This window comes from Bufo gargarizans, chromosome 4 (genome assembly GCF_014858855.1).
Source record: "Bufo gargarizans isolate SCDJY-AF-19 chromosome 4, ASM1485885v1, whole genome shotgun sequence".
Lineage (NCBI taxonomy): Eukaryota > Metazoa > Chordata > Amphibia > Anura > Bufonidae > Bufo > Bufo gargarizans.
Window position 1 is genome coordinate 422,414,879 of NC_058083.1, and position 487,587 is coordinate 422,902,465.

Genomic DNA, 487,587 nt, shown 5'->3' on the forward strand with positions numbered 1-487,587 from the left:
GCTCAGGTTTTCAGGCAGTGGGTGTAAAATAGATCTAATTTACAGTCAGCAAATCCCTGTCTTTAAAATGGTGAAATTACATTTAAGGTAGATTAGAAAGTTGTATAACAATATATGCATACACAAACCGAAATCCTTTGCCATTTTACATACCCAGCATGAATCCACAGGAGCTTAAGGACCATCCAACACGTACTTCATGCACATCAATGTCTTTAGAGTACAAATGCTTCACAGGCACCTTTTCCGTCACCTGAAAGCATAACCATTTAGTCTGGTAGCCGAACAAACTTAATTTACCAGACATGCTTTGTAACAACTTACCTTCATCTCAAAACAAACTTTGTCTTTTGTGACACCATATGAGGCTCTGCCACCAGCCCACAGGAAAGCGAAACTCTCCATAGTGAGGGAAGTGGCGCTTAACCGATCCCGGGAGATTTTGAAGTGAAGATCACAGTTATCTGTAGAAATAGATTACATTTTTTTTAAAATCGTTTTTAAATTTATAACATCAACTTATACCGATCTTTAGCGTACAAGTTTTCATCGAATTTACTACATTATACACCACATTGCTGCTTTACATACTATAGAATCAGAAGGGAACAAGAGTTTAAGGCTGAAATCTTCATTCATTTCAGAACCCTCAATAGTTTGCAACTGGGTCATAGTTTCAGACTTTTCACATGTGGGTATGTCCCTACCGGTAATATATGGTGGACAAGAGGTCTGTCTCCAGGGTGCTGCTGCATTCTAGCTCTTAAAGGGGTTCGCTGGGTTTTTAATATTGATGACTCGATATCAGATTGGCAGGTCCAACACCCCGGACAATCAGCTGTATGAATTGAAGATGCACGCGCAGTCTCCCTTCCTGCTGCTATGTCTATGGCAAAGCAGCATGAAGAGAGAAAGGACACAGCATGTACACACTGCACATGCTGTCTTCCCATACAGCTGATCTGATATTGATGACCTATTAAAAGTCTGGAGAACCCTTTTAAGTATCAGCAAAGCTTCAGTCCTGTGCCAGTTCCCCCTTCTATAGATACTGATACAGCAACTCCCAAATGGGTAGACTGATCCGGAGGAGGGCCTGACCCACCAACTCTGACCTGCAGGCTATGCTGCATGAGGACTGCACTCTCGTGTGATACCCAACCCTCAGGGCTGTGAGAAAGGGAGGCGTACAGCAGACCTGAGCTACCGCTGTGAGCATAAGGACAGTCACAATGTTAAGGAGTCCATTACAAAATAGGAAGATATTTATAAAGACAACCATTGAGTAAGGTTGCATCATTTACAAACCATAAAATAATAATTTAGTCCAAAAGGAATCTCCAAGTTAAAGAGAACCCGTCACCACAAAATGCAAGCAGTGCGTTAGAGCAGGAGGAGCTCTGAGCCCACTGAGTTTTGTGGGTAAAGATTCAGTAACACTTGCAATTTAAATATTTAAATCTCTGCTTTTCCCAGTTTGTTGTACATGGGCGAGGTGTTATCAGTAACTGGTAGCACTCCCTGTGCAGAGATCTCCTGCTCACAATGATTTTTTACATAGAAAGCTGTTGAAAAGCTGAGCTATTGGCAGTTTTCCGTGCAAGTATACAGGGTGACCTTCCCCTCTAGAATTCTATATTCACTTTGAGACAGGACGTGCTACTTACAAGTGTCAAGAAGAACGTTGGTTTCATCCAGTTGTTCATCTTCCTCTTCAACTGGTGGTTGTGGGGACTTGGACCTACAGAATATTATACCAGTTATAAAACCGCCGATCTTAAGGAGACAGATGTCATATGAACAGATGTACTGTACAAACCTGCTGTACTTATTTTCTTCAATATACTCAAAGTAGCCCCGACCATGATCCTCTCGTGGTCTTTTCACACCACGTTTTTTATCCTTTTGATCTTTCCCGTCTACAAAAAAATAAATAAAAAAAATCATATTACACAAATAAAATATATGCATATTTCAAATCTAAAATGATCTCCAGAATCTAGGCAATCAGATTTAAAGCTGGGTACTTAGTCACTTCGTAGTGAAGATACTAATAATGGTCTAGGTCAGTGATGGCGAACCTTTTAGAGACTGAGTGCCCAAACTGTAATCCAAAACCCACTTGGTTATCGTGAAGTGCCAACACGGCAATTTAACCTGAATCCTACAGTCCAGTGTAGTATATCTTCCATGTACTTGATCATTTAGCTATAATATCCTGCCTACATTCAGTGCGGTGCCTGTGCTGTTCATAGTGCGCCCTGTGCTGATGAATGGCAGGAAAAGGCATATTGGTACACCACACTATAGACTTTTTCAAGGGTGCAGGTGCCCACAGAGAGGGCTCTGAGTGCCACCTCTGGCACCCGTGCCATAGGTTCGCCATCACTGGTCTAGGTGCACCAGATTTATCACAGCTTTACACCTAGTCTACCTTTAAACCATCTATTAGTTGGCTTGCTTTGCACCCAAATTTTGTAGTGTAACATCTTAAAGGATTATACCCATCTCAGACATTGGTGGCATATCATTAGGATTTGTCAGATAGAAGTGGGTCCCAGAGGGGAGACCCACACTTCTCTCCAGAATTGCTCCCCCAAAGTGAATGAGAGAACAGCACATTCACTTCTATGGGACTGCCAGATATAGCTGAAAATGGAGGGTGGCCATGCTTGTGCTCTGCTCACCTTCACTTTGGGGCACCCATTCAAGAGATAGGAGCAGGTTCCAAGTGTGACCAGCACCTGATATCCTAGTAATATGCCACCAATGCCAGAGATGAGACAATCCCTTTAGAGTAGCTGTCCAGTTTCTTTCACCCCTTTCATGTACTTGAAAACGTGCCTTTCACTTGCAGTTACCCGAATGCACGCCATTGTCCGATCCAGGATGCAGTCACATGACCCTGTCCGTTCTTCTACAACTTGCTGTAATGCTACTAGGGTTGTTTCAGGTTTCGAATTTGATACTTTTGCCTGGTATCAACCTCGATATCGGGATTTGCCTATTGTGCAGTCTAGTATCAGAGAACATGGAGCGTGCTCCTTGTTCGCCTCAGCAGCACAGGGGAGAAGGAATCACTCCCTCCACCAATGAGGAGAGAGAGAGGAGCTGGCACACTGCGCCACCAATGAAAGTAAACGTTTAATACAAATCCAGGAGGCGGGGAGCTGCGATTAGCGTCAGCTAACCCCTCAGGTGCCGCACCCACCTTCTGTATTGTGTCAATTACCATAGGTGGCACAGTGTGCCCCCTCCCCGCCTCATTTGTGGCAGCTTCTGATCGGAGCCCCAGCAGTGCAATCCTGGGGCTCCGATCGGTTTCCATGGCAGCCAGGACGCTACTGAAACCCTGGCTGCCATAGTCAGCTCCCTGCTGCTGTGTGTACTATGCACAGGGCAGCAGGGAGAGTGTGAAGTCCTATTCGCCCTAATAGAGCTCTATCAGGCTGAATAGGACAAGGGATTAAAAGATACCAGGTTCTGGCCCCTAAAAGGGGCAAAAAAATAAATAAAAAAAATTAAAAAAGTATCACTGTTTACCGCTGGCCCACTGACGTCACGACTGGTATCTACTAGCGTGGGCGGGGCTAAGCTCCATTCAAGTGAACAGAGCTTAGCCCCGCCCACGCTAGTAGATACTAGTCTGGACGTCAGTGGGCCAGTGGTAAACAGTGAGAAGGCCGTGGCGCTGCTGGAGCGCCGATGCCTTCTCAAACAGCTGATCGGCGGGGGGTCCCGGGTGTCGGTAGATCATCAGTTAAATGAAAGTGCAGAACCCCTTTAAAGAGAAAATTTTACCCCTGTAAAAACAATGAACTAAGTATGCAGACATGTAGAGCAGCGCCCAGGAATCTCACTGCACTTATCCGCAGGCGCCGCTCCGTTCTCCCGTTATGCCCTCCGGTATCTTCCCTCTGTAAGTTATAGTAGGCGGTGTCTGCACTTGTCCTGTGGGCGTCTCCTTCTCCTAGGCTGCATCGCTGGCCAATCGCAGCGCACAGCTCACAGCCTGGAAGTTTGTTTTCTCCCAGGCTGTGAGCTCTGCGCTGCGAAGGAGACGCCCACAGGACAAGTGCAGACACCGCCTACTATAACTTAGAGGGAAGATACCGGAGGGCATAACGGGAGAACAGAGCGGTGCCCGGAGATAATAGTAAGTGCAGTGAGATCCCCTGGCGCCTCTCTACATGTCAACATACTTAGTTCACATTGTTTTTACACGTGAAAGGTCCTCCAAGTATAAATTACCCCCTCTCCCAATTTTACATATAAAAATATATAGCGGTAAAACATATTACATATCGCCACGCCCAAAAAGTCCAAACTATTAAAATATATATCTTTTTAAATGTCCTATGCGGTGAATGCCGTAACAGATAGGGTCGGACTGTTCTATTATTGGCTGCACGTTTCATAAAATGCAGAATACTTTTTTTCGTGTGGTATCAAGTATCGCAACCAAATCAAAATTTTGGTATTGAAACAACCCTTAATGCTACAGCATTTGTTTCCACTTTGGTCTCCCACTGGGGTGTGTCCTGTAGTACGATGGCTGGAAGGGGATAGGGTAGGGCCCTACAATCCTCTGCGCCCTCAGTCAGCAGTGAAGCTTCCGGCACATGCACTGTTGGTACCAACAGGTTAACAGCACAGGCGCTAGCTGCTTCCATACAATGTCTTCTAGTGAAGCACATAAGCCGCTTCATTACTGAGAATGTGGAGGATTCCCAGCTTTTCTCCACCTACGCCACAGCAGAGGGGAAAACCAGGCTGGAAACTTAACGGACGTGACAAGAGGCTGCAGCAGAAGAGCAGACAGGGTCATGGGACTATTTTGGAGTTAAAGATGGGCGCACATTGAATGAAAGAGGGATGAGAGAGGCTGGAAAATGTTGTCAGGTACAACAAAAAGTGCTTAAAACCCTCAAAGAGGACCTTCCATGGGTGCAGACATTATGAAATAACTAGCAGCTTGTGTAGGACATAGTGCAGGGATGTAATATCGCTTACTAGTTTGTCTGGGTGCCGCTCCATTCGCCCACTGTGCCCCCAGTATATTCTCCCGCTCCGTATGCTATGAGCGCCTCCTTCTCCCTGGCTGTGTATTGTCCAATCGCAGTGCAGAACGTCACAGCCAGGGAGAAGGCGAGTTGTTTTATCTCCATTGAGAGACAGAGTTTCCTCCCATTTGCTAGCAATTGGCATACAGAGTGGGAGAATATACCAGGGACCACAGCGGGCGAACAGAGCGACACCCAGGAATAATAGTAAATGCAGCGAGATCTCTGGGAACCGCTGAACATGTCCTGATAGTGCTGGCTGTACTCACCGCTCCCTGGTCTTCTACTGACACCACACCACCTAAGGGTCCATTCACACGTCCGGGGTGTGTTGCGGACCTGCAAATTGTGGATCCGCAACATGGCCGGCACCCCCTGTAGAAATGCCGCAGCTGCGGACCGGAAGTTCGAGGCCGTGCTCCGCAAATGCCGAAGCGGAGAGCACATAGTGCACTCTCCGCTTCACATCCGGGCCCATAGAGAATGAATGGATCCGCACCCGTTCCGCAAAATTGAGCAACGGGTGCGGACCCTTTTGCAGACGCGTGAATGGACTCTAAGGAGGTAGGCGCACTGATAGTGCGGCAGGGAGAGCGTTAGATCTCTGGAGTGGCGGCGGCATCCGGAACAGGGGAGGGGAGCCGTTTATTTTTGTGTATGACCTGAGGCCTGAGCAGAGTACTAATTAACATTGGGGGGGGGGGGGGGGGGGCATGGGTTTGATTAATTCCCTCCCCCCCTTATTTTACTACTCAAACTTTGGTAGGTCTCATAAGGCAAAAATACGAGATATCAATCTGCTCAGCTCCTCCTGCTCTATAAAATGCTGCCTGTAGCTCACATTGCATTTTCAGAGTGAAAGGTTCCCTTAAAAAAAAAAAAAAAAAAAAAGTAAAATTTTAGGAAAACCCCTATAAAAGAAATGGCCAATCAACACTATGCAATCTCTGTAAAACGTGCCCAGTGTTTAATTCAGAAAGTTAGCAGTGGTAAGGGTCCATTCACACGTCCGTTTTTTCTTTCCTGATCTGTTCCGTTTTTTCAGGACCCATTGAAAATAAATGGGTCCAGATCTGGTCCAGATCTGTTCCTGAAAAAACGGAACAGATCAGGAAAGAAAAAACGGACGTGTGAATGGACCCTAAACCTGGAGGTGGGGGGGGGGGGGAAACCACCACCCAGATTTTGTGGAGGATTTCACCCCTCTATCAAATGGACGCTCTGCAGAGCACGAGTCCTGGCTGCTTCTGTTATACACCGCAGATGTGTCCTAGGAGTTACCCTATATGTACGGAGGTCACACAAGATATGGCCACCGCACAGCTAGGCAAAGTCCCCAATATAGCCAGACCGTCTAAAGAGGCACCCAAGATCTGCAGATGTGCACACTGGGAGCCATTAGACGCTGCCTTACATAAGCCGATAACACGGGCCGGTGGTCGGCCAGATATGGCCAATTTTTACACTAGCATTCTTGCTTGATCCGACAGGGCTTAGCAAAAACGCTTCCGTTACTGATAATACAACCATCTGCGTCAGTCATGAACTCCACTGAAATTCAATGGGGGACGGATCCGTTTTCTATTGGTGCAGAGAAAACGGATCCGTCCATATTGACTAGCATTGGGGGTCATGACGGATCCGTCTTACTCCACATCCCATGAAGGAAAGCAATGGTGTGCTGGTGTGAGAACACAACGCATTTTGGAGCATTCCGTTCTGTTACGTTTTGTCCCCACTGACAATGAATTGGGACAAAACGGATGAGTTTTTTTTCCGGTATTGAGACCCTGTGACGAATCTCAATACCAGAAAATATTAACGCTAGTGTGAAAGTAGCCCAATTGTGATCTGGCAGTGTAATACTGCCGCATTTACCAGATGAACGCACAGTCGTTCATCAGGCAATCAGGATTTTTAAGTAGGTTTATAAAACCATTGCTGGAGGCAGATAGCGCCGTCTAATCCCCACCTGCTGCCAGCAAGCGATAGTTCAACGTGGGGACGAGCGATGGCATCATGATCGCATGCAATAGCAGCGAGCAGGCGACTGATGGGAAGGAACACCCCCCTCCCCACAACAGCCCTAAGACAGATCGGCTTGTACATCAAGAATGCAAGTCAAACAAATCCCAGAAGCCGAGGACCAGGGGGCCTACAAAACGTTCACTCAGAGGTCGGACATCATGGGCGGTTTGGCTGCCACAAGTGGTCAAACAGGTTCTTAGGGCAATTTCACACCAGCGTCTTCAGTCCATGAATCCAGCTCCCGTTAACACGGGTATTTACTGGACTCCTGTTACCCCCACATTATTAATGATGAGCCAGTGCCACCTTATACCAGGGGGCACTACAAACCTCAGTGACAGATTACACCAGACATGCATTACAGCCTAACGGTGGGATCTGTGCCAGGAAATAACTGCTACATACACACAGCGCCAGAGGCCGCGGGTTCTGCCGCCACCTAATAAGATGGGGCTGATCCGGCAGCACTTATGGTGAAGGGACGACTAGAGGGTCTCTCTTCCATAGGAACAATAGGCCCCCCTCCCCCACCACACAGGACAATACGCAGATGGGGAATATAATGGCTGCTTCCTAATAAGGGAGGGGGAGCAGGTGCGAGGACAGTCGCTTCTCAGCGTGGGGCCCCCGGAAGTGACGTCACACAATAGCGGCCGTTACAGGACGTGCCCGGCATGTACTCACCGCCCCGGGCGGACGCTCCCGCCTCCTCGCACTTGATGGCCATGAGAGGCTGCGGGCCGCTAGGCGCCGCTCCTTCCTCCTCCTTCGCCGCCTCCTCGCCCTGCTCATCATCGTCATCCTCCTCCTCCTCTTCTAGGCCTACGGGGATGCCCTCATCCTCCTCGTCTTCCTCCTCCTCCCCCTCCTGGAAGCCCTGGTCGTCTCCATTCTCGTCTTCCTGGCTGGCGCCCGCGGCTTCAGCTTCCTCGCCGTGGGCCGCCTCGCCTCCATTCTCTCCGCCGACCTCCATGCCTTCCTCGTCCTCCTCTTCTTCCTCGTCCTCTCCTGTGCCCTGCTCCGCTTCCTCCCCAGCGTCCATCCCTTCTCCAGACACTGCCCCGACCACACCGCCGCCGGAGGTGCTCTCCTCGTCCAGTGCGGCCTGCAGCCTCTCCATGAGGTCGGCCTTCAGACCCTTATCGCTCAGCCGCCTCTTCTTCAGCTCCTCCTTCAGTTCCGACACCTTCAGCTTTTTCACGTTCACCGGGGAGCTCATATTCGCGGCGGCGATAGATTGTTGTGCTGTGACTGCGCAGGCCAATTAACGGTGCTGGGGTAGACTGCTCCTTCTCCCTGCGTCGCGACTCCTTCAAAATGGCGGAGAAAACAAGGACGGAGCGCGCTGCCCTCTGAGGGAGGATGAGAAAAGAATGAACCTTCCAGTGTGGGGAGCGCCAAGGCTTCACTGGCCCCGCCCCTTAGCCGGGAGGGGTTTAGTGTGGCCTGCTGCAGCAGCCCCGCCCTCATCGCTCTAGCGCCATCTAGCTCACGTTCTGACTGAAACCTTTATGGCGCGGGGAAACCCTACACGGTACCACGCGATGGTTGCATAATGCGGCTGTAGCGAGATACACGGCGCCGCCATTACCGGTAAACCGGACAGACTCGTGCCTGGTCATGCGTTACCACAGCCGTAGAGAGGCGCGAAGACCAAGCCTGGACTCCAATTGTGGGGGGAATGTCTCACCAAAATGATGAAAGTACACCGTCTGCTGTTTACAGAGATTTTTGTCTGGAACAAAACCCCAAAAAATAAAGTTTTCATCATTTGATATGGAAAGCATTGCACTCATTGTGTAAAAGTCCATTTTCCCAGCATATTTATACATTTTAAAGGGGTATTATCATCACAGATAGGGGCATACCAGTAGGCTATGCTCTCATTGATAGGGACCTGCACCTGCGGGGAGAGTGGTCACTGGAGGACCCCGTGGTCCGGCACCCACCGATCGATCTCTCCATACTAGTGAATGGAGTTGCACGGCCACCGCACCCATTCATTTCTATGGGGCTGACGGAAATAGCCGAGCCAGCGCTTGGCTATTTTCCCTTAGAAATGAATGGAGGGCGGCTGCGCAGTGCGCCTTCCACCACCTTTACCCGCTCCGTTCTCGGTGTAGGTGCAGGTCCCAGGCAGTGCGCCCTCCACCACCTTTACCCGCTCCATTCTCGGTGGAGGTCCCAGGCAGTGCGCCCTCCACCACCTTTCTCCGCTCTCAGTGTAGGTGCAGGTCCCAGGTTGTTTGTGATGGGAATACCCCTTTTAATAGTTTTCTTAGGGCAAAAATTATCTGAATATCGAAATTTCTAAAATCCAAATTGCATCAAATAATGGAATAATATACAAGGTGGGGTCAAATATACAGAGAGGAACCAGACACTTTCTGGATCAGTATTGTAAATGTAGCAATGCAAATCTATACCTCAGATCAAAAAGAGGGACTTAGGTCCAAAACAGGGACACTTGAGAGGTCTGGGAAAGTGTATGAGAAAGACTCCCGGTTTTAATTCACTGCACACTCATTCCTACAAAGCACTTCTAGGGGCACATTTACTAAGACTGGCTTTTTTACGTCGCCCTTAGTTTTCCCCTCTGCGCTGCCATTAGATCCATCTAATTCAGGGATGCCCAGCCTACCGCCCTCCAGCTGTTGCCAAACTACAACTCCCAGCATGCCCAGACCGCCTAAAGCTATTAAGGCATGCTGGGAGATGTAGTTTTGAAGCAGCTGGAGGGCCACAGGTTGGGCATCGCTGAATTTATGGCGAGGCGTGTGCCTTATAAATTAGGCGCATCTGTGGCAGTCCTTGTGCCTGGTGTAAAAACTACGATAGCCCCTGGCTGGCGTTGTTTTTTGCTAACATGCCTATTTCCAGGCATAAATGTTAGTAAATTTGCCAGTGCTGTTTCCCAACTGGAGAACATGGCATAAAACTGGCCCATCTGGTTAAAAAAAAAGGGACTTGAGACTATTTTACACTTAAAATAATTGCAAGTGCATTAGTAATCAGGGGCGAAGCTAAAGGCTCATGGGCCCTGGTGCAAGAGTTCAGCTTGGGCCCCCCATTCCCTCGGTGCTTTGTGGCCAGGGGCAGGGAAGCACATAGCCTTCATGTTGCCTGAGGCAAAAATTGTAACGGCACCCTCCCATGCCAAATTCTTGACCTAACCCCTTCCCTCCAGCCAGAGGTGTAACTTGACCATCAAGCACTTTCTATAATGCCAGTGTCTTATGCGGCACAAGGGTCTTTGGCCCCCTCAGGCTCCTGGGCCTAGTAGCAACTGCTACCTCTGCACCCCCTATAGCTACGCACCTGCCAGTAATGCTCTGTGGCTATAGCCCCCACAAAGATACTTCTGTCAGAGACTCGCATGTGAATGGTACAGATTGCAGGTCTTCGGGATTTCTAGACTTTACCATAAACAATTTGCTGCGTACAATCCCCGATGGTTTGACACATAAAATGGCTGTTGCCATTGATGATTTCCATACTGGTAACTGTCATCATGGAGATTGGAGATGTACACTAGCGGTAAAAAACAACACCTGGAAATTGTAGAGGGTAGCTAAACCTTCACACAAAACACGGACGGTGGAGCGGAGGGATTTGCACCTTCCACATTCAAGTGACTAGGGCTGAGCTGCGCCTAGGCAATGTGACCGATGGTCGCGATGTCACTGGCCTAAGGTAAGCAGCAAGGAGGCTGGGGCCTTCTCAAACAGCTGATTGGCAGGGGTCCTGGGTGTCGGACCCCCACCCATTAGAAGCTGATGTCCTAATCAGAGGATAGGTCATCATTTACAAAGAGTTGCATAACCCCTTTAACTGATACAGTTCTTGCCCCCCAAACAGGAGGTCCTTCCTTCAAGAGCTGGAAACAATCTGAGAAAGAACAGTACTAAAACTTAAATGGGGTTGTTCTATCTTGGTGTTTCCACAGCGAGATGGGACTAATCCCAGGTGGTTGGGCTTATGGAAGCTGGGAGCTACTTAAACAGCATAACACAGGGGCCAGCAACCCCCAGCGCTCCAGATGTTGTGAAACTACAACTCCCTGCATGCTCACCCACTTCCGTGAGAGTTCCAAGAGCAGCCATGCAAGTGCGCATGCAGGGAGTTGTAGTTTCACAACAATGGAGATTGCTGACCTCTGGCGTAGCAGAACAAGATACTTTGCTTTCATAACTCCCGAGTTATGGAAATAGCATAGCTTGTAGCTGCCAGTCACTGCAATGAGAGTTAGGCCTCATTCACACAACCGTATGGCTTTTTCAGTGTTTTGCGGGCCGTTTTTTCCAGATCCGTTGTTCCGTTCTTTGTTTCCGTTGTGTTTCTGTTTCGGTTCCGTTTTTCCATATGGCATATACAGTATACAGTAATTACATAGAAAAAATTGGGCTGGGCATAACATTTTTAATAGATGGTTCCGCCAAAAACGGAACGGATACGGAAGACATACGGATGCATTTCCGTATGTGTTCGTTTTTTTTGCGTACCCATTGACTTGAATGAAGCCACGGAACGTGATTTGCGGGCAATAATAAGACATGTTCTATCTTTCAACGGAACGGAAATACGGAAAGGGAATGCATACAGAGTACATTCCATTTTTTGGGGCGGAACCATTGAAATGAATGGTTCCGTATACAGACCGTAAAAAACGGCCCATAAATGGAAAAAAAAAACGGTCGTGTGAAAGAGGCCTTATGGAAATAGCATAGCTTGTAGCTCCCAGTCACTGCAATGAGAGTTAGGGCTCGTGCACACATACAGGGGGTCTGCAATATACGGGCATCAGCTGTGTGCACCCCGCACCACGGATCGCGGACCCATTCACGGAGATGCAGAACGGAGGCACGGATCGTAACCCCACGGAAGCACTACGGAGTGCTTCCGTGGTGTTTCTGGCCGTGCCTCCGCACCGCAAAAAAGTAGTGCATGCACTACTTTTTGTGGTATGGACTGTCGGATGCGGATCGCAGACCCTATTCAAGTGAATGGGTCCGCATGCGGCTGCCCCAAGGTCGTGCCCATGCATTGCGGACCGCAATTTGCATATGGCCGTGGGCATGAGCCCTTACAGACACAGCAGAGCACAAGACTGGCAGTTTCTGTCAGCCCCGCCATATTGCTGCAGAAACTGAGTCATGGGAGAATCCCTTTAGATACATAGGGGTATCCTAAAGGCCTAGTCAAGTCAGAGTGCCAGGACTCCATAGTTTATATTAGGGACTCCTTAGAGCAGCCTCAGAAATGGGACAAGAGCAGGGATTCCATACAGTGTCCCAGCCAGGCCTCAAAGTAACCCCGTGGTCTACCACCATTGGTGGTAAGCCACAGCACTTCTTTTTCTAGTGGAATAGGTCATCACTAAAAACATCCATGACGGATCCGCACCAAACTCGAGTGTGAAAGTAGCCTCAGAAAAAAACCTTTTTATCTTGGGAGGACTCCTTTAATAAATTAGTATTTCATCCACTAATCAAAACTACTAAATATGGTTCCAGGCCAGTAAAGGGTTCTTGGTAGTACAGTGTTGTATGTTAAGGGTCTATTCACACGTCTGCAATTTCGTTCCAATTGCGGACAAGAATAGGCATATTCTATTAGTCCCCTCAATGTGAGGTCTGCAAAATGCGGAGCGCACATTGCCGTTGTCCGTGTTTTGTGGATCCGCAAAACACGTTACGGACGTGTGATTCTTACAATTTTCCCTAAAAAAAGACCTACAAATTCACTAAATATATATATATATATATCCACTCCAATTTTAATAATAAAAATGTTTGACTAAGAAAATCAAATTGATGTCACATTGAAGTTCATTAAAGAAGTAATCCATGAACATAGTCTTAAGAAGGCCACATACATTAGGGGGCATTCACATGACCGTATCCGTGATGCGATCTGCAAATTGCGAATCCACAAAACATGGACACTGGCCTTGAGCATTCCGCATTTTGCAGATCAGCACTAATAAAAGCCTCTTCTTGTCCACAAAACGGACAGGAATAGAACATGTCCTATTTTTCGCAGGACTGCGGAGTGGACATACAGACCGGAAATATGGTTGTGTGACTGTGTCAGCCTCCCTGCTCTCCCCCAATATCTACTGTAAGTATCGGGCTGTTGGATTTCAGTTTCCGCAACCTCCTGAGCTATTCCCTTTGAAGTGAATCCTGCAGGTTCCGTTATGGGACTGGGTTCTCTTTGGCCCATTTGATGAGATGTCTTTATCCCTCATGTATTTGAGATTTTGTTGCCTTTGTTTAAAGGATTTATAGCACTTGCGCATTTGAATATGATTTCAGGATTTACGCTTTACCTTTTACATGACTGTACTGTGAAGTGATGTTTTGGAGACCCACTTATTACAGTGTCATCATTTTATTTGTATGTGGCTGTTTGACCACTCTTTAGCCTTCTTATGGGTAGTCCCTGCACTTGTGGTCGGCACTATAGTTTAGTTTTTGTTTTTTTCCATTCAGCTCTTTTGTATGCTTGAATAATAAAGTTGTATATATATATATATTTTTATTATTATTATTATTATTATTATTGTTGTTTTCTGGGTGTGCACAGTTTTTTGGTGCATTTCTGGAAGTGTGTTTTGTAAATGGTTATTGATACCCTTACCCCAGGTATATTCATTGGTGCCCATCCTGTATGTATGTGAAGTCTATGTAAAATGGATGCCCTTCCATTGGCTTTCGTTTGTATATGTTTTTAATGTATATGTTAAAGGTCTCTGGTACGTGGATGATAGAAATGTGATATGAACCTACCCTTAGATATTTGCAGATCCACTGATAATCTATTACACATAGCGGCAGTCCTACTGGTCCATGATTTCTGTCATTGCAGAAAAAGGGCTCGTCAAGAATGGATATTTCATTGTCCAATTCTTAAAAGGGTCGTCTTAGCTACGGACTGATTGGCTGCCTCGGTGAGGTACCGAATCCAGGCACGTCACTGTACACATCACACTAGGCGGTACCGGAGGAGCGCCACAGAAAATGGCGCAGGAGAAACCCGATGCCTCCAGATCTTCCATACTGAGGCCGTGAACAAGGTCCTATTGGACCCAAACGTTGGCCATTTGCAAAAAAGATCCTACTTGGGATGGACAATAAATGAATTCTCTTTGAATATTTGAAATCGAGTGCCGTGGTTTCTTCCTATTTCATATTGACCTCTTCCACTGAGCACCGACAGCCACATATCAGGAGTGCCTTCCACTATATCTGTGATTTAAGATGGATCCGTCATGGCTATAAAAGACATAATACATGATACGTTTTTGCTGGTCCATGACGGATCCCCCAAAAACGCTAATGTGAAAGTAGCCTAATATGTATGAACTCTACTACAGTCTGAGAGAATAAACCTTTGTGTGAAAATGAGCTTCAGCAGAGGACCATTGAATACAATGGGCAGCATACTCCATACAGTACACATGTGGCGATATTATAGTCTTGTGAAACCGGGCGGCCACACTGAGCATCCCTGACTGTCTGAATGAGATGGTTGGGGTGCTGGGTGTGCATTGGCACATAGGGCGTGTTCCTAATCGGCACTGGTGGGAGACTAGTTAGTAGGTGCCCACTAATATTACCATTTCAGGGTGGTTTAATGAATAAAATGTTACAGACCGCATGTAGGTGGAATCATATGGTGCTAACGTCATTGGTAGGTGCATAATTAGGCGCAAAACATTGATAAAGTGAACAAAAAAAACGGTATTTTCTTCACGGTATAATAGGAGTATTTGTATATACAATGAGACGGGATTTAGATTTCATGCTGTCGTGTGATTATCGGCTTCTAGTTAAAAAGTATATGCAAATATTCCTTGTCACTACTATGACAGTTGCTAAGCAACAGAGCCTTGGATTTTCTAGTACAAAAATAATGCACATTAATCTTCAAATAGAAAGACACGCAGAATGGAAGTGCGTAATGTCCTGCTATAGTTTATACTTGGCACTACAGCGAAAGAAACAGTACGTTCTGACCGCCGGGAGGACTGACACTCCTGGTCAGCATGCTTCCGGGTATCAAGTGGTGACATTTTCTGTTGGAATTATTTAAGTGGGTTTGTGTGAAATATAATAAAATTACTGACTGAGGTGTTTGGTATTGTCTAAAAATGTTTTTTTAAATGCTTGGCTCTGATCACACTGCGTCCTGAGTACATAGTACATCGCATGTTTGAAGTGCTGAATCGGAATAATGTAAAAAAACAATAATAAAATCTAGGATAAGCACAACACGTAGTGCACGGTACACCTTATTTTGATCCCCATGTATTTAGTTTACTGTACGTTCACATCAGAATTTTGAAATCTTGCAGGACCAGCCGGAGTTCACCACATCCGGTAGAGCCAGATAATGCCGGGAGCCACCGGATCCTTATTGTTGACCGCGTTTGCGGATCCTTAATACACGGGTGCCGTTCCGTGAGCATTCCGCATCACGGATGCAGACCCATTCACTTGAATGGGTCCCCAAATTTCAGAGATGCGGAATGGTGCGGAACGGAAGCACGGAACGGAACCCTACGGAATGCTTCCGTGGTGTTTCGTCCCGTACTTCCGTTCCGCAAAAAGATAGAACATGTGCTCTTTTTGCGGAACGGCCGGATCGCGGACCCATTAAAGTTAAAGGGCCCGCGATCCGCTGCGGCTGCCCCACGGACGGTGTTCGTGCATTGCGGCCCGCATTTCACGACCACGGGGCACACACAGTGTACTGTGGCACAGATAGCTATGTAATAATTGAACTGCTAAAGCTTTCTTTATGTGGCTAGTAACATTGCAACATGACTAGCCATAATAATATTACTATTTGAACAGTACACTGGACAATACATTAGTAAGTGCCTTGTAGTAACTCTCTTTACATGATGAATGCCCTTGGCTGACGTGAGACAGCCCCTTTGAGCGGGATTTCTCTCATGCTGAGGATATTGATATGCAAAGCAGTTTTTATCTGAGGTCTGTATACGGTGTGTGTCCATATGGATAGGCCCAGGTTCAGCATGACAATGTTCTGTGTCTTCTGTCTGAATCAAGGCTTTCTTATGCGTCTTGTTTACTAACCTACCAAACAGGCCGCGCAGAGCGGCCCATAGACAGCGCGTAAAATGGCTCCTCACACAGGAAAACGGATATAAGTATTCAGCATTTATTCCAGCGCTTTCATTTATCAGGGTATGTCCACAAATATTAGCGGTACCATTATTGCTGGTGAAAAAGCATCACTACAGGGGACATTTATCATTCCGCTATGTAACTGCTGTCAAATAGTCACACATTTTGGTGTGCATCACACTTGCGCAAAAATGTGTGACCTTTTGGGGGCTAATACCTAAAATCTATACCATCCCTCTTGCTAACCACAAATATTAAAAGGTGTACCACAGAACGCTGCTGCCCCACTCGTACAATCTCACTTCATGGGCAAGAGATTGAACTACATAGGAAAATCACACAAGTGTACCATAGTAAAGCGGCAGATAATCAGTAGGTGAAAGGATAGGAAAGGCTACTTTCACACTTACGTTATTGTCCGGTATTAAGATCCAGCAGAGGATCTCAATACCAGGAAATAAACGTTTCCGTTTAGTCCTCATGCATTCTGAATGGAAAGAGATCAGGATGTCTTCTGTTCCAGCAGCGTTCTGTTTTGTGACTGGATACCTAACCGCTGCAAGCTGCGGCTTTGTGTCCGGTCACAAAAACGGATCCGGCACTGAAATCAATCTAAGTCAATTGTGACGGATCAGTTTATTTAGGAGCCTAAAAAAACGGACCCGTCACCCATTGACTTTTAACGTATTTAGCGACGGATCCGCTTTTTTCAGTTTTGATTTGATTTTACACATCCGCATCCTAACAGAACGGATGCATCCTGATGTGCAAATCAAAAGATCCATTTAATTCCGGTATTGAGATCCTCTGCCGGATCTCAATACCGGAATTACCAATGCAAGCGTGAAAGTAGCCTAATGCGCTTATCTGTAGTATATTTCCTGTGGTTTTTGCAATGTGTCTTTTTCCATGCAGTTTCTTTTTACATGAGAAATACTTTTTCACACGTGTAAATTTGTGGTAAAATGCATGCAGTTTAGGCGCCCCAAAATCCTTCTTAAACGGGCTCAAGCAAAACGGCATTTATCATGTAGATAAAGTTAATGCAAGGCACTTACTAATGTATTGGGATTGTCCATATTGCCTCCATTGTTGGCTGGATTTATTTTTCCATCACATTATACACTGCTCATATCCAGGGGTTATGACCACCCTGCAATCCATTAGTGGTGGTCGTCTTTGCAAACTACAGAAAAAAGTGCCAGCCTCTCTGGTGTCTGGAACCGTGGGGGCACGCATGCGCAGCATCTCCTGTCCTGGACACCTTGTATCTGCACTGCCCCTGGAAATGGGCAAAGTATAATGAAGATGGAAAAATGAATCCAGCCAGCAAAGGACACAATATGGACAATCACAATACATTAGTAAGTGCCTTGTATTAACTCTCTCTACATGATAAGTGCCATTTAAGGTCCTTTTACACGGTTAGATAATCAGGCTAATTATCGGGCATAAGCATTTGTAGACACAGCCGTTCCTGATAGGTCTGTGCAAAAGGTGCCAGAGTTCACCCAATGAATGAGCAAACACTTTTTTCAAATTCTTTTATTTAGGACATGTTTCATGAAGACTCCTCCATCAGGTCTGGTGCAGTGGCGTACTGCCACTATAGGCAGAGCTCGCCGTTGCTATGGGGCCCGCGACACAGGGGGGCCCTGAGCACATGGAAGGCCCCACCCCCTACCTCTTTTCTGCACAAGACACAGAGACAGTTTATTCATTCATATATGGGGCAGTGAGGCGGCCCACCCACTTGTGTTCTACCTCCTCCGGCTGCCACTATAGGCAGAGCTCGCCGTTGCTATGGGGCCCGCGGCACAGGGGGGCCCGGAGCACATGGAAGGCCCCACCCCCTACCTCTTTTCTGCACAAGACACAGAGACAGTTTATTCATTCATATATGGGGCAGTGAGGCGGCCCACCCACTTGTGTTCTACCTCCTCCGGCTCCAACAACCCCCCCCCCCCCCCCCCCGTGACCCCTCCCTGTCTGATCCAGTGTATTGCTGGCATGAGCAGAGCAGGCTCACACAGGGGCGTGCACCCCGCGACTGGCAGTTATCCTCTGCGTCTGCGCTCACGTGCTGCCCGCCATCTGCCTCATCAGCCAGTGAGAGCAGCCCTCCGGCCCAGACTGATGGACCTCTCTGGACCGGAACACAGAACCCGGCTGCGGCTAGAACACAGTAGTGGCAGACTTAATAGAAAGTTCATATTAGGTTGGAATGGATATGGGTATTCTTGATGGGGGAGGGCAGCAGCAAGCAGTGTTTTTTTTGGGGGGCGGGGGGGCAGAAGGCTCATAGAGGACTTAGGAGGATAGTGTACTTTCCTCCTACTCCTCCACACTGTACTCCTGAGTCCTCTATGAGTCTACAGGGCTCTCTCCAGCACATCAGTCACCTTGCGGGGGGAGGGGGGGATATGATTGCTGGCTGTGTGCACACTCAGCATGAAGGAGTTAAAGGGGTTATCCAACCCCTATAATGCCCCCCAAAATCCCCAGGATGGAATTTGAAAAAAAAAACGAAACTATTTTTCCACCGTTTTACGGGTTTTGTTCCTACGGCATTCCCTTTGCGGAAAAACTGACCTGTGCCCTTTATTCTCTGGGTAGTTTTTATTAATACCATTTTGGAGTGTGTGTGACTTTTTGATCACATTGTATTACTTTTTGGGGGTAAGAGAAGTGATGAAAAAATGGTGCTGGTATCAAAGGGATTAGGATGTGGGGGATGGGCTATGTCAGTGGACACAGACAGGAGGAACGATATGCCCTGCACTCCTTCAGCGGTGCTCGCATACATATCGCGCCCTGTGCCCACTCTGCTAAAGCCTGACATAGCCCATCTATGCCCGGCTTTACCAAAGCAGACAGGCAGGAGCAGTGATGTGTGCTGTACATCACTCACTGCAGCCCCAGTGAGATCCTTACTCCCATATCAGCGGTGTATGAGAGTACGGATGTATACATCTCTTTATTGGCAAATGGGGGTGTGGCAGGGGAGGAGACAGGAGGTGGGATGGGCCAGGGGTGGGTAGTGGGCGGGGTTAGCGGGCCCAATTCAGATTCTTGCTATGGGGCCTAGTGATTTCTATGTACATTAAACTGTTATATACAATACAGGGTACCTGACCTGAGTTTAAAACATAGATGGCTTATATACAGTGCTGCCCATAATTATTCATACCCCTGGCAAATTTTGACTTAAAGTGACTTTTATTCAACCAGCAAGTATTTTTTGACGGGAAATGACATAGGTGTCTCCTAAAAGATAATAAGACGATGTACAAGAGGCATTATTGTGGAAAAAAACATTTCTCAGTTTTTATTTACATTTGAGCAGAAAATACAAGATGTTCCGCACTGTGGAAAATCTCATTGGACGTGGTCGGGTGCCAAAAGTGACACCTGTGCTGGCCAGGAGGATAGTTAGAGAGGTGAAAAAGAATCCAAGGATCACCACCAAGGCCATCCTGGTGAATCTGGGGTCTGCTGGTGGCAATGTCTCAAGGCAGACAATCCAACGACACTGCACAATGAGGACCAAGAAGGACGCCACTTCTCCAGATACGGCACACAAAAGCTGGCTTGGCCTATGCAAAAGCTTATCTGGACAAAGAAGAAGACTTCTGGTCTTCTGTGTTATGGTCAAATGAAACAAAAATTGAATTGTTTGGTCACTATGATGTTTCCTTCATTTGGCGTAAAAAAGGAGAAGCCTTCAACCCAAAGAACACTGTCAAACATGTTGGTGGAAACCTAATGCTTTGGGGGTGTTTTTCAGCCAATGGACCAGGGAACCTGATCACAGTAAACGGCACCATGAAAAAAGAGCAATACATGAGGATTCTCAACAACAACATCAGGCAGTCTGCAGAGAAACTTGGTCTTGGGCACCAGTGGACATTTCAGCATGACAATGACCCAAAACACGCAGGAAAAGTGGTGAAGAAATGGTTAGCAGACAACATTAGCGCTTTTGAGTGGCCCAGCCAGAGTCCAGACTTCAATCCAATTGAGAATCTGTGGAGGGAGCTAAAGATCAGGGTGATGGCAAGAAGACCCTCCAACCTGAAAGATTTGGAGCTCATTGCTAAAGATGAATGTGCAAAAATACCTGTGGAGAAATGCAAAAAGATGGTCTGCAATTATAGGAAGCGTTTGATTGCTGTAATAGCCAATAAAGGCTTTTCTATTGATTATTGAGAAGGGTATGAATAATTTTGGACTGGACACTTTTTGCTCAAATGAATATAATAAAAGCTGAGAAATGTATATTTTTTTTCACAATAATGCCTCTTGTACATCCTCTTAATATCTTTGGGAGACACCTATGTCATTTCCCATCAAAAAATTACTTGCTGGTTGAATAAAAGTATGAATAATTATGGGCAGCACTGCACATATTCCAATTGTCAATTCCCTGATACTATCTGTAGATACAGACTTTTATATACAGATTTGTATATACAGACTTTGGGGGTCATTTACTATACTGAAATACCCCTAAATTAGGTGTATCTGGGGCAGTACTTTGGGATGCACAGTGGTATTTGGCTCTGTTGGGGTGGTATAATGTGCTGCAATATGGTATTGTTGGGCCTATTGTGTTGGCCCTGCCTTCTGTCAATTTCGACCTGACTACAAAATGTGGCCACTTTTAGGTTTTTTTCCAGGACCAAATATGAGGGAGAGAAAAGCAAACCATGGTAACATATGAGAGGAGAGATGTCCAAAAAAAACCACATGATTATCGTTACATATGAATGCAACTAAATGTGGTGATCAGATTGTTATCTGCTCAAGTAAAAAACGTGTAAATGTATGGCTATTGTGAAACACTTAAATAGGGCCTGTTACCTCTCCTGACATGTCTGTTTTAGTAAGGCCTCATGCACATGGCTGTTGTGAGGCCGTTCCGTGCATTGGGGACCACAATTTGCGGTCCCCAATGCACGAGCAAATCCGTGTGGCGGCCGGATCGAGACCCATTCAACTTGAATGGGTCCGTGATCCGTCCACACGGCAAAAAAATAGAACATGTTTTTTAAGTGAATGGGTCCACATCCGTGATGCGGGGACCACACGGCCGGTGCCCTCATATTGCGGACCTGCTGTTTGCGGGCCGCAGTACGGCAACGGCTATGTGCATGAGGCCTAACTTCTTGAATTCCTTGTGTACTAACAATTCTGGAGCATCTATTATGTCTCTACAATGTGCCATCCCTTTATTATTCCTTCTAGAAGTTATGAATGAATTACCAGCAGTTTACAGTGAAGGTCCAGATGGGTGTTACTAGTTGGTCTGACACTGGTAACACTGGCTGGATAGTGTCACACTGTGCAGGGACACCCCCCCAATTGGTAACATCCATCTGAACTTTCATAGCAAACGGCTACAAATTCATTCATAGTCTTCTAGCAGGAATAGTAAAGGAATAGCACAACATAGTCGTAAGAATAGATGCTGCCGGAATCGTCATTACATGGGGGACGCAAGTAGTTACTAAAACAGACATGTCAGGGGAAGTGACAGGTTCCCTTCAATTTCCATTGCCAGCTCTTTTACAAATGAGTCAGTTTGTACGTAATAATTGTCATTTCACTTTCCACAAATGCTTCGGATTAAAATGCCAGCAGTATAAATACACAAGATGATAAAAGGCTTGTTTATTGCTTATGACAATTGCTTCATACAAACCAATTATGGCCGCCCTTCGAGTTTTGCTATAGAATGCTAGCAAGACCAAATGTACATGTCCACAGTACACTATGGGAGATTTATCAGAACTGGTGTGAAGGAACACTGGTTAGACAGCCGTCCAAGCAGCCAATTCAGAACCCTAGTTCCCCTCTCACAACAGGCGTTGTCAACTGCAACCAATCAGATCCCACCTTCCATTTTCCAAAGGTTCTCTGAAAAATGAATGATGGAGTCTGATTGGTTGCTATGGGCAACTAATCCCGTGGTAACCACACTAGATAACCATGCTCTTAGGCCTCTTTCACACGAACAGGTTTTCCGCGCGGGTGCAATGCGTGACGTGAACGTATAGCACCCGCACTGAATCCTGACCCATTCGTTTAAATGAGTCTGTGTACATTTTTTTTTTTTTTCACGCATCAGTTCTGCATTGTATGAAAAACACAGGTTGTTTTATATTCTGTGTTTTTTACGCAGCCCTGGCCCCATAGAAGTGAATGGGGGTTCAGTGAAAAACGTATTGCATCTGGAAGCAAGTGTGAATGCAATGTGTTTTTCACGGATGGTTGCTAGGAGATGTTGTTTGTAAACCTTCAGGTTTTTTATCACGCGCGTGAAAAACACATCAAAACGCATTGCACCGGCTCGGAAAACACTGAACCACTGAACGCAATCGCAGACAAAACTGACTGAACTTGCTTGCAAAATGGTGCGAGTTTCACTGAACTCACCCTGAACGCATCCGGACCTAATCCGTCACACTTGTGTAAAAGAGGCCTTAGGCCTCTTGCACAAGACCGTATGGCTTTTTCAGTATTTTGTGGTCAGCAGAAAACGGATCCGCAAAAAATACCGATGACGTCTGTGTGCATTCCATTTTTTGCTGAATGGAACAGCTGGCCCCTGATAGAACAGTACTATCCTTGTCCATTATGCGGACAATAATAGGACATGTTCTATCTTTGAACGGAACCGAAAAACAAAAATACGGCACTGGAAGACATACGGAGTACCTTCCGTTTTTTCCCGGCTCCATTGAAATGAATAGGTCCGTATATGGAACGCAAAAAACGGAACGGAAACGGAAAGCAAACTGCAACATGTTGCCGTTTGCTCTCCGGTATGAGAATGCAACTAAACGGAACGGAATGCCTTTTGGAGCATTCCGTTCAGTTTTGTCCCCGTTGACAATGAATGGGGACAAAACTGAAGCGTTTTTTTTTCAGGTATTGAGCCCCTATGACAGATCTCAATAACGGAAAACAAAAAGGCTAGTGTGAAAGTAGCCTTACATGCATTTATGGACGCTGCTGGGGGTTTACTAATGTATCATATAGGGAAATACAACATATAAGCGTGTTCTGTATAGATCCTTCTTCCTCTATTATTTACCAAAATACACAGCCAGAGAAATAGTTGGCTAATTAAGGCTGAGTTCCGTTTAGGAGCAGGAGAACGAAAAAGGACGGATTCGGCACATAACTGAGCCGAACGGAACCTAAGGACCCCATAGACTATAATGGTGTCCGTTAAGTTTCTGCTCTCCTGTGCGCACAACTTTTGCCTCCGCTTCAAAAATCTTCCTCTGAGCGGAAACCTAATGGACCCCATTATAGTCTATGTGATACGTAGGTTCCGTTTGGCTCAGTTATGTGCCGAATCCATCCTTTCCGTTCTCCTGTTTCTAAACGGAGCAGGAGAATGGAGAGGCTGAACGCTGATGTGAACCAAGCCTACGGCCTCATGCACACGACTGTATGTATTTTGCGGTCTGTATTTTTCAGAACGGAACAGCTGGCCCCTAATAGAACAGTCCTATCCTTGTCTGTAATGCGGACAATAAGGCTCCATTCAGACGTCCGTAGTACTTTGCGGATCCGGTACCCCCATAGAAATGCCTATTCTTGTCCGCAATTGGGGACAAGAATAGGACATGCTCTATTTTTTTCCGGAGCTGCGGACTGGAAGATCGGGGCTGTGCTCCCGAATTGTGGATGCGGAGAGCACACTGTGTGCTGTCCGCATCTTTTATGGCCCCATAGAGAATGAATGGGTCCGCACCCGTTCCGCATAATTGGACATGCGGACCCATTCTACGGACGTCTGAATGAAGCCTTATAGGACATGTTCTATTTTTTTGCAGAACAGAAATACGGACATACGGAAACGGATTGCGCACGGAGTAACTTTAGTTTTTTTTGTGGAACCATTGAAATAAATGGTTCCGTATACAGCCAGCATAAAAAAAACCAGAATGGACACGGAAAGAAAATACGTTCATGTGCATGAGCCCTAAGATGTACATACAGGTACTTAGTAATCTGATAAGGAAAACACAGAAGTTGCCTATATCTTAAAACATAACTTTTAATAGTTTCATTAAAATGCTCAAAAAATATGAAGGATAACAAAAATGAGTTATTTGTGGTAAGACCGTTCTTTTGTTATGTGCACCGGTATATCCTTTTGCACTTAATTCAGTTTGTCTTATTTTTTGTTATCCTTAATATTTTATGAGTATCTTAATGAAACTATTAAAGTTTATGTTTTAAGATATTATAGTACTTCTATAGGCTACTGCTGTGTTTTCCTCTAATAATGAAAAAATGATATACAGTCTCACAGTAATTATTACCAAAAACACAGGATCCAAAATGAAATGCATATATTTCTCTCTCTTTTACTTTAAACTAAATTGGCATTTCCTGAAGGAAATACACAGGGGGAGAGTTATCAAACTGGTGTAAAGTAGAACTGGCTTAGTTGTCCATAGCAACCAATCAGGTTCCACCTTTCATTTATCACAGCTTCTTTGGAAAATGAAAGGAGGAATCTGATTGGTTGCTATGGGCAACTAAGCCAGTTCTACTTTATACCAGTTTGATAAATGACCCCCATAGTGCTTGAAAAGTGCTGACTGTGTGTGTGTGTATATGTGAGCGAGAGAGAAGTGTGTTGTGTCTGTGAGACTGGGTGGTAGCTGGGACTGTGCTTGGGACATCAACCATGGCAGGTAGAATTTAATTCTTTGGTTCTGTCATTCATTTCTGTGGGGGATAAAAAAAAATAAATGTAAACGTACATTTATTAAAAATGAGAAATCTGACCAACTTAAAAAATACATAGCACTCTTCTCATCACGATAGCTTTGAAATGCAGTTTGAAAGGAGTCTCTATGTTGAGTGGTTCGGGCTGTATTAATCACAGAATTCTGCCATTCATTTCTATTGGGGATTTTTATTTTTTTTACTTAAATTTATTAAAAATGAAAAATCTGATCAACTCTAAAAATACATTTCACACCTCTCACCTGCTATTCAGGATAGGCCATCAATATTGATCAGTGGGGGTCCAACACCCCCAGAGATCAGTTGTTTGAAGAGGAGAGCGGTGGCGTAGTGTAATTACAAGTATTCACTCCATTACCTGTCATTACACCGCACCACTGTAACTTCTGAGATGACGGGCAATGTAATAAAGAGGAACTAACACTCTGAGTTTGGATCCAAGTTTTAAAAAAAATTTTTATTTTTTATTTAAAAATCAAATACCGAAGTTATTCACCGAAGTCTCAAGACTTCGCCTCATTGGAGGCCGTACAGATCCGTCTCCATACAGCTTTAAACCAAACTTTTGAGCTAAGTGACTTTGGATCTAGGATCTGAAGCTCGCTTCGCTCATCCCTAATAGTAATCTTTGCATAAGGGCCGCTTCACACGAGCGGATGCCGTGCGTGGCATCCGCTCCGTGAAAGAGTGCCAAGACCCGCTGCAGACTGCAGAGGCACGGAGCGGTAACATGACTGTTAATGCTCCGTGCCTCTCTGTGATCTCTTTACTACGAAATCACAGTTGTCACTGTGATTTCGTAGTAAAGAGATCACAGAGAGGCACGGAGCATTAACAGTCATGTTACCGCTCCGTGCCTCTGCAGCGGGTCTTGGCATTCTTTCACGGAGCGGATGCCACGCACGGCATCCGCTCGTGTGAAGCGGCCCTAAGGGCTCGTTCACACGACCGTGCCGTTTTTTGCGGTCTGCAATTTACGGAACAGGAGGCCCATTATAGAAATGCCTGTTCTTGTCTGCAAAACGGACAAGAATAGGACAGGATTTATAATTTTGGCGGGCCCACGGAACAGAGCAACGGATGCGGACAGCACATAGAGTGCTGTCCGCATCTTTTACGGACCCATTGAAATGAATGGTTCCATATACGGACCATATGCAGAACGCAGAAAACGGCCCGTATACTGAACACAAAATACGTTCATGTGAACAAGCCCTAATACTTTTGTTGCTGTGTGTTTTTTTTTAATATAATTAATATAATACTAGTGCTTCAGTGCATACTGACACCGTGTATTTAAATCATAGTATACAAACTATTGAATTGTAGTGAATATTGGCACAGTTCAAAGTATACAGTATCATTGCACAGTTGAAAAAAACAATCAATTTGTATTATTTTAAATGGCATGCAAAAAAAGCACGGTATATACTGACACTAAAATGTGTCTGAATTATAGTATGCAGAATTGTAACATGGAATAGGCCAGTTCAAAATATGTAGTAAGTGTATCTGAATCATGATATAAGGAATATTAAATTGCAGTGAATACTGGAACACGTTAAAGGGCTGGACATCCTATAGATATGTCTGATAGGTGCAGGTCCCACCTCTGGAACCAGCACCTAAACTTAGAAGAGAACCTGCACAGTACTGGAGATAGCACTGTGCATGCGCAGCTGCCCTCCATTCATTTATATGGGAGTGCCGAAAATAGCTGAGCGCTGGCTATTTCCATAAGCCCCATAGAAGTAAATGGAGCAGTGGCCTCGCTTGCGTGGAGCACTTCCCTTTCATTTCAAGAGGGCTTCCGAAAATAGTCGAGCCTACACACAGTCCAATAGAAATGAATGGAAGGTGGCAGTGTATGCGTAGTGCACCCTCTGGCACTTTGCGGGCTCCGTTCTAAGTATAGGTGCGGGTCGAGAGGTGAGACCTGCACCTATTAGACATTGGGGTTGTATAAATTGAAAAATTCTGCTATTCATTTCTATGGGGGATTATTTATTTTTTAAATTATTAAAAACAATAAATCCGCTTGATGCCAAAAATACATAACATATATCTCAGCGCTGAAAACTTTTTTTTTTTATAATTGTATGTTTATTATGGTATAAAACAGAAACGTGAATACACTTTTACAGTAGCATAATGCACAGAAGTACAAGGTGAGGACAATACACAAAATATATCACATGCATATTGGATGGGCATATGTAACACTTGATAATATTCAGTGATAAAGCATTGAAGACCGAACAAAAATAAAGCATTGAATTGAACTAACTGAGACTGCGTCTATCTGTAACCAGCCCGAGGAAGGACTGCTGTGCACTATGTCTTAAACAAAGAAACATTAGGTAGAAGCGAGAGAGCCATAAAGACCCTAAGGCCCAAAGTTTCTCAACCAGTTATACCCAACCCAACAAATACCCAACAGACATGACAAATGACATGGACAAAGACATAGAAAAAAAAAGGGGGGGGGACATTCCTTTCACCAGAGATCTTCAAAGTTGCCTATTGGCCCAATAATTATCCCATACTGTATGTCCCATATGGCATTAAAGAGTGCCATTTTGTCCTGAGACATAGCAGTGGAGTACTTCATTGTTCGGACCTCCATCACCCTGGCACACAAATCAGAGACCTGTGGTGGTTCGGAGCTTTTCCAGGCTCGGGAGACTAGACAACGAGCTGCTGTTAGTATCAATAGCAGCAGCTTGAGTGCATGTTTTTTAACTTGTGTGGGGACCACATTAAGCAGGAAGGACACAGGTTCCGGTCGGATTTCAATTCCAAAAACATCACTTAGGAGGGCGTCTACTTCAGTCCAGTAAGGGCCTATCTTGGGACAGTCCCAAAAAATGTGAGGCAATGTACCCCAATGTAAGCCACATCTCCAACAATCACCTGGAACTACTGGATTCATTCTATGGAGGAGGTCAGGAGTGTGATACCAGAACATTAAGATCTTATATTGGTTCTCCTGATGAAAAGGCCCTCCCCAGATATTCCTCCCACCGCACCATATAGGAATGCCTTTGGACCCGATCAGGGAAGGGAGTCAGCAAATAACTAAATATATAAGAATAAAAGGAATTTCAATACAGGGCTTTTCAAGCACTATAATAATAGGCTCATCTAAACGTCTCATTCCTACCGCTCTCCACAGTGCTGCACCGTCCTACATCTCATCTCTGTCTACCACCCTAACCGTGCTATGAGTTATGACAATCATCTTCCATAATCCAAGCCAAGATGTAACCCAACCTCACACGGATGTTTTGAATCTACCTCAGGACGTGGTCACAACAGGAACAGTTGAAGGCTTAGATGTATTCTTAAAGGGGTCCTGCTGTTTTTTTAAACTGATGATCTATTCTCTGCATAGATCATCAGCATCTGATCGTCGGAGGTCCGACACCTGGGACCCCTGCTGATCAGCTGTTTGAGAAGGCAGAGGTGCTGGCAGTAGTTCCGCGGCCTTCTCGCTGTTTACCACAGGCCCAGTGACATCATGACTAGTATCAATGGCCTGGGCGGGGCTAAGCTCCATTCAAGTGATTCAAGAGTTTAGCCCCGCCCAGGCCATTGATACTAGTCGTGACGTCACTGGGCCTGTGGTAAACAGCGAGAAGGCCGCGGCGCTACTGCCAGCACCTCTGCCTTCTCAAACAGCTGATCGGCTGATGATCTATCCAGAGAATAGATCATCAGTTTAAAAAACACAGCAGGACCCCTTTAAGAATACATCTAAGCCTTCAACTGTTCCTGTTGTGACCACGTCCTGAGGTAGACTCAAAACATCCGTGTGAGGCTGGGTTACATCTTGGAAACGGGAGTAAAAGGTTTGGATTATGGAAGATGATTGTCGGGACCCCCGCCGATCAGCTGTTTGAGAAGGCAGCGGTGCTCCAACTGCACAATTATCGGCCAGTGTAGATTTCTCGTTGGTTCGATCATTTGTAAACAGGAATCGTTCACTGCACGCACGATTTTACCGTGGGTGTGTTTAAGCACGCCACTCAGGTTATCGCTTTTTTAAATGCAACTGTCTGATTTACAAACAATGGAATATGCAATTGAAATTACGATTTTGTGACCGATAATCGGCGCGTCTAAAGGGTCATTGTTGAGATGTTCACTACATGAAGAAACGACTCGTTCATCGCTTGTGTAGATGGTCTAGTACCTTTACAGGATACTCTGCGCATCTAAGGAGTTGACATTCGAATGATAGCATCTCGAATAACAACACGTTCGTTGCTTGATCAAATCAATTATCTACTGGTGTGAAGGAGCGTTAGCACAGTCTAAAGGGATCTTCTGGCAGAGACGCCTTGTTGTCGGTTACATTTATCCTACTTATCTGGGAGATAATGAGCTCAGGCCTCTCAGGACAATACACTCAAAATTATTTTAGGAAAATCAATTAATTCTGTGCAGAACTATAACACGATTGAGATGCAAAAATGTTATAGGGAATCTGTCTTCAACTGTACACATTAAAGATAACCTGTCACCGCGAAATGCAGCACAATCTGCGGACACCATGTTATAGAGCAGGAGGAACTCTAAAAAACGTAAAGGGAGTCTGTCATCTGCTTTGAGAGATTTAGAACAGTTGCCAAACATAAAAATAGTACCTGTATTGTGTCTTTCACATGTCCAAAAACGGGAAAAAAAACCTTTATAACGATATGCAAATTACGGCCTGTATGTGCCGGGGCGGCGTTATGGCGAAAAGCGCCCAAGCCCCTCTCTGATGTGCTCAGATAACCGCTCCCATTGGATTCCTTTGGCTTATCCATCCTCCTCCTCTGGTTTAGATCTCACACGAGCGCCGGGCCCACGCATGCGCACTCTAAGAGCTCGTTCACACAAACATGTGCTGCCCATTGTGGATCCGCAATACACGGGCATTGTTCCGTGTGCATTCCACATCACGGATACGGACCCATTCACTTCAATGGGGCCGCAAATCCGGAGATGCGTAACGGAAGCACGGGAACGGAACACTTCCTGGGGTTCCGTTCCATGCCTCCGCACCGCAGAAACATAGAACATGTTCTATCTTTTTGCGGAACGGAGGGATGCGGCCCACAGCATGGGCTTCAAACGGTCGTGTGAACGAGCCCTAAACATCAGTGCCTCTGCCCATAGCGGGCAGAGCAGTGCGCATCATGCACGGGCAACTAATAGCAGGCTGCGACAGGGACGAGCCTCCCTAGCATCAACCACGATGCTAGGGAGGCTCGTGGGGAGATACAGCGGCGGCCGTGCGGAGATCAGGAGCAACACAGGTGCGGGTAAGTATAATCTATATGAGGGACCTGGGCATTTGGGGGCGTGTTTTGTAGTTTGGATATGAACCATCCAACACATATATAATAATAAAGTAGGTAGTTTGTCAAATAATGTACCCAGTGTTTATATGAACTAGGCTGCCTATCTATATGTAGTGCAGTCAGTCTACTGTGTTATGTGCCACTTGTGCGGGAGGGTGGACTAGGGGCCCACCTTAAAGGGAACCTGTCACCGGGATTTTGTGTATAGATCTGAGGACATGGGTTGCTAGATGGACGTTAGCACATCCGCAATACCCAGTCCCCATAGCTCTGTGTGCTTTTATTGTGTAAATAAAACAATTTAAAACATATGCAAATTACCCTGAGATGAGTCCTGCACGTGAGATGAGTCAGGGACAGGACTCATCTCAGGTTAATTTGCATATGTATCAAATCGTTTTTTTTTTTACACAATAAAAGCACCCAGAGCTATGGGGACTGGGTATTGCGGATGTGCTAACGTCCATCTAGCAACCCATGTCCTCAGATCTATACACAAAATCCCGGTGACAGGTTCCCTTTAAGCCTCATTCACACGTCCGTGCTCAAATCCATGAGAAGGTGGTCAATGAGGCATTCGTGAAGCTGTCCGTTTTTTTTTTATGTCCGTGTGCCATCCGTGTTTCACTGACAATGGGCAGGATAGATCAGTGAACACGGACAAAATAGAGCAAGCCTCCGTGCTAAAAAAAAAACAGACCCACGGACTGTGCTAAAACACTGATGTGTGAATACACACATTAAAATGAATGGGAACGTGTGCTGTCCGTGGAGAACACGTACAGTACACATCCGTGAAACACTGACATTTGACTAAGGCTTTACTCAGGGGTCCACCAGTGGATTCCCCTATTGGCCAGTCTGAGCCTGACGTAGCCTAAGGGTATGTTCACATGGAGTTTTTTCTGTGATAAAAAAAAAAACTGATGCAGAATCTTGATCCGTTTTATTTGGATGCGTTTTTTCCTGAGGTGTCTTTTGGAGTCTTTGGTGAGGATTTTCATTTTTGGCCATTTTTTTATGGGAAATCTAGAAGCGGAATCTGCGTCAAGAATCTACAGACACTTATTTTTTTTTTCCCTGCAGTAACAGTTTTTTTTAAAAAGAACGATGTTTGACATGGATTCCCCATTGAAATCGCATTGCTTGCCAGCGTTGCGTGAAAATCGCAGAATATAGAACATCAACGCACAAGTGATGCGGGAAAACCAAGCCACATGTACACAGACCCATTGAAATGAATGGGTCTGGATTCCATGCAGGTGCAATTTTTATTCTTAGAAAGCACTGAAGAAAAACTGAAGGAAAACATTGCCCTGAGTTCAGTAAGGGCTCATGCACACAAACGGAATTTTCTTTCCGTGTCCGTTCTGGGTTTTTTGGCGGACCGCATGCGGAACCATTCACTTCAATGGGTACGCAAAAAAAAGCTGCATACATTCCGTTTCCGTATCGCAAAAAAATAGAACATCTCCTATTATTGTCCGCATTACGGACAAGGATAGTGCAGTTCTATTAGGGGCCAGCTGTTCCGTTCTGCAAAATACAAAATGCACAGAGATGTCATCCGTATTTTTTGCAGATCTGTTTTTTGCGGACTGCTAAATACATACGGTCGTGTGCATGAGTCCTAACGCTCATCTGAAAGAGGCTTCAGTGTTCAGCCCAGATCCTGCCCGTTGTCTACACTGACCGTGTCCGAACAGAACGTCTAAAGAGCGAGCCCTGAGGTCCTGTCCTGCTGTGCTCCTGATAGTTGGGTGTGAATCCCACATATTTTACAAGTGCAAAGTAGATCATAGCATCACAGGAACTGGGCTGTGTATTTATGCAATTACATCCAAGTTCCTGGGATATAATCTAATTTGCACTTTTTAAAGGAAATGTGTCTTCAGAAAATGACCTTTATTTATAGGGAATCTTTCACCGTTTGCATACAGTGTATTTGGAAAGTCTTTACACCCTTTTACTTTTGTTATGTTACATTTTTATTCTGCACTCAATACCCCATGATAAAGTAAAAATGGAATGTTTGGAATCTTTGCTAATTTATTGAAAAAGAAAAACTAAAATCTTGCATTGACATAAGTATTCAGAGCCCTTAGTTGAAGCCCCTTTGGCAGCGATCACAGCCCCCAGTCTTCTTGGGTGTGATGTCACAAGATTTACACCCCTGGATTTAGGGGTTTTCTGCCATTCTTCTCTGCAGATCCTCTCAGCTCTGTCAGGTTGGATGGGGCCCATCGGTGGACAGCCATTTTCAGGTCTCATCAGAGAAGTTCAATTGGGTTCAAGTTAGGACTTTGTTTGGGTCACTCAAGGACATTCACATAGTTGTCCCCTTAAGGTCCCTTTACATGAGACGACAGAGCAGCAGATTAGTGGGAAGGAAGTGTTCCTTCCAGACAATCTGCTGCTGGCTGGTTGGTGGAGGAGACCACGGCATTGACATGCAGCGATCTCCTCCAGAGTATGGGGAGGAGCGATCACTAATGCCATCACTCTTGCCCATACTGACTCGTTGTTTGCCGACAGTAGTGATGGGAAGTTCGGATCTTTCAGATGAAACAGATCTTCGGTTCACTTCCTGAGCCGGCAGAAGCAAGTGAACTGAAGATCAATGTGCATGCTCAGCTCATCGGATCTTCGGTTCACTTCCTGAGCCGGCAGAAGCAAGTGAACTGAAGATCAATGCGCATGCTCAGCTCATCGGATCTTCGGTTCACTTCCTGAGCCGGCAGAAGCAAGTGAACTGAAGATCAATGCGCATGCTCAGCTCATCGAATCTTCGGTTCACTTGCTGAGTCGGCTCTCAAGTGAACCGAGGGTCAGGAGGGACTGGCTCCTGGCAAACACAGCTCTGCTGCAGTGAAGCAGACTGTGATGTAGTGGCTATAGTTATTGCAGGGACTCAGATAATTGTCTGAGAGTTTTAGTTAAAAGAATCGTGTCACCGAGTCCCTACCAGACTTCCTGCTCTGCTACAGCATGTAGCAGAGCTGTGTGTGTACAAGGTGCATGTAGCAGTGTAGCACGATGCTACACTGCTGCATGCACCCTGTACACACACAGCTCTGCTACATGCTAGATTAATGCCCCCCCTTCCCCCCGGACGGACTTACAGGGAGCCGCAGAGCAGGGAGCCTGGCAGGGACTCGGTGACTCACGGTTCTTTTAACTCAAAGAATCAAATGAGTCTCTGACTCATTCGATTCTTTTAACTAATAGACTCAGACGATTCTCTGAGTCCCTGCGACTCCCCCTGTGCTGTGGTAGGCAGTGCTGGCTGCCTCTGATTGGTTGGAGGGCAGGGAGGGGCGGGGCTAGCGTCCACTGGAGGCTCCTATTACACTGCCTGCTGCTGATCTGACTGAGCCGTTTCATTCGGATCAGCTCAGTCAGAGGAACCGACTCTTCCGGATCAGTGAACTGAATCGGTTCAAAAGAACGATTCGTTCATGATCCGGACATCACTAGCCGACAGCAGATCGTGCTTACACCAGCAAACTATGATTTTTGTGTATGCACAAACAATTGGATTACCCGATGAACGAGCGCTTTGCTCGTTCATTGGGTAATCGGTGGTACATTTACACCGCCAGATAAATGCTAACGAGTGCTACTATGAGTCTTGGCCCGTGTAAGGTAAAAATTTGACCCAGTCTGAGTGTACTTTGCTCCATTCCGTTTTTTCTCAAGTCTGACCAGTCCCCCTGTCCCAGCTGCTGAAAAACACCGCCACAGCATGATGTTGCCGCCACCATGCCTCGCTGTATTGGGCAGTGCCTGGTTTCCTCCACACATGACACTTAGAACTGAGGCCAAAAAGTTCAATCTTGGTTTCATCCAACCAGAGAATTTAGTTTCTCACAGAGAGTCCTTTTAAGGATTTTCCGAGATTTTTTGAACTGACGACCTTTCCTCTGGATAGTTTGAAAACCCTTAACCGCTTTACGTCCGCCCATAGGATATAAACGTCCTATGGGTGGACCTCTATTTCTGAAAGCACGTTTTAAAACGTCCTTTCAGAAATAGCAGCTGCACGCTAATCGTGCAGCTGCTGATCGGGTTGCCCGCTGTCAGTGACAGCAGGGCAACCCGGAGATAAGGCAGGGACAGTGCCCAAGTGTCCCTGCCTTCTAGATCGCTGCAGACACAGCGTTCACCGCTCATGTGACCGCCGGGACCGGAGCGTGCAGGAGCTGTGTGAGGTCTCTCAGAGACCTCGATCAGCCCTGCTATGAGGCTGTACAGCGCAGAATCATGCTGTACAGCCTCTCTGGGGGGTGCATTTCTTCTGTAACTGGGGCTACTATGTCAGCCCCAGTTACAGGAGAAATCAACAGTGAAAAAAAGAAGAAAAAGTGAAGCAAATGTCCCCCAGAGGTCTTGTATGACCTTATGGGGGACGAAAAGTGTAAAAAAAAAAATAAAGGGTTGAAAAAAATAAAATAAAAAAAAGTTTCACATGTGAAAAAAAAAGGTCCCCAAGTAAGGAATAAAAAATAAAATTAAAAATAGAAAAAATAAAATAAAATAGACATATTTGGTATTGCCACGTCCGTAAAAACCAGCTCTATAAAAATATCACATGAGCTAACCCCTCGGGTGAACCCCGTAAAAAAAAAAAAAAAAAACTGTGTCAAAACAAGCAATTTTTGTCACCTTGCATCACAAAAGGTGCAACACCAAGTGATCAAAAATGCGTATGTCCCACAAAATGGTACCAATAAAACCGTCACCTCATCCCGCAAAAAATGAGCCCCTACATAAGAAAATCTCTCAAAAAATAAAAAAACTATAGCTCTTAGAACATGGAGACACTAAAACATAATTTTTTGGTTTCAAAAATGCTATTATTGTGTTAAAGTGAAACAAATAAAAAAAAGTATACATATTAGGTATTGCCGCGTCCGTAAAAACCAGCTCTATAAAAATATCACATGAGTTAACCCCTCAGATGAACACCGTAAAAAATAAAAACTGTCAAAACAAGCAATTTTTGTCACCTTGCATCACAAAAGGTGCAACACCAAGTGATCAAAAACGCGTATGTCCCATAAAATGGTACCAATAAAACCGTCACCTCATCCCGCAAAAAATGAGCCCCTACATAAGAAAATCTCTCAAAAAATAAAAAAACTATAGCTCTCAGAACATGGACACATTAAAACATAATTTTTTTGTTTCAAAAATGCGATTATTGTGTAAAACTTTAATAAATGAGAAAAAGTATACATATTAGGTATCGCCACGTCCGTAACAATCTGCTCTATAAAAATGTCACTTGACCGAACCCCTCAGGTGAACGCTGTAAAAATAAATAAATAGAAACTGTGCTAAAACAACCAATTTTTTGGTCACCTTGCCCCATAAAGTGTTATAATGAATGATCAAAAAATCATATGTACCCAAAAATAGTACTAATAAAACTGGCACCTTATCCCCTAATTTCCAAAATGGGGTCACTTCTTGGGAGTTTCTACTGTAAGGGTGCATCAGGGGGCTTCAAATGGGACATGGCATCTAAAAACCATGTGGAGTTCCTTTTCTTCTGCGCCCTGCCGTGTGGCCATACAGCAGTTTATGACCACATGTGGGGTGTTTCTGTAAACCGCAGAATCTGGGTAATAAATATTGAGTTTTGTTTGGCTGTTAACCATCGATGTGTTAAAGAAAAAATTTGATTAAAATGGAAAAGCTGCCCAAAAAGTGAAATTTAAAAATTTGATCTCCATTTTCCTTTAATTCTTGTGGAACGCATAAAGGGTTAACAAAGTTTGTAAAATCAGTTTTGAGTAACTTGAGGGGTGTAGTTTCTACAATGGGGTCATTTATGGGGGTATCCACTATGTAGGCCCCACAAAGTGACTTCAGACCTGAACTGGTCCTTATAAAGTGGGTTTTGGCAATTTTCTTAAAAATTTGAAGAATTTCTTCTAAACTTCTAAGCCTTCTAACGTCCTAAAAAAATAAAATGACATTTCCAAAATGATGCCAACATAAAGTAGACATATGGGGAATGTTAAGTAATAAATATTTTATGAGGTATCACTTTCTGTTTTAAAAGCAGAGAAATTGAAATTTAGAAAATTGCAAATATTTCACATTTTTGGGTAAATTTGGGATGTTTTCATAAATAAAGGTGAAATATTTTAACTCAAATTTATGACGATCATGAAGTACAATGTGTCACGAGAAAACAATCTCTGAATGACTTGGATAAATAAAGGCGTTCCAAAGTTATTACCACATAAAGTGAGATATGTCAGTTTTGCAAAATTAGGCCTGGTCAGGAAGGGGGCAAATGGCCCAGATGGGAAGTGGTTAATCTATTCTTTTGAAGCAACTTGCTGTAAAAAATATGGCTAAAAACTATAATAAGGCCCCTTTCAGATGAGCGCTACGGATTAGGTCCAGATGCGTTCAGTTAAAAATGTGCGATTTCGCAAACAAGTTCATTCAGTTTGTGATTGCGTTCCATTGTTCAGTTTTTATCACGCGGGTGAAATGCGCATTGATGCGTTTTTCACGCGTGTGATAAAAAACGGAAGGTTTACAAACATCTCTTAGCAACCATCCGTGAAAAACACATTGCTTCCACACTTGCTTGCGGATGCGATTTTCACGCAGCCCTATTCACTTCTATGGGTTCAGCGTTACGCAAAAAATACAGAATATAGAACACCCTGCAATTTTTTTACGCAATGCACAAGTGATGCGTGAAAAACAAAGCTCATGTGCACAGACCCATTGAAATGATTGGGTCCGGATTCAGTGCGGGCACAATGCGTTCGCATCACGTATTGCACCCGCGCTGAATACTCGCTCGTGTGAAACGGGCCTAACATATATACAGTGTAGAGATTGTAGAAAGCTCTGCAGTGAAATGAAAGCGTATTGTGTGGGGCTGCTAAAGGCCAGAAGGACAGCGTACAATGACAGATGGCCCAGCAATGAGGTGGGGAAAGAAGTGGAGGAGGCAGATGGGAACAATGGAATAAGTGTCGGCAATTTCACATACTGTCCCTAGCATAGAAAAGCAGCCAAACAGCGACACAGCACAAAATGTGTATTTGCTGCCAATAGCTTATTATGATATGGGGGTATTATCATGTGCTGCTATATCATTACATTTCATCTCGATCAGATTTGGATTCGCAATGATCCCTCCTTTCATATAGCGTGCGTCGTGCTGGCAGGGGATATCTAGTAATTGCTCTGGACTGTATGTTATTAGGCCTCATCATAGGATAGGCAGAACAAAAACAATCTACATGCATTGAATAAGGAATAATATCTAATGAACAATAGTGGTTACCGGTACCTTATGTAGCTTGTAAAAATAAGTAATACACAAGATACATATAAAGGCATACATTAACCCCTTCTACCCCGGGCCTGTTTTCGCCCTTCTGCCCAGGTCATTTTTTGCAAATCTGACATATCTCATTTTATGTGGTAATAACTTTGGAACACTTTGGCCTCTTTCACACGAGCGTTGCGGGAAAAGGTGCGTGTGCGTTGCGGGCTTGGGATCGGTGTTCTGTAGATTGTATTATTTTCCATTTTATAACATGGTTATAAGGGAAAATAATAGCATTCTGAATACAGAACGCATAGTACAATAGCGCTCGCGCAGCCGGCATCTCTTCTGTGCTGTGTACAGGAAAAGGACCTGTGGTGATGTCACTCCGGTCATCACATGGTCCATCACATGATCCATCACCATGGTAAGCAATCATGTGATGACCGGAGTGACGTCACCACAGGTCCTTTTCCTGTACAGAGCACAGAAGAGAAGCCGTGCTGCGCGAGCAAGTGGATTAAGGTGAGTAAAAAAAAATAAAAAATTAACCCCTCCAGCGCTATTGTACTATGCATTCTGTATTCAGAATGCTATTATTTTCCCTTATAACCATGTTATAAGGGAAAATAATAAAGATCGGGTCCCCATCCCGATCGTCTCATAGCAACCGTGCGTGAAAATCGCACCGTATCCACACTTGCTTGCGGATGCTTGTGATTTTCACGCAGCCGCATTCACTTCTATGGGGCCTGTGTTGCATGAAAAACGCACAAAATAGAGCTTGCTGCGATTTTCACGCAACGCACAAGTGATGTGTGAAAATCACCGCTCATGTGAACAGCCCCATAGAAATGAATGGGTCCTGATTCAGTGCGGGTGCAATGCATTCAACTTACGCATTGCACCCGCATGGAAAACTCGCCCGTGTGAAAGGGGCCTTTTACTTATCCAAGACATTCTGAGATTGTTTTCTCACATATTGTACTTCACGATAGTCATAAATTTGAGTCAACATATTTTACCTTTATTTATGAAAAAATCCCAAATTTACCCAAAAATTTTAAAAATTTGCAATTTTCAAAATTTCTATTTCTCTACTTTTAAAATAGAAAACGATACCTCATAAAATATTTATTACTTAATATTTCCCATATGTCTACTTTATGCTGGCATCATTTTGTAAATGTCATTTTATTTTTTTAGGACGTTAGAAGGCTTAGAAGTTTAGAAGCAAATCTTGAAATTTTTAAGAAAATTTCCAAAACCTACTTTTTAAGGACCATTTCAGATCTGAAGTCACTTTGTGGGGCTTACATAGTGGATACCCGCCATAAATGACCCTATTGTAGAAACTACAACCCTCAAGTTACTAAACACAGATTTTACAAACTTTGTTAACCTTTTAGGCGTTCCACAAGAATTAAAGGAAAATGGCTTTCACTTTTTTAGCAGATTTTCCATTTTAATCCATTTTTTTTCTTTAACACATCAAGGGTCACCAGCCAAACAAAACTCAATATTTATTATCCTGATTCTGCGGTTTACAGAAACACTCCACATGTGGTCGTAAACTGATGTAAGGGCACACGGCAGTTTGCAGCAGAAAAGGAACGCCATATTGTTTTTGGAAGGCAGATTTTGCTGGACTGGTTTTTAGATGCCATGTCCCATTTGAAGCTCCCCTGATGCACCCTTACAGTACAAACTCCCAAAAAGTGACCCCATTTTGGAAACTAGGGGAGAAGGTGCCAGTTTTATTGGTACCATTTTTGGGTACATATGATTTTTTGATCATTCATTATTACACTTTAAGGGGCAAGGTGACCAAATTTTTTTCAATTTTGGCACAGTTTGTATTTATTTATTTATTCAGCGTTCACCTGAGGGGTTAGGTCATGTGATATTTTTATAGAGCAGATCATTATGGACGTGGCAATACCTAATATGTATACTTTTTCTTATTTATTTAAGTTTTACACAATAACAGCATTTTTTTTAACCAAAAAATTTTTAGTTTCTCCATAGAGAGCCATAGCTTTTTTTATTTTATGACCGATTGTCTTAGGTAGGGTCTCATTTTTTGTGGGATGAGGGGATGGTTTGATTGGTACTATTTTGGGGGACATATGCCTTTTTGATCGCTTGGTGTTGCAATTTTTGTGATATTAGGTGAAAAAAAATTGCTTTTTTGGCACCGTTTTTTTGTAATTTTTTTTACGGTGTTCACCTGAGCGGTTAGGTCATGTGATATTTTTATAGAGCAGGTTGTTACGGACGCAGCGATACCTAATATGTATACTTTTTTATTTTTTTCACTTTAGCAGAATAATAGCAGTTTTGAAGCAAAAAAAAAAATCATATTTTAGTGTCTCCATTGTCTGAGAGTCATACTTTTTTATTTGTCTACTAATTGTCTTAGGTATGGTCTCATTTTTTGCGGGATGAGGTGACGGTTTTATTGGTACCATTATGTTGGACTTACGCCTTTTTGATCGCTTGGTGTTTTATGATGTAAGGTGACAAAAATGGCTTTTTTTGACAGTTTTTTATTTATTAATTTTTTATGGTGTTCACCTGAGGGGTTAGGTCAAGTGACATTTTTATAGAGCTGGTTGTTACGGACGCGGCGATACCTAATATGTATACTTTTTTAAATTAATTTCACTTTAACACAATAATAGCATATTTGTAAATAGCGATGCCGGCCAATACAGCAGGGGCCCGTCTACTAGGGACTGCTGGACCCCTGCAGTGATCGGGCGCACTGCTCAGCTGCCTACCCGATCAACATGACGTACTATTACGTCAAAATGCGGGAAGTCACTGACTTCCATGACATAATAGTATGTCACATGTAGGGAAGGGGTTAATAAAAACATATCTGCCCTTTTTGTCTTCATTTTTTGTACTGAGTGCATCCTGACTAAGGCCTCTTGAGCCGCACGGACGGTAAGTATGCTGCTCCCCCGCTCCCCACTACACTTTACCATGGCAAACAGGACTTTAGCATCCTGGCAGCCATGGTAACCATTCAGAAAAAGCAAATTGTCGGATCCGGTAATGCGCCAAAACGACGTTTAGCTTAAGGCCGAATCCGGATCAATGCCTTTCAATGGGCATTCATTCCGGATCCGGCCTTGCGGCAAGTCTTCAGGATTTTTGGCCGGAGCAAAAAGCGCAGCATGCTGCGGTATTTTCTCCGGCCAAAAAAACGTTCCGGTCCTGAACTGAAGACATCCTGATGCATCCTGAATGGATTTCTCTCCATTCAGAATGCATTAGGATAAAACTGATCAGGATTCTTCCGGCATAGAGCCCCGACGACGGAGCTCTATGCCGGAAGACAAGAACGCAGGTGTGAAAGAGCCCTAAAGCCTCTATTACACCGGATGATTTTTCAGCCGATAATCGCTAACGAGCGTTCACATGAACACTCGTTAGTGATCATCTTGCAGTGTAAGGCCCCTTTCACACGAGCAAGTAGTCCGGGCGGGTGCAATGTGTGATGCGAACGCATCCATTCATTTCAATGGGGCTTTCTACATGAGCGTTGGTTTTCATACATCACTCGTGCGTTGCGTGAAAATTGCAGCATGTTCTATATTCTGCGATTTTCACGCAACGCTGGCCCCATAGAAGTGAATGGGGCTGCGTGAAAATCGTATCCGCAAGTGCGAATGCGATGCGTTTTTCACGGATGGTTGCTAAGAGATGATGTTTGTAAACATTCCATTTTTTATGGCGCGTGTACAAAACGCATTAAATCGCATTGCACACGAGCGATAAAAACTGAGCAACTGAACGCGATCCCAGACAAAACTGACTGACTTTGCAAAATCACACATTTTTCACTGGACGCATTCACAACGCATCCGGACCTAATCCACACACAATTGTCTGCAAGGGGCCTAATACTGCCACCAGTTGTCCGATGAATCAGTTTGCTCGTTCATTGAGCATTTCTGATTTTTAAGCATGCTAGCCGGCGGAAGATCGTGGTGTCTAATAATGATCTGTACTAGACAGACGATGGATCCCTGCAAAGAACACTAAGGCCCCTTGCAGACGAGTGTGTCTGGATTAGGTCCAAATGCGTTGCGTCTGTGATCAGAGAAAATCGTGCGAGTAGGTACGCAATTGCAGTCAGTTTTGACTGTGATTGCGTTCCGATGTTCAGTTTTTATCGCGTGGGTGCAATGCATTTTGCACGCGCGTGATAAAAAATATGACTGTGGTACCCAGACCTGAACTTCTTCACTGGAGTTCGGGTTAGGTGTTCTGTATATTTTATTATTTTCCATTATAACATGGTTATAATGGAAAATAATAGTATTCTTTAATTCAGAATGCTAAGTAAAAGGTCCACTGTGGGGTTAGAAAAAAAAAAAACTAACTCACCTCATCCACTTGATCGCGCAGCCGGGCTCGTTTTCTTTCTTCTTCTTCTTGCAGGACCTGACTGGAAAAGGACCTTTGCTGACGTAATCGTGGTGACGTCAGCGCAGGTCCTGCTGAATAAAGATAGAAATCTTCTATCTTCATTCAGCAGGACCTGCGCTGACATCACAGCGCTCACCACGTGGTGAGCGTGATTACGTCACCAAAGCTCCTTTTGCAGGTCCTGAAAGAAGCAAGAAGACGATGCCGGCTGCGCTATCAATTGGATGAGGTCAGTTAATTTTTTGTATTTTTTTAACCACTCAATCTACTTTTTACTTAGCATTCTGTATTAAGAATGCTATTATTTTCCCTTATAACCATGTTATAAGGGAAAATAATACAGTGATTAGACTTTAATGGGGTCCGGGGTTGCTTTCATCCCTATCATCTCCTAGCAACCATGTGTGAAAATCGCACCGCATCTGCTTGCGATTTTCACACATACCCATTAACTTCTATGGGGCCTGTGTTGCGTGAAAAACGCTGAATATAGAACCTGCTGCGGTTTTCACGCAACACAGAAATGATGCGTGAAAATCACCGCTCATCTGCACAGCCCCATTGAAGTGAATGGGTCCGGATTCAGTGCGGGTGCAATGCGTTCACCTCACGCATTGCCCCAGCGCGGCAAACTCGCCCGTGTGAAAGGGGCCTAAAGCTCCTGTTCTTTTTAGAGAGCACCTGTCCCCGCTCCTGACATGTCTGTTGTGGTAACTCCTTGCATTCCTCATGTAATAACAATTCTGGATGTGTTCTTATGCATCTAGCCAGTGCCATGCCTGTTATTTCTACTAGATGTTTATGGACGGATTGTCAGCAGCTTGTAGTATAGGTACAGATGGGTGTTTCCAGTTGGGGTGTGTCCCTGCACAGTCTGACACCAGCAGCACTGATTGGACAGAGTCAGACACCCCCCCAACTGGTAACACCCAGCAGTACCTTTACTGCAGACTGCTGGCAATTTACTTGTAAACTTCTAGCAGGAATAATACAGGAATGGCCCAGCACAGAGTCCTAAGTATAGATGCTACAGAGTTGCTATTATATAAGGCAGTGATAGCGAACCTTTTAGAGACCGAGTGCCCAAACACCAACCCAAAACCCACTTGTTTATCACAATTTACCCTGAATACTACAGCCCAATATAGTACTGAATTTTTCGCCCCATTAGACGCACTTTTTCCCCCAAACTGGGGGGAAAATGCCCCTGCGTCTTTAGGGGCGAATACTAATGAGCGCTCCCATTATGAAAGCACTCATTAGTACCGGAGGACCAGGAAGCGGTGAAGGCTCTGTACTCACCGCTTCCTGGTCCTTGGCTGTGCAGTGGCTGCGCACAGCGTGAGGGCGCTCTGTGACCTCATGCTGTGCGTGCCAGTTCACAGCACATCCGACAGCAGGAGGAAGAAAATCGCGCTGGAGGAGAGGAGCGTCGTCGTCTAGGTAAGTGGTTTATTTATTTTGTGATCTGAGGCTGGGGGCTGCTGAACAATGGCTGAGGGCTGCTGAATAATGGCTGGGGGACTGCTGAACAATGGCTGGGGACCGCTGAACAATGCCTGGGGCTGATTACACATATGGCTGGGGGCTGATAACATATGGCTGGGGGCTGATTACATATATGGCTGCGGGCTGATTACATATATGGCTGGGGGCTGAAATGAGGCATGGAGGAATGATATTTGGCATGGGGGTCTGCCTCTCTCTTCTTCCTGCTACATCACAGTATCAAAACTATAGTGCTACACCTTCTCTCTGGCTCTTTTGGACAAGCCGATCCTAATCCTTTTTCTAGGGGCTCATGTACACGAACGTATTTTCTTTCCATGTCCGTTTTTATTGCAGTCCGTATTCTGAACCATTAATTTCAATGGTTCCGCCCAAAAAAAACAAAAAACTGAGGTTAGGCCGTGTGCATTCCGTTTCCGTATTTACGTTCCGCAAAAAAAATAGAACATGTCCTATCATTGTCCGCATTACGGACAAGGACAGTACTGTTCTATTAGGGTCCTGCTGTTCCATTCCGCAAAATATGCAATGCACACAGACGTCATCAGTATATTTTGCGGATCCGTTTATTGTGGACAGCAAAGTACATATGGTTGCGTGCGTGAGCCCTTACCCAAAAGATTTCCATTTTTTCCCCCAATTTTTTGGACTCCCTCATTCCTAGAGCCATAACTTTTTTATTTTTTCCGTACACATAGCCATAAAAGGGATTGTTTATTTTTTGTCATTACAGTACGATTACAGCGATACCACATGTATGGAGACCCTGCCAGGCGCGATGGCGTTTTCACTGCCTGTCAATCAAAGTGCTGAGAACATGGCAGAGCCTCTAGGTGTAATGCCAGAGCCCCTGTTGCTCCTAGAGACTAATTTCCATGTATTAAAAAATAATATTTCTCAGCAATGCAGAACATATGAACATGGGACCAACACAGACGCCTTCAGCTGCCAGTGTCATAGGTACAGAACTGCTGACAGATGCTCTTTAAGTGTGGTGACCATCAAGGGACTTATCTTGGCAACCAACAGAAAGTCAGCTACCCATAGGAAAGCCCTGTGAAATACGTTGGCGTTATATAAAGATCATTATTTTTGGCGGTGGGGTGTTTAGATGCGCCAATGATTGGCTAGATGAACACTCCTACAAACGGCTGTTCCCGATCATTCACCTGTAGGTCCTTAAAGGGCTATTCTTACCTGGGACATTCATGCCATAACCACCCAATATTTTTAGGCCCCATCTCATAAATGGGGTGAGAACGGACTGCGCATGCACTGTGCCCTTCAATAGCATTTACAAAAATTGGCGACTGCGCTGCCATGTCCCATCACCAGAAAATAGATCCTTTGGGAAAAGATTTTCCCGATTTTCTTCTGAGGATCCAATCCCTCTCCGACTCTTGTGTTGAGCCCTAGTACACCTATATGAAGGGGTCGGCCAGGATCAGGCGAACTCGGCGCGCTTCTATAGCGAAATCTGGGTTATTCCAACAGCAAATCAAAACTCCTGTGCGAATTGGGGCAGGGTGTCAAAATGGCTGCTAAAGAGCACCTGACTGCTGAGAAATGTAAAACATGGCTGTCACAGGCTTCTCCTGCCAAGGGAAGGAGAGGATGTGCATCTGACATCACAACAGGACAGAAATCTCAGTGACGTCATCACGAATAAGATAGCAGAAACTCCGTTTTGCCTGAATAAAGCCCATCCTGCATTATAACTTCAGGCCTGCAGAGCCGCCATCTTCTACACTGCTATCCGCTCCCATGTCCCCTGCACTGCCTCAGCAGATCTCTGCACCCGCGCCATGGCCGTTCTAACGCGGGACTGCCCTTTCCAAAATGGCGGCGTCAAGACCCGTCGCCATGGAAACCACACACAACAGTCATGGCTGAAGAGAAGGAGGCAGCAGGTAAGTGAGGCGCGGGTGGAATGGTATTACTGTGAGCAGCGATGTACTATCACTCATGCTAATAGCAGGATCCTGTATATTAGACCTGAATTGTATAGGTGTTATGACATGATCCAGAGATTGTCACGGACTGCGGTAGTCATTGGCCTATACCTAGTGAAGTATCATTACTGAGGATACAGCCATTTTACAGGTACTGATGTAGTTTAATGGGCAATATGAATAAAAATGATGCGCTGCAATTCCCGGAGGAATGGTCTGTGAGAGCTGATAGAATGAAGCTTAGCATGTGTTCCTCAATGAAAACAATACCTTTCTGTAGAACGTCTGCCCTTTGCAAGGGATAATGCACCCAGTGATGTCACAGTACAGGGATAATGCACCCAGTGATGTCACATTACAGGGATAATGCACCCAGTGATGTCACAGTACAGGGATAATGCACCCAGTGATGTCACATTACAGGGATAATGCACCCAGTGATGTCACAGTACAGGGATAATGCACCCAGTGATGTCACAGCACAGGGATAATGCACCCAGTGATGTCACAGTACAGGGATAATGCACCCAGTGATGTCACAGTACAGGGATAATGCACCCAGTGATGTCACATTACAGGGATAATGCACCCAGTGATGTCACATTACAGGGATAATGCACCCAGTGATGTCACAGTACAGGGATAATGCACCCAGTGATGTCACATTACAGGGATAATGCACCCAGTGATGTCACAGTACAGGGATAATGCACCCAGTGATGTCACATTACAGGGATAATGCACCCAGTGATGTCACATTACAGGGATAATGCACCCAGTGATGTCACAGTACAGGGATAATGCACCCAGTGATGTCACAGCACAGGGATAATGCACCCAGTGATGTCACAGCACAGGGATAATGCACCCAGTGATGTCACAGCACAGGGATAATGCACCCAGTGATGTCACATTACAGGGATAATGCACCCAGTGATGTCACAGTACAGGGATAATGCACCCAGTGATGTCACATTACAGGGATAATGCACCCAGTGATGTCACAGTACAGGGATAATGCACCCAGTGATGTCACATTACAGGGATAATGCACCCAGTGATGTCACAGTACAGGGATAATGCATCCAGTGATGTCACATTACAGGGATAATGCACCCAGTGATGTCACAGTACAGGGATAATGTATACAGTGATGTCACATTACAGGGATAATGCACCCAGTGATGTCACAGTACAGGGATAATACACCCAGTGATGTCACAGTACAGGGATAATGCACCCAGTGATGTCACAGTACAGGGATAATGCACCCAGTGATGTCACATTACAGGGATAATGCACCCAGTGATGTCACATTACAGGGATAATGCACCCAGTGATGTCACAGTACAGGGATAATGCATCCAGTGATGTCACAGTACAGGGATAATGCACCCAGTGATGTCACATTACAGGGATAATGCACCCAGTGATGTCACAGTACAGGGATAATGCACCCAGTGATGTCACAGTACAGGGATAATGCACCCAGTGATGTCACAGTATAGGGATAATGCACCCAGTGATGTCACAGTACAGGGATAATGCACCCAGTGATGTCACATTACAGGGATAATGCACCCAGTGATGTCACATTACAGGGATAATGCACCCAGTGATGTCACAGTACAGGGATAATGCATCCAGTGATGTCACATTACAGGGATAATGCACCCAGTGATGTCACAGTACAGGGATAATGTATACAGTGATGTCACATTACAGGGATAATGCACCCAGTGATGTCACAGTACAGGGATAATACACCCAGTGATGTCACAGTACAGGGATAATGCACCCAGTGATGTCACCGTACAGGGATAATGCACACAGTGATGTCACAGTACAGGGATAATGCACCCAGTGATGTCACAGCACAGGGATAATGCACCCAGTGATGTCACAGCACAGGGATAATGTACCCAGTGATGTCACAGTACAGGGATAATGCATCCAGTGATGTCACATTACAGGGATAATGCACCCAGTGATGTCACAGTACAGGGATAATGTATACAGTGATGTCACATTACAGGGATAATGCACCCAGTGATGTCACAGTACAGGCATAATGTACCCAGTGATGTCACAGTACAGGGATAATGCACCCAGTGATGTCACCGTACAGGGATAATGCACACAGTGATGTCACAGTACAGGGATAATGCACCCAGTGATGTCACAGCACAGGGATAATGCACCCAGTGATGTCACAGCACAGGGATAATGTACCCAGTGATGTCACAGTACAGGGATAATGCACCCAGTGATGTCACAGCACAGGCATAATGTACCCAGTGATGTCACAGTACAGGGATAATACACCCAGTGATGTCACAGCACAGGGAGAATGCACCCAGTGATGTCACAGCACAGGCATAATGTACCCAGTGATGTCACAGTACAGAGATAATGTACCCAGTGATGTCACAGTACAGAGATAATGCACCCAGTGATGTCACAGCACAGGCATAATGTACCCAGTGATGTCACAGTACAGGGATAATACAGTAATGTTACAGTACAGGGATAATGCACCCAGTGATGTCACAATACAGGCATAATGTAGCCAGTGATGTCACAGTACAGGGATAATACAGTAATGTTACAGTACAGGGATAATGCACCCAGTGATGTCACAATACAGGCATAATGTAGCCAGTGATGTCACAGTACAGGGATAATACAGTAATGTTACAGTACAGGGATAATGCACCCAGTGACGTCACAGTACAGGGATAATACACCCAGTGATGTCACCGTACAGGGATAATACACCTAGTGATGTCACCGTACAGGGATAATGCACCCAGTGATGTCACAGTACAGAGGTAAAGCATAGTGTGATGTTATTATTAGTGAGGGGCAAGCATGCTCAGCTGACCACCGTTTCGGCTCCAGCATCACTATGCTCGGCCGAATATCTTGTGTGCTCGAGCGCGATGCTTGAGTCAGTGTATTTAAATCTAATTTAGCCTCTATTTCTGAAAAGTTTCTGTCTCTCTCTTTTTTTTTGTAACTGGCCATACAGCTCTATAGTGTAGTAGTTAACATTCTTGGCTGTAATGTAGAAGGTTGTGAGTTTGAATCCCATCAGAAACTTTTCAGAAATAGAGGCTACATTGAATTTAAACATATATATAAGTTTTTAGCCATAATATAGTTACATATATTATTATATATTTAGAATATATAGTATATTATAATATATGTAAATATATTATGGCAAAAACATCACTAGTAGTTTCCCACATATTATGCATTCATATATATCAGAAGTATGATAATATATATATATATATATATATTAGTAATTACAAATTTTTTACAATTACAATTTTTTTTTAATTTAGCCTCTATTTCTGAAACGTTTCTGATAGGATTCGAATTCACAACCATCTACATTACAACCAAGAATGTTAACCATTACACTATAGAGCTGAATGGCCAGTTACTAAAAAAAAAGTATTACTATACAGCAGAAGTCTCATTTTTTTTATTTTTTTTTAGAAGTAATTGGCCATGCAGCTCTATAGTGTAGTGGTTAAAGGGCTTCTGTCACCCCACTAAAGTGATTTTTTTTTTTGGGCTAGTGAAATTAGTTATATTGTGATATATGACAATATAATTGTGTTACTTACTTTGATCCAGCAGTTTCTGCAAAAAACGAAGTTTTATAATATGTAAATTCGGTCTCTACCAGCAAGTAGGGCGGCTACTTGCTGCTAGCTGCTGCAGAAATCCGCCCCCTCGTTGTGTTGATTGACAGGGCCAGCCGGGATCTCCTCCTCCGGCCAGCCCTGTCGGCATTTCAAAAATCGCGCGCCTCTGTTGATTCGGCGCAGGCGCTCGGAGATGAGGAGGCTCGTCTCCTCAGAACTCCCTCAGTGCGCCTGCGCCGATGACATCATCGAAATAGAAGACGTCATCGGTGCAGGCGCACTGAGGGAGTGCTGAGGAGACGAGCCTCCTCATCTCAGAGCGCCTGCGCCGAATCAACAGAGGCGCGCGATTTTTGAAATGCCGACAGGGCTGGCCGGAGGAGGAGATCCCGGCTGGCCCTGTCAATCAACACGACGAGGGGGCGGATTTCTGCAGCAGCTAGCAGCAAGTAGCCGCCCTACTTGCTGTTAGAGACCGAATTTACATATGATAAAACTTCGTTTTTTGCAGAAACTGCTGGATCAAAGTAAGTAACACAATTATATTGTCATATATCGCAATATAACTAATTTCACTAGCCCAAAAAAAAAAAATCACTTTAGTGGGGTGACAGAAGCCCTTTAACATTCTTGGCTGTAATGTAGAAGGTTGTGAGTTCGAATCCTGCCAGAAACTTTTTAGAAATGGAGGCTAAATTTGATTTAAATACAGTGGGTGTCCCCAAGCTCTGACTCCACATATGGACATAGCTATATATGGAGGTAGAGCATAAGCCATACTAGAGTCCCGATACCCTCCCCTCTTCAGAGTAGGGGGTGCCTGCTTTAATGCTCAGCTTCTCCCATTGACTTCCATTGTGCTTGAGTGCTCTGTAGAGCACCAGAGCAGACGAGCACTTTGGTGCTTGACCAACACTAGTTGTTATTATTGGCACAACGTACAAAAATAATAATAATAATGCTGCTGCACTTTTAACCCTTTTGGCCCCGGAAGATTTTTTGCTTTGGCATTTTCATTTACTCTATGTCATCCTTGTGCTATAACTTTTTTTTTTTCATTCACACAGCCATATGAGGGCTTTATTTTTGCGGGACAAGTGATGATTTCTAATGGCACCGTTTACTGTTGCATATGATGTATTGGGGAGCTTGAAAAAAATTGGGTGAAGTTAAAAAAAAAAACACAATTTTGCCAGAGTTTTATGGGTTTTATATTTACGACGTTCCCTAGGTGATAAACTGACTTGTGCCCTTCATTGTCTGGGTCAGTATGATTACAATTATACCACTTATGTGTCGTTTTTCTTGTGTTTTGATACTGAGAAAAAGAAAAACGTTGAAAAATTTTTTTTTTCTTTTTATTGCCATATCCTGAGCCTCATAATTTTTTTCGATTTATGTCTGCGGAGTTGTGTGTCATTTTTTGTGGGATGACCTGTACATTTTACCAATATTTTGGGGTGTGTATGACTTTTTGATCACCTTCTATTCATGTTTTTGGGGGAAGTGAAGCAACAAAAAAAAGGCAAATTAGCCATTTTGATTCTTTTCCTGTTACACCGTTCACTGTAGGAAAAATATTTTTATATTTGAATAGTACAGGTGTTTTCAGCGATGCCTTTATTTTTTTATTTTTTTATTTTTCATTTTTATTCTGGGGAAAGGGGGATGATTTGATTGTTTATATTTTTTTCCTATTTTTTTAAGTAATCCAAGGTGACTATAACATGCAATCATTAGGGTGCCATTTCTATTCAGAAATGGAATTTTATCCATTACTCAATATAGAATTTAGTACATTGCAATGTAGTGCTGCCACCTGCAGGCCTGTATTGGTATATACCTGTGATAGTCGTTGGAGGCTCCAGCAGGCTCCAGGCTATGATTACCAGTCACTAACTTCCCTGATCTCAGCGAGAGGAAGCTGTTACCAGCGCAGAGTGCAGTGCTCCTGACTTTTCACTTTCACCACTAAGATGCAAAGGACCCCTGCCGATCAGCTGTTTGAGAAGGCAGCAGTGCTGGCAGTATCACCGCGGCCTACTCACAGCTTCCCGCAGGCCAGTGAGGTCACAACTATTTCACTGACCTGGGTAAAGCTCAGTCCCATTCACGTCAATGGGGATAAGCTGTGCCCAGGCCACATGACATAGTTGTGAAGTCACTGGCCTGCGGGAAGCTGTGAGAAGGCCAAGGCGTTACTGCGAGCTCCGCTGCCTTCTCAAACATAGCTGATTGGCGGGGGTCCCAGGTGTCGGACTCTCGCCTATCAAATGATGATGACCCATCCAAAGGACAGATCATCAGTAAGAAAAACGTGTAGAACTCCTTTAGAGACCCAGGGGGACCCACCAACCTGCACCAATCACGTACATTGTACACCTATGGATACCTTTGGGGAATCTTTTTTTTACTGAAATGCATGTATTTTTGTCTAAAAAGAATTTTTTTAAATAGCTTTTATTTATTATTTTGCACTATTTTGGTACTGCAGCTTCTCTTTTTATAGTACATCGCAAACTGCAGAATACCATTCCCAGTCAAATCTCTTAGGCGAGCTCTTCTCTGAAGACTCCGCCCTCTAATCAAAGTTTCTGCACAGTGATTTCAATATTTATTATTTCATTGCATTTATACCTTTTGTCTCCTGCTCATATCTATGACCTCCTGCGGCAAGCTCACAGTCTTTGATATTCTGATGTCAATTTTAATTTATTTTGTTTTATGTCATTTGTAGAGGCTCTTATGTCAGATCTCCAAAAAAGAATTACAGAAGCGTTTGAAGTTTTTGACCATGAAAGCAACAAAACTGTAGATGTCAGGTAGGGAGGTAATCATTTTCACAATGACAGGATGTGTACACCATGTGAAATTCCAATGCTTTCTCAGGATTTCATGTTTTTATGTGACGTTTATTCTATGTTTTGTTTTTTCCCCCGCATTCAATCCACATTCATGCCAGTCGGATGGGAAACCATTTGCTTCAATTGGGCTGCAAAAGATGTGGACAGTTCACCGTATGCTGCCCGCATCCTATGTCCATTCCGTGGCACACGCAAAAAAATTCCCTATTGTCGGGTTATTTTTTGTCAATGAGTGTATATACGACGTAGAAAAGAAAGATTTCAAACATTTTTGCTGTTTTCTGATCATGTATTGCCTTTTCTGTGTTATAGAAATAATCCTGCTACAGCGGCCCCAACATTTCATTGTGTATTCTAAATCTCCTCAATTAGGACACTGTTCAATAATTGCTGCCTGGCAGTTCTCTTTTTATTTACGTTTTAACCGGGGAATAGAGTTCATGAGGAGACATGAAGTACAGAGAGGAGGTGGGCATGTGACTAATGAGCAGCAGAACTTGTATGCAGTCTCCATTACCACAGTCTGTCCTGTCCATCCTCTCTGTACTTCATGTCTCCTCATGGACTCCATTCCTACAGAGATTCAGCTGAAGATCTTATCATCTGTATTCAGGATCATAACCCCTGACAAGTAGAACAGAGAGGAGGATGAGGCAGCTCTTTACCTCAGTGTTGTAAAGTAACTTGTCCTCCTGTGTGGTTAGGACAGGTTCTGTGTGTACTAATAGGATGGCTGACATTTTATTTCTCCTAATTATTGCTCCCTAGGCAAAACAAACTGTTATAACTAATGATAGGTATTTGGGAATATATTTATAAAAAAAGTAACATTTAAGTATTTTCATTTTTTAGAGAACCCCTTTAATTTTCTGTGGATTGAAAATAGCGATAAAAGTAAAGTATGGTTTTAACCATGCTTTAGTGGCCAACAGTACTTTAGCATAAGTTATATATGCTACATATAGGTGACAGACAACCTTTGATAACTTGTCCATTGAAATAAAAAACTAATGAAACTTAAAGAAAAAAAAAACCTTTACATATGCCCTTATAGGGAATATTGACATCATAGAGAGGGGTCTTCTACTCAGGACCCCACTCTATGTTGATAGAGTGGGGTCCTGAGTAGAAGACCCCTCTCTATGATTGTTCATTTGAGTCATCCTTGTATTACATGATGGGCATTCATCTGAATGGCCGCAATGTTATACTGCACCTTGAGGGGTGTAGTTTTCTAAAATGGTCATTGGTCATTTTTGGGTGGTTTTTATTATGTAAGCCTCACAAAGTGACTTCAGACCTGAACTGGTCCTTAAAAAGTGGGTTTTGGAAATTTTCAGAAAATTTTCAAGATTTGCTTTTAAACTTCTAAGGCTACTTTCACATTAACGTTTTAGTTTTCTGTTATTGAGATCCGTCATAGGGGCTCAATACCAGAAAAAAATGCTTCAGTTTTGTCCCCATTCATTGTCAATGGGGACAAAACTGAACTGAATAGAATGCTCCAAAATGCATTCCGTTCAGTTTAGTTGCGTTCCTATACCGGAGAGCAAACCTCAACATGTTGTAGTTTGCTTTCCATCCTGGGATGCGGAGCAAGATGGATCCGGCATGACCCCCAATGCAAGTCAATGGGGACGGATCCGTTTTCTCTGCCACAATCTGCCACAATAGAAAACGGATCTGTCCTCCATTGACTTTCAATGGAGTTCATGACGTATCTGTATTGGCAAAGATAAAACAACCGGATCCGTTCATAACGGATGCAGATGGTTGTATTATCAGTAACAACGCTAGTGTGAAAGTAGCCTTAGCCTTCTAACATCCCCAAAAAATAAAATGGCATTCACAAAATGATCCAAACATAAAGCACACATATGGGAAATGTAAAGTAATAACTATTTTAGGAGGTATCACTATCTGTTTAAAAAGCAGAGACATTGAAATCTGGAAAGTTGCACATTTTTCAATTTTATTTGTAAATTTGGTATTTTTTTTCAAAATAAAAATTAAAAATATTGATTGAAGATTACCACGATCATGAAGTACAATGTGTGACGAAAAAACAATCTCAGAATAGCCTGGATACGTAAAATTGTTATTACCACATAAAATGACATGTCAAAGTTCCAAAAATGGCTTGGTCCTTATGGTGAAAAATGGCAGGGTCCTGAAGGGATTAAACAATGTGATTTTTAAAAAAATGTTGTTCACAGAATCACAATCTTTTAGCTATTCTGTTTTACAGGGAGATTGGGACAATCATCAGGTCCTTAGGGTGTTGTCCAACTGAGGGGGAACTCCATGACATGCTTGCAGAGGTAAGGTATTTTTCATTCCAAGGCTATATTCACCCTTGTTTCAGCACGTTACATCTTGACTGCGGTTTTGTGATGTAGTACATTACCGTAGCCGTAAAGGTGGTGTTTCTATTGAAAAACATTAGACATTAGAAAACTACAGGCAAAAACATATCATTTTTATATGCTGTGGGATTTTCAATAAAAACCTAGAAACATTTTAGTAGAACTATAAAATAGTCAGTCTTTTAGCACCCCCTGCTGGTCTGTAAAAGAACTGCACAGACTATAAGGATATTATGTTTAAATCTCAGAAAATGCTTTTTTTTTTTCAATGAGGTGGAGGAAGAAGAGCCTACAGGATACATTCGTTTTGAGAAGTTCTTACCAATGATGACAAAAGTGTTACTAGAGAGAAGGTATGGAAAATCTCTCTAGCACAGACCCAATGTAATAGACTTAAAATAAATCTTCATATTTAAATCTTAATGCCCTTATGGCAGATACCCGTTTTTCTGATCTCAGAGCACCAAATCTTCTGCAAAGTCGGAGTTAAAGGGTCATTCCCATCTGAACATTTTTGGCATATGCACTCATCCATTCCATAAATGTCCTATCTCGAGAACGGGGTCTAACGGCTGCTATGAATGGTGAGGTGGCATGGCTCTCTCCAGTCACTTCTATGGGAGTTCTAAAAATAAGTAAGCGTGGGTACTAATGTTCGGAATTCCCATAGAAGTGAATGAAGAGCGTCGTGCATACATGGCCACCTCCCCATTTTTCGCTGCCACCAGACGGGGCCCCATTGTCGAGAAAGGCGCGGATCCCACCTCTGTGGATATGCCATAAATGTCCTAGATGGAAATAACCCTTTCCATTTTGACTACCTGCAGCGACCACTAGAAGGAGCTTGTGCCATATGTGATGACATAGTCATAGAGATGTGCCCGACCTCCCTATCGCACATAGCCATGGTTCACCCGATTAAAGCTCTGTATCTCTTTTGTTGATCTGAGGCTCTGTGCTTCAGTTCTGAAACTTTTTCTTAATATGTGAATTAGGCTTTTGATGCAATGGGGGCTATGTGTCTGTGCAAATAGTTGGATGGGCGGTCACTAGTGACAGACCCCCTGTATTGATAAATCAGGTCGCAGTAAACTGCTCCGGCAGCTAGCCAACATTTTGTGATCTAATGCTGCATCTGTGCAATTATTGGAGCTGATTACCTAAAAACAGAATTTCAACCTTTATGAAGATATAGGGAGTCATTTACGAACAGATATATGCCACTTGTTGGAATATATCTGTTGCAGATTGTGACGATTGTGACGCTCACGCCATGTCTAAACAAGGGGCGGGGACGGGCCGGCAGACCCATCTCATTCATCATTTTCTACACCTGTTTTAGGTGTAGAAAATGGTCTAAATGTATGTCAGCAAGGGAGCTAGCGGAGATTTAGACGAGTGTAAAGTCCGCCTAAGTTTTGTAGGGGCCGGCGCCTCTCCTTAACTTAGGCGGATGAACCGCCAGTGCAGGAGGGACAAAGACCGGCGTCTTCATAAATAGACAGTCTTTATGAATGTCCCCCATAGTTTGAGTATGAGAAATTATTCAGAACCGAATTTTAAACTTATAGGTTAAAGCCAAACTGAACATGCAAGACCATATATCTGTAATCAGATAGCAGTAAGAATACCCCGCTGCTGCACATTTAATCGTCAGATTCCCTCTTTTGCATAACTGGATGCTTCCTCCTTTTCAGCTGTTAAGGGCCCTTTACACGGGCTGAGAATCCGCCAGATAATCGTTCATAGTAACGCTTGTTAGCGGTTAGCTGTTGGTGTAAGGCCGAATGCACACGGCCGTGGAACATGGACGTGAGCGGTCCGTGGTATCCCGGCCTGGCATCCTGCTGACATTGGTTGCTGCTATGACGCCGTGCGTTTCATGCCGCCGCTGCACTATAGTAATACACTCGTATGATCTACGGCCGTGTGGATTCGGCCTAAAGGTGATACCAATTTTCTGATGAACAAGTGAAAGGCTCGTTCATCGGGTAATAGATCATTTGTGCCGACAGAAAAATTGTCGCTCTGCTGCCGGCAAACCACGAGTCTGTATGGGGATGAGTGATGGCATTAACGATCTCTCCTCCCCATACTGAGGAGGAGATTGCTGCATGTAAACGGCGTGGTCTCCTCCACTGGCAAGCAGGCACTTTCTGGGAAGAAACGCTTCCTTCCTGGCAGTTCCCTGCTGAATGTTTGGAGTGTATTGTGCCAAATTTATTAAACATAGCACACCTCTTGATACATTTGGTGCAGTTTGGATTGTCTTAAGTCCAACCACTGCATGGATTTCTCATTAAAATTAATGGGACATGTTTTTTCTTTTTTTTTGGGGGGGGGGGGGGGGGAGTTCATCACAAGCATTATGGTACAAAATATGGACAAATTTGGCATGAAAATTCCTCTGTCTGAACAAGCCATAGAATAAACATATAAAGCAAGGGAGAAAGTGCAAAGAAAATTAAAATATGTGATACCTGTGGGGTCAGTTTCCAAACACCTGAAGGTAGCACATTCATCTATTCAAGGGATAATATGTGAGTTTAGAGGTGTTGTCTCACACCAGCAAAATGCCTTTATCATGTAGAAAAAGTTAATAAAAAGCACTTATTAATGTATTGTGATTGTCCAAATTGCCTCTTCATTTTTCCATCACATTATATACTGCGTGTATCCATGGTTATGACCACCCTGGAATTCAGCAGTGGTGGTCATGCTTGCATACTATAGGAAAAATCACTGGCATTCCTGTGCGCTCTTTTTCCTATAGTGTGCAAGCATGACCACCACTGCTGGATTGTAGGGTGGTCGTAACCCCTGGAAACAAGCAGTGTATAATGTGATGAAAAAATGAATCCAGTCAGCAAAGGAGGCAATATGGACAATCACAATACATTAGTAAGTCCCTTGTAGTAACTCTCTTTACATGATGAATGCCCTTGGCTGACGTGAGACAGCCCCTTTGAGCGGGATTTCTCTCATGCTGAGGATATTGATATGCAAAGCAGTTTTTATCTGAGGTCTGTATATGGTGTGTGTCCATATGGATAGGCCCAGGTTCAGCATGACAATGTTCTGTGTCTTCTGTCTGAATCAAGGCTTTCTTATGCGTCTTGTTTACTAACCTACCAAACAGGCCGCGCAGAGCGGCCCATAGACAGCGTGTAAAATGGCTCCTCACACAGGAAAATGGAGCAGATAGGAATGAAGTATTGAGCGTTTATTCCAACTATAGGTGCGCTTTTATTTATCAGGGTATGTCCACAAATATTAGTGAAAGCCGAGAGATAATCTGTAAGTCAAAGGATAGGTAATGCACTTATCTATTAGGCAGGGTTCAAATGTAGTAGAATTGCCAAGGTTATATCACATTATACACTGTTCATATCAAAGGGTTACGACCACCCTGCAATCCAGCAGCTGTGGTCATGCTTGCACACTATAAGAAAAAGCATTGGCCTCTCTGGTGGCCAGAACCATGGGAGTGCTCATAGATGCGCAGCAGCTCCTGGCCACCTCGTATCTGTGCTGTAGTGGTGGTCATAACCCCTGGATATGAGCAGTGTATAATAGGATGGAAAAATGAATCCAGCCAGCAAAGGAGGCATTATGGAAAACGACAATACATTAGTAAGTGCTTTATATTAACTTTGCCTTCATGATAAATGCTAGGGATGAGAGAATAAAAAAATAAGAAAAATCTGATTTGGCTGGTTTGCAGAATCTTTCGAAAAATTTGGTTCGATTCGAATTTATTAGTGACGAATGGGGTTAAAAAACAGCTATTTCCTGGCTGCAGAGAGCCTTTATAGTGGTGTAGAACACTGTAGTAACACGCATAAGGAGTCTGCTGTGGTAGTGAAACAATACTGTGAGTCAGTATGACATGCAGATGACACGAGTCGCTCTTAGAATCACTGCACACTTCACTTATTTGGGCAGTCACGGGGCTAAAACTGACCAAATAACTAAAGTATGAACTCAGCCTTACAGGTCAATGTTAGCGTCAAGAAGCACACTCCTTTTACACCATTGGCAGCTGATTCCACATAGATGTCTACAGAACCTGTTCTATTAAATCCTTATACAAGTAGAGCCCCCCGACAGAGTGGAGAGGGTGTCAGCAGGAAGTTTGTGTTGACATCACTGATTATTTTGCCCTTCATCTGATCTCTCAGAACAATAACCCCCAAAAATGGATCCTGTCTGTGGGGCACCCGCCTTCACTCGGTCAGCATTTGGTCAGTAACTCCTGCTTTTGGCTACTAAATCATAAGCCAATTCTGATGCAAACTACGGACCATGTCATGCAGGCCTTACAGCTGTTACACAGACAGGATCCGTTGTGCGTCTCATTTTTTCTTCCTTCTGATAGATCAGAAGATGGGTCAAATAAATTATGATGTCAGTCAGGCCAAAAGGCAAAATAGTGGCCCAGTCATGAAGTGGGGAGGGTGGGAACAGCATGAGAAGTCCACAGAGTGGCCATATGACTTATTAATGAGGTGGAAGTAGTATGAGGAGACCAGAGTGGCCCAATGACAGAGTGTGGAGGTGGCAGCAGCAACATCAGGAGGAGGCCACACAGTGGCACAATGACAGTGTAGAGGTTGCAGCAGAATCAGGAGGCCACAGAGTGGCACAATGACAGAGTGTGGAGGTGGTGGCAGCAGCAACATCAGGAGGAGGCCACAGAGTGGCAGAATGACAGTGTGGAGGTGGCAGCAGCAGTATGCGGAGACCTCAGGGTGGCACAATGACAGAGTGTGGAGGTGGCAGCAACAGCATTAGGAGGCCACAGAGTGACACGATGACAGAGTGTGGAGGTGGCAGCAGCAGCATCAGTAGAAGGCCACAGGGTGGCACAATGACAGTGTGGAGGTGGCAGCAGCATCATCAGGAGGCCACAGAGTGGCACAATGACAGAGTGTGGAGGTGGCAGCAGCAGCATCAGGAGGAGGCCACAGGGTGGCACAATGACAGTGTGGAGGTGGCAGCAGCATCATCAGGAGGCCACATAGTGGCACAATGACAGAGTGTGGAGGTGGCAGCAGCATCAGGAGGAGGCCACAGGGTGGCACAATGACAGTGTGGAGGTGGCAGTAGCAGCAGCATTATGAGGAGACCACAGAGTGGCACAATCACACAGTGTGGATGTGGCAGCAGCATCAGGAGGAGGCCACAGGGTGGCACAATGACAGTGTGGAGGTGGCAGTAGCAGCAGCAGCATGAGGAGACCACAGAGTGGCACAATCACACAGTGTGGAGGTGGCAGCAGCATCAGGAGGAGGCCACAGGGTGGCACATTGACAGTGTGGAGGTGGTAGCATCATCATCTGGAGGCCACAGAGTGGCAAGGTGACATAGTGTGGAGGTGGCAGCAGCATCAGCAGACTACAGAGTGGCGAGATGACATAGTGTGGAGGTGGCAGCAGCATCAGGAGACCAAAGAGTGGCAACCTTCTGGTTTAGGTCCTGCTCCAGGTCTAGCTGCTGCTGGTGAGTAGTTTCTTCACTAGGCGGGTGAAGTAAGTTGCTCATCAGCAACTCTAGACTCAAGTTGCTGCTGATGGAGCTGGAACTGCTCCTACCCCCCCCCCCCCACCCTGCCACAGCAGCCATGGCAGAGGAACATGAGCGCAGAGGGCCCCCCGGTCAGACCTGCGAGAGGATGGACTATGGCGCAGATAGGCAGCGGCCAACTGACTACATAGGATGTCTCTTTAGTAGTTCAGTTTGTCCTCCCTCTCAGCGGGTGTAAAAAAAAGGCCCCCATTTTGGACCGGTAGCGAGGGTCCAACAGGGTGGAGAGATAGAAGTCATCCCTCTGCCGAATGGTGACAATTCGGCTTTCACTACACAAGCAAGTGAGCATGCATTGGGCCATTTGTGCAAGTGACTCGGAGGGACTCCCTGCCTCCATCTCCACTGCATACTGCCACGGTGTGTCTGGGTCCTTTGCCTCGTCTTTTTCATCGCTCTGTAGCTCCTCTGGCTGCTCCTGCTCCTCCTCTCCTGTCACCTGTGTAGAAAAACCACCCATTTTGCTACACATTGCTTGTGCTCCAATGTCTTCCTCCAGTTCAGTCCCCACAGGGCTTTTGTGGCCGTTGAGATCTAGGCGCCACGTCTCCAGTCCCCTGACCAGCCAGATTTACCAGCATCTGTTCCAGGACATGAAGCAGTGGAAACGTCGCATATCAGCCTATGGAAACGTCGCATATCAGCCTATGTTGGGGGATGCCATTCTGACACTGCAGATCAAGGAGGGTGTGCTTTGCGGTATACGAGTGGCTGAAGTGCATGCAAAGTTTCCTGGCCATTTTTAGGATGTCTTTCAGATGGGTGGTTGACTTCAGGTACCGTTTGACAACCAGATTAAACACGTGTGCCATGCAGGGCGTATAGCTCAGCCCTCCTTGACGCAGCTCCGACACCATGTTCTTCCCGTTGTTGGTCTCCATGGTTCCGATTTTGAGTTGTCACAGAGAAAGCCAGGATTCGATTTCTTGATGATGGACACAGAGCAGTTCGCCTAGGCAAACCAGGTTCAGAACAGCATGACACAGCCGTGCCCTGTACATGTGGTATGCTGGAGGGGCACTGTGAATTGTCTCTGCAGTGGAGGCTGAGGACATGGGGGAGGATGAGGAGGCAGTGGCGGACATTGTCGCAGGACCAACGGCGTAAGAACGTGGAGGCGGAAGCGGCGTCACCTGGCCAAGTTGCTGGTGTGGCTGTGCAGGAACCAAATTCACCCAGTGGAACGTAAAGAACATGTATTGTCCCTGACCGTAGTTATAGCTCCACATATAGCTTTGGCAGACACCGACAGGCTCAAGGACTGGCCCACCTTCTGTTCTACATACGTGTGCAGGGCCGGTACTGCCTTTTTGGCAAAGTAATGACGCCTTTGGCTCTCCACCTCGGCTCGGCACAAGCTATCAGTTCTCTGAAAGGTGCAGAGACCACCACTTGGAAAGGGAGGGAATACAGCACCAGCAACTTGGTCAGGAGCACATTCAGCTTCTGCGCCGTTGAATGAATGCACGCATACTGTTGTCTCTTGGCAATCGCTTCGTTGATCGATTGCTGACGAAATGACTGACGAGGAGTAGAAGGAGAAGGAGGAGCAGGAGCATCAGGACCAACAGATAATGGGAAGGACAGACAGCTCCCTTCGGCTGAGGTGGTGCAGCCTTGAATGCCTGAAATCGGGTGCGTGCCACTGGGTGATGCAGCAGCGGTTGCTGCGGCAGGCTGGACCACCACAACGGAGCCACGGTTCTCCCAGGCCACTTTATAGTGATGCTGCATAAGTTGACGCAGGGCCGTGGTGCCAACATTGGCACCCTGGCCACGCTTCACCTTCTGCCCACAGATTCTACAAATGGACATGTTCACCTCCTCCGCCGGCTTAACAAAAAATGTCCACACCGCTGAGTAGGTCATTTTACCCCCAACACTCCGCACTGACTGACTGCTACTGCCGCCGCTTCCGTGAACCCCTGCACCACTACTTTCCGGGCAGGTAGGCTCCTGCAAAGCGGATGGTCTACCCTGGGCACGTTTGGCTCACGACCTCCCACTGCTGCCACTCTGCTGACTCCCGGCCACGCTAGCAACTTGCTGGCTACGCTGCTGCCTCACGGGCAAGCTGCCACCCTCTTCTCCCAATGATGATGAAGCCCTTAATTCACCCGGGTCCCAAGCGTGATCAGCTACATCATCATCATTGAGTACTGTCTGCACGTCACTGATGTCCTCCTTAACGGTCTCTGTGTCAGGAGCCTGACCACTCGCAACACCAGCTCCCACACCACTCCCCTCATCACTACTTGCCTGCCTCCCGGAGGAAGCGGCGGATGTCTCCTCCACATCTTGGCTGGCCAGTAGCTGCTGACTGTCCTCTAGTAGCTCGTCCTTGCTGTATAGTGGAGCTGAGCCCACAGCATATAATACTTCACTGGCTGAGCGGGGAAGACATAGAGGGGACCAGCATAAGATGCTATATATGTGTCATCCACAGATCCCCCCCATTAACAGTGTCATCCACAGATCCCCCCATTAACAGTGTCATCCACAGATATTCCCATAGCAGTGTATCTTCCACAGATCCCCCATAACAGTATTATCCACAGATCCCCCATAACAGTATTATCCACAGATCCCCCATAACAGTGTCATCCACAGCTCCCCCTATATCAGTGTGCCATCCACAGATACCCCACAACAGTGCATCATCCACAGATGCCCCCTTAACAGTGCGTCATCCACAGATGCCCCCATAGCAGTGTGTCATCCACAGATGCCCCCATAGCAGTGCGTCATCCACAGATGCTCCCATAACAGTGCGTCATCCACAGATGCCCCCATAATAGTGTCACCCACAGACCACCATTAGTTCAACGCACACCTTTTGGTTCAAAACATTTTTTTCTTATTTCCCTGCTCAAAAACCTAGGTGCGTCTTATCATCAGATGCGTCTTATAAAGCTAAAAATTCTGGTATATTTTTTGCTACTAATACACGCCGAAAAAGGCTTTAGAACATATAACTGCACCGCTGAACTGCAAATAGGCCCTTACTTTTTTCCACTTATACATGCCACAAAAGGCTTTAGAACATATAACTGCACAGCTGAACGGCAAATAATATATACTTTTTGCAACTAATATACACCGAAAAAGCATTAGAACATATAACTACACCACTGAACAGCAAATTATATTTTTTTTGCAACTAATACACGCCAAAAAGGCTTTAGAGCAGTGGTTCTTAACCTGGGTTCGATCGAACCCCAGGGGTTCGGTGAGTCAGTCTCGCGGGTTCGGCCGCCGGCCCTGGGGGGCCGCTTTGATAGGTGGCTGCCACAAGACAGGAAAATATTTATTTCCTGTTACTCAGACTCCTTTTGCGCCCGCTGCGGCTCATGATCAGAAGAGCCGAGCGAGCGCAATGATTTTGCTTCCGCCAGCCGCCGGATGTGAGCGGCATATGACGACATGACGTCATATCCGGTGGCGGCGGATCTAGTGACTGCACAGCATGGTGGCGGCGGCGGCATCCTGTCCCTCCTGCACACAGACACCGGCATCACTGAGTTAAGCTGACCTGTTGTACTACAGGTAAGAGTAAAGGGGCTTGGAGGACCTATTGTGTATTGTATTTAAGGGGTCAGCATTGTATTGGAGGGGGGTTAGCAGTGTATTAGGGGAAGGGGGTTAGCAGTGTATTAGGCAAAGGAGGGATCATCAGTGTATTAGGGGAAGGGGGATCATCAGTGTATTAGATAGTGGAGAGGGGGGGCAGTAGTATATTAGGCGCAGTGACTTATGGGGCTGACATAGATTTTTTTTCCAGGGCTGCTTTGTATCCCCAGTCCGGCCCTGGAGGTCAAGACACACACCCAACTCGCCCCGCTTGTCCATCATTAGCTGCAGGTGATCACGCAACATCGCTTGGCCTATCCCTTCATACTAACTATGTCGAGCAAAAAAAGAAAGTGGTCGGACGAATATGTACAATATGGATTCACATGTATAACGGAACGTGATGGGAGTCAGCGTCCTAACTGTATGATTTGCAATGCCAAGTTGAGCAATTCTAGTCTAGCACCGGCAAAACTAAGAGAACACTTCCTTAAGCTGCATGGAGATGGAAAATACAAGAACACAACGCTTGCTGAATTCAAGGTGAGGAGAGCCAGATTCGATGAAAAGGCTAGTCTGCCTGTTCTCGGCTTTGTACCCATCAACAAACCGATCCTCATAGCATCGTACGAAGTTGCTTACCTGATCGCAAAGCAGGGCAAACCCCACACCATTGGTGAAACACTCATAAAACCAGCTGTGTTGAAGATGGCGAATATCATGCTGGGAAAAGCGGCTGAAGTTAAATTATCCCAAATTCCTCTTTCAAATATCACCATCCGCGACAGAATAGAGGACATGAGCAAAGACATCTTGGCTCAAATAGTTGCAGATCTGATTTCAAGCCCAGCAAAATTCAGCCTTCAACTCGACGAGACCACAGACGTCTCCAATCTAAGCCAGCTTGCAGTATTCGTGCGCTATGTGAAAGACGACGTGATGACTAAGGCAGCCGATGTGAAGAAACTTGTGGATGACTTCTTCAAAGACAACAATCTTTTGTGGGATATGGTTTCTGCAGTTTGTTCGGATGGAGCTCCAGCCATGCTGGGAAGAAAGTCTGGTTTTGGTGCGCTAGTGAAAGCCGATGCACCACACATCATTGTTACGCATTGTATTCTGCATAGGCATGCATTGGCAACAAAAACCTTGCCTCCAAAACTGGCAGAAGTATTAAAAATTGTAGTGGAATGTGTGAACTATGTGCGAAATAGTGCTCTGAGGCACCGCATCTTCAGGGAGCTGTGTAAAGAAATGGGATCTGAATTTGAGGTACTTCTGTACCATTCCAACGTTCGGTGGTTATCCCGGGGACAGGTGTTGAATCGCGTTTTTGCCGTGCATGTGGAATTAGCCCTGTTTTTGCAAGAGCACCAACATTGTCATGCAGATTGCTTCAAAGATTCTGAGTTCATTCTCATTTTAGCGTACATGACTGATATCTTTGCAGCTCTAAATCATCTCAATCAACAGATGCAGGGCGGTGGAGTCAACATCATCAAAGCGGAAGAAAACCTGAAGGCTTTTCAAAAAAAGCTACCGTTATGGAAACGACGAATAGAGAACGATAACTTCGCAAACTTTCCCCTGCTAGACGACTGTGTAAGTAAGATCAAAGATGTATCTGGAATCGGAGACATTTCTGTACCCACGGAACTGAAGCAAGCAATTGCCACGCACTTAGATGAGCTTGCAACGTCTTTTGATGGATACTTCCCTACAAGAGAGTCATATCCAGCATGGGTGAGACAGCCGCTCACATTTAGTGTTGAGACAACAGATGTCAATGATGAATACCTCGATGAAATCATTGAACTTCGGCAGAGCCAGGTTCAACAGCAACTCTTCAGAACAACAACGCTCTCAACGTTTTGGTGTCAACAAATGGTAACGTACCCTGTTATTGCTAAGAAAGCTCTGGAGTTTTTCATACCGTTTGTTACAACATATCTTTGCGAGCAATCCTTTTCAAGGATGCTGGACATAAAAACGAAGAAAAGGAACAGACTTTGTTGCGAAAATGACATGAGAGTGGCACTTGCCAAGGTAAAGCCGCGCATTTCTGACCTGGTCTCTGAAAGACAACAGCACTGATTTGCAGTAAATATTCATTATTATGTTTTTATTTTTGTGTGAAAATCATGTTTTAATGGTTTTGTTCTTTGTTCTTTATGGTTTTGTTCTTTAATGGTTTTATTCACTTTGTGCACCTATGTATAAATATATACCTATGTTTTGAATTTGAAAAAATCATATTTAATTTTTCCAATTAAGAAGGGTTCGGTGAATGCGCATATGAAACTGGTGGGGTTCAGTACCTCCAACAAGGTTAAGAACCACTGCTTTAGAGCATATAACTGCACCGCTAAATGGCAAATGATATATTTTTGCCACTAATACACGCCAAAAAGGGCTTCAGAACATATAACTGTACTGCTGAACGGCAAATAGGCTTACTTTTTTCCACTTATATACTCTACAAAAGGCTTTAGAACAAATAACTGCACCGTTGAACTGCAAATATATATTTTTTTTGCCACTAATACACGCCAAAAAGGGCTGTAATTTTCTCACTTCACCACACAACGGCTAATAAGCCCTTTTTTTCCCCACTAATACAATCCAAAAAATGCTTTAGAACATATAACTGCACCGCACAAGGCCAAATAAGACGTAGAAATCTGTCCTTGTAATAAAGCCTATTAATGGCTGTATCAAGCAGCACTTGCACCCCAATAACAAGAATGGTTTGCTGGAATCACAGAGCTGTATAATGGCAATTTGGATCCCCAGTCAGTGCAGCAAGGTGTAATAGAATTGTTACTACTATTACCCTGTTCTGCTTCAATACTGTAGAATGATTCCTCCCTATCCTTTCCCTGAACTTCTATTCAGCAAAATAAAAGTTTTAAAGTATTTTCTACCACTGTCCTGGTGACGTCTCTCCCTGTACTAAGTACACAGAAAAATGTCTGAATCCAAGATGGCTGAGGCTAGTTATAGGGCTGTGACATCACAGGGCTGGCTGGCTGCTGATTGGTTGCATGCATGGCATTGTGGGTGATCCCTCGTTCCCAGAGTTCCTTGTTCCATGTCCTAACACATGCAGCAGACATTTTACGAAGCGTGAGGAAATTCAGATTCGGTGCAAATCAATTTTTAAAAAAAATATTCGGATTGAATTCCACTTTGTCAACTTCGATTCGCTCATCTCTAATAAATGCCATTTGCTGAAATGACACAATCCCTTTAACTTTGTCTACATGATGTTATTTGCTGAAGTGAGACAACCCCTTTAAGCGCCATAGAACCACGCAGCCTTCATCTTGTTCAGGAGAGAGAGACGTGTTCTGTCTCCTATGTGTTGTCCATAATAACTGATCGGATTCCCTCCTTTTTTTTATCTGAGCCTCTTCTAAAATTTAAAGAAGCAATCTGATTGGTTACTATGGGAAAGTCCTCCATTTTTCATTTGCTCCAGTTTGAACACCTAAGATAAACTGTTTATAGGATTTTTCCCTTTAATATTACCTTTCTGTTAAATCATGCAAAATGTAAAAAAAAATTTAATTAAAAATCATCTGTAAAATCTACCAGAGAAATGTGACACGTAACCATTGCACAAGGCACACGTAACATATTCAATTTGCTTTGAAAATCAGTTTTATCCTTCTCTTCTTTACATTATTGTAGATACAGACCAGTACCTGAAGATGTTCTCCGGCGAGCTTTTGAGGTGTGTCTATCCTGGTGGTCTCCAACCTGTGGTTTGACAGCTGTTGCAAAAGTACAACTTCCAGCATGCCGTGTAAGCTGCCGACTTCTGTGGCATGCTGGGAGTTGTAGTTTCTCAACAGCTGGACACTGGTCTTTACCCATCCTATTTATCTATACAATGAGGCGGCTCTGGAAGTTTTATTTTGTGATCTATTCTCTAGGTTTTAGATGAAAAGAAAATGGGATTCCTGACTAAGGAAGAACTCATCAAATATATGACCGAAGAAGGTACCGCACATTCCTCCATTGTTTAGATCTATCTTTATGTGAAATTACAACTACTAAATAACATCCATGCTGACTCTCATAGGAGAACCATTCACACAAGAAGAAATGGAGGAGATGATCTCAGCTTCCGTGGACCCAGACAAGAATATTGTCCCTTACAAGGAATATGCTTCAATGATGGTAGTAGAAGACTACTGACTAGCTCAATAACATTATTCTTCTATTAGTACAGCCTACGAGTCAAATCATGGAATTATTGCGACTCACACCATGACTTTAATGTTTCCCTTTGGCGAAAAGCGGTTGGAAACCATCTTATAGTCATTGCAGAAAACCTGATTATGTTGGATTCTTGACAGTGGTTGCTTTCACCTTTTTTTTGCCACATTGAAATGGTGGTGTACATAGCTATGATTCCATGTTGTTACTATAACTCATGGGCAACGTCATGGAGCCCTAATCTGAGTTTGGCCCCTTTTAAATACTTTAATATTTTTCACTAAATGTTTTAATTATTAAACATGCATTTAATAAAATGTGCACCCTTTCTTGGTAAAATGGTTGTAACAACACTTCTTCAAGACTTTTGTTAGTGTATAAGATATGGTAGTATACTCTATTGTGAAGATTTACAGTTGAAGTCATAAGTTCACGTAGGCCTCATGCACATGACCGTATTTTTTGTCCACATGCCAGTTGCATTTTTTGCAGGTTGGATGTGGACCCATGCATTTCTATGGGGCCGCAAAAGATGCGGACAGCACACCTTGTATGCCCGTTCCTCAGCTCTGTAACAAAAAAGGTATGTGGACAAGAACAGGTATTTCTACAATAGTGCAGGACATGCGGCTCGGGACAGTGGGGGGCACATGGCCGGGATCCATGTTTTGCAGACAGCAAAAGACTTACAGTTGTGTGCATAAGACCTTTGCCATACTCATTAATACTCAGTTTTTCATAATTCCTGACATTTAATCCTAGTACACATTTCCTCTTCTTAGGTCAGTTAGGATCTTTACTATATTTCAAGAATGTCAAAGAACAATGCTAGAGACAATGATTTATTTCAGATTTTATTCAATTGGAGGTGTGCCTTTGGTGGTATTTTAAAGTCTACATTTCAAGGCCTACTACATTTCAAGGCCTACTTTTTTCTTTGCTTGAAATCATGGAAAAATCTAAGTAAACCCTCATTCACACGTCAGTGTTTTGGTCAGTGATTTCCAGCAGTGATTGTGAGCCAAAACCAGGATTGGAGCCTCCACAGACATAAGGTATAATGGAAAAATCTGCACCTGTTCTGTGTTTAGAGCTGCACCTGGTTTTGGCTAAAAATCACTGATGGAAATCATTGACCGAACACTGATGTGTGAATGAGGCTTAAATCACTGGTAATACACTGACAGGCAATGCATTACAATACATCTGTATTGTAATACATTGTAGAGGGGATCAGACCCCAAAAAGTTGAAGTCCCACAGTGGGACAAAAATAAAAAGTAAAAAAAAGTGTTTTTCATAATAAATAAAGATTCAGGTAAAAAAAAAAAAAACACATATAAAGTTGTAAAAATAGAAAAATAAAATAAAAAATGAGGTATTATTACTCATCAGTAATGACCGGTTCTAAAAAAATATCTGATAATCCACCCTGTAGGTACCCCAAAATAGTACCAATCAAACCATCACATCACCCCACAAAAAATTATAGCTTTCATTAAAGGGGTTATCTAACGTCTCCAACAGCCCCCCCATGGGCTGGGCCCCTCACAGGTAAGATACTTACCCCACTCCCCGCACCGCCGCTGCTGCTTCTCCCTGTACATGGATAAAAACATCCGGTGTCGGGGGGAGCAGGCTGGGACGGGGCCTTCCATTCTCCCCCCCCCCCCCCCGACACCTGATTTTGAATACCTTGAGAGGGTGTAGTTTCTAGAATGGGGTCATTTATAGGTGGTTTCCACTATGTAAGCTCCACAAAGTGACTTCACAACTGAACTGGTCCTTAAAAAGTGGGTTTTGGAACTTTTCTTAAACAATTTAAGAATTGCTTCTAAAATTCTAAGGCTTCTAATGACGTCGTTGTCCCCCCCCCCCCAAAAAATGAGATTTACAAAATTATGCCAACATAAAGTAGACATATGGGAATATAAAGTAATACCTATTTTATCAAGTATCACTATCTTCCTTAAAAGCAGAGAAATGAAAATTTCGAAAATTGCTAATTTTTTCTAATTTTTGTTAAATGCAGGATTGTTTTATACATAAAACAGAATCGCTTGGATAAGTAAAAGTGTTTCCAAATTGTTACCAAATAAAGTGACATGCCAGATTTGCAAAAATGGCCTGGTCCTTAAAGGGGTATTCCCATCACATACAATAGGGCATATTGCTAAGATATGCCCCCATTGTCTGATAGGCGCGGGTCCCACCGCCGGGACCTGCCCATACAAGGAGAACGGAGCGGGGAGAGCTGTGGCTGGAGGACCCCAGGGTTTCCCGGGGCTCGTCCACCACCAAGCGCTGTTCCCCGCTGCTCCCATACAAGTGAATGGGAGCGCATGCGTGGCCCCTGCTCCCACTCATTTCTATAGCGCAGACGGAAATAGCCGAGCTAGTGCTCGGCTATTTTTGGCGGCCACGTTGAAATTAATGGAGGGCTGCTGCGCATGCGCAGTGCACCCTACATTAATTTCTCTGTTCTCGTTGTAAGTGCGGGTCCCACACTTATCCGACAGTGGGGGCATATCCTAGCGATGTGCCCCCATTGTATGTGATGGTAAAACCCCTTTAAGCTGAGAAATGGCTGTTGTCAGAACTATTGAGTATGAATAAAGTCCATAATTATAAGGCCTATATAAGTGTATGGACATGAGCCTAAGGGACAACCATTTTGTCTTATTTTAAGGCAGAGTGAATTCAGGATTTTTTTTTTTACTCTGAAATTGCTAACCTAAGGTTTACGATATATACCAAAGTGTTTACCTAAGTCTGTTTTGTGAGAAGAAGATGTCGCAAGGCCTAGATAAGACAATGTATTTGAGTTTTGATGATTTTAGTGAATAGAAAGACTCTAATCTTTCTTTGTGGTTTTTATATTAATCAATATAGGAGTAGATTGATTTTATATTATCAATTTTAATAGGTGTGCTGAATATATAGTATATATATAAGAGTATAGTCCTCATAGATATATTCAGTTTTAAGATTAGAAACGAGGTATAAACTCCTCTGTCATGTTTAGAATCTGTCTCAGTGGAACACACAAATTAATTATTTCTTTCCTGGAATGGGAAAATGTGGACACAGGTGATCATGAACAAACCCTGTCTCCTCCACGAACAATGAATTGAGATAGCCCTATTTATCTTGATTTAATCAAGTTTGGTCAAAAGACTTAAGGATACACAAGTTAGTTGACCAAGTATAAAACTCATTGTCTCTTCAAGATCTTCTCAAGGTTTCGTCTGAAACCTTAGATTACATTTTATTGCTAGTATATGAATAAGAGAAATAAATGAATGCTTCGATTTTTGTATGGAATACTAGTGCCATCTAGTGTTAGGGTAACAAAGATCTAGGGTATATTTTTCCCTAGAGGGAGGTTCTATTAATTATAAAGTGAGGTCACTAGTTAATGATAAAACTTGGCCAAGCCCTTTCTAAGATAGGATAAAAAGATGGTATGGGCTAGGAGAAGAGATCGATCTCGCTCTCTCTCTCTGAACATCATCTTGACCACCTTGCCAGTCATTGGAGGCAGCCATCTTAGAACCATTGAAACTGATTTCTGCTAGCTGACATTTTGGTATAGTATAACCTTACCTATATTTTATAGGATAATTAATTAATATAATACATATCTATATATTCAATTAACCATACTTGGTATATAGTATCTGTTTTGGAATAAGATTGGGGTGTACCTGCAGCATCATCCTGAAAATTAATCCAATACAGGGAGATTAAAAATATACTAGTGAAAGCACAGTATTATCTCCAAGGAACTGAATTCAGTTCTAGACCAGTATGGTTGATAATATATATATATATTTATATAGATAAAAGATAAACCAGATTTGGGTTTAATCGGACATTTGTCGGCTGAGAGAAATCAAGTATTAAATTGACTTTTAATATAAGTGAGGGGTATTATTATAAGAAGGCATAATTGTGTATATATAGATATATGTTCTCAATTATTTTTGTCTTTACCACTATTTTGCATATCATTGATTGAATTTTATTACCGCCAATTTTGTTATATATATTATTTTGCACTATAAATTGTATTAATAAATTACAGTTTTGTCTTCAATTCAACGCAGATCACGAGCTTGTTTTAGCTTAATATTTATGATAATAAGTTAGAATCTCCTTTATTACCGATTTTAATTTAGTCATATAAATCATATAGACTGTCAATCGGAGACAGCATAAATATTCCGACATGAAATTGGAGGTCCCACCGAGATCTGCTTGTAATAGAAACAAAATTTTGGGGTGCAAAATATATATTTGATAAAGTTATTGTGGTACTTGTAGTGCAACAAGTAAAAAAATGTCTGATAACAATGGCGAGGCTAGCCAAGGCATGCAGGCTGCTGCTGCAGTGGTTAAGACTGATATGCATGATAGAAAGACTCAAGAATTAATTGAATATATTGTGTTGGGTCATATGCATGACAGGTTGGATATTAAGAGAGAGTTAAAAGATTGGAGGTTTGAATTGGAAAAGAGAGCTGTAGAATATGCAGATGATATCTGGTCTGATAAATCCCGGTTTGCTGATTATCTCTGTCACATTTCCCAAGCTAAACATAAGAAAGATAAGGATTCATTAATCCTTCAATCTTGGCCTGAATTTGTATATTTAGTTATTGAAATAGCAAAGCAATTAGAAAAAGCAAAATATAAAAATGTTGAACAAGCATATGAAATTGATAAATTTCAAAAAGATTTATCTGAAATGGAAAATAAGGCGGCCATGGTTTCTGGTGAATTAGCACAATGGTCTGCTAAATTATCGAAATATAATGACAGAGACAGTCAACAGCAAGAAGTTATTAGGACTCTAGAATGGAAATTAAGTCAGGCTACTAATGAATTGTCTAAATGTCAATTGTCTATGGTGGATCTAGATGAGGAATGTAAAAAGTTGTATAAGGACAATAGAAATTTACAAACAGAATTAGATAACCGGGATCTTGACCCTCTTCAATTCAGACAGCCTAAGGATTCTAATAGAGTGCAGGTAAAATATTCCAGGGGGGAATCAGATGCAGAAAGTAAATATGACAATCCCTTTAATGGAGAAGAATTAATGGCTCTGAGAGAACATTCTCTTCCTAAATTAAGACCGATTTCACCTCCTAGGTGCTCTAAAAGTTCAGTACAGAGATCTTATCAACCCATGATAGACACTACTAAAGTGATCAAATTTCTCAAGGAAACTGTGGGTCAATTTGAAAAAAAGGGTTCACCATCCATAATAAGTCATTTGGAAATATATGAGGAGGCCATGAAAACTTTACATTTAGAAAAGGACATACAGAAACTTGAATTTATTACCTGGGTATTCGAACCAAAACACCGGTATTTCTTTAATTCCCTTAGAGATATGGGTAGGGATTCTTGGTCAGATGTGGTCGCAGAAATAAAAACTGAATTTGGTCCCTATAAATCCGCTACCGCTGCAAGGAGGGCCTTATTTACCCTGAAATGTAGACATAATCAAAGTCCCAGGGAATTTTTGTCAGTCCTCAAAAATGCCTATAGTTTATCTGAAAAAGATCCCAATTTTGAAGGTAGTGAATTTATCCAGTTATTTTATGACGCTTTGCCCAATAAAATAAAATTTATTTTGGCCAGGGATTACCATCCCAGAAAGACTCTGGATTGGTTACTCACTGAGAGTACAACTCTGTACGCTGCAATACAAAATTGTGATGAGTCTCCTGATAGAAAATTTAAAAAAACGAGTGAGGAAATAGCAGAAACTCACATAAAAAGAGATCAGGGAAAATTTGAAAGCCCTAAAAGAAGTTATGCTGATGTGTTAAAAACTCCTAGACCTTCCGAGCCAAATAAAATTCAGCCTAGGCCAGATGGGAATAAAGGTCCAACTGTTGCTGAAAAGAACCCAAACCACCAGAAGGAGTTTAGAAATAGACGGTTCCCTCCTTTTCAAAGATATCAGAATAATTATTATAGGGGATATCAACGTAGGCCAGAAAGGGCTCAAAGTGGTTCTGAGTCAGATGGTTCTGGGAGATTACAATCATATCGGTACCAAAATCAATCTCCCAAAGGTTATGGGAGAAAGAGAAGTAACCTATATGATCGAATGGATCAAATCCAAGATCAGTTTGGTATGTTGATGCAGCGGATGGAGGAATTGTCTAAAACAATCACTGCTAACGGATTTTTAGGGGTAACCCCTCCTGTAGAGAATCCTCCCCAAATATAAAGGGGGAGAAGCAGGTAAGTATGTCAAATGTTGCAGAGGTTGATGACTTAAATGTATGTAAAGTGGAGCAATCTAATATAATTGTCTTTCCCTTTAAAAGGAATTTAACCCTTACAAAGCCACATGGCAAGGGGGAGGGGAAACCTGTTTGTTCTGTCTTACAGCACACAAAGTCTTCAGCTGCACAGATGAAGGTATATGATCCTGCTCATAAAAGGAAGGAGGAGGAGTTGAGGACAAGTATAACTGCTGTGCAGGAAAACCCTTTCAATAATCATGCCAAATATCTTTGTTCCATACAGGAAATAGATAATAGATATTATATGAAAGTTGAATTATTTGATAATTTCTCGCCAATAATAGCCTTGATAGATACAGGTAGCCAAGCAACTTTATTATCTGTAAAATACTTCCAACAATTGCAGGATGTATCTTCTAACAGGTATAAGTTAAAAAGTTTTAATGCTAACCAAGTAAGTGTCTCAGGCAATGCCCTCAAGGTTTTAGGTAAAGCTTGGCTGGATTTTAAAGTAGGAAACAAAGTAATTAGCCATCCTACATTGATCGTGGATATGCCCATTGATAGATTAATTATTGGCATTGATTTCCTGAAAAGATTAAGTCCAGTTATTGATTTTGTTAATAAGGTGATATGGTCTCAAGTGAGGATGCCCATTAATTATGAACAATCACAATCCTATCACAATAGGCGTAACTGCCATGTGATAGAGGAAAGGCCGGATTCCATTGAGGTACATTTCCGAAATAGCCAAGTCCCTGATGTCTCTTTCCTGCAAATCACTCCAAATTCCACTATAGGTGAACAGGAAGATAACACCATATGTGTGTCTCCTGAACGAGTAAAAGATGTCTGTTTGGAAGGGGATGTTCTTACAATCCACCTACACCCAGAAACTATTGACCCTATTGGGTTTAATGGTCACGAACAATTCCTAGTGGGAATGGAAAAGGTGGATGATGAGATGTTTTTCCCAGTACAGGTGAATGACTTAGGAAGAACTAAGAGGGCTAAATTGGATTTGCGCCATGAAAATAGTTATATTAGTAGGGATCTACTAAATCAAGTGGCCAATTCTAAAGTGATTCGATATCCAAATCCACAAGATAATTGGATACATGACTTAGATAATGATTCTGATGATCATAATATAATTGCAAAATGTATATTAACCATTTCTATTGCAGGAAAATCGGCTACTCATTTATTCCTGGTGCTTGATGAACCCAGATATCCTATGTACATTGGCAACGATATTTTACATCGTTTTGCTATCCATGTGGATATAGTGAATTCCACATTGTGGACAAGATTAAAAGGGAATCCTGAAGGTTTTATGGATGAACATGAAGCACTCAAGTCATCCCAGATACTGCCTTATGCAGTCAGTGTATTAGTGCCACGAGATATAATCATCCCTCCAGGTACTAATAATTTCCTGTTACCCATTCAGGTATCAAAAGGCCAAAAATTAAAGAATGGTGATGCATTGATATGCCTGTCAAACAGAATGCAACTATTAGGTATTTCAGTAAATCATACCCCTATGGTGAATTTACAAACCTTTAAAACCCAAATAATTGTGAACAATGGAATGCCAAATGAAGTTCATTTGTCTAAAGACACTATCATTGGTATGGCATTAGATTCAGATTATTATACTTTTGGGTTTCAGAATATAATTATTGGCCTAATACCTGAATCGTATCTAACAGAAGAACAATTGGTTGAACAAACATTTTATTCTTCTCCTGAAGGATTGTTCACCATTAGTTCAGTATATCCTTTTAATCTTGAAGAAGGTACCTGTAAGGTAGAGGAATCCTCTCTTACCTTTGATCATACAATCAGTGAGCCGGAAGCCCAGGAATATCATGAGTTTGCTGAAAAGGCAGGTAAGTCAAATCATGACCTCACTGACAGATTGGAGGAAACCTATGAAATAGGTCAACCAGAAGTTTTTCCAGGGTTTATGGAAATGGTCCAGCAACAAATCTCATTAGCTGATGGATGCTCCAATGACCCAGAGCGACAACAACTAAAGGAAGTTCTCTTAGAATTCAAGGATATCTTTGCTAAAGATTCCTTTGATTGTGGTCTGACTGACATACACATTGCTAGGATTCAGACTGATCCTGAGGCACCTCCCGTTTATATCAAGCAATATCGTCTTCCACTAGCTTGTTACAACTCGCTAGCGGAAATAATCCAAAATCTCAAGGAGAGAGGTATTATAAGACCAGTGCACAGTTCTTATAACAATCCTATTCTTGGAATTCTTAAACCGAATGGTCAATGGCGTTTATGTGCTGATCTTCGTCAGCTAAATAAACGTGTATATATGTCCGGCTGGCCCGTGCCATATATAGACCAATGCTTGGTACAAATGCAAGGCGCTAGGATCTTTACCACCTTAGATTGCGCTCAGGGATATTGGACCATCAAAGTGAGCCCTGAAGATCAATACAAATTAGCCTTTACTTTTGGTAAAGAACAGTTTGCCTGGACTAGACTACCGTTTGGGTACATAAATTCAGGTCATGATTTTGCTGTATTTTTACATAAGGCTATGCCTGATGCCACAGAAAGAGGAAATTTAACTTATGTAGATGACATTTTGATGAAAAGTACTTCATTTGACCAGCATATTCAAGAAATTAGGCATGTACTGAATCAGTTGAAAGAGGCAGGTGTGAAAATTTCTTTACAGAAAGCCCAGTGGTGTCGAACTAAGGTAAATTTCCTTGGACATGAGGTTACCTGTGAAGGCCTGAATCCCCAGAAGAAAAAGGTAGAGGCTGTTATGAAATCTAAAACGCCTACCAACATTAGTGAATTAAGATCATTTCTGGGTATGATGAATTACTCCCGTAAATTCATTGATAACTATGCTGAAATTAGTAAACCATTGCTGACATTGTTAAAGAAAGGTGTACCCTGGACATGGGGGGAGGATCAGGAACAAGCTATGTCTGAGCTTAAAAGGAGACTCACCCAAGCCCCATGTCTAGCTTATCCCGAGGGGGGTAAACCCTTTTATCTGGAAACTGGTTTTACAAATCTTAGTATTAGTGCTGTCCTATGCCAAAAACAGGATAAATTGCATAAAGTTATAGCTTATGCAAGTAAATCACTGTCACCAGTAGAAATAAAGTTTAGCAACTGTGAAAAAGCTTTACTAGCCACAGTCTGGGCGCTTCAAAACTTTAGAAGTTTTGTACAGGGTGAGAAAATCATTGTTGAAACGGCCCATCAACCCCTACAATATCTACAGAGTGATAAAATTAGGGATGGTAACTTGTCTAACAGCAGGATCACTGCTTGGACCTTGTCTTTACAAGGATGGCCGTTGGAAGTTCAGTATAAGCAAAATAAAAAGTGTCCAGTAGCCCAAGGACTTGCTGAACTGCACAATTGCGCTGATAATTCTCAAACGGAAGAACTGATAGATGATTTTCTAGAGGAACAAAAATCTTCCCCTTACAAAGTGTATGAAGACGACTATTGCTCTCTACTCCCCTGTGCGTACATAGATGGTTGTGCTTACCATGCCATTGTAGGGGATGAAAGAAAACTAGTGGCAGGAATTGGAATTACGTGGATAGATGGGTGCCCGAGTATTTCAATAGGTTATAGTATTGGTGCTAAGAGTAGCCAGGTAGCCGAATTAGCCGCTGTCTACCAAACCATTAAAATTGCTATAGAACACAATATAAAGGAATTCGTCATTGTTACTGATTCAAATTATGTGCGGAACAGCTTTGTAGAATATATGCCCACATGGAAGAGGAGTCATATGTTACGGTCCAATAACAAACCAGTGAAACACGCCAAGTTGTTTTGTGCCATAGATGAGCTGGTCCGACATAATGATCTAACCATTTATTGGAAAAAGACTAAAGGTCATTCCAAAACCCAAAATAAAGATAAAGAGGGTAATGACCTAGCTGACAAACTAGCCAAACAAGGAGCCATAAATGGTGATCAGGTGAATATAGATCATCTACTAGAGATGATTCCCATTGACGCTCTCACTAGACAACAGGCTAAGGCCCAAAGGGAAAATAGTATAGTTCAATGGAGCCAAGAATCTTCTAGCGAGGATCTGATCAAAAGCCAGAAGGAAGATGTTATATTGGGAATCTTCTATAAACATATTGAGGATCCTAATAATAATCCCATATCGGAGGATAATTATACCCAAAAAGAAGACCTCCGATTACTTATGAAATCCAAATCCCAATTTAGTATTCAGGATGGGTTATTAATGAGAACCTCTAAAAAGGGTATTCAGCAGTGGGTAGTTCCTACTACATTTAGAGGTTTAATGTTACAGCATGCCCATGATGCACCTACAGCTGGTCATCGTGGAGAAAAGATTACATATGAGTCACTACGTGATTATGCCTACTGGCCTCATATGTTAAAGGATGTCCAGAGTTATTGTCAAGGTTGTTTGGTATGTGCGCAATTTCAACCACAAGGTCCTAAACATCGTGCTCCACTTCAGAAGAAAGGTTTTTCATTACCATGGTCTGACATCCAAATCGATTTTATTGGTCCTGTTACCCGGTCATCCCGAGGAAATAAATACATGTTAACCGTCACTTGTGTGTTTACAAAATGGGTAGAGTGTCTACCGGCCCGCAATAACACAGCCGAGACCTGTGCATTTTTGTTGATTAACCATGTATTTTCCAGATTTGGGTTACCCTTAAGGATTGATTCAGATCGTGGATCACACTTTGTAAGTGAGGTAATGACGAAGATGTGGAAGATGTTGGGTGTGAAGAGAAAATTACACATTGCTTATCGTCCAACATCTAGCGGATCCGTTGAGCGCTATAACCAGTCTATTGTCAACATCCTTAAGAAATATGTTAAGGAGTCGGGTAAAGACTGGGATATAAGGTTACCATTAGTACTCATGGCCATTAGAGCTACTCCAAGTACGGCTACCCAGATGTCACCTTTTGAGCTGATGACAGGAAGAAGAATGGTACTTCCTCAACATCTGTTGTATCGCACATCAGATCATAACCTGATCAATGCAGCCACGACACATCAGTATGTGGAGGACCTTCGTAAGTATCTTCAACACGCGTTTGCTTTCGCGCAGAAGAATCTTGAGAAAGCCGCCGTAAGTAACAAAACTTATTATGACTTGAAAACGACCAAAAAAGAATATGAGGTAGGAGATAGAGTGTATCTCTATAACTTTGCCCGGGATCGGGTAAAAGAAAGAAAATTTCTCCCATCATGGAAAGGTCCGTATGATGTAATTGATAAAATATCACCTGTAGTTTATAAGGTGAAAATTAATACCAAAGATGGTTTCATCGAGAAATGGGTCCATGTAAATCAATTGCGAGTATGTCATCCAAGATCAGAACTGAGAATCATAGAAGATGACGCTGAATAAGAGAATGAATAAGGATGCGTTAATCTAATTTCTCTCAGTTCACAGATGTTCCAATTCTGGGGTTTCCATATAAAGCATTTTACATAGCAGCGCTAGGGAAACTGTATATCAAAAGAAAAAATAAATAAATATATATACAGTCATGTGAAAAAATTAGGACACCCTTTGAAAGCATGTGGTTTTTTGTAACATTTTTAATAAAAGGTTATTTCATCTCCGTTTCAACAATACAGAGAGATTAAAGTAATCCAACTAAACAAAGAAAACTGAAGAAAAGTCTTTTCAAGATCTTCTGTAAATGTCATTCTACAAAAATGCCTATTCTAACTGAGGAAAAAGATAGGACACCCTCACATGTATTCCCTCTTAAATTGGCTCAGATCTCACACAGGTATATCACACCAGGTGCACATAATTAGTAGATCGTTACTCTGCATGTTGAATGAGGCTTGCCCTATTTAAACCTCAGACATTTAGTTTGGTGTGCTCCTGACTGTTGAAGTGAGAGTGAGCACCATGGTGAGAGCAAAAGAGCTGTCAGAGGACTTCAGAAAAAAGATTGTAGCAGCCTATGAGTCTGGGAAGGGATTTAAAAAGATCTCAAAAGATTTTGAAATCAGCCATTCCACTGTCCGGAAGATAGTCTACAAGTGGAGGGCTTTCAAAACAACTGCCAACATGCCCAGGACTGGTCGCCCCAGCAAGTTCACCCCAAGAGCAGACCGCAAGATGCTAAAAGAGGTCTCCAAAAACCCTAAAGTGTCATCTCGAGAACTACAGCAGGCTCTGGCTACTGTTGATGTAGAAGTACATGCCTCTACAATCAGAAAGAGACTGTACAAGTTTAACTTGCATGGGAGGTGTGCAAGGAGGAAACCTTTGCTTTCCAAGAGAAACATCGAGGCCAGACTGACATTTGCCAGAGATAAAGTTGACAAAGACCAGGACTTCTGGAATAATGTTCTTTGGACAGATGAGTCCAAAATTGAATTATTTGGACACAACAGCAGAGGACATGTTTGGCGTAAACCAAACACAGCATTCCAAGAAAAGAACCTCATACCAACTGTGAAGCATGGAGGTGGAAGTGTCATGGTTTGGGGCTGCTTTGCTGCAGCAGGACCTGGTCAGCTCACCATCATAGAATCCACGATGAATTCTACTGTGTATCAGAAGGTGCTTGAAGAACATGTGAGACCATCAGTTATAAAATTAAAGCTGAAGCGGAACTGGACCATGCAACATGACAATGACCCAAAACATACTAGTAAATCAACCAAAGATTGGCTGAAAAAGAAGAAATGAAGAGTCCTGGAATGGCCAAGTCAAAGTCCAGATTTGAATCCCATTGAGATGCTGTGGGGTGACTTGAAAAGGGCTGTACGTGCAAGAAACCCCTCAAACATCTCACAGCTGAAAAAGTTCTGCATTGAGGAGTGGGGTAAAATTTCCTCAGACCGATGTCGAAGACTGGTAGATGGCTACAAGAACCGTCTCACTGCAGTTATTTCAGCCAAAGGAGGTAACACTCGCTATTAGGGGCAAGGGTGTCCTATCTTTTTCCTCAGTTAGAATAGGCATTTTTGTAGAATGACATTTACAGAAGATCTTGAAAAGACTTTTCTTCAGTTTTCTTTGTTTAGTTGGATTACTTTAATCCCTCTGTATTGTTGAAACGGAGATGAAATAACCTTTTATTAAAAATGTTACAAAAAACCACATGCTTTCAAAGGGTGTCCTAATTTTTTCACATGACTGTATATACTGTATTCATACTTTCATTTTCCTTTATAGAAAAAGGACGGGCAGAACCAGACGTGATTCCTGGCGATGATGATGACAACAAAGATACAGATATCGTGCAGATGGTGTTGATTCAAGAGGTCCAATTAAAGACGGAACTAATCATCAACCCGAATCTACAGTCGTGTTTCAGATGTCCCAGGATTGTGAATGATGGCTAAGAAGATTATATTTCAAGAATCTTTGCGAAACTGGATCCAAGGACATTCATTGGATGAAGATACCGGATATCACCATTTTAGCTTGGGAAAGGAACCAAATTGGTACATTATGCATGAGAACAAAGTCACAGCAATAATGGCATGATTGGTGCCAAGTTTTGCATTTTTCTCACATGCTAAAACCATTGGACACAGAATCTCTGTGATAATATACTTTTCCAGGATTGACGTTATGATGCGATAAAAGACTCAGATACAATATTGATGAACATGAAAATTCTTCCGACCTTCTCCCAGTTAGGTCTTAAGGGGATCCTTGACTAACGTGGGAAGAAGGGGGGGGATTTGTCAGAACTATTGAGTATGAATAAAGTCCATAATTATAAGGCCTATATAAGTGTATGGACATGAGCCTAAGGGACAACCATTTTGTCTTATTTTAAGGCAGAGTGAATTCAAGATTTTTTTTTTTACTCTGAAATTGCTAACCTAAGGTTTACGATATATACCAAAGTGTTTACCTAAGTCTGTTTTGTGAGAAGAAGATGTCGCAAGGCCTAGATAAGACAATGTATTTGAGTTTTGATGATTTTAGTGAATAGAAAGACTCTAATCTTTCTTTGTGGTTTTTATATTAATCAATATAGGAGTAGATTGATTTTATATTATCAATTTTAATAGGTGTGCTGAATATATAGTATATATATAAGAGTATAGTCCTCATAGATATATTCAGTTTTAAGATTAGAAACGAGGTATAAACTCCTCTGTCATGTTTAGAATCTGTCTCAGTGGAACACACAAATTAATTATTTCTTTCCTGGAATGGGAAAATGTGGACACAGGTGATCATGAACAAACCCTGTCTCCTCCACAAACAATGAATTGAGATAGCCCTATTTATCTTGATTTAATCAAGTTTGGTCAAAAGACTTAAGGATACACAAGTTAGTTGACCAAGTATAAAACTCATTGTCTCTTCAAGATCTTCTCAAGGTTTCGTCTGAAACCTTAGATTACATTTTATTGCTAGTATATGAATAAGAGAAATAAATGAATGCTTCGATTTTTGTATGGAATACTAGTGCCATCTAGTGTTAGGGTAACAAAGATCTAGGGTATATTTTTCCCTAGAGGGAGGTTCTATTAATTATAAAGTGAGGTCACTAGTTAATGATAAAACTTGGCCAAGCCCTTTCTAAGATAGGATAAAAAGATGGTATGGGCTAGGAGAAGAGATCGATCTCGCTCTCTCTCTCTGAACATCATCTTGACCACCTTGCCAGTCATTGGAGGCAGCCATCTTAGAACCATTGAAACTGATTTCTGCTAGCTGACATTTTGGTATAGTATAACCTTACCTATATTTTATAGGATAATTAATTAATATAATACATATCTATATATTCAATTAACCATACTTTGTATATAGTATCTGTTTTGGAATAAGATTGGGGTGTACCTGCAGCATCATCCTGAAAATTAATCCAATACAGGGAGATTAAAAATATACTAGTGAAAGCACAGTATTATCTCCAAGGAACTGAATTCAGTTCTAGACCAGTATGGTTGATAATATATATATATATTTATATAGATAAAAGATAAACCAGATTTGGGTTTAATCGGACATTTGTCGGCTGAGAGAAATCAAGTATTAAATTGACTTTTAATATAAGTGAGGGGTATTATTATAAGAAGGCATAATTGTGTATATATAGATATATGTTCTCAATTATTTTTGTCTTTACCACTATTTTGCATATCATTGATTGAATTTTATTACCGCCAATTTTGTTATATATATTATTTTGCACTATAAATTGTATTAATAAATTACATATATTTTGTCTGTAACTGGGTTTTGTCTTCAATTCAACGCAGATCACGAGCTTGTTTTAGCTTAATATTTATGATAATAAGTTAGAATCTCCTTTATTACCGATTTTAATTTATTCACATAAATCATATAGACTGTCAATCGGAGACAGCATAAATATTCCGACACTGTAAGCACCTTGAAACCACAGAGCCATCATACTGTTCAGGAAGAAGACGTGTCTTCCAAATATACTTTGATGGGAAAAATAAAAATCAGTCCGATAACAGCAGCAAACAATCTTGTGAAGGTATGTTTATCAACAGTACAACATGTTCTATATTTACATGATCTGAAAGGCGACTTGGCAAGGAAGAAGCCACTGCTCCAAAGGTGCCATAAAAATGCCAGGTTACAGTTTGCAACTGCACGTGGGGACAAAGATCCTACTTTTTAGGAGAAATTGTCTCTGGCTTGATCAAACAAGAAGGGAACTGTTTGGCCATAATGATCATCGTTCTGTATGGAAAAAGCTTGCAAGCAAAAGAACATCATCCCAACTATGCACAGGTGTAGTAGCATCATGTAATGGGGGTACTCTGCTGCGGGTACTTCTCAAAATAGATTGCATTATGAGGAAGTAAAATTATGTGAAGATATTGAAGCAATATGGGCCTTCCAACTGGAAAAAAACCATTGGAGAATCCTACTGACAAATATCTACAGGAACTAAAGGATATTGTCTCCTTGTAAGTGCTAAATGATAACCTGGTTATTAAAGGGGAGATGGGATTCCTAATACCGAAATATCTGACAATTGCTACATTTTACTCTCTGTCTGAAATACGCAAAAGAACCAACCTTTTAAAAGGATGACCAACTGTATAACGAGTGGGCAGCATCAACTTGCGCTCTTTTGTAGCAATGTTACCCTCCTACATCAGGAGCACAGCTGATCTGATATCCAGATTACAGTATATACGTATGGAGGATGGTATGTTGCTAACTTTCATTGACATTGAGGCCCTATATACATCAATTCATCTTGAAATGGGCCTCAAGGCAGTGTCCACTTCCTTATCAACAAGGAACACAATAAATTTGTCCTAGAACTCCTGGAATTCAATCTAACGCAGAACTTTTTCACATTTGATGGGCATTTTTACCACCAGCTCAGGGGCATGGTCATGGGAAGTCCATGTGCCTCTACATAAACCAATTTGTTCCTGGGCTAGTGGCTTCTGTCATATTCTTGAATGGAATTAATGAATAGCAAAGACATCTTTGCCAGTAGTTAAGGCTTTTTTCACACTTTCGAGCCTAAAAGCATTTAAATATCAAGAGAACGACTGAAGGAAATGATTTTTAGTCTGTGGGTACCCAAATAACAAATCAGACTGATCTACTGACCGCCAAGAAACAAGAGGATACAAAAAGGATGATAAGAATGATTGGCCTCTTTGATGTGGCACACCAGAAAGTTAGGAATGTCCTAGCAAAACATTGGGACATATTGAGAGTAAACCCAGACCTAGCAGCATTGATAGATGAAAAGCCAAAGATTAAAAAAAAAAGACCTGGGGGGCGGAGTTTGGCCGCTGAGCTGCATGGCTGCTGGTGACTGAGCTCCTCATCCTAACCGGCACAAACCCCCTTTTATAGCACCTTTTATAAGCTTAAAATGGGGAAAGTGGGGAGAGATCGCCCCAGGGAACCTGCCGACCCACCTGTGAGCCGCTCCAAACAACCTGACATGGAGCAATTCTTGAGAAAAGCTGCCAAGGGCACCGCTGAAGGGACGCCTAAGATGGCGCCGGCTCCTCCTCTTCATTCTGATGCGGACGAATTTTCGGAAGCGGGAAGTATTTCGGATGCTTCCGAGTATAAAAATCGGAAGCGGGGAACAAACCTTTCAAAAGCGATCCTTCGCGAAATTCTGGATTCTGCGCTGGCTCCCCTGAAGCAGGACTTGACTGAAACAAAGACCGATTTCCGATCCATCGGCCAGAGAGTCGCTGCGCTGGAAAACTCGCAAGATGCGATTATTCGCTTCGGTGAGGAAACATGCTCCACCCTTGGATCGCATAAAGATCTTCTTAACGATGCCCTCCTGCGAATCGAAGATCAGGAGAATCACAGCCGTAGACGTAATATTCGCATCCGCGGCCTCCCTGAAATATTCGCATCGGAAGTTCTTGAAAAAATCGCGAAAGAAATATTCGCAAATCTTTTAAATCCAGAAAGAGCAGCAAATATTGTCATTGAACGCATACACCGCGCTCTTCGTCCCAAGCCAAAGGCTTCAGACCCTCCGAGAGATGTTGTCTGTGGTATCCTCAGTTTTGTGGACACTGCGGCTCTATTGAAAGCCAGTAGAGAGGCGGACCGCCTGGAATATGAAGGCTCGCAGCTGCAGTTCTTTCAGGACTTGGCACCTTCCACGCTGGCAAAGAGACGTATTTTGCGTCCGCTTCTTGAAGTTCTTAAATCTTCCGGGACCCAGTTTCGCTGGCTGTACCCCTTTGGCTTGGCCGTCATCAAAAACGGAAGGCAGATCACCATACGCACGCCTCAGGACTTATCCGGGGCCTGGGTCCCGCTGGGTATTGCTCCGATTGAAATTCCGTCCTGGATGCCGGCAGACCAGGGAGATCCTGTACCCTCGCCGCCGACTGCAGACACCTGGTCCCTTGTACCTGCCGGGAAGAAATCCCAACCCAGTCAGAGTTCTCAGGCCTCCGCTGCTGCGGGTCGCTCTCCTCATCGCTGAAGCTTCTCTGCTAAGATGATCACCATTTTTGCCGTGCACAGTTCCGGTGTTCTCCTGAAGTGGACCTCCGAAAGTCACAGTTTTCTCCTGTTATACTGTTCAGGACATGCATCGGAGCCGTCTAGTCTTCTGACAAGGCCTTTTTGGATGTATCCAGGCCTTTGTTTACTTCCCTGAGGTTTTCACCTTCCTGAGTGTTATCTACCTCTCCCCTCCCACACCCTCTGCACAGGGGATTTGTTTGCCGATGTTTCCTTCATTGACTTTCTTGTTACCTGATGGCCTTTTCATGGCCTCTCCCAGCTCTACGAGACCCCCCGCCTGCTGGATCCCGGCACCAGTCCGTGATGAGAAAGAATCCTCTAATTCCCAGGCGCTCCGTGGAGCTCTTAGTTCTGCATTATGTGATTATGATTTACTGTTTGCCTTATTGTCTACCTTCTTTTGCCCTCATGTGTTTCCACTTTTGTGTCCTCTTATCCCATCCTAATGTTCTTTCTTGGTTCGCTCAGATTATGATTGCTCTGTGCTTTCCTACTGACTTAAAATGGCTTCTCTTATAGTTTCCTCCCTTAATGTCCGGGGCCTGAACGAGCCGTGCAAAAGATCCCAGGTGATTTCCTTACTACAAAAAGACAAAGTCTCAATAGCCCTTTTTCAAGAAACACATTTCCGGGCAGGTAAGATTCCCAATCTTCCTTCCAAAAAGTTCAATCAGTGGTTCCACAGTGCGCAGACCTCCGCTAGCCGGGGTGTCAGTATTGCCATTCACAAGCAGGTACCCTTTGCGGTTGCAGCCTCCTCCTCGGATCCTGATGGCCGGTACTTATTTGTGAAGGGCTCTATAGCAGGCACACCGGTTACACTGGCCAATGTTTACGCGCCTAATAGGGGACAGGTTGCATGGCTGGTTCAGACCCTCTCTGCGCTGGCTGCATTCAAACAGGGTATGGTAATTCTGGGGGGGGATTTTAATGTGACCCTAGACCCACTCCTGGACTCCTCCTCGGGGAAATCGGCTATCACTCATGTACGTCTAAGACGCCTGAAGGTGGCTCTGCGTAAACTAGGTGTTATTGACACCTGGCGTGCCCTGAACCCCTTGGGTCGTGACTACTCGTTCTACTTCCATGCCAAGTCCTCACACCACAGATTAGACTATGTCTTTCTCTCCTCTGAGCATGTCAAACAAATTGTGAACACCCGAATAGGCAATATCACGTTGTCGGACCATGCCCCCCTCTTTCTGACAGTTTCGCTGTCCACTCTCCCTACGCGGGAATAGAACTGGCGTCTCAATGAGACCATCATCCAGGACCAGGCGTCATCTGAGAAAATAGCCACCTCCCTCCAGGAGTTCTTCAGCACTAACACCGCAGGTCCCTCCCCGGCTGTAATCTGGGAAACCCACAAGGCCGTGATCCGTGGAGAGCTTATCGCTCTCGGCTCCCATCTTAAAAAACAAAGAGCCCAGGCCATGTCCACCCTCCTATCCCGTATCGCCACTCTCGAGCTAAGCCATAAGCAATCCCAAGCGTTAAGCCTTGCGGAGGAGCTTTCGGTCGCGCGATCTCAATTAAAAGATATGTTGAACGTTACCTCGGCGCGCTTCAAATCCTACGCACATGGTGACAGAGGGAACAAACTTATGGCGGCGCTAACTAAACAACAATTTTCTGACTCCTTCATTCCGGCAATCAAAGATGCGGCGGGCAACCACCTTAAATCCACCCCTGATATAGCCAAAGCATTTTGTGCCTTTTACGAAGACCTTTACAACCTCCCGGCCCCTCCTGGATCGTTTCCCTGTTCCGTTGCAGAGGCCTCGAATAAGTTCCTCTCCTCCCTTCAGCTTCCCTCTATATCCCCGGATCAGTCCTCCCAACTATTAGCTCCCATCTCCGGCCCAGAAGTCCTGAAAGTTCTAGCCAGTATCCCCTCCGGTCGTAGTCCCGGCCCTGACGGTTTCACCATCTCTTATTATAAAGCTTTTAAATCTGTCCTAGCCCCTCAATTTAGCTCCCTGTGTAATTATCTCCTGGGTGGTGGCCACCTCCCTGCCCAGTCACTCACAGCCCACATCACCATTATTCATAAGGAGAATAAAGACCCGTTGCAATGTGGCAGCTACCGCCCTATCTCCCTACTAAATACGGACATTAAATGGTGGGCTAAGATCTTGGCCCAACGGATTCAAAAAGTTCTCCCGGATGTTATTCACAAAGAACAAGTTGGCTTTGTCTCTGGCAGACAGGGTAATGAGAATACTGTTCGCCTCCTTCATCTCATGAACTGGGCACGGTCTACCTCTACTCCACTAGCTCTGCTGAGCACTGATGCAGAGAAAGCTTTTGACAGAGTGAGCTGGCAGTATATGTCACTGGCTCTGTTGAAATTTGGCTTTCCTGACCAACTCATTTCCGCTATTCTCTCTCTGTAATCAGCCCCCTCTGCCAGGGTCAAAGTCAACGGCACTCTTTCACCCGCCTTTGCCATTACTAATGGCACTAGGCAGGGTTGCCCTCTCTCCCCCTCGCTTTTTATGATAGTCATGGAAACTCTCCTGTGCAAAATCAGGCAAGATCCCGATATTGAAGGTCTCCAGAGAGCCTCCCACACTCACCTCATGGCGGCATTTGCAGACGACCTCCTTATTATGACCACCAACCCTGAGAAATCCTTCCCCCGGCTACACTCTATATTTGAAGAATTCGGTTGGGTCTCCAATTTCAAGATCAACTATAGCAAATCCCTTGCCCTGAATGTCACCTGTAAACCCGCTCTTGTTGCGTCGCTTAAACGCTCCACCCCCTTCACTTGGGCCGCTCGGGACATCAAATTTTTGGGGATTCACATCTCTGCGAATCTGAATGACCTTTACAGCCTTAATTACACCCCTATGCTCAACTCAATTAAATCCCATCTACAGTCGGTTAAACTTCCCTTCATCTCATGGATAGGCAGGAAGAATTATCTCAAGACCTTCATTGTCCCCAAACTTCTATACCTGCTGCAGACGTTGCTCATATGGCTCCCGCGCTCATACTTTACAGAGTTGCGTCGGAGATTCTCCCTTTTCCTCTGGACGAACAAACCATCTAGGATAGCTTACTCCACATTGACGAGGGAAAAGAGGTTTGGTGGCTTCGGCCTTCCCGATGTCCACCTGTATTACACTGCCACGCACCTGAATAGGTGCTTCTCTCTTCTTTCCCGAAGCCCCCCAAACCTATGCACAGCTCTAGAGCGAGGCCTAGTTACATATAAAGACTATCTCGTCCTGTGGGGGGTCCGTAGCTGTACGCCCTCACATTCCTTTGCCTCCCCCATTTGGAAGGGCATGCTTGTTGAATGGGCTAAACTCTATAGATCTAAAGATCTGAGATTCCCAAGCCCCCACCTCCCATTACACTTATTACAAAACTTAGTTCATCCCGAGACCACTGCCCCTTCAGGTGTTTGGTATCAGTTGTCTAACCACACACTACAGGAGGTTGTATCTGCGAGTGGGGACTTGGCATGGGACACGATTCGGGCCTTACCTGAGGTTCAGAAGCAATCCTTCTTGGCTCTTGCTGCCTTTCGCAAAGATATTGCGATTTTGAAACTCCCTCCCTTCTGCACGGAAGAATCCACCTGGCTGGAAAAGAAACTAGATATGCCGATCCCCCCGAAGAAGCCCTTGTCAACTCTCTACAAGGAGTTACTCTCTTCCACACCCCCAGTACTATCCTTTTTAGTGGCCTGGGAGAAGGAGCTCTCGTACCGCCTCTCAGAACCCGAAAAAGCATTTATCCTCTCCAATTCCCACGGATTCAGTCGTTGTATCAAAATACAGGAGAATTCCTTTAAGCTACTTACACGTTGGTACAAAACGCCTGAATTCCTCCATAATCTTAATCACGAAATACCAGATCAGTGCTGGAGGTGTGGAACAGAGAAGGGGTCCCTGTCTCACATATGGTGGTCCTGCAGTCTAATCCGTCCCTTCTGGGCACAGATTGAGAGCCTAATCGGGCACATTTGCGGCTCCCCTATAAGTTTAGATGCACAATTAGTCCTGCTTTGGTGCCCCAATGTGTCCCTCACCCCTTCTAAGAACAACCTACCAACGTTACTTCTAACTGCTGCCCGCCTGCTGGTACCTCTGCTGTGGAAGAACGACTCTGCACCTACGCTGCTGATGTGGCAAGAGAAAGCGGATCAGATATGTCGTTTTGAAGAACTGGCTCACTGGGAATCTCACACTCGCCCTCGTTTTCTGGACATATGGAGTCCCTGGAAAGCCTATCGTCACCCGGCGTCGTGATCTGTCCGACACCGCCATTATTGAACCTGCCACCCCCCCCCCCCTTCTTCCTCTCTCATCCTCCCTTCTTCTTGTATGTGATTTCTTTGTCCCTGTCCATTGTCCTTTTTGTCTATGTGTGTTTATTTCCCCCCTCATTTGTTTGACTATTGTTATATTTGATTGCACTATTCTGATGCCATCTGCGTATGGCGTATGCTGTACTGTGGCACTTTCTAACTATTTGCTATCTCAATAAAAAGAGATTTGGTTAAAAAAAAAAGACCTGTCGCAAAAGGCCAGGGATCTCCTTATTCTCCGATCCTAAAAAATGTAACGTGGCTGGAATGTCTACCGCAGGGCCTGTTCCTTTGTGGGAACTGCATTGCCTGAAACCAGAATACACAAACTGAAGTTTCTTTAGTTCAAAAACAGGGGAACAATACAAAATAATTTTATTAACTGTAAATCTATTTGGATAATCTATATGTTACAATGTACATGCCCACTTGATTACATGGGAAAAACAAATTGTGAATTACCATGTAGAATTAGAGAACACATTAATGATATCTCCAACAAAGAAGATACACCGGTTGCCAGGCACGTCTACTAAGTTCATCAGAGAAACTCTATAGAAAAAATAAAGATGGGTCACTTGTTGAATGCTGGATGTTGTTCAATATATAAAATATAGTCCAGATAACTCACTAATCTGGTGTCAATAGAATAAAAGGAAATACTATAAACTGTAAATAGTGAGTACCTCCAGGATATATAAAAAAATGTATTTATTGATCAGGAACAAATATGAAATACAAATAAAACATACAGTATATATCCACGTGGATATACCGTATACTGTATGTTTTATTTGATATTTGTTCCTGATCAATAAATGTAATATTTTTTTATATAATCCTGGAGGTACTCACTATTTACAATCTATAGACTCTATACGATGTTCTCCATGAGAATCTTAATTTTCATTGCTTCATCTATACTCTGCTCACTGGATTTAAAGGGGTTATCCGAGATGCTGCACAGATGCTAGCATATCCAGGATCACGTATCGTACATTTGGCACAGGATAAGAACCGGCAGCACGTGCGTGAGTCTGAATCTCTCTGCATGCGCTGCAGGTTGTAACCCCAGGCAGGGATCACGTGTGGCATCTTGGGTAGTCCCTTTAATGCTTATTCAAGTCTGTCCCTCATCCATAGTGTATGAGTTCATGGCTCATAATATACCTCCGATATAATATGCAAATGGGTTATATATAGAGAGTAATGTTTATTACAACTGTCTCTCTTGTCTAAGTGAGAAAAAGACCAGCACTGCCGTATTCCAAACTGGTCACTTTATTAGAAGAAAAACCACTCAAGCAATAAAAATCATAACCTTCTTGACGTGTTTCAGGCACCCAGGCCCTTTGTCTCTCTTGTCTGTTAGATGTAATATATCAAGTAATAATGCTAATTTATCTTCTATACTAAGATAAACAAGTGGGGTTAAAATAGAATAAAAGTGATCCCTAAATACACAATATCTGGCTAGATATTTGCTAATAAGCATTCGTAGGAACGCTCGTTAGCAGTAATCTGCTGGTGTAAAGGTGTTGCCGATTACCTGAAAAATGAACTAAACACTCGTTCATTGGGTAATAGGATTGTTTGTGCTTGCACCTAAATCATGGTTTGCCAGCAGCAGATCATGACTAGGGATGAGCGAATTGACTTCGGATGAAACATCCGAAGACAATTTGCACAATACTTTGTTGGAATACTGTACAGTATTAGAATGTATTAGCTCCGATGTGCCAAAGTTATTACTTTGCGAGGTCTCGCGAGATTTCGGGTAATAACTTCCAAAATTAATTTCTACTGTTAAAAACCTTTTCCCGAACTCGGGTTCGGTTCCAAGGTACCACTTTTAACCGAACACGAGTTCGGGAAAAGTCGATTTGCTCATTCCTAATCATGACATCTAAACTGGCTCTGCTGCCGGCAAACCATGATTCTGTATAGCAGCTGTCTCCTCCACTGACGAGCAGGCGATTGTTGGGAAGGAATGCTTCCTTCTCGGCAGTCGTCTGCTAAATTTAGCAGTGTAAAGGGACCTTAAAATAGGTTTATGCCATTACAGGAATATGGGCATTCTAAGAAGAAAGCATGCCATTCATAGATGCACAAAGATCTATAAATACAATGGCCCGATCATCTGCTAAAGCCCACTGCCTGCAGATGCGCCATTGGTCTCCATAAGAACCTATCTCCTGCCCACAGTGAGCTCGCTGTATCTGTCCAATGGGGTATCATCTATGAACTCAGCAGAGGTATCTAAGCTCTGATTGGTGAGGAGGCGTTACCAACTGAACAAGGGGCGGAATTAGCCAAGTTAAAAAGACTGCAACACGCAGATGAACGCCACTGCCTTAATCTGAATTTGCAATAGAAATGCTGCCAGTGAGCTCCCTGATGAGCCAGTAAAGAAAACACTGGGGAAACTCGTTGGAGCTGGCAGGTACTATTGAGAGCTAGAGTTAGACATAGCAGGAAAAGGTTTAAGAACCAGATCAAGGGGTCGCCCTTCTCAGGGCAAGTACTCCACTCATGATCCGTAATAAGGCTTGGCTCAGCACCACTTTCAAGTTAGTACATAGAGTGAATCTAATAATGCTGCTACGTGTCATGGAACCATGAACCAGACGTACAACAAGAGATAAGTGGAAATAAGAAGGCTTTATTGAAAATCAAGCTGTGAGGCAAAAGTCCAAACGGATGGCTAAACCGAAGCAGGGTCTTGCGAAGCCAGAGGTCAGGAACCAGAAGGGTAGTCAGACGAAGCCTGGATCAGGAACCAGCAGGGTAGTCAGACGAAGCCTGGATCAGGAACCAGCAGGGTAGTCAGACGAAGCCAGGATCAGGAACCAGAAGCAGCAGCAGTCTTAGAAGCATGTGAACACAGGAGGACCAAGCAAGGAACTGAAGCCACAGACCTCCTATATATATATGAGCTAGGCATGCAGCTCCTCCCAGTGGGAAGGAGAAGCCGCAGGGTGGGAGGCTACAAGAAACCCAGAAACCAAGATGGCCGCCAGCACATGTCAAACGAAGGAGAACAGCAAGAAGGTAAGACCATGACAGTACCTCCCCCTCAAGGGCCCCTCCTCCGCGGAGTAAAGAACGGTTTCTGAGGGAAGCGTGCGTGGAAGGCTCGGAGCAAGGCAGGAGCATGGACATCTGCGGAGGGAACCCAGGAACGCTCCTCTGGACCATAACCACGCCAATGGACCAAAAACTGCACCCGACCGCGGACCAGGCGTGAGTCCAGGATATTGCTCACCTCATACTCCTCACGATTGCCCACTTGGACCGGACGAGGCCGAGGAACCGAGGAAGTGAAACGATTACACACCAGTGGCTTCAACAGGGAGACATGAAACACGTTGGAGATCCGCATGCCAGGAGGAAGCGCAAGGGCATAGGCTACCGGGTTTACCCTGCGAATCACTCGGAAGGGACCAACAAAGCGAGGCGCCAGCTTGGGAGTGGGCACTCGAAGGTTGAGGTTGCGGGTGGACAACCATACGCGGTCTCCGACCTGGTAGGAAGGAGCGGGCGCTCGTCTGCGATCAGCCTGGAGTCTCTGGCGCTGCGCAGAGACCTCAAGGGACCTCTGGATCTGTACCCAAGAAGCACGTAGGACGGAAAGGTGATCCTCCACAGCCGGAATATCCTGGGGAGAGAATACCTCCGGTAACACGGCAGGTTGGAACCCATAATTGGCCATGAAGGGAGACGTCCCAGAGGAAGAGTTCACCGCCGTGTTCCTGGCAAACTCAGCCCAAGGCAGGAGGTCAACCCAATTGTCTTGGTGATCGGAGACATAGCAACGAAGGAATTGCTCCAAGGCCTGATTGGATCGTTCTGCGGCCCCATTGGACTGAGGGTGGTAGGCCGAGGAAAAAGAGAGATGAATCCCCAACTGGGAGCAAAAGGAGAGCCAGAACCTGGACACAAACTGACTCCCCCGATCCGACACAATCTCCTTGGGCAAACCGTGCAACCGGAAGACCTCCCTGGCAAAAATCGTGGCCAACTCTCGTGCAGAGGGTAACTTCTTGAGAGGAACACAGTGGCACATTTTGGAAAACCGATCCACAATCATGAGAATGACCGTATGGCCTCGGGATGCAGGGAGGTCCACAATGAAATCCATCCCCAGGTGTGACCATGGACGCTCCCCGGTGGCTATGGGTTGCAAAAGGCCCAACGGACGGTGCCGAGGGGATTTACTCTGGGCACAAACGGAGCATATGCGGCGATGTCGGAACGTAGAGAAGGCCACCAGAACAGACGTGAAACAGCCCATGACAGCTGATTCTTTCCAGGATGCCCCGCGGCCTTGGAGTTATGGTAGGTTCGCAACAACCGAGTGCGCAACTCCTCAGGCACAAAACATCTGCCGTTGGGTCTCCCAGAGGGAGCACCAGATTGAGCCGCCAAAATCTGCTCACCCAGGGGAGAGGTCAGGCTGGTGCGAATGGCGGCCAGGATCTGATTCGGAGGTATGACCGAAGTCGGAATCGACTCCTCCCCGGACAGCTCGGAGTACTGCCGTGATAAGGCATCCGCTCTGATGTTCTTGGAACCGGGTAGGTAGGAGACCACGTAATTAAAACGTGACAAGAACAGAGCCCATCTGGCCTGACGTGGTGTCAATCTCTTGGCCTCAGAGAGTTAGGTCAGATTCTTGTGGTCCGTCAGGATGAGAACCGGAACCACCGAGCCCTCGAGCAAGTGCCTCCATTCTTTAAGGGCCTGCACGATGGCCAATAACTCCCTGTCACCAATCTGATAGTTGCACTCGGCGGAAGACAGTTTCCGGGAGTAAAACCCACAAGGAAGCAGAGGACCCTCTGGTGTTCTACGCTGAGACAGAAGGGCGCCTACTCCCGTCTCAGACGCGTCCACCTCGAGGACAAAAGGCAACCCAGGGTTGGGATCCGACAGAATCGGAGCCGACACAAAGGCGGACTTTAGAGCCTCAAAAGCTCGGATGGCCTCGAGCGGCCAGACCTGGGGATTACTGCCCTTCCTGGTCAGATCCGTGAGAGGCTTGGCTAGCATGGAAAAGTCCCTGATGAACTTCCGATAATAATTGGCGAAGCCCAAAAAGCGCTGCAGGGCACGAAGACCACTGGGCTGGGGCCACTGTAAGACAGCCGAAACCTTCTCAGGATCCATGGAGAACCCCTCAGCGGAAATGATGTAACCTAAGAAGGTTACCTGGGATCGGTGAAATTCGCATTTCTCAAGTTTACCGAACAGCTTGTTCTCTCGTAACCGTTGCAACACTCGTCTGACATCCAGAATGTGGGCCTCCATGGATTCAGAATATACCAAGATGTCATCCAAATAGACCACCACACACTGCTGCAACAGGTCACGGAAAACATCGTTGATGAATTCCTGGAAGACTGCGGGCGCATTGCACAACCCAAAGGGCATAACCAAGGATTCATAATGACCGGTCCTGGTGTTAAACGCGGTCTTCCACTCATCGCCCGCCTTGATCCTTACCAGGTTATATGCCGCCCTCAGGTCGAGTTTGGTAAAGACCGTGGCCCCTTTGAGGCGATCGAACAGCTCGGAAATCAAGGGTATCGGGTAAGCGTTCTTGATCGTGATGCGATTGAGACCCCTGTAATCGATGCAAGGCCTCAACTCACCGCCCCTCTTTTTCACAAAGAAAAATCCAGCCCCTGCCGGGGACGAGGATTTGCGAATGTGTCCGCGTGAAAGCGCCTCCCTCACGTACTCCTCCATGGCCTCATTCTCCGCTACCGACAGTGGATAGACTTTGCCACGAGGAGGAACGGCACCAGATTGTAACTCTATGGCACAATCGTATGGGCGGTGCGGAGGTAGGGCAACCGCACGCACCTTATCGAATACATCCCGGTACTCCTCGTATTCAGGAGGCAACAGAGAGTCCGAGGAAGTACACAGCAACTTGACAGACCCATGGATGCAACTAGCCCCACACCGCGGTGACCACGAGAGGATCTCGGCCGATCTCCAATCGAAAGTCGGATTATGCTTCTGGAGCCAGGGGTACCCCAAGACCACCGAGTAGTGTGGAGACGAAATAACCTGGAGACAGACCGACTCTCTGTGAACGGCACCAATGGCCATCCCCACTGGAAGGGTCTCATGAGTCACGTGTGGCGGCAGAAGGGGTCTGCCGTCTATCGCCTCAAGAGCCAGTGGGGAACCTCGAGGCTGCAGGGGAATGGAATTGGCGGCAGCGAACACACTATCAATGAACAAACCACCAGCACCAGAGTCCACCAACGCCTGGGTCGTCACCGAGCCCCCGACCCAGGAGAGGACAACAGTAATCAGTGGTTTGTCAACACGGGAAACCGGGGACGAGGAGACTCCACCCAAGATCTGCCCCCGACAGGATCTCAGGTGCGAGCGTTTCCCGGACGGTTTGGGCATGCCAACCGAAAATGCCCACCGAGACCACAGTACATGCATCGGCCCTCGCGTCTCCGGAGTGCCCTCTCCCCCTCGGACAGGCGAGCAAACCCCAGCTGCATGGGTTCACCCCCAGACAAGTCATCCCCAGGAGGCGTGGGAGGAGAGGGAGGCACGGGTGGGACAGCAAACGTAGGCGCCAATCTGTTAGAAGACCTCCGCAGGCTCTCCCTAAAGGAAGGTCTCTCCCTGAGTCTGGTGTCAATCAAAATCAGGAAAGAAATAAGAGACTCGAGCTCCACTGGTAGGTCCTTAGCTGCAACCTCATCCTTCAAGGCATCCGAGAGACCATGAGAGAAAGCAGCGACCAGAGCCTCATTATTCCAGCCCACCTCTGCTGCCAGGGTACGAAACTCAATGGCGTATTCAGCTACGGATCGTGAACCCTGTCTGATGGACATAAGGAGCTTCGCAGCAGAGGCAGCACGAGCCGGCACATCGAATACCTTCCGAAGAGAAGCAACAAAACCGGAAAACTCGGCAACCACCGGATTGTTGTTCTCCCATAAAGGGCTGGCCCAGGCCAAGGCCTTGTCCGAGAGCAGCGAGATCAAGAAGCCTACCTTTGATCTCTCAGTAGGAAAGGCATGTGGCAGCAACTCAAAATAAATGCCCACCTGGTTAAGGAAACCTCGGCACTGAGTTGGCTCTCCCCCAAAGCGCTGTGGAAGGGGGGCAGAATCGGTCATACCCCGAAACACCGCAGGGGCAGCAACAGGTGTCGGGGTAGACTCTGGCGCAACAACCGGAGCGGCAGTAGGAGCGGGCCCAGGAGCGACAACCGACCCATCGGCAACGGAAGCTAAATGAGCCGTGCGTTCAAGCAGGGTTTGCAACGCCACAGCGAACCGACCCAACAGGTGATCCTGCTGATCAAGTCTGGCAACCAGCGTAGGTAGCGAGGATGGCCCTGTACCGTCAGAATTCAGGGCTTGGTCCTAATGTCATGGAACCATGAACCAGACGTACAACAAGAGATAAGTGGAAATAAGAAGGCTTTATTGAAAATCAAGCTGTGAGGCAAAAGTCCAAACGGATGGCTAAACCGAAGCAGGGTCTTGCGAAGCCAGAGGTCAGGAACCAGAAGGGTAGTCAGACGAAGCCTGGATCAGGAACCAGCAGGGTAGTCAGACGAAGCCAGGATCAGGAACCAGAAGCAGCAGCAGTCTTAGAAGCATGTGAACACAGGAGGACCAAGCAAGGAACTGAAGCCACAGACCTCCTATATATATGAGCTAGGCATGCAGCTCCTCCCAGTGGGAAGGAGAAGCCGCAGGGTGGGAGGCTACAAGAAACCCAGAAACCAAGATGGCCACCAGCACATGTCAAACGAAGGAGAACAGCAAGAAGGTAAGACCATGACACTACGTCAGCCCTGTACTATTGTGAACATGACCAATAACTAATCTACTTCCTATAGCACACTCGCTGACCTGCTCTGCCAACCTAGTTATCTTTATTTGAACTGAATTCTCCTTTTAATGGGTTATTTCTTTTCATATATCTGAAAAAGGCCATATTTTACAACTTTCATATATAAATCTCTTGCTCCTACCACCTATGAATTCCAAAGGAGAATTAAGTTCCAGTACAGTCTTCAGGAACTGGCAAGACTGCTCCCACTTATTGCATTTACTCTTAGTATACATATAGGATACTATACTGTCTGTGACTAGTGAGTGTCTATTGGCTGTTCTGTCTCCATTGTTTTGGAGATACTCCGTGATTATTTGTAGATTTGCATTGTTAGCTCTCATATAGGTTTATTTTATAGACAGTAATCTGCAAAGAGGTATCTCACAGGAAAAGAAAACCAACTCGCTAGAACCCTTACTGGCTCCCTACCAAAGTCTGACTTTTTGACAAGCCTTGGGACATGACCAAGTGGTTGCACCGTCCAGAGCAGGAAAGATAAGTTCTTTTTATCTGATTTGAGGTCTGATGAAGATTGAAGGTCTGATCTGAGGTGTGATGAGGATTGGGAGTCTGATTTTGGGGTCTTATCTGAGGTCTGGTGATTGAGGGTCTGTTTCAGGGTCTGATAAAGATTAGAGATCGGATTTGAGGCATTGATAAAGATTGAAGGTCTGATCTGAGGTCTGATGAATTTTTTTTTTTTCTGAATTTCCTCCTCTAAAACCTAGGTGCCTCTTATAGAGTGACAAATACAGTAATTAAAATTTTTGTATAGCCAGTGAGTTATTCAATAATATCTGTATGTATAGCGCCACCTGCTGTTTGCACTTTTCTTTATTTCTCTGTTCACCTCCCTAAGGTGGACACACATGCTCTGTATAAATCTTCAATTGCCACCAGCTGTATCTACTGCTAAAAGCAGTGACAGTTACAGGGAGAGAGCTGCAGCAGAAAGAACACGTTCCCTGAGAAAAGGCACATCTTCAGACCTACCAGCCTAAAATCAATCTAGCAGAGCAATTGGAAAAATTAATGGGGATATCTCTGGATCCAGCTTTATTAGAAAAAGACTTTCATGTACTATATGATGTTTCATTTTCATTTTTTTTTTTACAATACTTATGGGATAACCCCTTTAAAGGAAATGTGTGACCAAAAATATATCTGCCAGTTAAAACCAAATAGCAGAACATATCCTTTTTTTCTAATCTGTTTTTATTTTCTGATTACAGATTTTTTTGTTCTGTTTCCTGAACATGAATATAGGGATGGCCATTTTGCCTGAGCTGTCCTTAACAGCATTTAGAAATCATTTAAAGAATTACTTTATGGCAGCCAAATTAGGCATAGACACAATGGTCTGGAGGGGACCTCATTGACTTAAAAGTTTTCTAGGCATGTTCTGTGACCTGTACAGAGGTCACTGTACAAGGGAAGAATAGAGAAGCTTTGACAATCACCTATTGTGAATAGTGGATCCTGTCTTATCTATACACAGAAGTGATATCATTACAGGCAGGATTAAAATGACAGATACGCAGGTAACTGCAGTAAGGTGATCTGTACAGATCAAGATACATCATCTATTAGGCTTAGTGGCCAGTGCGAAAACTGCACGATTTTATGGTGTTTCTTTAAATATAGATAGTGACATGGAAAATTAAAAATAACATCAAATATTCTTTAAAATGATGTTAAACATAAAAACGTGATTGACTGAGGCCTTAATCAGATCATGAGAATAGATGAACTTAGAGCTGAAGACTCCCAATCTCAGGCTACTTTTATTAAGAGATGGAGGACGTGGTCTGATTTCCGGTCCTCTCCTGGTTAGACCAGCTGGGTGACAGGTGGCACACCATAGTTTGCAGAATTTATGAATGTAATACTGTTGAGAGGGTTGTAGGCTTCTGAATATCTTTTACTTCTTCTTGTTAGCTGCTTATAGTGACTGCTGTTTATGCCCCCCCCCCCCCCCCCCCCCTGGTTCTTCCCCATGTACTTTTTCTATTGTGCATGTTCCTGTGTTGTCTATTTGTTTTGTTGCCTTTTGCATTTTATATTAAATTGTCTGCACTGACTGAATTTCTTTATTTTACTGTTGCTTTTACTGTTCTATGTATTTGTACTTAGTGCAATATTGTTCATGCAGACTAGCTTAATAAAAACAATTTGACCCCAAAACGTGATTTAAATGATAGGTCATTTTCCGATGACACAATACCTTTATTTTGTCCTTATTGTGGATCCATATTAAGGGCATTTGCCTATACACTTGTGTGAAACAGGCCTACAGCTACATTCAATAGCTTTTGGCTGAACAACAGTTCGGCCGACAACTATCCCTCCCGACTCACTCCTGACTCTCACATACATACAGTCGGTTTGACTGAACATGTATGTTTGGGAAGAAAGGAGACAGTTGCTACCAGACACTTAATTTCAGGGAGAGTTGGGATCTCCACATACACATTAGACTGTCACCCAATCTCCGCAGGTTCAGATAACAATAGACTAATGTGTATAGTGGCCTTAATTCATAAAACATATGTGGTATTGTGGGGGTTAATAATGGTCGAAAAATAATACTATACTATAATACACTGACGACCAAAAGGGTAACCATGTTTTGAACTTTTGACTTTCAGGCTCCATATCTCGCCATCCACCACCACTTCATGATACTACCATCATTTTATAGACAATCATCTTGGCTATCTCATACATAAATTGTATTTGCAACTATTTAGCATATGACTAGTTTGCAGATTCTTGTCATGTAACTACATTGTTACTGTTTTTCGTATTTTGTAAATCCACCTTTCGCTTTCAACACTGCCTGAATCCTTCTGGGCATGCTCTCGATCAGATTCAAGCATGTATTGACGGAAATCTGTTCCCAGGTTTCTTCTACACGTTCCCAATGTTGGTGCATACTGGTCGACTCACTTGGGTATGAATAAAGCTTTTTCTTCAACTCTACCCATGAGGTCTGGGGATTGAGGTCTGGGGACTGTGGGGGTCAATCCAGCACTTCTACTTAATTGTCATTGAACCATTTCTTCGCCAATCTCGACATATGCTACAGGTCATTGTTCTGCTGGAATACTATATCATCCTTTTTCGTACCCATAGTACTCAAGTGTATGAAGTAACTTGTCTTGTAGGATACTCACATGAAGCTCAGCATTGAAACCACCATTGATCCTGGTCAAGTATCCAACGCCTTTGTCTGTAAAACAACCCCATATCATCAGGCTTCCTCCACTGAATTTGACAGTTTCTTCAATTTCTCGATCCGTTAGCCCCTTTTTCCGTTTTTTCTCCCAGACCAATTTACACCCATCAGAACCCTGTCTATTGACTTTCGTCTCATCGCTCTAAATCACCCGTTTCTAATCTTTTACTGTCCACTGTTGAGACTTTTTTGCAAAATCGAGCCAACGCTTCTTATGACGATAATGAAGTTGAGGCTTCTTCACCTTTTTTTGGGCCACCATTCCAGACTTGTGTAATGTATTTCGCACGGTGATTGCACTGATGTCTGTGATCTCACTATTACGAAGCATACAAGCCACCTCCACTGCTGTGTTTGACGTGTCAGAACTGATAGACCTTGTGATGGGCCGACTTGTTGACTCCGATATTTTGCCTTGACGTCCACCTCTTGGCTTTAGAATGGATGGACGGACTTCATTTCATATTCTTCCAACTGTCCTGGCACTCACATGATGGATGCAGTTTGACAATTTTCTTGGCTGAGATACCGCTATTGATGAGCTCGATGATGTTTCTCTTCTCTTGGGAAATCTTCTTCATGGCTGCTCCAGAATTTGAACCAGTGACCTTTCTCCTAGGAATCAACCTCAAAACACATGGAGCTATTAGGGAATGTGAGAACAGGTTGTAATTTGTAAAATACAAGTAAAAGATTGTTCCACCACCAGGAGCACAACAGTAACAATGTAGTTACATGGCAAGAATCTGCATAACTAATCATATGCTAAGTATTTGCATGTCCAATTTATATATTAGATAGCCAAGATGATTGTCTATAAAATGATGGTAGTCTCACGTTTGAAACTGTAGTGGATGGTGAGACATGAAAGGCCTGAAAGTCAAAAGTTCTAACCATTGTTACCCTTTTGGTCGTCAGTATATATTATAATATAACCTATTTGTCATCCCCACACGTGGTGTAATGGCTTTTTATCTGGATTCCACCATAATAAAAAAAAATTATGGATATTAAACACACTGGGGGAAATTTCTGAAACTGTCTAAAACAAAAAGTGCCTTTGCTGCCCATAGCAACCAATCACAATGCAGGTTTCATTATGCATTCTAAATGCATTCAAAAATGAAATCTGTGTTGTGATAGGTTTCCATGAGCAACAAAGACAGTTTTGTCCCTATTTTCAAACCTTTCCCTATTTGCAACCTGACATGATGCATAAAAAACCTGCAACTAATGCAAAAAAGAAAGCCTCAAATATATAGTGGGGAGGCATTCTTGCAGTGCACACAAATAGGCTTGGCTCTTAAATTGTCACACCGATTTTAGACTATTATCTACAGTAATACATGAGTAGTCCATTGTCCATCCCCTTTAAAGGGGTTGTCCCATTATACTCATCTCCTATCCACCTCAAGCAGTGCACCGCCCTAAGGGACTGCTGGAGATAGCCGAGAACAAGCGCTCAGCTGTCTCTGGAAGTCACATAGGGGGACATTTATCAAAACAGGTGCAAAGCAAATCTGGCTTAGGTGCCCAGAGCAACCAATCAATTTGATCCTTTCATTTTCCAAAGGAGCTGTGAAAGGTGGAATCTGATTGGCAGCTATGGGAAACTAAGGGCTCTTTCACACCTGCGTTATAGTCTTCCGGCATAGAGTTCCATCGTCGGGGCTCTATGCCGGAAGAATCCTGATCAGTTTTATCCTAATGCATTCTGAATGGAGTGAAATCCGTTCAGGATGCATCAGGATGTCTTCCGTTCCGGAACGGAACGTTTTTTGGCCGGAGAAAATACCTCAGCATGCTGCGCTTTTTGCTCCGGCCCAAAAAACTGAAGACTTGCCGCAAGGCCGGATCCGGAATGAATGCCCATTGAAAGGCATTGATCCGGATCCGGCCTTAAGCTAAGCGTCGTTTCGGCGCATTGCCGGATCCGACGTTTAGCTTTTTCTGAATGGTTACCATGGCTGCCGGGACGCTAAAGTCCTGGCAGCCATGGTAAAGTGTAGCGGGGAGCGGGGGAGCAGCATACTTACCGTCCGTGCGGCTCCCGGGGCGCTCCAGAGTGACTTCAGGGCGCCCCAGGCGCATGGATCACATGATCGCATGGCACGTCATCCATGCGCATGGGGCGCTCTGACGTCACTCTGGAGCGCCCCGGGAGCCGCACGGATGGTAAGTATGCTGCTCCCCCACTCCCCGCTCCTACTATGGCAACCAGGACTTTAATAGCGTCCTGGCTGCCATAGTAACACTGAACGCATTTTGAAGACGGATCCGTCTTCAAATGCTTTCAGTACACTTGCGTTTTTCCGGATCCGGCGTGTAATTCCAGCAAGTGGAGTACACGCCGGATCCGGACAACGCAAGTGTGAAAGAGCCCTAACCTAGATTTTCTTTGTAGCTGTTTTGAAAACATCACCCCAATAGAGTTAAACGAAGAAGCAGTGCACATGCGTGACTGCAACTCTATTCAACTGGTGGGGGACAGGACCCTAGTTGTCATGATAAATGGGGGCCTACTGAACAAACACTTTTTGCATTTCATACACCTATAAAAAGAAATGTACAAATCCCATTGTCTCGCATTATGCACTGGTGTTTTAGGTGAGGATTTTAAGAAATAATGTTATATTCCTAAACTAACACTAGAGGGAGCTGAGTCACCATGAATTTGATGTGTAAGGAAGTGCTGTTTAGGAATGCAACCAGTTGTAGGAAGGACACATGTTCACTCCCTGGAGACTGATGCTCTGATAATGTGTATTTCCCTGCCTAAACTGATGCTGAATGTGCTACTATTCTGACACTGCCTCCAATTTTCTTGTGTGCAAATAAAGAAAATTGTTGAATCCCAGGTAATTTGATGCTTGGCTGAGACCCTAAATTACAGAACAAAGCAAAGGCAGTATATGATAGTCTGTGCAGAAAGGAAAGGTCTTAATATGGTGTTTTACTGTGGAATACAGTGATTTTATGAAGTAGGGACCCTATTCTATATTTCCTTATACAAGTACGGAATAAAATGGAAGCCAAATTGAAACCTGAATCAGGAACTGCCATTTTAAAGGGATATTATTGCTATTTTCAGCAACACTAACTGGTACAGTTGTAAGTACTGAAGTATTGACAAACAAAGGAGTCATACTCCTATGCTCTACCACCTCGACTTCTCTCTATAAGTCGTCCGCAGATTTGACGCAACACTTTTGTTATTCCCCCAGGCCATATCACAAGCCCACCCGCATTTACCAGGACACTACAGATTTTTCACAGATAACACTTGACCATACATAAGAAAAACAAAATGGGAATGTTCAAATTAAAGGAACACTAAATCTTGAAAACCATAAAAAATAAGTATAAACAGAATTTTAGAAATGTTTCCTAATTTATTAAAAAGGAATAACTTAAATTTATCATAGACATAAGTATTCAGACCCTTTAGTATGACACTCCACACAATTTAGCTCTGTGGGCCTCGCATTTCTCTTGATCATCTTTGAGATCTTTCTACACCTTGATTGGAGTTCACCTGTTTTAAATTCAGTTGACTGGACATGATTTGGAGGCACACACTGTCTATATAAGATCTCACAACTAATAATGCATATCAGAGTAAAAACCAAGCCATAACGAGGAAAGAACTGACTGTAGGGATCAGAGACAGGATTGTGTGTTGGCAAAGATCTAGAGAAGGTACAGTGACACCCCCCCCCCCCCCCCCTTAATTCTTAAATGGAAGAAGTGTGGAACAAGTCTTCTTAGACCTGGCCATCCCAACAAACTATGTAATCAGGGTAGGAGAGCCTTGGTAAGAGAGGTGAACACAAACCCAATGGTCACTCTGGTTGAGCTCCAAAGATCCTCTGTGCAGATGGGAGAAACCTCCAGAAGTTCAACTATCACTGCAGCACTCCACCAATGTCAGCTTTATAGCAAAAAGCCTGCCTGGAGTTAGCACCTAAAGGGCTCTCAGGCTGTGAAAAACAAGAGTATCTGGTCTCATTAAATCAAGCGTCATGTTTGAAGTAAACCAGGCATTGTGTAATACCATCCCTACTGTGAAGCATGGTGGTGGCAGCATCATGCTGTTGGGGTCTTTTTCAGCGGCTGTGCCAGTTTTTTAATGGCTGTTTCCAATGGCAGTCTATGGGTTTATTCACATAAATTTGTTTAATGCTGTGAATACTGACCATCAAAAAATAGGGCCAACAGCCACTTCTAACATTGTGGTTGGTAAAGTACTTAGCCTAAGCCTTTGAAGATAACAATGTAGATATCATACTGTCAGTGATTCCTATAGAACCGAACAAAAAAGGCCTCACTTATAATGCCATAATTGAGGGCAAACAAGAAAAGCAACTATAGAAACCTAAAATGTTGTCCAACAAACAACAATTGAATGCCCAATGTAAAATATATATTATTTTATTTAATCAAAATAGACAATACATGATTCTTATAATAGGAGTAACAAAAAAAGAGATTTGGAGAGATCAACAGAAGACCCCTGGATGCCGCAGTCCCCCGGCCAATATTCCTATAGCCCACCAAGAGATGGAACACATGTCAAATGTATATAACATATATAATGTGGTGATTCACAGAAAAGGAGGGGGTTATGACGTATACAAGCCCCAGAAAAATGGTTCTTACTGTGATCATCACCTATATATATATCCACAGAATAAGACTCAAAAGCTGGATCAAAATATAAAGATAAGAGCATAGGCAAATATAATGCCCCTATAGGATGTAGAACAGATGGGTAAATAAAACCCCATGCACCAGACCCTCATGAGAGCTGTAAGCAAAAAACTGATCCGTGGCTAACTTGATGAAAAGTCATAACATACCATGAGACATGATGGAGGGCAAAGAAGGTAGGCACGAGACAGGCAAAAAGACCCCGACGCACGTTTCGCCTCAGCTTCGTCAGGAGTCATACTGTCAGTCATTCCTGTCCTCCACTTACTTTTCTAATAAGACTACCTTGCAGATGAACCTTTCTCTGTGCAGTAGAGTCATAAACTGAGGATACTTTGTTCTCCCACTGAGTATTTTTTCTCTCTCTGCATTTACTGCTACAGAAGGACTACCGTATATTTTGTATTTTATTTTCAATGGCATAGTATAGACGAAATAAAATACAGCCAAAAATTTCATAATTACATAATATTAGAGGAATAAAACATGTTTGGGGAGTTTTATTAAACTGATGTAAAGTTCTACTTTATACCAGTTTGATAAATCCCCCCTTTATCCTTTAAAGTGGCATTCCCATTTAATAAATATAACGTCTGGGACCCCCACCGATCAAAAACATGAAGGGGCTGCAGTAAAGGGGGCTGGCTACAGTTCCTTGCACAGCCAGGTATCTGAGTGTGCTGCTAGGCAGGTAAAAAATGAAGACACAGTGCCGAATCATTCTTAAAGGGGAACTAAAGGCAGAATGAAAATACACACACAAAAAACATCCAACAAAATGTAACGTAATCTCTTTATGTGTCTTTATTTTTTGCTCTTGTTTCGTCAGAAATCACAATTGCAGACCATGAAAAATAAACTAGAAAGCAGTGCATTGTTCTCTCAGGCTGCAGCAATGTCTACTACCCTCCTCCTCTCTCCTCTCATGCTAGTGCACATAAGCCAGGAGGTGTTGGAGGAGGAGGCTGGGTTTAGTGTGGATAACTTTTGTCTACACAACCTGTGTGGGTATTTTGTTACAAGGAATCTTCTAGTTAGTATTAGTACAAATGGATTTGGTTACCGCAATATGGAGCTATAATAGACTACACAATACTAAATCTATGTCACAAGCTTACCTGTCCGGGCTCTAGCGGCTAGATGTCCAGCTTCGGCAAGCCTGCTCCAGAAGAGACGCATTGTGAAGCCACACCCCCTGGTGACACGACAGTATCCCTAGCAACAGGATGCAATGCTCAGTTTCTCTCCACAGCGGGCGTGTGCTGGAGGAAAACTAGCAGTGCTTGATTATTCAGCTGTTCTGTTCCTGTGTGCTGTGTTCCTGGCTAATGGAGCACCGAGTCATTGACCTATCAGGTTCTGATCCTGTTACTCAGTGCTCTATTTAACCGCCTCCGGACCATGTAACGCACGGATGCGTCCGGGAGGCGGTCGATTCATTCCTCCTGGATGCATCCGTGCGTCATCTCGCAAGAGGCGAGACTTCCTGTGAACGTGCGCGCCTGTTCACAGGATCGCAAGGTAAAAGACAGGATCTACAGCCTGCCAGCGGCGATCATTTGCTGGCAGGCTGTAGATGCGATTTTTTTTGCTACCTGGTCCTCTGGTGGTCCCTTTTGCTTGGATCGACCACCAGAGGACACAGGCAGCTCAGTAATAAGTAGCACCAAACACCACTACACTACACCCCCCCCCCATCACTTATTAACCCCTTATGAACCCCTGATCACCCCATATAGACTCCCTGATCACCCCCCTGTCATTGATCACCCCCCTGTCATTGATCACCCCCCGTAAGGCTCCATTCAGAGGTCCGTATGTGTTTTGCGGATCCACGCATCCATGGATCGGATCCGCAAAACACATGCGGACGTCTGAATGGAGCCTTACAGGGGGGTGATCAGCCCATATAGACGCCCTGATCACTTCCCTGTCATTGATCACCCCCCTGTCATTGATCACCCCCCTGTAAGGCTCCATTCAGAGGTCCGTATGTGTTTTGCGGACCCACGCATCCATGGATCGGATCCGCAAAACACATACGGACGTCTGAATGGAGCCTTACAGGGGGTGATCAATGACATGTGGGTGATCACCCCATATACACTCCCTGATCACCCCCTGTCATTGATCACCCCCCTGACATTGATCACCCCCCTGTAAGGCTCCATTCAGAGGTCCGTATGTGTTTTGCGGATCCACGCATCCATGGATCGGATCCGCAAAACACATACGGACGTCTGAATGGAGCCTTACAGGGGGGTGATCAGTGACAGGGGGGTGATCAGCCCATATAGACTCCCTGATCACTTCCCTGTCATTTATCACCCCCCTGTCATTGATCACCCCCCTGTAAGGCTCCATTCAGAGCTCCGTATGTGTTTTGCGGATCCACGCATCCATGGATCGGATCCGCAAAACACATACGGACGTCTGAATGGAGCCATACAGGGGGGTGATCAATGACAGGGGGGGTGATCACCCCATATAGACTCCCTGATCACTCCCCTGTCATTGATCACCCCCCTGTAAGGCTCCATTCAGACATTTTTTTGGCACAAGTTAGCGGAAATTGATTTTTGTTTTTTTGTTTTTTCTTACAAAGTCTCATATTCCACCAACTTGGGCAGCACGGTGGCTCAGTGGTTAGCACTGGTACCTTGCAGCGCTGGGGTCCTAGGTTCGAATCCAGCACGGTGGCTCAGTGGTTAGCACTGGTACCTTGCAGCGCTGGGGTCCTAGGTTCAAATCCGACCAAGGGCAACATCTGCCTGGAGTTTGTATGTTCTCCCCGTGTTTGCGTGGGTTTCCTCCGGGTACTCCGGTTTCCTCCCACACTCCAAAGACATACTGATAGGGACCTTAGATTGTGAGCCCCATTGGGGACAGTTGGATGATAATGTCTGTAAAGCGCTGCGGAATTAGTAGCGCTATATAAGTGTGTATAATAAATAAATAAACTTGTGTCAAAAAATAAAATCTCACCATACCCCTCACGGAATCCAAAGGCGTAAAATTTGTTTGACATTTATATTCCAGACTTCTTCTCACGCTTTAGGGCCCCTAAAATGCCAGGGCAGTATAAATACCCCACATGTGACCCCATTTCGGAAAGAAGACACCCCAAGGTATTCCGTGAGGGGCATATTGAGTCCATGAAATATTAAAATTTTTGTCCCAAGTTAGCGGAAAGGGAGACTTTGTGAGAAAAAACATATAAAAATCAATTTCCGCTAACTTGTGCCAAAAAATTAAATTTATATGAACTCGCCATGCCCCTCATTGAATACCTTGGGGTGTCTTCTTTCCAAAATGGGGTCACATGTGGGGTATTTATACTGCCCTGGCTTTTTAGGGGCCCTAAAGCGTGAGAAGAAGTCTGGGATCCAAATGTCTAAAAATGCCCTCCTAAAAGGAATTTGGCCCCCTTTGCGCATGTAGGCTGCAAAAAAGTGTCACACATGTGGTATCGCCGTACTCAGGAGAAGTTGGGGAATGTGTTTTGGGGTGTCATTTTACATATACCCATGCTGGCTGAGATAAATATCTTGGTCAAATGCCAACTTTGTATAAAAAAATGGGAAAAGTTGTCTTTTGCTGAGATATTTCTCTCACCCAGCATGAGTATATGTAAAAAGACACCCCAAAACACATTCCCCAACTTCTCCTGAGTACGGCGATATGGGCATAGTGAGTTCATGGAAGTTTTTATTTTTTGTCACAAGTTAGCGGAAAATGATGATTTTTTATTTTTTTTACAAAGTCTCATATTCCACTAACTTGTGACAAAAAATAAAAACTTCCATGAACTCACTATGCCCATCATGAAATACCTTGGGGTGTCTTCTTTCCAAAATGGGGTCACTTGTGGGGTAGTTATACTGCCCTGGCATTTTAGGGGCCCAAATGCGTGCAAAGTAGTTTGAAATCAAATTCTGTAAAAAAAAATGGCCGGTGAAATCCGAAAGGTGCTCTTTGGAATGTGGGCCCCTTTGCCCACCTAGGCTGCAAAAAAGTGTCACACATGTGGTATCACCGTACTCAGAAGAAGTAGGGCAATGTGTTTTGGGGTGTCATTTTACATATACCCATGCTGGGTGAGAGAAATATCTTGGCAAAAGACAACTTTTCCCATTTTTTTATACAAAGTTGGCATTTGACCAAGATATTTTGACCAAAATTACTTTTTCAGAGTAGGAAATAGAAACAGGCAAAATAACTTTTGTTAGTCCTCCTGGTAACCACCTAGATGTTGGAATTTTCCAGCTGGGAATGTTTGGGGCAACTTTTAAGCATACAGTTGCAAGAAAAAGTATGTGAATCCTTTGGAATGATATGGATTTCTGCACAAATTGGTCATAAAATGTTATCTGATCTTCATCTAAGTCACAACAATAAGGTGAATTTTGAAAGATCTTGAAAGAATTTGGGATGAGTGGATTGCTAGATCCCAAATTTCCTTCAGGCCTGGTCCCATGACCCCACTTCATGATAACCCAGCGTTTTTTCCAGGCATGTCCCCGTCTTCTTTTCTTATCAGAACCACACACATTGGCCTGTTGCGATTTAGGGATGTTCTGTCTGCGGGGACACTATCTTCTTTTGAACAATTATGCCAGGACACAACATTTAGCGTGATTTCCTGGCTAGGCTTTGCTCAATTAACTTCCTTTTTTAGAGTCACTTTCTCTGGAGGCGTGGTGAACTCGCTGACAGACTTCGACAAATTACTTGCAACAAGACATGTTTAAGGGGGTCCTGTCCGCGCTATATGGGGTGCTCCTTGGGTTACAGAGTGGAGGGAGAGCATCCTTTTTTGATAGTTGGGAGTCCGACTTGCAAGTTCAGTTTATGGAGGCAGTGGTAGAGAAGATGTGTACGTTCTCCCATGGTATCTCACTGGCATCTCAGGTCAAGGAAAAGAGCTACAAAATTCTCTTGCTGTGGTACTACTGTCCCACCAGATTACACCGGATGTTCCCTACGGTTTCCGAACAATGTTGGAGATGTGAAAAACAATAGGGGTTCGCTGATGCACATTTGGTGTAGCTGTCCGAAAATCCATTCGTTCTGGGACCGTGTTTTACAGATTTGCTCCAAATTTTTGCTCCAGATAGATTTCTAATACTCCCCAACTTACATTGTTATCACTAATTCCTGGTTCTCTTGCCCAGGTCAAGAAAGGAGTCCTGAGACACTTCCTGGCAAGTGCGAGGCTGGTCATCCCCAGACACTGGAAGTCCACCTCTCCCCCTACATTGCTTGAATGGGCTAGAGAGTTGAAATTTATATTACGCATGGAGGAGCTGATATCGATTGAACAGGAAAGATCCAACTCCTTTACGCGTAATTGTGACTCTTTACTTCAATTTTTGGATTCCCCAGAGTTTGCTGATCTTATTGGTGCACAGTGACTGTCTAGATCTTACAGGCCTCTACACAATCTCCTGTGGCTCGGTTCCCCTTGTCTCCCCAATTTCTGTAGCTGCTTCCCTTGACCCTCCCCTGTCTTCCTTTTTTTTTTTTCTGTTCATATTAAGGGTGTAATATGTACTATTATTGCTCAGAAATAATAAGTGAGTTTGAAATCTAGTTTAGAGATGACATTGATTAGATGCTAGGATATTTCTTAGCTTTTTAGCTGTTAGAATTCTATAGTGGATTAACGATGGCATTTGTTGTAACCTTTACATGCGCTTCATATCAGTACTTATTCTCTTTATCCTTTGACCGCATTGGACACTTGGGGTCCCATTGCACCATCCACGCTTTGAGAATGTTAACGCTGTGACAATTTATATGTCTTTGATTTAATAAAACCTATTATACATAAGTCACAACAATAGACAATCACAGTCTACTTAAACTAATAACACACAAATAATTAAATGTTACCATGTTTTTATTGAACACACCATGTAAACATTCACAGTGCAGGTGGAAAAAGTATGTGAACCCTTGGATTTAATAACTGGTTGAACCTCTTTTGGCAGCAATAACTTCAACCAAATGTTTCCTGTAGTTGCAGATCAGACATGCACAACGGTCAGGAGTCATTCCTGACCATTCCTCTTTACAGAACTGTTTCAGTTCAGCAATATTCTTGGGATGTCTGGTGTGAATCGCTTTCTTGAGGTCATGCCACAGCATCTCAATTAGGTTGAGGTCAGGACTCTGACTGGGCCACTCCAGAAGGCGTATTTTCTTCTGTTTAAGCCATTCTGTTGTTGATTTACTTCTATGCTTTGGGTTGTTGTCCTGTTGCAACACCCATCTTCTGTTGAGCTTCAGCTGGTGGGCAGATGGTCTTAAGTTCTCCTGCAAAATGTCTTGATAAACTTGGGAATTCATTTTTCCTTTGATGATAGCAATCCGCCCAGGCCTTGATGCAGCAAAGCACCCCCAAACCATGATGCCCCTGCCACCATACTTCACAGTTGGGATGAGGTTTTGATGTTGGTATGCTGTGCCTCTTTTTCTCCACACATAGTGTTGTGTATTTCTTCAAAACAACTCATTTTTTGTTTCATCTGTCCACATATGCCAGAGACTTTTGTAAGTCTTTAGCTGACACTCTAGGATTCTTCCCCACCTCATTGAGCAGTCTGCACTGTGCTCTTGCAGTCATCTTTACAGGACGACCACTCCGAGGGGGAGTAGCAGCAGTGCTGAACTTTCTCCATTTGTAGACAATTTGTCTTACCGTGGCCTGATGAACAGCAAGGCTTTTGGAGATACTTTTATAACCCTTTCCAGCTTTATGCAAGTCAACAATTCTTAATCGTAGGTCTTCTGAGAGCTCTTTTGTGCGAGGCATCATTCGCATCAGGCAATGCTTCTTGTGAAAAGCAAACCCAGAACTGGTGTGTGTTTTTTATAGGGCAGCTGTAACCAACATCTCCAATCTCATCTCATTGATTGGACTCCAGTTGGCTGACACCTCACTCCAATTAGCTCTTGGAGATGTCATTAGTCTAGGGGTTCACATACTTTTTCCGCCTGCACTGTGAATGTTTACATGGTGTGTTCAATAAAAACATGGTAACATTTAATTCTTTGTGTGTTATTAGTTTAAGCAGACTGTGATTGTCTATTGTTGTGACTTAGATGAAGATCAGATCACATTTTATGACCAATTTGTGCAGAAATCCATATCATTCCAAAGGGTTCACATACATTTTCTTGCAACAGTATGTCCAGTATCTCCACAATGGAAATTCTTTAATCCTGGGAAGATTTTGTGGATCCCAACTGCATAGGTTCCTCAGATAACAGAGGAATAGCTTTGGGTTTAGACAGAATTAGTGGCAAGAAGGTGTACTCTTTCTTGAGTTCCCTTAAATGTGTTTCTGACAAACCTTGGCAAAAATGACAAAAAGGACTGGAGCATTCCATTGGCAAGCTATTGACCATCTTCTAAACTTAAATCAGCATTCTTCAACAGGATGATTACCCTGATGGAGAGAGAGGAAATTCGCTTCAGCCACAGCCATGCAATCTAGTTCTTCATATTAAAGGTCCAAGTCTGCAAAAAATGTATCTTCAGATAACAGTTCAGGAACACTAGGATGCAAGGAGAAGGCCCAGGCATGCAGATCTCACTTCAGAAGAGACATGATTAGCCCCATCTGTTGCTGCTCAGTACCAAACAAATGAGGTCTCAAACAGAAATATAACAACTTTCCTGGAAATAATTTCTGATCTCTAGAAAACCTGGAAGATCTACCTTGGGTTATACTGCAACATAGGAGCAGTTTCTTCAGTTGTATTTTGTGAAGTCTCCTGATTTTTAGGCCTCTCTACAAGATCTTGAACCAGCTGTGTCAAGCCCTTTATCTGTTCCATATTGTATTTTGCCTCTGGTTATGTAAACTTTGTAGGTCACCATCCATCCAGGCTGTGTGGAGAGACAGACACTGCTGGATATGGGTAGTTAAATACATACAGCAACTTCACATAAAGTTACAGAGTGGGGTCGCTGAGTGCTGAGTCCCATAGTGCATAAAAGTTGCCAACGCTCTGCTGACTCGATAACTGCAGAATTCCAGCATCCTCTGACATTATCATCAGCACATAAAGTGCAGCTGGAGCTTCAGCAGTTTCATGCAAGCCTTACGTCACCAGGCACAATGCCAAGCATCAGATGAAGTAGTATAAAGCCACTCATGCTTCTTTATCTGGCAATCTGATAGCCAAGTCTGGGTTTGGCAGAAATCACGAGAATGTTACCTGCCTGACAGCATTGCACCAACTGAAAAGTTTGGTGGATAAGTGATAATGGGGTTGGCCTAGGTCGATTAAGTTCTAGTGAAGGGAACTCTTCATTCTTCAGTATACCAAGACATTTTGTATGATTCTGTGTTTCCAACTTTGTGGGAACCATTTGTGAAAGGCTCTTTTCTCTTCCATCATGACTGTACCCCAGTGCACAATGCAAGCAATGGCGGATTATAATAGCGGCGTTTGGGTCGTCAGCCCGGGGCCAACGTCAGTGAAGGGCTCATCCCTGTCCCAAACGCCTGTGCGCCATACTTAATAATAATGTCCCATGCAGCGCTATTGCTGCAATTATAACAGCCGGGCCCCAAGTGAAAGAAGCAAGGGAATGAAGAGTGAGGAGGGAGGGACTCACGTCATTGCATACCTCCTCCAATCACATGTCTGTGATAGTACCCACTATGCCCATCCCTCTGACATCCTGAACAGAACATTTACCTGAGCTAAATCTTAACCTTGTGATGCACTGGGCTGGGAGTGTGTGAAGAGAGGCAGAGCAGCATAGCAGAGCGAGTGAGGGCAGCGGCAGCTGTCATTTTAGGCAGAGAGACCACACTGTCACTACATTAATGACTAGCGGCAGGGGAGTCCGGCAGGCTGTTTCGGCAGGTGAACAGCCTGGATCCGTCCTGCCGCTAGTTCACCTGTGCCCCCGGACTGACGCTCCGTCCCCATTGATTATAATGGGGGCGGGGGCGGAGTTCCGGAGGCAGCACGGCAGCGCATGCCGAGAGGCGACCGGACTAAAAGTACTGATAGGGGTGTCGGGAGTCAGACTCCTACTGATCTCAGATTGACAAAATATCCTGAGGATAGGCTGTTAATACGGAAATCGCAGAGAACCTCTTTAAAAAAAAAAAAAAGTGATATCAAAGGGGAGACCATCCCTTTCAGCACATTTGCTTTAGTCATGGTGCATAATGAGTTAAATGGTCGGGGTTCTAGTTTTCTGTGTGATCCCAGCTGTTAGTGCTTGCACAAAGATCATGCACCCTTCCTGCATTGTACATTTAAAGGGTTTCTACCACTTAGGTGTCACATATTTAGCTGTCAGACACTAGCGATCCGCTAGTGTCTGCTCTGGCCAACCATCCTAATATAATTGCTTTTGGGGCGGTGGTTTGGCTAAAAAAACTACTTTTATTAATATGCTAATGAGCCTCTAGGTGCTATGGGGGCGTCATTAGCACCTAGAGGCTCCGTCTACCTTCAGAAACTGCCGCCGCCCAGCGCGTCCCTCCAGCCCGCCCATCTCTTCCTGAATGCGATCCTCCTTGTGAGCGCCTGTATTCTGGGCATGCGCAGTGAATGTCTGACAGCTTCCCTGCTCATACATCTCCACTGCGCCTGTTCCTCGGAGCACTATGGCGTCATCGCGCAGGCGCAGTGGAGATGTCTGAGCAAGGAAGCGGTCAGACATTCACTGCGCATGCGCAGAATACATACGATCGCATTCAGGAGGAGATGGGCGGGCTGGAGGGATGCGCTCGGCGGCGGCAGTTTCTGAAGGTAGACGGAGCCTCTAGGTGCTAATGACGCCCCCATAGAGGCTCATTAGCATATTAATAAAAGTAGTTTTTTTAGCCAAACCACCGCCCCAAAAGCAATTATATTAGGATGGTTGGCCAGAGCAGACACTAGCGGATCGCTAGTGTCTGACAGCTAAATATGTGACACCTAAGTGGTAGAAACCCTTTAACTGAATTAGGCCAGGTTCACAACACGATTTTGCTATCTGTTTTGTATACACAAAATATGTATATGTTAACGGATTCGCCAGACTCATCCGTCACCACAGAGTTGTATTGTAAGAAAAATTACCGAATATGTTAACTTACATATTTTTTTACCGGTCTCTGCAGGATAGTGTGGTGTGTTATGTTTTTGTATTCCATTTTTTTCCCAACACTTTTGTCAAACGGATGGCAAAAACATGACGTGAACAATAGATTAAATAGGCAAGCACTCAGCCCACCATGGAGCAGGCACACTATTTAATACTAATATAGGGTTAATTACAAAAAATCACAATAAAATGCAACAATAAAAGATACAATAGTAAAACAATAAAATGCAGTATAGAATCGCTAAGGAATAAGGTGCAAGGTAAATTCCTGTCGAAATAAATATACCAATAAAAGTCCTTATTGATGCATCTGGTATTACCGCTGAATTGCTGGCAGCCTATTACTTGTGCACGCTTTGGTCTAGCCTTACATCCAAACCACAAGTAACAGTTTTTTGTAGCCGCAATATAATAGCAGTGTGCGGATAAATGGTTGCTCACTGAGCACTCACCCCACCTGATGGTATGCGATCTTCACACTGGCTGGTGTGCGCTCAGGTGTATGCATTCGGAGCGGATCAATACCTGTATCGAGGTCAGGCTTTCATGCAGTTGCCTGGACGGCCTGTGCGTCCCTCTCAGTGCACAGTTTTCGCGGGAGTTTGAATGCGAGGTCACGGGTTCAGATCACTTCTTGCCTTAATTTTTTGTATTGCTGAAGGATCGTCTCACTAGATTCGGTCGTAGAGTTTAAAATTGTATGGCCATGCTTCGATTAATTGTAGAATCTTTCAGAGCATCGGTATACAGCACCAGACGCGTTTTGAGGTCTTGCTGACCTCTTCCTCAGTGGTTATCAACGTTATGACGTGAACACACTCTTAATGCCTATTTGCGAGTAATCTCCCAGTTCATTCCTACATAATGATATATATTGCAGTAGGAGTACATGATGGGGATTAATGTGCAAGGCACAGACTGACGGCCATCTAGCATTAATGGCTGAGGTCAGCGCAACCTTAGGGTCCGGGCATACAGTGCAGGTGTGAAGTAGTTAATAACATAGAAACATAGAAACATAGAATCTGTCGGCAGATAAGAACCATTTGGCCCATCTAGTCTGCCCAATAGATCTGAATCCTATGAATAGCCCCTGGCCCTATCTTATATGAAGGATAGCCTTATGCCTATCCCATGCATGCTTAAACTCCTCCACTGTATTTGCAGCTACCACTTCTGCAGGAAGGCTATTCCATGCATCCACTACTCTCTCAGTAAAGTAATACTTCCTCATATTACTTTTAAACCTTTGCCCCTCTAATTTAAAACTGTGTCCTCTTGTGGTAGTTTTTCTTCTTTTAAATATGCTCTCCTCCTTTACCGAGTTGATTCCCTTTATGTTTTTAAAAGTTTCTATCATATCCCCTCTGTCTCTTCTTTCTTCCAAGCTATACATGTTAAGGTCCTTAAACCTTTCCTGGTATAACTGCGCGCAGTTACTGCATCAACGAACATGCATTCACAACGCAGTTACAGAATTTAGCCAGTCTAGCATCTAAATAAACCCTTTAATGTTCTGAATAGCAGACATTACCTAAGGATTTAATTAATTGTATCTGGCTAAATAAAAAAACGGCTATTGTGAGCACATGTTTGTAGATGCAGTAATGGCTCTGCTGGGGGGGGGGGGGGTAATAGGCTCTACAGGGTGCAATAAGCCATATTGGGGAACATATAAATACCTAAGGCACTACATGGGGCAGTGTAACTACTGAGAGTACTTTAGGGGTTGGATAATGGAAAATTGGAGGAATATCTGAAATAACAGCTGGTCGACATCCAGTGGAGAAGATGAGGAAAGAGAACATCTACATCAGAGGAGACATCACTGAATTTAATGGGTACTGTATGTGGTGCTGTATTATCCTGTATGTGTGATAGGGCAGTATGTAATGTTCATCTACTATACTTCATTAGAACTATGGCTGGGGGAGTGGTATAATTTGCAGTACAGTACTTTCTCGTGGGGCCCAAGATTGAGGAACAGCCCCAGGCCTTTGGGACACTTAATCCACTCCTGAATGCAAGATCTGCAGAGGCATGGTTGGGTGTGTTTGGTGTGGAAGAACTTGGCTGGCCTGCACAGAACCCTCATCTAAACCCTAACTTTGGGATGAACTCAAACTGAGATTGCAAGCTAGTCCCTCTTATCCAACATTAGTGTTTAACCTCACAAATGCTTTTCTGGATAATGGGAAAAATATTTTCGACATACAAAATTTTTTGGTAGCAAGCATTCTCAGAAGAGTGGAAACTGATTTAGCTGGAATGCAGAGACCAACGCCATATTAATGCCTCTGGCTTTAGAATGGAGTGTCATTAGGCTAGGTCTACACGACGACATTTGTTGCGCAACATTTTGTTGCACTAATGTCGTGCGCCAAATTTTTATAATGGCAGTCTATGGTGTCGCACTGCAACATGCGACATGCTGCGACTGTGATGCAACAGTCGCAGAAAATCCATTCGAGATGCATTTTTCTGCGACTGTTGCATCGCAGTCGCAGCATGTCGCATGTTGCAGTGCGACACCACAGACTGCCATTATAAAAATTGTTGCACGACATTAGTGCAACAAAATGTTGCGCGACAAATGTAGCGCCCTATCTGTCGCACGAAAAATGTCGTCGTGTAGACCTAGCCTGTAGGTGTAATGTATATCCTAATACTTTTGTCCATATAGTGTATCTTATATATAGGGATCAGGTTTGCAAATCTTCTGGGTTCTTCCCATCTTGAACATTCATGGTAAATCCATGGGATATACCACATCTCTGAACTCCTCAATCACACGGGGCCTTTTAACCTCCATAGGCATAAAGGTCATCGGCAGCATGCTGTCTGCTATAATGTTCTGTAGAGAGGTGGGTGCTTGTGCATGACGCCCACCATTAATGGGTGTGGAAGTTACAGAATGATAAAAGCCTGACTAAGTGTGTGAAGTACCACAATCCCGCTTGAAAAGATAGAACATCACAAAAAACATAATAAGGGCTGGGTGAGTGGGTCTTGCTTTAACCTGTGCTATTCCTCAACTGCTTCCCCCAACACTATTCCACTCCGGATCCCCTCACCCAGTTATCTACCTGTTTTCCACCCAAAGAACCACACTCTATTGACCTCTTACCTCCCCTTAGACTACCTGTAGCCAGCTATGTAGCCATGTCCATTTTATACATATTGGCCCCTATCCCTACCTCTTTTCCTTCCCGGAGCCAAATGGTCCTCCTTATGGTTCCTTACAGGCATTTTTATTGTTTGTCACTCTAAAGGCCATTTTACACTGGCCGAGTGTAAATGGCCAGATTGGCCAGATAATCGCTTACAAGTGTTTGTAGGAACGCTCGTTAGCGATTATCTGCTTGCCGGCAGCAGATCCTGCTGTCTAAACATGCCCTGCTGCCGGCAAACAATGATTCTGTATGGCATTAGCCATCGTCCTCACCATACTGTGGAGGAGATCACTGCATGTAAATGCAGCGGTCTGCTTCACTGACGAGCAGTGATTTCAATCAGTGATTGTAAGCCAGAAGTGGAGCCTGCACAGAAATAAGGTATGAGGAGTTGTACCTGTTCTGTGTTTTTACCTGCACCTGGATTAGGGTCCATTTACATGTCCGTTGTTTCTTTCCTGATCTGTTCCGTTTTTTGCGGAACAGATCTGGACCAGTTGCATACCCATTCATTCTCAATGGGTCCTGAAAAAAATCGGACATTGTGCTGGACCCATTGAAAATGAATGGGTATGCAACTGGTCCAGATCTGTTCCGCAAAAAAAGGAACAGATCAGGAAAGAAACAACGGACGTGTGAATGGACCCTTATAGGGGTCTCTGCAATGACCTCAAGAAGGTGGGTGCCTGGAAGGATACTGACTGGCCTACCACTGTGCCTACAAGTCACCTCAGCCAACAGATGCATCTTTAATAATTTCCCCAGTTTTTATACGGACATAGGCTGGTTGAGATGCTGTATGCACTCTACTGTGCCATGTGTAGGGGGTGGGGAACTAGTGGACCAGCTTGCTTGGGGCCCACCGGGGGATTCATCTGTACTCCTGTGGGCCAGTCCGAGCCTGGCACCTATATACTGTATAGCAGCTTCCCTCTGCCTGCCTATAGTGAACGCTTACCGCTCACACAGGTATCGCTCCCGGCGGCTGGTTCATTAGTCAGCACACTAGGAGATGCAGGGGGAAAGCTAACTGACAGCTCTGGTCAGTGAGCATATACAATAGTGTAGAAGTTCATATTTTATAAAAAAAAAAGTGGTAATGTATACACTGTATACTTTATAAGCACATAAGGCTCCTGTCGCCACCAGGCTGTGAGGGAGCAGGGCAGGCAGACGCCCCCAGCTCCCGCACAGCCTGGCTCTCCTATGTTGTTAGAAGATGGATGTCCCTTACCAACGCTCATTATTATTATTTTTTTTAACTCGTTTTATTGCAAAGTAACATGACAAGCATGGCACATAGAAATCACAGTGACCCTCGCAGGGGCCATTCATAAAAGCAAATGCAGTGCACAAAGAAGATTACGGACATATTCGATCAACTGTGGTCGTCAGAGTACAATATGCAGAATATCAACACAGACTGTATTATCGAGGTACAAAAACATGCGGGTATATAACAAATATAGGCCAACACTGTGAGCCTAAGAAGGTCAGCCAGAGCCGGCTCTCAAGCCCCTTTGCATGCCCATAGAGAGGTTATCAAGAACCGTCGGGAACCAGGTACCGGCTCGAGTCATGCATGGTGAGTGAGGACGAGCACCAGGCCCCCCATACCCTATTAAACTTCTGCGGGCATCCCCTATGCTTGTAGACTATTTTCTCCATAGATACCGCAGCATTCACTAGGGAAAGCCATTGACCCCTGGAGGGGGGAATGTCCCCCACCCAGCGCAGGGCGATTGCCTTTCTGGCCATAAACAGTGTTCTTTCCAGGAAGATCTTATGATAGTGTGACCAAGATTCTTCGTCTACTATACCCAGGATGCACATTTTGGGACACAGCTGCAGTGTTGGAGGCACCAGGGCCCTGAGAGTCTCCAGTACAGATACCCAATACTGCCGGATGTATGAACAGTCCCACATCAGGTGCCAAAAGTCTGCACCCTCCACACTGCACCTGTGATACCTGGAGCTGTCCATCTTGCCCATCTTGTGAAGCCTGGTAGGGGTTAAATAGCTGTAATGCAAAATGAAGAGCTGCGTCATCCTATTGTTAATAGAGGGAGACACTCTAGTAGGTGCCAATAAAGCCTCCTCCCACTCCTCATTGGTCAAGGAGGGTATAAGCCCCTTCCACCTATCCTCTACAGCCAGCGGGGTCACCAGCATACGGCAGTCTAGCAAGTGGGTATAGAGGGCCGACACAATCCCCCTAGGGCCTTGAGACCTCAGTATTCCGATGATGGAATACTCGGATATGCCTCTACCACCGCCTCTAAATTGGGTCTGAAGTGCATGTCGCAACTGAAGGTACCTATAAAACAGGGTGCTTGGTACTAGGAACCTGTCCTGGATTTGCGAGAATGCTAGTAGCTTACTATCCTCATACAGGGCCGTTTCTAGGGGCGGGCGGGACGGGCGGCCGCCCGGGGCGCTGTCAGCAGCAGGGCGCCCGTTGAGGTAAAAAAAAAAAAAAAAAAAGAAAATCGTTATGATGGTAAATGATCGGGCGGCCGGCCGGCGGCGCCCCTCATGCTGAGCCTCCTGAGCGGCCGGCTCAGTGCTGCGCAGCCTGCCTGCGCTGCAGACTGCTGAGTTGTTAATGTAGCGTGGCCGAGCTCTGTTCGGTCCGGCCCGGGGTACAGGAACATTTGTTTCTTGTACCCGGCCGGACTAAAAGGAAGTGCACACTAAGTGAGCACTTCCTGTCAGCCGGGTACAGGAAACAAAAGCTCCTGTACCGCGGAGCGAACAGAGCTCGGCCACGCTACATTAGAGGTGACAAGGGGGAGGAAATGAGAGGAGGAGGGGGGGGAGTAGAATGAGACTAGTGACAAGGGAGGGGAAGGGAAGGGAAGGGAGGGGAGGGGGGGAGTAGAATGAGACTAGAGACTAGTGACAAGGGAGGGGGAGGGGGGGGGAGTAGAATGAGACTAGTGACAAGGGAGGGGGAGGGGGGGGAGTAGAATGAGACTAGTGACAAGGGAGGGGGGGGGAGTAGAATGAGACTAGTGACAAGGGAGGGGGGGGGAGTAGAATGAGACTAGTGACAAGGGAGGGGGGGGAGTAGTAGAATGAGAGTGACAAGAGGGGGGGGGGAGTAGTAGAATGAGAGTGACAAGGGAGGGGGGGGAGTAGTAGAATGAGAGTGACAAGAGGGGGGGGGAGTAGTAGAATGAGAGTGACAAGGGAGGGGGGGAGAAGAGAGTGACAAGGGAGGGGGGGAGAAGAGAGTGACAAGGGAGGGGGGGAGAAGAGAGTGACAAGGGAGGGGGGGGGAGAAGAGAGTGACAAGGGAGGGGGGGGAGAAGAGAGTGACAAGGGAGGGGGGGGGGAGAAGAGAGTGACAAGGGAGGGGGGGGGAGAAGAGAGTGACAAGGGAGGGGGGGGGAGAAGAGAGTGACAAGGGAGGGGGGGGGAGAAGAGAGTGACAAGGGGGGGGGGAGAAGAGAGTGACAAGGGGGGGGGGGAGAAGAGAGTGACAAGGGAGGGGGGGAGAAGAGAGTGACAAGGGAGTCCCCAGAGCCAGACTGCAGCCAGAGACCAGATCATCGTATTGTCCTGGTGGTAAGTAGACAATGCAATATGTGTATTATTTAATTGTTTAGTTATTAATACTACATTTTGCGGACCGCACATTGCCGGCACTAAGAGAATATGCCTATTCTTGTCCGTTATTGGGGACAAGAATAGGACATGTACTATTTTTTTTCAGGTTCGGAATTGCGGATCCGGGTCCGCAATTCCGGATCTGATAAGGGGGGGGGGGGGGGCGGGGGTGCCAATTTTTATCTTGCCTAGGGCGGCAAAAATCCTTGCACCGGCCCTGGTCAGACTTACTGACGTCACGCGCCTGCTCCTCCCACTAGGCGGCGCAGGTGCGTGACATACAGTGACTGAGTGAGCGCCGCACTGCCTGCCTGTTACCGCCCGCCCTGAGCCCCTGAGCAGTGCTGATGCCTGCTGTGAGGCGAGTGATGGTCTGGGGGGGGCATTAATTACAATGGGGGGATGGGGGTTATTACAATGGGGGGGGGGGGGCATTAATTACAATGGGGGGAATTAATTACAATGGGGGGGGGGGGCCACTGTGGGAGACATGAAAATGGGGGCCACTGTCACTGTGGGGGACATTAAGTTTAATAAGGATCACTATGGACATTATTTAGAATGGAGGCTGCTGTGGGTGTCATTACTCATTATAACTGTATAATGTCTGATAGGCCTAGTCCTGAGCTGAGTTATATTACCCTGCCCATGCCCTGTATAATAATGTACCCATCCCTGATACCCCTAAGGCTACTTTCACACTAGCGTTCGGGCGGATCCGTTCTGAACGGATCCGCTCATATTAATGCAGACGGAGGCTCCGTTCAGTACGGATCCGTCTGCATTAATAACTTTAAAAAAATTCGCAAGTGCGCAAGTAGCCTGCGCGGATCCGTTCAGACTTTCAATGTAAAGTCAATGGGGGACGGATCCGCTTGAAGATTGAGTCAATTGGTGACATCTTCAAGCGGATCCGTTCCCATTGACTTACATTGTAAGTCTGAACGGATCCGCACGGCCAGGCGGACACCCGAACGCTGCAAGCAGCGTTCAGCTGTCCGCCTGTCCGTGCGGAGGCGAGCGGAGCGGAGGCTGAACGCCGCCAGACTGATGCATTCTGAGCGGATCCGCTCCATTCAGACTGCATCAGGGCTGGACGGCTGCGTTCGGGTCCGCTCGTGAGCCCCTTCAAACGGAGCTCACGAGCGGACCGACGAACGCTAGTGTGAAAGTAGCCTTAAGTTATATTACCCCGCTGGAGTAATATAACTAAGGGGTATCAGGGTACATTATTATACAGGGCATGGGCAGGGTAATATAACTCAGGACTAGGCCTATCAGACATTATACAGTTATAATGACATCCACAGCAGCCTCCATTCTAAATAATGTCCATAGTGATCCTTATTAAAAATAATGTCCCCCCACAGGCAGGCAGTGCGGGCGGCGGCGCTCACTCACTGTACCTCACGCACTGCGTGACGTACAGTGAGTGAGGTCAGCACTGCCTGCCTGTCTGTTACCGGGGGGGGGGGGAGTTTTTTTGACACTCGCCCTGAGAGAAATTTTACCTAGAAACTGCACTGTCCTCATATATGTCCCCCAGCAGTGGCGTTGCAAGGGGGGTGCGGGGGGTGCGGGCCGCACCGGGTGACACCAGTCTGATGGGGTGTCACCCGCCCCCTCCGGCCGCCGGACTGACTTACTATGTGTATTCTGACTGAGCTGATCGAGTGAAACAGCTCAGTCAGATAGCCGGCAGCAGCAGGCAGTGTAATAGGAGCCGAGAGTGGAAGCTCGCCCCGCCCCTCCCCGCCCTCCAACCAATCAGAGGCAGCCAGCAGTCCAGCACTGACTCACAGCACAGGGTGAGTCGCAGGGACTCAGAGAATCGTCTGAGTTTATTAGTTAAAAGAATCGTGTCACTGAGTCCCTGCCAGGCTCCCTGCTCTGCGGCTCCCTGTCCCCTGACAAGGAAGGGGGTGGTGACTGCATGTAGCAGAGCTGTGTGTGTATAGGGTGCTATAGGGGGGTATAGATTGCATGTAGAAGAGCTGTGTGTGTAACTGTGTGTGTATAGGGTGCTTGTAGCAGAGTAGGAAGCCTGGCAGGGACTTGGTGACAGGATTCTTTTAACTAATAAACTCTTAGACAATTATCTAAATCCCTGCAATAACTATACAGTGTAATTACATCAGTCTGCTCCACTGCATTCACTGCAGCAGAGTCCCTCCAGACCTTCGGTTCACTTGAGAGCCGACTCAGCAAGTGAACCGAAGATTCGATGAGCTGAGCATGCGCATTGATCTTCAGTTCACTTGCTTCTGCCGGCTCAGGAAGTGAACCGAAGATCCGATTCATGAAAAAGATCCGAACTTCCCATCTCTAAATTGTGTAAGCCTACGTGTGTGCCGTGCGGTGCGTGCGGTGCTCAGGCCCAAGGAGGCGTGACTGAGTCCGTCAGTGGGGCCGCGGCGGATGGCAAGCGCCGCATCGGAGGGCTGTTGGAGCTGCCAGCCTGCCTACCTCCTGACTTTGGCAATAGCAATATTTTTACTGCACAGTACGTGTCCCCTATATTTATATATAATAAACAAAGAGTCCCACAGTACATAATGTGGGCAAAATATACCTAATTACATAACATTCCCAATAAATAAACTTATTTTTATGTGAAAAAAGGCTATTTACATTTTTATTAGTGATACTCTTTGGTGCCAGGGGGTGTACCCTGGCATTTTTATTATGGTACACCACCTGGCACCAAAGTGTATCACTTTAAAAAAAAAAAAAAAATAGCCATTTTTCACATAAAAATAAGTTGATGTATTGGGAATGGTATGTAATTAGGTATATTTTGCCCACATTATGTACCACATTATATAACTAAATTATTATTAACTTAGGCTACTTTCACACTTGCGTTCAGAGCGGATCCGTCTCAGACGGATCCGCTCATATAATGCAGACGGCGGCTCCGTTCAGTACGGATCCGTCTAAATTATATTGTTAAAATATTTCTAAGTGTGAAAATGGCCTCAGACGGATCCGTCCAGACTTTCAATGTAAAGTCAATGGGGGACGGATCCGTTTGAAGATTGAGCCATATTGTGTCATCTTCAAACGGATCCGTCCCCATTGACTTACATTGTAAGTCTGGACGGATCCGCTTGCCTCCACGCGGCCAGGCGGACACCCGAACGCTGCAAGCAGCGTTCAGGTGTCCGCCTGCTGAGCGGAGCGGAGGCTGAACGCTGCCAGACTGATGCATTCTGAGCGGATCCGCGTCCACTCAGAATGCATTAGTGCTGGACGGATGCGTTCGGGTCCGCTTGTGAGAGCCTTCAAACGGAGCTCACAAGCGGACACCCGAACGCTAGTGTGAAAGTAGCCTAAATTATTGTACCACATTATATAACTAAATCATTATATAACTAAATTATTGGTTATATGACTAAAAAATTATTGCTTCCGGGGGTGACACCATTTTCTACCGCACTGGGTGACACCAGCCCTAGCAACGCCACTGTCCCCCAGCGCTTGAATCCCATGTCACCAACGCTCATTATTACAAAAATGTTCCGTCACTGTCCCTAAACATTAGCAAAAAATAAAAAAATAAATGAAACTGCTGCAGCGTTCCAAAAAACCTGTCATCTTACCGGTCATGTCTATTTTAGTAAATACTTGTATTCTTCATGAAATAACAACTCTGAAATCTTTTGTTAGGGCTTTGCATTGCTCCTTTGCTATTCCTCCTAGAAATGTATGACTAAAGGGGTTGTCCCACTGAAAATATTCTACATTTTTCAAACCAGCATCTGGATCTGAATACTTTTGTAATTGCATGTAACTCAGCCACTGAGTTATTCAATAATATGTATCTTTGTAGTGCCATCTGCTCTTGTTCTTTTTCTCTGCTTTGACCTGCTCACAGAGATGGCCACACACACTCAGTTTCATCCTTCAACAGCATTCTGAGCTGTGATAGAGCTGTAGCAGAAAGGACACGCTCCCGTGAGCTGTAGCAGAAAGGGCACGCCCCTTGAACTGCCATCTTGATATAAACCAAGAAGAGCAATTGTAGCAATAAATAGGGAGCTCTCTGAATCCATGTGAGGTACAGGGCTGGTTCTAGCTTTGTTACAAAGACGTTGTCAAATACTGTATGATGTCTGATTCCATTACTTATGGAATATCCCCTTTTATGGGTGCATTCACATAACCATTTTGTTTTCCATTCTTCCGATCTGTCAGAATAACAGAAAAACAAAAAACAAAAATGGATCTGTTGTTTTGAGCCCCATTTATGATTAATTTAAATCCATTTTGTCAGTTCCGTTAGAGATCTGTTATTAGGACTTTTTCTCCCTTCTAAAATAACTGATCCCTGACGGAACTGACATAAATTGATGCAAACTGATTGGAATCGATGCTCAAAAAAAGACAGATCAGTTATTTTTAGTGTGAACTGATGCTGGGTATACACTAGCGTTAGGGATTCCATTATGGCTTTCCGTTATAACATGGTTATAGCGGAAAATAACGGAATCCATAAGGCGGAAGGACAGATCCGTTCTTCTGCCTATAGACTTGTATTATGACGGAATGCAAAACGGAAGCCTTTAAAAGGCATTCAGTTTGCTTTCCGTCCTAATAGAAGTCTATCGGAATCAAAACAGACTTTGTTTTCCGTCTTGCATAATGGGACCCAGACGGATCCGTTATGCTTTCCCATAGGCTTCTATTAGGACGGAAAGCAAACGGAATGCCTGTCAAAGGTTTCTGTTTTGCATTCTGTCTGGGCATTCCGTTATTTTCCGTTATAACCATGTTATAACGGAAAGCCATAACGGAATCCCTAACGCTAGTGTGAACCCACCCTGAGCAGTTAAAAATAACAGATCCTGTTGTTTTTTTTTTCCAAATGTTTCTGTTCTCCTGACAGATCAGATGGTGATGGTGACTAGATATTGGCGTGTTTCTGACGATGTCACTGTGTGTAGTGAATGCTCCGCTGACAGAGTTATGAGAAAAGAAGCTCCAGAACTGCGATTTAATTTACTAAAACAAACCTGTCATGATAGCCAAGAAGTCTGCCTAAGGGCTCATGCACACGACCGTTCCGTTTTTTGTGGTCCGCAAACCGCGGATCCGCAAAAAATGGAAGCAACCCGTGTGCTTTCCGCAAACAATAGGACATGTTCTATTTTTTTTTGCGAGGCCAAGGAACAGAGAAACGGATGTGGACAGCACACGGAGTGTTGTCCGCATCTTCTGCGGCCCCATTGAAGTGAATGGGTCTGCACCTGAGCCGCAGATTTTGCCGCTCGGATGCGGACCCGAACAACGGTGGTGTGCATCAGGCCTAAGGGCTCATGCACACGACTGTTGTTTTGCAGTCCGCAAGTTGCAGATCCGCAAAACATCAGCCGTTTGCATGCTGTACTTTGTGGAAAAGAACAGCCGGCCCCTAATAGAACGGTCATATCCTTGTCCGTAATGTGGGCATCTATTTTTTGTGGAACGGCCATGTGGACATACAGAAACAGAATGCACACTGAGTCATTTCCATTTTTTTGCTGCCCCATTGAAGTGAATGCTTCCACATTCGGACTGCAAAAAAAAGGTGACGGACACGGAAAAATGCGTTTGTGTGCATGAGCCCTTATGGACGCAAAAAAACGAATACTGTTCCTTATATTGCTGATACATGTGTAACAGGGTAGACAGATATACATATACAGTATAGAGAGAGGGTTTGTTTCAAGCTCCATCTGCTGTTTGAGAATTGCATCCACTTGTCACATAGCTGACATAGAATTGTAGCAGTAGATAAAGATCAGTAGGCGTCTCTGAGTATATCCGTGTGGCTTTGTAATGGTTAATTGTCACATTAGATCTCCATGTGTACATTCCATCAGCGGCACAATAGTATGCGGTACATGCCGCTGTGATTTACTGGTATCGTGGTCCACTGTATCCTCTTTGTAGAGTAGGTGGCAAGTGAGCACATGGCATGGAGGAAGCTCTCAGCTTGTTAAACCATAAAGTTTAACATAGGATTTGGGAGAATGGCATCCTCCTGCACACGAACGTGTGTTTCCCGTTGCCGTATTGCGGAACGCATTTGCAGTTCCACAATACACGAGCACCATTCCGTGTGCATTTCGCATCACGGATGCGGACCCATTTACTTCAATGTGTCCGCAAATTCGGAGATGCGGAATGGTACGGAATGGAACCCTACTGGAGCACTATGGAGTGCTTCCGAGGGGTTTCGTCCCGTACTTCCGTTCCACAAAAAAGATAGAATATGTCCTATCTTTTTGCGGAACGGCTGGATCGCGGACCCATTAAAGTAAATGTGTCCGTGATCTGCTGCGGCTGCCCCGCAGACGGTGTTCGTGCAAAATGCGGGCTGCAGCAGGACCACGGGCGCACACGTTCGTGTGCAGGAGGCCTAACTAGTTTATTTGAGGCAGATTTAATAAATAAATCTCTTCCTACTTCAAATACAAGTTTTATGGAGTATTACTGTTACCTCATCAGTGTTATACACCCTTATACACAAACCGCCAATAGCAACCAATCAGATTCCACCTTTCATTTTCCAAAGCAGCTCTGAAAAATGAAAGGTGGAATCTGATTGGTTGCTATGGGCAACTAAGCCAGTTTTCCTTTTCACCAGTTTTGATAAATCTTCCCCAATGAAGCGTTCCGGCCTCTTCTCACAGCTGACTGGCGGAGGTCCCCTGCCGATTTGATATCAGAGGATAGGTCATCAATATAAATTATCAGATAGCCGCCTTATGGGTAGCTGCACACGGTACAGATTTATGTGCAGCAAAGCCTCACCAAAACCGCACAAACAATGCACATAAATCACTATTTATCAGAGTTTGGGCACATTTTTTCTGCGGTTTTTGGTGCAGATTTTCAGCAGATCCCACCCTTCCACGGAAAAGGGTGAAATCTGCGTAAGAAAAATGCAGCAACAATTGAAATGCCGCAGATTTCAAAATCCACACATCAGGTCAATTTCTGCACCTAAGAGAAAAGCAAAGGTACATGAGATTTGTCTAATGTCATACACTTTGCTGGAACTGTATTAGGGCATATGCACACAAAAGTGTCCCGGCCAGGGGCGTAGCTGCAGGGGAAGCGGCTGCTTTGGGGCCCTGACCCAGAAGAGGCCCATCCAGGAGGAGGAGGACTAAAAGGTTTTGTCTGGGCCCCCTTAACAGTATTACGCAATGAAATGATACACAGTGACAGTATAGACAGTGTAGAAAACGGATGGAACAGCTGCCAGGCCTGGTCTGAGAAGGCGCTCTTTACTAGCCACAGGAATGGGGGCAGCATGAAAGGAAGGGGTTGCAAAAAAATTACTGGGGGAGGGTGGTCCCATTCAAAAATTAGCTGTTGGGCCCAGTCATTTCTAGCTACGCCACTGCTCCGCAATATACGGGTACTGGCCGTGTGCGCACTGTATCACGGTTGAAGACCCATTCATTTGAATGGGTCCGCAATCTGGATGATATTGTGCGGAACGAAGGCATGGATCAGAAGCCCATGGAAGCACTACGGAGTGCTTCCATGGGTTTTCTGTCTGTGCCTCCCCATCGCAAAAAAATGGTGAATGGGTCCGCGTCCGCAAACGGTGAGCACATGGTCAGTGCCCGTGCAATGCGGACTGCAATTTGCCCGGCCGGCACACATTCATGTGCATGAGCCTTCATCCTGAGGTTTTCCTGCACAAATATTCACGCTGAAAAAACGCACGTAATCCCGCCACAGTGTGCAGGCACAATTATGGAGCCCCTATTGGCAAAGACAAAAGTATTTTAGATAACTAAAAAAAATACATAAAACGGAAATAAAAAATATTTCTATACCGTGATTTTATGCATTTTATTTTGGATTAATACACCAATAGGTCTGGACCAACTATAACAACAGTAACTGAGATACTCTATTACTATGATATATGCGCCACAAAAATGAGTAAACTAAATTCCCATGAATTTAAAATATAATATTTATTAAACTGACAAGAATAAAATGACAAGACATAGTCATACTAAGTATATAATAGTTACCAACATATGTAGAGACATCTAATTAACCTCAATTATCTACAGGTTACAGAAAGCACTGCACACTAAAGTGGTACATAGGGAAATACATCCTCACTGATACATATCAGCATGCACTAATCTAAATACATTCCCAGATTTAGTAACCGTTATGTGGCAGAATTACTAAAACTTCTAATCTAGTTAAAAGACAAATCCTACCAGGGTAATAGCTGGGTGGGTGGTAGCTGACTCCTCGACATACATTTCGCCGTCTTGCCTCCTCAGGAGGAGATGGGATAATGTGTGAATGCAAATATAAAAATACATAAATCACAGCGAAAGCTGCACCACAAAGATATGCACTGGCTAATCCCTCAAGCTGATGTTAAGAACTGAGACTTTAGCCAATGTATTCCTGTCAGGAACACATCGGAGCCCTTTTGCACCACCGTCAAGGTATCTTAGCGTGGCATGGGTTCCTACCACTAAACTACCTACGGAGTGTGAACACATTATCCCATCTTGTGTAGGATAAAGAAGACAATTCCAGCAGAATACCCCTTTAATGTCCCCTGTCTCTTAAAAGACTGTTGCTAGGGCTTGTCTGTCTTCCTTTTAGTATAAACAGAAGACGGAGGGGTGGTCCTTCACACTGCATGCCTGCATTAGGCTTCAGAGGCGTGTCTCTCAGTAATCCAATCTGATTGGCTTGCAGGGAGCTGCTGGCTACAGCAAGTGTGTATGGAAAGTGAGGGAAAGCAGTTTTGGCCTCAGAGAACTGGCAAAGGAGCCACCTTGAGAAGGTCCTCATATTGTAAATGTTTAAACAACCGTAACTAAGGGAAAAACTCAAGGAAAACAGTGGTATGAGAAGAAACTAAAGATTGCTTTATGCATAATGCTGCTGCAGCAGTAACATACTGTATGCTAAAATTGATTTTTTAAAGAAAACATGACAGTTACCTGTTAAAGTAAGCCAATCCATAACTGACATAGAGTTAGGGCTGTATTACACTGGCAGATTGTCTGCCAGATCATCGGTAAAGAGCATTCGTAGTAATGCTTGCTAGCAATGATCCGGCAGTGTAATACTGCCAAGATGTTTAAGCATGCTTAAAAATTGTTTGCTGGTGGCAGATCCTGCTGTGTAATTATAATCTGCTGCCAGCAAACGACTAGCTAGAATGGCGACGAGCGATGGCATAACGATCACTCCACCCCATAGTGTGGAGGAGATCGCTGCATGTAATATCAGCGGTTTCCTCCGCTAGCGAGCAGGTGATTGCTGGGAAGGAACGTTTCCCTCCTGACAATTGTCAGCTGCATCGCTAAATGTTATCATCCAGCCGGAACTACTGCAAAAAACGTTGGTGTAAGCCTAGACCGCCTGTCTAACTTTACACCATCTATAGGTTTAGTAAGTCTGATCCGTTGTCTGGTGTCCTAACTTCCAAATAGGAGACCTTCAGTGAGTCTCTCTTGATAATCAAGATATGTGTCTTTTTTGCAGTCCCTATACTTCATAGCCAGAAACTCCTGACAGACATAAACAGGGGTGACTGGGCACATACCCTACAGGAAAATTTCCTGGGGAGCCGATGCCCAGAGGGGCCACCCAAGCCCTTCTCACGGCCGCTATCCAGCTACATAACAATCTGATGCTCTCAGGACGCCCCTGACGAAGCTCAAGCAGTGAAACCCTGGTTGAGCAGCGTGGAGATTTTAAATTCTGATATGCTGATTACAAGTGTGAATTTGTGAGTACAATAAACCTTTTTACGGGACATATATGTGAATGTGCTTCACTATTCTGCGACCCCTTGGTTTTTATAGGTTTGGATGAGGGGAGGAATTTTATAAGCACTTACATTTCGTCCCGTGCTTGGATCTGATGGTGTAAAACCGCATGGTGTGAAAGAGGACCTCAGAAATATCTGCAGCGCGATCCTATTTTCGTACAATTTGTATATACTGTAGATATAGGCTGTATATAGCTATAGGCTGTCCATAGGTGTAGACTGTATAGGTATAGGCTGTATATAGGTGGAGGGCATGCTCCTGCAGAACACAAAGGACGTGGTCAAGGGGTGAAACCACTGGCAGGAACACACCATCCCAGTGATAGACTATCCTGCCAGTGGTACTTTCACAGTTTCACCCCCTGTGTTCTGCAGCAGCATGCCCTCCAGGACTGTCCTCAGCATACTTATGTAGCAGGCAGCTCTCAGTCTCAGGAGACGTTTAGCTTCTAAGATGGCGCCGCTGCCTCCACGTTGCCTCTCTCTGTGCACTGCTGCTCCCCCTCTTCGATCATAAAAAGGAGGCAGCAGTAGCGAGGGAATATGTGGGTGGCGCCCTGCTTATTACGCACACAGAAGGAGGAAGTTTGGAAGAACTCATCACTAGTGTTGGCAAGTGTGTGGGCATTTTGGAAGCAGGGTGAGCGCTGAGCGGACTTATTAAACTTGTGAGCGGGGGCACAATAATTACTGCCCGCGCAGCTTAAAAGGAACACTGCCCGTGGACCCCCCTGATTTAGGGGCCCGGTCGAAATTGCGACCGCTGCGACCCCTATAGCTACGCCACTGCCGCAGCTATCATAACCATTCCCATCTGGTTTTCGGGGAGGGAACATTGAATTTGGCCAGGATACTGTGGAACCAGTCCTTCTGCCTTTTTTGACTCTGGGACTGGATGGGGCAATCAATCTCTAATGAACAGCGGCCAACAACAACCATAGCTGAACAAGGGGTCCAAGTTGAAAAAGTCTGAAATGACATACCACAGGAAGATATCAGCATCTGTATGACTGTTACAATGCCTGAGTGGCAGCTTGTATGTTCAGCAAGAAGAGATGTCACCCAATACCTAATATATAGGTATGTGAGCCAGAAACATACAAAGATGTTGAGAAGGTGGGTCCCTGAGCAAAAAGAGTACTGGCTAGAAGACTTCTTAGTCAATAATGAATCTATAATAATAAAATGGGCAGTTTGTTAGATTATCTACCCATTTTTTTTATATTGATGCACAGACTGGTTGAGATGTATATATAGCTGTAGGCAGTGCGCTTAGTCTACTGTGCCCTATGCCATTTCTGCAAGAAAAGGGAAACTGGGGTCCTACCTTTGCTCAGGGGCCCACCGGAGAATTCACCTTTTCCTCTATGGGCCAGTCCTAGCCTGGGTTCCATATGGTATCCTGTGGCACATTGGCCCACAGATGTTGCAGTAGGGCATAAAGATCCTGCACAATCATAGTTTTCCGAAGTTTTCCCATAAATTCTCTACTGGCGATAAATCTGGAAACCAGGCAGGCCAAGGAACTGTTGCAATCTGGCAGAGACTTGCTGTTCTTGCTGTGTGATGGCGAGCATTATCCTATTGAAATATGCCAGTTGACAGCCCTGCCATGAGAGGCTACACATGAGGCTGCAGGATCCCCTACACATAGTGTCCTTTGGATCATACTAGCAGTGACCGACTGTGACTGTCATATGAGATGGCTCCCGATAATCACAGCAGCAGTTGTGGCAGTGTGTCGCTCCCAAAAAAACAGACAGGATTGAAGCGCCCACCATGAGGCCTCCATACTTTGGTTAGGGGTGGCTGAAGTACAGGTTTATGCAAAACTGCTAGCCAGTAGAGGATCCTGCATCGAGGGGTTAGTGACACCAGCAGCTGCACATACCTGTTTGCTGCTCACCAGTGACATTTTTACAGCTGCCCTTTTAATAAGATTAATTTGTCAGAAACTTTATTATATATATATATATATATATATATATATATACTGTATTTATTAATAACATGTATACTCATTCATTAAAACAAAAAAAAATGTTGCCCAGTTGACAGACTTCAAAAGAGGGGTGCATTATTTGGACTGAGAGACGGCAGCTGGTCATTTGGATGAATTGACTGATATGTTGGCCGTTCTGACCTAGCTGTTAGAAGATGTTGGGAGTAGTGGTCCCATAATTCCAAAATCTCTGCAAAGACTTTTGTACTGTTGAAATACATACATACATACATTTTCAGATTTTTATTTTCCTCTGCACTCGGTTTTCCTGGTAGATGTCCCTTGTGTTTCAACACTTCTGTGCTTGAGGAATGCTGTCAGCCTTCTTCCTATACTCAGTAGAGGATGACAGCAGCCAATCAGCAGCAGGGAAAGTCGGGAGCTCATGAGTATGAGGAATCCTGAGCTTGTGCAGTGCATTGAATGGACTCCAGCGCTCAGCTAGGTTAGGATACCTTAGGTAAAGGATGATCACTGGGTTAATATAAGTAAGTGACCCATTATTTTCATTAGGGCCTCTGTCACAAGTGTATGCTGCCCTCATAATTTTACATCACAGACCCATATTTTTCAGACTATAAAACGCACTGGACTATAAGACGCAACCAGGATTTAGAGGAGGAAAATAAAAAAATATCTATATTTTTCATCAGACCTCACATCAGAACCCCAATCTTCATCAGACCTTAGGTCAGACCCCAAAGCTCCATCAGCATCAGATGAGACCCCTAACCTCCATCAGCCTCAGATCCGACCCTCATCAGCCTCAGCTCAGACGCCGATTAGCCTCTGTTCAGACCCTCATTAGCCTCAGTTCAGACCTCCATTAGCCTCAGTTCAGACCCCCATTGGTCTCAGATCAGACCCCAATCAGCCTCAGCTCAGACCCCCAACAGACCTCAGTTCAGACAATAAATAGGTTGTCTTAGTTCAACAAATAGCATTTATCACGTAGAGAAAGTTAATACAAGGCACTTACTAATGTATTGTGATTGTCCATATTGCATTCTTTGCTGTCTGGATTAATTTTTCCATCACATTTTACACTGCTCGTTTCCATGGTTACGACCACCCTGCAATCCATAAGGGGTGGTCGTGGTTGCACGCTTAAGGAAAAAGCACTAGCCTATGTGTGCGCCAACGGTCCTGGCCACCAGAGATGCTGCTGCTTTTTCCTATAGTGTGCATGCACCAACCACTGCCACTTTTTCCCATTTTATGTTTCATTTTTAATTTTGACCTGCAAATGATGATGCAAGTTGCGTCATTTTGGCGTAATGGCATCCACTGCCCTCATAATTAGTTCAGATTGTCTAATGTTCAAATATGTAATTTTGTAGATATACTTTGAGAGGAACCTAACACAACATAAAATCCAGTATAGCCAATAGACATTTGCACCTTACATCCAATGGCTATATTTGTAAACCAAGATATAGCATACATATAGTTTTCTATGGGTTCAATGCGTGTAAAAAGTGTCCTTTTGGCAGGTTTATATTTGGATGGTGTGTATGAGGGCATGGAAGAGCAAAGCTCCCTTTCACACCACAAAACTAAAACATATCAGCACTGCGTTGGATGCCTCTAAATTAAATGTTTTTAACCTAATTTATCCTACAATTTTGCCACTTTTAGCTTATATCCTGTTTATTACAGAATGCCAAAACCTGACCAATTTACCTGAGCCGATCCTGCAAGTATTAAAAGGTTTTTACTAGAGTTGAGCGGACACCTGGATGTTCGGGTTCGAGAAGTTCGGCCGAACTTCCCGGAAATGTTCGGGTTCGGGATCCGAACCCGATCCGAACTTCGTCCCGAACCTGAACCCCATTGAAGTCAATGGGGACCCGAACTTTTCGGCACTAAAAAGGCTGTAAAACAGCCCAGGAAAGGGCTAGAGGGCTGCAAAAGGCAGCAACATGTAGGTAAATCCCATGCAAACAAATGTGGATAGGGAAATGAATAAAAATAAAAATAAAATAAATAAAAATTAACCAATATCAATTGGAGAGAGGTCCCATAGCAGAGAATCTGGCTTCACGTCACCCACCACTGGAACAGTCCATTCTCAGATATTTAGGCCCCGGCACCCAGGCAGAGGAGAGAGGTCCCGTAACAGAGAATCTGGCTTCATGTCAGCAGAGAATCAGGCTTCACGTCAGCCACCACTGCAACAGTCCATTGTCATATATTTAGGCCCAGCACACAGGCAGAGGAGAGAGGTCCCGTAACAGAGAATCTGTCTTCATGTCAGCAGAGAATTAGTCTGCATGTCATAGCAGAGAATCAGGCTTCACGTCAGCCACCACTGCAACAGTCCATTGGCATTTATTTAGGCCCAGGCACCCAGGCAGAGGAGAGAGGTCCCGTAACAGAGAATCTGTCTTCATGTCAGCAGAGAATCAGTTTGCATGTCATAGCAGAGAATCAGGCTTCACGTCAGCCACCACTGCAACAGTCCATTGGCATATATTTAGGCCCAGCACCCAGGCAGAGGAGAGAGGTCCCGTAACAGAGGATCTGGCTTCATGTCAGCAGAGAATCAGTCTGCATGTCATAGCAGAGAATCAGGCTTCACGTCAGCCACCACTGCAACAGTCCATTGGCAAATATTTAGGCCCAACACCCAGGCAGAGGAGAGAGGTCCCGTAACAGAGGATCTGGCTTCATGTCAGCAGAGAATCAGTCTGCATGTCATAGCAGAGAATCAGGCTTCACGTCAGCCACCACTGCAACAGTCCATTGGAATATATTTAGGCCCAGCACCCAGGCAGAGGAGAGAGGTCCTGTAACAGAGGATCTGGCTTCATGTCAGCAGAGAATCAGTCTGCATGTCATAGCAGAGAATCAGGCTTCACGTCAGCCACCACTGCAACAGTCCATTGTCAGATATTTAGGCCCAGCACACAAGCAGAGGAGAGAGGTCCCGTAACAGAGGATCTGGCTTCATGTCAGCAGAGAATCAGTCTGCATGTCATAGCAGAGAATCAGGCTTCACGTCAGCCACAACTGCAACAGTCCATTGGCATATATTTAGGCCCAGCACCCAGGCAGAGGAGAGAGGTCCCGTAACAGAGAATCTGGCTTCATGTCAGCAGAGAATTAGTCTGCATGTCATAGCAGAAAATCAGGCTTCACGTCAGCCACCACTGCAACAGTCCATTGTCAGATATTTAGGCCCAGCACACAGGCAGAGGAGAGAGGTCCTGTAACAGAGGATCTGGCTTCATGTCAGCAGAGAATCAGTCTGCATGTCATAGCAGAGAATCAGGCTTCACGTCAGCCACAACTGCAACAGTCCATTGGCATATATTTAGGCCCAGCACCCAGGCAGAGGAGAGAGGTCCCGTAACAGAGGATCTGGCTTCATGTCAGCAGAGAATCAGTCTGCATGTCATAGCAGAGAATCAGGCTTCACGTCAGCCACCACTGCAACAGTCCATTGGCATATATTTAGGCCCAGCACCCAGGCAGAGGAGAGAGGTCCCGTAACAGAGGATCTGGCTTCATGTCAGCAGAGAATCAGTCTGCATGTCATAGCAGAGAATCAGGCTTCACGTCAGCCACAACTGCAACAGTCCATTGGCATATATTTAGGCCCAGCACCCAGGCAGAGGAGAGAGGTCCCGTAACAGAGAATCTGGCTTCATGTCAGCAGAGAATTAGTCTGCATGTCATAGCAGAAAATCAGGCTTCACGTCAGCCACCACTGCAACAGTCCATTGTCAGATATTTAGGCCCAGCACACAGGCAGAGGAGAGAGGTCCTGTAACAGAGGATCTGGCTTCATGTCAGCAGAGAATCAGTCTGCATGTCATAGCAGAGAATCAGGCTTCACGTCAGCCACAACTGCAACAGTCCATTGGCATATATTTAGGCCCAGCACCCAGGCAGAGGAGAGAGGTCCCGTAACAGAGGATCTGGCTTCATGTCAGCAGAGAATCAGTCTGCATGTCATAGCAGAGAATCAGGCTTCACGTCAGCCACCACTGCAACAGTCCATTGGCATATATTTAGGCCCAGCACCCAGGCAGAGGAGAGAGGTCCCGTAACAGAGGATCTGGCTTCATGTCAGCAGAGAATCAGTCTGCATGTCATAGCAGAGAATCAGGCTTCACGTCAGCCACCACTGCAACAGTCCATTGGCATATATTTAGGCCCAACACCCAGGCAGAGGAGAGAGGTCCCGTAACAGAGGATCTGGCTTCATGTCAGCAGAGAATCAGTCTGCATGTCATAGCAGAGAATCGGGCTTCACGTCAGCCACCACTGCAACAGTCCATTGGCATATATTTAGGCCCAGCACCCAGGCAGAGGAGAGAGGTCCTGTAACAGAGGATCTGGCTTCATGTCAGCAGAGAATCAGTCTGCATGTCATAGCAGAGAATCAGGCTTCACGTCAGCCACCACTGCAACAGTCCATTGTCAGATATTTAGGCCCAGCACACAGGCAGAGGAGAGAGGTCCCGTAACAGAGGATCTGGCTTCATGTCAGCAGAGAATCAGTCTGCATGTCATAGCAGAGAATCAGGCTTCACGTCAGCCACAACTGCAACAGTCCATTGGCATATATTTAGGCCCAGCACCCAGGCAGAGGAGAGAGGTCCCGTAACAGAGAATCTGGCTTCATGTCAGCAGAGAATTAGTCTGCATGTCATAGCAGAGAATCAGGCTTCACGTCACCCAACATTGGAACAGTCCATTGGCATATATTTAGGCCCCGGCACCCAGACAGAGGAGAGGTTCATTCAACTTTGGGTAGCCTCGCAATATAATGGTAAAATGAAAATAAAAATAGGATTGAATGAGGAAGTGCCCTGGAGTACAATAATATATGGTTAAGGGGAGGTAGTTAATGTCTAATCTGGACAAGGGACGGACAGGTCCTGTGGGATCCATGCCTGGTTCATTTTTATGAACGTCAGCTTGTCCACATTGGCTGTAGACAGGCGGCTGCGTTTGTCTGTAATGACGCCCCCTGCCGTGCTGAATACACTTTCAGACAAAACGCTGGCCGCCGGGCAGGCCAGCACCTCCAAGGCATAAAAGGCTAGCTCTGGCCACGTGGACAATTTAGAGACCCAGAAGTTGAATGGGGCCGAACCATCAGTCAGTACGTGGAGGGGTGTGCACACGTACTGTTCCACCATGTTAGTGAAATATTGCCTCCTGCTAACACGTTGCGTATCAGGTGGTGGTGCAGTTAGCTGTGGCGTGTTGACAAAACTTTTCCACATCTCTGCCATGCTAACCCTGCCCTCAGAGGAGCTGGCCGTGACACAGCTGCCTTGGCGACCTCTTGCTCCTCCTCTGCCTTGGGCTTCCACTTGTTCCCATGTGACATTTGGGAATGCTCTCAGTAGCGCGTCTACCAACGTGCGCTTGTACTCGCGCATCTTCCTATCATGCTCCAGTGCAGGAAGTAAGGTGGGCACATTGTCTTTGTACCGTGGATCCAGCAGGGTGGCAACCCAGTAGTCCGCACACGTTAAAATGTGGGCAACTCTGCTGTCGTTGCGCAGGCACTGCAGCATGTAGTCGCTCATGTGTGCCAGGCTGCCCAGGGGTAAGGACAAGCTGTCCTCTGTGGGAGGCGTATCGTCATCATCCTGCCTTTCCCCCCAGCCACGCACCAGTGATGGGCCCGAGCTGCGTTGGGTGCCACCCCGCTGTGACCATGCTTCATCCTCATCCTCCTCCACCTCCTCCTCATCCCACCTCCTCCTCATCCTTGTCCTCCTCGTCCTCCAGTAGTGGGCCCTGGCTGGCCACATTTGTACCTGGCCTCTGCTGTTGCAAAAAACCTCACTTCGAAGAGACTGGCCTGAAAGTGCTCCTCCTCCTGGGCCACCTCCTCTTCCATCATCGCCCTAAGTGTTTTCTCAAGGAGACATAGAAGTGGTATTGTAACGCTGATAACAGCGTCATCGCCACTGACCATGTTGGTGGAGTACTCGAAACAGCGCAACAGGGCACACAGGTCTCGCATGGAGGCCCAGGCATTGGTGGTGAAGTGGTGCTGTTCCGCAGTGCGACTGACCCGTGCGTGCTGCAGCTGAAACTCCACTATGGCCTGCTGCTGCTCGCACAGTCTGTCCAGCATGTGCAAGGTGGAGTTCCACCTGGTGGGCACGTCGCATATGAGGCGGTGAGTGGGAAGGCCGAAGTTACGCTGTAGCGCAGACAGGCGAGCAGCGGCAGGATGTGAAGACGGCCCGCACTTTATGCAGCAGCTCTGACATGTCGGGGTAGTTGTGAATGAACTTCTGCACCACCAAATTCAGCACATGCGCCAGGCAAGGGATGTGCGTCAAACCGGCTAGTCCCAGAGCTGCAACGAGATTTCGCCCATTATCGCACACCACCAGGCCGGGCTTGAGGCTCACCGGCAGCAACCACTCGTCGGTCTGTTGTTCTATACCACGCCACAACTCCTGTGCGGTGCGGGGCCTGTCCCCCAAACATATGAGTTTCAGAATGGCCTGCTGACATTTACCCCGGGCTGTGCTGAAGTTGGTGGTGAAGGTGTGTGGCTGACTGGATGAGCAGGTGGAAGAAGAGGAGGAGGAAGCCGAGAAGGAGGAGGTGGCAACAGGAGGCAAAGAATGTTGCCCTGCGATCCTTGGCGGCGGAAGGACGTGCGCCAAACAGCTCTCCGCCTGGGGCCCAGCGGCTACTACGTTTACCCAGTGTGCAGTTAGGGAGATATAGCGTCCCTGGCCATGCTTACTGGTCCACGTATCTGTGGTTAGGTGGACCTTGCTACAGATGGCGTTGCGCAGTGCACACTTGATTTTATCGGATACTTGGTTGTGCAGGGAAGGCACGGCTCTCTTGGAGAAGTAGTGGCGGCTGGGAACAACATACTGTGGGACAGCAAGCGACATGAGCTGTTTGAAGCTGTCTGTGTCCACCAGCCTAAATGACAGCATTTCATAGGCCAGTAGTTTAGAAATGCTGGCATTCAGGGCCAGGGATCGAGGGTGGCTAGGTGGGAATTTACGCTTTCTCTCAAATGTTTGTGAGATGGAGAGCTGAACGCTGCCGTGTGACATGGTTGAGATGCTTGGTGACGGAGGTGGTGGTGGTGTTGGTGGTACATCCCCTGTTTGCTGGGCGGCAGGTGCCAACGTTCCTCCAGAGGCGGAGGAAGAGGCCGAGGCGGCAGCAGCAGAAGAGGCCGAGGCAGCAGCAGCAGAAGAGGTAGCAGGGGGAGCCTGAGTGACTTCCTTGTTTTTAAGGTGTTTACTCCACTGCAGTTCATGCTTTGCATGCAGGTGCCTGGTCATGCAGGTTGTGCTAAGGTTCAGAACGTTAATGCCTCGCTTCAGGCTCTGATGGCACAGCGTGCAAACCACTCGGGTCTTGTCGTCAGCACATTGTTTGAAGAAGTGCCATGCCAGGGAACTCCTTGAAGCTGCCTTTGGGGTGCTCGGTCCCAGATGGCGGCGGTCAGTAGCAGGCGGAGTCTCTTGGCGGCGGGTGTTCTGCTTTTGCCCACTGCTCCCTCTTTTGCTACGCTGTTGGCTCAGTCTCACCACTGCCTCTTCCTCCGAACTGTGAAAGTCAGTGGCACGACCTTCATTCCATGTGGGGTCTAGGACCTCATCGTCCCCTGCATCGTCTTCCACCCAGTCTTGATCCCTGACCTCCTGTTCAGTCTGCACACTGCAGAAAGACGCAGCAGTTGGCACCTGTGTTTCGTCATCATCAGAGACTTGCTGAGGTGGTATTCCCATGTCCTCATCATCAGGAAACATAAGTGGTTGTGCGTCAGTGCATTCTATGTCTTCCACCGCTGGGGAAGGGCTAGGTGGATGCCCTTGGGAAACCCTGCCAGCAGAGTCTTCAAACAGCATAAGAGACTGCTGCATAACTTGAGGCTCAGACAGTTTCCCTGATATGCATGGGGGTGATGTGACAGACTGATGGGGTTGGTTTTCAGGCGCCATCTGTGCGCTTTCTGCAGAAGACTGGGTGGGAGATAATGTGAACGTGCTGGATCCACTGTCGGCCACCCAATTGACTAATGCCTGTACCTGCTCAGGCCTTACCATCCTTAGAACGGCATTGGGCCCCACCATATATTGCTGTAAATTCTGGCGGCTACTGGGACCTGAGGTAGTTGGTACACTAGGACGTGTGGATGTGGCAGAACGGCCACGTCCTCTCCCAGCACCAGAGGGTCCACTAACACCACCACGACCATGTCCACGTCCGCGTCCCTTACTAGATGTTTTCCTCATTGTTATTGTTCACCACAACAACAAAAATATTATTTGGCCCAATGTATTGAATTCAAATTCAGGCCTTTTTTTACAGACACGTAAGCGTGTGTGTGAAGTTATTCAGAATGACCGTATGTGCACCTTGAATATTATATACCCTTTTAGGGATAGATTTCAAATAGCTCTGATACAGCAGAAACCACTAAATTAGGAAATTGCTAAATTGGGAATTGTATTTCAACCCAGAACAAAAAATGTGCTTTGACGGACACTAAATAACTTGACCAGCCACAGCAGTACAGCAGTAACGACAGATTTAGCTGGATATAAATTTGAGGCCTAGTATTTAGGCGCTGGGTGACAGGTATAGGTTTACTGACAGAATTAGACTTGGAAATGCACAGTAGCGTGTGTGTGAAGTTATTCAGAATGACCCTATGTGCACCTTGAATATTATATACCCTTTTAGGGATAGATTTCAAATAGCTCTGATACAGCAGAAACCATTAAATTAGGATATTGCTAAATTGGGAATTGTATTTCAACCCAGAACAAAAAATGTGCTTTGACGGACACTAAATAACTTGCCCAGCCACAACAGTACAGCAGTAACGACAGATTTAGCTGAATATAAATTTGAGGCCTAGTATTTAGGCGCTGGGTGACAGGTATAGATTTACTGACAAAATTAAACTTGGAAATGCACAGTAGCGTGTGTGTGAAGTTATTCAGAATGACCCTATGTGCACCTTGAATATTACATACCCTTTTAGGGATAGATTTAAAATAGCTCTGATACAGCAGAAACCACTAAATTAGGAAATTGCTAAATTGGGAATTGTATTTCAACCCAGAACAAAAAATGTGCTTTGACGGACACTAAATAACTTGCCCAGCCACAACAGTACAGCAGTAACGACAGATTTAGCTGAATATAAATTTGAGGCCTAGTATTTAGGCGCTGGGTGACAGGTATAGATTTACTGACAAAATTAAACTTGGAAATGCACAGTAGCGTGTGTGTGAAGTTATTCAGAATGACCCTATGTGCACCTTGAATATTACATACCCTTTTAGGGATAGATTTAAAATAGCTCTGATACAGCAGAAACCACTAAATTAGGAAATTGCTAAATTGGGAATTGTATTTCAACCCAGAACAAAAAATGTGCTTTGACGGACACTAAATAACTTGCCCAGCCACAACAGTACAGCAGTAACGACAGATTTAGCTGAATATAAATTTGAGGCCTAGTATTTAGGCGCTGGGTGACAGGTATAGATTTACTGACAAAATTAAACTTGGAAATGCACAGTAGCGTGTGTGTGAAGTTATTCAGAATGACCCTATGTGCACCTTGAATATTATATACCCTTTTAGGGATAGATTTCAAATAGCTCTGATACAGCAAAAACCACTAAATTAGGAAATTGCTAAATTGGGAATTGTATTTCAACCCAGAACAAAAAATGTGCTTTGACGGACACTAAATAACTTGACCAGCCACACCAGATTTAGCTGGATATAAACTTGAGGCCTAGTATTTAGGCGCTGGGTGACAGGTATACGTTTACTGACAGAATTAGACTGGGATATGGCCAAAAAATAACCACACTATTGATGGTTAAATGCACTTGGTGTGACAGCTTGACCAACCACACTACTGAGGGTTAAATGCACTTGGTGACAGGCGAAGCTTGCCCCTGATGTAGTATATGGCCAAAAAATAAACAGACTATTGCTGGTTAAATGCACTTGGTGTGACAGCTTCACCCTGATGTAGGATTTAGCCAAAAAACAACCACACCATTGAGGGTTAAATGCACTTGGTGGCAGCTTGTGCTGGCGCAACACAAGACACAAAATGGCCGCCGATCACCCCAGAAAAAAGTGACTGAAAAACGCTCTGGGCAGCCTAAAAACAGTGAGCAATTCAATAGCAGCAGTTCAATCATCCACAGCTGCAGATCGATCACTGGATGGAGTCTTTTGGAGGAGTTAATCAGCCTAATCTCGCCCTACTGTCGCAGCTGCAACCTCTCCCTACGCTAATCAGAGCAGAGTGACGGGCGGCGCTATGCGACTCCAGCTTAAATAGAGGCTGGGTCACATGGTGCTCTGGCCAATCACAGCCATGCCAATAGTAGGCATGGCTGTGACGGCCTCTTGGGGCAAGTAGTATGACGCTTGTTGATTGGCTGCTTTGCAGCCTTTCAAAAAGCGCCAAGAAAGCGACGAACCCCGAACCCGAACTTTTACGAAAATGATACTATACAGTTCGGGTTCGCTCATCCCTAGTTTTTACCAGCTATAACAAGTGCTGGTAATTCTGCATAATCAGACAGCGCATGCCAGTTGGATTATTTTCTATGTGGACTAAATACTCCGTCTTTGCCAAGCTGCCCAGACATGGGTGCACATAGAAATCATAGGGCCCTACAGAAAAACTTAGAATGCAATACCCCCCCCCCCTTTCGCAAATAATATGTTAATTATCTGCTGTCAGATATGGTATTGTTTTGTCACTCTTCTAAGGACTTCTGTATGATACCATTACATATCAGAAAATGAATGGTGTTTATCCCAAATGTTATATTTTTCAGAATTTTTATGCTATAAAACTGCCATAAGTACACTGACTAAACTCCCCCATTGAGCTCCCTATCACATTCTGAATGATAAATCTCTGGCTGCCTTCAGCCACCTCTAGGGGGATCTCAGTACATATGAATGTATATAGCTAGTGCAGAATCCAATAGGCGCTGTATGAATCTCTATCCAGTGAACTCCCCCTAGTGGCGGCTGCAGGAAATTCATTTGACTATGTCCAGAATCAGTGAAGGCAGCTCAGTGCCAGCCTCTTTACAGGCATTCCGTTATTCATTCCGTCATAATAGAAGTAGTCTATGGCCTGCATAACGGATACGTCCTCTCCTGCATAATGGAAACGGGACGGATCCGTTATGCAGGCCATAGACTTCTATTATCACGGAATGCATAATGGAATGCCTCTAAAGGCATTCCGTTATGCATTCCGTCACAGAATTGCGTTATGGTCCGTGGTCCTGCTTATTTTTTCCCCTGTTATAGGATTTTTGTATAGGTTGTTGTTCAATTAGAGCAGGCTGTGCTATATTGTTTTTTTTAGGCTTATTTGTTTTGTTTTTTTCATAGTCGTTTTTTAGGTCTGCAAATTACGGATCCGTAAGCAAGTGTTAAAAATGTAACACAAGCCAAAATAATGTGCAATAAATACATAAGAGATTGTACAGGACAAAATTAGCACCTCCACAGGACACCATACCTCCCAACCGTCCTGGATCCGGCAGGACAGTCCCGGATTTCAGTGGCTGTCCCGGGACGGGGGAGGTATGTCCCGCTTTCTGGCACCTGTCTCTTCTTCCATAGGAAACAGAGACAGTTGTCTGTATTATGATGTAGCAGAGAGACGGCATCGGTTCCCTGCTTCATCATTCCTCCCCCCTGCTGGCTCTCTGCACTTCTGGTCTGTTTGGGGGGGCGGAGCCGGTAGGCAGTCAGCCTCGGCTCCGCCTCCTCCACAGACCAGAGCAGCCATGTCCTGCTGCTGCTAGGAACAAGGTAAGTATGTGGAGTTTCTGTGAGGGGCACATCACTGGACATACTACAAGGGGCACAGCTGGGCATATTAACTGGGAACATAACAGGGCATATTACTGTGGGAACAGCTGGGCATAATTCCGTGAGGGGGCATATAACTGGGGGCGCAGCTGTGAATACTTCCATGAGTGGGCACAATGTGGGCATAAATACTGTTCGGTGGCATGAAGGGGGAAGAATTACTATGTGGGGGCATTAAGAGGACTGGTTGGGATTAGGTGCATAGTTATGTTTTGGGACTGATTTATGATAATATGCAAATATTTATTTGTCTATATACTGCAGCCTGTACTGCTTATACCTCTGTATACTTATAGTATGTATGCTGCTCCTATATATACACCTAAATATTGCTCCTGCTTCAATATACGGCACTCTATGGGGGTCAGTTATCAAACTGGTGTAAAGTAGAACTGGCTTAGTTGCCCATAGCAACCAATTAAATTCCTCCTTTCATTTTCCAAAAGAGCTGAAAAATAGAAAGGTGGAATCTGATTGGTTGCTATGGACAACTAAGCCAGTTCTACTTTACACCAGTTTGATAATTGATCCCCTATGTGTATATAATATTATAACATATATATATATATATAGAAAGCACCGCAGCACATCCGTTGGTGAAAATAGTGGATCTTTATTCACCCAAGCGACGTTTCAGTCTGCTAACTGGGACCTTTCTCAAGCTTGAGAAAGGTCCCAGTTAGCAGACTGAAACGTCGCTTGGGTGAATAAAGATCCACTATTTTGAGAAAGGTCCCAGTTAGCAGACTGAAACGTCGCTTGGGTGAATAAAGATCCACTATTTTCACCAACGGATGTGCTGCGGTGCTTTCTATTTTTGTATTATACACCTTGGTCAGGTGGTTTCATCGCTGGCACCCGATCCTCCATTACCAGAAGTGCTGCCCTGAATTATTGTTATTATATATATATATATATATATATATATATAAAATAGCGGCCTATATACGTATGCAGATGTAGGAGCAGTAAATAGATGGCAGCACATTTTTGGTTCTGGTACAGGGATCTGGGCGCATCCTTTGTACTACCTGTGATTGGGGTTGAGGCGTTTTATGGGTGTGTGCTAAATAAGGAGGCGAGGAACGTGTCCGTAAAAAAATGTGTCTGTGAAAATCGCCTCAATTGTCCAGAATCAACTCATGCCAAGGTTGGCAACCCTGGTGTGGCCCTATGTATATGTTCAGCGTATGCGCTGGGGTATGTGCCTAACATAATCACAAACATAGGTGTCTTTAGCTCTACTACATTTGGTTCACGCACTTTTTTGCTTCGCTCCACCATATTTTGGTCACAAGTGGTGCTGACTTTGGGCCCTCAGAGCTTTACATAGAAATGTTGTGGAGAAGGTAACATGGAGGCAGCAGTACTAGGACCTCCTGTCCCAGGGTGACTGTGTGCATTACAAGCGCTGCCCAGCCTCTCGTAAACCCACATCAAACAGGCGGCCATGCCAATAGCCAGCGCTACAGAGGCACGCTGCTTTTACGAGCGGACCCCTGCCCTCAGCACATAACGAGCGTCCTGTCAGCGGTTACTACAAGCTGTCAGCCCCGAGGACCGGACGGACGGAGCCCCGTTCAGCACGGAGCGTTCCCGCTGCCGCCAGTGAGTGTCAGTCAAGGTGTGTGCTGCAGCCCTGCAAGCTAAGGCACATCCCAGCAGCCGTGTGTACCAGGCGGGAGGAGGGGGCGCGCTCATTCACTCCGCCACACGGCTGCAGCACGGAGCGGCTCCTCTGGCAGCAGAGCACGGTGCCTTTTATAGCGCTGGGGACCGCAGGCTCCTCCCAGACATAGGAGCCGGGGAGCCCCGGACACACGGCTCTATTGCTGGGGACCGCGGCATGGAGCGGGTGTGAGCCCCAGGGACTTGTAGCTAAGTGCCAGGTGTGTGGATGCCACCTTCCTGCCAGGGGCACGCTGGTGGACTGCGGTCAGGAGTGGATGTGCTGCAGATAAGGGCAGCGGTCCATACAGTGATCCTATGTGAGGACGGCTGTCACCTACCGCTCATCGCAGACCGTACAACTGCTGACTGGTGGAGCCACTTACCTGTCCCTGAGATCTGGATGTAAATTGTGCCCGATCACATCGCGCCATGAGTTCGGTGACAGGAAATAAAGAGAGGATCCCAGTCACCTCCAGGAGCAGGAAATATGGGGTAAGAAATGCATGTGTGCCGTCCCATACCAGGGGCAGTGATGTGTGCCAGTGTACCACTATATACATACCAGCCAGGGGGCACATCTGCCACTGATCATATGTAAGCCTCACCATAGGTGCCATATACATGCCATCACTGAGCATCTCATAGGTGCAGTGTGGGTGACCCATCATAGGCATAAATAACCGTGTATACCACCCAGTGGGCACATATAGATCATAGGTATATATTACCATAGGTGCCATATACATGCCATCACTGAGCATCTCATGTAGGTGCAGTATGTGGGTGACCCATCATAGGCATAAATAACCGTGTATACCACCCAGTGGGCACATATAGATCATAGGTATATATTACCATAGGTGCCATATACATGCCATCACTGAGCATCTCATAGGTGCAGTGTGGGTGACCCATCATAGGCATAAATAACCGTGTATACCACACAGTGGGCACATATAGATCATAGGTATATATTACCATAGGTGCCATATACATGCCATCACTGAGCATCTCATAGGTGCAGTATGGGTGACCCATCATAGGTATAAATAACCGTGTATACCACCCAGTGGGCACATATAGATCATAGATATATATCACCATATATGCCAACCGGTGGATAGATTTAATTGCTGGGCATCTCATGGAGGTGCTTTAATGTGTGGCTTAAATAACCATATGTACCATCCAGTGATCATTGGTGTGTGTGTGTGTGTGTGTATATATATATATATACATATACATATACACCCACATATATACCATCCAGTGGGTATATAGCATCTTATAGAGGTGCTGTGATGTGTTACTGATCATGGGTATGTATCACCATATATACAGCCAGTGGACAGATGTCACTGCAGAGCATCTCACAGAGACACATTCATGTGTGGGTGATCATGGGTATACAGCCCCATATATACCAGCTAATGGGCACATTACATTACAGAACATTCTATAGTGGTGCATTTATCATAGGCATATATATTACTGTATATACCGACCTGTGATCACCTAGAGGTGCACTAGTGTGTAATCATAGGTATGTATCATTATATGTACCAACCAGTGTAATCATAGGTATGTATCATATGTACCAACCAGTGGGCACACAGCATCTAGAGGTGTACTAATGTGTGATCATAAGTATGTATCATATGTACCAACCAGTGGGCACATAGCATCTCCTAGAGGTGCACTAATGTGTGATCATAGGTATGTATTATATGTACCAACCAGTGGGCACATAGCATCTCCTAGAGGTGTACTGTCTGATCATAGGTATGTATCATTATATGTACCAACCAGTGTGATCATAGGTATGTATCATATGTACCAACCAGTGGGCACACAGCATCTAGAGGTGTACTAATGTGTGATCATAAGTATGTATCATATGTACCAACCAGCGGACACATAGCATCTCCTAGAGGTGCACTAGTGTGTGATCATAGGTATGTATCATATGTACCAACCAGTGGGCACATACCATTTCTTAGAGGTGTACTAGTGTGTGATCATAGGTACGTATCATGTGTACAAACCAGTGGGCACATACCATCTCCTAGAGGTGTACTGTCTGATCATAGGTATGTATCATTATATATACCAACCAGTGGGCACATACCATCTCCTAGAGGCGCACTAGTGTGTTATCATAGGTATGTATCATATGTACCAACCAGTGGGCACATACCATCTCCTAGAGGTGCACTAATGTCTGATCATAGGTATGTATCATATGTACCAACCAGTGGGCACATACCATCTCCTAGAGGTGCACTAGTGTGCGATCATAGGTATGTATCATTATATGTACCAACCAATGGGTACATACCATCTAGAGGTGCACTAATGTGTGATCATAGGTATGTATCATATGTACCAACCAGTGGGCACATAGCATCTCCTAGAGGTGCACTAATGTGTGATCATAGGTATGTATGGCACATACATATGTACCAACCAGTGGGCACATAGCATCTCCTAGAGGTGCCCTATGAGGTGTGATCATACGCTGTAATATCCCCTGTTGATGTCGGATGATGTGATTTTGTTCTCATCACTCATTGTCATGCTGGAAATAGCTGGAATGGACACAATGAAGACATGCGGTATACTGGGGGGGATACAAGGAATGTGCCTGGTAATTGATGTGCTGTCTATATGTTAGACATGTAGTGATGATTGGAGTTGTAGTGAACACAACGTCCATCCTCTGCATCCCTCCTGATGGACACTCTGGTCTTCTCCTGTTGAAATCTCTTGTCTAAAAGCTGTCATATCTTCAGACATTTCTGACATGTGTTCCTGACGAGGACCATACCAGATAAACGTGAGTGGCTTCGTAGTCCCAGAGATAACTGGCTGTAGAGATGGGCCCCCACGTATATAGGCATGTACAGTAACCGTAGAGGTCAATCTTCATGTCATTGAACTTAGAAGAAATGAAGAACTTGAGTGCTGGTTCCAGGATTAGTTCATTCCTCTCAGGCATACTTCCCTCTGATTACTGCCTTAGAAGATACATGATGAGATACATGTCTCTTACCTACAGTAGACTCGGAGAGCAATTTATGAGGCGTAATTAGCTCTTGTTGGAGGTGTCTCTACCTGTCTTCCAAGACGAGATGACACAGGAGGCGGCACTTGTCCTTGTAGCCTTCAGATAGACATACTAGAGGGTGCTGGTGCCAATCAGGGGTCAGTTTATTTAGGGTGCGAGTCCTGACAAAGCCATCGTCGCCCATGCCTAGACTGCAGTAAACCTTCTGGGGGGGATCAGCAGGACAAAGATTGTCCTCGGTGTTTGCACCACCAGTTCATTCCAGGCATCCCTGGTCCAGCAGGGAATTCATCTCCTCTCCAGTTTGGATATCGGAGGAATATGATCTGCATTGAGGAGGAGCTCAGGGTTTTTCTGCAGGATCTCTGCTCTTGATGAATAGGAGCTTAGGTTGAAAGCAAAATTAGTAGGATTAAGGGGAGTTATTGAAGTCATCATATTAAGACTGAAGCGTGCAGCCCTGTGCAAACATAAGGCAATGCTATGTGACTGCAAGAATGCATGGAGACAGCCGGAGGTATAGAGAAGGGGATCATTGTTCCATCAGCACGGCACACAGATGGGCATAGCAGTGGCGTTTAGGAGAGAAAGGACCATAAAATGCACACGTTGGCAGCGCGTGTCTGCTGTAATGCTTATGCGCTGCATGGATCTATGTGGCGTACCAGCAAAAAACGTTAAAATGTGCCCATCCGCAGTCACGTCTTGTCCAGGGCACAAAGTTTTAGTGTTATGCTTGTGTTTTGCCAAATTTGAATCCTAAAGACTACCCCGTTCACTGCTCCATTTCCTTTGTCTTCCTGCTGCATTACCTAAGCATATCACGACTGAGGAGCCTTGGTGTAGAGGAGGCTCGGCTCGCTGTATAGAGCATGAAAATCATATATAGCGCCTATGTGGTGCAACAGCATAGCACAGGCTGCCAGTCTTCCTGCCACTGCCATGCTGCCCCTTTATTCTGCAATATTAAGGCCAGGACTATATGGTGACATGTGTTGTACGTCCTGAAGATCACTAGGTTGCATTGCCAGTGGGGTCGTGTTGCGATGGTGCCAAGGCTGTTGGATTTTTGGTCACAGGAGACTTTGTTAGGGTAGACGATGATGCAGGTATCGCAGGGCCGCGGCATCTCTGCAGCTTGTTGGCAATTTGGCTGCTTTCAAAAATAATTCTACAGACAATTTGATGTTGTGCACCCCTTCTCCGTGTCGTCCTGTCCTAAGAATGGCAGATTAAGACCTCCTGCACACGACCGTATGGCTTTTTCAGTATTTTATGGTCCATTTTTCACAGAACCGTTGTTCCTTTTTTTGTTTCCGTTCCGTTTTTCCGTATGGCATATACAGTATAGAATAATTACATAGAGAAAATTGGGCTGGGCATAACATTCAATAGATGGTTCCGCAAAAACGGAATGGATACGGAAGACATAGGGTCCATTCACGCCTCCGTGTGTGCTTTGCGGATCCGTGGATCCGTAAAACACGGACATCGCCGGCACTTAATAGAAAATGCCTATTGTCCGCAATTGCGGACAAGAATAGGACATGTTCTATTTTTTTCGGGATCGGTATTGTGGACCTGGAAGTGCGGATCCGCAATCCCGGATCTGGGCAGCACATCGTGCTGCCCCATAGAAAATGAATGGGTCCGCAATTCCGTTCCGCAAAATGTGGAACGAAATTGCGGACGTGTGAATGGACCCATACAGAGTACATTCCGTATGTGTTCCGTTTCTCTTTGCAGACCCATTGACTTGAATGGAGCCACGGAACGTGATTTGTGGGCAATAATAGGACATGTTATATTCTTCAACGGAACGGAAACACGGAAACTGAATGCATACAGAGTACATTCAGTTTTTTTTTGCGGAACCATTCAAATGAACGGTTTCGTATACGGAACGCAAAAAATGGCCCGTAAATGGAAAAAATAATGGTCGTTTGCAGGAGGCCTAAGGTTTGATTTTTATTTTACTTTTTTTAAAGTAAAGCTCCAGATTCAATAGTTTTACCCAAAAAGAAGAACTCTGCGTTTTACCGGTCCGCTGTTATTTCTCCTAGAAATGTCTGAATAAATTGATAACCGGCTGGGGGTGTTCTCACACTGCTTAGGCTAGTTTCACACTAGCGTTCGTCGGTCCGCTCGTGAGCTCCGTTTGAAGGAGCTCACGAGCGGACCCGAACGCCTCCGTCCAGCCCTGATGCAGTCTGAATGGAGCGGATTCACTCAGACTGCATCAGTCTGGCGGCGTTCAGCCTCCGCTCCGCTCGCCTCCGCACGGACAGGCGGACAGCTGAACGCTGCTTGCAGCGTTCAGCTGTCCGCCTGGCCGTGCGGAGGTGAGCGGATCCGTTCAGACTTACAATGTAAGTCAATGGGAACGGATCCGCTTGAAGAGGTCACCATATGGCTCAATCTTCAAGCGGATCCGTCCCCCATTGACTTTACATTGAAAGTCTGAACGGATCCGCTCAGGCATCTTGCGCACTTAGAAAATTTTCTAAGTTATTAATGCAGACGGATCCGTACTGAACGGAGCCTCCGTCTGCATTAATATGATCGGATCCGTTCTGAACGGATCCGATCAAGCGCTAGTGTGAAAGTAGCCTTAGGGACACATCCGTTTGACAAAGGGAATAGTGACAGACAGTTGTCACTTTAGTAATAAATTTCTAGGTGGAGTAAGAGAGGGACAGCACAGTGCTGAGTAATGAGAAATGATGCTCTCTAATTGTTATCCCATAGAGGTATTTACTAAGATAGAGGTATCAGGCGTGGTGACAGTGTTGGGTTACAGTCACAGGTCCGTATAGGGCTTTACGGCAGTTTATTATTGGACACAATCCCACATTTAATGGGAGTGACTCCTATAATAAACTGGTGCTAGCCTCCTAATAAGCAGGCCTCCTATACGCCCTGCGCCCCTGGACAGTTTTATAGCTGTGTAATATATGTCTTATATTAGTGATGGCAGTTGTCATACATATAGCATGCATGTGGTTACTTCCCATCGTCTAATGATCCTGTATGCTGGGAGTACAGCCAGTGGATTAGCTCTGACCATTACAGGCCCCGACACTTCACTGTCACATAGGCACATAGGATTTTTGCAAAAAAGGTCATACGGTGGTTGGTTTGGGTAGAAAAGGGAGGATTTTCTGCAGCTGAATTTCTGCTATGGATTTTGCTGCATTTCCACTGTGGATTTGTTCCTATTTGGCTGCGGATATGTCACAGATTACACCCCATGCAATGCCAAGGGTGAAACCTGCAGCGTCAAAGTGCAGTTTTGCCGAATGCAAATCATTGGCGACAACTCCACAGACCTTACACACCCTGAAAGATTCGGTATCAGGTTTAGCGAATTTCCCTAAAGAAAATCCACCTTTAGGGCTCATGCACACAACCGTATGTATTTTGTGGTCCGCAAAAAATACGGATGACATCCGTGTGCATTCCTTATTTTGCAGAACGGAACAGCTGGCCCCTAATAGAACAGTCCTATCCTTGTCCATAATGGGGACAATAATAGGACATGTTCTATTTTTTTGTGGAACGGAAATACCGACATAAGAAAACGGAATGCACACAGAGTAACTTCAGTTTTTTTTGCGGACCCATTGAAGTAAATGGTTCCGCATACGGTCCGCAAAAAAAATGGAATGGGCATGGAAAGAAAATATGTTTGTGTGCATGAGCCCTTAGCAAGACAGAAACGGATGTTTTACAGGGACCGATGATTGCGTTTTTCCGCCGGCACCAAACATCAAGGCATCTGTGCAGCAGATCAGCCTGTATAAACAAGGATCTGCTGCCCAGAAAGAATGAAACTGTACGGTGAGAAGTGATCGCTGCAGCTATAACCCGTCCCCTGCAGGGGAGATGATTGTGGAGCTCTCATCTCCCTGCTCACCAGGCCATTATCCGGAGCATACTGTATAAAAAGGACCCGAATTGAAAAAATTGACCTGTTAGGCTACTTTCACACTTGCGGCAGGACGGGCAGGCTGTTCACCATGTCGGATACGTCCTGAGGCTATTTCACCGTGCCGCCGGACCGCCGTTCCGTCCCCATTGACTATAATGGGGACGGGGGCGGAGCTCCGGCGCAGCACAGCGGTGCACGGCGAAAGGCCGCCGGACTAAAATTACTGCATGTCAGGCTTTTTAGTTCGGCGGCTTTCACCGTGCTGCGCCGGAGCTCCGCCCCCATCCTCATTATAGTCAATGGGGACGGAGCGGTGGTCCGGCGGCACAGCGAAATAGCGGCAGGACGGATCCGACATGGTGAACAGCTTGTCGGATCCGTCCTGCTGCAAGTGTGAAAGTACCCTTACTGTTACTCTTTCTTACCACATTTATTATTATGTGTTTTAGACACTTTTTGTGCCTTGCTTGACAGAGGGGTGCGGCTTAGCGGGAAATGATTATGGCTTAATGACAAAGAGGGGTGAATAAGGCTACTTTCACACTATCATTTTTTGCGGATCCGTCATGGATCTGCAAAAACGCTCCCGTTACAATAATACAACCGCATGTGTCCGTCATGAACGGATCCAGTTGTATTATGTCTTCTATACATTGAAAGTCAATGGGGGACGGATCCGTTTTCTATTGTGTCAGAGAAAACGGATCCGTCCTGGCACACAATTTAAGTCAATGGGGACGGATCCGTTTTCTCTGACACAATAGAGAACGTTTTGCTCCGCTTCGTCAGGCGGACAGCAAAGCGCTGCAGGCAGCATTTTGGTGTCCCCCTCCAGAGCGGAATGGTGACTGATCAGAGGCAAACTGATGCATTCTGAGCGGATCCTTTTCCATTCAGAATGCAATTCCAATGTTTTGGACCGCTTGTGAGAGCCCATGGCGGATCTCACAAACGGAAAGAAGGACAGTGTGGCTCCATCTTAAGGATAGCTTGGTGGTGTAGGTAGTAGTTGGCTATGCCGGACCCATTGCAAGTGTTAGGACTGGTGTAAGACTTCCAGAAGCTTTCATCAGGAAAATTGGTTTCTTTATAGTCAGTACGCCAGCAGTATGCAGTTCTGTATTGCAGCCTTTGGCTCTCATTAGAGGCTGAGGTCCTTTGAAGACCACTAAAAACCATATGTAGCAGTTCACAGCAAGCAGATGACATGAAAGAGCGCGGTACACTGATTGCTGTTTGTTTGAAGAGCCAGTGCTGTTACAGCATGACGTCAGTGGGGGGCTTGTATGATGTGCCGGGACAATGGAAAGCAGCCAGAGCAAGGGTTCTTCTCAGATCTCTAGAACTTCATCTACTCCTCAAAGTTCCCTTGTCTCCTAGCAAATACATCTATCTATCTATCTATCTATCTATCTATCTATCTATCTATCTATCTACCCATCCAAATATCTTTATTAAGAGAGGCTTGCAGGTATGATACTATGGCTAGCATTTTATTTTTTGTCAGCCATTAAGAGGAATCATACCTGCAAGACTCTTATTGTATTTCTCCTAAAGAGAACCTGTCACCATGTAAATGAGAAGTAATTGGCAGGCAGCCTGTTATAGAGCAGGATGAGCTGAGCAGATTGATATATAGTTTTATGGGAAAAGATTCATTAAAATTTTTCTCATTCTGAGCTTTGAAGTCAAGGAGATGGTCCATCCAGGCAAGGTTGTCACTCACTGATAGGACCACCTCCTTGACTTCCAGAATGAGCAGGAAATTAAACAAGTAAATCATAAGCTATACTCAAAATGTTCTCATGAAACTATATATCGGTCTGCTGTAATATGCTGCCTTCAGCTCAGACGCCATGTTTAACATGACAGGTTCATGTTAGGGTCCATTCACCGTCTGTAAGTGTTTTTTGCGGATCCGCAAAACACGGACACCGTCAACGTGCATTCCGCAATTTGCGGACCGCACATCGCCGTCACTAAAAAAGAAAATGCCTATGCGGATGCGGATAGCACATTTCGGCCCCATTGAAAATGAATGGGTCTGCACCCGTTCCGCAAAATTGCAGAACGGATGCGGACCCATTTTGCGGGCCAGGCGCATTCGCGCACTTTGCTCAAAGAAGCCGCTGCCAGGAGTCTGCGGCGCATCAGGCTGAGCATAGTGCGCAGGCGCCGGATCTAGCGGAGGGCTGGCCGGATCTGGCGGAGGCGGCGCTGAAGTGAGGAAGGCGGTGATTATGACTGGGAAGGAGGCGCTCGGCACCAGACGTCCGGGCACCCTGTATTAACTGACGTCCCCTTGGGCACCTTAGATAGGCGATTGACTGGTTATAAAAACCTGTTTTATGTGCTAATAGAGCCACATGTAGATTTAATAAGGACAGTTTCGGATTCATGTTATTTGTACGGACCTGGCCATATGTTTAGCTTATAGGGCTAAAATGTCATGACAGAATCCCTTTAAAGGGCATCTGTCAGCCGATTTGTACCTATGACACCGGCTGACCTGTTACATGAGTGCTTGGCAGCTGAAGGCATCTGTGTTGGTCCCATGTTCATATCTGTCCGCACTGCTGAGAAATATTATATTTTAATATATATGCAAATGAGCCTCTAGGAGCAACGGGGGCGTTGCCATTATACCTAGAGGCTCCACTTTTTCTGCAACTGCTGCGCCCCCTTCTCTTTGATTGACAGGGCCAGATGTGGTGACATTTTCACTGCTTGGCTTTGTGAAAGTGCAGAGGACGTGGCAGTGTAGAGAGAGCAGAGCCTCTAGGTGTAATGGCAACGCCCCCGTTGCTCCTAGAGCAGCGGTTCTCAACCTAGGGGTCGCGACCCCTTTGGGGGTCCATCGGCCCTTTCCGGGGGGTCGCCTGAGGCTTCCTATTAGGGCTGCACGATTGTAGCGTTACATTACCCTACCCTACTTCATGAGATTTCCCTACCTCCTGACTTCCCGTCGCACTGCTAATGACGTGAGGAGGCGCTCCTGACCTTTGACGATCTGCGCATGCGCAAACCGACAGTTTATGGAAAATCTCAGCGGAGTTTAGCTTCACACCGGGACACTGCGCATGCGCCAGCCGGAGTTAGCCGCGCTTGCGCACTGGGCCGCAATATTTCCCTACTAAGGCTCTCCTGCGCATGCGCAGTGTCCCGGTGTAAAGCTGAACTCCGCTGAGATTTTCCATAAACTGTCGGTTTGCGCATGCGCAGATCGTCAAAACTCAGGAACGCCTCCTCACGTCATTGTCAGTGCGACAGGAAGTCAGGAGGTAGGGAAATCTCACGAGGTAGGGTAGTATAACGCTACAAATAGGGGAGAGATTGTTTCACACAGGAGTGACATACTTTACACGTAAAGACAGTTATGTGCACAGTTTAGGACACATGAGGGGACACATAGGGCCATGAGGGGGACCAGCATAAGATGCTATATGTCTTATGCTGGCCCCCCTCGTGGCCCTATGTGTCACAGCACACATCCCCTATAACAGCGTACTCCACAGATCCACCCCATAACAGTGCCATCCACAGGTCCCCCATAAGTGTCCTCCACAGATCCCCCATAACACTGTCCTCCACAGATCCCCCATAACAGCGTCCTCCACAGATCCCCCATAACAGCGTCCTCCACAGATCCCCCATAACAGCGTCCTCCACAGATCCCCCATAACAGCGTCCTCCACAGATCCCCCATAACAGCGTCCTCCACAGATCCCCCATAACAGCGTCCTCCACAGATCCCCCATAACAGCGTCCTCCACAGATCCCCCATATAACAGCGTCCTCCACAGATCCCCCATATAACAGCGTCCTCCACAGATCCCCCATATAACAGCGTCCTCCACAGATCCCCCACAACACAGCGCCCTCCACAGATCCCCCACAACACAGCGCCCTCCACAGATCCCCCACAACACAGCGCCAATTACAGAACTACCTAACACCTTGTAATAGACTGGCATACATCCTGCATATCAGATATTTACATTACAATTCATAACAGTAGCAAAATTAGTTATGACGTAGCAAGGAATAAAATTTAATGGTTGGGGGTCACCACAACATGACGAACTGTATTAAGGGGGCACGGGTTTAGAAAGGTTGAGAACCACTGTCCTAGAGGCTCATTTGCATATATTAAAACATCATTTTTCTCAGCAATTCAAGCTCATATGAACATGGGACCAACACAGATGCCTTCAGCCGCACATGTAACAGGTCAGCCAGGTTCAGAGGTACGAATCTGCTGACAGATGCGAGCGATCACCCAGGTACTCTTCACCATTGACTACATGTAATAGACTACAACCATATCTCCCCGTGCAGTATAGTTATTTTCATGTCACATAATATTTCAGCAGCTGGATAAGTGACATTAGAGAGTATTTTTACACCTCAGGAGACTGCAGCCACAAGACGTTCTTTGGTAATTAGCCAGTGTAAGACCAGGGTGCTTATGAAGAATCAGACGCAATGTCCCAGGCAATGCTAAAAATTCTGACAGGTATCCCCACAGGCTTAAGCCTAACGGAACATCCAGTGGTTGTTGTGGATGATTTCCATGGTACTAATTCAGTGGCAAGACATGTAGCCTTGGAGTAAAACCAGGTACAAGCTTCCGTCCTTCACCCGGCAGCGCCCACCTATTCCAAGGGTTTTCTTTGATGTAATGATGTATTTGTGCAGTCACCACCATTGTTCTGTGTAATGACGTAAGGTAAGTTTGTCTACTATGGCCCCATTGAAGACCATGCTTCTGCTCAGTCATGTGGAATGATGTAGACCTGTGCCATAATAGTCATTCTGAAATACTGTAATAATGAGTAAAGGCAGTGTGAGTAGTTAAGACAGAGTTTGAATAAAAAGAGGATTTAGTATTGTCACAATTATGTTATTTTTTGAAAAACTTGATTAATTTATGATGTTTAAAGCAGGCCATAGGCTGAAGAAGAAACTGGACATGAGATAAGCATACCTATACCCTCAGCTTGTGTATTACACACATGACCATGTACGAAGGTTGTAGCACATTTCAGCCAATTATTGCATCTTCTCATTTGTATGGTCAATTGAAAGCTATGCTGGTAGATAATGTCATTGAAACTATTCCTGGCCACTTCACCGCAAAAAAGTCTCCTGTTTATTCAGCCATATTAGCTACAGTAAAACATCACCAACATTTCGGGTCTACATTTGGAATGGCCCTTTCTGAAGCTTTTCCCTGCATTCCTCATGGCGTGTGGCTGCCATGTTATATCATCCAAATATGGTCAGATTGGAGGTAGAAGTAGATGTGGGCAAGTTGAATCTTCTAATTGCGGTACAACGAATAAAGTGGCAGATGATAAATGTTGACTGTTGAAGTACTTGTTTTCTAGTCATACAAAAGGTCAAAAAATATGGATACCTGATGTAATAAAATTTAAGGGTTTGAAACATAAGTAGGTCCACCAGGAATGTCATAAGATTCACTTCTTTTTTGTAACTGTTCAGGGTGCATGGCTGCCTAAATATATTAGGGGCATCAAGAACTTTAAACTTTACATGGTTTTATACATATAACTCTCTGTTGCTTTATTGTAGGTCAATGAAGTGTGTTCCCCTACAAAAACATCAGCACCCTTCTCTCCAGAGAGCTGGTATAGGAAAGCCTATGAGGAATCCCGTGCTGGTAGCAGGCCTGCACCTGAAGGTGCAGGATCCATACCAGGCTCTTCTGGTACCCCTTCTCCTGGTTCTGGCACATCTTCTCCTGGCTCCTTCTCTGGTTCTCCTGGACCTGCATCTCCTGGGATTGGCAACAGCTCCCCAGGCTCCTTAGGAGGTTCTCCAGGATTTGGCACAGGATCTCCAGGTTCTGGAAGTGGAGGAGGATCATCTCCTGGATCAGACAGGGGTGTGTGGTGTGAAAACTGCAATGCCCGTTTGGTAGAACTGAAGAGGCAAGCCTTAAAACTTTTGCTGCCAGGACCCCACTCCAGTAAGGTAAGAGCTCATATATCTTACAAAATGCAGGTTAAATATTTAAATTTTATGGCTATACATTTTAAGAGGACGTAAAGTGATACCAAAGTACACCCGACTGCATTTACACTGGCATATTTCCTGACAATATCATCCCTATAGCAAGTCAATCTGTGCTCGTTTTACCCTCATTTACATGGAGCAATCATCGTGACCGTATAGTTGTATTTTCTGCAGAAAATCCCTGTTTACATGGGGCAAATACTGCCGACAAAGTATGATTTTAATGTCTACATAAAGATGCGATCGCTTTACAGACAAGCTTGTCTTGGCGGCATGTTTATAGGTTGCAATGAATGAATGGGTTCACACGGGCGTCATGTTTTGGCTCCGGATGCGTCCCTGGTGCATTGCGGCAAACCCGCGCGAGTAGGTACGCAATTGCAGTCAGTTTTGACTGCGATTGCGTTCCGTTGTTCCGTTTTTATTGTGCGGGTGCAATGCGTTTTGCACGCGCGTGATAAAACACTGAATGTGGTACCCAGACCCGAATTTCTTCACTGAAGTTCGGGTTTGGGTTCAAGGTTGTGTAGATGTAATTATTTTTCCTTCTAACATGGTTTTAAGGGTAAATAATAGCATTCTTAATACAGAATGCTTAGTAGAAGGTCAATTGGGGGGTTGAAAAATAAAAAATTAACTCACCTCCTCCAATTGATCACGTAGCTGCCGGTCTCCTGTTCTTTCTTCAGGACCGGTCAAAATAACCATGTTATGAGGGAAAATAATACAGTGAATAGACTTTAGCAACCATGCGTGAAAATCCCACCGCATCCGCACTTGCTTGCGATTTTCACGCAGTCCCATTTACTTCTATGGGGCCTGCGTTGCGTGAAAAACGCACAGTATAGAGCATGCTGCGATTTTCACGCAATGCTCAAGTGATGCGTGAAAATTACCGCTCATCTGCACAGCCCCATTGAAGTGAATGGGTCCGGATTTAGTGCGGGTGCAGTGCGTTCACCTCACGCAGTGCACCCGCGCGGAAATCTCGCCCGTGTGAACCCAACCTAATATGGACATTCATGCCCGACCATCAGCCCATGTAAAAGGCCCCTTATAATTTTTCCCGAATCCGTTATGATCTCTTTTTTTCCTCTTCATTTAAGGGCGTATTCCCATGTTAGGAGCCTCTGCACAGAATACTTCAAATATACCAGAGACAATTCAGCAGCGTGCGCCACAAAACAACAAAAAAGGCGCAGAGCCAAGCATAGCAATGAGTTGATACTGTAGTTATTGAATAGACAATACTGTGCAGTGATGAGTTTTATAAAGCCCCCCCATAGTAATTGTGCAATTTAAAGTATAAGAATCTCTTCAGCCTTTAGAGTCAAGCTACAAGTATATGAAAATCTAACATGATGGAAGCTAAAAGGTAGAACTAGCCTGGACGTCTTCCAAGATATTGTAGGGAGTCCCATGTTTGAAAGGATTTTTTAACCTATAAATCTGTCTAATCTGCAATATGGGCTAATAGAAACCTCACTGCACAAAACTTGAAAGATTTGTGATCACCATTGAGAGAAAGCAGAGAATGTAATCTTTGTTAGGAATGAATTTGTGATTATATTCATAATTCTGACAATATTAACTTTTCAGGGAACATAACGGGGAATTTATCATTTGATTTGTGCTGTTTTTTTGCCGTAGAAAAGTCAAACATTTTGATGCCATTTTTGGCCATCTGGACACGCTATCGTGTGTGGAAGGTTAAAATTGACACATGAGATTATTTGGATATTGAAATCATCTGACAGCACAGTGAATGGGAAAAGAAGAGAAAGCCACGGCCAGACTCCTCTGACAACTGCTTATGTCCTGCGAACAAAAGGACTGGGCAGTTGAAAATGATTATTAATAGAAAATAGCACCACTTACCTCTTACATCCAGTCTTATCTCCTCTGATGTAAACATTCTCTTTTCTCATCTTTTCCATTCGAACCAGACCGCCTTGATGACTTCTTTCAGTCACGTCTCGTCTCGGCAGAGTTTGGCACACAGACATCTTAGGCCACTTTCACACTAGCATTTTTTGCTGATCCGTCATGGATCTGCAAAAATGCTTCCGCTACAATAGTACAACCGCATGCATCCTTCATAAACGGATCAGGTTGTATCATGTCTTCTATAGCCATGACGGATCAATCTTTAACACCATTGAAAGTCAATGGGGAACGGATCAGTTTTCTATTAGGTCAGAGAAAATGGATCCGTCTCGCTCCGCATCCCAGAACGGACAGAAAAACGCTGCAGGTAGCATTTTGGTGTCCGCCTCCAGAGCGGAATGGTGACTGATCGGAGGCAAACTGATGCATTCTGAGCGGATCCTTTTCCATTCAGAATGCATCAGGGCAAAACACCGTCTTATAATGCTGCCTTGTATAGTGCTCCAGCCTGTATTAATGCCCCCCTGTAGTATCCCCTGTATTATAATGCTCCCTCGTATTGTGGTCCATCCTGTAATAATGCCCCCCTGTAGTATCCCCTGTATTATAATGCTCCCTCGCATTGTGCTCCTGCCTGTACTAATGCCTCCCCCCTGTAGTGTCCCCTGTATTATAATGCTTCCTTGTATAGTGCTCCAGCCTGTAATAATGCCCCCTGTAGTATCCCCTGTATTATAATGCTCCCTCGTATTGTACTCCTGCCTGTACTAATGCCCCCCTTTGTAGTATCCCCTGTATTATAATGCTCCTTTGTATTGTGCTCCAACCTGTATTAATGCCCCCCTTTGTAGTATCCCCTGTATTATAATACTCCCTCGTATTGTACTCCAGCCTGTATTAATGTCCCCTTGTTGTGTCCCCTGTATTATAATGCTTCCTTGTACAGTGATCCAGCCTGTATTAAAGGGGTTGTTTCACTTTAGTAAGTTGCATTTATCAGGTAGATGAAAGTTAATACAAGCCACTTACTAATATATTGTTTTTATCCATATTGCTTCCTTTGCTGGCTGGATTCATCTTTCCATCACATTATGCACTGCTTGTTTCCATGGTTACGACCAGCCTGCAATCCATCAGTGGTGGTCGTGCTTGCACAATATAGGAAAAAGCACCAGCCTATGTGAGCTCCCATGGTCCTGGCCACCAAAGAGGCTGATGCTTTTTCCTGTGGTGTGCAAGCACGACCACCACTGGTGGATTGCAGGGTGGTCGTAACCATGGAAACGAGCAGTGTATAATGTGATGGAAAAATGAATGAAGCCAGCAAAGGAAGCAATATGGACAATAACAATACATTAGTAAGTGGCTTGTATTAACTTTCTCTACATGATAAATACCACTTACTAAAATGATACAACCCCTTTAATGCCGTCCCCCAGTGCCCCCAACAGTGCTGACATGTATAAGAAAACATACTCACCTGCCTCCCTCTGCAATGTGCAGTGTAGGCCACAGGCATCCCGCCTTTTTGTCTGAGTTGCTATGTGATGGAGCAGGTGGTTGCGAATTGCGATATCCTGCGCCATTCTACTCCTCTCCATGGGCCCAGATAATTACCTTAGGGGCCGCATGTTTAGGACCCCTGATCGACGTTTTGCTGTTGTTTTACATTGTAACATTGAGTTGCATTCAACTATATATACCATATATGCCATACCTACCAGGTATGAAAAGTAACATGGCACAGCCAGAATTGCCCTCAAAATGCACTAAAAGAACCATTAAAGGCCACTTTCGGGACGGACTGGTGTGTCGGGTTGTCTGTTGGTACTGTTATAAGGTTGTTATGCTGGGTCCTCTTTCTGATCCATACTTACCAAGGTTGTTATGTTAGCAGATAGGCTGATGTCATTCAATAAGCGACCTGCTTCATTAAACCAAGAATATCACCCTGTATTCCTACACGACTGTAGCGGTGGTTGTTAGGGAAACCTCACATTGAGCAGGTGCCGTTTTCACATTACCCAGTGATTACGTTAATGGCAGAAAATTGAAATACTGTCATAACTACCATGATATGACCCTGAGGTTCACATAGGAACAAATGCTTGAAACAACTCCCCCACAGCGAAAAACACAAATATACATTACATTATTTAGTGCTTTAAAGAGCTGAGATGTTATTACAGGTTGACGCATCTAAATAATGGATTGATAACTCATATTCAGCATATTCAAATACGGGTCATTTTTTGTCAGAATTCTTAATAATAAACATAAAAAAAACAGCCGCACAATTACAAAGTGCTGAAATCCTCCATAAAGAGTGAACAGAGGAGTGACTATTGCTGGCATTGACTGATAGACTAAAAGGGGCTGTCCAGCTTTAATTTAATTTTTATTTTTTTTTATTTGCACCCAAGCCAGCTGTATCTGTTATAAAATCCACACTCTCCTGCTCCCTGCCATTTCATTCTAACTTCATGGTTCTCTTCACTGGTCTTCCAGTCCCCGTCTGTCAGCTTCCATATTGATGGGGTCACATGCACTGCTGCAACCATTGACAGGCCTTAGAGGTGACATGTCTCCATGCGGCACGTGACCCAACAGTGACAGGCTGCTTGGGACACATCATGGCTGAGACCAGTCATTGGCTGCAGCGGCGCACGTGATTCTGTCCATGAGAAAGTTGACAGATGGGAAATGGAAGACCAGTCAAGAGAGCCAGGGAGCTGAATTGGAGTGGCAGACAGCAGGTAAGTTTGACTTTTACCATAGAAACCACTGGGTGGGGTGCAATTTAAAAAAAAAAAGAAAGAAAAGAAAAAAAAAGCTGGATAATCTCTTCCCAACCGCCGCCGTACATGTACATTGAAAGTTGGGTCTTTAAATATGGCATTCGAGTGCAAGTGCCGAGGTGCCATAGCTGAAGGGTTTCAGCAGACACCAGAGGTAATGTCTGCGACCAGCAATAACGCCGATCACAGACATTTAATTGACCATGGAATCTGAGGGGTGCTTTTCCAAGAGCTGCACTCCCAACTCTAAATGGCTCCCCCTTGCGTAAATCAGAGAAGCTGTTCATTCTCTGAGGTAGCCTTGAACCTTAGGAAGGCTCGATGCTACCATAGCCATACGTTCCTATGGAGCCCAGTCTGTTATGGGACTCCTTAGGAAAGCCATAAAAACAAAGCCATAAAAACTATGACGGAATTGCACGCCAGTTGGAATTTTTTCCAGCTTCTCACTGCATTGCATGCAATTTTAAATGGTGACATTAGAAAAAACAAGCCCTCATATGGCTATGTGATCAGAAAAATAAAAAAAGTTATTGCTCCGAGAAGGTTGGGAGTGAAAAATGAAAAAAAAAAAAATGGCAAATTGCCAGGTTGGGAAAGGGTTAAAATGCCAACCATACAGATTTGAAGAGGCTCTCCGGGAGTAGAAAAAAGTTTGCTTTCCTTTATCAGAAAGGGCCCCAGTCTAATGGACACAGCCATTAATATTCTGAAATGAATCAATGGTAAATAATCAATACCTATATTAATAGGGATATCTAGAAAGTGCGGTCTAGCGCTATCAATCTAAAGGCGGGGGCGTAATTATGGAGCACCAGGGGCGTCGCTGGAGCAGTGCTCGGACCGCATAAGCCCACCTCTTGTGCTCGAATAGTTTATTTGATTTACTTTGAAGGTTCATTTTTCTCCTCAGCGATACCACCGACAGACATAAGCCAGGTATTGTTTTAATCAGTGGCATTAACCCTACTAGGCCATATGACAGTCGCTTTAAAGTTCAAATGTGCAACTTTGTTTGGCTGGAGATCGGACCTTTTAGGTCTACCTTGAATTATGCCTTTTCAAGAACAATGGAGGCAGGATGGACCGAATCATGAAGGTAAGGGTACTTTCACACGTGCATTGTGAAGAACCGGCAGGCAGATTCCGTCGCTGGAACTGCCTGCCGGATCCGGAAATCCGCGGGCAAACGGATAGCATTTGTAGACGGATCCGGATGCGGATCCGTCTAACAAATGCATTGAAACACCGGATCCGTCTCTCCGGTGTTATCCGGAAAAACTGATCCGGTATTTAGTTTCTTTGCATTTTTAAAGGTCTGCGCATCCGTAGACCGGAAAACCGGATCTGTTTTACAGGAACACTTGGTACCGGATCCGGCATTAATGCATTTCAATGGAAAATAATTCCGGCATGCTGCGGTATTTTCTCCGGCCAAAACCGTACAGTGACTGAACTGAAGACATCCTGATGCCTCCTGAACAGATTGCTCTCCATTCAGAATACAGTGAGAATGTTCCCTAAGCTAGCAGTCCTATATAGGGCTGCCGGTATGGATCTCAGAAGGGAAGGGCTGTTACCGATGAGGGGTCTGGATACTTGTCTGCACATTTAGGTCTTCTGTTTTTTGGCTGGAGATGACCTTTTATGTCAGTGCTTTTACCAGCATGACGATTCTGTTGCCCAACTCATTTGCAAAATTAGAATTTCAGCGGTTTATAGATAGACAATATAATTCTATTCAGTGCTTAAAAATGTGTAAACCAGATTGTAAATTAGCACAAAAAAAGAAATGTATAACCCCAAGGACATCTCAGGTCAGCTGTGAATTGCCTCGCTCCATCCATCTCCATATGTCTGTAATATTCATCTTCTCCCGGCCCATCTGGGGGGGGGTTTGGTAGGGCCGGGCCCATTCGGTTCTGCGTCCTTGGCTACAAGTGTCATTGTTCTGTGAAAGTCAAATGACTAGCAGAATACAAGAGCTCAGCATGTGGATAGCTCTGCAGTTCATGGGTTAATCAGTGGTGTGTGGAGTTACCATGGTTACAATCTTTATGCTGACATCTATTTAAAGGGAAACTGCCGTGGATGATAACGTATGTGGAATGGTCTGTGGATTGCAGCATGGCTGCATGTGATAGCACCGAAAATAAATATGCCGAGCTTTACATTATTCATTTAATGATAGAAATAGCATTTTCTGGCTGGCACACCTGATTGTCATGTTGAAGTCATTTATTAGTCCCTTGTGTTATTTTACACTGTGCACTAGGGAATATTCAGTCTGATTCAGCTACATAAAAAGCATAATAACTAAGGAACATTTTTCTCCATATAAATGCAAACTCCACTGGTCAGACTCTCTTTAGTACATTTCATAGGTCCTGTTGCTTTCCGTACTGGAACTTCTTGTGTTGCTTATAATTTTGTTATAAATAAAACATATGACATATTTCATGTATAAGGGGAGCGTTCTGATTCTCTGGGGTTAAAGCATTTATCATGTAGAGGAAATTAATACAAGGCACTTACTAATGTATTGTGATTGTCCATATTGTCTCCTTTGCTGGCTGTATTCATTTTTCCATCACATTATTAGTTATGACCACTCTGTAATCCATCAGTGGTGGTCGTGTTTGCATACTATAGGAAAAAGCGCTGGGAGCACAGATAAGCTAGTGCTTTTCCCTATAGTGTGCAAGCACATCCACCACTGATGGATCGCAGGGTGGTCGTAACCATGGAAATAAGCAATGTATAATATGATGGAAAAATGAATCCAGCCAGCAAAGGAGACAATATGGACAATCACAATACATTAGTAAGTGCCTGGTATTAACTTTCTCTACATGATAAATGCCACTTGCTGAAATGAGACAGCCCCTTTAAGATCTATGGCACTCGTGTAGGCACAGCAGGGCTTGTTGTAGGGGTCCTAACACCTGGAACTTTCCCGGTAAAAGACCTCCTCCAGTCTGTATTGGCTTCTATATGACAGCAAATAAACTTTTTTAATGAAACTGGATTTTCTCTTAAATGTATTTTTTTTATTTGTAAAAGTTTGTTGTCTACTGAAATATACACTGTATTTCCAGCTAATCATTCTCCCCATTCTGAAGACAGACCTCCATATATTAGCCAAAATATTAGAAATTGGTGAAATACTATTTATCAAACATTATTATTATTATTATTATTATTATTATTGTTGTTTGTTCTTTGATTGTTTGGTATATATGGGAAAGTCATGTAATCAATACGTGCTAATAGATTATTTGTGAATCAGCCTAATAAAGTAATTGACCCTAATACCAAGTAGCCTGCCCCATGTCAGCTTCAGAAGAGGTTTTGGTTTTCTGGTCCTTATGGGCCACATTGAAGCAGGTCCCTATTATTTTGACAGAACCAGGGGATCCTTGGGTTTCATTTTTTTTAGACCCTTTCGTTCAAATATGTTGCCTTTCTAGACTAACATGATAAAACCAGAATGACCAGCCAGTCATACACGGGAAGTTTGATTCCCATTCTGACCAGTGTCCATTTGGGATGCTGGTTGTCGTACTTTGAAAGCTAGAATAGTTATGGTTACATCTATGGGCATCTAAACCTTGGGTTGAGATTTTGATGATACGTGGCACTACATTCTGGTTTGAAACGTAGCTTGTGTTTCTACGCTTGCCTTGGTAGCAGGCAAGTCTTACATGGATCATGATCTGGCTCGCTTGTTCTGAGGAATGCAACATACAAGCATTAAGGAGTAAGAAAACACACAAGTATGTTAAACATCACAATATCTATAAATGACTGCTCATTCGTATCGTGTAATGAACATTCCAAAATCAAGTTCAGTATGAAGTAATGGACTGTGGACCACAAGCAGATTCACCTAATTAACACCCAGTCATCTTCTATTCATTCCTCCCAGTAAATATATCTGCTGAAATACAGAGATGAAGATGCTCTGGCCTTTTTCATCAGCCTTCCATGCTTCACACCCACATACCTCTTTTGGGAGCTGGCCTGTAAAGCTGGAAACACTATGGCGATGAAAGACTCCAAAGATGTGTCTACCGCGTCTTTGGAGCGCCCTCTTGTTGCATTCGCCAGCTTGATACAATTTGAAACAAAAGAAAATTCGACAACTTACTAAATCAGGTCAATTTTTAGCTTCTGGTCACATGACCCAGGTCTCTTTGTAGGCATTTGGGTATTTGCCTAGACCACCGTGTGCTTGAGTGTTTATGCTCTTATGTGATTTCTTCCTATAGCTTATGAATACATGAAGTATACATATATGAGTTTTGATGGGGTAGAGTGTAGACTATAATTTTTCAAGATTATTTTTCACTGATTCAACTGCCAAGTGAAGATTAGTCCACGGATATAGGCTCTTCCCACGAGATTCTGCAACATCTGCATCCATTCCGATTTTGGAGAAGAAGACACAATCAAATTTTGCATTTTTTCTTTGTTCAAATAAAAAACTGTATTATTGACTGGGCAACTTCCCGTCAAGAACTATCAACATGGTATTGCAGCTACAGGGTATCTTTTTTTCATCTCAAGGGGTTTGTGTATGGTCCAGTGGTAATACAATATTTGTCCTACCTTTGTCCCCTTCTTACAGTATATGTATTCTACACCACATGCCACATGAGAAAGTCACATCAATAATAGCCTCTGCAATATCAGCTATCCTGCTGTGCGGCTGGAGCACCGACGGAGGGAAGTGACTGGCAATTACATTGCATCTTACCTCCTGGGATTTACAACAGGCAATATCCTGAAACCTAGGATAAGGCATCTACATATCAAGTGCTGCAGACTAGAGCATGGGAGGAAAGTGCCGCACAGTTCTATGATTACATTGAACTAGATTGTGGTTTTCATTTTCCTTTCCTATATATGCACATGTACAATGAGATAGGCAACTGTGAAGATTAGTCTGAGAGTGGCTTCACGCAGGGTCTCACCCATCTTGTTGATATTGACATAGGTTCCTCGCATGTTGGGGTAGTTGACCATTTACACTCGCGGTATGACTTGTGTATGCTGAGTAGCTCAAAGAGTAGACAGTAATAGCACTTTGGGATATTTATTGGGTCATTGTTCCCAGAAAGCTGAGCATGCTATCTCAGTGTTATATAATTTTTTTTTTTACAAGTGGAGAATTTCATTTGACTGGACAGTTTCCTAGAAAATCTGTAGACCAGAGCTGGGCCTGTTGGTAGAGGCAGGTACATAACAACTGTGTGCACAGACTGGTGAATGGTTGTTAGAGCACAGAGCAAATGTTTCCCTGTGGAGGTACAAGTCTTATCAAACGGCGATGTTTGCCATTCCACTTCAAAGGCCTTAGATTAGATCAAGTTCAACCCTGATATTGTACAGGCAAGAAGGTTGCAGTTGGTGGGGTTAACTCTTTATATAGTGATCATTCTTTAAATTGCTGATTTTAGTTTAGGTAAACTATCTGGAAATGTTCACCCCGTCCCTACGAAACCCCATGTTATCTTCTTTCACTAATGTGTTGCACTAAAGAAGGCATGTACAGTAGGTTACAGTATTGGGTGTGCGCAAATAAATGTAATTGTACAATTTGATACTCTATTGGGGTAGGAGGGTAGAGGTAGAAGATGATGGGCCTACCAGAATTTACTAACGGTTTGCTTTCATGGGAATTCATTTTACTATTACTAACACCAACTGACATATTTTATTCTGGACTCATCGACAGCCTATGGATTTCCAAGCAATTGGCAGAAGATCTAAAATCATCTCCTGTATATCTAGTCAAGGAGTATTTCTTATGTTAAAACTATATAAGACTTTATGTTAAACTTATCTTTAGAAAATGATTGGTGATTTTATTATTACGGTACTTTTTGATGTTACTCTGTATATTACCAAAAAAAAAAACATCTTAGTGACCCTGACTTTTTAGTAGTCATTTCATTATCATTACAGGATTACAGTTATAGAGAAAACCTCTGTATAGATAACACAGGATCTACCATGCACAATAGATGATGGCCACAGCTAATGTATTCGCCTTTCCCTGCACAGAGACCTCTGAATAAATCATAGAGCATGCCCACAACACTTCAAAGTCAAATACATCTCTGGTCTACACATTCCTACTGTGGTCCATGTGGCTGCTGTAAAGGATATCTTGGAACTTCTGTTAGGCTGCCAGAAATCATGTACAGAAAATAGAATAAAAAGTGTGCAATCAGAAAATAAAAGCAAATTAGAAAATAAAAATATTTGTAGGTATCCGTTTTTCATTAGTAACAAAAATATACTGTAGGTCAGGGCTGGCCAACCTGAGGCTCTCCAGATGTTGCAAAACTACAACTCCCAGCATGCCCAGACTACCTACAGCTATCAGCCTACAGCAGGGCATGGTGGGAATTGTAGTTTTACAACAGCTGGAGAGCCACAGGTTGGCCATGCCTGCTGTAGGTGATACATTCCCGTTAATGAATTGCAGTTTAAGCAGTTCTCTAATATATTTTATTAGCTTTACCAGAGGTGAACTTACATTTGAAAGCATACCTAACCTTTCAACAACATCTGCATTAATCAATAGTACAGTGTGTACATGAGAAATACCACGATTTCTTGTACCTTGCATTTTTTAGCAGTTTTCTCCTTTCTGCAGTTTGCCTAGATCTGATGGGTGGAGACTAGCTCCCATATCACACTCACTGAGAAGCAGCACCAGGATCATGGAGGACATTACAGAAAAGTACTAACCTGTATGGTTGTGAATAAAGCACTTGGGCTGAGACAGAAACTGTCCATGCAGTCTCTTGCTGTGCCTGTCTCTGAGCTCCAGCTGACTCCTTTTTCCTCCACCCTCCATTTACATATGTAATGTGATCCTTCAGTGAGCTGCTCCCTCCTGGGCAGCTTTAATAGTATTTTGAAAGAGAAACGTATTTAGCAAGTGGAGGGAAGGGGTGTGTGGTTGCGTTAAATAGGTTTTCCAAGAGTTTTCCATTGAAGACCTACCCTAGGTCTTCATTATGAATTCAGCTGTGTCCAACACCCATCACCCTTGCTGATCAACTGTTGGAGGAGGCTGTGGTGCTCTGGTGAGTATTGCAGTACATACAGTGGCTTGGTATTTGCAGCTCAGCCCCATTTACTCGAATGAGACTGAGCTGCGCCTAGGCCACGTGACCAATGAACATGACATCCGTGTCCTAGGAAGAGCCCGCGTCATGCACCAGAAGCTCTTCAAACAGCTGATTGACGGGGTGCTGGGAGTTGGACCCCTGCCGACCTCATGTTGACATCCCATCCCAGTAATAGGAAGATTGTCCATTTGAAGTGAGTATTTATTGCTTGGTACAAACCAACTTATGGTAAGAAAATGTTTTCAGATAATTTTAGATAGTCATCACTGTTTACACTTGTGTGTAAATACTCGTTGGCGACGTCTATTGTATTTTGTGCAAGTGCCAGAATCCAAATGACTCCAGTCATAGAATCTCTGTATGTGCAGTTTAGAAGGAAGAAATGCAATTATTACTGGGAATGGGGAAAAATCTAAAATGACTGCTCTCGTTGCATCTGCTTGCAAATATACACACAGCAGGTGTTTTCTAAATGAACAATAAAATGCTGGTAGTAATAATAATAATAATGTGCAGTACTTGCAGAAAACACTCCACTCACACATTCACACATCATTATTTTCATGGCTCCGGGCCTGGAGTGACATTTACATGCACTAGATATATACAGTTGTGTTTGTCACCATTTGATCAGTCAACATCTAGACAATGGGATTTTTCCCATTCTTCCAGGCAGAACTTTTTGAATTCCTTCAAGTTTGGTGGGTTGTGTTGGTGCATTCTTCAAGTCAGGCTACAGATTCTCCATTAGATTGAAATCTGGGTATCTTTCAGGTCATTGTCCTGCTGGAAGGTGAACCTCTGTCCTAATTGGCCATGCCACTAATAATAATAATTATATTAATCTTTATTTATATAGCGGCAACATATTCCACAGGGATTTACAATCAAAGGGTTCATGTACAAACAGTCATAAATAACATAGCAACCAACAAGTCAATAATTAAAACAAGAGGAATGAGAACCCGGCTCACAAGATCTTAAAATCTATGAGGAGATAAGGGTGATACAAAAGGTAAAAAGTGCTAGTTTTGTGCAATGGACCAGCCATCTTAAGAAAATAGGGGAGCCAGTCACCAGCCGATATCTATAGTGCTTCTGAGTGCATGGAGTGTGGCGGATAGTGTTTGATGATGATTCTGGCTCTGAAGAATGATGATAGGAGAGGGGTTAAATGGAGAAAAGTATGATCAGGGGATGGGATAGGCTAACCTAAATAGATGTTTTTTTGGTAAGCTCCTGAAACTGCGTATGTTGTGAATTCATTTAATTTCCTGGGGTAGTGCATTCCAGAGAACGGGTGCAGCTGAGGAGAAGTCATAACGCTCAGGTGGGATGGTAGACAGAGATGAGGAAGGAGATGTATGGGGTACAGCACTGTGGAGATCTTTGTGGACGATAGGACATGTGCTATTCTGAGTGACAAGATGTTGATCGTGGATCCATTGAAGTCAATTGGCAGCGTGCACATGGCTGGTATCTGTTGCAGACCTGTTTTTTTTGATCCTCAAGACAGACAAGGTCACGTGCATAGAGTCTTAAGGCTGTATTACACTAGCCGATTTGTCGGCCGATAATTGCTAACAAGCGTTCGCATGAACGCTTCTTTGTGATCATCTTGCAGTGTAAAACTGCCACCACGAGGAAACACTCGTTCATCGGGCAATTCTGATTTTTAAGCATGCTTAAAAATCAGTGCTTGCCTGGGACAAATTGTGGTGTCTAATAACAATCTGCCGCCGGCAAACCACTAGACAGCATGGGGACGAGTCTCCTCCGCTAGCTAGCAAGCGATTGCTGAGAGGGAACGCTTACCTCACTTGCTCAATTGGCCTGTGTAATACAGGCTTTAGTCTTATCTGACCAGAAAACCTTCTTCCATCTGGGTGATCTGCCACATGCAATTTGGTGAAGCAATTTACTGGCCATTTTTCAACAAGACCTCACTGTATGAAATGCACAGCTCATAGTGATCCTATGGACAGACTTCTATCTCCACCGTGGATCTTTGGATCGCCTTCAGTATTAGGGCTCTCGCACAAAAAACTGATTGACTTTGCGTACAAAACCATCAATTCTTTACCCTGAACAGATCCTAGCACAATCCATTTTGCTTGTGTGAAAGAGGCCTAATGGTTGGTGTCCTTATTAGACCTCTGATTAATTCCCCCTATGCCTAATCTGTGAGTTGTGGTGGCCAGTCTTCTCCTGTCTGTTCTCCTGTCTGTGCTATATTCCTTCCATTTTGTTACCATGGATTTAAGGGCGCTCCGTGGGATATTCAAAGCTTTTTTAGACTCATCACTGATCTATAATTCCCCACAACTGGTTGGATGAGACCTTATTTACTGTAGATGTATAATTGCAAAGGGGATGAACACATACACACTTACAAATTGTATTTATTTTTTATAATGTTTTTTTAATGAGTTTTTTTTTATTCCACCGTAACAATTTGGACTACTTTGTCAGGTACCTTTATATAAAATCTAAATTAAAATCCATTTTAAAGTGGTTGTATCAGCTGAGACTGATATGTCATCTAGGATATGCCATCAAGGTCAGATTGGTGCGGGTCCCACCTCTGAGACCCACCCCCAAAGGTGAACAAGAGCATACCGTGCTCTCTATTCATTTCTATGGGAGTTCTGAAAAAAGCTGAGCCCCTTAGAAATGAATGGAGAGCACATCTCGCAAGTGTGGCCACCTATCCATTCACTTCTGTGGGACTGCTGGAGATAGCCAAGCCAGCTCTTGACTATTTTTGGACCTCATAGAAATCAATGGAGGGCGGCCGACAGTGTACAGATACACACAAATGCACCCACATACACAGTAGCAAACATATACAGGGAGTGCAGAATTATTAGGCAAGTTGTATTTTTGAGGATTAATTTTATTATTGAACAACAACCATGTTCTCAATGAACCCAAAAAACTCATTAATATCAAAGCTGAATATTTTTGGAAGTAGTTTTTAGTTTGTTTTTAGTTTTAGCTATTTTAGGGGGATATCTGTGTGTGCAGGTGACTATTACTGTACATAATTATTAGGCAACTTAACAAAAAACAAATATATACCCATTTCAATTATTTATTTTTACCAGTGAAACCAATATAACATCTCAACATTCACAAATATACATTTCTGACATTCAAAAACAAAACAAAAACAAATCAGTGACCAATATAGCCACCTTTCTTTGCAAGGACACTCAAAAGCCTGCCATCCATGGATTCTGTCAGTGTTTTGATCTGTTCACCATCAACATTGCGTGCAGCAGCAACCACAGCCTCCCAGACACTGTTCAGAGAGGTGTACTGTTTTCCCTCCTTGTAAATCTCACATTTGATGATGGACCACAGGTTCTCAATGGGGTTCAGATCAGGTGAACAAGGAGGTCATGTCATTAGATTTTCTTCTTTTATACCCTTTCTTGCCAGCCACGTTGTGGAGTACTTGGACGAGTGTGATGGAGCATTGTCCTGCATGAAAATCATGTTTTTCTTACCTTGCAGACTTCTTCCTGTACCACTGCTTGAAGAAGGTGTCTTCCAGAAACTGGCAGTAGGACTGGGAGTTGAGCTTGACTCCATCCTCAACCCAAAAAGGCCCCACAAGCTCATCTTTGATGATACCAGCCCAAACCAGTACTCCACCTCCACCTTGCTGGCGTCTGAGTCGGACTGGAGCTCTCTGCCCTTTACCAATCCAGCCATCTGGCCCATCAAGACTCACTCTCATTTCATCAGTCCATAAAACCTTAGAAAAATCAGTCTTGAGATATTTCTTGGCCCAGTCTTGACGTTTCAGCTTGTGTGTCTTGTTCAGTGGTGGTCGTCTTTCAGCCTTTCTTACCTTGACCATGTCTCTGAGTATTGCACACCTTGTGCTTTTGGGCACTCCAGTGATGTTGCAGCTCTGAAATATGGCCAAACTGGTGGCAAGTGGCATCTTGGCAGCTGCACGCTTGACTTTTCTCAGTTCATGGGCAGTTATTTTGCACCTTGGTTTTTCCACACGCTTCTTGCGACCCTGTTGACTATTTTGAATCAAAGGCTTGATTGTTCGATGATCACGCTTCAGAAGCTTTGCAATTTTAAGAGTGCTGCATCCCTCTGCAAGATATCTCACTATTTTTGCCTTTTCTGAGCCTGTCAAGTCCTTCTTTTGACCCATTTTGCCAAAGGAAAGGAAGTTGCCTAATAATTATGGACACTTGATATAGGGTGTTGATGTCATTAGACCACACCCATTCTCATTACAGAGATGCACATCACCTAATATGCTTAATTGGTAGTAGGCTTTCGAGCCTATACAGCTTGGAGTAAGACAACATGCATAAAGAGGATGATGTGGTCAAAATACTCATTTGCCTAATAATTCTGCACGTAGTGTATGCACACGCCGCTTTCATACCTTTCCACAGTCATACACACACATTTCCCATCTTCACATGTACACTGACATACATATATAGGGGCACATTTATTAAGCCCTAAACTGGAAGTTATGAAGAGGTGCTGGCCTGTACATAACATCGGCGGATCCTCCTCCGCTTCCTTGCTTTCTTACATTTAGACCTTTTTCTGTGCCCACGCCACATCCACCATTTTAGACCTGGCGTGAGCAGGGATAAGTCACTAACCGTTGCGATGCAATCTGCGCCTGAAATACGCCTAATATAGGGGTATTTCCGCTTAGTAAATGACCCCTACAGCTAGATGAACACACACTATACACACAATTTGCCACCTTCATTAATAATGGAATTTCTTCATTCTGTCCAATACATTATTTCTCTTATTTTCTGTGTTTTTTTCACCCTTTGTTAAATTTAGGGAAAACGAACACTGAAGAATTATGCAGTCATTATTATATTCCTGTCAAATAGTGATTTTGTTCATAAATATTGTATAAATGTGTGCCATCTAAGCCACGCCATGTAAACTTAACAAAATTGGCGTAGGAGATGACGAATAATCGGTGTACGTGACAGTAGAACAAATGACACATAGTGACTGTATATATACTGTATATATACGGTCACATTATTATGAAGGCATTTTGCATGTGGAGGTAAATTATATGACCTCATAAACTCTGGTTGCGTACTGTGACCTCGGTGGAGGAACAGACAAAAGATTTATCGCCCCGGTCAGTGCGGTAATTGAAATTTGGTTGGTTGGTAAGGGGAATAGTAAATCTTTTCTATCTGTGTCTGCCGAGTGCTGTAATCTAGGAATTCATTTCTCTGTCACTTATGAGTTATTACTATGCAGGAGTGATGCCCTGTATTACCACTATTATTGGGGATTGCTTTCTATATTGTAATTTGTATTTTACTTTGTACAGTGGAGACATAGATAATGATTGTATTGCTCATTTGTCGCTGCTTGGTCTGGTCATTGTGTTGGCAGTATGGACCAGCTCTAAGGTTACCTTCTGGGGAGTCACCCAGACACACAACTGTCCCTGCACTCCTGAGTCCCTGTAAGAAAGGTGCATTACAAATGTTTGTCATTGTCATTATCTTGTTAGAATTTACAAGGAAGGGGGGTTATCTGCAGCAGGTACGAACCTAGCCTGAGCCAGCCATATATCTTAGACATCTGTTGGCCGAACTCTCATTCAGCCGATGACTATATCTCCGGATTCGCCCCCATTATACATACGCATTCAGGTTGTCCAAGCATGCATATATTCATAATGGGGGGGGGGGAAGGTGGTAGTGATTTGATGCCAGAGTGCAACAGTGAGAGTTTAGGAGACACATTAGGTGGTCAAATCACAGAGTCCGGCCTGCACCAAATCTAATATTGCTGGTCTATCCTTATAGGGGTTGCCTCACTTTAAAAAATGTAATTTATCATGTGGAGAAAGTTAATACAAGGCACTTACTAATGTATTGTGATTGTCCATACTGCTTCCTTTGCTGGCTTGATTCATTTTTTCATCACATTATAAACTGCTCGTTTCCAGGGGTTACGACCACCCTACAGTCCTGTAACGGTGGTCATAGGAAAACTTAGATGTCCTCTCTGGTGGTCAGGACCATCCCGGCCACCTCATATCTGCGCTGCACCGGTCGCCATAATTCTCGGAAACAAGTAGTGTATAATGTGATGGAAAAACGAATCAGATATATACACATATATCACTTGTGTCTGGTCCAATTTTATACTTGAACATGAAATTAAACATTTGTGTGCACTGGTCGGTCTGGTATCTATAGCCGGAAACGTCCACACAGACAAATGCTGAATGCTACATTTTTCTGGCTTTCTGAGCCGGATGCAAAAAAATATCCCATAGAAAACCATGAGATCAGTCCTGTCATTCTGGTATTTCTGTACTTTTGGAGGCAGTATGGATAATAACAATCCAGTAGTAAGTGCATTAACGTCCTCTACATGATGAAGGCCATTTGCTGAAGTGAGACAACCCCGTTAACCCCTTCAGTCTAATGTGTTTGGCCAATTTTATATTTGAGTGATTTCAAGCGAAGCTCTATCACTGTAAATAATATTTCCGGGTAATACATGAATTGCAGACCCCTAATATAATTAACAGAGGTGCTTCCATAGGCCATGGAAACATTCAGAATTTTGGATTCCCTGTGGTGTCTTTGCAGGTCATGGCAGACACTGGCTGTTTTATGGTAGTCTGTAGTCAGAAATCCTTTGTCACACTGAAGGCTATATGGTACAATAATTCTACCTCCTGATTCTGGCATTTCTTTGTAGATGGTATAAGGAGGATTCTGAGGCTCTCATAGATACCTCCCTTGTGCTTCCTTAGGTAAATAGTCCATGTAAGCATTTGTCTCCCAGCGTAGTCATTGTGTCCAGGAACAGCGTCCAGTGTGAATTCTTGGCATGTTGGCGTGTTTGCTAGTTTAACCTTGCACTCCACTTCCCACCATATGATAGCTTGGCTCACAGGGGTGTAATAAAACACTAGGAGAGGACATCAAGGACCCTTAACCCTGGACACTCAGACATGCCGCCCTAGCTTTTCCAGGTGTAGGACTAAGGGCCTCTCCGTGTTGATGGACAGTATGGAAAGTGATATTGTTTTCGTTTGCCTTAAGATAAAAGCTTTGAACATTGTGAGCAGCTTCACAGCAGATTCTCGCCATTCCTCCTGGTAAATTCTTGGCCTCTTCCCTAAAAACACCTGGCAGTGCTGTTATCTTCATTTGTTGTCGTCTTTCTCCATGCGGGAAAGATTCAGTAGCAGCTACCCCCAGCTGGTTCACTATGGGTCATTTCCATCTGTTAGAGATATAGAGGCACACTATCTACACACCGTGGAAAACATTTTCTCAAGTATTTCTAGACAGACTGTATAGATAGATAAGACCATTGATAGTGTATCAACTTTGCCTTCTGTAGTTCATCATACCTTGCTGTTCTAAAAGCATTGTCTCATATTTGATAAAGTATGGGTCACAATTTGGGTCAACTAGGGTTTCTACACCCCTTCGGGCTTAAAATGCACCATTTTGCACCACAAGTGTAAAAGAGTAAGAATCTGCCTCAAACAAAGTAACCTATAGCTGGTATAGTTGGAGTCAGAGAAAAGTGTCACAAGGGCTCGGGCTGGATTATAAATCTAGTCTATGGTATAAATCTAAGTCTAGGTAGCCGGATTAGTGAATGTGTCTGCAATAGACAAGCCTTTTTTTCTGTCTCCCTATTAGATCTTAAAAGCAAAATGAAGTGGTTCGCCCACACTGGGGCTTTCTTTTGTTAGTTCATGCTTGCCGGTGGGGTTCCAACCGATTCAAGCGAATGGGATAAGCACCGCCACTACAAGTTATACAGCATGCTGTTAAACAGTGAAGAAGCCACTGCACTTGCGCAATTGTTGCAGCATTTTCAAATAGCTGATTGTGGGGGTACCGGGAGTCAGACCCCCATCTGATATTAAACACCTATCCTGAGGATAGCTCATCAATATACTAACGCTCAACAACCCTTTTATTGTGTATGGGACTGATAAATACATAGATGAAGTCCCCACTGCTGGGGCCCCTGGTAATCCAGTTTATCAGTAATCCAGTGTGTAGGCGATAAGTGACTGTTATGAAGAAGGCCATACTATGTTTTTATGTGTCTTCTTTCTGGCCGTGTGCCTCCATTTATACTGTATACTGTTTTTGTTTGTTCTGTTGGCACAATTCAAACTCCTGGTAATGCCTCTAATTTGAAATTGTAAAGGAGAATATTCCTTGGTCTAGGTAGGACTTTATTAGCGTCCTTAACCTCTTTAACGTCAGGCCATTTCCCGGTTCAGTAATTGAATTTATAAACGCAATGAGACTTGTAAGTTCTTATCGTTTGGTAACTATATGTGAATCAGTTACCACAGGACAAAGTCATTCTACTGCTATGGTGGCCCCAAGGAGTATGAAATGAGGGGGGAATCTGGTGCTAAATGCATGTCCCCGATGTGTAATTTAATATAGTCATAATGAACATAAGGCTGGCACTAATGGCCCAGTTAGTTTTCTTAAGGAGCTGGTACATCTCTAAAGGTGGCCGATGAATGTTGGCCAACCAGCTGATTTCGGCCAACCATGTAGTGCAAATGGAAGCACCTAACAGCAGATGTCGAGGGGCCAAAACATAACTATACGCCTAATCCCACCAAATCCCCTTAATGCCCCACATAGTAATTATTCCCCCTCATGCCACGCACAGTACTTATGCCCCATTGTGCTTCCTTCACAGAATTATGCCCAGCTGTGCCCACAGTAATGTGCCCACATTGTGCCCCCAGTAATATGCCCAGCTTTGCCCACAGTAATATGCCCACATTGTGCCCCCAGTAATATGCCCATATTGTGCGCCCAGTAATATGCCCAGCTGTGCCCCAAGTAATATGCCCACATTGTGCCCTAGTAATATGCCCACATTGTGCCCCCCAGTAGTATGCCCACATTGTGCCCCTCACAGAATGTAAAAAAAATGAACACCACATACTTACCTTGTTCCTAGCAGCAGCAGGACATCGGCTGCTCTAGTCTGTGAAGGAGGCGGAGCCGAGTCTAACTGCCGGCCGTCCCTGCCCGACGCACAGAACAGAGGTGTGGAGAGCCGGCAGGAATGATAAAGCAGGGAGCCGGTGCCGGCCACTGCTCTCTACTTCATTATGGCAACTGTCTCTGCTTCCTATGGAGGCAGGGACAGCTGCCAGATAGTGGGACATAACTCCCCAGTACTAGGACAGTGGGACAGCCACTGAAATCCGGTACTGTCCTGCCGGATCTGGGACTGTTGGTAGGTATGCGTTCAGTAATGACCACAGCATCTGAGCGGGTTAGATAAAAGGAAGGGGCTCCTTCTGTCCTCCAGTTGGCAAAATGCCAGAGTTCTGATCAGTTAGGGTCCATTCACACGTCCGTAGTGCATTGCGGATCCGCAAATTGCGGACAAGAATAGGACATGTTCTATTTTTTTTTCAGAGCCGCGGACCGGAAGATCGGCGGCGCTATCCGCAAATGCGAATGCAGACAGCACACCGTGTGCTCTCCGCATCCATTCCTGCCCCATAGAGAATGAATGGGTCTGCACCCGTTCCGTAATTTGCGGAACGGATGTGGACCCATTAATATGGACGTGTGAATGGAGCCTTATTATGGCAGCCTTGGCATTGTGAACGTCCACAGGCTTAATCCCTGCAGGGCTTAATAGGAAGCCTGTAAAAATCCCTTAGACTGCAATAGTATTCTATCGTAGTGTATGGTACAAGTGATCAGAAGATCGTATGTTCAAGTCAAGGGGACTAAAACCTGTATAAAAATTGTAAAAAATCTAGCCACCCCATCTTTCCCAATTTTGCATAATAGGTATTGTGACTTCTAGAAATGTCCCTATTAAAATATAAAATGATTTATCATGTGCACTGAATTCCATAACAGAATAAAAAAATGGCCAATTTGCAGTTCTTTGCTCACCCCCCCCCCACCCCCCAAAAAAAATGGTATTATAAAATTATCAACCAAATAGTACCAATAAAAACGACAGCTCATCCTGCAATATACAGCCCTCACACAGCAGATAGAAATATAAAAAAGTTATGGCTGTCAGAATATGGCGATGCAAAGAAAATGTTTTCATTTAAAAGTTTCTTAAAATATAGATACCAGACATGGTAAATTAAATGGTGCTTTTAGAAAATGCAACTCGTCCCACTAAAAATTTGCCCTTCAATGGCCATGTGAATAGAAAATGTAAAAAGCTGCGGCTCTTGAAAGACAAGGTGAAAAAAAAAATGAAAGCGCAAAAACAAAACTTGCCCTGGTCCTTAGGGAATTAATAGATAAATGCTGTTGATAAATGGTTAAATAAAAGATGTCATGTGGGGTCTGCCATACTCCCCATATTTTGCCACCTGTGATGTTTTACAGGATTGAATTGCAATATGATGAGCATTGTAACGTTCTCTAGTTACAGATGTGGATCCTAAACTCCAGGTAAGGCTCAGTGCATCAGAATCTGCGCATCCATCTGTTACAGTGTGTTAGCGTCTTAGTAATAATGCTGACGCATCGTTTTCTAGATGAACTCAGCTGCATATTCAGTCTCGGTAGACCTGTAAAGGACCACAAGTAAAAACAATTATGTGTGACGTGAAGAGGTGTGGAATGATTGTATTCATAGAGGCATGTATTTATAGAAAATGTCCTGATTATCTCATAATTGCCCCTATTTTATGTCCCCGAATCCATCTCCCAGCAGTCAGCACAGAGTTAATTAAATATATATCCTGCTTGTATAGGTGCGATTTATGGCCCCGCGTATATTTGGTCATTACCTTATTGTATGCAAAGCCCCAAAGGAAAACATAAACAGCGGTTCAACGCCATTTTCTGTCTCCAATTTCAGGCATTATGCTTTACCGTAGAAAGCTTTTATTGTAGGTCAGGACAGCTAATAAAGAGGGACATGCAATTAACAAGGCATTGAGCAGGAAAGGGGACAGCTCGCTGTCTGGGCAGGCGGAGGGGAGCTGAATGGCCATAATGGAAGCCTTTATGGGCACTTTCTGTAGGAAGGGCAGTAAATGAAGTAACAAAGCTAGTTAGTTAATGTGGGTCATAGAAGTGCTTCCTGTGCAAGCCATTTTTCTGATTAAAAAAGAACCCTGGAGGGGTGCGCAGGTTTGAGGGTCTCTTTCTGTCGAAATGTAATATGAGCGTGGTTTCCAGATTCGGCTCCATAAGCAGATTGCAGATGTGAGCCTGTAAACTGTGATTTGTATTACGGCTGGGGGTGGGGATGGCAGCAGAGCGTAGCCCAGAAGGGTAGTATTGTATTGATTCACTTTATGTTCCTGGCTCTCATTATAGATACTATAGTGGAGTGGATGCGATGGCATAACTAGGTTACAGAGGGAATGTAATGACGTTAGAAGAAGTAATATTGACATGATTATCATCAGTAAGAGCTTAGTACGTAGTATCCCGCATTTCCCCCAGCAAGTGAGATCTCCATTTGTATTCTTGTTGTCTCCATAAGCATGGATACTTGTATGAAATTGTTCTTAATCATGTTGCAAATTACAAATTTTACGGACTGTAGGATTTTATAATTGTAATATGGATATAAATTTTTGTATTATAAATTAATAAAATATATTAAAAAAAAAAAAAAAAAAAAAGAGCTTAGTACGGGAAGAAGTGACATACAAATAGCTAAATGTCACAAATGCATGTATGTGCTTTTGAGAGATGTATCTGCTGGAGCTTTGGACCTCTCTTGTATGGTAGACTATTATGCTGGAGCTAGGTGGAACCCACCTCTAAGTTATTAACATGCCTATGCAGTTTGGGCTAACCATACCCGTTAGATACCCACAGCCAAACACTCAGTCAGCGGACAGATACCAGCACAAACTCAGTTCCTGTTGCAGATAGAGGAGTAAGCCTCTGCCAGACAGTGACCTCTAGTGGCAGCTTACTTTTCCTGAGAACAAAAGGATCAGACAGTTTGAAATTCAACAGCCTGATCATTCTCTCCGCCAGTATTTGTCATGTAGGGGGAATTGGAATGCCCCCATACACATTAGATGGCTGAAATCAGTGAGATCGGATGACATTAATCTAATATGTATAGCTAATTTTAGGGCTCATGCACACAACTTGAGCCTTATATTTAGTGCCAAGGATATAATTGGATCTTGTCATTTGAGATCAGAAAAGCTTTAATGAGATGCAATTGGCTCCTCTCCTTTGGTTACAATATACAGCCCATACACAAAGCCATAATACGGTTTGTCCGGTTGTAATTCATTGTTATTTACGGCAAAGTCATATCCATGCCTTCTGATGTGAAAAGCAAACATAGGCTACAAGTAGCAGCACACTGCCATGCGCAAAACACATGCAAACACTGAAAACATGAAAAAAATGTAATTGCATTTACTTCTATACTTACTATGGGGAGATTAGAAGCTCTTTGCGCATTTTTTTTTAAATCAAAATTGTGTTGGGCCCATCTACCAGCAAATCACTGAATAAAGTGGCCTAAATAGGAGGAAATGCTCAGAACCCCAAACACTATGGCGTATTTATAACCGGGGGAGCAAAACCTCCACATGTGATCCGTTGCTAACGAGCAAAAAATGTATACAATGGAGGATGCGGCAGCGGATCACATTTGCCACAAAAAATCCTATACAAGATGGAATAATGTGTGGATTAGACTATAAGAATAAATAAATCACTGCAAAGGTGCACTGCAATATATGCAAATAAAAATACAAGGCTAAACCCTCACGTTAGATGTTACAATGAGACTTTAGCCAATATATTCAGTTCAAGAACATATCGGAGCCCGCACACCCAGTCAAGGTATCTCAGTTGGCGTGGGACCTACTGCTAAACCTACCTATAAGGTCCGACTCACAGCCAAGCTTCCACAAACCTCCAAAGTGAGATCACAAATATAACAGGGTAGTGTGACACAGGCTACCAGGTGCACCAGAATGTTACCAAAGATAAAGAATGGCACATTCCAGGCCCATCTACCAGCAACAAGGTGGCTTTCAACATATAGGACCTACACTATCGGACTTCTCCTGGGCTTCAGTGACAATACATTATTTAGCACTTCACATGGACTGACTTCAGTGGTAGCTCTGTTTAGGTCAATAAATAATGCTGTGTGTGTTGTCACTGCTAGTATACATATGTATAAATGTGAGTGCTTGACTTCCATATGGAAATATGGCTCTATACTAGTCATAAAAGAAGTTTATTATTAGATTTATCCACAGAGAGATGCTGGAAATGAGCGGCTTCTATGGCCAATTCAAGGTGGGACAGTGATAAATGAGACATGTGGAAAGCTATTCTCAGCATCTGAAGTTGTTTCTCAGAACCCCTACTACATGCAGCAAAATCACTTTCAATCTTACTAGACTAGATCTTGAGTCGGTATCATCTGATGTCATTTAGCCTGACTGAGTTCCATATGCATCGTTGGGAAAATACATTTTTATGCGTCTGTATGAAACAACGAGACTTATGAAGATACAGATATCAGGAGTAGTCTATTATCAGTGATCAAAGGGCCATTTTTTAAATGCTTTTACACTTGATAGCATTTCATGTATGTATGATGCATATATTTGGGCATACAGGTGCAACTCATAAATGACCAGCAGTATTGAATTGCAGTTAAAAGCTTAGTAGTTAGTGCCCCATGATAATTTGCCCCAGTGCATTTTTATTTATTCAACTTTTTGGTTTACTGTTGTTTCACTGGCTACATTTCTCAGGTTACAATGCCCTTATGGGTGTCCATGCTGGGGATATAGGTAGTATAGTTCCTCATTCCATTTCAATCTATCTACCCCTTCTGGGGTATCCAGACCTAGGCTGTAAGCTTGTGTAGGAAGCTAAGGCAGCAGCTTTGGCAAAGATCATAGCTGGTCCATGTAAAGTTTGGTGAGGGAAAGCCACTTGTCCCTCACCCTTGAGGAGGACTCTGGCTTGCAGACTTGGGAAATAGGTTCGGTCCCCTCTCCATTTGCAGAGAGCTTGTGATGGACTGCATTCTTGTGCTTTTTTGTGCACAACAAATATGTGCCTATATTTGATGAAACCAGCCTTTTTAAATCAACGTTTTTTTTTAAGCCTTTTTATATATTACTGCTATTTTGTACCGTGAGACCACCTGCCTGTCTTTTCTTCTTCAAAAAAAAGTACCATTAAAAGTGGACTTATTCTTTTCCCTTTTGTATGTGGTTATACTCTGCCACAGTGGTCAGTGTAGCTATATTGTTGTACTAAGGGCATATGAAGATGGTAGGTAAACTGTAGGCTATGTATTTGTGTATGACAACGACATGGTCAGGACGTGAAATCACACTCCATTGCTAGCATAATACAAGATCTAATGCTCATATTTTTTTTGCAGTTATTATGCCCATGTAGGATGACGAGCACGGTGGAGATCCTACACCTGAATTCCCTCTACACTTGTCTTTAAGGTTAGGATCAATGGGTTAAGACAGGTGATCTTCCATCTTGTAGCTTTATTGATTGCAGACAATATTTTGTTGGACTTCTGTAATTTGATTTCTGAGGGAACTCTCGGCGGCCTCCCTTTCTGACACTAGCTGTGTGCTTTGCTAGAGAGGGAAATCATAAAGTAAAATAAATGGGTTGAGTCAGAGCCAATACCTATAGGCCAAGTACTCAATTGGCTTTCTATTGGCAGCGTCTGTCGTAGAGGTGAACTCTCTGGGGGAGATTAACTCCAGAAGACGTGCAGCTAATCAAGGAAGCGGCGTGACCCCCTCGATCTGGAACACTGACAAAACAAATATGTTCTGGGAGTCAGGCGCAGACGTCACCATTAAATCACTGACATGCAGAGGCTCTCATTTGTACTGGGCTAATGTGTACATACAGGATTTCGACAATGATGCTTGAACAGAGTGATGCTACCAAAGCAGAGGAAAAGACCGATCAATATGAAAATAACCAGTGAAAATTCCGAAAGGAAAATATAATGAAGATTTATAAAAAAAAAAAAGGTTAAAGAAAAAGGTCTTCAAAGGGTTGTCCTAGTTAGGCAAAGTGCACAGAGGGATGTGATAGAGTAATACAAGTAACTCTACTCCTGTTTATCTGCCCACCATTCCAGTGCTGAAACTCTGGTCCTCCCTATTGGTCTCTGTTTACTGGGCTCAACGGGGATTTGGTCGTGACCATTGTGGCCAGTCATGGGCCTCAGCAGTATATAACATGAGACCACAGAATCCAGTGAGGACTGGAGCAGCAGCAACAACAAAGGAAGTAATGTTTCTTTTATTATTTTGTCACATTACCTCCCCCTTCCCTGGACAGTTTATTTGCCCAACGCGGTCATCTCCTTACATTTTTACTTTCCAGAATGCTCTGTAACAATGGCAGCTGGCATCTGATTGGTCACTGCTCATTCCATTCTTCATGTTTCGCCCCCACTGTTCTGTGTAAACCTTACACGTTTGCTGATATTTTATGTTTCTCTTTGAGCAGATTTTTGCCAATCATTATGCACCAATATCCGTAACAGTAAAATACATGGGAATGGAGTGTCGAGAAAATTCCGTCTTGACCAGCAGAACAAATTCACATGCAGCATGTTCTTTTCAGCCACAGAACTCACCACCTCTCCGACCACAATATGTAGTGGATATATTCAGCATCTCAATTGTAGAGGACGAGAAAGGCTGCTTAGTGACTTGTGATGACATCCTAAAAATTCTGTTATCGCCGCCACATTTGGTTTATTGAACGCTCGCCCCTCTAGTATTCACATTAATGGCATCTACAGACCGTATAATATCCTGCTCACAAAACCAGTGATATGTTTCTTATATGTTCTAGCAGTTCCCCAATAAGCTGTAAGTGTCACTCTGGATAGCGCTTGTGTGACGTTGGAACAGTAAAATGCTGGCCCACATCCAGATGCAGACCTGTTAATTATACTGATTTTAACACTTACTTTTGGCTGTCTGCTGCTATGCTTGATGCCAAAATAAACTTCTGCAAAAAACGAGCAAAGTGAGAAAAAAAGTCGAGGTACACTAAACATAGACACAAAAAAAGTTGTGTTGGCACAACACAATATGAAACAAAATGACAATATAGCACAAGGACATTACATTTCCAGAAAAATCACTGCTTCTGACTTGTTGTATGTTTGATTTTAGGACATAAATAAGTCTTGTTATGTTACCTGAATATTATTGTAATTCAGTTTAGCAACAAAATCAGTACTAAAAAGCAGCATGAAATCGGATTCATCGACTTTGGGAATGTTCAACAGAAACATGGATGCAAACCAAGCCATGATTTTTCACATTGATTAACCAGCAAATGAAGAAGCGACAGTGATAACAGAAGTAGCCATCTGACTTGTACATCAAACACATACTATGCCATTTGGGGTCGGTCTTTCTGCATGAAATATTTATTACCACCTCACTTGTAAAATGCAGCAATGTGGTTGCAATAATTGGTCCATCAATTATTTATGAATTAGGGCTAAACAGGATAGCCACTATTGGCCAACATTAAATTGGCTCTGGTCTATATCTTGTTACATTTTTATGAAAATGACACTAAGAAGGATTTATGAATATATCATCCTAGTATGATCGACTATAGTGCTCAGCTTGTACCAGAATGAGAAGAAAAGTGGCTCCATTATTGCTCTTTCAAGAATAACTGTCATTTCGAAAAATGTTGGACATTTCACGTCAAAAGATTCGATTTTTGGGTTCTGAGAACCTTACTTATTGCCAAGACAAGGAGGCAGAAGCGCTCAGCCAAGTGCTGCCTCTCTTTGATAGCTGCAGCCCAGCTCGTAGACTTTCTATTGAGATAGCACTTAAGCTGGCCATACACATTAGGATTTTGTGTCGGCCAAACCTGCTGTTCTCTGTGGGTTTGGCCGACACACTAATATGGGTAGGGAGCTCCTGGCTCTCCCCCACCTACAGATAATGTTGGGGAAGACAAGGATTGGGTGAAATGAATAGTTTGCCCATTCCCTATATTCTCTCAGAAAATAAGTTGCCACCAGAAGTGTCCTTTCTCCCCACATAATACATGTACACTTTTGGCCAAGCTGAACGTGTATATGTGTGGGGAATCTGAGAAGGAGTCGGGAGGACGATAGTTCTGCTTCCAGCTATTGAATGTTTATGGGCAGCTCAAGTGTTCAGTGGAGGCCTCAGCACTCTGACTCCCACCAATGAAAACTATAGACATGTCAGAAGTTTTTGGGAATGACAGTAACACTTAAAATTTTAATTGTACAAACGACTAAGGGGTCATTTATCAAATACCGGTGAGTGCTACACTGGTCTTGCTATCTCCTGCGCTGCAGGATGGTGCACTTAATTTATATATAATTAAGATTTACGACTCATAAATTGAGCGCCTCCTCTGGCAGTCCATGCGACTAGACTGAACTGTACTCCAGCTTGTAGTCGCTGTAGATTTCAGTCATCATTTACACCAGAAAACTGCTGTAAATCACGATCAATGTTCCAGGGCTGATGGCCCCACCGATGTCACGCTCCTCCACACCCATTTTTGGAAAGTGGGGAGGGTAGCATAGAAATTCCATTTGCACCAAATTTTAGGCAAAAGTGCCATTTAAAAAGTTGCACACCTGCAGTTTCTAACTTTTAAATTAGAACAGTAGTAGTTTTTTTACTTACAGAGATATTGAAGAGACTTTTTTGTCCTGTTGTGGCGGCCATTTTGCAAATGCAACAGCCAATCAGTGCAGACATATTTAGATTAGACTCTTGTTAAATTGTTTCTTTGTTATTGAGTCAACAGGGAAACAAAGTGATTATTGATCACCGGTTTCTCCGGAGGAGTTAGATGGGTGAGAAACGTTATGGCTGCACTTCCTTTTGTCATATTAGGAAAAATGGCCATTACAATGAAAGAGAGAAGGTGATATCTCATTCCAAGTAAAAGAAACATAATCACCAAACTTTAGCCACAGTTCCACCTTCTGGTTTGCTACAGCCTTTTGGATAGACGTTCTCTTTACATACTTATTTCAAAAGTTATTTTCTCTGCTTTTATATATCTTCAGCACAGACTACAAAAAACATTTCTGGACTGTGGTTTGTTTGCTTGTTGTGGTTGCTGTTTCATAGACCTTGGAGAACACAGACAATATCTTGTGTCCATGTCCCATGTGTGACTTGATACATAGACATGTTAGTGATTGTATCTCAGTGTCCTATGCGTCAATCACTTTGGACATATTGGCCAGAATAGCAAGCTAAATTTGTCTAATACCTCACATAGTTCTAAAGGTTTTCTTCCTTGGAACCAGGAATTTAGTGAACATCTGGACATTGTCTGTCAACGCATGGGTAGGTTGAAGTTGAATGTCATCTGTCGCCTGACCACATTAAAGTTAAAAGAGAATAGCAGATGTCCAGGTGACAGCCTTCACTGAGAGCAAGATACTTTGAAGAGCGGAAGTGTAGAAGGCCTTTCCTGGTCCACTACATAGTATACTTATGTAAAATAATATAAGACTGAACCACGTTACTTGCACGTCATTGTCATGGTTGATCATTTTTCACTTTTTGGGAATGGCAAGCATGTGCAGAGTCATGTCAGTCCAGGCAGAGAGAAAGGTAGTAAAAGCCAACCAGTGAAGACAAATGCACCTTTATATATCTGCAAGAAATCTCAGACCCGTATTTGAATCCACTGGAAGAGCTATGCAAATATAATAAGGGTGAAAGGTATTTGCTCTAGTCTAGGTCAATCAGGCGTGTGATATGATGTGGTTTGCTAAGGCACACAAATCTGCAGCTTGCCTCTCCATGTATTTTTCGCTAAAAGTACACATTAAGGCCTCATGCACATGACCACATGTATTTTTCCGGATCTGCAAAATACTGATGAAGTCCATGTGACTTTCGTGTTGCTTCTTTTTTTTATGGACCCATTAAGTTCAATTCTGTGGATCGCATTTTGCAGGACATGTGGTACAGACTCTGTGGTACTCTTGGTACGGATGTGGAAAGCACAGCGATCACCGGTGTACTTTCCACATCTGTATGTCTGTACTGCAAAAGGATAGAACATGTCCCACAGTACTTGGTTGCGAAAAACGGACCACCAACCCACTAAAGTCAATTGGTCTGCCCCCCCCCCCCCAAAAAAAAGAGGCAGCACTAACATAACTCAGACGTCATCCATACTTTGCGGATCCGCGTTTTTCAGATTGCAAAATACAAACGATCGTGTGCATGAAGCCTTAGGGAGATATTTATCGAAACTGGTGTAAAGGAAAACTGGCTTAGTTGCCCATAGCAACCAATCAGATTCCACCTTTTATTTTCCAAAGGAGCTGTGAAAAATGAAAGATGGAATCTGATTGGTTGCTATGGGCAACTAAGCCAGTTCTACTTTACACTATACACCTTAGTGACTTATATAAGATGTGAGCACATTGTATAGGTTTCATGTGCCCATTGCAATGCCCTCCCCATATAGAAGTGGTCTTCTATGTGTGAATCCTAACGCTCTACCTGCAGCTCATTTCATACATGATGTGTGTGACTCGGAGGCTGACTTTCATGTCGTTACCAGGCAGTAATATAGCGCTGCTTAAGCATGTGATCTATAGGAAGTTGGTAATGACTTGAATGCTTCTGAGGTGAGAGGCTTGCCTACAAAGGAAGGTCCCTTTGAGTGTGTTAATGAAAGGGCCTTTGGGAGCCTGGGAGCCTTGAACTCCTAAAGGAGAAGATAAGAGGAAGTGTGTGTGTCTGAAATGGGCTTCTCTGCCCTTTCATGTCACTGTAAGCATCTGACTAAAGGTCAACATCATGCCCACCCTACAGCCCTTTCTAGTTCCCATAGGGAATATCCAACTGCAAGGTTTTGGTGCTTGTACAAGTATAGTAATGCAAAGTATGCAAATATAAAATATATACCTTTTACTTCCTTTCCTTGAAAAGGAAATTGCAGGAGCCGCAAAGAAGGAAAGACGCATCCGGTCCTCTGTTCCCTAGCAACAGGGACTGTTCACAGGCCCGACGCTTGTGTACAGGCACGCTATACTGTGAATGCCGCTGCTCGGATTGAGGGTGACCTTATATACTGCATTGAAATCGGAATATTATATATATGACTAGTAAGAAAGATTATTTTAGAGAAGCAATCGATCACTGAAATATTTATTCACATTGCATGCATTTGTGCCGTACAGTGCTAACAGCATAAATAATGTAAACAGTAATATAAAATTGGACATGAAAATCACACACAAATCCTAAGAAGAAAGAAATAAACCCAATGATGCTTAAAGGGTAAAAGGGTAAAAGTGGAACATCAAAAACAGCAAAAACGGTAGGTTAGTTAAGAAAAATATGAGAGGAGAAAAGGGAGGAAAAAGATGGGGACGACTATGTGAGGTAAAAAAAGGAGAACACGACCTTCTGTTATCTCAATGGGGATAAGTGCAAAAGTGGCGCAAATGGCAGAGTGTAAAATTGCTGTCCTATGTGAAGGCAGTAGAAAGCTGTGACAGCTGTTTATAGAGGTGTGTCAGGTGCTTCTCAATACGCAAATGTTTTTATAAAATCTCTGTCTCCGATCTCATCAGATGCAGAGTTCGACAAACTATGTGTGAGCGAGTAATCCTCTTAACGATGCGCTCTGGAGACCTCTATGTGTATAAGATGCGGGCCCCTACCGCCTACCTCTTGCCGATGGACAGGGCTATCCCTGTGCACGGTATCAGGGACAAACCTGTCCATCAACAACTTTTGGCTTACACAGTGCTCGGCTTGCACTGCACTCAATAAACTGTGAATTTATGAAAATGACTGCATATTGACAAGTGACATGCCGCTACAATGAGGGTGTCTTTTACTACCGTACTTTATGTAGCCCTCAGATCGTGATGGATTACAATCTACCATGTAGATTGTAAGCCCTCACGGGCAGGGCCCTCTCTCCTTCTGTACCAGTTTGTAACTAATTTTGTTTATGATTAGTGCAATTGTCTGTATTATGTACGTACACCCCTTATCATATGTACAGCGCTATGGAATGAATGGCGCTTTAATAATAAATAAATAATAATAAATAAATAATAAAATAATAATTAAAAGATTATGGGACAAATAGGACAATTTGAGAAGTGACAGCTCTAAAAGGGTTTTCTGACTTTTCAGTATCTGATGAGTGGGGTCCGACACCCAGAGCCCACACTGATCAGCTGTTTGAGAAGACACTGACGCTCCTGTGAGCGCCGCTGGCTTCTCACACTTTTTCCTAGGTTAGTGATGTCACATTCATTGTGGTCACGTGTCCTAGATGCCGCTCAGTCCCTGGGGCAGAGCTGCCATACCAAGCACAGCCACTATACAAATTACAGCACTGTGCTTGGTAAGCTGTAAGGCGGCGCTCACCAGAGCTCCGCGCTCTCCTCAAACAGCTGATTGGCAGGGGTCCCGGCTGTCGGACCCCTGACAATCAGACACTGATGTCCTATCCTGATGAGGTCACGTTATAAAAAGGTCAGAAAACCTCTTTACTCATTGGTTATTTTCACTTGCGGAGAAGCACACATTTGTGATTTTACAGAGCCATCTTTGTATTTGATCCTTTTATATATTTACTTTAGCACAGCACCCTAACCAGAAAGTAGGTGCTAAGTATGGGATAATATTTAAAATGGATACTACTAAACACCATTGTCATTTGCGCCACTTGGAGGTTTCCAAAGTACATTTCAATGGTGGCAGCTGGGTATTTAGTAGATGTGGCATGCAAACTCCACTTTTTCTAGCTATATCTCCAGCCATGTCTTTTTCCCATTTGATTTGTGCTTTGGAAATTAACCCAATTCTATTACAGCTCTGTCTTTATTTGCTTACTTCTACATAAACTTTCATATTCTCAGCAATTGTAAAACAGTTGTTCTGTTGTCCTTGGCGAAATACAAATGGATGTAAAATAGTTACAAGGCTACTGTGGGCTTTTCCGAGCTGTCTAACTATTCCACTGTGATCGCTTTGTTATTTTACTAGCAGCGCTCCAGTTTCCTAAGTTACATTCACACCTCTAAAGAAAGCAGCACAAGCCACTTGCTCCTTGGCTAAATTACCCCGGTGCCGTTCAGACTAGGCCTCTGCAGCTATTAAAAGTATGTTACATGAAACGCCAGACAGTGGGAAGGCAGAATGGCTATTGTGCATATCAGTGCTTTCCTGCGTTATCCTTGTCAAATGATTCTGGTAACTCTGTGAAGAAGATGACCTCCCATTCTGAGTTCATTGAACACCCATTCCCAACACATATCATTCTGTCTGATCATGGAGGGAAGCAAACTACTGAGGTGATTGGATTAATTGTGTGGGAAGTGGCTCTCTGGTTTTCTGTCTGATATCTGTGAATTCAAGCACATGTGTATAAAAAGATATCATGTTGCCTTAATTATGTGATTTAACATGAGTGTTTTGTCCCATGCTTCTTTAGGCTACATTCACACGACCGTATTTTTGGCTCCGCATTCATTTCAATGAGGCTGCAAAAGATGCGGACAGCACACAATGTGCTGTCCGCATCCGTAGATCCGTTCCGTGGCCCTGCAAAAATGATAGAGCATGTCCTATCCTTGTCTGCAATCGCGGCCAAGAATAGGCATTTCTATCATAGTGCCGGCTACATTCACACGGCCGGTATCCGTGTTTTTTGGATCCGCAATTTGCGGATCGCAAAACACATACGGTCGTGTGAATGTAGCCGTAGAGAGTATTATCTATTTAGGGAAAAATTTATAGCCGAATTTTTGCTATGATACGTGAATATAGCACCCAAATTTTTTAGTAAATTTACAAATATATGTAGTGTCCTGGAGCAGGGTTACTTTAAAGTCTGTACATTTGTGAACATTTGCCCCTATTTCCACTATGTTACGTTAAAACGTCTTACTTTATTTCTCTTTAAAAGGTTAACTTATACTGTTTATTACTATGTTCCTGCATTTTATATATATGTTGTGATATATATCCTGTTCATTATCACTGTATTTGCATGACTCTGGAAAAGGTTAATGAATACTGAGAGACTGTTAGGACTTTGAATGAGAAGCTGGTCATTTTCCACAGCTGCCATAGGGTTTAAAGAAGAGCATGTTTTGGAGGGGAAAAGAACAGACGTGTTTTACCACCAAACCCAGACAGTCTGACCTTTTAAAAGTCTGGTTTTAGCGATGTTGTTATATCTGAAAACTTGTTATTGTCTGGAAAAACTGCTGTGTCATTACCATTGAGTATTATTGAAGCTCTAATGTAAGTCTATGAGAGACTGAAAGTGTTACAATGTATCTGTTTGTAGTGAGCTTCTCCATTCCACCCCTCCCACAGAAGGTTCTAGTCAGCTTAAACTGTATATAAGGAGAGCAGTCAGAGCCTCTGGTGTGCTGCAGTTAGGGACCACTGCTTGGAGGGGAAGACTCATGCCAGCCTTTATGAGTGACCAGAAGACGACGCTGAGATGGGGATGCTGAGCCACAAACCATGGGTCACTAAACCTGTGGAGCCACCCAGACTACTGAGCTACAGACCGTGGGCTTTTGACCTGGATGCCAGCCTTCTGAGAGAAAGAAGGACAGCTAGCTCAGGCCTTTCCTCAGCATCAAACCCTTCTTCTGCCAGGGAGGAGACTGGAGAAGCTAGCCCAATGCCTCGCCTGTATTGTTTTGTAACTGACTTCCTCCAGTAAAGAAGCACCCTAGTTAACTGGGGACACTGACTCTCTGGATTTATTTCCCATTGGGGTGCACCATGCCTTGCCATCCCTTTCGGAGAGCAGCAAAATGTGGTGACATCTCAATGGTGTCTGGGGGACCCCGTGTAGCGTTGGGGCCACCCCAAATCCAGCCACTGCACAAATTCATATTCACACATTGCGATAGTTAGAGGGGTTATTTCATTAAGACAACCACTTTCGCAAACAGTACCAGCTTGAGGATCATTCGATAGCTTTAGAAGTTGCAGCCAGCCAGACATTTACCTGCAGAGAGAAATACTGAAATTTAGTAATACATTACATTTGAATGGGCACCCATGTCCACAACCATGACAGCCCGTGGTTCACAGCTCTCAGCTTCGGCTCATAGATTTCTCACGATGACTTCCAACATCACTAAAAGTGCCCATTAACATTATGTAATTGACATCTGACTAATGTGGGAGCAGGTACAGTATCTTGACTTTCCCAACAGATAATGTTGGTGGGGAAATGATCAGGCTTGTTGAATTTTACATGTCCGATCATTTTGTTCTTTTGAATGTCCCCCAATTAGAACAAAAATCATGGGTATGGAAAGGTCAGAATGAATGGGTATTGGCAGGACAAACACTAGGACAACAGCTATTGAAATTGTATGGCCACCTTTAGACCTGTGATTAGTTGCTATGGATAAACCAGGCCAGATTTGTGTTAACTAGTTTTTCTAAATTAAATTCAGTTTGTTGACACATATTAGGCACCCATGAGGGTTGTTCAGTAGTTCTCCAGCTGTTTCCTTACTTTTCCGACACACATCTGAAGCAGGCTATAAACATTAGGTATCTGTTGGCTGAACGCCACAACAAAAATGCCATCTGGGTACCGAAATTTAATATCTCCAGTGTTGTATGTCTGGGGTTGGTCTACCAGTGATAACCTTATAATAAGATTGTCAGGTACGTTGGGCATACACATTAGAAAGATGTTAGAGAAAAATTAGATTGTGAAAGGATCGCTGCTGGTCTATTGTGATTGGGGACAACTCAACAGTCCTTGTTGGAGAATTAACAAATAGATATATTGGCAAGTATAGATAGTAGTTTATTAGAGAGTTATTACATTAAAATCCCCGCTCCTCCTATGTTTTTGAGTCTGGTGGGCAGTCCTACTCAATGACTAATAGCCATTGTTGTATGCACATTGATAGAGAGAAGGCTGCCAATCACTGGGAAGGACGCCTATTGGACTCATAAACATAGAGAGAGCAGCTGTTTAATGAGATAGTTATACTGAATCCATTCCCCCAAAGTATGTATCAATCTAGTCAGCAACTTCTGGTCTTCAACATGCTAGCCAGAGAAAACATAGCATGTCCAATATGAATTGTTGCCTCAAAGGGGTTGCCCATCTGGATATTTATGGCATGTCCACAAAACATGCCATAAACATCTGAAAGGTGCGTTTCCACCTTTTGGTACTTACTTGAGAATGGTGTGCCTCTTTCCATTCATTTATTTATTAAATGCACTACACTATTTTCAAAAACTCCATAGAAGCAAATGTAAAGAGTCACTCAGGCACAAATATCCATTCCCATTAGCAGCAGAGAGAACTTCCAGATAGGAAAGAGTCCCAGAGATGAGACCTGCACCTTTCGGAAATTTATGGCATATTCTGTAGATATGCCATAAATGTCTAGCTCTGACAACTACTTTAAAGGGTGTGTCTGATATTTTGATATTGATGGCCTGTCCTCAGGATAGGTCATCACTATCAGCTGCTTTGAAGAGACCACAGCACTTTGATGAGTGCTGCAACCTCTTCCTAGGTCAGAGAAGTCACGTTCATCGGGCACATGGCCTAGATGCAGCTCAGTCCCATTCAGGGGAATAGAGCTGGGCTGCAATACCAAGCATAACATAGAGGGTTTCCTATCAGGGCACCCCTCTGTTATCGCCACATGCCTTGTATTCCTACAAGGAAGAGAGTTGTCCAAAGAGTCCTGACCCTTTAACTATTGACATTAATTTGTATTATAAACAAGTCAAGCGTATCAAAGAGCTAAAGATGGAAATAATGAAAAAGGAAGTCTGGAAATGTTTAGTATACGTTATATGTATGACCATCTACACTTTGAGATCTTTCTTTGTATTTCTTCAATATGCCAGCCTTCGACCATGTATGTATCAGCCTTCTACCATATTTCCTTTCTAGATATATGTAGTATACAAATAAGGCTTCGTTCACATCACCGTTCAGCCTTTTCCGTTCTATAGACTATAATGGGGTCCGTTAGGCTAAGAGGAAGGAAGCTTGCATGCACAACTTTTGTCTACGCTCCAAAATCATCTTGAGCGGAAACCTAACGGACCCCATTATAGTCTATGTCGTCCTTAGGTTCCGTTCGGCTCAGTTATGTGCCGAATCCGTCCTTTCCGTTCTCCTGCTCCTAAACGGAGCAGGAAAACTGAAAGGCTAAACGGTGATGTGAACGAAGCCTTAACTGATAAGAATAGATACAGCATTTGATCTCATCTGAGCAGAATTAAGTGTCATTCTTATGTCGGTATATATACAGTACAGACCAAAAGTTTGGACACACCTTCTCATTCAAAGAGTTTTCTTTATTTTCATGACTATGAAAATTGTAGATTCACACTGAAGGCATCAAAACTATGAATTAACACATGTGCAATTATATACATAACAAAAAAGTGTGAAACAACTGAAAATATGTCATATTCTAGGTTCTTCAAAGTAGCCACCTTTTGCTTTGATTACTGCTTTGCACACTCTTGGCATTCTCTTGATGAGCTTCAAGAGGTAGTCACCTGAAATGGTCTCCCAACAGTCTTGAAGGAGTTCCCAGAGATGCTTAGCACTTGTTGGCCCTTTTGCCTTCACTCTGCGGTCCAGCTACCCCAAACCATCTCGATTGGGTTCAGGTCCGGTGACTGTGGAGGCCAGGTCATCTGGCGCAGCACCCAATCACTCTCCTTCATGGTCAAATAGCCCTTACACAGCCTGGAGGTGTGTTTGGGGTCATTGTCCTGTTGAAAAATAAATGATGGTCCAACTAAACGCATACCGGATGGAATAGTATGCCGCTGCAAGATGCTGTGGTAGCCATGCTGGTTCAGTATGCCTTCAATTTTGAATAAATTCCCAACAGTGTCACCAGCAAAGCACCCCCACACCATCACACCTCCTCCTCCATGCTTCACAGTGGGAACCAGGCATGTAGAGTCCATCCGTTCACCTTTTCTGCGTCGCACAAAGACACGGTGGTTGGAACCAAAGATCTCAAATTTGGACTCATCAGACCAAAGCACAGATTTCCACTGGTCTAATGTCCATTCCTTGTGTTCTTTAGCTCAAACAAGTCTCTTCTGCTTGTTGCCTGTCCTTAGCAGTGGGTTCCTAGCAGATATTCTACCATGAAGACCTGATTCACACAGTCTCCTCTTAACAGTTGTTCTAGAGATGTGTCTGCTGCTAGAACTCTGTGTGGCATTGACCTGGTCTCTAATCTGAGCTGCTGTTAACCTGCGATTTCTGAGGCTGGTGACTCGGATGAACTTATCCACCGCAGCAGAGGTGACTCTTGGTCTTCCTTTCCTGGGGCGGTCCGCATGTGAGCCAGTTTCTTTGTAGCGCTTGATAGTTTTTGTGACTGCACTTGGGGACACTTTCAAAGTTTTCCCAATTTTCGGACTGACTGACCTTCATTTCTTAAAGTAATGATGGCCACTCGTTTTTCTTTACTTAGCTGCTTTTTTCTTGCCATAATACAAATTCTAACAGTCTATTCAGTAGGACTATCAGCTGTGTATCCACCTGACTTCTCCACAACGCAACTGATGGTCCCAACCCCATTTATAAGGAAAGAAATCCCACTTATTAAACCTGACAGGGCACACCTGTGAAGTGAAAACCATTTCGGGTGACTACCTCTTGAAGCTCATCAAGAGAATGCCAAGAGTGTGCAAAGCAGTAATCAAAGCAAAAGGTGGCTACTTTGAAGAACCTAGAATACTACATATTTTCAGTTGTTTCACACTTTTTTGTTATGTATATTATTCCACATGTGTTAATTCATAGTTTTGATGCCTTCAGTGGGAATCTACAATTTTCATAGTCATGAAAATAAAGAAAACTCTTTAAATGAGAAGGTGTGTCCAAACTTTTGGTCTGTACTGTATATATATATATATATATATATATATATTATTATTTTTTTTATAAATCTTTTTATTTCAATTTCATAAGGACATGTACATTTGTACCCGAAACACATCAACTCAACAATAGAAAAGTCCATAGTAACAATTAATAATTAGAGTTACAAGCTTTTGTTTTCTTTCTTTCTTTTTTCCCTTCCCCTTTTCCCTGGTATATATTAGTTCTGGAACGTCCAGTCAGAGATGGCAGCTGCACGCTAATCGTGCAGCTGCTGAGAGGGGGTCCCACTGTCAGTGACAGCAGGGCAACCCAGAGAGAAGGCAGGTGTCCCTGTTTTCCCAGGTGTCCCTGCTTTCTAGATCGCTGTATGCGCTATGCGCTTCCTGTCCCGACCCGGTGGTCACGTGACTGCCGGGGCCAGGAGAGTGCAGTAGCTGTCAGGTCTTTCACAGAGTTCGATCAGCCCTGCACTGAGGCTGTACAGCGCAGTATTATGCTGTACAGCCTCTGTGGGGGGTGTATTTCCACTGTAACTGGGGCTACTATGTCAGCCCGAGTTACAGGAGAAATCAATAGTAAAAAAAATGTTAAATGTCCCCCAGAGGTCTTCTATGATCTTATGGGGGATGCAAAGTGTAAAAAAAAAATACAAAAATAAAGTGTTTAAAAAACGAAAAAAGGTTTCATATAGGGGTGGGCGGTATAGGCGATATAGGCGATATGCGATATGAATTTGGGCCACGATATGGATTTTCGCCATATCGCCGGACCGCGATATGATCATTTTCTCCTGAGTCGGCACAGCGGAGGAAGGAGGAGGAGGGAGTCCCTCCCTCCCCATTGTGCGCGGCTGCCGCTGAAAACCAATGAGGACAGAGTAGGAGGAGGAGGGGAGGGACTGTGGCCACTGCACTACCAATGAATGTGCCGGCCATATCCCACAGGGTCCCCCTCCTCCCCCCCATCATTGGTGGCAGTTTGCCGTTCCGATCGGAGCCCCAGCAGTGTAATGCTGGGGCTCCGATCGGTTACCATGGCAGCCAGGAGTCACGCTGCTGAAGTCCTGGCTGCCATGGTATGTTAGTGAGCAGAGAGCAGCGCATTATACTCACGTGCGCTGTGGCCGCCGGTCGCTGCTTCTTCTGTCTGTGCGGCGGATTGCTAATGCTTACAGCATTAGCAATGCGCCGCACAGACCTATGAGAAGGAGCGACCGGCGGCCACAGCGCACGTTAGTATAATGCGCTGCTCTCTGCTCACTAACATACCATGGCAGCCAGGACTTCAGTAGCGTGACTCCTGGCTGCCATGGTAACCGATCGGAGCCCCAGCATTACACTGCTGGGGCTCCGATCGGAACGGCAAACTGCCACCAATGATGGAGGGAGGAGGGGGACCCTGTGGCCACTGCCACCAATGATTAATACGTTGCGTTGCGTTACCAGAGGGGACATATCAGAGGCAGGGGGAGAAGATCAGAGGCTGGGGAAGGGGGACATATCAGAGGCTGGGGAAGGGGGACATATCAGAGGCTGGGGAAGGGGGGCAGATCAGAGGCTGGGGAGAAGATCAGAGGCTGGGGGGGCAGATCAGAGGCTGGGGGGGCAGATCAGAGGCTGGGGGGGCAGATCAGAGGCTGGGGGGGGCAGATAAGAGGCTGGGGGAGCACATGAGAGGCTGGCGCCATGGTCAGCTCCCTGCTGTTGTGTGTACTATGCACAGGGCAGCAGGGAGAGTGTAAAGTCCTATTCACCCTAATAGAGCTCTATTAGGGTGAATATGACAAGGGTTCTAGCCCTTAATGAGGCCAATAGTTAATAAATAAAAAGTTAAAAAAAAAATAATTTAAACACCCCCCCCAATATAGAAAACAATATATCGCAATATATATCGCATATCGCACATGCTTAAAATTATATCGCAATATAGATTTTAGGCCATATCGCCCACCCCTAGTTTCATATGTAAAAAAACAAAAATCCCCCAATTAAGTGAATAAATAAAATAGACATATTTAGTATTGCTGTGTCTGTAACGACCGGATCTATAAATATATGACATGATCCACCCTGTCCAATAAACACCCTAAAAAAAAAAAAAAACTGTGCCAAAAAAAGTCTTTTTTTGTCACCTTACATCACAAAAATTGCAACACCAAGCGATCAAAAAGGCGTATGCCCCCCAAAATAGTACCAATCAAACCGTTACCTCATCCCGCAATGGATACACTAAAATATGTATTTTTTTCCTTCAAAATTGCTATTATTATGAAATAAAAAAAGTTGACATATTAGGTATCGCCGCATCCGTAACAACCAGTTCTATAAAAAAAAACTGTGCCAAAAGAAGCCATTTTTTGTCACCCAACATTACATAAAGTGCAACACCAAGCGATCAAAAAGGCATATGCCCCCCAAAATAGTACCAATCAAACCATCACCTCATCCGCAATAAATGAGACCCTAACTAAGACAATGGGTCATATTATGTATTGCCACGTCCGTAACGATCTGCTCTATAAAACTGTCACATGATCTAACCCCTGTAAATTAAATTAATAAAAACTGTGCTAAAACAACCAATTTTTTGGGCCACCTTGCCCCATAAAGTGTAATAATGAATGATCAAAAAATCATATGTACCCAAAAATGGTAACAATAAAAATGTCAACTCTATCTGCAAAAAACAAGCCCCTGCATAAGACTATCGGCAAAAAAAACTAAACAATTTGTTTTTCAGAAATGCTTTATTATGTAAAACTGAAATAAACAAACAAAGAAAGTAGGCACATTTGATATCATCGCGTCCCTAACAACCTGGTCTATAAAAATAGCTCATGATCTAACCTGTCTGATGAATGTTGTAAAAAATAAAAACAGTGCCAAAACAGCCATTTTTGGGTTACCTTGCCTCACAAAAAATGTAATATAGAGCAATAAAAAATCATATGTACCCCAAAATAGTATCAATAAAACTGGCATCTTATCCCCTAGTTTTCAAAATGGGGTCACTTTTTTGGGAGTTTTTACTGTAAGGGTGCATCAGGGGAGGCTTCAAATGGGACATGGCATCTAAAAACCAGTTCAGCAAAATCTGCCTGCCAAAAACCATACGGTGCTCCTTTTCTTCTGCGCCCTGCCGTGTGCCCTTACATCAGTTTACGACCATATGTGGGGTGTTTATGTAAACCGCAGAATCAGGGTAATAAATATTAAGTTTTGTTTGGCTAACACTCGATGCGTTAAAGAAAAAAATGGATTAAAATGGAAAATCTGCCAAAAATGTTAAATTTTTTAATTTAATCTCCATTTTCCTTTAATTCTTGTGGAACACCTAAAGGGTTAACAAAGTTAGAAAAATCCGTTTTGAGTAACTTGAGGGGTGTAGTTTCTACAATGGGGCTATTTATGGGGGGTTTCCACTATGTAAGCCCCACAAAGTGACTTTAGAGCTGAACTGGTCCTTAAAAAAGTTGACTTTGGAAATTTTATTTAAAATTTCAAAAATTGCTTCTTAAATTCTAAACCTCCTAGCGTCTTAAGAAAATAAAGTTACATTACCAAAATGATGCCAACATAAAGTAGACGTATGAGGAATGTTAGTTATTGAATATTTTATGAGGCATCACTGTCTGTCTTAGGCCTCATGCACACGGCCGTTGTTGTGGTCCGCATCCAAGCCGCATTTTTTGCGGCTCGGGTGCGGACCCATTCACTTCAATGGGGCCGCAAAAGATGCGGACAACACTCCGTGTGCTGTCCGCATCCGTTGCTCCGTTCCGTGGCTCCGCAAAAAGAATATAGCATGTCCTATTCTTGTCTGTTTTGCGGACAAGAATAGACATTTCTACAATCGGCTGCCCGTTCTGTTCCGCAAATTGTGGAAAGTACACGGATGGCTTCCGTTTTTTGCGGATTTGCGGTTTGTGGACCGCAAATAAACGGAACGGTCGTGTGCATGTAGCCTTAAAAGCAGAGAGATTGAAATTTTGAAAATTGTCATGCAGTACAATATGTCACGAGAAAACAGTCTCAAAATGGCTTGGATAAGTAAAAGCGTTCCAAAGTTATTACCACTTAAAGTGACACATGTCAGATTTGCAAAATTAGGCTCTGTCAGGAAGAGGGTAAATGCCCGGATGTGAAGTGGTTAAACAAGCCTCTGCGGTGCTAAAAGTCCAAGCAAAGAAAAAAATTCATGTATAGGTTGTTAAAATGTGCAGAAACTATTTTTTTGATTGAGGTGTCCCTTTAAGATAGTATTAACAATATTTAGGCATTATCATATTTCATTATTGACTTTAAACTAAAATCTCCCCAAAAAGTGCCCTCTTGTCGCAATGAAATGTCAAAACATTAAAATGCTGTGTTTGACTCCGGCCTAATAGCTTTAGATATTTATTTTTACGATTTGTGCTCATAGGTCTTACATTATTTGTATTGAGTGACTTAAAGGTTAATTACCTTCTTGAATCATTATTTTCCAGTGCACATTATGTTTTCTACCAAGATTGGCTCTATTATATCAGAGAATAGAAATTATAATTATCTGAAGAAAACACATGACCAGTCATGTGACAAAACAGATCAGAAAAGGCAATATACTTTCTAAGATCTGGTAAGCATATTAAAAACAAGGATTTCTGTAGATACACGTTGGGGAGGGTTGAGTAGATAAGAATTTCAGATCTTACCTTCATGGATGATTGCCTAGTCATAGTAAAATAGTTTCTTGAAATCAAGCAAGCTATTATTTAACATGTTGGAAAATAAAGTTGGAGCACAACACATCAGATTTTGTAAGTAGACACCCCCCTTGCATAGTTCCTGCAATATACCCCATGTGATGGCCATGTGATGACCAAATCGTTTGGCCATGTGATGACCAAATCAGAAGTTTATTATAAACTTTACAGGGGTGGTATAATATTGATGACCTATCCTATATCAGATGAGCAGGGGTCTGACCCTGGCACCCCCGCCAATTAGCTGTTTGAAGGGGTTGCGGCTCTCATGTGGGCGCTGCCTCCTCTTCAATATTTACCTTACCTGTACACCGTCTCCCTTGGTGCATTGTAATTACAAGTCTCATCCCATTCATGTGAAGGGGACAATCAGCTGTAATTACACCCCACTATCTGTATAAAGGAGATGGCTCTCATGGCCGATCAACGGGGTTACCGGTGGTCGAACCCCCGCCAGTCTGATGTTGATGACCTATTATGCCACTGCACAACCTCTTTAATCATAGTGAGCACTAGGATTTTGCCATGTGTGTTCACAGTGTACTTAACTGTATGTAGATAGTCCATTGGGCGTTTGCAGAATATGACCTTTCAGTTTATGAAATTATTGCCGACATAAAAATGTACCCGGTTTTATGCCTGTGGCCTATTAAAGCATATGTTCCCGTCCTCCAGATAAATCTTCCATAACATTTGTGTCAAGTAAGAGGAGAATACGGTTTTCTTGTTAATGCTTTAGGCTGAATGGTTTCTCCATCCTTTTCAGTAATGAGATTGTAATGTGTTCATGGAGCAGGTCCCTGTGCTGATGCGGACATGCTATATACAGGAATATAGATACTTGCTCTTTCTTATAGCTTTTTTTGTATCTTTGACTAATAAAACAGTTTCTGCATGCTGGTTCTTTTGTTAAACAGAACTTTGCTATAGGATGCATTCAGTAGCAGTAGAATGTAACGGCTTGTCCACAATAGCTATATACTGGTCTCAACTGGAGACTGCATCATCCGGTTCTACAGTATTTGCAAAATGGTCAGCATTGAATGTGCTGCTACAGGTTTTCCATGATTAAAGGTTCCTCAGAGTTTATCGCTGATTTATTTTTCGATTTACTAAAGCCATACTTCCACATCTCCCATGTCTAGGACCTTCAGCCAGGCAGGAGTTTGGCTAGACAGAGCATCTCGCCCCTTGCAGACGCAAAGATTTGCAGTAATCAGAGTCCATTGATATCAATAAGTCCCAACAGACAGGGCACTTTTCAGCAGAATTTACCCCTATAAACAGCTCCCAAACTGTTTTTGACTTGAAAAAGTCTTTCTAAAGTTATATGCATTAGTCAGTTGTAGCATTGCAAACCTTAGCAAGTGTAAAAGGTCTTTTAGCCTGTGCCTAATCTTTTGTTTGACACCTAAAGGTCCCTTTACACGGGAAAATTTAGCAGCAGATTGTCAGGAATGAAGCGTTCCTTCACGTCAAGCACCTGCTCTCCACTGCTATTACATGCAGCGATCTCCTCCACAGTATGGGGAGGAGCAATAGCTAATGCCATCGTTCCTCCATATACAGAATCATTGTCGGCAGTAGAGCGTGTTTAGACAGCACAATCTGCTGCTGGCAAATGATGATTTAGCTGACCGCATGAAAGATGCTATTACACGATGAACGAGCGTTTCACCCATTCATCAGGTAAATGGTGGCACATTAAGACCACCAGATAACGATTGTTAGCGATTAGCTGGCCGATTCTCATCCTGTGTAGAGCGCCCTTTGGACTACGATTACTCTGCCCACACAAGGCAAACACTATACACATGCACAGGTTTTCAATTCTCTCAATTAAAGGATCAGCGTTGGCCCTAACAAAAATAGACCAAGACCCTCTGATGGTCTGGATACGCCCAGTAGACCATTCATTTGAGTAAGACATGGAATGTATGCAACGCTGAAACTTAATACATATACCTAACTCTAGAAAGAACTTTTTCATATCAATGAGGTTATATATTTAAAAATCCACTATCAATAAATATGCAGAACGGTTGGAGAACTTTTACCACCGGGGACTCCTGTCTTGTAACCGCTCTCTCTAACCCATAAACAACAGTCTATCTAATATACAAAAAAGACACACCAAGACTTCCGGTTCCGGCGCTGTGATGCAGGGCACGGAGGACTAGAGCTCCGGACACCGTCCACTGAAACCGAGCCCCTGCTCCAACACCAAGGCATTTTTCAGGGGCTGGAACGTGAGAGGTCCAGTCTGCTGTTCCCGTGCACAAAGTGGTCCATGGACCGATACCTTTTACGGAGCGGGAGCAGAATAATGACCGGAGGCAAAGGCGCACGTGCAGTGACTACCCCGGACAACATGGAGGATTCCCGCCCGATCACATCGGAGACCCTGCCGCACTCACAAGCGGAGGTGCAAGCACCTACTTCATCTCAGCCGGATGCCTCAGCAATCAACTACCAGATGCTGGCAATAGAAGTGGCAAGGTATTTGGCGCCGGATATTAGAGAGACGCTGGCAAAGACTCTAACGCAGTCCCTGCATGAATTCCGGGAGACATTGTCCCAGCATGAGTCGCGCATAGAAGAGGTGGAAAAGAGGTTAGTGCGGGTGGAAGAGGCGCTTGAGAGAAATGATGGCGAGGCCCAAGAACTGTTCAGGCAGAACATTATTTTAAAAGACCGCCTGGAAGACCTCGAGAATAGGTCTAGACGGAACAATGTTAGACTCCTGGGCTTACCTGAGAGCGTGAAACCTCAGAATCTGATGGAAATATGTGAGAGGGAGCTACCAGAGGCTCTTGGCCTTGTGGGCAAACATAAAGTGGAAAGGGCACACCGAATAGGCCCGATGCCGGATAATGTTAATAACCACAGGGGAAGCAGTAAAGCAACCGCGGGTGGCAGGCCGCGACAAGTGATAATGCGGTACTTAGATTACTGTGACAAAGAGGCAATCCTACGTGCCTTTCGCACCCGCAAACGGCCACTTAAATTCCGGGGCCAGACGATCCTTTTATTTGCGGACTATTCAGCGGCGGTTGCTCGCCAACGCAGGGACTTCAGCCGAGTGTGTTCGGAACTTTATAAGCGGGAGATCCGCTTCCAATTGCAATATCCAGCCCGCTTGAAAGTGGTCATGCGTGATGGCTCCGTACGTTTTTTCAGAGACCCTCAGGAAGCAGAACAGGTGTTATTGCGGTCCAGGGAGAGTCGGGACTATCAACGGGGGATGGACTATTCTGGACCTAGATCTCCGAGCGCTCCCTCGGGAGGACAGGAAGGGGACCCATCCCGGGACCAGAACCGGGAAATGCAAGACGGAGGAAGCCCATCGAGGGATCATAGTTCCCAGAGAGGCCGCAAAATGGCGGCGAGTAAAAGCTGATCATGTCAACAAGTGTTACACGTGAGAAGCTGTGTGCTGTGATATGTCATACTATTGCTTTGTTTAGTGTGATGGGTTAAGCTTAAGGGACCTGGCAGTTCACGGTCCTAAGTTTATTAATGGGAGAGGGATATGTCGGATATGAGAGCTGTGAGTTAATGGCCCATGGGGGGAATATTGAATATTGAAACTGGATGTTTCAACATAACCGAAGGTCGAGACACGGTCGAGAAGTGGCGGTTATGCTCCTGCAGCTCAGAAAAAAGGGAGTTATAAGTCATAAGTTACTGTGGTGAGGGAGGGAGAAGTGTAGTTTTACGGGTGACACATTTCTACGCTTAGGGTATTTTGTTACTCAGAGGTTGGGGGAGTTTATTATAAGTTTGCCTAGGAGGTGCTCAGTCTAGATTACTCTACTTAGCTCATTTTAGCTAGTTAAAATGAAGGTGGTCACTTGGAACGTTCATGGTTTACGTTCACCGCAGAAGCGTTGGAGAATACTTAGACACCTTAAGAAGATGAAGCCCGATATTGCTCTAATTCAAGAGTCGCATTTAGGCCAGGAGGATTTTTTTAGGATGAAGAAATTGTGGGTCATGGAGGTGCTGGGCTCACCAGCTATTGGCAAAAAGGCGGGGGTGTTGATCCTTATTAATGAGCAATTTAACTGTCAAATTCTGAATACTGAGTCGGATAATCAGGGCAGATGGGCTCATGTGCTGCTGAAGGTGCAGGAGACCCAGTATAGCTTGTATAATATATATGGACCGAACCATAGCAACACGCGATTTTACAGGGACCTTGAGGAGCAGATTTTGCGTGATAATTGCCCCAACAAGATAATAGGGGGGGACTTCAACACGGTCCTCAGTACGCTAGAGGACAGAAAGAGTAATGCTGGTGGGAGGTTGGGCGTCGGTCATCGGGATGGAGTACTGTCAAAACTGATGCAAAATACTGGGATGGTGGACCCCTGGCGACAGCTCCATCCTGATGAAAGATGTTATTCCTTCTATTCGCATGCAAAAGATTCTTGGTCGCGAATAGATTACATCCTAGTACATGGCTCACTGAGAGGGAAGGTGGAACAGGCAACGATAGGAGACCTGGTGATAACGGATCATGCGCCCGTAGAACTAGTCCTGAGTGAGGATTATCCTAGGGGCCCGGATTACTTGTGGAGATTCCCTTCCCAGCTATTATCTCGAGAGGATTTCCAAAACAAGTTGGTGGGTTGGTGGGAGGAGTACCAGGAGGCTAATCAGGAACATTTGGAGGACCCAGGGCTATTTTGGCGCGCCTCTAAAGCAGTGATGAGAGGAAGAATAATGAATTTTGTGTTTGGGATTAAGAAGAAGGTGGCTGGTCAACAGGAAATTGCAAGCGCAAAGGTCAGGTCCTCTTATACGTCTTTTTTAGGGAATCCCACTGAAGAAAATAGGAAAAATTGGATGGAAGCGAGACGTGATTTTGACGGGATCACTAGGGAGAGAGAATCATTACGGTTTGTGGCTTTTGAAGCTATCCTACACAAGTTCGGTAACAAATCAGGTCGTCTGCTAGCAAACCTGGCAAAGGGTAGGAAGCGCCCACAATTCATCTCGGCCCTCAAAGATTCTGATAGTAAGGTGATCAGTGATCCGGAGGGAATTAGCAAATTAGTAGGGGAATATTACAAAAATCTGTATGTGGACCAGACCAGGCCTAACCTGGTGGATACCCTTTTAGACAAGGTACAATTACCATCAGTTACAAAAGATCAGGTGGCACAGTTGAATGCTGAAATATCCAAAGAGGAACTCCAAGCGGTTATTAGCAATCTGAGTAACTCCAAAGCCCCAGGCCCTGATGGATATACAGGGGAATACTATAAAGCGCTGCTCACTCAGGTATCTCCAGTCTTGCTAAATTTTTTCAACAAGGTGTTAGAGGGGAAAGAGCTTCCTGACAAAGAGAATATGTCCTATATAAAATTACTACCAAAGGCAGGGAAAGACACGCTGCATCCAGGGTCATATAGGCCCATCTCCCTCATTAATGTGGATACAAAAATATTGTCAAAGGTAATGGCGGATCGTTTAGCGACCATAATGCCTACACTTATCGCCCCTGAGCAAGTTGGGTTTGTGCAGGGACGGTCTGCGGTCACAAATCTGCGGACTGTATTAACAGTATTAGATAGGGTGAGCCAGGTTCAGGAAAAGGGAGAGACTCCAGCCATGCTCACTATCGATGCGGAAAAGGCTTTTGATAATGTCAGGTGGGCATGGCTGGAGGCGGTGCTAGATAAGATGGGGTTTGTGGGCCATTTCAGGAATTTTATATCTAACCTATATGTTAATCCCAAAGCTAGAGTATACACACAGGGTTTTCTTTCAAATCCTTTCTCCTTACAGAAAGGCACACGCCAGGGCTGCCCCTTATCCCCTCTCCTTTTCAATTTGGCTTTAGAGCCGTTAGCCAGAAGATTGAACCATTCGGATCTCTTCGAGGGGATCAGGGTGGGGAAAAAATGTATAAAGGCTGCCCTGTTTGCGGACGACATTATTCTTTTTTTAAATAAGCCCAAAGAACAGGTAATGACAATTTTTGAGGAACTCGAAAAGTTTGGTGCTTACTCAGGATACAGAGTTAATTTTGCAAAATGTGAATTGTTAATGTTGCACCATGATGCGAGAAAAACTCAGCTCTGGATAGAAAAACTCCCTGTAACCAAGGCCAAATCATATATTACGTACTTGGGCATCAAGGTGGGAAAGCAGCCTCACTCGTTATATCAGCTGAACTTTCCGGCATTGATTGCTAAGATATTAGCAGATCTAGATAGATGGATCAACCTTCCGCTTTCCTTGATGGGGCGATGTCACCTTATAAAGATGATGGGGATGTCCAGATTACTTTATCCGCTGCAGACCATTCCCCTCCTACTTAGACATGCTGATGTACGAAGATTGGAAAAGGGATTCACAAGGTTTTTGTGGAGAGGAAAAAGACCACGTATCTCTTTAGACAAGCTAAAGTTGAGAAAGGAGCATGGGGGACTGAATTTCCCTGATGTGAGGGGCTATAATCTGACATGCCTGAGCCGTCACCTGCTTGATTGGGCTAACAAAACCTCCTATTATTCTAATCTAAAATTGGAGGAGCAATTGGCCTCACCTTGGGACCTTATGGCTTTAGTGCACACGAGTATACCCAAGCTCCCAATATTCATTAAGAGGTCACTTATGTTAAGGGACACTATCCTTACATGGAAAATTTTGAGGAAGCAGTTTCAGTTATGCTATCAATTTTCCAAGCATTTTCCGCTCTCTCATAACCCGGGATTCCAAGCAGGTGACGGCAACAGGTTAATTGGTATGTGGATCCAGAAGGGACTAACTAAGGCAGGGGATCTGTTCAGAGAAGGAGAGAATCGATGGGCCACCTTACAGGAACTAGAGGAGAAGTGGGACCTACAGAAGTCAAATTTTCTGCCTTATTTACAGATTAGGGGGTATAGCGAAAGTCTAGTGAGGGATTTGACTAGGGAGTGGAATAAGAATGAGTTTGATATATTCCTCAAGCCCTCAGGCAGACCCACAATTTCTTTACTGTATCAGGCACTTAGGGACAAGTGGAGAGCGAAAGATAGGAAAAAGATATTCGATAAATGGAAAGTCTGGTTGGGTGGGGAAGATATTTATCCTCACATATGTGCAGGTTTAGCTGACCTATATCGAGCAGTTACTAACGAGCAGTGGCGTGAGACGCAGTTCAAAATACTTCATCATGCAATCTATGGCTTTAACATACCAGCTAGACAGGGTGATACAGACAGGTTGACAGCCTGCCTCAAGTGTAAACTAGTGGGGTCAGATTTGTTTCATGGGCTTTGGACGTGCCCGTCGCTTGAGGATTTCTGGGTGCAGATGGGTAAAATTTTGAATGACATTAGCAGCTTTAAAGGGAAAATTTCTCCAGGGCTGGCCATCACCCACACAATCGTCCGATCTAGCCCGGCAGCAGAGGAGGGCAGAGAGGGTGGAACTTCGCACCTAACGATACTAGGCCATAAACTTCTGATGGTGGCAAAGCGTTGCATTTTGAAACTATGGTTAGAACCAACAACCCCATCAAGGGACATGGTTATTGCTCAATTGAAGCATGTTTTTCACTTAGAGTGGCTTGAAGCATTAAAGAATAAGGAACTCCTGGGAAGGAAACTCTATCAGGGATGGAGAAAATTCTTGGCGTTTTTTGTTCCCGTTTCAGAATACCCCCGCATCATGACTCCCTTCAAATTAACCGCCTGGTATCTGACGGAGGATTTGAGGGGAGGTTTAGGGCATCTAAAGGTAGACTGATCTAGGCTGAGTATTGGAGTGGTTAGGCTTGTTCTACTAGGTTAGGGCTGTGGATGGGGAAGGGGGGAGGGGGTGGTTTTAGATTGGGAGGGGCAGAGGGAGGATGTGGGGGGGGGGGAGAGGGGGTATCTTTAATGACAATTGTATTCAGAATGTATATGTGATTAATATATGTTCATTGAATGACTTGCTATTGATGTGAAATTGACATGAGTGTTGATATGTCAATGATTCATGGATGATTTAAAGGAAAATCCAATAAAGAATTGTGAAAATAAAAGACACACCAAAACCACAACCATTTACATGCGAGTGTTACTTGCTCAGTAACGGCGAGTGAAGAGAGAAGAGTCCAGCGCCGAATCCTTGCTTGGGAAATGGGGCGTATGGGAGACCGGACCTACCCCGAGGTTGCACTCAGGGGCCAAGTCCATCTGATCAAGGCACTTCATGCGTACCGATCCCCTCAGGATTCTGTGTCTCTCTAAAATCTGTCTTTAAAAGCACTTTTGTGCGTCTTTTTTGTATATTAGATATATTTAAAAATCCACATGAGGAGGAACTGAAAAAATCTCACCTTCAACCTTTCAACCTTTGAAATATATTCTGGAAGTAGCGGATGCCACTATGGCAGCAAAGGAGTTAAGTCCCTGAAAGTGAAACTTAAATAATTTCCCTTTATTTAGAAGATTTCCTGGGAGAAGAGCTGTCATCTCTCCTCCGAGTTGTGAGCCTTCCTATTGATCGTGTGATTGAAGTCAGCGTACGCTGTCTGATGCACAGTACAAACCTTTTCCCAGTGATTGAGTACTCTCATTTCTTTTCTCACTTTTTCAAGTATTGATCCTGTGGCTATGGTCGAACCCACCACTGTTTCTTTCCCCTCATCATCTCTAAATGGGACTAACCTCATTTCTTAAGCAAATGACAAGACTTGCTGTACCAGAGGAGTAGAAAAAGAAAGAAACAAACATGCAGTAATTATTTGCAGATGTTTCCATTGCCACAGGGTCAAAACAGTGGAATGTCTACCCTTGACAATTCTTCAATCCATTATTTATTTTAGTATGGTCTAATGCTTTGATATTCTCTCGCCTTTTTTCATATTTTTCATTTTTGTTTTTAAATAAACATAAATACCGGTATTAGAAGTTTAACCCCTTCAAGACCCTGCTACTTTCTGTTTTTGCGTTTCCATTTTTACTCCCTGCCTTTATTTTTCTGTTCACATAGCCATATGAGGGCTTGTTTTTTGAGGCGTAAATCATACTTTCTAATGGCATTATTTAATATTGGATATAATGTAGTGGGAAGCTTAAAAAAATACCAAACTGGTGTAATTGGAGTTCCTTATGCAGTAAAACTGACGTTATCTTCAGTCTCCAGGCCAGTGCAATTACTGCGATACCACATTTATATATATTTTTTCGTTTTAATAAAAACTTTGGAAACATTTTGACCCCATAACTTTTTTATATTTACATCTACGGAACTATTTGAGGGCTGAATATTTGCAGGGTCGAACTGTAGTTTTTATTGATACTGTTTTGGAGTGTGTATGACCTTCTGATCACTTTTCTATTCAATTTTGTTTGAAAGGGGAAGAAGCTACGACAAAACAGCGAATCTGCCATTTCGATTTTTTTTGTCTTCACCATACAAGATAAATATGTTTATATTAAAATGGGAATTTTGGAATATGGCAACGCTAATGATGTTTATTTTTTATTTTTAATATGGGGAAAGGGTGATTAGAATTTTTATATTTTTTTTAAACTCCCCCTTTTTTTTTTACAGTCCCCATAGGGGGCTTTAACATGGGATTGTCAGATCACTTTTTCCATAAAATTCAATTAATTACCATTGCAATCTATAGGAGATTAATTATGTTCCTATTGAGCTCTGCTCTGCTTCGGAGCATTCAGTAGGCCTGAGGCTGCCACAGCAACCGAACAGCTCCCCCAATCTCAGCACAGGGGGAGTTGTTGAGGCCTCAGGAGGGTGGTGCTCCAGGGTAGAGCCCTCTCAGATGCCGTGGTCGCAATTGACCACAGCATCTGAGGGGTTAAAAGTCTGTGACCAGAGGCTATGGTGCCCGCTCAGCTTCTTAGTGGGTACCATGTTTAAAGACCCTGTCACAATGAAAATGCAGTGCAGACTTGTAATTTATTCATTTTAATCTTTGCTCTTTCTTGGCTGAGTAGCCAAGTAGGCTGATTTAACCTGTTCCATGCCAGGGGTGCTTTGACATTTTGCAACTCTGGTAGCCAGGACAATTTTCACAGTTTTGACATGTACAAAATAAACCTAATTTACAAAAAAAATAAAAAATCATACTAATCCTCCTTAACCATATATTTCTCAAAAGTAGACATTGTTGGAATGCACTTTATAGATACACACACACACCTTCATGCACCTTTGCAACAAGTGTAATTTTTCACACAAATTGCAAAAAAGTTAATATTAGTGGGTAGAACGTGTGACCCAAGCAGAAATCTACAGTATATGGTCCGCACCTCTTAAAAAAAGATGACCATATGTGACAGTCAGGGAGCAGTACGCGAAGGGGGTTGATAACATGTTATCCTCTACCTGGAAACATTTACGGTTACACCGAGAAGAGTCAAGGATATGTGTCTCTCTTACTGTGTAGCCTGTCAGCATTCCCCACTGGCCCCCTCCTCCAGGCTGGCTAAAGGCGGAGAGCTTCTTTCTGCCGGCATATCTCAGGCTGCGTAACAGCTAGAGATTCCAACTGAGGTTTAAAACCAGACCAAGACTGAGGCTCCAGCAGCCTCTCAGTGAATACGGCATATCCTGTACCTACAGCTGTCATTCCTGACCAGAAGTCTAAGTAAAAGCGCTAGTCTACGATAAATTCCACCCATAGTGTTTCCAAGTACTCTAGAAGATCACATAAACTATATTGTCTTGAACACAACAGCATGACATCTTCAGCCTTTAATGGTTAGGATCAGACGATATTTAATAGCTGTCTTCTTTCTAGTATTTGTGGGTGGTCCCGCAAATGTCATTGTTCATTTTAATTTGGCTGTGATAGATGAGTTGCCCTACACGGTTCCTGGAGGCATCCATGTCACATCACTGATGTTTTAAATAATCCATTTGTGTTATACAAGAGACGCTTGTGATTTACTCAACTGCTGATGTAACGTTCTAGTTATGTTATTTAAGAAGTACATTTATAGTGTTAGTCTTTTGAGACCTTTTGTTACTGTATTCTAAGATATACTATACATGGTGTATCATTTTACTTGAAAAATGCCAGCAGGGTGGCACATCATAGAAGCAGAGGTTGACATCAATCCCACAAAAACCACAGTGCAGAGAAACAAGAAAATTACCTAACTAGAATAGGACCTGTGAGTAGTAACATGGCCCTGTATCATCTGCGAGCTGGATGTTCTCATGTTTCTCAGCTTTTTATTAGCTTTAACCTCTTCTTGTCCAGAAGGACTCTCTAGTCTGATACCACATTGCACGCATGTCGCATGTCCTAGCACTGATGTAGGTATTGTAAGCCTTTGTCTCTGAGGACATCTCAGCACTTTCCTCAGTCTGGACACTAGATAAAGACTTGCTCGTTTCCCCAGGAATAATGAATATTATATAAATATAAACTATCTTTAAGTAATGCTGGATTTACACAGTCCGATGGAGCAGGCGATTATCCGGAAGGAAGCCTTTCTTCCCAATAGATGCCTGCTCTTCAGTGGAGGTGAAGAGCTGCATTTACATGCATCGATCACCTCCACAGTATGGGATGAGTGATAGCTACTGCCATTGCTCGTCCTCATACAGCATCATTGTTACTGGGCCGCAGATCGCTGTTTGCACAGCACCATCTGCTGCCCAAAAATGATGATTGAGGTGTCCACATGAAAGATTGCTTCACCCGATGAACTAGCAGATCTCTCGTTCATTAGGCGATTTGCAACACGGATAGATGAGTGTTCGTACGAACTATCGTTCCCAGTAATCTGCCTGACAATCGAGCAGTGTAAATCCAGCTTTAACTAATTCGGTGGTACTAGAGTTAAAAAAGAAATCAGTCAATCATTTGGTTTTATAGTTCTTGTGATGGGGATATAATCCTTGTAATTGCAGTAGTTATTATTTTATGTCATTAACCAAGATCCGTTCTTTAAAGGAGTCCTTCAACCTGCTGTCCCTATCCGTTGCTCCTTTCCTTAGCCCCGCAAAAAAAAAAACAACCATGTCCTATTTTTGTCCGGTGTAGGTATTTCTACAATGGGCCGCCTGTTCTGTTCCGCAAATTGTGGAAGGCACACGGGATTCGCGGTTTGCGGACTGCAAAAAAATGGAACGGTCGTGTGCATGTAGCCTAGTACTGTGGCTACAAAATGACAGATCATTTATCATGTTAGCAAAATGCAAATATTCAACCCAATATGGCGCAGGCTAGCTATTTATTATGTTAATTTATATAGCATTTTCATACTCCCCAGCACCAGGTAACGCAGGGATCAGCAAACTTCAGCACTCCAGGTGTGGGGAAACTATGACTCCCAGCATGCACACTTGCTTGGCTGTTTTCAGAACTCCCATAGAAGTGAATGGAGCATTCTGGGAGTTGTAGTTTTACAACAGCTGAAGTGCCGGGAGTTGCTGACCCTGGTATAGAGATTGTCATCTCTTACAATGGTCCCTTTCCTCATTGGGTTTACAGCCTATACTCTGAATTGACCTATCAGTATCTTTTTGGCATGTGGGAGTAAAGCGGAGCACCCAGAGGAAACATGGGGAGAACATACAAACTCCATGCAGATATTGCCCTTGTTTAGATGCCAACAGAAGCTCTCACCACTGCAAGGGAAGAGGGCTAACCACTGAGCTACCATACTTTGGGTTTGTTAGACAACTTGTCCCTAGAAACCAGTATGCTTCAAATGGTTCAGTTCTTCAGTCAAACTGGAAGTATAGAACTGAAAGCAGGGAAGGGACTTTCTCTGATTTATCAACATGATCTATGTGGATGGAGATTGAGTTTCATGACCAATAAGGACACCATGCACATGTCACTTATATGTTCTCCCATACATATACATACATGTACCTGATGATTTTGGTCCTATGCTGGTTTTCACTGTGATAAAGTGCTGAGGCCAAGTGCGTAGCTCTGACCATGGTACTTGTGTTCTCCTTCGAATTGGGCCATAACTGATTTCTATTGGCTCTAATATGGGAATGTTTATATTTATTTTTGCCACATTTAGCCTTTTTTCCACATAATTTTTTTGGCTTTCCGGTTTTAAGATCTGGCAGAGGATCTCAAAACCGGGCCTAAACGGTTCAGTTTTGTCCCCATTCATGTCATTGGGGACAAAACTGATCAGGACGCATCAGATCCGTTTTGTTACATTTTGTGACCAGGCAAAAAAAACGCAGCAAGCATTTTTTTCATTACCAAAAAAAACTGATCTGTCCCCCATACAAAACCGCATACAAATGGAAAGGATGCATAGTGTTGTATTAAATGAAACGGATCCATTTTATTCAGGTTTTAAGATCCCCTGACGGATCTCAAAAGCTGAATAAAAAACGCTGATGTGAAAGTAGCCTTAGGCCTCTTTCACACAAACGTATTGGTTCCGTTCTGTGCATTGGGGACCGCAATTCAACTTCAATGGGTCCGTGATCCGTCCATTCCACAAAAAGATGGAACAAGTTCTACTTTTTTGCGTAACGGAAGAGCTGATTGGAACCCCACAAAAGCACTCCATAGTGCTTCCATGGGGTTCCGTTCCGCACCCCTGTAATGATATATGCAGTAATGTACCTCCTACTGTAGACAATAAGAGAATTAGAAGCGGGAATGGAGTCCAGTGACCGTATAAAAATCACAAGGCCTCTCTATTTATGCCAGTAACAGAACCTCATTTTCCACCAGTTATTCATTTATTTGACATGCTCTCATCTTTTTCCATAAAGAAGGTTTATTTATGCATTTTATGTTCTCATCCAGAGGGTTGGAGGAGGAGGGCGCCCATTATCGACATAGGTGCAGGTAGTAGAGGTGTGATCCACTTCCATCAGGTATTTATGGCATATTATGCTGTGGAGGTACCATACATTTCTGATATAGGAACCCATATAAAAAAAGATCCATTATGGATAATTTAAAGGCAGAATTCACGATGTCAGTGTGAATAAACCTTACATCAGGTGCTAAGGTGTTTTTTTCACTTCAAGTATTAAGTTATCTAGAAAACATAGGATGACGAGAAAATTCCATACATTGAAACGCAGAATAAAAATAGCCACTGACTTATATTATTTTCTGTGTAAAAGATGCAAGTTTATCATTTGGAAAAATTATTTTGCAGTGTGCAATACAAGCAATTATCCATGATTGATTAACCACCAATCTGACATGTGTCACTTTATGTGGTAAAAACTTTGGAACGCTTTTACTTATCCAAGCCATTCAGAGATTGTTTTCTCGTGACACATTGTACTTCATGTTAATGGTAAATTTGAATCAATATATTTTACCTTTATTTATAAAAAAATCCAAAAGCTAACTAATTTTCAAAATTTTCTAAATTTGAATCTCTCTGCGTCTACTTTATGTTGACATCATTTTGGTAATGTAACTTTATTTTCTTAGGACGCTAGAAGGTTTAGAATTTTAGAAACAACTTTTTTAAGGACTAGTTCAGTTCTGAAGTCACTTTGTGGGGCTTACATAGTGGAAACCCCCCATAGATGACCCATTGTAGAAACTAAACTCCTCAAGTTACTCAAAACTGATTTTACAAACTTTGTTAGCCCTTTAGGTGAAGATGAAATTTCAAAATTTCACTTTATTGGCAGATTTTCCATTTTAATCCAGTTTTTTCTTTAACACATTGAGGGTTAACAGCCAAACAAAACTTAATATTTTTTTACCCTGATTCTGCTGTTTGCATAAACACCCCACATGTGGTCATAAACTGATGTAAGGGCACACGGCAGGGCACAGAAGAATAGGAGCGCCATAAGCAAAAAAAAATAACATTTTAGTGTCTCCATTGTCTGAGAGTCATGGCTTTTTTATTTTTTGACCGATTGTCTTAGTTAGGCTTTTATTTTTTTCGGGATGAGGTGACGCTTTGATAGGTTGCAATTTTTGTGATGTAAGTTGACAAAAAATTGCTTTTTTATTTTAGTTTTTTTTTATGGCGTTCACCTGAGGGGTTAGGTCATGTGATATTTTTATAGAGCTGGTTGTTACGGATGCGGCGATACCTAATATGTATACTTTTTTATTTTATTTAACTTTAACACAATAATACTTTAACACATTAATACTTTAACACAATAATAGAAATTTCGAAACAAAAAAATGTTTTAATGTCTCCATGTTCTGAGAGCTATATTTTTTTACATTTTTCTAGCTATTTTCTTATGTAGGGGCTCATTTTTTGCGGGATGAGGTGACTGTTTTCTTGGTACCATTTTGTGCGACACACGCCTTTTTGATCACTTGGTGTTGGCTTTTTTGACACAGTTTTTATATTGTTTTTTTATGGTGTTGTCACGGCTGAGGATGGGGAAAACCCTCAGCCGTGCGATGACAGAAGATGGTAGTCGCTGCTCGACCAGGACGACAGAATTAGGGAGCAGGTCACCTCCTAATCGCATCCCTAATCTGACCCTGACTCCTAGCTGTATGAGCCAACCCTGATGGTAGGAGGGCTCATACTCTGTAACCTTGAAGTCCCTGCTAGCCCTCAGGGTGGCCCTAAACTAGGAGCAGGGTAAGACCTGTTCCTTCTGGACACGGAGGAACAGGAGTCTCACTGGCCAAGCTGCAGGGAAAAGGGGAAAAACAACGAGTCCTAGGGATAATGCAGGTGAACTGAACTAGTTCCACCTACCTGCCACAGCCTTGCTGACTGGATCCCTGTGCTGGCAAGCTGATGTCCACACAACATTAAATGAACCCAGTAAACACACATCCACACACAGGAACCCAGATCCATAGCTGCACCAAATAACAAAAGGAAAATATCAACTGAACATCATAGACATAAACTTATGACCACAAGGGTGGCCCCCACTGGCAGATGGTAAATAACAGGAGGCTGTCTCCAGCAACCATGGCTGAAGAACCCCTCAGCTAACTGAAACCAGCAGAGGCTTTATAGCCCAAAGTAGCCACACCCACACTCAGACACACCCAGTGCACACACACTAGGAAGGTTAACCCTTCTCACACCAGGGAAGGGAAGACAATCACTTAAAGGGGAAAGTGCACACATAACATGTAACACCCCGTGCACACCGATAAAAGGCACACCTATAAAGAGAGGTTGCCAGGTGCAAACGCATGCATATTGCAGCAAACTGCCTAGCACCAGCTCAGGCTGCTATACTGCCACATACATAATAAAAACATGTTGCAGCGGCAACCACAAGTGTGGCAACAAATAAGCGGCCCTCACCTGTGGTTGAAACAACCAAACGAGACCGCAGGCAACAGCCTGCGGTTCAAGAGTCACAACCATCACCATGGTCGTGACAGGTGTGTATTGGACGGGTGGATCATGTGATTCGTTTATAGAGCCAGCCGTATTTGTTTAATTTTTTATTTTACACTTTACGTCCCCCATAAGGTCATACAAGACCTTTGGTTGACATTTAACGTCATATTTTTTTTTTTTTCCACTATTGATTTCTCCTGTAACTGTGTCTGACATAGTAGTTACAGGGGAAATACAGAGAGGCTGTACAGCAGAATACAACGCTGTACAGCCTCAGTGCAAGGCTGATCGAGGTCTGTGGAAGACCCGACAGCTCCTGCACTCCCCCGACACTGGTGGTCACATGACCACCGGGCCGGGACTGATCTGTATACACGGTGCTTGTTGAGCACTGTGTATTTAGCGATTTAGAAGGCAGGGACTCCTGAGAACTGTCCCTGCCTTCTCTCTGGGGTGCCCTGCTGTCACTGACAGCAGGCCTCCTGCTCGGCTGCTGCACAATTAGCTGGAACATCCAATTAGAGATAAACAACCTGCTCAAGGACGTTTATAGTCAATAAGCGGTCGTGAAGCAGTTAAAGAAGCACTTTTTTTTTATTTATTTTTTATACACTACGTGCAGAATTATTAGGCAAATGAGTATTTTGACCACATCATCCTCTTTATGCATGTTGTCTTACTCCAAGCTGTATAGGCTCGAAAGCCTACTACCAATTAGGCATATTAGGTGATGTGCATCTCTGTAATGAGAAGGGGTGTGGTCTAATGACATCAACACCCTATATCAGGTGTGCATAATTATTAGGCAACTTCCTTTCCTTTGGCAAAATGGGTCAAAAGAAGGACTTGACAGGCTCAGAAAAGTAAAAAATAGTGAGATATCTTGCAGAGGGATGCAGCACTCTTAAAATTGCAAAGCTTCTGAAGCGTGATCATCGAACAATCAAGCGTTTCATTCAAAATAGTCAACAGGGTCGCAAGAAGCGTGTGGAAAAACCAAGGCGCAAAATAACTGCCCATGAACTGAGAAAAGTCAAGCGTGCAGCTGCCAAGATGCCACTTGCCACCAGTTTGGCCATATTTAAGAGCTGCAACATCACTGGAGTTCCCAAAAGCACAAGGTGTGCAATACTCAAAGACATGGCCAAGGTAAGAAAGGCTGAAAGACGACCACCACTGAACAAGACACACAAGCTGAAACGTCAAGACTGGGCCAAGAAATATCTCAAGACTGATTTTTCTAAGGTTTTATGGACTGATGAAATGAGAGTGAGTCTTGATGGGCCAGATGGCTGGATTGGTAAAGGGCAGAGAGCTCCAGTCCGACTCAGACGCCAGCAAGGTGGAGGTGGAGTACTGGTTTGGGCTGGTATCATCAAAGATGAGCTTGTGGGGCCTTTTTGGGTTGAGGATGGAGTCAAGCTCAACTGCCAGTTTCTGGAAGACACCTTCTTCAAGCAGTGGTACAGGAAGAAGTCTGCAAGGTAAGAAAAACATGATTTTTATGCAGGACAATACTCCATCACACGCGTCCAAGTACTCCACAACGTGGCTGGCAAGAAAGGGTATAAAAGAAGAAAATCTAATGACATGGCCTCCTTGTTCACCTGATCTGAACCCCATTGAGAACCTGTGGTCCATCATCAAATGTGAGATTTACAAGGAGGGAAAACAGTACACCTCTCTGAACAGTGTCTGGGAGGCTGTGGTTGCTGCTGCACGCAATGTTGATGGTGAACAGATCAAAACACTGACAGAATCCATGGATGGCAGGCTTTTGAGTGTCCTTGCAAAGAAAGGTGGCTATATTGGTCACTGATTTGTTTTTGCTTTGTTTTTGAATGTCAGAAATGTATATTTGTGAATGTTGAGATGTTATATTGGTTTCACTGGTAAAAATAAATAATTGAAATGGGTATATATTTGTTTTTTGTTAAGTTGCCTAATAATTATGTACAGTAATTAGGGCTGCAACGATTAATCGATGTAATCGATTATATTCGATAACTGGATTCGTTGTCGACGAATCCAGTTATCGAATAATCGCCGATTCGTTGCTATGCGGGCGGGCGCTGCATCTTTATTTTACCTTTTTACAATGACGCTCCCGCTCCTGTAACAGCCAGGCAGATCGGACGGCGGCGTAACGTCACTCAATCACGTGACGCGCCTGCTCCGCCTCCTTCATTCATGAAGTGGGCGGAGCAGGCGCGTCACGTGATTGAGTGACGTTACGCCGCCGTCCGCTCTGCCTGGCTGTTACAGGAGCGGGAGCGTCATTGTAAAAAGGTAAAATAAAGATGCAAGCGCCGGGGCTGTTAGGGGGAAGGGGGGTCTGTGTATAGCACTGCTATGGGGAGGGGGGAGGATCTGTCTATAGCACTGCTATGGGGAGGAGGGGGGGTCTGTGTATGGCACTGCTATGGGGAGGGGGGTCTGTGCACTGTTATGAGGAAAGGGATCTGTGCACTGTTATGCCCATAACAGTGCACATATCCCCCTCTCCATAACTACGCCGTCCACAGATCCCCCATAATAGTGTCGTCCACAGATCCCCCATAATAGTGTCGTCCACAGATCCCCCATAAACGCCGTCCACAGATCCCCCATAAACGCCGTCCACAGATCCCCCATAAATGCCGTCCACAGATCCCCCATAAACGCCGTCCACAGATCCCCCATAAGTGTCGTCCACAGATCCCCCCATAAGTGTCGTCCACAGATCCCCCCATAAGTGTCGTCCACAGATCCCCCCATAAGTGTCGTCCACAGATCCCCCATAAGTGTCGTCCACAGATCCCCCATAAGTGTCGTCCACAGATCCCCCATAAGTGTCGTCCACAGATCCCCCATAAGTGTCGTCCACAGATCCCCCATAAGTGTCGTCCACAGATCCCCCATAAGTGTCGTCCACAGATCCCCCCATAAGTGTCGTCCACAGATCCCCCCATAAGTGTCGTCCACAGATCCCCCCCATAAGTGTCGTCCACAGATCCCCCCATAAGTGTCGTCCACAGATCCCCCATAAGTGTCGTCCACAGATCCCCCCATAAGTGTCGTCCACAGATCCCCCCATAAGTGTCGTCCACAGATCCCCCCATAAGTGTCGTCCACAGATCCCCCATAAGTGTCGTCCACAGATCCCCCATAAGTGTCGTCCACAGATCCCCCATAAGTGTCGTCCACAGATCCCCCATAAGTGTCGTCCACAGATCCCCCATAAGTGTCGTCCACAGATCCCCCATAAGTGTCGTCCACAGATCCCCCATAAGTGTCGTCCACAATTTGTTTTAATATGGCCTTTGAACATAATTTTTCAAGTAAGATCATATAAACCTCTGTTTTGTAATTTTGTCGTTTTTCCCGATTAATCGATTAATCGTAGAAATTAATCGGCAACTAATCGATTATTCAAATAATCGTTAGCTGCAGCCCTAACAGTAATAGTCACCTGCACACACAGATATCCCCCTAAAATAGCTAAAACTAAAAACAAACTAAAAACTACTTCCAAAAATATTCAGCTTTGATATTTATGAGTTTTTTGGGTTCATTGAGAACATGGTTGTTGTTCAATAATAAAATTAATCCTCAAAAATACAACTTGCCTAATAATTCTGCACTCCCTGTATATTACTAACTCAGCACTAGTATTGTAGCAGTGTAATTTGTTAGACGCAAGCTCTTTTTGCATCCATACATTTTGAACCTTGTGGCTGACTTCCTGTGAACTACATACAGGATGATATCATCAACCAGATCCTGCCTGGCAGCTCTCAGGCCCGACCCTCCCCACACTCGTCTGTATATCTCTGTATTCTGTGAAGAATGGTTCCCCTATCTAACGGACCAAGAGTGTAGATATATAGCAGGTGAGTGTATACAGTGATTAGGTGAAGTTATATAAACTCCTGACTCACACTGCCTGTACTATCTGTGTGTGCTGACTCTCCAATATAGTTCTATGGGATGTCGTTTCACACTAATATCCTTGCCTCCTGCATGGAAGAGGGGAGGGAGACATGACAGGTCAGAGAGGACCGATAGGCTCAAGCTGTATCATATAGAAAAACATGGAGACCCTGCAGTGTGAGGGGAGGGACAGCAGTTCTGTGCCACTAATCTGTCATGGCTGCTCTCAGAGGACATAGATCAGTGCTATGTGGTGAAACTCCACTCCCTTTGTCTCTTCAAAGCCGGGCACGATGGGAAATGTAGGATTCATTAGTAAAACCATATCTGACGGGGGAAGGAATCAAGATGGCAGACAACCAACAAATGACACATCAAATAAAACAGGTAAACTCAAGGCATACACAAAAGACTCTATCTTATTATTTAATATTGTTTGTCCTGCATTACATAGGCAAAGAAAACAAAAATTCCAAAGTTCTTCTCTAAGGTTTGTTTGTGGTTACTGTTCATCTATTTTTTTATAAATGGTCCAGTCTTTTGTTAATAAAGTTATATCTATGCCCAAAACAAGAGCAAAGAATGAAATGGTGCCCATACCAATTACATATCATCTCTTACTTTGCTCTTAATATCCAAACTGGGTAGTCCTGTCTAGTACTAAATCTGCATACAACTTATATGCCAGGCTTCAGGTGGGAATATATTTTGGCTTGACTATTGCACCTTCTCAGTAAACATCAGTCGTATCCTAACAAAATTAGAGGGGTTATAGAAAATACATTTCTAAATACCTACAGTGTAATTAGGACATTTCTAAATTAATACATGTAGTAACCCTTTTCAGTGCAATGAAGTTTTAAAGGGCATCTCTCATTCTGGGAAGCCTGGTAGGTCTGTACATTACCTAGACAGCCTAATGATTTTTGTGTGTACTGTGTAATGCTTCATGTCACCTGTGGTGGCAGTGCAGGGGAATTAATCAGCTAATCACCACAAGACACCATGTGATCACCCTATTGTCCATGGACCTATCTAACAAAAACAGACTGGACATCTCCTTTATGGACGTTAAGTCCAGTTTCAGGCTGAACTGGATGGACAGATGTCTTTTTTCAGCCTTATAAACTAAGGGCCCTAGAAGGCATTCAAGTGAAGACTAGAAAATCATCAATGGTCTAATTTGCTGCAGTGGACAGCCATAGGGTTGTATAATGTAATCACACTTATTAGGGTCTCTTCACACTGCATTCACAGTGTCCAATTTCCGTCAGAGCCTTAGTGGGGGAGGTTTATCAATAAAGTAGTAAATGCATTATTCTACAAGATAAAAATGACAACCTATGGCTGGAGTACGTTAAATCTATACATTGATATCTGTACTGCACCGTATGCCCAGCATCCCAGACCACACACATGTATTCTACAGACAATCCTAAACCCTTTCCTCCAACCACAAGCATTTGTAGATAATATTTTCCTTGCCATGTACATTACAAGTTTGTTGATTAAAGGGAAGTCATTACAATTTTGGATCATCCTGTTTATGTTTAAACACAACCTCGGGGAACATTATGTAGTTTTCTGTTCCATTTAAGTTGGCAATTTACATACAATTATGTAATTTTTGCTTGTTGATCTTTCATCTGGTGCAGCTTTCCAGTTTGGGAGGAAGTTTTGAAGGAAAGGGACGCAGGGCAAATAAAATGACTGTAGCTTATTTATTTCATTTAGCATCGAGAGCAAATAAAAATGTAATAACTCAACCATACATTCATTGATTTTTTCAAAATTCAATGTTCAGTATGTGACCTATTACTGTACAGACAAATTTCTGGTAACTGATACCAGATCATTTTTCATACTCTACAGGTGGATTCACACATTTGTTGCTAGCATTTTTTGCACTTTTGTGTTTTTACTGGTATTTTTGTGCACCTGTGTTTTTATGGTGCATTTTTACGCAATAAAACACCAGGTCCAAATATTAACTGAAGGTCTGTAGGAAATATGAAATGCAGGGCGCATTTTTTTTCTGCGTTTTTCCTCATTAAAGGGCTTCTGTCACCCCACTAAAGTGATTTTTTTTTTTTGGGCTAGTGAAATTAGTTATATTGCGATACATGACAATATAATTGTGTTACTTACTTTGATCCAGCAGTTTCTGCAAAAAACAAAGTTTTAATATATGTAAATTCGGTCTCTACCAGCAAGTAGGGCGGCTACTTGCTGGTAGCTGCTGCAGAAATCCGCCCCCTCGTCGTGTTGATTGACAGGGCCAGCCGGAATCTCCTCCTCCAGCCAGCCCTGTCGGCATTTCAAAAATCGCGCGCCTGTGTTGATTCGGCGCAGGCGCTCTGAGATGAGGGGGCTCGTCTCCTCAGAACTCCCTCAGTGCGCCTGCGCCGATGACATCACCGAAATAGAAGACGTCATCGGCGCAGGCGCACTGAGGGAGTGCTGAGGAGACGAGCCTCCTCATCTCAGAGCGCCTGCGCCGAATCAACACAGGCGCGCGATTTTTGAAATGCCGACAGGGCTGGCCGGAGGAGGAGATCCCGGCTGGCCCTGTCAATCAACACGACGAGGGGGCGGATTTCTGCAGCAGCTACCAGCAAGTAGCCGCCCTACTTGCTGGTAGAGACCGAATTTACATATTATAAAACTTCGTTTTTTGCAGAAACTGCTGGATCAAAGTAAGTAACACAATTATATTGTCATATATCGCAATATAACTAATTTCACTAGCCCAAAAAAAATATATCACTTTAGTGGGGTGACAGAAGCCCTTTAAAATGGATATTGAAAATGGAGATAGGCACGACCAAAATATTTGGTTCACTTGGAATAACAGTTATTTATTCAACATCAAAATAGAATGTTATAACATCTATATAAAATATATATAAAATATTGGCAGCAGTCAATAGCAATAAAACACTAAAAAAGGAGATAACTTGAATCACCAAATGATGATATGTGGTGACTCAGGCAAACGTCACATATATACAGTACAGACCAAAAGTTTGGACACACCTTCTTATTCAAAGATTTTTTTTTATTTTCATGACTATGAAAATTGTAGATTCACACTGAAGGCATCAAAACTATGAAGTAACACATGTGGAATTATATACATAGCAAAAAAGTGTGAAACAACTGAAAATATGTCATACTCTAGGTTCTTCAAAGTAGCCACCTTTTGCTTTGATTACTGCTTTGCACACTTTTGGCATTCTCTTGATGAGCTTCAAGAGGTAGTCACCTGAAATGGTCATCCAACAGTCTTGAAGGAGTTCCCAGAGATGCTTAGCACTTGTTGGCCCTTTTGCCTTCACTCTGCGGTCCAGCTCACCCCAAACCATCTCGATTGGGTTCAGGTCCGGTGACTGTGGAGGCCAGGTCATCTGGCGCAGCACCCCATCACTCTCCTTCTTGGTCAAATAGCCCTTACACAGCCTGGAGGTGTGTTTGGGGTCATTGTCCTGTTGAAAAATAAATGATGGTCCAACTAAACGCAAACCGGATGGAATAGCATGCCGCTGCAAGATGCTGTGGTAGCCATGCTGGTTCAGTATGCCTTCAATTTTGAATAAATTCCCAACAGTGTCACCAGCAAAGCACCCCCACACCATCACACCTCCTCCATCCGTTCACCTTTTCTGCGTCAGCACAAAGACACGGTGGTTGGAACCAAAGATCTCAAATTTGGACTCATCAGACCAAAGCACAGATTTCCACTGGTCTAATGTCCATTCCTTGTGTTCTTTAGCCCAAACAAGTCTCTTCGGCTTGTTGCCTGTCCTTAGCAGTGGGTTCCTAGCAGATATTCTACCATGAAGGCCTGATTCACACAGTCTCCTCTTAACAGTTGTTCTAGAGATGTGTCTGCTGCTAGAACTCTGTGTGGCATTGACCTGGTCTCTAATCTGAGCTGCTGTTAACCTGCGATTTCTGAGGCTGGTGACTCGGATGAACTTATCCTCCGCAGCAGAGGTGACTCTTGGTCTTCCTTTCCTGGAGCGATCCGCATGTGAGCCAGTTTCTTTGTAGCGCTTGATAGTTTTTGTGACTGCACTTGGGGACACTTTCAAAGTTTTCCCAATTTTTCGGACTGACTGACCTTCATTTCTTAAAGTAACGATGGCCACTCGTTTTTCTTTACTTAGCTGTATTCTTGCCATAATACAAATTCTAACAGTCTATTCAGTAGGACTATCAGCTGTGTATCCACCTGACTTCTCCACAACGCAACTGATGGTCCCAACCCCATTTATAAGGCAAGAAATCCCACTTATTAAACCTGACAGGGCACACCTTTGAAGTGAAAACCATTTCAGGTGACTACCTCTTGAAGTTCATCAAGAGAATGCCAAGAGTATGCAAAGCAGTAATCGAAGCAAAAGGTAGCTACTTTGAAGAACCTAGAATATGACATATTTTCAGTTGTTTCACACTTTTTTGTTATGTATATAATTCCACATGTGTTAATTCATAGTTTTGATGCCTTCAGTGTGAATCTACAATTTTCATAGTCATGAAAATAAAGAAAACTCTTTGAATGAGAAGGTGTGTCCAAACTTTTGGTCTGTACTGTATGTGAAAAAGATATATTGGAAAGGGGTAGACTCCACACCCTATATAGTGAAGCAGAGTTAAATCTGTTTGAAATGTCTCTCCAGAAACAGTGCGATGGATTGATTATGTGCTGTGCATGCTCACATTGACATCACTCCATATCCTCCCCAAAGTCCACTTCAAAATAACCCCTGCTTTCTACAATTGTAGTATCGGCATTACAGAGTACTCACGGTTAGTATCTCCAGACCGCGGGTGATGTTACACGCTGTGTGGCGTCCCACCTGTGTTTAGCGTGAATGCGGCTGCTTGCGTGGTGAGTCTCATGGGTTATCTCGAGATCCTGGATCTGTTGTATTTGCCGGTTTTGAGTCCTGGGGTCAATGAGTTAGTAGAGAGATGCTCTTGGTGGTTAATCAGGCTGGTGAGCAGGATTTCCAAGATGAAAGTTCTTTGTAATATTCCAGTTGCGCAACTTTGTACTTGTTTTCTCAGAATATAATGCTGGGGCACTTCATCAAACTTATTTTCTCTTTAAAACCAAACGCGTTTCGGAGTGTATATAATTTCCCACTCCTTATTCCAAGTGAACCAAATATTTTGGTCGTGCCTATCTCCATTTTCAATATCCATTTTATTCACTGGTAGGGGGGATCTATTGATAGTAGCACCCATACATCTCACCTACTTTGTAGAGCCACCCAATTGCTATATATGTTTTTGCTCATTAGTTGACTTTTTTTGTCTTTCCGGCTTCTTTAAAAAAATGCAGCATGCCATAGCTCTTGATGTTTTTCAGCGGTTTTCACATAACAGTCTCTTTAGATCAAAGACACCATGATGAAAACGCTGGTGGGCAATCACACTGTTTGCAAAAAACTCCCTAAAATTGTCACAAAACATAGGTAGCCAAAAAACGCATGCAGTTATTCTGGGTTTTTTTAGTGGTAAAAATGGCAAACAAAATTTGTGTGCCAGAAGACAAAAGACAAGAAAAATGTTATTAACAAAAATGGCTGTAGGAATTAAAATGCACTTGTATGTCTAGTGTGTCCTTATTTCCCAAGCTAACATCTGGAGACAGCGTTTCTACCATCAAAAATGCACCAAAAATGAAAGTGCAAAAAACATTAAAATTTCAAAAGTGCATAAAAACACCACAAACACCTAAGATCTCTTAAAGGGGTTAGGTCAGTGACGGCTAACCTCCGGCACTCCAGCTGTGGTGAAACTACGACTCCTAGTATTTCTATGGAGTTCTGAGAATAGCCAATCAAGTCTACATCTTGGTAGTCGTAGTTCCGGAGGTTAGCCATCACAGGGTTAGGTCATCAGTATATGATTGGTCGAGGTCCGACACATGGTACTTACAAGTAAAGATATTATCTAGCTGTTATTGACTGCTACAGAGATGTAAAAGGTTTAACTTTGGATGACTAGGTGGCAAATAAAATGACTGGCATTGCTAGAGGTCAGGTAGCTGCTGTGTGGTTCAGAAACTAAAGAACTAAGAATGGATTTGGAGTTTCAATGTCTGGTTGAAGGGGTTTTCTCACCAGCCCATTCGGATGGGAGTTGCTGCTGAGGTAATTTGCTGTTTGCCACAGGTCTGGCTCCCATCACACTGCTTTTACCAGGGTAAAGTCACAGCCATTTAAAGCCTCCCTGTCGTTTCCAGGTAATAAATGAGAAGCAAGTAGTAGAAAATTGCAGCACACAGTATTTTTCTTTGCCGTTAGGTTATGTTTTAATCGTATATCATCATATGATCATCATGATCCAGTGAATTAAAGGGTATATAAGGCAGGCATGTACAAATCAATATGGCAAGCGGACGTTTCGGCCTTTCAGGAGCTTCTTCAGCGGTTTATAATCTGTAGTTGGCTTCCTGTAGTGTGTAGCACTGGATGCTGGGATGCAATAAATGAGAAGCAGCACTATTTATAAACGAGGAGCAGCACTATTTATGACCTGTATATGTTTTGTATCTGCATGTATGTTTTCTATGAGCTAAGCTCAACAGTAGGTGCAGACTAGGTGCTACAATGTCTCCATGCACAGCACATGTAGAGTAGAGGAGGTCCTGCTCCCCTATCTCTCTGTAGCACACCCTTGCGGGTCATGCACAATAAAGTATTTTCTTTCTGTGTCTGTTCCTTTTTTTTGCGGACCATATGCGGAACCATTTATTTCAGTGGGTCCGGGAAAAAAAACAGAAGCTACTCCGTGTGCATTCTGTATGTCAGTTACGCAAAAAAATAAAACGTGCTATTATTGTCTGCATTACGGACAAGAATAGTACTGTTCTATTAGGGGCCAGCTATTCCGTTCTCCAAAATATGGAATGCACACGGACGTCATCCGTATTTTTTGCGGATCCGTTTTTTGCGGACCGCAAAATACATACAGTTGTGTGCATAAGCAGCTGCAGCACGGAGGAAATTATACAGAAGTGTATGTAACTATTAATCCGACACTAGGGTGAGACAGTAAAACACCGTGCCTGTGTATTCTAAATCTCAGTGCAGCGCCTCCCTCTTCCCCCTTAGTAGACTTCTATGGGCAGCAGCTTTAGGCCTATTGCACACGACCGTATGGCTTTTTCAGTGTTTTGCTGTCCGTTTTTCATGGATCCGTTGTTCCGTTTTTTGTTTCCGTTGTGTTTCCGTTTCTGTTCCGTTTTTCCGTTCCGTTTTTCCGTATGGTATATACAGTATACAGTAATTACATAGATAAAATTGGGCTGGGCATAACATTTTCAATAGATGGTTCAGGAAAAAACGGAACGGAAACGGAAGACATACGGATGCATTTCCGTATGTGTTCCGTTTTTTTTGCGGATCCATTGACTTGAATGGAGCCACGGACCGTGATTTGCGGGCAATAATAGTACATGTTCTATGTTAAAACGGAACGGAAAAACGGAAATACGGAAACGGAATGCATACGGAGTACATTCCGTTTTTTTTGCGGAACCATTGAAATGAATGGTTCAGTATATGTTCCGTATACTGAGCTCAAAAAACGTCCAGTATACTGAACGCAAAATACTGTCGTGTGCATGAGCCCTTAAGATGATCCAGAAAAACTTAAAATCTGTCCAAGGACTCATGCACACGACCGCATGTATTTTGCAGTCCGCAAAAAACGGATCTGCAAAAAATGCGGATGACTTCCGTGTGCATTCCGTATTTTGCGGAACGGAACAGCTGGCCACGAATAGAACATACTATCCTTGTCCGTAATGCGGACAATAATAGAACATGTTCTATTTTTTTGTGGAACAGAAATACGGACATACGGAAACGAAATATACACAGAGTAACTAACCTTTTTTTGCAGACCCATTGAAATGAATGGTTCTGTATACGGTCCGCACAAAAAATGGAATGGACACGGAAAGAAAATAGGTTTGTGTGCATGAGGCCTTAGATAGATTTTATTAGTGAATTTAGAGTGAATGATCAGTTCTAGAGGCATGAGCAGGAGAGGAATTGGTTGCTAACTGAAGTGAGGGGCATTTTTTGGCGGATCCGTCATGGATCAGCAAAAACGGATCCGTTACAATAATACAACCGCATGCATCTGTTCTGAATCCATATTATCTGTATTATCTGTAACATAGCCAAGACGGATCCGTCATGAACTCCATTGAAAATCAATGGGAGACGGATCCGTTTTCTATTGTACCAGATTATGTCAGAGAAAACGTATTCTGAATGGAAAAGGATCCGCTCAGAATGCATCAGTTTGCCTCCGATCAGTCACCATTCCGCTCTAGAGGTGGACACCAAAACTCTGCCTGCGGCATTTTGCTGTCCACTTGACGAAACTGAGCCAAACGGATCCGTCCTGGCACACAATGTAAGTCAATGGAGGACTTCTTCAAGCGGGCACCAAAATGCTGCAGGCAGAGTTTTGATGTCTACCTCCAAAGTGGAATGGAGACTGATCGGAGGCAAACTGATGCATTCTGATCGGATCCTTTTCCATTCAGAATGCATCAGGGCAAAACTGATCCGATTTGGATCGCTTGTGAGAGCCCTGAACGGATCTCCCAAAAGGAAAGCCAAAACACGAGTGTGAAAGCAGCCTAATAAGATATATTCCAATGTTTGTTATCTTTACGTGCACTAGGTTCATGCACAGTTTTGGTGAAATGACAGTGCTCCTTCAACTGCAGCGACTATTCTTTCTCTTAATTGTAATTGTAATGGTAATTAACCTCTACATATAAATGTATGACAATGAAATATATGAACATAAACTATATTCGGCTTCACTCTAATTAATTAGAACATTGTATTCTATATGTTGAGCTGAGGAAATTAGCAGCCAGTACATCTTGGTTTTTGCATTATTGCAAATTGCTAATCAAAATGCTGGAATTCAGAGGAATGGATTTTTATCTGTTGAAACTAATTAGGCTTCTGTGCCTATGGTATTAATTAGGTGTGTTTAATATACCAATGCATAAGAATTTATATGCCGCTGCCTCTGCTGTAAACATGCCAATAAAAGTCAAATTATTGTATGTGCTTATATTTTATTCATCTCCCTGCAGGGCTAGTAGGAAATCTCGGCAACTGTGGTTGCCCCCAAGTAACAGGATCCTGCCGGCTCCTCGTGATATATTTTACCCTTGTTGATTTATATCCTGCATTTTCCAATGTTCATTAAAGGGAAAGGATGTAAAAATGTCTCTTCAGGGATGTGACCTCTCAGAGCCGTGATACGGTCCCCTGAGCACCGCGGCTCTGCTAGTAAAGCCTGGTGATTTCTGTAATAGTATTGGAAAAGAGAGCATAATGCATGTGCTGTGATTACACCGTTATAATCACACTGACAGCTAGGTGATGCCGGAGATTGAAGGGTACAAGCACAGGCCTTGGCCAATTGTTTTACAGTATAACACTAATATATAGGAAGGTTATATAATGTATGTTTGATATAATGTATCCTTGGTAAGAATTCTGCATGCATTGATTAAGGGTCCATTCACACATCCGCAATTTCGTTCCGCATTTTGCGGACCCATTCATTTCTATGAGGAAGCACGATGCGCCGCCCGGATCCGGACTTGCAGATCCGCAATTCTGTTCCCGAAAAAAATAGAACATGTCCTATTCTTGTCCGTAATTTTCTATTAAGTGCTGGCGATGTGCAGTCTGCAAAATGCTGAACGCACATCGCCGATCCACGGATCCGCAAAACACACACGGACGTGTGAATGGACCCTAAATCAGCAAACTGCTTGGAGTGCCATTGTATTACCCAAGTCAGAAAACCACTGAGAAAGAGTGTCTTCCAGTGGCATGTCCATGTAATACACATTAATACCATGCATATGTTTTACCCAACCACAGCTCCCCCTACTGGTAACAGCAGGTTGCCACTGCAGCTGGCTTCTGTCACATTGAGGCACCCTTAAAGATTAGAAAAATAGAATAGTGCCCCATAGTAGTGTCTCCAGGCAGACACAATTTTATCACTTAAAGAGGTTAACAAGCAAGACATTCTCTCCACAGAATAGGGGATACATACATGATTGATGGGGGTTTGACAGTTGGGACCCCTATGACTCACAATAATGGGGTCCTGTGTCCCCTTTTGAAAGAAGCAGTGGTCACACATGTCCATTAAACGTCATTGTGCTGCTGGAGATAGCTGAACGCTGCACTTGGCTTTCTACTGCAGTCCCTTTGAGTTGAATAGAGTGGCTGCAGTCATGCATGACTGCCGTTCTTTTCAAACAGGGGACCACAGAACCCCGTTTTGGTAATTCTGGCTGTCCCATTGGTTAGCTCCCTTATGATCAGACATCCCTTATGCTCTGGATAGAGGATAAGTATTGTTTGCAAAACTACCCATGCCACCCATCTGATGTCTGTATTTTTAGCGAATCCATTGTAACAATGCCTGTCCTTGTCTGCAAAATGGACAAGAATAGGACATGTTCTATTTTTTTTGCAGAATGGACTTGCGGGCATAAGGATATGGAATGCACATAGAGTCATTTCCATTTTTTTGCGGTCCCATTGAAATTAATAGTTCTGCATACGGGCTGCAAAAAAAGAACGTAACAGGCACGGACAAAAAATACATTTGCGTGCATGAGCCCTTAAAGAGTAATGACAAGATCATCTTATTGGGTGCCTCCATACTTTATTGTTCAACAATCTAACTGGATATTTATTAATATTAGGCCTCATGCACATGGCTGTTGTTTGGGTCCGCATCCGAGCCGCCAATGCGGACCCATTCATTTCAATGGAGCCGCAAAAGATGCGTACAGCACTCCGTGTGCTGTCCGCATCCGTGGCTCCGTTCCGCGGCACCGCAAAAAAAATATAACATGTCCTATTCTTGTCCGAGATTTGCGGACAAGAATAGGCATTTATATTGCCGGCGCCCATTCCGTTCCGCAAATTGCGGAAGGCAACACGGGCGCCTTCCGTTTTTTGCGGATCCGCGGTTTGCGGACCGCAAAAAACTGCACGTTCGTGTGCATGTAGCCTAAATCAATTTTACCTGTAAGTGGCTGGTTTTACATTGCTAGCAATCTCTCTGCAAGAATTTCCCACTGATGTATTCTTTGATCCCTGTCGTTTTAAAGCTTGAGTGCACATGGTAAACGCAATACGTTCCCTAGTGTATAATATGACCTGTCACGAGATGGAGCAAAAGACACCAGCTTCACTGCTCCTCAGAAACGTTCTGCTTTCTTCAGCAGTCTATTAACACTTCTGACATCATATTCATTTATTCCTAGCTACGCTGTACAGGACTATTTTTATATGTGTAAAATGAATAAAGTAGGCCAAGTAAAACTAGAATCCTGCCCTTCTGTTCTCACAACCTATAGATACGGCATACAACTTGTAGCATATATAGCAGCTGAATGAGGGGGGAGAAACAGACGATGTCTACAAATACGTAGTTACATTACTCATGTATTAACACTACAAATACCGGTACACAAAAAAGGACATTGCCAATAGAATAAAAAGGTATCTTTATTAATTATATTATATTAAAACAACACATATAATAACAGGCAAACAACCACATAAATAGTGGCATCCTAAAATGTGTAAATCCTGGAGAAAGCGACTGTGAAACACAAGTTGGGGTGTGCAGCAAGCCCAGGAGGAGATGAAGATAGGAGTGGTAGTGGCTCTGGCTGTCACAGTTGATCACAATGGCTGTCCTCCCACCGTTGCTCCCTGGTGCAGTAAGGAAGGCTCACCCTTTCTGCCCTCAGGGCACATCCTGGTTCTGGGTCTCCTGCCTGATGATAGAAGGGGTGCCTGTGATGTTAAGTGTTTGTATGGGTGAAAGGCAGGGCATGTAGCGTATGGTGCAGGCCAGAATAATGTCTCCCGCAATATACAATACAAATCTCCCCAGATAGTTTTGTATGGATTGTTTGGATTTGAGGAAGGATGGAAATTATCATACTCTTTCCTCTGTGTCTCTTAAGTCTCTTTTTGCAGAATCTATAGCTGGTGTACTGGCATTTTTTTTAAAGATACGACTGGCCAAGTCATGTCCAAGTGTAATGGGTGTCTTGACAGTATTGCCCTCACTGAAGTAAAGTCTAAGTAGCTTAGGTAGCAGGATACCTTACTGACTACAATGCTCAGCCATGTAGATGTCTGAACCTTCTTGTCTCTTTCTCTCTTTTACTTTCTGTAGATCATCCAGAGATCTGTGAGTCTCTGTAGTTGAAGTTCATGCTTGTGATGAATGGAGTACCTTTTGTTGCTTCCTCATTCTTCCTTTACTAGCTGGAACTCTGTAGACTTAGCAAGGGTTCCACACTCAAGCTTCCTGTAGAGGGCTGTGTCAAGAGTTGGTTAACTCTGTTACTTCCATCATAACCACGTTGGGTATACAGAACATAAAATAACATTAAATAACATGACAAGCATTAAACAGCAAACAATTTGCGAGTACCCCCTGCTCTGGAATACTGCAGGTGTTTAGGTGTGTCATCCAATTGGTCTGTTTTTTGTTTGGTTAATTTGTGTTATTAGTGGGCCCTGTTAGGCTACTTTCACACTTGCGGCAGAGTGATCCGGCAAAACGTATGCCAACTGATGCCATTTGTAATACTGATCAGGATCCTGATCAGTCTTAAAAATGCCTGATCAGTCAGAAAAATGCATTGAAATGCTGGATTCGTCTTTCCGTTGTCATCTGGCAAAACGGATCCGGCATTTATTTTTTTCCGGTATCTTGAATGCTGGATCCGGCACTAATATATTCCTATGGAAAAAAATGCCGGATCAGGCAAGTCTTCAGTTTTTTCCAACGGAGATAAAACTGTAGCATGCTGCGGTTTTATCTTTTGCCTGATCAGTCAAAATGACTGAACTGAAGACATCCTTATCCATCCTGAACGGATTACTCTCCATTCAGAATGCATGGGGATATACCTGATCAGTTATTTTCCAGCATTGAGCCCTTTTGACGGAACTCAATGCCGGAAAAGAAAAACGCTAGTGTGAACGTACCCTTATCTGAACCTTGTCTTTATATGTATTGAGGTAAGTGTAGTTACTCATGTATTATAAAATCTACCTCAATATATAATTGATCATACATTTTAACATTTTTTTAGGGGAGTTTGTCTACACCAGACATCTATGAGTATGATTTACAGATTCATTAGACAATATATTGATTTGTCACAGATACATTTGGGGTTTGCTAAATGGATCTCACACATTCCAATGTTAGACACAAAAACGATTCTAGAGGTGACAACACAGTTTAATAAAGTCATAGTTGTAAGTAGTTATCAGGAGGAGTTTTTATTGATCTTCCATAGGGCCTACATTACCTGCAGTCTAATGTTTAATTCTGTAAGTTCTACCTGTGCCAAATGCCATTCGAGCTATTCCAGAAACGCTGTGGAACATAGTGAGTAACCGCCTTTTAAATACATTTAATATATCCTTTCAGGTATATTTCAATGTTTAATATTTTCATGGACATTGACAAGGCCAAAGTGATAGCTATCATCTTTATATTTGAGGTACTGCAACCAGAAAAAGTATTCTCCAACATTGGGCTTATCCACTTCCAGTATATCTGGCTTTAATAAACTCAAATTGGTTGAATGCTACATTAGTAAACAAAATTAACCAGATGTTGTTTCCCAACCTGGCAAGCTGTTATTAAAACTTCTCTGTTACCTTTATTAGCTACATATTTCCAGATCGGGAATGAGAAGGGGTTGACTAAACCAAACAACCCTATCTATTCATTGAAAACTGTTATCGCCTTGAAAAGTAAATAAAGCATTTTTTATTTTCAACCACTTCTCCGCCTTTTAAAGTATTGCACCACCTTTTGGATTTCTGTTTGAGAGCAGGGTAAAAGTTCCTGAATATATTATTTTACATCAGTGGACTTCAGACTGGTTTAGGGCAGACCGTGTCTGTTTATGGCTCTAGGGGGTACCATTGGCAAGCACCTTGTAGGCATCAGGAGTCTTAGGCCATGAAATGCTTCTTTGGGAAAAACGTATGCAAATTAGATCTTTTTTCTAAGAAAAGAAAGCTGTGCTTTTGTTGCCACCATTTGGAAGGTAGCTGTCCTATAAGTCAGTAAGTTTAAAACTGGCCTTGAGACATCTTAGGTTTATAGTCAAGCCAGTACCTCATCTGCAGACACTTGTTTCACGGTGATTACTTTTCATAATGCAAAGCAGAGAGAACTGGCTTAGCTAGGACAAAGGTCTCTCAACAGGAGATGTGTAGCCTAATGAAAAGCAGCTTTAGTGTTAAGGTGCAGCAGCAGATGAGCAGCTTATTGTCAGCTGCTTGTTCAGTGAAGGTGAAGCACTGCATTTACACGCAGCAATCACCTCCAGAGTATGAGGACGAGGGGCAGCTATTGCGATCCCTTGTCCTCAGAGAGCTGCATTGTTTCTGGGCGGCAGAGTACTGTTTAGACAGCACGATCTGCTGCCTAGAAACGATAATTTATGTGTCTGCATTAACGATCATTTCACCCGATGAACGAGAGTTTCGCTCATTCATCGGGTGATAGGCTGCATCTTTACACGGGCAGATTGTAGGCAACGAGCGTTCCCAGGAACGTTCGTACCCGACAATCTACCTACCTAAATCCGCCTTAACTAGTTATTTTTTTGTACCGTTAATGTTTTGTTCACATGGAATAAAGACTGTATTCTAAGAAATGCTGAGTGCCACTATTCTGCTCTCCTTCCTGCTGGTTGGTTTAATGTGTTACAGCTTGTGTTGGCCATTTCCTCATGCTTCCTTTTTTTTTTTTTACAGTATTAGGCCTCATGCACACGACAGTTTTTTTTCACGGTCCGAAAAAACGGGGTCCGTGGATCCGTGATCCGTGACCGTTTTTTCGTCCGTGGGTCTTCCTTGATTTTTGGAGGATCCACGGACATGAAAAAAAAGTCGTTTTGGCGTCCGCCTGGCCGAACGGAGCCAAACGGATCCGTCCTGAATTACAATGCAAGTCAATGGGGACGGATCCGTTTGAAAATTGAGCCACAGTGTGTCATCTTCAAACGGATCCGTCCCCATTGACTTACATTATAAGTCTGGACGGATCCGCTTGCCTCCGCACGGCCAGGCGGACACCCGAACATAACTTGAAGCGTCCCCATCACCATGGGAACGCCTCTACGTTAGAATATACTGTCGGATATGAGCTACTTCGTGAAACTCATTTCCGACAGTATATTCTAACACAGAGGCGTTCCCATGGTGATGGGGACGCTTCAGGTTAGAATACACTGCAAACTTGGTACAAGACTGCCCCCTGCTGCCTGGCACCACCCGATCTCTTACAGGGGGATATGATAGCACAATTAACCTCTTCAGGTGCGGCACCTAAAGGGGTTAATTGTACTATATTCTCCTGTAAGAGATCAGGGCTGCCAGGCAGCAGGGGGCAGACCCCCCCCTCCCCAGTTTGAATATCGTTGGTGGCACAGTGTGTGCCCATCGCCCCCCCCTTCCTCCCTCTATAGTTAAAAATCGTTGGTGGCACAGTGTGTGCCCATCGCCCCCCCCTTCCTCCCTCTATAGTTAAAAATCATACTTACCTGCCTGCTGCTGCGATGTCTGTGACCGGCCGGGAGCTCCACCTACTGGTAAGTGAAAGGTCTGTGCGGTGCATTGCTAAAGAACTGTCACTTACCAGTAGGAGGAGCTCCCGGCCGGTCACAGACATCGCAGCAGCAAGCAGGTAAGTATGATTTTTAACTATAGAGGGAGGAAGGGGGGGGGCGATGGGCACACACTGTGCCACCAACGATTTTTAACTATAGAGGGAGGAAGGGGGGGGGCGATGGGCACACACTGTGCCACCAACGATTTTTAACTATAGAGGGAGGAAGGGGGGGGCGATGGGCACACACTGTGCCACCAACGATTTTTAACTATAGAGGGAGGAAGGGGGGGGGCGATGGGCACACACTGTGCCACCAACGATTTTTAACTATAGAGGGAGGAAGGGGGGGGGGCGATGGGCACACACTGTGCCACCAACGATATTCAAACTGGGGAGGGGGGGGGGGTCTGCCCCCTGCTGCCTGGCAGCCCTGATCTCTTACAGGGGAATATGATAGTACAATTAACCCCTTTAGGTGCCGCACCTGAAGAGGTTAATTGTGCTATCATATCCCCCTGTAAGAGATCGGGTGGTGCCAGGCAGCAGGGGGCAGTCTTGTACCAAGTTTGCAGTGTATTCTAACTAGAAGCGTCCCCATCACCATGGGAACGCTTCTGTGTTAGAATATACTGTCGGAAATGAGTTTTCACGAAGTGAAAACTTAGATCAGAAAAAGCTTTTATGCAGACGGATCTTCGGATCCGTCTGTATGAAAGCAACCTACGGCCACGGATCACGGACACGGATGCCAATCTTGTGTGCATCCGTGTTCTTTCACGGACCCATTGACTTGAATGGGTCCGTGAACCGTTGTCCGTCATATAGGACAGGTCATATTTTTTTGACGGACAGGATACACGGATCACGGCCTCGGCTGCAAAACGGTGCATTTTTCCGATTTTTCCACGGACCCATTGAAAGTCAATGGGTCCGCGAAAAAAAACGGAAAACGGCACAACGGCCACGGATGCACACAACGGTCGTGTGCATGAGGCCTTAACATTTAAATAATTCATCTAGAAAAGACGATTTAGTCTGAATTTTTGAATTGCATGACATGCAGGTGAATATAAACCATAAAAGAATGGTGAAAAGACAGCAATGTATATAATTAAGGCATACTTTTAATCTTTTTCTATTTTAAATAAAGATAGAGTATGGAAAATCTGATCTATTCCATTTGTTGTCACTTTCGCACTCACTGGTAGTGATGATCAGATGAGCTGCTCTCAGTTTATGTCAGTCCATATTGATTTATGTTGGCTGCAGACTGACAGGTGTCGCCTCAGCGCAGCTCTACTAAACCTGTGCGTGTAATTAGATGACAAGCCGCTGGTGACAACCAGTGCCGCACAACCACTGACAAAAGAGGATGAGAGGTCTCTGAGTTTACCAGTGCTTCTCCTTGACACCGGTCTTTCCTGCCTTATAGTTTACTACTTTCAATCCTCTAAAATAATTTTTCTTTAACAATCTGTGACCTGAACTAGCCCTCCATGCAGTTTCTAGGAGATCTTTACATCATATAGCTATTTTTATTTCATGGTGTTTCAGTATAAATAATGACAGCACACTCACGAAAAAATTTTTAGATAGATTTATTGTTTTTCCACCAGTTTTTCCAACCATACTGATGGTCATTTGGGCTTAAAGGGGTTGTCCCACTTGGCAGTTATCATGTGGACAATGTCAATATAAGCCACTTATTCATATATGTTAATTTTCTATAATGCCTCCATGGTTTTATAAACAGCTGGTGTCCAGTGATTATGGCCATCCTGCAGTCAAACAGCAGCGGCGGCTCTTGCACACTAACTAGAGGGAAGCCGGCCTGTGTGGTGGTCGGGATCACAGAAGTGCGCTTGCATAGACACGCATACACAACAGCTTCTGTCCCGGCCACCTCATATCTTCACTGGTTGGACTCAGAACATACTCATTATATATGTTGTATACACAGACTGCTGTTCTAGACCTGCAGTCAGTGTATACAATATATATGTATATATGTACCAGATGAGGGCAGACTCGCAGTCTGTGTATACATGAGGCTTTTTATCTTGTGCAAAGGAGGGGGGAGGTTATGGAAAAACAACAAGCAAATTATTGCAACCATGCTTGCTATAGCTAGCACCGAACCGGCTAATGAATATGATTCACTGGCAGTCTTGGGAGTATGCAGGAACAGGCAAGGACAGGATTACATCACCCTAGTGCCACTTGCCTGTGCCATCCACCATGCAAACAGGCACTGCCCCCCTACAGCGCCGGGAATTCAGGGCATCACTGAAAGGAGGAAGTGAGACAACCCCCTTAAAGACCAAGGGGGTCATTTATGAAGCTGAAATACGCCTTCTGTGACTTCTCCACGCTCACGCTCAAGGTCTAAATGTAAGACAGCAAGGAAGCTGTCTTACAATCAGAAGCGTTGGTGGATCCACAAAATTTATGAAAAGGCCTGCGCCTGCTTTCATGTTCTTATCTGCAGTGATGACGTCCCTTTATACTGCACATGAGCACTGTAGTCAATCATTGGCCTCAGCATTATAAAACATTAGACTATTGAGGCCAGTGTTTGGCTGCAGCACTCACACTTGTTATATGGGCTTTTTGACTCTATACACCACCACAATGGATTTGAAATTAAACGAACTAGATGTGCTTTAACTGCAGACTGTCAGCTTTAATTTGAGGGTATTTACATCCAAATCAGGTGAACGGTGCAGGAATTACAACAGTTTCCACTTGTTAAGGGACCAAAAGTAATGGGACAATTGGCTTCTCAGCTGTTCCATGGCCAGGTGTGTGTTATTCCCTCATTATCCCAATTACAATGAGCAGATAAAAGGTCCAGAGTTCATTTCAAGTGTGCTATTTGCATTTGGAATCTGTTGCTGTGAACTCTCAAGATGAGATCCAAATAGCTGTCACCATCAGTAAAGCAAGACATCATTAGGCTGAAAAAACTAAACAAACCCATCAGAGCGATAGCAAAGACATTAGGCGCGGCCAAAACAACTGTTTGGAACATTCTTAAAAAGAAGGAACGCACCGGTGAGCTCAGTAACACCAAAAGACCCGGAAGACCACGGAAAACAACTGTGGTGGATGACCGAAGAATTCTTTCCCTGGTAAAAAAAAAAAATCACCATTCACAACAGTTGTCCAGATCAAGAACACTCTCCAGGAGGTAGGTGTATGTGTGTCACAGTCAACAATCAAGAGAAGACTTCACCAGAGGGTTCACCACAAGATGTAAACCATTGGTGAGCCTCAAAAACAGGAAGGCCAGATTAGAGTTTGCCAAACGACATCTAAAAAAGCCTTCACAGTTCTATGGACAGATGAGACCAAGATCAACTTGTACCAGAGTGATGGGAAGAGAAGAGTATGGAGAAGAAAAGGAACTGCTCATGAGCCTAAGCATACCACCTCATCAATGAAGCATGGTGGTGGTAGTGTCATGTTGTGGGCATGTATGACTTCCAATGGAACTGGTTCTCTTGTATTTATTGATGATGTAACTGCTGACAAAAGCAGCAGGATGAATTCTGAAGTGTTTCGGGCAATATTATCTGCTCATATTCAGCCAAATGCTTCAGAACTCATTGGACGGCGCTTCACAGTGCAGATGGACAATGACCCAAAGCATACTGCAAAAGCAACCAAAGAGTTTTTTAAGGGAGAGAAGTAGAAAGTTATGCAATGGCCAAGTCAATCACCTGACCTGAATCCGATTGAGCATGCATTTCATTTGCTGAAGACCGAACTGAAGGGAAAATGCCCCAAGAACAAGCAGGAACTGAAGACAGTTGCAGTAGAGGCCTGGCAGAGCATCACCAGGGATGAAACCCAGCGTCTGGTGATGTCTATGTGTTCCAGACTTCAGACTGTAATTGACTGCAAAGGATTTGCAACCAAGTATTAAAAAGTGAAAGTTTGATTTATGATTATTATTCTGTCCCATTACTTTTGGTTCCTTATAAAGTGGGAGGCACATATGCAAACTGATGTAATTCCTACACCGTTCACCTGATTTGGCTGTAAATGCCCTCAAATTAAAGCTGACAGTCTGCAGGTAAAGCACATCTTGTTTGTTTCATTTCAAATCCATTGTGGTGGTGCATAGAGCCAAAAATGTTAGAATTGTGTTGATGTCCCAATATTTATGGACCTGGCTGTAAATAAAGAAAATATACTTTGTAATATATCTTATTTGAGAAAAATGCTTTTTTTTCCCCTCCTCTTATCAGACTCCTCTCCTCCCCTGCCTTCTGCGCTGCTTTTCCTTCACTATGAATTAGATGGATATGAGGGATCAGGTTACAGCTGTTGCCCATAGAAGTCTGTGTAGAGGAGAGGGGAAGAAGGAGGGAGCAGGAGGCTACCTGCTATGATGTTAACCACACTTTCACATAGAGAAGAAGAGATCCTGTTCTTTCAACTGTCTCACACACGGAAACAGCAGCAGCTAGGAAACATTATACAGCTGTAATGAGAAGTTTAGTACTCGGTGGAGGTAGTAAGAGCCAGCAGTATATACACACAGATATATCTTTGTCTGAGCATAGATGTCATTGATTAGGTAGACGTTGAAACCCAGGAAGGTATCATAATAGGCACTGCAAGAACAATGATGTTTGCATCAATCTTTCATTTTTCCTTAGCAAAGTATAAATTTGGGGTTGCCATATTGCTCTGATAAGAACAATTTATCATATTATTGAGGATTTTTAATGTCTTAGGGCTCAGGGAAGAAAAGACAACCAATCAAAGTAACTCTTTAACCTCAAAACAATGAAGTCGCTGAGAGCTGCATAACACTTGTGACAGTGACTGACATGTTATCGTTGACGTCCCTCAACAGAGAAGGTGGGAAATAATGAGTCTTTCTTTAAAATTGGCTGGAGAAAAGCCAAGGTCAGACACATATCCTGAAAAACAGTTTCTGCCTTTTCTTTGAATTTTATGAGTCTGAAGCACAGCCTTTTGCTTGCCACTTTTCTCAGTGTTCTCTTCAAAGAAGGTGAGAAATAATAAGATATTGTACTTGGCTGTCGACTACAAGGTCATGAGGACTCACTGGGCAAACTGGTTCCTCTGTGTATCACTGGAACATATTAACCACTTCACAGGGAGAGTGACCCACAATCAAATGAAAATGGAAACCCAGACATAGTTGCCTCCTGAAAGAGCCTTTGATTCTTGCTGCCAAATATTCTCTTTAACAATGCCGCAACTCTTACAATCAGATGCTAAAATCCATGTGTATAAATCTTTCCCACCCCATAAACACTTAATTGAGACCTAAGCTTCAGTATATATTTGAGAGACTGTATCGTTTTGTTTCGCAGTCATACCTGTAGCTTTAAATAAGATGCAGTGCTCATTGTACGTTCCTGCATTGCTCAACTGAGAACATTTTTTGTTTTCTTCTCCATATTGACCCATGGGATTAGTCTTTTTGGGGTTTGGAGTATGTGGGAGCCCTAGAGGGGCTTTAGTATTAGTATGGCCCTGTTAACATCACATTTTATTCCTACATTTGGCATGTATGGTTAATATATGCACTTGCACAAAAACATTGAGAAAAAGTATGCCATTCTTGGCCTCTATCTTTATTTTTACATCAAACATATGGGCAGATATTTGTATATTTTTTTGAAATATGAAACCATATACCCTTTGTCTCAATTAAGGTTGTTGAAACACTGGAAGCAGTGTAAGGGTTATAGGGGTTGCTTAATATTTTTTTTTCTTTTCTACCAAAAATTAAGTAAACACTTAATGCATGCATTATGCAAAAAAAGTATGCTGAAATAAAGGAGGTTAAATGTAGTTAAAAGACTATATTGGGTCCATTCTATGCTGAAGAATACATTTCAATACCTTTTTTCTTATTCAATCATACAGTTGCAAGAAAAGTATGTGAACCCTTTGGAATGATATGGATTTCTGCACAAATTGGTCATAAAATGTGATCTGATCTTCATCTAAGTCACAACAATAGACAATCACAGTCTGATTAAACTAATAACACACACATAATTAAATGTTTCCATATTTTTATTGAACACACCATGTAAACATTCACAGTGCAGGTGGAAAAAGTATGTGAACCCTTGGATTTAATAACTGGTTGAACCTCCTTCGGCAGCAATAACTTCAACCAAACGTTTCCTGTAAAGAAAAAAAGGAAATGTCCAGCTCGATTAAATGTTACCTTTATTTTTCAGTGCGGATTAATAGCCAGGTGTCATGAGGAAGGATCGCTATTGTCTTTGATCCGAAACATGTTGACTAGAGTGTAACTGGCTTTTAATCCGCACTGAAAAATAAAGGTAACATTTAATCGAGTTGGACTTTTCCTCTTTTTCTTTACTCAAGTTACGCTGTGGTTCCCAGCATGGTCCGTGCTCGGTGCAACAGGGTTTGAGCACACCTACCTCTTTCTTTTTGCCTAAACGTTTCCTGTAGTTGCAGATCAGATGTGCACAATGGTCAGGAGTAATTCTTGACCATTCCTCTTTACAGAACTGTTTCAGTTCAGCAATATTCTTGGGATGTCTGGTGTGAATCGCTTTCTTGAGGTCATGCCACAGCATCTCAATCGGGTTGAGATCAGGACTCTGACTGGGCCACTCCAGAAGGCGTTATTTGCTTCTGTTTAAGCCATTCTGTTGTTGATTTACTTCTATGCTTTGGGTCGTTGTCCTGTTGCAACACCCATCTTCTGTTGAGCTTCAGCTGGTGGACAGATGGCCTTAAGTTCTCCTGCAAAATGTTTTGATAAACTTGGGAATTAATTTTTCCTTCGATGATAGCAATCCATCTAGGCCCTGATGCAGCAAAGCAGCCCCAAACCATGATGCCCCCACCACCATACTTCACAGTTGGGATGAGGTTTTGATGTTGGTGTGCTGTGCCTCTTTTTCTCCACACATAGTGTTGTGTGTTTCTTCCAAACAACTCAACTTTGGTTTCATCTGTCCACAGAATATTTTGCCAGTACTGCTGAGGAACATCCAGGTGCTCTTGTGCAAACTGTAAATGTGCAGCAATGTTTTTTTTTGTGACAGCAGTGGCTTCCTCTGTGGTATCCTCCCATGAAATCCATTCTTGTTTAGTGTTTTACATATCGTAGATTCGCTAACAGGGATGTTAGCATATGCCAGAGACTTTTGTAAGTCTTTAGCTGACATGCTAGGATTCTTCTTCACCTCATTGATCAGTCTGCACTGTGCTCTTGCAGTCACCTTTACAGGATGCCCACTCCTAGGGAGATTAGCAGCAGTGCAGTGCAGCAGTCCATTTATAGACAATTTGTCTTACCGTGGACTGATGAACAACAAGGCGTTTGGAGATGCTTTTATAACCCTTTCCAGCTTTATGCAAGTCAACAATTCTTAATCGTAGGTCTTCTGAGAGCTCTTTTGTGCGAGGCATCATTCACATCAGGCAAGGCTTCTTGTGAAAAGCAAACCCAGAACTGGTGTGTGTTTTTTTATAGGGCAGGGCAGCTGTAACCAACACCTCACTCCAATTAGCTCCTGGAGATGTCATTAGTCTAGGGGTTCACTTACTTTTTCCACCTGCCCTGTGAATGTTTACATGGTGTGTTCAATAAAAACATGGTAACATTTAATTCTTTGTGTGTTATTAGTTTAAACAGACTGTGATTGTCTATGGTTGTGACTTAAAAGAAGATCAGATCACATTTTATGACCAGTTTGGGCAGAAATCCATATCATTCCAAAGGGTTTACATACTTTTTATTGCAACTGTATATACTTGGTTTAGAAAAAAAATTGTGATGTGAACTTTCCCTAACATTGGGATTGGCTACAGTGGACACATGTGTGACTTGTCATCGCTGCAGAAAAGGAGACAGTGACCTTTAGAGCAGCAGTGCTGGAGCAGTGAGTATTTGAACATACATAGTTTATTTTATTATTTTATCACATTTCCTACAATTTCATTTTGTTTAAATCATGGACAACCCCTTTAACCTTTAGCGAGACAATTTGGTAGGTTTACATGGGTGAATATAGGCTTTATATAAAATAAGCTATTAATACTATGTATTTACCAAATGTGGGTAACAGTATTACTTAAAGGAACCAGTCAGACTTGAAAAGAAAAGAATCTGATGGACACAATTAATCCCTTTATTTGTCTTGTGTGTACTGTGTAGAGTAGGAATACATACATATTTCCATAGTACCAAAAGTATCAACTTCTAAGCTCTACTTTGTAAAATAGTAACTCATAAAACCATATATCCCTAAAGCAGATAACCAGTGTCCATACTTTAGAGCAGATTTTATGATCCCCATACTCCTGAAAGCACCACTAGGTGTTCAGTCTCCTGATCTACACTAGCACTGAACACCTGATGGACTTTACAGAGTTTTTCTCCCAGAGAGTATCTGTGGTAAATGGAAAGGTCAACATCAAGGCTTAAAATGCCAAAGAAGAGATAAAGTGGCCTTGCTCTGATGGTGTGCGGATGTATTGAGGATATCTGCTCTAAAATGGACTATTATGGACATCGGTTATCTGTTTAACGGGCATATGCTTTCATAAGTTAGTGTTTTAGAAAGGAGATCTCCAGAGCTGAACTTTTTGGGTGTTTATTGCAGTTATTTATAGGGGTCTATATTAGACATCATGGTATTTGACTAGGCTGCTAGTGTTCTACCACGATTTGGTTATTTATTTGTATCTTTATAGTACTATAGGTTTCTTCTCTACATGGATAGAAGATTTCCTATTTTGCATCCTCACTTCAACCCTAAATAACCTAGTAACTTTACTCCAGCCTCATTTAAGCTTCCATACATGAACTAGACAAAGACTACAGTGTTCAAGAGACTACACAGCAGGAATTGCTGTTTTCCTTCAGCTTAGAGATGTTTCATTTTGAAAGTCAAAAAGATTGGGTTTAAATAAGTTTTCTAGGAAATGCAACACACTATTTTTGAGGATATAGAGAAAGAGCCAAAATTTTGAGATGAAAAGTACTAATGTTCCCTGCAATCACTGATTTTTCTATGACTCGCCAATAGCGAAACATCTTCATCAATTTGATTCTTGAATGGAGAACTTGTTCAGTTTATGAAAGCGTACAGTGGTAAAGTCTACATTTTACCTGAGGCCAGAAAAATAATTTGTTACAGATGTTGTTTTAGATTCCAGTGATCTCGAGTGAGTTAACAGGAACTCATTTTTGTGTATGTGTGAAACATAGTCATAAGTCCACAAGAGGCACAGTGGACATTCCTGAGGAATAGTCCGAAGAGAGCATTAGCAAAGAAACATGACCCCTAGCCTGCGTAACACATTAAGAATAATTCGTTAATTAAACCTTTTTGACCTAAAATATATTAAAATATCTAGCAATCTTCCAATCTTTGTTTTTTTTTTGTTTTGTTTTTTTTGGGGGGGGGGGGGGGGGAGAATTCCGTTACCTGGAGCAGCCGGCTTCTGGCAAATTATCCCTTAGCAGGGGATGGTCAGTTTGCAGTGTTCTCCAGCGAACACATGCAGGCTGCTTTCCTTAGTAAGGTAGACTCACCCGTCCGGCGATGCAAAGGTAAGCCCTTACCTGTGCCTGTGCCGGGAGCCGGTCTGAAATCAAATGCAGTCACCGGGGGCAGGTAGTTCCGTGAACAACCGCCGGGGGCCTTCATCGGGCTATTCTCAGAACTGCCTGCTCCCGGTGACTGCATTTGATTTCAGTCCGGCTCCCAGCACAGGCACAGATAAGGGCTTACCTGTGCATCGCCGGACGGGTGAGTCTACCTTACTAAAGATGGCAGCCTGCATGTGTTCGCTGGCGATCACTGCGAACTGACCATCACCTCAATTGAGGGATTAGTGTTCATGATCAAAGTACACTGGCTGCGGTTGCGGGTGTGCACTTCATATATTGGCTGCTGACCGGCTCATGCAGTTTTATATCTACTCACCTATTTTCCCAATATGGCTTAACCATTGTACAAAACAAGCACTTTTACCTTTTGTGTCACCCCTATCTCCTCATAGATTGTAAGCTCTTGCGAGCAGGTCCTCGTTCCTCTTGTTGTAATGATTGACGTCTCTGTTGCTATGTTGTTTATGACTGTTGGTACATAAACCCCTGGACTGTAAAGCGCTGCGGAATATGTTGACGCTATGTAAATAAATATTACTATTATTATTAATGCTGTTAGCAACACAAAATAAATAAAAAATTCACAAAAAATATTTAGCACTAGTAATAGAAATGTAGCTGACTTTTTTTTTATTTTTTTATTACAATAGTAGTGAGTAGTTTGAGAGCAGAGTTTATTTATTTTTGGGCTTGAAGAGCATGTAAAACCTACGGTATTTGTATATTTTCTGAACAATTTCCTGTGCTGCAGACATAGCTGACATGTATTTACATAACCCCCAGTCCGTGGGTGATAATCTGGTAACATTCCCTCTCCTACCCATTACCATTTATCTACAATTTGTAGCTAGCCTAGCAAACCATGTTCAAGTCTAGTTTTTGGTTAATGGTTTGCTAGGATTTTATTATCAGTCGCTACCTTTTTCTAGTGTATGAGAAAATAGTGTAGATTAAACTATACTGGCATATCCTAAAGGTCCAATCATCTGTTTCCATGATGTCTTTGGAAGTGGCTGATCCCCTTTTTTTCCAATTTAGCTAAAATGTATGCTAGCTTATCTGAAAAATGCATGCTTATACAGATTTCATCAGAGGGCAAGGCCTCATGCACACGGCCATTGTGTGCCGGTCCGTGCAATTTGCGGTCCCCAATACACGGGCAACATCCATGCGGCGCCCGGGGCGGATCGATACCCATTCAACCTGAATGGGTCCGTGATCCGTCCGCACTCTTAAAAAATAGAACATGTTCTATTTCTTTGCTGTGCGAAAGCATAGACAGAAACACCACGGAAGCAGTCTGTAGTGCTTCCAAGGGCGTCCGATCCATTCTTCCGTTCCACACCATACTGCATCTCCGGGATTGCGGACCCATTCAAGTGAATGGATCAGCATCCATGATGCAGGGTGCACACAGCTGGTGCCCGTGTATTACGTACCCGCTGTATGCGGGCCGCAATACGGCAACGGCCGCACAACGGTACTTTTTACTAGGTCAACTGCTATATGGCAGACATTAGGGAACAATCAGGCTGTCCCCATAAATATAAGTAAGTGGTTCCTGCTGACATTTTACTATGCAGAATGCCTTAATGAACCATTGTAAGGCTGAGTTCACACTTCAGTTATTTGATCAGTTATTCCCATCAGTTATTGTGAGCCAAAACCTGTAGTGAGGCCTACTCAGAGATACGGTATAATGGAAAGATCTGCACCTGTGTTTTTGACCTGCACCTAGTTTTGGCTCAAAATAACTCAAGGAAATTACTGACCAAATAACTGAAGTGTGAACTCAACCTAAGGGCTCATTTACATGACCGTATGAATGGGCCTGCATCTGTTCTTTTTGCGGAATGGTTGCAGGCCCATTCATTTCAGTGGGGCCGCAAAAGATGCGGACAGCACCCCGTGTGCTGACTGCATGCGTTGCTCCATTCCGTGGTTCCACAAAAAAGATAGAACATGTCCTATTCTTGTCCATTTTGCGGACAAGAATAGGCATTTCTATAATGGGCCACCCGTTCTGCAAAATGCGGATCCGCAAAACACGGCGTGGTCGTGTGAATGAGCCCTAAGCAGTAAAGTAAATAATATATTTGTAAACATCTCAAAATTTCCAAAAAATTGGTTATACAGCAAAAGAGGGGATTTATTAAAGGGGTTCTCCTGGCTTTTAAAAAAAAAATCTATTCTATCTTCAGTGCTGTAGAAGGATGATCATGTAATTAGTAGTTACCCCTCCCTTCCTCCACCTCCTGCCGCCTTTCCACTGTACCCACACAGGCTACAGGCTATTTCGCCCAGATTTCGACTGGATGGGTGCATTTCTTTTCCTGTTCAGCTGCACAATAGTAAATGCAGCTGAACAGGAAAAGAAGTGCACACATCTGATGGGGACTCAGAGGGAAGAGCCTGTAGCCTTTATGAATGCAGCAGAGATGGCGGCATCCGCAGAGCAGGGGACAGGTAAGTACTTATTAAGTGATCTTTGTTCCACAGGGCTTAAAGGGAACCTGTCACCTGGAAAACGCATATTAAACCGACCACAGTACCTTACAGTATCCCCCAGTGTGTTGCTAATCATGTATTTCTTTCCTCTTTGTGTTTCTTCATACTTGTTAAAAACGCTGTTTTAAAGTCGGTTGGTGCCGTCTCCGAGTCAGGCTTGAAGTCAAGGGGGCAGCGGCCTCCTTGCTTCAAGTAAAGCTAAGCCCGCCCCTTACCCCTCCTCTACAATTAGATGGACATGCTGCAGTGATGCCGGGATCGCGCTCTTCTAGCGCATGCGCAGTACGCTGCCTGTTACAGCGCGATCATCACTCACCCGCCTGCCTTTTGCTGACTGCGGATGCGCCGGCCAGTTCAATCGCGTGCCCGGCCGTCACGCTGTAACATGCAGCGTACCGCACACATGCTAGAAGAGCGTGATCCCGGCATCACGTCCATCTAATTGTAGAGGAGGGGTAAGGGGTGGGCTTAGCTTTACTTGAAGCAAGGAGGCCGCTGCCCCCTTGACTTCAAGCCTGACTCGGAGACGGCGCGAACCGACATTAAAACAGCGTTTTTAATAAGTATGAAGAAACACAAAGAGGAAAGAAAAACATGATTAGCAACACACTGGGGGATACTGTAAGGTACTGTGGTCGGTTTAATATGCGTTTTCCAGGTGACAGGTTCCCTTTAAGATAGAATGGATTTTTTTTTTAAGCCAGGAGAATCCTTTTAAGTTTTCAGCCATAGAGAAGTAGCAAATGTTGGTCCCAGTTTGCACCAGAATTTGTGACTTTTTGCCCCTTTGCAACACTCTCACCATCTGATGCTGCTGTTTCCATAACCCCCATAGCAAACACTGTAGCATAGCACTGCCAGGTACAGTGTTTCCGGTAAATTGGGAATTGCGGAAACAGTGTCGTTAGTTGTGCTCCAATGTTTATGTAGCTCCCATTCATTGCTATGCCAGTTACAGAAACAGTGGAGCTTAGCCATCACAAATGTTACCATATCTCCACCTACTCCCGGCTAGAGCTTATTCTGGTTATTCCCATCCCGGCAACGAAAGGCTGAGATGGGAATGCCCCTTTAAGAGTGGCATACTAAACACTGGAATAAATAAATATCCCCCAAGATGTACGGCTACCTGTTTCAGTATCAACCATTGTCAGTGTGGCCAGGTTGAAAACAAAATTGTGTGTCTCTCGAGACACAGCTAATGATAATTAGAATTTATATCCGGAATTTAGATGAATACGTGATGAATAGTTCCACGTTTTTTCACAGACAACAGATGAGAACAATTTACCTCAACCTTTTTTCAGCTCTGGGGTCACAGTTGTGGCAATTTACAAGTCATGCCATGTGCTCTGCAATGCAGCAGTCGCTGGTCACGCAACAGGTGCTGCAGCAATGATTTCTATGTAGCCCCAGCTGATTATAAGTATAGTTGCTGTTTCCTCTATACAATACATGATACCTGAAATTAACTATCCATTTATACTGGATATGTGTTGACTAACTTAAGTGGTATTCATATTTTGTAATGTTACAGCATATCACTAGGATATACCATAGCATTATGATCAGTGTGGTTCTAACCTCTGAGACTCCAGCTGATCTTTTATATCCTGCACACTGAATGCAGTGAAATACTGCGCATGAGCAGTAGCCTTTAACTACTACTGCTGCTGCTTCATTCTTAGGATTAGTAAGGATCATGACAGTCATATATATATACAGTGGTGCTTGAAAGTTTGTGAAGACTTCAGAATTTATTCAGAATTAATATTTCTGCATAAATTTGACCTAAAACTACCTCAGATATTCATACAAGCTCTGAAAGTAGATAAAGATAACCAACTCAAACAAATGAGCCAAAAATATTAGACATTTATTGAGGAAAGTGATCCAATATCACATGTCTATAAGTGGAAAAAGTATGTGAATCTTTAGGATTAGCAGATAATTTGAAGATGAAATTAGAGTCTGGTGTTTTCAGTCAATGGGATGACAATCAGGTGTGAGTGGGTGACCTGATTTACTTGAATTTTGATGTTCACAACAACACGTTTGTTGAAGTGTATTATAGCATAAAGAAAGGAGATTTCCGAGGACCTCAGAAGAAGAGACTTAGAACGGATGGACTCTACATGCCTGGTTCCCACCGTGAAGCATGGAGGAGGAGGTGTGATGGTGTGGGGGTGCTTTGCTGGTGACACTGTTGGGGATTTATTCAAAATTGAAGGCATACTGAACCAGCATGGCTACCACAGCATCTTGCAGCGGCATGCTATTCCATCCGGTTTGCGTTTAGTTGGACCATCATTTATTTTTCAACAGGACAATGACCCCAAACACACCTCCAGGCTAAGGGCTATTTGACCATGAAGGAGAGTAAAGGGGTGCTGCGCCACATGACCTGGCCTCCAAAGTCACCGGACTAGGGTTGGACGATATCAAAAATATTCAGATGATAACGATATTAAAAAAATTATCGCGATAACGATATATATCGCAATAAATACCCGTTTAAAAGAAAAAAAAAAACACAAGGAGACGTTATACTGTATGGGGGCCACAAGGAGTCGTTATACTGTATGGGGGGCCACAAGGTGACGTTATACTGTGTGGGGGCAGCCACAAGGAGACGTTATACTGTATGGGGGCAGCCACAAGGAGGCGTTATACTGTATGGGGGCAGCCACGAGGAGATGTTATACTGTATGGGGGCAGCCACAAGAAGACGTTATACTGTATGGGGGGCCACAAGGAGACGTTATACTTTATGGGGGGCCACAAGGAGACATTACACTGTATGGGGGTCCACAAGGAGACGTTACACTGTATGGGGGCCACAAGGAGACGTTACACTGTATGGGGGGCCACAAGAAGACGTTGCACTGTATGGGGGGGCCACAAGGAGACGTTACACTGTATGGGGGGCCACAAGGAGGCGTTACACTGTATGGGGGGGCCACTAGAAGGCATTACACTGTATGGGGGGGCCACTAGGAGGCGTTACACTGTATGGGGGGGCCACTAGGAGGCGTTACACTGTATGGGGGGGCCACTAGGAGACGTTACACTGTATGGGGGGCCACAAGGAGACGTTACACTGTATGGGGCCAGCCACAAGGAGACATTACACTGTATGGGGGGCCACAAGGAGCGTTATAATAAAGTTCTTGTGGCCACAGGCCACATACATGCAGTAATACTTAGCGATATACCTTTCCCGCGGCTGCCTCGCTTGTGTGCTCCGATTCTGACATCAGATGCCGGTGGGCAGAGATTTGAATATGGGAGAAAGGAAGAGGGAGAGCCGGGGGCGGCCGCTGCGGGAAGTAGTACGTTTATAATTTCGTCATCAGGGCACACACTAGTGAGGCAGCCGCAGGAAAAGTCTCTCCAGAGACACCAGTACTCACACAGGGGATCGCCACATATACAATAGAGCCGGCACTGGTGGGTGACGACGGTGATGTCAGATGGTGGGTGGAGACTTGACTAAGGGAGGCGGAGCAAGAAGGAGCCAGGCCAGGAGCGAGAGGAAGTAATGTTACTCAGCGCTATGCAAGTTTGCACGTTTAGAAGCGCTGACCGGTTTGATGACGTCGCAAAATACTGCAGTATTTTTTTATACCGCGGTATATCGTGATACCGGTATATCGCCCAACCCTACACCGGACCTGAACCCAATCGAGATGGTTTGGGGTGAGCTGGACCGCAGAGTGAAGGCAAAAGGGCCAGAGTGCTAAGCATCTCTGGGAACTCCTTCAAGACTGTTGGAAGACCATTTAAGATGACTACCTCTTGAAGCTCATCAAGAGAATGCCAAGAGTGTGCAAAGCAGTAATCAAAGTAAAAGGTGGCTACTTTGAAGAACCTAGAATATGACATATTTTCAGTTGTTTCACACTTTTTTGTTACGTATATAATTGCACATGTGTTAATTCATAGTTTTGATGCCTTCCGTGTGAATCTACAATTTTCATAGTCATGAAAATAAAGAAAACTCTTTGAATGAGAAGGTGTGTCCAAACTTTTGGTCTGTACTGTAGTTTTAAATCAAATTTATGCAGAAATGTAAATAACATTCTGTCACCACTGTCCCTGAGATCAGAGGTCTGGGTCTACATTATAACATTTTGGCCTACATTCATTAAGACTGCTGTTTAATAACTAGTCTTAGGGCTCTTTCACACCTGCGTTCTTTTCTTCCGGCATAGAGTTCCGTCGTCGGGGCTCTATGCCGGAAGAATCCTGATCAGTTTTATCCTAATGCATTCTGAATGGAGAGAAATCCGTTCAGGATGCATCAGGATGTCTTCAGTTCCGGAACGGAACGTTTTTTGGCCAGAGAAAATATCGCAGCATGCTGCGCTTTTTGCTCTGTCCAAAAATCCTGAAGACTTGCCGCAAGGCCGGATCCGGCATTAATGCCCATTGAAAGGCATTGATCCGGATCCGGCCTTAAGCTAAACGTCGTTTCGGCGCATTGCCGGATCCGACGTTTAGCTTTTTTTGAGTGGTTACCATGGCTGCCGGGATGCTAAAGTCCAGGCAGCCATGGTAAAGTGTAGCGGGGAGCGGGGGAGCAGTATACTTACCGTCCGTGCGGCTCCCGGGGCGCTCCAGAGTGACGTCAGGGCGCCCCAGGCGCATGGATGACGTGATCGCATGGCACGTCATCCATGCGCATGGGGCGCTCTGACGTCACTCTGGAGCGCCACGGGAGCCGCACGGACTGTAGGTATACCGCTCCCCACTACTACTATGGCAACCAGGACTTTAAAAGCGTCCTGGCTGCCATAGTAACACTAAACGCATTTTGAAGACGGATCCGTCTTCAAATGCTTTCAGTACACTTGCGTTTTTCCGGATCCGGCGTGTAATTCCGGCAAGTGGAGTACACGCCGGATCCGGACAACGCAAGTGTGAAAGAGACCTAAAACAGTAGTTTGTTGGGAATAAATTGTGCCATAAATCGGCACATTATTTACTTCTTGAATGTCATAAAATGTAATCTATGGCAGGAATAAACTAATACAAAACAAGACATTTTCTGTCTATTAACTTTGATTTGTCGGAAACACTGAGACCATGTCCTCTCCAAGGTTACTATGCCTACATTTTTTGCCAGTGAGTAGTGTAGCAATTGTGAAAAATGTACACAATTTTCATGCACACAATTATTTGCGACAATTTTCAAGAAATATTGGCACAAATGCATTGATAAATGTGGGCCATGAGTTTTGTTTTCCCATAGAACACCATAAAACGGTTGTGTTTCTGAACATAAAATTAGAAGGTAAGGTGTCATATGACATTGTATAATTTTAAACACTTGTCTGGCAGTGCACAGCAACATAGAAATAGGAAAGGAACTTGCCAACAAATGATTTCATGGGAAATGCCTGAATTAAGATGGTTTCCTGACTTGAACACTTAGAAATGCGTATAACATTTAAGTATCTCAATAAACTTTCCTATAGGAAGTTGAAGACTCTTGAGCAGATGTTCAGTGTGATTGTGGTCATGATTATTATATTTAATCTTCTTCCTTTTAGTTTGTCCACACCTTAAGAGGTTGACCTCAAGTGGAGAGTGAAATAATTCAATTTGATTTGCCATCATTTATATCTATCATCTTTGATAACGTAGATGGTTCGGTAAAGAGAAGACTTTTCACTTGAGGGTTTATTCACACATGTTGTTTTGATACAAGTAAAATCCCCCGTAAAATTGCTCATTTACCTCTGTATACCTGATAATCTATGTTCACTCACTGGTGGTTTAGTAATCTGTACTGTAGAATAATTCTTGCCTAAATGGAAATCCATACACTGACTTCCCGGTTAGCGTGAGGTACACTTGTGTTTATACACATCAGCCAGTCTGAAGAACCAGAGCTGCAGGGTGTCGGAGAAAGCATCTCCCTGAACCAATGGTAAATCAGGAGGTGTTTCTTAGACCACCTCAGACTCCCTGTGGGCATTGTAGCTAAGCTATAGTCACGGATCACAGCTCTGCCCCAGTGGAGCTGAGTTAAGAAGTTTTAAATTGTGCTAGATTATCCAACCATTTCACCTTTAGGTATCTTCAAATGACAATTCAATGTTGTTTGTGGTTTGTGTCTGGACAATTCCCAGCATTGTCCGCCGGAACAGCCCAACTGAATGGACCCTTACATGTGGTCCCTTACATGAGGTGTGAAAGGACCCTTACATGTTCAATGAAACCAGGCGATGAAAGATCTTTATGTGAACAGTTTTTGAATGAAACACCTTTCATCCAGCTATGGGACAAAAATTTTAACCACGACCAACTACTCAGACAGTGATGGTTTGTCATCAGTTGGCTAAAATGATATTTTATTTGATTTGTTGTGTGCTTTAAATTTCACACAATGAACAATCCTATTGGTTAAAATCATCTGTGTTTATAAACTTAGACTAATGTGTATGGGTATCTTAAAGAGATTGTATGGCCATGGAACCAAAAAACCCTATGGTCCTAACCTGTGCCCCTTAACTAAAAAAAAGCACCACTTACTTGGTCTCAGTCTTAACAGGTCTCGGCGGTCACAATGGCTTGAACAATATATGTCTTTGCCAGAAGCCAGACAGACTCTTACCGCCAAGGCCAGACAACCCCTTTAAGATTGATCTGGTGTTGCAGCTTATGAGGACTGAGCTGTAATACCAGACACAGTCCAACATCAAAAACGCTCATTCATTGGGTGAAATTATCATTGATGTGGGCTTAGTTTTAGACAGTATTAGGCTACTTTCACATTAGCGTTAATATTTTCCGGTATTGAGATCCGTCATAGGGTCTCAGTACTGAAAAAAACGCTTCCGTTTTGTCCCCATTCATTGTCAATGGGAACAAAATGTGTCCGTCATGACCCCCAATGCAAGTCAATGGGGATGGATCCGTTTTCTCTGACACAATCTGACACAATAGAAAACGGATCCGTCCTCCATTGACTTTCAATGGAGTTCATGATGGATCCGTCTTGGCAATGTTAAAGATAATACAACCGGATCCGTTCGTAATGGACGCAGATGGTTGTATTATCAGCAACGGAAACATTTTTGCTGAACCCTGCTGGATCCAGTAAAAACGCTAGTGTGAAAGTAGCCTTAGTAAATCTTCCCCCGATATTCCTTGTGTGGTCTGACCAGTGATTTGTATGGAGATAAAACTATGTTTTTGTCATGAGCATCTTTTGATGGATCTCATTTTATTTATTTGTCTTGGCAGCATCCGCTCGGCACTGGTCACCAAAGTTACGTTTACTGTCGCCCACTATGCCAAGCGTTTGTCAGTGCAGTTTTATCTAGTTAATACACAACTGTACACTTTCTTTTTCTAAACGCCACATTATCCACATTAAACTTCATTTGCCTTCTCTCTGCCCAAGTCTCCAGCTTCTCCAAATCGCTGTAATATTATATCATCCTCCTCTGTGTTGATTCACTTACAGAGCTTAGTGTCATCTGCAAATATTAAAATTCTACTGTGTAGGCCTACAACAAGCCCACTACATTAATAAACATTGAAAAGAAGAGCACTAAATCTTGAAGTTAGAGAAATCACTAGGAACAATAAAAGTTTCCTCCTTCCTTTTTCTCTCAATAGCAACTCCTTAGCTTACAGTATATGCAGGGCCGTCTTTAATATTGATTGGACCCTGGGCAAGAATTTACTTGGGCCCCCTGGATCCCGCCTTTCCACACCCTAGCATGCAATCACGCCCTCCACCACAACACACACACAAAAAAAATCCACACACCTCGTAGAGTACAGTGACTTACCCCACAATATACAGCACACCACACTATACAGTATACAGCACCTTACAGTATACAGCACCCACAGTATGCAGTATACAGCACCCCACACTATACAGCACTTCACACTATACAGTATACAGCACCCCACAGTATACAGTAGAGCAGTATAGCACCCCACACTATACAGCACCTCACAATATACAGTAGAGCAGTATAGCACCCCACAATATACAGCACCTCACAGTATACAACACCCCACAGTATACAGTAGAGCAGTATAGCACCCCACAATATACAGCACACCACAGTATACAGTAGAGCAGTATAAAACCCAATATATAGCACCCCACAGTATACAGCACTCCATAGTATACAGAAAAGCAGTATGCACTCCACAATATACAGCACCCCACAGTATACAGTAGAGCAGTATAGCACTCCACAATATACAGCACCCCACAGTATACCACACCCCATAGTATACAGTAGAGCAGTATAGCACCCCACAATATACGGCACCCCACAGTATACAGCACCCCATAGTATACAGTAGAGCAGCATAGCACCCCACAATATACAGCACCCCACAGTATACAGCACCCCATAGTATACAGTAGAGCAGCATAGCACCCCACAGTATGCAGTATAGCACCCTATAGTATACAGCACCCCACAGTATGCAGTATAGCACCCTATAGTATACAGCACCCCACAGTATGCAATATATAGTATAGCACCCTATAGTATACAGTACCCCACAGTATATAGTACCACACAGTATGCAATACATAGTATAACACCCCACAGTATGCATTATAGCATCCTATAGCATAAAGTATAGCACCTCACAGTATACAGTAGAGCAGTATAGCACCGCACAGTATGCAGCACCCCACACTATACAGCACCCCACAATATACAGTACAGCAGTATAGCACCCCACAATATACAGCACCCCACACTAAACAGCACCCCACAGTATACAGTAGAGCAGTATAGCACCCCACAATATACAGCACCCCACACTATACAGTATACAGCACCTTACAGTATACAGCACCCACAGTATGCAGTATACAGCACCCCACACTATACAGCACTTCACACTATACAGTATACAGCACCCCACAGTATACAGTAGAGCAGTATAGCACCCCACACTATACAGCACTCCACAGTATACAGCACCTCACAATATACAGTAGAGCAGTATAGCACCCCACAATATACAGCACCCCACAGTATACAGCACTCCATAGTATACAGAAAAGCAGTATGCACTCCACAATATACAGCACCCCATAGTATACAGTAGAGCAGTATAGCACCCCACACTATACAGCACCCCACTATACAGTAGCTTACAGTATTATAGCATATACCCCTGTCACCTTTTCCTGATGTAATCTTCACAAAAAAAGCTCCACAATTATGCCAAACTTCTCCTGCAGCAACACTCCTGGTAGAAAGAAAGGACCTTTGATTACCTCATAGCCATGTGACCAGTAATATCGCTATGTTACTGGTCACATGGTGATGATGTCATCTAAGGTCCTTTCTCCGAAGAGAATCACAGCTCTCACTCTCACAGTTCGCTGCCTGGAGTGCTGGAGTGCCCGGACGCAGGCAGGCATGGCAGAACCCCCTGTGTAGCGGACAGCCTGACACCCGAGGCGGAACGTCCCCCCCCCCTCCCCCCGAGTATATGATCTTTTGCCAATACACATTTCACATTGAATTTTTATATTTTTCGTTTGGTCATGAGAATTGCTTACGGCTAGTTGCTCACCTAGTGGTGTTGCCTAATGTAAGTCATAATCATTTTCACATATTTTTTCTTAGAAATTAATATGATGTTATGAAGCAGATTGGCATATGGAGCCTAAATGGAGCATATGGACAGTGTGTCACGGTGAAGTTGAAGTTTGCTATAGCCGCTGCATTTTTTTCCTGCTGACTTTCTGGGATCAGGGAGATGGCTGTGACCTCTAAGCAGACTCAGCTGTCAAGAAGACAAATTTGCAGCCTGCGAACAAGTCATTTATCATCCATCACCAGAGGTTTCTGCTGGGAGTGCGAACATCCCTTGCAATTATATACCAGCATAGCGCTGCGTGCTGCTGGAATTCTGCACTGTTGCACACTACAGAGCCCATTTAGAAATGTCTTCGGGGGCATCTAGTATTTCTCTACAATTACACTTTCCCTGCCTTTAAACATTGCAGTTTTTTTTTACTTTGATGTATCTGAATTATGGTAGTTTTTATGTTGGGGCTATATCCTCGTGTGTGTCTACTGTTGTGTTGCACTTCTTGCAAAGAAAAAAAACTATTGACTATAACACGGATACCTTATAGCATGCATTTTACATCAATATCTTTGCTAAGTATAAGGGAAAGCATTACCGTTTTATACAGGTTCTAAATTAAAAACATAATTTTTTATTTATATTTATTAGGGCAAAAATAATTCTCAGATTGTAGGTTTGTGGCATCCTGTTCCAGTTTGGTCCCTGATAGTCATCACAGGGTCAACTGGCTGAACATATGTTCCGCTTATTACTGTGGTGAGTTTTAAATACTGTTACCAAGCTGCAGTTCTTCCAAGGTCAAAAGTAGCTGGATGGTGCTGGGAAGATGTTATCTTAGGTAAGCATTCTGTGTCTCATGAGACAGCGCAGGTCATCCATCAGCAAGACGCAGGAATTTTGAGAATAAGCTAAAAAAAAAAATCTTTATATGATGGGCCCTAACAGGTCACGGTGGTAATCTGATTGAAATTATCTTATAGAGAGCTTTAATGAAAAGAAAACAGCTTCAATACAGTTAGAGATTGGCCAGTAAATAATTTCTGAAATTGATAACATGATTTATGTTTGAAACAAAGATGCCACTAATAGCTCTAGTGGGTTATCCAGAGCACAGAAAAGGCGTAGGAACCAGATAAACAGCACAGAAGAGATAAAAAAAAAGATTTTATGAAGTATCAATAAGGAACTTTGTGATTTTATCCAGGAGTTAGAACTTCTCGTCTTTGATGGTTTATGTTTAGGTACAACGCATTTAAATTCAAGTAGATAAGAGCTCGTAATAGTCAGGGGCATAATGTCCCCTTTATGCTCATTTTTTTTTACCCTTTGCCCATCTTTGCAATATTTTTATGAATTTGGACAGGTACGCCACATGAAGTTAAGTCACAGCCTGCTGGTCAATGTTAAAATAGCATTGCTATTAAAATGCAATGCATTATAGGGATAATGCATTGCATTTTAAAAGCAATAAAAATAATGTCAGAATTGCTAATTTATTCTTAGTCGCCACCGAAAAAAACGTAATAACAAGTGATCAAAAAGCGACATTTAATCCAAAATGATACCAATGAAAAATACAAGTCGTCCCGCAAAAATCAAGCCATCAGGCAACGCCATAGAAAGAAAAAGAAAAAAGTTATGGGTCTTGGGAAGCAGCAATGTAAAAACATTTTTTTCTTTAAAAAAAAAGGGGTTTTATTGCAAAAAAGTAGTAAAACCTAAAAAAAAACTAAATGTATTTGGTATCACTGTAATCGTACTGACCCAGAGAATAAAGATGTTATGTTAATTATACCGAAAAATGAACCCTGTAAAATTTATTACGTAAAAACGCAGTGGCAGTATTGCTGTTTTTTCCTATCTCCCTCCCAGAAAGTTATGTGTACCCCAAAATGGCTCTATTAAAAACTACAACTTGTCCCGCAAAAAACAAGCCCTCATAAAGCTATATAGACGGAAAAATAAAAAAGTTATAGCTCTTGGAACTCCATGAAAAAGGGAAGAAAAACGCATGGTCAGTAAGGCCCAAAACAGGCTGGTCACTAAGGGGTTAATGAGTTTATTAGGAGCAAGACACGAGCATCTTCAGAAAGCTAGTGGTGGTTGCAGTCATAAAAAGAAGGATGTAATATGATGTCATATATGGTGGGGATCATAAGGGGGGAAATGGTTAATCAACCCTGTTGCGACCCCCTCAGCACTAGGTAGATAACCTCTGACAAGAGGATTTCAGACAGACGGCATTGAGGAGACATTTATTGCACTGGCCTTGATCTCTATGCCCCGTGCTTCAGCAGTCCATATGCCCCTAGAATGAAATCCATTCCAGCTGGTAGCTCGTGTAGACTTCCCTGGTCGTGTGCGGCATAAAACTAATTTGAATGATGATAGATACGCTAGGGACGATGGCAACGCTTATACCACTCGCCCTTCAGAAAGTGTCTAGGGCGGCTCAGAAATGGCACTTGCACAAAAATTTGGTGCAAATGCCATTTAAACAGTTTTAAATAATCCCCAATAATTTATCTCAATGGATTTATACTTCACTCACTGCGCCCCTCTTTTTCTACATACTAGTGACCATCTCCATAAGGAAGCACTCAGTGGTATTCGCTTTATAAGATGCACTACCACTGTCTCTAGCAAAAAAATTGTGCATCTTATAATACAAAAATACGGTAATTGCATGCACGTAAAATTTTACTATAACCACTGAGTTATTCAGTAAAATGTATGTTTGTATAGTGTAACATCACTGATATGCATCTTTTAATACACATGGTGCAAATCACTTTTTTTCTTAGATTGGCATATGAAACGCCAACCTTACTAAAGCCTTCCCAATGAGTACAACACAGTTTTGCACCATAAGTCCATCAGTTCATCAGGCTTCTATGGGTAGATATAAATCACACTGTGAATTGAGTCAGACATGAAGAAATCACATCTTTTTGGGGAGGTTTGATTGATAAGGCTGGGTTCACATCATGTCTTACAGCGGCATCCGTTCACCATAGAGTTCCATTGTAAAAAACAAACAAAAGAAAAACTGTATACAGTTTTTTTTTTTTTTTTACTAGACTGTGCAGGATACAAGAACGTGCTGTGGTGTGTTTTTGTATCTTTTTTCTAACGTAAACGTTAAATGGAGGCATAAAACGTGATGTGAACCCAGGCTTACTTGTTTAATTTTATCTAGAAATATCCAAGGAGTCCTTAACAAACAATACAAAACTGAGACATGTTATGGAATGCGCACAAGTCCCCGAGCATCTGTAATAGTGATTCAGTCAAACTCTCATTGCTTTTGATCTCTACTAATTAGAGACAGAGTTAACTACCATAGTTATTAAACTTTTAAAAAGTCTCATGGATAATTAGCTGCTGAGCTAAGGAAGCAAAGTGCGCCGGCTTATGGGCTAATAACATATTGCACTGGTAATATTGCTTTAATTACTAGCTTTATTACTTAAAGCGACTCATAACATGAGATAACATGACGTTCATTAAGATAAAACAACATATCGTAGCCAATGGTATAGCTAATGTCTCTCCACTGTTTCCCAAGGCAAGGGTTAAACGGTGGTTTGTGCTGAAAAACCGGGCACAGTGCCATTGTCTTGTAACATGGTATCCCTTCCCTGACTTTAACTAAAGCATTGCGTCATTCGGCGACTCGTGTCTGTCGCTGCCCTACTTCTATTAGTAACGTTATTCATTGAACTACTACTACTCCCATTTTTGCCACTAGCACCACTCCCCTCCCCTACTTTCTCTGTGTGCAATTGTACTGCTGCTCTAATTGCACAGGTCTGCAAAAAAGTTTTTTCAAGAGCTGTTTTGGTTATTCCATGTAATCTTTATGTTTTTTGGTGCGCTGAATCCCAAAATTGTTAATCAGCTTCTGCTATAAACTGGACTGCTGCCCCACTCCTTGCCTGAGCTTCGGTTCCTAGTTTTCTACTTTAACCAGGGAAAGTGTGCTGTTCTGATTGTCTGCCTACGTAACAAACTTCTGCCTGTCAACTTACCCAACTCGGATACTCCACTGCCTGCCCTGACCCTAGCCTGTCTACCATACTGACCCTTTGTCACCAGCAATGACCTCCGATTAGTTTCATGGAATTGCACAAATCATGTCTGCCCTGACGCCTGCCTGTTTACCGACTATGAGTATTGCCTAACCCCTTGGAGCTTTGCAGCGGTGTCTCTGACCCCTGTGGGTCAGCTGCCAACTACACCGGGACTATTCCAAGGCCCAGATACCTGTATAGAGGTTAAAACCAGGGATTGCCTGGATATCGCCCTTAGGCCTCATGCATACGAAAATACTTTTTCCACATCCAATCTGCATTTTCCAGCGTGCTGTCCACTTCTGTATGTATGTGCGGCTATTCCACAAAAAAGATAGAACGTGTCCTATTCTTGCCCATTTTGCAGACAAGAATAGGCAGTTCCACAATTGGGCCCACAGTAAGTGCAGGATACACATCGCCGGTATCCGTATTCTGCGGATCTGCTGTTTGTTGACGGCAAAACAGGTACGGCCATGTGCACGTGGCTTTAGGACTGGCTGAAAGTCAGTCTAGTTAGTCGGTACAGTGGGTCCACACCTACCGCCCGTTACAGATAATTTTTTTATCTGAGAACTCTCCTTTTTTATATTTATTAACCAGTTTGATGCTGTGTAACATAATATATTGGCAATTTTATTTACAATACTTATACAGTAATCGTATTCAGTGGAGAAGGGCAAGAGCAGAGAAGTTATATTAACTATGGTTGTCCCTTGAACCTGTCTCCATCTGCTGAGGTGTAGGTTACAAGCTGTAGTCTGCAGAATTTGGCTTCAGAAAACCACATGGAATTACCAGAGAGATTCTCCAGAATAAAGGGAATTACAGATGATACAGTAGCGTAATATATTTGTCAGTGTGCCCTCAGCTGTGCATGCATATCCCAGATCATACCTCAACATGTTCTATACCACACAAGCCACATCTTTTTCAGGCATGCTGCATGGCGCCCATTACTCAGATATACTTAATAATCTTTACGCTCTGCCTTTGCATATATTAAAATCATTAATTATAATCACCCAACCATGAACATATAAGTTCCTCTAGCAACCTAGACGGGAAGGGATAAATTATACAATAATAGTCGGCAGGAACAAAGCTGAAATCATGCTGCTGCAGCTTTTACTGGTTTCCCCTAGCAATTTATATGGTTTTTCCATTCTTCTGCAGTTTCTTTTATTCAGACTATTCTAATATTTAATTGACTGTTGCACTAATTCACATCTGTCCCATGTACAGGCCAATCTCTTATGGCCCAAACTCATCACAGGGCAGTCACATTTTTCATTCAAAAGAGGACATAGGTAAAGGGGTTATCCCATGACTAATGTAAAAAAAAAAAAATTCAGATATCATACAGTACATTAAGATCTCTAGCAAAGCTAGAACCAGCCCTGTACCTTTCATGGGACTAGAGATCTCCCAATTTATTGTTCTGCTGGATTTATATCAAGCCGACAGCTCAGGGGAGTGTCTTTTCTGCTGCCGCTAAGGGAGCGTGTCTGATGGATTCTGAAACAGCTCTCTCCCTATCACAGCTCAGGAGGCAGTGGAAGGATGAAACTGAGCATGTGCGCCCATCTCAGTGAGCAGGACAAAGAAATAAGAAAAAAAAATACAGCAGTTGGCGCTATACAGACCTCCACCGGTCTAAAATTGTGGGTGGGGAAGGTGATCTAAATCATAAGACGGCTTGGAAGCTCTTACATTTAGAACTGGCGCTGGATGTGCCAAAGTTATGAAGAGGCCTGCACGTTGTCATAAATTCAGCGGATCCACCGCCAGCTATAGGGGATATTAAGACTAGTATCTAAAACGCCAGTCTGAAAGGGGTTGTCCGGGTTCAGAGCTGAACCCAGATATCCCTCCATTTTTACCCAGGCAGCCCCCTTGACTTGAGCATCGGAACAGTTCATGCTCCGATGCTCTCCTTTGCCCTGTGCTAAATTGCGCAGAGTAAAGGCATTTTCAGGAGTTCCAGTGACGAACTGGGCTCTCCATGGGACTGCCAGGAAGCCCAGGGGACGTCACCGGCACTCATGGGCGGGCTTTAGCGCTGCCATAGCCAGTAAAACGGCTAGGGCAGTGCTAAAGCACGCCCATCAGAGCCGGTAACGTCACTGAACACACTGCCGGGCGGAAGCCTCCGCCTTGCAGTGTGTTATTGTAAACAAAAGAGCCCTTGCCCTGCGCGATTTAGTGCAGGGCAAGGGAGCGCATCGGAGCATGATATGCTCCGATGCTAACATCAGGTGGGCTGCCTGGGTGAAAATAATGGTATATCCGGGTTCAGCTCTGAACCCGGACAACCCCTGTAGTAAATGAGCCCCTTGGTCTATATTTTCTGACCAGCTAAAATGGGCTATTTCTGAGAGCTGGAAATAATCAGAACATTAATAATATGACTTAGACATTCTAATATAAAGAAGAAGATTCTCTTCTCTAGTCATTCCCCAGAGTGAATCAGCCAGACAGATGCAAACCTGAAACTTTGACTAGACATGTAGATCATAAAAGAAATGAGATTTAGTACCGACGAAGGAAACAGCATCTATCCAAAAATGACCTGGTTACTAGAATTCATCCGGGTAAAACATGGCATGCCGACTGAGCATTACATGACTTTGGGATCTTGTAAACTGCCAGACAAGGAGATGAAGGATACCGAATGGTTAGAATGTAACTGACTCACAGCAGCAGTAAAGTGAATGAGGCCCTTGCTATCTGGACTGGGCATTTCATGTTTGCTTCGGTTTAGATAGTTCTGCTGCTGTTCAGCCCCTTCCTCCTCATTCAGATATCAGCTCACAACACATTGTCAGATAATGCCATTTCACAGTTTGCCCCTGCCAATGTATCCTGCCAAAGCTTTTCACTCCGCTCTGTCTGCATATCTAGTGTATGAATCGTACAAGGATAAAGCAATTCCTCGCACACAATCAAATTCAAGTCACTGCACCACCCTGCATATTAGGTGATGGGGATTTTACTGGAGAGGGAAGAAAATCCTCTTGGACCATACCCCAGTGTGTCAGTAACACTGTAACTTCATCTATCAAACACAGACATCACATGGGCACAAGGGATCTGCCTCCCAGTCTTCATGCCAACATTGGATCAGCAGAAGGATCATCGCGATCGGCGTTCAGAAACGACACAACGGAGCATTCAAGGCGCAGTTAATCCCTTCTTTGTTCATAGAGTACATCTTGTTTAGTACAAAAATACGAACGCATACATATGGATTCAAAAGTATTATGTTTCCATGATTTTGTATCATGCAACATTAGTCGCCTAGTAAAACAAACAAGTTATTTTTATATATCAACAGCCATGAAAGAAAAGTGTTTTGTGCATTGCTACAAGCTATGACATGGTTTACAGTTTTCTGCTTAACCAATTTAGGGTTGGTTAGTTTGGATGTTGGCATCACCTGAGTGGGGTGCTAAAATTTGGCTTCAATGTTTTTTGCCTAAAAAGGCTGTCCAAGTTTATTATTCTTTTAAATTAGAATAGAAAACAATTAGACCGTGCCAACCTCCCTCCTTTTCAGCGTTGCTGCTGCTATTCTCCCCACAGCAAAAACATGACATGGCTGCAGCGGGAGAATAGGGGCAGCAGTGAAGTGCCCGTCTAGCCCCAGGGTTTTAGAGCTTGTCAGACCAACAACCCATTGTCACGAGGGTGTCAAGAGCCACGTCTGACTCCGTTATACCCGGGGTCAGGAAGTCGCAGCGGGTGGCTGCGCGCTCTATGTCTAAAGATCACGGTGTTTCTTAGTGTTTGTTTTCTGTGTTTGCCTTGCTATCCTTTTTGTCTCACTCAGGGATCCGTAGCTTCTCCTCCTCAGCAAAAAAAAAAAAAAGAAAAAAAAAAATTATATATATATATATTTTTTTTTTTGCTGAGGAGGAGAAGCTACGGATCCCTGAGTGAGACAAAAAGGATAGCAAGGCAAACACAGAAAACAATCACTAAGAAACACCGTGATCTTTAGACATAGAGCGCGCAGCCACCCGCTGCGACTTCCTGACCCCGGGTATAACGGGGTCAGACGTGGCTCTTGACACCCTCGTGACACCCATTGCCTGAACCAGGATCAGCAGCTACACTGGGTTGTTTACAGCTTCTCAGGTATTTTTTGCATTGTACAATAAAAAATATTGAAAGATAAGTTAAAAACCTCAAAAGCGTTAACGAAGATACACTACAAAGAAGCTGTATTAAAGCAGTGATCATTAATCAAAGGTGTGGAACAGGTTTACCTGCAAAACCATGGGCCATTAATCAGTTTGAAAACCACGCCACACAGCATGACGGCACAGTTTTCGGTCTCATCGCAGCAATGTCTTGACCTCCCAGTGGGCGCAACTTTTGCATATCTTATGTGAAAGTTTGCATTTGTAGTAGCTGATCCGATCTGACAACTTACTTCAAATGATTGCAGTTAGGGCTCGTTCACACGACTGTATGGCTTTTTTCAGTGTTTTGCGGGCCGTTTTTCCCAGATCCGTTTTTCCTTTTTGGGGGAGGGGGGGGGGGGGCTTCAGTAGTGTTTCCGTTCCGTTTTTTCCATATGGCATATACAAGTATACAGTAATTCCATTTAAAAAATTGGGCTGGGCATAACATTTTCAATAGATGGTTTGCAAAAACGGAACGGATTCCGTATGTGTTCAGTTTTTTTTTGCGGACCCATTGACTTGAATGGAGCCACAGAATGTCATTTGGTGCAATTATAGGACATGTTCTATCTTTGAACGGAACGGAAAAACTGAAATTGAGAAACAGAATGCATACGGAGTACATTCCGTTTTTATTTTTTTAAATGAATGGTTCCGTATACGACCCGTATACGGAACGCAACAAAAACTTTTGTGTGAACGAGCCCTTAGAGTCTGGTGATCCCCATTTGTCACTTTGTAAAGGATGAAAAGGACATAGGAGGTCATTTATTAACCTGAAATACGCCTATATTAGGCGTATATCAGGCACAGATTGCGGTTCAACGGTTAGTTGTGTTGCAGTCTACGACTTCTTCCCCTGCGCCTCTTTATAACTTTGGCGTGTAAAACACTGGTCTTAATAAATTACCCTCATAGTGTATATACATCACCTTTTTGATGCAAATAATCTACGTCATAAAATTATGAAACTTCTCTGATTGGAATGAGCCTGCAGAGAGTTCAGTAGACTCGTTTTGTACATAGTACTTGTATGTGATGTTGATGTGATGTTGAGATTACTGGGGTACTATGGTTTGCTGTGATCAGAGTAATAGGATATTAATAATGTTCATCTGGTCAGCAAAAAATGTTTGTATCTTTCGGCTGCCCGTACACATTCAGATTTGGCCCAGAGAACCTGATAAAGGTATTGAAGCCAAAACCAGGTGTGGATCATAAAGGTAGTATTGAGGGTACAGCTACACATTCAGGGTTTTCAAAGCAGTTTTTTAAGTCAAAACCAGGAGTGGATTCAAAAAAGAGGAGAAATCGTATCTGTCCTTGAGGGTTTTTTCCGTTAAGGTTCCATTCACACGTCCACAAGTGTGGTCCACATCCGTTCCTCAATTGTGTGGAACGGTTGCGAACCTATTCATTCCCTATGGGGACGGAATGGATGCGGACAGCACACAGTGTGCTCTTCGCATCCGCATTTCCCGTGCGCGGCCTGAACTTCCGGTCCACGGCTCCGGAAAAAATAGAACATGTCCTATTCTTGTCCGGACAAGAATAGGCAGTTCTATGGTGGCGCCGGCCGGGTGTATTGCGGATCCGCAATACACTACGGACATGTCAATGGACCCTTATATTGATGTTTAAGCAAATGCCTGCAGTCTGCCCCCTAAAATTGAAAATGTGTACTCTGTTCCTCTCCTCCATACTATGTTTATCATCCGGTCCCTGCATGGCCAAAACCACATGTACCTCTCCACCCAATAACTGGCTTGTGATGTAACCACAAGCAGCATGTCACCACTAAAGCCAGTCATTGGCTGGAGCGTTGCGTGTGACCGTGCTGGTTGTAAATAGTGCAGGGGCCGTAAGATGGAGACAGCGCAGAAAACCGGAGAGGAGTGGAGCAGGTAAGCATGAAGCTTCTATGTCAGGGGGCAGGCTGTGGGCAAAACAGTATTAATGGAAACACACTTTATTACTTTACCCTCTTTTTTATGATCCTCTCCAGATTTTGGCTTCAAAAATTGCTTAAAAAACCTGAAGATATGACCGTGCCCTAAGAGAGAGAAAGTACGGTATGTCAGGCAGATTCTGCCTCTCCTCTTTTGTGGATCCACTCCTGGTTTTAGCTCCAAATCTGTATCTGAAAACCTGAGTACAGGCAGCCTCACTGAGCAGACCTTACAAAAAATTTAAATTTGTGAGTCTTGTGGAATTCCATAACTAATAAAATACAAGTCAGTGCCACCCAGATGAGACAAAGGACGCATGGTTTTATAATCCCAAATTTGGCTAAAACAGTCTTTTACCGAAATGCACACCTAAAAATAGACGGTGCGGGCCTCGAGCCAAAGCCAGCATGCAGTGTATGAAATATAACTGAGATTTCAAAGTGATGGATTGCTTTACAAGGGCATTCAATGAAATGAATTGAGTGAACTTTAAACATTTATCATTTGGGTCATTTATTTAACATCATTGTTTAGCCAAAAGACATCTGTGTGAGCATTAGCCAGCCTTAAAATATTCTGGGTATATATACCGTATATGCAGTATATCTTAAGCTGCTATGAAATGTCGCTGCCTGGGTGGGTCATAAGACGCAAATATGGTCATTTCCCATAACACATTGTTTACTTTACTCAAATTTAGCTGAATCTGTCACTCAGGATTTACGTTCTACTATGGCCAATAATGATAAGATTTCGATAAGATATTCTTTTTAAGTAGATTCGTGTGGGAATGGACAAGAGGACCTAACTTGCTGAAAGGATTTTTTTATTGAATACATGTAGCTTCCCCTTGTAGATTTAAAGAGAATCTGTGAGGATCAATCAGCAGTATTATTGATGCTGCTTCCCAAGATCATCAGATCCACTGTGCAAGCGCCGAAGGCCCATCTTTGTTTTCTGGTTCAGGAACAGTGCCATATGGAAATACAAAGGTAGTTAGATTCTGCGCAGCGTTTCTTCACATATTGTTCAGTGACTCTACTGCTATACGTGGACATCTCTCAATCAAAGGGGAGAGGGGCAAGCACAAGTGCATTGTGTTAGTGGTGCACCTAGGGCTCAGGCCAGCTCCTTGGTGCTTAAAATTGCTCATTTGTATAAATATAAAATTGAGGATATCTCTGCTGCCCTGCAACCTACAGAAAAAGAAAGTTATCATTTTACTCAGCATGGCCAACCCTGCCAGGCAAAATGCCTGTTTTAATAGGGTTGATCATGTTGACAGATGCTGAATTGAAAATGACTTTCCGCCGCACATGTTCGCAACGGCTATGTATCATCTATTCTTTGATGTTGCCAACAGAATGGTGGAAAATCTGTAATCTGTAATAAGTCATTTCCAATAGGTTTTTGCATAAACTCTTTGTGCTAACATTTGCAAACTTCCCCACCACTCAGCTAGTTTTAATAGTCAAACGTGGTCATAGCCTCTAAGGAGACATAGTCCTTTTTTTTGTGTAAGTGTAGGGAGCTTCTCCCTAGTTTTTCTGTGGCTATACACAATAGATGTACAATATGTTGTCTGAACCCAACAATTTCAGGGAAACCAGCCCACCATCTAATGTGTATGGGAGAGTCCTCTCACGGGAAAGAAGAAACAGTCTGCTCAATTTCCTTTGGTTCTTAATGGAGATAAGCTCCCACCAGAGCTACTGAATCTGGCACTGGCTTAGGCTACTTTCACATCTGCGTTTCCTTTCCGATATTGAGATATGTCAATACCCTCAATTTTGTCCCCATTCATTGTCAATAGGGATGGAATGGAACGGAGTCTACCAGATTGCATTCCCTTTTGTTGCATTCCCATGACGCACACAAAACAGCTGCAAGCAGCGCTTTTGTGTGCATCATGGGATACGGAGCAAGACGGATCCGGCATGAAACACAATGTAATTTAATGGTGCCTGATCCGTTTTCTTAGACACAAAAGAAAACGGTGCCCATTGATTTACAATGGTTTTAGTGCCGGATCCGTCTTGGTCATTTTAGAGATAATACAACGGGATCCGTTCATAACGGATGCAGCCCGTTGTATTATCATGACGGAAGCGTTTCTGCTGATCCATGATGGATCCAGCTATTCCCTCTCCCTACCAGTAATACATGTATGCTCAGCTTAGCTGAATGTGGAAGTGTATGAGTTGAGGTCAGAAGGAAAAGCTGTCTAATAAACGCAGTGACAGCATGTTTGATTTATTCTTATCATTCTCTGAGATCCATTCACACAGAAACCTACAGCGCCAAAACACTGCACTTTTCTGTCCAAAAACATCTGTATACAGACAAGGCAACTGAAATACAAGAATAAAATCCAGTCTTTTTCCTGAACCTGGCTACAGTTTTCCTCGACATTTCTGTAGAAAAACGTCTGTATACAGACAAGGCAACTGAAACACAAGAATAAAATACAGTCTTTTTCCTGAACCTGGCTACAGTTTTCCTCGACATTTCTGTAGAAAAACGTCTGTATACAGACAAGGCAACTGAAATACAAGAATAAAATCCAGTCTTTTTCCTGAACCTGGCTACAGTTTTCCTCGACATTTCTGTAGAAAAACGTCTGTATACAGACAAGGCAACTGAAACACAAGAATAAAATACAGTCTTTTTCCTGAACCTGGCTACAGTTTTCCTCGACATTTCTGTAGAAAAACGTCTGTATACAGACAAGGCAACTGAAATACAAGAATAAAATCCAGTCTTTTTCCTGAACCTGGCTAAATTTTTCCTCGACATCTCTGTAGAAAAACGTCTGTATACAGACAAGGCAACTGAAATACAAGAATAAAATCCAGTCTTTTTCCTGAACCTGGCTAAATTTTTCCTCGACATTTCTGTAGAAAAACGTCTGTATACAGACAAGGCAACTGAAATACAAGAATAAAATCCAGTCTTTTTCCTGAACCTGGCTAAATTTTTCCTTGACATTTCTGTAGACGCCTATTCATGTCCTCATATTCAGGGTGAATAACAAAAACAACACACAAACAGTTTTAAGAGACATAAGTGAGTTCTCTGTCTGAAATTAGGATTGCATAAATTATCATCGTGGTATGTCAATTCGGACACCCAGCCCAAATGACTTTGCCATGAGTGTGAGAAGTGGTCTGTCCTTCAGGAATTCAAAGGTCAAACAACTATTATTTCTTGTCACTTACACGGCCCTGTCAGTTTTACCACCATTCCAACACAAGGCCTCTGTCTGCAAAGGAAAACACAGTGGGACCACCTCTATAGCTCTTATGTGGGACACTCTGAGGCTTTTAGAAGTCTGGTTCTGCTCTTTTAAAATATCACTTTATCTAATAAAGTTGATTGGGTTTTGTATGCCATGGATAGAACATGTTCCCAGAACTGGTTTAAGTGACATTTCACATTGTTTCGACACTAGGTCCACCACAGAGTAGCTTCACTTCTGAAAATCATGTTCAATAGATAACTTATGTATTTGCTCCTGCAAGAAAGTATTTATTAAATGTCTTGGCTGCAGAACTTAGGTTTTCTGTTAGGAACACATAAGGTGGAGCAATTAGATGTATATACAATGCAAATAATTTAATGCATTTTGCCTTAAAGAGGTCCTCTCACTTCAGCAAATGGCATTGATCATGTAGAGAAAGTTAATACAAGGCACTTACAAATGTATTGTGATTGTCCATATTGCTTCCTTTGCTGGCTGGATTCATTTTTCCATCGCATTATACATGGCTCATTTCCAGGGGTTACGGCCAGCGCTACAGTACGAATACAAGGTGGCCCAGACTGGAGCTGCTGCCCATGTGCGCACTTCCGCGGTCCCTCCACTTTCTCCTATAGTGTGTAAGCATGGCCACCACTGCTGGATTGTAGGGTGGTCGTAACTCATTGGAAATGAGCAGTGTATAATGTGATGGAAAACTGAATCCAGCCAGCGATGGAAACAATATGGACAGTCACAATACATTAATAAGTGCCTTGTATTAACTCTGTCTATATGATAAATGCCACTTGCTGAAGTGAGACAACCCCTTTAGGCCTCATGCACACGACCGTTTTTTTTTAAGGTCCGCAAAAACGTGGTCCGTGATCCGTGTCCGTTTTTTCGTCCGTAGGTCTTCCTTGATTTTTGGAGGATCCACGGACATGAAAAATTAAAAAAAAATCTAAGTCAAGTTTGCCATTGAAATGATAGGAAAAAACGGACACGGATCACGGACACGGATCACGGACACGGGTGACAATCTTGTGTGCATCCGTGATTTTCACGGACCCATTGACTTGAATGGGTCCGTGAACCGTTGGCCGTGAAAAAAATAGGACAGGTCATATTTTTTTCACGGCCAGGAAACACGGATCACGGACGCGGCTGCCAAACGGTGCAGCTTCCGATTTTTCCACGGACCCATTGAAAGTCAATGGGTCCGCGAAAAAAACGGAAAACGGCACAACGGCCACGGATGCACACAACGGTCGTGTGCATGAGGCCTTAAGCAAAGCCATACATGTGAGGTAACCATTTATAGACGTGTTATTCCAGCACTGTCTCTCCTGATCTTCCCATACACATGTATGCTTAGCTTGGGGGGGTCCAAAGGCCTCCATACACATTACACGGTTAGGCCTCATGCACACGACCGTGCGGTCCACAAAAAACGGAAGCCGCCCGTGTGCCTTCCACAATTTGCGCAACAGAATGGGCGGCCCATTGTAGAAATGCCTATTCTTGTCCGCAAAACGGACAAAAATAGGACATGCTATATTTTTTTTGCGGGGCCACGGAACGGAGCAACGGATGTGGACAGCACACGGAGTGCTGTCCGCATCTTTTGCGGCTCCATTGAAGTGAATGGGTCCGCACCCGAGTCGCAAAAACGGCGGCGGGAAGCGGACCAGAACAACGGCCATGTGCATGAGGCCTAAGATGCACTTTGCGGATTTGACTGTTATACATCTAATGATGATTACCAGGTTCACTCATATTGATGTCTCACATCCATCGCTGTATTCACCAAAAATAGAATCAGATCCTGGAGAAGGAAACACCTTTTCCTTTTGGAATCTTCCCTTTCGAAGGATATTTTACTACATTTGGTGCTATTGATAGTAATACCAATATGATACCTAGGGCGCCAAAGTGAATGAAGCCGTTGGGGGACATTTTATATCATTCGCAGATGAAAGAACCAGTTTTGGTAGTTTAGATTTAGACTTTCTTATGATGCTGAATTTTGAATTTTCATCTTTTAAAGGTGCAGTTTTTGTTAAATTGATCCTGTGATTGTTGGCCAGCTTTAAAGGCATATTCCAGCTTTAGACAACTGTACATTTGACCAGATGTTCACTTCCTAAACAAACTTGGGTACAGCACAATGATTCTCCTCATCCCAGGCATGAACACACCTGGGCGGGTTCAGATGCGCCAATGCTGGGTCATCTACTGGCCAAAGTCTGACCAGCTGGAATAACCCTTTAAAATAAAAAAGACAACCCCTTTAAGATGATATTCTATAAAATATAATGTAACCCGACACAAAATATTAACAGCATTCTGCAGCTAACCATGTACCACGATTGTTCCGTAAAATGGCACTTGCCGGCTCTGCCTTTTTTATTACAATATTAGGGCTCATTCACACAACCATGGTTTGGTTCCGCATCCGAGCCGCATTTTTTGCGGCTTGGGTGTGGACCCATTCACTTCAATGGCACCGCAAAAGATGCTGTCCGCATCCGTTGCTCCGTTCCGTGGCCCCGCAAGAATTATGAGTCATGTCTTGTCCGTTTTGCGGACAAGAATAGGCATTTCTATAAAGGGCCGTCCGTTCCACAAATTGCGGAAGGCACACGGGCGGCATCCGTTTTTGTGGACCGCAAAGTATGGCACGTTCGTGTGAACAAGCCCTTACAGTCATGTCACTTAATGAATCTAAGGCTGCTTTCACACTCGTGTTTGGTGCGGATCCTTCACAGACGGATCCATTCAGATAATAGAACCGTCTGTATTTCAGAGTGGATCCGTTTGTATTATCTTTAACATAGCCAAGACGGATCCGTCTTGAACACCATTTAAAGTCAATGTAGGACGGTTCCGTTTTCTATTATGCCAGATTGTGTCATAGAAAACTGATCCGTCCCCATTGTGTACCAGGACGGATCCGTTTGGCTCAGTTTCGTCAGACGGACACCAAAACATTGCAAGCAGCGTTTTGGTGTCCGCCTCCAAAGCAGAATGGAAACGGAATGGAGGCAAAGTGATGCATTCTGAGCGGATCCTTTTCCATTCAGAATGCATTAGGGCAAAACTGATCCGTTTTGGACAGCTTGTGAGAACCCTGAACGGATCTCAGAAACGGAAAGCCAAAACACGAGTGTGAAAGTAGCATAACTGCAGTTTATTCCATTATGCCATTGGTAGTCTATGAAGGCCACTGGAAATATGTGGATAGACGTTTGTTCAAATATTTTAATATCAAAGATTAACACAGGAAAAGAGCCGGGGTTATCTACTCTATAAGGCTACTTTCACACTAGCGTTCGATCGGATCCGTTCTGAACGGATCCGATCATAATAATGCAGACGGAGGCTCCGTTCAGAACGGATCCGTCTGCATTATTTTTAGCATATAACAGCTAAGTGTGAAAATAGCCTCGTACGGATCCGTCCAGACTTTCAATGTAAAGTCAATGGGGGACGGATCCGCCTGAAGATTGAGCCATATTGTGGCATCTTCAAACGGATCCGTCCCCATTGACTTACATTGTAAGTCTGGGCAGATCCGCACGCCTCCGCACGGCCAGGCGGACACCCGAACGCTGCAAGCAGCGTTCAGCTGTCCGCCTGTCCGTGCGGAGGCGAGCGGAGCGGAGGCTGAACGCTGCCAGACTGATGCAGTCTGAGCGGATCCGCATCCATTCAGACTGCATCAGGGCTGGACGGCTGCGTTCGGGTCCGCTCGTGAGCCCCTTCAAACGGAGCTCACGAGCGGACCGACGAACGCTAGTGTGAAAGTAGCCTAAAGCAGCATACGCAGTGTTCAGGGCAGCAAAGGACTTGTCAGGAAATTGTTACAGACTGCTCCCCACCGGTGGCTCATTCCAGACAAAGTCAGATAAGAGAAGTGTAATGTGATGGCTTTAGTCCATTCTTCCCAAACACCACCTGCTGATAAGCAGAAGGGGCTAGCTCTGCAGGAGATCTGGCAGCTCCTCTCATTCTCACTGTACAGTCATTGCTAAAGATGTTTTTCTGGTAGTTTTTCAACTGTAATGAGGAAGTTCAATGTGAGGAGATAATAGACTGTCTTCTGAAATCCAGGCTGGTGTGTTTATAGATACACCAAGGCATATTTTATTTTTATATATGGAGACAAAAAAAACAAAAAACAAACAAAAAAAAAAACATATATATATATATACAGGTCCTTCTAAAAAAAATTGCATATTGTGATAAAGTTAATTATTTTCTGTAATGTACTGATAAACATTAGACTTTCATATATTTTAGATTCATTACACACAACTGAAGTAGTTCAAGCCTTTTATTGTTTTAATAATGATGATTTTGGCATACAGCTCATGAAAACCCAAATTTCCTATCTCAGAAAATTAGCATATTTCATCCGACCAATAAAAGAAAAGTGTTTTTAATACAAAAAAAGTCAACCTTCAAATAATTATGTTCAGTTATGCACTCAATACTTGGTGGGGAATCCTTTTGCAGAAATGACTGCTTCAATGCGGCGTGGCATGGAGGCAATCAGACTGTGGCCCTGCTGAGGTGTTATGGAGGCCCAGGATGCTTCGATAGCGGCCTTAAGCTCATCCAGAGTGTTGGGTCTTGCGTCTCTCAACTTTCTCTTCCCAATATCCCACAGATTCTCTATGGGGTTCAGATCAGAAGAGTTGGCAGGCCAATTGAGCACAGTAATACCATGGTCAGTAAACCATTTACCAGTGGTTTTGGCACTGTGAGCAGGTGCCAGGTCGTACTGAAAAATGAAATCTTCATCTCCATAAAGCTTTTCAGCAGATGGAAGCATGAAGTGCTCCAAAATCTCCTGATAGCTAGCTGCATTGACCCTGCCCTTGATAAAACACAGTGGACCAACACCAGCAGCTGACATGGCACCCCAGACCATCACTGACTGTGGGTACTTGACACTGGACTTCAGGCATTTTGGCATTTCCCTCTCCCCAGTCTTCCTCCAGACTCTGGCACCTTGATTTCCGAATGACATGCAACAGTCCAGTGCTGCTTCTCTGTAGCCCAGGTCAGGCGCTTCTGTCGCTGTTTCTGGTTCAAAAGTGGCTTGACCTGGGGAATGCGGCACCTGTAGCCCATTTCCTGCACACGCCTGTACACGGTGGCTCTGGATGTTTCAACTTCAGACTCAGTCCACTACTTCCGCAGGTCCCCCAAGATCTGGAATCGGTCCTTCTCCACAATCTTCCTCAGGGTCCGGTCACCTCTTCTCGTTGTGCAGAGTTTTCTGCCACACTTTTTCCTTCCCACAGACTTCCCACTGAGGTGCCTTGATACAGCACTCTGGGAACAGCCTATTCATTCAGAAATTTCTTTCTGTGTCTTACCCTCTTGCTTGAGGGTGTCAATGATGGCCTTCTGGACAGCAGTCAGGTTGGCAGTCTTACCCATGATTGCGGTTTTGAGTAATGAACCAGGCTGGGAGTTTTTAAAAGCCTCAGGAATCTTTTGCAGGTGTTTAGAGTTAATTAGTTGATTCAGATGATTAGGTTAATAGCTCGTTTAGAGAACCTTTTCATGATATGCTAATTTTTAGAGATAGGAATTTGGGGTTTTCATGAGCTGTATGCCAAAATCATCAATATTAAAACAATAAAAGGCTTGAACTACTTCAGTTGGTGTGCAATGAATCTAAAATATATGAAAGTCTAATGTTTATCAGTACATTACAGAAAATAATGAACTTTATCACAATATGCAAATTTTTTGAGAAGGACCTGTATATATATATATATACACACACACACCTTTTTTTAAGTCCCCCATTAGTATTGCAGTCTATGGGAGATTTACTATATTCCTATAGAGCCCTGCCACAAGCAGGGCTCCATAGGAACATTGCTGTGGCAGGCCCCTGAGCCGTCAGAAGGCAAGAGGCTGCCACAGCAACCAAACAGCTACCTTAGGCCGAGTTCACACGAACGTGTGCGATTCGTGCTTGTGCTGCGGCCCGCAAATAGCAGGCTGCAATGCACGGTCGCTGGCCGTAGGTCAGCCGCATCGGATCGCGGACCCATTCACTTTAATGGGTCCGCGATCCGCCCGTTCCGCTAAAAGATAGGACATCTTTTTGTGGAATGGAGGTACGGGACGTAACCCCACGGAAGCACTCCATAGTGCTTCCGAGGGGTCCCATCCTGTGCGGCCGTTCCGCGATTCCGGATTTGCGGACCCATCGAAGTGAATGGGTCTGAATCCGTGATACGGCCACAGATCACACGCGTTCGTGTGAACTAAGCCTTAATCTCATGTCCTGGGGAAAGACTGCTCAGATCAGTGTTATCATCAATCACAAACATTGCCTCTGTTTGCTGTGTAAAACAGCAGGCACTTGGTGGCTAATGTGCCTGCTCAGCTTCTGAGCGGACGCCATGTTTAAACCATGGACTTCCACAATACATGTATAGCAGAGGTCTTGAATGTCTTAAACAGGATGATTTATACCCGGGGCTATTATCAGGAACGAGTATTCAAACAAGCATTACTTCCCAATATTTGGCTTAATATTCTAACAGAGAGAAGGCACAGTGTGCTGGTGCCTTCTTAAATAGGTCATCAGTTAAAAAATCTTGGAAAACTCCTTTAAGTAGTTATGTGTCTTGGAGTTTCCATTTGCAAAACATAAAGGAGTAAGTAGTAAGGTAAATTGAACAAACTATGTTAATAGTTTATAAATTAGCTCATATTCTTGATAGTGAGGATATACTGGCAGTAAATGGATCTGCAGAAGGACTTTTGACAATGATGCAGTCTTGAAATCCTACTGTAACAAACAATTGCTAAGCACTTACTGTTGTGTCCGATAGCTGTCAACATTGTGACAGTAATTCTTGTGATCTTAAGACCATCGGACAAGAACCTTTCTATGAATCTAATTGAAGTTGGTTAGCCAGGTGGTCTTTGCAGTTCTGATGTCCTACCACTTTTCTGTATCCGCACTTAGTATGAATTTACATAAATATATTCATCTACTTTGTGATGATTTATGGTTATACTAAAACAGTTTTATAGATTTTTTTGTTATGACTTATTTTTGGAACAATTATAAGCTTGACATAATAAAAATTATCTACTATAAAAACTTTAAATGTGTCGAGAATGTAAAAACCTTTAAAAAATAATCATTATGGTTCACATTAGATCCACTGTATTTTTTATTTCATTTTTACAAGTAATGGTGGCCATGTACATTAGATATTAATATGGGGCTGAGCCACACCTGGGCGGCCAGTGATAATAGTCATGACGTCACTAAAGGTCAGATCATTGCTAATGAGCGTTCATAGTAACGCCTGTTATCGATGATCTGGCAGTGAAAATGCACTGTCGATTACCCGATGAACAAGAGAACCTTTCATTCATCGGGTAATTGGATCATTTGTGCAGCACAAAAAATCCTTGTTTCCCGGTGGCAGATCGTGCTGTGTAAAGTCTGTATGAGGAGGAGCGATGGCATTAGCGTTCTCTGCTGCCGATACTCTGCAGGAGCTGGCGGTCTCCTCTGCTAGCGATTAGTAGATTGTTGGGAAGGAACGCTTCTTTCCCGACAATCTGCTTCTACATCGTCCCATGTAATGGGACCTTAACCTGTGGGAAACAGTGAGAAGGCTGCAGCGTTACTGCCAGTGCCACTGCCTTCTCAAACAGATGACCGGCAAGAGTCCTGGTTGTCAGAACCCCATCATTCAGATGTTGATGATTTATACAAAGGATAGATCATCAGTAATCAAAAGGTGTAGAACCACTTTAAAGGTGTTGTGCCACAAAAAATATTCTACCATTTTCAAACCAGTACTGGATATGAAAATTTTTGAAATAGCATGCAGTTGCAAATTTAGTGTAGTCACTGTGCTATTCAATAACATGTATCTGTATAGCACCACCTGCTGTTTGTTCTTTTCCTTCCCTTTTGCCCATGTCACTAAGGTGGTCGCACGTTCTCAGTTTAAATCTTCAGCTGTCACCAACTATATTTTCTGTTAGAAGCTGTGGCAGATATAGGGGAAAAGCTACAGCAGAAAGGATACACCCCGTGTGAAAGAATATGCTCCTTGTCCTTGAGCTGCTGGCCTGAAATAAATCTAGCAGAACAATGTGAGCAATGAATTGTGAGATGTCTGGTTCCATGTGAGGTACAGGGCTGGTTCTAGCTTTGTTTCAATCATAGCATAACCCCTTAAAAATAACATTGGACCAGGATGCTAAATACGTTCTAATTCTGTAATATATTGTTATGAGTAAAAGCCAGTTAGCATTAAAACTGATCCAATAATGTTTACATTGTTTGATAGACTATTGTCCACACAAGAACTTCCATGACCATGCTTATGATATGCACATCAACTATTTATCCATGAAATGAAATCCAAAATAGACTCCACTGAAATATGCTTAGAGTCGGATGGTATTAGCTATCCAGTCTTGTGCCTTTGTTTCCGATTCTCAGTAGTGTGCAGTCTTTGAGTCTGCAGATGCTTATCTGATGTGAAGTACAACGGACTAAAAGGACCTTCTGCCTTCTTGCTACATAGGTCTTTCAGCTCACCTGTAACAGTAGCACCCTGTATCATTGATGTGAATACATTGCTAGGGTTACTGTGGTGTAAACTCCATGGCATTCTTCTTGCTCTTGCTGTTGGAGTGGTTTGGGAAATATTTATGGAGGTATGTAATGTTAGACCTCCCCAGACCACACAAGTCAAGGGGCTGAGGTCTTCTTTGGCCTGTCAGCACTTAACCTATTCAGCTGACATCCCAGCAGGGAGGTAAGGTTAGCCTAAGTGTGCTGATTAGCACTGGGGGGCCACTTTATGTCCTACTGTTCTGAGCCCAGTGATCATTAAGTGGCTTTCATGTTGCATGAGGAGGTGTTGCCAACATAAAGGGGCAGGGGTTGACGTTGACATTGAATGGACTCATTGAGAATCTAAGCTTTACACATTGCCTTTTATATTCTGACGGATGTCTAGGGACTTACTGCTGCATAAACTGAAGAGATGAGTGATGAAGCTGCAGTGAATTACTTTTGCATTTTTTTTTTACTTTTTTCTTTTGCTAAGTCCTAGGTAAACATTACAATGCTGTTTATTTCATGATGTTTGCTTCAATTTCTTTTATCATGTTTTTTATTTCTTGTCCCATTTTACACACGTTGCCATTTTTGTCTTGTAAATGTCTAGCCTGTGATTCTTCTATAAACAAATCAGATTTATAAATGTTTTAACTAAAAATAGACTTTGTGAAATATTTTACTGCATGAAAAAACATTGCTTTATAAAACTCAAAGCCAAGATTTCAGGAAAGTCAAATTCCTAGTCTCTCTGTGTGACTAATAATGACAGCTCGGCACCTTGCTGTACAATTAAAAGGGCAGCATGAAGTGTGTACACTGCTTCAAAGCAAAAATCCTGCTTCCTCCTCAATACTCATGTGGTTCTCACCAGGTTTAAAGCGCTGATGTCCAACCAGCATTGCTTAATTAAACAAAGTCAATGCTGTTTGTTCAGACTTACCTGTTCCGCTTCTCTGGAGAAATGATGCCTTCCAGTCATGAAGTATTAGCCATAATTAACGGGGTTTTCCAAGATTTTAATAGTGATGACTCATACACAGGATAGGTCGTCAGTATCTGATTGGTTTGGGTCCAACAGCCAGGATCCCTGCAGATCAGCTGTTTGAGAAGGCACCATCGCCAGTCTTAACAATAATTACAATAACATTTGTAAAGCGCTTTTCTCCCATAGGACTCAAAGCGCATACATATGTCTCAGATCAATGCAGGGTTGCAGGCTGGACTGTGTTACAGAGCAAATACAGGTGTTCATAAATGCCAGACTAAACAGGTGGCTTCTCAGTTTGGACTTAAATGCTTCCAGAAATGGGGATGTCCTAATTGGGTGTTGCAGGGAGTTCCAAAGTGTAGGGGCGGCATGACAGAAGTCTCTGTCTCCAAAGGTTTTGAGGTGGACTCTGGGGGTGATCAAGTTATTAGATTCTTTCGATCTAAGATTGTGGGGGGGGGGGGTGATGCAGTTGCAGCAAGTCCTTCAGGTATCCAAGGGTCAAGGATCTTAATAAAGCTCCTGCGTTAGCGGAGGCGCTGTCCTCTTCATAACTTCGGCGCATCTAGCACCAGTTCTAAGTGTAAGACAGCTTCCGAGGGACCCATTCATTTTCAAAGGGGCCGGAAAAGATGCGGACAGCATACAGTGTGCTGTCCGCATTCAGCATTTCATCCGCGGCTCCGCAAAAAAAATAGACCATGTCCTATTCTTGTCCTAGGAATCCTTTATTAAGTGCTGGCGATGTGCGGCATCGGTGTTTTGCGGTCCACAATATGCACAGCTAGACACACCCCACCCCCCATCTTCAGCAGACTGGGTTCTTCAAAGGCCCAGCTCCACCAAAAACCTGGGCTGGCCGTGGGGAACAGGCACCCACCCTGCTCTTTACCTGTTCCCAGTAAGAACCGTCCCGGACATGCTGCACCAGCAGCATTCGCCGCTGTAACAGCAATGATCCGGTTCTTACTCCACCGAGGCCAGGACCTCTGGTGGCACGTATCGTCCGTCCATTATTATCCTGGTGACTCTCCTACAATAGGCAGAGTAATGCTTCAAAGCTGACTACCAGGTTTGGAAAAAGATAGATTATTTCCTTCATTCTGTTGTCATGGAATTCAAGTCCCAAAATTCACACTCCCCTAACGCTACTGCCATGTATTCTTAGATAGTAGTACAGTATGTTGTTTAGTGCTAGACACAATGCATTCGTAAAGGGGAACCAAATAAACTAAAATCTTGTTACGTTTTGTTTTTTTAGCAATTAATTACTATTTTTACTAACCTGTTTAATTATTTTACCAACTGATTTGAGTCATCGAGACCTTCTGGCTTTTGATGGCTTCTAGAACAGAGATGTTTTCAGCAGACCACTGCAATATGACTTTGACATCATTCCCTCCTTGACCTGACTTGTTGGGATTAGCAATGATTGACACCACTGGCTCGCACACGTGTGCTTATAACACGTACCGACGTTGCTTTTGTGTTTATTTTTTTGTCAAAGCAAAATCTTTTTCCAACCTATCTTGTTCTATGTCAGAGCATTCGTTTCTGGCCTTCCATGTCACCTAGGAAAAGTCACAATGATTTATAAATCCATTAAGCACCAACTGCAGTGTGAAAAAGGAGCCGGCTACAAGCTACTCCATTATAACTTGGACGTCCTTGGATGTCCTTGGTAAATAGAAAATAATTGATGAAAATGTAAGTTATTAATAAGTGTGAAAATAATTTAGCTTGAAGCGAATTGCAACACAGAAGTGAAAACTGTTTCATATACTTAGGCCTGATTCAGATGGCCATTCTGATATAAATCTGCAACAAAAACAGATGTTCTTTCGTGCGGACATCTGTATGGTCAAAAAAATAGATAAAAAACCGCAGTACTCCCAGTCTTGAATCCAATTTTGTGTTAATTAACACTGAAAAAAATAGCAACTTTTCGACAGCTATATAGCTTGAAAAAGACTTTGCTGTCGAAATGTTGCTATTTTTTTTTGGGTGTTCATAAACACAAGATTGGATTCAAGACTGGGAGTGCTGCGGTTTTTCATCTATTTTTTTGGCTACCAAGGGGGGGCCCTCAGGTCGGGGCCTGGCACTGCGAGCACCGCCGCCATTTTACACAGAAATCGACTAACAAGTGGTGCTCTCCTGTCTTCACTTTGACGAGGACATCTTTATGGTGTCACTTTTTTGTGCACTCATACACTTCAATGAAATGGATTTTAATACGGACAAGAATAGTGCTTTCTGCGTGGATATTTCAATTGAACCGGTGACTTTGATTGGTCCTGTGTTAAGTCTTTTGTGCGCATGGATGTAAAACACTGAATTATCATGGGTTCTGAATGATGCAGTAGTCACAGATACTTATTTTCCATATCTTTTGTGCTTTACCAGAGGAACACTATAAGGCTCTTCAATAATGTCTTAGATTATATCACTTTGTGATAGGGAAAATCTAGCACTAAATTTATCAAAATGGAGCATGCGGCAAGGTAAATTTAGTATAATTTAGCAACTTTTGGCATTCAGTGAGCTACAGTCACGATTAGTCTTGCAGTCATTGGTTGCCCAGGTGAGCATGCCCTACTGCGTGCAACTGGCCAAACTGGCTGAGCCGCTTGGTATAATCTGTATACATCAGGATCCCACAGACTCATCTGTATGTAAAAGACATACAAATTGGCGTCCATACAATTGGCAGAATAGGCGTATCTACCAATATGTTTGGCAAGACTGAGGTTCCCTATTTAAAGGTCCAGGATTAAAAATATGGTATTGCTGCTTTCTTCTAATAACAGTGCCACACGTGTCCATAGGTTGTGTGTGGTTCCCAGCTTAGCCTCATTCACTTCAGTGGAGCAGAGCAGCAGTACCAGACACAGCCCGTGGATATGTTTGGTGGTCTTTTTCAAATAAAGCAGCCATGTATTTCTAATCATGTACAACCCCTTTTATCCCATTTTCCCACCCAATAATTTATACACAGTATTACATGTTATGGCACACATCATAAGGATGAAAATCCTATAATTAAAAGTGTTTTTCAGCATTAGACTACTTATGGCCTATAAATCGTGATAGCCCATCAGTAGGAGTCTCTTGGCACCTCCGTTGATAGCTGTCTGAACGGGACTGTGGCCTCTTTATTGTCTACAATGATCTGTCTACCTGCATGTCATCTACTTCGTAGCTTCCTCCCACAGCCTTTGCTGCCATCTGTAGTAAGTAGGCATTGTACTGGTAGATGGACCAATGTAAACATTCAAGAAGCCGCAGCATTGGGCAAACACTGTAACTCCTTCAAACAGCTGACTGGCGACCCTCACAGATCTGATATTGATGGCCTGTCCTGAGGATCGCCATATGATATTTTGATCTCCGTAAGATATCTGTACCCTCAATGTTACCTCCAGCTTTGTCTACGATAACTTACCTCCAGTCTTAGAAAATTGCAGTGTAGTTTGTTGGGATTATTTAGCAGGCTTATAGTAAAAAGGGATTGACAATGCTGCAGGAACATTATGTGGACAATACAATATTCCAGAGGGCATGAACCGTTTTAATATTAATAGAGCGTTGCAGGCTTGCTGACAACAGAGTATGCATGTGCTTTGATATCAGCTTCATAAGAACCCTGCAGAGTAATGACACTGGAGTCTGAAGTCCTTCAGTTAGAATAAGGGCAAAATGCTGCATATAGCAATTTATTTCATGTTTTTAACATTTCATTATTTAGATCAGTAAAGTGCCAGATTGAGAAAATGGCTTTTTAATGTATCAGTGGATATTCTAAAAATTATAATTGTAATTCTTATATTTCCTTTTCAAGGAGATTTTGCTTTCAATTCATAACACGAATTGTATTAATTTATCTTTTCCAGGACCCATCCATCACTACTGGCATACACGACAAGCTTCAAGTGCCAAACACCATCCGAAAGTCTTGGAATGAGAGAGACAACCGTTGTGATATATGTGCCACTCATCTTAATCAGCTTAAACAGGAAGCTATCCAGATGGTGACATCTTTGGAGCAGTCTGCCAATGTTGAACACTATGATGCCGCTTCTCCAGGATCTCCTCCAGGACATTCTAATATTCCAGCATTAATGGGTCCAAGACATATGGGAAACCTTCAGCCAAAAGACTGGGTATACATGCCAAATCCCTACACCACACCTAACTACCCTGGCTTTGTGCCCAACAAACATGGTGGTAAACCAAACAGTCTTGGGCTCGCCAATGGACAAGAAAAGAAAAATGGGTCTCCTTCACATCAAGCCAAAGTCAGCCTACCAGTGGCAACAAGCCCAAATAATGGCAACATCATGAATTCAGTAGCTGTTCAAGCTCATCAGTACCTTGATGGTACATGGTCATTATCAAGAACTAATGGTGTGACTCTGTACCCATACCAGGTAAGTCTTATTTTTGAGTATAGTAATGTTTGAGATGCTTTATTCATATCAGTGGTGGGAAACCGTTTTGCCGCAGAGGGCCATTTGGATGTTTTTAACATCTTTTGTGGGCCATACAAAATTCTACGCTTAAGAATTTGACCGCTATATTTGATCAAACATATAATTGAATTAGGGGTATGTTACAGAAATTGTGCTAAAAAACTGTATTCTTGCATTTATATAGTACAGACACCATTTTCGGCAATTATAACAGTCTAATTTTTAAGTTGAGAATGTTATATATTTAGTTATTTTTTTCTTTATTTGGCATTAATGGCAGCCAAGCTCATCCCAGAGGGGTCCACCTAGCTATCATTCCCTTTGCCACTGTCCCTGCCTCTGTCTTCGCAACTGTCCCTGCCTTTGTCCGTTTCTCAGCCTCAGATCTGCACCCACCTCCATCAGCCTCAAATCAGAATCCCCAGCCTACATCAGCCTCAGATCACACCCCCATCAGACCCCCCAGCCTCATATCACACCCCCATCAGACCCTTGCTAGCCTCCATTAGCCTCAGATCAGTCTCCATCAGACCCGCAAAGTTTCCATCAGCCTCAGATCAGACGCCCATCAGACCTCCCAGCCTCAGATCAGACCCTCCCCAGCCTCCATTAGCCTCAGATCAGTCTCCCATCAGACCCTCCTAGCCTCCATTAGCCTCAGATCACAACCCTATTAGACCCTACAGTCTCAGATCAGACCCCCCCACCCCAGATCAGTCCCTCTACAGCCTCCATTAACCTCAGCTTAGACCCCCATCAGACCCTCCCGAAGCATCCAGTCAGACCCTCCCAGCCTGCACCTGTTCAGATCAGACCTCTAATTAGACCTCAGATCACACATATAAAAAAAAAATTATAAGTAAACTTACCTTTCCAGCTCCGGACGGCTCTGCCGCTGTACTGTGACCTGATGGCGCACAACGTCAGGTCATAGTGCACACCTACGTTTACTACATCCAGATACTGTACGTGTCAGGACACAGAGCGGGGCCTGGAAGAAGACCAGGAAAGGTCAGTACAGTGAGCACAGGACTGTTCCTGACCTTCGCCTGCCTCCCGCCTTCCCCATAATGGAAGTGGTCATTAGCATTTGCATTATATGCTCTGTAATAGGGACAGGGAGCCGGGGGCGACATGAAATTATATGGGCTGTATGTGGCCCATGGGCCAGAGGTTCCCTGCCCCTGATGTAAGTGATCTAAATTAGATAACTTTATATTGCAGTACTCCATCGGACACTGATGTAGTTCTTCTACTACTAGCTTCATACATGTTTATTTTAATCCGTCTATAACTTCTTCAGGAAAAGTATGAATAAGGCAGGGGCTTTATGGCAACTTTACCTGTAACAGGTATGTAGCTACATAACATAATGGAATTGAGTGGGGTCACCGCATGGCCCCAGAATGACGAAAAGTCCAGCAAGCAACTTGTGTGTTGCTTCCAAGGTCGATGTATAGTCCAGTCCCACCATTCCTCTTATCAATAAGGTGTATCTCTACATCTTGACACTAACTGGACGGTTTGAAACTATGTAGAGATACACTCCATTAACAAGGATGTATCACTTGTCAATTTATGTGGACATGGGGGACTGATAGAGGAACATAATACAGAGTTGTGAGAAAAAATGTTACAGGATTGGTATTTCACGGGGTATCTAAGTGCAGTGGCCCCTCAAGATACAATGGCCTCAGGTTACAATATTTTCAACAATTGCCTCATAATCAGACCCATCCAATTGAAATGGTAATTTTTCTGGTAAAACATCAGTCAAGTACATTTCCTGCAATGCTCTTTTCCTGTGTCAGGGTCAGCAGGGGATACCCTGGTGGAGGGCAGCTCCATGTCTTTTTTCTGGTACGTGCATACTGTAAAAGACCCTGAAGAAACTAATGTTCTCATCATAGAAAGTGATTTATAGCTCCAGCATATATTGATGAATGCTATATGTAAGGACTTGCTTTATCTGTCTCAGTTATCTGCTTATTTTTCTTAAACCTTAATTTTCTGTTATCTTGGGATGCATTTTGGGACTTTGGAACCAATTACCAGTTTTCCATAGTGATATGGCTCAGTTACAGTGGTTTCAACTTACAATGGTCATGCTGTAACCAATTAATATTGTAACTTGAGGTGGGACCTGCACCTTTTTGACAATGGTGACATATCCTAGTGATATGCCACCAATATCTGATGGACCAACCCCTTAAAGGGGTTTTCCGGGATTTTAATGTTGATGACCTATCATCAGTATCAGATCAGCGGGGGTCCGACACCCGGCACCCCGCCAATCAGCTGGTTGAAGAGGAGGCCGTACTCTGTGCTAGTGCTTCCCTTCATTGTTTACCAGCTTGCCGTCAACATTGCAGCGGTGAGCGGTGTAATTACAAGAAGTGTCCCATTCACTTCAAACAATTAGGCAGCGTTGGTACAGCGCGTCGGACCCCCGCTGATCTAATACAAAAAGGTATACTGCGGCACTCTCATGTCTTCATAATTCCAACGTTTAATCACCAAATCACAGCGACGTTTCGACCAGTGTGGCCATTCTCAAGCAGTGTACACAGTAAATGAGGTACAACATTTATCATTTATAATTTGCTTAATTGTATCATGTGACTGGTATTAGAGGGTATAAATGTTGTACCTCATTCACTATGTACACTGCTTGAGAAATACCACACTGGTCAAAATGTCGCTGTTATTTGGTGATTAAACGTTGGAATTATGAAGACATGAGAGTGCCGCAGTTGACTTTTTTGTATTTGCTGTATTGGGGGTTCTACGGACTGGCGCCTGACACCGCGGGCACCACCACTGAAGGATCCATTTTGTTGTGCTGCTACATAGGATAGGCCATCAATATTAAACTCTCAGAAAAGCCCTTTAAGGCTGTATATCCATCGGACATAATATGCAGCTAAAAACTCTTCGGCTAAATCCACATGATTTACATAAAGATTGTTGTGGATTTACAGAAGATTTCACCCTGTGCATTGCAATGAGTGAAATCCGTAATGGAAAAGCGCTGCATAAATTGACATAATGTGAATTTTAAAGGAAACCTGTCACCTGGATTTTAGGTATTGAGCTGAGGACATGGGCTGCTAGATGTCTGCTAGCACATCCGTAATACCCAGTCCCCATAGCTATAATTATATATAAATATATGTGTGTAAATGAGGCTACTAACGTTTCCGGAGCCCAGCCACGCCCATTGTCAAGGAGCCAGACACCACCCCGCATCCTCCGAATCTCCTCCTTACTCCCCGACGTCACAAAGCTAGAGTGCTGTAGTCTTGCGATGTGCAAGCTAGCGCATGCGCAGTGTCTGCATAGTATTCCTTCGCTGTGCTGGCATCAGCCTCAGGAAACGAATTGCGCATGCACTAGCTCGCGCATCGCGTGATTATGGCGCTCTAGCTTTGTGACGTCGGGGTGCAAGGAGGAGATTCAGAGGATGCGGGGCGGTGCTGGGCTCCTTCAGTGGACGTGGCTGGGCTCAGAGTCAGAGCTGATCTTATCTCTGAAGTATGGAGGAGACAGGACTCATCTCAGGTTCAGTTACATATCTATTAAATCATTTTTGGGACACAATAAAAGCACAGATAGCTATGGGGACTGGGTATTGCGGATGTGCTAGCAGCCATCTAGCAGCCCATGTCCTTAGCAATATACACAAAATCCCAGTGACAGGTTCTCTTTAAATCCTCACTGCAAACGCAAATCTATGATGGGCAGTCCGCTGGGTTTCAGTCCTGTGTAGAAATACCCTAAATGTACATGCATACATTCATTCCAATACTAAGGAGGTGTCAGAGAGGTGTCAAATGGGTACATTAGGAAAAGCAGATATGTTTAAAGTGTAACTAATTCTGGAGAGAAGAAATGAGGTGACACAAAGCATAGCACTAGCATTATACCGGGAAGAATTTGTCCACCCAACAAGTATGGAGAGAATATTTTTTGTAAGATATGTAAACTTTAATAAGTGACCTATAAACTTGTGAAAAAAGACAGATCAAGGTTTCAGTAAAGGTTGAAATGGTTTCGCACTAATGTGCATGAAATCATATAGTACAATGTTTTTTGTCTAGTATATCAAGAGTTTCTGTCAGGATCCAAACGTTCATGAGAACAATCCTAATCTGGTTTTTGAGGATTTGTGTTGTGGCCTCTTAGAACATGCCATTGTCAAGCTGATTCTTGATTACCAGTGATGCTGGCTAGACTGCATGGCTCCTAGTGTGGGCATCCTCCACTTCTGAAACGTGTGACTTCCCATCTTCCCAGACTTCTCAGAAATGGTTGAGTGCTCTGAAAACTAACCTCTTCTGTCTTCTGAACGCGTATCTGTGTCTGTGTGTAACGCTATACAGCATATAGGTGAAAAAGGAAATAAAATAAAACTGACTTCATTTTGTTATAAAAATAGCGCATTTCATTCATTACACTAAATTTATGCCCAGGGTTCCAGATCCAGTTTTGGAAGCCAAAATTAGGAGTCAATCAAAAAATGTTTAAAAAGTATAAAGGACAAATGCTCCTTCTCCTTTTTTTTTTATTCACTCCTGGTTTGGGCTTCACAAAGTGCGTAAGAAAATCTGACCATGTGGCCGTACCCTGATGGTTAAATGGGTTGTCTGGGAGTTTCATACTGATCAGTATCTGAATGGTGGGGGTCTGACACCCGGGAACCCTGATGATCAGCTGTTTGAAAAGGCACCCTAGCTGACAGTAGCGCTGCAGCCTTCTCCAAGCAAACCAAGCACGGAGACGTCCATTGCACAGTGGCTGTGCTTGGTATCACAGCTCAGCCCTATTCACTTCAATGGGGCGCCTAGGCCATGTGACCGATGAACATAAGTTACGATGTCTAGGAAAATCTGAAGAAGGCTGCGGCCCTACTGGGATGTGCTGCCTTCTCAAACAGCTTATCAGGGAAGGTCCTGGGTGTCAGACCCCCACCAATCAGATACTGATGACCTATCCAGAGGATTATAATTACTAACCTAGGGGCCATTTTAATAGGCCGACTCACAAGAAGATGATCAGGGATGAATCGCTCCATCCCAATCATAGCCTACTTCGTTCATCCCCACACACATTCACTGTTTGTTGGCAACACATCCCTGTTTGATGTGCTTCTAAATAAAACTATCGGGGTCATTTATTAAACAGAAATATGCCTAAATTAGTTATATTTCTGGTGCAGATTGCGGGGCAAAGGTCCTTTGAGCCGCAATCTGCAACTTCTTCCCGCCCATGCCAAGTGGGCGCGGTGTGGGCGGAGAAGGGGATGGCCTGGCAGGCCCGTCTCATTTGTCATTTTCTACGCCTGTTTTAGGTGTAGAAAATGGTCTATATGTAAGACAGCAAAGAATATGTCTTATATTAAGAAGCAGCGGTGGATCCACTGAAGGTATGAAGAGGCCTTCGCCTGCTATAGGGCTTATTAAGACCAGCGTCTAAACCGGCGGTCTTAATAAATGTGCCCCAATGATATTATGTGCCATATAAATGAATGAGTCACAGATCAGGCGATTGGCGCACATGTACATGGGCAGTTACCAGTAACGTTCATGGGAACATTTCTTCCTGATAATTGGTCCTTCCCTCGATTTTAAAGGGACTCTGCCAGCAGTTTTGACCATGCTGAAATGCTTACAGCACTCGGTAGGGGCTGGGGTGAGCAGTACAAAAATACCTTTTTATTATCATGACTACTGTCAATATGAATTTTTATTCTGCCAGATTCTACCCCTTAAGTGCAATGGAGGTGGAGCTTCACTGTGAAGTGCTCTCTACATTGAACTGCATCACATCCCCTGCCTTCTGCTTTAAAGGGAACCTGTCATCAACGGTATGCTAACTTCACTGAGGGCAGCATAAAGTAGTTAAAGAAACACTGATTTCAGCGGTGTGTCACTCATGTGCTTAAAGTAAGTGGTTGCCGAGTCCCAGCATCATAATCATCACAGCCTGGGCCTGGAAAAGAGTTAGGGATGCCTCAGAAGAGTCATTGTTATTCATGAGTTCCTGCTCTCCCCGCCACCTGCTGATTATTGGCAGTCCACTCCTAAGGAGAAAACTAAGGAGAACACTATATCATCAGCAGGTGGCAGGGAGAGCAAAAGCTCTTGAATAACTATGACTCTTCTCAGGCTGTCGTGACTCTTTTCCAGTATCGGGCTGCAATGATTATGATGCTTGTTCTCGACAACCACTTATTTTTAGCCCATTAATGACACACCACTGAAATCAGAGCATCTGTCACTACTTTATGCCGCCTTCGGTGAGGGCAGCATAAAGTTGACAGGTTCCCTTTAAGTTGTGCTTCACAGTGAAGCTCCTCCTCCAGTGCACTTAAAGAGCAGAATCTTGCAGAGTAAAACTTCATATATTAATCATGATACTGAAAGCTCTACGTAATGTATGTTTGTACAGCTGTCCCCAGCCCCTGCCTAGTGCTGTTATCAAGCTTAGAACTGCTGAGAGAGGCTCTTTAAGTGAATAACCTTTTACAGAAAGTGCATTTATTACCTACAGACAGCTGTGGCGGACCTGTAACCTCTCCAGACGTTTCTGATTTAGTAACTGCTTGCATTCACCATGACAATGTCAGACTTTGCAGGGACACACCCCCAGCTAGTAACACCCAGCTGGACCTTTATTGCAGACTGCTAACAATTAATTCATAACTTCTAGTAGGAATAATAAAGGAATGGTACATCATAGAGATATAAGAATAGATGCTCCAGAAGTGTTATTACATGGGGAATGCATGTAGTTACTAAAATACACATATCAGGAGAAGTGACCCTACTTAAAGGAGTTGTCTCATCTTAGACATTGGCGGCATAATGCTAGGATAGCAACAGGTCAGAGGACCCACACCTATCTCTAGAATGGGACCCCCTGAAGTGAGCACACATGCTCAGCTGTTTTCAGAATTCCCATAGCAATGCACTGTGTACCCTTCTTTCACATTCGAGGGCCCTTTCTGAGCGGTGGGACCCACACCTATCTGGGTCCTAGTGGAATGCCATCAAAGTCTGAGATGATACAACCCCTCTAAGGTTTGTAGAATAATTTAGTATTCTTAGTTTTCCTTTCCAAATGAGGCGAAAGACTCAGAAATTATGAATGAGCTGTTTCATGGACATAGAAGTCTTTCTTGCATGGGACGTTGAGTTGCTTGGACAGCTGGTAATTAGATATACAGCCTCTACCGAGTCATAAGGCGTCAGCTGACCTCATCCCCGCCACGGAATCAGTCAGGTTTTTGTATCACAGTAAATTAGCTAATTACGTCTCAAATGTGTTATCCCATTTTTATCCAAACTCTGAAAGGGATCAAGAGGGGGAAGTGGAGCTCATTTTAAATTCGAGACTTTTTCGTTAGATTTTAGGTTTTAATTAGTTTAGCCTGATTTGATCCCGTGTGACATTTTGTTCATGCTTCATGAAAAGAATAATTACATTAATATTTTCCCTTGGGATAAAGTCAAGTCGGGGCTGGAGGTTTTGCAGAGTTGGTTTTGTTAGGTTAAAGCAGTAAGCTAATCTTGTAACTGGTTAAGTCACATATCCCAGTGAGAAGAAAGCAAATGATGGCGACTTTTCAGGAGTTGGGTGTTATTCAGATTGTCACCAGCCTTTATGTAGTTATCACCATGGTAGAGTTTGCTGGGAAATTAATATGTGCCTCTTTTTCTATGCAGCCATCACTGCAAACATGCAATGCAGTCTTTGAATAATGCAGTCATCTATTTAAAGGGGTTATTCAAGACCTATAATGCCCCCCCGTATGCCCGAGCACCTCACACAGATTGTACTTACCTCTCTCCCTGGCACCGGCGTCGCTTCTGATGCCGGCATGGCCACTGCTGCTGCCTGTCGCGTGGATCAAAACATCCGGCGTCGGGGGTGGGGCAGCCAGTAGCAGGCCGCGACAGGGACGAGCCTCCGTAGCGTCACCAGCGATGCTAGGGAGGCTCGTCCCCATCCCCGCCTGCCATTGGCTGCTCCCCCCGACACAGGATGTTTTTATCCGTGTGCAGAAGAAAGGAGAAGCAGTGGTGGTGCGGGGACGGGGAACTGGGTAAGTATATTACCGGTGAGGGGCCCAGCACATGTGGGGGGGTTTGAGAAATTGGATAATCTCTTTAAGGTCTGATTGTTATTGATGGCACTAAGGATAAATCTTTATTTTTTATAAAAGAATACAAATGTATTGATTACTGTTATGAGAAAAAAATAGAGCTGTATCGCTTTCATAGATATATTTAAAAAAAGGGTAAAAGGGTTGGGAAATATGATGAGTTTTAAAAGCGAGAAAAAGGAGATGGTCCAAGGAGTGCACAACAATGGTGGAACTTTTATAAAAAGGTAAGAAAAACGTCAGTCTCAAATAACCTTAGATTAATAGAATTTCATATTTTGCATCGCCTGTATTATACCCCTGCATTATTACTTAAAATTGATCACAGAAGGGGCAACAGATGCCCAAAGTGCCACCTGGAGTATGCAGATTTTTTTCCATCTGATCTGGAGATGTCCCATAGTCCAAAATTGTTGGTATAGTGGATTTGAGGAGATGGAAAGAAAACAGCTACAGAACTTCCATTAACCTCAGAGGTAGCAGTATTAGGTCATCTATCTAAATGAAAAAATTCAAAATATGGTTAAGAGGGTTAATAATAGCACAACTCATTATTGTTAGATGTTGGAGGGGAAACGGGTAATGATAAGAATGAATTGGGAACAGATTTGGAACAGATGGACATAAAGTTATCGTCTTTCCGAAATTCTGGACAGGTGTGCTATGGAATTAATAAAGTACATAATAAAAGAAAAGATGTGATTCATCTGCAGCACGTACAGTGTGTGTCTGCTCCTATATATTAGGTTATTATGAATTCCCTTATTATGGAGTGACTCCTATAATGAGGGAATTGTAGGTTCATCTACATCAGTGGCACAAAAAAAATTCTGGTTCAAGAACCATTTCAACACTCCCAAGTGCTACACTAAATTTAAAAAGGTGTGTCTGATGGGTGGGGGGATCACTTTTGGAATTCCTACCTGTACGGAGAAACATAGAGAAAGCCGAGCATTTCACAAATCCTAGCTAAAAACCAATCTGCTCAGAGTGCACACTGCCTGCCCCAACTTTACTTGTCTCTCCTCATGTAGCTTGAGCCGACCTTGATGAATTGAACTTGACACTTCAGAAATTCATCCCAGCCATACTGACAGAGGAGTTGCTGACTCTGTATACCTCAGGAATTCTCCTTGTCTGCCTTCATCGTCTTGCTTTGTATTCTGTGTAACTCTATCGTGAAAACAAAGATGATTTCAAGTACATTTTGTCAAAGGTTAGGAAACTTTCCCATGTCTTGGCATTGTTATGTAAATTACCATATAGCTAACATGGACTAAGAGAGGAAAGTGCAGAATAACTGCTACTTGGGTCTTATGTGGCTGCTAGTTTGTTTGCACTTTTATTAGTATATCTGTATATGAAATAGTCTCTATGTTCCCCATCATTTTGTCTGTTATCAGTTACATGTTAATAAGTAAGGAAAGAGGACAGTAATGTCTCCACGTGAAGCAATTACATGGAGAGACCTGGGGGTAGTACTATATTGTCTACAAAACTTTGTCCCACTAGGGTGGCATCCACTTAATTAGACTGAAAGGTACATGGATGGTGGTCACCAAGGTGTCACATCTAAAACTGTTCACGTATATCTAGGTCAGTGATGGCGAACCTTTTACAGACCGAGTGCCCAAACTGCAACCCAAAACCCACTTATTTATCGCAAAGTGCCAACACGGCAATGTAACCTGAATACTACAGTCCAATATAGTATATCTTCCATGTACTTTATCATTTAGCTATAATAGCCTGCCTGCATTCAGTGCGGTGCCTGTGCTGTTCATGGCGCGCCCTGTGCTGATAAATGGCAGGAAAACTCTAAGGCATATTGGTACACCGTAGATTTTTCCAGGGTGCGGGTGCCCACAGAGAGAGCTCTGAGTGCCGCCTCTGGCACCCGTGCCATAGGTTCGCCATCACTGATCTAGGTGGTCGATAATAGAGAAATACACTTCATTGGAGTTTTCCATTGAAGGCCATTTTTTTAAAATAACATTTTAAAGAGCTGTCTAGGACATTTAAAACTTGGGATAAAAAAAGTGGATGTGATAAAAGTACTTCTCACATGGAACATCCCCTGTCACTTCAGCGCTACCACAAGTCTCTGTTGCAAATACCTGAACATCACTATAGCAGCCTGTCACTATCCGGTGAATGTCTGCAGTGGTCATGTGTAATCATTACTACAGGATACCAAAGGAGACTGGCAGTGGGGAATTTTCCAAGTGAGTTCTATTTAAATTGTGTATTGGAAAGGTTCTCGACAGGGAGGAAGCATCCAGTGACCATTCCAGAAAAACTGTTTTAATTACTGTCACGGACGTACCGAGACATACAGACGTTCCTGCGACAGGTGGCAGGAGATCTGTGAGACTGGCAACACGTGGTTTGATCTGACATCTTTTCCTTTTGGATCAAATGACGTCTGTGTTGTTTCTGGTGCTTGCCACACCTTCTTTCCCCAGGTGTGGCTATTGTGGTCATTTTGCCTTCTCTATTTATAGTTGTTTTTCCCACTATGCTTTGCGGTTTATAGCTTCTGTTGGACTTGTGGTTAGCCTGTGTTTGGTTCTCGGCTGAGTTCCTGGTGCTACCAAAGCTTCATTGTATTTTGTTTATATATGTGTGTGTTGCCTTTCCCTGTTGTTTGTCATTAGGCCTGAGGGAGACTCCTGTTCGTCCATTCCTTTGGAGGAACAGGTAGACTCAGTCCTGACATTAGTTCCAGGGTCCTATAGGACGAGATAGGATTCTAGGTATCCGGTGTATGAACTTGCCTACCTTTTGGGCCTGTTCATACTAGTAGTCTGTCAGGACTGGAGTTAGGGTTTTCTCTGGAAGGTGTCCATTTTCCTTCCCTAGTTTCCCGGCCTTATTCCGGTAACCCCTTTTCCCTGCTGTGCTTGTTGTGGTGTTTTCCTCCCACACACGAGCGTGACAATTATGATATAAACAGGAGTGTACACATATCTCATTCGACCCCATAGCAAAATTTAGTATGTGCTCCCCTGTGGATAGGTACAGTTTTGCTGAAAAATCTTATAGTACATAGTTAAAAAATAGACTAAGATTGACACAATCTGTAGCATTCCACAAGAAAGCATTTAATGGTACAGATAAGCATATGGTCTACATCTCTATAAATGATTCTTATTCTATATTTGTCAAGGAAAAGCTTCATTTACCTCAGCATAATTTATGTTGACTCATTTCGATGCCTTCTGAATTATTTAATGTGCTACATTTATATCCTTCCAAAAATAAAGGTGACGATTGGATAATGAAAGGTAGATAAAATGTGCAGAAATGACGTGATAACTCTTGTCAGCACTCTTGTCTGGTGATGCTAGATAAACCAGATAAACACTTTATAGTCGGCAAAAATGTAGACTCCAGTTGATGTGCAGAAGTCTAATGTCAGGGTGGTGAATGATACACATTTCAGCACGCTATGACTTTTTTTCCTTTTGCCTGAGGAAAAGAACTAATTCTAAACCTTGACAGGAAGGAAATGTCTTAACTTACAGTTACCTGTTATATATGTTTTTTACTGCTAATCCTTGGCTGATTTGCCCTGAAACCACATACAACCTGAGCTGTTCTTGTCCTGAAGATCGTGAGGACTGTACAACTATTAGCTGCTTTCCTGAATAACTATTGCCACGCCATATGCAGACTAGGATAGACTTTAAATTCCTTCCTCCTCCAAAGCATATATTTTTTATCCAATCCTTATTTTTACTTCTTTTTCCCCATAACGCTTCATTTTATGGTTGAGGACTAGCTCTGATTTATTACATTTGTAAAATTACTCCAAAATGTTCTTCTCTTTTACCAGCACCAACAATCAACATTTTATAGGAAGGAGGTGCACCATTTTTTCTTTTAATCCTGGTATCAAGGTCATATCTAAGCTTGAAATTGTTGCCAATGCTTGGTAGCTCCTGCTATACATGTATTTTTCTTAGTATACACTGTGGTTCCCTCTAGCCAGATGAATAGGTGTCCCCAGCTCATATTGGAGGTATGAAAAGTCATGACATTTAGGACTGATACCCAACATTAATACCAGGTTCTCACAGTGCACTGACCACATGGTCCACCTGGATTTTGTTTTGTACATATGATATAACAATTGGCTAATTTGATTGACAGAATATGTAAAGACAACTACATGAAATTGTGTTTGCAGATTTGCCGAAGTGCCGAAAGCATGCCTCTCAAGTGTCCCTCTTTTGGGACTTTTGTCTCCGTTTCAAGAATTATCCTCTGAGTGGAAACCTAAGGTACCCCATTATAGTCTACGAGGTCTGTAGGCTACATTCGGCTCAGTTATGTGTGAAGCGGGAGAACGGAAAGGCTGAACACTGATGTGAACTCGGCCTTACTGTTGTCAGCTGAGCCCCTTATTTTTGGCAGGATCGGCCAATAGCCCAATGTGTATGGAGAGTACCTGACTTTCTCACGATAGTTGATGAAGTTCAACACCCAATCCTTTTGTTCTTTCGGGAAATAAGCCGCCACCAGAGATGTCTGCCAGCTTGAATAGATATTCAGCATGACCTCAAATTATTGGACTAGCAAAGTGATGTGGGAAACACTGTGCCGTCAAGTTCTAAAAGCCACTAATTTCTTACATAAATATATTCAGCATGAATTTACTAGAGAAGTGATTGAATACAGGATTATAATTCACCCTCTGACAGCACTTCCTCATATGTACACACAATGATCTCATTACCTGCCTATGAGCAGGTACTTACTACATTTCAAAGCAAGTAGATTCTGATTGGATAATGTCGTGATTCATTGCCTGACGGGTAGACCTGTGACGGGTTGTGCAAATGATGTCTTTTCAGTGTTTCTCACTAAGTAATGCAAATTGACGGTCTTTGATTGAAATGTGAACAAGACCAAATTAGAACTATGACACAAAACTTTGCTTTCAGAATAAAGGAAAGGAAGTTTCTGTCAAGCTGCTTTAGAAGAGTAAGCGGGGGCCCAATGTTTGTCCTGATTTTCCTGGGTAATTTCTATCTCTACGTCCAATACCACATTTACCGTCAATATAAAATCTTTTTTTTTTTCATTTTTTTTTTTGTAATAGTGGAGAGTGGTATGTTGACTTTGTTCTTTTCCTGTAAAGATTATATCATTATGTGGACCAAACTTCATATTTTGTATAAGTGCCAATGAAAGGCTGTTTCATTGTAGTCCTCTAATAGTCCTGCAGGTGAGTTAGATGTTGGTTGCAGCAGAAAGAAATCTCCCCCTGTCAATGACATCCTTGAGCCATGCTATTATTTGTCAGTCAGGAACAGATGCAGGGATTTACAGACACTGTTTGTTGGGGTTTTTTAACCACTTGCTTACTCATGCCTATTTATTTGTTGTGTTCAGTGTAATGGCCAATCATTCTTTTTTCCTGACTTGGCTTTTCTTATATTGATTCGTTCCTGTTCAGCTTATATTGGTTTCAAAAGAACACATTTTTGTAAGAGCTTAATAGATAACATAAACTGGGTAAATTTTTCTACATACATCAACTACTTATCTGTCGAGGTCAAAGCAACGGTGATGAATCAGTAATGGTTCACATCTTGCAATAATATATTTTAAATTAATCATTTTTATGCTAGATCATTAGGGTCATGAGAAAGGCCAGTGAGGATATCATAGAAGAACAGATAGCATGAATGATGATAAGTATAAGCACAAATCATATATATATATATATATATATATATAGATGAAAAACGGACAGCACTCCAAGTAAAAGCAATGGTGTTTATTCACCCATGTGGATGGCAACGTTTCAGCTCATACAAGAGCCTTTTTGAAGCAATGAACACAGTGTATACTGGGGTATATTTATATATATATACCCATATATATACCCCTTTATATACCCCAGTATACACTGTGTTCATTGCTTGAAAAAGGCTCTTGTATGAGCTGAAACGTTGCCATCCACATGGGTGAATAAACACCATTGCTTTTACTTGGAGTGCTGTCCGTTTTTCATCTATCTATTTGGGGTAAGCAGCTACATCCCTGGACCTAGCACCCAAACTGTTGTTTTTTCCAGTGCCGCCATCATTTTCTTATATATATATAGGCCGCTGTGGAGGTTACTGTCAAAGGGGCGGCACTGTGGAGGTCACTGTTAAGGGGGCAGGGGCCACTATTAAAGGGACAGCTGCTGTGGAGGTCACTGCTAAGTCAGCAGAGCACTGCGGTGGTCACTGTAAAGGGAACGGGGTACTGTGGCAGTCATTGTTAAAGGGACAAGTGCTGTGGAGGTCTCTGTTAAAGGGGCATGGAAAAGTGGAGGTCACAGATAAGGGGAGAATCTTGGTAAACTATATTTGCGTGCCAATGCCAAAGATGGTGTCTAACAAAGAGACAGGGTAGTGAGTTCAAAAGGGGTGCATATGAGTTGCTTATGAGGGTGCATGTTATGCGTAACAAGGCATGAGAAGGTGTACTTTGTACTGGCACTAATAAATGTATGACTTCTTAATCACTTTTTATTCCATTTTTTTGGGAAGGTAAATAAATGAAACAATGACAAATTGGCCAATTTGATGTTTTTGTCCATTAAGTGGTTCACCATATAGGATAGATATTTTTATAGTACAGGCGTTTTTTTGGACATGGCGATGCCTATGATATGTATTTATTTTTTTCATTGATTTTTATATTCATTTTAGGAAAAGGAGGTGATTTGAGTTCTTATTTTTTGTGTATATATTTCCTCTCGGGAATTTGAGCATGCAATCCTAATATCACTTCTGCCATAAACTCCAATGTGTTAACATTGGAGTCTATGAGAGTTGCAGCCTTGGATCATTCAGATGGACCTGGGCTGCGGCAGGATATGAATGCAAATGAGCCTCTAGGAGCAACGGGGGCATTGCCGTTAACCCTAGAGCCTCTTCTCTCTCTGCAACTACCCTGACCCCTCTACTTTGAATGACAGGGCCAGGCGTGATGATATTTTCACTGCCTGGCCCTGGTGGAGAGGGCATGGCAATTGCAGAGAGAGCCGAGCCTCTAGGTATAATGGCAATGCCCCCATTGCTCCTAGAGGCTCATTTGTATATATTAAAATATCACTTTTTACAGCAATTCAGACACATATGAACATGGGACCAACACAGATGCCTTCAGCTGCCAAGTGCACATGTAACAGGTCAGCCAGTTTCATAGGTACCAACCTGCTGACAGATGCCCTTTAAGGGATTTACAACTGTTATCTAACATTTGTTTACTGCCCTAATTGCTTACTTTCTGATAATAGAGAAGGGAAATCTAATTCTCTATGGATCCCTGCAGCACATCAGCAGACAATGGATATTTTCTAACAGCCTACATTATTGGCAGAAAACAGACTGGCAGAGCATTGGTGGGTATTGATTATCCTGTTCCATTATTACAGTGCTTTGACATATATTACTGAATACCTACTACATGGAGGCATCAAAACTTAACCACATAAGTCACCTTGTTATTTTGTCAGTTTGAGGAGTAAAAAGATGACAATTGATTGGGCAGTGGTGGCCAACCAGGGCACAATGGGCCACCGACAGATCACAATGTAACCCAACACTTTTTATATGTCGAGTTATGGTTAAGAGCCTACTGCCACGACGTACAAAGTGGTTAAAAAATGGTGATATTTTCTCTTTGATTAGAATTGCAACCCCTTCCTTGTGAGGATTGGCGGGGGATCTTGCAGTCGGCCAGCCATCTGAGGAAGTGATGCTATATCCTAACAGTACGACATCACTTCCACCAGTGGGAAAACTCCTGGAAGTTACAGCTTTCTCTAATGATTAATTAGCTAAACTTATTTTTTACTTTGTTGTATTTTTAATATACTTACAATGTTTTATACATCCGAGCCTCCAGCGTCTCTTGGTAGTAACAGAATGTATCTTGTAACTGAAATTGGAAGGGAATAAGCTGAATAATAAATCAATTACACTATTAATATGGTTGGGTATGTATAATTTAAGAACCATTTCACCCAAGTTACTTCATCAGTGAAATGCATTTTAAAGGTCAGTCAGAGAAATTTCTGCTATATAAATAGTATGAATGTTCCTTACCAGTAACTGGTGCTAATTATTAATAAGCGATGGAGTCTGGTACATTGGCCTCTTGTAATTGAATCTCTTGTGGCCTGCTTAGCTATTTTTAATACTAAATTGAAGAGGCACGAGTTATCAGACAAAAGTTTAGAATAATGTGAAAAGCAGAGGTAGATTTAGTTAGAAGTGTAGTCAGGCAATTTTCTTTATTACATGTCCTTTCCTTAATATGAATATTTATGTTGTACTTGAAAACACCATTTATCTGGGAGCTCCTCCAGGATATCCGATGTGTTGAAGCTCAGAATGAATCCCCACAGCTTTCGGCACAGTGTAAAGTGGCTTGGAAATGAATGTGATTCCAGTCCAAGAAGAAACCAAGGACTACATTGCTCATTCAGAAGAGCGTTAGCATTGATTAGCTTCCCTTTGCTAGGAATGACAGATAGTGCATGGGTAACACCAGCCACTTTAAGATTGCTCGGGAGCCCAGGGGAGGTGAGTTCATCAAAGCCACAAATATGTAAATGAAGATTTGCATGAAAGAAAGGTGAGGATTAGTATTGATGTAATGCATAGCATTGCATAGTTATTGGAAGAAACCTATTGCTGGTGCTTTCAGGACATACAGTATTTGTATGGTTTCTCCTAAAAGGTGTGCCGCAGCCTAAAACCCCTGAAGATGTATTTATATCTGATATAAGTCAGAATTATGCCCACTGAAAACTGAATGAGAATGAACAAGGTGTGGTCCTCCTGTCTTTGCTATATTATGAACTGTATGTATCAGAAGGACACTAGCCCAAAGAACCCCAATAAGGCTGGAGGCATCCTAAGACCTGACTTACACAAATTTGATGAAAGTTACTGAGATTGTACAGACTTTGGGATCTTATCGTCATGTACATGAGGCACCCATAGATGTAATAGTCAAGAAAAAGGCCCAGGGAGCCATAGAGGCCACCTATTCCATTCTGTCGCTTGCCTTCAACATCTACCACCATCTCCAGGTGGAGAGAATTCATTAGGGAGCTGCCCAGTGAAAACTTTTTTGTTTTCCCAGCTCTTTTTAGAATTATGATATTGTTAAAACATCCAAGCATTTTTCAGAGTAAAATTCAGTTCTTTGTAATAAGGGCGCCGGTTCTATTGTAATCTGTTGCCTAATTTTTTGAATAATAGATTCTATTGTGATGTTTTACTTTCTGTATATATAATAATTTCTATGCTTCATGGCGTGGAAATATAACTCTGATGTAATTGTTTCTTTCATTTGTGCTGTCAGAGATAATTTCCCAGGTGTGGCAAGATAATGATATGCTTATTGCATGCATGGTTGCCTTCCTTCATGCCTAAATGCATTGGGATTAGGATCAGTTTTAATGCATTCCTTCTGTGTCTAGAAGATAATGTAGTGTTATATGTGCGATATTAATATTAGAATTAATGTTAGTAACATTGCAGTACTTTTTTGTTGTTGTTTTTTTCATAATGGTTAGCTATTGGTTGTCAAAATCATATAATTATATTGCTCAAGTACCATTTCATGCAGAATTCAATCAATAACATTGGTTTTGCGTATTATATTTAATTAAATTTGATAAAATTATGTTTGATCGAATGTAATTTGGAAAAGCAGAAGATTTTTTTTCTAAATTCCTAGATTTCATATAGTTAACATGTTGGGTATATGGATGGATGCTAATTGCTTATAGTACATTTACAGAAGGTCCTTAGGCAGCACTAAATAAAATTACAGCTCTGACTATAAAATGTATATTGCATTTAAATAAATATTAAAGGAAAAACTGAGATCCATGAAAAAATGTTTCCTCAGAATACAAAATTTGTGTAATTTACCTTCTGTCTGGGCTCACCACAAGACCTGAAATGACTGAAGTGCATTATGGATTTAGGAGGCCTATTATTCTGGTTTTATGGCCCCATACTGCCAGTAGTGATGTTATACAGTGCATTTTTGAACTTCCAAAACATAAACAGCACATCAAAATATGGAGAAAGTAGACTCCCCAACCACCCACTCCCCCACCCTTCTTTGTGTGAGAGAGATATTTTTATTATGATTTCAGGAAATGCAAAACAGGAAAATTTATGTATTTTTATTTTATTGATGTGTGATATTCTCTGAAGCAATTTTTATATAGAAGCCAGGATTTGATGGATACTGGAGACAGTAGTATCTAGTGTCTTTTCGAATTCCATGCTTTGTACAAGCCATGCACCTATTCTGTGGTGTATATTTGCTTCCGGCGTGATGGCAGCAGAAGCAGACTCATGTTTGGAACATGATGGTAGGCAGGCGGACAGCAAAGTAGCATGATGGTGGCATCAGCAGCAGCCATACACTACAGAATATGATGGTAGGCAGGCAGGCAAATAGCAGCGGTGGCATGCACCCTCAGCAGGGCACATCTATTCATTGGCTTCAGTCAGATGTGTGTGAACATCCTCACGGATCTATGCCTCATTCATTTTGCCAAAAGTCCTGTTCATACACTGGCAGAGGACAACACGGTAGAACACCAGTGAAAGGCGAGGTAGAACTGAACCTGGGTGCTAAGGTGGTACGTCTCTGTTTGCTGTTTGCGCGGCACATGAAAAAATTGCTCCATTATGATGTTAAACTGTCTGATGTGGCTGCACAACTTTACACATACAAACAATAGAGCTGAGAAATAGGGATCATTCTAATTTAAAGTGGTATTATACCTACTGTAAATGGAAAAATTTAAGCTCTTTGCGCACATTTTTATCAAAAGAGCTTCCATTTTTCCATTTATAGTAGGTATAATACCACTTTAATTTAGAATGATCCCCATTTCTCAGCTCTATTGTTTGTATGTGTAAAGTTATGCAGCCATTTTTTTATCAGTCATTGTCATCATCATCAGTCTCGTGCTCCTGCACAAGTGACTCCTCCACCACTTGCTTCTCCTCCTCCAGTGGTAGCTTCTCATCCTCCATTTCCTCCTCCTTGGGACTTTGTTTGTGTGGGTCCCAACAGCCACAGGGCAGCCAGCAAAATATGTAAGCTGTTCTTCTTCCACCGCCCCTTGCTGCTTCAGTGTGTGCATCTACTCTTAGATAAATATCATGGTTATGAAATTGTTGATACTGCAGTACACGATAGGTGTCTCTGATAAGTTGCCACTGCTTGACCTCGAAACAATGCATGCTTCCTGCTCCTGCTGAGGTGGTCTGGTGCATGACAAAATTATTTACAGCTTTATGCTGCTCATACAGATGCTCTTGCATATGCGAGGTGGATTTTCAATGAGTTGGAGCTTCGCAGATCAAGTGGTGCAATGGCAGATCGTACTGTCTCTGCAAGTACAGAAGGGTTTTCTTTGCCACATAAGAATTACTGAAATGTGAGACTAGTCTCCTGAACATGGCCATCACCCTCGACAATCCAATGTACGTTTTCAAAAAATGTTGCAAGACTAAATTGATTATGTGTGCCATGCAGGTAGCATGTATTATTTCCCCCAAATGCACATTGTCGCTGACCACCTTGCCCAGTTGGAGTTGACAGAGAGACAGCCAGCAGGATGTTTGCTGCTTGATGCACTTTAGCAAGTGATCGGCTGTGTAGCTTCTCACGTTCAGGCCGATCAATTCTAATATGGCATTGCAATGCTTCACTTTACACATATAATAGGAGGGAGAGGAAGCAACGCTTTTGGGGACAGGAGATGATGTCTTTGAACTATGTGGTTCAACAATGAATTTAGTACTAAAATGTGTATGAAACATATGGTCTGATGCAGTAATGTGTCTGCTAACACAGATGTAAGAGTGCAGTGTTTGTGAGAAATGTCTTTGAACTATACATTTAATATCACTGGTTCAGCAATTAAATTTTTGTACTAAAATGTCTGTTTCCTCCATTTCTTTTTTTTAAATGCCTCCAACTCTGAAGAGGTAGATTTTTGAGTCAATTGATCTTTCATAACAGAAGCTAGGCGAAATGTGCATTGGGGTTTTCCAGCCCCCTCCAGCTCTGAATTGAAGCCATATCTCCGGTGGAGAGTATGGATTTTTGGTCAAGTAAATTTTCCTGGTGAACCCAGGTGGACACAGTATTTGCAAGAGGTGCTGAGGCGGGTGATCAAGTTCAGAGGAACACCAGGGAGCTTAAAGCAAAGCTTAAAAATATGCTACCTAGGAGAATGAAAATGTGGTGGAATAAAGCAACTTTAGAGAAATATATTGCAAAAGGTCTTATTCCTAGAGGCCTCACAGTACAAACCTTTACTTCTTATGGTAGAGAGGATGAAGAATTTTGCATGAAATGGGAAGGAGTATGTGGCTCATGTTCATTGGATTTGATGCAACTAAGAATCAAATTGAATATGAAGACCATGGTACAGTTGGAATCGGAGATCACTGTTATGGAAGATCAATTGACCCCTTCAATTTAAAAAAGAAATGGAGGAAACATTCCTGAACTGGGAGAAACAGATTAAATCTATAAAGATGAAGAAATATCAACTAGACCTTTTAGATGTGACTACAATGTCTGTGAAACACACAGTCTGATTCAGAAATGCATCCAAAACAAAAATACTGTGTTTGTGGTAAAATGTTTTTCAACTATGCTTTCAACAACATGGATATAAAAATTATGTCTTTGTCATAAAACTCTTTTGCTGAAATGCAACAAGTTTTATAACACAGATATAATGCACTGAAAATAAATGTGCAATTGCTCAGTGTTTGCAGCACAATGCTATTTGGGTGCTGTGCTCACAATAAGCCTATGTAGAAACTAGAGGTTTTGAAAAAAGCTGCCTCTCTGTTCATATAAAAAAAAAAAAAAATGTTTGCATGGGGTTTTGTAGGCTTAGGCAGCAGTATTAAGCCGCTACTATATATACATATTAGGGATCGACCGATATTGATTTTTTAGGGCCGATACCGATAATTTGTGAACTTTCAGGCCGATAGCCGATAATTTATACCGATATTCAGGGAATTTTCATTTTTGAAAAAAAATAAAAAATTCCCACAAATCTGCTGAAAATTAATGTTTATTGTTAATGTGTATTTTTTTTTGTAAATCTTTCTTTTTCATTTATATTTAATATTTTGGTGTTTTTTTTTAAACTAACTTTTAGCCCCCTTAGGGACTAGAACCCTTGTCCTATTCACCCTGATAGAGATCTATCAGGGTGAATAGGAGCTCACGCTGTCCCTGCTGCTGTGTGCTTTGTGCACACAGCAGCATGGAGCTTATCATGGCAGCCAGGGCTTCAATAGCGTCCTGGCTGCCATGGTAACCGATCGGAGCCCTAGCATTACACTGCTGGGGCTCCGATCGGAGGAGCAGGGGAGAGGGGATCCTGTGGGGGGGGGCGCACTGCGACTGGGGTGGGGGGGCCCTATGCGCCACCACTGCTTAATACTGGGGGGGATGGGGGGGCGCACTGTGCCACCAATGCTTAATACTGGGGGGGGGAGGGGGGGGCGCACTGCGCCACCAATGTCTAATACTGGGGGGCTTGGGGGGGCGCACTGCGCCACCAATGAAGCTTAATCTCTAATTTATTCATATACAGGAGGCGGGAGCTGGCTGCAGGATCACATAGCCGGCTCCCGACCTCTATGAGCAGTAGCTGCGATCCGCGGCACCTGAGGAGTTAACTACCGCAGATCGCAGCTACAGCTCATAGAGGCCGGGAGCCGGCTATGTGATACTGCGCAGCCAGCTCCCGCCTCCTGTATATGAATAAATGAGAGATTAAGCTTTATTGGTGGCGCAGTGGCCATAGCTCCTCCCCTCCTCTTGTCCCCTGTCCTTTCATTGGCGGCAGCAGCAGCAGCACAGGGGGAGGAGACACTGCTCCTTCTCCCCTGTGCTGCTGCTGAGGGAACACGGAGAGCGCTGTCAACAGCGCGATCTGTGTTCCCCATACGCTATCGGAATATCGGCAAAATAAATGCCGATACCGATAGCGTTCAAAATCCTGAATATCGGCCGATAATATCGGTAAATCCGATAATCGGTCGATCCCTAATACATATATACAGTACAGACCAAAAGTTTGGACACACTTTCTCATTCAAAGAGTTTTCTTTATTTTCATGACTATGAAAATTGTAGATTCACACTGAAGGCATCAAAACTATGAAATAACACATGTGGAATTATATACATAACAAAAAAGTGTGAAACAACTGAAAATATGTCATATTCTAGGCTCTTCAAAGTAGCCACTTTTTGCTTTGATTACTGCTTTGCACACTCTTGGCATTCTCTTGATGAGCTTCAAGAGGTAGTCACTTGAAATGGTTATCACTTGACAGGTGTGCCCTGTCAGGTTTAATAAGTGGGATTTCTTGCCTTATAAGTGGGGTTGGGACCATCAGTTGCGTTGTGGAGAAGTCAGGTGGATACACAGCTGATAGTCCTACTGAATAGACTGTTAGAATTTGTATTATGGCAAGAAAAAAGCAGCTCAGTAAAGAAAAAGGAGTGGCCATCATTACTTTACGAAATGAAGGTCAGTCAGTCCGAAAAATTGGGAAAACTTTGAAAGTGTCCCCAAGTGCAGTCACAAAAACCATCAAGCGCTACAAAGAAACAGGCTCACATGCGGACCGCCCCAGGAAAGGAAGACCAAGAGTCACCTCTGCTGCGGAGGATAAGTTCATCTGAGTCACCAGCCTCAGAAATCGCAGGTTAACAGCAGCTCAGATTAGAGACCAGGTCAATGCCACACAGAGTTCTAGCAGCAGACACATCTCTAGAACAACTGTTAAGAGGAGACTGTGTGAATCAGGCCTCCATGGTAGAATATCTGCTAGGAAACCACTGCTAAGGACAGGCAACAAGCAGAAGAGACTTGTTTGGGCTAAAGAACACAAGTAATGGACATTAGACCAGTGGAAATCTGTGCTTTGGTCTGATGAGTCCATATTTGAGATCTTTGGTTCCAACCACCGTGTCTTTGTGCGACGCAGAAAAGATGAACGAATGGACTCTACATGCCTGGTTCCCACCGTGAACCATGGGTGAGGAGGTGTGATGGTGTGGCGGTGCTTTGCTGGTGACACTGTTGGGGATTTATTCAAAATTGAAGGCATACTGAACCAGCATGGCTACCACAGCATCTTGCAGCGGCATGCTATTCCATCCGGTTTGCGTTTAGTTGGACCATCATTTATTTTTCAACAGGACAATGACCCCAAACACACCTCCAGGCTGTGTAAGGGCTATTTGACCATGAAGGAGAGTGATGGGGTGCTGCGCCAGATGACCTGGCCTCCGCAGTCACCGGACCTGAACCCAATCGAGATGGTTTGGGGTGAGCTGGACCGCAGAGTGAAGGCAAAAGGGCCAACAAGTGCTAAGCATCTCTGGGAACTCCTTCAAGACTGTTGGAAGACCATTTCAGGTGACTACCTCTTGAAGCTCTCCAAGAGAATGCCAAGAGTGTGCAAAGCAGTAATCAAAGCAAAAGGTGGCTACTTTGAAGAACCTAGAATATGACATATTTTCAGTTGTTTCACACTTTTTTGTTATGTATATAATTCCACATGTGTTAATTCATAGTTTTGATGCCTTCAGTGTGAATCTACAATTTTTATAGTAATGAAAATAAAGAAAACTCTTTGAATGAGAAGGTGTGTCCAAACTTTTGGTCTGTACTGTATATATACACACACTTTTTGTTCATTTTCTTCTGTAGATTCCTATTGAAGACATGAAAACAATGCAGAAACACATATGGAATTAGGTAATAGACAAATAAAGTGTTGCAAAACCACAATACAGTATGTTTTATATTCTTCAAAGTTGCCTCCATTTGATGGTTAAGTCTTACTTGAATTTTGAATAAATCACCAACAGTGTCACCTGCAAAGCACCCTCACACCATCACATGCTTCACAGTGGGAACAACATATGTTCAATCCATCAGCTTACCTTTTCTGCATCTCACAAAGATATGGTGGCTGGAACCAAAGATCTTACATTTTGACTGTTCAGACCAAAGAGAACATTTCCACTGGCTAATGCCCATTCCTTGTTCTTCTGTTCCTGTTGTCATTCCTCAGTAGTGGCTTCTTTGCAGCAATTCAACCATAAAGGTCTGATTCTCATAGTCTTCTCTGAACAGTTGATGTTGAGCTGTTTTGGTACTTGATCTCTGTAAAACATGTATGTAGGTTCAAATTAGAGATGCTGTTAATTTGCTGTTTCTGGGGCTACTAATTCTAATGAACTTATCCTATGCAGAGGTAACTCTTGGTCTTCCTTTTCTAGGGCAGTCTTCTTTTCTAGAGCCAGTTTCATCTTAGTGTTCAATGGTTTTTATGACTGCACTTGAGGATAACCTTCGAAGTTCTATCAATACTCAGGATTGACTGACCTTCCCGTCTTAGGGTGCTTTCACACTTGCGGCAGGGGAATCCGGTAGGCAGTTCTGTCGCCGGAACTGCCTGCTGGATCCGTCAAAACGTATGCCAACAGTCATTTGTAAGACTGGTCAGGATCCTGATCCGTCTTACAAATGCATTGAAATGCAGGATTCGTCTTTCTGGTGTCATCTGGAAAAACGGATCCGGCATTTAATTTTTTCACATTTTTTTCGGTCTGCGCATTGCGGTATTTTGAATGCCAGATCGGCATTCCGGCAAGTGTTGCAGATTTTTTGCCGGAGATAAAACAGTAGCATGCTGCCGCTGCGGTATTATCTCCGTCCTGAAAAGTCAAAAAGACTGAACTGAAGACATCCTGATGCATCCTGAACGGTTTGCTCTCTATGCAGAATGCATGGAGCCCCTAGGACAGAACTCTATGCCGGAAAAGAAAAACGCTAGTGTGAAAGTACCCTTAAAGTACCTTAGTTGAGTGGGTCTTGCCATAATTTGGATTAGAAGAATAGTAGGATAGGGCTAAACACTGTATGGAATTGTATACCAATCCTACCTTTGTACAACACAACTGATGGTCTCAAACACATAATGAAAGCAACAATTGCCACAAAGTAACTCTTAATGAGGCATATCTGTTAATTGAAAGCCATTCTAAGTGACTTGTGAGAACGCAGAGTGTGTGCAATATAAAATATATTGTTTTTTAAACACTTTTCTGTTTACTACTTGGTTCCATATGTGTTCCTTCATTGTTTTAATGTCTTCAATATGAATTTTACAGTGTAAGAAAAAACCTAAAAAAACCGTGAAATGAAAAGGTGTGTCCAAACCTTTGACTGGCACTGTGTGCATATATCTATAGAGAAACAGAGAATGTTTGGGAGAGCAACTTGAAAGTGTTCCGTTTCTGTGCCACACCATCATTCAAATCAACGGGTTATCGGTGTAATTCAGGACAGGACTCGTCCTCTACAGGTCCTTCTAAAAAAATTAGCATATTGTGATAAAGTTCATTATTTTCTGTAATGTACTGATAAACATTAGACTTTCATATATTTTAGATTCATTACACACCAACTGAAGTAGTTCAAGCCTTTTATTGTTTTAATATTGATGATTTTCATACAGCTCATGAAAACCCAAATTTCCTATCTCAAAAAATTAGCATATTTCATCCGACCAATAAAAGAAAAGTGTTTTTAATACAAAAAAAGTCAACCTTCAAATAATTATGTTCAGTTATGCACTCAATACTTGGTCGGGAATCCTTTTGCAGAAATGACTGATTCAATGCGGCGTGGCATGGAGGCAATCAGCCTGTGGCACTGCTGAGGTGTTATGGAGGCCCAGGATGCTTCGATAGCGACCTTAAGCTCATCCAGAGTGTTGGGTCTTGCGTCTCTCAACTTTCTCTTCCCAATATCCCACAGATTCTCTATAGGGTTCAGGTCAGGAGAGTTGGCAGGCCAATTGAGCACAGTAATACCATGGTCAGTAAACCATTTACTGTGAGCAGGTGCCAGGTCGTGCTGAAAAATGAAATCTTCATCTCCATAAAGCTTTTCAGCAGATGGAAGCATGAAGTGCTTCAAAATTTCCTGATAGCTAGCTGCATTGACCCTGCCCTTGATAAAACACAGTGGACCAACACCAGCAGCTGACATGGCACCCCAGACCATCACTGACTGTGGGTACTTGACACTGGACTTCAGGCATTTTGGCATTTCCCTCTCCCCAGTCTTCCTCCAGACTCTGGCACCTTGATTTCCGCATGACATGCAAAATTTGCTTTCATCCGAAAAAAGTACTTTGGACCACTGAGCAACAGTCCAGTGCTGCTTCTCTGTAGCCCAGGTCAGGCGCTTCTGCCGCTGTTTCTGGTTCAAAAGTGGCTTGACCTGGGGAATGCGGCACCTGTAGCCCATTTCCTGCACACGCCTGTACACGGTGGCTCTGGATGTTTCTACTCCAGACTCAGTCCACTGCTTCCGCAGGTCCCCCAAGGTCTGGAATCGGTCCTTCTCCACAATCTTCCTCAGGGTCCGGTCACCTCTTCTCGTTGTGCAGCGTTTTCTGCCACACTTTTCCTTCCCATAGACTTCCCACTGAGGTGCCTTGATACAGCACTCTGGGAACAGCCTATTCGTTCAGAAATTTCTTTCTGTGTCTTACCCTCTTGCTTGAGGGTGTCAATGATGGCCTTCTGGACAGCAGTCAGGTCGGCAGTCTTACCCATGATTGCGGTTTTGAGTAATGAACCAGGCTGGGAGTTTTTAAAAGCCTCAGGAATCTTTTGCAGGTGTTTAGAGTTAATTAGTTGATTCAGATGATTAGGTTAATAGCTCGTTTAGAGAACCTTTTCATGATATGCTAATTTTTTTAGATAGGAATTTGGGGTTTTCATGAGCTGTATGCCCAAATCATCAATATTAAAACAATAAAAGGCTTGAACTACTTCAGTTGGTGTGTAATGAATCTAAAATATATGAAAGTCTAATGTTTATCAGTACATTACAGAAAATAATGAACTTTATCACAATATGCTAATTTTTTGAGAAGTACCTGTAGAGTGAGACATGCTCTTTGTAGCAGCTCTCAGCTGGCCAAGAAACAAAGGATTCTGAATTTCCTAATAGGATATATGAAAATGAGCTTTCTAAATTGTACAATTAATATTAGAAAAGTTATACGGCATACAGAAAAAGTAAACACATATTTAGCATAATCAAATGTTTATGATGATTCTGTTCTAGTTTCTATTTTTGTTTGTGTTAATTGCTGCTATATGCCCAGATAAAGAGGGTTAAATGTGACCTACACAGTGTGTAGATGGTGTTTTCCTATGCCTTTAGGGCAGATTGTTTTCCGGACCATTAATGCCCTTTACATGGCCCACATGGGGACACAGCCCAGTAGTTTCTCTCTGTACAACACTAGAAAAAGGTCACTGACCTGTAAGATCAATGCTTGTGATTTTAAAGCAACCAAGACTTGTTCACTTCACACCGCTGCCTCCCGGGAAGGAAGAGAGGAAGAAGAGATAGTGAAAAAGACTGAATAGGAAGTGGAATAAAATTCTAAAAATAGACAGAAGTGTAACTCTAGTTGGGCTACGTACACCCTTGCATTCATTCTTTTCTCAGGTTCTTGTTGCTTTTCACAATCAGTGTATGTAATATTAGTCTGTGGGTAACAATTTCAATCATAATGAATCATTCATATGGAACATGGCTGATCTTAAAGGGAACCTGTCACTGTGAAAATGCAATATAAGCTACAGGCAGAGTAATACATACTTTTATGGGAAATTTTTCAGAACAACCTGTATTTTAAGCATTTAAATTCTTGCTCATTCCGGACTTTGACGTTAAGTAGGCGGTCCTATCAGTGATTGACAGCTGTCTCTGTATATTCAGTCAGAGAGGGAAGACTGTCAGTCATTGATAGGACCGCCTCCTTGACTTCAAAGCCCAGAATGAGCAGGAATTAAAATTAATATACAATATATATATATATATATATATATATATATATACAGTACAGACCAAAAGTTTGGACACACCTTCTCATTCTTTTTATGACTCTGAAAATTGTAGATTCACACTGAAGGCATTAAAACTATGAATTAACACGTGGAATTATATACATAACAAAAAAGTGTGAAACAACTGAAAATATGTCACATTCTTGGTTCTTCAAAGTAGCCACCTTTTGCTTTGATTACTGCTTTGCACACTCTTGGCATTCTCTTGATGAGCTTCAAGAGGTAGTCACCTGAAATGGTCTTCCAACAGTCTTGAAGGAGTTCCCAGAGATGCTTAGCACTTGTTGGCCCTTTTGCCTTCACTCTGCGGTCCAGCTCACCCCAAACCATCTCGATTGGGTTCAGCTCCGGTGACTGTGGGGGCCAGGTCATCTGGCGCAGCACCCCATCACTCTCCTTCATGGTCAATAGCCCTTACACAGCCTGGAGGTGTGTTTGGGGTCATTGTCCAACTAAACGCAAACCGGATGGAATAGCATGCCGCTGCAAGATGCTGTGGTAGCCATGCTGGTTCAGTATGCCTTCAATTTTGTATAAATACCCAACAGTGTCACCAGCAAAGCACCCCCACACCATCACACCTCCTCCTCCATGCTTCACGGTGGGAACCAGGCATGTAGAGTCCATCCGTTCACCTTTTCTGCGTCGCACAAAGACACGGTGGTTGGAACCAAAGATCTCAAATTTGGACTCATCAGACCAAAGCACAGATTTCCACTGGTCTAATGTCCATTCCTTGTGTTCTTTAGCCCAAACAAGTCTCTTCTTGTCATGGTCTTACCTTCTCACTGTTCTCCTTCGTTTGACATGTGCTGGCGGCCATCTTGGTTTCTGGGTTTCTTGTAGCCTCCCACCCTGCGGCTCCTCCTTCCCACTGGGAGGAGCTGGATGCCTAGCTCATATATATAGAAGGTCTGTGGCTTCAGTTCCTTGCTTGGTCCTCCTGTGTGCACATGCTTCAAAGACTGCTGCTGCTTCTGGTTCCTGATCCTGGCCTCGTCTGACTACCCCGTTGGTTCCCGATCCTGGCTTCGTCTGACTACCCCGTTGGTTCCTGATCCTGGCTACGTCTGACTACCCTCCTGGTTCCTGACCTCCGTCTACGCAAGACCCTGCTTCGGTTTAGCCATCCGTTTGGACTTTAGCTACGGCTTGATTTTCAATAAAGCCTTCTTATTCCACCTATCTCTGTTGTACGTCTGGTTCATGGTTCCATGACATTAGGACCAAGCCATGAATTCTGACGGTACAGGGCCATCCTCGCTACCTACGCTGGTTGCCAGACTTGATCAGCAGGATCACCTGTTGGGTCGGTTCGCTGTGGCGTTACAAACCCTGCTTGAACGCACGGCTCATTTAGCTTCCGTTGCCGATGGGTCGGTTGTCGCTCCTGGGCCCGCTCCTACTGCCGCTCCGGTTGTTGCGCCAGAGTCTACCCCGACACCTGTTGCTGCACCTGCGGTGTTTCGGGGTATGACCGGTTCTGCCCCCCTTCCACAGCGCTTTGGGGGAGAGCCAACTCAGTGCCGAGGTTTCCTTAACCAGGTGGCCATTTATTTCGAGTTGCTGCCACATGCCTTTCCTACTGAGAGATCAAAGGTGGGCTTCTTGATCTCGCTGCTCTCGGACAAGGCCTTGGCCTGGGCCAGCCCTTTATGGGAGAACAACAATCCGGTGGTTGCCGAGTTTTCCGGTTTTGTTGCTTCTCTTCGGAAGGTATTCGATGTGCCGGCTCGTGCTGCCTCTGCTGCGAAGCTCCTTATGTCCATCAGACAGGGTTCACGATCCGTAGCTGAATACGCCATTGAGTTTCGTACCCTGGCAGCAGAGGTGGGCTGGAATAATGAGGCTCTGGTCGCTGCTTTCTCTCATGGTCTCTCGGATGCCTTGAAGGATGAGATTGCAGCCAAGGACCTACCAGTGGAGCTCGAGTCCCTTATTTCTTTCCTGATTTTGATTGACACCAGACTCAGGGAGAGACCTTCCTTTAAGGAGAGCCTGCGGAGGCCTTCTAACAGATTGGCGCCTACGTTTGCTGTCCCACCCGTGCCTCCCTCTCCTCCCACGCCTCCTGGGGATGACTGGTCTGGGGGTCAACCCATGCAGCTGGGGGTTGCTCGCCTGTCCGAGGGGGAGAGGGTACTCCGGAGACGCGAGGGCCGATGCATGTACTGTGGTCTCGGTGGGCATTTTCGGTTGGCATGCCCGAACCGTCCGGGAAACGCTCGCACCTGAGATCCTGTCGGGGGCAGATCTTGGGTGGAGTCTCCTCGTCCCCGGTTTCCCGTGTTGACAACCACTGATTACTGTTGTCCTCTCCTGGGTCGGGGGCTCGGTGACGACCCAGGCGTTGGTGGACTCTGGTGCTGGTGGCTTGTTCATTGATAGTGTGTTCGCCGTCGCCAATTCCATTCCTCTGCAGCCTCGAGGTTCCCCACTGGCTCTTGAGGCGATAGACGGCAGACCCCTTCTGCCGCCACACGTGACTCAGGAGACCCTTCCAGTGGGGATGGCCATTGGTGCCGTTCACAGAGAGTCGGTCTGTCTCCAGGTTATTTCGTCTCCACACTACTCGGTGGTCTTGGGGTACCCCTGGCTCCAGAAGCATAATCCGACTTTCGATTGGAGATCGGCCGAGATCCTCTCGTGGTCACCGCAGTGTGGGGCTAGTTGCATCCATGGGCCTGTCAAGTTGCTGTGTACTTCCTCGGACTCTCTGTTGCCTCCTGAATACGAGGAGTACCGGGATGTATTCGATAAGGTGCGCGCGGTTGCCCTACCTCCGCACCGCCCATACGATTGTGCCATAGAGTTACAATCTGGTGCCGTTCCTCCTCGTGGCAAAGTCTATCCACTGTCGGTAGCGGAGAATGAGGCCATGGAGGAGTACGTGAGGGAGGCGCTTTCACGCGGACACATTCGCAAATCCTCGTCCCCGGCAGGGGCTGGATTTTTCTTTGTGAAAAAGAAGGGCGGTGAGTTGAGGCCTTGCATCGACTACAGGGGTCTCAATCGCATCACGATCAAGAACGCTTACCCGATACCCTTGATTTCCGAGCTGTTCGATCGCCTCAAAGGGGCCACGGTCTTTACCAAACTCGACCTGAGGGCGGCATATAACCTGGTAAGGATCAAGGCGGGCGATGAGTGGAAGACCGCGTTTAACACCAGGACCGGTCATTATGAATCCTTGGTTATGCCCTTTGGGTTGTGCAATGCGCCCGCAGTCTTCCAGGAATTCATCAACGATGTTTTCCGTGACCTGTTGCAGCAGTGTGTGGTGGTCTATTTGGATGACATCTTGGTATATTCTGCATCCATGGAGGCCCACATTCTGGATGTCAGACGAGTGTTGCAACGCTTACGAGAGAACAAGCTGTTCGGTAAGCTTGAGAAATGCGAATTTCACCGATCCCAGGTAACCTTCTTAGGTTACATCATTTCCGCTGAGGGGTTCTCCATGGATCCTGAGAAGGTTTCGGCTGTCTTACAGTGGCCCCAGCCCAGTGGGCTTCGTGCCCTGCAGCGCTTTTTGGGCTTCGCCAATTATTATCGGAAGTTCATCAGGGACTTTTCCATGCTAGCCAAGCCTCTCACGGATCTGACCAGGAAGGGCAGTAATCCTCAGGTCTGGTCGCTCGAGGCCATCCGAGCTTTTGAGGCTCTAAAGTCCGCCTTTGTGTCGGCTCCGATTCTGTCGCATCCCAACCCTGGGTTGCCTTTTGTCCTCGAGGTGGACGCGTCTGAGACGGGAGTAGGCGCCCTCCTGTCTCAGCGTAGAACACCAGAGGGTCCTCTGCTTCCTTGTGGGTCTTCCGCGGAGTGCAACTATCAGATTGGTGACAGGGAGTTATTGGCCATCGTGCAGGCCCTTAAAGAATGGAGGCACTTGCTCGAGGGCTCGGTGGTTCCGGTTCTCATCCTGACGGACCACAAGAATCTGACCTACCTCGCTGAGGCCAAGAGATTGACACCACGTCAGGCCAGATGGGCTCTGTTCTTGTCACGTTTTAATTACGTGGTCTCCTACCTACCCGGCTCCAAGAACATCAGAGCGGATGCCTTATCACGGCAGTACTCCGAGCTGTCCGGGGAGGAGTCGATTCCGACTACGGTCATACCCCCGAATCAGATCCTGGCTGCTATTCGCACCAGCCTGACCTCTCCTCTGGGTGAGCAGATTTTGGCGGCTCAATCTGGTGCTCCCTCTGGGAGACCCAACGGCAGATGTTTTGTGCCTGAGGAGTTGCGCACTCGGTTGTTGCGAACCTACCATAACTCCAAGGCCGCGGGGCACCCTGGAAAGAATCAGCTGTCCTGGGCGGTTTCACGTCTGTTCTGGTGGCCTTCTCTACGTTCCGACATCGCTGCATATGTAGCGGCATGCTCCGTTTGTGCCCAGAGTAAGTCCCCTCGGCACCTTCCGTTGGGCCTTTTGCAACCCATAGCCACCGGGGAGCGTCCATGGTCACACCTGGGGATGGATTTCATTGTGGACCTTCCTGCATCCCGAGGCCATACGGTCATTCTCATGATTGTGGATCGGTTTTCCAAAATGTGCCACTGTGTTCCTCTCAAGAAGTTACCCTCTGCACAAGAGTTGGCCTCGATTTTTGCCAGGGAGGTCTTCCGGTTGCACGGTTTGCCCAAGGAGATTGTGTCGGATCGGGGGAGTCAGTTTGTGTCCAGGTTCTGGCGCGCCTTTTGCTCCCAGTTGGGGATTCATCTCTCTTTCTCCTCGGCCTACCACCCTCAGTCCAATGGGGCCGCAGAACGATCCAATCAGGCCTTGGAGCAATTCCTTCGTTGCTATGTCTCCGATCACCAAGACAATTGGGTTGACCTCCTGCCTTGGGCTGAGTTTGCCAGGAACACAGCGGTGAACTCTTCCTCTGGGACGTCTCCCTTCATGGCCAATTATGGGTTCCAACCTGCCGTGTTACCGGAGGTATTCTCTCCCCAGGATACTCCGGCTGTGGAGGATCACCTTTCCGTCCTACGTACTTCTTGGGTACAGATCCAGAGGTCCCTTGAGGTCTCTGCGCAACGCCAGAGACTCCAGGCTAATCGCAGACGAGCGCCCGCTCCTTCCTACCAGGTCGGAGACCGTGTATGGTTGTCCACCCGCAACCTCAACCTTCGAGTGCCCACTCCCAAGCTGGCGCCTCGCTTTGTTGGTCCCTTCCGAGTGCTTCACAGGGTAAACCCGGTAGCCTATGCCCTTGCGCTTCCTCCTGGCATGCGGATCTCCAACGTGTTTCATGTCTCCCTGTTGAAGCCATTGGTGTGTAATCGTTTCACTTCCTCGGTTCCTCGGCCCCGTCCGGTCCAAGTGGGCAATCGTGAGGAATATGAGGTGAGCAATATCCTGGACTCACGCCTGGTCCGCGGTCGGTTGCAGTTTTTGGTCCATTGGCGTGGTTATGGTCCAGAGGAGCGTTCCTGGGTTCCCTCCACAGATGTCCATGCTCCTGCGTTGCTCCGAGCCTTCCACGCACGCTTCCCTCTGAAACCGTTCCTTACTCCGCGGAGGAGGGGCCCTTGAGGGGGAGGTACTGTCATGGTCTTACCTTCTCACTGTTCTCCTTCGTTTGACATGTGCTGGCGGCCATCTTGGTTTCTGGGTTTCTTGTAGCCTCCCACCCTGCGGCTCCTCCTTCCCACTGGGAGGAGCTGGATGCCTAGCTCATATATATAGAAGGTCTGTGGCTTCAGTTCCTTGCTTGGTCCTCCTGTGTGCACATGCTTCAAAGACTGCTGCTGCTTCTGGTTCCTGATCCTGGCCTCGTCTGACTACCCCGTTGGTTCCCGATCCTGGCTTCGTCTGACTACCCCGTTGGTTCCTGATCCTGGCTACGTCTGACTACCCTCCTGGTTCCTGACCTCCGTCTACGCAAGACCCTGCTTCGGTTTAGCCATCCGTTTGGACTTTAGCTACGGCTTGATTTTCAATAAAGCCTTCTTATTCCACCTATCTCTGTTGTACGTCTGGTTCATGGTTCCATGACACTTCTGCTTGTTGCCTGTCCTTAGCAGTGGTTTCCTAGCAGATATTCTACCATGAAGGCCTGATTCACACAGTCTCCTCTTAACAGTTGTTCTAGAGATGTGTCTGCTGCTAGAACTCTGTGTGGCATTGACCTGGTCTCTAATCTGAGCTGCTGTTAACCTGCGATTTCTGAGGCTGGTGACTCGGATGAACTTACCTTTCGCAGCAGAGGTGACTCTTGGTCTTCCTTTCCTGTTGCGGTCCGCATGTGAGACAGTTTCTTTGTAGCGCTTGATGGTTTTTGTGACTGCATTTGGGGACACTTTCAAAGTTTTCCCAATTTTTTGGACTGACTGACCTTGATTTTGTAAAGTAATGATGGCCACTTGTTTTTCTTTACTTAGCTGCTTTTTTCTTGCCATAATACAAATTCTAACAGTCTATTCAGTAGGACTATCAGCTGTGTATCCACCTGACTTCTCCACAATGCAACTGATGGTCCCAACCCCATTTATAAGGCAAGAAATCCCACTTATTAAACCTGACAGGGCACACCTGTGAAGTGAAAACCATTTCAGGTGACTACCTCTTGAAGTTCATCAAGAGAATGCCAAGAGTGTGCAAAGCAGTAATCAAAGCAAAAGGTGGCTACTTTGAAGAACCTAGAATATGACATATTTTCAGTTGTTTCACACTTTTTTGTTATGTATATAATTCCACATGTGTTAATTCATGTTTGATGCCTTCAGTGTGAATCTACAATTTCCATAGTCATGAAAATAAAGAGAACTCTTTGAATGAGAAGGTGTGTCCAAACTTTTGGTCTGTACTGTACAGATATATATCTGGGCTCATTCAGATGACCATACTGTATCTTTGCATCCATTCCGCAATTTTCTGGAACTGACCCATTCATTTCAATAGGGCCAAAAACAGATACAGTCGCCTGAATGAGCCCTTAGTGATATTGAATCTTTTCCCAGATGTGCTTCACCTGCTCTATAACATGCTGCCTGCAGCTCAGACACCATGTTCAACGTGGCAGGTTTCCTTTAACTGCACCATCACACATGTCAATATATAATGGTAGCTATGATGCCAGTATGAATAGAGACTTAAAGCAGTGTTCCCATGACAAACACGTATCCACAGGATAGGCGACAAATGTCTGGCAAGTGTCCATCCACCGAATGCACACTGCTGCTCCGTTTAGCTGAGTTTTGCTGTGAAATTCACCCTATGTTTTGCAAAGGGCGAAATCCTGCAGCATAAATTGACATGCAGGGTATTACACTGTGGACTTCTGCTAAAAATCTCATCCTCTTTTCACATGCTGTAATATGCTTCCATATACAATGCCACAGCGTATCTAGCATGTCTGAACATACCCTAAGCATTTATCTGTATGGAAAGATCCAGTGACATCAAGCCGGATACATTGGAGGACAAATACAGCATTATAGAGCCCTCTCTTATATCTCTACTGGCTACTATGAAGATCATGGATTCAGTCCTTTACATGGAATCTGAGAAACAGTTGGAAGAAGCTTTTAGGATGGCAGTGGTCTCCTTAGGCTAGTTTCACACTAGCATTGTGAGATCCGGCAGGCATCTGACATTGCCAGAAGCTACAGTCTTCCTGTCCCCTGCGTGCAGCAGTTTTTGTCCTGCTGATTCTCAGCATATTTGCCGGATCTCCGCTGGTCCCCATTACAGTTTAACGGGAACGCTGTTGCTGCTGGAACAGCCTGCCGGATCTCACAATACTAGTGTGAAACTAGCCTTACAAATTAGGCGCCTGCGCAGCTGCACAGGTTGCACATAGGGTATGCAGAAGATATTTAGCCTTTTTCTTGCTTTTCTTTTTAATATAAGATGTAAGGAGATATATATCAAATAAATACAGGTTTATCACACTTGCAGTAATGTTGAGTTCCATCTACATCTCCTCACAATGCTGAAATGAAGCGATAAGCACCATCGGTAGGCCCTGCCATCCAGCAGGAGTCACCAGTATGTTATATCAGGCTAGCAGGATCAAGCAGCTGCAGCTATAATCTCAAGAGAAGGAGAAGAGCGCAATGACTCTAATAATCAAGTCATTATTGTTACAAGACTCATCTCCTACCAGACTGATACATTCCACTTTTTCATCTAAAAAGGTTTAAAGGGTTTAGTCTCCAACTGTATCACTAAAGGAAAGAAGCACATTGTGCTGATGCCAATAACGCTGAAAGCAGATAACCATATTTAACAAGTCTCACTGTACACACGACCACACCAGCCATTCCGCTGGTCCTGAAGGTAATTACATTTTAATCACTAGGTGGTCAAGTTGTCAATAGAGGTAATCTGATATGGAGCATCTGCTGTAACTCATTAATCTTCAATATTGGATTTCGCGTTTGGGATAGATATTCTTTCCAGTGACATCACTTCATTGGCTCTCGGCTGCAGTTAATCTGAAGAAAGCAAAACACATGACATGTAAATTAGCAGAGAGACATCTAGGATATATCCATGAACTTACATATATGCAATGCAGTAGGCACTGTACCCAATAGATAAGTGTGGAGCTAAGGAATGGTGGATGGTAGCTCCAGTTGTGGTGCAGTTGGTACCTCATTGCCTGGTCTGCGAGAAGAAATCTTTTAATCAAAATAAATGAGCCATCTTCTGGTTCAGTCAAATGTTAATTAAAGACCCCTTTGCATGGCCCGATGTAGCAAGGAACTGTCAGGAGGAAGCTTGCATTCAGCGATCCCCTCCCTAATGCCATCGCTCGTCCCTATACAGAATCATTGATTGCTGGCTTCAGAGTGCTGTTTAGACATCTTGATCTGCTGCTGGCAAACGATGATATAGGTGACCGCACCAACAATCTATTACCCTCAACGAGCGTTTTACTCATTCATCGGCACCTTTACTCAGGCAGATTATCATCAGTATGCTGAGAGTGATGGCCTATCCTCTAGATTGATCATCAATATCAGATCAGCTGTTAAAAGAGACTTGCAGTCCGTGAGTGTCACGGCATCTTCCTCGGCCATGTGATGTCACTGTACGTTGGTCACATGGCCTATTTGCAGCTGAGCTGCAGTACCAAGAACAGCCACTATGCAATGTACAGCGTTGTGCTTGGAAAGCTGCTGGTAGCCGGCCGCGTTCATCAGAGCTGAGACTTGAACACCCACCAATGTGATAATGATGACTTATCCTGACCTGTTCCCTTTAAAATAAAGAAAATAGTCCCCACCTCTGAATATAGTTTAAAAAAAAGTGCTTAACCCCTTCCCAACTGCCCCTGTAATAGTACGGCAGAAGTCGGGTCTTTAAAGGGAACCTGTCACTGGGATTTTGTATATAGAGCTGAGGACATGGGTTGCTAGATGACCGCTAGCACATCCGCAATACCCAGTCCCCATAGCTCTGTGTGCTTTTATTGTGTAAAAAAAACTATTTGATACATATGCAAATGAACCTGAGATGAGTCCTGTACGTGAGATGAGTCAGGGACAGGACTCATCTCAGGTTAATTTGCATATGTAGCAAATCGTTTTTTTGACACAATAAAAGCACACAGAGCTATGGGGACTGGGTATTGCGGATGTGCTAGCAGTCATCTAGCAACCCATGTCCTCAGCTCTATACACAAAATCCCGGTGACAGGTTCCCTTTAAAGATGGCACTTGCTCGTGAGCACGATAGCCACTAGGTTTCTGCTGTTTCATACAGCAGACACTCAAGACTAATGTCTGCGATCGGTGCTAATGCCTATCACAAGCATTTAACCCCTCAGAGGCCATGATCACATCTGAGAGCACAAAACCCAGAAGCACTGTGCTTTCGGGCCTGGAAGTAGAAATTACAGATCTGACTACAAATAGTGAGCCCTCATACAGCTCTTTGGACATAACTATAAAAAAAAGTTATTGGGGTAAAGATAGGGCCATGAAAATAAAAAAAAATAATGTGGTGTTTCCATAATCACAATGACCTGGAGAATGCAAGTCATGGGACAGTTTTACCGTATGGGGAATGCCATAGAAACAAAACCCATAAAACTGTGGCGGAATTTTGTTTTTTCCAGCTTCCCAATATGTTGTAGGAAATTAAAAAATGCTGCCATTACAAAGTACAACTTGTACAGAAAAAAACAAGCCCTCAATTGTGTATGTGAACAGAAACATAAAAAGGTTATGGCTCTGGGTAGGCAGGGAAGGCAAGGAGTGAAAAATGAAATTGCAAAAACAGAAAATCAACTGTTTTAGAAGAGGTTGAAGAAGTTGTTCAGGATTACATGAAATGGCGCATTGTGTGTGCATGTATTGTCTATCCTGTTGCTGCTCAGCCACATTTGTGTGAACAGGACTGAGCTGCAATATTAGATACAGCCATGTACAGCCATGAGCGGCACTGTTTCTGGAAACAAAGTAGATCCTTTTTTTTCCAATCCTGGAGAAACCCTTTAGGTCTCTTGCACACGACCGTTGCCTTTTTGCGGTCCGCAAAACACAGGTACTGGCTGTGTGTGTTCCTCATTTTGCGGAACGTCCTGTACTATAGAATTATCCTATCCTTGGCCATAAAACGGACCAAGAATAAGACATGTTCTATTTTTTTGCGGGGTCACGGAACGGACATACGGATGCAGACAGCATAGGGGTGTGCTGTCTGCATATTTTGCGGCTCCAATGAAATTAATGGGTCCGCACCTGACCCGCAAAAATTGTGGATCTGATGCAGACCAAAAATACTTTTGTGTGCATGAGCCCTTAAAGGGGACCTATTAACACCTGGACCCTATCATTTTGTATTGTGAAAACTGCTATCCTCCTAGATAAAAATAAAAATGTATATTTAGAAAATGTTATCTTTTTTTTTCCCTGACTTAAACATTTTTAGAATAAAGCAGATAACAAAAATGGTCGAGATTATGAGTATGATTGGTCATTTTCAGTTGGTTCATAGTGAAAAATTACAGCTTTTTGCATATGGCATATTTTGTAATCAATATTACATTAATAGCAGATTTTATGCATCTCTAGAAATATCTACTTGTCATTTTTGAACAAGGAATTTAGGTTTTGATTTTATATCCCTACATTTTTCTGTTTGCAGATCTCTCAGCTGATGACAGAGACTGGCAGGGAAGGTCTCACCGAGGCAGCACTGAACCGCTACAATGCTGATAAGCCTTCCATATACAGCTTTCCTGCTACACATACTACATATGTTGCTAGTGAAGCGTCCACAGGAACTTCAGTGGCTGCATCTTTTTTTGCCAGGTAACTTTATGTTTGGTTATTAACTTTTGTTACATTTTGGGACTGATTTACCCTAGGTCCCCCAGAGGAAATGATTCTGAGGGCGCATTTGGGACTGACGTACCCTAGGTCCTCCAGAGGAAATTATTCTGAGGGTGTATTTGGGACTGATTTACCCTAGGTCCACCAGAGGAATTGATTCTGAGGGCGCATTTGGGACTGATGTACCCTAGGTCCTCCAGAGGAAATTATTCTGAGGGTGTATTTGGGACTGATTTACCCTAGGTCCACCAGAGGAATTGATTCTGAGGGCGCATTTGGGACTGATGTACCCTAGGTCCACCAGAGGAATTGATTCTGAGGGCGCATTTGGGACTGATTTACCCTATGTCCACCAGAGGAAATGATTCTGAGGGCGCATTTGGGACTGGTGTACCCTAGGTCCTTCAGAGGAAATTATTCTGAGGGTGTATTTGGGACTGATGTACCCTAGGTCCTCCAGAGGAAATTATTCTGAGGGTGTATTTGGGACTGATGTACCCTAGGTCCACCAGAGGAAATGATTCTGAGAGCGCATCTAACTATACCTGTGGTTATTGTTTTTTATTGCATCATATACTCTGCTGTGTTTTTTTAAGTACCGTAATCTAAAAAAATTAAAGAAAAACTGGTGTTTCAGTGTCAGTCTCAAATTAGGACTGTCCATCTCTAGACTTCAAGGTTTTTCATATCTACGCCCTACTATTGTCTCGAAACATCTCGTAACGATCTTTTATGTTAGTCCTTTCCAAGGACATCTTGTTGACTAAATGTGCAGACATTTAAATTGTGCTCTAGGCTCTGCAATGAGGCAGCCAACAAAGGCTCTGTTCACATATCATTTTTTTCCTTCAATCTGAGGTGCACATCAGGAGTTGTGTATTGCCGTTGGAAGGCTCTGACGTATGGCATTGTATAGGTATACAGTGGCATAAGTCACCTATTGACTCCCATTGTAAAAAGTGTATAATTTTTTTACTAAGCATGAAAGAAATAATCCTCAGTCTGTCCTGTGTACTCCCCAACTCCAAGCAATCTTGTCCAGTTGTCAGGGGCTATGTTGCACGTAGAACAGCTGAGATCGCTGGCCTGGTAACTAGGAAGTACAGACCATAGAAAATAGAACTCTAAATCTTATTTGGCATCTATATTAAAAACAGATAAAATCATGTTGCGTACTGATGAAGCATTTCTGGCCTAGCGTGGCCCTTAATCATAGCATGCTCAAGCTGCTGTGATTAAGGGCCATGCTAGGCAAGAAACGCGTCAACAGTGCGCAATGATTTTATAAGTTTCTAATATGGATGCCAAATAAAGAGGATTTTTAGGGATACAAGGACTGTTGCTGGAGTTCTGTTTTCCCAATTTTTTTTACTGTATTCATCTATATAGGAAAGCAAAGTTGACTACACTTTCCTATACAGTTAAAAGGACGCTACCATCATTTTTTTTCTCACATAATAATGGCCTATATGTGAATATTCAATGTAATTTAAAAAATATATAATTTGATATCATTTTTTTAAGTCACTCCAGGTATTCTACTTCCTGTCCTGACTCTAAAGGGACCTTTATACAGGCAGATAATCCATCACTTGTAGAACATACGGTGATTGGACGGATTGATCCCGCCTGCAGAAACCTGAAGGGTTAAAGCCCAAGTACCGTCCCCACAAGCTAAACCTGCATGTCATCCCCTGAAGACACCGAAATATACGGCAAAACATGTAGGGATGCAGGAATAGATTTTAGTTCAGGGATTTAGAGGTAGGGACCCCAAAGTGGGAAATTGTTTCTAGATAGTGTTAGATAAAGTGAAATTGCAGTGAAAGGGGTGACTTGATATTCCGCCCTGACAAGTTCAATCTGAACACACATCAGAACACACACTATATATTAAATAGGAGATAGATCCCGAACACTGATTTCCCTGAGGAATTTTAAGTTAGTTCCCAAGAATTATATGTTTTTTAAAGAGTGAATAATAAAGAATTTTTTTATAACGACTAGTCAGAGAGGCTGAAAAAGTCACGCTAAGGTCCAAGTGACCATTAAACTCTATAGCATATTAAATATAGCGTCGCAACCTCCTGAGGGATCTTTTGTTTGTTAAATTAATCATTTACAGCCTCACACATTACACTGATAACTACAGTGCACTTCTTTGGGCATCTTTATCTAGACCTATCAAGAGAAAAATAGAGCTACCATACTGTTAGGCCCCTTTCACATGATCGAGTTGTCCGTGCGGCTGCAATGTGTGACGTGAACGCATAGCACCCGCTCTGAACCCTGACTCTGGGTCTGTGTACATAAGTGGTTTTATCACACATCAGTTATGCGTTGCGTGAGAATCGCTGCATGTTCTATATTCTGCCGATGATTGATAGTTTTTCTCGTTCATCGGGTGATTGACTGCACCTTTAGGCCCCTTGCAGACGAGCGTGTCCGGATTAGGTCTGGATGCGTCCCGGTGCATTGCGGAAAACCCACGCGAGTAGGTACGCAATTGCAGTCAGTTTTGACTGCGATTGCGTTCTATTGTTCAGTTTTTATCACACGGTTGCAATGTGTTTTGCACGCGCGTGATAAAAAAACTAACTGTGGTACCCAGACCCGAACTTCTTCACAGAAGTTCAGCTTTGGGTTCAAGGTTGTGTAGATTGTATTATTTTCCCTTATAACATGGTCATAAGGGAAAATAAAAGCATTCTAAATACAGAATGCTAAGTAAAATAGGGCTGGAGGGGTTAAAAAAATAAAATAAAATTAACTCACCTTAATCCACTTGTTCGCGCAGCCAGCATCTCTTCTGTCTTCATCAGTGAGGAAAAGGACCTGTGGTGACGTCACTGCGCGCATCACATGGTCAATTTCATGACCCATTACCATGGTGATGGATCATGTGATGGACCATGTGATGAGTGTAGTGACGTAATCAAAGGTCCTTTTCCTCACAGATGAAGACAGAAGAGATGCTGGCTGAGCGAACAAGTGGATTAAGGGGAGTTCCATTTTTATTTCATTTTTTTTAACCCCTCCAGCCCTATTTCACTTAGCATTCTGTATTCAGAATGCTATTATTTTCCCTTATAACCTTGTTATAAGGGAAAATAGTAATGATCGGGTCCCCATTCCGATCGTCACCTAGCAACCGTGCGTGAAAATCGCACCGCATCCGCACTTGCTTGCGGATGCTTGCGATTTTCACGCTACCCCTTTCATTTCTATGGGGCCTGCGTTATGTGAAAAACTCACAAAGAGGAGCATGCTGAGATTTTCACGCAACGCACAAGTGATGCGTGAAAATCACAGCTCATGTGCACAGCCCCATAGAAATAAATAGGTCAGGATTCAGTGCGGGTGCAATGTGTTCACCTCACGCATTGCACCCGCGCGGAAATCCCGTGTGAAAGGGGCCTTAGATGGGCAGATTGTCGGGAATGAGTGTTCACAGGAATGTTCGTTCCCGATAATCTGTTCGAATATTCGGTCGAGTAAATCCACCTTTATTCTAGTTTTACGATCTACTGTTATACTAACAGGTAGCATCTGTCCCTGAAAGCAGCAGTAAAATAACAACGGGTTCCATATTTACTGTATATAAGAGTTTTATCTCTCTCTGCTGACTGCTATAGAAGGACAGTATTTCATTTTCAATGGTATAGTACTGTCAAAATGAAAAAAAGAAAAACAGACAATTTTTTTAAAAATTGTTTCATATGAATATTGAGTTTAAAAAGTACCCCTTTCTAATGGAAGTGTCCATTTAAAAATGGTAAAATCCTTTCCGATATGTTTGGTGCATTTGGCACCATGGAAACATCTGGCTGATATTTTGGGAGCTTTCCCTTGCATATGCCGAATGTGTTAAAAAAAAACTGTGGGGGAGATTTATCAAACGTATAAAGTAGAACTGCCTTAGTTGCCCATAGCAGCCAATCAGATTCCATCTTTCATGTTTCAGAGCTCATTTGGAAAATGAAAGGTGGAATCTGATTGGTTGCTTTCGGCAACTAAGCCAGTTTGATAAATCTCCCCCAGTATGTTTACAGAACCTTAGTACATTGGTGTAAAAAATGGAGAATGGAGTCTGGTACTGATCTGCATTCATTATACAGTGGACTGTCAGTCAGTCTCACAATTTTGAAAAAGGTTAAAACCCATTTACTAGGAATTGTACAGGAGGAGTTGAGGGACACACTACTTATTTACTTACGCCATCCCATTATATTACACTGGAGTCTATTATTTTTAAACATGGTTGTTATTGTGATAGTCATTCACAGTCAGCATTTGGTTATCCCGCTATACCATGCTGTTTTTCCTTTTTTCAAAGAATAGAATTTAGACTGAATGTTAAAATTGCAGTAATCTGGCCCAAGTTGTTGCCAAGGAAATGGACAGTGATGAGCATGTTTAAGATGCAGAGATTGTTCTAGCTGAAATGTAAATTGCCCATGGGATTTAGCTTAGGAACATTTGATAGACTGCAGAAACAAATACAAAAGTATTCTCAAATGAAAATCATTTGTCAGGCAGGTTGGTTATGAACCAACCAGCGGCATTCTTCTTTAATTATAACACATAATTGGTAATTTATTAGGTCTGCATAGTACAAGGTTAAGCACAGAGACATAGGATCCAAAGCAGAGTACAGAAGTCAAGGAAGGACAGCCATTCTTCATGGCTTGCACTAATGCTGGTGACTTATACAGCTCAGGAATCAGGATACTGTAATTCCTTACTGACAAGAGCCTAGCAGATCCAGTCCTCTCGGGATCAAAGGTCTGCAAACTTGTAATTTTACAGAACGCTCACTCTGTATTTTTTGTGGAGGAGCTTGTGGGCCTTTATGGTAGGTCATACTTAAAATTGACCTTAAAATTCCATATATGATTTAACATCTCAGCTGTTTTGAGTTAGGAGACCAGATTGAAGAATATGTGTTGTGATGATTGTTTTAAATCTGCATTCAATCCATGGGCAAAATATCTGAAAGTCCATATTTAAGTATATGAAACGGTATATTATAAACTTTAGCCCTTCTACTTTCTGGTACATATTGTGTAGACAAAATAAACCAATGCTTAATATTGAAAATAGCAAATGAAAATTGCATCCCTTAATATAAGGAAGAGGCTATTCGTTAAAGTACAGTACCTTTCAAACCTCCAATGAAAGTGAATGGGAAAAGTCATATCACAGTCTTGGCCCCTTGTATCCGATCTCTGGGGTTACTCTCTAATTTTGGAGAGAGACAAAACTAGTGTAGGGGGTATTACAGGCCAGACAACGCTCCACGAGAAAAAGGATATACAGATTAGCTTTCCTCCATAAGAAAGAAAGCTGTCTCTGTCGCGCCACCTAGTGGAATTAGCTATCCTAGGTAGCACTGCAGAGATGGCTTTCTTTCTCTACTGCATGGTTGAGGTCCCTCACGGAGACAAATTATTTAAGTGTGACTCAGTTCCATGGGTTATAGGTTCATTTGTAGCTTTGAGAGGTTTTGCTCCCATTTTGCATGAGCTGAACTCAAAGATCTGAAACATTTTCTACATACACACAAGACCCATTACTCTCAAATATTGTTCACAAATTTGTCTAAATCTGTGTTAGTGAGCACTTCTCCTTTGCCGAGATAATCCATCCCACCTCACAGGTGTGGCATATCAAGGTGCTGATTAGACAGCATAAATATTGCACAGGTGTGCCTTAGACTTCCCACAATAAAAGACCACTCTGAAATGTGCAGTTTGATCACACAGCACAATGCCACAGATGTCGCAACGTTTGAGGGAGCGTGCAATTGGCATGCTGACTGCAGGAATGTCTACCAGAGCTGTTGCCCGTGCAGTGAATGTTCATTTCTCTACCATAAGCTGTCTCCAAAGAATTTGGCAGTACATACAACCGGCCTCACAACTGCAGAGCACGTATGTAGGCAGACTTAGTGGCAATGATCCATGGGAAAATAATATGCAAATAGGTTTCAACATGGGCTGAAAGGCCACTATGCCAGGAAGAAGCCATTACTCCAAAAGAAACATAAAAAAGCCAGATTAATGTTTGCAAATGCACACAGGAACAAAGTATATATAGAAGGAGGAGGTAGCACATTATAAGACTTAACGTTTAATAAATATGCGTATAAAAAATACGGACATAACACATAATATCAAAAAAGTGTGCACACCACAAACGTGTCATAAACAACAAATGCATATAATCACAGTAGGAGACTACAATAATATGGTAAAGCCCATGTATATTAAAGGCTTGTTGCTGCCTGTAAGTGTTGCCTGCCTTCTCAAGTCTCCTCTAATGCCCGAGGGATGCGCACACTCCTGCTGGAGCAACCGCCCCTTCTTTAGTGATGCGCCGTTTAGCCGCCTCTAAGGCTACTTTCACACTAGCGTTCGGGCGGATCCGTTCTGAACGGATCCGCTCATAATAATGCAGACGGAGGCTCCGTTCAGAACGGATCCGTCTGCATTAAAATGGCAAAAAAAAAGCTAAGTGTGAAAATAGCCTCGGACGGATCCGTCCAGACTTTCAATGTAAAGTCAATGGGGGACGGATCCGCTTGAAGATTGAGCCACATTGTGGCATCTTCAAACGGATCCGTCCCCATTGACTTACATTGTAAGTCTGGACGGATCCGCACGGATCCGCACGCCTCCGCACGGCCAGGCGGACACCCGAACGCTGCAAGCAGCGTTCAGCTGTCCGCCTGTCCGTGCGGAGGCGAGCGGAGCGGAGGCTGAACGCCGCCAGACTGATGCAGTCTGAGCGGATCCGCCTCCATTCAGACTGCATCAGGGCTGGACGGCTGCGTTCGGGTCCGCTCGTGAGCCCCTTCAAACGGAGCTCACGAGCGGACCGACGAACGCTAGTGTGAAAGTAGCCTAACACGGCATCATCGGCATATCAGTGTTACCTTCTTCACATGGGCTTTCCATATTATTGTAGTCTCCTACTGTGATTATATGCATTTGTTGTTTGTGACACGTTTGTGGTGTGCACACTTTTTTGATATTATGTGTTATGTCCGTATTTTTTATCCGCATATTTATTAAACGTTAAGTCTTATAATACGCTACCTCCTCCTTCTATATATATTCAGTACCCTGGTAGCTGGCGAGCGTTATTCATTTACTCTCGCTGGTTGGGCAACTTTACTTATTTACACAGGAACAAAGACCTACATTTTTGGAGACATGTCCTGTGGTCTGACGAAACAAAAAAATTAAAGTTTGGGCCATAATGACCACCGTTTGGAGGAAAAGGGGAGAAGCTTGGAAGCCTAAGAACACCATCTCAACTGTGAAAAACGGGGGTGGCAGCATCATGTTGTGGGATTGTTTTGCTGCAGGAGGGACTGCTGCACTTCACAAAATAGATGGCATCACGAGGAAAGAAGATTATGTAGAAATATTGAAGCAGCATCTCAAGACATCAGCCAGGAAGTTAAAGCTTGGCCGGAAATGGGTCTTCCAAATGGACAATGACCTGAAGCATACTGTCAAACTGGTTCCTGCCAACTATTGTGAGAAGCTTGTGGAAGGATATCCAAAACATTTGACCCAAGTCATACAGTTTAAGTGTAATGGTACCAAATATTAATGAAATGTATGTAAAAACAGGAAAGGTTTATTCTGATTTCATGTGAGATATTGAGAAAAACATGCATATGTGTCTTTTTATATAGTGTATGTAAACTTCTGGTTTCAACTATATATATAGGGTAGAGTAGTATATAGGTTTATAGAGTTCTATTGTCGCCCTTTTGCAGATACCATCCATAATAAAGCCATGTTCATGAGGCTTTAAAGCGTACCTGAGTTTTCAAAAAAGTTTGAATAGTGGCTGTGCTTCACTATAGAATCATTAAGGAAGGAATAGTTCTTTTTTGGATGCTTCTAATGTCTTCCTTAGCCATATTATTCCTTATGTCAGCTACTCAGCTAGATGCATTTCTCTCACAATCAGTGTGTGTCTCGCTTCTATGGAATCTGCCAGTACTGTATTGGAGTAACCTCACTTCCATTACTTCCACTATAATTGTTTTCTTCTAGGGAGCTCAGAAAGCTTCATAAGGAAGGGATATCAGACTTAGGCCTCTTTCACACTACAGTATGTTGAATTCAGTGTTTTGCGTTCCGTTTTTCACGGATCCGTTGTTCCGTTTTTTGCTTCCGTTGTGGTTCCGTTTCCGTTCCGTTGTTCCGTTCCGTTTTTCCGTATGGCAAATACAGTATACAGTAATTTCATATTAAAAATTGGGCTGGGCATAACATTTTCAATAGATGGTTCCGCAAAAAACGGAACGGATACGGAAGACATACGGATGCATTTCCGTATGTGTTCCGTTTTTTTTGCGGACCCATTGACTTGAATGGAGCCACGGACTGTGATTTGCGGCCAAATATAGGACATGTTCTATCTTTTCAACGGAACGGAAAAACGGAAATACGGAAACGGAATGCATACGGAACACATTCCGTTTTTTTGCGGAACCATTGAAATGAATGGTTCCGTATACGGACCGTATACGGAACGCAAAAAACGGACCGTATACGGAACGCAAAATACTGTAGTGTGAAAGAGGCCTTACAAACACACAGGAGCTTCTATACTCTCCAAAAGCTGTGTAGATGAAGCGCAGGAGCACAGCTAGCTTTGACACTCCCACATTTCCTGTGACTAGAGACGGATCTAGCCTAACAACAGCAATGAAAATTAGGTGGATGTGAGGCCCCTAGGGGCCATAACTTTACAGCTTTTTTCAGGCAAGCAGTTTTTTTAAATGAAGTGATTTAGAAATTTGCTAATTACACATTTTCTATTAAATTAATAAAATTGTGTGAAAGTACAGTGACTGCTTTAAAGACTTTACTACGTATCTGTATGCCCAAAGCCACCAAAATATGTTTTTGCGTTGGTTGCCTATTAGCGTGTGTTTTAAATAGTTCTTACGGAGAATGACTGCTAAAAGTATTTATTATTACTCAGAAATGAGAGAAAACTGTTCAGAATGTGAATTAGAAATGCAGATGGACAACAGACATACTCATCCAGTACGTGCAATCCATGTAAATTACAGAAAGACATGTTTGGCGCACAGCTGGGACGTATATGCAAACAACCCAGTCACCACATGCCTGAACACTAAATATGAAGTTGTCACATGCATACGCCTGAGGAAGACGTCTGTTTTCAGTTAAGACATTGTCCAGGCAGCTTATATCATATGTAATGTGATTGATGTCATTTTCCCATTAACCTCATTCTTTAAGAGGGTGGATTTTAGTATATAATGAGATGAAAGGCTGCAGAAAAACCCATGAAGTTTGGTGCCACAGGATCTTTACTAGCGCAGGGTCTGAGCATATGGAGTTCTGTATATGTGCATTCATAGACCCACTTCTTGTATAAAGGGGCTTGCAGAACGACATTTGTTTCCAATTGAAATACAAGCCCATACTAGAAAACTTGTTTCTAGAAACCTGATGTCCATACACCCTATGTCTCTGTGAGATCATTTCACTGGTGACTTACTCCCTTCTCTATCTGCTCCATTACTTTTTACTGTAACAATTGACTTATATGTGATGTTTTATTAGTATTATGTCTAAATGCATTTATTATTAGAATATAATATTGGAAAGAGGTTGAGTTTTTTGTTCCATTGCTATTAATATAAGTAGAGTTTGAGAGCTGCATCTGTTTCCCTTATCCCAGGAAAGGAGTTGACTGCCTGGTACAATATCATGACTAAAGGGAGGCATATTTGAGATAATCCTAAAGCTGGCCCTACATATGAGATTAAGCGGGTTATCCAAAGTCTAATACATTCTCCCCAATGCCCGGGACCCCTCGTATAGATCATACTTACCCTGCTCCTCGGCACCCACGTCTCTCCTGATCCCTGCACAGCCGCCGTTGCATCTTCCCCATCACATGGATCAAATAATTTGGCGACAAGGGGAGCAGCCAATAGCAGGCCTCCCTAGCTTCACCCGCAATGGTAGGGAGATGCAGCGGTGGCTCTGCGGGGATCAGGAGCGACACGGGTGCCGGGAAGGGGGTAAGTATAATCTAGCTGAGTGGCCTGGGCATTTGGGGGCATGTTTTAGACATTGGATAACCCCTTTAAGATCAGCCAATATGTCTGACTTTGGCCATTTTAGCTAGAGAAAATAGTGCAGTCGACCGTTTGCGATGGTCCGAATTATGTCCAGCTAGGTTGGAAAATGTGTGCAAATTTAGGCCGATCATTTGCCTTGTTTTCAAGGACCAGGATGTCAGTTTAAGGCTACTTTCTCACATTTGCGTTTGATGCGGATCCGTCATGGATCCGTTTGTATTATCTTTAACATAGCCAAGAGGGATCCGTCTTAAACACCAATGAAAGTCAATGGAGGACGGATCCGTTTTCTATTGTGCCAGATTGTGTCAGTGAAAACTGATCTGTCTCTATTGACTTACATTGTGTGTCAGGACGGATCCGTTTGGCTCAGTTTCGTCAGACGGACATCAAAATGCTGCTTGCAGCGTTTTGGTGTCCGCCTCCAAAGAGGAATGGAGACGGAACGGAGGCAAACTGATGCATTCTGAGCGGATCCTTTTCCATTCAGAATGCATTAGGGCAAAACTGATCCGTTTTGGACCGCTTGTGAGAGCTCTGAACGGATCTCACAAATGGAAAGCCAAAATGCCAGTGTGAAAGTGTTCAGTCCCATTCACTTCAATGGGGCTGAGCGCGATACCAAGCACAGTTGGTATACAATGTGCGGTGCTGTGCTTGGTAAGCACGGAGAAGGCGGAGGCACTCACAGGAGTGACAGTGCCTTCTTAGACAATTGATTGGCAGGGTCACGGGTGTCAGACACCTACCAATCAGATATTGATGACCTATTCTGAGGCTAGGTCATCAGTAGAAAAATCTCGGAACCCCCTTTAAAGTTGCTGGGACCACAGCATCAGGTGCAACTGGAACTGAGCATATACTTCTGTCTCAGTGAGCAGGACAGAGAAATTAGAAAACAAGCAAACAGCAGGTGGTGCTATACATTACATGCAATTACAAAAGTATTCAGATCCAGGTGTCAGTTTGAAAAATGTAGAACATTTTTTGTAGGATACCCATTGTCCGACTGGATGTGGAAGTTTATTTTCCTGTTCAGCTGTATTATAGTTAGGAAAGAGAACAATAAAAGAAGTGGCCTCATCAGGTAGGGATCTGGGAGGAAGATACTGAAGCTAGGGGAAACGCAGCATCAGAGGAGGGAGGGAGGGTAAGTACTATGTAAAACATCTCCCCTCCAGAGTTTAGTAACAAGTAAAGATGAGCGAATCGAATCCCGCAAATAAATTCGATTCACCTCGAAGCCGAATTGCTTTGTGTTTTTGCGCTAACCTTTAATTTCAGTAAAGTATAGTGTAAAAAACTAAAAAAATTAAACTTACCGCCTCCATTTGCTCGCATTGGCCCGCCAGCCACCATCTTGATTGAAGATCTCTGCCGAAATCCCATGCGTGGTGGCGCCAAACAAGATTTCGCACCAGATCTTCAAGCAAGATGGCGGCTGCTGGCCTGTTGCGAGCAAATGGAGGTGGTAAGTTTGATTTAAAAAAAGTTAATGTTAATTTTTTACTGTTTTTACTCTCAGATGCCACGATCATGTATGAACGCAGCATTTGAAGGGTACAATGATGGGGAGCAGCGCTATCGCAGCTCCCTGTTATTGCACCCGCTAAAATTCACTGAATCAGTCGAATCGCACTTTTCAATAATTCGCTCATCTCTAGTAACAAGCCCTAATTAGGGAAAATACCCGGAGAACCTAGTCGTAGGGCATTGACCATTTATGTTCTGACATTTTTAGTACCTTCACAACATGTCTTAGAGGGTTTGCCCAGATTTTTCTTTTAGTGTCCAACACACACGCACACACATGCAGGACCTGTGCAGACAGCTGTACCTGTCTGCTATTGTTATGCAGCCTCACTACTACTCCCAGCTTCCTTTTTATGCTGCAGACTTTACTGTAGTTGGCTATGCCTCCTGTTGAAGATCATATCATGCCAGAGATAAGTTGAGTGACATTGCAAATTAAAATGCTGTGATTTATTAAAGATGATAATGAAACACGTGCTCTATCAGCTATCATTTCATCAGCTCACTGCAGGTAACATGTCCTTTTCTACCTGATAATGTAATTTATGCGAAGCAGGGAAACAATATGGCAGAACTCCTCTGAGGTTTTGTTGACTTGTACTCAGACAGGTCTGGGCCTTTTTTGCTTCATTATCTGCAGCTCTTCACAACCTCCACAGCTTTACAATCCTCTAGAACCCCTGAGGGGCTGACAATTCGGCTTCCACTAATGATTCTTCTGCATCCCCCCCTCTCCCCATCCAGAGGTTCTGCAGTTATTAGTCAGCGCCAACTGAGCCGGCTCAGGTGAATTATTTCATCAAGGTGCCTTGAGTTTTTTTCCCCAGGAACATTACATCCCATTTAATATGTTCATTTTACTGATCTGGGGGAATCTAATTGAATTTTACAAATCAAGGAAGATATAGTTGGTTAGGTAATCAAATATTAAGATTTATCTTATAAATCATATTCAGTATGTCTTCTCTAATAAGATTATTTCAAAAACTTTTTTACTTAAAATGTAGACAGTGTAAACTTTATTTCATACAGTGACTTATCCAGGATGATACATTTGGTGCATGTCTAGACACTTTGGTCTAACTTTAACCACCTATTGGTTCACTTACTTTGTGACAGAATTTAAATGTTGGCGCTATTTTGGGCCACTAGCACATCCACAATACCCAGTCCCCATAGCTCTGTGTGTTTTTATTGTGTAAATAACCTGATTTGATACATATGCAAATTAATCTGAGATGAGTCCTGTACATGAGATGAGTCAGGGACAGGACTCATCTTAGATTAATTTGCATATGTATCAAATAGTTTTTTTTACACAATAAAAGCACACAGAGCTATGGGGACTGTGTATTGCAGATGTGCTAGCGGCCATCTAGCAACCCATGTCCTCAGCTCTATACACAAAATCCCGGTGACAGGTTCCCTTTAAGACATGCTTCCTTATGGTTGACTTTGGATGGCAATGTGTGATGAGATGTTGCCAGTCCCACGTAACAGCCCTAGGTATCATTTCACCATCAAGATTTACATTTGCTGACATCTTGAAAATCTTAAACAGGGGTGGACTGGGAACCTAAAGGCCCTGGAAAAGGCCCTTTAAAAAAACTAAAAGTGACCCTATGTTGTAGATAAGTCCATATTGACAGAAGGTGGTGCAACACAAGTAGACATGTCCAACACAAGGGACAACAGAAGTAGGTGGGGCCAGAAATACCGTAGTGCAGCACAGATTACCACCCAGCAAGACCAAAATACTGCCCTATGACCATACCGAGGAAGGTGATACAATTGAATTCTGGAGGACACCTGCAGCTCATGGCGAGGTGCATAAGTCCCTGATGCTTTTAGCGTTAATCTAGTGCTGAGAGCATCAGATCATTGTGTACCTGCCATGAGGATGGTTTGGGCGGCCGCTTTGGGATCACTCCACTGGGAAATTTCCCTTTGGGGTCTATTGTCAGTTCACCTGTGATCATTAACAATGTAATCATACATGCAATCTAGTAAATCTTCAGGTGTATCCTAAATGCAAGATGAGCTGATCCAGAAAACTGAGAATGGAATTAAATTGGTATTGTCCAATTGTCGTCTAGTTGATTGAACTTGGCCTTTTTTTACACACACAAACATATATAAGTAGTTGAATTGTTTTGTTTGAAACACATGATGTGATAACTATTGGGCCATATTTTTCCTGGTAGCCAACATTTTCCGGCATGTGATCCGCTGTCTCAGTCGGTACATGAAGTCATATGTATTCTGCAGCCTAGCGTAATCAGCACTTAAAGAATTCAGACGCCGTGCCTATCTCATTGCTGCGTCCTTCTGCATTATCATTGTGACAGTGTTTATCAGGACCGGCCTTATCTCTCAATCCTTCTTCACATCCAAACGTGGATTAGAACATTGTGCAGACTTGCTGACTGGGAAGTTTCATGTCCTGTGTTCCTTCCATAAATGGCTTAGAAAAACAAATTCAATGTATGTAGAGCGTATTCAGGGGCAGTCGGCTGGGCATGCGGTATGCCCCTGTCTGATCTTGACTATATTATTCTTACTGAAAGTGACCAATAAAAGCAGAATTGTTAATTGAGAATTAAGCCTCCTTGTATTACCATAGTGCCTTCACATGCGGCAGATTTTGTCAAATATCTGGGGCTGAAAATCTTTTCCAATCATCTGAATGTGCTTTCCACCAAAACATCTTTCTTCCGGATGAATGGAGATTTTCAATCGCAGAAATTTTCTGCAATATAATGTGTCGCATGTGAAGGGACCCTTAGACATGAAATATCTGATTGTTCAACCTATTCCATCACAAACATGCCTGTGCTTCTTATGCTAAGACCGGATAGGAAGCATCCAATCACTCCTTTTGCAACTCTTACTTACTTTGTGAGGGAATTTATCATCTCCAGGATTCTGCCGTCAAAATGTCACAAATATAAAAATAGAGCTTTGTGACTTTTTAGAGCTGCTTGCACAAAAATGTTGTGACCTTTTGCCTTTTTACACCACTGACTCCAGTTTTAAGAAGTCTGGGGGAAAGCGATTGTCGTTAGCTATGTTAATTAGTTTCAGTTTAGAATTAGCACAGCGATTTTTTAAAAAGTTGCAAAAAAAAAAAAAACCTCACTCCAGTAGGGGGAGGTGTGAAAAACGGTAGTAGCAGTTTTGTAGATTATAGTGTTAGGTATAGAGATACACCAGATTTAACAAACAACTTTGATATTTGATAAATTTGGAGCAAAGACCACCAACACAGACTCAAGAAAAATTGACCTCATGATAAATTTCCCGCATTATCAGCAGAACTAAGGCTAGTTTCACATTTGTGGCTATCCTGACAGGCTGTTCTTGCCTAGAATGCCAGGAATTGGCCAGACAGAAACTGTTGCCGGGTAGTGGCCTGATTTCTGCTGGACCCCATTATAGTCAATGGATCATAGAAAGGGCAATGACATAGAAAGGGCAATGACATAGAAAGCTAGGTAACTTATCAGTATGTTTTTGAAATATGAATCCATGCAACACACAGGGCAAATATGAGGATATTGCCCTTGGTTAGATTGAACCCACGATTTCAAGGTACTAGAGCTAGCCGCTTTTCTGCCCAATGAAAAGAAGAACTTTTCCAACAGTACCCGAGTACGTGAATACACACAGTAGATACCACATACAATATGTGAAGAATAAAGTATTGAAGCTGCCTATAAGGTATTCATTTATCATATTGATTTGACATTTGTCTTTATAGCAAAAGGACCAAGCCACCTTAAAACAATCTGCTCGTCTCTCACCTATAAATGGCTGAGACCAGAATTGATGAGAAAAATGTATATTTTTTTAATTTAATATCCCAACCAGGGTCCAGACGAACCTGCCCTTCCACAAAACCCGTTTAGGGGTTCTTGGAAGACAACAGCAGCAAGATCTGTCATTGTTACAGTCATGGTGGCAAACTGATTTGGTCTGCCATGGGTGCAGGAAAAGCAGTCAACAAAACCTAGCCAGAATGTAGCATTACAGAATGCTTCAATATTATTATTTATTATTAAAGCGCCATTCATTCCATGGCGCTCTACATATGATAAGGGGTGCACATACATAATACAGACACTTGTACTAAGCATAAACAAGACGAGTTACAAACTGGTACAGAAGGAGAGAGGGCTCTGCCCGTGAGGGCTTACAATCTACATGGTATTGGAGAAGGACACAGTAAGTGCGGGTGAAGCTGCTGACTTCAGCTATTTCTCCTGACTTCTCATACATGTTCGTTTTGGCCTAGTGAGCATGTGTTTGCAAAGAGGAGACAAGAGTAAGCCGCTATCAGACACCTGTACCATCCACATAAAGTAGTCTGCCGATCTAGCAAAAATCAGTGGCCTTGGCCAATTTTTCTCATGCGTGGATAGAGGCCTTTACACTAGGCCCTGTGATTAGGGGGTTTCTCAAGAAGGGTAGTAGTACTGGTATGCTTTGCTTTGTTCTACTTGCACTTAGAACAGGCCAGCAGCACATACCTTCATATATTAGTTTATACATTTTTTGTAGTTTATTTGTTGTCGGGTCACCATACACTTACGTATTGACATTTTCTGACTAAAAATCAATAGTACAACTCAATTTCTCGTAGTCTGAATAGATTTCCCCTCTCATTGGCTGTAACATCCACCTTTGTCAAAGCAGCGCTTATTGTTTTAGTTCGGAAGGCCAACACAGATGACCTAAGCGTGCACTATTCTATAATATTGTATGCCTTTTCAACTTAGTTGTTTTGTGACCCAGACAGTAATGTGGCAGCTTTTTCTTGATGACAAGAATTGTGTTATGGCGGATTTAGACAAGTAGACAATCGGTATAACTCGAATTCATGTTGGATGATAATCGTGTAATATAAATGTATGTAGATGAATGATTGTACTGAAAATGCTTGTTCAACACTTGTGAAATTGTTGATACGAATGAATAAATTATCATTTGTCGTTATTTAATTACAGTAATGTAAAGATGCATTGTGTGATCTTTTGGAGATGTGAACAAAGTCAAAGCAGGCGTGCTACCAATTATCCCCCAATACTATACCTGTCTGAATACAGTCAATGATCATCAATTAATTCGAATAAACAATCAAATACGAACAATTTTGCACATGAAAATGCTTGTCTGTCATTGCCGTTAAATTGGTAACAACGATTGTGTCGTTAATCGCCTACAGGATTATCCAGTCTTTAGGCAAAATGTGATCTAGTGCATGGTAAAAGTAATTGAGTTGTCTTATGTGAGATATATTTTCTACATAATATAAAAGTTTTTAAATTGAATTTTTCAGGTGTATAACATTTAGCTAATGACAAAAAGAATTTCCAAGACAAGTGCAATTGAACGGGGCTTACGGTGTAGTAATACTTCCTTTGTGAAAAATAGTCCACTCCGCAGGGTCTTAGTGGTAATATAAACACACTTCCCGTTTGTTCAGCGCTGGTGTACAACATAATATCCATCTGTTTCTGTGTTTGGAAAGCCTCATTGGAAACCACTGACCTGAATTTGAGATGAAGAGACATAAGAATAAATATGACTTTTATCACCTACGCTCAGCATGTACTTTGTGTTTAAAAGAAAATTTGCCCAGTGAGGGATCTCTGGGTGTTTACTTTGTTCTGACATCTGGCAAATAAATGCATTACTACTTTTTAGATTCTGGGAAATAAAAATATCTGTAGTTTATGGAAATTAGTCATTCCTTGTGGAAAGCAAAAGTGCACAAGCCATAGAAAATGTAGGACACTCTTATACAGAACGATTCATAGTGAGCTTCTTATTGTTTAGGTTTGAGGAAGGTTGTAATATACATTTGAAGATTGGAAGTATCGTTGGTTAAGTGTTTCAGCTTTAATGGGAGTTCAACATGACAGATGATTGATAACATTGATTCTAGACAAGTTATATGGCACATATACATACCTTCCAAGTTTTAAAAGTGGGACACCTACGGCTCATTGTGTGAAAGATCCTGCATATCTTCAGTAGTTTTCTTTTACGAAATATTGCAAAAAAATTATCTTAATATAGAAATTTCTAAAAAAAAAATTTTTAATAAAATACAAGAAGGGCTCTAATATGCACATGGGAAGCAGCAGCCAAACACTTTCTGGATCAGAAAGTAATAATGAAAATCTATACTTCAGGTCAAAAAGAGGGACTTTTATGGAGCAAAGAGGGACAGAGGGACTTGGGTCAAAAAGAGGGACTGTCCCTCCAAAAGAGGGACATTTGGGAGGTCTACATATGCCGTAAGAGTAAAGAATATATCAATGATACAGTGTCCAATGAAATAATTCACAAAATGTAACTATTGATGTATAGCCACATGGAAATCTGTATGTGCATATTACATACAACACAAAGCTTGTACAGAGCCATAATACACTATTGTGCATGAGAACTGATGGCAAGGACACTTTTGCTTCAGTACCAGACTGAAAATTGGGGCTAGCGACTGGTAGTAAAGACACTTTTATGTTGCATGGCCCCATAGAAATGTATGGGTCAGTGTGCTATCTGTAAAATAGAGCAGACAAATGAAAAATACAGTTGTGTGATTGAAGCCTTATGCCATGGGTGGCCAACCTGTGGCTCTTGAGCCACATGCGGCTCTTTGCTTCTTCAAGTGAGGCTCTAGCTGTGAAGCCAGGCAAGCTCACTCTTCACCCCATGCTCAGATCTCTTTTCCTCATAGGGCACTGTTACTACTTTGCAGCTCCAGCTCACTCTTCACTATGTCCTAAAGCACACAGTGTGAGAAGGTAGTAAGTGGAGACACGCACTATGACCTGACATTGTGCTCATCAGGTCACAGTGGAGAGCGTGTCAGACCTGCAGAGTAGCAGGAGCCTACTGCCTGATCAGGAGAGGGAAGATATTTTTTATAATTTATAGAACTGAGCATGGGGGTCTGATCTTAGCATGGGAGGTTCTGATCTGAGCATGGGGTGGGGGGGGGGTCCTGATCTGGACAATTGTGGTCTGATCTGAGCATGAGTGGGAAGATCGGAGCATGAGGGTTCAGATTTGAGCATGGGCAGATCTGATCATGGGGGTCTTGTTTGAGCATGGGTTGGTCAGGTCTGATCATGGGGGGTCAGATCTGAGAAGGGGGAGATCTGATCATGGGGGGGAGATCTGACACTGGGAGTCTGATTTCTGTTGCCTGATCCGAGCATTGAGGGTCTTATTCTGGAGGTCTGATTTGGAGGTCTGATGAAGTTTGGGGATCTTATTGTAGGTCAGAATAGGATTGGGGATCTGATTTTATATTTTTTTTCTCTGCTAATGAAAAATAAGAAAAAAAATTTTTTTGCAGACCTCAGATCGGATGAAAAACATTTATTTGATCTTATTTTTCTTTGTTAAAACCTAGGTGCATCTTGTAGCGCGAAAAATACAGTGACTCGTGTGTAATTGTATAGCTTGTGGCTCCTGGTAGTCATATGTTGTTGTTTTTTGGCTCTTTGTGTATGTAAGGTTGGCCACCCCTGCCTTATGCGCTATTATATCATTTATCTTCTATGTTTAAAATTGTTGACATATGCAGTTTAAAATCCTTAATTAAGTTAGGATGGTGTTTAACTTATGCAGTACAATGTTCTCCAACATTGCCAGCAACCCTAGCAAGCCTCATCAAGTTGATGAATTATCTCTATAGCAATGTCAATTATTAATAAACATGACATGGGAACAAGGTCCTATAGACTGTTAGGACCCCATTCCCCGAAGACCAAGCTTAGCTGATGTTTCATACATATTTGAATAATGTGGTGATAAATAACTATCATAGCAAATATACTATATATCAGTACAAATAGGTGGCAAAGAAAAACCAATACAGTATAGTTTATATATTACATTTATTACATTTTTATGTCATATTATCTGTGGATATAAAAACCCATTTACTGAATATTCAAATTGTGTACAGCTAGCATTATTTGGATACATCTTGTCTGTGGCCATCACAGGCTGGGCCTTCTCTTGCCCTGGGCCCCATAGCAGTCGCATGGTCTGCTATGGTAGTTACACCCCTGCATCCTAGTATACTAAGGGGAGATATTATTATTCCCCCTATGACAGCTTTCTGGCAAAAAAAAAAAAAAAAAAGGCGCAAACCCCATGTTTGCAACTTTTTAAACACCACTATGACTAAGGGTTCATATATGCATGTATCCATTTTAAAGTCTGCAATTTATGGATCCTGGTCGTGTGCATGCCACTATTTGTACACAAAATGCAGGGCCGCGGAACGGACATACTGATGCAGACAGCACACATTGAAATGAATAGGTCCGCATCTGATCCTACAAAAAATGTGGAATGGATGCAAACTGAACATACGGTCATGTCCATAAGCTCTAAACATAGCAACAAGTGTTGGTTCTACACCGCACTGTCCGAGAAGAGGGCAGGGATACAGTGGGACTAATGGTCCTGGCCAATATACCGTATGTTCATTCACATCAGTTTTCTAGAATAAATGACTGAAATCTACAGCAACATGGAGCTGCTATATATTCAGTTTAGGCACAAGGACTGCGAGAGGATGGACCTAATATTTTATGTGCCTTGCTATGCGGTTTGTCGTTCTTGATAAATCTTCCATTTATCCATAGCCTTGAAACCCAATAATCTGTCAGAATTTCCCACCACTGCTTGGGGTAATATGTTGCCATTGGCTAAAGCAGGTGGGTGCTAAGTGCCTGTCATTGACCAAAATAAATTGAGATAGAACTCAGTAACTCAAGAATTTTCATAGTTTTTCTACATAGTCTCCTTAAATATCAATGCACTTCTGATTGCAGTGTTGTAACTGCTTCAATCCATCCAAATCGAGTTCCTTTGTTTGGGCGGCAAACTGTCACGGTCATATTGGTGTTTGACCTTGACGCGGTTGCCGCGCAGACTCGTGTAGTTTGTGGTTTGCACGGTTTGTATATTGACTTTATCTGTGGCGTCCTGGCTGGGGGCAGTGATACTCCAGCCTTGGGTGATTCTGCCCAGTCCTTGAAGGCCACCAGATACTGCCTGGACCCCATGCTGCAAGCTGCTTGGCAGCCCAAGGCAGCGCTGCATACAGGCTTATGGTTCACGCCTCCGGGAAACCAGCCCCCTTCCGGAGGAAGACAAGGGAATGTCTAGCATACTAGACATAACAACAAATCCCCAAATCAAACCCTCACGAAACAGACAACAGATAAGGTAGGGAAAGGACAAGGAAAAGACAGAGGGATGACATCGCAGATGACATCGATGTCCTACAAGGACTGGGCAGAATCACCCAGGAATCACCTTTTATAGAGCAGGAGGAACTGAGCAGATTGATATATAATTTTGTAGGAAAAGATTCAGCAAAACTTGTAATTAGATTTTCCTAAAATGGCGGCTGCACGTGTTACAAAGCGAAACTAGGTGTAGAGGAGACAAGCCTGGGAACGCAAGATCACCCATAATGCCAGCCAATCCGCAGACAGCCATCCGCTGTGATGTCGCAGCCCTATTAAATCTTCATCCTGTGTGGTCTCAGCCATTGTCAGGTGAGCTGAGCATAGGGAGAGACATGGCAAGTGCTCATGCGCTAGGGGCCGTGTTGCTGAAAACGATTGATAGAAGAATATTGGAGAGGGAGAGTGAAGGGAGACTTATTCTGTGTCAGTTTCATGTATTTATTCCTACATTTACTTATTCCTACATCAGCCGTAAATGTGAATTCAATACCAATAACATGGAAACCTTTATTATTCCGGTGCCAGTGTACCAACTAATAACATCCAGTCTGCACCCCTTAGGCGGGCCGGGTCTTAATGATGACCATCCTCATCTTTTCCTGGCTTTACTTTTCCAAATCATCCTGCGAAGTCTCCATGTCCTAGAAAAGTCAGCAAGATGCAGAGGGACGAGGAGCTGGGTGTTCCTGATGACATATTCTCATCAATATTAGATGATGTGGAAAAGGAGGAAAAGCAAATGGCAGAAGAAGGGCTCCCACCTGTAGTACAGGAGAGTTCTGGGGTTGGAGAAGTGGGTATGGCAGAGCTGATTAATATTCTGTGTTTACTGTCAAATAACCTGCAGGAGATTGCAGGCAAGAACAGCGATAATATGCATAAACCCCAGACCAGAAACAGCCCCTGTTTAAAGGTGCCACGCTGCCATTAAAATGAAGAAGGACTATACAGTGCTGTCTTCATTAATAAATGAAAGGCAACTGGGGGCTAATTGGCTGCGCGGTTCTTCACCGCAGCATGGCCGCAACCCGCCCGCAGCACGGCGAATCAGAGTGGCCTGGGTATACCTGATTTATAGAGATTCATGACCAATTAATTAGTAACAAATCGAATTCTCTGCCGAACTGCGGCGAAGCTGCCAAATTGAATTTTTCTAAACTTCGCTCATCTCTACTTGTAATTTATACACTTATATCTCTGCTTTTTCCAACTTAAAGCCACCCACGTAAACATCTCTCAATACATGGAAGAGGTGTTATCAGTGACTGACAGCTATCTATGTATACACACTTATACAGAGAATACCATCACTGATAACACCTCCCCATGTACTGAGAGCTAATCACGGGGGCGGTGTAAAGTTGGAAAAAACTGATATATAAGTTTACAAATTGCAAATTTTATTGAATCTTTTCCTACAAAACTATATATCAATCTGCTCAGCTCCTCCTGCTCTATAACATGCTGCCTGTACACTGCAATTTGTGGTGACAGGTTCTCTTTAATTTCAAACATTAGAAAATAACAGGAATGTTCCTTATTTTCATATTGTTGAAAGAAGAAAGTTCCGATCTATTGTTAGGTCTTAGGTTTACTGGTATTTAGTATGGTGTTGAGCTTCCATAGCCTTTATAGCATTATTTTAATGAAGGCATTCAATATCTGAAGGCACTAATTCCGTATGAATATAATTATGGAAATATTTTCCTCTGGAAGCATTTCATGTATCAGAAAATACAATGCCTCAAAGAGTCACCATGTGGTGTTACATGGTAGTACCTATGGATCTGTATTACATACTGGTAGGGACACTGTGTGCTACTTTACAGGTTTTGCATATGCGGTTTTGCCATGTGCATGAACCCCTATTATTATTATTATTATAGTTTATTGGTTTCTAAAATGTTATATAAATACCCATACTTTTCGTACAGACACCACAAGATAAAGATATGTAGTAATAAATCCATATATTTAGCCCATATATTAAAACACCTTTTGGCTTTAAAGCAGCATCAATTCTTCTGGGTAGACTTGCACACAGTTTTTGAAGGAACTCATCAGGGAGGTTGTTCCAAACCCCTTGTAGAACTAACCACGGATATTCTTCCTCAAATCTCTTCATATAGTTGCAGACAGTCTCAACAGTGTTGAGATTAGGGCTCTGTGGGGACCATATCATCAATTCCAGGGCTCTTTGTTCTTCTTTACACTGTCCTGCTGCAGAATAAATGTTAAGCTATTTAACACTTCTTTTTTTAAAAGCATTATAAACTTTTTCTGCCATTCTTCTCTGCAGATTCTCTTCATCTCTGTCAGGGTGGATAGGGACTGTTGGTGGACAGCCATTTTCGGGTCTCTCAAGAGATGCTCAGTTGGGTTCAAGTCAAGGCTCTTGCTGGGCCACTCAGGGACATTCACACAGTTGTCTATAAGCCACTCCTGTGTTGTCTTGCCTGTATGCTTAGGGTACTTTCACACTAGTGTTTTTCTTTTCCGGCATAGAGTTCTGTCCTAGGGGCTCTATACCGGAAAATAACTGATCAGTTTTATCCCCATGCATTCTGAATAGAGAGAAATCTGTTCAGGATTTCTTCAGTTCAGTCTTTTTGACTGATCAGGACAGAGATAAAACCGCAGCATGCTACTGAACACTTGCCTGAATCCGGATCCTGTATTTTTTCCCATAGGAATGTATTAGTGCCGGATACGGCATTCAAAATACCGAAATGCCGGATCCGTCCTTCTGGTCTGCGAAAAAGTTGAGAAACTAAATAAATGCCGGATCCGTTTTTCCAGATGACACCGGAAAGACGGATCCGGCATTTCAATGAATTTGTAAGACAGATCAGGCAGTTGGCATACGTTTTGCCGGATCCAGCAGGCAGTACTGGCGACGGAACTGCTTCCGGATCACTCTGCCGCAAGTGTGAAAATAGCCTTAGGGTGATTAGTCTTGTTTGGAAAGTGAACCTTCAGCCTAGTCTGTGGTCCAGAGCACCCTGGATCAGGTGTTTTTTTTATTAAGACTATCCCTGTACTTTGCTCCATTCAGCTTTTCTTCAGCTCTGACCCAGCTGCTGAAAACAACCCCACAGCATGATGCCGACACATTCATGCTTCACTGTAGGGATGGTATTGGGAAGGTGATGAGCAGTGCCTGGTTTCTTCTAGAGATGATGTTTAGAATTGAGAACAAAAAAAATCTATTTTGGTTTCATCTGACTTGAGAATAGTCCTGGTAGTTCCAAATATCTTCCAATTAAAAATTTTGGAGGCCACTCCAGTTTCTTGGAAACTTTCAGTGCAGCAAAAAAAATGTTTGTACCCTTGCCTGCACACAGTTCTGTCTATGAGCACTACAGGCAGTTCTTACCCCCTGATGGCTTGGTTTTTGCTCAGATATGAATTGTCAGCTGTGAGACCTTATATAGAAAAGATTGTGTCTTTCCACATCCTGTACAATCAACTGAAGTTACCACAGTAAACGCATTTCTAAATTTTTCTTGTATGATTGCATTTTACTAATTTGGGCTAAAAAACATTGTTTCAGTTGGTCTTTATTAAAAATATTGAGCCGTTCTGTCACAAAGGGTTAACTGTTTTTCTAGCTGTGTGTCTCCTACTTACACTTTGTGTGGGTAGTCTAAAAACCCTTATCTCTAAATTACTAAGAGGTCAACATTTATTTAAGCCACATTCTTTTCAGCAAGATAAGGATTGGGCTTTGATGAGTGTTTATAATGTTAGAGAGCAGAGATAAGGAGCCCGTCAGCTTTCCAACTGACGGAAAAGAGAGAAAATCCAGATCCCTGTGTTAGAGCATTTCAGCTATGTACAGAAAAAAGGATTCCATATTCTTAATTCTTAATTAAGTTGGCCAATTACCATCTGGATGATCCAGAGGAGGCATGGGAGAAAGTTATGTGGTTAGATGAGACCAAAGTAGAACTTTTTGATCTAAACTTCACTTGTCATGTTTGGAGGAAAAAGAAGGATGAGTTGCATCCCAAGAACACAATCCCTACTATGAAGCATGGGGGTGGTAACATCATGCATTGGGGGTGTTTTTCTGCTAAGGGGACAGGACGTCTGCACTATATTAAAAAGAGGATGAATAGGCCATTTATTGTGAGATTCTGAGCAACAACCTCCTTCCCTCAGTCAGAGCATTGAAGACGGGTCGTGGCTGGGTCTTCCAACATGACAACGACCCAAAGCACACAGCCAGGATAACCAAGGAGTGACTCCATAAGAAGCATATCAAGGTTCTGGAGTGGCTAGCCAGTCTGCAGACCTAATTCCAATAGAACATCTTTGGAGGGAGCTGAAACTCCCTGGTTTATCAGTGATTTTCCTGGTAACAGATTCCCTTCAATACTTACTTGAGCACACAATACCTTCATTTTATGTAATAGTGATGTATATTAATTTAAGGGGCTTTACCATTAAATATAAGATTATTGTGTGGCCAGTTATAGTGGTTTAAACTAAATTATACTATTACTAAGTAGCTCAGGAGGTCTTAGCCATCATCTAGTCTTTTATTCATCTTTACCATTTCTGTGATACTAAGTATACAGAATGTCCTTTCTACATTGACTCCCTAAATATTTGAGCTGACATATAGCAGAGTATGTCTTTTGTATGTACATGTATACTCCCTTGAAAAACCTTTTAGGACATATATTAAAATTATCCACAAAGTAATGTGGACTACAGCATTGTCAGTGTTTCAAAATGAGTTATGTGCCTGGAAAAATTCAAGACGATATACATCAGCGATCCCCTCATATAAAATAAATGAACCCTCAGCCATGAACTGCTTAAAATGATGTTTATAGAAAATCTCCCCTTTGAAGATGTGAAAACCTTCAGAAAATACCAGTTCTCCATATATAGGGGCATGGAAGTAACAAAGTACAACACAAGACTAAAACTAAATGATTTTACCCTTGGTGAAATGTAAATATAGGAGATTATGGAAGAACGTCATGGTATCTACAGTAGTGGTCCTCACTCCCCTTTTATGCAGATTGTTGAATTCTCTAAGGCAAAACTATGCCTCAAATGGTTAGCTTGCATTCCTATGCAGATAATATTTGTGTGTACTTCCAAATTGTGAAATAAATGTATCTTCACTTTGGGCTAGTATTATCAAACTATAAAGCACTTAAAGGGCTTGTCCACTTCGGACAACTTCTGTGTTTGAGGCAGGTCACTTTAAGTTAGATGATGCTCCATGGAATCGCCTCTGAGATGCTCTGTAAACTATATGTAGATGTCATTTCTCTGCACTTAGATTGTAGGATCTTTGCAACAGGGTTAGTTATGCTGGATTTCAAAGGAGAGTATGGTATCCTTGTTTTTGTCACAACTGGGTGTAATGTAGCCATTGTACTACTATATAAGTATATGCATACTGTAAATGGAACAAAACCTCAGCTATTTCTGAGAAAAAAAAGAAAGGAAATCCAGTCTCCATACCCATTAACTGTCCAAAACAATCTTTGCAGCAACTTATCACCTGTGGGATTAAAGGATCAGGCATGTTGAAATCCAATGTGCCCTATTCTTTCTTCTGACATTTGCAATCAAAGGAAAGTAGTACATCCAGTGATATACTCAATTGGCTGTAGATATGGTCCAAGAGAAGTTGAATAGGGTAAATGGGAACAAGGCTCCAGGTCCAGATGGATTACACTCAAGAATACTTAAAGAGCTCAGTTCAGTCATATATCATTTTTAAAGATCCTCTAGGTGCTGGCACAGTGCCAAGTGATTGGTGGAAGGCAAACGTGGTGCCCATATTCAAAAAAGGATCAAGGTCCTTCACAGGTATTTATAGACCAGTAAGCTTAACTTTTGTTATGGGGGAAATGTTTGAAGAACTCTTAAGGGACTATATACAGGAGTATGTGACTGTAAATAATATTATAAGTAATAACCAGCATGGGTTTACCAAGGACAGAAGTTGTCAGACTAACCTAATTTGTTTTTATGAGGAGGTGAGTAGTAGCCTGGACAGAGGGGCGGCTGTGAATGTTGCATTCTTGGCTTTTGGAAAATAATTTAATACTGTCCCTCACAGACGTTTAATAGGTAAAATAAGGTCTTTGGACTTAGAAAGTATAGTTTGTAATTGGATTGAAAACTGGCTGAAAGACCGTGTTCAGAGATTTGCGGTCACTGATTCCTATTCAGAATGGTCTACCGGTTATAAGTGGTGTACCCCAAGGTTCAGTGCTGGGTCCCCCTATTATTTAAGTTATTTATAACTAAAATAGAGGATTGGATTATTAGCACAATTTCTATTTTTGTAGATGACACTAAGTTATGTAGTACTGTTCAGTCTATGGAAGATGTGTATAAACTACAAGCTGACATGGAAACTCTGAGTGTTTGGGCATCTACTTGGAAATGAGGTTTAATGTGGAGAAATGTAAAGATATGCATCTGGGTACAAATAATTTATTTGCATCATATATCCTACAGGAGTAAAACTGGGAGTCGCTTGTAGAGAAGTATCTGATTGTACTTGTAGGTCATAGACTAAATAACAGCATGCAGTGTCAATCAGCTCCTTCTAAGGCTACCAGGATATTGTCATGTATTAAATGAGCCATGGACTCGTGGGACATGGATGTTATATTACCACTTTACAAAGCTTCTGTCTCATCTGGAATATGCAGTTGAGTTCTGGGTGCCAGTTTATAGAAAGTATTCCCTGTAGCTAAAAAAAAGTACAAAGAACAACAACTAAACTGGGGAATGGGGGTGTCTTAGTTATGAGGCTAGACCATAAGAATTGCATGTATTTGGTCTTTAGAAGAAGCGTCTAATGGGGGACATAAATAACCTGCATAAATATATAAATGGCCTATACAAACAGTGTGGTGAAAAGATGTTCCATGTAAAATCCCCTCCAAAGACTAGGGGGTACTGTCTCTGTCTGGAGAAGAAAAAGTTAATTTTCCAGAAGCAACAAGGCTTCTTTACAATAAGAACTGTAATTCTGTGAAGTAGTCTACATAAGGACGTGGTCACAGCAAGAACAGTGGATGGTTTTAATAAAAGCTTAGATGATTTCCTAGAACTAAACAGGATTAGTGATTATGTAATTGTGTAGAAGTCTGGTTCTCGCTCCCTTTCCCTAATTCCCATCACCACCATATTATGGTTGAACTAGATGGACTTTTTCAACTGTACTAACTATGTAACTGCATGGCATTAATCTAATGTGTATTTGCTGTCTAATTGTGTACAGGAAGATTCTTGTAAGTTAATTTGTTCAAATCATTCACTTGGGTTGTTGGGATACCTAATACTAGGCCTATCAGTTCCATTTACTGTAGCATTTCTCAATATAATATTGTTAGTGTCTACATAGATAAACAGAGTCTCCATCAACATAGCTTTTACGGAAATCTGATGAATTTGGAAGTAAGATTGATAAGTCACATTCACCAACCTAGATGAATCATCTTATCATCATGCAGTAGATTTTCTGTAAGAGTTATTGCTAATGCCAGAAAATGACTCAGCCCTTCTACATTAGAGGCAGAGGATATAAAGCTTTGCTGCGTTCCTCTTATATACGTCAAATGATGTGACAGTTTATTTATTTGATCTTGATGCAAATAGAAACTACAGACATTCTTCAAAATAATCTGCTCGACCACATTTATGGAAGATTTATTACACCTGCGTACATAGATGCATCATTTTCACTCCTGTACACGTCTGCACCAACTCCTTTGAAATGTCTTTCACCATTGCCTCCTCAAGTCTGTGGAGCATTGCTTAGAATCGTTTGTGGTCTGATGAAGTTGAAGTGAAAATAGTATGAAGATAATGTGGAATGGATAGATAGATAGATAGATAGATAGATAGATAGATAGATAGATAGATAGATAGATAGATGCTCCCAGAAAGAAGTAAAGTGAGCGTCTGAAGATTTCTAGACTAGACCTACCCTGGTTGCTCACATTAATTTAATCTGATAGCGTATGGTATTCACGTCTGTCACCATCCCTGACCTGGAGATAATAGCTTCAGGAAGACATCATGAATTTGAAGAAATACATCCTCCCTACATATCTTGGGAAGTGTGCTGCTCTGCATGGAATCATAGACTTTTACCTTTTTGGGTACAAGGAACAAAACTGATATATTTCAACAGCAGTAAAATATCTTCAGAAACTGAAGAGAAGAATGGACTAGTCGACATGTGAGTATAATATTAGTCTACTAGAGTTGACCCTTCTTCACCCATTTTTTTGTCATTTTTTGAAGGAAGATTTATGAATAAAAGATAAAGACCCTCTTTACTTTTAACCACAGATTTCTATGCTTTGTAGCCGTACTATCCTTTATATTTCTATAACAAGAGTCTCACAGTCCGGTCGAGTATATTCATTTATTTCAGATAAATTGAATGTGACACTAGCACTTTAAGGCATTGGTCATCGTGACTGAAAGCAGAAGCTTGCACTCGAGCATTGTCAGATAGAGCAATTTTTTTCTTTAGAAGATGTGTCTTGACTTTGTATTATAAATCATAATTTGGATGTGGTGCTGTCTGGGTATATAACTAAGTAGGGAGGTTTGTATTAGGCCCAACTCAGGATAAGTTATTACTACATCAGATTGCTATACTCTACGTCTAGTTTAAGTTTGTTCACATTCAAATAGACATCCCATAACCAAGTACCGAGCCCTCAATCCAGTGTAGGATCTTCCCATTGAAGAAACTAGATCCTTGATATTTCTCAGTAGGGGTTTTAGAATTTTATGACGGTTTGTACTCTATGGTTATAGTAACACACAAAAAAAACATTTTTATATATGTAAGATTGGTAAAGAATACAATAGCATTCAAGTCCATTTAGAAGGTCTATTGTACATTCTACATCAAAAGTGGGTAGAAATCCTACTGCAAAGGAGTCAATCAAATGTTTCCCTTCTCCTTTATACCAGGGTCTGTTCCTGTAGTTAACGATAAAGACATGAAGGAGAGTGGACCTCCTGAATACAGTGTGAAAGAAAACTCATATATCTTCGAGAGCTGATTGCCTGATTGGTTGTGTGTAGATTATATGTTCTCCACATTATATAAAGTGTAGATAGTGTTGCATTCTAAATACTATTAGTTTTCATTGCTCCATGGACTTAAAATGACAATGTCTGTGAAGTGCAATGTAAAGGCAACCCTCCTCCCAATCTATCTGTGTGTTTTATCTCATTGAACTTTCAGCATCTGTAATTATCTGTTCCCATTAGTAACCTCATGAAATATGCATGGCGGCACTTTAGTATCAAGCCCTTCATGCCAACGCTGTCTGCAGCAAGACATTTATCAAGGTGTCCAAAGTTGCCAGAGACTTCAAGTAAGTTAAATCATTAAAATCCAGGTATGACACAGGATCCCTCAGTTTATTTGTCTCTTGACAGTCAGTTTTTGGCGTGCATGAAGAAGAGGAAACAGGCGCTGAGTTTGTAACTAAGCAACCTGGCCGGTAAATGGCAAATGCCAAATGCCAGGCTCAGATTTGATTAAAGTTACCTACAAACAGATGTAGTTGCTTCTAATGGGGCAATAGACTAATGATAACCATATTAATTCATTTTACAAAAGAGTCCTCAGTTAATTTCTTTAATAAACATGTTTTGATATGTGCTAAAAAATGTAGTCATCATTAAAGGTGTGATGCCATGAATGATGTAATGAAAATTAGACATCATATAGTAGATGACAATCTATCTCTAACAAAGCTAGAACCAGCCCTGTATCTCACATGGATCCAGAGATCTCCTCATTCATTGCCCCAATGGCTTTCAGGCTCAGGAGGCATATTTTTTCTCAGGTTGCTTGCCCTTTCTGCTGCAGCTCTCTTCTTGTAACTGTCACAGCTTCTAACAGTAGATATGGAAGTTGGCAATTGAAAGATTGAACTGAGCATGTGCGACCATGTTCACCCAGCTCACTTGGTGGATATACACATTACTATATAGATTAAACACCAGGGAGCACCATTGTAATGAAGTAAAGAGAATATCTCACAACTTACTGTGATAACCAGTTTTTACAGACGTATCTCTCCCACTCTTTAAAGAGGAATTACCCCGGGATTCGTATGTGAGGAAGGGGTTGCATGCAAGCACTTTAGGAAGGTGCTTAACTTTTCATTATCTAATGAATATTTAACTGACAAGGTCGTCATTCTGTAGGATCAACCTTATTAACCCTGAACTGGACGTTTCAGGCATGGGATTAAAGGGCCAGGTGAGATGATGAATTGGACATCTGGCCTTTGTCAATCAAGTGGAAGGGGGATGGTCTTGGTAAGCAGGGACCTTGCAGCATCTCACTGTGATCACTTGCCACTTGGGGAAAAATCGCCACAGCAGCCAGTTATTGGCTGCAGTGGAACACATGGACCCTATCCATGCAAGAACTTTACATACAAAGGACAATGTACAGTGAATACAATGGCAGACCGATGGAGCCTGAACCGAGCATTGGGAAACAGGTAAGTATATTCCCTTTATCAGGTCTGGCGGTGAGGGAGGGGTTAAAAAAGAAAATACTGGAATAAACCTTTAGACTTTGGTAATAGTATACATTAAAGATCTTTCACGTTGCATTTAAGGCTGTTAGTTGAAACCGTTGCCAGGCTGCTTTAGCTGGGAAGTACTGTTTGTGAATGTGGCTCAGTACATGAATTGGATGCGTTGTGTACTTGGCACACAATGGTAGACACTTGCTGTAGATAGAAAGACCTTGGTTTAAATGTCATACAAAATGTTAAAGCTGTTGAGAAATGAAAAAATCTCCATGGATTTTAAATAAAACTACCGTATGACTTCGGTTTCATCATTGTCTGCTTTTGCAAGTACAGTAAATGTCAAAAGTGAATTCAAAAAAACATTTTGACACAAGCTACCGGCTCCATTCTGTTCACTTAATCTGAACACATTATAGTCAACGGAATAAATCTCATCAAGAAGCCCATATCATGAGCAGAAGCTTTTTACTAGCAGTATACAGTTATAGAAATGCATACTCCAAATATTATTGTTACTATGACAGTTTCTATCAGTTAGTTAACCCAAATTTCTGCATATGTCAACAAGTTTAAAATAAGTCTACATTGACCCAGAGGGATGGCCCATAGATATTAGACCTTAGTCAGCAAATGACACCAATTTCAACGAGCTGTGTCAACAATTTAATGTCTTTAAGGTCTGGCATTCAGAAATTATCAGTAGACTTGGCTTTCATCTTGGCTACCATCTTTATGATGATGATACTCAATTATATACTTCATCCCATGACATCACCTCTGAACCACTACAAAACACCAGTGATTGTCTGTCTGCAGTCACAAACATCATGTCCTCTTTCTGTCTGAAACAGTATCTTTCAAAAACTGAATTTATTGTGTTTTCACCATTAATGGACCTACCTAAACCTTAAATTTCATCCCATCTATTGTTTGGCACTACTATAATACCTAGGCAGCACATTTGCTGCCTTGTGGTTATGTTTGACACAGACTTTTTCATTACCCCTCATAGTCAAACACTTGCCCACTCACCCTGGCTAACCTCGGAAACATATCCAGAATTTGCCCCTTTATTACCGTGCAAACAGCAAAAACTTTAATTGTTGCTTCGATTTAATCTTGTCTTGATTACTGCACCTCGTTAATAATTGGTCTTCATCTCACTACACTCCCTCCAATCTATCCTGAATGCAGCAGCCAGACTAACCACTGTCTAACCACTACACCGATGCCTCCACATTGAGTTCACCTCTGTCTATCTACCACACTGCTAGTCTTCCTGCTGCCAATAATTTATAACTAACCTCCTTCATAATCCAAACCTCTAACTCCCGTATCCAAAACTTCTCTTGAGATGTACCAATTAGGTTAACTCCTAGTTGTAGGCATTTCCTCAAAACACGTTTTCACAGTGGAATATCACATTCCATAATCTAATGCTTCTCCATTCACCTTAATCCAACATTATTGCTCACACCCTGATCCCCTCATCTAACTGTGTCCACCAAAAGCACTAGACATACTGGCAGCTCTATATGTTCTCCACTATTTTGTTAAGATGGCTGGATCATTGTATAAAAAAAGCACTTTTTACCTTTTGTGTCACCCATGTCTCTTATATTGTAAGCTCTTGTTTAAGGCTACTTTCACACTAGCGTTCGTCGGTCCGCTTGTGAGCTCCGTTTGAAGGAGCTCACGAGCGGACCCGAACGCAGCCGTCCAGCCCTGATGCAGTCTGAATGGAGCGGATCCGCTCAGACTGCATCAGTCTGGCGGCGTTCAGCCTCCGCTCCGCTCGCCTCCGCACGGACAGGCGGACAGCTGAACGCTGCTTGCAGCGTTCGGGTGTCCGCCTGGCCGTGCGGAGGCGTGCGGATCCGTCCAGACTTACAATGTAAGTCAATGGGGACGGATCCGTTTGAAGATGCCACAATGTGGCTCAATCTTCAAGCGGATCCGTCCCCCATTGACTTTACATTGAAAGTCTGGACGGATCCGTCCGAGGCTATTTTCACACTTAGCTTTTTTTTTGCCATTTTAATGCAGACGGATCCGTTCTGAACGGAGCCTCCGTCTGCATTATTATGAGCGGATCCGTTCAGAACGGATCCGCCCGAACGCTAGTGTGAAAGTATCCTTAATTGTTGATCCTTTTGTTGCTATGCTTTTGCTTCTACATGAACCCTCTGATTTGTAATGAGCTGCACTATATAATTTTTTTTAAATATTATACTAATAAACATATTAGATTATTATTATGAAAAATATGTTTTAATTATTATTTTTATTATACACATCAATAGAATGGTTGTGGCTGAATCTAATGTCCATGGGGAATTTTTAGGAGATGCATTGGGTTCTAATCTATACAGTATTTGAGGAGCATCCCATCCTTGAACATGATGACAAATTTTAGATTGTTGAATGTAAATGTTTAAATTGTATATAAATTGATTAGATCACATTTGAGATTTTTTGTTGATTATTACAGGGCTGCTCAGAAGCTAAATCTGTCATCCAAAAAGAAGAAGCAGAGGACAACACCTTCCTTAGTGTCAGAGCCTCCACTTTTCTCAACCAGCTTCTGTGGCATTCTGCAAACCTCTCCTCCACCTGCGCCACCATGTTTACTGAGAGCAGTCAACAAAGTGAAAGATACTCCTGGATTGGGGAAGGTAAAGAAGAACTTAGATCTTATATTATTAACTCTAATGTAATTACAAAAAATATCTATAGTTACTTTTTTCCTTTAGCTGTCCATCAGAGAGTCAAGAAACAGTAGAGATGCAAGCTGACCCAAATAAACAGTCTCAGTAGAAGGTTCACTAGATCTTGATCTTGTATAATTACAAGCAGAGAATGGTTTACTTTGATGGTGCTAAAACATCTTGCTATCTTGTTTATGTATTTTTTTAATTTCTTGTTTCTGTACTGTGTTTTCCTGGAATGCTGTCTCCCTGTAATCTCCCTGTGGTCCCCAACCAGTGGCTCACAATTCCAAGCTTTATGGCTCACCATAGCAGTCCTTTATCAATACCATTGAGACAAATTGTTACAGTAAAATATCATCTGAAAATATTTGCAGTTTCTTATTTTTCAATATTTAAAATGTTTCTCCAGACTACTGCTGTTATAGACAGGGAAGGCTGCTTGTGGCCACTGCAGATGAAACTTAGTATTACAGGAGCCCATTTAAATTTATTGGTAACTATATAATAACATATGGTAACTTCAAGATCACCAGAACCGATGTAGGTGTTTTCCTGGGCTTGAACAGATGGATACTGAGTGGGGGAACGCCTCTGTGATGTTCATATGCCTAATAGAGCATACAGAAAGCTGTGGTCAGATGGGGAAACCGTATTTCCCTTTTAAAGGAAATGTGGCACCTATAATTTATTCTGCCACATAGAGACACATTCTTTTTTTCTAATGTGTATTTTCTGATAATACATTTTTTATTCTGTTTCATGAACATGATTATAGGAGCTGCCATCTCGCCTGAGCTATTGTTAATAGCATTTAGAGATATGCTTTACAGCAGCCACCATGGGCCATAGACACAGTGGGCAGGAGCTGACCTCATTGACTTTTATTGGAGATTGTTCTAGGCATGCTCTGTGACCTGTGAAGAGGTCAGGAGGGAGTGGATACATTTTGGTATCACATACTGTGAGAGGTGTATCCTGTGTTCTATGTATCTCTCATTATAATCCTGCTTGTAATGATAAGAAGATGACTTTCGAAAAATAGCCAAGAAGTGTCACCTATTATTAGGCTTAGGAGCCAGTGTGAAAATTGCAGAACTTTTAGTTTTTTTTATATATAAATAGTGACATAGAAAATTAATAATATCACAAAACATTTTTTTTAAATATGTTTAACACAAAATTTGATTGAAACAATCGGTCATTTTCTGATGACAGTTTCCCTTTAAGTTCTTACTGGTTAATATTCCAGTAAGGGCTCATGCACACGAGTGTATTTTTTTCCTGTGTCCATTCCATTTTTTTTGCGGACCATATGCGGAACCATTCATTTCAATGCGTATCCATGTTTTGCGGACCACAAAATACATACGGTCGTGTGCATGAGCCCTAAGGCTGTACTAACATATCTAACCAGGCCACAAATGGGCAGTAAGCTAAAACCATGCTCTAAGACATCTTTGATAGTCATGTAAAATGGTCACCTGAATGGAGCAGATTTCTTCCTCCCATAGAGCCATTTGCATTCATTTCTCCATAAATATACTTACCGTATTTTTTGCCGTATAAGACGCACTTTTTCTTCCCCCAAAATGGGGGGAAAATGCCCCTGCGTCTTATACGGCGAATGCTGTCAGTTTTACATCGCAAGCTGCGATGTAAAGCGAGCGGGGACTCGGGGAGGGACTGGGAGGAGGAGCTGGGGCCGGCAATAGCGGCAGGGCGGTGCAGTCACTGTACTATAGCCCCGCCCCGCCGCTCCGGTATACTAATATAATATGTCATATTCAATTAATGGTTATTAACTATGCCCCTTTATGCCTAATAGTACCTTAAATCCTAAGCGCTTCAGTACAAACAATGCAGGCCGGGCGGGCGGCAGCGTAACTCCCTGATGTCACGTGCCTGCGCCGCCTACTTTATGAATGAAGCAGGCGGCGCAGGCAAGTGACGTCAGTGAGTGACGCGCCGGCCGCCCGGCCTGCCTGCCGGCATTGTACTGAAGCGCTTAGGATTTAAGGTACCATTAGGAATAAAGAGGCATATTTAATAACTATTAATTGAATAAGACATATTATATTAGTATACTGGAGCGGCGGGGGATCTGTGGATGGCACAGTTATGGGCCATCCACAGATCCCCCCCCCCCCCCCCCTGTAACAGTGCCAGCCACAGATCCCCCTGTGACAGTGCAAGCCACAGATCCCCCCATAACAGTGTCCGTCATCCACAGATCCCCCTATAACAGTGTCCGTCATCCACAGTTCCCCCCATAACAGTGTCCGTCATCCACAGATCCCCCCATAACAGTGTCCGTCATCCACAGATCCCCCCAAAACAGTGTTCGTCATCCACAGATCCCCAGTAATAGTGCCATCCACAGACCACCATTAGTTCCAAACCCACCAAACACACAGCACACCTTTTGGTTAAAAATATATTTTTTCTTATTTTCCTCCCCAAAAACCTAGGTGCGTCTTATACGGCGAAAAATACGGTATATATAAATATATAGAAATAGACTCACAAGAATAAATCCTATACAATAATCAGTGCTTGCCTAATACAAGAGATTAGCAGTTTCTATTGTCTGTCAGTAAAAGCATTTATACGGTCTGTTTAGACAAGAGGGAGTCAAAACTACTGAATTGCGTTTAGCTTGATGTCAAATAATCGCGAAAACATGGGCCGAGGTTTGTAATTAGACATTTTTTGCAAACACCTGGAATAATAATCAGGTGCGTATTCAGCCAGGTTATTTACGTTGTCTCGCTGTAAGGCAGCAAACGTTCACGCCCGGGTAAGTTATTGTTAACCTTGGCACATAGTTATCATTGACTTGATTGAAGTAAAGTTAACAAATAAAGGATTAAACACATGAGTAAATATAAAAAAAAATTGCAGTCAGATAATTTATCCAATAAATGGCAGTTAATGATTATCCAAGACTCTTGGCTACGATTACCTGCCACATTTTTAGATCCTCATATGTCAAACTAAAGAAGTGTGTAAAATAAAATTGTTCAACTGTTATCTTTAAATAAATATAGGCAGATTTATGTGACCTAGAGTGACTGCCAGAGTCAAAAATTGTGCTGACTGAGACCTGTGAACCTGATCACATCTTCTGCATGCGATTCCAGATGTAGCCCCGACAGATACAGTTAAAGGGATTTTAAGCTGTAGAAATAAAACACGTTTGCTGGCGCTCTTTTTAAGAATGGTGTGAGTATGACAAATCCAAGAAGTAAAAGAAGAAATCCTGCACTTACTCTCTGACTGCACTAAAGTTGTCCCGATCCTCCCGTCCAGTGGAAGGAGTCAGGCTGTGTAGTTGGAAAACGTGCCCCGGCCGGCAGCACGTTTTCCTATTTAAAAAAGCTTGCGCTCCAGATCGGAGCGCCAGTGATGTCACACTAGCTTACAGCTACAGGAGCTTTTGTGGACCAAAAAACGCTTTTCGAAAGGATCCTCAGGACTGGATGATTGGGACAACTATAAAGTTTTCACCACTTCACATCAACATCACGGACTCTCCTCCTACAAGTACAGGAAGGCGTGATGGTGTCACATATAGATGCTACTTATAACTTAGAGGACAGCAGACGTGGTAGAACCCCGCTTCTAGTCACTGGTACTTAGGTGCAGTCAGGGAGTAAGCGCAGGAATTCTTCTTTTACTTCTTGGATTTTAAGCTGTGCAGTCACCAATATTAAGAAACTGGGTTTCCAGTAATCTATGTGCAAGAGAGCAGTATAATAAATGCTCCCATAGCTATGTCCATTTATATGTCTATCTTTAGTTCTTGATTTTAAACATTTTGGGGGAAAAAAATCTTAGGAAACCTCACAAAGGTAGAATAATGTGTATGTATGACATACATTTGTCCTGATGTAAAAAAAATAGAACATGTTCTATCTTGTCCATTTTTCACCGACAGACAGCCCCCATACAATTGGATAGGTCAGTTTTTAAGGTCCGTTTCTAAGAAAGACATCAGTGAAAAAAACTTAAATAGATAGTTTATCCTTGTTTGATGGACCTTTTTCTTTCACTCTCACATGCATGTAGCCTAACTTGTTTTATTTTTTAATTCATATAGCTGAGGGCTTGTTTTTTGTGGGACAAGAGGCATTTTCTCATGGCACTATTTGCGGTTGCATACAATGTGGTGGGAAACAGGAAAAAATTCCAAATGGGTTGGAATTATAAAAAATGAATAACATTCCACCACAGTTTTATGTCTCGTTCACATTTCAGTGTTTTGGTCAGTGATTTCCATTAGTGATTGTGAGCCCAAACCAGGTGCAGCTCTAGACACAGAACAGGTGCAGAACTTTCCCTTATACCTTATGTCTGTGGAGGCTCCAATCCTGGTTTGGGCTCACAATCACTGATGGAAATCACTGATCAAAACACTGACGTGTGAATGAGGGTTTATGGTTTTATTTTCTCCACTTCCTATGCGGTAAAACTGACCTGTTATTTTTATTCTCCAGGTCACTATGATTACAACAATACCACTTATGTATAGTTTTTCTTGTGTTTTAATACAAAAAAAAATTTAACTTTGGAAAAAAAAGAATTTTTCCTTTGTATTGCCTTATTCTGACCCCCATAACTTTTTACATTTTATGTGTATGAAGCTGTGTGAGGGCTCATTTTTTGCGGAACAGTCTGTACTTTTTCGCCCCATAAGACGCACTTCCTTCCCCCCAAAGTGGGGGAAAAATTCCGCTGCATCTTATGGGGTGAATACTAATGAGTGCTTCCATTATGGAAGCGCTTATTAGTACCAGAGGACCAGAAGCGGTGAAGGCTCTGTACTCACCGCCTCCTTGTCCTCGGCTGTGCAGTGGCTGTGCACAGCGTGAGGGCTCTCTGTGACCTCACGCTGTGCGTGCTGGTTCACAGCACGGCCGACAGAGGAGGAAGACAGAGCGCAGGAAGTGAAGAGTGGCCGCGTCTAGGAGCAGGAGAGGTAAGTGGTTTATTTATTTTGTGTTTAATTAACATTGGGGGTCTGATTGGGGCCGTGAGCTGAGGTCTGATTAATATTGGGGGTCTGATTGCTGGTCTGATGTTTAATGACATTTTTTTTTTCTTATTGTCCTCCGCACTGGAGGACAATAAGAAAAAAAAAGACCCTCAATCAGACCTCAGATCAGACTCCAATGTTAATAAGACCCCAACCAGACCTCAGATCAGAGCTCAATATAAAGAAGACCCCCCCATTCCGACTTCAGATGAAACCCCATGCCTCATATCAGCCCCCTGCTATATCTCATAACCTCCAGCCATATTTATTTGCCCCAGCCATGTTTGATCAGCCCCAAGCCATGTTTCAGCAGCCTCCAACTGTCTGATCAGCTCCCAGCCATGTTTCAGCAGCCCCCAACTATGTTTGATCAGCCCCTAGCCATGTTTCAGCAGCCCCCAACCATGTTTGATCAGCCCCCAGCCATGTTTCAGCAGCGCGCAACCGTGTTTCATCAGCCCCCAACCATGTTTCATCAGCCCCCAGCCATGTTTCAGCAGCCCCCAGCCATGTTTCCACAGCCCTTAACTTCAGATCACAAAATAAAAATACATACCTAATTTTATGACCTATAAGGCGCATTGCCTTATAGGTCATAAAATTAGGTATGTATTTTTATTTTTATTTTGGGGAAAGAGGGGTGATTTTAATGTATATATTTATTTTTACCCTTTTTTTTATAGTTCCCTTAGGGAATAATCATTAGATAGCTTTTTTCATGAACTCCAATGCATTAGCATTGGGACTGTTCATAGCCAAAATTAGTCACACAGATGGTAGACTTGGATTAAGTCCTATTTTAAATGCCTTTAATGTTTGTTCTTAATGTTTAGTACCTTATTATTGTAATTATTCCCTTTTATTTCTTTGTCCTTTCCTACTCACCTTCCAAGGAGATTTTTATCCTTATATTGGCTCTGCGAAGCCTTATTTTCATTAACAGTATTAAACAAGTTTTATAAAATGAAGATATGATGAAGATAGCAGAGCACTGTACTCAGCTATGTCCGTCAATCCCTTCAAGATGGTTATAGAATGATTGTGTGCATTCCTGGCCTCCACTCCATACATGAAACCCATTTCTAGTGATTGGAGGGAGTCCCGTGGTTGAACCCCCAGTGATCATACATTAATTACCTAGCTGGACGATAAATGTTTTTCGTGGCCAACCCCATTACCTGGAATGACTAATTTGTGTCATGATTTCAATTGTCTGCAAATTAATTAAAAATATTTTTCATTTATTTCTGCTATCTCATAGCTATATTGTTCCTGACCTTCCAGGGAGGTTACTGAGATAGATTACCCCATCTCTGCTTTTTAAAGCTGTTCTCAATGCATCACTATGTAGGATATTCCCACTCTGGCTAACGACCCAGTGCAAAATATTGATTAAACCAGAGGTCGTATTCTTCCACTCCCCTATTTCGTTTTATGACCTTATCCTTTCTTTTCTTCTATTACCACTGCATGTTTTTATGGCTTGAAATCATCAAGCCATTGAGAATGGTTTGACTGCCACAGTCAATTGATTTCTAGTCAACCTCGCTGAGGCACACTGTCTCAGGTGCTGCCTATTCCCACCAGAGAATTCTAGCCAATTACCTTCTGCTATAATATAGCCTGCACTGCCAAGCCATGCATAACATTTTGAAGATGCCTAAACACTAGCTGAGTGATGGAATGAGACTTCCATAGAGAATAGGATTCAGGATACGCTGTGAGTACCCAATTTTTTTCCAGCTACAACCTACATCTCATTATTTAGGCTGGTCAAAGGTGGTCATTTAGTGAAAAATAGTTGTGGACAGCTACATGCAAATCAAGGAAAGGCAAAATGAATGACCGGAAAATATTCTCCATAATACACAGACCATCAGAGACAAAAGTTATATGAATTGAAGGTTACAGGCACTACATGTGCTATGTTCAGAATGTATAAGGGGTTTCCTAAGAATAGGTCACCATAAATGTTTGATTGGTGGGGCCATATTGCCCTCCATCACACTCATCAGAACGGTTGTGTGTAACAGGGAACTCTTGCCTGTTTCTCACTAACTTTGTGTGAGGCAGTTGCTATGTAATTGCCTTATACTTGTAGCCCATTAGTTCCTATGGAGTGTCTGCCAGTGGAAGGGCTCCATATGAACATAGTGTAAAGCAGGCATCCTCAAACTGCGGCCCTCAAGCTGTTGCAAAACTACAACTCCCAACATGCCCGAACAGCCTACAGGTATCAGCCTACAGCAGGGCATTGTGGTAGTTGTAGATTTACAATAGCTGGAGGGCCGCAATTTGAGGATGCCTCATTCACACATCAGTGTTTTGGTCAGTGATTTCCATCCGAGATTGTGAGCCCAAACCAGGATTGCAGCCTCCACAGACATAAGGTATAAGGGAAAGATCTGCACCTGTTCTGTGTTTAGAGCCACACCTGGTTTTGATGGAAATCACTCACCAAAAGGCTACATGCACAAGACCGTGCCGTTTTTTGCGGTCTGCAAACCGCGGATCTGCAAAAAACGGAAGCCGCCCGTGTGCCTTCCGCAATTTGCGGAACGGAACGGGCGGCCCATTGTAGACATGCCTATTCTTGTCCGCAAAACGGACAAGAATAGGACATGCTATATTTTTTTTGCAGGGCCACGGAACGGTGCAACGGATGCGGACAGCACACGAAGTGCTGTCTGCATCTTTTGCGGCCCTATTGAAGTGAATGGTCCGCATCCGAGCCGCAAAAACGGCAGCTCGGATGCGGACCCAAACAACAGCCGTGTGCATGAGGCCAAACACTGACGTGTGAATGAGGCATAATTCTCAAACTCCAATGCTAATGCATTGGAGTCTATGAGAAAAGTAATCTAATGATAATTCCTAGGGGAACTATAAAAAACTGTTGTAAAAAAAGGGATTAAATAAATATATATAAAAAAAATATATAAAAATTCACCCCACCTTTCCTTAAAATAAAAGTACATAAACAATTAAAAAAATCAAACATCATGGGTATTGCCGCATACAAAATATAAAATATCAAAATGGCCAATTCACATTTTTTGGGTCGCTTCAGCTTCCACCAAAAAATTTCATAAAAAGTGATCAAAAAGTCATACACACCCTGAAATGGTATCAATGAAAAGTACAGATCCCCTCGCAAAAAATAAGCAATCACACAGCTATGTACACATAAAAATAAAACATTTATAGGGGTAGGAATACGGTAATGCAAATTATTTTTTCATTTTTTTTATTGAGTATTAGGCTACTTTCACACTAGCGTTCGATCAGATCCGTTCTGAACGGATCCGATCATAATAATGCAGACGGAGGCTCCGTTCAGAACGGATCCGTCTGCATTATTTTAGCATATAACAGCTAAGTGTGAAAATAGCCTCGGACGGATCCGTCCAGACTTTCAATGTAAAGTCAATGGGGGACGGATCCGCCTGAAGATTGAGCCATATTGTGGCATCTTCAAACGGATCCGTCCCCATTGACTTACATTGTAAGTCTGGACGGATCCGCACGCCTCCGCACGGCCAGGCGGACACCCGAACGCTGCAAGCAGCGTTCAGCTGTCCGCCTGTCCGTGCGGAGGCGAGCGGAGCGGAGGCTGAACGCCGCCAGACTGATGCAGTCTGAGCGGATCCGCTCCATTCAGACTGCATCAGGGCTGGACGGCTGCGTTTGGGTCTGCTCGTGAGCTCCTTCAAACGGAGCTCACGAGCGGACCGACGAACGCTAGTGTGAAAGTAGCCTTAAAACGCAAGAAATGCTATTCATGTGGGGTATTGTTGTACTCGTACTGACCCAGGGACTGAAAGTAACAGGTCAGCTTTACCGCCTAGGAAATGCTGTAAAAACAAAACCCATAAAACTGTGGCGAAATTGTTTTTTTTTTTTATAATTTCACCCCATTAGGAACTTTTTTTCCTGCTTCCCACTACATTGTAAGCAACCGTAAACTGTGACATAAAAAAGTACAACTTGTCCCACAAAAAGTTTGAAAAATTATGAATTTGGGAAGGCTGGGAGCAAAAAATGAAAATGAAAAAAATCAAACATTTCCTGGTCATTAAGAGCTCAATTAGAACTTGGGAAAAGTGACTACTTTAGATGAAGTCAAATTATGCAGTTTAGCAAGCAACTTTGATCATTACAAGAATATAGTGAAGGAACTATATCATATGGCCACAGTGTCATTGAATTTGGAGAACAGTATTGACACCTATTCCTGCAGTAGCCTGTTTCAATTTTGTATCTCACTTCTTCTATTGTGTGACGTAAGCTATAAATGCCAAGTAATAGAATGCTACATCATTCTAGAAAGAAAACTGTCTCCTATAGGTAGCTATCCTATATGTCCAACCCAAAGGGCCTTGAAACATGACTGTAGATCGCTGTTTCAAAGTTCTTGCCCCTCATCTGTACTGGATGGCTGAGTGAGAGGCCGTTGACATAGCTCTCGAGAGGTATACAGTGACCCCTCAAGATATAATTGCCTCAGGATACAATGGTTTTAACAATGGTTGTCCTGGAACCAATTATTATTGCAACTTGAGGGACAACTGGTAGTTATCTTCCTTCTGAGGGAGAGCTAATTTGCATAACTTTCCCAAGGAGTGTTGCCTACATCAGCTGATGTCTCCACAGGGAGAAACATTACCCCCCCCCCCCTTCCCCCGATAATTCTGAAACGAGATAGGATGGTTGTGATTTTGGCACGTGTAGGATTACATATATCAGTTATGTCTGGCCAGTTGTCCTATGCTTCAGTCAAATACAATAGGTGACAATTTGGCTATCCAGCGCACCATTGCTTCAAATGAGACATGGCGGTGCATCTGACCCATCTGTTAAAACACTGGATCAGAAAACACTGCAGTCAACATTTATTATTCAGGTGGAACCATGCCAGCAATGAGATCACACCAGATAACCAGCCCCATAACAGTTCATGATAGTGAATTAAAGGGATTGTCCGCTTATTTTTTTATTTTGATGACCTATTATTTTGATGTTTAAAGACAAACAGGCAGTCAGGCTCCCTCCTATCTGATATAGATGACCTATCCTGAGGATGTCATCAATATAAAAAAGCAGACAGCCCCTTTAACTGTAGTCATGCAGTATGCCATATATATTCTGCACTTTCTGCAGGTCGGTCTGGTCAAATTGTTTGGAAACATTCTGCATTTTCCTGTTACATGGTCATGAGTTTTGTTTTCAAGCTTTAGATTTATAAATGTTCGCATCTTCAGCTTACTGTGGTAGTGGTGAACATGTCTGCATTTTGCATATGAATAGTTTATTAGCCATCTGTATAAGCAGATTGATATAGTCAGTAAAACTTTATGGGCTGCAACTGACCAGAGGAAAAGCAGTCATCTTGATAATTTGTGGAGATGATTTTGTAAAGCAGATGTGCCACATATTTTATGAGTAGATTGCCCTCAGCATGATAACACTGTACTTTTGTCTTTACTTTACTCAGCTTCCAAGAAGGAATGGAGGAATACAATGTGATATAGCAGGCCACACATTTCTCCCCACTCAAAAAACATCAAACACAGGCCACCAACAGTAATCGGCATCAGTTCTTGCCCATTGCTAATTGTCACAGTTTAGTGACAGGTTGTTTGGATATTACTACAAGAAAGTTTAGACAAGCACATTCATAGTCACAGGTGCACATCTATAAAGCTAGCATGCAAAAAAAAAAAGGTATGGCAACACAATATCTCACATACAAACAGTAAAATTGGGAAATAGGGATTATTCTAAATGAAAGTGGTATTATACCTACTATAAATTAAAAAAATAGAAGCTCTTTGCGGTTATTTGGATATGTCATGAGTCTGTCATCTTCACTAAGAGCTTTCAGGGAGCCGATCACATCTCATTAATAATGAATAATAAAATGTAAATGGCCTTTTAAGCTAAGAGACTGGGTCCAGAATGAATCCAGATTCTATACATTGTGGGGACTCGCTCTGGTAGACAGGATTAACAGACGCAGTATAGAGGCCACAACAAGTTCTTTGGATCAAACAGTTTAGTGTTTTATTCACAATTTAGACAAGTGACAAAACAAGCAGTCATATTCAAACAAAAAGTCACCTTGTGGTGTTGTTGGTAATTCACACCATGCGGCAATTCTGCCTCAAATGGTCCTTGCTGATAGCAGCACCAACCTGTTTTCACGACACACAGGTAGAAAGCCTTCATCAGACACAAGGCTCCCAGATCCCAACACATAGACCTGGCTTCTGAGCCCAGCTGCCTATTTAATGACAGCCAGGTGCTGCCAAAACCCTGAGTGGCATTTAAAATCGGGTCTGGTATTTGACTTCACCTGGCTGTAAATCAGCCCAGCAGCACATACTGGGAGCAAAATACCAGTTTTCCCAGACCAAACCTCTAACTGTGTCACAACATGTAAAAATGCTCAGCTTATAATGTGAAGGACAGAACAGGGCATTTTCTTGCATTAGCAGTACAAGCTTTATTTTCTGGCAGCATATTGAAATGGATTCTCAAAAAATGGACATTCTGAAATCTAACTTAGTCTGTTGTCAGAGGTAGTTGGCAAAAATTGACATTTTAATTTAATTCCACAGCAGGAAGTTAAAGGTTATGTATACCTCTGGGTTGTTTTTTATTATTGCATTGTACTCATTTTGAGCCAAAACATATATTTTTTTTCCTTTGGTTATTATAAAAGATTTAGAGCCCTTTTCTCTGTACATGGCTGAGATGCCCTAGTAGCAGATATTTTTCTTTTTTCCGTCAGCCAGCTGAACTGACGGGCTCCTTATCTCTGATCTCTGACCTGAGCAACACTTACTATAGCTCAATCCTTACCTTCCTGATAAGAATGTGGCTTAAATAAGTGTTTATCACCCTTTAGTAATTTAGAGATAAGAAATATTAGGCAGAAAGTGAAAGTAGGTTTCACACAGCTAGAAAAAACGGTTAACCCTTTGTGACAGAACGGCTGAATATATTTTTAAAACCAACTGAAAAAAATAGTCAAATTCAATCATAAAAAAACTTGCCCCCAAAGGTGTACATAGCCTTTGAGATGTGGCCAATGACTTGTATGACACATGCCAGCCAGAATGCTTCTGTGAAGTCAGAGTTCCTTATATTAGTAATTCAAAACTTCAGATCCCACAAAGACAAGACATTTCATTTACCCTCAATAGGAAACCTAGGTATAAAGACCAGCAACAGTAGACCACATACTGTATTAGCCAAAAGTATACTATTGTCTTAAAGAGGGTTATCATGTTTCAGGAAGAAATCAGACAACACATGGGATCTTCCTGCAAAAAAGAGAATGCTAAGGTCCCTTTACACAGGACTATTATCGAGTGTTTCCAATAATCCTCCTCTAAAAAGTGCCACCAATAACCCAATGAAGCAAATGCTCATTCATGGGATGAAATAATCATTTGTGAGGACACCAAAATCTTTGTTTCTGGGCAGCAGATTGTGCTATGTAAACAGCGATCTGCTGGCCAGAAACAATCTGTATTGGGATGAATAATTGAAGCAACGATCGCTCGCCCCATACAGTGAAGGTGAATTCTGTATGTAAATGCAGTTCTAACTTTCTTCGACGAGCAGACAATTATTGGGAAGGAACTGTTCGTTGCCTGGTTGGCGTGTGTGTAAATACGCCAGTACTTACCTGACAGATCCCACACTGCCACTCCTGTTCTCCCGACTGTTTCTTTTTTTACCTGGCTGCAGCAGTAAGGACATGTTGACAGGACATGACTGCTGCAGCCAATCACTGGTCTCTTTGCTACACCACTGATGCCAGTGATTGGCTGCAGTGGTCACATGCTGTTGACGTGACATCACTGCTTCAGCCAGGTAAAGAGAGCCAGAAGAGCCAGAACGGCAGCACGTGATTTGTCATAAGTAACGCTCAGTTATTTTTTGTAGGAAGATCCTATGTGTTGTCTGTTTTTTTCCTGAAACCTGTCAACCCCTTAAACTGTATTGAAACTTTATGCAATTTTTCATGATTAATTCTACTTTACTGAAAGATATGGACAGCAGTATGTCTTTTAGTAGGTATCTAGATCAGTCCAACAAGAAAGGATTTATTTACTGCTGTAACATGCAGAATGTCAAAGACAAAAATGCATGTAAATAATCCAGTTAGCTCTGAAAGGAATATTCGCAAACTAAAGCTTCCATGCACATTAGATACACGCCAGAGGGACCGACAGATCATCTAATGTGTATGCGGACTTCCTCACTCTTCACCAATGGCAGATGACAGGTGAGATTAGAATAAGGCTGCTGGATTTCAACATGCCTTTTGTTCATAGGGCGGATAAGCTGCTGGTAGAGGTGTCTGACAGAGGCTTCCCTCTCCCTATTTAGGACACATGCAGACTTGCGGGATACCAGTGGTCGGACCCCCAATTATCCCCTATACAGTGGATGACCTGTTCTAACCAGAATACTCCTTTATTATGTAACCATTCACACAGGGCCCTTCCCCACAGGGTTTTTTGGCACAGATTTTGGCCCGTTTTCTGCGTCGGAATCAGTGCCAAAATACAATTCCAAACAACTTCCCATTCATTTCAATGGGGAGCAGCATTGGATTTTTTCATTGGTGAGGTTGATACTGCGGCAGAAAAAAGAAGCAGCATGCCATATTTTGAAATCCAAGCTGAACTCCCATTGAAATGAATAGGAAGCGTAAAAAAAACTGGCTGTACGCATCTGCACAGAAAATGTAGTTTTAAAACTAAGTATACAGCCTCCCCCCAAAGAAAAAAAGCTAGTAAAAAATGGGCCAAAAGTACGGTGCAAACGCACCAAAAAACAAAAACAAAAAACGTAAAAATAAGTGCAGATTCCGATTCTGAGATTCGGCGGATTTTCTAAATCCATTGTGTAAATGTACCCTGAGGAGTATTCGTTGATTGACCACACAACAGTTTCCAGAGGTTAATTCAGCATTTGAAGTATTAGAGACTTTCAGTAACTTAAGTCATTGTATCTGGATCTGATACCTTTATACATTTGAGACTGATGGGACTGGCCCATGAATTTATGCCTGAAGCCTAAAGGCAGCCTGGGTGGCACTGCCCTAGAGCCCATCCCAACCACCTTTAGAGAATCCTTTCCCAAGCAGTTTCATTCTCATTTTTCATATAAGCCAGTAAGTGCACTCATTCAGTCGTATCATTCAAATTAAGTGTTCAGCTTCAGCTCCTGCCTCATGATTATAATCCTTTGATCCATGAACAAGCTAAATTACGTTAATAACGTAATCACCTTCTGAAGACAGTCAAGGTAAATGAGAGCAAATGCTCTGCACGTGATAGGCAGTACACTTGTCCCCAAAGATGTTTCGTGACTTTAGATTTACTGCTTATTAAGCTTTTCTAAACCCCATACATTTACTACAGTAGTATTTCTCCCTGCTGCAGTAGGTAATCCCAGTGCACCTTTATGCAAGTAAACAGTCTCTTTGGTGGAAGCCGCCATCAGCACATAGGGTCAACCAATAATGACACCTACTGGTCATCTCTGAGGTTTACATCCAAGTGTCGCCCATGTGTATTGTTTAATAGGTGACAGAATACAAGGCAACATTTGGATCTTTTCACGTGGTGTCAGACTATTCATGTGGGTGAATACTTTGGAGCAGAATTTGTGCTGCAGTTGTGTGGCCACATTTCTACTGTAAAACCTACTGCAAAATTTGCAAGGGTTACATGTGGATTTGTTGTGGACTTCAATTTATGCTGTGTTTTAGTTTTTTTTGCAGCGTGTAAATGAAATTTCTTAAAATTTCAGGTACTATAAATTGCTGCAAATTTGCCAGGTAGGAAGCAAATACACAGTGTATCAGTCCCATGTGGACATACTCTTAAGGGTCATTTAGAAGATGCACAGATATCATGACAAGCCTGTATGGTTTAGTAAAATTCACGGGGTTTTCCAATATTTCAGAAGAGATGATCTATCTTCAGGATAGATCATTAATATCATATTGATGGGGGTCTGACGCAGCATACCAAGCACAGCGTCTTGTGTAGCTGCCTTTCCATAGGTTTGACCATCAGGTGTGGGATGGAAGATGCAAGCCCTGTGTGCCCAGACCATTAAGATGCATAATGGTGGATGTGCCCTATGGCAGTGCTTCTCAACACCAGTTCTCAGGGCCCACCTACCAGTCATGATTCAGGATTTACTTAGTATTGAGCAGGTGATATAATTAGTGTCTGTGCATCAAGACTTACCACAGGTATTTATTCTGTGGGATATTCTTAAATCATGACCGGCAGATGGGCTTTGAGGACTGGAGTTGAGGAACACTGCCCTATGTAACTCTGTGCACAGACTGTACACCCCTAAGGTGGCCCCGGTTGGTAACACACCTTGTTGTAAAATGGTCTTTCTAATTATTAAGGGTTCTTAAGGGTCAATGGGCAATATCACCATACCTGGGAATTTGTGGAACATGATCAGCACGACCAGATGGATCAAACTGTTTGAGATGCTACTCTTGAATAGCATCTCTGACAGATACTTTCACCTTGATCAATGGGGACATCAGTGTGGCAGGGAGTACATACAGCGATACTAAACCCCTGGTGATACTGTGTACACCATAATGTTTATGTGTCAGCTTGGTTAAAGGAAACTTGTTACCATGTTAATGCAGTGCAATCTGCAGGCAGCATGTTATAGAACAGGAGGAGCTAAGCAGATTGATGTATATATTTTTGTGGCAAAAGATTCAGTAAAACTTAAATTTTGTTTTATACTTCCGTTCTCTCTATGCCCAGGAGTCATGTGGGTGGTCCTACTTACTAATTAACAGCTACCTCTGTGCTTAGTCATACAGCGATAGCTGTCTGTCACTAAGTAGGACCACTCCATAGAGAAAACCGACATTTAAATCAATGGCGTTGTAGTAAATCTTTTTGCATAAAACTATATATCAATCTGCTCAGCTCCTCCTGATCTTCACTATCACAGTCATTAGTTTTCTGCTTCCTTCCTTTAAATCTTAAAAGCTCCAGAACATGCCATATTCATGAGCTCATGGCTCTCCCCGCCCACCTGCCTCAGATTAACAGTTTATTTTTCAAACGAATCAGCAGCAGGTAGGCGGCGAGAGCCAGTAGTAGGGATGAGCGAATCGACTTCGGATGAAACATCCAAAGTCGATTCGCATAAAACTTTGTTCTAATACTCTACGGAGCAGGAGCTCCGTACAGCATCAGAATGTATTAGCTCCGGTGAGCAGACTTCGCGCAATAACTTCGGAAATTAATTTGTACTGTAAAAAAATATTTCTCGAACTCGGGTTCGGTTCCAAGTGGAAGTCGATTCGCTCATCCCTAGCCAGTAGCTCATGAATATTCAGGTCTCATCATTATACATTGGAGCTGTTCAGTACAAGATTAGATTTTGGCAGCTGGTAAAAGTAACGAAGGTGACTCAGTCTTTTGTTAAGAGGATCTGTCACTTGTTTATGTTACCCTTAGTTTGGACGTCATAAAAATGGTGGCAGATTCCCTTTAACTAAGCTCTTGAAGAACTATGTATCATGCCTACCAAGGTTGGACTGCGGCTCCTTGGGCTCACCAGAGGAACCTATTCTTGGGGCCTAACCCCTGTATTATCAATAAAGTCTAATAGGTTTTGATTCGAAGAAATAGACCCTAGTGGCAACTTATTCTCTCCAAAGGCAGCTACAAATTTCTCCTGGACCTTTGGGCCCACTATGGTATCAGAGCCATGGCTCACTGGGGGATCCTCTTGTGGGCCACTCTGAAACTGATGCCTACATACTGTGTACTAATATAATTAGTATAGATCATGTAATAATTATGTAGTAATTAATCCAGTATGTGTAAGTTCTTAGCAGTAGATAAAGAGTTTAATATTGAACTATGTTTCTATTGTATACATCTTGGTTCATTTCAACAGACTTCACTGTACAGCCATGTTAAAATAGAGTCAAATAGCATGTATCGATGGTCCAAAAGATGGATGGAACGGCCCCTATCCAACACCAGTGGTAATAACCATGAGCCAGTGATTAATCGGATGTCCTTGTCCTGAAGGCACAGTCAGCATCTATTGTCTCCTAGGGACAGGCAAGGAATATTTGTTCAAAAAAATAAGCCGAACCCTGCACTGCTCTCAGGTAGACAGACAATTAATAATGCTTCACAAGCGTATCACACATAGCATTTAGGATTATTGGGACAATAGACTGAGCAAATGGCCCCTTAACCATGATCATTTTTCTTTGTAGGTTTCTCTGCTCTAATGAAACATTACAACTCCTTCTTTCTTTGTTAAAGATAAAAAAAGCTCTCAAGTATACCTTCTTCACTTTTCCCTGACAGTGATATTAGTTCAATCCATCAAGTGTGCCCCATTGTGTTATTTAGACCAATTGTGGCACATCCTGCAGGGATGAATTAAGGTGGCAACTTCTACAAGATGTGATTACTAAGGAAAAATGAAGTCTAAAGGACAAAAAAGTAGAAGTATTGTCAAACTTGCTTTATGTTTTTTTCTATGCAACAGATTTATTTTAGGTTCATAATATACTGTAGCTGGTGATGTACTAGTGTTCACTTAGAGGTCTACACTGGACTGCAAAGATAGGAAAAGAACACTTAGTCACAATGAAGAGAAAATTGCTTCAAAAGGAGGAATTCTGAATAGCTCAATGGACTTTCTTTCATCAGATAAACTACATGAGAACTGTCAGCGGAACACTCGATCACAACTATTTCACCCAGTTTAACCATAAACACGCACCCTCGTCTCAGCTGAGTGTGCATGTTTATTTCAAAAGGTAAAACAGAACAAATGGCTCCCAAATGCATCTATTGGCAGCTTATATCTTGAAATTCAACGCGCTCAATTCCTCTTTCCTCCAACATCTGCTGTAGGGGCAGGCCCTTATGTGATAGTCGGCTGATCTGTCAAATTTTACTTTAATCTTACAGTATATACACTCGCCTAAAGAATTATTAGGAACGCCTGTTCTATTTCTCATTAATGCGATTATCTAGTCAAGCACTCACATGGCAGTTGCTTCAATGCATGTAGGGTTGTGGTCCTGGTCAAGACAATCTCCTGAACTCCAAACTGAATGTCAGAATGGGAAAGAAAGGTTGGCTACTACAGCAGAAGACCCCACCGGGTACCACTCATCTCCACTACAAATAGGAAAAAGAGGCTACAATTTGCACAAGCTCACCAAAATTGGACTGTTGAAGACTGGAAAAATGTTGCCTGGTCTGATGAGTCTCAATTTCTGTTGAGACATTAAAATGGTAGAGTCTGAATTTGGCGTAAACAGAATGAGAACATGTATCCATCATGCCTTGTTACCACTGTGCAGGCTGGTGGTGGTGGTGTAATGGTGTGGGGGATGTTTTCTGGGCACACTTTAGGCCCCTTAGTGCCAATTGGCCATCGTTTAAATGCCACGGGCTACCTGAGCATTGTTTCTGACCATGTCCATCCCTTCATGACCACCATGTACCCATCCTCTGATGGCTACTTCCAGCAGGATAATGCACCATGTCACAAAGCTCGAATCATTTCAAATTGGTTTCTTGAACATGACAATGAGTTCACTGTACTAAAATGGCCCCCACAGTCACCAGATCTCAACCTAATAGAGCATCTTTGGGATGTGGTGGAACGGATGCTTCGTGCCCCGGATGTGCATCCCTCAAATCTCCATCAACTGCAAGATGCTATCCTATCAATATGGGCCAACATTTCTAAAGAACGCTATCAGCACCTTGTTGAATCAATGCCACGTAGAATTAAGGCAGTTCTGAAGGCAAAAGGGGGTCCAACACTGTATTTGTATGGTGTTCCTAATAATTCTTTAGGTGAGTGTATATGGTGAGTTTAAGGTTGGTATATTGCATGCTGGAATAAATCGGACAATTTTTTTTTGGGTATTATAATGATTTGCACCAGAGCAGTGGCGTCGCTACAGGGGGGCAAGGGGATTGCCCCCCACCCCCCGTGTGCCCACCCCGCTGATTCGCTGCTGAGCCCGGCCGCACGCACTACTGAGTGATTCACAACACAGACAAGATACACAGACATGACAGATGAGGGTGGGGGCGGCGTTCGGACCCAGCGGGTGCAGGGCAAGCGCATGCTGGGAGTGCGGCAGCCGCAGAGTTGACGTCACCGCTTAAAGCTGCGTGCCTGCCCGCCCGCGCGAACGCTTGCTTCTGTTCTGCAGCTCTGCTCCTGCGTCTGATAGTGAGCCTGTCTGTGCCCAGCCCAGGCCCCAGCTTCGGACAGGAGATGAGGACTGTGTGTGGCAACTTCCCAAGAACTCTGCCTGGCCGGCCCCTAAGCAAGCTTAGAAAACAAAGTAAGAATAAAAAGTAAAAAAAAAAAAAGAATGGACCCCCACTACCTCGCCTCATGGCCTGCCTGCTTGTGCCCAGCCCCTCCTCAACCTTGATACCCCTATAACTTAGGGGTATCAGGGTTATTATACAGGGTTATGTACCCGGATACCCCTTAGTTATATGATCCCGGTGTGATGGCATTAGCGATCGCTCTACCACATACTCTGGAGGAGATCGCTGCATGTAAATGCTGCGGTCTCCTCCACTAGCCAGCAGCAGATTGTCGGGAAGGAACACACCCTTCCTGACAATCTGCTGCTTTGTCATTCCGTGTAAAGGGACCTTTAGTTGGATAAGAATGTGATAAATTCAAGCCTGTGTTTTACCTAATATATGAATTTCTTTTCATTTCTATTTTAGAATGATGATTCCTTTTTAAATAGTCTTTTTTAGCAAATTACTTAGTAAGTAGTTTTATATTGTGAATAAATAGGTCTATGAAAGCGGCATGACATAACCTCAAATGGGCAAGATCCAGTAATTGTGAAGAACAAAGTCCTAAAATATACAGTAAATGTACAAATATTATTCTTCCTTTTTTTTATAGTGAAGTGTGGTATCTTAGTAGTAGCTATTTTATGAAGTTAGCGATAGAGGACTGGAATTAGGTTTGGTGGTATGCCTCAAACAACATTCATCCCCACTATGTTCTTGACAAGCTGCATGAAAACCCTTTCTAAATGAAAAAGTAGAATCTCTGGCAACTGGCAATTCAGGACAGTGTCTGCATTGAAAAAGGCTAATCATCCAACAGAAAGACATGCATGGCTTGGCTTTCCTCTTTATGCCTCCTTGATTGAGACAAGATGAGGTTGCTGGCTCGGACAGTGGCTAATTTTGCTAGAACAATTTCCTAAGGGAATGGCTTTTATCCACAAAGGATGACAAGTGTGGCAAATTGCTTACAAAGCCACAGACCGAAAGGCCTCTTTGAGAGTTCTCAGCTTTTTCCGAATCGTTGTGGTGCTGCAGTGTTCCTGCTGAATCTGTGAACAATACTTCTTCTTGTTCGTTAGCCATTAATCTCATACTTCATCGTTAAAGCAGTGGGGAAAGGTTAACTGGATACTATTAACATTACAAGCTTTTACACTGTTTACTGTGTTTATATTAGAACATCTCTATTCAGTAGTACATTACCATTGCTGATTTTTCCACCTCAGTCCTACCAAGTCTCAACTTTTTACCCCCAGAGGTTGCCTTTGAAGGAGGACCTAGGGACCTAGTAAGCACTTAACACTGAGGCTCAGTGTTATAGTAAAATTGTGCATAGAAGAAGTAAAGAAACAACCCAAAGAAAGCAATATCTTTTTACCCCATAGTACATATAATAAAGGCAATAACACTAACTGCCTTTCTACTAATGAAACAGAGCTGAATGAAGTTTTGGATGTCTTCACATCTTCTGGTTCTTCTGAATGGAGAGCAATCTTCTCTTTGTCTCTAACATTTTGCCGACTTACACTTTGTTGTGCCATTGTGTTTTCTTTTTTGTGTTCTGTTTGAATGTCACTTTTCCAGCCTGGAAATAAAAGTATTTTCTTGCTGCTCCGTAACAATAATAATCGTTATTTATATTGCACCAATGTATTCCACTGTGCTTTACTATCAGAGGGTTCATGTACAAACACTGGAATAAAATACTGGAAAATGTAGATTGGTGAAATATACACTTTGACTGTGTTCACATTGGTATTATTGATTTCAAATTTTCTGCTGTGTTCCAGGAATAGAGCAAAAATATTGATAGGAGTGCAAGATTTAGCACATAACTTAAAGGGGTCATGAATTTTCAGGATATTGATGACCTATACTTAGAATCAATATCAGATTGGTGGGGCACCTCAGACCAACAGCTGGTTGAAGAGGCTGCATCGCTCTTGTAATTGCTGTGTCCTCCTCAGATATTACCTGCACTCAGTCTCCCTTCTAGCAGTGATGCATCGTAATTACACCTTACTCTCCCCTTCAAGTGAACAGGAGAGGAAGGTGTAATTACACTGCAGCATTGCTACAAGAGAGACAGAGTGGAGGTAAATGTTGAAGATTATCCAGACCTCACTCAAGCGCTGTAGCATCTTCAACAATCTGATCGGTGGGGTTTCTAGGAGTCAGATCCTGGCCTTTATGATATTGATTGTCATCAATACCCTGGCACTGCACAATACCTTTAAACCAACAATGCCCAATGGATCCCATTGACTATAATAAGGTCCAACAGGGAGTCCACCATTTTACCAGACAAAATTGTGCAGCAGCTTTTTTGATGGAACCTGTGACGGAATCTCCTTAAAGAGGCTCCAGTGCAGAGGTAAATGTAACCTAACCTGTTTCACACTGTAAAACCCTTGCACCACAAGTAGAAGCCTACATATGCAAATTATCTCAACAGAGGGGCACACTTATCAAAAGTGGTGTATTTTTGGACAAATATTTTGACATTTGTTGGTCTAAATTATTAACACTTGTGTGTCATTTCATAAGTTTTCAAAAAAAAACGATTGACTTTCACTCTGGCTAAAATATGCCACAAGCTACAGATAATAAACAGGCATCTGTAGCATGTCAAAGGATTCTAGGGACAACTGAAGGCATTGCACTTTCAGAACAGTCGCACCTTGAAGCTAATAAATTAGCTAATAAAAAATAAGAGTTCTAAATACCTAATATTAAAGTTATTTATGACTTATCTGTTATCCACAGCATAGGAGATAAGTGTCTAATCGGTGGAGGTTCGACTGCTGGGATTCCCACCAATCATCCGATCAGTGGTCTCATGTCCCTGTTGGAATGAAGTGAAAGTCCAACTGATTTTTCCAGAAGCCATACCATGTCTATCCATAGGCTGTGTCTGGTATTACCGCTCATCCTCGTTTAGCTAAATATTGCAATACCAGAAACATCCCTGACATGTGTGGTACTGTTTCTTGGAGCTGAACTTCAGTAACCCAGCATGGCCACTACACAGTGAACAGAACTTTCTATTTCCAGGCTCTGTCCACCATATTACATCCTGTGCTGGCAGTTGCTGCGAACAGCTGATCTGATATTGATAACCTATCCTAAGAATAGGTAATCAATATCTAAAGCCTGGGCAATCCATTTAGGCCTCATGCAAACGGCCGTTGCATACAGCAGGTCATCAATACACGGGCACCAGCCGTGTGCACCCCGTATCATGGATGCGGACCTATTCACTTGAATGGGTCCGCAATCCGGAAGATGTGGTGCTTTGCGGAACGGAAGTATGGATCGGAAGCCCTTGAAAGCACTATAGAGTGCTTCTGTCCATGCCTCCGCACCACAAAAAAATAGAACATATTCAATTTTTTACGGTGCAGACGGATCACGGGCACATTGAAGTTGAATGGGTCTAGATCTGTCCCGTCCGCAGAACGGATGTTGCCCGTGCATTGGGGACCGCAATTGGATGGATAAATTGTATATTGTAGCTTGGCATGATATGCCTTTATAGTTTAAAGCAGGGATGCTCAACCTGTGGCCCTCCAGCTGTTGTAAAACTACAACTCCCACCATGCCCTTCTGTAGGCTGATATCTGTAGGCTGTCCGGGAATGATGGAGTTGTAGTTTTGCAACAGCTGGAGGGCCGCAGGTTGAGCATGCCTGGTTTAAAGAGTATACCTCCCTAAAAAAACAAAATCACCTGTAAATATCCTCAAGGCTTCTGAATTTTTCTTAGTTACATATATTAGTTAAAGGGGATCTCTTGGAATTCATGAAATAAATTTACTGAAAATACTTAAAGGGAATCTGTCACTAGCATATTAGCAAAATAATTTTTTTTAATGAATCCATGTGTAATAAAGTACCTTATTTCCATATGTCTTGGTCTTTTTATTCTGTGTCTTGTCATTTCTTCAAAAAAAAACCCGCTTTTTATGATATTCAAATGAAGCTGTAAGGAGCCCAGAGGGGCGTTATTCTTTGTCCATGGTGCCCAGGAACGCCCCTCTGAAGTGCCGTGCCCGGCTAAGTTTGAAAACTAAGAACTCCTCTAAGATCGCCTAAATCGCCTCCCAGAGGCGAGGCTAAGTGCTCCCCCCCCCAGCGCCGCGCTCTGCGGCAAACACCCCCGATCCTCCTCTCGCCCACATCCAAAATCCCGCGCAGGCGCAGTGCCGGCTATTGCCTGCGCAATGATAAGACGACTGAGGGCAACAGCTTCAACAGTGTCACTGGGCATGCGCCGATACCAGTGACGTGTTCGCTGTTTCCTCAGCCAGCTGGAAGCTGTTGCCCACAGTCGTCTTATCATCGCGCAGGCAATCGCCGGCACTGCGTCTGCGCGGGATTTCGGATGCGGGCGAGAGGAGGATCGGGGTGTTTGCCGCAGAGCGCGGCGCTGGGGGGGGGTAAGCACTTAGCCTCTACTCTGGGAGGCGATTTAGGCGATCTTGGAGGAGTTCTTAGTTTTCAAATTTAGGCGGGCACGGCACTTCAGAGGGGCGTTCCTGGGCACCGTGGACAAAGAATAACGCCCCTCCGGGCTCCTTACAGCTTCATTTGAATATCATAAAAAGCGTTTTTTTGAAGAAATGACAAGACACAGAATAAAAAGAGCAAGACATATGGAAATAAGGTACTTTATTACACATGGATTCATTAAAACATTTTCTGCTAATATGCTAGTGACAGATTCCCTTTGAATATTCCTTTAGCCACTTCCAGACTAGGCTATTTACCCCCTTCCTGACCAGGCCTAATTTGCAAATCTGACGTGTGTCACTTTATGTGGTAATAACTTTGGAAGGCTTCTACTTATCCAACCCATTCAGAGATTTTTTTCTCGTGACACATTGTACTTCATGTTAATGGTAAATTTGAGTCAATATGTTTTACCTTTATTTATAAAAAAAAATCCCAAAGTTAAAGAAAATCTGAAAAAATTCACTGTTTTCGAAATTTGAATCTGCTTTTAAGACAGTGATACCTCATAAAATATTCATTAATTAACATTCCCCATATATCTACTTTATGTGGGCATCATTTTGGTAATCATTTTTAGGACGTTAGAAGGTTTAGAATTTTTTACGAAATTTTTGAAGAAAATTTCCAAAGTCAACTATTTTAAGGACCAGTTAAGTTCTGAAGTCACTTTGTGAGGCTTACATAGTGGAAACCCCCTATAAATGACCCCATTGTAGAAACTACACCCCTCAAGTTACTCAAAACTGATTTTACAAACTTTGTTAATCCTTTAGGTGTTCCACAAGAATTTAAGGAAAATGGAGATTACATTTCTAAATTTCACTTTTTTGGCAGAATTTCCATTATAATCGATTTTTTTTCTTTAACACATCGAGGGTTCACAGCCAAACAAAACTTAATATTTATTATCCTGGTTCTGCGGTTTACATAACACACCACATGTGGTCGTAAACTGATGTAAGGGCACACGGCAGGGCACAGAAGAAAAGGAGCGCCATATGGTTTTTAGAAGGCAGATTTTGCTGAAACTGGTTTTTAGATGCCATGTCCCATTTGAAGCCCCTCCCTGAAGCACCCTTACAGTAGAAACTCCCAAAAAGTTACCCCATTTTGGAAACTAGGGGATATGGTGCCAGTTTTATTGGTACTATTTTGGTGTACATATGATTTTTAATTTCTCTATATTACTTTTTTATGAGGCAAGGTAACCCAAAAAATGGCACGGTTTTTATTTTTGACATTCATTTGACAGGTTAGATCGTGTGCTATTTTTAGATAGCAGGTTGTTACGGATGCAATGATATCAAATATGTATACTTTCTTTGTTTCAGTTTTGCATACTAAAGCATTTTTGAAAAAAATATATGTTTTTGTGTCTCCATTTTCTGAACGCCTTATTTGTTTATTTTTCTGCCGATCCAAAGCTTTTTTGCAGGAAGAGTTGACATTTTTATTGGTACCATTTTTGGGTACATATGATTTTTTTATCATTCATTATTACACTTTATGGGGCAAGGTGACCAAAAATTGGTTGTTTTAGCACAGTTTTTTTTTTTTTACAATGTTCACCTGAGGGATTAGGTCATGTGATATTTTTTATAGAGCAGGTTGTTACGGACGTGACAATACCTAATATGCATACTTTTTCTAATTCATTTAAGTTATACACAATAGTAACATTTTTTAAACCAAAAAAATGATGTTTTAGTGTCTCCATTGTCTGTGAGCCATAATTTTTTTAAATTTTTTGACCGATTGTCTTAGGTAGTGTCTCATTTTTGGGGGGAGGAGGTGCCATTTGATTGGTACTATTTTGGGGGGCATACGCCTTTTTGATCACTTGATGTTTGTGATGTAAAAATTGCTTTTTTGGCACAGTTTTTATTTTATTTTTCTAAGGTGTTTATTGGATGTGGTTGATCGTGTGATATACTTATAGAGCCGGCCGTCACGTACCCGGCAATACCAAATATGTCTATTTTATTTATTTCTATTTTTAAAAAAATAATTTAATTACTTGAGGATTTTTTTTTACATGTGAATCCTTTTTTTATTTAATTTTTATAAAACTATTTTTTATTTTACACTTTGCGTCCCCCATAAGGTCATACATGACCTCTGGGCAACATTACACTACTCTTCTTTTTTTTAAATTTCACTATTGATTTCTCCTGTAACTAGGGCTGACAGAGTAGCCCCAGTTGCAGTGAAAATACACCCCCACAGAGGCTGTACAGCATAATACTGCACTGTACAGCTTCAGTGCAGGGCTGATCGAGGTCTGTGAAAGACCCGACAGCTCCTGCACTTCTCCCGGCCCGGCGGTCACATGACCACCAGGGCCGGGACAGGAAGCGCATAGCGTTGAGCGCTGTTTATACAGCAATCTAGAAGGCAGGGACACCTGGGAACTGTCCCTACCTACTCTTAGGGTGCCCTGCTGTCACTGATAGCAGGCTCCCCTGCTCTGCAGCTGCACGATTAGCTTGCAGCTGCCACCTCTGAATGGACGTTCCAGAACGTCCATTCAGAGATAAACGACCCGACCGCCAATAGGACGTTTATAGACAATAGGCGGTCGTGAAGTGGTTAATATAGTTTTACGACTACCTTTCATTAGTTATAATGGCTCATTTTGTCTAAGGAGCAATCATCAGGGGAAATAAAATGAGCTAAAGAGCTGCCTTATCCTTCTCTCTGCTCTAGGTGTCAGGGATTATGATCCTGAATACAAATGATAAGATCTTCAGCTGAATCTCTGTAGGAATGGAGTTCATGAGGAGACATGAAGTACAGAGAGGAGGGTGGGATGTAGCTGATGAGCAGCAGCACTTGTGCGCAGTCTCTATTACCACAGTCTGTCCTGTCTATCCTCTCTGTAGTTCATGTCTCCTCATGGACTCCATTCCTACAGTGATTCAGCTGAAGATCTTATCAGCTGTATTCAGGATCATAATCCCTGACAAGTAGAGCAGAGAGGAGGATGCAGTTCTTTCACCTTTAAGGACGTGTTTTTACTATAGAGAGAACATTTTTTAACCATTTTTCAGCATCACTTCCTCCGTTACACCAGCATCTGCTCTTTTTTTAATAGTTTTGAGGGGTTTTTTGTTACAGGATTGAAAAATCGACTTTAATAATCTAAGGTTAAAATAGGCAGCTGAACCCTCCACTACCAGAATGGCATATTCTGTAATTAAAATGAGTGTCATCTATCTATTCAAATAATTGCTGTCTGCATCTGAAATATGAATGCATTTATTATCAATTAACCTATATAAATGCCATGTAAAACAGAATGATATACTTCATGATTTCATCTCCACCTCTTCTTATGAGAAGAACTGCCATTCTCAGGAGAGCACACCGCTAAATAACGACATATTATGCATCAGATTTATTCTTGTAGCTGTAAGATAGTGAATATGAAATAGCCAACATTTACTCTTTTATTTATGGTAATAAAGAGCGAATGCTTGGGATGTGCCATTCGAGGTTTGGGAATGAGGTTTTGCAGACATTTTTGGGAAGCAGTTTCTGACTCCTGTCCCTCAACGTCATTGTGCTTGTTTTATTTTCCTTTGCATGGTAATTATGGGTTCCGCAGAATAGTAAATGAGAGGCAGGGGACCTCTGCAGTGCTAAAAAGCATTGTAGCCAGTTGCCCTTGGTAACCGGCATTAGCCCGAGCAGATCACCGGCCAGCGAAATATCTGCTCACTGTTCTGTGTGCACTCCTACATCCTCAGGTTGATAATGTAACATAATACATCTTCAGGGGTCTTGTGCTAATCTTGCAGCCCACACAGGCTTTGTTTTGATAGCAGTTCAATTTGTCATTGGCTTTATACACATACAGTCAGCTTTAATTTGTGTCTGTAGCTCAAAGCAAGATTACAATTAATTGTGTCAGATGCTGTAATTTTCCAAGCGTTCAAGGCAAACGGGTAACAAAATAATCAAATTCTAATCAGAAAAATACAAAAAATTACCTCACCAACAGGACATCAGCCATGTTCAGAATAATGTGTGCAATGACTCCTGTGACAGCCGCATATAGGGTAACGGTGTGAGTGATACTGGATTCTCTAGTGGATCTTCATCTATACACTGCATACATGACTATCTGGATTACTATTACTACTGAAGCCATCTTATGCTATCAGATAGTATTTATTAATATATCAGGGAACAAGCTCACACAGGGCAGTTGAGTGCACTTTTTTCATATGTCAATTGAGTAAGATCTGGCAAACGTTTAAGACATGGTCAGATCGAATTCTGTGAAGCACTTTTATTTGCTCTGACTGATCGAGCGGGGTTCCCATAGAGGGACTCCTTTCTGTACAATAAATGTTCAGAGGCGACTCATTAATGTCTTTATCCAAAGGTATTGTCAGCTTAAGACTATTCCTTTCTTCCCTTGTGAAGGCCCCTTCATGGTGTTACTCATGTGGTCTCTAGAACAATCTCCAGGTATCAACTGCATCTGAGACAAAAAGCGGGACTCATCGATATCGATTACATTCCTCCATTTCTGCCTTCTTCACTGTCTTGCTTTTCACCATGATAGCCTTTGAGAGCAGTGGCGTGAGTTCAGTGGAACACCTGTAGCTGGATGTCTGGCTTGTAGCCCAGTGTCATGCAGACACCTTCTGATGGTTTGTGTAGATGCTGTTTGCTGCCCCAGGCTTGGGATGTAAAGTCCAATACCTGTAATGTACAGACATATTGGGTCCTCCAGAGTGGTGTATCTTAATATTCTTAAGCCAAATATTCTCAAATAACATCAGAGTATCCCCAAGCCTAGGATCATACATTGTGCTGACTATTAAAGTAACAACATGAACACATTAGGAGTATTCTCTAGAGACATACTATTTACCACATGTTGAGAGCCTAGGATCTAGAGGCATGTCCTTTCCAATTTTCTAATTTTTATTGTTTTCCACAACATATCAGCTGCTGGACTACACTAGGGAAATTGATTTTAGCCTTTTCAAGCATGGTTGGAAACATAGTGTTGGGCAACATTTCTAGAATCTTCCCTTGTGACAGCTCTTGATGGTACCCATATATCTTCAATAGCAGACAGATGAGCAAACATTCAGGCAACAGCTATATTGTCCTGACTCTCCGTATACATAAGTGCTCTGCTCGGCCAGGCTTGTGTGTGTTTTCATTGGGGAGACACCTTTGGCACCAGCTTATCTCCCAGGATAACGGTAGGATCAGGTGCTGAAATTCAACATGCCCGATCCTTCTCAGCTGTTACTTTCCTTATTCAGAAACCAAAAAAAAAAACTATTTTAAATTCTATTGTCAAGCTATAATAATATACAGACTCTTTAAACAAAACACAGATAACTACTTGACAACAAAATTGCTGACTACTGTGAGCTAAATCAATAGTAATTTTAGGCAACACAAATGTGAATATGAGCTGTGACCTACATAATAAAACCAGATATGGAGTGATAACTTCAAAGCACCTTAGGAGCTAACAATAGAAAAACATTGGGCAAAGAAATGGTTGAAGTTAGAGAACTCAGCACAAAAGTGGCCATTAAATGTCTGGCACTACTTACACAGAGATGGTGTAACTATACTTGGTGCTGGAGGGTAATTGAACAATGAAGGGAGATTTTCTCAGTTGGAATCGTCCGGTCCCTGGGCAGGACAGAATGAAGTTTTATATTTTTAGCAAAATATAGCTGCAGGATATTCATCTGGGCCCTTGATAAATGGTTTTGACATTTCCCACAGACATAACATGTAAGACAGGCCTTTTTATTCTCCAGTGGTGAAGTCTGCATTATTGATCAGGCGCCGTTTGTTAAAGGTTGCTGGCAAGAATTACGCTAGTCTGTGTAAAACAAGAAAACATTTATTGCAGTCTTTTTACATCATCCCATGTCTTCCTTTTATGCTTTGGGGTGTTTACTCTAATATATACAGTGCATTAAATACTACAGCTCTGTCTCATACATAGTTATTTACATCGGAAAATAACATCAAGTTTAGCCTTTCCCAGATGAGTTATACGAAATTGTTAGATTAATTATAACCCTGAATGCTATTTACTATTAGATAAGTATCTAGCCCTTTTTTAAATGCTGACACATTATCTGCAATTACAACCTATTGGGGTAGGGCATTGCACAGTTTCAGTGCTTTAACTGTAAAGAATCCTTTCGTGTATTGAATCGCCTTTCCTCCTTCCTCCTGAATGTCCCCTGGTCCTATGTAAAGTTATTAGATTGAATAATCATGTGCCATTTGTGTTGACCACACATGTATTTATACATGTAATTAAGATAACCTCTAAGAGGTATTGTTTCCAAGCTCAACAAGCCTTTTTAAGCATTTTATCTTAAGGCAGACCTTCCATCCCATTTAATAATCTGATTGCCCATCTCTGAAACCATTCTAGCTCTCCTATATCCCTTAAAGGGAACCTGTCACCGGGATTTTGTGTATAGAGCTGAGGACATGGGTTGCTAGATGGCCGCTAGCACATCCGCAATACCCAGTCCCCATAGCTCTGTGTGCTTTTATTGTGTTAAAAAAAAAGATTTCATACATATGCAAATTAACCTGAGATGAGTCCTGTCCCTGACTCATCTCACGTACAGGACTCATCTCAGGTTAATTTGCATATGTATCAAATCGTTTTTTTACACAATAAAAGCACACAGAGCTATGGGGACTGGATATTGCGGATGTGCTAGCGGCCATCTAGCAACCCATGTCCTCAGCTCTATACACAAAATCCCAGTGACAGGTTCCCTTTAAAGTATATGGAGCCCATAACTGAATTCTTTACTCAAGATGTGGCTATATGAGGGATTTATAAAGGAGTAATATCACATGTTTTTATCTATCTTTTTAAACACCCTATACAATCTTACCTTTTCAGCTAATACTTGACATTTAGTACTGTTGCTTAGCTTACTTGTAACTGGAATACCCAAGTATTTTTCTTGTTCTATTGTCCTCTGTTTTATTCCATTTAATGGCAAGGCAGCCATATGATTACTGTAGCTGCTATTACATTTGTCACCATGGCATTTGAGGTGGCTTTCCTTAGGAGCGCTATGCTCCCGGGGCCTGAACAGCTCCCCCGCAAGTTGATTGGGAGAGCCATTCCTTCCCTGTACTAGCCTAAGTCCTTCGAAAGGATCTGAGGCAACGAAAACAGTAGTTTCCATGGAGGCTTGCAAGTGGCAGAGCTCCGTAGGAACATAGTGCAACTCCCATAGGCTGCAATAGTAATTCATTGTAGTCTAAGGGACAAGTGATCTAGCAATTGTTTGTTAAGTTTCCCTAAGGGGACTTTAACCACTTCCCATCCGGGCCATTTATCCCCTTCCTGACCGAATCATTTTTTGCAAATCTGACATGTGTCACTTTATGTGGTAATCATTTTGGAACACTTTTACTTATTCAAGGCATTCAGAGATGGTTTTCTCGTGACACATTGAACTTCATGATAGTCATATATTTGAGTCAATATATTTCACCTTTATTTATGAAAAAATCCCCAAATTACCAAACATTTTGAAAAATTCACAATTTAAAACATTTCTATTTCATTGCTTTTAAAACAGAAAGTGATACCTCATAAAATATTTATTACTTAACATTCCCCATATGTCTACTTTATGTTGGCATCATTTTGTAAATGTCATTTTATGTTTTTAGGAAGTTACAAGGCTTAGAATTTTAGAAGCAATTCTTACATTTTTTAAGAACATTTCCAAATCCCACTTTTTAAGGACCAGTTCAGGTCTGAAGTCACTTTGTGGGGCTTACATAGTGGAAACCCCCCATAAATGACCCCATTGTAGAAACTACACCCATCAGGTTACCTAAAACTAATTTTACAAACTTTGTTAATCCTTTAGGTGTTCCACAAGAATTAAAAGAAAATGGAGATTCCATTTCTAAATTTCACTTTCTTGCCAGATTTTCCATTTAAATCCATTTTTGTCTTTTACACATCGAGGGTTCACAGCCAAACAAAACGTAATATTTATTACCCTGGTTCTGCGGTTTACATTAACACCCCACATGTGGTCGTAAACTGATGTAAGGGCACACGGCAGGGCGCAGAAGAAAATGAGAGCCGTATGGTTTTTGGAAGGCAGATTTTGCTGAACTGGTTTTTAAATGACATGTCCCATTTGACATGCACCCTTACAGTAGAAACTCCCCCAAAAAGTGACCCCATTTTGAAAACTAGGGAATAAGGTGCCAGTTTTATTAGTACTATTTTGGGGTGCATATGATTTTTTATTGCTCTATATTGTGTTTTTTGAGAGGCAAGGTAACCAAAACATGGCTGATTTGGCACAGTTTTTATTTTTTTACAACATTCATCTGACAGGGTAGTTCAAGTGCTATTTTTATAGAGCAAGTTGTTACGGACTGCAATGATATCAAATATGTCTACTTTTGTGTTTGTTTTAGTTTTACATAATAAAGCATTTTTGAAAAAAATTATGTTTTTGTGTCTCCATTTTCTGAACGCCATTTTTTTTTTCTGCCGATCGTCTTGTGTAGGGGCTTGTTTTTTTGCAGGAAGAGTTGATATTTTTATTGGTACCATTTTTGGGTACATTTGATTTTTTGATCATTCATTATAACACTTTATGGGGCAAGGTGACCAAATAATAGGTTGTTTTAGCACAGTTTTTACTTATATATTTTTCACAGTGTTCACCTGAGGGGTTAGGTCATGTGACATTTTTATAGAGCAGATCGTTACGGACGTGGCAATAGCTAATATGTATACTTTTTCTTATTTACAGATGTAGCAGGGTTAGCACTCAAGCTTTAACTCAAATTTCTTAACTCATCGAGCTATCTTGAGACGAAAGCCATTGAAAAGCAATTGAAGGTGTTTGCTTATAATATATTGATAACTCGTCTCATAAAGCATGAGTGTTAACTCTACTACATCCGTATTTAAGTTTTACATATTAATTGCATTTTTTAAACCCAAAAAATGATGTTTTAGTGTCTCCATAGTCTGAGAGCTATAGCTTTTTTTATTTTTTGACCGATTGTCTTAGTTAGGGTCTAATTTTTTGCAGGATGAGGTGACAGTTTTATTGGTACTATTTTGGGTGGCATACGCCTTTTTGATCGCTTGGTGTTGCACTTTATGTGATGTTAGGTGACAAAAAAATTGCTTTTTTGGCACAGTTTTTATTAAAATTTTTGACGGTGTTGACCTGAGGGGTTAGGTCATGTAATATTTTTATAGAGCAGGTTGTTACCTAATATGTCAACTTTTGTATTTATTTCACTTTAACACAATAATAGCCGTTTTGACAAAAAAGGCTTCCTTTAACACAGTTTTTATTTGTATTTTTTTATGGTGTTTATTAGACAGGGTGGATCATGTGATATATTTATAGAGCCGGCCGTCACGGATGCGGCAATACCAAATATGTCTATTTTATTAATTTTTTTTATTTTAATTCTTTTTTACATGTGAGACCTTTATTTAAATTTTTTTTATTTTACACTTTGCAACCCCAATAATGTCATTCAAGACCTCTGGGGGACATTTAACGTCACTTTTCTTTTTTTTTATTCCACTATTGATCTCTCCTGTAACTGGGGCTGTCATAGTAGCCAGTAGGAAATACAGCTCCTAGATAGGCTGTACAGCACAATACTGCACTGTACAGCCTCAGTGCAGGGCTGATCAAGGTCTGTGAAAGACCCATCAGCTCCTGCTCTCTCCCACCCCCGGCGGTCACATGACTACCGGGCCAGGACAGATTGCGCATAGTGCTTACTGATCTGTATTCAGAACATCCATTCAGAGATAAACAACCACTACCCGGACGTTTATAGTCAATGGGCAGATCTGAAGTGGTTAAGGATACGTATAAAAAAAGTTTTAAAAATATTTAAAATAGTCCCCATAATAAAAATAAATTAATAATAAACAAATATCAGTTGCACTGCCTTTTTTCAAAATGCCTCTGCTATTTAAATATATAAATGTGAATGCCGTAAAAAATCTTAATGGTCAATTCAATTTTTTTTCGTTGCTGGACCTCCCCCAAAAAATTGATTAAAAAGTGATCAAAAAGGCAAACACAATCCAAAGTAGTATCACTAAAAAGTACAGATTGCCTGCAAAAAAATTAGCCCTCACACAACTTCGTTAACATATATACAAAATAATTATGAGGATCAGAATATGGCAAGTTTTTATTTTGTTGTCCAGTTTAACAACTACGTAACTTAAAAACTTTCCCTGCCTTCTCTATGGGGAGTCCTGCTGTCACTGACCATGGCTGCATGATTAGTGCACAGCTGCAGTCTGTGCAAGGACATTTAAAAAATGTCCATGCATAGGTATATGCTGACCGCCCAGACATATATAGTCAACGGGCGGCTGGCAAGCGGTTAAATATTGGTACAGCATCAGCCGTCTTCCAGTCTTGTGGCACTGACCCTCTTAGTATTAAAAGGATGAATGAAGTGCATCTTTTTAAATTAGGAAGTTGGTGGCAATTCAGATAAAGCAATACAAAAAATATATTATTGTGTTTATGATTTCTGTTGCTTTAAGACTCTAGGGACATCTTGTAAAGAGTAGTCATTTATTATCAGTATGGTGATATAATAGCGTCCGCCAAATCTCCTGAAGGATGTAAATGATGATGATATCTGCATTCTGAACAATACAGCTTTAAATTTGAAAACAAAGGATTTTTTCTTTGCCGTTTAATTTGCATTTTACTTGGCATTTAGATCTTTCGTGCTTCCTCGCCAGAAGACATAAATAATTGTAAATACAAATTTATTGCGTCCCTTCACTGAGAACAAAGAAGCATATTTCTGGCAGTAAATCTGTTATGCCTTATCTTTAAGCTACACCTTTAATATTTATTTTCTGTCTCCTTCTAAGGAATTTTGTCAAACAAATTATACAGATATAAAAATGTAGTTTTATATATTGTAAAAAAAAAAAGCAACAAATGTCCATCACATCTGAGCCATCACATATATCGGAATGATTATTAATGACTCATTTTAGTTTAATGAAGATGATGTTGGGCCTAATTATGACAACTAGTGCTAACAAGAACTGGATTGACCATAACAACCAATCAGATGCAAGTAGCATACCCATAGAACATGAGTAATTTAGCTGTCATGGCAACTTCTCCACTTTTTTGAACTTTAGTAATGTTCACTCTTTATATAGAACAGAATTCTTTTATGCTAATCAGTTAGTATGTGTAGATTTTCATCGCCCAGCATGGAAGCCGGATTCCCACTTGGTGTCACATATGAACAGATTTGACCCAAATCAATATTCTATTTTCTATGGAGCAGTTCTGCAGCACTAAGGTTCCAACTAACATTGGGATAGCTGGCATAACAGCTAGACTCATGCCCCAACCATCTGTCACTTCCCTTCCATATTTCTCTCAAACATGAGATCATGGTTTCTTAAAACTTTAGTGTTGGGAGATTGAAAATGCTGACTTAAAAGAATTGCACTGTTGCAAAAAACAACAGCAGAGGGATGTTTCATAATGAAGTTGACAGAGTCTAAAAGTTTAGTAGTAACTTCATATTTTGTCCATAAGCCTGTGTTTCTGTCTACACTTTCCTTCCTGTGTCTTATCTTAAAGGCAGATCAGTGTACCCATCTTGCTTTATTTATTCCTCTGTGTACTGATAATAATGAAGTAAAAACTTTTAATTTCACTTTAATTTCACAATTAGATGCTTTTCTGTGTTAGTCTGCAATAACTGCAATATTTATCATTTTTTTTACCTGGGAAGACGATAAAACTTAAAATAAAAGCAAAACTATGCAATAAATAAAATATTGTTGTGTTCCTTAAAATTCAAGCCACAAGCTTTACGTGTTGTATGTTTATGCTTTAGGTTTACAAATTAGCTCTTTTAAAAAAAAGCTGTGCCTCTGGTGTTGGAAGGTTGGAAGGTAGCTATCCTACAAGTCAACGTTCAACAAGCTGAGTAGGGAAAGACATGTAGTTATTATGCACTAAATGGCTAAATACTGGGTAAAACTGACATGGAAAAAGGCGTGAGACATTGGGTGACAGTAAAGGGAACTGTAGTGACCAGTGCCAGGCAGCTGCTGTGAAGCCAAATAAGATCATTAGGTGCATCAAAGGGCCATAGATGCAAATTACGAGAACATAGTTCTACCACTACACAAATCACTAGTCAGACCGCACTGTTTTGTGGGCAGTATTAGACACCAATGCACAAGAAAAACATAGCAGAACTAGAGCAGGTTTAAATTTGGGAAACCAATGTTATAATTGAAATGGGTAGACTGAAGTAACTAGAACGATTATCATAATTTGGCTAGGTTTTTTTGTAGGACAATTGACTGATTTGGAATGACCCAATAAGTATGAATAAATATTTTAAAGGTCAAAGCAGACTTATCTCCAATGGTGTGTTCATACTAATGACTGTAATTATAACAAATGTAACCTCCTCTGCATCACTCTAGAAAGTTTCTACAGCAACTGTGAGGGGTAGCTCTCTTTTACTGGGGTCACGCTCACAGATATCTTCACAGACAATGGATTTTCATGTCCAAACTGTGCTTTATTGTGGCCCAAGCACAAACATAAACGTTACAAAATAAAAGCCTGCCTGTCTGGGCACTACCTAATACATTAACTTGACTTCCTGACTTACCTACAGAGCACCGTTCACACCCTGTCTCAGGTGCGGCTTTCCCAGCCCCATGTCCATCAGCCTCCTGGCAGTACAGAGCACAGTTCACACACTGTCTCAAGTCCAATGTCTCTTGTGGGGGATTAAGGCTCAGTAGTCAGCCTGACTCTGGCCCTGCGACCCTCCCAGGCGTTGCTTCGTCCCCCAACTCTAGGCTATCTCCCAGCCTCATGGTCTCTCAGCCTAACCTGGCTGAGACCAGACTCACAGAGCCATCCCAGGCCACTGCTTTCAAGTCTCCTCCTCCTGATACACTGAGGGTTGTTTATAAGCCCTTGAGTACCTCCAGCTGGTCTCACCTGTGGTGGAGTAAGGGTGTGGACCGTACTATCCACCCCTTCTATGCCTCTAACCTCTAGGAACTAAATTCAACAGCTCACGATCCTCTTGCCACTGCCCCAGTCCCCACGACAAAATCCGATTTAGATAATCTCAGCAGACGTACTTGATTTAGTGTTGTATTCTTTATTTAATCATCCAAAAGTATCCAATAACAGGGAGCGTTTCGGCTCATTCAGCCTTGCTCAACCGTACAATAATAAATGACACTAGATAGCATTTTATAAGTAACAAACTAAATCACATGTTTGTGACATCATTAATTGATTAATTAATTATGCAAATAGGAAATTACATAAAAAAACATGACTGGAATATTTGATCTCGCATAAATTCTTGTTTCACGAAGAAACAAAGTACTTAAATTCAGTAACATAGTGTTGCAGTCTGTAAGGGAAAATATTCCATATTAAACATTAAAAAAAAACATGATCTCATAATCTCTATTTAGACCCTTAGGTTGTAACGTATCTAACGTATGAATCCAAAATGCCTCCCTCATGAGTAGCAATGTTTTAATGTCTCCTCCCCTTCGCGGAGAATGAACCTGCTCTATTACCTTATACCTCAGCTGTGAGATAGAGTGTCTGCAGTCATGAAAATGAAAAGGTATCGGTAATAAAAGGTTCTTCTTACGTATAATGGACTTATGTTTACAAATACGATCTTTGATAGTCTGCATAGTTTCTCCTATATATAACAATCCACTCGAAGGCGCATAGGATATTGTATAGCATTTTTTACATAAATACCATCCCTTTACCCATCATTTTTAAAATATAATTCGCAAACATTGGGATATATTGAAGAAGTCATATCCAACAGTGGAGGAGTTTAGCTATCCACCTCTTATCTGCAATAAACGTAACGCTAATCTGAGAGATCAGTTAGCACGTGCAGATATAGGGAGCATAGGACTCCCATAGATCAGTTTTATGGTCCCTTCCCTAGGTTTCTTAGTGTATTTATTTTATGCACTTATATAGCGCTACTACATTCTGCAGCACTTTACAGACATTAGCATCGAGCTGTCCCAAATGGGGCTCACAATCTAAGTTCCCTATCAGTATGTCTTTGGAGTGTAGGAGGAAACCGGAGTACCTGGGGAAACCCACGCAAACAAGGGGAGAACATACAACTCCATGTAGATGTTGTCAGTGGCTGGCTTTTCAACCTAGGACTGCAGCACTGCAAGGCACCAGTGCTAACTACTGAGCCACCGTTGTGCCCATGTAGCATGTTTATATGTATCTATTGCCAAAAAAATAATTATTAATTCTTTGGCGCCACATTTTGAAACTAAATCATAGCCTAACCACAATGAAGTAGCAATCAGCTGATGGTTCAAACTTCAAGTGATGTTCACTGACCCTAGATATATCTTGAAGATTTGCAAATGTTTTTGAAAGAAAGTGAAATGTTTAATTATAGGAAGGTATTTAATCTAGCCCTAGATCACCAAGAGCAATGCTCTTAAAAACATATTTCCCTAATTCAAACCTCTGCTAAGCAGCCAGAAGGGAACTGCAGTTCACCACTAGTCATTAGTTATATAAAATGAAATGTTCACAACCATATAACTACTTCTTTCATAAGAATGTTGGCTCAAACTGAAAGGTTGTTTGTATGAACTTTGCTTATTAGATAGACAGACAGTCTGGGAAAGTGATATCCTCCTTTTTGTGGTCTATACGAGCTTACCTTTTATCAAGTATGGTTTGCAGAAAGGAAGTTTATTGGACCTATACTTTGCAAGCGTCTGGCAGTATTGATTGAGGGCTGTTGATTGGTAAAGGATATGTGCATGGAAGGCTTTTAAGCAGGAGCCCTGAAATTTCCTGAGTTACCTATACTTGAATAAGATCTTTGTCAGCACAGCTTGAGTCACATGTCTGGCATAGCAGTTTCCCAAGTCTAGAAACATAGATAAAACTCATAATTTTTCTCTGTCATGTTTTGGTTTCCAGTGCTATCAAACCACTCTCTAGTGGGTAAAGTTTATCCACTTCTATGAGCTAACTTATGGGTAGAGTGGTAGAGGTAATGTAGAGAAAAATCAAACACATTTTAGGAGATGTTTGCAGGCAAATCTACTAATAGTATGGGAATAAAAAGTGCATTCATACCTAAGAGCTTACATTTTATACATTTATTCAGTGCTCTTGGTCTAATAAAACGACTGTTGGAGTTGATGGGTCAATGGACATGTTGTTAGTAGGCACAGGGGGCTCCTGTTTGTTCAACGTTCATAGGTGTTTATGATAATATTTTCAAAGAAGCTAAAATATCCAGTATAGATATGGTAATATTTAGGATAATATTTATGAAGGAATGAAAATATGTATTTTAAATATTTTATCATTTAGGATTTCAGATTGATGATTTAAAATGAAATGAACATTTACTCTAGTTCCCATTTTGAGATCCAGTTATTAGGACAGAAGCAAACAGAACAAACCCCATGGTGCAGCTATTCCCACTTTAAAAGGGAGTTTGTCACCAAGAAATTCACTCTTAAACCAGGTACAATTCCTGCTAGGGCCAGCGCAGCAGAATGTAATGATACCAGTCACTTGGCGATCCACTGCTTCATTCTAGAGAAATGGTTCTTTTAATCCTTATGAAAATGAGAAGTTAAATGCACGAAGGACCGGTCCACGACACTCTGTGCACCCTTGCTCCTCCTGCATCATCTGCCAGCCCTTCCACTTTCTTATTGATTGAATGGGTCAAGTGAGATGACTATGTAGAAACCCTGTCAATCAAGAAGGAGAGGAATGGTAGGCAGAGGAGCCAGAGTTCCATGTCTTAAAGGGGTTATCCCATCTTAGACAATGGGGGGCATATCTCTAGGATATGCCCCCATTGTCTGATAGGTGCTACAAGGAGAACGGAGCCAGGGAGATTTGTGGCTGGAGGATCCCGGAGTCCGTCCACCACCAGGTGAAATTCCCCACCTCTCTGATTGAAGTGAATGGGAGCGCACCGCTCATGCACGGCCACCGCTCCCATTCATTTCTATTGGGCATGGCTATTTTCGGCGGCTCCTTAGAAACGAATGGAGGGCGGCTGTGGGTGCGCCCTCCTCAACTTTCTTCGCTCCGTTCTCCTTGTAGGTGTGGGTCCCAGAGGTGGGACCCGCACCTATCAGAAAATGGGGGCATATCCTAGCGAGACAAATTTCTAGAGACAAATTTCCTTTAACCTGACCCCATTGTTTTTGAAGCGTATTTAAGAAAATGTTTACTCCCCAAGAATAAAAAGCTCACACATGTTGAAATCCAACTGCACAGTCCTTCAAATTCTAATGTCCTTCCAGTTGTACCCAACATCTGACATTGAGGGGGAGTTAGGAGGCGCTCATACACATTAGTCAGTTGGCCATGTTCAGCCAGCATCTGAGTGGCCCACCAGAGGACCAGAAAATCCTCCAGTAGTTCCAGGCTCTTATAACCGAGCCTCCTTAGTTCCAGAACAGGACCATTCCTCCCTCCGGACATGTAAAAAGGACCATCAAGCTACACGAGTGGGCGTCTCTCCTCCACAGTAGTGTCCTGTTGGATATCAAGGGATCACAACCATAGTGAAGCTCCCAACTTCCTCCGTATATTAAAATAAGTTATTATACTTACAGACGAACACTTGTTTCAAAGCATATAAAATCACAAACTGCATACACATTACCGCCCGACCCGAGTTTTGCTTACGCGCTTCTTCAGGAGCGAATGGTCCTTCGGTAAGTACTTTGGTTCAATTTGTGATTTTTTTTTTTCCACATCACAGTAAGGACCTGCAGCGCGAAAACGCAGCCACGTACCTGATTAGTTTTTATCTTGATCCAGGCTCTTATACCATTCTGGGCCCCAAAGGTCCAGGAGAAAAAAATCCCATTTGGAACTGCCTTTGGAACCAATCACTTGCTACTAGGGTCTGTTTCCTTGAATCAAAACCTATTAGAATTTATTGACAATTTAGGCCCCAAGAATAATTTCCTCTGATGGGCCTGACACTGAGATCAGCTGACATTAAAGGGGTTTCCACACAATACAAACATATCCCCAACTTACTCTCTATGAACTGAGCAGAAACAGCCAAGCACTGTACTATATCCAGTAGTCCCATAGAGATTGAATGAAGCAGTGTACATGCTTAACCTGCTGCTCCATTCATATTGCAGAATGCTTTGTACTCACTCTAGTTGCAGTAAGTTGACAATTTCTTATTTATTTTCAGTTCTGAGTTTTTCTGATGTCCATGTGCACCTTATTCTGAGACTAGGGCCTTCTCAGATTGCATATTGAGGTGAACTGTTCAGATCAATGACAGCAGATGAACAGGGCAGGAACCCTAAGAGAGATGATTAGATCTTACTATTTGTGCTTTAGTAAATCACCTTCTTCAGGATGGCTGCATCACTTGCATTCTGAGAAATCCCAATCTGTCCTCACAGTAGGCTTTTACATTCCTCACCGTGTGTATTACTAGAAACCATAGGATTCTTAAACTCAACTTGACACTCTCCAGAAATTTAAGAAAAAAATGGAGTGGACTATTCTTGCAATATTGCATCTGCTGTTGTTGTTGAAGTCACAAGCCAACCACTGACTTGGCCTGTTTACAAAAAAGAGAAGGAGTACATATCAGTTCTAGAATCCTAGGATGTATTTATACCTGTTCATGTTGTCTTTTACCAATTGGAACACAAACTTGCTCCTGCATACAGATTTTTACCTGATTGCTTCTCTAAATACCTATTATTGCCTGTCCAGTGTATCGTCCAGTCTGCATTCCTATTCCATAGTACCTATCTTTCATCCAAATCCCAGTGCTTTTCATCTGACCCTGCTACTATTTGTTTTTGTGGCCATGAGGTGTCTCTGCTCTTTCTATTAACCTTCAATTATTACTTAACTACTTTTGTGGAGGATGCTAACTGGACAACCCATAAGCAGCCTTGAAGCACTCACCAGTGTTTGCTTCTTTGGTCACAGAATGATCAGTGCTCTTTGCTTGCAAGAAGACAAAAAGTACACTGGATTTACACTTTTGGTGGGCACCTGGTCTTTTAACAGCCACTCTAAAAATTATACTCTGAATTAATACATCTACCAATAGATTTACTAGTGATAAAAAGGAACATATTACAAAACTCCTGTGTTGCAGTCTTTCTTGGACAGAGCAAAAACAGTTCATCTACTTTACGTGGCAAGGACAGGTGTGATAATAGCAGGATGTGACAAAATTGGTTATTACAGTTAAGCCAAAGGATTAAAGCATAAGTGCAATTTTTCACATTTCTAAGACTGTAAGAAAATGGATACTTTCCTTGGCGTCACAGTTTTTTTTCTCTAGTGAACTTTGACCGCTTATATTCTGAATAAAGCCGATGTCTCTTTAAGTGGGTTTCTCAGGTGGAAATATGCCTGCTAGTTTTTGCGATGAGGGTGAGTGGCCCCAGAAACCTGATATTTATTTTGCTTTCCTAAATTGAATAAGGAGAAAGCTCAAGCAGAAGCTGTGTGAATGCGCTCACTAATCGTGAGTGGTATCATCTTAAAGCCCATTAATTACATAGGATTAGTCAAATATGTTGCCTTAATCCTAGGGGAATAATGACACGCTGGAAGCCAAACACAAAAGGACAATTTTCTTTTGGCTTACAAGAAAAATGTTTACGTAAATCTGTGTGAATAGTTTCAGAATTTAAAGAAAAACTTGGTCATGGATGGATTTTTGTAAATTCCATCATTCTTTAATGCTAATTATATTATTTTAATAAATTGGAAAACCACCCAAGTTGTAGGATTTCTTACTCAACCTTGGTTCCCTCCTGTAAGAATTGTGTCATCTCTTTTGCTGAACATGTAGAGTATGGTATAGTGTTATTTGTGACACCCAGAAGTGCATTAAAGCATAGGCCCATCTGTGTGGCTGTCGAGATTATGAGAGTATCTGCTCTCCCCATTGTCCATTGCAAGTCCAGGTGTCTTGTATGTTGTCTGTATTCTATTCTACCAGGAGAGCAGCTGTAGGGAATTTGCAACATTTGTTAAAAATGTCTAACCATCTATAACAACAAATATAAATCGTGTGCTGCCAATCCTAATTCTTTAGCTTCGTAAAGTTAATCTGTTATATTTTTTTTTATGCTTCCTATCTGAGGGCAGCATAGGGGAGAGGCGGGGATACGAAGTTTGGAATATATAGTTTTATATTACTTACCGTATATGGAATTTCGAGTTGAACATGCAGGAGGAGCTGAAAAGATTAATCTATAGCTTTATAGGAAAATATTCTAAATTTATTATATTATTAATTCATACAGAAATGGCCCCGAGTCACTGATAAGTCCACCCGCTGGACTCCTAAACATAGAGTAGGGATTTCAATTAATAGAATACATCATTTGCTTTTCTATAATACTATATCTTCTCAACTCCTCCTGCTTTAATGCATGCTGCCTGTACATCAGACACATTCCCTTTAATTCAGAATTCTCATACAGACAGCTGTTTACCTTATTTTTCAGACTATAAGACGCTCTTTTTTGCCTCCAAAAATGGGGGGAAAGTGGCGTCTTATGGTCCGAATGCTAATGACTGCTTCCATTATGGGTCTTTATTACTGTCCCCGTCTTTAGTATAGTTTTTACATTTTTTGTTTTAATCGAACCGCCAACGTTAATAAGACTCTATTAGACCTCAGCTCAGACCCCAATGTTAATAAGACCTCATATCAGACCTCCAATGTTAATAAGACCTCAAAAAGATCTCAGATCAGACCCCCAATCCGACTACAGATCAAAGCTCCAATGTGAATGACCCCCAGACCTCAGATCAGAGCCACAATATAAATAAGACCCCTCTCATTGAAACCTCAGATCAGACTCCCAATTTGAATGACCCTCAAACCTCAGATAAGAGCCCCAATATGTTCAGACCTCAGATCAGAACCCCAATGTGAATGAACCCCAGACCTCAAATCATAACCCCATGCTGAGAGCAAATAAAATTAAAAAATCAACTTACCTCTCCTGCTCCGGATGCAGCTTCTAGGATCCATCTCTCTTCTTCTTCTTCCTGCCGTGCCCTGTGCTGTGACCTGAAGCCGACTTCCTCACACTGTGTGCAGTCGCAGTACAGCGAGTGACAGAGGACCAGGAAGCAGTGAGTACAGAGCCCGTGGAGCGCTGCATTCACCTCTTCCCGGATTAGCGCTCATTAGTATTCGCTCCATAAGACACACTGACATTTTCCCCCCACTTTGGGGATGGTGCATCTTATAGGCTGAAAAATATGTTATTTATATTCTTTTTTTTGTTTACAAACAGTATTCAGCTGTATATTTTTAGACTTTGAGGCATGCGATCATATACCAGTACATTAGTTAATATAAACTTTCCAGTCCTCATATGTTAAAAGTGGGAAGAGGTAAAATTTTGTCAATGGTGTCAATGTAAGTTAACCTTTTTTTTTTCTCTATATTATAAAAGTTAAAAATTTGATTTCATTGACTGCAGTGGTCAACAAGGCTAAAATTTATTTTTATATCTGAGACCCACTGTCTCACACACTTGCTAAGTAACTATAATTTTATTATTTTAACACTTAAAGGGGTTGTCCGGGTTCAGAGCTAAACCCGGGCATACACAGAATTCCACCCAGACAGACCCTGTGGTATGAGCATTGGAGCATTTCATGCTCCGATGCTCTCCCTTGCCTTGTGCTGGATCGCACAGGGCAAGGGCTTTTTTGTTTGTTTTTTCACTGCTAAGCGGAGTCTTCCACCCACCGGTGACGTCACCTGCTCTGATGGGCAGGCTTTAGCGCTGCCCTAGCTGTTTTACAGTGCTAAATCCCACCCATTAGTGCCAATGATGTCACCGGGCTCACTGCTGGGCCGAAGCTTCCGCCTAGCAATCCTTATGGAGAGCCCGGTACATCACCGGAACTTCATATAATGCCTTTGCCCTGCGCGATTCAGTGGCAAAAGAGAGCATCAGAGCAAGAAATGCTTCGATGCTCATTACAGGGGGCTGCCTGGTTAAAATTTTGAGTATGTCCGGGTTCAGCTGTGAACCCGGACAACCCCTTTAAACTAAAGTATCTTTTTATTATGACACAGTTAAATACATTTTTCTGCCCATGGTTGCATGTACTGTATACCACATTTTCCCATTCATTTGATCTTGATGATGGCTGTTAGCTTCTAAATAGAGATGAACAAATTTCTTGAAATTCGTTTTGGGTCCAATTCGAACAAATTGATTTGCAGATTTGATTTGAGTACAAATAAATTTGACCCAAATTGAAAGTGCAGAGATTTCCCTAAAAAGTTGTGTATGACTCTATGAATGTCAAGACCGGAATAGTAATGTGAACAGTGACATATATAATGCATTTAGAAAGTCTTCAGACCCTTTAACTTTTTTTACATTTTGTTATGTAAAATAAAAAATCTAGTTTTTCCACACCACTCTCCACTCAATACCCCATAATCAGAATGTAAAAATATAATGTTCGAAATCTTTGCTAATTTATTGAGAAGGAAAAACTAAAATATTGCAATGGCATAAGTATTCAGACCTTTTACTCAGTACTTAGTTAAAGCACATTTGACAGCTATTACAGCCAGTCTTCTTGTGATGCCACAAGGCTTGCATAACTGGATTTTGAGTTGTTTTGCCATTCTTCTCTGCAGATCCTCTCAGGCTCTGTCAAGTTGGATTGAGCCATCAGTGAACAGCCATTTTCAGGTCTATCCAGAATTGTTTAATTGGGTTAACGTCAGGGCTCTGGTTGGGTCACTCACAGACATTCACACAGTTGTCCTTAAGCGTGTGTTGTCCTGGCTGTGTGCTTAGGGTTAATCTTTTGTTGCAAGGTTAACCTTCTATACAGTCTGAGATTCAGAGTACTCTGGATCAAGTTTTCATTAAGAATATCTCTGTACTGTGCCCCATTCAGCTTTCCCTCAGCCCAGGCCAGTCTCTCTGTTCCAACTGCTGAAAAACACCCCCACAGTATGATGCTGCCACTACCATGCTTCACTATAAGAATGGTATTGGTAGGTGATGAGTAGTGCCTGGTGTCCTCCAGTATTGATGAATAGAATTGTGGCCAAAAGGTTCAATCTTGGTTTCATCAGACAAGAGAATCTTGTTTCTCACAGTCTGAGAGTCCTATTGGTGCTTTGTTCAAACTCCAGACAGGCTTTTATGTATCTTTTAAGGAGAATTTTATTTGTGTGTCATAAATTTCGGATTGGTGCAATGCCACAGTGATGGTTGACCTTTTGGAAGTTTCTCCAATCTGCACACAGGATCTTTGGAGCTCAGCCAGAGAGACCATTGGGTTCTTGGTCACCTCACCTCTCTTATCAAGACCATTCTCCGCTGATTACTTAGTTTGGTGTCGGGGCCATCTCTAGGAAGAGTCTTGGTTGTTCCAAACTTCTTTCCTTTCTTGGGAACTTTCAGTGCAGCAGAAACTTTTTTATACCCATCTTCAGATCTGTGACTCTACACAATCTATACAGGCCATTCTTTCCTTCTCGTGGCTTGGTTTCTGCTCTGATATGCATTTTCCAAATCATGTCCAATCAACTGAATTTACCACAGGTGAACTCCATTCAAGGTGTAAAAACATATCAAAGGTGATCAAGAGAAAAGGGAAGCCACCAGAACTAAATTTCAAGTGTCATAGCAAAAAGTACTTATGTCTATGTGAGATTTTAGTTTTTCCTTTTTAATAAATTAGCAAAGATTTCTAAAATTCTGTTTTCACTTTCTCATTATGGGGTATTGAGTGCAGATTGATGAGAGAAATTTTAATTTTAACACCTGTCTGCAACATAACAAAATGTGAAAAAACTAGAAAGGGTCTGAAGAATGTCTGAATGCATTGTATGTATGACTGTAGGTAAGTGCTTGTAGCCACTGCCCTGTCAGATTTTATTTTTAAATTTAACACATTCAAGACCTTGGACGAGAATGCTCGTCCTAACTTGCAGGTACTTAACGCACTAGGACGAGCATTCTCGTCCTAGGGTTAACGCGCTGCCCCACAACTGCTGCCGCGATCAGCAGCAGGGGCCCGTCTGATACTGACAGCCGCTCCCCTGCTGTATCTGCTAGCATCGGTGAAAACACCAATGCTGGCGGATTAACCCCCTGTATGCCGCGGTCACGCTGACTGCAGCATACAGGGGGTTTGCGGCAGCTTGTACATCCCCATCGGGTCCTCAGGGCTGGGTCTCCTAGGCAACTGTGTCTTACAGTCTAAGACACTGACAGTTTAATACAGCACAATACAGATGTATTGTGCTGTATTGAAACAGGGATCAGACCCTGTCCCATAGTGGGACCAAAAGTAAAGTGATAAAAGAAGTTGTAAAAAAATTAATACATTTTTACGTTTCAAGAAAAAAAAACGCCCCTTTTCCCAAAATAAAGTAAAAAAAAAAATGTAAACAATAGGGAAAAAAATACATATTGGGTATTGACGCGTCTGTATCGACCTGCTCTATGAAAATATGACATGACCTAACCCCTCAGGTGAATACCGTCAAAAAAATAAAAATAAAATATGTGCTAATAAAATTTTTTTGTCACCTTACATCACTAAAAGTGCAGCACCAAGCTATCAAAAAGGTGTATGCGCCCCAAAATAGTACCAATCTAGCCATCACCTCATCCCAAGACAATCACCCAAAAAATAAAAAAAACTATGGCTCTCAGCCTATGGAGACACTAAAACATTGTTTCAAAAATGCTTATATTGTGTTAAATGTAAAGGTATCGCCACGTCCGTAACAACCTGCTCTAAAAAAATACCACATGACCTAACCCCTCAGGTAAACACCGTAAAAAAAATAAAAATTAAAACGGTGTAGAAAAAGCAATTTTTTGTTAAATTACATCATGAAAACTGTAATAGCAAGTCATCAAAAAGTTATACTCACCCCAAAATAGTGCCAATCAAACCATCATCTCATACCTCAAAAATGATACCCTACCTAAGACAATCGCCCAAAAAATATAAAAAAACTATGGAGACACTAAAACATGATAATTTTTTTTGTTTCAAAAATGATATTATTGTGTAAAACTTAAATAAATGTAAAAAAGTATATATATTAGGTATTGACACGTCCATAACAACCTGCTCTATAAAAATATCACTTGACCTAACCTCTCAGATGAACACCATAAAAAAGTAAAATAAAAAATAAAAACGGTGTAAAAAAATTTCATTTTTTGTCACCTTATATCACAAGTGTAAAAGGAAGCGATCAAAAAGTCATGCACCCTAAAATAGTACCAATCAAACCGTCATCTCATACCGAAAATAAAATTAGCCCCTACATAAGACAGTCGCCCAAAAAAAAACTATTTTTGGTTACCTTGCCTCACAAAAAGTGTAATATAGAGCAACCAAAAATCACATGTACCCTAAAATAGTACCAACAAAACTGCCACCTTATCCCGTAGTTTCCAAAATGGGGTCTTTTTTTGGAGTTTCTACTCTAGGGGTGCATCAGGGGTCTTCAAATATGACATTGCAGCTTAAAATTATCCCAGTGAAATCTGCCTTCCAAAAACCATATGGCGTTCCTTTCCTTCTGCGCAATGCCGTGTGCCCGTACAGCAGTTTACTGAACACATATGGGGTATTTCTGTAAACTACAGAATCAGGGCAATAAATATTGAGTTTTGTTTGGCTGTTAACCCCTTGCTTTGTTAGTGTACTTTTTTTTTATTAAAATGGAAAATCTGCCAAAAAAGTGAAATTCCTAAATTTCATCTCCATTTTCCATTAATTCTTGTGGAACACCTAAAGGGTTAACAAAGTTTGTAAAATCAGTTTTGAATACCTTGAGGGGTGTAGTTTCTAAAAGGGGGTCATTGTTGGGTGGTTTCGATTATGTATGCCTCACAAAGTGACTTCAGAACTGAACTGGTCCTTAAAAAGTGGGTTTTGGAAATTTGATGACAAATGTCAAGATTTACTTCTAAGCCTTCTAACGTCCCCAAAAAATAAAATGGCATTCACAAAATAATCCAAACATGAAGTAGACATATGGGGAATGTAAAGTAATCCGTCTGTTTGGAGTTATTACTATCTATTATAAAAGTAAGAGAAATTGAAATTTGGAAATTTGCTAATTTTTCTAAATTTTGGGTAAATGTAGTATTCTTTTTTTTATAAATTTTACCACTGTCATGAAGTACAATATGTGCCGAGAAAACAATCTCAGATTGGCCTGGATAAGTAAAAGCGTTTTAAAGTTATTACCACATAATATCACATTTTCACTTAAGGTGAAAAATGGCTGTGTCATTAAGGGGTTAGACATCGTCCTCAAATTATGCCTTTTTGGTGGCAGATGCAGCCATTTTGAGAGATTTGTCTAAATTCAATTGCAAAAGATTTGGATTCGGTTGGAAACTGAATTTTTTTAAATTCAAGACAAATTTGATTAGTTTAGAATCAATTCTCTAATCTCTACTTCTAATACCCTAAAGTTTCCCCTAAACCCCAATGTCTTTGTAGAACATAAGTGTGATGATTCAGATGTTTATTAAAAGCATTTGTGTGAGGTTTGTAATTGGAACTGTGCCTTTAAGGAAGAATGAATTGTTTTTGACATGGCTAATTAGAACATTGTTGAGTAGCTGCTGTCATGTTTCATAAAGCAATGTAACTATGTTAAATCCGTAAATTGTGTTTGATCTTTATAATGTTCTCTTTAAAAGGCATCTGAAGCGGATGCTCTGAGGCTGTAAATTCCTGGCATTGGTTAAGTCACGCATGAATGGATAAGTGCCACACAACCAAATATTATAATGTACAATTGTACAATCATTTCCAGGCAGCAAAACAGCAGCTTCTATATGTGACATCTTCAAACTTTGCAGTAGTTTAGGTTGATGATTTACTTTTTGGTAGCAATCACTGCTTCACTAGATCACTTGGTGCACAGCTTTTAACCTTGTTCTATCTGGATCTTTTCTGCTGTGACTGCATCGAATCGGGTTATGATTGTTGAGTCCCAGAAGTTGGATTCCCCATGATCATAAAGTGATGGGATATCACTTCACTTTATGAAATGGAAATACCTCTTCAAGTTTTTAGTTACATAAAACTGGAAAACTTCTTTAAAGTCTGTCTCTCATAGGGGCTACAACTTAATTTATCACTTCATTCTGTCCTTCTGTATCTTCTTTTAAACTCCAGCTTCTCTCTCTGTTACTGGCACTGGTCCAAAGTAAATAGTCTACTCCTTCATTAATAGGAAAAATCAGTGTCAGTGGAGAGAAGTCTTGGTTTAGTTTTTCTTATAAAATTGTAACATTACTCAGTGTTTTCAGATAAACTGCGGAGAGAAGCAATCTTTGGAGTGCTCTGCAATAAGACTTTATAAGGCTACTTTCACACTGGCGTTTTGGCTTTCCATTTGGGAGATCCGTTCAGGGCTCTCACAAGCGGTCCGAAACGGATCAGTTTTGCCCTAATGCATTCTGAATGGAAAAGGATCCGCTCAGAATGCATCAGTTTGCCTCCGTTCCGTCTTCAATCCGCTCTGGAGGAGGACACCAAAACGCTGCTTACAATGAGCCAAACGGATCCGTTCAGATAATACAACCGTCTGCATCTGTTCAGTACAGATCCGTTTGACTGACTTAGCCTTAGGCTACTTTCACACCTGCATTTAGCTGCAGATCCGTCTGGTGTCTGCACAGATGGATCTGCACCTATAATGCAAACGATTAGATCCGTTCAGAACGGATCAGTTTGCATTACTCTGTAAAAATCTAAGTCTAAGGCCTCATGCACACGACTGTTGTTTGGGTCCGTATCCGAGCCGCCGTTTCACGGCCCCGCTAAAATAAAATAAAATAACATGTCCTATTCTAGTCCGCACTTTGCGGACAAGAATAGGCATTTATAATGCTGGCGCCCGTTCCGTTTCTGCAAATTGTGGAAGGCAACGCGGACGGCTTCCGGTTTTTGCAGATCCGCGGTTTGCGGACCGCAAAAAACGATACGGTCGCGTGCATGAGGCCTAAGTATAAGTCAAAAGGATCCGTCCTGACTTACATTCAAAGTCAATGTGGGACGGATCCGTTTACAATTGCACCATATTGTGTCGGTGAAAACGGATCCGTCCCCATTGACTTACATTGTAAGTCAGGACAGATCCGTTTGGCTCCGCATCGCCAGGCGGACACCAAAATGCTGAAAGCAGCGTTTTGGTGTCCGCCTCCAATGGAGGCGGAACGGAGCCAAACTGATGCATTCCGAACGGATCCTTATCCATTCAGAATGTATTGGGGCTGAACTGATCCGTTTTGGGACGCTTGTGAGAGCCTTAAAACGGATCTCACAGGCGGACCCAGAAACGCCAGTGTGAAAGTAGCCTTAGTCATCCAGGCTGGAAAAAATATAGGGGATGGCTGGTCATGATGTGCGGGTAAAAAAAACTAAAACCTACTTACCTGCTCTTCTCGTCCCCTTTTATGCAGCAAGTCTTTGTCCCTGGTGCTTCCAGCCCCCACCTGTCTAAAAGTGCGACGTGCCTATTACCCACACATCACTGCTACCAGCCAGTCAGTGGTCTAAGTAGCGACATGTGCAGGAGGTTGGCACATCACACTTCCGGGCAGACAGGTCTGGAAACCTGGGTTGAGCAGGGGGTGTTTTTAGTTTTTTTTACTCAGACAACTCCTTTAACCCCTTAAGGACCGGGCTCATTTTCACCTTAAGGACCAGGCCATTTTTTGCAAATCTGACCAGTGTCACTTTAAGTGCTGATAACTTTAAAACGCTTTGACTTATCCAGGCCATTCTGAGATTGTTTTTTCGTCACATATTGTACTTCATGACACTGGTAAAATAAAGTCAAAAAAATTAATTTTTTTGCATAATAAAATACCTAATTTACCAAAAATTTTGAAAAATTAGCAAATTTCAAAGTTTCAGTTTCTCTACTTCTGTAATACATAGTAATACCCCCAAAAATTGTGATGAATTAACATTCCCCATATGTCTACTTCATGTTTGAATTATTTTGGGAATGATATTTTATTTTTTGGGGATGTTACAAGGCTTAGAAGTTTAGAAGCAAATCTTGAAATTTTTCAGAAATTTACAAAAACCCAATTTTTAGGGACCACTACAGCTCTGAAGTCACTTTGCGAGGCTTACATAATAGAAACCGCCCAAAAATGACCCCATTCTATAAACTACACCCCTCAAGGTATTCAAAACTGATTTTACAAACTCCGTTAACCCTTTAGGTGTTGCACAAGAGTTATTGGCAAATTGGGATGAAATTTGAGAATTTCATTTTTTTGCCTAATTTTCCATTTTAACCCATTTTTTCCACTAACAAAGCAAGGGTTAACAGCCAAACAAGACTGTATCTTTATTGCCCTGACTCTGCTGTTTACAGAAACACCCAATATGTGTCCGTAAACTACTGTACGGCCACACAGCGGGGCGTAGAGTGAAAGGTGCGCCGTATGGTTTTTGGAAGCCAGATTTTGCTGGACAGTTTTTTTGACACCATGTCCCATTTGAAGCCCCCTGATGCACCCCTAGAGTAGAAACTCCATAAAGTGACCCCATCTAAGAAACTATACCCCTCAAGGTATTCAAAACTGATTTTACAAACTTCGTTAACCCTTTAGGTGTTGCACAAGAGTTATTGGCAAATTGGGATGAAATTTGAGAATTTCATTTTTTTGCCTAATTTTCCATTTTAACCCATTTTTTCCACTAACAAAGCAAGGGTTAACAGCCAAACAAGACTGTATCTTTATTGCCCTGACTCTGCTGTTTACAGAAACACCCCAAATGTGGCCGTAAACTACTGTACGGCCACACAGCGGGGCGTAGAGTGAAAGGTGCGCCGTATGGTTTTTGGAAGCCAGATTTTGCTGGACAGTTTTTTTGACACCATGTCCCATTTGAAGCCCCCCTGATGCACCCCTAGAGTAGAAACTCCAAAAAAGTGACCCCATCTAAGAAACTACACCCCTCAAGGTATTCAAAACTGATTTTACAAACTTTGTCAACCCTTTAGATGTTGCACAAGATTTAATGGAAAATAGAGATACAATTTCAAAATTTCACTTTTTTGGCAGATTTTCCATTTTAATATTTTTTTTCCAGTTACAAAGCAAGGGTTAACAGCCAAACAAAACTCATTATTTATGGCCCTGATTCTGTAGTTTACAGAAACACCCCATATGTGGTCGTAAATTGCTGTACGGGCACACAGTAGGGCGCAGAAGGAAAGGAATGCCATACGGTTTTTGGAAGGCAGATTTTGCTGGACAGTTTTTTTGACACCATGTCCCATTTGAAGCCCCCCTGATGCACCCCTAGAGTAGAAACTCCAAAAAAGTGACCCCATCTAAGAAACTACACCCCTCAAGGTATTCAAAACTGATTTTACAAACTTTGTCAACCCTTTAGATGTTGCACAAGATTTAATGGAAAATAGAGATACAATTTCAAAATTTCACTTTTTTGGCAGATTTTCCATTTTAATATTTTTTTTCCAGTTACAAAGCAAGGGTTAACAGCCAAACAAAACTCATTATTTATGGCCCTGATTCTGTAGTTTACAGAAACACCCCATATGTGGTCGTAAACTGCTGTACGGGCACACGGCAGGGCACAGAAGGAAAGGAATGCCATACGGTTTTTGGAAGGCAGATTTTGCTGGACAGTTTTTTTGACACCATGTCCCATTTGAAGCCCCCCTGATGCACCCCTAGAGTAGAAACTCCAAAAAAGTGACCCCATTTTAGAAAGTACGGAATAGGGTGGCAGTATTGTTGGTACTAGTTTAGGGTACATATGATTTTTGGTTGCTCTATATTACACTTTTTGTGCGGCAAGGTAACAAGAAATAGCTTTTTTGGCACGTTTTTTTTTTTGTTATTTACAACATTCATCTGACAGGTTAGATCATGTGGTAATTTTATAGAGCAGGTTGTCACGGACGCGGCGATACCTAATATGTATACAATTTTTTTTATTTATGTAAGTTTTATACAATAACTTCATTTTTAAAACCAAAAAATTGTTTAGTGTCTCCATAGTCTAAGAGCCATAGTTTTTACAGTTTTTGGGCGATTATCTTGAGTAGGGTCTAATTTTTTGCGGGATGAGATGACGGTTTGATTGGCACTATTTTGGGGTGCATATGACTTTTTGATCGCTTGCTATTACACTTTTTGTGACGTAAGATGGCAAAAAATTGCTTTTTTTACACTTTTTTTTTCTTTTTTTTTTACGGTGCTCACCTGAGGGGTTAGGTCATGTGATAATTTTATAGAGCCGGTCGATACGGACGCGGCGATACCTAATATGTATACTTTATTTTTATTTATAAAAGTTTTACACAATTATTTTATTTTTGAAACAAAAAAAATCATGTTTTAGTGTTTCCATAGTCTAAGAGCCATAGTTTTTTCAGTTTTTGGGCGATTATCTTGAGTAGGGTCTCATTTTTTGCGGGATGAGATGACGGTTTTATTGGTACTATTTTGGCGTACATGCGACTTTTTGGATCACTTTTATTACCTTTTTTGGGAAGTAAGGTGGGCAAAATTTCAATTTTCTCATAGTTTTTATTATTTTTTTTTTATGGCGTTCACCGTGCGGGGAAAGTAACATGACCGTTTTATAGATCAGGTCGTTACGGACGCGGCGATACCTAATATGTGTAGTGTATTTTTTTATTTTTATTTTTATTCAGTGATAAATGTTTTTTTATTTTATCTTAACTTTTTTCACTTTTTTAAAAAAAAATTGGACCCAGACCCACTTGGTTCTTGAAGATCCAGTGGGTCTGATGTCTGTAAAATACAGTACAGAAACTATATAGGTTTCTGCACTGTATTTTACTTACACTGAACAGATCTATGCTTTCAGCACAGATCTGTTCAGCACCATGGACAGCAGGACGCCTGAGCAGGCGTCCTGTTGCCATGGGAACCTTCCCCGTCTGTCACAACTTCGCAGACGGGGAAGGGTGAGGACGGGGCTTCGGGGGGCTCTCTGGGGGCTCTCTCCCTCTCCCATCGGGGGGCTGCAAAGGCACAGCAGCCCCCCGATCGGAGAGGGAGGGAGCTCCTTGCGCTGTTAACCTTTTCCATACAGCGGTCCGTACGGACCGCTGCATGGAAAGGGTTAAACGGCTGACATCGCATCACCGATGTCAGCCGTTTATACCAGGGTGCCAGCAATGTGCTGGCACCCTGGTATAACCCACTAGACGCCAACGATTATGCAATGGGAGGCGGGCGGGGGATCGCGATCCCGCCTGCCGCACCGCCCGCCTCCCGCAACGCCCCCACCGCCTGCGACACCCCCCCTGCACCACCCGCCGCCATCAAATCATGCAGGGGTGCAGGGGGGGGTGCGCAATATTGATTTTAGGCACTCTGAAGTTTCTGATCCCCGCGGTCAGGGACCGCGGGGATCAGAAACGGCAAAAAGCGCAGCAAACCGCAGGTCTGAATTGACCTGCGGTTTGCTGCGATCGCCGACACGGGGGGGTCAAATGACCCCCCCCTGCATTGTTACGGGATGCCGGCTGAATGATTTCAGCCGGCGTCCCGTTCCGATTAACCCCCGCGGCGCCGGAATGCAGATTTTAAGTCAGGACGTACCGGTACGTCCTCGGTCCTTAAGGACTCGGGAAATAGGGCGTACCGGTACGTCCTCGGTCCTTAAGGGGTTAAAGTCAGATATAAATTATTTAAAATTTAGATTTTTTTTCACTATTTTCTTCAGGAGACCAACATCAGTATACTATGTACACACTACCAGAAGTGTAACCTGTCACCACTCCTGTTTTAGTAACTGCTCATATTCCCCATAAGATAAGAATTCTAGAGCATCTTTTATTGCAGAAATTTCTGTATGAAAGTATCTCAAAGTGTCAGAAATGTCTGTGACCGATCTGCTATATGCAAACATACATAGTACATAACATAGTAACATAGTACATAAGGCCGAAAAAAGACATTTGTCCATCCAGTTCTGCCTGTCATCCTGCAAGTTGATCCAGAGGAAGGCAAAAAACCCTAGCAAGGCCCAAATGAAATGATCTCTGTCAGGTTAGAAATCCTTATCTATCCAACCACTGACTATCTATCTATCTATCTATCTATGATAGGAGTATATTGGGTAGTATACAGGATGATATTAAAAGTAGGCCTGTATACTCAAGAGCCCCCCTGTATATATATATATTTTTATATATTGTTCTTAATAAATAGAGAAATTAGATGACTATATAAAAAAGTGCCATACCTTCTAATCAATTTGATGCAGTGGGAAACAACTGCTGGCGGGGTACCTTATCGCAGGCACTGACCCATGGCAGAAGTCATGATGATCTGTGCACATGTGACGTTTACATTTAGAGTGGTGCCATCTAAGCCATTCCTAATCGCAATAGGAGATTGCATCTTCTAGCGGGCCTTCTCACAGAATGTATTTCTTCACTTTCTCCACTCCTGTAATGACCTGTTTGTTTCTCTCCACAGCTCTCTGATAATGACTTAGTCTCTGCAAACCAATTTCTTTGCTTTTCATCATGCCTGCACTGAATGATTACCGCACGATAAATTCATTTAGCTACTTCCAAGAATATATCATCACTGGGAGCAAATGATTATCTCTTCCCCCTGCATGCCTCTGGGGTTGCCAGTCAGCACTTGTAGAAGCTGTAGACCTCATTCACAAGGCAGAGCACAGGGCCGAGGAACCTCTAGAAACATCTAGACTCAGGCCAAGAAGTATTGTTTTGTTGGAAGATATACAGACAGGGGTAAAGGGAACAATAGAAAAAAAGGTGTTAACTTGTCAAGGCCAGTAGGATTATGTGTACAGAAAAAAACATTTCAGTGTATGAGGTAGTGTTTCCTAGTCAGGGTTTTGAGGGTGTTTAGGGGGGCTGAACCTGCTGACTTCAGCAGGACTGATCAACCATCTAATGAATGTTTTACGACTCTTTTCTGATGGCAGATCGGGGAAAAGAAGGATTGGCATGTTGGATATCAGCATGTTCAATCTTTTGCTCTCACATAAGCTGCCACTAGACATGTCCCTATAGAGAATACATTCACACATGGCCAAGCAGAGGGTGTATGTGTATAATGGGTTCAGGAGGAATAGCTATTGGCCAACAGATATCTAAGGTGTATAGCCACCTTAAACATTAGATATTTGTTTGGGTTCCTCAGGAGCATGATAAAGTAGCAGGGCTCCCCCATAGTAATTATATTGGACATTACTGGTGTAAACAGTTGTAAGGCTATTACTAATAGACAAGTGCATGTATTATGCATTATAAGGATTTTGATGCTGAAGACCTATCCTCTGGATATGTCACCAGTATCTGATCAGTGGTGGTCCGACACCTGGGACCCCCACTGATTCACTTCTATGGGGCTGAGCACAGGAAGCACAGAGAAGGCTGCAGCGCTCACAGGAGCACCAGTGCCTTTTTAAACAGCTGAGCGGCGGGGTGTCGGACTCCAATCGATCAGATACTTATGACCAATAGAAAAAACTATAGAAAATCATGTCTTTTTCAGTATTTTATTTCTAAAAAAAAATAGGGTCCAAGTTATGGTATTTTCCATTTCACTTTGGCTTGCATGACTGGTAATAGAAAAAGAGTTTGTTACAATTTTTGCTGTAACAGAAAAAAGGTTTGTTGTGTTTGTAGAAAATGCTTTACTATTAAAGACTTTTATCCAGCATTTTATCAATAACCTGGCACTTATATACTCGTAGCCTCAAGGTTAGAAAAGGCAGTGTAAGCATTGGGTGCAATACAACATTAGAGGGAATATCACAGATCCCCGATGTAGTGATCAGGCAACATCTCAGGTCGAATATAAAAGGCAGCCAGCTCTGCCTGTCATAGGCACTTGGTCCCTACATTGTTAATATGGTTTGTCAAAACCGCAACTGGGAAAATGTGACATTTCATTTATGGATCTTAGTAATTTCCTAGAAGAACTAAAGAAAACATCATGTGCCTTCCTCATTTTTGGGTCTATTTTATGTAGGCGAATGTCAAATATCAAGCACAAAACTTCTCTAAGCAGTATAAATATGTTACCAGTTTTACCCATGTTCTTAAGTGGTTTAAAATCTCTTCCAGTACCTGCCTTAGGACTTCACTAAAAGGAATTTTAAAATGTGCTAATCACACGAATGCTGACTTGAAGGCTGAGTTTCTTAATCCACAAGCACAGCTGGAATAGCAGAGCGCAGGGCTGGTGACCACTGCTAAGCATCTCCGTGGGAGTTGATTATTAAGGGTTGATAATGCTGTTATAGCCCAAAGACTGCTAATTCAAATCAGTGGGAAGTTGCACACTGCAGTAGGAGAATCAATATATACTTTGTCTTCATCTGCCCTCCCCCCACCAGTAAACCTAACCTATATCTTCTCTTGGGGAGGAATGTTTATAGATGAATATTTTCACAGCAGACAAGCTAAGTGGCTGTCATGAAATATATATTTCACTTTTTTGGGGGGGGATATCATTTGTGACATGCAGGAAATCAGTGACAGTCTATTTTGTTCATTCTACATTGGATTTTGCATTTTGTATTGAAATACATTGTGCCATTATATAATTTGAAATATCAATGTTTGCTGCATTGGTGTAAAGACTAAGTTTTTGCACATTCTTATGTATGAAGTTCTTACTGTAAAGGTGATCACATACCTTCACTGAAGGCGGGTTTACACCGCACGATGTTACAGCGTTCCTTCCCGACAGTCAGCTGCTCGTTAAGTGAAGGAGACAGTATGAGGACTAGGGATCGCTATTCCAATCCCTCATCCCCATACATAATCTTTGTTTCTGGGCAGCAGATCACTGTTTAGCCAGCACGATCTGCTGTCCATGTGCCTGCACGAAAGACATGGTCACCCGGTGAACAAGCATTTTACTCGTTCTTCGTGTGATCGGCGGCACATTTAGATGGGCAGATTGTTGGGAACAGGCATTCTCAGGAACGTTTGTGTCCGTAAATCGGGCAGTCTAAATCCACCTTAACTGTTGGGTAAACAAACATTCAGCCAACAACTGTTCCTTACAGCTACCCCATACATATGGATGCTTGATCGTTACCGTTCATTATCCTATGTATCCATGCTGCCAATCACCCATCAAATGAGCTCATTTGTCGAGTGGCTTCATTATTTGTCAGCAGAACATTTCCCCATATAAACAGGACCTGTGCTTCCGGCAGAAGAAAACTGTATGAGGATGAAAAATTGTATTACCAGTCGTTCACCCCTGTAATAAAAAAATGCTTAATATAAGTGCAGGTTCTGCACACCGGCCGACATGCTGTTATGGTTGATTGGTGCTCAATACCAGGCAGAGTATCTGGCCATATTAAAGGACCCTAAGCTCATGCCAGACGCCTCTGGTGGCAGCTTATCTCCATTGAGAATAAACGATCAGTTATTTTGGAATTTGCATTTATGTGTATAGACACCTATGTGACCAAATACAGTTAATAATCGCGCCCTTATCTTGTATCACAGGTAAAGGTCATGGTGCGTATTTGTTCAACACTAGTGGGAGAGTCAACGGATTCCAGCTCTTTCTTGAAAGCCGATCCAAGGAAGAAACAGATTACATTGTATGATCCATTATCTTGTGGAGGGCAGAATGTATTCCAGAAGAGAGGAACTCAGATACCACCAAAAATGTTTGCCTTTGATGCTGTGTTTCCCCAAGATGCTTCACAGGTAGGTGACGGTTTATTGTCTTTTATACCTGTTCAGGTTTTACCCAGCATATCTGCTTTCTGGTCAGCCATAGAGATGTGACAGTTGGGTGGTTAGGCCGAACACTGTTCATAATCGGTTAAGTGCAATTAGGTGTATGAGAGATTTAAGGGGTTATCCTATGATTACCATAAAAAAATTAAAATCAGACATATAGTACATACCAATCTCTTTCTAACAAAGCTAAAACCAGCCCTGTACCTCACATGGATCTAGAGATTTCCCTATGTATTGCTCCAATTGCTCTGCTAGATTTATAGCAAGCTGGCAGCCAGGGGATGTGTTTTTTCTCAGGTGTGTTATTTCTGTTGGAGCTTTCTTCCTATTGCAGCTCAGGAGGTCGCCAAGGATGTGTATACTGCAGCAAACCATCTAAATTGTACAGGGGCCTCCTAGCTGTTCCCTGACGGAACGGGTCTGGGATGAAAAGGATCGGGCAGTTGGATTTCAGTTGGCCAATCCTTTTGTGGTTAGGGAGATAATCCACTGCTCGAAGACACAACAGTGGCTTTTTCCACTCTCACTTCTAAAAACACTGGTACAAGCATGCTTTCGTATGTAGGTAAGGGGCTAGGAGTGCTTAGCCAACAGCTGTCTAATATGTATTACCAGCCTTAGAAGGCTTCGACTGTGCACCCTACATGATACTTCAATCCCATTTATAGATCACCCCTCACACAGTGCAAGCTGCAGTATGTTTCAGAAATTTTTGTCCACTGTACTGTACAGCGTCTTACACAAACATTTGCACATTTGGAAATTCAACATTACTATATTGGTTATTTCACCTCCCACTACAGTATGCTGTTACTAATTCAGCAAATCTCTTTGCTTGGTAGAAAATGGAAACTCAGGCTTTCTCCTAAGCTTTAAATCACAGCTCATTAATTTGCAATCTGAGTGTGTTTTACGCCTTTAAACATTAAGAAGCCATCCCTAAATTTTTTATGGACTATAAATTTGTGGCAGTAATACCCATGCTACAACGGTACTAGATAGATTTTGTCAGAGCCATAGCTGTCAAGTAAAGCTGATTATATCTGGACATAAATTCATGAATTGTAATGAAGCCACCTCAGCAGAGCATGTGCTAAATGTATCATTGATGTGCTTTTGCGTTGATTTTATCATGGACATATAACATAAGAAGAAAAAGCAGACACTGCAGAATTTTCCTTTCACCTCAGCATATGTGAAGAAGGGCATTGAACCGATCCCTGCAGCTGTTATTTGGTATCCCATTCTTGTTTAGATGGTGCTTTTTTGTTCAAAATCCCTTTTTATGACTAGTGAGGAAATTCACAGGAAAAACAGTGTGACAGCATCTCTAACAACATTCCACAATTTATGTATATACATATATATATATATATATATATATATATATAGTGACACAGTGAGGGGTTGTGTCTGGCGAGGCAGGTATTTTCATCCCAGCATGTGCGGCTGGGCTGGTTTCCAGCCAGTGAGGTCAAATACTGGACCAGAGTTTAAGTGCCGGTCCAGGTTTTGGCAGCACCTGGCTGTCCTTAAATAGGCAGCTGGGCTCAGCAGAGATGTTTCTCTGTTTTTGGGATTTGAGGCTTTGTGCCGTGCTGGAGGGCTGAGAGCCACACACTGGGGAATCAGGCCTCCTAAAGCCTGCTGTGGACTACTGGAGGCAGAACTGCCCGCAAGGTGACTTGTGTTATATGAACTTTCCATTATGTGTGAATTAACACCAAACTGCAAAGTTACATGCTGTTTTGTGCAATTGCCTCAAGTGTGAATAAACACTAACGTTTTGAATTAAGTACAAACTAAAAAGGCAGGGTGGCATTAGCAGGAGGTGCTCAAACCCACATGAAGTCATGCATATATACAGGGGAGCAAATCCTGCACTTGTGGCCTGTTGCTAATGGCGATCCCCAGCAAAATGCATACGGTGGAGGATGCCCGCGGCGAACTACAAGTACCACAATAGACATCTCACACAAGGTAACAAGTGCGGATGTCATAATTAATATAACAATATAACAAAACAATAGCAAAGACAGGTGCACTCTGCAGTCGCACTAAACCCTCAAACTGATTTTAAAATTGAGAGATTAGTCAACATGTCCTACGGTGTAGAACATGTCTAAGGCCGGGCACCACGCCAAGGTTTCTCAAGTAGCCCGGGACCTAACACTCTCCTACCTGAGCCGTATGGGCAATACCAGGAGCCAGTGGGCAAATTACAGGAGCATGAGGCCGACTCACAAACAGCTCACCAGTTACCTCCAGCATGTAGCCATGCTTGCAATAGGAGGAGGGAGGAGTCTGCGAGTCCCACTCAAGACTGGCTGATATGGCCCAGGCCTCACAGGTGCACCTAAATGTGGCCTGTAGATGGAAAACAGGCACATTTAAATTGGAGTTTATACACCTCCAGGAATCTATATATACAAACTAAAAAGACAGGGTGGCATTAGCAGGAGGTGCTCCAACCCACATGCAGTCGTGTATATATACAGGGGAGCAAATCCTGCACTTGTGGCCCGTTGCTAATGGCGATCCCCAGCAAAATGCATACGGTGGAGGATGACCGCGGCAAACCTGTAATTTGCCCACTGGCTCCTGGTATTGCCCATACGGCTCAGGTAGGAGAGTGTTAGGTCCCGGGCTACTTGAGAAACCTTGGCGTGGTGCCCGGGCTTAGACATGTTCTACACCGTAGGACATGTTGACTAATCTCTCAATTTTAAAATCTGTTTGAGAGTTTAGTGAGACTACAGAGTGCACCTGTTTTTGCTATTGTTTTGTTTTGAGTTAAGAACTTGTATTTTGCCTCTGTACTGCGCCCTCTTACCCTATCTAACAGAGTAAAACCCCACAATTGGTGGAGGATACAGGCAAGAGCAGTGAGGCTGGCGTGAACGCTGATATTTTTGGTTTCTGCATTTTTCAGGCACGGTTGTATGTCGTACATTAAACTAGCTGTATTACAACCAGTGCCCCACGACAAAATGGAGTCTGTTGTGAAAGCCCTCATGGAGGCTAATCTGCAGCAGCGAAAGACAAACCTGCAACAATGCGAGGCTAACCAGTTGCTGCTGCAGCAGCAGGAGACTAATCAGTTGCTGCTACTATGGATTTGCAGACAGCAGGAGCAACCCTGAGCGTCCACAATGCCCGGAAAGAAGTCCGTGCCGCGATGACCCCTGCAGACAACATCGAAACCTACCTGGCGATGTATGAGAAAGTGGCCATCAGGGAAAATCTACCCCGTGACCAGTGGGCTGAGGTCGTCGCCCCATTCCTGGCATCCAATTCCCAGTGGGTGTATTTCGACGGACGACCAAGCGGCCGACTACCGAAAAGTAAAGGGTGAGATTTTGGCAAGACTGGGGGTGAATGTGTTGGTCCGGGCCCAGCGAGTACATCAGTGGGGGTTTAAGCCGGCTGAGCCTGCGAGGACCCAGTATTATGATTTATTCCACCTCTTGCAAAAGTGGCTACAGCCTGATGTGCTGAGTCCCATGGCTATGCTGGATAGACTATTGGCTGATATGTTCTGGAGGGCTCTGCCACCCCCTCTCCAGCACTGGATCGGCCAGGTGTCTCCTGGCAACGCCCTAGAAATGGTGGACCTGGTGGAGTGCTACGAGGAGTGCTACAGTCAAACCCCGTAAATCTCCATCCCAGACCCGGCGACTTCTACCTACCAAACCCACCCGGGGTGTACCCTCTATGGACCTGGCTCCGATAGTCTGCTGGCGGTGTCAGGAGCCAGGCCATGTAAGAGCTGACTGTCCCCATCAGGTGGAACCCATGGATAATAACTATGTCTACCGTCAGTCGCTATATGCCAGGAAGCTGTGTGCAGCAGGTACCCTAAAAACTCTAAAGCACCTGTGCCAGGTGGAGGTAGGAGACACTCCAGCTGAGGCTCTGTTGGACTCAGGGAGTCTGGTGTCCCTAGTAAGGGCTCCCTTGGTACGGTCAGCAGGGTATACTGGCCGGAAAGTCTGGGTCATGTGCATCCATGGATACTTAAAATACTATCCCACTGCCCTGGTGTCTCTAACCACAGGGGCTGGCAGATGGACTCACGAAGTGGCAGTTGCCCCAAACTTACACTACGAACTTATAATAGGAAGAGACTTCCTAGCACTGTGCCCTGCTATCAGAGTGAATGATACCCATGAGACAGGGGTAACCCTAGCAGAGTGGCCCTGCTCAGGGGGGAGACCAGAACCCTGGGAACCTGACACCGAAGGGCCAGCGGTAGGGGTGACCGCCACTTTGGTGGAAGATTGGGAGACAACCCCGCTAAGTGTGATAGTGGGAGACGTGGAGGACTTGCCGCCGGGTCCTGAATTGGCAGACCTCAATGTCTCCAGGGATAATTTTGGTACAGCCAACATCGGGACCCAACCCTATCTTGCGCCTGGGAAAATGTGTTAATAGTAGATGGTGAACAACCTGGGGCAGAGTCAGTGTTTCCTCGTTTTGTGGTTCATCAGGATATGTTGTATCGGGTAAACCAACTACGGGGTGAGCCTATTGAACAGTTAGTGGTCCCCAAGGCTTATAGCAAGCTTGTGTTAGATCTAGGTTTCATGGGTAATGGGGAAGGGGAAAACACCAGATGCACACAAAAGAAATAGACAACTGTCTAGGCCTCAAAAGCTAAGGAAGAGAGATGGTGACCTCCTAGTAATCCCTAGGCCTTTCCCTAACTCCTGCCAGTATGAGCAGATCCTGATGGTGAAAATGCTCATACGCCAGATACCTATGCCCTGCTAACAACTGACAAGCCCTAGAATAGTCACCTGGGGCTGCAGAAAACTCAGGATCATATTCTACAGTGGTTTTACAGGCCCAGCATATTCAAAGAAGTGGAAGAGTTTTGTAAGTCTTGCCTGACCTGCCCGATAACTTGCCCCCAGCCACATTTCCGTAGTCACCTAGTACCTCTCCGTATTATCGAAGTACCATTTGACCGAATAGCTATGGACCTCATTAGCCCAGTACCGAAGTCCACCAGAGGGCATCAACACATCTTAGTCATTCTAGACTACGCCACTCGGTACCCGGAGGCGGTGCCACTGCGACATACCTCGGCCAGACTCATAGCTAAGGAGTTAATGGAGATGTTTTTCCGAGTAGGACTGCCTAAAGAGGTTCTGACCGACCAAGGGACCCCTTTTATGTCCAAGGTGATGAGGGAACTCTGTAAGTTGCTGCACATAAAACAACTACAGACGTCCATTTACCATTCACCAAACAGACGATCTGGTAGAACAGTTTAACCAAATATAAAAAAATATGTTGAAAAAGGTAGTGTCTAAAGATGGGAAGGACTGGGACCTCCTTCTGCCCTATCTCATATTTGCAGTGCGAGAAGTACCCCAGGCCTCTACTGGGTTCTTTCCCTTCAAACTGCTATATAGCAGACACCCTCGCGGTCTGTTGGACGTGACCAAAGAGGTGTGGGAACAACAAACCACTCCACATTAAAGTGTCATTGAGTACGTTACCCAGATGCAAGATCGGATAGAGTGTTGCCTCTTGTTAGGGAGCATATGGAGGCAGCTCAGTGAGCCCAGAGTCGGGTCTATAATCGGCAGGCTCGGGTCCGGATGTTTAACCCGGTTGACCGGGTTTTGGTTCTGGTGCCGACCTTGGACAGTAAGTTCCTGGCTAGGTGGCAGGGGCCCTACGAGGTACTCGAGAAAATTGGACATGTAAACTACAAGGTACACCAGCCAGGGCGGCGAAAGCCGGAGCAGGTTTATCATGTGAGTTTACTCAAACCGTGGAAAGATTGGGAAACCTGTACAGATGACAGCCCGCGGCCAGGTTTTCTAGGAAAAGATGTACCGGCCCCTCTGTCTGCCCCACAGTAAAAATTGCTGACAGCCTCTTCTCTAAACAGACTCAGGAGGCCAGGGAGTTCGTTAGTCGGAACACGGATGTGTTCTCGGACCTCCCTGGACGCACTTCCATAATACAGCATGACATTATCACTGAGCCTCAGGCAAAAGTCTGATTAAAACCATACCGGGTACCCGAGGCTCGGCGATAAGCCATATCGGAGGAGGTGCATCTAATGTTGCAGCTAGACATCATTGAGGAGTCAAAAAGTGAGTGGCCAGTCCTATAGTATTGATACCCAAGCCGAACGGGATGTTGTGGTTTTGTAACGACTTTCTAAAACTTAACGAGGGTTCCAAATTCGATGCGTATCCCATGCCCCGGGGGGATGAGCTCATCAAGAGGTTAGGACAAGCCCAGTATTTTTCTGTTTTGGACCTCACAAAAGTGTACTGGCAGGTGCCCTTAACGGAGGCTGCCAAAGAGAAAACTGCCTTCATCACAATGTTATGAGTTAAGAACTTGTATTTTTCCTCTGTACCACGCCCCCTTACCCTATCTACCAGAGCGAAACCCCACAATATATATATATATATATATATATATTTATATACATACACACTCATACCCAGGGGTAGACAGGGAACCTAGGCTACATTCACACTAGCGTTTTGCCTTTCCGTTTGTGAGATCCGTTCAGGGCTCTCAAAAGCGGTCCAAAACAGTTCAGTTTTGCCCTAATGCATTCTGAATGGAAAAGAATCCACTCAGAATGCATCACTTTGCCTCCGTTCAGTCGCCATTCCGCTCTGGAGGCGGACACCAAAACGCTGCCTGCAGAGTTTTGCTATCCGCCTGACGAAGCAGAGCCAAACGGATCCCTCCTGGCACACAATGTTAGTCAATGGGAATGGATCCGTTTTCCCTGACACATTCTGGCACAATAGAAAACGGATCCATCCCCCATTGACTTTTAATGGTGTTCAAGACGGATCCGTCATGGCTATTGAAGACCTAATACAACCGGATCCGTTCATGATGGATGCGTGTGGTTATATTATTGTAACGGAAGCATTTTTGCTGATCCATGACAGATCCGCAAAAAACACTAGTATGAAAGTAGCCTTAAAGTGTGCCTGGAAAAAAATACAAGTGTCCCCATGTGGTAGGCTGGTTCAAATTAATAGAAGGCAGGGCTAATAGAAGTAGGCTGGCTAGCAATACCATTTAGGGACAAAATACCGCCCAGGAGAGCCAAATACCTCAGTGCAATACAATAACCTGCCCCAGCAGCATCAAAAACCTGCCCCAGCAGCATCATAAAGTGCGAACAACATAATGCCCTAGGGGAACAAAATACCCACTTAGAAGCTGCCCATCTGTGATGGCCAGCTGCCACATTCTGTCCTCCTACTCCAGTTGCCTCAGGATGGCAATACAGTTGAATTCAGGAATCAGGAGGGCACCTTTGGTCACTGGCCAGGTACATAACTACTTGATGCCCCCAGTGTTAATTAACTCTGGGAGCAGCAGAACATTACTTACCGGGCCGGTGGCCAAGAGCAGGGCTTAGGCGCCCCTGGGCATTGGGCCACTGTGAAATTTTCCTGTAGAGTCTATGGCCAGTCTGCTCCTGCTCATACTGATTGATAAAAAAAGAACTTGCCAAGAAGGAGATTTTGGAATTGAATGAAACTTTATATATCTGAATGTACTGATATATGTAAGTGATTACAATATTAGAGCAAAAGGATAGGTTCATTGAGGAAAACTGTACAAACCCTGTTGGGCTGTCTCCAGCCTGGATACAAGATGAGATATGGTTGGGTATGGAGGCATGCAAGTTCTCTATGGTATCCTGTGGCACATTTGCCCACAATGTTTATAGCTGAGCCTGTAGATCCTGCACACTCATAAGTTGTCAAAGCTGGCATCTCAGCTGGTACCATAAGTGCTTGATTGGGGATATATATGGCTACTAGGTAGACCAAGGAAGTGTTACAATCTGACTGACAAATTATTGGTAAACCTTTGCTGTGTGTGGTTGAGCATTATCCGGCTGACAAATGCCAGCTGGAAGACCTGCCATAATAGGCAACATATGTGGCAGCGGATGTTCTACACACATTGCTTAGCTGTGTTGCTTGTAACACTGAGAGTGACCGACTGTTGTAGGCAATGGCTTCCCAGGTCATCATACCAGAAGTCTGGACAGTGTGTTTCTCCACAGCAAAGACAGGATCCAACCCGACTGATGTTGAATCCTAAACAGAAGCTGGATTTGTTGCTAAAGATAAAAGCAGGTTTCTCTGGATATGATACTGCAAGGCTTGCATACCTGGATTTGGGCACTTTCTGTTATTCATCTCTGCAGGTCCTCTCAATCTCTGTTAGGTTGTATGGGGATCGTCAATGGACAGCCACTTACAGGTCTCTCCAGTGATGTTGGATTGGGTTTAAGTCTGGGCTTTGGCTGGGCCACCAAGGACATTCACAGAGTTGTCTCTAAGCCACTCCTGGGTTGTCATGGCTGTGTACTTATGGTCATTGTGTTGTTAGAAGATGAAACTTTGGTCTAGTCTGAGGTCCAGAGCACTAAGGATTAGGTCTTTATTAAAATTATCTTTGTACTTTGCTCCATTCAACTTTCCATCAATTCTAACCAGTCTCCCTGTCCCAGCAGCAGAAAAACAGAGGGTGCCACCACCATACTTCAGTGTAGGGATGGTATTGGTTAATGGTCAATGCCTGATTTCCTCCAGACATAATATGCAGAATTGAGGCAAAAAAGTTGAATCTTGGTTTCATCAGTCCAGAGAATCTTGTTTCCTTTAGGTGCTTTTTTTTTGCAAACTCCAGGTGGGATTTCATGTTTCTTTTACAGAAGATAGGCTTTTTTTTGTCCACTCAGCCATAAAGCCCAGATTCGTGGAGTGCTGCAGTGATGGTTGACCTTCTGGAAGGTTCTCATATCTGCACACAGGATCTTTGAAGCTCAGCCAGAGTGACCATTAGGTTCTTGGTTGCTTTACTTACAAAGGCCCTTCTCCCTCGATTATTTACTTGCCGAGGTGGCCAGCCATAGAAAGAGTTCTGGTTCTGTGGTGCCAGTATTCAAATAGGGGTCAGAAACTATAGGTCAGCAAGTCTAACATCTGTGATGGCTAAATTGTTTAAAGGCATTCTAAGAGATTCTATCCTGAATTATCTCAATGAAAATAAGTGTAACGCTGTTTCAGCACTGATTTTAGGGATTGGTCCTGTCAAACAAAGGGAGGTTATTAATGGTACATACTTAGATTAGGTCACTGTCACTAAAGGGGTACCTCAGGGGTCAGTATTGGGCCCTATTCTCTTCAATATGTTTATTAGTGATCTTTAATATAATCTAGAAGGGCTGCACATTAAAATATAAAATTTTGCTGAAGTTATTAAGGGGATTCTGTCACCTGGATTTTGCCTATAGAGCTGTGGACATGCGCTGCTAGATTGCTGCTAGCACATCCACAATATACCTTCCCCATAGCTGTGAGTGCTTTTATTTACGCAACAAAAAAAAAAGATTTTATATACCGTATATGTAAATGAGGGAAGTAAGGTGCCCAAGGGGCTGTTACTAACATTTCTGGAGCCCAGCCATGCCCACTGTGAAGGAGCCCAGCACCGCCAGCATCCTCCGAATCTCCTCCTTGCTCCCGGATGCCACAGAGTTAGAGCGCCGCAATCTCGCAGCTAGCGCATGCGCAGTTCTTTCCCTGAAGCTGATGCCAGCACAGGGAAGGAACACTATGCCGGCACTGAGATGCCGCGTACTCACGCCTGCGCGAGATTACGGCGCTCTAACTTGGTGACCTCGGGGAGCAAGGAGGAGATTCAGAGGATGTGGGTTCCTTAATTGCCTCATTTACATATATATATATATATATATATATTTAAAATCGTTTTTTTTGTTGCCTAAATAAAAGCACTCAGAGCTATAGGGAATGTATATTGGCGATCTAGCAGCGCATGTCCGCAGCTCTATAGGCAAAATCCAGGTGACAGAATCCCTTTAAACTGTGTAAAATAATAAACACAAAAGAGGACAGTATACTGCTATACATGGATCTGGATAGATGCTTTGGCTGAGAAGTGGACAATGAGGTTTAACACTGATAATTGTAAGGTTATGCACATGGGAAGGAAAAATACAAGTCACCTGTACATACTTAAACACTGACAAGCAAAAAGGAATTTTAGTTGACAATAAACGTAACTGTATCAACCAATGTCAGGCAGCTGCTGTCAAAGCCAATAAGATTATAGGTTGCATCAAAATGGGCATAGATATACCTGACGAGAACATAGTCCTGCCACTTTACACATCACTAGTCAGACCACACATGGAGTACTGTGTACATTTCTGGGCTCCTGTGAACAAGGCAGACATAGCAGAGCTGGAGAGGGTCCAGAGGAAGGCAACTAAAGTAATAACTGGAATGGGTGGTCTACAGTACCCAGAAAGATTATCAAAATTGGGGTTATTTATTTTAGAAAAAAGACGACTGAGGGATGATGTAATAACTGCATAAATCAAGAAGTAGTACATATATATCTCCCATGATCTATTTATCCCCAGGACTGTGACTGTGACGAGGGGACATTATTTCCTGTAAGAGCAGTGAGACTATGGAACTCTCTGCCTGAGGAGGTGGTGATGGTGGTGAACTCACTAAAAATGTTCAATAAGGGCCTGGATGTATTTCAGGAGTGTTAAAGGGAGTCTTTCACCTAAAATGACCATTATAGAACACTAACCCCATGATCTGCATTATAGTTACACTTACCGTCTAGCTGTTCGTCGCTTATTTTCGCAAAAAAAAAACACTTTTATTCAATATGTAAATTAGGTTCTGAAGGTGCCCAGGGCAGTCGGTGCTCAGGCTCCTCGTCGCTTTTTATATGAAACCTCTCCTCTTTCACCCCTCTGGCCCGCCCTAGGTTCTTCAGAAATCCAGCGCCAGCGCCGTTCACAAGATTCGCCACGCCTGCGCCTTCATTTCCCATGGGCAGAGGTACAAGAGCGTTTAATGCGCATGTGCCAGCCTGTACATATAGCCGCCTCGTGCCTCTGCCCACTCACTTGGTGAGTGGTCCTATGCATTTTGATCAAAACGTATACTAAGAGCCTCAATGGAGATGTTTATAAATGATGCGGAGAAGGACTAGATCAGTGTATGGCATGTGGCTGTGCGGTCCATGTCTTTTTTTCTACAGATTGTTAATTTGACATTAGACATGCGCCAATATCATGACATAGTTACATAATACACTCTATTTATATGCTAAATAAATCTGGTTTATAGTGAGACAACTCATCAAAAGTCCAATGTATTCCTTTGTTTCTTTTGCTAACCAAGTGAAACAAATATATAGATACAAGTTGGGTCATTTGTATGTATTTTCCTTAGCGCAGAGCTTCAGATCCCTGTGAGTAAAATCCATCTGTAGCGAAATCTGTATTTACGCTTTTCTGTGTGATATATTTTCTGTACCAAGGCAAATCATCCGTAATTTAATTTCAAATGTGCTCTCTGTGCTGGGAAGTGTATGAATTCATTGATTTGGCTGGTATGACATGATGCTCCACAAATTTCCAATTGATCAGGTTTGTTATATTTCATTAAGTAGTTTAGAGATGAGAAAGAGGGCTCATTGTATGCCTATATGAAAAGAATACGTGCTAAATAATGACCAGGCACTGACTCCTTAGAGAATAGGGGTGGAAATATATCTCCTTATATCATTCTCAGCTTCTATATATGGTTAAATGTATGTGAACCCCCCTTCCAGTGCTGTCAACCTCTGTATTGTTATTGTTCTGGACAATATAGTGGAAAATCACATACAAACAACATTTTGAGATTAGAAGACAACATCCAAACCACATGAAGAAGCTGGCCCAACAATCAGCTGCAATAAATGGCCTTCCATGTAAGACAAGGACAAAGCAACCAGTGCTAGAGAACATTTTGTATGCAGTGCCTCCCCCAATTTCCTTCTCCACTGTCTAGAGAGTGGTATAGCTATATATCTCTATGAATCTAGAAGTAGAGGTGAATGAAAGGTGTCTGGGCTGCGGGAGCAGGGAGGCTACTGAGTATGTTAGTCCACCACTGAATGCAGGAGAAGGAGGCACAGAAGGATAGACAGCAGGGGGCGCTATCAAAGAGACAAAAAATGTAATCTATATAAGAAATATTTGTGTTGCATGTAAATTGCAATGATACTTCATTTAAAATGCTTTATTCATTGCTAAGTAATACTTTTAACCCTTTCCCGACCATACTATTACGGCCGAAATCGCATTGCTGAGAAAAATTAAGTTTTAATATATGCAAATGAATCCCTAGGAGCAATGGTGGCGTTGCCGTTACACCTAGAGGATCTGCTCTCCCGCTACGCTTAAAACAACAGGCCATGGCAGTATAAATATAATCATACCTGTCTCTGTCAATCTGCAGTTGCAGAGAGAGCTGAGCCTCTAGGTGTAACGCCATTGCCCCCATTGCTCCTAGAGGCTCATTTGCATATATTACACCTCCTTTTTCTCAGCAATGCGGGCACATATGACCATGGGACCAACACAGATGCCTTCAGCTGCCAAGTGCACATGTAACAGGTCAGCCAGTGTCATAGGTACAGATCTGCTGACAGATGTCCTGTAAAGTGAATGCTAAACACAGAATATAGTACAGCTCCAAATCCCCTTATTCCATTGAAACATCCATAAAATTCATCACAAACATCTGGCTAAATGCATTCTCAAATAGGTGGATTTCAGGTGCTAACTGCATATAAAAGCAACACTATAGTAAATAGTCAATACAGTACCACACCTGTATGCAGCAAGCCTCTGGTGGTGGCTGCAGGCTGTCAGAAATGGGATTTTAAAGGCTATGGCCATCTCAGGAGCATTTTTTCCTATTGCGTTGGCAGTATTTTGCGATAACACATATCATTGTTTTGTAACTGGGGCTTATTAAAAAATTAGCTCTGTCTTCTGCAGCTTGCATGCATTTTCATACATTGCAGACTGCTCAGTCCCATTCAGAATGAATCAGATTCGCTCTCTGATTGCTCAGCCCTCCAAAACATTCATAAAGCCCAATTCTTTTTTTATTCAAATTTATTTTATCTGGTTGTAAATATATCAACCTAAATCCAACCTAGATATTCAACATGTTATATAGGTTCTAAAAATTTAATAAAAATTAAAGGTGAACTTTCACTTTAAATGACATTGGCATATTATAATGCCATTATTGGAAACACTTTAATTGATCATTTAATAGCAGGAAGAACAATCTTACGTTGTTCATGTTCATTCTCTTAGCAGTTTCTGGAGATTACTGTCTTGGAGAGAAGTGTTTACCAAGATTTAAACGATTTTCTGTGATCCCACTGACAGCCGTTTCAGTAGGCAACATGACCCCTAAAGTGATGGTAGCTCTGCCTGTACATTAATATGTACGGATTAGGAAATGATCCTGCAACTGTACATGAAGGTGACGTGTCTGCATAAACACCAAAGGGGTAGCTGCTGATGAAGTCAAGGGCCAGCTTGCTATGCATTTGGAAAATCAGATCTATACCACAGAAGTTATAGAAATCTACCATGTGTTCGAGTGAAGTCTACAGCTCTCTAAGCTAAAGATCTCTTTATTAGGTTTTTGTGTCAAGATGAAGGGATTGCTTGTGAAAGGGGCACAGAATGAAGAGAAAATAATGAGCTGCCTTATCAGCACTCTGGACGTTTTATATGATATGTACTTGTGAATCCAGCCCTTTACATGTGTAGAAAACCACTGGATTAGAGCAGAAAGTCATTATATTCATGGATGATTTTTCTACTTTCCCCATATAGGCGGAGGTGTGTGCTGGAACAGTGGCCGAAGTCATACAGTCTGTAGTGAACGGAGCAGATGGATGCGTTTTCTGCTTCGGCCATTCCAAGCTTGGTTAGTACTAAACCGTCTACTATCATGTGAATGAGTGCACAGCACTGCAGTACTATTAATGTTACAGTCTTATGTGCACATCTGTTACAGGGGTTGTCTGGTTTGGCAGCACCTTTTCAAATACCCTATTAGGGAGTTTGTAGGGGGTGGTCCTTGTTCACACTTTAAAGAGAACCTGTCATTACTTTCACTTTAAAAAAAAATGCGGGTAGTCTTGAGGTCATTTATCAAACAGATATAAAGTAGAACTGGCTTAGTTGTTCATATCAACCAATCAGATTGGTCAGCTCCTTTGGAAAATAAAAGGAGGAATCTGATTGGTTGCTGGGGGCAACTAAGCCAGTTCTACTTTACACCAGTTTGATAAATGACCCCATTTGTGTTTTCTCTATATAGATTTTTAAAAAATCCTCAAATCATTCAGTTTTCATACTGACCATAGAGCCACATAATAGGCTGACTCCAAATATTTTTAATACTATTAGTAAATAAATGTGTGCAGTAAAATGTCATATCTTTGTATGTTCTGATTTTAATACCTATTTCGAACAGGAAAGTCATACACAATGATTGGCAAAGATGACTCCATGCAGAATCTTGGCATTATCCCGTGTGCTATTTCATGGCTCTTTAAGTTGATTAATGAACGGAAGGAAAAGACAGGAGCTCGGTTCTCGGTTAGAGTATCAGCAGTGGAAGTATGGGGGAAGGAGGAGAACTTAAGAGACCTCTTATCAGAAGTGGCTACGGGCAGTCTACAGGATGGTCAGTCTCCCGGAGTCTACCTGTGTGAGGATCCAATATGCGGCATGCAGGTAACTAGAGCCTTTCTTCTATAGAACAAAGAAGTGGTCCTTTACAATGCAAAATGTAGCTATAGGGGACGCTGCTGCTACGGGGCACAAACTTACAAGGGGCCCACCCAGGAGGAGGACTAAAAGATTTTATTCTCAGGGCTCCCCCAAGTATAATGTGATCATATATGACATACAGTATATACTGTACATTGACATGACATACAGTGTAGAAAACTAACAGAGCAGCTGTCGGGCCTCTTCTGAGAGAGCTATCTTGACTAGCCGCAGGAGTAGGAGTTGCAGGAAAAGCAGATGTTGAGAAGACGTTTTTGGGTGGGCCCATTCAAACATTTGCTGTGGCGCCCAGTCATTTCTAGTTACAGCACTGGCTACAGCGTGGACTGTGTAGATGGGCTCCACGGCAGAAACTGCAGTGGTTATCCACAGCTCCTTAAATGGAGACACGGCTTCAAGCGGTATCTGTCTGGACTCCACGTCAAGAAGGGATATGTCCTTTCTTGGTGTGCTTGTGGCTTTGAACCACCGCCATGCAAACTGCAGCACTGCCACCCATTGGAAATAATGGGAAGCAGATATCACATGCCTGCTAGCAGAATTTTGGCATGGGGTTGACATCAAAATTCCAGTGGCATAAAACTGCCGTATGAATGGGCCCTTATTGTAGACTTTCTTGTTAGTAGATACAATGTCTGCTTTTTTATTAAGGTGACCATACACTTTCTATAGCTGTCAGCTGAACCCTCATTCGTTCAATAGCAATTCCTGACTCCCTATACACATGCTCGCTCAGTTTGGTCCAGCGTGCATGTGTTTTCCTTGGGGGAAAAGTATTAGGCACCTCTGGGTGGGGCTTATCTACCGTGAGAACAAAGGATTGGGTATGTTAAAATCCACCATGCCCAATCATTTTTCCTACATCAGGCGAACATTTGATCCTCATTCAGTGATTGGTCAGTGCCACTAAAATCAGCTAGTTCGCTTGATGTAAGTCTAATGTGTATGGCCATGTAAAAATTGTCATCCTCCATTGATATCACAGCTTAGTGCCTGCCAAGACTATACAATCATGCTTCTTTAGTGGCTCAGATTGCAAAGAAGAAACTGTGCAATAAAAGGTATTACCGCAATTCAGTTCCCATTGACATCACATGTATGAACTATGTGACAAGTACAGTTTGTGATATATCCATACGTTTCCATGGGCCACCTGGATGCCAGAAGAATATACGCTTGGCATGTGTTTGTCGAGTACAAACCATATACCTCAACTGTTTCACAAGTGACGTGAATGAGTCTTCTCCATAGGGGCTGCTATGTGAATGCGTGTATGGTTCTAGCCTAGAGACGGGCTCTAAATTATTAACCCAGTGAACATTGCTATATAATGCATTCACTGTACGCAATGTACTGCTTATCAGACTGCGTAACATGAAATAAACAGAAGTGTGGTAGCCTGCTGCGTGATAAACTGTGATAATAAAACTTTGGACATAGTAATAAATTAGAAGTGTGTCAGGCACCAAAATCAATCATCCTGGTAGATAGGGAAAGGTGGCAGCTCCAGTATATCTTTCAGGGGGATGTCATGTGCCGAGCATTGAAAAATATAAAACAATTAATTTAAGTTTTGAGTTGTTCTATTGCATTATAAATCAATGGATGATCCGTCGGAGTTTTCTTTTCTGTATCTGATCCATGGCAGCCCCAAGATGCAAACAATTGAGGGATAGAATAGAATTCTGTATTTCTTACCTAAATTAATCTTTTCTGGAATCTGCTGCAGCTTGTGTAGATGATGCTAGAGAACAAGGCGGTAAGACATGCTGTAAAGTGATAAAAACCACCCGCAGTTTGGTTATTTCCTTTATCTGGAATTACTGTATAGGTATATAAATATGCCAGATTGAACATATTGTGCCTGAGCCTATTCAGAAAGGTAAAGTCTATTTTGTCTAGTTTTTAGGAAGTGAAGGTATAAGCCATCACCAGCTGATCGGAAATCAATAGGAGCAGTGATATAGTAACAATATCCCTCCATTACAGGGTTGATGGAGCTGCGTAGTTCTAGCTCCGACTTCTGGTGACAGAGCCACACGCGGAAGGATAGGCCATCTATTAGTAAAGACTTGACAAAAAAATAATATATATATAAAAGACCATAGCTCATCAGTATCATTGAGTTTCTGTCAACAGAATGACTGCTTCCACAATGTGATACAGTAGAAATGATTTAGTATTGTCATACAGTGTGTCCTCTGTGTCCAGTTGCAGAACCAGAGTGAACTGCGGGCACCCACAGCTGAGAAAGCTGCCTTTTTCTTGGATGCCGCCATTGCCTCACGCAAGTGCAGCCAACGGGACTGTGATGAAGACGACCACCGGAACTCTCACATGCTCTTTACTCTGCACATTTATCAGTATCGCATGGAGAAGAGTGGGAAAGGAGGCAGTAAGTATGAATGTAGTATAAAAAAGAGATCCAAATGTTCCCACTAAGGCTGCTTTCACACTTGCGTTCGGAGCAGATCCGTCTGGTGTCTGCACAGACGGATCCGCTCCTATAATGCAAACGATGGTATCCGTTCAGAACGGATCCATCTGCATTATATTTCTGAAAAAGGTCTAAGTCCAATTTGTAGTCAGACTGATCCGTCCAGACTTTACATTGAAAGTCAATGGGGACGGATCTGTTTGAAATTGCACCATATTGTGTCAACGTCAAACGCATCTGTCCCCATTGACTTACATTGTAAGTCTGGACGGATCCGTTTGAAATTGCACCATATTGTGTCAACGACAAACGGATCCGTCCCCATTGACTTACATTGTAAGTCTGGACGGATCCGTTTGGCTCCGCACGGCCAGGCGGACACGAAAACGCTGCAAGCTGCGTTCGGGTGTCCGCCCACTGAGCGGAACGGAGGCCAAACGGAGCCAGACTGATGCATTGTGAGCGGATCCGCGTCCACTCAGAATGCATTGGGGCCGTGCGGATCCGTTCGGGGCCACTTGTGAGAGCCTTCAAACGGAACTCACAACCGGAACCCCAAACGCAAGTGTCAAAGTAGCCTAACCTGTAAGCCAATATGACTACATTACATTATATTGTGGTGGTATTGCAGAAACGGCAACGAATGTGAAATTGAGAAATATGGAATAAACAATGCATAAACTCAATCAGTTGCTTATTCCATGTTCATACCTTTATTTTGTAATTTTTTAAATTGGATTTATGGGGGAGAGCTATAAAAATTGGTATAAAGGAAAACTGGCTTAGCTGCCCATAGCAACCAATCAGATTCCATCTTTCATTTTCCAAAAGAGCTTTAAAAAAAATTAAGAAAGATGGAATCTGATTGGTTGCTATGGGCAGCTAAGCCAGTTTTCCTTTACACCGTTTTGATAAATCCCCCCTATGTATCCTTTCCATAAAAGTACAGAAAAAGTTTTATAACTGAGTTTAAAAACAAAATTCCTCTTACATTATTATATTCTGCCAAATTTTTTATTTTTTTTTATTTCCTTTTTCCTTCCGTCCTTACCATACCATTAAACCACCCTCTAAAACATCTTCTCTATTCTGCATTACCTTACTAATCAGTGTAGATTGCCTACAGGTATCACATACTTCTTTTACCAATTTTTGCACCAAGTTTAAACCTCATCTAGACACAGTTACCTAGGTTTAGCAAACTCTCACTTTTTAGGTGAAATAATTTTGAAACAACTAGAATTATACCATGTAAGACCTTCTTGAAAGGAAGGATCCAATATCCTAAAGTGGAGAGACCAGATGGCCATCATTGTCAAATGAAGGATTAAATACCCATCATTATAGGAAAATGACATCACCTCCCATTATTATACAGTAGTACTTGCTATGTACGTTGCTGCACCGAGCACGAGTATAGCTATAGATGTCAGTAAGACCTCGCTGGTTATGGCCGGCTTAGCATTTTTTTTGAAAGCACAGTTGACCTTGATTTCTGTATCCCAAACCATACCACCCAACATCATTTCACAGATATATTTTTTTAATATAATGTATTGCCTTTATTGAACAAGAAAAGAAAGAAATATACAAGAAGTACAGATTTTTAAAGGCTGGTCAGTGAAATTCAATAGATATAAAAATCAGCATATATTAGGTGCCTGCATATGTGTTGAATTTATCAAAAGTGACAAGACATAACCAAAGACTAGCAGATTTGAACAAAAGCAATTTTAACTGAAGGGAGCAGTAGGAGTTCAGGCTCAGCTCTATGTTGGACGGATTTATTTTCCAGTTGATTGATGACAACCACGTACAAGAGGAAAACAGAAGAATTGTTCATTTCCATCCAACTCTCCTCTGACAATGTCATGTACCGCAGACCCTGCTTGATAGAGGAAAGCCAGGGAATGATAGATCTTAGAGTCTACTACAAATAGAGCATTTTATGAAAAATGAATCAAGGTTTTTACATAATAACTGCATGAATAATATGACATACGTAGCCCTTTTTTCTTTGTTAGGGAGATAGTAAGAGATTTGGGTTTTCCATTTATATATCCTCCATGTTAATTAAAATATATTTCTGTTCATTTGCATGTTGCATTCTAAAGTGTCGAAAGGAGTAAAATTAGATTTGGTTCATTTTTAAATCCCCAAAGTAAGCTACATGAACTTTGTCTTTATGTGAATGTGTTGCAAATATTGTTTCTAGATGTTATTGAGACAAATAGTCTGCTATGTTTTGTGAATCAATAGTTCAGATCATTTAACACTGAGAGGGACTGTCTTCTCAAGAACATATATATATATGTTATATTGTGAGATATTGTGATTAAAGAAGAAAACAGTCTTAAATGGGCACTCTTAAAAGAAAAAGGTTAAAAGATCCTGATTAGGGTGGGTTCGCACTAGCATTATGCCATTTCCGGTAACTGAATATAACGGAATGGCCAGACAGAATGCAAAATGGAAGCCTTTAAGAGGCATTCCATTTTACTCCATCTTAATAGAAGTCTATGGGCAACCATAATGGATCCGTCTGGTTTCCGTTATGCAGGACAGAAAAAAAAAGTCCTGACCATCCATTCAGTTATATTCCATTATAAATGGAACGTATAACAGAATGGCATAAAGCTAGTGCGAACCCACCCTTACCCGAGGAACAAGTGTTTATGGTGTAATCAGAGGCAGTATTACACTGCCAGATGATCGCTAACAAGCTTTCATATGAACACACGTTAGCAATCATCTTAAAAATAATCTGCCCATGTAATAGGGGCTTCACACAGACACTGTTCACAGTTCCCGTTCCCAAGGTTGTATATGATAGGGTGATACGTCAAACAGTGAAATCTTTATCTATCTATATTTATATATATATATATATATATATATATATATATACATATATATACACAGTGGATATAAAAAGTCTACACACCCCTGTTAAAATGTCAGTTTTTTGTGCTGTAAAAAATGAGACAAAGATAAATCATTTCAGAACGTTTTCCACCTTTAATGTGACCTATAAACTGTAGCACTCAATTGAAAAACAAACTGAAATGTTTTAGGTGGAGGGAAGAAAAAAAAATATAAATAAAATAATGTGGTTGCATAAGTGTGCACACCCTCTTATAACTGGGGATGTAGCTGTGTTCAGAATTAAGCAATCACATTCAAAATCATGTTAAATAGGAGTCGGCATACACCTGCCATCATTTAAAGTGCCTCTGATTAACCACAAATAAAGTTCAGCTGCTCTAGTTGGTCTTTCCTGAAATTTTCTTAGTCACATCCCACAGCAAAAGCCATGGTCCACAGAGAGCTTCCAAAGCATCAGAGGGATCTCATTGTTAAAAGGTATCAGTCAGGAGAAGGTTACAAACAAATTTCCAAGGCATTAGATATACCATGGAACACAGTGAAGACAGTCATCACCAAGTGGAGAAAATATGGCACAACAGTGACATTACCAAGAACTGGACGTCCCTCCAAAATTGATGAAAAGTTGAGAAGAAAACTGGTCTGGGAGGCTACCAAGAGGCCTACAGCAACATTAAAGGAACTGCAGGAATATCTGGCAAGTACTGGCTGTGTGGTACATGTGACAACAATCTCCCGTATTCTTCATATGTCTGGGCTATGGGGTAGAGTGGCAAGACGAAAGCCTTTTCTTACAAAGAAAAACATCCAAGCCAGGCTACATTTTGAAAAAACACATCTGACGTCTCCCAAAAGCATGTGGGAAAAGGTGTTATGGTCTGATGAAACCAAGGTTAAACTTTTTGGCCATAATTCCAAAAGATATGTTTGGTGCCAAAAAAAACACTACACATCACTAAAAGAACACCATACCCACAGTGAAGCATGGTGGTGGCAGCATCATGCTTTGTTTTTCTTCAGTACGGCATACATATTAGGACATCCTCAGACATCACCCACAACTCCCTCCTCCGTCAGGCAAAACTCCATCAGTCATCCTCCCTCAGACCAAACTCCCTCCTCCGTCAGGCTAAACTGCCTCCTCCATCAGCCCAAACTCCCTCCTATCTCAGAAGTCAGCCAAAACTCCCTTTTCCTTCAGACGTCGGCCAAAAATCCCTCCCCCCAACTCAAAACTCCCTCGTCCCTCAGACGTCAGTAAAAAAAAATACCTCCTCCATCAGCCCTCAGCCCAAACACCGTCAGGTGTCAGCTCTCAGCCGTCAGGGGTCAGACATCATTTGTCATCCCTCAGCCTAAACTCCATCAGCCATCAGGGGTCAGACATCAGGTGTCAGCCCTCAGCCTAAACTCCATCAGCCGTCAGGGGTCAGACATCAGATGTCAGCCCTCAGCCAAAACTGTGTAGATCCGTGCATCTAAGTGCTTTGCCCAGGCATAAAGAGCCATCTGAAATCCTGGGGACTTAATGATAGGCTCCTCCCCTCCATGCTTGGTTACATGAAGAAAGGGTCTGGCAGTAGTACACAAGACATTATGCTTTGTGCCGCCCCCTCCTCAGACAACCAGTGTCTGACACCCGATGTCTAACACCTGACAACTGATGCTGATTGAGTTTTGGCTTATGGCTAACGTCTGACACCTGACGGATGACACCATATGTCTGATGTCTGACGACGGACAGCTGATTGAGTTTAGGCTGAGGGCTGACTGCTTATGTCTGACCCCTGACGGATGACATCCGATGCCTGACAGCTGATGGAGTTTTGGCTGAGGGCTGACACCTGATGTCTGACCCCTGATGGCTGAGAGCTGACTGGTGATGGAGTTTGGGCTGAAGGAGGAGGTATTTTTTGACTGATGTCTGAGGGACGAGGGAGTTTTGAGCTAGGGGGGGAGGGATTTTTGGCTGACGTCTGAAGGAGGAGGGAGTTTTGGCTGATGTCTGAGGTAGGAGGGAGTTTGAGCTGACGGAGGAGGGAGTTTAGCCTGATGGAGGAGGGAGTTTGGTCTGAGAGAGGAGGACTGATAGAGTTTTGCCTGAGGGAGGAGGGAGTTGTGGATGATGTCTGAGGATGTCCTAATATGTATGCCATACTTCAGCTGGAACTGGGGCCTTAGTTAAGCTAGAGGGAATTCTGAACAGTTCCAAATACCAGTCAATATTGGCACAAAACCTTCAGGCTTCTGCTAGAAAGCTGAACATGAAGAGGAACTTTTATCTTTCAGCATGACAACGACCCAAAGCATACATCGAAATCAACAAAGGAATGGCTTCACCAGAAGAAGAGTAAAGTTTTGGAATAGTCCAGCCAGGGCCCAGACCTGAATCCGATAGAAAATCTGTGGGGTGATCTGAAGAGGACTGTGCACAGGAGATGCCCTCGCAATCTGACAGATTTGGAGTGTTTTTGCAAAGAAGAGTGGGCAAATCTTGCCAAGTCAAAATGTGCCATGCTGATAGACTCATACCCAAAAAGACTGAGTGATGTAATAAAATCAAAAGGTGCTTCAACAAAGTATTAGTTTAAGAGTGTGCACACTTATGCAACCATACTATTTTAATATTTTTTCTTCCCTCTACCTAAAAGATTTCAGTTTGTTTTTCAATTGAGTTGTATAGGTCACATTAAAGGTAAAAAAAAGTTCTGAAATGATTTATTTTTGTCTCTTTTTTTTTTACATCACAGAAACCTGACATTTTAACAGGGGTGTGTAGACTTTTTATATCCATTGCATATTTACATATCCCTGTATCCTCAGTGGAATGCAGTCTCTCTGTACAGTGGATTATGTTCTTTGTATATGATGGGAAGCCGGAAGCTTTTTACTCTCACCACTAGCAGAGATGCCTGTAGCCTCAATATAACCGTGTTACCTTTCTCTGACAAATATTCTGCAATGATCTTTGGTGTGGCTGCTAAACCTTCTATAGAATCTCTTCCCTTTTATAAGGGCTGGTACTTAAATCATCCCTTTTGTTGTTTTTGTAATCCACAGAGCAAGACTTTTCCCTGTTCAGCACTACTCTAGCTGTGTACTTGTCTGCAGCTTACACTAGATTAAAGTAACTTCCTCCTAGAGTAAAAAGGGGAACATGTAAACATGAACTACAGTGACATTTACACTTTAACTACTTGCAGTGGGGGCACTGCAGGTGGCCTAATGTGTGTGGTGTAGCATGAGGGGGTTGTTTTGTATCTTAATATTTTGTTTTAGCCGTAGGATAGGCCATCTATGTCAGATGGATGGGAAAGTGTGATTCTCAGTACCTCCGCAGTCAGTTGTTGAAGGGGCAGCGGCACACATTTTATAGTGACATTGGATTTCACTTAGCTCTAGCCAATACATTTAAATGAGACAAAGCAGCAATAAGCTTCAGTATCATGCATAGCCACTATAAAATGTATTGCACTCTGCCTCATAAAGAATGAAGAGGCAGCAGTGCTCATATAAATGCCTTGGCCTCTTCAGAAAGCTGATCGCCACGAGTCAGACATCCACAATCTAATATTGAAGCCCCGTCCTAAGGATAGGGCATCAGTATTAAAATCATGGTATTTTAACATGAATTTGAGAATAAATAGGCTTAAACAGGCTAAGTGATAAAAATATTTACTAAGTGTGATTAAATATAAGGTAAAACAGACACATATAGAATAAATAACAATCAATCACGTGGCCTACACAATACAATATGGGGCAGAACGACTGTCGCAATGTCGTAGCACATGACCAACACTCCATGGTGATACAAGAGAGAGAGGTAGTGACGTACAACATCCTATCTGAATGATCTCGGCGGAGTTCCAGTTATTTGTCTTTGTGCACAAATGTTTATACCTTTTAGCCTCTCCTCCTAAGGATGTCTAGTGTGCCTCTGTCTCTGAGATAATAACTTAGGAATTCAGCCTTCTCAGTACAATGCAGGTCTTTAAATGTTATCTAAGTATCCCTAACTCATTACAAGGCCTATTATTACAAAGATTATAGAAGCTGATAAAATAATTGAAGGGGACAGAACCAATCAGTAATCAATTATGTACAACAAACCCGGAAACCCCTTCCACTTTGTAGGTGATTGGTTGGTTAATATATGCTTACATGATAATCTTGCCATATGTATGCCCCACTGCTATATGTGGCCCAAATTCCCTCACCAACTCATTACCTCTTAAAAAAAAATGAAAGTGAAAAGTACTTTGGGGTCTGCAGTGGTGCTCAACTGGACTGTGCTTTAATTATAATGCTACATCAATGTTCGTATTACTTTTATTGACCCAGCTTTGGAATTTGTAAATACGGCACTACATACCGTATCTTGTCTTTTATCTTTACTCTTTGTAATATTTTTACTACTGGGGAGTGAATAATAAACGTCATGCTTGTCCATTTTCCAAGAACTATGCTGAAAGGGTAGAATTTGTAATAACATTTTATCATAAAATAATGGAATGTGCTCTTCTTCTTGAAGGTTAACCTGCTGTTCTTTCTCTTGGCAGTGTCGGGAGGTCGCAGTCGATTGCATCTTATTGATTTGGGAAGCTGCGTAAAGGTGCAGAGCAAAAATAGAGATAGCAGCTCTGGCTTGTGTCTCTCTTTGTCAGCACTTGGCAATGTCATCCTTGCTCTGGTCAATGGCAGCAAGCACATCCCTTACAAGTAAGCTTCATGAAATGACTCTCCATGTTAGGCTCAGTTCACAGTTCAGTTATTAGATCAGTTATTTCCATCAGTTATTGTGAGCCAAAACTAAGTGTGGGTCAAATCACAGAACAGGTGAATATCATTCCCTTATACCTCCCCTCAGAATAGGCTTCACTAATGGTTTTGGCTCACAATAACTGATGGAAATAACTGATCAAATAACTCAGCCTTAGAAATATGTAATGTTATCCATTTAGCATAGCAATTCTAAACGAGGGCTGAGGCACATGGCACAAATTTTAACTGTGTCAATGTTTTATCTAATTATTGGGTTTTATTTTTTAACTCAATTTAAATAATTTAATGCACATTTGTATGAAATGGATATGTTATAACTTACTAAACATGGGGTCTGATTACTAGACCATCAGTCACTAGAACAAAGTTACTACAGCCAGCACAGAGTAGGCTGCTTCAGATTTTTGTTTCCTTACACAGTGCCAATCCCAAACCTGGACTGCTATGCATGGGCATTGATTTTGAATGAGACCTACATAGGAGCATAGTGTGTAGAGCAGGCATCCCCAAACTGCGGACCTCCAGCTGTTGCAAAACTTCAACTCCCAGAATGCCCGAACAGCCTACAGGTATCAGCCTACAGCAGGGCATTGTGGGAGTTGTAGTTTTACAACTGCTGGAGGACCACAGTTTGAGGATGCCTGGTGTAGAGAGAGGATTGCAGCTCCTTCTTTCTGCCAGATAGATGGAAACCTATTGGTCAGAACCCCTGATCATTAAATTATGACATATTCTTGCAATACCCTAACTTGAGTGGGTAAACAAATTTAATGTGTGCTTCCATCTATGGTGGAGAAAAATATCTAGTATTTAGTATAAATATTAAAGCTTCTATATTGTTCTTGTCAGCAAAGTCTCCCTGAGGTTCATGTTCGATGATGAAATGCAGCTATAGCCCTACTCTGTCCCTAATGTACTTGCGTTTAGGACACCACAGGTCCTATAATGGATAGGCCTTCACACTGAATATCGGACACTGAGGAACATAACGTAAAGTTCCATCCTCACCTCCTGCCGCTGTGACAGCGGGAAGTGCAAACTGTAATATCTCAGGAAAGATTACCTGTATGTAAGAATTAGCATTTATATGAAGCCCTGTCTTTTTAATTATGGAGGTGTAATTTACACATAAACGCAGCAGGATCTTTATACGAATAGGTAGCCAATTGCTATCATACTAGAAATCATCACTATTTCCATTACTGACAGGTGAACTTACTACAATATATAGGGATGAGCAAAGTTTTGAAAAATTTGATTTGGCCAAGAAACTCGATTTGTTAGGAATTAATTTGTCACGAATCACTATAAATCAGGTATACCCAGGCCACTCTGCCTTAGGGCTCATGCACACAAACGTATTTTCTTTACATTTCCGTTCCGTTTTTTTGCTGTGGAACCATTCATTTCAATGGGTCCGCCAAAAAAAAAAAACTGAAGTTACTCCGTGTGCATTCCGTTTCCGTATGTCTGTATTTCTGTTCCACAAAAAAATAGAACATGTTCTATTTCCACATTATGGACAAGGATAAAACTGTTCTATTAGGGGCCAGCTGTTCCGTTCCACAAAATACGGAATGCACATGGACGTTACCCGTATTTTTTGCAGATCCGTTTTTTGTGGACCGCAAAATACATACGTTCGTGTGCATGAGGCCTTAGGTTACAGCCACACGGAGTGGCCATGCTGCGGATTGGTTGCTTCCATGTTGCGGTAAAGAACCATGCGGCCAATTAGCCTGCAGCTGCCTGTCATTTAATAATGAAGACCACACTGTATAGTCTAGTATTGTTAATGGCAGCGTGGCACCTTTAAACAGGGGCTGTTTCTGGTATGGGGTTTGGCTGGTTAGGTGGGGGCACAATATGCATATTATCGCTGTTCTTGCCTGCAATCTCCTGCAGGTTATTTGACAGTAAACACAGATTATTAATCAGGTCTGCCATACCCACTTCTTCTCCAACCCCAGCACTCTTCTGTCCTACAGGTGGGAGCCCTTCTTCTTCCATTTGCTTTTCCTCCTTTTCCACATCATCTAATATCAATGAAAATATGTCATCAAGAGCATCCAGCTCCTCGTCCCTATGCATCTTGCTGACTTTTCCAGGACATTGAGACTTTGAAGGAGGATTTGGAAGAAGTAAAGCCAGCAAATGATGAGGATGATCATCAGCTCACAGTACAATAGCGTAGACCACGCGGGATGAGGCTTTTATAGTGCTGTGACATCACAGGGCTGGCTATCTGCGGATTGGCTTCCGTGGGCTTCTGATCCGTGCTTCTGTTCCGCACCTCCCGGATTGCAGACCCATTCAAGTGAATGGGTCCGCATCCATGCTGTGGAGTGCACACGGCCGGTGCCCATGTATTGCAGACCCGCTGTATGCGGGCCGCAATACGGCCGGGCAACGGCCATGTGCATGAGGCCTAAGGCTGCTTTCACACGAGCGTTTTTACAATCTGTATATGGGCCGGACTTTATGTACCGGAATCCCCCGCTAATGTTAATTAATGGGGCTATTCACATGGACATATAATTTATGTCAGTATTTGAAATCCACAGCATGTCCGAGTTTTGTGTGTATTTGTTTCCAAATATGCACAATACAGTCTATGGTAGTGCATCAAAAATGCAGGGAGGAAAGAATACGCAACTAAATCCTGATGAAATCCTTAAGCAATACTGATGGTATATCATCAGGAAGCCATGCATAATCCATAGCCGGAATACTGACGGATTTCAATATGCTCATGTGAAAGCGGCCTAACTCATAGTCAGGAACAGGCCGAAGTCAAAGTCTAGGGAGGTAACTGTCAGAATACCAACAGATAGATGGATTTTAGCTTAGATACCAAGGTAAAGCAGACTAGCAGAACCTAGCGGGACCTGTGTTGATCAGGCAAGCAATGAGAGATACAAGCAGGTACGGTATTTATAGGGAAGGTAGTTAGCAGCTGGTCAGCAACATAGAGGGCAAGGAGAGAAAGGTTGTAACCCCCGCAGGTGAGATAGACTCAACTAAGCTCCTTTTCACACGTACAAACCAGACAGACAGACACATAGCGAGTGGCGGCCACCGGCCACCAGTGTAATGTAATGTAAGAATGTTCTATACTTATCTATGCAGCACTTGATCTAAGGTCTATGTACCTCAGTGATATGCTGCACATCTTCCATATCTATCCAGTTGTAAGTAGTTAAACAAGCAATTCCTTCTCAAGCAACAGTGGAGCAGCACGTTTTTGACCCTGTGGGAAGTGCCGTGCATTCTCCAGACAGCACACTTTTGCTGCTTAATAAATCTATACACAATAAAATCGCCTGATTTAGCAATTTATGTAATCAACACTCTGTACATTTTGACATTTCTGTTCCTGCTCCCTGGATATATTTTGAGCGCACTCATGCATAATCTATACCAGTGTGGTTTTTACGTTGTCTCAGCTAATATCATGATCTGAACAAAATCCAATTTTGTATGGGGTTTTGTTTTTCTAAACACGCATTGCCTTTTATCTTGTTAGAAAAGAAATAAAAACAAACAGCTTCATTTGTCGCCTATGACAGCTCTGCGAATGCAGTCGGAGCAGCATCTGAAAAATTAGAAAAAATTCACACGGGGAGAATATGAAAAGTCCTCATTTTTCTTCATCAGTGTCAAGCTGTGAGAGGCTGCAGGAAAGTTGGAATTCATTAGCATGTACTCACAGCCCTCTGATTAGTCTGTTCTGTGCAACCTTAGTTAGTTGGATATCTGGCCTTTACTCTGTCTGTGGAGCATTTTGTAGCACCACGTTTCTCCAGTAACCTTTCTCAGGGAGGAAAAAGAACAAAAGGGGTCTGCTCTTTACTACGAGGGTATATATCATGGCAAAAAATGGTGGAGAAATGAGAAGCCTACTCCAAATATTGCTGATCTGTCTAGAAGTATAGGCAGGAGGTTATCTAGGGGCATGAAAGCTCTTCTCACAGCAGGCTATTAAATGGGTTGCCCGGTTTAGAAAACCTGTTTTCAAATAGTCTTTTAGAACATGCATTTGGGTCTCTTTATCGATTAGCTGGAGATAAGCTGGACTACATTGTCTCTCACTTGAGGACCAAATATGTACATCCCTTACTGCACCATTTCAGGGGCCCTCCTAACAAAAAGGGATTGAGAAAACTGAGCAACCCCTTGAAGGGACTTCAGTTAAGATCTTTTGGTCATTCTCATTAATGGATAGGTATTTATTTTATGAAGCCACACTATGCCGATGCTCCATCAGTTCTACATAATATTCTTGAAGAGAGGATAAAGGGATCAGTGTAGACCATTTTAATATGCAATGTCCTGTAAGGCCTTATCTGACAATTAAATAGCTGGGGATGGTTTTCTAATGTCAATATATAAACACGAATCATCTCCAAATTATTTAGTCCATCTCCTTCATATTTCACAAATATGACTTGATTAGCATTAAATGAGGCTTTAGAAGAGATTTTGCATACAAATGAGGTTGTGCTGAGTTCAGCAGACCTTCAGTCAGAGTCTCCAGCTATAAATACCTGTTTCCCACATGGCTCGGTCTCAATTACACGAAGACTCTCATCCAAACCAACCACTGCTGATTAGCGGGCATTTAATTGTAAAACTAGCACGATGGCTCCTAATCAGTATTCATCGCATGGCTGGTCATTTTCTCAGCAAATACCGGTAATTCGACTTTACCAATATAATTGAATTTTAAAAATCAATATATTTCTATGGAAGTAAAGTAAACCTTTATAACACTGTCTGAAGTTTCATTTTCCATATTGTGGCCTGAAATCATCATTAATGTGCTTAACCGTGGCGTGGGTTTTAATTATTTCACACGTTTTCCACATTCAGCAGCTCTGTACAAAATCCTGTTGTCAGAATTAATGTGTTTTTAATAATTCATTGAATTTCTTTAAATTAAAGGGACTCCACAAACTAACCATAAAACATCCCACCGTAAGGCCTCTTGCACACAAACCCTTACGGCGGGTCTGCAATACACAAGCATCGACCCGTGTGCACTCCGCATCATGGATGCGGACCCATTCACTTGAATGGGTCTGCAATCGCAGAGATGCGGAATGGAAGCACGGATTGGAAGCACTACAGGGTGGCTTCCGTGGGGTTTCTGTCCATGCCTACGCACCTCCCAAATTTTTTTTGCGGTGCGGACGGATCACGGACCCATTCAAGTTAAATGGGTCTCGATACGTCTTGGCCGCCGCACGGACGTTGCCCGTGCATTGGGGGCTGCAAATTCCGGTCCCCAATGCACGGAACGGATGGGCTAATAAAGCATTAAAGTGTTGTACTATGAGGGTCAAGAGCTCACAAGAAACTTAAATGGCAGTTAATGGAACATCAACCGTTTGTTCATATCTTATTCTTTTCGATTTACAATAATATCTATTGCTATATAAAGAAAATAATGTTAAATAAATACAAGTAGTTTGGATTTCAACTTTTGTTGGGAGATAATCCACTACCAGAGGTGTCTGGCAGCTGCTTCTCCCCTATTAAATAGACATGGATACTTGGTCTGATCTAACATGGTTGGCTGTGCATGGCCTTGCTGTGTGTAGGAGATTGTACAGAGGTAAGCAGAGACCTCTGTGGTTATATATTAAAATGCCACCATATAGTGCTCTGTGTGGTCCTGAGTGTGAGAGATATTCTATATTCATTATTGGAAAGGAAAATATCTACAAGATACTTCAATGGGACTTCAATGTGCCTTTAAGTATTGCCCGGCACCAAAACCACCTGCTACAGACTGAGTCTGCCAAAGCAGGAGAAATCCGCTTAGGTTAGCGCCACACATTGCAGATTATTTTACATGCGGGTAAACAACAGTGTAAGGCCTCCTGTACGCGGCCGTAGTTGGATGCATCGGCACCGACCATGTGCCTGCTGTATGTGGACACGGACCCATTCACTTGAATGGGGTCCATCATGCGCATCCGACTGTCCCCACTGCAAAAAAGTAGTGCATACACGAAATTTTTGCAGTGCGGAGGCACGGACAGAAAACTCATGGACGCACTCCTTAGTGCTTCTTTGCCTCCGTCCTGCTCCGCATCTTAAGGATTGTGGACCCATTTAATTAAACGGGTCTGCATACATGATACGGTGCACAAACGGCCGGTGCCCATATATTGCGTAATCGCAATATTGGCACCGGCCAACAAAGCTTTATTAATTTTTTCCAAGTGGAAATTGACCTGCATTCTGGATGAATTCTTCATCATGTCAATTGTTTTTATGTGCATATTTCACCCTTTGCAATGCAGAGGGTGAGATCAGGGCAAAACAGCATAAAAATGAGCAAGTAAGACGTGCAGATTTTGTTGTGGAAACGCATGCAGTATTTCTGTTTTGAAACCCGCAACCTAATTCTTTCTGTTCAAGTACATCATCTTAATCTTGATGTACTGTTTGAATAAAGATATTCATATATCTACAATAAATTTAAACGGTTACCGCTCCTCACCTTGGAGCAGGAGCATTTAGGGCCCTATTAGTCTACCCAATATGTATGAACACATCTATCAACGCTCGTTCTCATTGGCATATTACATAGGCTGAATGCGGAAGAAACTATTCTTACTGCAGTCCCTCATTTCATTTTGTTATCGGCAGCACATCCCTGATTACACAGGAAGATGTGCTACCGATAATCGTGCCTCTTTCAATCCTGTCTGTAATTTTTAGAACATAAAGTGAATACACATATTATTTAGTCCTATAAACGTCAAATAAACTGATAACAGATTGCTCAATTTTGATAGTAAACTGTGTTTTTTTAGTGTTCTAAAGAGTATAAAAATATTACCAGCAAGCTGCTTTACTCTTGAAAAGGGGTTTATGATGCTGTTGATGAGCGATCAAGAACATTTTAGTATTTCTAATACTTCAGTGATTGTCTGTCCAGCTCGGGGTACTTTCACACTAGCGTTAAAGTTTTCCTGTATTGAGTTCCATCCTAGGGGCTCAATACCGGAAAGAAAAATGCTTCAGTTTTGTCCTAATGCATGGAGGCAAATGACCCATTTCAGACTTACTAACTAATCCATAATAATTACTAAAATAATGACATGACACCTTGTGTTGACATAAAAATGGCCGCAATGCTTTATTAATAAATAATTAAAACTTCAAATTCATAAATAAATAACCATTAAAAATTCCAATAATTACCGAAATCCACTCAGTAATAGCTGAGTGATACAATACTGTACAGCCCCTCTAATAAAGCAAAGCGACATAAGCATAAGAATAGGGAGGGAGGGCGGGGCGACGAGCCGATCTTGATAAAACTGGCCCAGAAGCACTGCCGAAACCCTCTTTTTACGGACTAAACTTTCCTGCCGCTGGCATCCACACCAATCAGCTGTCCAGAAATCTCCCCCAGCAACCAGTTGCACCAATCAGAGAGGATCCCTGCTTGACATCCAAGGCTCAGGTGAGACCGGATAAAACCAGCTGATTCTGACAGGACTAAGGCTGGGTTCAGACCTGAGCGTACTGAATGTACGCTCTGTATGCGCGATTGTACGGGCGTTTGCAATCGCACATACAGAGAGAAGCGAACGCCCATTGTCACGCGTTCCCGCTGAAGTCTATGTACTGGAAGGTGCGACAAGACGCCCGCAAAGAAGCTCCTGTACTTCTTGGGGCGTCGGGCGTTTTACAGCACGATCGTACGCACTGTAAAACGCTCAAGTGAGAACCATTTCCACAAGGAATCATTGGTTTTTGCCTGTTGAGCGTTTTACAGCGCGTAGGAACGCGCTGTAAAACGCTCAGGTCTGAACCCAGCCTTAACCCTTTCATAAAAACCTGAAATAAAAGAGTGGGAAAGCAAGAAAAGGGGGGGGGGGGAGAAAAAACAAGCAAAACCATACTAAAATATACATATTAATGGTGTCATTGCCCCCATGTGTCCCCCAAGTGAAACGCTCTGGGGGGCCTGAACTTTCTGAATGGAAAGCATTCCATTCAGTATGCATCAGGATGTCTTTAGTTCAGTCACTCTTACGGTATTTGGCCGGAGAGCTGTATTTTCTCCGGCCAAAATTCTGGAATACTTGCCGGAATGCCAGCATTAATTTCCATTGAAATGTATTAATGCCGGATCTGGTACCAAGTGTTCAGGAAAAACGGATCCGGTTTCCCGGTCTGCGCATGTGCAGACCTTTAAAAATGTGAAAAAAATAAATACCTGATCTGTTTTTCCGGATGACATTGGAGAGACGGATCCGGAATTGCAATGCATTTGTTAGACGGATCCGTATGCGGAACCGGAAACAAATGGTATCTGTTTGCACACAGATTCCTCTAAAGCAAGTGTGAAAGTACCCTTAGGAGCAAGCCTATCTAGCCGGTCAGACATTTTTTTATATATGTCATGGCTGTTTTAAGCTATTGTCACGGATGGTGTTGCAGAAAACTAGAAGATACAAATAAAGATCCGACTGACTTGATCCCAAACTAAAGAACATAAGGGTGAGCCCTATAAAAGCCCTAGAGCTCAGCCCATGCAAAGATCTTTATGTTAGATAATTGCATGCCCTCGTACCTAGACTGTGTGACACCTGAAAACCCTATAATAGTGAGGGGACACGACCACCGGCTCCCTACACTTAAAGGGAACCTGTCACCAGTTTTATGGTGTCCTAACCAAGGACAACATAAATAAGTGACTGATTCGCTTAGCAAAATGCTGGGTCACTTTCTTTAATTGACCCAGTCAATCTGCCAACATCTTGTATTGAAAAGCTCCAGCTGATAATGATGAGTCATGAATATTCATGAGCTCCTGACTCTCCCTGCCCCCCTGCTGCTGAATGACAGTTTGTTTCCATAGGAATCAGCAGCAGGTGGGCGGGGGAGTGGCTATATCTCTGAATTAAATATACTCTGGACTCAATGACATCACGCCGGACTCGAATCAGCTCATTAGCATGCGGCATATGGCATCTTTGTGTGTATATTATGAGGTAACCATCTGTCACACCAGATAAGTCAGTTCAGTAAGTGAATACATCTAAGGTACTTTTTAGTAGTTAATGATTGTATATAATTAGTTAGATTATAATCAAATATCCACATGACAGGTTCCCTTTAATACGGAGGGAGTCAGGGTCACCTAAGATCAAGCCAACAGGAAAACACAAATAAAGGAACAGACTTATCTGAGGAACCAGCAGTTGCAGCATCTAGCAGTGAGCACAATCCAGGAAGTTGTATAAACTGCAAAGTGATGCAGTATTGGAGGGGATATAAAGGGATGCAATCAGTGCAACTAGATGACAGCTGAGAGAGGGAAACGAGATGACAAAACAAAACCAAAACAAGAGAACCTCAAGCAAGAGGTACTGAAGAACGTCTGTCAGAGCTTCTCAGAGATCTGGCGGTGACAGCTATCCTTTAAATATGTATCATGTTTTACAGAGTATTTTAAGATCAGAGACATTATGAGAAGCTGTAAATTGTACAATTCTTTTGAGTAAAAAAAAAATAAAAGAAAAATAAAAGGAGGGAAAAAATATCAAAATTTCATTTTTAGTTGTAAATAGTGTGCTGATGACATACCGACCACCTTTTACTCCTCGAGTTCCATGTTGCTGAGACCACTAGTATTATCATGAGTCACTTGGGAATCTGTATTAGGAAAGCAGAGGGAAGCCAGCAGTTTTATCATTGTGAACAGCTTTTGAATTACTTCAACAGAATGTCATCCATCTTATTAATCATTAATATAGACTTTGCTTTTGCATTTGCTTCACATGTAGTTGGTAGGATTCCAGTAGATCTATCTCATTATTGGCATGAATTATCAAGTGATGCTCACTGATTACTTAAAGGGGTTGTCCAGGTTTTGGAACAGTTTTTAACGAACCCCTGCATCATGTTGTCCTTGTTGAAAAATCCATTACTCGCCTGCCTGCCTATCACCACTCTGTTACGACTCCCTGGCTGTAGTAACTGGTCTTCTGGTCCCCATATGCAACTTTTTATTTACATAGTTACATAATTGTTAAGGTTGGAAATAGACAAAAGTCCATCAAGTCTATTAAGTCCAACCTGTAGTCCTCCTATATTGATCCACGGAACAAATCCCTGGATCAATGTCTACCTTCCTTTTAAAAAGGTTTGAGCAAAGGGAAAGGGTGTGTAGAGCATGATTTCTATACATTGTCATAAGCCCCAATGTTATTTTGAATTAAAAAGTCATCTAAACCTTTTTTGAAGTAATCTACTGTATTTGCTGTGACCAGCTCCTGCAGCTATCCTAGAGATTCACAGCCCTTACTGTAAAGAATGCTTGTCGCCTCTTATGACTGAATCTTTTTCCAGGCGTAGGCAGCGGCCCCTTGTTTTTTGAGGGGGTTTAACACAGAATAGTTTCATCATGGATGGAGTGACATGAACAACTGCATCCAACGACTGTCCTCAGCTATTATGTGTTCCCAAGCGGCAGATAACTGCTGGGTCATGTGCAATGTGGGGACACATCACTGCTAATGTCAGTCATTGTCTGCAGTAGTGCGCTTGACGCTCTCCACCCAGAAATGTGTGCAAGGAACCAGGAAATAACTAAGCAGAGCTAAGGAGCTGAAACAGGGCCGTGTAGAGCAGGGGTGCACAACCTGCGGCCCTCGATACCATTCTGTGCGGCCCTCAACCATCTGGTAAAAGACATGTACAGTTGTGTTCAAAATTATTCAACCCCCACTGAAATTGAGTGTTTTGGCCAGTTTGACATTGATTTTGATCATTTCAGTCATCTTGTTTACAATTAAATCAAAGAGGCACTTGTAAGTCAGACAAATATCACATAACATTTATAATGAAATAACCACAAATGTATTTTCTGTGCTCACATCATTATCAGTTTTATTCAACCCCCAAGTGACATTCAATCTTAGTACTTAGTACAACATCCTTTTCCAGTTATAACAGCTTTTAAACGTGAAGCATAGCTTGACACAAGTGTCTTGCAGCGATCTACGGGTATCTTCGCCCATTCTTCATGGGCAAAAGGCTCCAGTTCAGTCACATTCTTAGGCTTGCGCGCTGCAACTGCTTTCTTTAAGTCCCACCAGTGGTTCTCAATCGGATTTAAGTCTGGTGACTGCGATGGCCACTTCAAAATATTTCAGCCTTTAATCTGCAACCATGCTCTAGTGGACTTGGAGGTATGCTTGGGATCATTGTCCTGTTGAAAGGTCCAACGTCTCCCAAGCCTCAGGTTTGTGACGGACTGCATCACATTTTCATCCAATATCTCCTGGTACTGAAGAGAATTCATGGTAACTTGCACACGCTGAAGCTTCCCTGTACCTGTAGAAGCAAAACAGCCCCAAAGCATGATTGACCCCCCGCCATGCTTCACAGTAGGCAAGGTGTTATTTTCTTCATAGGCCTTGTTCTTCCTCCTCCAAACATAGCGTTGATCCATGGGCCCAAACAGTTCTAATTTTGTTTCATTAGTCCACAGAACACTATCCCAAAACTTTTGTGGTTTATCCACATGACTTTTGGCATACTGCAGTCAACTCTTCTTATTCTTTGGAGACAGCAAGGGGGTGCACCTGGGAGTTCTGGCATGGAGGCCTTCATTACGCAGTGTGCGCCTTATTGTCTGAGCTGAAACTTCAGTACCCACATCTGACAAATCTTTTTTCAGTTCCTCAGCAGTCACACAGGGACTTTTCTCCACTTTGCGCTTCAGGTAGCACACAGCAGTCGAAGTCAGCATCTTCTTTCTGCCACGACCAGGTAGCGTTTCAACAGTGCCCTTTGCCTTGAATTTGCGAATGATGCTTCCTATGGTGTCTATTGGTATGTTTAACATCTTTGCAATCTTCTTATAGCCATTGCCCTTCCTGTGAAGAGAAATCACCTCTTCTCTTGTATTCCTGGACCATTCTCTTGTCTTCACCATGTTTGTAAACACACTAGTAAATGTCTAGAAGGAGAGGAGTATCACAGTCCTTTTAAATCTGCCTAATTGGTGCTTATTATGCTTGATTGCTGCTCCTTGACATCCACAGGTGTTTTCAATACCTGATCGAAAACACTTGAATGAACCTCTGTTCTTAAGAGTGGTAGTCTTTAAGGGGTTGAATAATTGTGTCAATGAAGAAATCCCCCAAAAAACATTTAATACTGTATTACAAAAACAATTGATGTCATTTTAGTTGTATTTGGTTCTTTAAAAAGTCCTTGTAAGATTTCATTCTGAACACAATTACAAATGTACACTAAATTCCCTAAAACCCTTTACAGCATTGGGGGTTGAATAATTTTGAACACAACTGTATCTCTATGTCTTGTGAATGCTCATATGTATCTTTCATGTATTCTCCCATTATATGGGAGTACTAGAAGTGTAAATAGACATTAATGGTATGTTTAATATGCCATAAATACAGTATTTCAGTTGGTAATATCATTTTAAGTTTTATTTTTGGCCCTTGGAATTGGTTCAGGCTGAACATGTGGCCCCCAACCAAAAAAGATTGTGCACCCCTGGTGTAGAGCATATGAGTACACGCTGCTGGGACTGATAAAAAAATTCCCAAAGGATGGACAACCGCTTTTTGGATTAGGGAAATCCTCAGATTTGCTCTACTTTGGATCAGTTGCAGAGGAAATAATAGTGGTGTTGATGTCGATACAATAGTGTGTGATTTTAGCTATACTTGGTAGTGGAGTTACATCTTACAAGCCTGTAAATTCAGATTGTCCGGCACCTTACACTCCACCCATTAATGTATTTTTTTTTCATATATATATATATATATATATATATATATATATATATAATCCTGTTCAATGTATTTATATGTACATTTTTTGGTAACATGGACAGGGCCAGATTTTGGGCAACCTAGAAGCAAAGGCCTAGCCATATGGAATAAAAATGTACCACACCGGCAGTACTGCGTCATATGCAAGTTAGTGATTAGGTGATAGCACATACAGAGCAACCAAGTGACTAAGTAACGGTAAGCAGTACATGCTGCTTCTATATGGTTCCTAACCTCCACCTGTAAGCAGGAGATGACTGGCCATAGACACTACAGGGAAACTTCCTGGTAGGCCGATACCCAGGGGGACCCCTCAGCCCTCCTCACGGCTGCCAGCCATGGTAAGTCATGATCTCACTCTCCCCTCCTGACTCCTAAATTCAGCTGTATTGCAATCCTGAGGCAACTGGAGTAGAAGGACAGAAAATGGCAGCTGGCGCTGAGAGACAGTTTTTGGGGGGGTATTTTGTGCTGCTGAGGCAGTGTTTTGTGATACACTATGGTATTTGGCTCTGCTGAGGTGGTATTATGTGCCTCAGTATGGTATTGCTGGCCCTGCCTACTTGTGTTGGCCCTGCTTTCTGTCTATTTGGACTCGTTTACAAAATGGGGATATTTTTCTTTTTTTTTTATCCAGGGCCAGATTAAGTTCCCAGTCCACCCCTGCCTGTGAGCAATGTGTGTGCCGGGTGGGGGGGTTGCCTTGACATATTTCCATGAAACCCATACTGTACCCTGTGGCCAGAATGTTGACCTCATTGTTATATTTCTCATGTTCAGCTCACTATATATGCAGCCAATAAGAAATTATCAACGTTAGCAGTAATAAAATCAGACATTATGGTGTGAAAGGGATGCCTAATTATTTCTGAAGAGCTGATTCCATTACTGTACTTGTCTAATTAACATTGTCATATAAAAATAAATTCGTTTTTGTGAGAAACAACGAGAGATAACACAGAAGTAATAAGTGCTGCATTTCGTATCTAAATAGCTGTAGAGATGTCGATAAACGTAATTAATGACTGTATAATAACCCCCCCCCCCCCCGACGGATTTAAAGGAAAATGTATATTCATTATGCATCACCAACAACCCAAGACAGAAACGTAACATAAATCAGATGGCAGTTATTTATTCAGAATCCTACACACTTAGCAGGCAGCCATTTTATCTAATGACCTATAAGGTAGTCCATGGTGTATTGCTAAAGGACATAGGGGGAGATTTATCATCTCCCTGCGCCAGAAAATTGCCCGTATGTGTTTGCAACTTTTGAAATGCAACTTAAAAAATAAAAATCACAAAGTGCATCTCAAGGGCAAGAAGAAGGCGTGACCATAATCATCAGCAAATTTATCTTCATTTATGCCAGTTTTATGGCACGCACGAATGAAGCAAGAAATCTATGGCAGTTCAGCCATAGATTTCTGTTTAGGCACATGGACTTCCGAATGGATGAGACTAATTAATAAGGAGGTCTGCGCCTCGTCATATATTAGGTGGATCCTCTGGCAGCGCAGGGGATATCAAGACTGGCGCATAAAGTGCTGGTCTTGATTAATCTTCCCCGTAGTACCCTGCATGTGAGAAATGCCTTCTGCAGTACGGTAGTGGTTGGCTACATACCTGTTCACCCTCAAAATTCTTGCCTCCACCATCCACAAGTGTGAAGCCAACGGTAAGGAAAGTATTTCACTGGCTAATTTAGAAAAAAAAATGAATTAAACTTAAAGGAATAGGAACAACTCTCCAGTCCCGTATGTTGTACCTGGTCTTACATAATAGCTCTATTCACCTGCCTGGAATTGAGCTACAATACCAGGCACAACTTTGGACAGATATGGTGCTGTTGCAGGGAGAAAGCAGTCATGTCTTTCTAATCCTGTACTACCCATTTAATGAGCTATTCTTTTACAATCACCTCCTTCTCTACCTATCATGCCGGTGTGGTGTTAGGAAAAAAAGAAGCCTGGAAATTAATGAGGACAGAGTTTTCAATCTATCCTTCGAATCATGTGGCCCATTTTATCCCGTATTAAGGAAAGAAATTCAGAGGTCTAACATTCTAAGATATTTTACCGGAGTCATTGGTTAGAGTTGTTTAGTTATAGTTTGATATTTGTTGTATTGAGGGTATGCCACTGCTCCCTACGGGTTTAAATGCACAGCTAGTCCAGCCTCCATTCAAGCCATTCATTCAGCTGATGAGTATCTCGTTTGACTCCTTGAGCAGTTGCATCTGGGCGGTTGAATCTGTTGGCTGGTTGCCAGGCTGTCCCTGTTATTGGTTTTTAGAGGAACCAAGAAAACAAAACCACTTTTCTAGTTTTAGGTTCAGACAAAGCAGTATAGTGTAAATGTAGCATTACATAACCAATGGCCATCCATGTCAATGCTAAGATAGTAACAGGAACATTCCCCCCATGATGGCCATATGCCATAAGACATATGGACACAAACTGTTCTAATCAGCCATTGTAATTCAGTTAATAATTAACAGTTTATTCCCATGAAAGTATTTTATAACATATTGATAGTACATATCATAAAGCATTGATCAGTGAGGGTCCCTCCACCAGGGCTACCACTGAGAGATGGTTTCAGTCCCACCCACCCTACAGAACACAATGTATGGTCTATGTCATGTGAAATAGATGGTGTTACAGAAAACTCTCTTGGTTCAGGTTACTTACATAGGAATTTGTAGTTACTTACATATATATTTCTAGCATTGCTGCAAGTTTGAGTGTTATTTTTCTGTTCTATATTATGAATAGTATTAATAGATCCACTTATAGGAAACATTATTACTATACTTCTGTCAAAACTAATTAGGCAGCTTAAAAGCCAGGGTATTAAAATTTTCTTCCTAGACACAATTTCAGCATGAAAATCAGATGGTCAGTGGATTGATATAATTCCATAAAGCAAATCCTAGTGACCCATCCCCTGTATTTCTCATCTTAACATGAGATGCGATGTGACTGTGCAGCATGATCCTGATTAGTATGCCATTAAGGAGAGGAGAGAAAAAAAAAAACTTCAGGGCTCTGAAGTCACATCATGACAGTACAAGTGAAACATGTTTCACTAATGCAGCCTTAATTCATTTTGTTTCTGCAGAGAGAGCAAGCTCACAATGCTACTTCGAGAGTCTCTGGGGAACATGAACTGCCGCACTACAATGATAGCTCATATTTCGGCTGCTGCAGGAAACTATGCTGAGACACTGTCCACTGTCCAGATTGCTTCCCGGGTGCTGAGGATGAAGAAAAAGAAAACCAAGGTAAGAGATGCTTGATTCAGATTTCCGTTGTCATGTTATCATAGGCAGAGTTCAGTTCAATAAAGCAACAGATTGTGGGATATGTGTTTGTTTTAGATGAGTGAGATGAACATCAGAACAGTATGAGATATGGATAGATGCAGATCTAGAGACCTAGGTAGCATTGTACTCACATACATACATACTAGCATGATGTCCTTTATGTTTATATTATCTGTATATCCATCAAAATGTGTGGATCCCAAAATCTGTATAGGAATTATTCCAAAAATACTAATTTATTCAGTGAAAGATGATATTCCTAAATGAAATATTATTGTACCCTTTCTAATGTAGGTCCTATATTTACTGTATAAGCTTTTTTTATTACCCAAATTTTTTCATTATTTTTACAGTCCCTACGGTGTGAGTAGTGATTCAGTTCTGCATAATAGGCTTAATATAAAGATATAAAAAACTTAAAAGATATGTTTGTTTAAATTAGTTTACATTGTCATTTATCTATTGATAGTCATATTATCTGTAAAGGCAATTCTCTTTAGTAAAGCAACCATTGACATAAGGCACAATGTTACTTTTGCATGCTTTTTTTTTACATTTTACATGTTCTCAGATGATTTTCTACTTATTCATATTAACAGTATACATCAAGTTCATCTGGAGGAGAGAGTTCCTGTGAAGAAGGACGAATGCGCAGGCCAACTCAGCTGAGACCATTCCATTCCCGAAATGTAGTTGACCCTGACTTCCCTCTTCTCAGTTTATCCAGCGACCCAGATTATTCTTCAAGCAGTGAACAGTCATGTGATACAGTTATTTATGTTGGCCCCAATGGAACAGCCCTGTCTGACAAGGAACTTACAGATAATGAAGGGCCACCTGACTTTGTCCCAATTGTTCCAGTTTTGCAAAAGTCAAAAAATGAAGTGAAACTGGATGATGTTAATGAAGTGGCTCACAACAAACCAGAAAAGGATTGTCTAAAATGTAATACTTTTGCAGAACTGCAGGAAAGGTTGGATTGTATTGATGGTAGTGAGGAAACGAATAGATTCCTATTTGAAGAGCTGCCTGCTCAGTATAGCGGAGACCAATCAAACAAAGCTTTATGCCCAACCACAGAACCAAAAAGTGTAACAGAATTAAGTAAAGAAGAAATTATTTCAGAAAATGTACAATCTGACAAAGATGCCAGAGAAAATAATGTTGGGCCAGCTTATAAGATACCAAGAAATCACTCTCCAGTTCCATCTGGGAATGTAGCTAACACATCTACTCCATCTTCTCCCAGGAGTGTTACAGGTAGCTCTGGAGTGCACAGTGGAGCCTCCCAGTTAGTACAAAATACCAGCTTACAGGGAAGTCGAGAAAGCCTGAACAGTTGTGGGTTTGTAGAAGGAAAACCAAGAGCAATGGGATCACCAAGATTAGGCATTGCTAGTTTGTCTAAAACCTCAGACTACAAACCACCAAACTCTCCTTCACAGAGGTGTAAAGTATATACACAAAAAGGAGTCCTTCCTAGTTCTGCTCCTCCACAATCTGCAAATAAGGATCCCGGATCACTAATGGAATCCCTTTCACAACCAGAGATGCGGACTCCTCCTGTTGGTATGAGCCCACAAATTATGAAAAGATCAGTATCCAATTCAAGCAGCGTGTCTTCTGAATTGGTACTTCCAGAGCAGCAAAGTTGTGAGGAGTCCAAAAAGGAATTTCTTAGTAGAACAATGGTAACTGTTCAACAACCTTTGGAATTAAATGGCGAGGACGAGTTGGTTTTCACTTTAGTTGAGGAGTTAACAATAAGTGGAGTCCTTGACAATGGTCGGCCAACTAGTATCATCAGTTTTAATAGTGACTGTTCTGTGCAGGCTTTGGCTTCTGGTTCCAGACCTGTAAGCATTATTAGCAGTATAAGTGAGGATCTTGAATGCTTTTCCAACTCAGCACCAGTATCTGAAGTCAATATCACACAATTCTTACCCCTACCAAAGCCTGAACTGGAAGACAAATGTCAAGAAGGTGGAAGCAGGAGGTCTTCCATCAGCTCTTGGCTGAGTGAAATGAGCACAGGTAGTGATGGTGAACAGTCATGCCACAGCTTTATTGCTCAGACGTGCTATGGCCATGGGGAAGCACTGGCTGAGCCTCCTATTTCTGAATTTACAACTGCATTGCAGAATATTAGTGTAATGTGTACAAACAACAGACAGAAGCCAGAAATGGACACAGTGCTCATTCAGTCAGAAATGGTTGAGGCAGTTCAGAAGAATGTACCCCCTATAAATAACTGCAATATTTCAGCAGTAGGGAAAACCACAGTCACAATATCAAATACCTCAGGTTTGAATGGCTGTGAAAACTACATTCCAATGAAAACAAACATTACAGTTTATCCCTGCATTGCAGTGAGTCCTTTTATAGCTCAGGAGAGTAATGAATGCCTGCCAGGATTAAATCTGCCTGGAAAAGTGTCGCAGTCTGTAGAAAACAATTCTGGAGACTGTAAAATGGAACCTATATTTGATGATCCTTGGTTAAAACGTGAAGATGATACCAAAAGGGAGAAGAATGATTCAATTGATGGACTGACCGTGACTGACCGTGACTTGTATAGAAAGCAAAGTATGACAGACAGATTAAGCAATAGCAGTGGAGAGGGCAGCATCTCGCCACTCTCTGAGAACCTTAAGAGAGTTGTAGATGGGTGTGAAATGGCACTGACCACACAGGGTCTAGCTCATATAAGTGATTACTCACAAAGAGGCAGCCTTCCTAGAGTTTTAGAAAGATTATGTAAGCAGGACGAGCAGGATATCATGAGTTATGACTATGAGAATAACACTGCTGTGTCTGTCAACCCACTCCAAATATCTAGATCTACTTTAGAGAGAAGAGTTTCATCTCCTAAACATTGCATTCTTACTCGACCCAAAGGCACCCCTCCTCTTCCACCAGTAAGGAAATCAAGTCTAGATCATAAAAATAGAGCAAGCCCTCAGCACACTGTAAGCAGTCCTTCAAAATACTCTTTATCTTCCTTGCCCAGTCTTCCAGATGAACTTAACAGCAAATTGACAGGATTTAGTATGGACACCAGAAGCAACAGTAGTAGCAAGTTATTCAGTGCCAAACTAGAACAGTTAGCTAGCAGAACAAATTCTTTGGGAAGAACCAATGGAAGCCATTATGAATGTTTGTCTTTAGAACGAGCAGGAAGCCTTTCATCAGTGAGTTCAAGAATGATCCTCAGTAAGGACTGCACTTTGCCAAGGTCTGGGAGAAGCCTTAATCGAAATGTCATGTCATCTCCAACTAACACTTCTCAGTCAGCAGGAGCTTCTCCAAAAGCGAGCCCTTCAAAGATATCAGCAGTAAGCAAGCTACTTCTTGCCAGTCCTAAGGCCCGCAGCCTGTCTGCCTCTGCAACCAAAACTCTGAGCTTTTCTACAAAGTCACTTCCACAGTCTGTAGGACGAAGCTCAAGTCTTCCTCCAAATGGAAAAAATATGTCTTGGTCAACACAATCTCTTAGCAGAAATAGAGGTTCTGGGCTTGCTTCTAAGTTGCCCTTAAGAGCAGTTAATGGAAGGATTTCAGAACTACTTCAAGGAAGCACAGGAAGTCGGGGGGTGCATTCACATGGAAATTCAGATACAGATGAACGTGCAGCTCTCCATGCTGAGGAGAAGCCCACTGTACACACTTTACCTTCCCCATATAGCAAAATCACTCCTCCACGAAAGCCACATCGCTGTAGTAGTGGCCATGGTAGTGACAACAGCAGTGTACTCAGTGGTGAGTTACCACCTGCAATGGGCAAAACTGCACTTTTTTATCACAGTGGTGGCAGTAGTGGTTATGAAAGCATGATAAGAGACAGTGAAGCCACAGGAAGTGGTTCTTCTGCCCAAGACTCTATGAGTGAAAACAGTAGCTCCGTCAGCGGGAGGTGTCGAAGTCTTAAATCATCAAAAAAGCGATCAAATTCAGGTACGGTGCAATGAACTTTTGTAATTTCTTTGCCAAATATGACATGACATAAGGCAAAAAGAGGCTTGGTGCACAGGTGTACACAAAGAATAGAAAACTATACACTTTACAGCTGTTGTTTTCATTAGGCCCTACAATCATAGTGGTGATAACAACTCATGGTTTAAATGTTTTTCACATATGCTCTTCACTTGGCTTATATGTGTTTCACACCTTTTCTACGTAAGTACATGCAAAACAGCAATGTCATCTAATAGGCTTGTAATGGTGCTTAGTGGTTAGAGCTGCTGCTTTGCAGCACGTGATCATTGGGTTTTCTGTTCTATCTTGTCTGAGCCTTTCGTCAGACATATAAATCTGAAGTATTCTCTAACAATTATATGCTACTGTATAGCCATGCATGAGCTTGTAGGCCCCAATGTTAATAATAATGTTTAGTTCACTTTTATAGTTGCACGCTGCATAGGAAAGAATAGTCTACTGTGTATACCAGCCTGATGTAGGATAAAAAGACACTGATTTTACAGAGATATCAGCCATTGAGTGCATCGGCAGGGATATTGGGCTAACATGTGACAATGAATATACAGTGACATTATTATCCACATACTGTATTAATTTAAGGATTATGTTACACAGGACAGAAATGGTCCTATAATACAGTCATCAGCCCTTTACCCTTTACATGAATCAGCTGCTAGGACATTATTGGTGTTGACATCACCAGGAGAGAAATTGATTGGAGGAACAGCTGGGAACCATAAAATTGTAGTTGTATGCTATATTAGTAATCAATAGCACAGAAAAAGGGTATGAGAAAATGGCCTTGGATATAATTAAGCAATAAAATTGATTGCAGTGGTTGTAAGGTACTGTACTGCGCTTGCATTATGTTACAGAAATTATAGCTACAGTAATTTGTCTGTTATAAGCTGATGACTGTACTGCATAATTCCAATGAAAATCCATATTGCTTAGAACCATCCAATTTTTGGAACAGATATAAATCATACTTAATATTAAGTTGGTTTCTTTTATAAAAAATATTGCTCCTGTAGCTGATATTAGAGTTTCAACTGTATAAGAGAAATATTAAAACTTTGACTTGGTCTAGTGCTGTCAATCAAGGGCAGGGGGGGGGGGGTTTAGACGTCAGTAGGAGTCGCGTAACCTGGATATTTCTTGATTTTTAGCAATGATGAATATCTTCCTTCACAGTATATTATAGTAAATTACAATATAAGTATTTCTACTATAATAAATTACACATAAAGATTTATTTTCACATAGGTACAACATAGGTATCAAGCGCATGATATTGTAATACATTTGCACTATATTGCAGCAGATATTGTTAAAAAACATCATTGTCATGATATATACAGTGCTGCCCATAATTATTCATACCCCTGGCAAATTTTGACTTAAAGTTACTTTTATTTAACCAGCAAGTAATTTTTTGATGGGAAATGACATAGGTGTCTCCCAAAAGATATTAAGATGATGTACAAGAGGCATTATTGTGGGGAGAAAAAAAAAATCAGCTTTTATTTACATTTTGAGAAGAAAAGTGTCCAGTTGGCATAAAAAAGGAGAAGCCTTCAACCCAAAGAACACCATCCCCACTGTGAAACATGGTGGTGGAAACCTAATGCTTTGGGGGTGTTTTTCAGCCAATGGACCAGGGAACCTAATCACAGTAAACGGCACCATGAAAAAAGAGCAATATATGAGGATTCTCAATGAGAACATCAGGCAGTCTGCAGAGAAACTTGGCCTTGGGCACCAGTGGACATTTCAGCATGACAATGACCCAAAACACACAGCAAAAGTGGTGAAGAAATGGTTCGCAGACAATAACATTAACGTTTTGGAGTCCAACTTGAATCCAATTGAGAATCTGTGGAGGGAGCTAAAGATCAGGGTGATGGCAAGAAGACCCTCCAACCTGAAATATTTGGAGCTCATTGCTAACGATGAATGGCCAAAAATACCTGTGGAGACATGCAAAAAGCTGGTCTGCAATTATAGGAAGCGTTTGATTGCTGTAATAGCCAATAAAGGCTTTTCTATTGATTATTGAGAAGGGTATGAATACTTTTGGACTGGACATTTTTTGCTCAAATGTAAATAAAAGCTGAGAAATGTTTTTTCCACATTAATACCTTGTTACATTGTCTTATCTTTTGTGAGCCACCTACACTGCCTGTCCAAAAAAAAAGTCGCCACCCAAAAAAATAAAAAGGTCACAAACTCTAATATTTTGTTGGACCGCCTTTAGCTTTGATTATGGCACGCATTCGCTGTGGCATTGTTTCGATAAGCTTCTGCAATGTCACAAGATCTATTTCCATCCAGTGTTGCATTCATTTTTCACCAAGATCTTGGATTGATGATGGTAGAGTCCGACTGCTGCGCAAAGCCTTCTCCAGCGCATCCCAAATATTCTCAAAGGGGTTAAGGTCTGGACTTTTTGGTGGCCAATCCATGTGTAAAAATGATGTCTCATGCTCCCTGAAACACTCTTTCACAATTTGAGCCCGACGAATCCTGGCATTGTCATCTTGGAATATGCCCCTGCCATCAGGGATGGAAAAATTCCTTTGATGGAATAACCTGGTCATTCAGTATGTTCAAGTAGTCAGCAGACCTCATTTTGGAGCACATACTGTTGCTGAACCTAGACCTGACCAACTGCAGCAACACCAGATCATAGCACTGCCCCCACAGGCTTGTACAGTAGGCACTAGGCATGCCTCACTTCATCTGCCTCTCTTCTTACCCTGATGCGCCCATCACTCTGGAACAGGGTAAATATGGACTCATCAGACCACATGACCTTCTTCCATTGCTCCAGAGTCGAATCTTTATGCTCCCTAGCAATTGAAGCCCTTTTTTCTGGTTTTCCTCACTGATTAGTTTTCTTTTTACGGCTACACAGCAGTTCAGTCCCAATCCCTTGAGTTTCCTTCGCATTGTGCGTGTGGAAATGTTCTTACTTTCATATTAAACATAACCCTGAGTTCTACTGTTGTTTTTCTTCGATTTGATTTCACCAAACGTTTGAGTGATCGCTGATCACGATCATTCAGGATGTTTTTCCCGACACATTTCTTCCTCAAATACGATGGGTTCCCACTATCCTTCCAGTTTTGAATAATGCATTGGACAGTTCTTAACCCAATTTTAGTAGTTTCTGCAATCTCCTTAGATGTTTTCTCTGCTTGATGCATGCCAATTCTTAAACAGACTAACATCTTTTCCACGACCACGAGATGTGTCTTTCGACATGGTTGTTTAAGAAATGAGAAGAAACTCATTGCACCAGTTGGGGTTAAATAACTTGCTGCCAGCTGAAAGATAATCGCCCATGCAGTAATTATCCAATTGGAGGCTCATAACTATTTGCTTAGTTAAATCCAGGTGGCGACTTTTTTTTGGGACAGGCAGTATATGTAATTTCCCGTCAAAAAATTATTTGCTGGTTGAATAAAAGTAACTTTAAGTCAAAATTTGACAGGGGTATGAATAATTATGGGCAGTATTGTACATTGGAAACTGCAAATAAAAGATCAGTAAAAGTCCCTCTTGTTCTGTATGCATAGTTCATCTAGCAGCCGTATGAGAAAGTTGTTCATGTACAGTACAGTACAGTCCTTCCAAGGGACTACACATATGGCATTCATTCTACTACCCCATGGCGAACATATGATTATCCCATACAATGGATAGTTTTCAGTAACATAATCACATTAGTGGACAGATCACTGCTTTCCTCATAATTGACACCCTTAACACTTTGTGACCATTCTTATTACTTCACAATGTTCTATCTTCAGTAGATGAAGACGGCTAAAAGGGAAAATGAAGGTTTTCAGAAACCAGTTGTGTACTATATATAAGATCTGAAAAGCATATTGTATGTTCAATACATAATACATTTCAGTGCCTATTTCAGTGACACTTGGGGCTTTATTTTTATTTTCTATTTTTTTTATACCTGGAAAAATGTGGAAAAAAGCACAAATGGTCATTTTGATATAGGACATGTAAGGTTATGGTTGCCGGGGGCAGAACTAAAAGCTACAGTGAGTTGTGTTAGGTGGCTTTTTTGTTATTATTTTTTATTTTGTCTTTATTTTATTTTTTAAAATATTTTACACTTTGTGTCTCTCGTAAGTTCATACAAAACCTTTGGGAGCATTTAATATTACATTTTTTTATTGCTTTTTTTCCCCTGTGACTGGGGCTAACATATTAGCCCCCCACATGGGGAATGCAGGCTTTAAGAAGGACCATCCTAGAGGCCAGAATAGCAAAGGACCAGGAGTCATGAGTTTAAAAACAATAGTCATGCTCACTACTACTGGGCCCTACTATACCAGTGGTGTAGATTTAGCAGTGTAGCCGCCCTGTTACATGCATCCCTTGTGCTGACATGATTTTATTTCCTTGGGCTCCAACAAGCATTTTAAAGTCTTTATTTTCTTCCAGTCAAGCAGGAATATCTCTTTATCAAGAAACTTCTCAGAAAAATATAACCTAGTAACATAGTTTATAAGGCAGAAAAAAGACATCTGTCCATCCAGTTCATTGAAAATGTCTCAGCCATGCAAGTTATGATGTTTACACGAGTGTATGTATTTTGAGGTCCGCAAACTACAGAAATCCATTCTTTATGCATTTTCTGTGGGCCCCATTGTCAAAGTGTCTATTCTTGTCTGCAAAATGGACAAGAATAGGACATGTTCTATTTTTTGCAGGAAGGACTTGCGGATGGAGACATCACACGGTTTTGCAGCCTCATTGAAATGAAAGAGTCCACATCCAATCTGCAAAAAATGGAGATTGGATGTGGAAAAAAAATATGGTCATGTGCATGAGGCCTTACATGAACTTTCAAGTGTCGAAAAATGCATAAAGACCCACATCCATTAAAATGATATTGTTGAAGAGTGTCTTAGCATTAACAAAAGGTTAACACTTTTTTTTTTTGTACTAATTTCTCATACTTTATATGTGCATTTATTTTGTGTTCCAATAATCACAACAAGCTATATATCCTGTTCAAAGCCTCTGCTGGAGTACCATGTTCATTTTTTATTTTTATAAATATGAAGTTTAGGACAGTTATAATTAAAAAAATAAATCATTACTGATGGGAGAATTGTAATTTTCCCTTCACTACAATTTGATGAACAAGTCCTAGGCCATAAGTTATGCTTGCCGCTTTCCCTCCTAGCTTGCCAGTATGTTACGGGGCATTTTACCATAGTCTATATTATGTATCACAGTATAAGGGATCATTCACACAATCAGTTTTGCGGAACGGGTGCTATCTGCATCAGTAGTTCCTTTTCATGGCCAAGCAAAAAAAATATAGAGCGTGTCCTATTCTTCTCCGCAATCGTGGACAAGAAAATACATTTTCTATATAGTGCTGGCCTTGTGCGTTCCACAAAATGAGGAACGCACATGGCCGGTATCCGTGTTTTGCAGACCACAAAACACAGCGCGGTCATGTGAATGCACCCTTAGGCTCCGTGTCCATTCCGTTGTTTTTGCGGATAGGATGCAGACCCATTCATTTCAATGGGTCTGCAAAAGATGTGGACCGTACACTGTGTGCTGTCCGCATCAGTATGTCAGTTCCGTAGCCCTGCAAAAAAAATAGAACATGTCCTTTTCTTGTCCGTTTTAGGCCAAAAAAAAGGATGCCCTACGGACGTCATCCGTTTATTTTTGCGGACCGTAAAACACATACAGTCGTGTGCATGAGGCCTAAGGCTGTAAATTGACATATAGATTGTCAATAACTTTCTGTCCAGTTCTGCATGTTCTCGCAGCGTTCCCATGCTCCAGTTGGCTTTTGCCAAAGGGAATAACATTGTGAGTATATTTGATAGATAGATAGAAGATACATACCGTAGATACGCGATTCACCTCTCTAAAATATGAAGTGATGTGCCTGAAACACAGAAATACTGTTTAAACTTGTATTATTTTTGCTATTTAGCTCAAGCTTCGTAGATTACGCACTTGAACGATATTGTAGGGTAGTATGTCATGAGAATCATTCTTGTCTTACCTTTGGTTTCAAAGTAATTTAGCAGTGAGATAGCAGGAGATCTCAGGGGTTTGTATTAGTCCTGTTATGAGTTGATGCCCTGTGGCAGTATGACAGGAAAGAATTAAAGCCAACAACTCCCACAACCCAGCCTTTTCCAAATGTATATATTTTTTTTTTCATTATGGCAAATCATCAAAAGGGCAAGTAGTTTAGGAGAGGAGATCACAATCTCCTTATTGGTGTTCAGCACTCCTGAGGCCTGTATACAATTCACGGCCCTCCAAAGATTATGTCAGTGGAGATACGCTCATCTCAGGTCACGCAACCCTGTCCGTCTTATTTATGGCTGTTGTGACCAGAAGCTTTTCTGACATAAATGATCACCATATATCAGTACAGGGAGACCTGCTCTGACACCGAAGGGTCATTCTGAAGCTTTAAATCAAAGTTTAACCCTTCAGAAGCCATTTGCCACAGCTTTGTGCTCAAATAATGACACCAATATACTGTACACCTTCTGTCAGTGTTTTAAGTTTATAGCATTGACCTGAGGAAGGACTAACACTCACTGATAGACCCTACATAATAGCCCATTTTATTTTGCTCTACCAACCTGTAAAAAGCATACAAAAAACACCCCTCTCAGCCACAGGACACTGCAGGTGCATGGACCCCTGGAGCCAGGAAGTATGTATGAAAAAGGTGAAGTCCAACACACCGTGTCTCTGTAAAAACATCATCCTTTAATAAAGTCCATGAAAAATCAAAAATTACATATACTATGAGTATATGTCTTTTTTTTATAGACTTTATTAAATGATGCACTGTGACACTGTGTGCTGGACTTCACCTTTTCCAATACATGTCTACCAAACTGCCCCTTATGTTACAGTATTGTAAAAAGATATGTGTACATTGAATTTCTATGCAAGTTGTGGACTCAGGGAAACGGGCAGCATTTACGTAATGTTATAGATTGTGTTTTTAAAGGTGAGATGGAAAAAGATAAAATAGAGGTAGGGTAATAGAGACAGGTAATTCTAGTAGTATTCTGTAAAAAATGTCCAAAACTATAGGATAAATAGAAGGATGAGAAGATATTTTTACTGTACATTTGCTCTTTCTAGATGTCCTCATGAGTTGCACACTGTGAGGGATCTGCTTAGGTGATCATATGCTCTTTAATGCTATTTTTAAATAGTTTTCTCTCATCACTTCTCCTGTAAGGGTGACATCACTCTGGTATATATTAGTCTGCAGAAAGCGTACAGAAATCACAGTTATTTATGCAGTTCATACCCTTAAGGTCAACGGTAAATGGAGCAGTTGTGTGATTACTTAATCCATATTATTAGAAGCTTCTTTAAATGATTTGGAGCAAGTTGAGCGTGGATGCAGTTCAGTTATTGATAGCGCTATTTTAATAAATGGTGGAGGTCAGTGTGAGTGCAGAGGTGTGCAGTGTGCATGCTTGACCTACCACAGCAGGATCTGCAGGGGGGGTTTATTTTATTGCTCATGAGAATCGTAAATTGTTGGTTTGGGGAAGAACATCTCAGAGAGTTGCAGTAAGGAACAAGGCATTTTCATTACCCTGTAAATGCACAACCTCATATAAACTGGTTGTGTGTCTCCTAGCAGCAGAATAACACCGCCATTGAAAGATTAAATTGTTTGTGTCTGAGCTTGTGCCGGGAATTCTCTCACAGTTCCTGCACCCTTCTCCTGTTCTCCTAAGTGCCCCACACAGAACAGTTAATAGTCTACCTGAGATTAATGGAGGTGATGACAGCTCATCCTGTGCATAGACAACTTGTTACTGAATGAATGCAGACATTGGAAGACGATGAATTATAAATGTCAGGTTCCTATCTAGACCTAAGAGAGCTTTCCGAGTTTATGTACCTAAAGCTTCATCAGTCTGGAGTCCAGGTAGAATCACACAGTTGGGAAAAGTTGATTAGTCACCTCATTCTACTTAGGCTGTGTTCACATGACTTTAGAGCCCTACGTTTTCCAGTGACTTAGATGTATTCACCCGATGGATGCCAAAATAGTGTCCCATTGGTATCCGTTGGGCTGTTATATGTTGATATGCCTTTTTTTTTACTGTACAGAAATTGTGTTTTTACTTAAAAGACACAGGTAATTTTCTGATTTGTTGCAACAATCATTTTTACAGAAGTGAAAAAAGGATGGGCAGCCATATTGGTTATTGCCTTTGAATCAGCTTCTCAGAAACTTATTGTAAACGAATTTTATCAGCATGTTCATCACTAGCAAAGTAACCATTGACCAGTAAGATAATTCAGACAACCATGTGGCTGTACTTCCTGTCATCAGGTTTGCAAAAAGAACATGAAAATCCTTAAAATAAAATACATTAAAAAAAAGTTACCAATGTCTATACAAAGACCCTATTGATGCTGCAATGAGTCATACACAATAATTAATTTCACCCACTTTTCTATGTAGAATCTGAATTTGATGCATAATGCACAAGGAAGTGATACACATGATACACCAGTATCAATAGCTTTCCCTTACTGGGCCAACTAATCACAGTGCACAATCCAGAGCAGTTCTTGTGGACAACAAGGCTGGATTTCATAAATAAGACTTGACTATTTTTCCATTAACTGATAGTTAACTCATTGATGCTATATTTTTGCTCAAAAATGCAACAGCCAAGTAAAAAAGCCACCTGTGATCCTGGCCCAGTGCCCTTCTGTCTTATGTGCAGACTAACTTGCTGTTGTCAGCAGCTCTGCTCAGTTTAATCCCAATTATTATCAGATTAATCTGAATAAAATCTGTATTCATAGGCTTCTGGCATGGTGGTAATTTATGTTGGGCCCCCTACATGAAACAGTCAGCAGCAGCTCATGTTTCTGCTCTCCACAGAAAGACAAGCTCCATCCTGTTGTGTGGCGGTACACCAAACACTACTGCATTGTTACCTGTGTCATTCCAGCTAAGCTTATCAATTGTTTGTCATGTAAACCACAAACACCAAGGAGTGACGAATGGAATCTAAATGGAATTTACAAATGGGAGAACACCTCCATCTTTCAGCTGAGTAATGCTGATCGTGTCAGTCATGGTGTCATACAAAATACCCAAGGCGCCTTCCCACTTAAGGAAACCACAAGAAAGGTGTCCTTATCTAGTTGAGTCTTGTTTGTTCATGCAGAATATTATTTGTAGAATTTAGACACACAGATTATTGTTGCCAAATCTTAAAAAATAAAGCAACTGTTTTCTTTTTCTAATATAAATTTCCTCATGTATAATTAGTCATTATCTTAATATCTACCCTTTCTACCCCAAAAATTGCCTTAGTTTTACATTGCTGATATTATTAGGATAGGCCATATAATTCTACAATAAATAATACTGTGTGACAATACATATCTGAAGGAAAATTGCCCACTGCGCTTTGTAAATATTCCTAACCCTGGGTGGCGCTTAGTTGTCACATGACTGCGTGCGCCTGCCAACTGAAGAACTTAGATGTAAGAGGATAACTGAGGCTTCTACTATAATGTAGAAACTGGAGTGCCAATCACTTTTCCTCCTAATGGTGTAGGTGCAGGTAGAGCAGATCGCATTTACACAAACATTGTTAATGTTTTTTATATAAATACAGCTCCCTGAACTATTCTAAGAAAAAGTGGGCCACTGTGCTGGCTGCACAAATAGTGCCAGCCAGTGCCATCAAACAATACTGTCTATGAGTACTAGTCAGAGTATACCCATACAGTAGCAGCCATGGTGCCCGCATTGTAAAGCATAGTGACCCTAAAATGGCCATTTACCATGGTCATCCCCGCCTTATTCTGTTTTGCTGTCATGTTGTTTTTATGCAGGAATTACTGTGCGTTGAGGCACTGGACAATTGATATTAAAAAAAGGTGAGATTAGGGTCTGAGTTTTGTGCAATTTAAACTAGCCACGTCTGGAGCTTTGTAAAATCACTTAATCCTTTATTTCATTCTTTGATTAAAATCAGCGGTACAGTAATGGTTCAATACCATGAACACGGACTCAAAGAGTCCAAAACGCGTAGGTTATGGGCATACCATTACAGTGCCGCTGATTTTAATTGAAGGATAAAAAAAAGTATAAAATTATTTTACAACACTCTGAACTTGGCTTTTTGAAATTGTACTTTTGACTGGCGGTCTGCAGTTCCGGAAGCTTTGAGCTGTGGGGAAAATACATTGAGACAGGAGGAGAATAAGTGGTGAGTGACCGAATTTCATTATTTTACTCTGAGTTGTATGGTATACTTCTACATAGCTGTTAGTCAAAGTGATGTACCTACAGTGTAGATTATATGTAATCAAAACCCAGAGAAGTTGGAATCTTCCCTCTTTAGACTGCCCTTCAGTCAGATACCCATATAGCTATGATGCTCAAATGGCAATTGTTTCCATGGAAGCAGCTTCCCCACTAATGATGAAAATGAGTGTAGAAATAAAAGTGTTTCCTATGCATTTAAATATAAAAAATATTCAATTTCTTTTAAATCATGAATAATGTAAATGTGTAAAACTCAGCAACTGAAACTGGGGACTATTGATCCAATTCAAATGCAATTCATTTGTAAATAAATGAATGTAGTATGGATAAAAACAAAACCAACAGAAAGCCAACTGAAATGCAAAAAAAATCTAAAAAATAATGTAATTGAATGAGCGTTGAACAAACGGTAGCCATTTGCATTGTTATGAGATATGTGACTTGTGTTTGTAATGGAAACTTGTTTTTTTTAATCCATATCTGTGAGATAAGACATTATTATTTTGGTGTTTTTTTAAATTAAACTCAAAGAGATTATGGTATATTGATTTGTAAATATTTTGCCTAATTCAGTAAGGTTTCCCTTAAGTTATAAGTGTATTCATGATATTAATACTGTTATTTTCCTGAACTTTCTCAGTGAATGATCTTTCTCTACACTAGGATCACAAAGGCGCAGGCTCATTCCAGCATTATCACTCGATGCAACCTCTCCTGTAAGAAAACCAGCCAACAGTCCAGGAGTACGCTGGGTGGATGGGCCATTACGTAATGGACAGCGAGGCCTAGGAGAGCCATTTGAAATAAAAGTTTATGAAATAGATGATGTGGAGAGGCTCCAACGTCGCCGAAGTGAGGACTGCAAGGTATAGGATTTTTCATTGATTAAAGAAACAAGTTATTTAGAGCCTATATGCTCTACACAAGTATATGATTGTTAGCAGTAATTTATTAAAGGAGTTCTCCGGGACTGAAGAATTGATGACCTATGCCTAGGTTAGGTCATCACTATCAGATTGGCAGGGGGTCTGATTCCTGGAACCCTCCTCAATCAGCTGTTTTCAGAGACTATGGTCCTGGAACCAGGCAGCCATTATCTATTCTAAAAGGCCATCAATCAGTAAATCACGGAAAACACCTTTACAGTTTAAAGGCTATGTACACATTGAGTCAAATGATTGCATTTTACTCATCTATGGCTAAAAAAAATTATTCAATTGGCCTTTACTAAAAATACTGAGCTGTTCTGTCACAAACGGTTAACAGTTTTTCTAGATATGTGACTGGTAATTTCACTTTGTGCCAGTCATCTAATAACCCTTATCTCTAAACTACTGAGAGGTCATAAACACTTATTTAATCCACATGCTTATCAGTAAGATAAGGATTGATCTATAATGAGTGTTTATAAGGTCAGAGAGCAGAGATAAGGAGTCCATCTGCTCCTGGTCTGACGGAAAAGATACAAAATCCAAAGGGTGCTTGTAGAGCATGTCAGCTCTGTACAGAAAAAAGGAAGCCATAATTTTAAGACCAATTAAAAAAATAATTTTTAGCTCAAAATGAGTACAATGCAATAATAAAAAAAATAGCCAACAAAGGTTTACATAGCCTTTAATGCTTAAAAAAAGCAATAGGGTTAAAGAGGACCTTTCATGGGTCCAAACATTGTAAACTAACTATCAGGATATGTAGCGCTCCGCTCAGGGATCTCACTGCACTTACTGTTATTCATGGGCGCCTCTCCGTTCGTCCACTGTGGCTCCCGGTATATTTTCCTGCTCTGTATGCTAATTGCTAGCATCGGAGCAATGGGGAGGAGACTGCTCTTTTTCTAAATGGGCGTTCCTACTCCCTGGCTGTAGCACTGTCCAATCAAAACGCAGAGTGTCACAGCAAGGGAGAAAAAAAAACCTCACCTTCTCCCTGGCTGCGATTGGACAACTCACAGCCAGGGAGAAGGAACGCCCATTGAGAGACAGGGCAGTCTCCTCCCCCATTGCTCTGATGCTAGCAATTAGCATACAGAGCGGGAGAATATACCAGGGCAACAACGGGCGAACGGAACGGCGCCCAGGAATCATAGTAGGTGCAGTGAGATCCCTGGGCGCTGAGCTACATATCCTGGTAGTTAGTTTACAATGTTTGGGCCCATGAAAGGTCCTCTTTAAATAGAAATAGATTTCGACCACATATTAAGGATGACAAATGGTAAAGGTAAACGTTCCACTCAAACATAGAGTGAAAGCATTGTTGATGTGCAGTGGCGTAACTAGAGTGTTATGCAAACTCTGGATTAGCCCCCCCCCCCCCCCCAATTTATACAAAGAGGCGAATTATATTTTTTCACTAAGCCCAATGCATGGCTACACTCACCCAGTCCTAACTAATAAAATCTCGTCCTACCTCATCCAGGGTGTCGCTGGTGTCGGCATGATGTCGACTGGATCCAGAACAAGGGATAATCACATTAGGAAGGGCTGATGACTTGCCCCTGTGAAATCACCAGCAGGGGGCGCTGTGCTGGCCTGTAAGACTGAGCCATGCCATTGTATAGCAGGGTAATCTAGGACATTTCCCCTAAGTGCTACCACACAGTACTAATGCCCACATTGTGGCCCCTTCCCTGCTTTCCTTGTGGCCCCTCCAGTTATACCCACCTTTGTTCCTGTTACAGTAGTTATGCCCACTTTTGTGCCCCCTCACAGTAGTTATGCCCAGATATGTGCCCCCCTCAGAGTAGTTATGCCAGATATGTGCCTCCCTCACAGTAGTTATGTCAGATATATGCCCCTTCACAGAAGTTATGCCCAGATATGTGCCCCCTCACAGTAGTAATGCCCAGATATGTGCCCCCTCACAGTAGGCCACTCCCCTTCCACTAAGCCCCACCCAATTTACCTCCAAAGTGGTGACAGTAGCAAAATAACAGCAAATCTTTTTGTACAAAATACAGCAAATTCTGTACATCAGAAAACTGGCTTTTATAAGTTCATTCCAATGATTGCCATATAATAAATAGCAGAAGCGGCAATGCCTCCGCCTGTATTGGACCCCGAGACCATGTAGTTAATGTGTGCCCCCCTGGCATGGAAGCGCTAGGCCAATGCTACTGCCTCTGTTACACTCAGTGATCAATAGGTGCGCCCATGGCATGGCAGTATTGCTGGGGCTTAGCTCTGTCAGTGACTGGTGACAGGACAGGGGACTGGTTTGACCTGTAAGTGGGGCTCCTCTTGATGATCCAGAAAACTGCAAAATTATGATCTGATGGTGAGACATACTGGCCCACATGTGCCAATGGTAAGGACTGGTCTGTAGTGGGGACAGCAGGAAATGGAGAAGATGGGAGCCAAGACAGGCCATGGGAGTGTGCGACCTGTCCACCATTCCCCCTCTATGAAGGGGCACCACAGCACATGGGCAGCTGCTGGGTTCACAGCCTGCTCAGGGTGGCTCTGCAGTATGCACACAGGCCTTTCTTTACCCTCTCTGCCGGGGACGTCTCTCCTCTGTGTCACCCGAGTCCTCTGTTCCTCCTCCTTCAGCTATCTTCCAGAGCGGGGCAGGTTCTACATTCTTTTAGAAGCCCATACAGCTGCAAGTGTTTATAGCAAGAGGCTACAGGACCTTTGGTGACATCATAGTAACGTGAACAAGGTTCTTCAGCTAATCGTGCGCCCCCCTGCCTCTGCACCCTTGCCCGATGTGCGCATATTATGAAGAGTGCTCTGACGGAGCCCGGCATTGTCACTGTACTTTATGCCGGGCCCCGTTAGAGCATTCCCAGTACATGTGTCGGGTCCCTGTTCATGTCATCGCCTAAATCACCGTTTCTGAAGTAATAATTCTCTATGAGCGATTGCTGCTGTGTGTACATACAGCTTTCACCACCTCTGATGAGCAGGCACTTATAGAGAACTAATGAGGGTCGTTACACTACACCTCAAAGGGAACCTGTTACCATAAAGATGCAGTGTAATCTGTTGGCAGCACATTATAGAGCAGGAGGAGTTGTACAGATTGATGTATAGTTATGTTGAAAAATATTTAGTAAAACTTATAATTTATTCATTTAAATTCCTACTAATTCTGAGCTTTGAAGTCAAGGAGGTGGTCCTATCAGTGACTGACAGCTATCTCTGTATACATAGAGGGAAAGCTGTCAATTACTGATAGGAATGACTCCTTAACTTCATATCAATCTGCTCATCTTCTCCTGCTCTAAACCATGCTGCCTGCAGATTGCACTGCATTTTAATGGTGACAGGTTCCCTTTAAAGGAGTAGTCTCGGACAGCCTTTTCTTTTGAATGACCGCCAAATGAAGATACATTTCCACTGCAGCTACCACTATATGGGAAATCGTTGGCCAAGATAGAAGCAATTACGTTTGGAGATGAAACAAAACATTTTCGTGATTTATAGACTGATCTTTGATGGTCACAATGTTTGCCTGGGCACCGATATTAGTTTCTCCCTCTCACAATAGACCAAGAATAAATGGGTTACCCATATTTTATCCACTTGTAAAAGATGAATGGTCCATATCGGATAATATCCCAGCAATTTACAATACCTAGTGCAGGATATGTTGGTGTATTGGTGTATACATTGCTGACAAAATGCAATTGAATGCATTATACATTTTTTTCAGACAGTATCACGGTTTAGTTCAAAACTGAAGATCCTTGAACATCGCCAGCAGAGAATTGCAGAGGTCAAAGCTAAATATGAATGGCTTATGAAGGAATTAGAAATCACCAAGCAGTACTTGATGCTGGATCCAAATAAATGGCTCAGTGAATGTAAGTCATTTTTCAATTGCAAATTTCTTTGGCTGTTATCTCCACAAAAAAGGCCACTTTATTAGGAACCTCCATATACCCGTGCACTAATGCAAATATCTTATCAGCCAATCATGTGGCAACCATTCAATGCATAAAATCATGAAGATATATAAAAGCAATCAAAAATGTGAACTGCAGGAGTGACTATGAAATGATTATTTGTGCTAGATGAGAAATGTATCCTGGGATTTCCTAACAGCTGTCTACAAAGCATAGAGGATTCTGTGAAAAACATCAGACAAGTGCAGGAATATAAGGCCAATTTTGGTACAGTTGAATATTGAAAAAAGTAGCCCAAAAAATTATTTCTTATGAAGATGTTAGGACTAACATTTGGCTTAAACCACATGACTCAGATCATCATTTTGTATCAGTTACTCAAAGTGGGATGGTAGTGAAATTATGGTGTGGGGAATGTTTTACTACCTTACATTATTACAAATTATTTTAGGTATTGTCTTAGCATGGGCATGTATTCCGAAATGTCAATGGGTTTTCCAGACATGTCTCAAATTGCATGTTATACCATGATAGATCCTCTAACCTGACAAAGAGTTCATAATACAACAACAGTGTCAATCCAGTAGAACATTTTCAAGGGTACGGCCACACAGTGAGGTTTCCTGATGCAGTTTTGGAAGCCAAAACCAGTAGTGAATTAAAAAAGAGACGTCATATCTGTCCTTGATACTTTTTCTCCTCTCCATGATCCACTCCTGATTTTGGCTTCCAAAGTTGTATCAGAAAACCTGACTGTGTGGCTGTACTCTTAGCAATGGAACGGATTGTGAGATCTTCTGCATTGATGTGCAATAGACAAATATTCAGAATCTGTAAAAAAGCATTTCCAGTTTTATATTGAATCCATGTCATGAAGAATTCGGGATGTTCTGCTGGCAAAGTGGACCTTCTAAGATCTAGGAATGTGTAATACCGGGTGCATGTATAGTCACCAGGTTTGGTATATTGCATTCTTGCTGTATATAAATACATACGACTTGGGTACTCCTTTAAATCTGATGGTCAGCTCCATGCAAACACAATAGCAACTTCTGGTTGGTTTAGAAGATAACTGCATCCAGCTAAATTTGCCCCAAAACGATACTTTTTGTGACACTGAATATTACATAGTTTGATATGGGTATAATTATAATTTAAACCATTTTTACTTTGTTTCAGTTGACTTGGAACAAACCTATGAGGTGGACTCCTTGGAATATTTGGAAGCACTGGAGTGTGTGACAGAGCGTTTAGAAAACAGAGTCAACTTTTGCAAGGCTCACCTTATGATGATAACCTGCTTTGATATCACTTCAAGGCGTCGGTAATCATGGAATATTGAGAAGAAGCTAGTGACCATGAAACAGACTTACTCCCCTTGAGTAGTTCATTTCACCCTCCTAACAACATCCAAAGACTTTGGAATGAAGACAGACAGTGGACAATGTAATGTCAGATCGCGACAGAGAATGTGAAAAAAAAGGGCAGAGAAGATGTTGTCAATTAGAATGAACACATTTGCAAATAATGTTTCAAATTTTAAAATATAAAAATGACAAAGGTCAGCAGCAAACTGAAGAGAGCACTTTGAGAAACTTAAAGGTTAATTTTTTGTATATAGAGACTGGTAACAGAATTGAACTTTATGAGCATCGGGGGACTAGGAAAGAGGGACTAAATGCTTACGAAGTACTGTACGACAGAGAAGAGTCCGCAGTGAGACTGAATAAGTGCCTTTAAAACTTTAGTATCCAAACCTGTATGTTCATATTTTCTTGTGTACAGATGGTGCTAGTCGCAGAAAAGAAAAAAGTCTAAAAAAAAAACACTTTTTTTTATGTATTTGCAGCTTGTTTTCCCATTGTGTATTATCTTAACTCTGACTTGCTGTTTTAAGTACTTGTGTTTGTTGCAATGTTTTATAATCAGTACAGCTTATGACTATGCGTGATCTGTCTGTTATCAGTGTGTGAACACTTTAAGGATTCACATGGTCAGTACCTTTTAAAAGGTTTTTTTGTGACAGTTACTGAAGATAAACAGCTTGTGTATGCATGTTTAGGTTTACAGTATTAAATGTACAATGGGCACAGCTCCATACAGTATTAAAAGAAACGTTTTCTAGTCTCTTTTGTCATGGATTGTCTTGAAGATCAGTGCATGGAAAGCTGCAGATCCCTGGGAAAATGTGGACAAACACCCATGTCACATCATCGGTTTAGGGTGCTGCCTCCTTCCCCCCTTTAGCTCTGCTTCTTTAAATTGGCTGCAGTGTATAGACAAACAACAAGAAGTCACTGTATGAAGATTTAATTTCTACTACAGTAAGAGCTGAATTATTCAATATTTCTGACTACTAAACTA

The 487,587-nt window shown here is 42.8% G+C and overlaps 3 protein-coding genes across 6 annotated transcripts in view; 2 read left to right on the top strand and 1 right to left on the bottom strand.

Moving 5' to 3' along the window:
• Positions 1-8,491, bottom strand: part of HNRNPU (heterogeneous nuclear ribonucleoprotein U) — a 21,876-nt gene extending 13,385 nt beyond the window's left edge. For 2 of the 3 annotated variants that reach the window (XM_044292171.1, XM_044292170.1), the window contains exons 1-5: positions 7,776-8,491; positions 1,820-1,919; positions 1,668-1,741; positions 325-464; positions 154-253 (exon numbers count right to left, since the gene is read on the bottom strand). In XM_044292171.1, coding sequence (XP_044148106.1) covers positions 154-253; positions 325-464; positions 1,668-1,741; positions 1,820-1,919; positions 7,776-8,310 — 949 coding nt within the window. In that variant the 5' untranslated portion in view covers positions 8,311-8,491. The remainder of the gene's footprint in view (positions 1-153; positions 254-324; positions 465-1,667; positions 1,742-1,819; positions 1,920-7,775) is intronic. The other variant, XM_044292169.1, reaches the window with a different exon arrangement.
• A 36,941-nt stretch (positions 8,492-45,432) lies between these two features.
• On the top strand, positions 45,433-68,156 carry EFCAB2 (EF-hand calcium binding domain 2). Of its 2 annotated transcripts, XM_044292099.1 has the most exons (7): positions 45,433-45,543; positions 51,985-52,069; positions 54,360-54,432; positions 54,751-54,830; positions 67,327-67,369; positions 67,572-67,638; positions 67,721-68,156. In XM_044292099.1, exons 1-7 carry the CDS (start codon positions 45,519-45,521, stop codon positions 67,834-67,836), a joined length of 489 nt encoding a protein of 162 aa, XP_044148034.1. In that variant the 5' UTR covers positions 45,433-45,518; the 3' UTR covers positions 67,837-68,156. The 2 variants fall into 2 exon arrangements, with proteins under 2 accessions (XP_044148034.1, XP_044148035.1); XM_044292100.1 differs by lacking the exon at positions 45,433-45,543 and having other exon boundaries at positions 51,983-52,069; positions 54,344-54,432.
• An 80,443-nt stretch (positions 68,157-148,599) lies between these two features.
• KIF26B (kinesin family member 26B) lies at positions 148,600-487,333 on the top strand. The gene is made up of 15 exons (XM_044290742.1): positions 148,600-149,085; positions 161,187-161,588; positions 290,832-291,368; positions 330,731-330,897; positions 364,945-365,128; positions 424,809-425,015; positions 438,802-438,895; positions 439,448-439,710; positions 441,979-442,162; positions 449,653-449,812; positions 465,841-466,003; positions 466,645-469,999; positions 481,038-481,240; positions 485,031-485,181; positions 486,403-487,333. Exons 1-15 carry the CDS (start codon positions 149,023-149,025, stop codon positions 486,549-486,551), a joined length of 6,282 nt encoding a protein of 2,093 aa, XP_044146677.1. The 5' UTR covers positions 148,600-149,022; the 3' UTR covers positions 486,552-487,333.
• The last annotated feature ends 254 nt before the right edge of the window (positions 487,334-487,587 follow it).

Excerpts from the sequence above, each read along its gene's own strand:
- KIF26B (XM_044290742.1), top strand. The coding sequence starts at position 149,023 with ATGAGTTCGGTGACAGGAAATAAAGAGAGGATCCCAGTCACCTCCAGG. Across the intron at positions 466,004-466,644 it reads TGAAGAAAAAGAAAACCAAG|TATACATCAAGTTCATCTGG; the intron begins GTAAGAGATGCT and ends TCATATTAACAG. Across the intron at positions 481,241-485,030 it reads GCCGAAGTGAGGACTGCAAG|ACAGTATCACGGTTTAGTTC; the intron begins GTATAGGATTTT and ends CATTTTTTTCAG.
- EFCAB2 (XM_044292099.1), top strand. The coding sequence starts at position 45,519 with ATGGCTGAAGAGAAGGAGGCAGCAG. Across the intron at positions 67,370-67,571 it reads TTCTCCGGCGAGCTTTTGAG|GTTTTAGATGAAAAGAAAAT; the intron begins GTGTGTCTATCC and ends TCTATTCTCTAG. Across the intron at positions 67,639-67,720 it reads CAAATATATGACCGAAGAAG|GAGAACCATTCACACAAGAA; the intron begins GTACCGCACATT and ends TGACTCTCATAG.